This window comes from Ischnura elegans, chromosome 9, assembly GCF_921293095.1.
Source record: "Ischnura elegans chromosome 9, ioIscEleg1.1, whole genome shotgun sequence".
Taxonomy (NCBI): Eukaryota; Metazoa; Arthropoda; class Insecta; order Odonata; family Coenagrionidae; genus Ischnura; species Ischnura elegans.
Window position 1 is genome coordinate 69,639,985 of NC_060254.1, and position 487,587 is coordinate 70,127,571.

General features: G+C 38.2%; 9 protein-coding genes and 3 long non-coding RNA genes across 27 annotated transcripts; 3 read left to right on the plus strand and 9 right to left on the minus strand.

Annotated features, from left to right (window-relative positions):
• Positions 1-892: 892 nt before the first annotated feature.
• LOC124165902 lies at positions 893-1,464 on the plus strand. Its single transcript, XR_006866346.1, has 2 exons — positions 893-1,083; positions 1,371-1,464. It is a non-coding gene; the product is annotated as an uncharacterized LOC124165902 (long non-coding RNA).
• Positions 1,465-9,532: 8,068 nt separating this feature from the next.
• LOC124165716 (putative nuclease HARBI1) lies at positions 9,533-13,762 on the minus strand. 5 transcript variants are annotated; one of them, XR_006866293.1, is made up of 5 exons: positions 13,076-13,762; positions 12,358-12,505; positions 11,741-11,818; positions 11,123-11,258; positions 9,533-10,835 (listed from the first exon to the last, which is right to left on the minus strand). XR_006866293.1 is itself a non-coding variant. In XM_046543202.1 (3 exons), exons 1-3 carry the CDS (start codon positions 13,195-13,197, stop codon positions 11,777-11,779), a joined length of 312 nt encoding a protein of 103 aa, XP_046399158.1. In that variant the 5' UTR covers positions 13,198-13,762; the 3' UTR covers positions 11,266-11,776. The 5 variants fall into 5 exon arrangements, 1 of the variants encoding a protein (XP_046399158.1); XR_006866292.1 differs by lacking the exon at positions 11,741-11,818; XR_006866295.1 differs by lacking the exon at positions 11,741-11,818 and having other exon boundaries at positions 12,358-12,521.
• Positions 13,763-81,097: 67,335 nt separating this feature from the next.
• LOC124164949 lies at positions 81,098-81,619 on the minus strand. The gene has a single exon (XM_046542187.1). The coding sequence runs from the start codon at positions 81,617-81,619 to the stop codon at positions 81,098-81,100; it is 522 nt and encodes a 173-aa protein (XP_046398143.1).
• Positions 81,620-115,899: 34,280 nt separating this feature from the next.
• Positions 115,900-125,833, minus strand: LOC124165264 (protein TSSC4). The gene is made up of 3 exons (XM_046542594.1): positions 125,195-125,833; positions 124,873-125,034; positions 115,900-118,240 (listed from the first exon to the last, which is right to left on the minus strand). The coding sequence occupies exons 1-3, from the start codon at positions 125,500-125,502 to the stop codon at positions 117,994-117,996; spliced, it is 717 nt and encodes a 238-aa protein (XP_046398550.1). The 5' UTR covers positions 125,503-125,833; the 3' UTR covers positions 115,900-117,993.
• Positions 125,834-129,085: 3,252 nt separating this feature from the next.
• LOC124165325 lies at positions 129,086-131,811 on the minus strand. 8 transcript variants are annotated; one of them, XR_006866202.1, is made up of 3 exons: positions 130,051-130,310; positions 129,847-129,969; positions 129,086-129,126 (listed from the first exon to the last, which is right to left on the minus strand). It is a non-coding gene; the product is annotated as an uncharacterized LOC124165325 (long non-coding RNA). The 8 variants fall into 8 exon arrangements; XR_006866199.1 differs by lacking the exon at positions 129,086-129,126 and adding an exon at positions 129,141-129,185; XR_006866198.1 differs by lacking the exon at positions 129,086-129,126 and adding an exon at positions 129,144-129,188.
• Positions 131,812-137,854: 6,043 nt separating this feature from the next.
• Positions 137,855-140,239, minus strand: LOC124164950 (putative protein TPRXL). The gene has a single exon (XM_046542188.1). It carries the CDS (start codon positions 140,237-140,239, stop codon positions 138,980-138,982), a length of 1,260 nt encoding a protein of 419 aa, XP_046398144.1. The 3' UTR covers positions 137,855-138,979.
• An 87,677-nt stretch (positions 140,240-227,916) lies between these two features.
• Positions 227,917-231,392, plus strand: LOC124165418. Its single transcript, XR_006866225.1, has 2 exons — positions 227,917-228,259; positions 230,274-231,392. It is a non-coding gene; the product is annotated as an uncharacterized LOC124165418 (long non-coding RNA).
• Positions 231,322-255,299, minus strand: LOC124165417 (myotubularin-related protein 2). Of its 2 annotated transcripts, XM_046542822.1 has the most exons (12): positions 255,088-255,299; positions 254,828-254,920; positions 243,964-244,260; positions 243,142-243,402; positions 242,292-242,441; positions 241,280-241,446; positions 238,696-238,826; positions 235,702-235,877; positions 234,973-235,080; positions 234,249-234,433; positions 233,307-233,511; positions 231,322-231,794 (listed from the first exon to the last, which is right to left on the minus strand). In XM_046542822.1, the coding sequence occupies exons 1-12, from the start codon at positions 255,211-255,213 to the stop codon at positions 231,561-231,563; spliced, it is 2,133 nt and encodes a 710-aa protein (XP_046398778.1). In that variant the 5' UTR covers positions 255,214-255,299; the 3' UTR covers positions 231,322-231,560. The 2 variants fall into 2 exon arrangements, with proteins under 2 accessions (XP_046398778.1, XP_046398779.1); XM_046542823.1 differs by lacking the exon at positions 254,828-254,920 and having other exon boundaries at positions 255,088-255,297.
• Positions 255,300-264,868: 9,569 nt separating this feature from the next.
• On the minus strand, positions 264,869-310,972 carry LOC124165307 (DNA ligase 1). 2 transcript variants are annotated; one of them, XM_046542660.1, is made up of 19 exons: positions 310,840-310,972; positions 310,603-310,662; positions 303,400-303,525; positions 303,190-303,302; positions 302,736-302,983; positions 299,785-300,163; positions 293,601-293,724; positions 292,778-292,950; positions 291,038-291,276; positions 289,449-289,577; positions 284,988-285,142; positions 283,982-284,183; positions 283,207-283,629; positions 282,019-282,235; positions 281,757-281,876; positions 281,002-281,126; positions 269,153-269,356; positions 266,143-266,235; positions 264,869-265,361 (listed from the first exon to the last, which is right to left on the minus strand). In XM_046542660.1, the coding sequence occupies exons 1-19, from the start codon at positions 310,857-310,859 to the stop codon at positions 265,278-265,280; spliced, it is 3,234 nt and encodes a 1,077-aa protein (XP_046398616.1). In that variant the 5' UTR covers positions 310,860-310,972; the 3' UTR covers positions 264,869-265,277. The 2 variants fall into 2 exon arrangements, with proteins under 2 accessions (XP_046398616.1, XP_046398615.1); XM_046542659.1 differs by having other exon boundaries at positions 299,713-300,163.
• A 468-nt stretch (positions 310,973-311,440) lies between these two features.
• Positions 311,441-346,408, plus strand: LOC124165458 (RCC1 and BTB domain-containing protein 2-like). The gene is made up of 12 exons (XM_046542891.1): positions 311,441-311,833; positions 320,709-320,811; positions 327,768-327,914; positions 329,252-329,421; positions 331,826-331,963; positions 335,161-335,375; positions 335,934-336,022; positions 336,148-336,332; positions 336,562-336,689; positions 341,196-341,296; positions 341,399-341,529; positions 345,661-346,408. The coding sequence occupies exons 2-12, from the start codon at positions 320,733-320,735 to the stop codon at positions 345,784-345,786; spliced, it is 1,509 nt and encodes a 502-aa protein (XP_046398847.1). The 5' UTR covers positions 311,441-311,833; positions 320,709-320,732; the 3' UTR covers positions 345,787-346,408.
• On the minus strand, positions 324,253-351,781 carry LOC124165459 (aprataxin). 3 transcript variants are annotated; one of them, XR_006866233.1, is made up of 6 exons: positions 351,503-351,781; positions 351,240-351,379; positions 350,817-350,950; positions 348,225-348,447; positions 326,772-326,910; positions 324,253-324,714 (listed from the first exon to the last, which is right to left on the minus strand). XR_006866233.1 is itself a non-coding variant. In XM_046542892.1 (4 exons), exons 1-4 carry the CDS (start codon positions 351,659-351,661, stop codon positions 348,275-348,277), a joined length of 606 nt encoding a protein of 201 aa, XP_046398848.1. In that variant the 5' UTR covers positions 351,662-351,781; the 3' UTR covers positions 347,049-348,274. The 3 variants fall into 3 exon arrangements, 1 of the variants encoding a protein (XP_046398848.1); XR_006866232.1 differs by lacking the exon at positions 326,772-326,910; XM_046542892.1 differs by lacking the exons at positions 324,253-324,714; positions 326,772-326,910 and having other exon boundaries at positions 347,049-348,447.
• Positions 351,782-352,481: 700 nt separating this feature from the next.
• On the minus strand, positions 352,482-487,068 carry LOC124165762. The gene is made up of 2 exons (XM_046543251.1): positions 486,692-487,068; positions 352,482-354,129 (listed from the first exon to the last, which is right to left on the minus strand). The coding sequence occupies exon 2, from the start codon at positions 354,073-354,075 to the stop codon at positions 353,593-353,595; it is 483 nt and encodes a 160-aa protein (XP_046399207.1). The 5' UTR covers positions 354,076-354,129; positions 486,692-487,068; the 3' UTR covers positions 352,482-353,592.
• Between the last annotated feature and the right edge of the window lie 519 nt (positions 487,069-487,587).

Below are 487,587 nucleotides of genomic sequence, written 5' to 3' on the forward strand. Positions count from 1 at the left end.
TAAATTGCAATGAAAGTCATAAAGAGTTTTAATGTTATCAATTTTCACAATATACGCATCTACCTTTGAAAATGAAGATTACAATGTATACTTCATTACTGTTACTTTGTTAATTTCATTGCAGATTTCCGAGTTGGCCCTAATTGGAGGCAACACTTCTAAATAAATGATTTTAACGAACTATCCGGTATGTCATGAAAGACATCTTGGAAGCCAACTATAGCTGGGTAGGCTACAAAAATAAAAGAGTATTTTCTTAGCTTGGCCTGAAAACAATAATTTTTGGTAAATTTTATATTACATTTTTTCATCATTAGAGGAGAGATACTATCTGAGGCTATTCTAAATCAAAAGGATATTTCTTTGTGAAAACACCCCAAAAAACATCTATCCCTTTCTTCAGTAAGACTTATTTCTTATTAAGCTCTTCATCCCCACTACATAAGTTATTGTCTAACATATCTCTTCCTTATTTTCCATATAAATTGATCCTTCAAAAATTTTATAAATTACCTATGATGATTAATTGGACTACATGTTGTTGATATCATTGTCATAGAGTATACCCCTTCTTTTACAGATGCAGTTCGACTTTATCACCTAAGTGCTTCATCTAAGGAATTAAAAATTACACAAAGCATTGGCTTAGACATGACAAATTTAGGGATGCCTAGAAGAAAGGCCATCATATTGATCATCCTAATCAGTAGTGCAGTTCTCAATTCTTTGTAGCATTAGTGTGTAATTAATTTTCCCATATTATGTCAATTGGTGTTTTAACTTTTAAGTTATATTGAATAACAATATTAAATTTCCTAAATTTGATATCTTTGTGGAAGTATTCTGAAGCTGTTTATTAGTGTGGCTTCTTTTAAAATTCTGTTAGAAAATAAATAGAGTTGTGATAACATAAATGCATAAAATTACTAGAATTTAGTTTTCTGTTAATAACCAAATGAGTTTGATTAATGGTTGCACAAAAGTCCGCAGAGGTGATGACCATGTTGTCAAAGCTGGCCAGCGATTTAAATGGAAGACATAACACTGGCTTGGGGAAGAAGAAAATCTCAGGAGCCTGGCTTCGTAAGTTACTTCAAATTTTATTTTACCTATTGGCTTAATATAAGTTGACTGGAATCAACATGGTATGAGGTAAAATAAATAAGAGCAGTAACTTAAGGGGTTGTTATTTATGAAAATGTTGTGAAAAATAAGGTTCTCTCAACCACTGTTTCATTTCATTAAAAAAAAAGAAAGATTGTTTTGACAGAAAGTGTAATGATATGCATTAAACCAAATTTTTGTCCATTTTATCAAGTTATAAAATTTTGCTTGACAAATGTTCTTAATTTTACTTTTTCATTTAACAGGAACTATCAAGATCATCAAGAGGGAGTAGAGGAGGCAACGATTAATGATTTATAGTTCTTCTTCAAACAGCAATAAAGATTGATTTTTAAACATTCATGCATTTATGTTTTTAATTTTAATCCTAATTGCATGGTACCCTTGTTACCATTATTGTACACCTGTGTACTAAATGGTACTATAGTGTACATCATGTACACATCATGTACCACTGCAGACTCTGTACTCACTGTACACAATTCAGCGCCAATAGGGAACTTGCATATATTTCAGATATAATCAATAGCCCCAAAATTATATAAAAATATATGTTTGCATACCTCGGTGAAAGTTTTTTTATTATTTTATGACGTGGTTTGCGATATTTAATGCATCAAAGTTCACGAGAATTTTCAAATGCAAGTGAGAAGCGAAAACGCCCGATGATTGGCTGGTAGAAAAGTGACGTCATAGTTCAGTACGAGGCACGGCGGCACGGCCATAGTATAGGATGCATACTTGAATACATGCGACGGCGTGGTTATGATTCATTTATTGAAGTGCAGACGTATCGGAGTTGTTCATTGTGACTTCAGGGCTATTATTTGATCTATTTCTCCTCCATTGAAAGCGATAGATTGCGTAAAGATGAAGGCATATGGTTATTCTTAGGCTGATCCTAGCAAGCTTCCTGTTACTGATTCCATCATGATAACAGGGTATTAGTGAAACCGTAGACTTCGTCGGCTCGGAAAGTCGATGCCGAGAAATGGAAAGGTAGCTCATGTGCATCTGAAATGTTTTATAGTTCATAACATAGTGAGACTTGCGTATAATATTGGCGAAAGCGTATACTCATGTGAAATGTGTATTCTTTTGGCAGACCGGTAGAGTCTTATGGTGAACTTATTTCCACCTCGAAGCTGTCGATGATACTTTCAACTTAAAAATACCTTGCCTGGAGGGCGACAGGAAGCTCTGAGGAAGCCAGACGATTAATGTTTCAATTTAGTAGCGATAATATAGACGAACTTCCAACACAATCTACCATCTTGTGACTCAAAAACCCCGAAGCCACTTCCTATTCTGCAGAAAGAATCGGTCAATCGCACTTCGATCAATGTAATAAAGACAACGTCTTCAGGTGTTAATAAGTTACTTTTGTAATGAAATCCTTCCTAAAGTAGAATTAAAATGTGAATGTTTTCCAAACAGAGTCTTTAATACATTTTGGGAGCTTTTCTCACGATATATCTGAAACTTACTCTAAAAGCGAGCTCATCGTCATTGCGATCGGTTGTCACTTAAAAATTCCGTATCGGAAATCCTAGAGGGATGACTTTCGACTGGAACCCGTGGTGAAAATATCATCCCAATCCAATTTCTATTTGGTTTTAACTGGGGAAATAAGAGCAACATAGAACTGCACATTCTTTGGGCAACTTTGGGTTTGACTTTCCCTCAAACACCCCATTTCCCCTGTGGTGCACATCAGTCCTATCTTTATACGATGGCCTGACAACCTTTAAATGGATCCTTGGTTTATCCTGACAACCAACTAAATGGAAATTGCTGATCCACACATGTCTTCTTGTTATCTCCATAGTTTCCAAATCAAAGGCCGCGGAACATTCCTCTTGTGACTCAACTTATTTTTTGAAAAGCAAGCAACGGCGTAGAATAAAATCAAAGAATGCTGCGATTAATTTTTTGTGACCACCTCTAGATTCCATTCTTTTTCCATCTACAACTTCCTTTATCTTTCGGGGTAAACTATGGGACAAGATAATGTTTAAATATTTTCATTAATTTATAACAAAATATAAGTTCGAAAAATACCCAAAAGCCATTTTATTAATCCGCACTGATGAGTGTAAATTAATGTGGAAGATGAATGCTGTAGACGTAGTAGTTTTCCTTAGGTTGAGTTGCAAAGTTCATGAAGTTGACAAAACGGCTAATTTTTCGGTGCGCGGAGTCATTTATTGCACTGACCGTGTCTACATTTTTCAATTTTTTTGTAATAAAATAAATCAGAATTTAAGATAAAATTTCCTTTAAAATGACGTATAGTTCATTATTATAGCATGTAGTGAAGCCAGGATATAAATTTGCAAAGTACAGCGGCACATCATTTTGACGCCGACAGTAGAAGAAAACGCTGTCTTCTTGGCTGGCACTCGAATGCATGAGGATCAACGTTGCTCTATATTTTCATATTTCCTCCCTTGATTTTAAACATCATGGAATTTTCTATGTCCTTCCGTAACTGAAATTGAACAAGTGCCTTAATAATTTGAGTCCATCGTAACGATCGTAACCATCGAGAAACACCTATCTCGATTTTTGTTGAGAAGTTGAGTTTTTATTCTACGGCGGCCGAATTATCGAAAAATCTCAGTTTCAAGTTATTAAGTCAATGAAATATGGAAATATTATTTATATTAAAGTTATCTTCGCTCACATAGCACACGGGTTTATCATTCCGTTTATTATACTCTTATTTTTCCGTAACGCTCATCCCGACAGACGGCATGCATCGAGGCTTTTCTTCTAATTTCCTCCGTGGGAATGCAGACGAAAATTTTTTCTGGGGTGTTATTGCACAGAGGAACAATGCACCACTTGTAATTTTTCCTTATTTCACCCATGTTCTCCTTTAAACGCAACGTGGCTCTTCCAAACCTGCAGTTACTGGGCTTGGATCTTGGACTCGTACTGAACTATGACGTCACAGCCAAAGATTAGTGGGGGCGGTATTTTTTAGCCCGCGAAACTCGGGCGACTTTTGGGAGTCATTTTCTAGGGTATAAACTGAATTTTAAGCGGAAAAAAGTATATTGCTGTACTAAGTGTTTACTGTAGTATATCAGCATACTGTTTATAAAAAGTATGCAATTTCCCTATTGTTACACAAGTTACACACAAAACCTACTCAGATTGGGCCACTTTACCACAAAGTTACACAGATTGTACACTGGAGTTATAACTATGTACACTATGGTTACACACAGCCTTCTCAGAGTTTACCATTTTCCTACACTAATGGTACACTCAAAAGTTACCATTAGGTTACACAAATGTTACCATTCTTTTTCGCCAGGGACGCCTATATTGCCTGCTGTTGACGAAAACGAAGATGAAATGGAATCACCCTTTCCATACAGAGAAGCCATTGGAAGTCTGCTCTACCTGAGTTGCAAAACGAGACCGGATATGGCATATAGTGTTAATCTTGAGAGTAGATCAATGGAAAGGCCTACCGAACGAAATGTTCAAAATGTGAAACGGACGCTTAGATATTTAAAAGGGACAATGAAATTGGGAATTCGTTACTTCTCTAAAGGTAACATGTGTATAGAAGCATTTTGTGATTCAGATTTTGCGGGTGACAATAAAGACAGGAAAAGTACGACAGGTTATGTGATAATGTTTGCTGGTGCTCCCATTTCTTGGTGCTCCCGTAAGCAAAAAATTGTTGCTTTATCTTCTACAGAAGCAGAATACATAGCTGCGGCAGATTGCTGTAAAGAAATTGAATTTATGAAAACTATGATAGAGGAATTGATTGATGAAACTGTACCTGTTACTCTAAATATAGACAACCAAAGTGCTCTTAAGATGATAAAATCAGGTCAAATGACGAGAAATAGTAAACACATACAAGTACGCTATCATTCATTAAGTGATCAATACAAAAGCGGTTTATTCTCTCTGAAGTATTGCCCATCGAATGAACAGGTAGCGGACATTCTTACTAAACCCTTTTTGTCAATAAAATTCAGGAAATTTAGAGGTGTAATACTTCCTGAAATTTAATTTGAATGTATTTTGTTATTGTAAAAATGCACCAATTGCTGTGATATTGCTGATGAAAATATTTTTTTCGTTGTTTCTTGTATTGAGGGTACATAACATTTTTTTCATTAAGGGGAGATGTTATAGTGCGTAATGAAAAATTGATGTTAGCGACAAGCGCTTTTCATTTTTTTTTGTTGTAATGATCAGATGTAAGTGAGCTGTCATGGCGGTGTGATGTTAAGTTAATAAAAACTTGTAAAACTGATACCATGGACCTCTTCACCGCTGTTTGTCATAAGATGGCTCTAGTAGTGATTGCAGGTCGATTTCGACCGATCGGAAACGTCACGAACCAAGCTTAAACATTTGGTAAACAAACCGCTTCACCGACAATGGTGAATTTGTATTGGCGTCAAATCCTTATTGTTGCGTGAAAATGTCCAAGTAACAGTTTTTTGCGGGATGAGTTGATTTTCTTCTTTAATTCGAAAAAAACGGCGGACGAAGCGCATCGAGGGCCCCAAAAGTTTTCGGAGATGCTGCGCTACAAGTTAAACAACGTGCCGTGATTGGTTCCGCCCACAGTGGGCGGAAGTCGAAAAAAGTGTGACAAAACCCTACATTTTCACTATTTTTTTGGTAAACAAAAATGGTACAGTCCGATAGAATAATGTCCAAGGATTAAGGAACTATGGCTATTTTAATATTTGGTTCACCCATTACATCATTAGAATCCGTTAAAGACGAGAAAAAATTATAAAAAATATCAATTCTGAATTTCTGCAAAAATCGAGTATTTACTTTCGCTATTGAGCCGTTAATATGGTTTTCCATAAATTTCAACGCATATTTTGTAAAAGAGTAAACCTTTCCTAAGAATTACACGGGATAGTTTATTTATTTTTATCAAATTTTCATATAATAATTAAACATTTAAAAGTGCATTGCTTTGTTTTTTGACTATTTTTGACATAAAGTGGAAAAAAACTTTATGAGGGCGACGAGACTCGATCTTAAAATTCATATGGAAATAAAGACCTGAATCTCGACTATATGATCCAAAAGAAAAATCTTGCTCCAACTTGCTGCCTTGCTTTTAAAGATGGGATATGTATAAAAAGTCAACGCAGCCGCCCGGCCCGGCCGCGGGTTACCCTGATTTGGTTTTTGCTCCAGTTTAAAGCAAATAATGGTTCCACCACTATTATTTTTACCCCAATTGTAAGGAAAGATGTGAAATCTAAAAGTAAAGGCAATATTTTGTCCAAAAAAATTTCGCACTCTCTTGTAGCAACATAGAAAGTAGAAAATTCGCCGCTGCCGCCGGTCACCCATGAGCCCGATGAGGACGTGTGATCATACGTCGGCAGAGTGCTTTGTTCCCTTATTCGTACTTATTCTCACATACACATGCACAGGGAATTTCCCGCACTTTAGGTCCCTTCAAACTAGAAATCCCTCCGACCTTGAGGAGAGGGAAAGAATCGAAGCAGGCGCGGTCAGTGCACACGACCGACAGACCGCAATTGTTCCTTGGGGCGGTAATCCGCTTCCACTACTAGTAGTTCTCTAAGTAACACCTCTTGACTACTCCAGCTTATCGTTCCTTCAAAATGTGGGGCTCTTGAATTTGGTGTTTGGGGCTAGGTTGTTTCTTTGAAACTCGCCGCTATTCGTTTTACCACCGCAGCGCACGTGCATCGGTTAATGCCCTCCAAAAGATCGCTTCTCTGGACCACGCTAGTGAACGAGTTAGCTGGCGATTAACCGGGCGGTTTTCCCAAAAATTCACACGTTCTATTGGCTTAGATAATGTCTTGCTTCCTCAGTTTTACTCATACGGTCAGTCTAACTTAGCTGGGGGGGTGTGCTTGAATCGCTCGAGATTAATTCCGGCACGGAATAATCCCGATCTCTCATTCCGTGCCGGAATCTTTTTGCTCGGGATTTGGTGCGCTTGAAATTTTCAAACCGATTGCGATTGTCGGTTTCGAGGGTTGCTATCTAGATTCAACCCGAGCGATAGACGTGGCAACGTCGGGTTGAGGACGTAAATACAGACGTTGTTAAGGCCGTCAAAAAATATTTACAAAACAATTGACAGCAGAAAGCCAGATACCGCTCATATTAAAAATGAAAATCACGAAGCAGCAGAAGGAAATCCTTCTTCAATTTGTTGAAGGTAAGTAAATACAACTAATTTTTATTTTACTGCTCGTAATATATAGTTCTACATCACTATTTACTTTTTAGAAAATGAAACCATCAGAAAGGGGAGATTAAAAAGCACTTTTACGGCCAAAGACGCCGCAAAACTTTGGGAGGAGGTGACGCATACTTTAAATGGGTGTATGGGACCGAAGAGGTCATGGAAGGAGTGGAGAAAGGCAAGTTTGAAAATTGAATGAAAGCATATGTCGCGATTTTTTTCATTTTTAACCACGAATCATCGACGCGGCGTGTTTTTAAATTTTTCAACTCATAAATGATAAAGACGTTTTCGATTAATGAAGCGTTGCTCAAATTTGTTTAGCGATAATGTTAACAGCTATTAATTGAACATCATAGTGGTATCATGACAGACATATCTCTTTACAGTCTTGGCAAGATATCAAATCTGCTGCAAAGGGCAAGGCAGCAGCCCTTTTACATGACATTGCTCACACTGGGGGTGGGCCTCCAGTGGCTCTGGAACTGAGTGAGTTCCAGAGGCGGGTGGCAAACATCATCGGATCAAATTCCATTCATGGTCACCAGAATATTAAGGAGTCAGTGATTATTTTTGATGAGGTGAGGTTTTTTAAAGTTGTCCTTTCAATGCTTAAACTCCGGTCGCGCCATTGCTATCATTAGTTTAAAGTGCTATTATACCATGTAGTATATTAATTTCAATACTATTAATATATTCTCATTTTTAAGTCGAGCACCTTATAAAAGTAAATTGTAAATTGAAATGAATGTTTAACAGTGGACAAAAAGAAGTTTTGTAAGATATAGTGTGAACAACCTAATTGCATACATATTCATATTGTTTTCAGGGCGCATTTAATTCGCACTTTACTCCTTCCATTTCAGAACTCTAAAGAAATTTCTATAGATTCAGCATCCCCTCCAACCCCTCAATTAAGTTTCAGTGAAAATGACCCTGGCCCTTCCACTTCATCTGTTCCCTTGCTCCCTGAATATCCATCTGCCACCTCAATCCATCACCAAATAAATGCCGATCCTCCTCCATCCTCCTCAGCCACGAATAAGACACATAACAAACCCTGTGGCAAAGAGTGATTTTTTTACGGACAAGCTCATTTTATCAATTGGTTTAAACAGTACTCCACATTAACATTATAAACTTGAAGAACCTGCAGTGATCTTTTTCTAAATATTGTATTATTTACAAAATAATATATTTCAGGTACCAACAGCAGTGTAGAAAATTTTAAATCCATGCAGAAGCTCATTTCCCTAAAGGAGAAGTCTTCTCCTGAGGGAAAATGAAATAGAAGAGGCAAAAAAATTTCATCAGGAATTACTATCCATAGAAAGAGAGAAATTGGAGACGTTGAAGAGAATTGAGTCGAAGATTGATAACATTAATTTTTAGATATGTACTAAGTGTTGTATTCTATTGTGAATTTAATATAAAATTGAGTTCTATCATTGGGTTATTAATTATTTAATATGAAGTCCTCTCCTATAACCACTAACTATATTGTATATATCCATGCATATTGAATTCTCAATAACCATATGTATTCATTTAAGTAACTTTTTCTCTAATAATATTCCATAGAAAAAGTAAGTATACATAACGCCAGGAATAATAGGGTAAAAATAATTGAGAGTGTTTCTGGGAAAGGTGACATTAAATGAAATCTCTAAATTAAACAAGAGTTTTTGTTTGACTCACTGTAAATACAGTATGCAATTGCATTTTATTTATAATTAAGATCTTAATGTCTTAATAACTCGAGTCACTGAATACAGACATTTTTCATCACAAAGTGCAGTAAATGTTAGGCATCTATCTATTATAATAAAGTAATTTTGCTTAAGTCAACAATTATTCTTTATATAAATCAACCAAGCTTCTAGAACTTCTACTTAGTGATTAACATGTGGTAGCTATGAAAGTTAGTTAGTGTATGTAATGATTAGGTGTGGAATTACACAAAATAATTTCTGGCTATGTATAGTATGAACTTCTGCAAAATTAAGATAGAGGTGAATGCTTAACAGGCAATTAGTTCAAGACTTGATACTTCATAATGCTGAAGAAACCTTGCATTACATGCAATGATATGGCCACAAAAAAGTTCGTAGTTATGCAAGCAGACAATAAATTTTTAGTATAGACCATTGATAGCTAGTTATTTTAAACATGCAATGATCATAATAGGTATCACTCAAAGGGATCCAAGTGAAAAAATAAGAAGCACCATAAAGAATGCAAATAACAATGGCAACTTATGCATTTAACACAAGTATACACTAAAGGTAAAATTATCTTTCAATTAGCAAGTCTTACTTGCCTCTATAATTATAATACCTTGAGTATGCACGACAGGATAGAGAAATACGTCACAAGAAATGACAGCACTTTTTGGGAAGGCTACATTAAGTGAAAGGTTTTGTGATGAAGAGCTATTCACATCACAAGAACATTGGATTGCACTTGATCATACATGCAGAGAAACACCTTCATATTCTGAACAGCCCAGTTCCATTTTATTTTATTTTTATTGTTGAAGGTATTCCAGCAGTGAAGATGGGTTCAAATTGAGACTTTTTACATATCATCCTGATCAACCCTATTCCACATTAGACATCTCTATTAAATTTTAGTGACACCATTTTCCTATAAAAATCTGAGTGTAATCGATGGAACAGAATTGTGAAGTACACCAACTCAATAATTATTGACCCTATACCTTATGTGTAGAAATTCTAATATATAGCTAGAGCCTAAAGTATATCCTACTCATTTGTTTACTTTATGCATGGGATATAGATAATTTTTGATTGAACACTAAGCCTTGTAAAATATAAACATATACTGTAAACAACTTCAAATTATGATCCCACTGAATGGAATGATTCATGATATCAAATGCACTCTAACATGAGTGCAATAACAAAATAAATGAAAACCATGGATAGATAACAATAGTAGGATAATTAGTAAGGTAATCATCGCTAGAAATATTTAAATGAACAATATAAGCACTATTTGGACAAAAAAGTGCCAAAAACTATGTATACAGGCAGTAAAAAGTAAAATCAAAAGTGAACAATGAAAAAATTAACATTCAAGTAAAATGAGTGGCAATTAGCCTGTTTCTTATGTCCCGCCCTCGCTGATTCCCAAGTACATTTTGGTCAGGGACTACATCAACTCCTAATTCCTCCAACTCTACCATGTCTTCAGCATTTAGGGGCAAACCTTCTTCGACACACGTTGTGCAGTACAGCACAGCTATTGACAATTCTGCTCACTTTGTCCGGCAAATAGTGTAATACTCTATGTTTCAAGAGGCATCTCCACCTGCTCTTTAATACCCCTATGCACCTTTCAACCGTGCTGCGTGCTCTCGTCAAGGAACGGTTGAAGTTGTCCTCTGGGGTGTTAGGAGCAAAATAACCTGGGACAGGTGTCATCAGCCAGGGGGCAACAGGGTATCCACTGTCACCTATAGAAATAATTACAGACCAAGTTAATTCTTGTGTCACTAACCTAATAGTCGAAGAAATTAAAATCTTCTATTTTGAAAGTGTGATAAAATTCCAAAGGGCATATCGGATGGTTTGAATCCAATATTGCTGAGTAAATATGATAACTATGATGTAATGAATAGTGCATATTATGTAACCACCGAGTAGGAATGTTTACCACAAAATTACAAATAAAATAAAAAGATTAAGATACACCCATTCAAATTATGACTGAGAAACATGGAAAAATAGGCATGTCTATTACCCAAGAGCCACACATTGTACCGCTCATATGCTTGAGTGAGGGCTGGCTAAGCAGAATGAGATATGATGTAAGCATCATGAGTCGAGCCACAGTACCGAGAGTTGATATTTGTTATTTTAAGGTCCATGTCACACACCTAGAAAAATAATTTCATGCATCTAAATTAGCATTTCAGGTATTGAACTTGATTGAGCCATAAGAAGAGTGAGACTTACAATTAAAAATATTACCAATTCCATTCAAATAATGAATTTCAGTAAGTTTTAAACAAGACCAAGGATAGTTTTTTTCTCGGCAAACATGGCCAGTTAATAGTAACACTATGACTATCTTTGAAAAATATATATAAGTAACTTGAAATTGCAAGGAAAATTAAACTGCTCATTACATAGACATGTTGAAGCTGCCATAAAAACATAGTCATGCTGTTTAACCGGAATCATTCCAAAGATTTTGGAACATTGACACTGAACAACCATACACTGAGTCTAACTAAAACTTGTAAATTCTTAGGGTTGCAAATTGAAAATACTGGGAACTGGTCCTTCCATGTAAAAGACTTGTGTTCGAAATTGTCCCGAGTACTGTATAGTGTGTGGTTCCTAAAAGCATCCTTACCTCACAAGGCGATAATGTCAGTTTACCATTGCAACTTTATAAGTAGAGTGACTTATGGTATTGTATTCTGGGGATCAACTGTAACGCAATTAGATACAATTTTCAAGATGCAAAAAAAGATTATAAGATGTATAATGAGTAAGCCTTATACTTATTCTTGTAAACCCTTATTCAAAGAACTGAATTTGTTAACAGTGCCTTGTATATATATATATACCAACTATGTTTACTGATAAAAGATAATATTAATGATTTACCAATTAATAATGATGTACATGAGCACCTAACTAGGTCTCATCGCCACATCCATGTTACGCTCCATAAAAAACGTATAACAGCAAAAAGTCCCATTGCAATGGGATCAAAAATATTTAATTTCCTTCCCAAAAGTATTAATTTGATTAATTCTAATAGGGAATTTAAATCTTCTTTAAAGAAATTTTTAATTAATAAGTGCTACTACAGTGTAAATGAATTTTTAAATGACAAATGAACTCTGACCATTTTTACATTTTTAAGTGTTATGTTGATTACTTTGACGTGTCTTATATCTATGTTGTATTCATAAGATCCTTGGACAAATAAAAAATTTATTATTATTATTATTATTATCTTACCACTTGTACATTCAAAGAGTGATATCTCTTATGGTTAAAGTAATCTTTCTCTTTAAATACTGGGTGGTTATGAGGGGGTGCCACAATGGCAACGTGGGTACAATCAACCACACCAATAACCCCCGGAAATCCATATTTTTCATAAAATCTGAAATGAATTGATACTACTGCGAATGAGATTCATACAAAAATTATTTATCTCTTAATATGTAATAAGATTTTAAAGTACATATTCTGAATCACTTACTAACAGAAAAATATTGCAATAGCATAAGAGAAGACATGTAATAATACAAACAATATCACAGCATGTATAATATTAATAAATCTGGTAGGTTTTTATGTATATAATTCATGCTTGTTAGTTAAACGAAATCATTCACTTCACATTTCAATGCACTTTCCTTGATTGTGCTTGACATTTTCCCTTCCTTCTTAATACAGATTTTGATGGGTTTTAATGTTTTAACTTACATTCTGCTGAAGGGTTACGAGAAATGGTTTTCATGGGTGGTCAATGACTTGGTTAGCGATATAGATCAAGCTTCACCCAACGATTAAATAGGTGGTCATTTATGGCATTGGTGACCTCATTTGTGACTCTAATGACCCTTGACAGTGACAATTACTTAGAACTCATCTAAAGAAGGGCATTATTACAAACATTCAAGAAAGAAAATGCTCTACTTAAACATATAGTACAAGTGAAATGCATTACCTCTGCCTTGTCCTAGCCACTGCATCATGACTTAGGTCAAGCTTCACCCAACGATTGAAGAGGTGGTCATTTATGCCACTGGTGACTTCATTAATGACCCTGCTGACCCTTGATCTAGACATTGCCGTTGTACAGTCTTGCGCAATACAAGACTGATATGAGCCAGTGGCATAAAACCGTAGGGCTGCCAACACCTTGAAATAAGTAAGCTATAAGTAATGGTGACTGAGGTTGACTTAAACAAAACTATTGTCCTTCGTTACATGACCGCAGAAGCAAGTGACTCTTCCCAATTTGCATTAATTCTGAAAAATGTATGGTGATTGATGAAAAACCACCTCATCACTAGGGCAGTGAGTTTTAAAAACATACTTACCACAACACAACAAGAAGTGAAAATACGACTTACCGATCCCTTTAAAAATAAATACGCATAACATTTAAACAATTCATTTCATAACAATTAAAAATTCTACGAGAAAACAGATTTAAGAAGAAGCAGCTGGTCTATCAAAATCCTACTCATTGAACTATAATTGAAACATTGACAAAATGTAATATTAATATGTTTAGAGGCCAACTTTTTACAACTTAACTTTGACGATAAGCTTTAATAAGATGGACTATTCCAAGAATATTTCGGAGACCAAACATTACTAAATGTAATTCAATGCACGTCCTCGGAAATTGCTGGGTGATTCGGATGATTCGGATTCACATGATGCGTGATTCGGAACGCACCCATTTCGAGGTTTCGGAAGCATCAACTCGCATCGGCTCGCATCAGAAATTCTTGATGCAGTTGATGCGGAGGCGAAAATGGGCGCAACCTTTAAAATTTTGACTGGATTTTGTGTTTGCTTAGGGTGTTTACACGACTATATTGTGCTTCTATTATCGTAGGAAAGAGTTTAAGGAGTTATAGATATTAGTTTTTGAAATAATTAGTCCATATAAAGTTGAAAATGGGAAAATGTATATCCGTTGCGTTGAAGTGTGCGTGTATGTAACTTGTTTACAACCGTTATTAATTTAATTGGTGGTAAAAAATGCAAAATACGATCTATAATTTCACACATTGATATGCAGGCGTGGTAGTTTTATCCGTAATGTTGCTTCTGTACACTAACTTGTGGAAATTTACGACACTTTAACGTTATATTGTGAAAAGATAAGTTGAAAAGCTACATCAGGGAGTGTTTATAGCACAAAGACTGTGGTTTATAGTATAATAGTATCTTCAAAATATCAATATAAGACTTTGTTCGTCGGAATATTATAATTGCTTACGCTTTGCATAACCTAACTGGTCTATCATTTGAAGGCATATATGTTGCAAATTATTGCCATTTTGCCAAACGTTTATTAGCTATTTAATGTGCGAAACTATACATTCATTGCAAGTGAATTTTCTCGGTAGGTACTGAAATTATTTTCCCCTGCTAAAGAGATTAGTTCACGTTATGGTACCACAAGTAAAGGGACATTCAGTGTAGTGATGCCGTGATAAATAACATCATCAATTAATTTATTTATGCAAGGATCATGGATGTGTGCTTGATTTACATGTACACTGCAGTGATGTGTGCTTGAAGAACCCCATCGAGTTGATTGAGTATTCAGTGCAATTGTTTTGTTCATAGCATGTGATTTGGTAAGCCCGGATAAATACGTATTGCAGTACTGCAGTTAGTTTATAAATTGGCTCCAAATACTCTTTAATCGACGCATTGATGACGCGGCCAACTTATTTTCAGTGTCCTCCTAAATGCTATCCAACTAAAGGCACACTTCTATCAATGTTTCCTAAAGTAATGGGTTTCCAAAATGGTTCTCAGTTGAACTTGGGTATCTGTCTTAAGAAGCTGCATCATATGATATCAAACATTGAAAAGTAAACAAAAACATTGAAAATCGGAAATCGCCATAACTATAGTGATTACCGGTTTTCAATGTTTACATTCAATTTTCAGTCATAATTACAATGCATAAAATTTTGTAAAATCAGGAGGAAATGCTAAATTCTATTTGATGAATGCCACTTGATCCTAAGTAAATGGACAATGCCCAACTATCCAATCCCCAAAATGTACTTAGTTTTATTGTGATTTAGGCTTTTTTATGCACTCGGAACAGTAAAATATGTACCTATGTTGAAAGATGAGACATTGACCTACACTCCAAGAACTATTTTAACATGTTGTAGCTATTTATTTCTTAACTTTGCAACTAGGTTACAAGCACAAAAACCTCCCTTCAACTAGTTGCTTCCATCAGCTACAAAATTCTATCCATTAATGCAGTTCAAATGCTTACCATTGTTAAGCCCATTTGGAAGCACATTTGCTATCATATTTTGTAAACATGTAATCAGCAATTATTTTTTCCTATGGCAACTGAGTTTTTAACAAAATGATGTCTAACCTCTGTTCTTTGACCTTCCATGCACCACATCAGTGCCAAGTTTTTTTGCTCCAGCTGCCTAACTTACATACTCGCCTTCTATTGTATACATAGCCACTGCACAGCACTGCTTTTTGTTTTCCCAAGCTACTGCTCCATTAACTAACTTGTCATGTATCCAGTATAGGACACTCAATCTATTTTGTCAATGGCAAAGTCAGCATTTTTGTATCCCTCCAGAAACGTTCCTGACTAAGAATAAGATAATTTATAGTCCCCATCATATATCTTAATATACTCTTTGCATATGCCCAGTATTGCATTGTAAAATCATCAATAAACCTTAACTTTGACACTGCAAAGACGCGATCTGGCCTTGTACAAGTCATTGCATACATAAGACAACCAATCAAAACTAGAAATGGAGCATCAGGAAAAGTTTTTGGGTAACTGCAGGAGCTACATTCAAACCTGCTTCTATGAGACAAAGGTTGATTGCAGGTCAAGTCAGTAGATGACAAGGAGATTATGTGATCTGGTAATTTTCGAGCCATTCCATTTTTTAAAGAAAACGTCTTCTGCTTCTCCTCCCTCGCTTCCAAACACTGACTCATTTTCTTGATTACTCTCAAAACTACTGTCTACATTAGTTGGAACTTTGTCATTACCCTCACAACTTGATTCAGGGATGGAGTCTTCATTACTTGATATTCTGATATTCCCCTCACTACTTGGGTACCTTTGTGAGTTCAGCTCTGCCATTCTCTCCACTGCCAGGTTGAGGCTAGTACCTAATTATCCCTTATCCCCTAAGAGCCTAGGTAGAATGAAAGAGTTACCAAGAGATATTTGGACTGGTTTAAGCTCCCTAAACATATTTACAAAGAATACTACATCACGTGCTTTGATGAATTTTCCCGCAATATCAGGGTCAGTCAAAAAATACCATTTTTGACTCCTCACAATTGCCAATACTTTTTGCATTTGGCATCCAGCATCTTTCATTGCTCTGTAGCCACATAAGCATAGAAAATACATCCAAATACTTTTAGATGTCTTCGATTAAATTTTCGTTCAGACCATCTCTCCTCAGGTAATGCATTCCCTCCTGCTTTGGATGGTACTGTTTCGAGATATACAGCTTCTCAACAAGCTTCAACCCAATAATATTTTAGTAAATTGATGCCAGAGAGTTTGTACCTAGCTTTCTATTTGCTCAGCGAATCATTTCTGCTTGAAGATTATAAGATTTTGTAGTTTAATCTTTTATCACACATGCCCTTAACCTCCCCTGTTATGCCTGTCCCATATATTCACCCCCATAATCTGTATGCAGGCATTTCATATTGTTCCCTGTCTCATTCTCCATGCTTGTCTTAAAAATTGTATAGCATTGTAGGACTAAATGAGACTCCTTACTTTTAATAAAGAAAACAAAAACCTTTCTTGTGCAGTCATCAGTTAAGGTGAGCATACATTGTCCTCGTCCTTTTTCTATTCCATGTTCCTATCCCTTTCTTTCCTTACCACTGAATTTATATGTATATTTTGCATAAATAATATAAATATATTTTCATCTATAATACCATCAGACCACACAATTCTGAGAGGATCAGACTTAATTTATTACAAACAGCTTCCATTCTAGCACTTATCTCGAATCATTTCTTTGCTAACATGCCATCAACATATGCTATACAAGGCTGAAATATATTAGTAGGGGGACAATTCCACACCACTGACAACCACATTATAACCTGCATGTTACTCTGTCACAAGTCTGTTACTCTTGTGCCACAGACTTAGTAAACAGTCCTCTACTGCTTTGACAGTCAATCCTACGTAACTTAAGTTGCATTACTTTTACTTTCTGAATTATATTGTTTCAAATCTTGACAACATATGCCATTTTCTTCAAAACTAGTGGCTAGATCACTCCTTTTACTTCCAAAGATCTGGCATCAAATAAGCTGTACCCAGATTCATTAAACAAGACAGCTGTGTCTTTTTAACTAGCTTGCTTACAGACAGTACATTGGTTGATAAATTTGTAAATTTTGATCTGGAGTATAGCAATTTACAGAGTGGGAACATGGGCACTTAGGGAGGAGAATGGGAGAGGCTGGAGGTGTTCGAGATGTGGGTATAAGGAGAAAGTGAAGTGGACTGAGAGAAGAAAGAAGGTCAAAGTGCGAGACATGTTGAGTGAGGAGAGACAGCTTCTGGATAGCATTCAAAGGAGACAGGAGGTATGGATTAGGCAAGTACTGAGCTGGGAGTGGATGTTGAAAACACTATTAGGGGATAGAATGTTGGGTAAACAAAGGAGAGAATAGGATTTTTAGATAGCATGAAAAGGGTGAAGTTGTGAATTCAGGAGGGAAGTCAATGAGGGCAAGGGGGACTTTTGGAATGCTCCATGCAAACCTACCTTAATACCAAGCGGTAGAATACTTAAATAAAAATGTCTTGGAGTTATTTTTTAAGCATTATATATGCAGTATGAAAAAGTGTTTGTGAAAATTTTATCGAGGTATTAAGTATTCCTTCCCGATTTTTATGAAAAAAATTTGTTTTCAAGTCGTATATCTTGTCGGAAAGCCATAAATTGATGTCTAGCAGCTAAATCTACGTACTATTGATCGTAAAAATCGTCTCTTCAAAAAAATTTGACCCGTAAAACTCACTGATGGCTGAGATATACTATACACTACGCTTCCTTATTGACCGTTTTTCGAGTTAGCTGCAAAAATTCCCGTCAATTCGCTCAGTCTATCACTATTTTAAGTAAATATGAGTTGCAAGTTACAGCTTGGAACTTTCGAACGACCGTAATGAATATAATTAAGTTTTAACATACGCATCAATAAACGTTTTTTGTCATCATAAGTACTATGCATATTAAATTTCGGCATATCAATCATTGTGTTATCGCTTAACCCGAACTAAATTCCAGCACGGGTGCCTGCCGGTATTTTGAACGGGGGAATACTTCCCGCTCATATCGCATCAAGCCGTTCCGAATCACGCATCAGCATAAGCGCATCAATGCCTTGATGCAATTTCGGAACGGCTGCATCAAGGTCATGCGTTGATGCGCATGATGCGTGATTCGGAACGCACCCGAAACACTGTAAACTGAGGATCGTGCCGTGTTTGGGTGCGTTCCGAATCAACACGTGTCAACACGTTCGGCGGTACATTCAAACGTGAAATTATGTGGTCTTAGAAAAAAACATCATTTTGCAGCATATAAATCACACGAGCAGCCATGAATGTAATGAAATAATCATAAAGGGCATGATTAGATGAAGTTATGGCAATGTATATGCTTTTAGAATTTAGGAATGTCATAGAAAACTTTTGAACTGAAGATGAATGGAATACATTACGTATATACTTGTAAAGAAACATAAAACCCCGGAGCTTTTTCAGCAGCAGAATGTTACTTACCTTTGTTTCAACGGAAAGCGATGATGATCTTCCTCCCTCCGGGATAAAGTCTGCGAGAGATTCTATTAAATCTCTCGCCATTGGCTTTGAGAGACGAAAAAGGCTCTTGAATTCGCCGTTGCTCAAGCTGAAGGCATCTTCTCTTCCTCTGAAATATCTCCTTCTTCTCAAAACTCCCCCTTCTTCCTTCTCTATTTCTCTCATTAGCCAAAAATTTACCATACCATCCGCCATATTGTTTTAGATTCCGATACGTAATTATAAATCTCACCTAACTACGACCACTCGGCTTTCATTCCGACACGGAATCAGCAGATCCCGAGCAAAATCTCATCTCGAGCGTTTCAAGCACACCAAATCACATTCCGTATCGAAATTTTCCGGGCGAGTCCTTGGTTACGTATCGGAATTAATCTCGAGCGATTCAAGCACACCCCCCCTGGTGAGTGTTGAAACATCGACGTCTTTTAGCCACAGTGACTACTGACAGAGGAGTTCTCCTAGGTGAGCCCATCGATTGGTTACCGGTTGTCGAACTTACTCTAATACAGAGAGGTCGTACACGACGTTGAGATTACATTAATCGGTCACAGGTATGATTAACACCACTAGTTGTAGACATATTTTATGTCGATAAGGCAACATTAGAAAATGTAGCAATTTTTTGTGGCTTGTAGATTTAGAAGCTTTTATCTCCGACAGGGGAGAAAATGAAGAGGAGGAAAGTGACTCGAAAAGAACTGCTCGATGCTATGTTCCAAGGAATGGTGTAGACGGTAGAGTCGAAAAAACTATTGGCATTCATTTCTATTAAAAAATTCAGCATTGGGGGAGATGCAGAGATAAAGGATTTTTTGGGAAATTAGCGACTTCTAATTGATGAAGATCGTTTCCGCGAGTATTGCTCTTCCACTGCCGCCCTTTATGTGGAGCACTATGAATGGTATTATATACCCCCAACTGTGCATCAGATTCTAATACATGGAGCGTGTATTGTAAACGCAGCAGTGCTACCCATTGGACAATTGTCGAAGGAGGCCCTTGAATCGAGGCACAAGGATATTAGGAGGTTCAAAGAGCAGCACTCCAGAAAATTTTCCAGTGCAAAATTTTATTTTTCGAAGATTTCTTCTATCTTCGGACGCAATAGTATCCTCATCAATCGATTCGAAATACGGAAATGTGAAGGTACCTAAGGGAGCTAGGAATCTCCTTCTGATTGACGAGAATGCAGAGTCAGATGGAGACGAGATTGATTCAGGTGACGAAGACCTAAAACTGTATTTACTCAGGTATGCATAATTTCCATTTCATTAGTCATTCATTTCAGATACAGAAATATGGTTTTAACTTCTAATGAAAATAATCGAAAAATACTTCCATTAATTTCCGTGGAATACATTGGTAAAATCCATATCCTTAATATTACAGCAGACTCCCGATTATCCGGCTGCGTTTTATCCGGGTTGCGGATTATCCGTGCATGAATATCTCTCTCGCTCATCTTTATTTTTAAAAATATAATCGGACGCAAAATCATCGGAATTTCTGCATTAATGGTAGGATAGATCGGGCTTATTATTTCCGTTAGAATCCCTTTCGTAAAACGGAAGCGATTGCGCGCTAGCTGCATCACGGGAGTACCTTGTTTCTGTTTCCCAAGCTTCGCAGTGCGCGACCGCGCTCCGAGATCACGGAAACACGTCCCGCAACATTTGCAATCCGGTCAACCTGTGCGAGACGCGACTACGTGGCGTGGTGCCTGACAGTGTAGTTTCTGACGTCGATCAGCGGTTTTGAAGCATTCGTGCAAACCACTTTTCTGTATCCGTGATCACGCAGCCACGAATGTCTGGTTTTCGAAACAAGGCCTTACATGGAGCATTAATAATACAAGTACAACCATGTTATCGCCGCTAAAAAGATCGCGAACTGGTAAAGAAAGCTCGCAATGAGTCCGGAAATCACTCTAAAATAACAGAATAACTGCAACAATAATAATATATTGTTTGTTTTACGTACATTAGGAACTGCCAGACATTTACGTGAGAGTTTGGGTTATCCGTGTTTTCCGATTATTCGTGCCATCCCTTCCCATCATTAGACCGGATAATCGGGAGTGTACTGTATATAGATACCACGCATCTATACATTCTATGATGTATCGATACATCACGTAAAGTTGTTTAGGGTTATGTATCAAAGTTTCTAAGTCAGTTATAGTACTTGTATGAATATAATAAGCATCTAACATGCAGCGCTTTTAATATTAAAATTAAGGGATTTTTACTGTTTCCGCCATTTTATTTTAGAGAGGCCCCTGATTGTTCTAGAGCAAAAATAACATTAGAATCGGATTAAGGAGGTAAAAATAATTATTAACCGAAAAAATCGTGGATCTACGTTGAATAATAACGGAGATATTAGTTTTGTCAAGCTTTTTTCGATTTCCGCCCACTGTGCGTCGCTTCAAAGACGGTCATTGCAACGTTGACGACCGTCCGCGTGAAGGAAGACTAAAAACCTTCGGAGACACTGAAACCCTATGAAGATCCACGCCAAACTCAAGAATAGCTTGCTTCAGCATTAGGAGTTACTCACCTTGCCATTTCCAAGCGGCCCTTTCCACCCTCCCTATGATGTCACATTTTCAGCGGTAGCACGCCATTCCAAGACTATGCTAGGAAATATTCCTAAATACAACATTCGGTCGCTTCTTCAGAAATTTCAGGCGGTGAATGCTCCACTTCAAACAACTTCTATGGACATGGGACCATTACCGACGACATACAGTAGGAATTAATACATAGTAACTTTTCAATACTCTCTTACTAAGAATCCCGAAGCAATGACTTGGCCAAATCAAAAAACCGACACTATTGCGAAAGCTTATGTGCAAAACATTATTTTTTAACACGGGGTTCCCCAACAGTTGCTAGCCGATAAGGGATTTTACATTTAATATCATGAAAGAAGTGTGTCGTCAATTAGGAGTAAAAAAGTTACAGACCTCTCTATATCATCCTCAATACAACAGCATGATTGAAAGAAGCCATCAGATGCTTGTCTATTCTGATTCTCTTTGTGGACGAAACTCAGAGAGACTGGGACATTGGGAATGGCTACCATATGCCCTAGTAGCTTACCGAAGTACTCCCCATTCCAGATCTAGAGAAACTCCTTTTTACCTCATGCATGGGAGAGACATTGCATCGCGATTTGAAGACTTTTTGAGCCCGCTTAAAATTAATTGTGCCGCGGACTCTTAACTATGCTGCTGAAATGAATGCTAGGTAAAGTATTGCTTTTGCGGAAGTGACAGATAGACTTAAAGAGCAGACAATATTAAAAATTATTATAATATAAACGGACGAGAGCCTGTATTTTAAATCTGTTATTTAGTGCATATACATACGCCAGTGGTGGGGACACTGTGGCAACCACTGTGGACAGCCATGGCAAGGACCGTATCGAGTTCTAGCATATCGAGCACCTGTTAATGTATATATTCAAGATGTGAATAATGAAAAGAAAAGGTTATTTGTGCATGTAAATAGGTTAAAATTAGCAGCTTACCAAACCCTTCCCGAACCGCTGTCCTTATGCGCCTTTGCACACTAGGCCACCAAAGTGGCGCCACCATGGAAGCGCTGCTTTGGAAGCGCGTTTGGTGGCGAGTAACCTCGAGTGGCGAGCCACTTCATCAGCCGCCATGCTTACTCAGATCATGGTTTTCAATTTACTGTGATGGATGTGGAAGAAGCTTGTGGGTCCGCTTGTATGTTTTTTACTTGCGGAATAAAAGGAAAAAATACAGGAGAAAATACTGGATACACCCGTTTTTACGCGATAGAAGTTCAAGAGGAGTGTTTTTTACTCATTAGGTGGACCTCAGAAACAACTCGGATAAATTTTACACATATGCGAGAATGACTGTTGGTACCAATGACGAACTATTCAGAAGATTGAAAGAAAAGATTACATGAACCACAACCAGATTCCGAGATTGTATACCGCCAGAACAAAAGTTGCTTGTGCCACGTGTTTTATTAATTCATTTGGTAAATTTTTACAAGAGGTACAATCCGGATTTCGCCTTCAAACCTTCACTTTCCTGTAGTATTTTTGCCTCCTGATTAACGTGGTGACATTCATTCCTGGCGGAAATTAATAGTTTTCGAGATATTTTAACTTTTATGGATAGCGATTTTCGGGTTCTGCGCATGCGCGGCCATATTGGAATGGCGGTAAATGAGTTTCACGGAACATGTTTGAAATTGTAAACAAGAGAAAGATATCCCTAGTGATGGTCCAATACATAACAAAGTGGGAGGTAGAAGTGGATAAATCACTTTTTGGGCACATGTACGGGCTGGTCAACTAGAAAAAAATATCCTTCGAGCTGGTCCAGTTGGTAAAGTGGGTAAATCACTTTCTGGGCACATGTACGGGCTGGTCAACTAGAAAAAATATCCTTCGAGCTGGTCCAGTTGGTAAAGTGGGTAAATCACTTTCCGGGAACATGTACGAGTTGGTCAACTAGAAAAAAATATCCTTCGAGCTGGTCCAGTTGGTAAAGTGGGTAAATCACTTTCCCATGACTCTTCCTTTATTATGATGGTAATGTTTGCGCATGCGCAGAAGGTGAGTAAGTGAAGATCGTAAATGGCGGCGCATGCGCAGAACCCGAAAATCTCTATCCATAAAAGTTAAAATATCTCGAAAACTATTAATTTCCGCCAGGAATGAATGTCACCACGTTAATCAGGAGGCAAAAATACTACAGGAAAGTGAAGATTTGAATGCGAAATCCGGATTGTACCTCTTGTAAAATAATACCATTCATTTAATGTTTAGAATGCACTTACCATATTAATTTTTTTCTTCCTCCGTAGAATTCTCCTTCTCTATAAATAATTCTACCAACTCCAACCAACACTTTCGCTTTTAATCTCTGTCCGAGTACACTTCACAACTCATGTTCAACAACGCTGGCATGGTTTGCACTTCTACTACAAGAGATATTTTGCTATACGGATGATTAGGCATTTGTTGTTTCCACGAATATTCGAGATAATTCCGGTCGTTTTAATAAATTCTGGGTGGGATTAAGCAGTTAAATATCTCTAATAAACACCTTATTTACTTTTATCTTTTTTTGTCCGCGGCTGGTGATTCAACAACCTCTGCCACACGCTTATAGTGGCGGTTTGCTGTGTAGTTAGTAAATGCAGACTACTTAGCGAACCGGCATCAAGAGCTATGAGTTGATAACTGATGGTACCAATGAATGTGTAAGTATTCACGAATCTTATATCACGATGTGATGGTAATGCATGGTATCCCGTGAGATTGGATAGGGCTGGGGCTTCAAAGTGTTAAAAATACTCATTATTGCCACGCAAAAGATGATTCACTCACCTCTTGATGGAGGCCGGCTGCGGGCCTCAAACAGGGCCCGGCCGGCGGAAATCGCACCTCGTCGGCGAAGGGTGGGTGGCCCGGGTAGACCACCACGACGTCTAGGGGGACGACTTCCTCTTCGCCACGGATCACCCACTGCCCTAGGTCTTGCTCCGCAGTAATGCGTACGTAGAAATTGAGGTAGCCGATCCCCTCGACGCTTTGAAAGGCCCTTGGATATTGCCGTGGAGGGTCCTGGCCCACATCTGGGCCAGCATCAGCCGCCCCAATATAAAGTGCCTCGAACAGCCAACCTGGGATGATTTCGCTGAAACAAATTTGCAATCATTCCAAGGAAATGAGTTAAAACTACTCGATTCCTCGACAGGAACACAGACATTACCTTTTGTCAACAATTGCTTGGAGATTTGTTTACAAACACGGTAGTGAAGTGTCAACTCGAGCTGGGCCACGGCTGGGCTTACAATTAGCTCGAATTAAATTTTTTAAATGTAATTTCAATTTACTTAATATTTTGAATATATTTAGTAATTAAAATGTTATATTGTTACGAAATTCAGTTATTAAAGTGGTAAAAACAAAACAAATTAACGTATATCTCCGGATATAGTCCCCCCTTTTTTTCCAAAAATGGCCGCGGAAAAGTAAGGGGGGGGGGACTATAATCGAGTGTAATCCAATTTAGCATACTAAAGGTGACCATAAAGTTATAAATAACGGCATAATGGCTAATGTTCTCGTAGTCTTTCTATTTGAGTATATTTATGAGGATTATAATCAGAAATATTAGTAAATACTGCCACGTTTTACCGGAAATTAAGACAATTTTTACCACAAATGTTGTAAAGATACGATTCTTCTGATTCAAATAGCATAACGAATATGCGTTTTCACGGAATCCATCGCGTAGCCGTCAATTTTTCTTGGAAAAGTATTGTTAGAATAATTCAATCGACATTGATCACTTAATGACGCAAAACAGTAAATAATTAAAATGAAAACTAAACACACACTATCATTACATTAATCGAGCACTAGAATTGAATCAATAATATATGTACCCGTCGCTCATTTAATAGTTACACGATTTAAATAATTGCGAAAAATAAACAGATGAAGTGAACCTTTCGTGACGATTTAGCATTTCATTGCGTCCGTAGCTATGTGCCCGTGCGGTTCGTGTTTACAACCACTGCCTTTACCGCCTTCACAGAACAAGAATGCGCAATAGGTGATGTTCATTTGTTTCTGAAAAGGGGCAATCGGCGCAATAATCGACGACTTTAAACCAGAAGCGCCGGCATTACTGCATTTGATCGAAATCCAGCGACTCAGCATCTAAAGTGTTATCAATTTATTGAGGAATCTATTCAATTCGCCAGGGTAAGTAGGATCGATTAATTACGTCACATAACGTTTCGCAATTATTTCCGCGATATTTTCTTTATTAAAAATAATTTTACGTTCAACAGTGAGGTGATGGATCAAGTAGAAAGATGAGGATCAATCCTGCGGCAGATTAGAGGCCATCAAAGACGAAGTTTCGATGCCAATTTCAAAATAGCCGTTGCAGAATACGCCGTAAATCATAGTATTCACAGCGCTTGCAAAGCGCTAATACATCGCGGAAGTCATTTCGGGGGTCTCGATGCGGCAGATTCAAAGAATTAGAGGAAAATATCGTCGAATTTGTGCGCAAATGCAGAGCAGAAGCTCTTTGTGTAACTTATGCAATGATTCGCGACAAGGCATTGAAAATTTACATCATATTTTTTTCAGTTTTAATGTTTGTTGGAAAAAGTTTATTTCTTAATTTTATTACTTTGATATTTGTAAGTCCTGTAGTTTAATTATTTTGCTTAACAGGCATTTGATGGCAATATTTTTATAATATTTATAATTTATTTAACACAATTTTATTTAGATTTCCTAAATTCTTCAGGTCACTTGGATTTGTGATGACTTGATGGGTGTGTTACACTGGATCTAAGGAAGTTTCAGGGCCAAATGCAGTACTGTTTATGGGCTTTAAGTTAAAGCTTATATATTGACATTGTCTGTAGTCATTTGGAAATCAAAAATATTAATAATTTGTGAATGTTTAAAAAATACAATAGCCTTGGATGCTAAAAAAGTTTTCTCATTTCTTCATTACATCTGGTTAAGGAACTATAAATTACTGATACATGCAATGGATCACAACATGTTTTAGGTATAGTTATTTTGTTATGATGGAAAATATGTGAACAGATTTGTTCTTCATCTTCACAGAAAATAATAGTTTTTATCGACTCAAGAATCTTAACTTGCTAACCACAGAAAAATTGCCTTCCTTTGCATTTTAAAGTTTTTCCCAAAACTGAGGTCTCAAAATTGGGGGGGGGGGACTATATTCAGAGGGGGACTATATTCAGAGGGGGACTATATTCGGAGATATACGGTATTTAATTTGTAGTTTTGACCGACTTATCAATTGTTGTGTTACTATAACTCCTAAAAGCATGTCCATAGGAAAGAGATGAATTTATTTTGTGAAATTATCCTTTTTTAATGGCCTATATGTTATCCGGGCCTGAGACGAACCCAAAGAACCAAATCTCATTGAAATCGGTGCAGCCGTTCTCGAGTTATAAGTGTTCTAACTAACACGATTTTCGACTTTATCTGGAGACAGAGATTAAATAGTAGGATAAAACGTTCCACGTCAAGCCTCGCCTTGATCCCAAGTTACACTGGAGAAAACAAAACATACAAAACTACTGGTGTCGCCACAAAGTAGCTCTAGTGTGCAGTGCTCCATATGATTCAATGCTTTTCGGCTGGTGGAGCGTCCGTGGTGGCGAGCTAAGTCGGGGGCTCCGACCACCGCAATTTTTGCCGCGCTTCCAGGAGCGCGACTAAGCCACCAGAGTGGCCCAGTGTGCTGTTGTACATATAACGCAATGCCTTTCGTGGTGGCGCCACTTTGGTGGCCTAGTGTGCAAAGGCCTGTATCAAAAGTAACTACAAGAGAGAGAGATATATATATGCCTATGGAATAAATACATGTACATGTGAATCAGAAGGATTGATTGGTTTACCACTTCTATGTGGAATTAGAGAATGTAGTCTTATGAACGCCAAAGATTTTTTCAAAACCACAGGCTCCTCTATTGAAGTTTGTAGACTCCTCACCAGTGAATTCAGATTTATATTTCTGCTTAGAAACCTTCGATTTGATAACAAAAAACGAAAGTAGATAGGCTCAAATCTGACAAGATCTCTCCAATCAGACAAGTGTTTCATAATTTTGTTTCCAAATGCCAGAAAGGTTTTACAGTTTCACTTATTACTTCAGAAGTTACTTTTGGATGTATGTATAGAACAAAATTATTTCTTATTCAACGGTACATTTTATACGGTCTGGTCTTGCTATGGGGTCACCATTATCACCAATTCTAGCTGAGATATTTATGAATGAATTTAAACAAATTATTTGATTGCAAGCATCCCTTGTTAAATGTTACTGGAATCGTTATGTGGATGACATTATATGTCTGTGGTCAGGTATCTTGCGCCAACTGAATACCTTTACGTCTTTCATAAACTCTCTGCACCAATCAATCGAGTTCACCTTGGAATACGGTGGACATAAAATTATCGTTTTAGATCTAAACATTGATATTAACACGGGCAAACATGAGTTTTCAATCTACTGTAAACATACGATTACAGATGTCATTATTCCGATGAACTCAAACCATCACCGTTTTCACAAAACAGCTTCGCTAAAATCAATGGAAGTAGCAGTAATAGTAGTAGTAATTTTTTTAATAATAATAGTAATTTAATATCACGAATAGAATTGGATTGGGGTTTGGTCATGGCGCCCAGTAATAGTGCACGAGCCTGTAGTGGCTGCAATAATTCTCTGAATCTAGGTGAAAAGTTTATTTCTTGCGAATCCTGTCCACTTATTTTTCACTGTAAATGCTCTGGCTTAGACGAGATAGCATGTAAAGCGCTGGTAAGCTGCCGGGATATTTTCTGGAGGTGTTTTTCATGCCGTACTAACAAGTTTTCGATTGCCAAGATGGCGTCCGACCTTGAAGCTATTAAGCACGACATAAACAATCTTAAAAGTGCCCGTGTATTGACTCAGGACAAACCGAAGAATAACGTTTCGTCCGCAAATGTTGTGAAAGCAGCCGTGGAGCCTGTACAACCAAAAGTTCCCGCACCGAAGTACGAGAAACCAGTTACACGTCAATCTAAGAACGGCGATACATCCACTCCCGCCTCGCGGAACAAATCTGCCCAGAGTGCCAGCAATACTGAACTGTGCAACTCCCCTGACCCTGAATCTGTTGGGATTCTTAAACCTTGCCATCCCCCCAACGCACGAGATGATGAATTCTCCCGTGTGATTAATAAACGAAGACGGCGTTCTCCTCTGGCCATAGGAACATCGGAGAAGAAGTGATCCCTCGCTGGTATTCCACGACAATCGCACATTCATGTATGGAACTACAACTCCAGCACATCTGTGGAAGCTATTCAGGAATATGTTCGAGCGGAAATTCCTGATTTGGATACTTCATCGGGCATGGAAATTGTGAAGCTCGAAGTGACCCGCGGCAACCATGCCTCTTTCCGCATTTCAGTGAATAGTGAGTTACGGGAAACGCTTATAAAGCCTTCATTTTGGCCCAAATATGTGCACGTCGGAAATTATTCTTTTTGGAAGGCACGCCCGACAGCACCGATAGGGTAGCGAGGTTCCTCAAGATCCTGCACATCAATATACAATGTTTGAGTAACAAGTTTCTGGATCTTGAGGTCCTGATGTGTGAACATAAACCTCATGTGATTTGTATTAATGAACACTGGTTGAAATTAAGTGATTTGAAATTTTTAAATCTACCTGGTTATTCCATCGCTGATGTATTTTGCCGTTCGAAGCATAGAAACGGAGGCGTATTAGTCTTAGTTTCACAATGTGTATGCTTTTTCCCGACCTGCTTTTCACAGGATTTTCTCAAGGAAGAGTTGTCCTTTGAGTCCTGTATAGTGGGTCTCAGGGTAAACAATGTTGAATATCATTTATTATCTATTTATCGTTCACCTTCGAGTGATTTTAATGTTTTCCTTAACAAACTTACTAAACTATTAGAGTTAATTCATGATGCTATACCAAAACCTAATTTAATTATAACTGGGGACTTTAATTGTGATTTCTCAAGTAATTCCAAAGCTAAACAGGAATTCTTAGCTATCCTTACTTCTTATAATATTTGTGTTATTAATGCAGAACCGACTAGGGTATATTTTGCTATACGGATGATTAGGCATTTGTTGTTTCCACGAATATTCGAGATAATTCCGGTCGTTTTAATAAATTCTGGGTGGGATTAAGCAGTTAAATATCTCTAATAAGCACCTTATTTACTTTTATCTTTTTTGTCCGCGGCTGGTGATTCAACAACCTCTGCCACACGCTTATAGTGGCGGTTTGCTGTGTAGTTAGTAAATGCAGACTACTTAGCGAACCGGCATCAAGAGCTATGAGTTGATAACTGATGGTACCAATGAATGTGTAAGTATTCACGAATCTTATATCACGATGTGATGGTAATGCATGGTATCCCGTGAGATTGGATAGGGCTGGGGCTTCAAAGTGTTAAAAATACTCATTATTGCCACGCAAAAGATGATTCACTCACCTCTTGATGGAGGCCGGCTGCGGGCCTCAAACGGGGCCCGGCCGGCGGAAATCGCACCTCGTCGGCGAAGGGTGGGTGGCCCGGGTAGACCACCACGACGTCTAGGGGGACGACTTCCTCTACGCCACGTATCACCCACTGCCCTCGGTCTTGCTCCGCAGTAATGCGTACGTAGAAATTGAGGTAGCCGATCCCCTCGACGCTTTGAAAGGCCCTTGGATATTGCCGTGGAGGGTCCTGGCCCACATCTGGGCCAGCATCAGCCGCCCCAATATAAAGTGCCTCGAACAGCCAACCTGGGATGATTTCGCTGAAACAAATTTGCAATCACTCCAAGGAAATGAGTTAAAACTACTCGATTCCTCGACAGGAACACAGACATTACCTTTTGTCAACAATTGCTTGGAGATTTGTTTACAAACACGGTAGTGAAGTGTCAACTCGAGCTGGGCCACGGCTGGGCTTACAATTAGCTCGAATTAAATTTTTTAAATGTAATTTCAATTTACTTAATATTTTGAATATATTTAGTAATTAAAATGTTATATTGTTACGAAATTCAGTTATTAAAGTGGTAAAAACAAAACAAATTTGTGGTATAAACATACTATGTTGTTGATCTTAATTTTAATAATTGTATTTGTCGTGGCAACACTTAAGTTGTTTACTTAAACTGTGTTATTCTTGCTGAATAAAACCTTGATTAGGTTTTTACTGAAACTGATATTTTACTACAATTTATTCAGCAAGAATTCTTTAGTAAGATGGAACAGCTTTTAAAGCCAGAAAGATTTGATACTGACCCTTCACATGTGGGTGCTGAATCGAAGTGGAAACACTGGAAAAGAACATTTGCTAATTTCCTGGGCCAAGTGAACAAGGTTTCAGAAGATGGTAAACTGCAATTACTCTGCAATTATGTATCTGCTAACGTCTTTCGGTATATTAGTGACTCAGAAAACTACTCAGATGCCATCAAAATACTAGATTCATTATATATCACAAAACGAAATGAAATATTTGCAAGACACTGCCTAGCATCTAGAACTCAGCAGACGGGTGAATCAGTCGATGAATATCTCCAGGTATTAAAACAAATGAGCAAAGATTGTGAATTTCAAGCAGTAACAGCTGATAAATATAAAGATGAGTACATAAGGGATTCTTTCATACGAGGCCTCAAGAGCTCTCGTATTCGAGAAAGATTACTGGAAAACACCAACGTCACATTAGAGAAGGCCCATGACCAGGCTAGGTCACTTGAGCTGGCTGAGCTACATTCAGCGTCTTATCTGAATACAGCAGATTCAACTCCTGTTGCTGCTGCTGACCATAGAGAAGATAGCCCTGAAGATACTACAACAACATCAGCTGCCTTGGTACGATCTGAAAAATGTTTCTTTTGTGGTAACAAACGGCACCCAAGGGACTCTTGCCCAGCAAAGGATATTATCTGTAGAGGTTGCGGAAAAAAAGGACATTACCAAAAAGTATGTAAATCAAGATTTAAACATTCATCTACAAATTCAACAGCTTCTACGTCGTTTTTGGCTTCTGCAGTAACAGCACCTCTATGCCTTCAAAAATCCATGACTAAGGTATTGATCAATGGAGTGGAACTAAATGCACTTATCGATACTGGAAGTTCTCTTAGTTTCTTGAATGAACGTTTTGTGGAGAGATGCGGAATAGTCGTTAAGCCTTACTCCGGTAAGATAACCATGGCTAATTCTTCTTTGAGTTCTGATGTTACTGGATGTGGTACGCTGACCTTGAAGATTCAGACCTATACATATGCAAATATTAAGGTGTTAATCATGAAAAATCTGTGTGCTGACTTCCTGATTGGGCACGATCTTCTGAAGAGTCACTCATCTGTAGAAATAGAATTCCATGGAGAACAAACACCTCTTAAAATCTGTTCACTAGCTACTGCTCGAGTTCCAGCAGCATCGCTATTTGCCAATCTCACACCAGACTGCAAACCCGTCATAACTAAGTCAAGACGTCACACAGAATCCGACAAAATATTCATCGCTGCTGAAGTGGAAAAATTGCTCAAAGAAGGTGTAATAGAACCTAGTAACTCACCATGGCGTGCTCAAGTTTTTGTAGTTAAGGGAGAAAATCATAAACCTAGGATGGTAGTTGACTACTCACAAACTATTAATAAATTTACAATGCTTGATGCCTATCCTCTCCCAAGAATAGAGGAGTTGGTACGGAATGTATCACAATACAAGATATTCAGCACCATTGACCTCAAGAGTGCCTATCACCAAGTACCTATTCTAGAATCAGATAAGCCATATACTGCTTTTGAAGCTGCTGGAAAACTTTACCAGTTCCGCAGAATTCCTTTCGGGGTAACTAACGGTGTCCCAGCTTTCCAGAGAAACATTGACAGAATTATCAAGGAAGAAAAGCTCAAAGGTACTTTTCCTTATCTAGATGATGTAACAGTTTGCGGCCATGACCAACAGGAACATGACCAAAATTTGGAAAGATTTTTAGGTGCAGTAGAAAAGTATAATCTGACATTAAACCAAGATAAATGTAAATATTCAACTAAATCTGTGAAAATATTAGGATATCTGATCGAAGATAGAGTTATAAAGCCTGATCCGGATAGGCTTGCACCTTTGATGAACCTACCTGTCCCAAATGACATGCCAGCCCTTCAGAGAACCTTAGGTATGTTTGCTCACTATTGCCGATGGATTCCCAAATTTTCAGAGAAGATTCGCCCTTTTCTGGTAAAAGGACCATTCCCGCTGTCTGAAGAAGCTGTGACAACATTCAATTCACTCAAGAAAGATGTAGCAGAGGCATCACTCTCTGCAATAGAAGAAAATACACCTTTTCGAGTAGAAACTGACGCTTCAGAGTTTGCCATTGGGGCCACCCTGAGTCAAGCCGAACGTCCCATTGCCTTTTTCTCTAGGACACTTAATGCAGCTGAGCAAAGACATTCCTCTGTTGAGAAGGAAGCTTATGCTATTGTGGAATCACTGAGGAACTGGAGACACTACCTTATCGGAAGACATTTTGAGGTCATCACTGACCAGAGGTCTGTTGCCTTCATGTTTGATCAGTATCACTCAAGTAAAATAAAGAATGAGAAAATTATGAGATGGCGACTTGAATTAGCTAATTACAAATTCGATATCGTTTACCGACCAGGCAACCAAAACACAACTGCAGACACAATGTCGAGGATTACAGCAAGTACCTACTTAGAGGGAAGAATGAACCTCAAAGAACTACATGATGCTTTATGTCATCCGGGTGTAACAAGAATGCACCACTGGGTTAGAGCTAAAAACCTGCCCTACACACTAGAAGAAATTAAAGGAGTGATTAATTCTTGCACCTGCTGCAATGAATTAAAACCTCGATTCTGTAGAAATGAAGGGCAGCTTATAAAGGCAACTTCTCCATTTGAGAGATTAAGCTTAGACTTCAAAGGACCCTTACCTAGCTCATCCAAGAACCGTTTTCTACTGACTATTGTTGATGAATATTCAAGGTTCCCTTTTGCATTTCCTTGTACAGATATTTCGGCATCTACTGTTGTGAGAGTATTGACTATGGTGTTTTCGCTCTTTGGTACACCAGCTTATATACATTCCGACAGAGGAGCTTCGTTCATGTCACATGAACTGAAATCATTTCTCACCTCCTTAGGCGTTGCTACAAGTAGAACTACTGCCTACAGCCCCCAAGGAAATGGTCAGGTCGAAAGATACAATGGAATAATATGGAAGACTGTACTTTTGACCTTAAAGTCAAAAGGGTTAAAGACAGAACAATGGGAAGAAGTGCTTCAGTCAGCACTTCACTCTATTAGATCACTGTTGTGCACCTCAACAAATGCTACCCCACATGAACGTATGTTCACTCATCCCAGGAGATCTTTCAATGGTCGCTCCTTGCCTACATGGTTAACTAAACCAGGTCAAGTTTTAATGAAAAACCATTTGCGGCACAGCAAGTATGACCCGATTGTTCAGGAGGTCGAATTAATAGAGGCAAATCCAGACTATGCATATGTAAAGCTTCCCAATGGGCAAGAATCAAGTGTTTCCATTAGACATTTGGCTCCAAGAGGGGACTTCCCAGTCAAGCTTGACGGACCTCCCTTGAGCCCATCTATTGACTCCGGAGAACTGACATCACAAAACTCCTCATGCGATGAAGAGACAGGGCAAGATAAGGGCATACCTAATTCGAGTAAGAGTGTCTCTGAACAACCCAAGAGTCCATCTCCACAGAAAGGTTCTCCACGTGGACGGCAGCGAAGGCTACCAGCTTATCTAAATAAAGAAAAAAATACACCTAGATAGAGATTTTTCGCCATTCTAGCATAAGCTTCCTTCTCAACAGAGGAATGTCTTTGCTCAGCTGCATTAAGTGTCCTAGAGAAAAAGGCAATGGGACGTTCGGCTTGACTCAGGGTGGCCCCAATGGCAAACTCTGAAGCGTCAGTTTCTACTCGAAAAGGTGTATTTTATTCTATCTTGCCTCTATTAATTATAAATTATTTAATTTGTAGTTTTGACCGACTTATCAATTGTTGTGTTACTATAACTCCTAAAAGCATGTCCATAGGAAAGAGATGAATTTATTTTGTGAAATTATCCTTTTTTAATGGCCTATATGTTATCCGGGCCTGAGACGAACCCAAAGAACCAAATCTCATTGAAATCGGTGCAGCCGTTCTCGAGTTATAAGTGTTCTAACTAACACGATTTTCGACTTTCTTTTATATATATAGATTTTAACGAACATTGACTTGGGAAATGTAAATACTGAAGTAATTAAGTCCCACATTTCTGATCATTATCCTCTGTTATGCAAGATTTTGATCTTATCTCCTAGTTATTGTAAGAAAATTTATAAAAGGCAGTTTACAGAGCAAAACTTTAATATCTTTAATAATATGTTGAAGTCCCATGAATGGTCTAATTTATACCAACTCAGATCCTATAATGACTCATGTGAGTATTTTTATTCTTTATATCAGTATTATTTTGACATTTGTTTTCCCCTGGTCTCCCAAAAAACTAGAAACTTGTATTTAAGTAATAGAAACCATTGGGTTACTGATGAAATACGATACCTCTCTCGGAAAATGAAGGAACTAGCTATTTCTTATAAAAATAAATATAACTCAATTTATTGCTTGGAGTATAGAACATTAAAAAAAATGTACCGTCAAAAGTTACAATTGGCTAAGAAAATATTTAACAACTGTAGAATTCTTAATGCCGATAATAAATCTAAAGAAATTTGGAAGATCATAAAGGAAGCTAAGAGTTCTATTAATGATCATCATGATTTCAAATTACTGGACTCCACTGGTAATATTATTTCTGACTATTTTCAAATGGCATCTAACTTAAATGAGTTTTATTTGTCCCACCAGACTACTACAAATACTTCAATTCCTGTCAATCGTTCTTTAAACCCAAGCCTGCCTAATTCATTGTACCTGTTCCCTTGCTCTGAATTGGAACTGATGAACATCATTAAAAAAATTCCTAACAAAAGTAGTCCTGGTATAGATGGCATCCCAGGCATTGTGATAAAAAAATCAGCTAATTCTATCAAGGAACATATACTTTTTTAATTAACAAATCCTTACAACTTGGGAGTTTTTCCTGATGCCATTAAATCTGCCAAAGTTGTACCACTATATAAAGGCAAAGGTAGCGAACGGGATATGAATTCTTATCGTCCAATATCCTTACTAAATCAGATAGGGAAACTATTTGAAAAGGTCTTCCATAATCGACTTGTATCATTTCTTGAATTTTCTAACCTTTTGTCTGGCTCACAGAATGGTTTTAGGAAATGCAGATCTACATCTACAGCCACCTATCATTTGGTAAATTTAATACTTTCAAATCTTGATAATAGAATCGAAACCTTGGGGCTATTTTTTGATTTTTCCAAGGCTTTTGACCTAGTCAATCATCAGTTACTCTTGTCCAAATTAGGACACTATGGTATTCGAGGTATCCCTTATAACTGGATAAAATCTTACCTCAGTGCAAGGCATCAACAGGTTATTTTATCAAAGAATGGCACTAATTTTATTTCTCCCAGTAAAGAAGTTACATTAGGCGTACCCCAAGGCTCAGTCCTGGGCCCTATCCTATTTTTACTTTACATTAATGATCTGCCAAAAATTTTGCAGACGGTTCAAGGAGTTGAGCCAATTTTATATGCTGATGATACTAATGTAATTGTATCAGCACCATCGTTAAACAATTTGTCCTTGAGGGCATCTAGAGTTTCTGAACTTCTGTGTGAATGGTGTTCACAAAATCTTTTGAAACTCAATCCTGGCAAGTCTGGACTTATATACTTTTCCAGTAAAAAAAAAACCCCTGCTTTATTGACCATTGATCTAGGGGGATCACGCATACCCCAGATTTCTAGTTCCAAGTTTCTGGGAGTTGTTTTAAATAAAAATGTGTCATGGGATGAACATATATGCAATCTTCGTAGCAGGTTGAACTCCATTTGCTTCCTTATCAGAAGTATCAGGAATACTGTAAGCCTTGATATTTTACTCTCAATTTATTACGGAGAATTTTATTCTTTAATTATCTATAGTATTCTGTTCTGGGGTTCTTCCACCCATTCTGATTCAATTTTCAAAGCTCAAAAATGTATAATACGATTAATATGTAATGCTCCTTTTAATGCACCTTGTCTTTCCTTTTTCAAAAGGTTAAATATTTTGACAGTTCCATGCATTTACATTTATGTTGTAAGCATGTTTGCTAAAAGAAATTTATTTAATTATATGTCTAATGACAATGTTCATTCCCACCAAACTAGAGCCTGTAGAGATCTGCATCAAACATATTGCAGGACTTTAAATGCATCCTTGGGGCCTAAATCCATGGGCCTTCTTGTACTGAACAGGCTCCCTACTGATTTTAAGTACGAAATGGACCCAGTCCTGTTCAAAAGGAAATTAATAACGTTTTTAAGGAAAGAACAGTTTTATTCCGTAAAGGAATTTTTGGGGAAAAAATAATCATATTGAATATGGAATAAATTTTATGTACTTTATGAACTTCTTTTGGTCAAATTATGGTGCCATACACTTGTGTATTTTATTTTATTATTGTTTGCAACATTTATATGTATATGGCGTGTCCTATACACTCAACTCATGTATTTTTTTACTGTGTTCAGTGTCCGCTGGGCAAATAAAGGTTATTACTATTACTATTAATAACAATTATCACAGTAGTTACAGTAACAATCACGAAAATAACAAGTATTAGAGGGCGCGTTCCGAAATTCACTGTCAGTACCGACTGTGCTGCTGAATATCGGAACGGAATGCAGTACTGCCGCTGCGGAGAATACAGTAATTTCGGAACGGTGGCCAGCAGACGCTTTGGGTAATTCCGCGGGAATTTTGTTATAATTACGAAAATAATAATAACATCAACATTGGAAGTCTGATGAATGCATCAGATATATCGATGAGAAGGAACCACGAACCTGATGAAATGGAGAGTGAAAGTACATTTACAAGCAGTCAAAGTGAATGAAATGCTATAAACATGAAAAAAATATGTAGTACATACGTAATGAAAAGTTACTTTGGAGTTAGCGTTTATGGGAATATTATAAAAGGATGACCGTATTCACCATTGAAACCGAAATAATTGACGATAATTGAAAATTATTATATGTATCTGCATGTCGTTAGCATTGCCGTATCCATGTAGTTCATGAAACGGAAACCTGTGAATGGTGTAATAAATATTTCCTGGAAATTATTCGGAGAACAAGAAATGAAGTAAGCAGTTAGCAAATTTTATTTACCACAAGTCGATTATTTCTCTGTCTGAATACGGCTAAAAAGATCGGTGTAAAGGGTGCGCCCGAAATTAAAAAGCCATTGTTTTAACAACCCATTCCATTGTTTAATACTTCTTGTGTCTGCTATAAGAGCGGCTATTTCACTCTCGGCATGGCTTCTCACGAGGAAACGCAAAGGTGGATGGAGATTGCCGAAGTTATATTTAGCTCGAGCGAATCCTCCAGCGAAGAGGATTTGGCAATGGAGGAGGAAGTAGCGGCAGAATCTGCCACTTTATTCCAATACTTACAGGCAAATTTTCAAGAAAAGGACCCGATTCCGCGGCAGGAAATTTTTTTGGAGAGCGTGGTTCCTGCTTTCTCCCGGCAATTTTTTAAGGAAAATTTTCGGTACGTAGAATTCCATTTTTGACGATTTATTATTTCATATGAATTCTATTCATTTCATTGCTGAATGTCAACTTGTGTGAGCGTTTACATCGGCTATTCTCCAAACAATAACCTGGATTTAAATTCCCTAAATTAGGCTTTTATAACCATAATTGTGTACTAAATTCACTGTATTTTCATTTCAAAATGCAATTAGTATGTATCCAGAGACCATGGAGCACCTTCTTGGCTTGGTTGGGCCCATTATTATTAAGAAGGAAGGGCCTGGGCGAATGACCATCACACCAAAAAAACAGCTTGCCATTGCCATTTGGTACCTTGGCACTCCAGACTCATACAGGTAGGTGCAATGACAATATTATCATCTATCATATTTATGCTAAAAATGTAACCATAGGTTATTTACTGCAGGGGCACAGCTAGGAATTAAGGCTGGGGGGGGTTTAGGTGCAAGTAGTACCGGGGTGTGTGAGGGTATGGTATTCCCAGGGGTGGATCCAGGATTTCTTTCTGGGGGGGGGGGGGGGGCACAAGCAAGGCCGTATCCAGGTTTTGTTCTGGGAGGGCCCCAAGGGTATCTCGTAATACAAAATGAACTCAACAATAATGGGACCGTATTAACAATAATGCATATTTTTTAAGGGTCTAGGGGGGGCATGTGTCCTTGTGCCCACCAGGATAAGCAGTTCCTAGGTGTGAGATTAATAAAATGTGGAATTTTAAAGATAAATGGTGAGTTTTACGGCTTGCTGAGGGATCTATTCATCCTTAAACTATTCTATTAGTAATATAAATCCAGTTATTTAAAATGGATTAAGCATAAAAATTTCTCTGAGCTCTGGGGGGGGGGGGGGATTTATTCCTCAAAACCCACCCTCGCTGCGCCACTTATTTACTGTATATATTCCACACGAAACGGCAAAATAAAACACACATGCATAGATATGATACAAATGTATCTGAATTCGATCTGTGATAGATGTATTTTTGAATGAAAAAGGTTATTTCTCCATATGCTTTGTTTGAATTCCAAGACTAACCTTTTGAAAACATGACATGTTGCTTGTAAGGTAAACACTGTTTATTTCTCAATGTAATTTCTAAACCACCACCCTTTTTTAGCCATCTGATTTACCTTTATTGTCCATGTTAATCACATATTGCCCTCTCTTTGTTATGGGATAATGAGTAACTGCAAAAAAGTCATTCTTTCTTTTATGTTATGTATGGTTCTTGATTACAACCACTGTTAATAACCTTTCCCCATTCTCTTTAGGTCTGTTTCCAACACTTTTGGGATTGGGAGAGCCACTGCATTAAGAGCCGTAAGAAGAGTGTGCCATGCACTCCACATCTTGGCTCCTCAGTTGGTGTCATGGCCAAGGGGTGATGCTGCACAAGAGGTAATCACAGGATTCCAACAAAAAAGTGGATTTCCTGGAATCCTGGGTGCCATTGATGGATGCCATGTAGCCATCATAGCACCTAAAGGAGAGGGTGCTGCCTACATTAATAGGAAAGGCCACCACTCCATACAATTCCAGGTACTGCTGGAATACCTATCTTCTTTTGCATCTACATGTATTTTTTTCTAATATACTTTAACCTTTAGTATTTTGTACAGTTAAATTCTTGACGTGCCATGTACAAAGTATGTCTTTTGTCGAATGCAACATATTATTACTATTATTGTTTTAAAATATTTGAGATTATGCAAGAGAATTTTTTGAATGAGAAGAGTTTTTGGAAAACTCATGGCAGTAAAGAATCTAAATCACTATCATTTGCTTGTGACATTTTCCATTACTGCATTTCTAATCATAAATTAATGCATTTCAAAATTATGAACCTGAAATTCAACTAAGTCCATGAGAAAATGCTAAGTCAATATTTACCATTTCCTTTTTTAGGGTATATGCAACCATAAATGTGTTTTTACACATATTTATGCTGGCCATGCCGGGTCTGTGCATGACCAGCGTGTGTTTAACATTTCCGAAGTGAGTGACTTCCTCCGAGGAGGGGAGGAATTTTTCCCGGGTGATTCACACCTAATAGCCGATGCAGCATATGCCATTGACCCTCACATTATGGTCCCCTACAAGGACAACGGTCACATGACAGAGAGGCAAAGGTTCTTCAACCGCTCGTTGTCACAGGCCAGGATGGTGATAGAGAGGACATTTGGGCTCTTGAAAGGGAGGTGGAGGAGCCTACTAAACTGCCTCCCGATGACATGCATTACTAAAATTCCACAATATATAATTGCATGTGCTGTCCTTCACAATGTTTGTGAGGTGATGAAGGACAACTTTGAGGGAGAGATACCCTTAGGAGAGGGACAGCTAATAATGCATGACGACCCTGCAGTTTTGCCTGATGCTGCAAGAAGACGGCATGGCAATGCCAAATGGGAGAGAATTGCCTGGGCTCTCATGCCGTAATTGAATAAAAAAACATTTAAAGAAAACTATTTTTTATTTTCATTGTCACCACCCCTTAGTGACTCCGCCATCAGGGCTAAAAATTGTTTTCGAAGCTCCATCTTCTCCTCATGCCTCTTCTGCCTCGCTCTTTCCCTCTCCCTCATTTCCTCCATCATCTCCTCACGATCACTTTTAAATTTTTTGTAGAGATCATCCATCGCCTCCTCTGGTCTCTTCCTCTTCTTCATCAGTGCTGAAATGAAGGCATAAGTAATTCAAAATATTATATTACCCAGTAAGAGGTGTTGAAAGAAACATTTCCCCAATGATTAACCTGGGTATCAGAACATGAACTCAAAGTCCGGTTGACATTTGCAAGAATGCAGCAACACCATGGAAGTAGCTAGGAGAGTCCTGGGGCAAGTCAAGCCACCCAGATGAATTTGACAAATCGAGATGATGGTTATCGGTTTTACAGTGTTAGACAATTTCATGTAAGAAATATCCAAGGGAGAAACACCTATGACCCCCTTCCCCTAAGCCAAAATCCCTGGATATGCCAGTGACTACTCCCACAGCACACTTAAAAGTAGAAGGTACTATGTACTACCTTTGCCCATGATTATGGTTTCCTATGTCCTATTTTATTCCAATTATTAGTTCCCTCTAAGCTTTCACAATCAGTAAAGCTAGGCTTAGTGGTCCCTATCAGAACTTAATCCAGGGCCTATCTGCATAACATTGTAGATTGAAAAGGGCACAACGATTCAGGGAGTTCACATCTTTGACAGCCAGAACATTAAACAATTTTTCTCAACTGCTTCAAATGATAGTTGACTAGAAAAACTTTTAGGATATCATTTATGTTACTGGATTATTTAAGGGCTATTATACAAGTAACCAATATGAATAAAAAGGAGGTAAAAAAATACCTCTTTCTCCACTGCTGCCACTTTCAGTGGACTCATGGCTTGTGGATGGCCCATCGTTGCTGGAAGCGGTAAAGCGTGGAGCCACCCACGCTTGGCCTTAAAAAATATCGTCCATAGACTGAAAAATAGATGTAATTTGGGTCATAGATCATGGGTTATAGCACTCTGCTCTTTCTCTCATTCAAATGGCATTAGTTGGTTTGAACTTCTCAGATGCACTCAGATATTAATTCTCACACTCTGCTATTTAATAACTTCAGTAAATGTAATGAAGGAACATTATCCTAACTTGGCAATGCATCAATCAAAATAATTATTCATAGATGATTTGATTTCATGATTGGAATGAGTAACAGTGATGTTGAAATTTCTGCATACCTCAAAAACTCCCATTGTGGGGGAGCACCATTGCCACTCTTAGACTTGTGGTCTTTGATGGCTTTATACCTCCTCTTGAGGGCATCCACTTTACTTCGCACTTGCTGCACTGAGTAATGGTGCCCCAGTGCAGCAAGTGCAGATGCCACTTCTCCCAGGGTATCTTTCATTTTTTTTCCATCTCTCCTGGCCCTCAGCTCTTCCAGTAGAGCCAGAACAGCGGGTCGCTCCCAAACTGCATTGGCTGCAGTAAAAAATTAATGGCTTTAGCTCATATAGAGAACGATGAAATAATAGTTAACAGTTAGTTTTGGTTCTCATATATAGTTCATCAGCTGGGAGTACTAACCCTCTTCCACATTCACGGATGGCCCCTCAGCTTGCCCTCCTGGTCGGCGAATAAATGCCAGCTCTCTGGCATAATTAGGATCTAGAAAAAAATTGTCTTGATTAAAATAAATGGTAAGGCAACTTTATGATAGTTCTAATGTATATGTCCTTGTAATGAGTTTAATGCCTTTCCTGATTTATAAATTTTTTTAATCGAATTACATTTAAATCGTATTCATGCACCTGATAAACATCTTTTAAGATTCCCCATTTTTCTTATTCATCAAAAAGTCATCACCAACAAACATGGGCGTACCCAGAATCAAAACTAGGGGAAAGGGAGGGGGGCAAACTGGCTGTGGTCGTTCAGATGTAACTTTTTTCACAGAAAAGGTCAATGAAACCAAAATTTTAAGGAAATTATGACAACAATTTATTAGTTTCTATATTTATTTGTTTGAAACAATAATGATTTTTATTTTAGCTCTATGTCTTATACTAAAATCATTTTTCTTCAAAAGGAATATTTGTTCACAATTCTTTTTAACTGAATTTATTTTCGCTTCTAGGGGGTTGGCAGATGACCTCACTGCCCCCCGCTGGGTACGCCCATGCCTACAAACGTGATTATCGTAAAGATAAAATAGTTATTCATCATTTACAAAACGAGAGGCCATGATATTCAGCTGAAGCGACAGAATGGACGGTAACAGGGCTTTTTCCAAGGAATTTTTATGTGCATGACATTTTGATAAAGTTTGATTGGCGTACAAATAACTGAAATATAGTATAAATATCTTCCATAGCTTATTGCAATTGAATCATGTACTTGGTAATTAAAACTGGATAATCCATTCACGGGGTAGTAGAGGGAAAGTATCTGCAGGCGTTTCATCCGCATTGTAAAGGAATAGTAGGTATAATTTAATATCTCTCCACATTCGGACTCTCTTCCACAATTACACTCCCTTCGCAAAAAAATACCAATAATCCTTAATTAGACGTAATGATATTGAAGTATTTTTTTCAAATGAAAAAATATCTTCACTCTACGGAAAGATGACCTACGATTACCGCATCCTCGCTCCGTATTTGGGCCAACCACACTTTTGAAAATCATTTCCTAAGTTGTGCTTCAAAAATATGTGTCAGATCAGTAAAACATTACTAATATCATACCTGCCATTGTCCTATTTAATTCTTCCTGTGTCACATTTATGATGATATCCTCCCCCGCTACGTTTATTGATACGGGAATACCCTCCATTTTTAAGCGCAATAAACAATAGCTCGTCGATTCGCATTGTTTAATTTCCCGTCGATTCCCAAATTTCCCGCCATTTCGCGCCTTTACTGCCTTCACTGCTGCTCTTGGCTTGCAGTAGCCACAGTAGACCTCACAGTGAGAAACGTCATCAATTGACTGACGTCATCGGCTGCTGTGCCGTACTGCCAGTGGAATTCGGAACGGTTTGGCAGCACTGTCAGTACTGCCAGTGAATTTCGGAACGCGCCCAGAGTAAGGACTACTCAGAGTCCTCTATATTGCCATATAATAACTACGAAGTTGAGTCGTCGCAGTCGGCCATCTTCACTCTCATCATTAATGGCGGCCTGTGTTGTAGCATAGGCGTAACGTCGAGTTGGTGCAGTTTTTTACATTTTTGTAATTGATAAATAAGAGAGATGGGCGGTTCTTCTGCACCAAACTGTTCCATTAGTTGTAGGGATGTGTTCCGCGCTTTTGTTTTTCCTTGTAATCCTCAGGTAAGGGCTAAATGGCTACAAATGTGGGGGATGGATGAGTGGTAACCGTAGCCGTCTTCCACTATTTGTGAGGTGAGTTAGAAGTTGATGTAATTCAATGTATTGGGTAATTATTCATATGAAGATCAAGTTCTTACTTAGTTTCGGCATAATTTGATGAAAGGCTGTGATTTACTTCAAAGATTAATACCTTTGCCAATCAGTTTTACGTTGTATACGTAATGTAAACAGAAAAGAGTGCATAATAATTCCTGCTATTGTTGAGAGTTTTTCATGTATAGGTTTAAGGTTATTTGTGTCAATGGTTTTTAAACTTTGATAGTGTTGTAATACTGATACAATTAACCCGTGCTACATTCAATTAATTAATTTAAACAATAAAACTAGAATACGCAACTTATTCACACAATGGAATGTGGTAAGTTGTTATTATTTCGTCGCGTGAAAGTTATACTTGTAAGTGTCCTTGAAAGTTATACCTGTAACATATAAGTGCTTTCACGTTTGAAATATCGTGAGGAACTTTACGTGTGATACAATCAATGATACCAGTTTTCATTAAAGACTTACTGAAATCATGTAATATTCATGTCCCTTTTGGAACTATATGTTGTTGGTAACGAATGTTTGTAGGTAATTGCATTCGAATCCATTTTGGATTTTACACCTTGTAATTAATGCGATTTATATAAGCCGCGAAACCTTCCTTAATTAATATTATAATCAACATATATTACATGCATGTATTTATTTAGCCATTTAATCATTATGATAACATTTTCCTGCGAGTTTTCCTTGCCACAGGTGCACTTATACGAATCAAAATTTGAATCCGCTCGGAAGAGAGGCTGGAAAATATTAAAAGCCCAATGATGTTCCGACGATTTTCGGCGTCGCGAATCGTCCGAAGCCTATTACACCAAGAGGAGACCTCTAATATTCGATTGCCGGTCTTGAATTGAAAGTCTTTTCCTTTGCTGAAGTTGAAGAGCCATCGAGTGTGGTATGTACGTATTAAGGTTGTTCTGTTATTCACACTATTGGCATTTGCTGAGAGAGTGTGTTTATGATGTTATCAGTGTCAGTGCATTGTGATGAACGGTATTATTATTGGTGATAACGAAGTATTGTGGCACCGTTCAATTGGGTTATTGTCTATCAGTCATCTGGTTGTTGGGCTTTGTTTTCTTTTGTTCATCTTGAGTAGCATTTTCAATTCCATCGTCCTTTGCTGTCACCCACATACCTACGCTAAACAGGTAGCACAAGTTTCACTGCCCACTTATCTCTTCTTATGACGATTAAAATATGAAATTATTCAAAAGTACCGCTAACGGCTGTCCTGTTTAGATTATTAACCAGCCTGAGAGACAATTACCTATTAGCTCTAGGCTGTAAAAATATGATTGTACAAGTACTATCGATCCCTTTATAAATGGGTTCATTGGAAATGTTTCTTACAAATAACTGGTGGATTGATAGTGATGCCAGGGCATTTATTAGGGAATGGCATCAACAAAGCATTTATGTATCCTCATCGTCCATTCAATAGTTTAGGTTCTCAGTGTCAGGCGCTGCCTGAAGTATTATTATCAAAAGGAAGTGGTAATTAAACATACTCTTTAATTATTGGTTCACGTTTGTACAAAGTAAGACGTGGCAAGCATGCACAAGCAAGTGATATCTCTACTTTCCCTTCATAGCTTCATTGTATTCTTGGGGTCTGTGAACTAATTTACAAATCAAAAACATTGCTGATATTGACAATTCAAATGATTTTGAAACTACCTTCATTTTGTGATACAATATTTGAACTTACTGCGGCTAAAGGAAGAAAATAAAGAGGACTTTTTAGTAATTAATGAAGAAGTACCTCATTGCTATTTTCATTGTTAAAGTCCTATTTGTTTACTTCTTTGAGAGAGTACTTCAATGCTATATTAAAATGTGAAATGATGCAAATTTTTTGTTTGAAACCAAAATCATTGACCAGTGGTTTCTCGATAGTTTTCCTTGGAAAAAATCACCCGTGTGTAATTCATGTTTGGCATAGTCGAAGGCTGGATGAATCCAAGGTCTTGTTTTTAGGATAGGTTAAGTGTTTTTTGAAGACTAAATGCAGTCTTATGAGCTGGAGATATTGAGCATGTCTTTATTTGTGTGTTTATTCATGTCATAAGCACCTATATTACCCCGAGTCATGGACTTCTAAAATCTCTTGTACATAGTTTGTCTGTTTCTATTATGCCTCATTTTATTGTCTTTAGGTGGTGTAAGTCATTTCTTTCCTATCTTCCATACATGTCACCTGGACTTGGTATTTTGCTTAGATATGACTACATGTGTATATTTTTAAATGACTATTTGTTAACATTCTCATTCATCTATTATATTTTGAGAAATCAGCACATTTGTTGTAAAATAAGCATGCAGTCTTTGCTAATGCTTATCATCTATCGAATAAGGTAGCTTCTCAAATTGACAAGTTTTCTTGAATGTAAGATTAAACTATATCTATTGCAAGTTCTTTTTCACATTGCCTTTGCTTATATTCGGACAATTTTTCAGTTATACCATTTTTCATTACTTCCATAGCATCCAAATTGCTTCTTTACATTGAAAAAGTGTTTTCAAAATACTTAGTAGTAATATTAATTAAATGGAGTCACTGGTTGCTCTTATGTTAAGCTGTTTTGGTGACTGTCTGATTTGAGAACTACCATCGTGTTTGCTAAAGTCATTCTGACACTTTGAAATTCAGTATCGTTTCTTGATTAATATACTTTGGATGCTATTATAATTATGCTTCTATTGCATTAAACTTGAGTGTCTTATTCAATAATGTGCATAAATGTTTCTTCATATCTGGGCTCATCATCTTGTTGCATCATTTAGAGGAACAGGGTGGGCAATATCTTGAATTCAGATCCTCCTAAATGGAGTGCTTAAGAATATTTTGGTACTGAATTTGGCCCATAATATTGTATGGATTAGCTTTCTTTATTTTCTAAGTGGATAGTCCTCTTACCAAGGTGTTCTGCAGTGCATATATTGTGCATTAAATTGAAATGCATGTTATGTGAATACCAGTGGTGATTTGTTTTATTCTTATATGTTACTCAAGTTCACTCAGTTGATGTCACCAAGATTATTCCTTTGTTCCAGATTCAATGCTGCCTGTTGTATCATGTTTGTTATGAATTGATGGCTATATAATGGAACGACTTCTACAACGATAAGATACAATTACTGCATTTCATGTCCAAATAACCTAAGCAGAAGAAGCATGTGCAGCGTTATATTCACAGCAATCATCTTCTGCATTGGCATTGTGGTGTCACCATGTATTTTGCTTAATGAGAGAATATATCTGGAGTAGCAATATTTTTTCATAAATTTTCTAACTTGTTGTCTGTTTTTTCTATATTCAAGTTCAACGCTCAGTCTAAATCATATTGAACTTCTATTATGTTAAAACTGATTCCATAGGGTGTCATCTGTATTATTTATTTATGAGCAAGTGTTTGATGTTGCTCCACATAGCTAGTTATTAGAGCATCACCTCTGTCAGTGTTTACCTGGCCTTGATGTATTTTATACAAGAGTAATTTTTTATATGATTAACTACCTATTCCATTATTTTACTCTGGTAATTCACATAAGTGGTTACATTTTTGAGTTCTTTACATCAAATTTGAAGATGAGTTGCTGATATGGAATTCTCAATCTATTCAATAGCATGGAAGCACCTTTATTCTAATGCTTTGACATAGGTATATTTGGCCTGGTTAAGTGGTTTTTCCCTCTTTGTTTGTTGTGTGTTGATACGATGACTAATCAGTTCTTATTGCATATATCCCTCTTTGGCATATACACATTTTATCATTACCAATATGTATAATGTTTATACCATGAATACTTGGTTATCTACCAGTTGAGTCGTGGTTAATGTGGATTGTTGACGGCTTTACACATTCTAGTGAAACATGTTTGCATTAAGTTGTCTTATATAGAGATATAAAATCAACTGTTATATCAGATATTTCATTATTTTGGCATGAAAAGAGCAAAGTTTATTATAATTTACCACCTAGTATCAGAGCTTTCTGTTTAAATATCCTTAGAAGTCCTTAATTTGCAGGAATGATTTCCAAGAACACTCCTTACCTAAGATTTTAATGAATTTTCAAGTAAGAGAAAGATTCTTACATCACTTCTAAAAGGTGCATGGTTCGGTCTTTAAAAAATGTATTTACCTTTGCTTAACATATTGTCAAGATTAAGAGCCATTTTTCACATTTATTCCCATACAGTACTACTACTAGTCCACTTGTTTAGAGAGCACACATGAGATCACATCAAAGGACTCATGAATAAACTTAGGTGATTCATGCATGTTAAATTTTTGTAACTATTATGAAGACGTATGGAAATCATTCTATATTTATGTTAATTATCCTAAGCATATGATGAGGATGTAAAAAATGACTACTAAGATATGGATGTCATTCACATTAATCTCCAATTTAAGGATATTGATACCTAAGTGTATGGAAATTGTATTTTATTCCATGGCATATTTCAGTTAGGTTAACAGAGATGTCCTGTTGTAAATCTTTCACGGAATTGAATTGAGACAAGAGTGGACTAAATGAGGAGCCTGCTGTTGACAAAAGTCATAGCAATCTAGCTGACATGAAGCTAACTAAGAAGGAAGACTTATTTCCATATCTTATCATATACTTTTGAGTGTTTTGTTACAAAATGCATGGGCATGCCATTAGAGGAGTTGTGTCCTGGTCATAAAAGACTTCAGTAATCGTTTTTGGATTAATAGCAAAAATAGTTCATGTCATATATAGATTGAATTTTATTCCTACATTAGTGCCCCGGTATATATTAGGCATTTTGGCCTTAATATGAGCACTTTGGTTCTTCTTTATTTATCTTATGTTTCACTTCATTTCACCTTAAGCAGAGATGGGAATTGCTTATAATCACAAATATATTATCTGGGATTGGGATATTATGGGAGAAATGATCTCTTTTTCAGTCATAAATAAATTTTTTACCAAATGCGTCTGCTTGGAATTTGAAAGTTAGTACCCTTGTGTCAACTCAGATTGTAGAAGTTAATTTTATATGTCTAGTTAAGTATTACCTACTGCTGTTATTAATCACAATTAACTGTTCACGGAGCTATGTTGTGTTATTAGGCGTTCATTCATTGTATCCCACAAATTTTTTGTGTTGATTTAATTGCAAGAGTGCGTCTTAGTGTACGTACTAGGTTTTTTTGAGAATGGTCTGACATGATCCCCTGTTAGATTTTGTTCTACTTTTACTTTTCAAGGAATTGTATGGATGTTCATTTTAGAATTGTTTTCTTTTGCTATGTGTTCTCTATTCCAAGGACTTATTTCCCAGGAAAAGACCCCAGTGGTTCACCTAGGCTTGTAGTTATTAAATTTTTTTTCAATTAGTAATGCAGTAAACAGTGGAAGGGCTTGCATAGGGATGATAATAAGCAAGTTGTTAAACCGTGATTCAAGTTTGTTTTTTCTAGGTTGCTGCAAGCCTGATTCCGGCTTGCATTGCTATTTGGGTACAAGGACGGACTGGCCAGGTTTGCAATCTCTGAGTCACCCAAGCTTAGGGGGGCCCTGCTCCATCTTGAGGGGATATTAAAGGTGTAATTAAAAAAAGATATTCATTACTTAGGTTACTTGCACCAATATTTTTTTTAATTATAAAAAGTTTTGTGTTCATTGGTTGCTTTCTTTACTGCATACTCATTGAAAATTAAATGAAGTGAGTTAGGTGTCCAGAAGGTAAAAAAAACTGCAAGTGCTTATTTGGAATGGTTATTTGGAAAGATTGTATTTAGTTTCTTTTTTTTAGATTTCAGTGCTGTTTCTGGGACAAAGTCATTAAAGAGATATCAGCTCCATAATAAATTATTAATTTTCTCAATTTTCATAGTATTTTTTATTAACTTTATCTACTATTTAAGAGCGAGAATATTGTCAAAATCCATTTTCGGGCATGCAGTTCCCTAAAATTTTCCAAGGAAGACCTCCGAATTCCCCCCATCAGGACCCCATTCACCCCAGACTGCTGGATACTACTATCATTGGAACAGATATGCCCTCTGTCTGTTTCTATCATTGGCGTTTGGTATTGAGCACATCCATCCATGTGAGTACCCTGCGGGGGCCCAGGTAGTACTTAAGACTGGGGGGGTGGGTTTAGGTGCAACTAATACCTGGGTGTGTGGGGGAACGGAATACCCTCCAGGATAAGCGGTAGGTGCGAGATTAGTAAATTGGCGAATTTTAAGATAAATGGTGAGTTTTATGGCTTTCTGAGGGATATTTTATTAGTCCTTACACTATTCTATTAGTAATATTAATCCAATTAAGTAAAATGGATTAAAATTAAAAATTTCTCTGGGGGAGGAATTTATCCCCCATAACCCCCCTCGCTGCTCCATTGGTACCCAGGATCAAAGCAAGGAGGACATGTCGTGGTCTTTCAAGTAGTAACATTTTTGCAAAGAATGAAGAAGTCAAAATTGTAAGTGAATTATGACAGCATTTCATTGGTCTATACAATGAAGAGAATGACTTAAATTTGTTACATGTCTTATGCGAATATAATTTTTTAAATAATTTCTTTAAAATTTTCGTTACGAGCTTAATTTCTTTTCGCTTCTAAGGGGGGCGTAGCCAGGAATTTCGTTCGGGTTAATGATCGAAAAAACTATTTGTCAAAGAAATCTTTTGTAAACTCGTCATTTCTCAATATTTTGTTTTTTAAATTAATCAAAGTAACTGTGTTTTCATATTGTCCGGGGGACAGGGGGGTCCTATCTCACCGCACTACGCCGCTGAATGGCCGTCTCCAGCTGGTTACGCCCATCTACCCGCTGTCCTACTATCAGATTTCAGTCATTAAACTCGCGGCGGAATTGCTTGTGTCAGTACATATTTTGCAAAGAGCCTTTTTATTGAAGGTAAGAGTTTCCGCTAATAGTATTTTCAGTGATTATTTAGCGCAATTGGGTGTCAACCCATTAAAACAAGGGTTCGATCAGGTCGTAATACGTTTAGCCTTTGCCCTGGTTTTACCTTTATTTTCGCCGTTTGCATTGTTGTCATGCCTAGAAAATTTGTACTTATGTTACTGAGGGTTTCGAAAATCAATATCACCTATCCGAAAATTACCAACATTCTTCGCTTACCAAAAAAACGAAGAAATTTTACCACATCTCCTTATGGGAAAACGGAGTATTTACACCGAAAATGGCGGACGTCGTGGTTGCCATAGTGGAAGCCTATGCGACGACTCGACATGATGAGAGAGTAGTGTTGAGAGAGCAATCTAGAGGACTCTGGGACTACTAAAGGCCCATTATTTCATTTATTCCCGTAAACATAGAAACCATGAAGGTTATCCAATAGATCAACATTGTTACAACTTGTTTGTTATTTTGTCGACTAGAAAGGTTAAATGTTTTATATAATGTGAATAATGATTGTAATTAGGCCAACATCATTTCTTTTATTATTAGTGAATTAACCTTTGCGTCAACGACTTTAGTAGTAGTAGTAGTAGTATTTGGATTTAGGGTGCGTCGACGGCAAGGTCATTTTGCACCACTACTGTGCTATTTAATTACAAAAGTTATGTATAAAGTAATCTACTGCATCTGATGTCTTCGTTGAAAGTGTACATAATTAGACTTTATTGAAAATGTTTATTTCTCTGAGAAACCGAAATGTACAGATTAAGTTGGTAGGGTTGTCTCCTAAAAGGGTTTTTAGGTCTCCCCCTAGATTATTTCGTCTTCGCGCTTCGCGGTACTTAACACAATCTAGCATGATGTGTCTAATACTTAATGGACATTTACAATCCCCACATTGGGGAGGTTCCTTCTCTTCAGTAAAGAGATACGCATGGGTCAGGGGGCTGTGCCCTATCCTCAATCGTGTAAGTACTACTTCCTCTCTCCGATTACTACGAGCTGAGGAGGGCCACGCTGCTACCATGTCCTTGATGCCACGGAGCTTGTTATTATTTAGAATCCTCCATGACTCCCTCCATTTTCCAAATACCACGTTTCTTAGAGATGCTCGTAAGTCCTCGTGGGGAACCAGCGTTGAGACTAGAACTTCGTTATTCAGAGCTTCCTTGGCCATAGCGTCTGCTATCTCATTCCCGGCTATCCCCTCATGTCCCGGTACCCACAGAAAATGGATATTCAAACCCTTTCTCGAAAGGGTCAGCAGGAGAGAGTGTATTTCTTGCACGATCGGGTGCACGGGTGAGAAGCCAGAGATGGCTTGTAGCGAGCTCCTGGAGTCAGTGCATATCACAAAGGAGCCGCCGTGGTCACCTAGGGCTTCTAGAGCTGTCCTTATGGCATAAAGCTCCGCCGTGTACACACTGCACATCGGGTGAAGCTTTGCTCTGATGTTCCCGTGGATAGGGGAGAACACTGCACATGCACAAGCAGAGTTATCTTTCGAACCGTCAGTGTAAACGGGGGTAAGGTTGGGGTGATTCCATCGGAACATGGCAAACAAACGCTGGTACTCCGAGGGAGTTGTGGAAGACTTCGGTCGAGATCGTGAGAGAATATTCACCACCGGGGTGGGAGTGATCCAAGGGGGGTGTTCCGATAATGAAACAGGATACACTTCAGGTAGCGTGAATTCGCATCCGCGAATAAAATCGTTAAAACGAACGCTTACTGGTCTGGTTGCTTTAGTCCTTCGGTTAAAAACATTAATAAAACGGGGTTTAAAAAGTAAACTATAACATGGGTGACTCGTCATTGCTAAAATTTTGGAAACGTAGCTACAAAGAAGCCAGGTCCTTCGGTAGCATAGAGGAGGCTCGCCTGCGTCGGTATATATGCTGGGAATCGGGCTGGTCCTAAACGCCCCAGTGCATAGTCGCAGACCTGCGTTGTGCACTGAATTAAGTGCTTTCAAATACGTCTCGCGAGCGGACGCATACACGAATGAGCCGTAGTCTAATTTCGACCGCACCAGTGTGCGGTAAAGTAAAATTAAGGTGGTGCGGTCTGCTCCCCAAGATGCGTGGCTTAAAAACTTTAAAATGTTCAAAGACTTCAAACAGTTTACCTTGACAGAATTAATGTGCTCCTTCCAGTTGAGTTTGTGGTCGAGGGTCATCCCCAGAAAACGGACTGATTCCACAAATGGGAGGTTTCTACCACCTAGGTGTAACGTGGGATTTACATGGACGCCCCGAGTGCGAGAAAAGTGAACGCACTTTGTTTTCTCCAAAGAGAAAAGGAAGCCGTTATTTTGGGTCCATTTGTGAAGTTTATTGATGGTGAGTTGCGCCATACGCGATGCATTCACGACCCTAGATGATCTGCAGAAAATCGCGAGATCATCCACAAACAGTGACCCTAACACTGGCTCCTTGATGCAGTGAGCTATGTCGTTGATCGCAATAGCGAACAACGTCACGCTCAGAACGGAGCCTTGGGGAACTCCGTTGTCAAGAGGGTAAAAATTTGACAACAACTGTCCCGTCCTTACTTTAAAAACACGGTTGGTTAAAAATTTTGTATAAAAATGGGCAAACAGCCTCTAAAACCCCACTCGCGTAATACGCGTAGAATCTTACGTCGCCAGACCCGGTCGTAAGCCTTCTCTAAGTCGAAAAATACACCGACTACATGTTGGCGGAGAAGGAAGGCTTCTTGGATGAAATTTTCAATTCTAACCAAGTGGTCCATTGTGGAACGGTTCCGTCTGAATCCGCATTGTATCCTAGAGAGGAGTTTTCGACGCTCCAGCCACCAAATGAGACGTCGATTTACCATTCGCTCCATTAACTTGCACAGGCAGCTGGTGAGAGAAATCGGCCGGTAAGAATTCGGATCAGCTCGGTCTTTTCCATGTTTTGGGATGGGGACAATGACGGACTCCCGCCAGGACGGAGGAAAATCCCCATTGGCCCAGAGCTGATTAAAAGTTTCAAGGATTTCCAGCAACCAAGGCTAAAATCTCTGATTAAAATGTCTAGCTCCTCCTTATGCCGATAAAAACCGTTACAGTTCCACTGTATGATAAAAGCCATTAAAATAGGGAATAAGTTAAATAAATAAACTAAAACTCGATCACTAGGCTAGAGGGAGACTTAACGCTTAAAGCGTCTCTTCTCCTTAGCCTTCGCCCGGTTTATCTCTGACTCCGAGATATCATCTTCATCCATGGATTCTGGTAGGCTATGTATAGCCTTACCAGATGGACCGGGGGACTGGGACTTCCCACGCTTGTTTTGCGTGGTCCCGGTGGTGCCTGAGTTGGCGTTCTTCTTCGAAGAATCCAACACGGCGTCATTTTTTCCTGTCGGAATGTTCTTTGTTACCGGTTTAGTAGCCTTATCCGGTTTGGCTTGGTTGTTGCTGTTGTCCGTTGCTTTGCTCTCTTTCACGTTCTTTTTGTTTCCTTGGCTTACATTGTTTTTATTATTATTAACTGAGGTGTCGACTACTGCAGCGTACGATCTTGAAAAGGTAGGTGCCATTAACGTTCTGAATTTTTTTGCTGGCTTCAAAATAGGGTAACTTCTCCACAGTCTTGATTTCCATGATTTTCTTCTCTTCCATCATTTTTGGACAATCACGGGCGTACACTGGGTGTGTACCCTCGCAATTGACGCAGGATGGATCTGAGGTGCAGGAATCGCCGTCATGTTTATCTTTGCCACAGCGTGGGCAGGTGGCCTTGCCCTGGCATCTTGTAGCAATGTGGCCGAAACGCTGGCATTGGAAGCATCTCATAGGACTTGGGATGAATGGTCGGACTGACACAGATTCGTAGCCCACATATACCTTTTCGGGAAGTGTGTCGCGTGAGAATGTTAGGATTACGGATGTGCTATTTATCAGCTCGCCGTTCCTTTTAATTTTTAATCGGCGACAGTCTATTACGCCTTGTGGAGCCATCTACGTCTTAATTTCATCATCGGACACGTAGAGGAGGTCATAGTTGCTGATTACACCCCGGCAAGTGTTAAGGGTGCGGTGCACTTGGACCTTGACAGGGATATTATTAAATTTCTCTAATGCGAGTAATTTTTCACTTTGTGCTTCGTTTGTTATCTGTATTAGGAGCGTTCCGTCTCTTAATTTTTTGGCGGATTTTAGGTCACCCGTCACTGTTGCTGAAAGGACTCTGCGTATTAAGAAAGGTGACACCTTAGTAAGGGTCTCCCCTTCGTTTACACATTTTATCACAAGAAATCTGCGGCAAGCGGAATCTATATTTACTCCCCCGTCCGTTTCCGGACGGGATCTTTTGGTTGGAGGAAGATTGATTGTCTCCATGAATGCGTAAAGAAAAATTCATCCCCTGGGCTCCCCACCCACCACGGAGCCACACATTGGGGACGCCACACCGAGATCCGGTGTGGTCGCCAGGGCTACCCAAGGGATATAGGAACTTTCGATAGGGGGTCTCTTTTGGGTTAGAACCTCCAGCGCGGGGGCCCTCCGAACCCACACGCCTTCGGCCGCCCTACGGAGACCCCCATATCTCCAGCACTAACCCGTCCTGGCGTACGCTCGGAAGGAGCCGCCAAGCTCCCCAGCCGCCAGGAGCCGAGCTGAGCTCTTGAGAGCTTGACCGAGCTGGGCTCTTCTCGGCCGCCCGTTTTTCGGGGAATCCAGGGCCGAAGTGGGGTATTGAACTCCGGCCCATACCGGGTTTCCGACGCCCAGCTGGGAGCCGGAGAACTCACCCACCAGGATCCCCTTCTCCCCCTTGTACGGGTCTCCACGCACGGCAAACACGTGGGTGAATCTGGACGCCAGATGTTTCGGCTACTCAGCACAGCAGAGTCACATGCTGTCTGGACGCTATCCTAGCGTACGAAGGGTTTTTTGACGAGGTTGTCTCCCCGGTGGGCTCGGGTCCGTGGGGGCGCGACTCCCCAAAGGAAGAGATAACCCTCTTCCCCCCGTGCGGGGGTCAACGACTTTAAAACAATGGTTTTTAAATGACTATACTTATTTTTATTTTATTTTCAGAAAAAGGAAAAGATGTCTTCAAATACGTGGTCCGAGGAAAAAACTGCCTTTTACTTACACTACTCCAACATCCACTGAGGGGCCTATTTCACAAATAGAAGATATTAACCAAGAGGAGGCAGGGACCCAGTGTTCAGAAGCTATAATCCCTATTACAATCGCAACGCCAAGGTAACTAAATTATTATTACGTTAACATGTATACCGAATAATGTTGTAAAGAGGAGGCTATTGTAAAATGAAGCCTAGAGTATAAACGCATTCTAGTGGCACGGCACATGAAAGGTAGGTTGGTTTTAAAATCTTATGGTAAGGAAATATAATTCAAGTTCATTCCCAACTCAGAATGACATTTTAGTAGGTGAAGTTCCTCAGTTGAGATGGGGTTGAGATGAGTTGGTTGTGTAATTCAGGACAATTAAGTGTGTCTTTTTTGTGTATAGCATTATATAAGCCAAACCAAGATGTGTTTAGCCTAATTAATATACGACATCAAAGAAATATCCGGCCACATAAAATGATAATTTTGCTTGCATGTTTAATTTTTTATGTTTTATCTTCTTCTCAATTTTTATGTTTAAAATAGTTTGTAGTTTTCCCAGGGATGTGATACTACCTCCAAATAACTGTTTGACACCTGACACCCCAAATAAAAAACCACGGAAAGTTGTTGCAAATCCTACAAAATGCAAGTGCAACATCAGGAAACAGAAACACCAATCTGGGGAGTCTTACATCAGTCGAAGAGGTAAGGCTGTGAGTTCAAAGGCCGTAAAAACTTTAAAAGACTGCTTCAAATGAAAGCTCAAGTGCAGCACTAACATTTCAAATGCTGAACGAGCAGAACTCCACACGTCTTACTATGCTTTACTGTTACGGCAATGAAATGGTTGGAAATGGACGTGAGTGACTGAGTGTTGCCCCAGAAGGGGATGGACCGCGTTTGGGGTGCCCGGGCAGGGGGTTGTATCGTTGGGGGTGCCTCGGAAGGGGAAGGGAGAGGAGACAGTGGTATGAAAGGAACAACTACGCAGGCAGCAGTCACAAGATAGCGACGCGGACGGTCGGTGGAAGGTGCGTACTCCACACCATACGAACAATTCCAAAACAGCTGTAACGACGACATTGAAAAACTAAAACAGTCCATTTTTAAATCTACAACGTTTCATTTATGTTGACATGCCGAAGGTGCAACATAAAATTGGTCCTTCGGGCCGGATGGAAATCAACTAGAAGGTTTCTCGTTCGCATTTTTCAACGCGCGCTGCGACGACGCCGTACACTCAACCCGGGATAAGGATTGCATCATCTCGGCAGCTACGTTCGGCAGCGGCGAGACGGCCTGGCAACGGACATCACTTGGCAGTAGAGTGAGTCTGGCTCATTTATTCCTTATTCCTTTCTTGAACAAACATTTCCTCAACCATTCCTTTGCGCGCATCTTTCTTAAATAATGGATTGTTCTGAACGTAATAACCCCATTAAACAAAGAGGAATTGTCAAGGCAAGTTTAACAAGAATTCGCACATTCATCAATTCATTTGATCAGTCATCCAATCTGAATCCAGTGCGTGCGTGATAAGATTAGAACGTCTTCCAAAAATATGGGAAGAATACGATGAGATTCAACGTAAACTGGAATTGAACGACAACGAAGATCACAGTGGTGACAGAGAAGCTGTCGAGGAATCTTACTACGAAATACAAGCAAAGTATTTGTCATTAATTGAAAATTTAAATCCACCGTCACCACCATCGTTACACGCTGCATCAGATAGAAGCGAAGCGACGTCTGCGGCTCTTGCTAACTTATCACGGCTGCCAACCATTAAAATCCCCACCTTTTCGGGTCTAGTGATTGAGTTCATGCATTTCCACGACAAATTTCAAAGTTAAATAATGAAAAACGAATGCCTGGACAATATCCAACGATTTCACTATCTTCTAAGTTCGCTCACAGCAGAGGCAAAGGCGCTTATAGAAAATCTACCCGTGACAAGTAAAAACTTCAGCATAGCTTGGGAACTCATTTGCAAAAGGTACAATAACCCTAGGCTAATTGCTATAAATCATGTTAGGTCATTGCTTAACTTACCTCACATTGGGAAGGAATCTGTACGTGAATTAAGACACCTTCCTTTACAACTAATGAGCAACACGAACGTCATAGAAGCACTGATTTTAGAGACCCATTCATGAAATACTAATTTCGCAAATAGTGTTGGAAAGGTTGGACTACACTTCGAGAAACGCATGGGAGGCTCAAACGGACACCCATACATTTTCAAGATTAACTGACTTAATTTCTTTCATCGAAAAAAGGTGCCAAGAATTAGAAATTGTGGATTCAACTCACACAAAGCAAACGAGATCATCCCCCATTCAAGTAAAGCATTGGTCTCATAAGCAGGCGTACATTGCTACGAATAATAAATGTGAGGCATGCGGTCATGAATTCTTTGTACCAATATTCCATGTTTCGCACTGTTAATGTCCAACGGAGTACTGATACGGTAAAATAGAATAGATAGTGCTCCAACTGCCTACGTCCAGGTCACCATCTTAGTCAGTGTACTTCCAAACACAGCCAGAAATGCAATGTGAGGCATCATACGCTTCTCCACCGAGTTTCCATCAGGAATCAGGAAGAAGAAAGTACAAATAATACTCTAGATCATCAGTCTGGCATGCAACCAAAGGAGGGTAGAAACAAAAGATCATCAGATTTTTCGTCATCAGAGAACGTCATAACCTACTGCGCATTGAAGGTTGACGTGTATGTTTTAATATAATAGAAAACCCTTAATAACTCGTTAGTCGTAAATTAGTCGTCATGGAAAAGAACCAATAATGGGGAGTTGTTTATGTTTGTTTTATGAGGGAACACGGAAATTTATGTAATCTTTTGTACGAAGGAAAAGAGGAGGAATAAATAAGTTGAATAAAAGAAGTAAGTAGTGATAAGCTGGTTAATTCTATCGCTACAATTACGTTAAGGTTCAACCAGATACACAAGTCCTTCTTTCCACTGCCATGGTGAGGATAAGTGACAGATATGGAAGGTATCAAAAATGCAGAGCATTGCTAGATTCAGGATCACAATCAAAATTTGTGACTGAAGCATTGGTTCAGCGATTAGGATTGAAGAAGTTTCGCAATCACATATCAATTCCAGGAATTAGTTCATTAAATTCAGAGACTAAATATGCCACTAATGTGGAAGTTTTGTCTTGTACAAATGATTACAAGTTCGATCTAACTTTGCCAATTCTTCCACGAATCACTGGAAGTATTCCTTCAGTACACATCAAGAACTATGATTGGGGTATTCCGACCGATATTCAACTCGCTGACATCAATTTTCACACGCCAGGGCCAGTAGACTTATTGATAGGTGCTGAAGTTTTCTTCCATCTTAAGCGGCCAGGAAAAATAACGAGACAAGGAAATTATCCTGTTCTTCAGGAAATGGGGTTAGGTTGGATTCTATCAGGACCAACTCCAGTGGTCGACTCTACCAAAACAACACGGCAAACATTTGTGGTGAGAAAGGAAGAAGGTCTGGAGGAACAACTAAAAAGATTTTGGGAATTGGAGGAATTACCTTCCACACTAATGTCTCAGGAGGAAAGGCAATGCGAGAAACACTATCAAGTGAATGCGACTAGAAATCCATCTGAAAATTATATGGTGAAACTTCCTTTAAGGACCAACCCTCAGCAACTAGGCGAGTCCTATAAGAACACTCTTCCTCACTTTCCGCAACTCGAAAGGCGACTAGAAAAACAATTTGATAGTAGTAGTAGGGATGTTTTTTTAGGGGTGCGTCGACAGCAGGGTCATTTGCACCGCTCATAGTTCCTTTACATTAAGGAACCTTGAGTTCTATTAAGCGCTTTCAATAAAAAGGGGTCTCCCATTGCATAAAGTCACAAGAGTTTAATTATGCCTGTGTTGATGATATATTGCATTACATTATTAATATTATCCAGATTATTACCCAGAACGGTTCGTATATCTTGGTTTCCAACTAGTTCCCTGCGTTCATGAGAGTATTTTGTACATTCCTCCAGAACGTGTCTCACAGTAAGGTGGCAATCACAGCTATCACAGCGGGGAGGTTGTTTCTCTTCGGTGAAGAGGTATGCATGTGTGAGCGCGGTATGACCAAATCTAAGCCTAGTGAGGGCGACCTCTTCCCTACGACTATTCCCGGCTGAGGTGGACCAAGCGGTCGTCTCCACTTTGATGTTTCTCAGTTTATTTCCAGCGATATTATTCCACACCTCTTGACATTGCTCCATGCACATTCTCTTCAGTGCGGCTCTTAGATCGTCGGAGGAGATCCTATCAAAATCGATGTTGGTTTTACCAAGTGCCTTCTTTGCTGCTGCATCCACTATCTCATTGCCTCGAATTCCGACATGCCCCGGGATCCACATGAAAGAAATTGTAATACCCTTCCTGCTCAAGGAGTAAAGGGTATCATGTATGGACTGCACCAAGCGATGGGAGGGGTAGTAATCTGAAATGGCGCGGAGTGCACTTAAGGAATCTGAGCAGATTTGATAGGACTCGCGTAAAGATATATTTTCCAGAGCATATTTTATGGCAAGAAGTTCTGCGTTGTATATACTGCACAGCGGGTTGAGTTTAGCTTGGATCGTGCCGCCATCATAAGGAATGACGGCGCAGCCACAAGCTGATTCAGATTTTGAGCCATCAGTATAAATGGGTATAAGCCGCGGTTTGCGGTCGAGAACTTCTTTAAAAAGGAGCTTGTACTCCGAATCCAAAGTGGAGGACTTAGCTCCCCGCGCTAAAGAAAAATTAAAATCTGGTCGTGGAATGACCCACGGCGGGTTAGCTGAGCATCCTTGGAGTATGACCTCCGTTAGCCGAAATTCAGCTTCATTCATAAAATTACGAAAGCTCACGCCTAAAGGCTTCGTAGATCTTGTCCTACGGTTAAAAACATCCATAAATCTAGGTTTAAAAATTGCATTCAAGCAAGGGTGCTCTTTTAATGATAAAACTTTGGCAGCATAATTACACATTAAAATACTCCGGCGGATGGACAACGGTGGTTCTCCAGAGTCAGCGTAAATACCAGTAATCGGGCTGGTCCTGAACGCACCAGTGGCCAGCCGGAGGCCAGCATTGTGTACAGTCGTCAAAGGTCTTAAATAGGACTCTCGGTAGGAAGAGTAGGCAACCGAACCATACTCAAGTTTAGACCTCACCAAAGCTCTATACAACATGATCATCGTGGTTCGGTCAGCACCCCATGTCGTAGTTGCTAAAACTCTCATTACGTTCAAATTTTTAAAACATTTGTCCCGGACAATAGAAATGTGGTCGCGCCAATTCAACCGAAAGTCAAAGGTCAGCCCTAAAAAACGAGTCGTCTGCACAAAAGGTTGCTTTTTTCTGCCGAGGAACATGGATGGTATTGGGAATATTCCACGTATTCGATAAAAGTGCATGCATTTTGTCTTCTAAGTCGAGAATCGAAGGCCATTGCAGTTGGACCACTTCTCGATCCGATTGAGGGTCATCTGAATTTGCCTCGTAGCGGAATGGAGCGTGGATGACCGGCAAAAAACTGCCAAGTCATCGACGAATAAGGATCCGATTACCGGAGGTATTATGCATTCCTCAATGCTGTTAATTGCGATAGCAACAAGTGTGACGCTTACAATACAACCTTGAGGAGCCCCATTTTCTTGGGTGCGGGAGCTTGACAGGATTTTGTGGACCCTAATGTTTTTTTGGGCCGAAATGTTTTATCCGCTACGTTGATGATACCTTCATCGTTTGGCCACACGGACCGGATACGCTCAACCATGTTTTAGATCATATGAATAGCCAGCACCCCAACATAGAGTTCACCATGGAGACGGAAAAAGACAACAGGATACCCTTCCTTGAGATATGTACTCATCAATCGGAAGGGAAATGGAAGATTAAGACATAGCGTCTATCGGAAGTCGACCCACACCGACATCTATCTTAACGGTCGAAGTCATCATCATCCTTTCCAAAGGGCAGCAGTATTGTCCACCCTAATCCATCGGGCCAACTCAATTTGTGACTCAGAGAGTCTCCCCAAGGAGTTACTTCATCTGAAGAAGACCTTCCGGCAGAATGGCCACAACGGAAGAAACATTTCGAAGGCCCTGAAAAGGGTCTTCACCAACCACAACACCGCCACCAAAGAAGAAGGAGAAAAACCAATAGCATTTGCTGGCCTACCTTTCGTCTCGACCGTTTCATGCAAAATAGCTACAATACTCAAGAGGCATGATATTAAAACATATTTTCGCCCACTTGCAAAACTTAGAAACCAACTAATGACGGCCAAGAATCCCTGCGGCCTTATGACACCAGGGGTCTACCAGATTCCATGCGAATGCGGCCAGGTGTATGTCGGTGAGACGGGAAGGACTATCGCCACCAGGATGAAGGAACACCAGCGGCATTTCAGGCTCGGCCAACCCGAAAAATCCGCCGTGACTGAGCAAGGCATATCACGCGACCATGCCATTCGCTGGTAGAACACGAAGGTGCTGTGCCGTGTGGACAGATTCTGGGAAAGTAGTAGTAGTAGTAGTATTTGGATTTAGGGTGCGTCGACGGCAAGGTCATTTTGCACCACTACTGTGCGATTTAATTACAAAAGTTATGTATTAAGTAATCTACTGCATCTGATGTCTTCGTTGAAAGTGTGCATAATTAGACTTTATTAAAAATGTTTATTTCTCTGAGAAACCGAAATGTACAGATTAAGTTGGTAGGGTGGTCTCCTAAAAGGGTTTTTAGGTCTCCCCCTAGATTATTTCGTCTTCGCGCTTCGCGGTACTTAACACAATCTAGCATGATGTGTCTAATACTTAATGGACATTTACAAGCCCCACATTGGGGAGGTTCCTTCTCTTCAGTAAAGAGATACGCATGGGTCAGGGGGCTGTGCCCTATCCTCAATCGTGTAAGTACTACTTCCTCTCTCCGATTACTACGAGCTGAGGAGGGCCACGCTGCTACCATGTCCTTGATGCCACGGAGCTTGTTATTATTTAGAATCCTCCATGACTCCCTCCATTTTCCAAATACCACGTTTCTTAGAGATGCTCGTAAGTCCTCGTCGGGAACCAGCGTTGAGAGACAAGAACTTCGTTATTCAGAGCTTCCTTGGCCATAGCGTCTGCTATCTCATTCCCGGCTATCCCCTCATGTCCCGGTACCCACAGAAAATGGATATTCAAACCCTTTCTCGAAAGGGTCAGCAGGAGAGAGTGTATTTCTTGCACGATCGGGTGCACGGGTGAGAAGCCAGAGATGGCTTGTAGCGAGCTCCTGGAGTCAGTACATATCACAAAGGAGCCGCCGTGGTCATCTACGGCTTCTAGAGCTGTCCTTATGGCATAAAGCTCCACCGTGTACACACTGCACATCGGGTGAAGCTTTGCTCTGATGTTCCCGTGGATAGGGGAGAACACTGCACATGCACAAGCAGAGTTATCTTTCGAACCGTCAGTGTAAACGGGGGTAAGGTTGGGGTGATTCCATCGGAACATGGCAAACAAACGCTGGTACTCCGAGGGAGTTGTGGAAGACTTCGGTCGAGATCGTGAAAGAATATTCACCACCGGAGTGGGAGTGATCCAAGGGGGGTGTTCCGAGATTGAAACAGGATACACTTCAGGTAGCGTGAATTCGCATCCGCGAATAAAATCGTTAAAACGAACGCTTACTGGTCTGGTTGCTTTAGTCCTTCGGTTAAAAACATTAATAAAACGGGGTTTAAAAAGTAAACTATAACATGGGTGACTCGTCATTGCTAAAATTTTGGAAACGTAGCTACAAAGAAGCCAGGTCCTTCGGTAGCATAGAGGAGGCTCGCCTGCGTCGGTATATATGCTGGGAATCGGGCTGGTCCTAAACGCCCCAGTGCATAGTCGCAGACCTGCGTTGTGCTTGGAATTAAGTGCTTTCAAATACGTCTCGCGAGCGGACGCATACACGAATGAGCCGTAGTCTAATTTCGACCGCACCAGTGTGCGGTAAAGTAAAATTAAGGTGGTGCGGTCTGCTCCCCAAGATGCGTGGCTTAAAAACTTTAAAATGTTCAAAGACTTCAAACAGTTTACCTTGACAGAATTAATGTGCTCCTTCCAGTTGAGTTTGTGGTCGAGGGTCATCCCCAGAAAACGGACTGATTCCACAAATGGGAGGTTTCTACCACCTAGGTGTAACGTGGGATTTACATGGACGCCCCGAGTGCGAGAAAAGTGAACGCACTTTGTTTTCTCCAAAGAGAAAAGGAAGCCGTTATTTTGGGTCCATTTGTGAAGTTTATTGATGGTGAGTTGCGCCATACGCGATGCATTCACGACCCTAGCTGATCTGCAGAAAATCGCGAGATCATCCACAAACAGTGACCCTAACACTGGCTCCTTGATGCAGTGAGCTATGTCGTTGATCGCAATAGCGAACAACGTCACGCTCAGAACGGAGCCTTGGGGAACTCCGTTGTCAAGAGGGTAAAAATTTGACAAAAACTGTCCCGTCCTTACTTTAAAAACACGGTTGGTTAAAATATTTTGTATAAAAATGGGCAAACAGCCTCTAAAACCCCACTCGCGTAATACGCGTAGAATCTTACGTCGCCAGACCCGGTCGTAAGCCTTCTCTAAGTCGAAAAATACACCGACTACGTGTTGGCGGAGAAGGAAGGCTTCTTCGATGAAATTTTCAATCCTAACCAAGTGGTCCATTGTGGAACGGTTCCGTCTGAATCCGCATTGTATCCTAGAGAGGAGTTTTCGACGCTCCAGCCACCAAATGAGACGTCGATTTACCATTCGCTCCATTAACTTGCACAGGCAGCTGGTGAGAGAAATCGGCCGGTAAGAATTCGGATCAGCTCGGTCTTTTCCATGTTTTGGGATGGGAACAATGACGGACTCCCGCCAGGACGGAGGAAAATCCCCATTGGCCCAGAGCTGATTAAAAGTTTCAAGGATTTCCAGCAACGCCGATTCCGATAGATTTCGGAGGAAGGCATTGTGGATCTCGTCGGGTCCTGGGGACGTGTCGTGGGAGTCATGGATGGCAGATTTCAGCTCCCAAATGGTAAATGGCATATTGTAGTCTGCCGTTGTTTTAGGCTCCATAAAGGATATAGGGACGTTCTCGAGCCTTTTCTTGAGGATCGCAAAAGAAGGTTCATAGCATTCGTCGCTGCTCACTTTGGCGAGTAATTGGGCGAATACGTTCCCTATCGCAGCTGGAGAAGTGATAACCTTTCCTTCGACTTCTAGGAAGGATATACCTAGATGCTGGCTGCTACCCGATATGCTCCTCACCTTACGCCATACCTGTGCAAGTGGAGTCCTGTGGTTGACACCGGAGACAAAATTCATCCAAGAAATCCTCTTTGCGTCCTTTATTACCTGACGCGCTTTCGCTCTTAGTCGCCGAAAAGCGGAGATTATTTGCTGTAGGATACTTGTTGAAAATTCGGAGAGCTTTCTTACGTTTTTTAATGGCTTCTGCGCAGGTTTCATTCCACCATGGCACCGCATTTCTTGGAAGGATGCTTCGAGATCGTGGTATGCTAATTTCGGCGGCTTGAATGATGCTGGATGTCAAAAGATTTAAGTTTGTTACACAGTCGTTGTTTTTATCCCACACGTAGTTAAAATTTGAGTTAAAAAGATGCCAATCAGCATTCCGGACAATCCAACAGCCTGGTCTAATAAAATCGGGGTTTAAATTTTGCTCCCTTTTGATTAAAAGGGGAAAGTGATCGCTCCCACTAAGATCCTTATGCACAGTGAGTTTGAGTTTATTGACCAAACTAGTCGATAAAATACTCAAGTCAATGGAGGAAGAATCGCCGCTATAAGAGTTAAAACGGGTTTTCTCGCCGTTATTGAGTAAAAATAGGTTAAAATCACTGATAAAACTTGATAAAATACGTCCCCTGCGGTTGCACTGTTCCGGGGTGCTTCCCCATAGACGATCGTGAGCATTAAAATCTCCGAGTAAAATAAAAGGCTGAGGTAGCTGGTGAACAAGGGATTCTAGATTAAAACGGGTGACGGGTGCACCCTCCGGCAGGTAAACGTTGCACACCGTTATCGCCTCGGGAGCGTGCACCGTCACCGCTACCGCTTGGAACGGTGTGTTAAGATTTATTCGGGAGGTGTAAAGAGCCTCCCGGACAAAAACCGAAACTCCACCATGGGCTCGTTGGCCACTAGTATCGTCCAGTCTAAAAGCGTTAAAATGTTTTAAATACCCCTTGTCTGTTTCTTTAAAACGCGTTTCCTGCAAACATATACAGGAAGGGTTAAAATCTCTTATTAAAATTTCAAGTTCCTCCTTATGCTTATAAAAACCGTTGCAGTTCCACTGCACGATAAAAGCCATGATTAAAATATAAAAGAGGATTAAAACTAAAAGGAGCAGTTGAGTCACGAAGGGCGCTTGAGGCGCTTGACGTGACTCTTCTTCCCTTTGCTCTCAATTTTTAAAATATCCGTATCGGATAGGTATTCCAACTCCATTAAATTGGTTTGGCTCTTTGGAGCCTTATCAGAGGGGCCGGGGGACTGAGAGTTCCCGCGTTTGGTTTGTGTAGCCCCGGCGTTGTTTTTGTTGGGTTTCTTATTTGGAGATTTCGTTCCCACGACTTTATCCTTGTTTGCCGGATCTGTGGCCTTAGCCGGCGCGGCCGATTTTTGTTCTCCAGCCTTCTTGTTCAAATTTTCTTCCGTCTGAGTCGAGATGGTGATTTTGGCGATAGGAGCGGAAGCTATTTGGGCGAAAGATCTGGAAAAAGTAGGAGCTACTTGAGCTCTGTACTTTTTCCTCGCCTCAAAGTACGGGATCTTTTCTACCGTCTTGATCTCCATTATTTTCCGCTCTTCTATCAGCTTCGGGCATTTGCGGGAGTACACGGGATGAGCACCCTCGCAGTTGACGCAACGCTGGTCACCATTGCACTCACCCTCATGCTTGTCCAGGCCGCATCGTGGGCAGGTGGCTTTGCCTTGGCACCTCGTGGCCATATGACCGAACTGCTGGCACTGGAAACATCTCAGGGGTGCCGGTATGAATGGTCGCACTGGGACCGATTCGTATCCGATAAACACTCTGTCAGGGAGTTTGTCACGCGCGAACGTGAGTACGACTGATGTCGAGTCGATTTTCTCTCCGTTGCGCCTTGTAGTGAGTCGACGAGCATCAGAGACTCCTTGGGAGGCCATCTCACGTTTGATCTCGTCGATCTCAACGTACAGCAGATCAAAGTGGCTTATAACTCCCCGACAGGTGTTTAGGGTGGAGTGCACCTCGACCCTGACGGGAATATCACTCAGCTTATTAACATTAAGTAACTTTTCGCTCTGGGCTTCATTTTCAGTTTCAATGAGCAGTGTGCCATCGCGAAGCTTTTTAGCTGATTTCAGCTCCCCGGGAACCAAACCCGACAAAACTTTACGAATAAGGAAGGGGGACACCTTTTTCAGGTTCTCCCCTTCCTTCTGGCACCTCATTATTAGGTAGCGCTGACTAGCGCCGTTAACTTTAACTCTCCCGTCGTCTGGACGGGATCTTTTGGTTGGAGGTAGAGTTTCTTCAGCCATCCAAGTATATAGAATTCATCCCCTGGGCTCCCCACCCACCACGGAGCCACACATTTGGGACGCCACCCGCAAGCCGGAATGGACGTCAGGGCTACCCAAGGGATATAGGAACCTTTGACAGGGGATCCCTTTCGGGTTAGAACCTCCAGCGCAGGGGCCCTCCGAACCCACACGCCTTCGGCCGCCCTACGGAGACCCCCATATCTCCAGCACTAACCCGTCCTGGCGTACGCTCGGAAGGAGCCGCCAAGCTCCCCAGCCGCCAGGAGCCGATTGACCGAGCTGGGCTCTTCTCGGCCGCCCGTTTTCGGGGAATCCAGGGCCGAAGTGGGGTATTGAACTCCGGCCCATACCGGGTTTCCGACGCCCAGCTGGGTGCCGGAGAACTCACCCACCAGGATCCCCTTCTCCCCCTTGTACGGGTCTCCACGCACGGCAAACACGTGGGTGATTCTGGACGCCAGATGTTACGGCTACTCAGAACAGCAGAGTCACATGCTGTCTGGACACTCTCCGAGCGAGCGACGGGGTTTTTTGACGAGCTTGTCTCCTCGGTGGGCTCGGGTCCGTGGGGGCGCGGCTCCCCAAAGGAAGAGATTACTCTCTTCCCCCCGTGCGGGGTTCTGGGAAAGGCTGACCAAAGAAGCTATTTTAATTCGAACGACGACTAACACCATGAACCGTGATACTGGTTACGCCCTAAGCAACTTCTGGAAACCGGTGCTTAAATACGTCAGCAAGGCCCGGGAAAAAAGGCGGGAAAAGGCGGACCAATCACAAGTCACCTGACCTGGAGCCCATACTATATAAGTGGGATCACTCAACGCAAAGACTAGCCCTGATGACGATGGACGACACGACCATCGAAACGTCGGCAGTGACGGAGAACCTTATCCGGTGGGACTCCCAAAATAACTTCAACAACATACGCCGTAAAAAAAACCTCAGATCTTTCTTGTGGACCCTAACTCTAAATACCCGTTCTTCTTGGAAATTCCTGATAAAAATTAAAAGGTTGCCCCTAAAACCCCATTCATGCAGTTTTAAATACTTTGTGTCGCGATAATCGGTCATAAGCTTTTCTTATATCGAAAAATACTGCTATGACGTTCTGTCGGAGCAAAAAGGCTTCGAGTATAAAGTTGGTGCGTCTAACGAGATGATCCGTTGTCGATCGGTTGCGGCGGAATCCACATTGGATATTGAAGAGAAGGTCTCGGCTTTCCAGATACCAAACCAGGCGTCGGTTAACCATTCTCTCCATTATTTTACAGAGGCTACTAGTTAGTGATATGGGGCGGTAGCTCGCAGGATCGCTGCGATCCTTATCCTGTTTAAGGACAGGGATGACTATAGATTCCCGCCATGCATCCGGGAAAGATCCATCATACCAGATCTGGTTGAATGTTGGCAGTATATCAGCAAAAGTCTTAACGGGGAGATTCCGTATGAAGGCATAGTGGATGTTATCGCCGCCTGGAGCTGTATTCTCCGAGCATGCGATAGCAGCTTCGAGTTACCATAGATTAAAGGGCTCATTGTATGGAAATTCTGCTTTATTGCCAAAATTCAGAGGGGCTGCCTCAGCTATCCGTCTCATTGATATGAATGCCTGGTCATAATTTTTGGAAGAACTTACTTCAGCGAAGTGCTGCACAAATACTTCCGCGACTTCCTGTCTGGAAGTTATAATTTTGGGTCCCACTTTTAGGCCAGCGATAGCAGTGGACGTTCGGCTTCCAGTGATTTTATTCACCTTTTACCATACCTTCGATATAGGAGTCCGACAGTTTATTTGGGACGCATAAGAAATCCACGAAGCCATTTGGCTTCCTTGATTATCCGCCTAGCTTTGGCCCGGAGTCGACGGAAAGCTGCCATATTCACAGTCGTTGGGTATTTAGTAGTAGTAGTAGTAGTGTTTGGATTTAGGGTGCGTCGACGGCAAGGTCATTTTGCACCACTACTGTGCTATTTAATTACAATTGTTATGTATAAAGTAATCTAATGCATCTGATGACTTCGTTGAAAGTGTACATAATTAGACTTTATTAAAAATGTTTATTTCTCTGAGAAACCGAAATGTACAGATTAAGTTGGTAGGGTGGTCTCCTAAAAGGGTTTTTAGGTCTCCCCCTAGATTATTTCGCCTTCGCGCTTCGCGGTACTTAACACAATCTAGCATGATGTGTCTAATACTTAATGGACATTTACAATCCCCACATTGGGGAGGTTCCTTCTCTTCAGTAAAGAGATACGCATGGGTCAGGGGGCTGTGCCCTATCCTCAATCGTGTAAGTACTACTTCCTCTCTCCGATTACTACGAGCTGAGGAGGGCCACGCTGCTACCGTGTCCTTGATGCCACGGAGCTTGTTATTATTTAGAATCCTCCATGACTCCCTCCATTTTCCAAATACCACGTTTCTTAGAGATGCTCGTAAGTCCTCGTGGGGAACCAGCGTTGAGACTAGAACTTCGTTATTCAGAGCTTCCTTGGCCATAGCGTCTGCTATCTCATTCCCGGCTATCCCCTCATGTCCCGGTACCCACAGAAAATGGATATTCAAACCCTTTCTCGAAAGGGTCAGCAGGAGAGAGTGTATTTCTTGCACGATCGGGTGCACGGGTGAGAAGCCAGAGATGGCTTGTAGCGAGCTCCTGGAGTCAGTGCATATCACAAAGGAGCCGCCGTGGTCATCTAGGGCTTCTAGAGCTGTCCTTATGGCATAAAGCTCCGCCGTGTACACACTGCACATCGGGTGAAGCTTTGCTCTGATGTTCCCGTGGATAGGGGAGACCACTGCACATGCACAAGCAGAGTTATCTTTCGAACCGTCAGTGTAAACGGGGGTAAGGTTGGGGTGATTCCATCGGAACATGGCAAACAAACGCTGGTACTCCGAGGGAGTTGTGGAAGACTTCGGTCGAGATCGTGAAAGAATATTCACCACCGGAGTGGGAGTAATCCAAGGGGGGTGTTCCGAGAATGAAACAGGATACACTTCAGGTAGCGTGAATTCGCATCCGCGAATAAAATCGTTAAAACGAACGCTTACTGGTCTGGTTGCTTTAGTCCTTCGGTTAAAAACATTAATAAAACGGGGTTTAAAAAGTAAACTATAACATGGGTGACTCGTCATTGCTAAAATTTTGGAAACGTAGCTACAAAGAAGCCAGGTCCTTCGGTAGCATAGAGGAGGCTCGCCTGCGTCGGTATATATACTGGGAATCGGGCTGGTCCTAAACGCCCCAGTGCATAGTCGCAGACCTGCGTTGTGCACTGAATTAAGTGCTTTCAAATACGTCTCGCGTGCGGACGCATACGCGAATGAGCCGTAGTCTAATTTCGACCGCACCAGTGTGCGGTAAAGTAAAATTAAGGTGGTGCGGTCTGCTCCCCAAGATGCGTGGCTTAAAAACTTTAAAATGTTTAAAGACTTCAAACAGTTTACCTTGACAGAATTAATGTGCTCCTTCCAGTTGAGTTTGTGGTCGAGGGTCATCCCCAGAAAACGGACTGATTCCACAAATGGGAGGTTTCTACCACCTAGGTGTAACGTGGGATTTACATGGACGCCCCGAGTGCGAGAAAAGTGAACGCACTTTGTTTTCTCCAAAGAGAAAAGGAAGCCGTTATTTTGGGTCCATTTGTGAAGTTTATTGATGGTGAGTTGCGCCATACGCGATGCATTCACGACCCTAGATGATCTGCAGAAAATCGCGAGATCATCCACAAACAGTGACCCTAACACTGGCTCCTTGATGCAGTGAGCTATGTCGTTGATCGCAATAGCGAACAACGTCACGCTCAGAACCGAGCCTTGGGGAACTCCGTTGTCAAGAGGGTAAAAATTTGACAACAACTGTCCCGTCCTTACTTTAAAAACACGGTTGGTTAAAAAATTTTGTATAAAAATGGGCAAACAGCCTCTAAAACCCCACTCGCGTAATACGCGTAGAATCTTACGTCGCCAGACCCGGTCGTAAGACTTCTCTAAGTCGAAAAATACACCGACTACGTGTTGGCGGAGAAGGAAGGCTTCTTGGATGAAATTTTCAATTCTGACCAAGTGGTCCATTGTGAAACGGTTCCGTCTGAATCCGCATTGTATCCTAGAGAGGAGTTTTCGACGCTCCAGCCACCAAATGAGACGTCGATTTACCATTCGCTCCATTAACTTGCACAGGCAGCTGGTGAGAGAAATCGGCCGGTAAGAATTCGGGTCAGCTCGGTCTTTTCCATGTTTTGGGATGGGGACAATGACGGACTCCCGCCAGGACGGAGGAAAATCCCCATTGGCCCAGAGCTGATTAAAAGTTTCAAGGATTTCCAGCAACGCCGATTCCGATAGATTTCGGAGGAAGGCATTGTGGATCTCGTCGGGTCCTGGGGACGTGTCGTGGGAGTCATGGATGGCAGATTTCAGCTCCCAAATGGTAAATGGCATATTGTAGTCTGCCGTTGTTTTAGGCTCCATAAAGGATATAGGGACGTTCTCGAGCCTTTTCTTGAGGATCGCAAAAGAAGGGTCATAGCATTCGTCGCTGCTCACTTTGGCGAGTAATTGGGCGAATACGTTCCCTATCGCAGCTGGAGAAGTGATAACCTTTCCTTCGACTTCTAGGAAGGATATACCTAGATGCTGGCTGCTACCCGATATGCTCCTCACCTTACGCCATACCTGTGCAAGTGGAGTCCTGTGGTTGACACCGGAGACAAAATTCATCCAAGAAATCCTCTTTGCGTCCTTTATTACCTGACGCGCTTTCGCTCTTAGTCGCCGAAAAGCGGAGAGATTATTTGCTGTAGGATACTTGTTGAAAATTCGGAGAGCTTTCTTACGTTTTTTAATGGCTTCTGCGCAGGTTTCATTCCACCATGGCACCGCATTTCTTGGAAGGATGCTTCGAGATCGTGGTATGCTAATTTCGGCGGCTTGAATGATGCTGGATGTCAAAAGATTTACGTTTGTTACACAGTCGTTGTTTTTATCCCACACGTAGTTAAAATTTGAGTTAAAAAGATGCCAATCAGCTTTCCGGACAATCCAACAGCCTGGTCTAATAAAATCGGGGTTTATATTTTGCTCCCTTTTGATTAAAAGGGGAAAGTGATCGCTCCCACTAAGATCCTTATGCACAGAGAGTTTGAGTTTATTGACCAAACTAGTCGATAAAATACTCAAGTCAATGGAGGAAGAATCGCCGCTATAAGAGTTAAAACGGGTTTTCTCGCCGTTATTGAGTAAAAAAAGGTTAAAATCACTAATAAAACTTGATAAAATACGTCCCCTGCGGTTGCACTGTTCCGGGGTGCTTCCCCATAGACGATCGTGAGCATTAAAATCTCCGAGTAAAATAAAGGCTGAGGTAGCTGGTGAACAAGGGATTCTAGATTAAAACGGGTGACGGGTGCACCCTCCGGCAGGTAAACGTTGCACACCGTTATCGCCTCGGGAGCGTGCACCGTCACCGCTACCGCTTGGAACGGTGTGTTAAGATTTATTCGGGAGGTGTAAAGAGCCTCCCGGACAAAAACCGAAACTCCACCATGGGCTCGTTGGCCACTAGTATCGTCCAGTCTAAAAGTGTTAAAATGTTTTAAATATCCCTTGTCTGTATCTTTAAAACGCGTTTCCTGCAAACATATACAGAAAGGGTTAAAATCATTTATTAAAACAGCCAGCTCCTCCTTATGCCGATAAAATCCATTACAATTCCATTGTAATATAAAATTCATAAAAAGGGTTTAAAAAGGGTAAAAGATAAATAAAAACAGAAAAAAAAGGATGTCAATATTGAAACTTGGAGCAGCATTAGCCCGGAAGTCTGTGGAATCATCGCTTTAAGCGACTTTTCCTTCCCTTATTCCTGACTTTTTCGATCTCTGTGTCCGAAATACAGAGATCTTCGTCTATGTCCTCCTGCATCGGTTCCATACCTTTGCCGGAGGGACCAGGAGAGGGAGTTTTCTCTCGCTGGTCAGGTTTTCTGGTGGTTTTCTTTGTTGTATTTTTGGGAGACACTACGGAGGAGTTAGGGGTGTTTTTTTTGTATTGCTATTGTTACTCGCATTTGTTTTTTTTTAATAAATCTATCTGCTTTTCAGGTTCCGTCTGTGTAGAAATGGTGCACTTCTTAACTGGAGCAGAGGCGATTGCGGCAAAGGAACGCGAGAAAGAGGGGGCACTAAGGGCTTTGAACTTTTTCCTTGCCTCCAGGTAAGATATTTTTTCCATAGTTTTTATTTCCATAATCTTCCGTTCCTCTTTCATTTTCGGGCAATCGCGAGAGTAAGCCGCGTGGGTACCCTCGCAATTCACGCAGCAGGCCGCTTCCGCACATTTGTCCCCATCGTGCTTGTCCTTGCCGCAGCGCGGGCAGGTGGCCTTGCCCTCACATCGCGGTGCGATGTGGCCGAATTTTTGGCATTGGAAGCAGCGCATCGGTTGAGGGAAGAATGGTCGCACAGTTACAGATTCGTATCCTAAGAAGACTTTAACGGGCAGTTTGTCTAGAGCGAACGTGAGAATTACTGACGTGGTATTTATCACTTCACCGTTTCGCTTCGTAGTCAGTCTGCGGCAGTCGATGACGCCCTGGGGGGCCATCTCTCTCTTGATCTCTTCTGGTTCCACGTAAAGAAGGTCGTAGTGACTTATTACTCCCTTAGAGGTATTTAGAGTGCGGTGGATCTCGACTTTAACTGGGATGTCGTGTAATTTTTCAGTTTCAAGCAATTTTTCAGCTTGGATGTTGTTCGCAGTCTCTATTAGTAGGGTACCATCTCTTAGTTTTTTCACCGAATTTGGCTCTCCAGTAATTATCGATTGCATAGCTTTTTTTATGAAAAAGGGAGACACCTTTTTCAGAGTGTCACCTTCTTTGGCGCATTTCATAGACAAAAAACGCTTCGAGCTTTCAAAAGACTTTTCTCCTCCGCCCGTGTCCGGGCGGGATCTTTTTGGTGGAGGAAGAGTAATCGTCTCCATGAATGTAAGAACATAATTCATCCCCTGGGCTCCCCACCCACCACGGAGCCACACATTCGGGACGCCACACCGAGATCCGGTGTGGTCGCCAGGGCTACCCAAGGGATATAGGAACCTTTGATAGGGGGTCTCTTTTGGGTTAGAACCTCCAGCGCGGGGGCCCTCCGAACCCACGCACCTTCGGCCGCCCTACGGAGACCCCCATATCTCCAGCACTAACCCGTCCTGGCGTACGCTCGGAAGGAGCCGCCAAGCTCCCCAGCCGCCAGGAGCCGATTGACCGAGCTAGGCTCTTCTCGGCCGCCCGTTTTTCGGGGAATCCAGGGCCGAAGTGGGGTATTGAACTCCGGCCCATACCGGGTTTCCGACGCCCAGCTGGGAGCCGGAGAACTCACCCACCAGGATCCCCTTCTCCCCCTTGTACGGGTCTCCACGCACGGCAAACACGTGGGTGAATCTGGACGCCAGATGTATCGGCTACTCAGCACAGCAGAGTCACATGCTGTCTGGACGCTATCCTAGCGTGCGAAGGGTTTTTTGACGAGGTTGTCTCCCCGGTGGGCTCGGGTCCGTGGGGGCGCGGCTCCCCAAAGGAAGAGATTACTCTCTTCCCCCCGTGCGGGGCGTTGGGTATTTTTGAAAGATCTTAAGCGCTCTTTTCCTTGCGGCATTAGCTTCTGCGCACTCGTTGTTCCACAATGGGACGGGTGGACGCCTTGCAGCTATTGATGCCCTTGGGCGCTAGCATCGGCAGCATCCAACATAGCTTTGGTAAGGGTTAAAACATTTTCAGCTCCATTGCGGTTGTCAGTAAATGTAAAATTGAAAAGATTTCTAAAGAGCGGCCAGTCCCCTTTTTTAATCGTCCATGTACGGGGTCCGTTAAAATCGCAAATTCGTCAACTCGGTTTCGAAATAAAAATCGAGAAATGGTCGCTACCGCAGAGGTCGTTATGTACTAACAGCTGTAATCTAGCTCCTAGACTACAACTATAAAAACACAAGTCAATAACCGATAACTCTTCATTATAACTATTGAAACGAGCGTGTTCGCCGATTTGGAGTAAAATTAAATTAAAATCATTAGTAAAATTAGCTATCAGCTTTCCTCTACTATTAGATTGTGCTCTGTTACTTCCCCAAAGGGAGTCATGAGCATTAAAATCCCCCAACAGCACGAGTGGTTTTGGAAGCTGAGCGACTAGCGACTCAAGGACATTCTTGTTTACTGGTGCCCACTGGAGCAAGTAAATTTTACAAAAGGTAACTAACTCTGCACCTCGATTATGTAAATGCGACAGCGACGACGGCGATAAGTGAATATCACGTTCTCCTATCACGTTCTTCCGCACCGAGCGATCATGTAAGCCACCGTCTTCGCGCATATCACGTTCACAGTGTGACGTCACACGCCATGATGCGAATCGCCTTTCATGGCAACGTATTTGGATGTTGGTAGCATTGGGAAATTTGAAGAGCCAATGGAAACCTTCCACACATCTCTGCCCGAAGGTCCGTCGTCAGCGGCGTTTTTCAAATAACAAACATGGAAGCGCTTTAAATGTAAGTACTTAACATTGTAATATAAATTATGGCAATAAGTTAAGTATTACTTTTTATGTTTGACCTCGTACTTAACCCATTATGCTAATGCTGACCGGAAGAATCTAGTCATTATATTGCTATATTGTAGAAAATGGTCGAAAATAATGAAAAGTTGTAACGTTGGGTGGAAACTTCTGTTGAAACGTGAATGGGAAGTGGAAAATTTGGTTATGAGGCACTAGCGATGTGAATGCATGTAATTAATAGTTCACTTATAACAATTTAAAAAATCAAAAAGGAGGATAACGTTGGTGAGAGAATGTTCTAGGCAGACGTAAATCATAAAACTGTGATATAAAGTAATCGACGATTAAATCATAGATATACTTCTATTATTAATTGAAATCTCTGATTTGGATTGGATTATGGATCGAGATTCGGTTTGAATTAAACCTCTGTGACATTGTTCGCGTATTGAAAAGTACTATATAGATAAAGTTTTCATAATTGGATTATAGCAGTGATAACACATTGTCTTGAATTTACATAACTTAAAATTATCACGCTACATTTAAACTTTCATATGGATTTGCTTTTTAATTAGTTTAATTGGTAAGGTAAATAATTAAAATAAAGCTGGGGTGCTGCAGATGTTGCGGCTTCCATTTGCAATATAATATTTGGTATGTTGATTTGTTTAAGTTTACTTCATTTGTATTTTTTGTTTTTTTTTAAATATTTATAAACAGATTCATTTCTCGTTTCATACATCTGTTTGCTATGAGATTATTGTTTGAATTAGGATGTTATATTTTCAGGAAAAAAAGTCGAGTGGGCCGTGCAACGGACCGGCAGTTGAAGTTGCTGGTGGACTACATGTCCACTCACAGCAGCTTTGCTGCCGGGAAGTTCACTGGCCCACTTGGTTATGAGAAAAGCCAAGGCCAGTGGCAAACTCTTGCTGAAATTTCAAATGAACAGGGGGGATATAAGGAGGCCGAGCAGTGGAAGAAGGTTAGTAATTCAAAGACAAAAGATTACATTTTAAGGCTGTCAATGTTACATGTACTAATCAGCTAATGTCATAATTAGACCTGGAGGGACCTTAAGAGAAACATAAGGGCCAAGGCTGATCGTATAAATGCTGCCTGTAGGGAGACTGGCAATAGGCCTGTGAGGGAGACCCTGTCAGAGATGGAGGAGAAATGCCTTTCCATCTTTGGAAGTGAAGTGGCAGTAGGGCTCCCCGGTCGTAACTACTGTGATGGCATTCCGGTGATTACAGAATTTACACATTTGTTTACTGAGGTAACTGTTACTGGAAATTATATGTAAACATATGGAATGAGGTTGGACAGCAAAGGCAATTTCCTACTACTTTTAATTAATTTTATAACTACTTGGGTTTGAGTGTTGCACAATTCATCAATAAATTAACAATGAATTCTAATTTTCTCTCTTAATTTTTAATTTGTTATTCAATGGTGGAAGATAATTAGAAAATGGGAAGTTAAAGGATGCTGGTGTTCAGTACATGATTTACTCCTTCATGTGCCATGTGTCATTTCATCCACAGTAATTCCCCTCCATACTAAGTATTTGCCATTAATCCACCAATGCTCACTTTCATCCCCGTCCCTCTCCCATTATCATCAATACATTCATTACCCTTTCATCCTCATAAATGTTTGCAGGCAAGTGAGTATGTGTGTTATCTGTTGACCATTTTGTAAATCGTCCAAAACCAGATACAAATAAATTTATTTAATCATGTTTGAATTTACATTTGCTCCTCGTTGTTGAATTTCCGCATTTGCATTTCTGTATTTAAGGATTTTATATAAATGCAAGATTGCAATGGAAATAAGTCTCAGTAATTGCAAAAATCATCTCAATATGACAAATATTTTTATCCATATTTTAGGGTCCTTCACAGATTGCCATTACAACTGACGACACGCCACAGCAATCTGAAGCATCCAGGGTGAGTATGAAATAATTTCAAAAGATTGTATAATTTTGAAATAAACTTTATTACTTAATGCAAATCCTGTTATTTGAGATATTTATTTATCATTCCTTTTCAGGCTCCGGGTGAGGGGACTAGCATCAGCAGAGAGGAACATTTACCATCAGCAGTGACCATGTAATTTTATTTTTCTCTTTCAACCTTGCTATGTTTTAATGCTTTATATAAGTTGTACTCAAATACTTAATTTTATTTTTTATTATTCATTTCAATCATTCACACAGATGGAAATAATCGTAGAGGACTCATTTCATAAAGAGGAACCGGAGAATGCAGGCAGGCGTAAGTTTTTTTTGTCTCAAATTGCCACCTGACATTTAAAAAGTTAGTTTATGAGCTGCAGCTAGTCAACTAAAGTTAACTCAGCTAAGTTTAAAAGTTGACAAGCTGAAGCAATAACAAATTTTCACGTACATGCATTGAAATGACATAGATTCTATCATTCATATATCAATCAATACGCCACAACTCTGTGAACATCAAGTATAACAAACTGGAACGCGAAGATAATTAATAATACATTTACCTCCTCAGAAAAACATGAAGGTGACCTACAAAGAACGACGGCCACCATATTGGAGGCAATTAAATCCTCCGCGGTAATTGTACACTCGCTAATGAAATTAATCAGTCTTTACAATCAAATATAAACACTATATTCATGGCTGCATAAAACAATATTCTATTACAGAAAATGAAAGAAGATTTAGAAATAAGAAAGATTATTGCCCTAGAAAGGGTGGCAGACTACCAAGAGCGTCAGGCTGCAGCTGCTGAAAGGCAGGCTGTAGCTGCTGAAAGGCAGGCTGTAGCTGCCGAGAGAAAAGCTGCGGCAGCTGAGCGTATGGCTGCTGCTAAAGAAAAGACGGCCTAGTGCAAGTGGAAATTGTTTCAAAATCCTGAAGAGAGCTTTGTGTGTTTTAAGGGCATTTCATGATGATTTTAATTTTATATTTGAAGTGATTGTAATTTAATATTGTTTAATATATGCCTTACACCAATTATTTTTATTTTATTCGCATGATTAAAAATTAATTAAAGTTATAAATGGATTAATTTATTAAATGGGTTCCATTTTAAATTTTATTTTCAAGTAATAATTAAGTAAAAAATTGATGAATCAACATTCGTCTAGTGTCCTCCCCACTCATTATTACTTCAGGTTCTGCAACCTGTTCCACATACTTCAATGGAGGAATATTTATGTCTGGCATTTCAAGTCTTTTTTGAAGCATTAAAGTATGGAGGATCCCACAAGATAGTATTATTTTTGAGGCATTTTCAGGAGAATAATATAAAACTCTATCTGCAGATAAACAACGCCACACATTTTTCATAAAACCAAACAGGCGCTCTACGCAGTGGCTGGTCCTACAGTGAAAATTTGTATAGCGTTCTTCTGGCGAGTTTGGTGCAGCTTGCCTTACTGGTGTTAATAAATATGGCTGTAATGCATATCCAGAATCACCTGAAATGGATCCCCGAATTATTATTGTTTGTTCAGTCATTAGTTTACTTTTAATTGAGTGAGGAGAAACAGATTTTACCTAACAGCCACGTGTTTCTTATTCCTTCATTATGCCAAGCTTCCATCTGCTGCTTCACCCTACTTGCATTCCAAATGAATTGGTCGTCAGTATCACGTTGCCCCTAGCTACGACGTCGACATCACCCTTCTCAGATTTACATAATCGAGGTGCTCGGGTAACTACAGACTGCAATTGCCTGTATGGGGGTTCTTAACGTAATCTGGGAAGAGAAAATTCTCTCCCGGACAGCTATTGCAACCCCTCCCTGGGCTCTATTTCCAATAACATCGTCAACCCGGTAAACGCTATAACCCTGTAATGACATTCTGTCAGTTGGTTTCAGATGGGTTTCCTGCAGACATACGCAGGATGGGTTAGAATCCTTAATTAGAGCATACAGCTCCTCCTTGTGTAAGTAAATACCGTTAAAGTTCCACTGTAAGGTTTTAAACATAAAATTCATGAATAATAAAAAGAGATAAGTATATTTAAAACTCCTTATGCGGTCTACTACGAACGCCGTAGTCTCATCTTACCCTTTTCCAGAGGCTTAGTCGAGCTTTTGAATTGCTTAGCTACCTCGGAGGGATCGGCGTCCATCATATCGTTTGATATTGCGTCCTCCTCGAGGTCAAATTTTTTAAAAGGAGTTTAACGTAAGTGTTTTGGCCTTCTTGGATGAGGGCGAGTTTTCGCCCGAAGAGTCACTCTCCGCAGTAGCCTTAGCTTTATCCTTCGTGATGCTGATACTTGTTAAGTTCTTAGGCTTGGCGGGCGGGCAGGGCCTTTGCATGGCGCGCATACAAAAGGCGTGTGTGTCTGCACGGCAGCGTCCACATATTTCTTTGCCGTCACCTGGCTATAGGATTGTCCAGAAAATACAAGGTGCAGAGCTCTGCATCCTTTCTTAGCCTCTCCGTAAGTTATTTTCTTTGAGGTTGTTATTTTCTTTGAGGTTGTAATTTTCTTTGAGGATGTTATTTTCTTTGAGGTATATATTTTCTTTGAGGTTTTTATTTCTTGGGTTTTCTTTTCTTCTAGGAAAATTGGGCAGGATGCTGACCACGCTGGATGTTCTTTATAGCAGTACACACATTTTTCCTTCTCACTACAGTCTCCTTCGTGCTTCTTCAGAGATCATCTACCACAGAGTTCCTCTCCATTACAGTTGCCTGATATCTGTCCATACCTTTGACAACGGAAGCATCGAATAGGCTTAGGAATATACGGTCGAACTTGGATAGCGCTGTAGCATACATAGATGGACGAGGGAAGCTTCGGAAGGGCGAAGGTGAGGACAAAGCTGTTCGTGTCCTTTAGAGTACCGCTTTGCCTTGTTTTCAAGCGGCGGACCGATATTACCTTTTGGTCATTCAGGCCTTCTTTAATTTCCTCCTCCGTGCAGTCTGAAAGGTCCCAAGATGTTACGACGCCGTCATAAGTGTTTAGTGATCGATGGGGTTCCACTTTCACTGGAACTTGTAAGAACTCCTTCAGCTCCAGCAGCCTCTTTGCTTGTCTTGAATTGTTGACCTGTATGAGGAGAGAACCTGACCGCAGTCTCTTCGCCGTTTTTACATCGCCAACCAACCCCTGGATCACTTTCGCGATTACGAACGGAGACACTTTTTTCAAAGCTCCTTCTTCAATGCTGCTCATTACTACGTATGAAGGGTAATCATTCTGTAGTACATTTTCCGTACAGAGCTGTTTGCTGGGATTAGCCTCCCTAGAGGCAATGGGTGTTGGGTTTCGGGTATCCATAGACATTGATTATATTCATCTCCGGGGCCCCACCCACCATGGAGTGCGACAAGGGGACGATGCACCGCGGGCCGGTGCAGAGCGCAGGGTTCCCCCGAAGATATAGACGTGCCCTCCGAGAATGCTCTTGGCAGTGTCCCTTTGGATCACGCTCACCCTTCCTGGTGTACGCTCGATAGGAGCCGCCAAGCTCCCCAGCCGCCAGGACCCGATTGACCGAGAATAGGTTAGTTCCCGGCCGCCCGTCTAGGAGAGTCAGTGGCCAAAGTGGAGTGTTGGGGATTCTCCCCTCCCACAGGGTAGGTTCCCTCAGCCACCAGAATCCCAGTTCCCTGCGACACGGGTCGCCACGCACGGCAAACACGTGGGTGGGCTATGGCAAGATGGTATAGCCTTACACGAACAGTCGGGCCCACATGACTGTCCGGACGCTACCCTAGTCGTACCGTTTTTTAAACGAGGTTGTCTCTTCGGTGGGCTCGGGTCCGTGGGGGCGCGGCTCCCCAAAGGAAGAGATCACCCTCTTCCCCCCGTGTGGGGACGAAGGAAAAGTATCTTCTGCCCATAGCTGATTTTAACTATGCAGGACGTCCAACAAGGCGGATTCTGGGAGGTTACGTAGAAACGCATTGTGGATTCCGTCTGGTCCTGGAGAGGTATCATGGCAGTCGTGGATGGCTGATCGCAGCTCCCATATAGAAAAATCCACCATCATCCGAGTCTCCCACAAACAAATAGGGATACTTTCTAAGCGCCGCACAGTGATCCGAAATCGGAAAAAGCCGGACAAAAGTCCAAAATAGAGTTTTTTTTGGGGTAGACTTGAAACTTGACGTGTATTATCAAAAATAATTGATGGTCATGAAACAATAAGTCATTTTTCATATATCTCATCCGTTGCTAAGATACAGAGGACCAAACACGACCAAATTTCCAAAAACACACCCGATATCATTTTTCTTCGAAAAACTTAGAAGTTAAGCTGTTGGTAGAGTTTTGAAAGGATTTTAATGAGGTAAAAACATTGTATTCCAGAAATATATTAATTTATCAACATTTTCAAGAAGGTACCAGTTGAGTGATTGAGCAAGCGAAGATGAACCATTGAGCTCATAAATAAATACTCATCTGAAGTATTCGCCTCTTCCCACAACTGTTTATACTGAGCATGGCCTGAACTCCCATCAAATCCATATTTGCAAATTAATGTGCAATTTGCTTCATTGCTGGATGGTTTCCACTTTGAGATGGAAGGATTTTCCTTCGGGTCGTTCTGTTATTTTTCCTATGCAACATTAGTTTATTTACTTGCGGTCCTTGTAATCTTCTTGCCAGAGTTTTGCTGATCGTGTTTCACAGGAGGAATATCTTGAACCTTCTGAAAATCGGATTGCGTTGAGACGCAATGGACGGAAACTGAAGCCACCGAAGCAAAAGAAAGAGAGACTATCGGAGCCTTTTGGTCGTTGAATTTCTTTCTAGCTTCGAGGTGGGAGACCTTTTCTAGAGATTTTGTTTCCGTGATTTTCTTTTCTTCCTTAAGCTATGTGCAGTCGCGGGAGTAAACTGGATGATCGCTGTCGCAGTTGACGCAATGTGCTTTGGAGGAGCAGTTTTCATTGTCGTGCTTTCTCTCACCGCAGCGTACACAGGTGGCAGTACCTCGACATCTACTGGAGATGTGTCCGAAGTGGTGACAATGGAAACATCGCATTGGGTTGCGATGAAGGGACGCACAGGGTAGGAAGTGTAACCCACGAAGAAAATGTTTGAAAAATTAAAATTTTGATATATTTTCAATGTCTTCGTAAATTACTTCAGGCAAACTTCGAATCTCCTTATCGCACATCAACACATCAACATAGTAATTTAAAAAACGCCAAATGTTCCTTTTCGAATGGTTCGAAATTCGAATCCTTGTCATTTTGTCACTTGAGGAGAAGGGAACCTCGCCTATATCCGCCACGCGGCCGGCTTCGCCAGCCGCCCCCACCGGTCAGATTCGCCGTACCTCCTACGACCCCTCGGATCGGCTTCGCCGTTTCTCGTCAGGGGTCAGCTTCGCCGCCCGGCGGTAGAGGTAGACCCCAAGCGGATGCTCCACCACGTCATCGGAACGCCCTCGCCATCGCCGTGAGGGGCGTATTCGCCGACCAAGGGTTACCAAAGACCACCCAATGCGACAATTCCTCGGAACGGCTTCGCCGTTCCTCCTAAATCGTCGGCTTGGCCGCCCGGGGGTAGAGGTAGTCCCCATTCGGCTGCTCCGAGTCGTTCTCGAACGGCTTCGACGTTCCTCGTGTGGTGGCAGTAACCGCCATTTCTATTGAAGTTTTTGTCCGTTAGCCGGATCTCTACGGCCTCCTTTGTAATCATTTCCCAATAATTCTTTTCTCGAGAGATGATCTTCACATCTTCCCAATGAATGGCGTGGGTTTGTTTGATGCCGTGTTCGGCCACTGCAGATTTTTCCGGTTGACATAGCCTGAAACGCCTTTGATGTTCTTTTATTCTCGTGGCAATTGTCCTGCCATTTTCACCCACGTAAACTTATCCACATTCACAGGGAATCTGGTATATCCCGGGAGTTGCGAGGCCACAGGGATCCTTGGCTCTAACTAGTTGGTCCCTAAGCTTAGTGCAGAGCCGGAAGAAGGATTCAATTCCGTGTCTTTTCAAAATTTTGGAGATTTGCCGGAAACCGTGGACACACATGGCATTCCGGCTCTTGCCACCGGTTCCTGGCGTTCTTCATCCTCAGGGGCGCCTTCTCGATCGTTGAAGGCCCATTCAAGGGCCGAAGATATCTCTTACTTGTTGTAGCCATTCGGGCGGAAGGTCTTTTTAAGCTGATTAATCTCCTGTGCTAGGTTATCAGAGTCGGATATGGCCCTTGCTCGGTGGAATAGCGTGGACAAAACCGATCTTCTTTCGGATGGAGGATGATGACTTAGTCCATTCAGGTAAAGGTCGGTATGCGTGGGTTTCCGGTAGACGCTGTGTCCCAGATGACCATCTTTCCCGGCGGTATATCAGGATATCCAAGAACGGTAGCCGATCATTTTTCTCTACTTCCAACGTGAAGAGAATGTTGGGGTGCTGGCTGTTCATATGGTCTAGGAAATGTTTCAGTTGGTCCGGTTGGCCAAACGATAAAAGTGTCGTCCACATAGAGGAAAAAAACACTTCGGTCGAAGTGGAGCCGAAGTAAGTGCCTTTTCCTTTAAGTCTTCCATGTAAAAGTTCGCGATCACCGGAGACAGTGGAGATCCCATGGTGACCCCATCTTATTTATCATAAAACTGCCCATCGTACTTGAAGTACATATTGGAGTAGATTACGGGGGTCCTTTCGCCTAAACGTTAAGTAATAGGAGAAATGCAGCACATGATAAATGTTATGTGTCTCTACCTGCTTCACCACTAAGGCGGTTCTTTAGAGTTAGTGTCATCTCTGTCAACCGTAGCTTTTATAGCGGCATTTCAGAGATTCATATCCCGACGCGGTATCCCTAAAGTGATACATTCAGATTGTGGCACTAATTTTGTTGGGGCAGATAGATATTAAAAGGATCTGTATCAAATGATTCGTTCACAGGGCCACAAGAAGACCTTAACATCTTTTTGCCAGATTCGGGTATCGTTTGGAAGTTTAAGTCTCCGCTCAAGGGTTATCGGAGCCCTACCGCGCCAACGCTTCCAAGAGACGGCTTCGCCGTTCCTCGTCGGGGTTTGCTTCGCAGCCCGAGGGTACACGTAGCCCCCATAGGATTGCTCCGCGAAGTACTCGGAACGGCTTAGCCGTTCATCCTCAGGGGTCAGTTTCGCCGCCCGTGGGATGAGGTAGCCCCCATTGTTCTGCTGCAGGTAAACTTTTAAATTCCTTATCGTACAGCACTATATCAATATAGTAATTTAAAAAACGCCAAATGTTCCTTTTCGAGTCCTTGTCATTTTGTCACTCGAGTTAAATACGCCCCGCGGCCGGCTACGCCGGCAGCCCCTCCTACGGGTTAGAGGAAGCCCCCAAGCAGCTGCTCCACCACGTCCTCGGTACGGCCTCGCCGTTCCTCGCGAGGGGCGGCTTCGCCGCACAAGGGTTACCAAGGACCACCCGAGGCGACGATTCCTCTAAACAGCATCGCCGTTCCGACTCAGGGGTAGGCTTAGTCACCCGTGGGTGGATGTAGTCCCCATTCGGCTGCTCCGCGTAGTCCACGGAACTGCTTCGACGTTCATTGTGTGAGAGCGGATTCACCGCCGAAATGTTACCGGAGCCCCGTTGAACCCGTGACTCGTCAAAACCCCCATGCGGCTGCCGTTCGACTTCATCGGAGCGGCTTCGCCGTTCTTCGTCGGAATTCGCTTTGCCGCCCGGGGATAGACTGGATGATCGCCGTCGCAATTTACGCAATCTGCTTTGGAGGAGCAGTTTTCATTGTCGTGCTTTCCCTCACCGCAGTGTGCACAGGTGGCAGTACCTCGGAATCCACTGGAGATGTGTCCGAGGTGTCCATGCGGCTGCTCCCCGAAGCTCTCGGGGCGTCTTCGCCGTTCCTCGTGTGCGGGCGGCGAAGGTTTATCGGACCCACCACTCGTGTCCGCGTCTCCTCGGAACGGCTTCGCCGCCCGAAGGTAATCGGAGCCCTCCCGCGCCAACGACTCCTCGGAACGGCTTCCCGTTCTTCGTCGGGGTTCGATTCGCCGCCCGGGGATAGGCTAGATGGTCACCGTCGCAGTTAAAGAAATGCAGAGTGAGAGTTGGTTGCAGCCAAATCTAGAGTAGCTGTGTGTCGTGAGACGTCGCGGCATAAGAGGTTTGGGCAAGGCCATAGATAGAAAGGTTTAGATATCCTTTGTGGAGCGCCTTACCGACTTTCATGAGCCGTCATTGGACGACGCTATCTTGACGTCACGCACCCGCCATCTTGTGGCCTGAGATTCCCAGTCTTGTACTGAAACGCTTTGAGATTGTATGCCTTGTGTTATATCCTGCGGCCTAGCGAATACTGCTTTCACCATTTTCATCGTTTCATCTATTCATCAAAAAGTTCTTTTAAGGACTTTCATCGATCACTCATCACAACTCTTTTCAGAACTCTCATTTTTCATTTTAACTCTTCTTAGAGTCCGAGTCTTAGAGTTCTATTTGACTACTGCTTGGTTTTTTGGGTGCATCGACAAGTGGTTCTCGCTAATGTGCTCCAGGAATCCTGTTATGGCTCTGAGCAAAAATAGAATCGATGTCTATGAGAGTTCGATTCAAACTCTCAAACTTTTGATACTTTTTTTGAAAGAGTTGAAATAGGAGATGGGAAGTGGCCCGTTCAAACAGGTGTTAAATTGACGACAGCTTCAATTTTGAACCTCCAAAATGATCTTCTGAGCAAAAAGTGTTTCGGTTACATTCTCCCTTCCAGATTCTGCCAGGATTCTCTGGAAAATCTTTTCTCCACTGTGAGAGTGAAGAACCCCATCCCATCCCCTGTAGCATTCAAGGTGGCAATGAAAAACATAAGTATAGGGCAGTTTATGATCATTCCCCCAAGGAGTAATTGTGAAGCAGATGAGGGCAATATGCTCGCTGATTTTTTTGATGTGGTGGGTCATGGGGTGGAAGGTGAAGATGACCACACACAGGTTAAAATCCCTGAATTGGAGCTGAGTGACGTAGAGACTAATTCCTTTTATTACCTTTGTGGGTTTATTGTGAGGCAGATATTGAAAAAAATAAGCTGCGATATTTGCAAGGCAGTTTTGTGTGGGGATGGGAGTGATATTCCCGAGTCTGTAAAAGACTTACTTATTGCCAAAGAACAGCACGAGGGGTCTTTGGTGCTGAGTAGTAAGTGGTGTTGGGACTTGGCAAATGAGGCTGAAAAGATCTTCCAAGGGAAGAAGAGTATTCTTTTGCAACAGGGGGTAAATGTGGTGGAAGACGTGTAATTCTGTGGTAAGTGACGTGCACAGAGTTACACATTGTTATGACTTGAAGTTGCTATTTCTTAGGAAATTTTTTATGCTAAGAATTGTTTTTCATTCTAAGTCAGTAACGGAGAAATTGACCAAATCTGACCGGTCAATGCGCCATGGCAGTAGGAGTGATCATATGAGGAAAATCGTTTAAATAAAATTATTTCATTTGACATTTTTATTTCATTTTTTATGGGTATTGTTTGACATTTCTTTCAACATGGCTCTTCTTTATGACATTTTCATAATCAGTGCATCCACAAGGTTAGTGGGTATTTTTTTTTCAAATGGAAATTACCTTAAGAATGTTATCTGTAATATATTCTTTAGGACCAGGCTGCTGTCTCTCACCGTTTTGATGAAGTTGCTAGCTACTTATTGCTAGATTAACATTGCTATGAGTTCCCATAACAATCTGAAAATCATCATCTATATAAGCTTACCATATTCTAAATTGAACTTTGGTGGATTACGTCATTGGTCGGGTCATTATGTAATATTTATTGTAATATTTATTACAATATTTACAATTATATGAAATACGATCAATTTATAGAGCTTCCCATTTATTATTTAGAAAAAAAGTGTAATACGTTTCGTTATTGCTCTTGAGGGTATGAAATTTTCATCACATTGTGTAGTATTTATCAGTCAGTCTGAAGTCAATCACTTCAGTTCACCAGTGATACAACTTGTGAGAGCTTTATTTTTAAGTACATGGGATCAATTTTTCATGATTTAACTCCCGTGACATCGGTAATCACCTTTTTTATGATCATGTTATTCGCTGGATATCAGGACTTCGTTCCTCACAGTTTTATTTGCAGCCAGCTAGTTATGTCTTTACTCTTATATATTTATTTTCCTAAATGTTAAAACGTACGTTTTCTAAAGGTACCGTTGCATTTTTTAGGGAATCCTTTGTATAAGGACGTAACGTAGGTGTTTCTCATGTAGCAGGTGTAGCCTTATTACAGTAGAAGCTGTCTGCTCTAGGCCACAAAATGGCCGTCGCGAGTTTTCTGAACCTTTCTATCTATGGCCTTGTGTTTGGTAATTCTAAGTCACTGCCAGATGCTGCGATTATACCAAAAGGTAAAGATGAAAAATGTGATATATGTGTCATTGGAAAATGAAAAGAAGGCCATTTTGTTAAAGGGATGGTATGTCAGAGCATCCGCTCGATTTGGTTTTTTCTAATGTTTGTTACGTAATCCAGAAAGTATTGGTGGAGGCAGGTATTTTATAACCTTTACAGATGATTTTAGTAGGTATTCTGTGGTTAATATAATTAAGAATAAATTTGAAGTATCGGGATGTTTTCAGACATTCAAGGATTTTACTGAAAAACAGTTGAAATGTAAGTGGAAGGCTTTCCAATCCGATAATGGTGGTGAATATATTAGCAAAGAGTTTGAATTGTTTCTTGAAAGGGAAGGTATTACGAGAACGCTGACTCAACCATAAACACCTCAACAAAATGGTTCCCCAAAAATTGTATACTATGCCATTTTTTGCTATTTTCCTCTGGAAGGAGGGATGGGGAGATGTTTTTCATTATTAATTTACGGCGTTTCTTTTTATAGAGGTTTTCAACTAGATTAGTGGAGTAGAGATGTCCAGCACCCGTTCCCATGTATCCCAGGGTATTTAAGACCGTGCTTTCCTGTATATGCACCTGATGATGTCGCGCAGCGATGACACTGGTCGTGTTATTAAAATTAATTCAAACTTTATACTTCACGACCCCTTATTATATATATTTTTTTTTAAATCACGAGATGTGAGATGTCAACAAATGGACACAGTGCTCGATCCTCCAGTTGAGAGCCGGAAAAGGCAATTGGTGGATCCAGATGATGAAAACACGGATTTGCCTGACCCCAAAAGACCTAGATTTGAACTAAACAAAGATCAAAGGAACAGAGTCATCAAAGCTATTCTTGAAGCTTACCATGCCGTGTTAACAAAGCTAGGATTGGCTTATCCCATGAGAAATCTAACAATCAGTTGCCAAATTATGAATATTGTATGGACAGCCCATACCTCATTAAGACAGGACATCAACAATCCTGGCAACACTTTTGCCGAGAAAATTAAGGAAAAGTCCCCTACCATCATTTATCAAAACAAGGAATACAATGCATCAATGGCAGACATCAAAGAGGCTGTTAAAGCAGCATTTAGGAAACACAACTTCGATTACACAATTAAGGGTGGAAATGATGGATGGATAGGCACAGCAAACCCTATCATGGTGATGATGTTAGGCTTCAACATGAGAAGGAATGAAATAAGGCTAGGGACAGATTCTTTGACATTAACCACCAAGGATGTAACAAAGGCAACACCACTTGCTTCCTTTGGTATTCTGCCAAGACACAGGGTTCTGTGTGAGGGTATTACTTACCCACCAGAGAAGAGGTCAGCAATTGCTCAGAGTCTAGGAGCAATGACATCACTAATAATGTACAAGAAATCCTCTAACAAATATAACAGGAAATGGGAATCTGCTGTACTAAGAGACTTTAAACTGGTTCCTAATATTAGTGATATTATGAGCGTTATAAAACATCAGTCTGTTGCAGACACAAGGATGATTTACACCTTATTAGCAGATTTGTTGCTCTTGACATCAGAAAGACATGCTAGAAGAGGTTTTATTCCTGCAGCAATGTTTTGTGATTACGTTCTCAATGCCAATGGCTTTGTTGATGCTAAAATAGACTCTGTTGATTTTTCAAACATTGGTTTGTTTAAAATGATGTTGACCCACATCTCGTGATTTAAAAAAAAATATATATTAAACTTAATGTGAAATTTACAAAGTTTTTTCTTTCTAATAAAAAACAATTGCTTTGTTTAGCACGCTGTATGTTAATAGGGTCAGGTTTACCTATGAAATTTTGGGCTGAAGCAATCAGTACAATGTTTTATTAAAAACCGGTGTACTTCCAAAGCTATTGGTGGGAAAGTGCCATATGAATTGTGGACTGCAAGGAAGTTGCCCATTGATGAGTTGCAAAGAATGAGAATTTTTGGCAGCAAATCATTTGTACATTGCAGAAGTAAAAATAAACTATCCCAGAGCTATGTTAGGTGTGTTTTTAGGTTACTCAAGTAAAACAAAAAATTATAGTGTGGGTAATGGACGATCAATGTGTTATTGAATCGCGAGATGTGTAGTTTGAAGAAAATGTTTTTCCAATGCTGTCAAAGACGTGAATGGTTGAGGGGCAAAGTAAGGGAACAGTCTGGTAATGACCAATTAGTCGGGAGGCATATGAATTCAGTGGAGGAGGCAGAAATTGTTGAAACAGGTATCAACGGAAACGGTTTAAAATGGTGTGGTTTATTTTATCCCCCGCAACCGATAGGTATTTTGTGATTTTTGGAGTTAATGTCCAACATATCGTGGTGGGATGAATTCTTCGTCTTCTCCACTAGATACTTGGCAGCATTTTTTTACCAATGAAATGCTTGAAAAAATCGTATTTCATACTAATGTGAAAATTATGTGCTATCGATGCCTCGGAGCGTCACCGACGAGCTGCCAAGAGGTCCGCTATTCGCTACGGAGCGCTACAGGTCAAGCTGTGACGTCACGGTAAACGTCATACACCCGTTTCCCGCCTCGCTCCGGACGCTCCAGTGAAAACTAGGGTCAGGGAAGGAGCGAGTTGCGGAAATTCGAAGGGAGTGAACCAGAGTGAACGGAGAGCATGGTAACCTGTAACATGCGCTAAACAGATGGAAACACATCCGGCACCGTTGTTCGTCTCATTATTCATTCGTTCGTTTGTCACCGAAAATTATGATGGCGGGAAGATATTTTGCTGACGGAAAATGAAATCCACCATCTCAAAGATAAATATGATGATCATTTGAGAATTATAATATTTTCTTCGTCAAACATAATTAAATAATGAAGTATAACATTGCAAACAATAGAACAAAGGGCGTCAGCAAGAGGATATTTTCATGAGTAATTGGCCTCATCAAAAGAGTTTGAAATGGAAAATATAAGCTAAACAAAATGTTATATTGCTTAGATTCTAAGCTGATTTATTTCATTAACTTACATGGATATCCTTAAAGCTGAGCGTATAATATACAAAGTTTCCTTCAATGTTCAAGTGACGTTATATTTGCATTCCCGTAATTGTAATTCAGTACAGCAAAATTACTTTAAAAGCAGCAGATTTATTATACGGTGCTAACATTTTTTACGGCTTTACCTGCGTGATGTGAATAAGTTGTATATGTATCTCAATCCAGAAATGCGAAGTAAAGTATACCTGCCGGCACTGCAGCGTCACAGGAGAAATGGGGGAATTATTGTCCCACGGATGCTTCCTTGGAAGGAAACAAATTTTCCTCGAAGAAAACACTAATATTTTATTCTTTCCTGATGAAGAAGTGAGTGCACTCACTCCACTTCCACATGTGGAAGGGGAAAAGGCAGACACGGCACAGGAATGTCAAGTTACAGATAGTATGTGTTAATGGTGCTACACTCTTTGCTCTAATTTTGATTCTAATTATTTGCATCATAGCCCAAAACATTTGTGTATTATACCTTACTTTACAGAATTTGATTGGCCAGAGCCTGCCGTATTGGAGCCGCATACGAAGCTTAATCAGATGAGCTTAATTCTGTTAAAAAAAGGCCAAAATTTTGGGAAAATCTGTCAGCGGAGATGAGTGACCTTGGCCACAAGGTTATCTAATTTTCCATTTTGTACTCATTAATAATGATAATTCTAGTTGAATTCTGTCAATCATTTCTTTTTGTTTTTATTTTTGAAAGGCAACTACATCACAAGCGAGAAACAAGTTCAATAATTTACTCGCCAGATACAAAAAATGTGTAGACAATATGGGACCTCGTGCCTCTGGAAGAGCACCAATGAGGTTTAAGTATTTTGACCAATTCCAGGAGATATTTGGTCTTAGAAATAATGTATGTTCCTCCTATATGGGAGGATCATCTCTGAAGGCCAATCCCATCCGCTCTGCTAAGGCCGCAAATGTTCCTCTCACATCATTGGAGCCTAGGCTCCCCTCCTTATCTCACATTGCTGTTGAGCCTGGAACTTCCTCATTAACTAAGGAAATGCTTTCCAGTAATGCAGAGGGAGGTGAAAGAGCCACGACGAATGTTATGGAGGTGATGAAAAAGAAACCTCCCCATGGCAGTGGGACTAAAGCAGCAAGAACAAGGTCTCAGCTGGAACAGCAGTGGCTGCACCATTTGAAGAGATGTGAGGAAAAGGATAACAGGCAGAAGGTCATCAATGAACAAATGATGATAATACAAAGAGAGAGAATGCAACTGAAAAAGAAAAAAATTGAAATTTGGGAGGCCATGGTCGAGGAAAAAAGGTTGAGTGAACAAAGAAAGGAAGATGAGAGGAGGGATAGGCACAGGGAAAGGATGCAGTTAGAGAGGGAAAAAATTAGGCTCCTGCAGAACCTTCTCACAAAAAAGGGGAGCCTTAACAGCAATGATTAAGTCATCACATTTGGAAAAGTCAAGTTTTTTTTTTAGTTTTACAGTTGTATTATTTTATTTCCCCAATGGAGACAAAGAAGGTGAGAGAGATTCATCTCCCCAAGTGAAGGCACACTTATTTATATCACATTACCATTTTTTGTGATATCTTGCCATTAAATATTACTCTTTTGGTGGTTTTTCTGTTTAATCCGGGTTATATATTTTTTTATTTTATGTATAATGTATTTTATTTTTCAAATCATAAAATTTATGGATGACCTAATCAAATGGATACTATGGAAAACTCTCAAACAAACAAAAATGCTAACCTCTGGAAAGACGTCTGCCAAGAAGGTTTGGGAGAGGTTTGCAGATGCACTGAGGGCCAATAGCGTTGCAGTCACTGGTCCTCAGTGCAATAACAAAATCAAAGGTCTCAAGAAAACCTACCGATCAATAAAGGACCATAATAACAGGAGTGGGAACTAAAGGAGAACTTGGGTTTATTTGGAGGTATTATACTGCGGAATTCACTTTCCATGCCACCCTAATAAATGTTCGAAAAATCCACAGAGAAAAAATCATTCGCCTTGACCGGGATTCGAACCCGGATCCCTCGATTTCCGGCCGAGTGCTTTAGCCAGTTAAGCTACCGAGGCGTCATTCTTCCCTGTGGATATTTGTGGACTATACCGGACAAGGTGGTATGGACTGCTGAGCATATTATGCGACGAGCAGTCCAAATCGTGCGCACGGCGCCACAGCCGGAGAGTAAAGTCCGAACTTGAACACATATAGGTGTTCTCTCTTTGACGAATTTAAGTATACCGGGACTATTGTCCGGTATAGTCCACAAATTTCCACAGGGAAGAATGACGCCTCGGTAGCTTAACTGAGCGGACGTGTTTCTCGATCGCTGCGAGTGAGCCCCAAGGCTGAATTTTTGCCGGCCGGAGAAGCCTCTCCTTGCCGGGAGTTGGGACGACGAAGTCCCGTGTTTATTGTTCGTGTGTGTGAAGTGAAATCTTGCATAGGTGGAGAGGCAGTTTTCTAGTTGTCTGACTTAGTTAGCGGTGGAGCATCCAAGAGGAAAGACTCAAGTTAAGTCCTATCCCACTACTTCAATTATGATCCTGTTTTCTTTAAATATTGCCGGGTCTTCTAGCCCACTTAAGATTAACCTCTTTTTGGCACTTTTTAGAAATTACGGGGCAGATGTCGTATGCCTTCAAGAAACAACAGAGGGAATCATTTGGCCTAATTCTATTTATCGAGCCTTTGCAAATTGCGGAGGGTCGCGTGCGGGCACCACTATACTCGTAAAGAAAGGTATCCCAGTCCCTAATGTACGATTTCACGCCTTAGGTAGGATAACTAGCCTAACTATTTATGGCGAAATTAATATTATCAACATATATGCGCCGCCGGGTGAGAGAAATAGAGTAGACAGGGAAACATTTTATTCGGAAACTGTTTTACCTTACGTGACTTCTTTCAACAATGCAATTTTAACTGGAGATTTCAATGCAATTTATAGAAGGGAGGACTCGGAATCCAACAATCAAAGAATTTCATACCGACCGAGCCGAGCCTTATCTTTTCTAATTGATGCGCTTTGTGCAACTGACGCTGTTTTACGCAGCACTTTGGGCCCCGCCCCTTTCACGCGTGTTGGTCCAAGTTCTAGAACACGCATTGATTTTATATTTCTCTCCCGATTACTTAAACAAATCCCTTACACCACTCATACTATACCGGTTTCTCTTTCTGATCATTGTGCCCTCCTTCTTGACCTCTCGCTCTCTTCCACCCCTCACTCCCACCGCCCTGAAACAACCATGTGGAGGATGGACACTAGACCCTTTCAAGACGAGGATTTTCGTTGCGCTGTCCGGCGACGGGTGGCGGATCTTATCCCCATGCGTCGTCCGGGCACCGATGCTCTAACCTGGTGGGAATTTACTTTTAAACCAAAGATTAAATCCTTTTTACGACGCTCAACATATGAGTGGCGGAGGGACATGGATGCCACAATCATGTTCTATCGAACCGCCTTAAGAGAATTACTAAATCTCAATCCCCGTCCAAAAAATTTTTATGAGGAGACAGCCCTTTTGAAAAACAACATTTTAATGCATGAAATGAAGCGTTACGCTCAAAGTCGGTGGCAGAGAGAACTGAATCCTGACACGTGGGGCCCTTTCACACTCTCTGAGCTCCGGAGGGTGATCAGACTCCGCAAAGACATGTCAACCACTTTACCGCCGGCAGAATGCGCTGATGGTGATCTCCTTGATTCTGCTTCACGGCATTTTCAGAGAATATTTGCTCGATACGGGGTCTGGAACGAAGACGATCTCCCTCCGTTTCCTAATTTACCCACCCTCTCGCCACAAGACGCTGAATTGCTTGCTGGTGAGATAAGACGAGAGGAGGTAGAGGAAATTCTTCGCCTCCTCCCAAAAGGCAAAGCCCCAGGGTCAGATGGTATATCTTATGAATTTTACTCCATTTGTGGTGATCTTCTGACCCCGACTTTATTAGCTATTTTCAACCAGATTTTCTGCCAAGGCGAGGCACTGACTTCAAGTCAATATACCGCAATTATCTCTCTTTTACCAAAGGTAAATCGGCCTCAGTCCTTAAATGATTTCAGGCCTATTGCTTTATTGAATTCAGACTATAAAATCTTTACGCGTATATTAAAATCTCGTTTTACGGATTCTCTGGAATCCACATTATCTGTCACACAGTACGCGGTTTCGAAAAAACGAAATATTCTAGACGCTTCAGTATTATTACGAGATATTTTTTTGACTCCGTCTCCTCCTTCCGAAGATTTTTTTGCCATTTTACCCGTAGATTTTACAAAAGCGTGTTATTATATTCGTATTGAATATACTTTATATATTCTTTAAAAAATGGCTTTCCCCCTCATCTTTCTTCGGGCAATTTAAAATCTATACAATGAAGCAAAAGCATGCATAAGGATAGGTTGGAAAACTTCACATGAATTTCTTATCAAGAATTCTGTAAGGCAAGGATGTCCCCTATCTATGGCTCTATTCGCCGTCGCAATGGACCCTCTTACAAGGGCACTTGAAGCTGCCGGAGTTGGCATAGCTAGACAAGGAATCACTTATTCAAATATTGTATACGCTGACGATTTGACTTTATTCATTGGGCATCCAGGCCAACTACTCTTGGCCAATGACTTAATTCAATCCTATGCTCCCGGTGGTTTAGAAGTGAATAAAACTAAATCAAAATTGAGAGTTCTTAAGGGTGATATAGCCTCTAACGTGTGGGAATTAGGCAACCCACCTGTAAAAATTCTAGGATTATGGTGGGGCTCCGATGTGAAACAGTCTCTTGAGAAGAACTGGGGGGAGGTCAGGGGCGCAGTATCGGGGGGTTCGGGTCGCTACAAGCTCCCCTCCCTCCCTCTCACCGCTCGGGTCCGCCTCCTCGATCAGGTAATATTCCCAAAAATTTGGTACCTCGCTCATGTATGGCCTTTGCCAAAAGAAGTGCATGCAAAGATGGTTAGAGACACTAATTCTTTCCTCTGGTATGGTTATTTGATAAAGGCTCCAAGGCAACAGCTTTACAACCCTCCGACAAGAGGTGGTTTGAACTTAACTAATATTGCTATAAAAGCCAATATTATTTTCTCGAAAGTATCGACCAAAATTTTGGGGGGGGGTTGATGAGGCCAGGCGGGGTCTCCTCCACTCCGCGTGGACGGAAGCCAGCTTTAAAAGTACGCCGTTTAGGAGATGCATTCAGGAATGCCGAAAAATAACGGAATGCCTGCGAACAGGAGAAACATTTGTAGTAAAGACTGTTTACCGGAGGCTCATCGAGAGGGAGAAGTATCCTCCCACTTCTATCATTAACCCATGGAGAAACTGGGCTGCGTGCCGGGGGGACGCGGGGGCGGCGAGCGCCATGTTTGACACTATTGCTCGCCTCCTTCCTACGCGCGAGGTGATGTCGAGAATGAGGCTTGCCGATTCTTCTGCTTGCGTCGCATGCGGTCGGGTTGACTCCGCTCCTCATTACATTCTCGGCTGCGGTGATGGTGGGAGAGTGTGGGGAGCCATTAGAAACATTTATCGTACCTGGGATGCCTTTGGTGGTGGTGCCATCACGAATGAAAACTTGATTATGTTAAATTTTAAGCTCTTTCCCAATTTTAAGAATGTAATACTTTCCACATTAATATCAAAATATATTTTTTTGAAATTAAAACATAAGGCAGTAGGGAAAGGACTCATCTGCTTCATTGATAGCATTTCGGTGCATGGTGCGCCAGCCGAGGTGCGCTCTTTCCTCGCTTCTGTCTTCCGCAAAGCACTGGCGGAGGATGGTGCGGATGCTGCGTCATCGTCGTCACTGGTGGGAGAGGAGCCTGCTTCTGGAAACTGATTGGTGTTAAAAGAACCACTGGACACTGATTTGTGTTAAAAGAACCACTGGACACTGATTTGTGTTAAAAGAACCACTGGACACTGATTTGTGTTAAAAGAACCACTGGACACTGATTTGTGTTAAAAGAACCACTGGACACTGATTAGTGTTAGAAGAAAGATATTAATGTGTGTTGTGGAGAATTGTACTTTGCTGCTTGAAAGTTGAAATAAATGTATATTTACCTAACTGGCTAAAGCACTCGGCCGGAAATCGAGGGATCCGGGTTCGAATTCCGGTCAAGGCGAATGATTTTTTCTCTGTGGATTTTTCGCACAATTGTGCATTGCGGGTGACTCCCGTAAAAGTTATCACCGTGGCTAGTCCCGGTATACTTAAATTCGCCTAATAAATGTTATTTACGTTTGACAGTTTTTTGCTCTTTTTACTTGGTGTGACTTATCCTTTCAGCTAATGGACTCCTTATTTGAGAAGAAGCCATGGATGGCACCAGTGCGAGCTGTGTATATTGCTAACATCGGCGAGCAGGATTCTTTATCATCGTCACCTTCGAACAGCAGTGGAAGCGGAAGAAGACGTAAGTCTCTGCCAACTGATTGAATGAGTTCCATTGATTTCGTCTGCAACGTGTGATGCTCGGCGGGTTGCTTTTGAGCCATAGCGCTTCTACTCAGCATGTCACGTCAATTCCCTATAAACACACAAAATCCAATCAGTAAACTGCGCCGGATAAATGGTACAGCATGGATTAAATTCTACGTTAAATTCGAAAACCTTAATTCGATTTTTTAAAGCCACTTCATAGCTCGGTCTAAGATATCCCTTGCCTAATTATGTGTGATTTCTGTTGACTGTTACCGACTATTACCGACTGAATCACGTACGAACGACAGCAACTACTCAAAACCACCCCATTCCAATAAACCTTATTCAAGACGGAGTAACTGCTCAAAATAACCCCAGTTCATTGTTATCTTTTCAAGGGCGAACCTCGCTGCATTCTGCGCCCGATATAACCTTAAACCCAGTTCATGGTTATCATTCAATGGCGCGTTTCAATGACATTAATGCAACTCTAATGATATGGGAGCTCAAGGTTCTTCCGCCTTCAGGAAATTCTCCAAATCACATTGGAAAATCAATTTATAAGCTTTTGTATAGTTCACCAAGCGAAATTTATTCAGCATTGTTATGAGCTGCGAATCTAGATCACTTTTGTTTATTTGTGATTGTATTACATCAATGTAAATTACAGCTAATCTAGCAACATTTTAAGCAGCTCTTTTCAATAATGTTAAAATAGAAGTCAAAAACATTGGCCGTGAACGTAACTAAGTGGTTCAATATATCAAGTAGAAAGAGCTTAACCACATGATATGGTAAAAATTTCAAACAAGGAATAGGGGGCACAATTCTGGTGGTGTGTAAGAAAGATAACGAGGGCAAACTCTTGTCCTCCTTAGATTAAGAAGGAAGCTGTCGTACAATAGGTAACGACTATTGTGGTAAGAATTAGGTACGTCCCACAAACATAACACATGCTTTATAGCAATCACAGGGAAGAGGGTTTGGAGCTCATTGAAGTAATAATGGAAACGTCGGGTAGGAACACTGCAGTCTAGGAATGGTAAAGATTGGGGGTAAATAGCATTATGTTTGAAGGAACCGTTATCCACTGCAAACGTTTTGCTTCAATCTATTAATTCAATGAATGTCGCCATGCAAGGTGCAGCACCGGTTCCACCCACGGAAACCGACGGTTTCGAGGACGATGACGACCTCTTCTTGGAACTACTAGCGGTGGAAGGGTCCGGGGAACCGGAGGACCCCATCCAGCTCCCGGAGGTGGCGTCTGACGATGACACGGTGGTGCTCTCAGAGACTGATTCAGAGGGATCTTCTGTCGAATCCATTGACTCCCCCCCTCCCTCTGTGTCACGCTCATCGTCAGACGTCCCCTCCGATTTTTCTAAGGACCTGGACGACCCAGACTCCGACTTTGTTAGTAACTTTTTCAGCGCCTTCGGAGGCCTGCCCAGCGTCAAGAGTCTCCCGGCCCCCGAGACGGCACCGGACCCCACAGCAGGGGATATTCTCCAACCACAAACTGTAAGTCACTCTTCTATTTCTCCCCCTCTTCCAGAAGTGATAGATCCCGAAAGATTCTTCCCTTGTGGCAAGGCTTACCCACATAAAAATCTTTCGGTAGTCGAACTATTTCGGGACGGTGCGAATCTCCCCAAGCCAGAAGGGGCCCCCTTTGTGTTCAAGCCCACCCGGGCATCAGATGACATCCGACGATGGGTACATCGACTTGTTGAACGCGGTGTACTCGCGATGACCCGTCCGCAATGTGCCTTCCCCTCATTGCTATTCCTGAAGCGTTCGGCGGGACCAGGATCATCCACGATCTCTCTGAGTGGACAACCTACATTCGAGAGCCCAAGTTCTCTCTCCGCGATGCGGCTAAAGCACTCCGGTGCATCCCTCAGGGTTCTATTCTAGCAAAAATTTATTTAATAGACGCGTTCTGGCAAATACCTATCCATCCTCTGCATCGTCGATTCTATGGGGTATATCTTGGGGTATTTCTCGCGCTGGCCCCCGCCGTTATGCAACGGTGGGCTCGGGCTGTTTCATTGGAAGTGTTTCTTAAATTAAAAATTAATATGATCTGCTACTCGGATGATTGGTTGTTCGTAATGGAGCCAGTGCTACACTCAGAAGAGACAGTGCAACGTAGTGTCATTTTTAGAAAGTGAACTAGGAATCTCCATTAATCGCAAAAAGTCCACATTAACCCCCACTCCAAAGATCAAGTATCTAGGAGTAATTATAGATACCATAACGATGCCGTTGCCCCTTACTTCTAATAGTTTGCAGAGAGTGCACTATATTATTTCTGTGGTTCCTCGAATCAGACAAGTGGACATCCCCAAGGCAGCGGGATTTGTGTCATGGTGTGTTTACATTCTAAATCTACCGTATTTCTTAATTTAAGACATCGCCACCAGGAAAACCACATGGGCGAAAGTGTTGTGTGATGAGGGAGTATGGCAATCTCCACGCGAATTTTCTAGTTATACTTCAACGATTGACGTATACGCGGACGCTACCCCGTTCCAGGTGGCCTGGACAATAACAGCGCTGGATATCACGGAGATTTGGAGCCTCCCGGAACAATTGAGCATCTATGAAGCGGAATGTTGGGCCGCATTAATGGCGGCAATACACGCTGTTACAGCATTATCCAAATTTTCTGAAATTATTGTACATTCGGGCAATCAGTATGTGGTTTACGCCCTAGATAAGGGCAAAGGTAGGTATTGTTTCTATGTATCTGAAGTTGTATTTCTGTACCTAAAGTTATTAAAGGATAAGTCACGCAATGTGACCTGGCGGTACATCCCCACTGCCGACAATCCGGCCGACCGTCCTTCCCGGACCGTCCTGCCACCATATGCCTGCTCGGCCTCCTATTCGGCAGAGGCCGGGTGGGTATATAGGCAGGACGACGCCTGGTTAGGACAAATCATAGAAGTATCAGCCAAGCAGCCAAGGAAGGAAGGAAGGAGGGAAGGAAGGACGACGAAAACGATGAGTTCGCGGCAAGGCCGGAGTAAGGCGTCTAAGGACCCTTACGATGGCGTGTCCTGGATGAAGACACAGAGAAAGAAGAAGGCCGTCGTAACCGGAGTGGTCAGCAAGCCGCCCGCCAACCCCGCTCCTGCCCAGCCGCCGCAGCCAAGCCCCGGTCCAGCCAATACCTCAGCACCAGAATCAGACGCCTCGTATCAATCTGACACGGCGTCTGACACCGAGCTATTTCCCTTTCCCTCCCCCTCTCAAACCCCAACCCAACGACAACCGACTCCTACGACCTCTGAGAACATGATACTAGACGGAGAACACACATGGCGAAAAAACCGAAACAAAATCAGGGCCCACGTCACAAAAAAAGGTGGGAAAAGAAATTACAGAGAAAGGAGTTTTACTAAGAAATTCTTCCCTAGTGCAAGCAATAGACTAAAAATTAAATTCGAACCAAACTGGGAATTGACGGAGATCTTTCGGGACATGGTGATTTTAGGTCGTACATTAAGAAAATAGGGAAATCAATCGAAGAAGAGTGCGAATGCAAACTTGAGGTGGATTCCGCAGTACACCGGGTCCTGTACTGCCCGATATTCCAGGATGAGCGTAATGAACTCGAAAACATCTTAGGTTCAATAACAGAACTTGATCGCTGACTGCCCAGTAGTGAGGAAGTCGGTGGAATGCTATGCCGGTGGCCAGACAGATGCGGCAAGACGACCGGGCAGAACCAGTAGCCAACTTCACGGTTCCTCCAGAGACCTCAGTCGGGGTCACCTCACCTGTAATCGACTTCCCGGTGCCTCCAAACTTCAGCCAATGCCACCTGACCTGTAATCGACTTCCCGGTGCCTCCCAAACTCCAGCCAATACCATCGGACCTTCCATCCTACGCTGGTACTCTATCGCACTACGTCATTAAAATTGATTACAGAATTGGGGTGGGCTGGGGTGAAGCATGGGTTTTCCGTCCTTTTAATTTTTGTCGGGTCGCAACGGCACTTTTGCTTATGTTTCCGTGCTTTAGCTCTCGTAATCTACCCGCAACCGAGCTCAGCCCACGATTTGGTTAGTTTTGTTCAATGAAGGGATTCTTTATGGCATTGTTTCTTTTTTTGTTGCTACGTGTGGTATCTATTAGATCAATAAATGATTATGCTAAAAACTTAGTCTTTGTGCCTCCGCTCCTATACCTGCCACGTGTTTCAGAGAGAACCTATTTCACGGCCCACCGCCGACGACGCTAGCCCGGCATATTAGTTTGTAGTTCATTGTACCGGAGGGTAGGCGCTCGTACGGTTACATTTAATGGCGCCCAACGTGGGGCTCGAGTGAGCACGTGGTTTGGTTTTTAGGTTAGGATGTTGATTAACTTATCTTTTGAAGGGTTTAATTTAATGTTGGTAAAGGGATGGGAACCACAACGCATTTCTTATAGTTTTCTGTTGTCCGTGATGATTATCGGTGGTATTATTCATTCAGGGTTTAATGTAGTGATGTGTGATGGCTTCTAATGACGCATTTTTGAGGTATTGGGAGGAGGGTGCGAGCTCCGAGAGTTTAGAGGAACTTGGGAATGATTCCCTTATAGAAAAAATGGATAGGCTAAGAGTAGAATGTAGCGTGGAGGATAAGTCTGAGAGTGTGGGAACAGGAAGGAAGCCCGTCAGTGATGAATCTAGTGCAACTAAATCCATTGAGTTAAAAGCTATTACCGACATGTGGAATGAAATGAGAGCGGGGATGAGAGAAATTCGAGATGGTAATAATCGGGTATTGGACAGACTTGCTGAATCCCAGGGTGACTTAGAGCGTAAAATGCTGAAGGTGGAAGAGACGAACAAGCGAAGTTACGAGGCAGTTACGGCTAGGTAAACGTCAGATGAACGGGAGTTACGTGAGAAATAAAATTGAGATTTTGGAATGTAATTCTGAAGCGCAAGGCAATACTGGGAGGCGTCTCGAGGCTATTAACGAGCGTTTAAAAGGGGTGGAGCAGAATTTAGAGGAAAATAAGGAGGTTATTGATATTCAATTGGGAATCGTGAAGGAAGAGTTCAAAAGGCGTATCACGGATGCGGAAGCTGAGGCAGGGAAGCGTCTTTGCCACTGTGGGTAATCATAATCTAAATGGACGACTCCCACAGTTAGACTTACCAAGCTTTGCTGATGACCCGGGGGAACATCCGATTAGGTTTTGTAGAGAAATGAGAGCATATATCTCGTTTGTGTCAGTGTCACCGGAATATCACGTTGATATTGCTCTCCAAATGTTGAAAGGGAATGCTAAGTTGTGGGGTATGACGTTAGATCCATTGCCTCTGACGATAGATGAATTTGAACGTAAGTTTCTTCAGTGCTTTTGGGATTTGGATGCCCAGGTACATTATAGATCAAAAATTACGTCTGGGCAATTTCGGAAAACCGATACAAATAATTTTAGATTGTATGCATTACAGAAGATAGCAGAGGCGCGGTTATGTGAACCACCCTATTCAGAAAGGGTAATCATTTATTTTATGATTAGACATTATCCCCCGTACATTCAAAACTTATTAAAAAGTAGAGATTCGCTGACTCTAGAAAGCATGGTGACATTATTGGGGCATTATGATAAGACTTGCGAGGTAACCTGGGAGACGGAGGTGACGAGGGGAGAAAACTGTGTGAATGACTCGCAGGGTCGCGATTTTCACCGGGGTAGGTTGAGAGGGGCCCGGCAAGATTCTTTCGGGGGGGCAGAATGAATCACGACGTAGGATGTCCACTCAGGGAATCCCGACTAATTCGAACTCTTTAAACGGGCCGCGTTTGACGTAATCTTCCGGACGCCGAACGCCGATGAGGATATGGTCGTAGTACCTATCGTCACGATGAGAGAAAGGGGGGAAGGTATGTTTGATACGTTAATTGAAGAACAGGAGGGTGAGGTAAGAGTTAAGGTTAGGAAATGTCCAGAAGTCGAGGTCAGCATAAACGGAACTACAACCAAAGCATATTTAGATACGGGGAGCGAAATAAACGCCATATCCGAAGACTTGTTTTTATTACTGAGCGAGGGTGATACCCCTCCTTTAATTTTTCCCATGCAAGGGACAAACATTATTAGCGCGGACGGTAGAAACATGAAGGTAGTCAATAGGCAAGTATTGCTAAATGTAGTGATGCGAGGGGTTGACATAGAGGTGGTGGCAGTTGTTATAAAAAATTTAATCAAGCCATTGATATTAGGGGTAGATTTTTTCCAGGAGTATGGAGTCTGTGTTGATTTTCAAAAGAGTTGCCTAACGTTGAAGTCTGGGAGTGTCCCAGTAGTGGATGAATTGGAGATGCCTTTTAGTGATTGTTTTAGGGAACCACATAAAGAAGTTAAGTTAATTAATTTAAGTGATAGGGACTCAGAGATAAGGCAAGTAGTAAGTGGAACCTCCAGGCTGTCACCGGTAGAGCAATCTCAGTTAAGTGAAATTATAAATGATTATAAACATTTATGCTGCGAGACTCCAAAAATTGTTAAAAATTATGTGCATCGTATTCGATTGAGTAATGACACGCCGTTTTTTCAGAGACCCTATCCGATACCGTACGCTTTCAAAGATGAAGTAAGTCAGCAAATTAAGCAAATGTTGCAAGATGGGATTATCAAGAAGTCCCCGAGTCCTTTCAATAATCCGTTGGTTATCGTAAGGAAGAAGAATGGTAAGGTCAGATTGTGATTGGATGCGAGAAAGTTAAATCAAGTGACGGTACCAGAAAGAGATAGGCCTCCATGTATGGAGGAGGAATTAAGTAAATTCGCTGGTACCAAATATTTTTCTTCGTTAGACTTTACTGCATCCTATTGGCAGATACCCTTACATGAGCCTCCGCTTCTATACCTGCCACGTGTTTCAGAGAGAACCTATTTCACGGCCCACCGCCGACGACGCTAGCCCGGCATATTAGTTTGTAGTTCATTGTACCGGAGGGAAGGTGCCCGTACGGTTACAATATGCATGTAAAAGTTAAATACGAAATTTCTTTTGTCGCTTCTATTTAGTAAACTACAGTAAGAGGAACCAATTGTATATAAATTTAGTTTTTTTACGTAATTTAAATTAATCAATGATGATGTATAATAATGTATTAAAGAGCATTTTGGGGATGAAAATTATAAGGAACCCCAAAAATGTTATATGTATAACAATAAAGATAGAATCGACCCATCCGTTACAGGAGGGTCGATAGGAAAGAGAGCTAGAAGGCACTAGCGTGAAATGCGGGAACAACAACTACCTGAAGGGGAGGTTCGGTCTCCGCCAGCCTTCTAGTTCTCTCTCCTTAGTCGAGGAAAGATACGCAAAAATAAAGAAATTTTTGCGTCCTGGACGGATCGGAATGCGGTTTTTTGCATTCGCTTGCAAAAATTATTTGTAAAAAAGTTACCATATTTTCATTTGGGAGAAACCCTTAGTTGCATTGTTGCAGGCCAAAATGCACTCGGAAAATGCAATTTCTGAGACGCCCTTTGGAAAACGTAATAACTTTGTAGAAAAGAGTCAGAACTGGCCCGGAACGGGTACTCGGGGGTTTTAGAGGTCGCTGATCACGATTATGATGTTCAAATTGACACCCGGACCACCTGGGACTCAGGAACACCGTCGAACGTCATCTCCGTGGAACTGTCCCAGAGTTCATGCGGGAAAGGAAAAACAAGCGGCATCCGGGGTTTTTTTGGGTCGCTGAATTCAAATATGGCATCGGCGAACCTCCCCCGGACACCTGGTGCACCAGAACCTGGACCTGGACGTCATCCCCAAGAACTTTCTTGACAATATCGACAAAAACAACCCGAAAATTATCGGAGGCGTGTTTTTTTGAGGCGCTAAATCCACCTGGTGCGATGACGGAGTTGATAGCGATGACTGTGGTGTAAGCGATGACGGCAGTGAAAGTGATGACGGTGGTGATGGCAATGACGGCGGTGAAAGCTATGACGAAGGTGATAGCAATAACGTCTGTGATAGATATGACGAATGTGATAGCGATGACGTTGGTGATAGTGATGACGGTGGTGATAGATATGACTTTGGTGATAGCTATGACGAAGATGATAGCGATGTCTGTGTAGATAGCGATGAAGGCAGTTAATAGTGATGACGGCGGTGACAGTGATGACGTAGGTGATAGCGATGACGAAGGTGATAGCTATGACTAAGGTGATAGCGATGACGTTGATGATAGCGATGACGTTGGTGATAGCGATGACGTAGGTGATAGCGATGACGTAGGTGATGGCGATGGCGAAGGTGATAGCTATGACTAAGGTGATAGGGATGACGTCGGTGATAGAGATGACGTAGGTGATAGCGATGACGAAGGTGATAGCTATGACTAAGGTGATAGCTGTGACTTAGGTGATAGCGATAACGGAGTTGATAGCGATGACTGTGGTGTAAGCGATGATGGCTGTGAAAGCTATGACGAAGGTGATAGCGATAACGTCTATGATAGCTATAACGAATGTGATATTGATGACGGTGGTGATAGTGATGACAGTGGCCGATGCCATATTTGAATGCAGCCACCCGAAAAACCCCCGGGCGCCGAGTTTCTTTCCTTGCCCGCTAGAATTTTGGGAGAGCCCCACGGAGAAGACGTTCGAGGCCAGGGTACGGCGCACTAGGTGGATTTAGCGCCTCAAAAAAACACGCCTCCGATAATTTTCGGGTTGTTTTTGTCGATATTGTCAAGAAAGTTCTTGGGGATGACGTCCAGGTCCAGGTTCTGGTGCACCAGGTGTCCGGGGGAGGTTCGCCGATGCCATATTTGAATTCAGCGACCCAAAAAAACCCCGGATGCCGCTTGTTTTTCCTTTCCCGCATGAACTCTGGGACAGTTCCACGGAGATGACGTTCGACGGTGTTCCTGAGTCCCAGGTGGTCCGGGTGTCAATTTGAACATCATAATCGTGATCAGCGACCTCTAAAACCCCCGAGTACCCGTTCCGGGCCAGTTCTGACTCTTTTCTACAAAGTTATTACGTTTTCCAAAGGGCGTCTCAGAAATTGCATTTTCCGAGTGCATTTTGGCCTGCAACAATGCAACTAAGGGTTTCTCCCAAATGAAAATATGGTAACTTTTTTACAAATAATTTTTGCAAGCGAATGCAAAAAACCGCATTCCGATCCGTCCAGGACGCAAAAATTTCTTTATTATAGCCTTTTTTCGCGTATCTTTCCTCGACTACCTCCTTTTTTTAAATCTGTACAACAATGCTGCTACAAGCTCACAAACATCTGTAAACTTAAAATACCAATGACAAGCCCTGAAGAGGAAAAATGTCCTATAACGGTGTTCATGCTGTAAATATGTCTATATATATATATATATAACCAATACTATGTAAATATCCATGTACACTGGCAGCATTGAAATAAACGCTTTTTTGACTTGACTTGGTCAGGACAGTTGGTCGGATAACGGGCACGGGGGAAGTGCCGCCAGATCTCTCCCGGGCTCTCGTTTTAAAGTTCGCAATTCTCTTCTTTCGTCCGGCAGCAACCCTGTTGGCCACAAACTTAGTTCTTCCCGTTTAGGGGATGCCTAACTTGTTGGGGCAGATAGATATTGAAAGGATCTGTATCAAATGATTCGTTCACAGGGCCACAAGAAGACCTTAACGTCATTTTTGCCAGATTCAGGTATCGTTTGGAAGTTTAATCCCCCTTCCGCTCCCCATTTGGGGGACTATGGGAAGCTGGCATTAAATCAGTAAAATACCATTTGCGCAGATTTCTTCATGTCCACGCTCTAAACTTCGAGGAATACGCGACGTTATTTTGTAAAATTGAAGCCATTTTAGATTCACGACCGTTGACTCCAATATCATCCGATCCTTCAGAGATAGACTGCCTAACGACTGGTCATTTATTGATAGGCCGTCCCCTAATAGGACTGCCTGCTCACATTACAGAAGAATGTACTCCTCTTCCATTAGGTGGCGACTGGTTGAGCAAATTTATCGCCACTTCTGGCGTCGGTCGTCGTGGGAATATCTGCATACGTTACAGCAGAGATCAAAATGGACTCAAATGTCACCAAATATCAAAATCGGTCAATTGGTTTTAATACGTGAACCGAACCTTCCCCCTTCTCAGTGGATAATGGGGCGTATCATTAAAACATTTGCTGATTCCATAGGCGTAATAAGGGTCGCAGAAATACAGTGTGCATCAGGTATATCAAAAAGGCCAGTGGTTAAGTTGGTGGCTTTACCAGCAACCGAATAGATTGTTTATATTTTTGATAGATAGATCGATAGATTTTCTTTTTTTCGCTAGTTGCGCGTTAGTTTAGGTTTTAACATTCTAATTCCTTCCATTTCCCTATCCATGGCCAAACCTGTATCCTGTAGTAAGTCTTTCAGATGGGCCTCTGGAAGTGAAGCTATAGCATCCCAAACCCAATTCTTAGGATAGGACTTAGAATACATCTTATTTCAGTTTTCTTTATGAAGAGATGAATTTCTTTTAAATTCAGGTGGGCGATATGTTCGGGCCGGAACAGCCTTAAGTTTTTCTATTCTTTTAAGTCGAATTTCCCTCCTTTCTTATTTTTTCCCGCCTGCCTTGGTTTTTTGTTTTTTTCCTCTTCGCCTATAGAGGACTCTAGAAACCAACGAAGAATAGTGCATGCCTTGCACCAGAGCATTCGTTCGCCGGTGGCAAGGCAAAGAGGAAGTTTTCGTTATCTCGCCGAAGCTCGGACGAGGAACAGGACGCACGACGGACGCACGGGGGGCAGAGTTCGGCGGAAGCCAAGGTAAGGCGTAGTAGACGAGTTGCAAACAGCGACTACAGGAGAGAGAACTTGAAGTGCTTGATGGCGACGGTCTCGTTGGTAGGTTCGGAGTTAATAGGTACGGGTTGATGTATGGAGCTAGAGTTGCTTCGGATGATGAAGACGGTGGTAGACGACGGTCTCGGCGGTAGATGCTGAATGATGAAAACTCTTCCAAAGCACAATGTTTATATACAGAACCTCTTCCAAGGAGCTTCATCCTTTGAAGAAAAGAAAAACTAGGAAGTATATACATTTCGAAACGACTGCACTTCTGCCCGGGAGAATTGAGCTAGGTTTTTCCACGTTGCTGGCATTGCATCAGTTACAAGATTCGCGCATTCCTTACCTTATTTGAGGTGAAAGGAAATACGGAACGACTTTGCAATCTGTCCGGGGGAATCGAGCTTGGTTTTTTCCACGCTTCTAATGTCCTTCAGATACTTGCTCCGTACACTCCTTTGAGGTGAAAGGAAATACGGAATGACTTTGCAATCTGTCCGGGGGAATCGAGCTTGGTTTTTTCCACGCTGCTAATGTCCTTCAGATACTTGCTCCGTACACTCCTTTAAGGTGAAAGGAAATACGGATTGACTTTACAATCTGTTCGGGGGAATCGAGCTTGGTTTCTTCCACGCTGCTAATGTCCTTCAGATACTTGCTCCGTACACTCCTTTGAGGTGAAAGGAAATACGGAACGACTTTGCAACCTCAGCTAACGTCATGCGCAGTCTTCTCAACCCACTTGGCTACCATCCGTTGAGGAGGAGATTTTTCCATAAACACCGAACGAAGACAGAAACATTCATTGAAATCTCGTCATTTGATCCGAGAACTTCCTCATGGAAATCACTCTACAAAGACGACATCATCACCATCTAGATCTTGGTAAGTCTAATTTTTTAGCCATGTTTAAAGTACCTACCTTAAAATCTTTAACGTTGACAGCACTACTGTCTATGCATCAGCCACACTATGCTCCTCTGAATACTTGGATAAATCCAAAAAAGAATTTAATCCACCTATATGTGATGTCTCAAAGTTTCTCTCGCGACTAGGCATGAGTAAACGAGAATTTTTTACTGTTGGCTTCATTCCCCCCATTGATAAGCATACAGAATACAAAGCCATTGAAGCTCTTGGGTTATTTTTTTCCGTGACGTAAGGAAAAATGTAAATGAACATGACTTCATTCTATTAATGACAAGTGGTCTGCAGGATTTCACCAATAGGGAACTATGGGATAATCTAAATTTTAGGACTCCTTTTACGGTTAGGAAAAGGAGTTATGTATTTTCAATTACTAGTGGTAGTCAATATTTCCTTTGCTTTAAATGCATTTATGATTTCGATAAAGATGTGGAGGTTTATAACAAGAGATTTTCTAATTAGACTGCACAAAATTTCAATTGCTGGTGCTCCTGATGCATCACTACACCCCTTATAATTATTGCTGACCGTTCCAGGTCGAATATTCCCGCTATATTTAATATGTTAGGATCTGTAAATATAAGAGTAAAGTTTCCTAGAAAGCCCCTTGATCTTTAAGATTTAATATTTAGAAAAGCCAAATCATAATTTTTCTTTTCATAGTTGGAATTATAATTCTTTTTTATTACAGTCATACAAAGACACTAAGATGAATACCCTTTATCAGATTTGTCTGGTTACTGTTAGGGATAAAATTTACAATATGGCGGGTAAACTTCTGAAAGATGACAAGGATTCGAATAACCATTCGAAAAGGAACATTTGGCGTTTTTGAAATTACTATGTTGATATAGTGCTGTGCGATAAAGAATTTCAAAGTTTACCAGAAGTAATTTACGAAGACATTGATATTATATCAAAATTTCAATTTTTCAAACATTTTCAGGTACGTGAAACCATAAAACGTAAGCCGAATTAGCGTGTTATGGTTACGATTCTGGTAGAGACTTTGAATCAGTCGTGCAATTTAATCAAGTTGGAAAATAAGTGAAATAATTTCACAATGCGAGTGGGCAAACATCTTGAACTGTAAAGAGGACGTGGATTTGTTCTTTTACAAAGGAGAAAAGCATTTTTTTAACTTCCTGCTTCGTGTATGCTAATTACTTTGGGAAGACACATTTGGTTATTAAGCTTTTAAGTTAAAGGAAGACGAGTGGTTTGCATTGGTGAAACTCTTCGCCGGCCTCGGTGGCGCCGGGGTAAAGTCCCTGACTGCCAACCTAGAGGTCGCGGGTTCGAATCCCGCCTGGGTGGCTTGACTACCATCCAGAGCATGGATGTTTGTGAATGTCTAACAAGTTAATTGTAAGAGAGGACAACTCTGTCCTAAATTCGCTTGTATAATAAAGACAAATTATTATTATTATTATATTCAAGCTGATTGATTTATTTCTCCAGAGACTTTCGGCTAGTCGTGACAAAGTGAGACATTTTCTCGCCACAAAATTAGCAAAGAATATCACAAATTGTGATTTTGAAAGACTTGAATTGCACCCGAAATGCTCGAGTATTTCATAACTAGCCGTTAATTGTTGTAATTCAATCTGTTGTGATAAAAATGTCAATTAAAAACTGGAAAATACGTTATCTTCTGTAAAAATATTCACTTTGACTCATTTCTTTCAAGCCGTAATGCATCTCTAATTTATATTTGATTTAGGTAAAATAATGCAGCATCTCATTGGAAATATAATATCTAAGAATTTTAATTATCAAATATAACGATATCTGGCAAATACGAGGCATAAAAAGGCGTAGGATTATATCTGACAGTAGAAACGGCATAATCCTACGAGACGGAAATATGTGGTAATGCGGGTTGCATAATTGCCTATAGATACCGGATTCGGCCAACGTTGCGAAAACGCAACATTTTTTTTTTACCATAAGCAAATTTTTTTTGAAGGCCCATATTTTCAATTTACCTTGTTATTAGGTAAAATGAAGAGGAAAAATTATATATTTTCAAGTATTTCTTTACTCGGCCGGTAATGGGTTAATGGGAGATTTATCGTTGATGGACAGCATTTCTTGAGAGAAATTCGATCACTTGAATTCCATCGAACGACGTGCCTACAAAGCAGTAATGGATATTTCAGGCTAATGTCTACATCCACAAAATCTCTGGTTTGGCGCTTGGATTTTCAGTGTCCTTTTTGTAAATTGAAAAGGACAGTATTTAGCGAACCCAGCCACCAAGATGTGGAAAATGAGGAGACAATTGGGGAAATGCGAAGAAAAATTAGGATTGGTAAGTCTGATAAATCGTAGGCTTCCTACATATGTAAAGGAATTAATCGATATTTAAAAAATTAATTAAAAATTAACAAAAATGTTTAAGACATATCTCTTAATTTAATTTCAAGGCTTGGAAAGGTGTTCTTCTCGAGTTAATGCTGCAATCAGGCAAATAGGAGAAGTCCTTAGCCATTGAAAATGGTGATGTAACACCATTAGAAGTCCCATTCATCACGGTGATAGTTGATGGCGGATGGTCCCGAAGAAGTCATGGCCATAGATAACCGGCAACATTAGAAGTAGCATGTGTGATTGGGCATCGCACTAAAAAGTTGCTTCACTTGGATGTTAGAAATAAATATTGTTCGATGTGCGCCTTTTAGAAAAAAATAGGGGAATCGACTACACATGAGAACTGCTATAAAAATTGGAATTCCTCCTCGGGGGCTATGGAAGCCGATATGGTCGTTAATGCATTTAGATCTAGCATGCAGCTGCATGGTTTGGAATATCATCACCTTATTGGAGATGGCGACACCAGTGTAATGAAAAAAGTGAGGGAATTAGTTCCATACGGTAGGCATGTCAAAAAAAATGAATGCGCTAATCATGCTGTGAAGTGCTACACCAAAGCTTTATTTAAAATTGTTGACGAAAGGCCCGATTTAAAAGCCATTTTAAGACAAAAAATTCTGCGATTAAAAAAAGCAGCTCAAGGAGCCATTGCGCATAATTCTACAACAGGAAATAGCGTTGAATCCTTAATTAATGACTTGAAAAATGGACCGAAGCATGTGACCAACTGGGATTTCTCAAAGGAAAAAGGATTTATAGTATAGTAGTTCCATTGTGCGCCAACGTTAACTATGTGGTACGTTACCAAATGTTAAATATGAGTCAGTACAATGGCCACGATGGGTGCCAATTGTGCTATTAAAAATCTATGCACACCTCTCATGGCATGAGATACTCGGTGACTGCCGAATAAGTACGGGATTGTACTCATGAAAGAATTCTCAAGGATGATGACATCGCATATGGCAAAAGACAATATGGCAAGGAAAAGTTCATTGAAAAGGGTGTGCAAGGCACAACTCCACAACACAACATGTTTCATTTCCATTGAACACATGGAATGGTACCGGACTACATGCAGTTTCCTTTTACAAAATGTTATGCATCACACAGACTTATTAATAAAGTCATTTGGGAAAGACTACTGCACTGCTGTGCAACACAAAATTGCAGTGATAGAGAGCCGTCTTAATCTATTCAACCGCCTTCGTCCAGTTACCAGAACCCCAAGAGGACTAACAGAAATGAGTCAGTGGAAAGCATTTGAATGGAGGTCATGGCTCATTTTCTGTAGCTCGGTTTGCCTATTGATTGTTTTATACCCAAAAAATACATCCATCATTTGTCTATGCTGTTTTTTGCCATTATAAAATATTTTTAAAAAGTATTTCATCGAGTAAATTGAGCCATGCCAATGAATTACTTTTACTCTACGTATTTTTGTTCCAACAGTACTTTGGTAAAACTCGTATGGTATAAAATATCCAGCTTCTGACCTAGTTATGCAATGGCGTAGCATTTTGGGGCCCATTGAGGACCCACAATGCATTGTTTTGAGGGGCAAAATAGGAAACAATTACAACTCCATAAGGGCCCTCCTAATGTATCCCACCAAGAGGTAACTAAATTCAACACCTTTTAGGCCTTGACTTCACCCTGCAAAAATATAACGTTTCGGATGATGCTATGACTTTTGCGAGAGATTAAGCACAGGTCATTGAAAAATTCTTACAGTAGTGACGGCACTGGATTAATGGGGCGAGGCTCTCATTATTACCTCGATGATGACGAGAAGGGATGTTTAATTCAGTTTGATATAATTGACAGTCAGATAAGACTTGTCATTATCCAAAACTATTCCTTGGGTATTCACTACAGCAATAGCAGCTACAAAGGACAAAGCAGACAAATGACTCGATTGTTTGGTTATCACAGAGACTTTATGGAAAGATACTGACGATTTGTCATATTAGATCAGGTACGGAAAAGTCCGTGTTATTTCTTGTAAGAGTTTTAGAAGTTGTAGGTAATCATGCTTTAGATTATAAATTTGCACAGAATAAGCATGAACCCTCATTTAAAGGATAGTTTGTTTAATGGCTGTAAAGCCGAATGTAATTGCTGGGCAGTGCATATCTATCCACGTCAATTACAGTAGTTTCATTTGTAAGATGCCGTATAGTTGTTTATGTGATTATTTGATGTAACGGTTATTTTTTTAATTCTTCCATTTGTTATTTTACTGTGATGAGGATTGATTGGGTGATAATGATTCATTGGAAGACATATATGATGATGCAGTGTATAATGACTATTTCAAGCCAGGTGAATTGCTATGGGAGCAGTAAAATGTCTTATACCTTTTACTTGCCTCAGTAGGGGGCCACGCCCTCTAGAAAAACACAGGAGGCCGTCTTTGCTATGATCTTCATTGATACTGTGTTCTGCTACAGCCAACTTCTCTGGTTGCACTAATCTAAAATGCCTTCGATGTTCTTTCAGCCTCGTCTCAATCGTTCAGCCTGTCTCCACATTTATTTTGCAGCATTCGATTAAACTATGGCTTCAAGATGCTTGCCAATAGATTGTTTTAAAATATTCTGAAAGATTAGATGCTATTATCTGTTCACTTTATCTTTGCGGGTGAGCTGGTGTGGCTTAACCGAGTTGGGGTGAGAGGAGGGAAAGTTTATCTACACGTGACTTTCCCTCTGCCAATCAGCAGACAGTAGGCGTGGTCTAGCACTTCGGAACGTCAGTCGCTCTCAGACCTCCGTCGTGTCAACTTCGTGAATCTGCTAGCTGTGTTGCCAAATCCTTTTCCCTTGCACTCCCCGTTTTTAAAAATGTTACGCCTATGTATGCCTTTCACCAGCGGTCTCGCATTTAGCGGACAATATCCTGGCTTCTGAGATGGGATTATTCTCAATACATTGTATGCATTGTTTCGCCGCCGGGCCCAAAATATCTGTGGCCACGTGTGAGTCACACCTTTTCAGTGAGACACAAGGGCGGCTATGTACATTTGGCAACGTTAAGGTCGCTCCTGCTCTTTCTCTCTCTCGGTACTACCCCTTCCCCTTCAGCGAGGCCTCTCCCCGTCAGCGAGGCCCTCCGAGAGTGTCCGGGATCTCACGAAAGTTGACCCGCAGAGATAAAATGAACAGATAATAGCTTGTTTGGCCGCTTACTGGAATTAAAACCACAACATTAAACAGGAACATTTCTCACAGTCATAAGTTTAAATTCAGCTGTTACCCTTTTAGTCGCCTCTTACGACAAGCAGGGACACTGCGGGAGTATTCTCCATCCCCCAACCCGCAGGGGAAACTCTGGTTCCAACATCAGAATGACAGTATCAGATCAAGATGACTATTGCAGTGATTGATATTCCGTACTAATAACAAAATGATAAGTGCTCCTTCCTCTCCACTTCAGCATTTCTTTCAATGTATACCATTATAGTACTAGTTCACATTACATTATAAAGTGCTCTGCAAGCAGAAAGATGTTTAGAGGAAAATAGAACTAGGGCTCACAATAAGAAGCAATACATTCATAATTTTTATTGAGAAAAAAGATTACACACGGAATGCTTCACAATCACCAGATTTTTATAGTGACCAGAGGCCCTACAACAGGGCACATACTGTGAAGCCATTATGACCTTTACAATTGGCATGAAAATAGCCTTCCTCCATGAACTACTTCATTGCCACAGAAAACGACACTAAGCATCACCAAGAAAAAGGAATTTACCACGAGGCCAAGGTTTATATCCTAGAAGATTCACATATTTCATCATATCACTAATTCTTGTTTAGGTGTTTAGTTGAGAATATGTACTTCAAGTGCAGTCTATCCGGTATGCTCAAGTATAGCCTCCTTGGTTCCAGTCATTCAAGTCAGACTTGAGCCATTCCAGAGTTACATCCACTTTCCTTTCCAATTCTCAATCACCCCTCCTGAAATGCTAAACCTAGCAAACTCAATGAAGTTTATATGGACGTAATGTTACGTCCTCCTATTTCATTCCCACAATATTTGTAAGGTTGTATTATTACACCAGTGGACTTTATCCAGATTACAGCTCAGAGGTTCTGTTATTTTTAAAAGCATCCATATGGAAAAAGCATCCCCTGAAAGTCTGGTTGGCAATATGTTATGAGTACCCACCAGTAACACTAGGTTGCATTCATATCCCTGCAGCAGCAAGTGGTTCCTTTCGCAATATTCTCACGAAATTCAGGCATCTTATCAGTATTGTAGTACCTTTTTCCTTTGCCCGACAAAAACAAGCAATCCTCCCTTAAGGTGTGAAAATTATGGGTGGAGTTACATTCGCTACAATGCCTTCTGTGGTTGAGTGAGGAGTGAGAAGAAGAAAAGGAGTGACACAAGGACATCATGTGCATCAGGATAATTGAAGTGATGTAGACCAAATGCCAACATTCCTATTTCCACAGGCCAGACAAGTATAACTGAGGAAATGGGACTACAGAGAACCAGTCTTTCTGTTGACTTTTTGCATGCCATGGACACAGGACATGTGTCAAATTGTCAAATGGTGGTGTAAGGTGGCATTCCATATTTTCTTCATGCGTGCATCAAATGTTAGCTCATGTTCAACTAAGGAAAAGGGAGAAAAGTCTCCAAATTACCAAATTCATTAAGATCTCTACAGTGACCTGACAGTATTCAGAAGATCAAGATGAGCTGCCCAATACTAGTGGAGCTCAAGTGACGAGATTATCAGGGAAACGATCTCTTGATAGAACACACATTCCACCAAGACAAAAAGAGTGGAAGGGCAAAAGATGGGCAAAAATGTGAAAAGTATATGGAGAGCCATAGAGAAAGACACTTCATACCAGTGTAGTGTTTGCAAAGTGGGTTTTTTTTACAGTAATTTGTGAAACAACAAATCTTTACTGTTGTCGAGGATCAAATTGTTCTATTTGATGGTAATAAAAATTGAAATGTACTTGAATTTTGATGCATAATTATTTGAATTCTTTTAAAGATAAAGGTTTCCCTTATTGAATAGCAATATCATATGCCAATGCCATTTTAATTCAATTAAACCATAATAAATCCCACAGTTTACTCTTCTTACAACACTCTTTGGAAAATCTTGCATTACCTTTATGAATGTTAAACAAATTTGAATTTAGCAAAAATTGTCAGATTTTTCTTTAAAGTCGGAGCCAGCATGCTAAGTGTTAACCATACATATTGATAGTAATAACTACTAAAACATGAGTTTAGGTGGTACAACATTCAAATTAACATTAGTCAGAAGAAACAATACATCCATAATTAACCAAAATAATTGTATGGAAATAACTTTACTCTCACATGATTCCTTAAGTTTCAAATTGACATTTGTACCATCTACAGGTACCTTTTAACAAGATACACAGTCTGTGTAACAAACGTAACATTGTCACTTCATTACCTGGCACTCAAAAGGAAGGTAAGCATAACAATATGCACTCATTTTCTAAAATTTAGGCATATCTATGTATAACCTCTCACTCCAATTGAGTACTCTCTATGGACTAGAGAAAATATTGTGCATTTCTGAAATGAGAAAAGCACGTCGACATTAGTCAATTCAGCATGCCCACATGAATTTCGACCTTTCATTCTACTTCGTCCTCATCAACCAAGTGACCCAATTTCACGGCAGCAGCAGCCGTTTCACTTTTTCCGTCAGACGATCCAACCTTGACCACTCGTTTCGCTTTCTTTTTAGCCCTCTTCTCTCCCACTATATATTCGGGCATTACCAATTTACTACTTCGGAAATGAGGCTTCTCTTCCTCCTCTTCTGCTTTCCCCGTTAATTTTTCCTTCTCCAAAAGTTGACAGGACGATTTCTTGGGATTTCTAAACATAAAAACATGAACTTAAGGTTAGTTCAGAAAGAGATGGGAGCAATGACATTTACCACTAAAAATTACTCAGAGATATTAACACATTCAGTGCGGAGCACATCAATAGGGTGGTTTCCTTTTATTTTTTTATTGCCTGAATCGAAAGATTATTACTCCTGGAGTACGGATTTCATGCTTTTAGATTTTTAAATGATGATATCTATTTTTCGCGACTAAACGAAAAGTGAAAATTTTCAAGCACGCGAAAACGCGACGGCTAAGTAGGAATGATGGGAAAAAATCCGTGTGACGTACTTCTGGTTCCCGCTGCCACCCTGTGAGGTGACCTTGAGGCGAGGCTTGAGCGCTGATACGACGCAGGATGCTAGCAGGTAGCAGAGTACCCTGCTACCAGGTAGTGCTTGGCTTAAATTAGGATTATTAATACCCTATCAAACGAAGGAAACTTTCCGAACTTAGGCAATTTCAATGGGTGATTATTAAGACATGTTTCCCTGAGTTCTGTGCCTCATGCATGCATTGGTAATCTCAGACGATGTAAAACTCCTATCTACTTGTATAGAAACTAGGTCCCTGTGACGTCACATGGAGTGGAATCGCATGGGCACCAATCTGGCCTTTTTCAAATGAGGTTAAAATTGACCTTTAACATTCGTCTAAACTGGGATTTCTAAAACAAAATAATTTGCATATTATGAAAACCCTAATGGTGGGCAACAAATAGCAATCAATGCATCTCGTTTTTTTTTATGAAGGAAACTACCCTATTGACGTGGTCCAGTCCAAGCCGAGATACGGAGCATGTTAACTGATGTGCTCTGCCAGTCGGGCTGGGAGCCCTTTCTCCGCCTCTGCATGTTACTAATATCCACTTCAAAGTCTTGCGATCGTGTGTATGGCCTTCAGCAAGCTTCCCTCTTTCGAACCATGCGTGCCGTTGGTAAAAAGCAGTATTTGAACCAAAGTTATGGCACGGAAACCTGCCTCTTATTTTTCTTTCTTATTTTAACAGCCAATTTTAATGACTTAAATGGAAATCGGGCCTGCATTGAATGTGTTAAGGCAAATATATTTGTTAAAACAAAAATAAAATTGCAATGACAAGGGTCCATGGGCTAAAAATTAACACATTCCTCATTAAAATCTCTACGAAACTATCACAAGAAACAACTGAGACATAACCTAGTAAGGTAATGTCTTACATGATAAGTAAACCACGTGAGATTTCCCATAAAAATAAAGTGGGCAAATCAACTGTTGCATATCATGATGACTTTTCCACTCAAAGAATTTTGTAGTACAATTGGCATAAGTCTGAATGATCAATATTCTGACCATTCCAATTTTCTAAAAAAATTACATAAACAAATACGTTCTTTTCAGAATTTGAAGGTAAACAGCTACGAAGATGGTATGCATGTATCTTTTAATTCTATTGGCAATTATTAGCAAATATCGGCAAATATTCTGATACAAATTCATTTTCCAAGAATGTAACTAGGTTAATATTTTATCATCCATGGAATCAGCCTAATCAACACACTATAGTTTGCAAAAAGCTACATAAATTGTGCAAATGCTTTGCCACTAATTGAAGGAAAAATGCATTATATTTTCATTTTTTATTCAAATATACAAAGAGTTTTTCCAATTTGACTTGTTGATCAACTATTATTCTGTACTTCCATTTTTACGGAAAAAATTGTTTCAGTACAAAATATTACAAATCTGAAACGATTAGATGGAGAAATTGGACTAGGGCAGTCCCACCATGCACGGCATGACAAAAATGTTTATCCACCAACTGTTATCTGTCTAAATGGTTACATGACCATTTAAGATCATACTCTTTTCTTCAATAATTACTTCCAAATCAAATTTAGAAATTGAAATGATTTAACCATTCTCAATTCTTACTCCTTTTCTTCTTGTGTTACAAATGCATCCAAATGGAGGAAGAGATAACCTTAGAGGCATACCTATACCACACAATACGGCAGAATGATAAGGGAAAATGGCAGAATTTAAATATCAGTGAATTCTGATTTGAGTGTAAAGAATCTAACAAGGAGACTTTGCGTAAGTGATGCCAAGAAAGAAGATGAAACCCTTTTTATTTGAAAGTAGACACTTAGATTGGAATACGGTTGAAGGGTTTTGTCCATATACGCCTGGGTTTGAGAGAAAAAAGCATTTAAAAATACGGTCACATTGAATTTAACTTAAAAATTTCACTATTGTTTCAAGGCTGGTTTGGTGCAGTGGTAGCGTATTGCGTTTTCGTTTTGAAAGAACAGGGTTTGAGACTCGGAGATAGTAAATTTTTCCAGTCTGCCACCTGCATTTTTTGTAATCTGTTCCATCTTCTTCAGTTTGTTGATTTCAGACGTTTTACTTTGTTTGACTTGACTGCTTTTTGAGAATAAGTCCTAAATTGACATTTATATTGCTAGCTAACCCTTGCTTCGACTTATTCTTTCCGTTGCCAAGATTCATCCAAGCAGGAGTGATAAAACTGTGGTGCTGACATCGAAGTGAAAGGAACTCATTTCCAAAGCAAAAGATTTTAACCCTACTGACTTCAAAGAGTTTCCCAGGTTCCTCCTGTGAGTAGATTTTTACCCATTTACTTATATGATCAATTTTGAGTATTCCAAGTGCTAAACATCGCTATTGCCCTTCTTACATTTGTTGCTGTCTAGTAGCCTATTTTTTTGGCAATTGTCAGGAAATGCCCTTTTAACTTAATTTATATTGCTTAATAACTCTTGCCGCATGTATTTTGTTGCCAAGAACCTATTCAACATATTCAATATACTGAAGATATTGAAGTTAAAAGGCTAAAATTTTGTGTGTAATAGGATTTTGGAAAGGAAGAAAGTGCAGCAAAAGTCACCTTCAAAGACATTGGCCATTGTCAATGTAAAATCCATATACATAACGAAGGTGTGTTGCATATGAGATACAGATTACGTAATGAAAAAAGTCAATACTTTAAATACCTAGTTAGGCGGTGAGGCTTCAGAGTGAATATACCTTCGTGAGCACTTTCCAAATTTCACCTTTGTACTTATATTGGTGAAGGAGATAGGGCGATGCATGTATTTCTTACAGGGACTTATTACAAAAAGATATAAATTCATATCGATATATCTTCATTAGGAAACATTACTCATTTAAATAATGTATGTATGCATAATTCACTCCTTTCCTAACATACTATTAAAATTTTTATCCCCATAACTATGTAAACAGGTCTGAAAAAGGGCTCCATCGAATGCACACTTGGATCAATAATGACTTCGACTCTAATCAATCGGTCCATTTGATTTAACTTTTGTCTGATTGAGCACATTAGGAGTAGTATTATTTATGACTTTTATATTCATAACTCGATTGACAAAAAAGTTATAACCAAATAAAGCATATCCAAGGAGTTTGGTATCGATATAACTTGCACATGAATCGATCGAGTGGAATGGCCGTATTTGCAAAAGTTGATCTTTTTGATAAGTTTTTCCCTGAAAATTTCATTCATCTAGCATGAACCGTTGCTAAGATATGTAAGATCGCATGCTCCACAAAAAAATGGCGAGAATAATTTTTCACATGCAGGATGTTTTTCGGAATTTTATTATGAATTAACCAAGAGGGCTACGGGGAAAGCATGGTAGATTGTTAGGGTCAAAGCACCCTAAACGATTTTTAACGGAGATTCCAAATTTTCACCTGCCAAAGTCTCAATGCCGAAATCTGAGATTGAAAATTCGACCACCTCTACGATGGAAAATCTAAACTGTTTATTCCTCGGAATTGTTTCGACACATGAAAATTCCAAGATAGCCAAAAAATCAAACAAAAAACCTTGTATCTTGCATTTCAAGGAATTGGTCCTACCATTATTGCAAGTTGGTCAAAAAAATTCCAAAAATAGTCCGATAAAAAAAGCATTGAGCACTTTCAAAAAATCATAAAAAATACAAAATATCAATTCATCGCACTGACAACCACACCAAAAAATCTAGTTTGTGTCCAGAGAATATCAAGTTCTTCAGATATTTGAAAATACAAAATAAAAGCCAAAAAGTTTTAGTCCCATTAGGCTCCCATATTAATTCAAGTCGATATCTCTCGAAAACTAATAGACTTTTTAAAGTTTTCAGATTTTTCCTCACGATGAATTTTTTTTAAATTTCACGTCCAATAACCCAATTATCCACACCTATCACAGTCTGGGCTGCTAATTTGTATCAATCACACAATCAGTGAATCAATTTGCAGCTATTAAAGGGACAGTGTTATGAACTAATATAAGTATCAAGAGTTTTCAATAAATTTTCCATTCTAAGGTTAGGTATGCGAAATAGGTTTTCATGTCGACATGAAGGACTAAAGTAGGCCTGAAGTTTATCCTTGCATCTAACATCAAATGCGTTCAATGAATATTTCATTCTAAGTTTAGGCATGTGTAGTAGGTTTCCATAAGTACATAAAGGCCTGAGGTATTCCTGAATGGTAATCCATTCCTCTAAAATCAAGATATTTCAATAGAGTTTTCATTCTAAGATTAGGTAAGTTAAAAAAGGTTTTCAGATAGACATGGGGGACTGACGTATGCCGGAAATTCATCTCTGCCTCCAATATCATGAGTTTTCAATAAATTTTTCATTCCAACCTTAGGTATATGAAATATGTTATCATGTTTAGATGAAGGACTGAGGTATGCCCATAAGGATAACCCTGTCTCTAATACAAGTAGTTTTCAATATATTGTTTATTCCAAGGTTAGGCATGTGAAATAGGTTTTCATGTTGACATGTGGTACTAATGTATACCTGAAGGTTATACCTGCATCCAATATCAAGTCTTTTCAATAAATTTTAAATTCACTGGTTAGGCATGTTTCATAGACATGAGGGACTGAGGTATACCTGAACATTATCCTAGATTAAAATTTCTTAAAAGGGTCTAAATTTAGCACCTCGAGGTTAGGTTTGCTAAATATTTTTTCTAGTTTTTTGTTCATCTTTGTTGCTCATATTTTTCTCAATATAAATTGATGGCTTATATGTTTTTAACGATTTATTGCAATGCAAATGTTCATCTGTTCTTTCTATTCATCAGATTTATTATGTAAATACACAAAATTGTTAGAACCTTTAGTTAAATATAAATAGACAAAAATGTATACTGAGCAGTTTTACTACTTTTCTATCACCTGTACACCAATATCCATGAAAGCCTGCCAGCCAGTAAGTAAAAACAGTTGAAGGTGGAGTTATTATAGTAGTTTGAAGTTGGCTGTATTCATCCCAGTGTTATTGTTGTCAAGTACGCCAAAAAGGTTATCCCTTCCTCCGATCTCTAAAATTCATCCAGTGTGACTGATTACAACTTTGTGTTGCTACCACCAGTTTCATACATGTTAAAATATTTCTTTGAGTGTAGGTAAACGACCTCGTTGACCTACACTCAAAGAAATATTTTAGCATGCTACCACCAGTGTGATTTCTACCTGCCATCCCATGTTTCCCGCACCTCAGGTGTAACATGTGCACTCTGTGTGAGCATGTTGCTTCTTTATTCAATAATATGTAAGTTTTTCATCACTCGTTATTTTTGTCCAAATCACTCCATTAAGAGACATAAATACAACACACCGTTCTCACAAAATTAATATCAGAAATTCAGATATTGATGCTTAAACAAAAAATTTGTGAGTAGTTCATCTATGGAATACATGTGTACTTCATTAAAATTAGATAAATCTTATTCGATAAATTACCTTTTTTCGAAAATCACAGCAGTGTGATTAGAAAAAGTATATTCAACAATTTAACCTAATATAACCTCAAAATATGACTTGCAAAAGAAACTATTTAGTGACTGTGCAAAATTTTTGAACGTACGCAAGTTATAAATTCAAGTAAATACGATAAAACTATCTTTTACCATATGCGAGGAAAAATTCAAGACCATAAAAAATGTATACTATGCCATTCAGATATTCAAACAAAATTGTATTGAAATGTGTGTTATGCTAATAAGGAAAAGAATATCATGTTTTGAATATGATGCACAAATGCACACTGACGCTCCACCCAAAACTACGATCATACGCTGAGAGAATGTGTTGCCAGCACAAAAATTGCACAGAAAAAACAAACCAAATGAAACATGAATTAATTAGAGGCATCCATAATATGCCTTGTGAGATGTGCTGCATGTGCGCAACCCCCAACAACTAGCTGAAAACCATGCCATGAATGGGCTCTTAAGGTAAAATCATGAAGATGGCTCCTGGCAAATGGGTTGCCTCAATTATGAAATGGCTATAGGGGTTCACATGTTTACCTACGAGATTGTATACAACATTACAGCTCTATGACATAATATTATTTAATTTGTTAACCACATTACAGTGATTTTTAGTATCAATACAAATATTTCTCTGAAGCTTAAACGGCTATTCTTTGATATATACCGTGAATTGTGCAGCAGACTGAATATAATGATGTATATTTACGGATGATAAAACCACCCAGTCAGGTAATTGGATGAAATAGGCATATAAAATTTCACCCGATGCAAAAATGACACCTTATCCACGACCAATATACTGACCGGAATGTAATAGGTTTTGCACCATCTCCAAGGGTTCCATCATCATCCCTTTCCCTTTTTCTCCGCTCATCCAATTCATGCAAGAATGACATTGCTGCAGATCGGTTCGCTTGTTCTGACATGTCGTCTTGAGAGACATCACCGAGATCATATCTAACCCATCTGGAAAAAGTAAAATATACTTATATCAAAAGAGCATTACAATAATAACACCCACTACACAAGAATCTAATCACACTACTTATAACTTAAGTTTGTAAGTAGGTATTTCTGGGCTCCAAGTATTCTAAAAATGCTTCATGTAAAAGGAAATTATTCATACTTGTGTGGATTTCGCTTGAAATCAGGAATCGCTGACGGTTTTAATCGAGGAGGCACGTCAGGTACTTTGAAAATGCTTTCTTTCCCACGAAATTTTTTACACTGGCGTCTTGGAGGCTTCGAAACGTTGTCAACGTCCATCAAAAGGTCCTCTTCGTCATTTTTGAAGTAAAAAACTTGATTATCTTTTTGGCGCTCCGTGGTTTCCTTCTCAGTAGTAACAAGCTGACCGAAAATATCTTTCTGACGATCAGAAAATCCCGATCCACCCCCCTTTACGAAGAAAGTGGGTGCTTCATATTCTTGCATGATGTGAGAGGTTAATTAAACACTATAATGCTAACAACAAATGAAAAATTTTACGACACACACACAATTTTTTTCAACGCTGATTCATATCGTGAGTCCATCGAAAACAACGTTACGATGGCATGATAAATCACTTCGTCACTACTTTAGCACTGGAATTCCTAAAACACTATAATGCCATTCACATACTAATCACATACATATTCAGGATGCACAGCGACAAATACGAGAACAAACCAAAACGAGATGTGCATTAAGGCGCCGCGCACAAATTCATCCAGCAATTCACCAGCGATGCAAAACAATGGCCGCCGCAGTTTTGTTACCTTCGCCCAAACTTTTTCCAACATAAGCCACGCGTACCAACCGACAATGGCGCGGACATACATGGAAACGTACGCGTGGTCATAGGACAAATACGCGTGGATCAAAATTATTAGAACTCACTTAAGCCTCCATTCATATCGCTGGTTCTTTAATATATTGCAAACAATAAATCAATACTTAGTACTATATACATGACTTTTAAGCTAAATGTTGGCAGCACTGCCAATGTTGGGAAAAAACTGTGGGCCAAGGTAACACAAGTGGCCTCCGCCGCGCCGCATGCGCTTCCATACCAAGGTCGGTAAAAGCCAGGTCGTGTCACGCACTTGACCAATGTAATCCGCCATCTTGATTCTCAAGCGCGGCGGGAATTCAAATTTTACGTGCATTTAAATGGGAGACATAGGTAAAAGGGAACACGGTTATCTCACAACGTAATCGATGCAGGGACATGAAATTTTTTTTATAAATAGTTAATAAAATGGAAATTTATGATACGTCTGTATTTTGAGTCTATGGTCCACGGTTCGACTCTAGAAAAATTGTCAAATCACGGGAAAAATAAATTTCGCACTGCAGCGCTCTGGATGCATGAGTTGTAAGGCACCATGTCTTGCTTCCTTATTTAGGAAGTCTGGTACATGAAATTTTCCATGGTCATAGATGATTATAATATACTTGCGAACACGGGCAGTTTTTGACACTGAAGACCACGGTTCGACTCTAGAAAAATTGTCAAATCACGGGAAAAATAAATTTCGCACTGCAGCGCTCTGGATGCATGGGTTGTAAGGCACCATGTCTTTCTTCCTTATTTAGGAAGTCTGGTACATGAAATTTTCCATGGTCATAGATAATTATAATATACTTGCGAACACGGGCAGTTTTTGACACTGAAGACCTCGGTTCGACTCTAGAAAAATTGTCAACTCACGGGAAAAATAAATTTCGCACTGCAGCGCTCTGGATGCATGGGTTGTAAGGCACCATGTCTTTCTTCCTTATTTAGGAAGTCTGGTACATGAAATTTTCCATGGTCATAGATAATTATAATATACTTGCGAACACGGGCAGTTTTTGACACTGAAGACCTCGGTTCGACTCTAGAAAAATTGTCAACTCACGGGAAAAATAAATTTCGCACTGCAGCGCTCTGGATGCATGGGTTGTAAGGCACCATGTCTTGCTTCCTTATTTAGGAAGTCTGGTACATGAAATTTTCCATGGTCATAGATGATTATAATATACTTGCGAACACGGGCAGTTTTTGACACTGAAGACCACGGTTCGACTCTAGAAAAATTGTCAAATCACGGGAAAAATAAATTTCGCACTGCAGCGCTCTGGATGCATGGGTTGTAAGGCACCATGTCTTTCTTCCTTATTTAGGAAGTCTGGTACATGAAATTTTCCATGGTCATAGATAATTATAATATACTTGCGAACACGGGCAGTTTTTGACACTGAAGACCTCGGTTCGACTCTAGAAAAATTGTCAACTCACGGGAAAAATAAATTTCGCACTGCAGCGCTCTGGATGCATGGGTTGTAAGGCACCATGTCTTTCTTCCTTATTTAGGAAGTCTGGTACATGAAATTTTCCATGGTCATAGATAATTATAATATACTTGCGAACACGGGCAGTTTTTGACACTGAAGACCTCGGTTCGACTCTAGAAAATTTGTCAACTCACGGGAAAAATAAATTTCGCACTGCAGCGCTCTGGATGCATGGGTTGTAAGGCACCATGTCTTTCTTCCTTATTTAGGAAGTCTGGTACATGAAATTTTCCATGGTCATAGATGATTATAATATACTTGCGAACACGGGCAGTTTTTGACACTGAAGACCTCGGTTCGACTCCAGAAAAATTGTCAACTCACGGGAAAAATAAATTTCGCACTGCAGCGCTCTGGATGCATGGGTTGTAAGGCACCATGTCTTGCTTCCTTATTTAGGAAGTCTGGTACATGAAATTTTCCATGGTCATAGATAATTATAATATACTTGCGAACACGGGTAGTTTTTGACACTGAAGACCTCGGTTCGACTCTAGAAAAATTGTCAACCCACGCGACAAAAATTTTCTTACTTCAGCGCTCCGGGTGCATAGGTACAAGGAACCATGTTTTATTCCTTTATTTATGAAATTAGATTCATGAAATCTCCCAAGGTCATAGGAAATTATAGTATACTTGATAACATGGGCGGTTTTTAGTCTGACGACCTCGGTTCGACTCTGGAAAAATTTACAAGCCAAGCGAAAAAAACATTCGTTCTACAGCGCTCCGTGTGTATAGGTACAAGGAACCATGTCTCACTTCCTTAATTAGGAAGTCCGGTGCATGGAATTTTCCACGATCATAGTTAATTACATTATACTAGATAATAAGGGCGGTTTTCGACCCTGAAGATCTCGGTTCAACTCTGAAAAAATCCCCAACCCACACAACAAAAATTGTCTTCAGCGATCCGGGTGAATAGGTACAAGGAACCATGTTTCATTCCTTCATTTATGAAGTTAGTTTCATGAAATCTCCCAAGGTTATAGGAAATTTATAGCATACCTGATAATACTTTTATTATTTTATTAAATAAAAATTAAATTATTAAAATTATATTATATGGCGGTATTTTAGTCTGAGGACCTTGGTTCGACTCTCGAAAAATGCCCAAACCAAGCGATAGGATGACTGATCTAAGAGGGTTGTTAATTTATTAACATTGCTACTCCAAATCATGTATGTAATACTAGAACCATCTGCTTACCAATTTTCTAAGAATCATGACAAATAATCTGACTGCAACTGCATTTAATTCAGCACAGCGCAAATGCATTCCAAATTACACCCAGACCATTAACAATTAAAATACTTATTGAGATGAATTGCTGGATAGAAATAAAAAAAGCTGGCACATCGTAATCACATCCTTATATTATAATAAAATTCACTACAATCTCCACAATTCAGTAAATCACATAACTATTTACAATTACAGTCATATAAAGTAATGTTTGATCATTAAAACAGAAAGTCATGGGCAATAGAATATTTTTCCAGAATAAATAAAATATAATTTTGTTGAAATAGTAGTACAATTTGATCAAACTAATTTCAAAACAGATGCACATAATTTAAGGCTTTTAAAACATCCATTTAAAGGTGCACTGCCATAATGTCTAGACTTTAAGGAATGATGATTTTGCTAATGCTGGCAAATGTAGCAGTAAGGTCCACACAACAGGTATCACCCTCAGGATTACAAATCCAGCCTGCCACTTAATGCATAGTATCCTGTCCCGGATTAAGAAGAACAGTTTTTCAAATAGTTCATGATTATCCACTGCACCAGGCTGCTAGAAAACATAACATATAAATACCATGAGACAAAGTAAACCGAAGAGTTAACAATGTAATTAATTGAACAAACCATTCAATTTGAGATGCACAAGTATGTTCATGGGAAATCAACATTCAAAAGGAAAAAGTTATGTTCATACAAGTTATCATTATAGGTCAGTGTATAGAATACCCAACAACACTTAAACCATGATCCCGAAAAAATCAGAACTATGTAATTGTGTTTGTAGTTCATAGAATAATATCTTAAAATAAATGGATTGTACTAAACATCAATTCCATACTTAAAATCATCAACTTCTAAATATACTGATATTCCTCCTGATGTAAGATCCTAATAAAATCCTTGCAAACCTGAAATACAATTAAAAAGACCATCGGAAACAGTACATATTACATAATTTCCAAGGATTGCAGATTGAAGTAGTCTCACACATTATCCAAATATGTAAAATAAAGTTGAAATGCCATTCACCATTACCATATGCCTGCAAAATGACAAGTTCACAGCAATGCATAAGGCCTCATATACTCCAATAGCATATACCAGCATTGCATTATAATTTGCATTGCATTATATACTTGCATTATAACAGCTTTGCCCTGATTTTATCTAACTTAAGAGACAGATTAGAGACAGCTTATCAAACTTACTTCACCAACGTTACCAAAGATAATCAGACTTCACCATCCCCACAGGTCAAAAATACTAAGATTTTCCTAAAGCAATGTCCCTGATGGGTATCTCATTTGCTCCACCATTGAAGACAGATCAACCTAGAAGAAAGAAAATAATTATAAGGACATCCTTGGATACATTTCGAAAAGGCAAGACAAATGAAAAATGCTCCTACTTACTCATGCTTGCCAATCATTCATCTTCATAGACTGTTTCCACAATGTTCCGAATGAGACTCACTTGCTCCCATAGTTAACACAGATGTTATTCCATTCTTCAAATCATTTAACAACTCTCATGGCTAACATGTTCACAATTCACCAAACCATAGATGACAAAGGAACCTAGGAAAGTGATAACATGTCCATATGATAATAATAAACTCTCATTGAATGCTTATTAATTGTCTAAAGTTGAGGCCTATGTTAATTAGTTAGAAATTGTAAATATTGCCAATCCCAATAATGAATGTAATACTAGAATAATCCGCATGCAAATATTCCAAGAATCACGGCAAATAATCTGACACAGTGATGTCAGTGTGCACTCAGGTGAGCCTTTAGGTACATTAAAGATTTTACAAATAACTGCAATAAATGAATATACATCAGAACATTAATTAGAATAGGATGGATTCCAAACTCAATCACTGATTTTAAGTCAGCAAATGCTGCACGGAGCAAATGCATTCCAAATTGAGCAATTAGACTCAGACAATTAACAATGACAAGACAATCATGGATGTAAATAACTGAAGCATAAAGCCTGTTAAATTGTAGGAAGTAGTTTTACAAATCCAGTAGAATACCTCGCTCATGTGTTAATTTTAATGGATATATTATGGGTTGAAATGCAATATAGATACAGGGTGGGGTACAGACATAATGGGTATTAAATGAAACGAAATGATTAATACCGAGCTAAATGCAGGAGATAACCCCGAAAGGAAAGATATGGTGCATCTCAATATGCAGTCAAACTATACTAATAATGTTGCATTGATGGAGAGAGAAATAAATCATCCAGGCTCATCATAATCACATTCTTATATTATAATTCACTACAATCTCCACGGTTAAGTTAATCACAAAACTGTATCTATATTCACATAAGTCATATGAGTGTGCACTGATCATTAAGAGGGATAGTTATAATATGCATATTATCATCCTGGAATAAGAATAACTGTTCTTCAAGTAGTTCATCAATAACCATTGCACCAGGCTGCTAGAAAACACAACATATAAAAACCATTATAAAAAGTATACCAAATGCCAGCAATTCCATACTTAAAGTCATCAACTTCTTAAAATAAACTGATATTCTCCCTGATGTAAGATCCAAATAAAATCCTTGTACACCTGAAATAGAATTACAAACACTATTTGAAACAATACATGCTACATAACTTTCACAGGTTGTAAAATCTCACATATTAACCAAACATGAGAATAAAGTTAACATGTCATTCAGCATTTGCCAGCTATATGAAAGGCTGTTCATAGCAATATATAAGGTATCATATTCTCAAATAACACAAGCTAGCTCATGCCATTACTAAATACTACCCAGTTCCCAAACTAATCCTACAAAAATATTTTGTAGCCTATAAAAGGGTGGGAAAAATGTGCACATTAACATTATTGAAACAAGTTCTAATTCTCTTGCATGACTTACCATTTTTTTAATAAATAATCCTCATGAGGCAACCAACTTCTTCCTTAAATTCTCCAGCCATCATTCCATAATTCAACTGATTTCACCATCACTCATGAATACCGTGTTAATGCCTCAACTGACCATAGATCATAATTCAACCTAGAAGAATGATAATAATGATATGAACACCATTGGGAATATGTTGCAACGGAACACAAGATGAAAAAATGCACCTACTTACACATGTGTGGTTATGAGACAGCTTCATAAACTTTTCCGACAATGTTCCCCATAAGACTCTCACTTGCTTCCTTAATTTCTCTATCTACATTCTACAATTCAAATGATTTTACCAGCTCTCATAAGTAACATGTTCACACTTCACCTGACCATGGATCATATATCAACCTAGAAGAATTATTAGAATTAAAAGAACAACCATGGAAATATGTAGCAAGGGAAGGACTGGATGAAAAAATACATCTACTTACACCTTTATGGTTGTGGAACAGCATCTATGACTTCTTTCAATAATGTTCCCCCAGGAAACTGTCACATTGTCCTTAAATTATCCAGCAAAATTCTACAATTCCAATGATTTTACCAGCTCTCATGAGTAATATGTACACGCTTCAACTGACCATAGACCATTCAACCTAGAAGGATGACAATAATGATAAAAACAACCTTGGTAATATGTTATAAATTTATAACAATATTTTGCGATTGCAAGGGAGGACAATGGAAAAAAACATCTACTTACACCTGTGTACTTATGAAACAGCTTCCAAGACTTAGGCAGTATTCCTCATAAGACGGTCACTTGCTTCCTTAATTTATCCAGCAGTCATTCCACAGTTCAAATGCTTTCATGAGTACATTTTTATTTTGTTGCTGCTTCACCTGACTAGCTCATCATAGTTCAACCTGAAAAAATGGCAGAAATAATAGGAACAACCTTGGAAATAGTTTGCATAGGAAGGACAGGTAATGCCTGCGAAAAGCAATGCTCATCACAATAATATCAGATTATAAATTGTATGTGGTCATTTTCATTAGGCTTCACCGTATTAATACTATTAACACCGTAATAATATCAATTGATTCACATCCTACAGTGGGTAATCTATTAACACATATAATGATTAGTATCTATTACAATGTTGAATATTTATTACTTTTTGCATGAATTTGGCCATATAATGTTCAACTTTTGCACTAATCCACAATAAAATGGGCTGATGTTGTTGCACCATTTACACAGTAAATGAATGATAGCATAGATTTAAGGTCTATTTTTCCCACACTACTGTTACACTCTCAATAACTTAACCTCACATAATACCACATGTCCTTATTCCCATGAATTCAACACACAATGACTGCACTCAAATAACTGTCAAATAATTGAACTGCCATATATTGATATCCCTATAGCCCACACTTTAATTAAATTCCTGTCAATAGACCCTTCCTTTAAATGAAGATATACTTTGCGACATTCTCAAAAACTACCAGACAACTTTATAAACGGTACATAGGCTTTATATAAATTTATACGCGAAGGAGTCCATGTATGAAGTTATAGGTTACTGCAATTCGGTGTGCATAATATCCAGTATCATGAAAATATCACTTCAACAGCACTGATACAAAAAAGTTAACTGAAAGCCAAACAAATAACGTAACAAGTGATAATTCAATATTCTACTACATAACTCATAAATTTACTACACACTAGCAGAATTAAAACTCGAGTAAAGCATATAACTTTCTCGTACATGGTTGCATTGAACTTCACAATCATAATTTGTAAATACTTTTCCATAATATCATAATACACTTACTTTTGCTTTCAGCATCCGGATTTCCTAATTAATCACCAACATCTCGTCCTGTTGACAGTCGGGAACGTCTGGTTCTTCCACCAACTCTCCTCCAGCACACGGGTTGATATCCGAGTTGTTTGGATGCAAGAATTTCTATGCATAACGTATAACGAATGCACGAGTTTAACAGGACATCTTATTACGACTTCCAAAAGTGCATAAAAAACTGAAATTATTAGAAAAGACTAGATTCGACTGTCGCCAATTTGTAATATTAAAACTATGTAAACTTATTCAAACTTTGTATAACTTATCTTCAGAATACATACCTTTTTCCAGAAATCGCTGTTGGAACGGCAGTTTGTTTATGTAGTTTGCGACCATCCTGTTGACGACACTCTTAACTTCTCCGCAGTGAAACAAACCTAAATAATAATATTCGTAAAAATTGAGGAATTTCTGAACAGAGAAGGCATTATCCATTGCACGTATAAAACTGAATTGAAGAAATGTATACTGGCGCAAGCGAGCCTACATACGATCCGATTATTCTACTAATTTACAATGAAAATGCACCATTTCCGTATTATTCCGTATGAAACATGACCCGAAGTAATAAATAACATTGAAAAGTTTGGCACTTTTGCATTACTTAACATAATTTCAAGGCAAAGCGTGATGAATCCGTATCAAAATATGCTGGTGACAACAGCGTTGTCAACAACTTTTGAGAAGCCTATATTTCTACTATGTGACGTTCCCTCATTGACATAGACTATTGCTAGAATTATTAAGACTTACGTTGAATATATAAATATTTACAAAGTACAAATACAGGCAAAAAATACTTATAATATTGTCACTTCCTTACCTCACAATGTGCGATGTTATTGTAGATTTCCATTTGTTTCTTCTGCAATCTATCGACCAAGGAGCCTTTCTTTTACGATCAGAAGGAAAACGAAATATTCATACTCCGTTTTTCGTGGAATTGGAGCAAATCGGAGCACTGCAGCACACAATTTTTTGAAATTAATTCATATGCCCTATGCAAACACCATGTAAACAACAGACAGGTGGGAACCAAGATGATCAAACCGAAATGCACTATGGGAGCGTGACACGACCTGCCTTTTACCGACCTTGTTCCATACTGCTCGCCACTAGAGCCACCTAACAGTGATTATAAGAAACAAGTTATCACGATTATTACTGCAACTCACAAGTCGTCACTAGAGGTCTCTGCCTATCTTCCATGAACACATGCCTCCCCCCTGGGCCCGGGCTTTTCAATATCCTTAGTGCCAAACTCAATTTTTGAAACTCTGCATCGCTAAATATGTGAGCTCTCATGGTTTGATTATTTTCTACTCTTCGTGAGACTTTGTATTTATTTTGTTAAATTTCTCTTGCTTCTGATCTCACCATATCATATCCCCTATGCAGGGGTTGATCCAGGATTTCTTTCTGGGGGGGGGGGGCACAAGGAAGGCCGTATCCAGGATTTTGTTCTAGGAGGAGGCACAAGGATACCTCGTAATACAAAACGAACGCAATGATAATGGGACAGTATTAAAAATGTTGCATATTTTTTAAGGGTCTGGGAGGGGCACGTGCCCCCCCCCTCCCCCTAGATCCACCTATGCCCCCATGAAAAAATTGTATAAACCTGTATAAAATTTGTATACATTCTTATACCATTGTCATTACAATGTATGTATAAGAATGTATCCAAATTGTATACAGGTTTATATAATTTTTTCATTGGGGATCCCACATCAATTTTTCTCTTCTGTGGCTAACACTACATAAGGATTCCATATTCTGCAACATAATTTCCTATTTTACAGAGTACTGAAATTTATCTTATATGGTGATAATAATAACAAATTAGTGTGAACACGGAATCATTTGAGTGCAACTTAAGATCATGAAGAAAAAACTATTGGAATTCAATATTGCGTATAATACTTGCTACTAATTACATTGCAACAATCTACTATATTTAGATTGTTGCAATGGAATTGTGGAAATACTGTTCAGCAAACATATCCTGATTTCACGGTACATATCAAAGTATGTGGCCACAATCAGCAGGTTTTTGCCAAAAGAGTACAATCTAAGCCATATCCTTGGCAATTCACTTTCAACAATTGCCAGCAAGGCTTGGAGCCACATGATATACTTTTGATATGGTGATCAGTGGCACAACATACCATACGGAAATGAGCATCTTGCAGTCCCCTTGGTATAGTTTGATGCTTTTGAAGGCAATCATAAGATTCCATTATTTTCTTCTAGTCACGGTGCTGTGCCATCCATAGCGGACGGGGAGAAGTCTGATTGCCTAAAAGCAACCTCAAGAAACCTTCAGAATTTGAATAAATCATGAGCGCTGGTCATTAGGAAATGAAAAAATGTATCAACACTCTTGTAGAAATCACTACTCACCCAGCAGATGATGCGAGGGACAAATATAATGATTTAGCACAGTGAAAGCACAAATTATTTTTACCTCTCCATGGACAAAATACACAGAGACCTTGGGTCTTTGAGGGAGAACATACATCTTCAGTTTGAAAAACCGATGAAGACAAACTCATTAGGCCCAGTATTAGCCTTCTAACCACCAATATAATTTCTGTCTTCACCTTTTTTTGCTAGTATGAAATTTAACTAGGTATTATAATACCATATCATGTAGCAAGGATAAATCTATTAGTATTCAAGTATGAAATGGATACCAGTGTGTCATGTGCTAATTCACGATTTTTTTAGGAGGTTAAAGGGCTTATTATCCCATTTTATCAATGCATTTGTCAATCCCTGAGTACCATTTTAATAAATTTTTTCATCCTTGGAGGAAATTAAGAAACAAAACCTTTTCACTAAATTCCTAAGTGCGATTTTAGATATCTTGTTGTTCAACCCTTGTGTCCAGATTCATAAAATCCTGTGTAATCTGGGTAAGACAAAATGTACTACAATCAGTTTTATTCAATACCGGAAGAGTAATCGCTTAGTCCAGCTTTAATGAATGGAACTCTTTAGTCTGGAGTTACATGTTTATCAAAAGCAGATGCTGATGCATGCATTAGTAACGTTGACTCCCCTGGTGATTTGAAAGGATTGATTCCTGGTTCCCTCAACATATTGGGCTCATTCATTATTTTTTTGCAGATTTTGATTGAGTTTGAAAAATTAAGAGACTCTTACTTTTTCCTTTTTCGACCCATCGCCAACTTCTCAAGGTATGGTATTTGGAGGAGGCGAGTGACAACTAAGGTCATTTGCGCCATGAGGGAAGGTTCGGGAAGGAAGGGTGGAGCAGAGCCGGCCTTAGGGCGGGGCGACCGGGGCGACTGCCCCGGGCCCCGCGCTTTGGGGAGCCCAGCGTTCGTGAAAAAAAATTAAAATATACGATAGTTTGAAAACGCAATTTCAACTATTACTGTATTGTTAAGTCCGTACTAGACAAAAAATAATATTATGAAAAAGGAATAATAATGCAAAATGAATAGTAATTTAAAGTAAAAAGTGCACTATTTATGTTTATTTCACGTTATAATTTTATGAATAAATATAATTATAAATTTTATTTGTATTATACTATTTTGAACTCAACTGCGTGATGGTATCATAACGGCGTACTCACGAAGTCTGAATTTGGGAGGGGAACACATACTTAGCCAGAGAGTGGTAGGGATTCAAAATGCTCGAGTTTGTAGATGGGGTATAGAGTTTAATATTTTAAGTGAAGGGCCCTGCACTGAAGGTTCGCCCCTAGCCCCGCACCTGCTAGTGCCGTCCCTGGGGTGGAGAGAAACCCGGCATCGGCGTTAGCCTGCTCTTAACGAAAGCCACCTAGGGGACCACAGCTTAACGTCCCATCCGACGGACGGAGTGTTGTCCTTGAAATGTTCTCCACACTACATTCAAGCAGGGACCAGGTAGTCTCTGAAATTTCTCTGCCACTGCTGGGATTTAAACCCGAGCCCACGGGGTGGGAAACCAAAACTCTAACCACAACACCAACCCGATCCCCACCAACTTCTCAAGCTATTTGCAAGATGATGATACAATTGAATATTCAAGCCTAAAGATGCTCCATGACTGTCAAATTTTTGATTGGCATATGTTATCCCGAATCAAGGAGCCCATCATCACGTAATTGAGGTATGTACTTTCACATAACATTTTTGAAGTTTACCTTCCTGCTTTCATTCCGCCAGTACAGCTTATTCTTAGCAACCAATCTTAAATCTTTACTCTCTGAAAAAACCATCAATTAAAGCAATACCTAGCTCATTTCCCCTAACAAGAAGACTCATCATACTGTCACTTTTATTTATGGTCTTCACTGACTCACCATTTCACAGAACAGTCTCCACTCACCTTTATTTCAGTTTCCTCAAGCAGAGGATCAGGTCTTCTAAAATTTAAAAACCATATGTTTTTGGATCAAGGTTGAATCATAAATTAAATAAAGTTGTTTTCAAATATTTATTACTGACATCTAGTTAGTAAGTTTACATTCAATCATTTTCCTTCACAAAAAGATTTTTTGCTGAAAATAGCAACAGAAAATCAATCCATTATTTTTCCGTAGATAAAAGTACTAAAATCAGGCACCATGGCCTTTTATATCACTGGGTCCTAGGTGTTAGCCCTTAATTTAATCTGTATCAATAAATACAAACAATTAAGAATTTCACAAAAATACATGACAGAGTTTTGCCTTAGTTGATATTACTAATGCTTTACAATTGAATATCACAGGCAGAGGTAATACTTGGTGTTGTGCCCAAACTTTTGATGAAATTGTAATTTCATGAGTGAATTTCAGATACTAGCTAAGTACACATTTACTATTTTAAGGACACAAAACAATCAATTAAGTGGGTATTCTAAATGCCTTAGTTAAGTTTATTTAAGACTCAAAATACTTAAACTAATTTGACTATGATATGAGAAAATGTTCTTAGGAAGGGATGTTCCTTCCGTTTCGATGCCTTTTAATTAATAGTTCAAGGTTAAGTTCTGATTTTCCTAGCCAAAAGAACTAAAGGAAGTGCACAGGAAACCTTTACAATATCACTAAAACTTCAAGCTAAGATTGGATGTTATGAGTTCTCTCATAGTCATCACCATGCTTTTTTTTCTGCAAGGAACAAGCAAATTCATACATTTTCATAGGTGCAATAATATTTTTAATAATGCCATAGTTTATGGCTTAGTGCCTTAAAATAATGCCACATTAAACATGGAGCAATGATTTCACATTTCTGCAATTCTCAAATATTGAAAACTTCCTGTTACTTGTCTTGTGATTACTAAGTGGATTCCCTTCAAATAGTTACGTCACAAGTGTAGATTTGAATCATTAAAGTAATGATTAAACCTTTTTGGGTTAATACCCAGTCCGCATCTATGATGATATAGCAACGTTATGTTTCAAAACAGACTTCAATGAATAAATACATCACAATGAAGGTGCTCACAGGAACTTGAACATTTATGTGTGTGAATTGATTTCTTCCACAAATCTCATATTCATCTACTCCCACTGAAAATTGCGCCACCCAGGGGCCCCTGGGTGTTGATATCAATGGCACCGTCTTCAGCGGTCAAAGTCTGCAATGGATTTGATGAGGCTTGGCCTGTAGGATGTCGGCAGGGGTGTCGGAGGAGGCGGGAAATGCTGAGGATGACGGGAACAGCAAGGAGGGCGTATCCCCCTGGGACAGCGCCTCGTGGCTATCCTCTGGGTTGGCAGGCCTGAGAAACCCCTCACGTAGGTGTACGTGGGAGGGGTTCTCAAGATCCTCTTCCTTGATGATGACGAGGAAGAGTTGGACTGATTATTGGCAATCAGCGGCGCCGACTTCTGCTTCTTGTGGTGCACAGGACGAAGGGTCCGCACGTCCTCCTGGAGCACGTTGCCGCTGGAGCTGGAGTTGGAGCTGGAAGAGCTGGAGGAGCTCGATGAGCTGGAAGAGCTGCTGCTGCTCGTCCCGTCCCCATCCGTGCAGGATGTGCAACGGCTGTCGTCCTCTACGCCTCCTCCGCCCCCGTTGCCATTGCCCCCTGAGTAAAGGGAGAGGGATTGCAGGACCTTGCGGAGGGAAGCCGAGGCAGACTCCCTGCGTCGGTGGTGGTGGTGGTGGTGATGGTGCCTGTGGCCGCCCCCGCCCCCCGACGAGGAGGAACCGGAGGAGGAGCTCTCGCCCCCGCTGCCCCCGTTGGGGGACGTCGGGGGCTGCTGCTCCCCTCCCGCCTCCTTGCCGCCGCCGCCACCACGCCTCCCGTAACCTCCGCCACCGCCTCCGGACGTGGGCGAGCAGGACTCGGAGGAGAGCGGACTGCTTCGGCGGAAGTCGAGCAGCTTTGCGAGGTGCGCGGAGACGGAGGACTGCCTGGGGGAGTTGCCTCCGCGACTCCGGCGCCATCCCCGCCTCTCCTCCTCCGCCTCCCGCTCCTCCGCCTCCTTCTCGTCCTCCTCCTCCTCGCTGTCGCCTTCCGCCTCCTCGTCGTCACCGTCACGACACTCGTCTGCTTCCTCCTCGCGTTCCGCCTCCTCCTCCGCCTCCTGCTGCTGTTGCTGTTGTTGCTTCTGCTCCTGCTGCTCCTGGACCTTGCGTCGCAGGGTCCGCGTCACCTCGGCGAGGTCGCCGCCGGAGGCGAGGGCTGCCGCCGCCGCTGCTGCCGCGGCCAAGGTGGCCGCAGCGGCGTGTCGGCTGTTGGCGCCGCCCCCGTTGGATAGGAGGAGGACGTCGACGGAGCCGGAGCGGTCCCGGAGTCGGCGGCCGAGGGCCCGGAGGATGTGGGTGCTGCTGCCGCCGGCCGGCCGGTGGGCCCGCCACTCCCCGCTGTCACCCATGTCAGTGGTTGAGCGGCGCGAGTGGGAAAAGTCCGCGCCAAAGAAACTACCGAGATTAATCACAAAAGTGTTCTCGTCTAATCTCTTCGATCTATTTATTTTGTCTATGCACCTCTGGCGCGCGCACGAAAATGCAGTGAGGCTTTTCTTTTTCTTTAAATCTACCTCTCGTACAACTACTTTTTTGTGCGTGCAAAGATATTCAGTCTCACAACAAGATCAATATTCAATCTCTTATAAATTTTTTTTTGTTTTAGTGTCTGTTTCTATTGGAGCGACACAGTTATTTTTCTGAACAGTCTCAGATGATCTCTTAAGCTTTACTGAGCTCAATGATTAGCGTATATATGTTTTCTCTCTATTTTGAAGCGACACAAATTTTTTTCTGAATAGCGTAATCAAATTTTGCTTTTCTCCTTTATAGTTCTCTTTACTTTGTGAAGTATCAAGAAAAAGCTTTATTTGATCAAGCAGAAAAAAAACTGAGTGACGCTACTTACGGAGACTTCCTCTGACGCGGGGGGTTTCGTGGATTTAGACGACACGGGTCTGAAAACTCCGCATCAGCGCCAATGGATACTTCTCGCTGGGAAGACCTTGGGTCACACGCTCGCAGAAGATGAACAAGCAGAGGATTCGCCGCTTCAGTGTGGCCGTGGATTCGGCGTGGATCTTCTCCGCGACGCTGGAATTGACCGACAACTTTTTGATCACGAAGATGTTCTTGTTCATGGGTCCGTCGCCTGGGTTTCAGCGGGAAACTCCGTTGAAGTTGCGCGGGCAGACGGGCGCAGCGGTGCTGTAGCTTGGAAAGCCGGAGATGATGATCCAAAAAGGACTAATCATTCGCTGGACGAAATGTAGAATATCAATCAGCTCCAAAGCTTAGGGAAGATACTTCTTGGATGCACTTTGTTCTGCAGTCGATGAGAAGTTTGAATGTTTGTGATAGAAAAAATTCTCCGAAACTCGAGTAAACAACGGTTTAAAATATTTCGAGGGCACAGTTTAAAATATTTCGATGGCGAATCTTCAGCAGCCGGCAGGAATAACGATAATCATTTTCTCCGGAAAAACCAGAAGAATTTGACAGTTTCCTAGAAAACGAGGATCTCCTGCTTCATGAAGTTCACTTGCACCCAACTTGTAACTTGCCTACCGCTCGTCACGACTGACTGTAACGGACTGAACACCGGTGATCGCGGGGATGCGAATTTATGGGTTAGCCGTCCGCGGTGCGGGGAGAGGTATTTTCCCCGCGGCGCCGTCGGAGTCTGCGCCCGGTTAGCGGATGCCCCGCTGCCCGCTCTTTCGGGAAACGCGGGAGAAACAGGTGGTCGCCGGCATAGGGGGTGGGGGATCGGGATCTGGTGGTGGGGGTAATAAACACAGGGGAACACAATGGGATATCCCAAACGGTCCGCGCCGGCGGCGGACCGCCGGACAAAGCGACGTCTGCTCCGACTTCATTCCGGTCCCTTGGGCAACAATGACGACTTGGTTATTTGCGGCCACGAGCCAGGGATATCTCTCTATAATCCTCGTTTTCACCCTCACAAGCGGAACTATTAATGCGTCGCTAGGAAACACACCAGAACGTAAACATATATCTGCTCGCGAGTTATATGGGGTGATCGAGGAAGCGCCCTAGCATCGAGGTTACTGTCGGAAACAACTGTTTCCCAAAGCTGAAATGACCGCCGCAGATATATCAATCGTAGATATTAATACACTCAGCCGGGAATGGTGTAAATTGAGAACAAAACATGGAGGAAGTTAGAGCGACGGACTGCGATGGCCTTTTTTTGTACTAAAATCGACTGCTTCTGATCATCGAGTTGCTATTATTGACCATGTCGAACGCAGGCTTCGGTTTATCTGCCGGCGCAAATATCGGTCTTCGACAGAGATGGTATTGAAATAACACGCCATTATTTAAAAGCGCAGCAAAAAATGAGCGACAAAATATAACCAGTCTGTTTTGATCCTCCGAAGCCAATAATATCTTGTTTATCAATCGTTCGATAATGATATGTGAATGTGGAGAAAAATTAAGGCGTCTCAAGTTTCGACACGACAGTAAAATTACACATTACAAAATTAACCACTGTGTTTGTGCAATAATAGTTGTTATCATAAAAAACTGAGCAGGAAGAGCAATATCGTTTCTGAAATACATTTTCATGCACCAAAAATTTTTGTATTCTCATAACCTCTGCATTATTGATATCCTAGTCAGCATTTGCTTCCTATTATCGATATGTTTCCCATGTGGAATTTTTGCATGGCACTATCTCCAGAAGAGTAAAAGACCGTGCAGATGACACAACCTTCTTTAAATACTTATAGACAGTTCTATACATTATAATCACATAGAAATAGTGATGAGTTTTTAGAAGCATAAATGATTCAATATATACATAGTTCAATTAATTTTTAAACGAGAATAATATGGTATAACAGAAACATAGATCACTTAACTTTCTCTTTAAATTTTGATGTTTTGAGTCAATGAATATAATCAATTATACTCGTTCATCCATAGATATCAAACAAAATACGCATCGAATGATAAAATAAAATGTTCAAGGTATACTGTATATACATGTTGTTTATTTCCAATTCCCCATAGCCTAATTTACGTGTAGCCAAATTTAACTGTCATTCGTTATATCGCTTACTATTACCTGCACTAGGAAGAAGACTTGGAAATCCGGAGTTAGATATCTTAATAAAATAATAATTATGCGATTTTCCAAATATTTTAAAATATAGTGAAATTCGACCAGGGACTAGTCCTTTGTTGACAGCATAAAAATGAGCAATAACTATCCATGCGGGATACTTGGATTTGAAACGTTTTCATGACGAATAAAATGTGGCAGAAAATAAAATATGAAAGATTTTAATAAAATCTCCAGGAATCTAAGCTATTCCGCTGTTTCACAGAATAAACGTAGGAATAAAATTGTGAATTCAATAGGGGCGACCATTATATAATTTTTTATTCCGATATCCAAGGTCTTTTGCTCAGATATTATTTTCATTGGTGTACGGTAAAATGAAAGATTCTTGTTCTCTACATGGAATTCGGGCTAGCTGCGTCGAAGTTGCTTTCAAGAAGACGTTTCATGGGTTATGCTGGCTACATCTTCAGATCATGTGTGAGTGACTCAAAAGGAATGTCCCTCAAGTGTCACGAAGAGATCTTGTTCAAATTTTGCTAAGTGACAGGAAATGGATACCCATGAGTAAGGGACAAGCAAAAGGTGGGGTAATTTTATAGCCAAAAGTGGAGTTATTTTTTTTTACAAAAGCGATGTTATTTTGCCCTGAAATCGGTGTTATTTTAACGTCATAATAATTGATGTTGAGAGGCATGCTTTCAGTGGCCCACCCATTGCCCTAGATTTAAGATATTATTAACCGAGGATAATTTAAGCAATTATATACATGGATTATTGCCTGAATTCACCTATTTTACATATTTTATCCTTCGCGTATCCATATATCCAACTTACATAGAAGAGAAATTACTTTTGAATGTCTCTAATTTCCAATGAAATATTGCTATTGTGATCAAGTTGTCTTCTTTTAGATTTATTCTCTTATTTGTAAACACAGTGCTATATCAGGAAAAAATCTTTCCGTGTCCACATTTGCAGAGGCAGGGAGGCAGCCAGGAAGTACGGCTGGGGGGGGGGGGGGTTTAGATGCAACTAATACCGGGGTGTTTGGGGGTGTGGAATACCCACCAGGATAAGCGTTAGGTGCGAGATTAATAAATTGCGGAATTTTAAGATAAATGGTTCAAAATGGTGGGTTTTACGGCTTTCTGACGGATATTTTATTAATCCTTACGCTATTCTATCAGTAATATCAATCCAATTAAGTAAAATGGATTAAACTTAAGCAGTTCTCTGAGCTCTGGGGGGGGGGTTAACCCCCAAAAGCCCCCCACCTCGCTGCGCCACTGTGCAGAGGGGATCCAAATAGCTTAAAGGCACTTAGATGCAAACTATATCCCAGACAATTTGAGCTCCTGGATTGCTTTAATTATATCCACTGACCCTCGAGAATTTAGCTTTTGTAGTAATTTCTGTAATTCTCCCAACCCCAACATCTACTTCTCTGTCTCCATTGATTCGAGGGCATGAATTTTTTGTCTTTAAGTCAGGGTTCACGTCTGTACTCAAAACTTCATGGGGATCAAAAACTGAGATCTTTCCTAGTACCTATTTTTCTGCTTATGTTCTACCGCAAGAGAACTAAGTTTGGTCGATGCCTTTTTAGCCATCTGCATAGGTATTGACTTTACAGCAGCTGCTTTAGAGGTCGTCATGTTTTGCAAATGTAATAAGTGGTTTTATCGAAAAAAGAACTCTTATAAATTTTTTGGAGATTCATTTATAACTTCCTTAACTCTTTCGAGAGGGTGGAGTTCTTTCCTTAGCTTGAATTGAGGACTGAGCTCCATGAGACTCTTTGGTTCCCTCTGTATGGAGCATTTATGTTAGACATTTGTTAAGAAAGGTCTTGCGGATAATCACGCACGAAAATTAATGAGCGTTGGTGGCTGAAACAAGAACTACATCGCAAGGATATGCATTTTGTATCATCTAGAAAATTTTGAACGAGATCTAAAAATTTGAACGAGATTTAAAATTGTAATTAAATAATAACATTTGAAAATTTTCAAGAAAAACCAAAAATATTGAAAACTTGATATCGGATTTCATTAAAGCGGTCTCGAAAACATATATATATATGAATATTTAAGGGTTGATGGTAGAAGTTTTGGGCTTTTGTCCGTCTATAGTTGGGTTGGAAACAACTATTCGACGCAGCTAACTCGAAAATCATGGAGCGAATTGCAATCCAGCGCTGCGAAAGCCTCAAGCAGAAAGATTCTTCTTCAGAATAATAGGCAATCCTCCTCACCTTCCGACAAGCAATAAAATTAAGAAATCAAGAAATTTTGGGCCATTTCGATACAAGGCAAGTGCAAAAGGGCGTTGGACCTTAATTTTGGAACGTACGAGAATTATAAGGAAGTAAGCTAAATGTACGTACTTGAAAATAAGTGAGGGTTGATTAAGGTTAGAACCTAAAAAACCATGACAAAAAAGTGTAACATACACAGGGTATGCGATATAGTTAAACTTTAAAAACTTTTACTTTAAACTAGCTCTTTTAGACGCAGGAATTTATAAGGTAATGCTGGAGCGGTAACCGTATTTCCAATTAACACCCATGAATTACAGAATCTAATACTATATTAGTTATTATGACTGCTTCTTGAATTTTAAGTGAGTAATATGACGCTATTTTCAATCGTTAGAACATCCATCACGCTAGAAAATATAAGGTCAAGCTAACCTCTCGAATTACTGACTATATCCTCATAAAGGAGAAAGGAAAGCTGAGCCTCCTCAGCAAGAACATTTTAAAATCACGAACAGAGTTCTGGAGTGCATTTGCTTCACAGACTGTCTGTGTTCCATCTGGTAAATTTCCCAAAATTAGAATTGATTCATGATACAGATGAAAAAATATTTTGCTTTATAAAATAAAGATTTTATGGGCTATCGAAAATAATTTTCATATTTCATCTGTGGAAGGTGTGATATAGTGTGTGACTTGCTTACAGTAATTTTAGAAGAATTTCTTATTTACCATTTTAATGTTGCTATCACTTACTTGTAATAAACTTTATTATTTTTGGACGACTAGGTACGACGCATAGGTACATATTTTCGAGTTACTTCCATGCGAAAGATGTCGCAAATGACGCCGTAACTGGCGGTACGCGAAAATAATTGACTAGGCATTGTCTTTTTTCTTCTCTTGAACTCTAATGTCTGATTCAGGTTCTTGTAGAATAGATAAAGAGACATGGAGAGGTCTTGAAGAATTTTAAATGCAAATTTTTTCCAACGTTTTGGTATATTTATGCACCATCATCAGGGCTTTTTTTTGGAAATTTGTATTCATTTGCGTTTATTTTATTAACGAATATAAATTATTGCATCAAAGTCCAGATGATGGTGTGTAAATATACCAAAACGCTGGCAAAATTTTGCGTTTAAAATTATTCAATACATATAGGTACTCCAAGACATTGAATCGACAGAAGGCATTAGCGAGAAAATATGGTATTATCTCCGTAAATTTTACTATTAGGCATTATTGGAAACTTTTCCTTGAATATCCAGATAGTATCTTATCCGTCTCACGTCTTAATTAGAAAACAAAATTAACCTTGAGTCAAATTAATTATTTGTTAGATACTCGATGAAAGAGTGCTTTGAAAAAGGGACCGTATTCATTCATAAATGAGCAAAGAAGCTGGTTTTCCCAAATAAACATGGAAAATGTGCAATTATAATATCTTGATATATTAAAATAAAAGGTACCTACACCTTTGCACTGTTAAATAATGCGTAAGACCCGTTTCGTCTCACAGAGCCACCATCTGGTACAAGATGGCTCAATAAGCCGAAACGCGTCATACGCATTAAATAATTGTGCAAAAGCGCAGCTGCCTTTTATTTCAATATGTCGAATTTCCACTATACCACGCCTGAATTGACACAATAATTTTAATTTTGTTATAACTTAATTATTATAAGCTTTGTTTTTTTGTGTAACTTGCTATGACGCACAGGTAAATATTTTTGGGCATACATAGGTATATGTTATAGGCATAGATATGGGTAAATATTGTAGACATGTTTCGGATCTGAACTTGTATTCTATTTTGCGTAAAAATGATCAATGTTGGTCATAAGAGATGCCCATGAAGCTTCTACTCCGTCTAAATCCTTTTGAAAAGACTTAATACTACTCCTGAACAGGAGTTGTACGCAGTAAAAATCAACCTCAAAATGGCTTTCTTCCCTCGTGAGTGTTTTATAAGCGTTAAAAACAATGGCGACATATGTAAAACCTTCTACGCGAGAGAGGACGAAAACGTGATTTTTTCCATCCGTCGGAAACAGACACATTTTCAGCGAGCGTCGCTTATTTACGTCGCAGTATGCCGTCCATTTATTTTTACTCATCCCCAGTCTTCTTGACGTTTGTGTATATCTTTCGCCTTGATATTCCTAACACATGCGTCATGCACGGTCTGTGTCGGAGAGAAAAGCACGAGATGGACAGAATCATGCTGGAACATACTGGGAATTGAACAAAATCAATTGTAGACGGGTTTATCATGCAAAAGTTCATGTCTTATGCCGAGAAAAGCAATTCAGTTGCACAGCTGCAACTGTTGGCAACTTAACTGCTTTGGCTCTGAACTATTATTCTTATATTTATTCTCGAAAGTGATCAATTTTGGTTACAAGAGAAGCTCATGAAGCTTGTAATATATCTTGATAGTGAAGAGAGAACCTAAGCAAATTAATTTAATGTGGTATATGTGTGCTAGGAAGGAATCACTAAAGATTTGAGTACAATCGAAGTAATTACCTTCATTGTATGATATCATTTGTACGAATTTCTTTTATAATCATTACCTGCCATCATAAAACGCGTATCAATACTCAAGGGATGATAGGTGATATTTTTAAATTACCTCCTCACATCAGAAAGAGTGAGGTAAGGGGTTTTTGATTTTGGCTTTGAGTAAAAATGGTCGTAACTCAATGAGCAATAGATATTTAATTTAAAAATACCGGGACTAGCCACGGTGATATCTGTACGGAGTCACCCGCAATTCACAAGTTGTGCGAAAAATCCACAGAGAAAAAGATCATTCGCCTTGACCAGGATTCGGACCCTGATACTCCGATATCCAGTCGAGTGCTTTAGCAAGTTAAGCTGCCGAGTCATCATTCTTCCCTCAGGAAATTTCGAGGACTTTGCCTGACAAGGAATAGTTCTCAAATTTCCACACGGAAAAATGACGCCTCGGTATCTTCACTGAGAAAATCCGGGAATCCGGGATCGAATCTTGGTCAAAACGAATGATTTTTTCTCTGTGGATTTTTTGCACAAAATATATTTATCTCATTTCTTACGCGTATAAGTAACCCAGCCCTAAAAAAAATAATTAAATTTCTATCTACGTTCTAGATCACTTTCTATTGAAACAGAAAAAAACTGCTTTCAACGATTTCGTACAGATTTATCATTATTTCGTAAACTTAATGGCACATTTAATTCATTTTGTATCCTTAAAAAGAGAGCGATCCCGACAATTTACATTATTCTCACCAGGTATTGTTCACTTTTGTCTACTCTTTCTTCATACTTTCACCCCACGGGTCCCTTCGGGGTCTTATATAACTGAAATTGAACCACCTGTTGTATTTCCGCGCACCATTTTAGTTGAAAAACCGTACGGCGTTGTACACAGTTCAAAAAGATTAAGAAAATCGAAGATTTAAGTCAGGAAAGCACTGATGAACTACATTGTGTCATGCGGCGATTATCACAATCGGCAACGTACTACTCATAACAAAGCATCCGAAATGTTTAGAGCACTTTCGAAACTTTTGACTCCCAGCCTTAAAAAATAATGAGTAAATTTGTTCTGGGTAGATTTGTAATAGGAAACTGTATTAAGATTTTTAAAAACGCCACACGCTGTGCCGAATCCAGAGAGGGGCTAACGGATAGGTTATGAGTACGAAGGTACTTTCCCCTTACAGGTGAGAGTCAGGTTTCAAATATTAACTTGAATTTTCGACACGCCTTATCATAGCATCAACCAAAAATTTAAAATTACTTTCTTTCATTCCTTATGGCATTTCCATCTCACTATCAATTTAGCTTCTTAAATTCGGGTGAACCTAGAGTATTACGGACCAAACAAAATGTGAGGCTAGGATAGGATACCCCCTTAGGTATCCAATTTACGCTAGATAAAATGGAAATTTTGTTCGGACGCCCGCTACTGCTGAGAGGCAATCTCCCAGACCCCTTGTCCCTATCCTGAGTCCGCTACTGGCCACACGCACGCGGGCGTACCCAGCGGGGGGCAGGAGGGGGCAGCCGCCCCCCCTTGAAGCAAAATTAAATTTAGTTCAAAGAAAGTTTTGAAATTTCTTCTTTAAATCCAAGAAAAGTGATATTAGTATAAAACATGTGATTAAAATAAAAATATATATTTCCTGGGCAACTAATTATAAAATCTAAAATAAGGGCTATTATATATATATATTTTTTTAATTTTGGTTTCCATAACCTTTTCTGGGCTACAATCTGAACGACCTCGGCTTGCCCCCCTCTAGTTTTGACCCTGGGTACGCCCTTACACACGCAATACATAAATCCCAAAAGGAAGGAAAACGGTTGGAAATAAAGAAGAAGTTACTCAACAGAGGAAATATTGCAGCCCTTGTATTGATAGAAGGCAAGTGAGATAACGATCAAAACGTGTCATGACCTATGGAACAGCGAACGATCATATGTACAGGTAACATTTAGAGAAGGGGGACAGAGCTACCGAGTTCGTGATAGGACCTTTTCAGCACCTGAGATTATGCATCTCTATGGTTTCGATATCTAACACACTCTCTTGCCCATCCCTCAGCGAAACAAACGCTCAGGGATGGAGGGGGTAAACGTTTTGTTAACTGCCAACGGTGGAACGACAGACCTCTCCTCAACGCTTGGTTGAGTTCAGTTATGAGTCAATATCCAATTCTCCCCTCCACACCTCACTCTCCGCTTCATAGCTCCCACGATACCAATCAGCCCGCTTCTAAATCAGTTCGCCTCTGCAATATTTCCAATGCATGTACCGACCAGACACATGAAGTTCGCAAGTGCTCGTGACGGCTCGTGCGTGAAGTTAATGGGAATTGAGACATCGCAGCTCGCGATCTCCATGCTTGATCGCCTGCATCATGTAGTATGAATAAAGGCAATTTCTTGAATTTAAATGTTAAATTAAAGCGGGGGCTATAGAAAGTGAACGCATTCAATTTTTCAAAGGAATATTCGCAAAAGTTCTCGTGAATGTTAATGGAAGCCAGAGATTGTTCCTATTAAAAGGTCTTTCTCCACAGAAATCTACATATCATGCAGCTGAAAATACTACTTATAATGCTTTACATGTCTAATAAAATGTAATTGTTAACCAAAAATTCTATTTGTGCTATCATTACAATCTTAATTTAAACTACTCTGTTATAACCTAAAATTAAATTAGTACACAAAAAAATTATCACTGGTCAACAACCCTAAGATTGGTTTTAAGGAGCTCTCCACTCAATTCTCCTATCAGCTAATCTTTTCACACCTCCGTATTTCTTTTCTTTCGCATCCCTCTTCACCTGCTCCTTGTATTTCGTTCGAGGACTTCCGTTTCCGTTCTTGCCATAAACTTGACCCTCGACGATTGTCTTCATCAGGCCATCATGTCTGAAAATGTAGCCTAAAAGGTTGTTTCGTCTTCTTCTTAAGGTTTTCATGAGGTTTCTCTTCTCTCCTACTTCATAGGACTTCCTCGTCACTAACTCGGTTGATCCATTTGAGAGCTGAAGTACTATTAAACAAAGTAATAATAAATAGAATTCACAAAGGCACGCACATAGTTTTGGAATCACCGCTAGGAACTATTTGGCTTCACGAAAGTTTTTAAGAAAAATCATATAATATCTTTTGAAAGGTAAACTCGTAATATGCGATAAGCCGGCTAGATACTGGAAAGTTTATCTATGTTCCTTTTTGAAAACATTTCGATCCTGGTTTCTAGAAAGATAATTAGAATGAATGAGTCATCGTTATCGTTTTAGTGTCACGTTTAGTTAGTACCCGCAAAGTTTAGATGGCGCATAATTTGTACTTCAGTGATGACGCAATAAATTAGTTTTTTTATTGGTAGGTGGTACACTGAATACTTTCCACCTTAGGACAACTTCTCTTGAAATAGGTTTCCATGCCCAAATGAGGGCGCAGCAAAAGTATTTATCGAAATTCTTCATCTGCACTCAGATTTACATGGCTTCTATGAACACTCGATACCCCTACCCAATGCAGCGAGCAATTAGCTTGGTTTCATTACAATTGGTTCATTGTGCTAACAATTCCTGATTGGTTGATTTTACAATTCACTCCGAATCACTGGAAACCAATGCCCTATTCAATCACCTCTTGTTGTGGAATGAGGTTAGCACGTCAGGAATATCGCAATACATGGAAAGAGATTCGCATCAGACCGGCGATCCGTTTACCATAAAACTCATTTAAAGTAAATTACCGAGAAAATTAATGGATAACGAAAAAAAGAGCATTTAATGAAACCAGACCTGAGACACATAGCCAGTTACACTCGATGATTTTACTGTTTTAAAACCCAAATCAGCATATAGCAGCTTTTTTTATCCCGCCTCCGATTTTTTTTTCAAATTTAAATGTATTTCGAAGGGTTGCAAATATTTTTTCATCAATTTCAAAACTGTACTCAAAATAGGGTAGTTTCCTTCGTCAAAGAAAACGAAAGGCATTGATTGCGATTTGTTACCCACCATTAGTGTATTCATAATATACAAATTATTTGGTTTTAGAAATCCCAGTTCAGACGAATAGCAATGGTCAATTTTAACCTCATTTGAAAAAGGCCAGATTGGCGCCCATGCGATGCCACTCCACGTGACGTCACAGGGACCTAGTTTCTATACGGGTAGATAGGAGTTTTACATCGTCTGAGATTACCAATGCATGCATGAGGCACAGAGCTCAGGGAAACATTCCTTCATAATAACCTATTAAAACTGCTATGGTCGGAAAGTTTCCTGCGTTTGATAAGGTATTAATAATCCTTATTTAAGCCAAGCGGTACCTGCTAGCAGAGTACTCTGCTACCTGTTAGCAGCCAGCATCGCAGCGGCGCACAATATCCTCGCCCAAAGGTCATCTCACTCGGTGGCAGTGGGAACCAGAATGACGTCACACGGGTTTTTCCCATCATTCATACTTAGCTGTCGCGTTTTTACGCGCTTGAAATTTTTCACTTATCATTTAATCGTGAAAAATGAATATCGTCATTTAAAAATCTAAAAGCGTTAAATGCGTACTTCAGGAGTAATAATCTTTCGATTTAGGCAATAAAAATATAATAGGAAACCACCCTACATACCCTGTATTATGCCATTTTTTAATATTACACTTCAAAATTTTGTCTCCCTAATTAAAATAATGAACAAGGATGCCGCAAGTAAAATCTCATTTTGCTTTAAGACCATTTAACATTCTTTCTTAGACCCGTTTCACATGGACGAGGACGGTCCGCGCAATGCCCGCAGGGCGCGGAGAGCGGTCGCCGCTGTTCACTTTAGGCGCGGACGAAAACCTTTCGCGTCCGGCACAATGCCATACGCTTATAGCTTGCCAAGGTAAAAGAACGTCATGCTGCTGAGTGAAATTCAAGCAATTTCTGTATACCAGGTTAGAAAAAAACGGAAGAAAAATGCCCGTCAAAGGAGGGTTTCAGTGCACCCTATAGTGGCACAATGAAAGTTAAAAGCCGCTTTCGTGACCAAATTTACCGAGGTTCGTGCAGATGAATATGAGTTTTTCCATCACGAGCGTGCTGCGCCCGCTCCCAGCGGGCTTCCCCCGCTCTTCTCAATGCAGGTCCACAGAGGGATAGGCGCGTTTCTAATTTTAAAATGTAGAAAAAAAGGCAGGGTCTTATGAACAAATTTAATTGGAATGTTCATATACAAATTGAGGTCAGAGGACCTCTTTAAACACAACATTGGAAGTAATTACACTATCCTCTGTTAAACGCACATGATGACTCATACTTACGTATCAACAGGAGACTTGAATGTGGAATCAGCCTCATTTTGATAAATGTTATTTAAAGAATGCGAGATATTGTTGCAAATGAACAAATGTATCAGTTTGTGTGCCGTTAACGTCAGAAATATTTACCGGTTTTTGTTTTTTGTTTTTTTTTTGTGTTTTTTTTTAATTATTTAAAAACCAATTTTAGGAAACAATTGCAATATTATGAAGTAAGATATGTCGTCGCATGTTCTCTGATAAATTCAGTGTATTTTGGTACTTCATTTGTAGAGTTTGGTTGCGTATAAGTTGAGAAAAAGGTATCTATACAGTAGAAATAATATAGAAGATTTTCACATGTCCACTCCCATTCAAAGTACATGGCGAAAAGTCGCACACGCACTGTTATCTCCAATCTCGCTCTAATTCTACAGGCCAATCTGATTGGTCCGCATCAGCCGTCCGCGTTCATGTGCAAGTCCAAACCTGTCTCTGAGGCCCGTACGCGCGCGGATGATACGCGGGGCAGAGGGGCCACGCGGATGGCTTCCATTGACGTTAGTGGAACCTTATCCGTGCGCGTAGCGCGGACAGTCCGTGTCCATGAGAAACGGGCCTCAGGATATCCGTCGAAAGAATTCGGGAAAAATAAAAAGATTCACATCCACTTTCTTGCTCAACAGCAATGGCAAAGCCTGGCTACTCCGCTATTTTTCCTCTGTAAACATTTAATGGTCTACAAAATACTTAAATGAAGCGCTGTGTTTTACTGTGAACAGAAGAAAATTGAAACGAAAAGAGAAAAGAATACTCTCTGACATGGCTAGTTCCCTCAGATTCCGGAACATTTTCTAAGGCTGCATAACGTTTTAAAATAAGCTTTTCATCACACGGAGAATTAAGCGTGGGTGCTTATTCTATTGGAAATGAGTGTAGAAGAGCCTGATAAGATAGAAAGAATTGTCATTCAATATGAATCTGCAGCGCCCGTGCTTTTCGTGCTTCAGTGATGGAAAGCTTATGTTGTACTTTATATTGCATTTTATACTTTTTTCTAATGGTAAATTATTTACTCGATTAAATCGGAGCTGCTAAAGAAATTTCTGCCAAAATAAATTATACCTAACGCAAACTATTGAGAAAATTTAAAACTATTTTTCCACATGGATATTTAGTTAATTAACTAGAGGTCAATGCAACCAAATTTCCATTGCCTGACAACTGAATATTGTATTGCCATGAGGGGCAAGCTAGTGTGCAAAATTTCAAGCCGATTCCGACAGTGGGAAGTGGATTAAAAATCAATCACAATATTCTATCGAGAAAACAGACAAGCAAACGAAGCAAGTTGCGAAAAAGCGTCAAATAAAGAAGTTTTTTAACTTTCGGTGCATGATGCAACTACTACTTACTTACTTTCCAACTAACGGCAAAGCTGATGCTCATGCGATTTGCTTAATGCCGAAACTTAAATATTACAGCAGTTGTAATAAAAATTATAGCAGTGGGAGTTTCAGATAACACGATTAAAGCCGTGGTCCCTTTCAAGACAATTTTATTCGGCCATTAAATAGTAAAGAAGATACAGTTCATTATAGCCAAAAAAATTGTTCTGGAAGAAACCACGAGGCTATGCTGAGGGTCAAATATAGATTCCGAACATCATTTGTGATCGGGTATAATGGTCGGTGCGACTCGTGCGGGAAAAATCAATAGCCTCTCAATTTGCCGAGTTCTAGTAGCATCGGCTGCACATGGACCACATCCAAAACCTCATCTACACCGACCTTGCGACACGAGCGCACGTGGAGTACCGTAGATGACAAAAAACTGCAGCCTTTGCGAGTCTTCATCGTCGCAAGCGTACCTTTCGGAGAATACTTCAAATGGAGGTATATATCTACTCTTAGAAACTAACGGCAAAGCTGATGCTCATGCGATTCGTTTAATGCCGAAGTATTGGTTACAGCAGTTGTAATCTACATCTACAGGCTACCCTGCGAGCCGCCTCAACAGGCGTGTGGTGGGGTGTGTTAGGACACCAGTCGTTTACACATAAAAAGTAAATTCTCTAAAGAAATTATGGCTTACCATTCATTAATGACCTTTATTATACTAGGTAAAGCGAATTCCCTTGCCAAAAAAATCGGCAAAATATCTAAATCTAGTAATCTGATAAAGTATCATTTTAGTTGACCAAGTCGTTCCCAATTTGCATGGATATAAAAGGAAAAGATAAATTACAAGCAAGATTATTACCCTTTTCCAATGATTCTTCCCGTGAAAAAATTCGTAAATTAATTAGCACACAGAGAGAAAAATGGTGATGAAGGTGGTCAATATCTCAGTTTTCATTTAAAGCGATTCATGACTGCGAAAAATGTCAAGGTGGAAAACAAATGCTACTTTGAGACCGATTCGAACTACAGTTAATTTTGAATAGTAAAAGCTGTTTTCTTGACATACCAAAAGTATATTGCAGTCATTATTCAGTAGTTACATTGTTTTTCACAATTTTTATAACCTAATGAAATGACATTTACACCACGAAAAAAAGTACTAAAGAAAATTCCAAAGTAAGCATACAACTTCTTCTGATTCGTGAGTCAAATTCCATAAAAGTCGCATAATGAATGAAAATTGAACTTTGTTTTTCCACATAAATATTTGTATCAATAAATAGTGATAAAATAAATATTAATGTGGAAAAACACAGTTCAATTTTCATTCATTATGAGTAAATTCCACAAAGTGACGCCTCAAACAATCAACTACATAAAGTCGCATAACTTAAAAGGCCTATTTCATGTAAGTATTTCGTGAAACTTCTAATTGGCTTTGGAAGATCCACATTTAACCTTTGTGGTTCAACAAGTAAATACTCTCTTCCGTAGCGAAAATATCAATCCATTTACCTTGGGATCGATAATCAAGAGAAGCAGATTTTTTTAACAGATTTTACTAGTCACTCGCTCAATAAATCCATCAATTTAAAAATACATGATCATGATTGCATGCATAACAATTACTTTGTGACAATGTGTAGATGTTGCAAAATGACCCAGGTTGAAACATACAAGTACTTAGGATTAATTATTGATTGCAATTTTAAATTTGGTGAACATATATATAAAGTAAATAATAAGTTAAAAAAATATCTTACCAAATGTACCATATCAAACCATATGTTAATTCTAATATTCTATTAAATATTTATTATGCTCTGGTAGAATCACTAATAAGATATGGTCTGACAGTCTGGGGTAATACTGCAAATGTTCATAAAATCCCTCTTATTAATTCCCAAAATAGAATAGTCAAAACAATCTACAGATGTAAACATAATTTAGAAAACTATACAGAGGTACCTGATATTAAACTGGTGTATAAGGACATAGGTGTTCTACCCTTAAATCAACTTTATGAGTACATACTAACTACAGCAAATTACTTTAGTAATAAATATAAAATTAAGAAAGTAAACAAATTTGAAATGATTCTGAGAGGTAAAGAGCTGTATGAAATTCCTAAATCCTACACCAACTATGGAATGAAAATGTTAAAAGTAAAAGTACCAACACTGATCAATTATGTAAACCACAAAATACAAAATATAACAACCTATTCCCAATTAAAACGAAATTGTAAGAAAATGTTACTTGAAAAATAATACAAAAAACTAATGTAAAATCATTATTTTCTACTTACAAATTTTGTAAATATGTATAATTAGTGTAAAATAATTTCTTAGTTATTTTTCTAGTTATAAGTTTAATGATCAATTGTCATGATGAGTTTAATTTTCCCTCTATATGTTTGTTTACATAAGCACCTCCTGACAAGCCAGTGGCTCAGGAGGACTTAAAATGTAATTATTCACTTGCATGAATATGTGTAAAAGATTGTATTATTGTTCTGATTATTTTTCCACTTGTGTATTTATGATTTAATTGTAAAAAACAAAAGTTAGGATCATGTAATGATTTTCATGCAAGACATTGTATCATATTTTCTTTTGCTGTATATTGCAAATAAAGTTGTTGATTCCTACCGAAGACTGATTTGAAAAGGTTAGGATAGACCTCCCCTCGAACTAAGCCACAGACGTTTGAATTTGACATATTCACTTCCTCTCCCTGGGCCACCTCGCACTTAGAGGACTTCGTTTTGGGGGTGCCCGATAATTTCGACGGAGATTTGAACCCAGAACCCTCGATCAGGAGCCAAGCTCTCTACCCACTAGGGTACCACTCTCCCCGGTCCAAAATTAGAAATTAAAAATTACAAAAAAATAATGGAATGGTATTCATATTTTGTTTAAATGTGCCTTTATCTTCTTTCAACTTTAATAAGCATTTTGGACATCAGAACCCGTGAGATCGATTGGGTTCGTACGCTAAGCTTACATTGCTTGAGTAATTGAGAGTGGATGCCTTTAAAAGCGATACGGAGAACATTATATTAGAGCCCCATTGTATTTCCAGGTCCAACATAGGCGATAAATTAAGAGAGATATTTAGCCGAACGGCTAGATATGAGAATTCGTTTTCCCCCGAACCATATAGGCGTAGCCAGGAATTTCGTTCGGGGGGGGGGGGGGCAAAACCACGGGTGGGTGGGGAAATATTTGAAAAACAGGGTACTAAGTAGAGGGTATTTAACTAATTTTAACCCTTTTCATTATCGAAAAAACTTCATCTGTTAAATAAATATTTTGTAAATTCATGATTTTTCAATATTTTTTAAGGAAAATAATTGTATTTTATATTTCGGGGTGGTGGGGGGAGGTCCGGACCCCCCGGACCTCCCCCTTGGCTACGCCACTGCATAAAGGCCTTTAATAAATGCTAACTGTTATTTCGTTTGAGCACTTACTTTTTCTATGCAAACGGCTGGTGTCCTAAAACACCGTCACAGGCCTTTTTAGGCGGCTTGTGGGGTAGGTTGTAGAATTAGAAGTTGTCTAGAGGAGGTAAAAGGGAGGTAAGACGTATCCTGGAAACTGGCTTGTAATCTGGCGCGGTGTGTGAGTCGGTTGGGAGAAGAGGGGGGAAAGAGTGAGTTGGTGGGATGGGGCCAGGCGCCACAGGTGGCTCCACGAGCTAAATAGTGGGCGGAATATTTGCGGCAGAGAACACGTCGGTGGACCATGCGAGGTCATGCGAAAAATTGGCAAAGGCAGATTTGGCCACACCTACCGAATTAGATGCGCCTAAATAATGCAGGACCTCGGAAGTATGGCATGATATTTAGGGGACGCGACCGGTAACTCAGTTCATTTGGGACATGCGGGAAGGTAGTTAGGGTCGAGTGTAATGATGGGGGATCGGGTTGGTGTGGTGGTTAGAGTGTTGGCTACCCACCCCATCGGCTCGGGTTCAAATCCCGGCGGTGGCAAAGAATTTTCAGAGACTGCTCGATCCCTGCTTGAGAGTTGTGTGGAGGACATTTCAAGCGCAACACTCCGTCCGTCGGATGGGACGTTAAGCCGTGGTCCCCTTGGCGCCTTTCGCTAAGAGCAGGCTAATGCCGACGCCAGGTTTATCTCCACCCTTCCTTCCATACCCTTCCCTCATGTCGCAAATGACCTCAGCTGTCGGTCTCCCAACCTCCCTTCTAAACTTATCCCTATCCCACGTTACCAAAAGGATCGCAGGGACCGAATAAAGTTATTTTCCGTGGGTGCGAGAAAAACCCGGGACCTTTTTCAGACTAATATTAAATTTTATCTTCATTATTTACATGAGATGGAAGAAATGAAAAAATACCGGCTAGAATAAACAGTCATAGCATGAGAATTTTAAGCCTGGGATATCATATGAGGCAGTTTACAAGGAGAAAATTATTTATTGCCATTCATTAAGCAGTAAAATCATCAAAATGGAGTAAAATGCATTCTTTAAATGACAGGGAAGAAATGAAATTTTAAAATCATAATATTATATCGGTGCTTCAAGGTTTCAAGTAAAGAGAGGGTTTTTTATTTAAATAAGGGCATGAAACAGTGCGGATAACTTTCATATTTCAGGAGATTAAAAGCGCAGTACTTTTTAATATGATTTTATCTAGATATGTTTACAGTTTTCAACATTTTAAGAGGATTACCACAAACAATTTCTGTATTTAATGGATATTCATGTATTTTACCCGGACAAAAATTAAAAATTGTAATCATGTTTAAACATATTTTACACAGTTTTGCGGTCATAAATATAATGACACAAATCCAATGTTCTGTGAAGGTACAAGAACTTTCACTTTTTTTCTGAACCAACTACATTAGCTACCACACCTCTCAATCAACTCCTTTTCCATTTGAAGTCTAACACTTCCATCCCAACCCGTAGCACAATAGTTAAATACCTGTCCTAATACAGGATTGAACTTCATCTTATTATACCAAGGCGTAAAAATGCCTGGGATATCCTTTATGGCAATTTATAAGGAGTAAATTCTTTATTGCCATTCATTAAGCAGTAGAATCAACAAAATGGAATTCACTTTTTTCTTTAGATGAAAAGGAATCTCATCTCTGAGCATGTCATAAACCTGTCCTACTATAGGAATGAACTTCATCCAATTATAGATACTGAATCGTAAAAATGCCTGGGCTATCATTTATGGCAATTAACAAGTAGTAAATTCTTATTTTCATTCATTATACAGTAGAATTTAAAAAATGGAAAAAACTTCATTCTTTACATGAGAAGGGAGAAATGAAAATGATTCATCAACTACAGTAAATAGTCAATCATGGGGTATATGGACTTCTCAGTTAGGTACGGCCTGGTTATAAGAGGAGCCCTCTTTCCAAATTCCAATCCAAGGGCAGATAGAATAATCAGCTATCGGCCACGTGTGGTGTTTCGGAGTGACTAAGCACACTGTGAGCCACCGATAATGCACCCTGTGCATTCAAATCACCTTGACACTGTACACCCACTTTAATTACAAGTGGGTTTTAATGTGGTCTATGTTCGTATTGCCGAACTCTCCATGCAATAACGAATATTTTCGTAAATATTAGTGTAGAGCTTATAAGTAGGGCATTCATAGACTTTCAAATTAAATTAAATTGAATGAGAATAAAGTGGTTTGCTGTCGTTTAGGTGATCTATTTTAACTTCTAAGGAAAACAATCTTAATTATTGGAGAACTATTACTATGAATTCTTATTCAAGTAAGAAAACCAGAGTGGTACAATTCTACAACTAACACATATAATTTACGAGGATGACGAGGGATTGCTGCTTAACTTATAAAAAAAATACTCTTGAACACAATGAAAAAATAAAATTTACAATAATTAAATGGATTGATTAAGTATTATTTTGTCATACGCGAATGAATGGAGCCTATTTTTTTTATTTTATCGTAATGTAAAGAATATACAAAAGACAAACTATGAGCTGAAACAAAGGCGCTTGCATTGATGGTACCATAATTCTGATGGGATACATACACATTCGCTTTTCATGCTTACTGCTCATTGGGACATTCAAGAATTGGTGATATCTCTGTCTATCTCCAAAGAACCACCATCTACTGGATAATGAAATATTTCCATAACAAGATCTCCATTTCCGCAGAACAAGAACAAGTGCTTTCATTGATTTGATTCGCAAATAATATTTCAGTTCCATGAAAGTCTACCATCCTATCTCACTCATCATGAAAATACTGAGCTCGCAGCACTGAGTTTTTGTATGAGCTTCGCTAGAAATGCGTAATTGGTTTCAAACTTGTGGGAACTTCCGTTCTGCAGAATTTTCCCACGCTCTGGTGTAATTAAAATTGCTGTTTTTTCACCAAACATAGATCTAAAAGCACGAAAGATTATTCGCATGATTTTAAATCCAAAATTAACCTACATTTGCAGTCACGCCTCCACACAAAAAAAGTTTACCTAGTTAGGAGGCACTTAAAATTCTTAAAATGTTAAGAAAAATCTTCAGGAAATGCTGTTACCAGTATAAATGGTCGATCGATTGCTGATGGACAAGTGACCATGGGCTTTTCATTAAACATTTCAGGAAAGTAATTTTTAGGAAAAAGAGGACACTATAGATATTCTAGAAGATCCTCGTTCAAATGGAGCTCCTCCAACCGCCAAACTAATCATTTCGTTGAATCACAAATGCGGTCATCGATGATTTTTATAGGAAAAAGATATGACAGTACAGTTCGATCTTAGTAATCGAACACATATGCGGCATTGACGTGACCGGATTATCGAAATTCCAGATTACTGTAAGTGCTATTTTTTTGAGCGCGAAGAAAGGTGCTCCGCAAGCGGCAATAACTATATCTATCTAACTGGGTAATTAGTTGCATGTCTCCGGACGTTTCGAAGAACGACTTGGTCTTCATCCTCAGGGGATCTCATAAGCGTAGGAATGAATCTTGGGTTTTCCTCCGGGTAATTGGTTGCATGTCTCCCGACGTTTCGAAGAACTACTTGCTTATCATTCTCAGGGGATCTTCTGAATGATTACCGGGTGGAAAATCCGAGAATCCTTTCTGCACAATCCAAATGAAGATCCCCTGAGGATGAATAGCAAGTTGTTCTTCGAAACGTCGGGAGGCATTCAGCCAACTACCCGGGGTAAATCCCGAGAATCCTTTCTGCGCAATCCCAATGAAGATCCCTGAGGATGAAAAGCAAGTTGCTCTTCGAAACGTCGGGAGAGATGCAGCCAATTACCCGGTGGGAAACCCGGGAATCCTTTCTGCACAATCCGAATGAAGATCCCTGAGGATGAATAGCAAGTTGTTCTTTGAAACGTCAGGAGAGATGCAGCCAAGTACCCGGTGGAAAACCCGAGAATACTTTTTGCACAATCTTAGGATTGTTGACTTAAGAATGATAGTGAATTGTGATAATACACGCATATGGATATATCCCTATTCTTAAGTCCCGACTTAAGAGAAAAAAATATGCCTGGAGTATTTTTACTCCTGGACCGATGAATGGTAGTTGTCGTGGGACATGGACGGGCTGGGACGCACGCGACAATAAATCGATGGAGATGTCTTTTCCTTTAAGGAATGCACGCTGTGCCTTAAGAGCGGCATGAAGGATTGTCTGCTCCGGCGGATGTCGACGGCGGGATGCTGTAGGAACACGTGACAAGGAAGGAAAGACTTCTCCGTATCGGAGCAGAGCAACTTTATCCTCTTCCACCCCCCGCCCCACTTGGTCTCCTAAGGTCACTACGTTCGCTAGAATGTTCGAAAGGTTACGCCTTCTCCCATAGAAAAACTTACCTTTTCTCATTTCTCCCACCTCCCATTAACACAAGAAGAAACATTGTGGAGAAAAGTGACTTCGTGGTGGGAATGGTGCACATCGCACCTGATTAAAACTTTCCAACCTTTTTCGTTTTTAAAAGTACTATAACCTAGCCCACCACATGATAATTCAATGATACTTTGGATATGACGACAACAATTTTGCCGGCTTCGGTGGCCGGCAGTGTGGGAAATTCCTCGCCTACTGAACCTAAGGCTGCGGGTTCGAACTCCGCCAGGGTGGATTTTTCTACCATCCCGAGCTTGGTGTGTGACAATGTTTATCTAGCGATTCGATCGATGGATTTTTCTTCCTCATAGGAAAATCCACTAGAATCGCTGGAGCATTAATTGTGTATGCTTGGTTTCGCTTATAGTAGGGCCCCCTTCGCTTCTATGGCGTTGAGGTGTTTTTCCCTCGTCCCGTCCCTTCCGCTCCTATCCTTTCCCAGAGGCGTCGACGGGCTCCTATCGCGGCGGCGCCTCTTACCTTTTTCCTACCTCTCCAGCCCCTCCCGGGGTGATCGGGCGTATAAGCCACGGGCTTGGTCCCCGGCCCCGGTGCGTTGTATCCTTCGAAGGGTTCGCCCAGAACCCTCATACTCTCTGTGTGACAATGTCCATGCCGAATAGTAAAATGCTAGAGAGGGATTCTTAGTTCTAATTTCGCTAGATAAATAAATAAATCATTTTTACTACCATCATAATCATCATTATTTTTATTTGCAAAGCACCTGAAACTCGGTTGACATGACCCGGGCCCGGGTTGTAGAATTTTCGGAGAAGGATAAAAGTAGGTATGCTCCATTTAAATCCTCAAGGTGTTCTCTCGGCAATTATAACGGGTGAGCATAAAGTCTTGCCCTGATTATAAAAATTTATTACAGAATAACTGTTTGAAATAATTTTTTCTGGGGCTATATCAAGGACAGAGTCTTCACCACACCAGTAAATGACGTCGACGAACTGATGGCTAGGATACAAGCTGCTGAAGATACTGTGATAAGATACATGTTATAAAACTGAATTAGATACCGCTTCGACATTCTTCGAGCTACCATGGGGGCACGCGCTGAATTTGACTAACGTAAGTGGTCTTCAAAAAACTAGTAACATTGACCCATGTAACAGCATCAATTTTAAATTATTATGTCAAAGGATTATTCTGCAAAAACATTTATAATATAAAATGGTATGGTATAGCATAATACTTTGTGGCATAGGCCTTACCACATAAATCATATTTATACACGACAGTCTATATTTTCAAATGCAGTTGATATGACCACAATAAAGTAGAATTGCCTGATATTTTCGATCTCACACTCCTCGAAATTAATATTATGGCCTCTAAACTAAACTAACTTCTCAAGGATTTTAAGACTCTTCTACCCACTGATCGAATATGAAGGATCCCCAATCCCCAATCACGAGCAGGAAAACAGGAAGCGCAAAAAAGCATAAAGGCTGTGAAAACTTTATGAATCCATTTCGAATGAAAATCGTAGTAATTGAATGATTAAATGGATTTTAAAAACTTCTGGATGGAGGGGAAATTGTGAGAAGTTGGAGACTAGAACGGGAAGAAAAATAGGAATGGGCTTCCGACTTCGCAGCTTTTTTCTTGGGTCTAGCAGTAAAAAGAAACAATTTGCCGAACGAATATCAGCCATTTTAGACTAGAATCGACGCACTTTATCTCATCCAAATTTAATCTAACAACCTTTGTATGAACACACTTTTTTAACACTGAAAATATTTATTTATGATACCATAACAATGAAGTTTGCTAGGAAAGTGTGCTATTTTATTGAATGATGCACATCTCTTTCAATTTTTGAGCAATGGGATATCCACGGATATACCCTAATTACCAATATGATCGTATTAGACATGCCATTACCAACTGCATAGCGCGTTTCCCGCATATAATACTTATTAAATACTCTAATTGGCAATTTTTATTTCTTACTAGTTTAATAACGGAAGTTCTAAACATTTGGTGAATGAGAATTCCACAAAAAAATGTAAACAGGTGGCAATGGATTACTGAATTGAATGTCTTTAACTAACAAGTTATCAATAACTTTCAGACGTTATTATAAATGCTTTCATATCCAAAAATCAAATATTTGAGCCTGCAAGCTAATTGAGACCTATTTTATGCCTCTTCCATAGTGCTGCCAGCGCAATAGCAGTCCAATCTCAAGAATAGGAGGTAAAGCACGATTGTTAGAGGAAATACGAAAAGATTGCTTCAATTTTAATTCCAAATAATAATTAGCCTTACGTGAGGAGCTTGATTACATTTTTGCAAATAAATTCTTCGCAATTTCCACAAATATACAATGGCTGATATCATAGAGTAAGTATATAGGTACTTACTCTATGATGATATCCATCACCATATAATATTGCTGATGGCTAAAAATGTAGGAAAATTGATAATTTTGTTTTTTTTCCAGTCTTTCGAGTATTTTGATGATGTCGTAAAAGCAATGAAAAAAGGTACTCCTGAATGATGAAGGGAGAGCCTAAATGTGTAAGCGGCAGATACGAGCGGAAAATAAAAATGTATACGACTAAAATTATTAAAAGCATAAAAAACCTGTAATCACGGGAGAGCAGAGGAATAAATAAAACTAAGCAATGTAATTGATTAAAATATATATAGAACCAACCAAAGAGAAAGACTAATAGAAAGCCCAAATTAAACGAAAACATTTATCCCAACCATTGGCGTACATACATTATGTCATTTTCGCAGAGGCTCATGGAAAATGATGAGATTCACTTTTAAGCCAAGAGTTTGGTTAAATAATTTTTAATAATTATACCCAAGATACTTAATAATTAAATTGGATGCGAAAAAAAGAATAGGCATTAAATAGTAATAGAACATGATAGGAATTGCTTTTTTAAACGACGTTCGGTAGACAGTTTAAACGCTAAAATTTTTCCTTACTACGGTGAGGGGGGCAGGCTCCCGGGCAACCCCTCTTATATTCGTCCCAGTACCCAACCTTAAGCATGCAAATATCACGAAAAAGACAGAATATACATGCAAAACATGGAATGATCAATACTGTATTACATGGTATAGTATTTGAAGGAGACGATCGATAGCTGAGGTCCTTTGCGCCATGAGGGAAGGGTAGGTAAGGAAGGGTGGAGAGAAATCCGGCGTCGGCATTAGCCTGCTCTTAACGAAAGCTGCCAACTGGACCACGGCTTAACGTCCCATCCGACGGACGGAGTGTTTCGCTAGAAATGTCCTACACATAGCATTCAAGCAGGGATCGGGCAACTTCTGAAAATTTTCATCCACCGCCGGGATTTGAACCCGAGCCGACGGGGTGGGAAGCCAACACTCTAGCAACTACACCAACCGTATCCGACCCCCTACTGTATTAAAATCGTGGGAAGATTATTACCTCCTTCGCGACGGTAATAATAGCTGCATTAATCCCATCTGTTTTCATCCCTCCCAGAATGATCTAGTGGTCTGAAATTATAAGTTTTCTGTGAATACACGAAAGGTGGATCTAGATGCTAGCCTTCTTGAGTACAAATTCTATCTGCATACTTGGGTAATTCAGTATCAGAAACAGTCTCCTTAACTAGTCATCCCACCTTATCGAGATGCACAAAGTTCATGGCTTACCGTCCCCAGTTTGAGTCAGTCAACTAGCAGCCTAATATGAACCAAGATACAATTGGCATTTCTGGCTGCGTAGGAGCTCGAGTAATTGGATGAATTTCTATGCTATGCTTGCTACGCTATGCTTGCCGGTTGCTAGGTGAAAATTCAAACACGTGCGCGCATTGGCATTTAAAGGCAGCTGAACTACGAAGCGTTCTCTCAACCTAATGTATGCATGTATGCGTTGAGTCATGGGCATGAAATTAATAATTTTATCTTTACAATAAAAAATTTCTATCCCAGACGAAATTAAAAAATGACTCTGAATTTTTTGGTGGGAAAAAGGACTTATTCAATTTTAGATAGTATATTTTTCTTTTTTGTGAGAAACTTAAAAAAATCAAATCGATTATTCGCGATTTCACTTCGTAGAATGGTGACCTGATGGATTAAAAAATAAGCGTTGTTATATTCTAGTATTCACTGATCAGTATTTATTTTTCTATTTATTTAATAACAGTATTAGTCGGAAATAGTTTCGAATTTCTCAGGTAATTTTCAAGAGGTAACATTTTTGTTACCTCTTGATAATATCTTTTCTACGAGAACAGAAATCACATGCACCTAGGTATGAACGGTGAACGATTTATCAGGAGAAAATTAAAAGTTATTTCATAAAAAGACCTCTCTGTTCCACGCTAATCATCGAGGTATTATTAATTTCTTCATTAATACTCTATTTCCACCATCAATTGTAATCCGAAATCGCAAAGCCAAGTTCAATTAATATTATCATCAAACGCCAAATATTTATTTAGAATTCAAGGCGATAATTCATGAATATCAATCAAATATGGAAGGCGAATAAATTGCCAAATTTTTAATATACCGCTTGGTGAATTTCGCTAAATGAATTGCGAGGCGCAGTAGCCAAGTTGGTGGAGTGACTTGGCTGTCTCCGGTTCATATCCCGAGTGCAGACTTCGGACACCCCCAAACATAATCCTCAGAATATGAGGTGGCCAACGAAAAATAAAATGGGCTCCCTACTCTGGAGGTGTGAACTTCACGTGCCTTTGCCTTAGTTCGAGGTGAGCTCTAACCTCACCGATCCAAACCAACCGTCCGGTTGAATCACTGAATAGGGTGGTTTCCTATTATTTTTTTATTGCCTTAATCGAAAGATTATTACTCCTGGAGTACGTATTTCACGCTTTTAGATTTTTAAATGACAATATCTATTTTTCGCGATTAAATGAAAAGTGAAAACTTTCAAGCGCGCGAAAATGCGACGCTCAAGTATGAATGCCGGGAAATATCTCCGTACGTCGTATTTCTGGTTCCCCCTCCCGCCCGGTGAGGTGACCTTGAGGCGAGGCTTAGCGCTGATACGTCGCAGGCTGCCAGCGGGTAGCTGAGTACCTTGCTGAAAGGTAGCGCTTGGCTTAAAAAAGGTTTATTAATACCTCATCAAATGAAGAAAACTTTCCGACCTTAGCCAGGTTTAGAAGGTGATTATTAAGACATGTTTCCCTGAGCTCTGTGCCTCATGCATGCATTGGTAACCTCAGACGATGTATAACTCCTATCCTCTCGTGTAGAAACTAGGTCCCTGTGACGTCACGTGGAGTGGAATCGCATGGGCGCCAATCTGGCCTTTTTCAAATGAGGATAAAATTTGACCCTTGCCATTCGTCTAAACCGGTATTTCAAAAACCAAATAATTTGTGTATTATGAATACTCTAATGGTGGGTAACGAATCGCAATCAATGCCTTTCGTTTTCTTTGATGAAGGAAACTACCCTATTGGTGAGAATTTCTATCATCAGAATTCTCCCCGTCATTAGGAGAACACGCCAATAACGAATGCTGGTTTCGTTATATAATTCTCTTCGTTTTATCACCGAACCCTATGTCCTTCCCCTCCCCGCCAGTGACCGATCGCCCTAATACCAAGGCTAATGATCACCGCCACCTGCGTGAAATGAGAGCCACAGGGGGTTTACTGCGGAGAACCTCGATTCTCCCCACTGTGGCCATCAGAGTGTTCATATTCATTATTCAAACGATCAGCTGGCCTCCACTGCGCCAACATTCCACTTTCTTTCCTTACTGCTGCTGGAATTGAAAAGCACAACCGTTCTTCAAACGCTGTGATTAAAATTCTTTACCAATAATTAAAAAAACTGGTAATTTACGTAAACCAAAGTACATTTAGTTACACGCAGAATAAGTTTCATTACACTCACATCTGGAAATTAAAATAAAACTAAAAAAAAAAGGTATATCGAGATTTATAATTTGCCAAGTGAGAAGATGGCCAATTATATTAAATATTAATTTAGTTTCATTTAAGTACTAATAAAAAACACGGTAAAATTTACTCACTAAAACTTACTAAATTATGGCAAGTTGGAAATTAAAAAGTCTCCAGCGTTGCTGAAATTTACTTATCGATTCCTGTCGCACAGATTTCTATGAACTGATCAACTGGAATTGTGCTAAATATGTCTACGAGAAAGCGCCTTGTAGTACTTAAGCCACGGACTCAGGCTCTATATTATGAAAGAAAATTTTGTCATAAATGATAAGTAATATGCACAGAACAGAAGATATAATTGATATGAGATGAGAAAATATATTTTTTTAAATGCATTATAGCGTTATTTTAATTCTATTATTATTAATTTTGTTATTACTGAAGAAATGGACGAAAGATCAAGGCATCGCAACATGTCATAAATAAATAAAAAACACACATTTGTCTAAAAAATAATCTCTTCAACCTATTAGGAAACTTAAAAAACAGTTTATCTGTAAGCCTGCCTTCCAAAAATTATTACACAAAAATTACTTATCTTATATCTCTTGTAAATTCTGTCATTCAAGAGGCTCATATGAAAATGCTTGTTCGGTGGTGAAAAGCCCTTTAACTTTAAAGTCTTCAGCTAATACGGAAGTTTGCACCAGCTAATTAAGTTCGTTCGAACGATTAATTCCCAGCTGACGCAAATGCCGAGAGAATTGGACGCAAGCGAAGAGAAAGAATGGAAACACACGAATAGAGGTAGACTAGGATAAATCGGAATGCGGTAAATATACGATTTCAAAGGTATTGCGGTTGATTGAAAGAAGCCATAAGTCATACAATGGCTAGCAGAATGTAGGAGATAGAAATTACAGTTACTTCCGGCGATAAGATAATCTCGTAAGAGTCTTTCAGATTGAGACCTTTTACCTTAAAAACTCCCACTGAATCAGTGGTGCACTATGAGCTTAAATTTACTGTCCATAAATTCCTGAGTTCGTATCATTTCAACCATTTAATACTTGACACCACTGACAATTTGGCAACATAACTAAATGTAGTAGTCAAGGACATTTAAGCAAATAATGATGGAAAAAGAGATAGCCGAACGGTTTAGTGAGTCTCACTAAATATGCCAGCTTTTTAAATACGCTTGATGCGTTCTCCTGATCACACGGTAATTAGTCACCAATGAGCTGCATAACATTGCATCAACAGATGTTGACGTATCACTTCGCATACCGCCTTTAGAGTACCCAGTAAGCAGCAGGGGCGCAGCCAGGAATTAAGGGTAGGGGGGTTTAGGTGCTACTAATACCGGGTTGTGTGTGGTATTGAATACCAGGATAAGCGGCAGGTGCGAGATTAATAAATTGCGGAATTTTAAGATAAATGTTTCAAAATGGTGATTTTTACGGCTTTCTGAGGGATATCTCATTATTCCTTTCACTATTCTATTAGTAATATCAATCCAATTTAGTAAATGGATTTAACTTAAAAATTTCTCTGAGCTCTGGGGGGGTTTAGGGAGGTTTATCCCCCAAAACCTCCTCTTCGCTGCGCCACTGGTAAGCAGTACCCAGACAGAATACTGCTTAACCTTTACAAATAAAATTTTTGGTTGATGTTCGTGTAACAAGCAGCTTACCTTTTAGCTTAGAATCCAATTTTTTTCATACAAAAATAATTACAATAATAATGTCGTCTTTCTTAACAAGGGAAATTAGGACTCGATAGCCTTTTCTTACTATTTACTTTTATGAAACTCACATACATCCATGCCGTGGATGGCAGTAAATCCACCCAGGTGGGATTCGAACCCCCGTGCCCTATACAATGGCAATTGGAGACATTACCCCAGCGCCATAGAGGCCGGCAAAATACGGTAACTCCAAAATAAAACTCACTTGCAATTCAGATGCATACCAAATTATAGGCAGACCCTGAAATGCCTTGATTTTTTTACCCTAATTTGTTTTGAATTTTAGCTGGTAGCCTTATTCTCCCAGAAAAAGATAGACCTAAGAATCAACTGGAACTGTCTTAAAATCATTGTCACTAACATGAAATTCATTTATCGCCATTGAATCAGATTCACTTCCATTCTATACGCTAAAATTTAGCATGAAATGTCAGCCAGAACTGGGAGTAAATATTATGGACTATTGAAAATATCAGCGAAAAGTTTATGAACATAAAATGGAGAAGAGGAATAAAGTTGAGAAGTGCGCGGAAAACAATGAACGTAAAAAATAAATCAAGATAAAAAAACAGTGAAAGTTGTTTAATTATGAAGTTAGAATTATTTTTGGTAGGCATCAAGTAATGAGTTAAGTAGCTTGCTTTTTGAAAAATGAATTACGGTACATGAAATATATTGGAAAATTCAAAAATATTACGGGACTACACTTTTTACGCAGTCATATGTTCTAGCTTTTATACATGGCATTATTAGATATTTTTTACCCTATTGGCACTTCAGGAAATTAATCCCGTTACTATTCATGGGAAAAGGAGGAGGGATGTTGTTCATAATGCGATGTGCTACCAGAAGATAGTGTTGATCCTCATGCTGACGAAAGTTCAAGCGATGGAGATACGGAATAGGAGTCACCTGCTGACTCCGAGAGGTCAAGAGTTTTTCTGAAGATGATAAAACATCAGAACTTCTCCCTGTCGAGTCTCAGGATAGGAAGGGAAAAAAAACGATTGTCAGTCTGAAGGGCCACTCGCGGTGTTGACAGCCCAAAAACTATTTCTTTTTTACCTAAAAATTTTGAGGCGAGTTGCCTTCCTCCCAGTGAAGCTAAACTGTGATGGGGATGCAGAATGTACCGAATTTGGCACATACCTAAATTTCCATCAATTTTGAGGAGAAATGTTGAATGAAAACTTTTGGGCTATGTCACCGCGTCAATTTTGGGTGGCCCCTTTTGGGGCCCAAAAAACTGACACGGCGTCATAGCCCAAAAGATTTTATTCGACATGACGAGTACCCGCGAAAGTTTTGACGAAAAATTTTGAGAAGAATGTTTTTAAAAATGGGTGGATTTGCTCCCTTGATTGAGATTTGGAAGGAAGAAATTATTTCCTTGGGTAAAAAAATTGTTGTCCATAAGGGGTGAAGCTGTCTTCATTTCGTCGAAGCTCTTGGGAGGAAATTTCCAAAGGGGTCGAATCCTGTGAACCACTGGGTGACGGGGGGGAGGTGGACGGGGGGGTCAGAGTCCGCCCCCGCGGTTCCTTCGTCATCCCATCCGCGAAAATCTCTCAGCCGGTCCACGGGCATCCCCAATGCGGGGGCGAAGATGGTAAGGGTGGTAAAAGTGCGACCGTAGGCTCGAGTGGGTGCCCCGAAGTCACGTGCCGCACAACGTTCTTCATCCCCGTGGGAAGGAGCAACGGGTCTGTCCTTACAACTTTTCGCGAGGGAGCAGTCGCAGGTGACGACAGATTTCACATAGATAAGGTTGGTTGAGCATAATCCTGCAGAAGTATTATCAGAGCTACTGAAAAAGTATTTTACAATTTTTTATTATTTTAGAAAGGAAAAATACCAAAAATCGGTATTAGAAATACAAAATTCAGGTCGTGTATTTGAAATACCAAATAAAAATCACAAATGCATTTTAAATACGTATTTCCTACCTAACTCTGAGGAAGGTGGATGTATACCACCGAAATTTAAAAAAATCTTTTTGTGTCCTGTGTTCTTGCCCAACCTGGGATATTTTTATGTTATTTTAAAATATTTGAATTTGAAATACTTCCTCTTGAAAATGGCTACATACTGCCACAGGAAATTTATGTGCCATCCTGTGGGCTCTGTGTCCAGTCTACTATCTCTGTGGCTATATAAATGAGCAATCTTTGACCACAGGAGGAACTTGTGGCTATGTGGAGGAGCCTGTGGCTAAAGTTTCACTTCACAGTTGCTACTGATGATTGTCCATCCGCAAACAATGCATCGAAAAACATCGTTCGCCCGCCAACAATGGGAGAACGTGTTTATGAACACGACTGTCGCTATGATGATAGTATTGTTATCACCCGTCAATGGCAACCACGTAGTTTTGACTCGGGCAGGGCCGAGAGAAAAGGACCGGAAGGCGGGGTGTGAACTGCCGGCGAGCTGCGGGCGCAAAACTTTTTTCCACTTAAGGTTAACGCCAATAGACAACACTATCTTTAACTGTTAAATTCACCTCATTGGTATATTGAATTCTTAGTTATTTATGAATTTACTGGCTTTACTATTCTTATTATTTGAGAGTTCAATGTGTCAAAAACAGAACGACAATACTCTATTTACTTACTGTAACCAAAACACGTATCCATGTAAATTTTTACATGCCAACCTTAATATTGTATAATGAAAACTGTCTAAGCTAAATAACTTCTTCCAACATATAACTATTATTCACTCACATGGTATATACTTCAGGATTTTCCTAATTTTGGGAAGATATTTTTCCCATATTAAAATGACAACTTAATTCAAAAATCAAATTAAAATGATAGTTAACTGAACTCAAAACTCATTATTTTTTAGTGAAATGGTCCAAATAGTATTGAAAAATGAAGACTATGGTAATTGCAGCCTTGAGGCCAGGATTTCAACCCAGTCTCACGAGGTGTTAAGCCAAAACTGTTGTCATCACATCAACCGTATCATCGCTCTAGTCGGCGCCCGATCTAGGGAGATTTTCTCTTCTCCAGTTATTTCAGTAAACAGGGATCCTTCCCCAATAGTGTGAGAACTCACTGGTTACTGACCTTGCTCACCAAGGGAACCTTTTAACTCCACAGAAACATCACGAATACCTCCACGTCTCACATTGCAATATGGAAATATTTCCATCACAAAATTGAATTTGTTTCCTAAGTTGTAGTTGATTTTTTCAAAGCGCACCTTTTCAATACAAAGTAGTACTTTAGTATTTTTATGGCGACATTACTTATTCGCTACTTTCTTCAACTGATACTTAGCCTTTTGAGTCGGTTAACTCGTGTAGAAACACATCGGAACGTCTACTCCTACCATGATGAATGAGGTCTTTCCCACAAAAACTGCCATAAAATAACCTCCCATTCTCTTACAATAACAGATATGGCTAGCTCACTGTCTTTCTCACACTCAACTATCATAAAGATATTTCAGAAAAAAACTATGCGTATCTAGTTTTGTTAATAGCGCATCACTTTTATAAAAAAAACGAGCGTAATACGTTAACAATCCAATTGTTAGCTAACCGTGACTAGGCAACCTATCTCTGTCGGTTGATGGAAAACAGTTTTCCATTGAAAATGAAACTATGTCAAGGGGTGAGCTAACTAAGTCATGATGAGCCAGTCGGAAGAATATATAATTTATTGTGGCATATGATATTGAGTCAACGAGTTCCAAAGAGATATCGTGGAAAAACATATTAACGACCAGTTTTATGATGTCTAGTTAAAATTCTGCAATGTGCGTTAAGCGCTGTTCATGATTGCCACCATGTCATGTCATTACTTTAACTAGACGTTTTCCAAAACTAATTTGCTTTATTGTAGTTTTCAAATATTCCCAATATTGCGGCTTAATCATGTTCCGGTAAAAGCTAACCAGACATTATTAAACAGGCACTACCTAATACACAAAGATATCGCGCAGTCAACTTCATTTCTATTACACAAACTCCACCACAAGTTTTCGATAAGCTTTCAATCGCCATGATGATGATTGCCAGCCAATCGAAATATGTGTGGTAGATGTATATAAATTGTCATGAGATAAAATATCCCAGGACCGGGAATCGAACCACGGGCCTTTGGTTATCCGGTGCACTGCACAGACCTATCCAGATTCCTAGCAATAGGAGGGAACACTCAAAATTAGAAATTGGATTTAGTTATTTTAAACCAAAAAGATATGAATGAAAAGCACACACGCCAAATTTTAGAGCTCAAATTCGATTTTTAAGCGAGATACGTAGCTTTAAAAGTCCGCTAGGAGCTTTGGCCACGCCCACAACGCGAAACGTATTTCTATTGGCTGACGCCGTGTGACGTGTGAACCTCATGAATGCCGCGGGAGAAACTCTTGAAGAAGCCGTAAACACATTGGGTTCGTGGAAATAGTGGCCAAAAGTTTATCATCATGGTGAAACAAAACGTTAATTTTGTTCTGGCTGATTCTCGAAATGTACTGACATTATCAACCGAGGCTCTGAACAATTCTTTTTTCCCAAAACGAATCAATTCATTGAAATGAAACTTCGTAAGATGAAATTTTTACAGTTTTCAGAGAGACAGTAATCACGGCAATTATAGTGGATGCTTTAATTTGTTGACATACCATCGTAAAATCCTTCACTTATTAATGGTTTTTAGTTTCCGGATTTAAATAATGAAGTAAATTAAAAAATGTGCTAAGGTTATAGCTGTTTTCTTGCTCTCTGAAGTGAGGAGTGCTCTCGGGGTTCTCTTCGTTTCTTTTAGGATTAATGTTAAAATTTCGTTGGAACAGCATTTTTAAAAGAGAAACCTCGCTTTGGTCAACTGTGCTCCTGATAATTCTTCAAGTCAGTTTCATACTATAAAACATGGTAAACAGTTGTCATCAAAATGATAGAGGAACTCGGAGATCGGGATTTTTACGTGAAAATATCCGTTAGTTCCCTTATATTTACATCTGAGTTACACGTACAGCCTCTTTCAAAAGTTTTAGGACAAAGTTTGTGGCAACACCTATGCTTCTAAAGGAAATTTAGTATCCTATACTCCTTTCGTAGTTTTCTGCTGTGCTCCACTAGCATTCCGCTTGTGAGTGAAATTACATGTATGCACTCAAAGGGATAAATTATTTTATACTGCAAATGTATCATTCCGCTTCTATTTATGCAGGATGTAATGATTATTTCGTATGTATTTACTGCATACTTGAACCGGTTTTCACCTTTACTTTATATAATACTTATTTTTTGAGTAATTTTATGTGACCGAGGCGGCCAAGTGACCATCGATTTGAGCTGTGCTTGTGAAGGTTGAAGGATCGGGACTGTTTTTAATAATTTTTCAGCTTTTTCTCTCGTTTTATTTCTTATTTACAGGTTTTTTGTATTCGTAATTTCGCTGTCAATGTCAATATGATTTAATTGAAGCTAATGCAAATTTTTTAAATTAAAAAAAAATATGGTGGATAAAATCCTGAGGTCGGCGTTAACGTACCTACAGTTTGAAGTCTGGCAAGAGTAGTCGCACATTACATTGTATAATTTGACACTTATTCTTTTTCGATTGATGATAGTTCAAACTATTTGCTAGTATTCATTCAGTACGCATTTTCCTTTGGTTTCTCTGTTTTGTTGTAAGATTAGAAAAATTAAAAAAGAAATAAAAGTTATTATTTACTATTTGTGCTTCCATTAATAAATCTGGCGGCACGGTGACTCAAATGTGCTTAGTTCTGCTTGCTTTGAGTAATAAGATATCGTAGTATTTCCTAGAGTACAAATTTGTGATTATGATGTATTACTTTGTACTATTTGGCACATCACCAGGTTAGCGTCGAAGACACTTTCCGTTACACTAGTTCGTTTTTAATGCGCAAGATAGATACAAAGAGTGAAAACCGGGGAAAATATGTAGTAAATGCACACGAAATAATCATTAAATCCAACATTAATTGAAACATAATGATGTATTTGCAATTAAAAAGTCAAATTTCCCGTTGAGCGCGTACGTATTATAGCAAATACGAAATTTTGCGATGTGTAGCCAAAGACAACAAAAGGAGTAATGGAAACTAAATCCCATTGAGAAGCAGAAGAGACTTACATTAAAATGGCCCTCACTAATTCTATAACAGCCCATCTCTGAAGGAATATGCTGTCTCCATGCAACGTATTACCACCGCCTTCCTCGGTCTCGGTCGTTTGGCACTGCAAAAAAAGTACTTTCCTTGTGTTTAACGAGAGGTAGATTCACATTAAGCACACAACAGTGCACGTAAGGTTTCCTCCCACTCATTTAAAATTCTCCGTTTCATCTACCATTTATTTATACTCGAAAAAACGCCTGCGATAATGCACTCCTTATGCAAGCAATGCAGACATAATGAGGTTCATACGTCATCAAAATGGCGTCGCCCTAGAAATACGTTTTTGGCGCGGAATTCAAGTTGAAACTTCAAACTCCTCTAGGGGCGAAATTATTCAGCGGGTACCCTTCCCAACAAAATTTTTACGGCTTTCTGAGGGATATTTTATTAGTCCTTACGCTATTCTATTAGTAATATTTATCCAATTAAGTAAAATGGATTAAATTTTAAAATTTCTCTGAATTCTTGGAGGAGGCATATATCCCCTAAAGCCCCCCTCGCTACGCAACTGGCTTATAGTAATAGATGTAAACATGAACCTGGATGGCGTAGTGGTCTGCGCAGTGGCCTGGAAATCTTTAAGGTCCGCAGTTTGATTCCCGGTTCCAGGGAATTTTTTCTCACGGCAATTTATGTATATTTCACCTCCGTTGACACGACAGACTTAGAAATATTACGTGTAGTAGAGTTTGTAATACTAAAATTAAGTGGATGAGCTTCCTTAGTTTCATTTTCATTGGGACGCTGTTGTCCATTAACCGACAGAGATTGGTTATCTAACCACGGTTAGATGACCGTTGAATTTTTCGCGTCTTACGCTCGTTTTTTTTGCAAAATCATGAGGATGATTTCGAGCAAATCGAAACAACACGTGGAGTAGATTTTAGGAAATTAAAATTAACCGAGAGTGCAATATCTTTGTGCATCGATTATATGGCATTCGCATAAGAGCTTCAATGCAATTAAATCGCACGCAAACAACCGTATCTATGGCGATCGAGGTTCAAAACCCCCGTGTGCCCCTCCTATCGTCGCTATGACGTCCTTACGGTCTGTTTTACTTCGCACCTCCTTTCCACTCTCGAGCGAAAGCCCGTTCCGTAGTCTTTTGTGAGCGGGAGACGGCTACTTTGATAATAAAAATCCGGAACCGGTCCATGACGGTCATAACCAGCAGGGGGGACCGCTTCGAGTGAAGCACGAGAAGAATCAACGCGGCTCGGTGGTTGTCTGCATAAAAAAAGATAATAATATGCGGGTGAAAGGACGGGCTTAGTGAGGTGAGGTGACGGAGGCAAGTCCTTAATTATGACGTCAGGGAGACATTGATATCGAGTTTCCCGAATAAAAGCCGTGACGTACTAGAGCCGCTCAATTCTTTTTTCAAAGAGCTCTCTTCTTTGAAGAGGTTGATTATACCTTGATAGGTTTTTTAAAGCCATGGATCCGTTAATAAAGGAACTTCGGAATTTGATTAAAATTTATTTAAGGATGCTTTTACTGACGTCTTACCGAAACAATCTTGTTTAGTCACGTTTCCCAGGTTATATAGGAGTGCGTTCAACTACCGGTTTAGAAAAAATAGGACATCATCATGCTTTTAATGAATTTAATTTAATTTAATTTTCATTTCCATACCACCGAAAACAGCTCTATTCGGCGTTTTACATCGAAATTATTAACATGTTAACAATTTATCGTACACAAACAACCATGCCCTGGATAGGGGTAGCCTACCCAGATTGGACTCGAACCCGCGACCTCCAGTTTGGCATGCGAGGAATTTACCCCGCCGCCACCGAGGACGACATATAATCGACACCGAGGCCGATATTTAATCCTGAAATTTTCTCCCATCGCGGAAATTCGAGTAAAGAAAATGCGACCGCAAGACATCTGACACAGGAGGACCATAATACATTTTAGGCTGCAGTAATATTTTTCGGTTTTCCCACCAAGTGGTAACTTCGTTGGCTACCGACCTTTTGAGCACTAAGTCCACCATCGTCATCACGGTGGAATATAGCGCCAAGTTTTTGTCCAGTTATATGCTATCAACATAACTTGCTGTCTCGGATGATGACGCGCCATGTCGAAACTTAGCTCATCCATGAATAAATTCATGTGGAGTTAAAAAGTTTTACTTTTCATTAAATATCATCGAGCTTCGTTCAGGTGAGCTCTATTTGGCATGGTCGTGCATTGTAGTAAACAAAAATTCCGCTTCTAAGATACAAAAGAAAACTACTCGAGAACATCTGTTCCTTATTGATATTACAACTTACAATGAATCTAAATTGAATTTTAGCACTCACCAAATGGAATATTCAATGGCAATTTATCATTCTCCACGACTTTAAATCACAGCATATTCATTTATTCCTTTATTTGATAGTAATACTGAAATGGTAATGCTAAACTGAAATTTTCAAGACAAATTAATGAAGAAATTTATAATAATTTTTAGCCAGATAACGGCTAAAAGATTCGAGACAGAATATTCGCTCACATTAAAAAACATATCAAGATTCAACCCGATCTATATACTGAAGTACATTTCCTTAGGGTCTCAATCAAAAATGCATGGCCCCATTTCACATCATTTGATTAAAGTGTACATCTATTTTCCTTTTAAATGATGGAGTTAATCACGGAATAAAGTACAGATAATATGATTTTCATTCTAATTATTTATCTATTACATACTGCTAACGATATATTATACATTAATAATATTTTGAAAACTTTCCTGATTTTTGAAAATAATAAATTGACGTTAGCCCATACAACCAGATTCCTTACAAGAATGTTATCATCTAAAAGAACGTGATGAAAGTACACTCACTCCATTATTCAAATAGTAAAATTCTTTTTGTTAAATAACATCAAGCAGATAATTCAGAACATGGTCAGCAATGCGTGGGAGTTCTTCGTATATAAAAAAGACTATACTTGCTGATAGTTTTATTCATCAGGATTCTTAAAAAATTAATAAATAAAAAGGTAAAATTCTAGCCATAAATCTAAGGCCATGCATCCGTGAGATATTACACGTGCCTACCGGAATTCATAGATACAGAACCAAGCTTAAAAATCAATTCGTACCCCACTGAATCGTCATCACCATTAATTAAATCGATAATTAGTACCCTCTTTCCTCTTTGCCATTAAATACTGCGCATCTTTGAGAAAGCGCTGGAATAAGAATACATCAGAGAGGTAAGACGAAATAGAGGTGGAAATTCATTAACTGAACAAGGAAGCGGGAAGAATTATACTGGGATTTACCTTCACTGGCTAATTAAAACCAATCGAATATTACAAGATAGAGATTGGGAAGAAATATGGGCGAGGGTAATTATTAATAAGAAAAAGGAACACTCTCATCTCAGGTGTTTTTAAAATTAACGCCAAACTTCGACGATCACACACGGATTTTCTTACGTGTCAACTGATTGCCGGATTTGCTCTACTTAAAAAAAATTAATACATAAAAAGATAAAATTCCAGCCACAAATCTACGGCTATGGGTCCGTGAGATATTACACTAGCCTTCCGGCATTGATAAATACAAAAACAAAAAGATCGTCATATTAAAGACATGTTTTCGTAGTGGCTACTTTCACACATTCGCACACAGCATCAAGGATTATTTACGTAATACTAGGGTAAGTAAAAAAATGCAATTAAAATTATCTTAAAAACTTAGAAATAATAGCATTTTAAAGTGAATAGTGCATATTTTTGAGTGCAAGAGAGCAATTTCTTGGACTTAAATACATGCCGGAACAGAGGGGTTGGAGGGAAGATTTAAACGCTGTTCAACGCAACGTGTCAAAGTATTGAATGGAATATTTTTAAAAAGTATGTGCAGCATGCACATAAAAAAAGCAGAATACGCAGTAAAAAAAATCCATAGATTGATATTATCTGAGTTAATCCACCTAGTGACGCATGGCGTCAAAAAAGCTATTGGGCCCTAAAGGCACAAATATTAATGTCGAATGCTGCGATTTGAGAGATGGTTTTCCATCAAATTCTCGAAATATTTTGTACTCCATATCTTATTTATGTGACTGACACATTTTTCTCAATTGAAGCGAGGCTTGGAAGTTGACAGTGGCAGAGAGATCGCGAATGGAAGCTTTCGTAATGAAGTGCTACCGATGCATGGTGTAGAAAAAATGGATCGATGGAATGTAAGTGATGAGGAAGTGGTAAGAAGAGTGAAAAATAGAGGAGTCCTCTTAAATCCCCAAGGAGAAGATGAGACGACTTAGTAGGCCACATAACGTTTGGCGTTAATTTTAAAAACACCTAAGATGAGAGTGTTCCTTTTTCTTATTAATAATTACCCTCACCTATATTTCTTCCCAATCTCTATCTAGTAATATTCGATTGGTTTTAATTAGCCAGTGAAGATAAATCCCAGTATAATGCTTCCCACTTCCTTGTTCAGTTAATGAATTTCCACCTCTGTTTCGTCTTACCTCTATGATGAATTCTTATTCCAGCGCTTTATCAAAGATGCGCAGTATTTAATGGCAAAGAGGGAAGAGGGTACTAAGAGGCATGATGACCTCATGGAAACAATCGTAGAAGGACAGGTCGGAGTGAAGAAGGGTAACCTTTCCGAATAAGTTACATAGAACGGACCTGAATGAGTTACATTGGACAGGTTACCAAGGATGTAAAAGAGAAGAAATCCGTCGCTACGGAAAGGCTAGGGGACAAGAGATCTGCGACAAGGGGTCAAGCGTCATCTTAGGATTGTTGAGTAGTGATAACAATGACGTAAAAAACTAGTCAATAAAGCTGTTATTAGGGCAAGAGCGATATCTCGAGTAAAGGGGACAAACATTTTCCGCGTAGAACGGCATCTCATTAAAAGAATTCCTGGGGAAATTTTTTACGGCTATGCGGCGCTGAAACAATGCGTCATCAAATAAGATGACGTCATCTGCACCAGCAGTCCGACCAGTTTTCACAACTCGTCCTAATTTTCAAAATAATTACCTACATTTCTCATGAGAATGTGGTGCAAAAATATTTTAGCACCTCCTGCTATGATGCGTGAATGATATAAAATCGATACCGTCGAACATATCGATATTATCAATACTATAGATATATCGACTGTTCCTTTTTCACTGTTGCGCAGTTAAACATTATTCTGGATTTTGTAGAAACTCACTCGCTATGATGAGCAGAATGTCGATCGGAGGCGCAATTTAAAATTCCCTCGTGCATTCCGTATTTCCCTGTCGATTATCAGCTCAATTATCGAATATTTTAAAACTTGAGTAGGAAGATACTCTCCAGTACTGGGAGACCTGTAACTATTTCCGAATTTTTCCATATTGAAATAAATAATTGCAAACTTTCATAGTTATTAAATTTATCACGGTCTAGGTTTCAATGTTACAATTTTTTTAAATAGAAATTGCAAGTATTTATTTCAATATGGATAAATTCCACTCAATCACGGTTAAATCTTCGGATTTTAGACCTGTAAATAATTTTTTGTGATATTATGAGTTATTTTACTTTTATCCCATTGTCGCAGGGGTGGTTGATGAATGTTTGCAACGTTGTGGGTATGAGTTTTAGCACGTCGAGAAGGCTAGTAGCGTTAATTCTAACTTATATAATGCATTCATTTACAGTCAGGTTATAAATAATGGTGGGATAATTTCACTTAAAACCGTCTCGCACTAGCCGGAAGGAACCAGGAATCCAGGGTACTCTGGAACACCGAGCCATGTAGATAGATATAGTAGGGTAGGTACGCCAGGAGACTCGCGCGGTCGCGGGTTCGGAACCGGGCCGAGGGTACTACGCTGGTCATCGATTACCTCTCGATGACCCAGCCGTGGGGGAATAGGGTGGTTTCCTATAATTTTTTTATTGCCTAAATGAAAGCGTGAAATACGTACTCCAGAACTCCTGGAGTACGTATTTCACGCCTTTAGATTTTTTTAATGACGATATCTATTTTTCGCGATTAAATAAAAAGTGAAAATTTTCAAGCGCGCGAAAACGCGACGGCTAAATATGAATGCTGGGAAAACGCCGAGTGTTGTCATTCTGGTTCCCGCTGTCGGCGTGTGAGGTGACTTTGGGTCTAGGCTTTGTGCGCTGATACGATGCAGGCTGCTAGCAGGTAGCGCTTGGCTTAAATAAGGATTATTAATTCCTTATCAAACAAAGGAAACTTTCCGACCATAGGCAGTTTAAATTTGTGATTATTAAGACATGTTTCCCTGAGCTCTGTGCCTCATGCATGCATTGGTAATCTCAGACGATGTAAAACTCCTATCTACTCGTATAGAAACTAGGTCCCTGTGACGTCGCGTGGAGTGGCATCGCATGGGCGCCAATCTGGCCTTTTTCAAATGCGGTTAAAATTGACCATTGCCATTCGTCTGAACTGGGATTTCTAAAACCAAATAATTTTTATATTATGAATGCACTAATGGTGGGTAACGAATCGCAATCAATGCCTTTCGTTTTCTTTGTGTAAGGAAACTACCCTATTGGTAAGGATAAAGAAGAGAGTGCGGCAGACAATTTTCGTGTTCACAGAGCTCGTAACCGGCCCGAGGGTACTACTCTGATCGCCGCTCACCTCTCGATGACACAGCCGGGAAGCTGACAACACGGAGGGAGGGCATAACATTACGCACTGGTCACGAGGACAAAACATTACGCGCTTTGTTGGTCACTATAAGATGACCCTTGGTGGAAAACGTAGCTACATAAAAATAGAAACCCATGAACAGATTATAGAACGGTTTTTCTGGTATTGGAAATGCCATTTGTATTTTTTAAGCATTTGTTAATAAATAAATTTCTCCAATTTTACATTTCACTAGTTAGTAAAATAATTACGTTTTAATCTCTCCTTTCAGCGTTCTCCAACTTATTCCAAAGTACCTGTCATTGAAATCGGTAGTTGCAATTTAAAGTTTTAAGGGAGTTCCCCAGTAAGTAAAGTGAGATAGCTTAGCTTTAAAAGCTTTGGAATAGTATTTTTCACTACAATTATCTATACTTCAGACAAATGGAGACGTAGTAACTCTCTTACTACACCATAAGTTAGCTGGGAATTAATTGCGTAAATATATTAACTAGCGTAATGACTCCCGTAGGAGTATTCTTCTCTCACCTAGTTTCCCTGCAAAGATAAGGCCACATTAATTTTTATAATTATTCTTATTATGATTGAACGTACCTGTTTTTGGATAGAAACTGATAGTAGTCAGTGGAGATGTCCAAGCTAAGTTTCAATAACGTTAATTAGATATCTACACAGTATTATTTCTGCGCTGTCAGTGCTCAATAGATCAAGTTACATTAAAACCCCTTTCTGCGCTCAGTAACGTTCATCGTCGAATAGCTAGCCAGTAAATACGCATCCAGTAATATCTTATCTGGAATAGATGAAACGGAGAATTTAAATAATCTCCTTGTTTCAGTTAAATAGCTATATTTAGTATCATTTAGTGCCTAGGAGAGGAAGGCTTCATTTAATTCATAACTTAAAAAGAAATTCTACGTTATATTCACAAAAAATTAGTAACACATTTTTTTGTTCGTCTCTGGGAACTCCAAAACGTACATTACTGTATTAGCAACAAATCTCTGCTTAAAAAAGGACAATGGCATGAACTTTGTATTTTCCAAAGAAATACCACAGGCAGATAAGCGTAGATACATATACTTTGATTATATCTGAGTGAATTAAAAATTATTAACGTTCCTTTTGTTAATCTAAAATATTGTATTATTTTTTGAGTTTATTTTTATAAAATTATTAATGTCCCTTTTGTTAATCGAAAATATTGTATTATTTTCTGAGTATATTTGAGTGAGGTTTGAATTAGTATGTTACTGAGTCGATAAGTACAGTATTTTAATTTTCTTCAAAGTGGCAATCATATGTGGGGCTAATGATTTACATCCTGGAGATGGCGAAACTACTACACGCTTTTCATTTGTGTCATGCTTGTTGCATATATCTAGGATATTTACTTGCCCGATAAACATTCTCGCATATCATAGGATAACCGCCTCCAGGCATGCAGTGAATGTCTCAATCGTTGAGGTGAAAGGCTACCAAAAATAATCACCTCTAACAGAAAAATATATCTATTTAATAACCTCGGGTGAGGATATCCAAAACTAAAAAACAAATATAAATCTTTGCAAATATCTTGGGAAGTAGGAGGCGAGCCTAATATATGGTGAACCCGAATAAAATGCCTCAGTAGATGTATTACACTGTTCAACTCCGAGAACTCTACCTTGAGCTTATCCTAACGATCTCCTAAACGAATGAGTATTTCATTCATCTCTTTAAAGAAGCTGTTGAAATCATATTGAAGAAAATAGAGAATGAATCGTGACTCTGGGAATCATTCCTCAGCAGGAAATTGAAAATGTTAATCCAAAAAAATAAACGGAAAAAAGAAACCACAAATCCCATTTATCAGACGGCTATTAAAGCGCAGGAAGAAATATCAAAGCTTATTGCTATATTATGGTAGTGTTATATTGAAACATCGGCCGCCAAATTTTTTACTCGGCTTGTATCCCGAAGATTAATTATTTATTAAGAAGGCTCTTTAAAATATCTGGGGTGTTTGGATTTCCAAAAAAATAATACAATGTCATAAATCTACAAGGAACTCACTTTTGTAATATCGTCAACATTGTTAACCCCTTTCATTTTAAATATACAGAATAAACATTTGCATAGACTTCTAAAAATTGGCAGCATAGAAACTGAGAATAGAATAAAATATAAAAACAATAATATTCATAAAATAAAAGTACAAGTTGATGTAATAAAGGAAGTAGTCAGCTTACAGGAATTAATCATACAGCCTTCTGTCCACAATCGGATACTAACTGGCCTATTCAGATTTTTAAAAACCTTGTATTTCCGTGCATTGATTTTGATGTACACTCCTGTCATGCACAATATTCTGCGCCGATATACTTCGATTGTCCCCAAAATACGGCGAAAGCAAGGACTAAAATAGCTCATACAGATCAAGGAACGTACGATCACTAATTATCGTGAGCGTAAAGGTCAGTGACGAGGGAAGTCGCTGACCTATTAACCATAAAACCTGACTTCCTCGAAAATTCAATTTAACCATGACGCAGGGCGTGCATTCCGTGAAAAATATATTGCCTCCAGGTATTAAAGCGGAACACTACCCTTTTAATTATGGCCGGCAGAAAATATAAAGGAGGAATCTCAAAGAGAGCAGGTTAAAAAAATTCTCAAAATTTGTCTTTTCAAACTATTCTTTACAATTTCAATTCCCCGTACCATAATATTCCTTGAGGATACTTAGAGCAATTTGGAATATTCTTGAAACTCCTTCCAAGATAATACTTCATTAGATTTTGACGGTTCTTCTGAGGACGAGTTTTGTAAATGTATGCTATGGAATCCTATCTTCTAATCACACCATTCTCCGAGTCATCAATTTGACTCAAGCCATGAACAGTGTATTACTAAATATATAAAAGGAACAATTGACTTGGATCAGACATTGATCCGCGAAATAAATTATTGGCAATGTTCGTTTGTCAAGAGCAATAAAATATGTATCATAATCGCACATTATGTAATTCCAGGGGGTAACCAAATCATCCGAAGAACGGATACCATTATATTTCCCTGGGCATCACAGTTCTGTTTATAGTAAATCTTTCCTCGTTACCTCTTGTCGGATTTGGAATGAGATGCCAACTGATGTAAAAAATTGCATATCTGTCAAAACCTTTAAACTAAAATATTATGATTATTTACTACCTCGAGAATAGCATAAGTTGCTCTTATTTTTTTTCATTTTATGTTCTGGTTATTATGGTTCATTTTTTTCTGTAGCGTTTTTTATTTAGTTAAGAATATGTGACTTTTTGTTTGTGTTTGTTTTAAATCCGGCTTGTAAAATAGCTCAATTTTCCGTTTAAAAAACATTTCATGCATTTGCTTAAATCTGTTGTCATGAAATGGAATATCAATGTAATCCTTTATCATTGTAATCATTTATATTATACTTAATGTAATGTGCTAGCAAAATGTAATTTAATATTAATGTTGTTCTTTAGGAATTTCTATCCATCATACGTTCTTCAGTCAAACATATTTGGACACTTGAACAAGATGGGCAAACACGATACAATCGGTGATTTTAACCTGCTGACTGCGACTTCGATTTCTTCAGAAGAAAAAGGCAACACTCCTCTACGGGAGAATGGGTCGCTAGCACTGAGCACGCAGCGTGACACGTGGAGGACACTATCGATGACGGAGGTGGAATAGAACGGGAGCACATATGCGATCCTCCAAGCGTGAGCGAGAGGTGGAAAAAGTTGAAGGGGCCGGAGAATCGAATGGAGGATTCTGGCGATAGATTTGAGCGTGGGCGGCCGGGCAGAGTGGAAGTCCGCGAGTTCTTTCACGACGAAACTCTTCTAAAACAGACGTAAAGAGTTCTGACATATTTCTCCAAAAGATAAGGTGAGTTTGACTTTATGTGTAGACGCAAGGGATTTGGACGGTTTTATGGCTTTAAAATCGTAGTTTACAGTGGTGTCATGGTGCCGGAATGCCCCGGAGCGCCGTTCCAGCACTGGTTTACAAAAGACAATATAGTCAAATAACACTATAATCAATTTTGTTGCCTCAAATTTCCAATATATACATTCCTAACCAAAAAAAAATAAATTGTACTAAAATGTAAATAATAAATTGTAATAAACGAAACATACAGAGTAATATTTCACTTCTAAAAAAGTTACGGAAATTGCGTTCCGGAACAGCTAATTTTTCCATGACGTCACTGGTAGTTTATAAAGCACAATCTCCAATTCATTAAATTCACTTCAATGGGGGAGAATGAAATTTTAAAGAGAATACTACTTTATATATCTTAATTTTTATTCTTTTTACTTTGGCCGTACAAATGAATTTACTGCCAATGGTGAAATAAATTTATTGTTATTATAATAATTATTTCGGAACAATGGTGTACAGCGATTAAGCGGTGATGCAAAAATGTAAGGCTGAAATCGAGCGTATTATAAAAAAAGAGTATTTAGCGACCAACGAACTACTAGGAATATCAAGCTAAAATACGTAACACATTGGCCTGAACAGTGGTTTACCTATGGTTCAGGGACAGGGAGTACTAAGTGGTCACGTGCCATAAGAGTATTAGAGCGGAAAATAATGAAGAAAATACGGATCTCTACACGAAAAATATAAGTGGACAGTAAGATTCTATGCAGAGCTGGATCAATAAATTCCGGATCAATGCATGATCAGATATACCAAAGCACCAATAGGGTGGCAAGGCCGTACAGAGAGAATGGATGAAGAAAGATGGCCCAAAATAAAAATGAAGGAAAAGTTCTGCCATCGAAGAAGAAAAGGCAGACCAAGACTCAGATTGACTGATGACGTTAGAGCAAATCTGCGGCCAAAGATTATCGAGGGATGGAGGAGAAAAGACGACGAAGGCTAGAGGCTTATTGTGGAGAAGGCGAAGACCCACAAAGGGCTATGGTGCCACGAAGAGAGAGATGGAGAAATAATAAATTTTACACTTGCTGTTAATACATAAGATAAAAGCGATTATCCAGCCTGATAAAGTTGTTTTTTCTATAGATTTAGCATGCGCAACCAAAGCTTTTCATTCATATAATCATTAACCTAGATAAAAAATTATTCAACTCATGCATATTCACGATCAAGGGGTGTTGAAGCTTTTTGACATCTCCTAATGGAATCTCTATCCCTTCCTTTCCAATTTTCACTCTACAAATTTTGAAAACGGAGGATATTTCTTTCAGTTTCAACCTTTTTACTGACAATGTGACCAAAATGAACGTTGATGCTCTAACTAATACCTCAACATGCATGAACCTTCTGAGTGACTTGTATCTTCCATTTGTTAGAAAATTCTGCAAACGATAAGAGCAATGAAATTAGAAAACCCAATGCCCGTCACTGCGTATAAAATTGCTTGTTATATTCAGCGCTTTGAAAAACGTCCGTCATACAATAATGATAATCATAATGGTGGTAAACAAAATGCACTGAATAATCTACACGAACCATGTATTCACGAAAGAGCTGAAGTTGTCAAAATAAAAATTTTGCGACTGGTCTATAGATATACCTAATGAAGAAATAGATCTCTGATGGAGAAAAACTTAGGGATGCGTTAGGATTATTAATTTTTGTTCCTTGATAGCACCAAGTTAATGGAAACATGAAGTCAGCATCTCAAAAATTGATCTCTCAACAATTCTATTAAGTTATTTCTAGCGAAACCTCTCCAAAATTGGTCTAGTAGTCAATGCAATACTCAGCATGTTTATCTTGTCTAATTTTACTTCACAAGCAAAGTCTCCTCCGCAGATGGTATTTCCTTTACCGCGACATTGTATGGTTTCTATTACACTCACCGTGTTCAGCTCATGAAGATCTTATAAGTAAAGTAACTTCTGAATAAATGCGATTGATAACGTAGTACTAACAGCATTAGGCCAAAGACAAAAGAGGAGTTCGATATTTTTCAATACTTTTTCCTCCCAAAATTTCAATGCGTCCATGGTCTATTCCTAAAGAATGTAAAAACCAAGGAAAAACAGGATTAATTAAAATAATCATGGGAAAACTCATCCCTTCCAAACGCCATCTAGGTGACGAGGAGGTTATGTACGAGGAATAATTAAAATATTTCCCGGAAAAAAATGAATGCTTTTCGTGCTCAAAATGTAACCAAAATTTAACTAATGCTTAAAGCCTCTATTCATCCCTCTCAACACCAGCGTATAGTAATATAAAACAGGGTAAATTATATTTTATTTTGTTTCTTGCGATGTGGGCATTTTAAGTGCATCTGAGTAGAACTTTTTAACTTCACTCAAAGGTATCAAACTGTAGGGAAGCACTTGCTAGTCATGGGAACCTCAAGAATTTTTCCTTGCCAGCATACGGAATTATGGCGAATCTGTATTGCGGTTCAGAGGGGCAATATGAGTCTCACGTGGAGGACCACGCGGTCGGACGGGAGGAAGATGAGTGGGCCGTCGCATCGCGGACGGGGAAGATTGTTTACGGGAGCACCACCGTCACGACGCGTCACCAAAACCCCGCGGCCGACGGCAAGGTGGGAAGGGGGCGAAGACCTCTAGGGAAGGGGGGGAAGAATCTGAAAGGAGGAGTAAGAAGGAGGAGAGGATAGCAGCAGATGGGATGAGCAGAGGGTACAAGGTAAGAGGGGAGGTGACGGTGAATGAAATACGAGAATACAACGGCGGAGGTAGTATTTTGGAGTCGGGGGAAAGGCCAGGTGGACTGGGGAGGGAGACTTAAAGAGGTCCTGCAACGCGCATCTATTTATATATAAAAGAGAATATGTTTGTTTGTCAAAAATACATTTCAATACGGTGGTATATATTGCAGCCAAAGTTTGTACATTGGTGCATCTGGTTCTCCCAAAGCTTTTAGTTTTACTTTTGGTTGCGTCTGACGCGTCGTTTTCCCTTCACCGTTTTTTATGTCACGTCATACAACTTTGGCGGTTGGGCATCCTACCTCGAAGGCACACCTCTTGACAAACTCAGAGAGTAAACATAAGTATCCCGCTATGTGACCAAGATCCAAGTTTCCCACTGCTACCCTTACCGAACAAAACAGGGTGGCCTGCTATTATATACATAAAATATGTCTGTTTGTTTGTCCGCTATGCATTTCCCTACGGCGAGATGGATTGCAGCCAAACTGAGTATGTAGGTGCATCTCATGCCATTAAAAAACGTTGTGTTACTTTCAGTTGCGTTCGACGCATCCTTTACTTCGTTTTCTCATAACCCATTGTTACGTCACATCAATCAACTTCTGTGATTGGACATCCTACCGGGTAGGCACACCTCTTGACACACTCAAAGGATTCTACACTTGACTATTTATCCTCTTGGTGCAAACCTTTTTGCTGAGGCATGCGTTTACAATACGTTTTTTGCCTACAAGCGTATAAACACATAATAATAAATTTTGTGGAGCAATCAATAAACTGATCCCGTGCACGGTATTATAGGAATAATATAAGAGGGGAGATGACGGTGAATGAAATACTAGAATACGACGCGACGGCGGAGGTAGTATTTGGAGTCGGGGAAAAGAACAGAGGGTGGACTGGGGGAGGGAGACTTAAAGAGGTCCTGCGATGGCTATAATTGAGAAAAATGTATTTCCGTTCCCGTCACATTTCCTGAGGTCATCCCTCGAGGTGTTGGTTTATCATGGAAACTTGCCCGTGGTATCAATGCCGGATAGCGGAAACTCGACCTAATTTAAAAATACACATTTCACATCGCTATTTTTTTACGTTTGCTGAGAACTCTGCTTTGTCGAAAATATTGTTTTGGCTGATATTTGGCGGAATATGATGACTGCAAAAATGAATGAATTAAAAATTTAGCTATTACTAATAAAATGTAAATTATTTTAATTATTCATCAATCCTTAATTTAACCTACTCGACTCCACTACATACTTGTAACTCATCCGACCGGCATCCAGCGCTTAATATTGCAGCCATGCTGGAAACAACAAATGAAAAAAATCTCCTACTGGAGGGTGGTCTACTATCGGCTCAAAAAAGCTAGAACACTGAACTTTAAGCATTTGTATAAAATCTTGCCGAAGCTCCAAAGGGTCGTGTCGTATATCGTTATACTCCTTTTTTACTCGACTACAACAATGAATCATTAAACATTGTTTATACGTAAACGTTTAGCTTCTACAGTCGAATACGTAAAGAAGAACACGCGAAAAACTATGAAAACGGCGAAACGGCCATCCTCTTCATCTCATCACGGGCAAAATATTTAATTTGTACTCATTATCGTATTTTTATCGAAAGAATAACATCTTCGCAATATAAATGGCTTTTTAAAATTAAATTTTACCCATTGTTTGATTTTTTAAATGGCCGAATGGTAGATTTCAATTTTTGAGGTGTAGAAAAGTATATGAATATCTAAGTCACGTATGCTATATGATAAAAATATATAAAAACTTTTCATGTAAAGAAATGTTTATATTGATTCTCTTACCTAAAATAAACCACTAAAACGAAAATCGTCGTTTTGGTAGTGCGTATTGCCGCGGTACAGCACCTAACAAAATCTCACTGGATAGTGGTGATGAGCATTATACCGACGACAGAGTTCGACATTTTTCCACAATTTTTTAAAAAATCACGAGGGGCCAAATCGGGAGAGAAGGCCGGCCACTACAAATTGCCCCTAGTTGAGATGAAGTGCTCAGGGAAGTGTTCCTTCAAAACAGCAATCTATGCTCTTGAAGTGTGAGCCGACTTAACTACGTATAGTGGCGATTGAATTTTGCAGAAACAAAACTTTATAGTCACGACTCTCTAACGAGACCACTGACGCCCCGCAACGACATCAACCGACTGAATGGCCCCCATCTTAAAAAAGGAAGTTATGTTGCTACGCCTTGTATCTAAGGCTAAAATTTATTCAAACTTTTGATGTTTTTCTTTCCATCGTACTTGAATTTGCAGGTTTCGTACCTCTAAGGACCAATACCATCTCCCGCTTGCCCCCCTAAAACTCCGCCCATGCTCCCACAGCCCTTGAATATGGCCAAAATAAGGATTCCGAGTAGGAAATGAAAGGGATGGGAGAGGTTAATCCCTTAGACTAAGGAGCTAGCTGGGCTTCCCACCTTCCTAATGAGTTACATGGTGGCTGGTGGATAGAGGGTTTTAACGCTATCTTTCGTTTCTATGCACTGAAGAAATCTTTTCGGGAAACATGGCAACGCCCGCCTCTCACACCCTCCCCATCCCTAATCCCTATTGTTGTAAGCTCCACCTCGAAATACTCAGAGATTGCACGACTGACCAGTCGCAAAGATATTTAAAAAGGATCATAGTTGATGGTCTTTATTCTCCTTTTTTATATCCATCTCTTCCAATTAATTGTCAATCATATCCATCCAATATTTTCATCAAATTCTAGCCCTAATAATAATATTTTTCCATATAAATATTTCCATCTAATTTCGGCCTCAATTTATACGCAATATCATACAATGGATACGAAACCCTTGGGCGGGCTCGCGGGGTTACTCTCCTGGGCCGAGGTCTGAAGCGTTAGCTTATCACCTCTGCACCGCAGAAGGGGGAGGACTAGAAGGAACAAGGAAGGAGGCGCCGCCGCGATAGGAGCCCGACGACGCCTCCAAGGAAAGGACGGGGAAGGAAGGACGGGACGAGGAATCCTGCACCGTCACAAAGGCGGGCAGGTCCTACCACTAACGAAACCAAGCTATACGCAATTAATATACTACCAATTTTAGTAGATTTTCCTTTAAGGAAGAAAAATCTATCGATCAAATCGGTAGATCGCAATATCATACAGTAATGCATGAGGGCTCAGGGAAGACCTTCGAGGATACAACGCACCGGGGCCGGGAACCAAGCCCGTGGCTTATACGCCCGATCATCCGGGGGGGGGGGCTGGAGAGGAAGGAAAAAGGAAAGAGGCGCCGCCGCGATAGGAGCCCGACGACGCCTCTGGGAGAGGAAAGGTGCGGAAGGAACGGGAGAGGGAAAAACACCTCAACGCTACAGATACGAAGAGGGCCCTATTATTAGCGAAACCAGGCAAAGCCATTAATATGCCAAGGATTTTGGTGAATTTTCCTATAAATGAGAAAAATCCTTCGATCAAATCGCTGGATCTCACACAGTAATTTTCACAAGAGTGCATTCGAAACTCGCTTATTTTATCGTTTCAGGAGTGACGTTGTATAAATTCAAAATTTTAATTATTTCGTCTGCCAATGAGCGACATGTAAATGCCGAGAACTATATTATCGCACCAACTACTCTCCATATTCGACGCGAAAAAAATTTAAATTCAAAATATGTCCTGTTATTTTATTTAAAAAACCGCTCAGAAATGTAATGTAATTATCTTTCCTAAGTAAAATTAGGCTAAGCTTATTTCAATAAAAAATCTAAAAATGACAACCAAATCCTTTACCATATTAACAGGCCAGTTTCAGTTGAAAAAAACTAACTACATCATTGCTTGAGTTTTTTTTTCTATTGTCGCATAAAGTTGGAGAACATTTTGGGGTGGGAATTAGGGGTACTTGACACTATTTCTGAGAGAAGAAATATCGAGGAATTTCCAAACGAGGTGTATTTGAAGAAACTAGAACAAATTGCAAAATCGAAAGCCTCTTTCTCAAATTTAAAGGAATGATAAGGTTACACTTTTAAATGGTAGACAGATTCCTACATTTGCTGACAGGAGAGTTTATTCACTAGAATTACCGTCTCCTTACAGCCAGCTGATTTTTCTCTTTAGGAGGAATAAACAGGTTCAATTCTACGATCATCGTCGGTCGATGGGCGAAAGAAGAATGCTGAAACTGAATATTCGCACGCAAGGAGAATAGTGGCGTTAGATTGAAGGAGCAATAAAATAAAACCATAAAAATTCCATAATCACGTTTTACCTACTATTATAGCTTTTTATTTCCTACAAGAAGTGCATTTTAAGAGACATAAAAAAGGAGAAAATTTGTACTTTAGCATAGTCCACTTGATTGCTTCGTCATCATCATCATAAGTCACAATCGTGAGATTGATTAAACGCAGCTCAGCATTCCTTCCTCCTATCTGCTAGCCTTTTAATAACGGCGCATTTCTTCTCTTTTAGATCTTCAAAATCTAAGTTTTCCTGGATATCTGACAATTACTTATACCACTTATTTTTTATCATAGCGCGACCCGGGTCTCAATGAATTATCATCATCTTCAGGCGCAAATTATGATTTGTTTGAAATCATAATTTAAATTTAAATAATCAAAACAAATCATAAGTTGCGCCTGAAGATGATGATAATTCATTGAAACCCGGGTCAAGCTCAGATAAAAAATAAGTGGTATAAGTAATTGTCAGATATCCAGGAAAACTTATAATGGAAAGCCCAAAGTAAATCAAGATTTAGTGAATTTTCTTCAAAATCTGTCCTATGTAATTAATACGGGGAAGTCCCGCACACTAGTTCCTCGTTGATTGTCTTCATCAGGCCATCATGTCTTACGAAGAGGTCAAATAAGTTGTTCTATCTTCTCCTCAAGGTTTTAGTAGTTGCCAACAATTTATTCAAAATTGCTTCATAATTTTCACAATTAAGGAATAAAAATTTCTGAAAACTTATTACCCTCTTCACGATACTCAACTACTTATCGATATGTCTCCCTATGTATCCCTCGCGAAATTTTCTGACATATCGCCCGATATCGTCTTCACGATACTTAACGATATATCGCCCACACCTAATCCATCCAATCCACACGGCGTAATTGATCCTAAAGGAGTGGGAGGAGATAGGTGCGAAAAGGAATGGGAGTTGGTGACTATTTCCAGCCTTCCAATGCAATTCAGAGGGGATAACAACTTTCTCATCTCGCAGGCGGAGCTCCCATATGGGCTCTCGCACAGAATCTCGGCCTCCACCCCATACGCAGAGAAGAATCGGCGCCGCGTAAAATCCGACGAGGGATTCGGCGAAATGAATGAAAAGGATACGAGTCGTCTCGGATGTGAATGGAGCCATGGCGGAGGTGACGTAGGGAGTTCCTAGGGTGGATGATCCGAGCGGAGGGAACCGGAGACGTGGGCGGACTGAGGGGTGTCAAGAAGGCGCGGTGCGATGCAGCACCCACGTCACAAAATCTCACCGTGTCTCCAACGTGACGACTCTATTGGTACCGAAAAATGTTTAAATGTGGAAATAGCCATCTACGCACTTCTCTAAAGGCCTGGTTACAAGATACAGAGATCACTGACCTCAGCACAGTGAGATATAACAGTGGGGGGATGAAGGAGGGCCCCCGAAATTATGAAAATGGGGTGCAGAAGACCCCCCCCCCCCCGAAATTATGAATCTTTTTAGACTTTGAGCTATCAGTAGCCCACCGCTTACTACATACAGATACGATTGTACATCCTACCTGTATTATAGTATTATCGTGACAGTACCTTAAATATATACGCAACTTCCACTAGTAAAAAAAGTTTGATGCGACCGGATTCACGTTTTACAACATCGTCATGTTCAATGACATTACTGCCTCAATATATACAATTTCCTATCTACTTAAAAATGTGAAATATGATTCGTTATCCTCATTGAAAGCTACTCCTTACATTCACCTTCCCCTAAGCCAAAAAAATCGACATACACAACTAACATCGCATAAATTTGCCGCGCCCATGTTACAATGCTTCGCCAAGACTCCAGGACAAGCTAAGACCAGCCGGTATAATGCCAGACCAGGGCCCTCCAAAGTAACAGTAGCGCATGCCATGAAATCAATCGCGGCACTTTCTCGGACGACTAACTTTCTGCATTTGCATTGAATTTTATATCATCCTCTTATTTATTAGAATTTTTTGAAACTATTTCTTTCCCCTCTTTTTGATTGGATGGATAGACCTATTTTAATTACAAGTTAACAAATTTCATCTTTTTATGTAAGAGTACTTACGATGTAGCCTCACATTGCGCGAATCGATGCCCGCTTGATCGGAGCTCACACCCATGAAAATATGAGTACGCAGTATATTTATTATTATATTGTTTTTATAACCATGAAGTGCGCCTGCAGCGTTCCTATTGCAAGTTTCAATCTGATGATTAGTTATTCCCAACCAAATATCCTATAGGTTTCTCGAAGGGTATTATGTAAATGTAGATCGTAGAGTAATATATCGCAGTAACGCATAGAGATTCAAACTTACTGGGGGCAATATCTAAGAAAGCTTTCGTTAAGTTATTTCAATTAGGACACCCCATGATATTTTAAGTTTGAAATAAGGCTAAAGTGACGGCGCACAGTGGGCTGAAATCGAAAAAAGCTGGACAAAAGTCCAAAATGACGTTTTTTGAGATAGAGACTTCAAACTTGGCGTAAATACTTATAAATGATTACCAACTATAGATGTATGTGCCATTTTACATCAATACGATCCGTTACTGAGATACAGTGGCCCAAACATGACCAACTTTTTAAAAACACGCGCGGTCTCGTTTTTCTTCAGAAACCTTTGAATTTAAGCAGGTAGTGTTGCGTTGGCATGATTTTTATGGAATAAAAAAAGCAATATTTCTTTTACTTGATGCTTTGCCTATACTTTCCATGAATTTTGAAGATTTTAGTTCTCATAAGACTGGTTTTACAACGCAAAATGGCGGACCCGTTTTTCACGTGAAATTTGACATAAAGTAGACATTATCTTTCGCTTACGAAATATATAACTCGGGAAACTCACATCACGGTGTAAAGTAGAGGCTTTTCAAGAATACTAAGCAGAAATCTTAGAAAAAAGTCTGCGACGAAGGAAATGAGAGCGATTTTTCGATCGCGAGTCAAGGCTGAGCTACACGCCGCGGGACCCTGAGACTCGGTAACCGAGGTCGATGTTTTTAGGTTTTTTGAAACTATATTCTAGAAAATCGTCATTTTTAGCACAGGACCTAGTCATTAATGACCTAAAACACTATACTGATGACATTAGCAAGGATTATGGATCGACCGAATTGACCATTTAACGCGTTACTCGAGTGGAAATACTTGGGATTGGATATTTGTCGGAACCATTCCACGTCTAAGAAAAATGCTTCGTGTATTGAAGTAGGGTTAAAAGATTGAGTTGGCATGCTAAAGAGAGAGAAAAAACAAACTGTTTTTACGAAAAGTAACTACCGTTACCCTTTTCTATTTCCACCCTCGCCGAGGTGGGTCGCGTGGGGCGTTTTATGACGACGCACAGCATTTGAAGGTATTTAACAGATTCTTCCCCCAGTGTTTTTCATTTTTTTATCTGATCAAGATATATAGAATAGGGGAATGTTTTAGTGAAAATTAAAAAAACGTTAAATTTAAATTCATCATTTTTATACTATTATAAAATGTAAAATGAAGTGTTTAACCTGACCAGGTAAAGTTCGCTTTCGGTCGTCCATCGTAAGGACAATATACGTGGTAACATGTCCAATAAATGAAAATTCAAATCAAATCATACATATGCTTTGTAAAAATGTTTGATACTGTTTTCCTCTATCCTTAAAGGGATATTTAAATGAAAACACAGTATAGCATCAATGGAAATCCACGTGTTATCTAAACTTACAAACAAAATCAATGCGGAATCATAAATTGCGATATAAATAGAGTAGATGTATTGTATGTCACACGTGAATGTTCTTCCTTAAAGTCACTGAATTGTAATTTTTTTCATTTATATAGTTTCTACCTTCAATCCTCCGATGAACTTATTTCGTCACTAGCGTCTGATCCCTCTTCAAGGCTGTCATAAAAAAACAGCAGATCTCTTAAATGTTTTGGCATTTCCTTCGGTCTCCTCGGACTTGATACCAGGATGGTGGAAAGAAATGTATCAGACGTTAATAACAGTCGTTTGAAAAGGTCTTCATTCGTGGCCTCTCTGGAGTGCTTTCTGTTGAATCTCAGGCGGAATTTACGCGTGCCCTTATTCTGGGCTCCTGATGCCTCTTCAGATAATTCTCCCATAGGAAGTCAACTCTTTTGCAAAATCGCTTCTATGCAGAAGCACCTTATGTACCGTGGTTGTTATGTAATACCAGGGATACATCTTAGTGAATAACTCCGCAGTTCTCTGTCAGTAGTCCGAGAAAGCTGTATAATTTAGAGTTATGCAACTTGATATTGCCCTCAGAATGATGGAAAAATGTTTGATTAGGTCAACATTGATACCTGTAGTTATGAAAAACTAATTTTCTTCTGATGGTGCATTACACTTTCCTATGAAAACATATAATTTAGATGAAGTATTTAACCATTTCATATGCAAACATGCGTGAATGTTACATTTGATTTACAGTGCATGTTTTACATATCCAATTGCAGTCTACATTTACTCATTTGCCCGTCAAATCGGCGGCCAAGTCTGGGGAATCGAAGAAACGCCTGATACAGGCCTTGGAACATCAACAATAAACCCCATCCTTCCTCTAAAAGCATTCTGAATTCTGAATGTTCTCTGTATAAGGAGTGTTCTCAGATATCCTCGGGCCTGTAAAGAATGTTGGCCGTAATAAGAAGACATTTTCACCATTGAACTGGATTTCAGCTTTGTTTTATTCTGTCTTACCTACAATTTTTAGAATTATCCTGCACGATATGTGTAGCACACATTAAAAAAATCGGATGTAGCAATGTGAGGTTGATAATCCAAAAGAATATTTGGTCACATCTACAAGTCGATTCTATATTGCCTTCAAATCATTCATCTCCATAGCTGTTGATCCGAATATGTTCTATATGATCTGGATAAGCACTAAAATTTTTTATTGTTCCAGCAATATTTTCTCCACATTTTTTCGTAATAAGACCAGAATCTCAACTGAAGTAATTCACGGAGACCATCTAGAGCAGCCTCGTAGCTCTCAACATTTAATCTCAGCTACAAAAAATCCAACAAGTTTTTTTTTATCCTGATGTCATTCCCTTCGTTTCTAATAATTCATTATGAGACTCAAAACGAGTAACTTGGTTTGAATACATTTGTACGTCAAAAAGCACTCGAAACCCTGCGAGGTGAATTGAAAATTAGAAATATATGTTGGCGAAGACGCATCATAATTTCCATGGTTACTGAGAGGAAAAAATAGTCAAAATTCATAAGTAATTAAAAGATTTCATTGAAATTGTACTGAAACAAACGCATCTTTGAAATGAAAAGAATAAAAAAACTCACCTTACAAAATTCAAGCTGGAAAATCACTGCGCCGTCAAAACGAACTTGACAATCACACTACTGAACGACACAACACTCGGAGAACTAGCACGGCACTTCTTCACCGATTTCAAAATAATACTGAAAGTTGAAACGTATTTTTGTAGAGAAAAGGAAAAAACCCTTGAGGAAGAATCTGTTACGTACCTTCAAAGGCTGTACGTCGTCATAAAACGCCCTTTTCCACGCGACCCACCTCGGCGAGGGTGGAAATGGAAAATGCTAACGGTAGTTGCATTTCGCGAAAACAGTTTGTTTTTCTCTCTCTTTAGCATGCCAAGTCAATCTTTTACCCCTACTTCGATACCCGAAGCATATTTCTTATTCGTGGAATGGTTCCGACAAATATCCAATCCCAAGCATTTCCACTCGAGTAACGCGTTAAATGGTCAATTCGGTCGATCCATAATCCTTGCTAATGTCATCAGTATAGTGTTTTAGGTCATTAATGACTAGGTCCTGTGCTAAAAATGACGATTTTCTAGAATATAGTTTCAAAAAACCTAAAAACATCGACCTCGGTTACCGAGTCTCAGGGTCCCGCGGCGTGTAGCTCAGCCTTGACTCGCGATCGAAAAATCGCTCTCATTTCCTTCGTCGCAGACTTTTTTCTAAGATTTCTGCTTAGTATTCTTGAAAAGCCTCTACTTTACACCGTGATGTGAGTTTCCCGAGTTATATATTTCGTAAGCGAAAGATAATGTCTACTTTATGTCAAATTTCACGTGAAAAACGGGTCCGCCATTTTGCGTAGTAAAACCAGTCTTATGAGAACCAAAATCTTCAAAATTCATGGAAAGTATAGGCAAAGCATCAAGTAAAAGAAATATTGCGTTTTTTATTCCATAAAAATCATGCCAACGCAACACTACCTGCTTAAATCAAAGGTTTCTGAAGAAAAACGAGACCGCGCGTGTTTTTAAAAAGTTGGTCATGTTTGGGCCACTGTATCTCAGTAACGGATCGTATTGATGTAAAATGGCACATACATCTATAGTTGGTAATCATTTATAAGTATTTACGCCAAGTTTGAAGTCTCTATCTCAAAAAACGTCATTTTGGACTTTTGTCCAGCTTTTTTCGATTTCAGCCCACTGTGCGGCGTGGTTACAATTACCAGTGATCACAGAACTCATAACATTGGTAAATATAATTAGGGGGTACAAAGAACCCCCCTCCGAAATTATGAACATTTTTTGCGTTTTTGTTATCTATAGCCAGCCCCTTATAGATACGGTAGTACATTCTATCCATATACTGGTATTATCGTAACTGCACCAGTAATTATATAGGCAACTTCCACTCGTAAAAATATTTTATGCGACCGGATTCGGTTTTTACAACATCGTCAGATACCACAGAACCATTACTACCTTAATATATTCAATTTCCTATTTACTTAAAGAATAAACTATCATTTCATCTGCTTGTTACATTAACCTTAAGTTAAGAACAGACATTACAATGCCAGACTCAAAAGTAACAGTAGCGTGGTCATAAAATTAGTCGTAGCACTCGCTCGGACGACTGACTGCACGTGTTTCTTATCCAGGTTTATTTTTTGGTTCTTTCTGCATTTGCATTGAATTTTATTTCATCTTTTAATTTTTAGTATTTTTTACCTCCGTTTCTTTCGCCCTTTCTTTGGATGTATAGATATACTTATTTTAATTATTAACTGTTTACAAATGTCATATTTCTATGAAAGAGTATTTGCTTTATAGCTCTGCATTGCATGGAGCGATGCATGCTTTATCGCAACTCACACCACCTGAAAAAATGTGTACGTAATATTTTTATTATCATATTTTTTTAAAGCCATGAAGTGCGCCAGCAGTTTATATTGCAAGCTGCATGATCATGATTGGTTATCCCCTTCCAAACATTCATGAGGTTCATATCGATTGTTCATTGTAATAAGATCTACTAGAAACAGCTATAGTAATTTTCCACACTATTTTATTCAACCAACCGGTTTCAACCTGCACACGTCATTAGACAGCTTTTGATAATGACGCGTATACGTTGAAACCGGATGGCTGAATAAAATAGTGTGTAAAATTATTACAGCTGTTTCTATCTTTTTCTTGAGGTTGCCCATAGGATATTACGTGCATGTAGATCATAGTTATAGAACTCAGAAACGCACATAAATTCAATATTGAGGGGGTCAATAACTATGAAAGGTTAGGTTAAATAATGTAAAGGAGAATACTGAAAAAATTTTTACATTTAAAATAAACAGGAAATTGCAAATAAATTGAGGATTTACGATTTTACTATAAAACTGATAGGACGTACGACGATAACTGTGAGCGCAGGGCGGTGGACAGATTAAACGCTTTTGATTTTCCCCGCATCCCCCGCATTTTCCCCGCGGAGGGGTGGACCGAGGGGCGGAGGGGTCGAGGGGTCATCGGAGGGGTGGAGGGGTCCTCTGGGTCTTCCTCTCATACACGCCTTTGACTGAAATCAATGGGTGCGTTCAGCTGCACTGAGCGATCACTTCTGATCAGTGAGCAAGTGACTGGCGTGACGTCATGGAAATAAGCGATGTGACGTCACGGTACTAATCGCTAATCGGTTTAGTGAGCGAAGAAACCTAGCTCACTTCCGATCACTACGGAGCCGGAGGGATGGAAACAAGTGAAAGTCAGGTTGCGTACCGCTCTATTCAGTGCGCTCTCGCCGGGTGATTATGACGTCATGATCAAGCGGGCAATGGGCGAGGTGTGACTGAATTTGCCCAATGAAATGGAATGATGATCGCTGCACGCCGAAGAGGGAAGTAGAAGAAGCCAGCTTGGAGCGGATCCCGTACTCCCTGCACGGCAGACTACAATAGGCTTTGTACGGGAAAATGCACATACTTCTAGGGGCGAGAGCCCTCAAAGGTATTCTTTAAGTAACCAGCACTGATGAATTACATATTTCGGTGTATAGTAAATCGTTTAAAAATAAATTGTAATAACATAACAATCATTTTCATAAAAAAGTAATTAGGTATGAAGGAGAAAATTAACATAATTTTTTAAAAAGTGTAAATGTATAAACAGAAAATAAAGCCTGTTCTAATTTGGTTAACGCAGTTTTGCAACCTATGTTCCGCTAAAAAAATTACACAAACGTATATAAACCACTTCAAGGTCGTAAAAACGACGTTTGACGCGGGATGGTCGTATAAATACACAAAACTTTGACAGAGGTCGTGTTTTTTCCTCCGCCGGTTTGCCTCACACATTGGAATAATTCTTTCCAATTTAGCATCTGGAGGGAAAAAATTCCTGCTAAAATTAAAGCCACTAATAATTTTAATTTTCAAAGACCTATAAAATGTACAAAAAAACGCACGTAAGATATGGCACTGATGATGAGGTAATACTAGAACAGGGGCGTTATTATAAGAACCTATATTTTTAAACTTGCAATACAATAACGTATATTAACCCTTAGAGTGCCGGGGAGCGCTATCGCGCTCCTCCCATATCTCGCGAAAAGTGCCAGGAGCGCTATCGCGCTCCTTATGCAATGTCACTCTTATATTCTGATAATTAACTAATAATACAATTGTCAATATTCATTTCATTTTAACATTAACTATTTTCTTCAAATTATAAAAATCAACTCATATTACCAAAAATTAGTCAGATAATATAATAAAAGGGTGAAACCACATTTAATAAATATTTCCTAAAATTTTTGAACATAAACCTTTACTTGTTTTTGAGACCTAATTTCTTTCCCTAACCTACTGAAAAATCAGCAAAAATACCTCGGCACTTTTGGCATAGTACCTAGAAAATCGATTGGCACTCAAAAGGTTAAATACAAATGTGAAGGAATAATTTCAAACTTTGTTCATTCATATCAAGAATACACTATTCTTCCGATACATTTGTGGCTGGAACACTTTCACTTTGCAATCACAGACAAGCAGAAAATTTAACAAATCACCCTCTCCGGACAAATGGACATATTATGTAATCAATAGATATTCGATGAAGTAATAAATTACAGAACCAGACGGAAGGCCATCTTAGAAAGATGCCTGGCATTTTCAATAAGTCTACATACACATTTTACTTTGCTATCTGATTTTATTTGTTGGATATTTCTGGTAGAAGGCCGAAGGCTGGGACTATTCACACCTTTGAGGACAGTTGACAATTTTGGAAAACCGGTATTGAGGAATCGTAAGAAATCCGAAGAAGGTATTATTCTGTTCGTTAAAAAGTAACCAATGGCATTGTGTGGAGTTGGTAACCGGGAACGAGGTTATTGTTAAACGCAGAAGGTCTTTCAAGGGGATAAATAAAAATAGACTGAGTGGGCGACTAAGTCAAAAGAACTCCAGGAATATGATTCAGAAAAAAAGAAGCCAAAAGCTGAGGAACAATGACAATGACAACTTTACGCCACGAAGCCCTATAAAACTTACATCGCCAAAAAGTTGAAGCAGCTTCAGAAGCTTTAAGTGGCCGCATCAGAGAACTTTCTTTAACGAGCAATTCTGCCGAGAATGGAAATCCTATTACAATCAAATCTAAATTTAGAACGAAAAATGAATCAAAGAAACTTCGGTGCAACGAAATATACAAAGAGTGAATGAAGACCAAAAAAGGTAATGAGGAAAAATGAAATCAGTCCTTCGCTGTCACTTTTTGCAGCGACTAAAGGACAGGATTGAAGTGAGAATACATTAAACAATTCACAAGAATGAAATGCAAAATACAGACGGAAATTTTCCACATATCTATGGGAACGTTGTATGTAACCTACTGATTTGTATCCTACGGTCACGATCCGTTCAGCCTGTGCATACATCCATAGCTAAAATGTTCCATAAAATACCCCACATTCTATCTCGTAATAAATATTTTATCAATTCGTCGAATCTCTATTGATTACTTTATAATATATCCATTTATCTTAAGAGGGTGATGTGTTAAATTTTCAGATTGTCTGTGGTCACGAAGTGAACGTGTTTCGGAAGAATTTTGTAAACTTAGTGTGAATAAACAAAGTTCATAAGTATTTATTTACATTCGTAAATAGCATCCATAACTTAAATATTTCATTTTGCCCCGCGATTTTTAAATATACTTTTCAGAAATAAACTATGGACCATTAAACTATATAATTAATAATTACCCTATTTAGAAACAGTGAGTACAAGAGTACACAAGAAGTTGTAAATATTCTCGCTGTATTCTGCTTGAATATTTGAATATGTTTCTAACTGGTCCTTTTGATAGACAGCAAATTATATTATTTTTATGGAAAAAATATAAGATTGCAGACTCAAATAAAAAAGATTCAACAAATACAGATGATGTTTCGGCATTTTTGATGCTTTTAAGCAGCATCGTCGGTTTGATAATTCTCATGCAAATTAGTTTAGCAAAAAAGAAAATGTTGTCTTCGTACTTTTTCCTTGCACATTAAAAAGTCAACAGCGCCCAAGCTTGAAAAGAAATTTTCCTACAAATATTGTGCTATCAAACTATTATCCAGGAAACTGAATCACAAAGAGGCACTGATGTTTCGCCGCTATAAAAATTAACATTGAATAACAAATAATAATAAAATTATGAGCCAGGCATGCATTAACAGATTTTATCCGATTATTTTCTTGTCAAATTCCTAAAATTATTTTTATTTTAAAGAAGATATATCTAAGTTGTCTCCAAGATGAATTTTAAGACTAGTTTCTCAGAAGAATATACGGGGACTGAAAATAACTAGGCAAATGATTACAAATCAGCACATCAGATCATACTCTACCACCAAAGAGACTCCGTTAAGTGAACGGTTGAATGGGGACATGAGGATGTAATCATTTCTTGTGCAGCGATTTGCCGTTGCACAAGGTACAATGGTGTCGCAACCATTAGCAACGGTCAGTGAACTTGCGTCCAAACAACGTGGCCTTTTAAATAGGTTATTATCAACAGAGGGTATTCTGGTATCTCGGCATGGGGAGATACGTGTCACTTTCAGATCTGACAATCGCCAGATCTAAACGCCCCGAGATCCCTGCACGATACGATTTTCCCGATGGAGCGTCGAGTAGGGCACAGATACAAATAGCAAGCCACAGCTAGATTGAAGGCTGATTGTTGCGAAAAGAAGGGATTCACGTTTCCAAGTAAAGCCTGAATCACACGATCTTTTTTTTTCATCGCGAAAGTGATCACTATCGCGATCGGTAGAGTGATCACTCGCTAAATGATCGTCGCCGGCAATTGTTTTTCGCGATCGCGATGAGGATTCCCATCGCTATTTTTCATCACTCATCCGGTCGCTTTTTTCGTCGCTAAAACCGTCCCTAAAACCCCATATCAGCCAATCAGAACGCATGACCGTATGGTGTGATTGCAACGCAACGTTTGACAATTGTAGGATCGACATAGATAAACAAACACGCTATATATTTTCGTGATGCGGGTCCTATGACAACGAGCTGTGATATCGGAAATGATGTGAAAATCAACGGCGGGAGTGACCGTGTGATTCAGAAAAATGATCACTAGCGCTTTTCGCGACGGGAAAAGTGATCGCGATAGTGATCACTTTCGCGACGAAAAAAAATGATCGTGTGATTCAGGATGAATCTACAACCAAGTCAAGTTCAAAAATAAACTTTGTTATATTCCACACAGTATTCATTGAAAACTCTCCCAGTTTCGGCCTTTTCGGGTTATTATCAAGAGGTAACACACCCTTTGGTAGGTTATATTACCTGTGGATAGAAACCGGTTGCTATAAATAAATACTGTGTGGAATATACTAACGTTTAGGTATTTTAGAACCTATCCCGTCACCATTTCGCTTAGAAACCTCTGGTAGGTTCGGTTACCCCTTCATAATGACCTGAATTGGTCGAAACCGGTATAGTTTTCATAGTTTCCAATTAATCTCTGTGTAATATAGCGTTTGTTTTCGAACCTTTGATAGGTTCTTTTACCTCTTAGATAATAATTTGAATAGGTCGAAACGGGTAGAGTTTTCAATAAAAACTGTGTGGAATATAGTAGCTACCGATTTTTTAAAACCTATTACGTCACTATTCCACGAAATGAACTTGCGAACCATTGATTTGATACATAAAAATGCTCCAAATTTAGCAATGCGCATGGTGGCTGGAAAAAAGAAACAACGAAAGGCATCTCATTGAAATGAAAGTACTACCATTCCATGGCATTAAATGCTACTTTGAGTTATGGCGAGAGAATTAACGGAGAAATTTTTCCAGGCGTATTTTCATCATGAAAAATGTAGAAAGCTTCAACTAGAAACGGTAAATTACGAATGGACGTGAAAACATTTGTGGAAATGGAAAAAGATTTCATGAACTAGCGAATACATAAGAAATTATCTCCGACCTTTCTCACTCACAACAATCACTACATTTGGCGATTAAGTGTTGAATGGTCAGTAATTTTCAATGAGAGTGAGTTCGTTAATTGATAACTCGTTTTCATAAGGAGTTTTCATCGTATCCAGTCCGTTTTTTCTCTTCCGGTAAGGGTCAGTGTAGAGAATACCTGTAGTTAATTACTAGCTATAATCAACATTTTCGCATACTCCTAGTTGCTCACATGATTATATCTTCCTCTTACATTTATGAATAATTGAAAAAATACAACGGTAGAAAATAAATCGCTACTGCATGCATTCGCATAATCCTGCAAAAATCCTGGAGATAGCAAGAGGAATGAAATGAACATTGTTTACTTTAAATTTATAATTGTATAATTTTAACCTAATTATTGTCGGAAAATTTCATCAAATGATTTTCTTAGCGTCATCCATATCTCCTTAAATAGGCTAACTCCGGATAAGTGCATAGTAAATTAATAATTCAGACAGGTAAACCAAATATAATGGTTAAATTGAGTAAAAGTAAACGAAAACCAAATAAATATTAGTAGTTATAATACCATGGCAATTATTTCTTAAATAGAACAATCAGAGATAGATAGTAGACGATCGGGCTATAGTAAAATGCCCACAGACTCAATAACTTCTCAATGTATGTTTACAAGTTTTTGTAGTAAACGTATGCAACTACTTTTATGTATCGCTCTCCTAACTAACTCTCAAGGAATCATTCAAATGGCAATTATCCCTATTATCATCTGGACGCTGATGACCAATAAGAAAAGTCTTATATGAAAACTAATACCATGCGTACTGGCAGAGGTAAACCGCTTCGTGTAATGTTGCTGTCTTGATATGATTAATTTCCTTGATACTGGCTGGACTGGCTCCCCACCAAGATTTTTCCCGTAAAACTTAAGCGGTAACTGCAACCTTGATCTAATAAGTATCCAGTGCATATTATGGATTATGGGCGCCTGTGTTTAACTAAGTTTATCATGTTTAACTAAGACTTCCTGATACCTTACTGTAATAGAAGACTAGTTCACAAAAAAGAGCAATCAGAATATAATATTTTCCATTAAAACCAACTAATCTGTGGACGCATCGAGTAAAGTAAGTATAAATAAGTATGTAAGGAATTTTAATTACTACTTACTTACTTATCTATACTTACTCAAAATGACTTAGAGCCAAGCGTAGTATGAAGAGTACCACGAAGAATATAAATAGTGAATTATTACCTAAGAATCGATCAAAAGCCTACTTATCCTTGAGAAAATCAAGCGATATAATTCAATGGCCACTTTTGTAGGTATACGCAATTTGAGGATGAAAATAATAAAGAAGGTTTACAATAAATAGCTTTAATTCATTGAACAGAAAGAAGTTTCGGCACGAAAATACCTTCGCATTCGCCCCTGTTATTATATGTAACATAAATGGTCCGAGACTACCACTTCACGTCTGAATCTGTCTAAAAGGCAAACGACCTGAATATTCGGAAGAAAAATCACCTCTAATGGTTACGATTTTGCGGAAACAATTCACCCCGACGCGACGTCCAAAGCCTTTCCATTCCCTCTTCTCGTCGCAACCCGAGCGATTTCCACCCCTACACTCGGTCCATCCTCCGGCCAAGGTCAAGCGGAGTGTTTGGAAACAACAGGTGCCACAATTAGCCCGGTCGCCCCACTTCGCAGAGCGAATTCCAACAACAAACAGCTGATTCGGGTCGCGCCACTTACAGCATGAGGCCTGAGCCTTCGAAAGCCGTAATCCAAGAGGCTTTTGCCACGCGGATATTGGAGAGTGCATGTGACAGGCGAAAGTTTTCACCTAGTTATTTATAAACCACATCGCGAGGAAAATATGATAATCTAAAATAAATCAGCGACATAAATATGACGGCAATTTACCCATCGAACACCCAATATAGATTCTCGAAATGATTGGCTACTCATCATGAAATAGCCTAAAAGGAAATTGCAGGACATGATAGAATAATCATCATATCCTGGTGACAGTAATCAATTACATGATAGCAAATAGAATAACTGTGGAAAAAACTAATAAAACAATACAGATCTAACGTAGCCACCAATAGTGAAACTCTCTTTTTAAATATTCATTCACATCGGAACGATCACCTCTTAGGAGTAGGTTGCCTGCCATTTTGACCGATACTTGCATTACAGCGAAGAGTATTATTATAGAATTGATTGGCCAGATCATTAAGCGTGATGGCCTGATGAAGATAATCTTGGAACAACAATTGGACGGAGAGAAAATCAAAAGAAGGCCTTGAAAAAGTTATGTGGGGCATGTAATTAGAGACGTAAAAGAGAAGTAATACGCAAATATGAAAAATATAGCTAATAGCATAGCACGTTGGAAAGATGCGTTAAATAAATCTTCGAATTGTTTAATAATGATGATAATTTTTAAGTAGACGCATTTTTCGTTCGTTTCGGCGATGATGATAATATATATGGTTGGAAGAAAATTACTTTGCTTTTCTACAAAACACACACTTTATTGCCGCCTAGTTTCGGTACAGTGTACCGATACTAGGCGGTAATAAAGTGTGTACACTGTACCGAAACTAGGCGGCAATAAAGTGTGTACACTGTATCGAAACTAGGCGGCAATAAAGTGTGTGTTTTGTAGAAAAGCAAAGTAATTTTCTTCCAACCATATAGTGGAATTCTACAAAGTAAATGCATCAACAATTCAATGCATAATAATAATTATTGTTTCGAATGATAACATTATTTTAGAAAAAATCTCACATTTACAGAACAAAACATGCACGGCATAGGTATATTAAAGAGCATGGAAAATTGTTTTCAGGGGCTTCTGAACCTAAAGCAGGAGGAAATGAAAGGACAAAATTGAAAGAAGCATTGCAAAGCGAGCAAAATATTTTAGAAAAATTATGGCAAATACAAACAAAACAACACAGAGCTTATGAGGCCAGTAATAGTGAAAATCATTTCTTAGGTATTCACATCGAAACAATCGCCTCCAAAGACCTTTATAGCCTGCCAGGTTTATAAATACTTACAATACAGCGAAAATGGATTTAAAATTGAATTCCTCAAGTTCATGTCCAGAAATTACTGAATGTAATAAATATTGAAATTACTGTGACTTCTACCCTCGTTACTGGTATGCGGATAAAATCTCATCCGTTTCCCATAAATCTTGCCACATTCATGTGATATGATTGTTCAACATGCCTAGAAATAAACATTAAATAATTAAGGGTGATTTTCGTTATTTTCTATCAGCCTGAGCTGGGGAAATATGCTAATCAAAGTCATAAATTTATGCGCACGTTTAACGACATAATTTCCGCAAAAATTCCTCGGCGATTGAATATCCACGTACAAAATAATGAGGCAATTAATATTAACAAAACATTCGTCGAAATGAGAATAAATGACACAGTCCTTGAATGAGCAGTTGCTATCAATTAAAGCGAATAAAGTATTACAATAATTATTGTATTCGTCAGAACACACGAAATGCATACGAAAAGTTCAAACTTAAAATTAAATTAAAAATGAAATAGTAGATATTATGATGCATAATCAAAATGTAAACTGTTAAGAACTAAATAAAGTATTTAGTTACCATAAATAACGTTGAATAATCCGCGACGTTTCATATTTGCATAAGGGTTCATAATTCCTACTATTTCATTTTTGTTTGATTTTCCGTTTACTTTACTCGATAGTTGTAAATTTACAAATCGCACATTAAATGATGCATAAAAATTTCACTAATCGAAATCCAAATGATGCGTATCATCTCTGACTCGCCTTCACACAACCAATTTAGAAAAGTTATTTCTCCACGAAACTTATACTCCATATCAGACTTTTCAAAAACTACAATTCATGTAGGGCATCGCATACTTAAACAGTAAAAAAAGCAGTTTTGTGCTTGGCCGCCAAGAAGTGAGATTAACACACCACTTCTTAAAACGAAAGGGACTTCAATGATAATCCCGTTTTACATAGTAAAAATGCTGTACCTGACATTATTAAACTAGCTCAGGCATTTTCTCGTAGCTGAAACATGAAAAGAGTTCTTAAATCTTTCAAGAACAGATTCTAAAGAGTTTTCAAACTTAATTGTTACAATTTTGCATGCAATTCCTCTCCAACAAACAAGTTTATTCGTCTAAGATACTTTTCATAAATTCTGGGAGTAGTAATTCATGGGTATTTCTCCGATGAGTTCTATGGACAACCCGCATTTCGATAATTATGTCATCTTAGTGTAAAATAAAAATAATTCTTCGTACCTGAGCTTTAATCTGATACTTTGGCCTTTCATCTGTTAAAAACATATTTTTTAAACATTATATTGGATAAAAATCACGAAGCCGATTCCATGCCATTTATTTTTTAAAAACTTCAAAAATCATCAGAAACTTTCACTTAGCCATGTGTAACGTCGTAATGTATTCTACACTTCAGCTTATGTTTAAAAATTTAGCTTCCAAGGATAATTTGTTGAACACAAAACTGAATAGAGATTATTTCCCAGTAGAGAGCGAGTTGGAATACCATTTCTAGGCTACTTTTTTTTCTTTACAAAAGTCTCCTTACCAGAACGTTGAGGAATAACTAACTAACAACCCATATAATTTAACTCACGCCGAGGCAATCTCCAAATTAATTATCCTTTAAATGTCAGCCGAGAGAAAAACTTTCAGAGTCCAAGGAGCACGTGACCAGCGGCACCTTGCTCTCCTCCGTCAGAGATCGTTTACTAAACATTATTTGGGTTTCAGCTGGGAGTGGGTGTAGGGAGTCGAGTCTGCGGACGAACACGTGACCAAGAGTTCACACGCCAGCCGCTGAGTTTTGCTCATTAAAACCACAGAAGCAGAAATCCCCGCCGTAAACACCAGGAGACCCCACTCCCTAAAGACATCGCCGTGAAACAAGGAGACCTTTGGAAGCGGAACAGCCCCACTCCATCTATCTGCTCCCTCCATCTATCTTCGCCCTCCCCACCCTATTTATACGCGCCCCCACGTCACCACCTGACGATCTAAAAAGCTCGTGGAGCGATTTTTTCAACACACAGATTTGCGCGAGACTTATCGAGAAATTTTTCATATCCACGGATGGAGACTACGTTGAAAAATAGGATAAAGTGTAAGCTTTCCAACGATGTGAAAATTAACATCAATTAAAAAAGTTTTGTATTTGTAAAAAAATATGGGAATCTTACTTTTTATACAACCCTCGTGCAATCACCATAATTTGCCAATATAACAAAATATAGGCACATTAATGCTCTACTACATTAATACTATTAAATCAATGCAATTGTCTACATGATTTTGACACATTAAAGTGACAGAGATACGATGTACAGAGATAATGTTATCTCAATGATAATACTTTTTTTTACTCTTGAAACGGATTCAGAAATAAAATTTTTATTTATTTTTCTATAGCCTTAATAATAATATTAATGAACAAATGGTCATTTGAATCCGATTTTTACTACGCACAGATTTGCACGGAACTTATCAGGCAATTTTTCATATCCACGGATACAAAAAAAATAATGTCATCCCACTGGTTACAATTATTTTTTTACTGTTATAACAAATCTAGAAATAAAATTATATTTTAACTACTACAACTTTAACTGTATGTGAAAAATGATCCCTTGAACGCGATTTTAACTACGCACGGATTTGCACGAGACTCATCGCGCATTTTTTCATATTCACGCATACATTCAAATAATCTCATCTCACTGATAGCACTTATCATTAATTTTTAAAACGAGTCTAGAAATAAAATTTGATTAATTTTCTAGAAATATAATTGTACATGAAAAAACGATCCTTTGAATGCGATTTTTACTACGCACAGTTTTCAAGAAACTTATCGTGCATTTTTTCACACTCTGGGATACAGAAAAATAATGTCATCTCACAGATTACAATTATTTTAAAACTTTTTCAACGAATTCATAAATAAAATTTAAATGGCTTTTGCTATAAATTCTATTACATACAGGGTGTCCCATTTATCTTGACCACCCGAAATAACTTTTTGTCCAGATGCAAATTCAAAAATATGTGTCAAGCAAATGTTCATTAGCCGTCAGGGGGACATTAATCAGCAGGACTGCCTTCCTTATAGCTTTGTTATTTACAAAGATATGAACAGCATTATGTCTTTTTTAAATGGAGGAAATGAATTGCCGAATAAAAAATATAGGGTGCCCTTTAAAAAAGAAATACCGCTGTTCATATCATTGTAAATAACAAAGCTACAAGGAACGAAATCATGCTTATTTATCCCCCTGACGGCTAATGGACATTTGCTTGAAACATTTTTGAATTTACATCTGGACAAAAAGTTATTTCGGGTGGTCAAGATAAATGGGACACCCTGTTTATTAACAAATAATCATTTTAATGCGAATCACTCTATTTTAAAAGCCTGAAATGATTTATCATCAACACTTCTGTAGCCTGAAGAGTCAAAGATTCTTCACAACATCAAAAACAAAGGGACTATATAAAGGATGCACCGGAGCTAGAATTTTGGCGCCACTTTGACAGCATTCAAATCGGTTTTCAAAAATTTCCGCAACGTTTTGAAGAGGTGAGTTCGATCCATTTATTCACAATATTCACTTTTAAATATTTACAATCACGAGGAATAACAATAAAAAAATCATGAATGTGTAGTATCGCATCATCAATAATAAATTTTTAGTAGCTCAAATTATAGCTTATTTCTCCGTGGAAATCGGATATTTCTGCCCGCCAGCATCGCGAGTGGCGATTTTTGTAACTTCTCCAAGCAAAATTTCTATCATGGAATAAAATTTTGCAGGAAATTTCACTCAGCTTGGCTATTTCAAAGTGTTTATTTTTTCTCTTTCCTGACCACATTTTTTTAATGTTGATAAACGTTTCGGAGTATAGGTCTAAGGACTTGAGATGCAAAATTATTTTTCAACTTTTCAATATATTTTTTGTATCTTCTTCAAGGCTTTTTGCAAAGATTTATTTATTTGCAAACTAATCCAGTAAACATATTTGCAAAAAAACCCTGAAGAAAAGATAAAAAAATATATCGAAACGTAGACAAATATATTAGCAGAGACATTAATCAACATTTCAAGGTAAAACCATTAAAAAAATGCATTTTTTTAAGTATATCATGCATTTGATGTAAACAGAAATGCAAAATATGATTATTGCATTGTTTCCATTACATTGCAGAGTGGTGATTTCCACTTCGTAAATAACTGAGCAAAAAAGTAAGGGCCACATTTTTTTCTACCTTCCTGCTTAACATTATAGATGGACAAATGTATAGCAGTATCAGACACCATGAACACCATCTCACCAAAAAAACACTCTTGGAGAATATCCCTTCCTACCGCCTAAAGTGACTCTGCCACCTATTCCAGTTTCCTTGCGCTCTTATGATCCGATACCCCCACCCAAAAACTCCCCTTCCCCTAGGCCACCCCCTCCCTCTATCCGCCTACCGTCCATCTCATCCCCAAACCCTTCTTCCCGTTACATCGTTAACGCCGCTTAATTAGCCCCACGCAGGCGAGACTCTGACGTACCCCAACTTGCGGGTCTTCGTCTTTAAAACGGGAGGGAGGTGGGGATAAGGGTTTGGGCGTGATACTTATCCCGTACGACACGAGAGTAAAAGGACCAATCGGAATATCGGTTCTGATTCGTCACGTCGATAGTGACGCATGATATCCTGTTGAGGAATAGTAGGGTAGGATTGAAGGTATTTATTGAGTGCTAGCACAAAATAAACTTGTCACAATTCTCCTATTCGGTACTAGACGAAAAGCGATAATGAGTGGAATGATTTTTGACTCCTGCACGTGCTACAAATCGTTGAAATTCTCCAGTACCGGTAAAAATAATTTTAATAATCGTAACTTAATTAATAACCAATTATCTTATTAATGGCGTACATGGAATATATTTTCGGGGGAGAGGTAGAACATGTTCGGGTTAAATATTTTAAATGCTAGCAGTAGTAGTAAGGGTGCGTCGACGGCTAGGTCATTTCGCAGCGCTACTATATCATTTAATTCTAATAATTCAATGTATATAGAATAAAAAGATAGCCACTGTACATGTTGAATTCGTAAAATGGGTGAGAATACTTCAATTTTATTTAAAATACTTATATCCTTGAGGAACCTAAGGGTAACATTTAAATTGGTAGGGTGGTCTCCTAGGAGGCATTCTAAGTTTAAATGCTCAACTAATGATATTTTATATTTTGAGACCTATAAATAAAGAGATGGCACCTTTCCACAAATTTATTGAGAGACGTACGACGTGTCCTCACCGTTAGGTCATTCTCAAGCACTCTGTGGCCGAACGGTCGAAACGCGTCGCACGTTACTCAATTAATTTGTGGAAAAATGCCATCTTTTCATTATTTAGTCAAGATGCCTTTCAAATAAATCACGCCTGTTTCAGTTGCTTTTATTTATCTTATAAATCTTAAATTTTAAAAATATAAGAAATTAGGAAGCACTAGTAGATGGATATTGGATGGCATTACTACAGCTGTAAGAAGCGGGCGGTACACAGCTCAATACTCGAAAATTTTCTGATTTCGGGGATTGGATTTTAATCCCCAGGCCCCTCCTTATTATTATTATCCTCCTTATCATCGTTATTTACGCTATAGTTCTTATGTAAGTCAAGGAGGTGATAAAATAAAGAAATTTCACTTGCCTGTAAAGAATACAATTCCACTTCATTTAAAAAAAACATTAAATTGCGTTGCGTAGGAATAAATTAAATACAAATTTGGCTGTTTCCACATGGTATTTTATTGTGACCGACCATGGTTTCGTTACAGCGTAACATTATCAAGGTGAGGAGCTACAGGTAAATATAGCAAAGAAAGGGGGGGTTGGGAATTTTCGGGAGCCGTTGGTTAGGGAGGGGTGGGGGTTGGGTTCGTTGCTAGGTTAGGCGTCACTGTGGGTAAGGTGGGTGGCGGATTGCACTAGTAAGTGTGTCTGTCACAATAAAATACCATGTGGAAATAGCCTTTTATTTCTTCTCTAATAACTTTATTTCTTCTATTCCTACGATAATAGTTAATAAGTAAGTAAGTACGATAATTAGTTAAAGAAAATATTTAATGTTCAAATAAAATGAATATTGACTAATGAATGATTAGTGAACTATCAGTATCTATGAGTAACATTGCAAGAGAAGCGCTATCCCGCTCCTGGCACTTTTCGCGAGAGATAGGAGAAGCGCAATGGCGCTCCCCGGCACTCGAAGGGTTAAGGATAATCGAATGGAGAAATGTATCAAATCAATCTCATTATTTTTTTAACAAAAATGATGATAATGAAACGTTTTATGGGAATATAAGGTTAGCTTCAACAGCATAAAACATAATAGCATAGCGTAATTTCTTCTGATTCAAGGGGCCGTATCGGCCATGTGGTCCAATTTGTCGTATATTTCAAAATTATGTGCTACTAGCCTTATCTTTCCTCGAGTTCCAACAATACGGAGCCAGCTCCTACAAGTGTTCACAGCTGATGCATTCAGGAGTGCTTCTATACACTGGTAACGCCTTGTTCCCGAAAGTGACTTTTAAAGAAAGACCAAACTTTACGCACTACTACGCACCCCTTTTGATCAAAAAATAACTAAGCATCGTTTTATGCATTTTTTTATCAGTCTCCGTCATGGAATTATGATCCAAATGAATCATAAAAAAACGGCCATATCCGCGCCGGAAAAGTTTAAACCCCAATACTCCAGGGGCCAATCGCAGCATTTATATTGAGGATAGAGTATACAAATAGGTGTAAAATCTGCCTCTTCGATTGTAAACACAACAGCATCGCGGAATTTCGAAGAACTATTACATTTTAAGCGAAGCAAATTTAAGGTTTAGATTAACAAAGCTTGCTTCCCTTTTAAATAAAATATTCCTGCAAAATTCCGGAGGAAATATAAATTAAGCTCCTAAGATAAATACTGAAATACTTCTGAAGTGGAAATGACTGACTCCGAATAACAAAGGTTGGACCGACCATCGAAGTAACTCAACCGATATCATCGAAGTTCATTTAACAAAAATTCTCGCATCCACACAGTAAGTCGTAAATACTCCCAAAACGTATAAAACTTCAAAATATAATACTAATTTAATCATTTTTCGGGTTCATACCATGAGCATAATTCTGATTGATGCATTGACCATATATGCCATAAAAAAATGAGAACAAATTTTTATTGGTATGGAGCTTCGGTAAAACTTAATTTATTCGTCAAACCTTTTACCTATCATTGAAATTTTCATAGACGAATAAAATAATTTTCTACCCTATATAAAAATGGAAAATCTATAACAGTTATCAGCATGTTAAATCCGATGGCCGATGAATTTTACAAGCTAATAACGTTTAGTTAAATTCAAGGCGTGATTAATCATTACCCGAGGATTTTAACTATACACTGATTATCCACAGAACAAAAGAAATTTTAAATGGTAAGTCGCAATGACTTGAAAAGTGTTTCATATTTCAAGACCTTCAAATAAATATTGAACACACTATCCAAGAGGAGTAGAAAACACCATGATAATTAGGAGAGAACGTCATGCGCGATGCGAGAGTATAATGAAGTCCGTGCGAATAAAATGATATCAAATTATTGAGTTTCTATCGACGAACAGAACTCTTCTAGGGCACCTTGGACCCGTGACTATCCGAGCACGTTGACGATCAAGGCCTATTTCATCCATCTTAGCGTCTTCACTACTAATTCTCTCCACACGGAGTTAATTATCGACCTCAATAAAACGGTGTCGGCTGGGGACTCCATTAAACCTCGAGACAACATTGTGAGATTTTTCGAACCCTTTGATGAAGTTAACCTTTGCTCAGTTCCACGTGAGAGGAACGTGCTTGGAAAAGTTTAAGCAGGAAATACTTCCCTTAAAAGGATAAAGGATGAGAAGTTTTTTGCGACAGAAGTCTCATGTTAAAAGAAAGTCTCATTCGTTCTCTATTACATACTAATTTTTCCAGAAACGTACAATCCATAAAAGGGAAGAAATGGATTCCTGGAGTCCAAGATAAGTGCTCATAATGAACAATTTAGGAAACAAAAAGGTTGAATTCAGGAAAAGGGAAAAACTTTCAGCGTAATTTTGAGTGTGCACACCAGTTCAACTCGCTCCTGAACATTCTGTAGTACCCCAATAAAAGTGATACTCAAAATTACCCCGCGAAAAAGCATCACCATTAAATATTGTAACCTTGTGGATTGAAATAAGAAGACCCAAAATTTCCTCATACTTTTTCTACTAAGCCTAAACTCGAAATTTATAAGATTAAAAAAAACATATATTATCTGCCGCTTTTAATAAAAATAACACGCATTTAAATATCTCAATGACCTACTTTTAACAATAAATTTCATGTATTTACTCCGAGAAACGAATCAAGTCAAGATAAGAATGAACGACTCTCGGTGATAATTCTACAATGAATGAGGATTGAACCTGATATCGAAACGAAAGTAAGAGCAAACAAAAATCAAAATTTAACACAAAGATAAAATGTATCCATGCACATATTCGACAATCCTCTAAAATAAAATAGGCTGCGTGAAAAAGGGTGCTCGACGAATCAGATATTAGTTTTTTTTAATTATATTGATTCACTCGTTCTGCGATAGGAAACTTAACTTAGTTAACAACAAACACATTAGATTTAAAATTTAAAAATGATGCAAGAAAGAAAATTTTGCATGCAGAGGAGAACCACTCTTGCACGGCAGGCAATAGAACAGAGACTATTGGGGAGAGAAAAGACAAGCCAGGAGAAGAGCCAAACCTGTATTGCACATAGCGTGGAGGACATGATTAAAAAATAATAAAAAGTTGCGGTCAAACTGTGCATATTCGAGGGAGGAGGAAAATTAAGTGAACGTGAGGGACACAAGATAAAAAAGTTCTCTATTTTTATCAGAGAACTTATTTTTTTGGGGAAAAGTTTTATTTCTAGGTATGTCAAATTTAGGGTTCTGCTGGAAGGAGCTACTTGATGACTTGATTTATCAGTTTCATATTTTTATTTTGTCACCATATTTGTCATTATGCCTCAATTCAACAAACGCTTGTCCCTTATGGTCACAGATTTCTATGAATATTTCTGTATAGGTCTCCATATACCTCTTCCTAGATACCCCGAGACTGTTTTGCTTAAAAAAAGCCTTCAGGCGTTTCATCCATGTTTTGATTTCCTGCGCTTTTGCTTAAATAAATCATAACTTGAATAATATTTCCTTCTGTATAACCTTCTATTTCATCACCAAAGTCACACCTTCCAATTCATCTAGTAGAGCCATGATGTATGGCATATTTTTAAATCTAGCACTTTGCGTGAGACACGTACTGAATGTGAAAAATATCATTAATTACCTTTTAATTTAATTTTTATACTTTCATGTTAAAAATTGTTATTAAGCCCATTATTTTATTTTTTAATCTAGAAATATCCATCTTACAGTTCCAAAAATAAAATTTAATAGAAACTCATAAATGGGAAACTTTTGAAAAAATAAATAGGAAACAGAAAAAAATTATATTGGAAAACTTTCCGGTGGTATAGTAGACGTCGTATCTATAAAGGAGTCTTAAAATGCAAATCCATGGCATCATAAAAGGATTAAAATGAATATAACGTTACAATGTAGCTGTAAGATTTTTTTTCCTATCTCTGTATTTTTTCCTGACTTCCCAAACAATGTAATTTATAGTCTCCAGTAGAGGGCCATCCTAGTGTAAAATTTTAGGTTTTCCCGGCGTACAGATTGATGAAAAATTTCTCGGGATTCCCACCGGGTGTGGTATTGGGTTCCTTCTCCCAAAGAAAGGCCATCCTAGTGTTTCGTTTGCCCTAAGTACCCTTAAAGTTTCCCAAAAAAATTCCAAGTAATTTGTATTAACTTCTGGCAGTGTCGAAGTTTTCTTCTGCTTCATGTGGTAGTTCACTTAATCTAAACACTTTTGCCACTCGTAAAATTTAATGAGGGCGGCCATGATGTAAATAGGTGTTTTATTAATATCCCATCTCCAAGGAAGTGCTGAAAAGGCTAGGAAAACTAATCGCTCCAACACCATTCGAGATCCAATATAAATTAGAACCGTCCAAGACAAGACGAATTTGATGGAAATGAAGGGATTCAAGAGCATTCAAAACGAAATGTCCGCAGTCTTGACGATTGAAATGACGTCATATCCATTCGAGAAAGCTTGTTCAACGAGTCTTGAACGGAATTTTACTTGATTCAACAGTGTGAAACCGCCCTTAGGAGTTTTTCCCAGGAGCCTCTGGAGTTTGTTTTCAGCCCGTAACCTAATTTCCCAGACATTTCCATGACTTCCTGTCCCGATTTTTATTTCCGTGATGTTTACATGATTTCTCTGATCGGTACGAATCCTGTATAGTAGGCGAGTAAAGTCTTTCACGTTCGGAGAATCACATAAATCTCTTGTCATGGGGTAAGTTACAATAGGTACATCATAAAATTAGAGGGCCAACACTCAGAGTATAACTACAAGAAATAATATGATTAACGTAATTATAATTGTTTATATCGACGTCCATTATTCTTCCTACCCAAATCTTGTACGATCTTTTCTATCCCATTCTTTTACAAATCAATCCCATTCGCGTAAGTCCACGTTTCCGATCTGTAAAGTAGTACCTGCTGCCATTATCAATCGTGTTTTTATGGTAAGAGCTCCTTCACCAACTCTGCTCTCATTCTGAGTTTATTTCTAGATCCGTCTTCCTATAACGCACGTATTACAAAAGTAATTGTTTCACCAGATTTATATTAATGTGTTTCAAAAGAGGCAAATAAAAAAATGGAGAGGTTTTCCTGTGAAATTCATCCGCCAGGGAAGTGGTCACAAATGGTATCCTGAAATACGCAACCCAATAGTCGTATATGCGTATCGGCATCTAGGCTTTCAAGGCGCAGATTGGAGCTCTCTATATCGCTTCAAGGGTTCCCGGGTCCATAGGAGAGGAGGGGCATGATGTCGCACGCAATTTTTTAATTTTGAAATTTTTGGGAGATATCGTAAAAATCCATTTTAAGGAAGCCAAAAAATACAGTTAATTATCAAAAAATATAGAAAATATTCGTAAAAATGGATAAGTAGTAGCAATGGTTAGTAGCAGCCCATAAAAATACGCATACGAAGAGATTAGAAAGGCAAAAGTAACTAATTTTGAGGAGGGAAATATTCGTCAGGTTTTGGGGTGGTTGAACCATTGCACCAGAGGGTTGGACAATGCCGTAAATATACGGGGGAAGGTGGAATACATCAAAAAGTTAGAGGGTTTAGCCTAATAAAAGTTGTGTGGATAAAGATAAAAAATAATATGATACACAGAATTATAATTGTTTGTATCTAAGTCTGCTATCCTTCCCACCCACATCTTGAACGATCGGACACCTTATCATCCCATCCTCCAAATCATTCCCATCCACCAAAATCCACTTTCCGATATGGATAGTGGTGCTGTCATTATCAATCGTCAACGGCATTCTTATGGTAAGAACCCCCTTCACTCATCCTGTTCTCATTCTGAGACTTTGTCTCTAGAACAGTAGTCCTACGTACGTATTGTAAAAGTAATTTTTTCACCAGATTGCCCCACAAAACGTAAATAAAAAATAAACACTGAGAGTAATTAATAATGAAAGACACTTCGTTTCTTCCACAAGTTGATAAAAATTTCTATGTTATTACCGGTTTCGGCTATTACACTATCATCAAATTCACCATTATCTGTATTTGATAACGGTGTGATAGCCGAAACCGGTAACGAAATAGATTTTTTTATAAATTTGTGGAAGAAACAAAGTGTCTTTCATTATTAATACATGGAGCCTTTCCACCACGTACGTGCTTCAAGTTTCCATTTAAACACTGAGAGGTTTACAAGTGAAAATTATCCGATAGGAAAATGGCAACCAATGGTATCCCGAAACTACGCGACTCGATATTCATCTATACGGTACCGGCATCTAGGCTTTCAAGTGGAGTGGAGCTCTGTGTATCGCATCAAGGGTTTCTAGGTCTATTGGAGAGGAAGGGCATGATATTGCATGCAATACAATTTAAGTTTTTGGGAGGTTTTAAAACTCCATTATAAGGGAGTCAAAAAATATAGTTTATTAGCACAAATTCAAACAAATATAATTGGCAAGGAGTAGCACTAGCCAGTAGTAGCACACAGAACTACGCATACAAAAATATTTTGAAGGGAAGAATGACTAATTATGGATGTTGTTTATTAGTGAGGATTTTACGGGTTTATTCAAAAAAAGGTAAGTTCCTTACAATCTCAAAACTTTCTCGATTTACAATCAAAATCAAACAAAAACAAAAAATGATATCGATGCACACTTTACAGCAGATTTTATATTGAGCAGGTCATCTATACTGCTCCCTGTAATTTGAAATAAACTGCCAATGACTGTCCGTTCGCTGGTCAGCGCCATAGAATTCATAGGTGCAAATACAGCAGTGACTTTAAATACGACGGATACGAGATTTTTTAAGATTTAAGACAGTGACTGTTCAACCTTTCAGTTAGTGTTATTGTATTGAAGTTCGATTAGCCATAAAAGTTCTCTGAAGATAATAGTTAATAATGATATTTTTCAAATCTTTTAATTTTGTTGCATTTCTACCTTAGACAAATTTTGTGAAAGGTTTATGCCCGCGTATTTTTAAATAAATAAATAAATTCCTAATAAACGAGAATATGAATATCAGTATTTCTCTCGATTTTCACAAGCAACAACACGAAAATTCCATCAGACGGAAGTGAACACATGCGGGTATCCCGAACACTTCGCTTTCAGCGGTAACCAATCAACGCTCTCGACGGGCGGTGATTCCCGAGGGAAATAAACGATAACTCGCGACGGCCACTTCTTCCAAACTCATTGCATCGAAATTCGAGTCGTATGATTTCCCTTCCGAATGCGCTTCAACTAACAGTTAAATGGAATGATTAAAACTTCCTGTGTTACCATTAAATTGATCAAAACTCTTGACTTTCGTGCTGTCCTCCTTTTATTTAAATTATAGACAGCACATACGTTACCAGAAAATTCGCCAAAACCACCTCTGTTGTAACGCGGAAACAAAAGTACGCTCAATATTGACAAAAATTGGACAGTGTAACAGTTAAAAATATTTAACTAATACGTAAAAAACCGTTGAATTTGTAACTCCACTTCCGATAACGATTACTGCTTGGTATTTTTGTTGAACAACCAAACTTGCTGTAATTCAAGAATTATAAACAACCTTATTAATGTTTTCTGAAAGAATCCGCAACACTCTCCATTCGTGACTCACGCGGCAATTGTTAAACATTTAAAAGTCGGAATTTGCAATTCAATGCCATTTGAAAGTGATTTGAAGCCACATTAACTTCATAAAGTGTCACAAGATATACGGAAAACAAAGGAAATAATTACAGATCGCAGGACAGCTTTAATCAACTGCATTTCTTACTCACGAGTAGATTAAATAGGTACATCCACTTCGCGCATTAGACTTAGTTTTATTTTTATTACACTCAATCCAATTCCAACCTGTTGGTTGGTATGGATGTGCTAATATAGAGTTCATCCCATACTAAGGTAAGCGTGGGCATTTTAACATCTTCTGAGTCAGGAGGCCTTCCAACCAGCACCTGGGCAAACTAGCACTTCGAGTGTTTTTGTTATGGGGTATCCGGCGGCTTGTCCTGTGATTTGAACCCAGACTTTTCAATCAATGGCCAACCGCTCTAACCACCAACCTATCACTTTTCCCTAGTAGCTATCTAGCATTTAAAAATGCTTTTACGCTGTTTACATCTCCAACTGCGTGATCTACATCAAACAGGCGAGCTTTGAGTCAGTTCCATTCACCGGATAGACTAAATGAATGATAAAGACTTACGTCAAGGAGCATCAGCAGCATCTATATATTTGAAAACCAGGAAAACTGCCATCGCCGAAACCTTCCATTGATTTCACTACGTTAAAAGATTTGAAGACACCAGGATACTCGCTCGCGCCTTTTGATTCTGGGAACGACAGGTCACGGAGCACGTTACAATCTAAATGAAGAGGAATAATGGAGATAAAGGAATCGGGTCCCACGTACAGCATCTCTTAGAAAATAGCCATAGAAACCGTGCCGGAAAACCTAGATAAAGATTTTAAAAAGGCGTAAATTGACAATAAATACCATTTCCCAATTGACCAATCATTAAATCAGGGTTTTAATAATAATTTATAATTGAATTAAAATCCATATTTAATTATAGTCAACGATAAGAAGCTATTGTGAGGACTCAAAACTCGACTGGTCGAATTTTATCATTTAACCCGAAGATTCACTCGTTGAAAACTTGCGACTATTTATTGAAATAATTCTTTGACTTCTCAAATATTAAAATATGGGATTTGGAAAAAATTCCGAAGTAAAAATTTTAAACCGAGACGCAGGCAAATGCTGACAAATTTTCAAGATGATAGCGTAAGCACAGTCTTAACAAACTTACACCTAAGTCTTGTTTAAACTGTGGAGTAAGTTTTAAATGAGCAACTCGTCGCGAGATACGACTGGTTTTGCGGGAGTCGTTAGTTCTCTTACTCAGAAATGAATCCCAGAACAATATCAGATATGTGAAGGTGAACCTTAGGCACCGAAGATAGAGAGTCATCCCGTTGAAACGTCTGTCAGTTATTGTATGTCTTTTGTATGTATTTCTGTGTTTTTCAGGGGAGGGGAAAGAGGAGAGGGCTATAAAGATTAATGGGCCCTGTTAAGACCAGGCGGGTTGAAAGCTTGGTGTAGCCATATGCACGATTGTTACTTTTCCCCTTCCAGATGAAGACAGAAACGGTCGAAAATTCGACACCTTACATATGAGTGTCCTTTATTTGTGTTTAAGTTTTTTGTGGCCTCTCTTGGCATTTTTTATATTTATCCCTAAATGACTGTTCACAGAGTATGACGGAAAGGGATAATACCGCTCCACCAAGTAATACCTTACCATTCATCCGAGAAAAACTAATAATCCCTTAGTGACAGTATGTTGAAACGTAGTTTCCAAGAACGTATCCATGAATATGGAAAATCCACAAAAAAGAAATTTTGCAAAGCAGATTACCTACTCAACAAAAAATCAATGAATACTTAAATCAGCGAAGAGAAGACTTAATGCACAAATGTCCGTCGCATTCCCTTCTAAAGCCTAGTAATAATCGTGGAGAGGTAACAATCATGTCCAATGGGAAATCACCAGCACTCACCGGCAGCCTATCAATCAATTCCCCCTCTAGTGCAGCCTAGTGTCTGTATGGAAATGTCTGCAGCGAGCAGAATCAATTGATAACCCAATCAGTGGAAATATCTAGTCACCACGGGACGCCATAGCAATTGTTTTTCACAGTTTCAAAGTAGAATTAAAAGATAGATTACAAACACGGAAAGGACAGTTGTGAAAAATCAGTGAAAAATTTTTTCACCGCCGCACAGTGGGGCCAAATGCTTAAAAGGTGGTCATAATTATTAAATATCATGTAATGTTTGATTCGTCCAATGAATTATCTAAGCACAACTGCAATATATGAATAAACCCACTTATTTTTTTTTAATCTTACATGAAAACTAAAAATTTAACCTAAAAATCTTTATATGAAAATATAAAAAGTTAGCAAACACATCATTATATAGCAAGTTTTATACGTTAAATATGAACAGAGTTGCGCACACAGAAACGTAAACACTAATTTCAATGAGACTCCGTTCCATCCAAAGAACCATCTTCCGATTCCGATGAAGATACTGATTCTGTCAGGTAGGATTCATACAAAATATTCTTGGCCTCCGAAGATAAAAATTTTGATGGCTTGGACAGCATCACAATCTGACTTAAAATAATTGAGTCAGACTGTAACATCATTCTCACGAAGTCCACCATAGTTTTTTCATCGAGCACATTTGGGTAAAATCTTCCCTGAATTTCCGCAACAATTTGTTGTACGCTTGCTATGCTTCCTCTGACATTTGCCCGATTGGTTACAATGAATTATGTATGACATTACGTGCAACAGTATTTTGAGTAAACATTGTCGGCATACAGAACCAGGGATATAATTCAGCAATAGCCGTGCTGTCCAGAAGTCATAATCCTCGCAGATATCTATATTTATTCCATAGCCAGAATACAGAACTTGTAATAGAGTAGTAGATGCTCCAAATTGAGGCCTGTTATATTGGCGGAAATTTCAGAGTGCTCGAAAAAGCAGCAAGCTGTGTTGCCGTCATTACTACTACATGCACCTGCTTTTGCCGGATTAAACTAAACTCCCTTTCAAGTCCTTCCCCTTCTTAAGCTCCTCCGCCAATTCTTTAGATTTTGTGTAGCACAAATGCCAGGTTTTAACTTACATTCTGTAAGCCACTTGCAAGCAGCATTCGAAAAGTCGAATCCATGAATGCAATTTGCTTAAACCTCAGTAGAGATATCATCCTCAACTGGACGAGATATTATAGCATCAACTTTGCATATGCTTTATCTTGAGCCTTTGTTGCACCAATTTTTGCGAAAGAACTCATTTTGTTACACTGATTATAAAGTAAGTGCTCCCTGCTGCATGCAACGTGTCAACGAGCTGCGCGCTACTGCGTCCATACGGTTGGAGGTTACTTACGTATTTCTTCAATAACTCACGAAGGTGCGGGTTGGGACGGTCGACTTTTTTTTGCTTTCATAGCCTAGAGTTGTGACTACAATTATATGTATACAAAAGCGCTGATGGGCACTGCTATATAACTTAATAGTGATGTTCGTATTTTTGTTTTTGAATAAAAATGTGTAATTTACTGGTTAATATTTGTGTTAAAAATAATTTTAATGTTGTTTCTATGTTATAGTAAAAAAACACTTCAAATCTATTGACATTGCGGCATCGATTCTATTTTGAAAATTTAAAATTGAGCCAATTGGGTAGCTATCGAGCAGTCTTAAAGATGGGAATATTTCGAAGCGAGAGGGAGGCTATGCATCCCAGCAGCGCACCTGTCAATTTGCCTGTGATTTATACGAAGAGGTGCACACTAACTTGCTTTTCAAATTAATTTATTAGCGGCTCAAATAAGTGTCTTCCCAACCATGTAATGAAAAATCATAACCCCGAACTTTTATTTTTTCAAAATATACCGTTAGTAGTTGACAACAAAGTGTGATGAAACACAATCATATGAAAAAATGGGGAATAGTTTAAATAATTATAGGGTATAACAATAATAAATTAAGGAATAAGATGGATAGGAAATAATTAAAAATGATATTGGTAGCCTGAATATCATCTACACTAGTTGAACATCAACACAGAACAAGTTTCAACACTTTCTTCTTTCGACCTATTGCGTCCGTCGGTCATTACTAGATTGTACTGGCTGAAAAACCTCTCTGCGTCCACGATGCTACAGTCCGGCCGCCGAGAGTTGTCCGTTGACAGCTAGAAGGGGTAGTGGGCAAGGTTGCCAGGTGAGAAAGGGAAACGCCCACATCACATGTAAACAAAAGGGTTCCGTGAAGAAAGCAGCCAGAAGGGACGACAAGCGTGAAGGATCCAAAGGAAAAATCCTTTGTTTTAGTAATTCGTAGAGAGGACTTGTTTTGGGGGTTCAGGCTTGTTTCAATGCTTCATATGGATGTGACAACGTTGCATGACTAGGCGAGGGTGTGAGGTGCTTTTGGGGGACAGCGATTGGCTGCAAACTATGTTGGCGCAGGGTTCTCCGCCCCTCCTTTTAAAGTGCCATCGGACAACTCTCGCCGGCTGGACTGTAACTAGTCTCCAGATTGTGTGGAGTGCTGCATTTCCAAACTCAGTTTTTTCTTGGCAGATGGCGAGAAATATTTGCGTAGATCACAGAAGCCACCAGGGTTCTCCCTCAACCTCTCTACAGTAGCTGACGATGAAAATACATGTAACCATATATGAAACAGTAAGGCCCAACGTCCAGTGGCGTAGCGAGGGTGGGGACTGGACCCCCTACCCTCCCTCCCCGAAATATAAAAACACAATAACTTCGCTTCGTCATAAAAGGAAACAAAATATTGATATACCATGAATTTACACAAGATTCTTTAAAAAATGAAGTTTTTTCGATTGTGAAAATTGTTTAAAAAAATTGTTCAAAACCCTCTGCTTTCCCCTCCCTACCCTCTGCAAAACCCTCTAGTACCCAGCTTTTCAAAAAAATTCCCCCTGACCCCCATGGTTTTGGACGTCTCCCTAACCCCGGACGAAATTTCTGGTTACGCCACTGCCAATGTCTCATGGTGGTACTCGAGAAAGTTTCCCCCGACACCTCCACACTAGAGGTGTGACCCGAGTGATCACTCTGTGACCCGGCTCACGCGGTGCCGACTAGCCTCCTGCCCCGCGCTGCCGCCCAAAACCGTTGATGCGTTCACCGGTCGGCGAGTTTCAGTCAGACGTGGGTGGCGACGACATTTTTGTCAGTGGCGGATACTGATCCTCTTCCGATCCAGCGGCAGTGGCACATGCGGCGGGGATCGGGTAAAATGTGACTACGTTCTTTTCAGGAGTGGATTTTTCTATGAAGACAAAATATCTGCGAGTTGACGCCATGAAAGAACTCGATTTAATGTCAAATGCAAATGGCAAAAAGGAAAAGAGCCAATAGAGTCCCAGCCATTAAACAGTAAGTGTCGGTGGAGCATTTCAACAGCGCTCGGCACTAAATTTACGAATTTCGCCATCGAAAAAGCAAATTTGCGGTTTAAATATCATAAAAGACCAGTAATCGTGCCTATGTCGCATTTGTTCACGTGCAACGCAACAATATCGTATTTATCGCATATGAGATTTTCACGTCTCACTAATAACAAGGTAATCTGCTAAGCATTTGTAAGCAAATCATTCACTGATCGCATCAACAAACAAGCGAGTCTCATTCGACTGAAAGACAAATTACAACCGCGGCACCGATACAAAATACGAGGGTGGTTTTTTTTTCAACTTCCGATAGCTCAGCAAAAACACCATACAAGCAACAGGCGTAGGCAGGGCAACTGCACGTCCTCCGCACCACACGCTCAAGCCATTTCTTCTCATAAGTAGTTAATTTAAGGTAAGTAGCAATCTCGTTATCTACACTGCCTCAATTGATTCTCCCGCCAAGTGTGCACAGCGGAGAGACAGCCAGAAAACTCGCCGTAAGGCTTCATCATTGGCATGTCTTGACCTTTATGCCGAAAAAGAGAATTTTTCTTTAATGCAATGTGGCTAGAGAGTCAAACATTACACCCATTCCTTTTCTGCTGTTTGATACTTCACTTTCTTTCCAATTTATTTGAAAACCAATTTTGTAAAATCAAAACAATGTGTGACATTTTTCTCTCAAATTACTTGTGGCAATTTTTAAGGATCAAATAAAATATCTACATTAATGTGGACAAAAAATAATGGAGGAGAAAAGGACGAAAAATATATTCCAATGAATTCACACTTCACTTGGGACAATATCTCTCCTTTTATAAAATTTGAAATCTCAGCAGCACTTCGATGTATTATATGTCAGCATCAACATCTCCGGTTGTACACCTCGGTCCTAATCGGTCACTTCTCAGATGGAGATCAGGTGGAGGTCTTCTCCGATTTTTCAATTATGCATCATTACCCTCCCTGGTGCGTTTCTCCGAGTAGTACACGCTACTTCAATTTTTATTCATCCTTTACTATGTTTCCGCTACTGTTAAGCCTACCTCTAACAAGCTGACTAATTTCCCCCTTTCGCCTGCTGACAAAGGCATATTAAATCAAGATAGGAACACATCCTTCTCGATCAAAAGAAAAACGCGTTCTGGCAATCAGCGGCGGATCCAGGATTTCTTTCTGGGAGGGGCACAAGCAAGGCCGTATCCAGGATTTTGTTCAGGGGGGGGCACAAGGATACTTCGTCATACAAAACAAACGAAATGATAATGGGACCGATTTAAAATCTAGCATATTTTTAAGGGTCTGGGGGGGGGCACGTGCCCCCGTAGAGAGAAAGCTTGCTATGGTCCGTAGTGAATTTGCCATTTCATTGAGATAGGCGAAGGAAAATTCAGAGGAGCGTTCCCAATGGGCGCACATGATGCCGTCGAATGCGCCTCAATTCAACGGAGTTCATCGCGAGTCATGCTCTGGGTTGGGGGAGACTCACAATCAGTTGTCGGTCGCGTATTTGGACGACGAAGATAGGAAATAGTTTGCCTTGTTTGAATTTTCCTCACTGACCAAAGAATAAAAATCCAGATGCAATCAACTTGGGATTCAAATGTATACATTTAATTTCACTGGAGGTTTCTAGACATGTTCACTTAAAGTAAAGGTGCTTCGAAGTCTTTCAATTTCCCATGTATTTATATTTCCTGAGCAATCATGTACATATATGAAATAGTAGCACTCATCCTTTGGTCCGACAAAGAACAATAATGAGCCCAGGTATGACACCAGAAGTAACAGTGACGCCAACATTGCGGTTCATAATCTCTCTTCGTACGCTAAATGGCCATCATACCCGGGATGCAAGCTTTGTAATCATATATCTGCTAATATTAACAGTGCTAGTTTCCCTGAGTTGAAGACAAAATTAAATAAGTAGCTATAGTTAAATGCCTTTTAATGTACAAATGAATTATTATCTTAATGTTATCTATTGTGTATTTCAGATCTTGTACACGTTTTCTGACATATCCTATCCATGTAACCTCGTCCTGGGACTCTAATTTGGAATTATACCTCAAGATGTCTATATCCAAATACAAGATACGCAAAAAATAATGAATTTGGGAAAAAGAAAAGAAAACTAACATTTCCTTAAACCAAATCTGTATGTTGTAGCAATTTTCTACCCCCAAAGATGATGGAGATCATAAGTGTTATTTCATACACTTTGTATGTTCAACCAATTTATTTATTCTTCAATTTGGTCAACAAAAGTATGCAAACTTCAGCCATTGTCTCAAAATCTTATTCATAAACTGATAAAAAATTAAATATTCATGATGTCATGAAAAATTTATGCAACATTTATTTATACATAAATATGAAAAGAGTATTCAAATCAAATTAATAATTGCACTGTTTAAGGTAATAATTTTATGTTATAGAGGGATAAAATATAGTTCCTCTGTTTACTTTAAAACATAATTTGCTGCAAAGAATTTACGGCAAAAACAAAAATTACAAAAAATGAATAACAATGCAAAGGTAATACTAAAACTGCCTCAATTAAGTTTCAAACATAAATAACAGATGCCAAATTCATGAGACACATTATAAGAACAGATTATAAATGATGAATTGATGCCCAATTATGAAATGCATTCACTATTAGACTAATAGATCCACACATTCAGTGGATAATAATGCAATACCCTAAAAATAATGAAGTGGCAAAGTAATTGTATAAAATAAAACATAACATGATAGCCTTAACATACTCACTCCCTGATTTATTCCTGTTTTGGATTATTTGAGTAATATGCATCAATAAATTACCAGTTCCAGCACTGCCTTTTGGAAGTACGTAAAGCATCTTTATTTTTTGAAAATTCTCAACGAGACAACTGGAAGAATTGGGTCCACAAGCCATTTAACACAATTTAACTTTAAATAGAACAATTTTAAAATATTTTTTGGGTAATTGTCCAAATACTTACCGAGACAATAACAGCAATGATTCACTGCACAAAAAAAATACTTTAAAAAAAAATCTAAAAATATCTGGCACCACAAGAGTAAAATGAAAACCAATGCAAATATCATTGCTTCCAAAATGTGTTCGGGAGCTTAGCTAAAAAAAAAAAAAAAAGAGTGAGGCAGTTGAGAATTTTTGCTTCTTAAAACTGGCTTTGGTTATAAATTATCACAAGTCAGCACTATTGGAAAATCAGTCACACTTGCTTAGTTTATTTCACTTGTTAACAGGAGTGGAGATGAGGAGATGCGATTGATCACCCCTGAAGGGGCGACGCGAGACGGGGAGGAGGGGTGGCTAGGATGGTGCCTCCGGAGCCAGAGTGACCACCCCCGACACCACCCCCGCCTCCCCCCATGCTCCCACCCCCTCTCGATGCATTTGATGCAGCCAGCTGCCTTGCCTCCAAATCTCTTTGACACTCCTCAACTTGAGCCTGGAGCTGGGCCTTCAAAGACAACAGCTCACGGCATCGCTGAGCGACAGGGTCCTAAACATGCAACGATTGTCATTTTTCTGTTAATAAGTGCAACTGGAGTATAACCTTCTCTTAGTCGACCCTTCAATATTCTGGTCAACTATGATTTTGACAATAATTGCTATTTTCAAGATGAATAATTTCATATTTCACACATCATTTATTATCTTTATGAAATGTATTGTGTTTTAAATCTTGCATATGCTTTTCTGACTTGTCATATACTACATGTAATCATGTTATTTCTTAGTTTTTCCATTGTTAACCCCAATATGAGGATATGTAAACAATTTTTATGGAGAAAAAACTTTTCTGCTTTTTTTATGTTATGTATTACGGTTAGAATTGTGAAACCATGAAATTGAGAAATAATCTTTGCTTCATACAGTTAATGCTTTTTAATTATGGCCCTCCTCACCTTTGAAAATGGTTTTGTGTGAATAATTCAATCAATTCTTGAGATCAGATACAGGAGAGCCTTGACCAGGGGCAGATTAAGGGCAGTGTTTGGTGGGTAGGGTTAATTACTTTATGCATTCCCTTGGCAGTGTACAATACCTCTCAGTGATAATGAGTTCGAGGTATGATATATATTGATAAGTGGCTTTTAGAAATTCATAAGTTATATTTAAAGCTGAGAATGGTGAAAGAAAAACTTTCATTGGAGAGCCACTTTAAAGAATACCAATTTTTCCAGAAATCACAGGGCTGGTTTCCCCTCCCTTTATCTGCCACAGGCCCTGACTAACAGTCATTTGATTAAGCATACTTGGATGACCCATCTATCACTTCCCTAGCCAGTTCCCCAAGCAATATGGTCAGTCAGAGCAAGGAGTGTGGAATTTACAAGTAAAGTTTATTTTCTGATCTCCTGGTTCCAAAAAGTAAAAACTAATTCCTCAGACAGAACATATGTAACATATCCACATCTGAAAAATTCGTTTTAATTTGTGCTCACATACTGTTGGAACATAAATTATTAGCATTTGAGTTTAGGTTTGAACAAATAAATATTAGATAGTTATAAATAATAAAAATACAGTATAAGACTGATTATCCAGAAATCTAAGTAACGGAATGTTTTCCTGAGTTTTCAAAATTTCTATTTTTTAAAACTGCATTGGACATCATTGTTACACAGGCAGAAAAATTAAGCACTTTAACTTAAAAATTGAATTTTTACTCCATTTTAACTACTTTATTGCAAATTCGACGGCAGAAATTGGTAATAAAGGCAGAGGAGAATTAATTCGTACAACACAAAGAAACTGTTCTAACGCTAGTACATAGAGGGGATAAATATCCTTTTAAATTCGGCCAAGCACTAAAACACATGTAAGAATATGTACCTACATATCTTTTAGCTTCAAAGAAATTGATACCCACACCATAATATTCCGAAGATTGGAATCAATCACTACTTAAAATTGGCACTAAATTAAAACTAAATATGAAAAACCCATATCTTGATGTAAATAAGCAATGCCTACAACATATCAGCACACTAACAAATGGACATATTACCTGTGGCCTCATGCTTGGATTCCATCGGCAGTAATGACCTTTCCATAGCCGTACATGCCTCAGAGATGCAATTGGAACAAGCACATGACTGTGGTGAAGGTACGGGGAATAAAGTGGATTACAGAAAGCTTCATGTCGACTATTCGTCATTGACCACAAAGATACTGTTCTTTGCTTAACACCTTCAGCAGCACGCTCCCTCTCACTGACATGAAAACAAAATGCATACCATTATAAAACACAAAAGAGATATTGAGGTACACAATGAATTAACTTTAAGCCCTTCTATTGCATGAATTATTGCACATTTGAAATTTAATTATGTAAGACATAGTAATCCTACTGTTTAAGATAATTTTTCATTAAAAACCTAAGCCATATTATTTTCAGAGTAATGGAACGGTAGAAAGAGAGGTACGAACTATGAAAAAAAAATTGTTGATATGAGCAAAAGAGAATTTGCAGTATAGAAGAGGTTTGAATATCAATGGTGAGAAAGCCCAGAAAATTGAAAGAGACAATAAACTCATTCATGATCATTTAAATAAAATTTTTACTTTGGTTTCCATTATAATGCTTCCTCTACATCAGCAGTTCCCAAACTTTTTCTTTCCGCGACCCATTTTAGCTCATTCTTTTTAGCCGCGACCCCCTAAAAATGGTCGTCCAAGTTTAAGTACGTTGTTCACCATATTATTAGTATCTCGCGACCCCCTTGGGGGTCGCACCTCCACTTTGGGAACCGCTGCTCTACATCTATTGTGTCGATTCCATTGAAAAAATTGTTGTTTTTATGACTAGTAATTTGTAGGTACTATTAGGTAATGCCTAAAAATTTTAATGAAACAATAGATGACCAAGGCCCTAATGTATCTAAAACCAGGTATTGATCCATAAAAAGTAAAATTGGGTAAAAAAGTATCCTTGAGTGCTCAAACATACCTGTTAAAAAGAAATGTTCCAAATCGGCAGGAGTACAGATGGTCGAGTATCGTAATCAAAAAGTGCTCATTAAATTCAAAAGCATTTGGGAACTGTTGAGTTATCTGCCAAACGCAGTCAATGAACTGTAGAAATACAGGTGATCTATCAGCATCTGAATGCCGATCATCACCATGGCCAATCCTCTGCAAAGCATATGAAATAAAATTCATTTAAGACTTTCAACATTCATTTTTGTGTGAATTGATTCATTCATTTTCTTGCAAAAAGAATGAGTTTACAAGTAAAGCCAGATCCAGGATGGGGACAAGGGGGGCTTGAGAGATAAACTTCCCGCAGTTGTGGGGGTATGCACAACATTACCATTCTATCTAGAGCGAATTGGATAAGCCCTTCCAAGCCCCTCTCTCGATCCACCGCTGTTTACAAGAGATTTTTCACAAATAAGTAATAATGAACAATATTCCAGACCTCATTCAGAGTAAATATAAAAAAACATATATTTAATTCACATACCCCATTTTAAGAAACAGAATTAATGTTCTGACAACACATGTATATAAAAGATCTAATGAGCAAAATAATATTTGTCTAAAATATTAGCTGAGGCTGGTTATTTAAGTGTTCACATACCATCACAATTGATTGTGAGAGAAGAAGAATGGATTCCAACATAAGTGGAGATTTATAAGGTAAATTTTAAATATTACAGATAAAGACACACCTGTTGGTACTTATGGCCAAAGCTCAACCATTCCTTTTCAATCAGAACTTCAAATCCTTTTAAGGTCCGATAATATGGGTCCAGCATCAACATGGCAAGAGCTGTTAGCTATCATGCAAAATAAGATTTAATTAATCCAAGGAAATGATACATGAGAAACAAAATTATACACACACTAATGCTTATATTAAATAGAATACTAACACAAATTGAATGATTGCAGGGTTTCCCAGCATAATGCATCGTAGAAGGTTATTTGGGATTTCCACCAGGTCAGGTTCTCCATCACAGCTAATGTTACCATGAACAAGTTCCCCATCGAAACATCAGCTGTGTTGGAGAACCTGACCCGGTGGACATCCCAAATTACCTTCTACGACTAACACAAATAATAAAAAATTACGGACAGATGACAGAAATTATATGCACCATTAAATAGGATGATCTTTTCTCTTTTGTACTACAAATATTGTATAATTAAAGAGGACTACAATAACGATATTGCATTAGCCAAAATAATATAATGCCATGACTAGAATGCCATAATATTTTGTTTTTACTTGCACAGAAAATTAACAAAAAAAATTATCAACTTCCATATACCATTAAGCATTAGCCAGAAGACTTTTTGACCAAATAGGTAAGGTATTAACTCCCATGTTACATTTGTTCATAAAATATTCTAAATCAGTAAATGAATAATGGCAAAAAACATTTTCAAGAACTTACCTGAGCGGTTCGATCCCATCCATCTGAACAGTGAACTAAGACAGAGGTTTTGTGATTTTCTACTTTATCCACAATCCGCACAGCACCAGCCAAAATACATTTTATGTGCTTCAGCCAGTAAGTAGATTCAACGGCAGATAACCATCTATTCTCCTCAATTGTAGGAAAACATAGTTCTGAAACAATAAATAAGGAAAAATATGTAGCCATCAAAGGAATCTCAACATATTTTAATCAAACAAATATAAAAATTAGTGGAATCTGCACCTATTATTATGTATAATTACATTTTAATTACAGATATTACATGAAATTTACAGTAATGTTATCCATCATTATCTAATATATTAACCCCTTCCCTGATTCGGACGAGATATCTCGTCCTAAGAAGACGCGCAAAAACTGACGCGGCCGAGTTAACTCGTCCTATGTCAAGTTCGCTTCTTCTTTCGTGATCTGGACGAGATATCTCGTCCCCTTATTAGAAGTATGTAGTTTTGCCGCGAGAGTGCATAGGTGTCTTCACAATGCATGATATCCTCCAAACTTCTACGTTTTTTCGAGGTCCAAAAGAGGGGAAAAATCTATTATTTCTCGTAATGTTTATGTTTCTAAACCTATTGTATGTCAAGATGTGATACATGAACAAAGAAACATATTTAATGCGTTTTATAAATAACTGCGATGTCTTTTCACAGAGTTTTTATCAATCGTTGGAACAGCCGAAGTGAGTCGGCAGACAAGTGCCGTCTTGCTATTCTGAAGGTCGCGCGTTCGAATCTTGCTATCGGAAAGGATGTTGTAATATCTTTATTCAGTGAATAAATTGATTTGAAACATTTTATAAACACTACCAAGCAAAACTATGATTACTTACTCTTCAGTGTAGTCGACGGGACCTCGTAAATAAATTACGTCCAAGCTGCTATTCCAAATGTCGCGTATTCAAAAGCAATTTCTGTAAATTACGTAACAGCAGTCGGGAACTTTCTGATTATGTTCTTTTACAGCAATATGGTGTCAAAATCTTCGCACCGAAAATCAACTTACTCAGTGATGTTTTATTGTCTTTTTTCTTTATAATGACCAACTATATCTTTGTTTTTTAGTTTTCAGTTTATTATTTAGCTACGAATACAACTGATTATTATTTCATTTCTGTAAGTTCGTCAATATTTGTGACCGTGCATAGATTTGAGATGGAACCTTCGGCTATTCAGCAATTTCTCCCTTCTAGGAAAGGCATATTTTCTATCTTCCAACCCCCTTTTTTATCCATCCCTTCTCTTCGTCCATTGTTTTCTCCCCTCCGCCTTTCCTTTTACGCTCTGTCGCGGCCACCCTTTCCTTTTCATCATCCTCCCCTCCGATCTCCCTTTCATGCAACCACTGCACCCTCAACGGTTTTTCCCTACTGCCCCCCACTTTCCCTTCTTACAGCAGCACATGACCCAAAGCACTCTTTCTCACCATTTTTCCCTTCCCAATGCCTCTGACCCTCATGTTTTGGTTTCTTTGCCTCGGTCCTTTTACCACTATCTGTTTTGGGTTACTTACACTCCCATTCCATAAAATTCCAGTGTCAGTTCTACGGAGTCTTTCGGAGTGTTCACAGATAACATTTTTTTCCTCTGCGAATTACTGAACAAAGAGCTAGATTCGGCATAAAAAATGTTGTCCTCTGCGAGTCCAGCACTGGATACGTCTGGTCAACAACAATTTATACCGGGAAAGGCAATACTCTTGACAAAGACTTAGAAAGTAAGCCAATGTCCTCCCAAGTGGTATTGTCACTGATGAAACCACTATTTGAAAAAGGGTATTGTGTCACGACAGATAATTTTTATACCTCTCCACAACTAGCCGAGGAACTAGTTTCTCATTCTTGTGATACTTATGGAACTGTGCGCGGAACACGAAAGGGGATGCCAGAGGAGCTGAAGAAGAAAAAAAAATGAAGAAAGGAGATGTGGCAGCTTTCCGTAAAGGAAAATTTTGGTTCTTCCCTGGAAGGGCAAGAAGGAAGTAACGTTACTCTCTACAGTTCACAACAGGGAAATGAGAGAGGTGCAGAAAAGGGGGGCAGTGGTTATGAAACCAAAGGTAGTCATCGATTACAATGAGACAATGGGGGATGCTGACAGGGTAGATCAGCATTTGGCTGACAATCCAATCCCAAGAAAAAGAGGGAAAAAATATTATAAAAAATTATTTTTTCATTTGATGGAAATTTGCTTATGGAAGTCATATGTTTTATATCGAAAAGCAGGTGGTGATTAACACATTTGCAATACAAGGCTGGACCTAATAGATAAAATGATTGAACTGTACTTCCCAAGTGTTCCCTCCCCTAAGGCAGATAGGCCACCTGCAAAAGCCCATCCCCTCCGAATTACCGAGAGGCATTTCCCACACATAATCCCACCCACGGAAAATAAGTCAAACCCAACTCGGAAGTGTGCAGTGTGCTCCCGAGAGCGAGATGCGCGTGGAAAAATGGTGAGGAGGGAGAGTCGCTATTTTTGCCCTGACTGTAATGTGGGTCTTTGCGTTGCCCCTTGTTTCAAAGTGTACCACAAAAAATTGACTTTTAATACATATAATATTCTACTGTGTTTCAAAATATGGAGTTTATATTAATATTTTTCTAACTCCAGCGTCTGTTTTTACAGTGAGTAATTTTTGTGACTATATTTATTGTGAATAGTTTAACTTGATTTGTATGCAGAAATACATGAAATTTTTTTAAAAGTGATATAATAAGAGTAAATTTTAAAATAAATGGCTTCGTAAAACACTTAAATGAATGTTTTTTATTTAATATCTACCTGTAAATAATTAAAAAACGTAATAAAATAATATGACATTTTTTGTGATATTTGTTGAGAAATATCCGTCAGTGAAGGGGTTAACCTTAAATCCAAATTTATACAAATTTACAAAGTTTGAACTAGAGATATAAAAAAAAATAAAAATAGAGTAATCTTCACATACCTTTTAATTTCCTCAGCGATTCTCTCATCACATGGATATTGTGGATATCCAGAAAAACCAATTCAGCATTCTGGTAAGCATCCTCGGATTCATATCCTCCACCTTTTGCTTTGTTAGCAATAGCATTTGCACTAACCAAAAAATAGAGTGAAAATTCAGTACTACACACAGCAGGGTTGATTGATTTAAATCACTTTGATTTAAATCATGATTTAAATCACGATTTAAATCACTTGATTTTTATTTTTTTAAATCAGGTGATTTACATCATAATGTGATCTATATGTTTGATTTTTAAAGAGTCAAGAAAAGGAAGCTGTAAGTGTATACTTTTGATTTTTATTTCTTAATTAATACAATGAATCGACAGTTATCAGCACAATGGTGGCTCTTAAATAGAAATGGTACTGTAGGAATGCATGTAACATGATAATTTTAAAAAATGGCTTTGGTTAGAATACTAGTGTATCCGTTGAAAAAAAATTGTTTTCTGATATTTAAATTCTAAGCGTAGGCACCATACAAAGTTGCAATAACAGAATTGTTCTAAACTTCATATGCTTTAGAACCCCATAATATAGCACATTTGATACATCCAATGGCAATTTTATATTATGCTGGTGTAATTTTTAATTTGATACCATTGGCATTTCCATAGTTCCCTCCCCTGATTGACTAAATGTTGTATTAAGTTTAGAGTATGTTGCCTCTTATTGTTTCTGCAAACGATCATTCTCCAATATGCTGCCCAAATACATAGTTAGTTTTGCAAATAACTGAATTTTTGATGAATGGAGAATCATAAAAATCTCATTTAAAGCAATGAAATCTGATTTAAATCAATAAAATCCGATTTAAATAAAAAAATCAACAAAAATGATTTTTTTTAAAATCATGATTGTTATCAACCCTGACACACAGTAATGGAATACACAAAATGTTGTATTTTAGTACTTACGGTTTGATTTCAATACTTCCATCAAATCACGAAGTATGGTCCTTAAAACTAACAATACCTTTCAACTAGCAGCCAATCATAATAGGTTTTGGTTTCAATTCAAATTCACAAATTGATTCACAGGACCTCAACCTGATTTTCTTCAATGAAGTTGAAAAATCTCAGTGCCATCATTGAAATAGATGTGGAATGACATTCGCAGAAAGGTCACTGACCCTCGAGGTCTATAAATTGAAATACATTTAGAGATTCAAGAAACATAAAACATCACATTGCAGAACTTGCAAGAGTCATTCCTTGCTATAAAAGTTATATTCAACTGAAAATACAAATTTACACAGGCGAAATGGGCATGTTCACCAATTTTCTTTCACGGTAGATTCTGATTTCGCTTGAAAAATATTAGAGACCCAAATTTTTTTCAATTTCAATCTGACGCCTACATCTCAACCCTCTTGCAGCAAATATTGAAGCCCAGAACCCTTTTGCAGTTACGGTGATGATGTCACAAACTCATGTCTTGAGTGTAACCGTGACTCTGCTTCTCCTCAGTCTTGTGCATGGGTCTTGTGTGGTTCGTAGCTGTTAGCACTCTTGCCAGCAATTCCTTTCCTCATTGAATGCTTGATCGAGTAAATGACCCAAAAGTTAATGACACCACCAATTCACGAAAAGTGGGAGACAACCTTCCTGTTTTCTTAATTTTAACCTACTAAGAGAATAGCTGAATGAGGATGATTCTTTTCCTTTGCGACTCCCTTCCATAAACAGAATTCCTTTACTGAATTGCCATTATGGATTTGGGCGAATGACTACATTACTAAACTTGCCTTTGTTTATCATAAAAAGGTTTTAAAAATGACTTGATAAGTAACAATAAAATGCTGCATACCAATTACAATTGGTATGCAGCATATTAATTAATATTCATGATTATCATACAAGAAGTAGAAATGAGCTCGCAGTGAGGCAACAAAATCTTTCTCTCTTCAGTAGAGGGCCTATCAATATGAGTATTAAAATTTATAATAAATTACCTAAATCAATCAAAGACGAAATCAGACCTGGCCTTTTCAAAGCAAAATTAAAAAAATATCTTTTAGATCATTGCTACTATTCAATTGATGAATTCTTTGAGGATGCCTCGCAACTAATGTAATATATGTATATATATATAATATATTGTGAGTTTCTTTGTATTTTTGATTTGCTTTTTATGTTTTCCTGACGGGTCCTATATATGTATATTCATATCTTTTGTGTGACCAATAAAATATTATTATTATTATTATTATTATTATTACTCCACGAAAACTGCCAAGAGATTACAACATATCTCTCTGATTAATTGAAGAAACTAGTTTTTCTTTAACTTTTCATGTAATGTTTCGTCATGTTGTTGAGCCAACAAGAATCCAACTTTCTTCTCTAATATGTAATGTCAATTTGAACAAGTATTTGAATACCATATCTATTCCTAAAGTGTTAAAATAAGAAGTTATCTCTTATCATATATGATTTGAGGCACAATGTTTGCAATACCCTTTTAATTAGATCTGGCAATATTTTTCACTAAATTTATTTCTGCACCGCACATTTTGCTGTCAAATGATTCCAGTAACTTACCTGGGTCTGGCATCCATTATGAACAATTTATGGGACTGAGCATTGGCATCCATTATGAGCTGTATATATCGCTCGTCTTCTCTACTTCGCTTCCCACTAACTCCAACAAGAGGTTGTGAACACCTGGTGATAGTAGCTTGGCTCTCTGGATGAATCCAAGAGAGAACCTACATGAAAGATGACAAAAAGCGACTTCTCTATACATTTTTTTTTCAAATGGTAACATTCGCTGCACAAAAAAATTCGTACCTAAAAAGCGTAGTAATTTAATCAATCAACTAACCAATATGTGCCACAATTAATTTTTGTGTCAATCCTTACTGAATTGTTTACAGAAAGAAGAAGAAAGCACTGGAGTAAATCTACAACGAAATTGAGGCATGAACTTAAGTTTTTTTAAACTTTGCAATATTATAAATCTTGACACATAGATACACTTATAAGATGTAAATTAAATACACCTTAAAGAAAACCTAGGGACATTTAAAAATTAATACTTAAAATTAAATGACCACAGGAAGATAAAAGATTTTTGCACAATGAAACCTGATTAATTTAAGTTTATACCAGAAAAATTAATGAACAACTTAAACAGTACTCAACCTGACACTAAAATAAGAGTTAAGACCTAATTCTTTGTGTTTTTAGCATGTGGCTCCAACATTTTAGTTTATTGATGATGCATACCACACATATTTAAAGTAAAAAACAAAATGCTTTCACGGCAATGTAGGCCATGTTTCCACCAGCAAGTGGTTCTCATGATATTACATAATTATTCAGATGCTGCTTCAGAAATGTAGAAAAGTAAGTAATACTACCTCAAATTGATTTATTTAATATTATTAGAATATACTTAGTCCAAGGGAATATGCATTGAAAATGATATGCCTGTACATACAGAATAAAAACAATAAAAAATATTTCAAAAAAATTATAGCTAGGACAAAATTTTGATCCATAATTATAGATGAAAAATAGATGACCCAATAATTACTATGAAAACACTCACCGGAATGCGACCTCGGCTTCGGAATGCAGCAACAGAGCGAAGGTCCTCGTCTGTAGCTTGTCCAGGCACAGCTAATATAGGTGGATAGCTGTCACACAACTCAAAACTTTCATTAATTTTAGTGACTTTCCACGTATCATTAGGCACACCCTACGGAATGAAAGAGATTGCAAAAAGATCTTAGATTTAGCTTAATCTGATTTCATAAATTAAAAGAAAGGTTTATAACTCATTCAGGTTATCAACATGTCATACGTCATTATCGTACAAGATTTGGAGAAATAAAAACTTAAAACTTAATTGGATTTATTCCGTTACCCTGAATTGAATTAGCAGCTGAAGCCAAAAAGAATGCCTAACATTTATTTTCATATATTATGCATTGAACCATTGACAATGTAATATTGATAATATGTGCCATATTTAACATAAGGCAACATAAAGGCACACATCACAGGAGCTACACTTTGTGAGAACCACCTCTTCTCCTTATGTACTTGCATAAGTCTTTAAGCCAACCATTTCTTTCCTCAAATTGAAGATGTGTTTTTACATCACTCACACAGCATGAATCGATAACGAAGGTATCAATTTTCATAAAAAATACATGAAATGGGATTAAAGAGAAAAGGAAAAAAACTAACACAAATATTTTAAATTCATCGTTGCATTTACAATAGACTCATTATTTTAATAGTAACTATAATTAAATTACTTCCACACTTTGACCTTGTACTACCACTTTTGAATGCATAATCCCAAGCCATTCCAATAACAATGAAGACAGCAGACAAGAATCTTAACTACACGTTACACAAAAAGTCACCTCAATCTTTTCAGATGTACTCACCATTCTTTTCAATTCTGCAATTGGTTCATACACAGTCCAACCATTTTCTGGAAACCTTTCTGTGTACTCAAATGCAAAGAGCGGAAGACGATGTGATAGAGGAAAAGCTCTCTGTTGCAATTTCTCAAAGACATTGCGACGAGAGTGGTTTTCTTGCTTGTGAGCAAAACGCAGATTACGCATATCTTTACAAAATACCTCGATGCCATATGAGTTTTCACCACGACTTGAAGCTCCACCAACTTTCTCTATTCTGCTCACCTGCAGAATTTTAGATAAAAAATATATAAGCACATTAAAACATTTTCATAGACCTTAAGAGGTATTTCAGACAAAAATTTTTGGTCACATATAGAAAGAACTTTTATTCTTTAAGAAAGAAGATTCCAAGAGCTGAGGCTGATAACCCAGTGGAGTCGCAATTCGAGAAACCATTTAAATTGACTGCCCAAAGTTAACAGAAGATAAATATTCCATATCAAAGTAATACATACAAAAACCTTTTTTAACTGCATGATGTTTTAAAAGGCAAAAATGAGTTTATTTAGATGAAGAAAAGAGAAATTGTAAACATATATTTCAACATGTATATTAAATATCTAAATTCATTTAAACACTCTGAACAAGAGTTTACTAGATAATGAAGTTACTGCTTGAAAAAATGCATTTATTAATTGTCACCCTTCTGCATGAACAGAGACCTATACGAAGCAGACAATTTTTTCACCCCAAGCTTCTCACCTATCAGGAGATTTTACTGCTGAATCAACAATAAATGTTATTAAAAGGGTAGAAGTCATTATGTATAATTATCATACATACCACACCCAATGGCACATCAACCACATAAGGAGTATCTCGATCCATACTACGGAAATGCAGTTTGTAGGTGGTGACGGAAAGGACTCCACGTGCAGGCCCTGAGTAAGGGCAAAGATATGTGACATCCCTGGCCACTCCCTGCACGACTTCCCCAGGCAGTAGGGGTGGATCATCAGGTCTTGGAGCCATCCCACCCGTGAAGCCACTTGTGGGGCCCATTGGAGGGGAGGGTGTCCCACAGTGCCTTCCATCAGCATTGACCCCACCAGCAACATCCCGACTGCTAGCTAACGATGCCTGGAAGAAATTTCCATCATTGAAACAAAGGAAGATATTGAAAGCAGTAAAAATATACAACAATAATGGTGAAAGTTGTCATAGGTAATCTGAACACTACATTTCACAAGCAAATTGAGACAAATATATATTTACAATTGGTATACTTGTGTTGAGGAGATTTCACAGCGAAACTAAAGGAATATCTTTTTCATGGGTTTCATCAATTGTGCTTCCCAAACTATATTTTCAGGTCAATGCTCTTGAAAATCAGAATTTTTGGATGAGTGAAATACAAGGTACAAAAATTACAGTGAAAGTTTACATATGCAATCTGAACTCTACATTTCACAAGCAAATTGAGGTAATTTTATAATTATCTTTATGCAATAGGTATACTTGTTTTATGACGGTTCCACTGTGAAACAAAAGGAATGTCATTTTTAAGGGCTTCATCACCTGCCAAAAAGAAAATTTGTGCTTTCCAAAATATTTTCTGGTGAATGCATTTGAAAATCAGAACTTGTGCATGAGCTAAATATCAATACTGATAAGAATACAGGAAAAATTTCTATTACAACTAGAATATGATGTCATTGTGACAAAAACAATTGGAACCAAATTCATCAAACCATGAGAATCATGATAAAAAATAGCCACCTCCCAATACTACTTTTCAAATGCATCAAGTAAGCACAGAAAAATGATGCCACAGGTGGCTCATGAAGCTGGTAAAAGCATTAGTTTAAAACTAATGATTCTGAATGGTCTGAAATCTGTAGGTACCATTATTTTCCTTGATGACATCCATAGATTTCATCTAGAACTAAAAACTCTTATTTTTTTAATCTTTTAAAATCTTATTATTCTTATAATAAGAAGTATATTTTGTGTTCAGTAGTCACAAAAATTCCTTAAATATGTACATGCTAATTTTATATAAGTCTAGTATGTACAAAAGAATACAGTATGTCTCTGCATCAAAAATATTCCTTTTCAAAATGTTTGTAATAAGAATAATGTCTTTAACATTACGATGACAACAACCATGATTTTCAAAGGTAGCCACTGCTCTCAGGGTCAGAATTCTTAATGATTTTGCTGTATCACTTCAATTTTTCCTGGGTAATCATTTTTGGTGATGTACATAATACCTAAATTCAACCATTTTCAGCAAATAAAAATGCAACTTTTAACACCCAAATACCTTAGAGGACCAAGATCCATCCAAATAACAGATTGAAAGTTTGGCAGTGTATGTATTTCTTCATTACATTTATCCTTATCCATAACATCTACAATCTATAAGGTTATTCTTGCTGTATAAATTAGAATTTAATGCAGCTCTAAGAGCATTTTTTGAAGGAAAAGAAATTATTGTCACATGCCGAATACACTGGTGCATTGAATTTTCTAAGCTCAGAGTTATAACCTCAATTCACATTATAATAATGAAGTAACTTGACAAATTTTCTGCCCTTACTACATGTTTACACCTTTTCTATCCTCTCAAGGACAGTGGGTGGAGTAATGTATTATCTCCCTTCAGGAAAAATGGTATTAGGTATTCCAGCACACATCACGATTTTGGTGACAGCAACACAGCGGACTCATAAACACGAACAACATTATTCCGAAGTTCCGTTTTTACGAACACATCTTGTTCCTATGTCAATACTAACTGCATTTGTGCATAATTGAATTGCGTTTATTATACACAAGACTCTGAAGCTATTCCACAGCATGACCATAAGTACTGGCGATTGAAGAAACGAGGAACTTTTGATTTGAGTTATGTTTCTTTGCGATAATTCCTAAAAGAAACACTCTTACATCATTATTAAAAACCTCCAGTTTTTCGGTTGCAAGAACTTTGTAATAACAAGAGTTTACTATATTATTGAGTCACTATAATAAGGTAATCAAAACTAAGGGCTTTTTCTTCATAATAGCTTCAACTTGAAATATGAGGCCTCAAAGCGATTCAATGATTTAGGTGCAAGCGCTGCAAAATTGCAGACAATTTCTACAATAAAGGTGGGCACAAACACATCAACCATTTTCCAGTGAGAAGTGGCTAGCAAAAAACTTATTGAGATTTCTTGAACTCTTAGGGAATATGAAACACCGGTGGTGACTTCAACCTGGCTGAATCATCCGCTAAGTGGAAATTTTTCGTAGCTATATGCTTGAGAACCAATCACAAATGATCTAATTACCATTTTTTAAGCTAAAAAAATGAAATTTGTGCACAATGTATGCTTCTACATTAATTAAATAAATATAGGACATCAGAACATGTAATTTTACATGAACATTGCCAAAAATAGATGTTATTGCAGTCTTGATAAAAGGCACAGTTCAATTAAATATTTTTAATGCATGAAGTAAACATTTATGATTTAACACATGTTTTTGAAGTAAAACATTCTTGTTGATGTTGATGACCAAAAAAGCATCAATTGCTGCATTTTTTGTCATGCTTATGGTCCTCAAATCTTCACAGTTCTCCACTCTTTTCCTCTAGGTAATTGGAATTTTAATGTTCCTTTCACAGTCCTCCGGTACCTCACCTGTTGAATAAATTTCACTTATGGTTTTGAGCAGCTGGTTCAATGCAATTTCTCCAGTGTTTGTAATTAGCTCCGCTGGAATATCATCAATTCCAGGTGCTTTGTTTATTGGCAGGTTTCTTACTGCCGTATCAAATTCTGATCTTGAATTGAGGCTCCTATGTCTTCTTTACCCACTTTTCTTTCATTTTCTCAATCTTATATAAATACATAAACCTGTCAAAATGACAGACCTTGGTCCTTCTAGTTAGCTGACCAACTACGGTCCTTTTGGTGTTAAGTGAAGTAGCATAATGGCAAACAAGGAATGAGTATTATCATCAATGCATTCATCTACATTTTTGTTATAAACACCATTAAACTTGCAAATTCAGGCATACAATCAACTACATATAAAAATTAACAAGGTGGACAATCATAAAAATCCAAGCCCGGAGTGGTGAGATAACAACACAGGCCAGATTTGAACCTGTAACCTCCAGATTATGGACTCCTCCACTACCAAGGCCAGCCACTATGTTGAGCGGTTCACAGTAGGATAGAGATACAAATTATGCATACGATGATTTAACGTATTATATGAAGAGTATCCCAAGTTTACATCACATACATACATGAAACTTTTGTGCACAATAATGAAAACATTAAATTCTTAGTATATAGATGAAATGCAAGAACTAAATCCATTAAAATGATGGTTGGCTTATAATGGTGGACCAATATAAGAATATCAGGCTTCACTTTGTGGAAATATTTAACGTCCATATTGAAATAAAGCTTTTGTAATTTTCTACAACATTTATTTATAACACACGATTGACCAAGGTTTAAATACATAATACCATTACGAAGGTACACCTGGTACACACAAGCTACCTACAATCTTCAAAAACTCCGTCATATCTGTTTCAGGAAGTGGTGAAGGTCAGGAGGTATGGTTATGGGGTTGTCAGATAGGAGGGAGTACAACCTTTAAAACAGGCCTGTGGTGTGTATAAATAAAAGTGTAATAACTGTCATATTAGCTGTATTGGCCAAACTGGCACAAGGACAAAAGAACAAGACAAAGTGAAGGAAAATAGGTCTGGTTTTATTATTTGTAATGATAAATCCAGTTTTGCAACAGACTAGTGTGATCATTTTAGTAATTGTGACACCTACGTTGAACACCAATTCCACAAAGGGGCTAATTTGGATTCTTAGAGCAATATGAAATCACTCAGAGCCTGGGTAAGTTAAAAAATGATGCTGTTTTTAGTGATTGATTGCCTCTTTCTAACCTTTCTTGTCCTCCATCCTGTCTAATGACCCCATGACCATACCTCCCGACCTTCACCACCAATGGCTTTTCTATGTTTTACTTCCCTCCCTTTCTTCCTTCATTTCACCCATACCTATCTGACTTGGAACCCCCTCCCCATCTCCTACCTGAGCAGTGGTGGAAAAAATAGGCCGAAGAGTATTTGAAATAAAAAATACCGCTCAAAATGTATTTGAAATGCAAAATACCTTTGACTTGGGTATTTGAGAAAGAAAATAAAAGATACTATTTTAAATACCTTCTACAATTCAAAATACATTAGCATGGAAACTAAGAAATCTTAAAAATATACCATCTGCCGTGGAACATAATGGATAGTTTGCAAACATGAAGAAAACGAAGTAATCTCTGAAGCATAATGTTACACAAGTACTCTTAGAGCTACTTCAAAAGTATTTTTTAAATGTATTTTTTCTTTCAGAATGGAAAAATACCAAAAATTGGAAGTTAAAATACCAATTACAAGATATATTCAGGTTGTTTTTTTGAAAAAACAAATACAAATTACAAATGCATTTTAAATACATATGTATTTTACTGCCCATCCTTGTACCTGAGGTATATAAAGAGTTTTTGAAGACTGTGTGTAGAAGGTGTACCATGATATTTGGCATTATGTACCCAAACCTTGGTCGGTCGAGTGTTAAAATATATTGTGTGGAAAATTACAACTCTTTTATTGCATTATGGTTAATTGGTGGAATTGACCAAATAAAATTCAAATGTAATAGTAATATTTTAATTAAGTGGATCTATTATGGTATAAAGTAATTATTAAGCAGGATCTTCCACACTTTTTTCATTATTACTCTCTACTATGGCAGAAAAACACAGGAACTTATGTACGTACTTCATAATTCTACCCTTAGTCATCTGGCAAATGTTTATGAGTAAACATTTTTCGATGCTCTAAAAAGATGAACATATGTTAATGCTATTAACCACTACTGTAATAATAACTATGCATATATGTAAAAAAATCATGATATTGTATGCATCAGAATAATGGACGAAGATTTAAAATCATCATTAAAAGCAAGCTATCTTCAAGAATGATTCTATCATGTATGTACAATAAGTATGCATTGGAGAGCCATAAATAGGGCACTAGTTTTCTAAAAATCATGCCATTCACTTCCACTAATCCTGATTTTTACCCTTATACATGCAAGAAATACAGTCAACTAATATGTAGATAGAATATCATGAATTAAATTTGCCCATAAGTTTTTTATAACCTCCCAGATGAAACACACTTTACATTAGAATCTTGAACTTTGCAGCAGCCATCTAAATTACAATTTCTTTCAATAATTCTCAATTAAATTTCTTTAGAGGTTTATTGTATTACAGAGTCGATATCATATTAAATACCATGACACGACACTACAAATCTCTTAACAGTTCCAGAAAGTAATATGTTTATGTAGAAATATACAAGGAAATTTTCTGATTGTTCACAAGAAATTGTTTAATTAATATTAAATCCAGAAGAACAGGCTGGACATATGGGCAGTCAAATATAGAATGTGATTGATGGCATATTATTTTCATTCTATCATGATAGATGTCACTTCGCAGTACTGAATTATTCCAAATAATTGGATATATTGATGACAGAAAGTTCATGAAGCTAGAAATCTTTTTGGGTCAAAATAACCCTTGTCCTTCCTCTAAGAAATTGCAAAAGTCCCATCCTCTTTGTTTTCAGTGGCTGCATAGACTGTTGCAGGCAATATCTTCCTGCCCCTATGAAAAGTTCAGCGGCCCTTACAGCCCAGGGGCAACCAACTTGCATAAAAACTATGTTGCTTGTATCACATTGGGTGCCAAATGCATTGTGAGACACCCAGTGGCAAAGCTGAAGGATAATCTGGGAGCCTGGGCATATGTACTGTGTTGAATTTTAGTAAAATATCATGCGCAAAAGCTGAAACATCCATTTCAAGTTTCTAATACAACAGAGGAAAATTCTAAGTGGCTTAAATTTCCATCAAATGCATTATATTGAACTTTTCTTGAGGCTTTGGAGTCTGGCATTCGGTATTTCAAACGAATCGATGGTAAAATGCCAATCCACTGTCATATGAATTACATCCACTCATTGTTTACATCCAACTTAGCGTGCTTTGTAAGCTTCAGAAGTCTAATGATTTGATTGCACGTAGTGGCTTACTCCCCTAACCAGTAACAGTGTGGAAGTTACCTTGATAAGAAATTCAAAGAAAAAAACCCCATAACACACGTTTTAACTGATTGGAATAGCTATCTACGGAAAATCATAGAAATTTCCTTCCTCATACGAAATTTTTCCCTTCCTGTAGAAACATTAAATCATGGTTTCACTAGTAGTAGGACCCGCCCGCTTTTGTGACAGTGCGGAAGTCCTCATCCCCACCCTTCCACTCCTATCCCACCCCAGGAGGCGTCTCGGGCTCCTATCGTGGCGGTGCCTCCTTCCTTTCTCCTTCCTGTCCTTCCCCTTCCATGGTACAGGAGTAAAAAGCAAAAGCTTAAAACCCAGCACAGGAGTGTAACCCTACGAGTCCACCCTGGAGTCTCAATTCTCTTGATTGGAACAACTTAAGACTACTTAAAATGAGCATTAGATGTTTCAATCATGACTTAATTACACTGCAATGTAATTGTCATAAGAAAATAAAAAAGTATGATAATATGATAAATAATATGTTAAGTCTCAAGATCCACCAATCATCCAATGCTCCACAAATTTATGGAGCTAGGTTTCATACACATAAATGATGGGCAAGATGGTAAAAATAGAGGGTGCAATTCTTCCAAGAAATAAAATTGAAATAAAAAACGAATGCAATTTAAGAGAATATATTGGAACAGGGACTAAAGATGCTGAGGGACTAAGAGCACAATTTTGCCTAATGGTTACGCCTCACTGGTAAATTCATTTATAAATGTTGAAAATGGCAAAAGAAACTTGAGTTAGATTCAACATATGAGGAGGAAGAACATACAAGACAACTGATAAGAGAATGGACTGGATGAAATTAACTGACTTTCCAATGCGACTGATTCCCTGTATCCACTACAGCAATGGATGAATTAAAAATGCTCCTATTAATGAAGCTTTTGGCTTAGATCATAAACTCATGTCGATATGACTGGAAAGACCTGGAGTCAGCATAATAAGCTACCATCACACTTCAGCAAATCAAAACTGACCAATATTTTGGCACTTCTATTTAAAGAGGATCACATTTACTTTAAGGTTTAAGTTTCTCAACTCTTTAAGGTTACTTATGATGGCATTGTTGAATGGAGATTTGAATAATTTTGGCAAAACAAAAGAGTCGTGATGTATACCTAGCAATGCAACCATACAATACTCAACCAAAAAAGGAGTCACAACCAAAAAAGGAGTATCTTAAGATATTTTGAGAAGTACAGGGTGGGGCAGAATGGACTTCCTGATTTGACGGGTGAATCGTGAAAAAACTAACAAAGATAGTTTTAAAACGTTTACATTTCCCAAAACTACATTCAATGCCATTTTATTTTTATTTGAATTTGAAAATTTGTTCATCCAGGTGACGACCTTGGCGAGCGATGCACAAATTGAGTCGTTCAAAAAAGTTTTCGAAAACTCTTCTCAGCATATCTTCTGATATTCCAACGATGAAATCTGTAATTGCCTCCTTAAGAGCTTACAAGGTCCTTGGTCGAACTTTGTAAACCTCAGCTTTGAGATATCTCCAAAGAAAAAAATCGCATGGACTCAAATCCGGGGAGCGAGGTGGCCACGGAACATTGCCTCGTAATGAGATCAGGCGGCCGGGAAACTGTCATTGCAGGACTTGGCGTGAACGAAGGGCGGTATGAGCCGTGGCCCTGTCCTGTTGAAACCAAAAGGCTTATGTGTAATATTGCTGACCATACTCTTCCATTTTAGGTTGAAAAAGTTCTCCAGCATTTCACAATAACGCTCAGAGATAACAGTAACAGTTAAACCTCGAGATTCAAAAAAGTGAGGCCCAATAATGCCTATGGAGGACACGGCGCACCAAACTGTCACTTTGGGGCTATGAAGAGGTCTTTGGTGAAGTTCATGAGGATTTTCAGTCGCCCAGTACCGAAAATTTTGCTTATTAACTGTGCCGGAGAGGTGAAAATGCGCTTCATCGCTAGACCACAGAATAGCGTCGGGTTGCACAGAGGTTAAAATTGCATTGCAAGCATCCGTACCTTTCAGTCTTGTGGACTCAATTCTTGAAAGACCATCATCTTGTAGTGGTGTAAGTGAAGGTCAGTGTCTAAAATTCACCTTACTTTTCTATGACAAAGCCTTGATGCTCACCAGACCACTTCATGGCAATTACTAAAAAATAGCATCGCTTCCCCCACTAAACGACAATACTCCCACCCCGCTAACACACCTGCGCACTCTACAGTGATTGTCTGAAACTAGGGAGTCCATTCTGCCCCACCCTGTATTATATGTTTTTCAAATTTTTACACATGAGCTTCCAGTCGAATAGTAGATTGAAGATCCTCCTCTGTCCTTCAACCAAACTTTTCTTAATGCAGAAAAAAGTTATTAGATGCATGATGGGTGTTTCTCAAAATACTTCATGCAAATCACTATAGAGACAACTAAACCTGTAAACTATTGCATTAATGTGAGTATACATAGTGCAGCCATTTTGGTAAATGAAAATATTTATAAATTTAATAATAAAGAAGAAATTCACTCCAATTCTACCGGATATTCAAACAATATTCATACCACTTATCACAAAAAATAGGATATCTTTCAATAACCTAATAATTACGAGTAAAAAATCTATAATTCCCTACCAGGCATAATGGAATGTACAAAATCAACAAAAATATTTTCAAAACTCTAACAACAGTGTCTGATAATACTATGAAATTGGACTCTAAATGAATTTTTAGTGACGATAACAAACATTGTTCAATGGAATCATTTTTGTGACTGATGACACCCTTCTGAGCATTTATATATTTTTCACTTTTTACTCGACAAATTATTTCATATTTTCTGAAATGGCAAATTTTTTACCTACACCTGCAAGGTCTGCAGGAAATCAATTATTATAATTATTAGAAATTATAATTGCGCAAGTTTTGAAATTGCCACAAAAAAGATATTGTTTTACATTGATAAGAAAAAGATATTTTGAAGTATTAAGGAGCTGATTTGCCATAGGGTCAGGCTACCCATTCCATTTATGAAAGATAACTCATAAAAGAGAATCTGGGTAGAGAAATTTTTCTCATTATAATAAATTGTGCATTAACTCTGCCATCATTTTTACATCAAGGTATTCATGAAATAAAGAGGTCTAATCAGTCAAGGTTTCAAAACATTGAAATACTGTGTGTAGTATAAATAAATACTGTGTGTACTTCATAAAAAAGGAAATTTTGCAAGAGAAAAACTCCAAATGAAGCAGTTCCTTTGGTTGGGTCCAACAGTTGTGAAAACACCAGAAACATTAGAGCAAAGTGTGTAAAGAATACATGACAGTTTAAAGAGCTATTCATCAATAGCATGAATCACAAGATCAAGGGCTCGGCATGATTAAAGATGAGTTTCACAGAATGGAATGGCTGCTCATTACTAGCTCGCAGACAAATTTGTAAGTTACTAAAAATAGATGTCAGTAAAGATTCTACTGCAACTGAACATAAAACAACTGTATGGGTTGGCTAGGATCCATCAGTGGATAGATGTAAAGAGCTTTTCCCATATAAAATGAGAAATTGAATGGTATTGGTATTATTGATATTTATAATTGAAAACAAGTGAATGGCATATTAAAAAAATAGTGTTTAAAAAAGTTGCAAGTGTTCCAATTTTTCAGAACAGGCACGTGACTGTGTTAGTACTAAATGTAGATGAAAAGGGAGTGTCCTTAAATTATATTCAAGATTTTCAATGGAGACGAAGAGGGTAGACATGATTGGATGACTGATTGAATGATTAAAGACAGAATTCAGGGCTTCTTGATTCCAAATAATTTGAATATCCTATGCCACTATGATTATTTGATTCCTAATGACATAAAAATTAAACAGGGGTTACAAAAAAAAGGGATTGGTCCGCCCTATGGACTAATATTTAACAGATTCGATTGAAAAGAAAATAAGAAAACATGGACAAATGTGATGAAATTAATTACAATTTGTATTTTATATAGGTTAAAAATAACTATTTGAACGTCAAACACAACTTGAGAATATTATCCAAATTCCACAACATAAAGTACTAAGTCCTTTCACGAAAAACAATTTACCATCTGTAACTGGTACATAATTCATCATTATTTTCCAAAGTTTGTTTAGGGAGAGGAATGAATAGATTAAAAAATAGCTTGAACACTATTTAACAGGAAATCACCACTACCATCGCTATCTCCACTTATATATGAAAACTAATTTGCAGTATGAGGAACTAAGTACAGGTTCTAAAGCCCAAGTGAAACAGAGTGTCATTGTAAATGCGACCGGCGACGAGAAAAGAAGCGGTACAAATGCAAATGTATTGTGAAAATGTGTTCAAATCAAAATAAAGAAAATCAAACAAAATGTTGATGCATGAAGAAGGAAACTTTTGACCTGCACTCATGCGCAAGCATTTCACTTTCTGCTTGACTACATATTTCTCAATTTCTCTAGCAATTGAAAGTCTACTTACTTTTCCCTTTATTTCAACAGTTGACACATTTTCACTGGACGAAGAGCTTGGTGTATCATAATACTTTGACTGTGAATCTTTGCTTGAACTTGCCTAGAAAAAAACATTTTTCCAACGCCAAGCAACGACCCCAAGAGAAAGTTAACACCATACGTTTTGTCTCCAGCCAATTTATGAGAATGACAGATAACACAATGATAACTATGAATCGCATACTCGCCCTTTCACATAAAAACAAAACTTAGAATCGAAACACTTACCGAATCTTGACCCAATTTTGAATTCAAAGAACTGGATTTTGAGTCCGAAGCCAAGGAATCCAAGCTGGCATGTTTTGAATGATTTCCTTCTGAACTCAGAATATCAGAACTACCCTTTCTTTCCATATTTCACACTATATTTTACACAGGATTTCTTCATTCGTAAAATTCTTGAAGTGAGTTCATGATGAATTTAATAAACAAACGAAGATAGATAAATACCGTACCGTACGCGCCGGGAAATTCAATTGAGCCATGACAATAGAGTGTTTGCATGGGTGAGGAATAAGCATGAAACCCTTTCCATTTAGTGCATACATGTTTGAAGTTCTCATATGTTTAATGAAAATTCCATGTGTTTTGTTATTAATTTATTATTTAAGTTTTAATAACCTTTGTTTTAGCATCGAAATTCTGGAGGGTAAAACGACCTGTAATTGGCTATTCGTTACGTGACGTCATCTCCCATATTATAGTTGCAAGCAGACGGGAGCATTGACGAATAACTTATATTTCACGTATTTTACGCGATATTTCTTCATTTTTCTGCAAGTAAATTTGCAAAATGGAACCTGGTTTCGTTAAGGCTTCTTCAAATAACCTCACAGACGTTGACTCCTTCGTGATCGGTGTATACCTAGGGCCTATCTTCGTTTTTGTAAGGTCTGTAACTTCATTTTCTCCCGAGTTGGGAGAAAATAGACTCGTGAAGCGTTTCATCCAACAATTAAGTCTCTAACTCGATTGCATATAGACGATGAAGTAAAGAGTGAAGTGAGTTGTGAATGTAACATCTTCGAGGAATTTATTTCTTCCATGCTGGTTCAACCAACCGTATGCATTTCGATCAAAGGTATCTGACTATTGCGAAGGGGATATGTTTCATATTTGGACTAGTTGTGCTTTAGGGATACATCGAACGCGTATTAATTTGCATTCGTTTGTTCGCTTCTAAGTTCTGTTTGATTTTATTACGTATTAAACCTATTGCCAATTCATTTTGAGATGTCAGTGTTTACATTTCACGCATATTCGTTGCGCTTTTGTTCGTTATTGTTTTGGTCATATTTTGGTTACGGTAGGAGTGATAGTGAAATTCTAAGTTTTTTGATGTTACAATAACTGGTTTAGTAGGTAATTTGTTTCAGACTATTCATTTAATTGTCTTCGCAATGTTAACGTGAAATAACGTAAACTGATTCTAAGTTGTTAGTGATGTGTGGGAAGTGAGATGTGAAGAATCCTTACGAATTTCAAGGAGTGCAAATTCTTTTAGTGTGGTGTGCAGAGTGATTGGAAAACCGATAATTATGCTTTATTAGTGTTACTTAATAGTGATTTATATTTATTGTGAGCCAAGTTCTTCATTGAAACAGTTGATTCGGCATATACTGATCATAAGTATTAGAAAGACAGCTCGTGAAATGTGTGCGTGGTAGTGCTATTTGTGATATGATGAGCAATAAATAAGTACAAGTAAGGATAATTTTGCATAGTTTTTTATTCATTAACACCTCTAGTAAACTATTTTTCCCTATGTTTTCGCACTTTTATGCTGTCAATATTTGAAAATTTAAATGTAGGGAGGCAGGTTGTTGTGTTTCCTCAACTATAACATTTTAGGAGTAAACATATGTTACTAATTGCTCGCATGTAGGTATTTGCAATGCATCAAATTTGTACCATTTATACATTTACCGTAACGTTATTTTCTTTACGATTCTTTACTGCATTGTAAATTCTTTAAATTTTCCTTTTCCACTCCAACATTGTTTATATCTGCTTTTCGAGTATAAATGCTTAAAATACTGACGTTACCAATTATGTTTTTCCATAGTCATCAAGCATACATAATGAAAGTAAGCATCCGAAGTGAAAAAATATGCTATGTATATCATCAATGAATACACGGCCGTTTGTATACAAGAATAACTGCATCTCAAACATACATATGCTTCAGTATTACGCATTAGTCTCTCCTTTCTGAATGGAATAATAAACTCTTTTGTGTGTAATAATGGCATCGACTTAAGATCCCTCCGGGCTGCCAATAACCATTTCCGTCGTAGTTCAGGCTTATCGGGAACATCCACAAAAATCTTGTTCGGTGTAGAAACACGGGTGCTCCCACGTATCGGAACAAAACAATATTCATTCCGGAATTTTGTCCCACAAGCCATTAATCTATCTTCGCTCATGGCTACGAACTTAAAGAATTATTGTACGAAATATACCACTAATTTATAGTAGGACAGATGGTTTATTCCGTCAGATTCACCTCAGTGTTCGTAAACAACAATAAACAAGGTTTCCATCAATCGCAGATGATCGGAGGAACTGCAGTCAGTTGAGTATGGGGATTGACGTCACAAGCCGTCTGGCATGGCGGCGTAGTGTTTTAAGCGCAACATTGATTTTGGAATGTTTATTTGTTAATAACAAATTCGCCCATGGTCGTACGACTGTAGGAGTTGGAATTTTGCTTAATTAAACCAAACTGATATTTTTAACAGGCCTCACCAAAAACGTGCAAATACTCTATATAAATAAAAACAAAACTATAAAAAAACAGAGAATAAATTCCTCGACAAGTCGTATTTAAAGGCTGTATATGAAATGATGGTTAAATGTCAATTCATTTAAGATTAAATCATCTTTGATTCAACAGAATTTTATTCAAATTCCAGCGAAGTTGTAATTATAAATTCAATTAATCGAAATGCCTGTGAGTATAAGATAAAAGCGAATCGCTTAATTTAATGCTTATTTGCTATTGAAATCGGAGAACACGGTAAATCAGGTTGGTAATTGTGTTGAATTGCTTGGGTTTGGCTTTCATTGGAGTTTTTTGGTTTCTGCTGGATAAGAGGTTTGATATGTCAGAATTAGGGGTTGGATATAGCTATAGAGGTTGGTTGATATATGTTGAAACGGTTTTTGTAATATTGGGGTGTTTTGAGCGACATCGGACTGGATTCCATTCTTTTGGAACTGGTTGAATAATGTCGTAGTGGATTTCATTCATTAAGGTTGGGTTATACTGACTACAGTGGCGGCTCGTGAGTCAAATGCTAGGGGGGGCGCACTCCACCGGGGGGTCATAATTTTTTAATATTTCGTGTATTTTATTAAGTTTTTACGGCAATCTAGGAATTAAATTTTGTGATGCCATATGTTCCGTTTTTTTCAACAAAAATACCTAGTTCTCCTAATAAAGGTTGATTAATAAATACTAAATGCAGTAGACTCTCGGTCATACGGATCGGCTTAGTCCGGACTCTCGATCATACTGATCAATGATCTTGAAGAATAAAAATATATTTGCTGCGATATTATGCCAATACAAACGAAAATACGTAACTTTAGGTTTTAGCGCCTACATTCTTCGTGCGGATATGCCCGCAATACACTTCTGTTGTTCGCTTTGCAATCATAATGCGTTATTTGTCAAATCTTTACAGCATTTGCAATGATTTAGGTAGCAATGACACTTGTAACACCTGAGGAGGGAGGGGAGTGTCACAGACTTCCACTAGGCAACAAACACTACTAGAATGCGCGGGCTTTGCTATTGCAGATGTACACTTTGATGGCGGTGTTCGCGTTGTTTCTTGAATACAGTATGATTTAAAATCAATAATTAAACATTTCTCACACATTTTTAACAAAATCTGAAATACTCACATGCCTTTAGTTATATTGCAGAAGTCCATCCTTCTTTCCTTTTGTCCAGCAAAGTGATCAATTACAAGTTCGTTGAAATCAGCGCCGGACAACGATTTCTTTCCCATTGAACGCATGGCAAGGGCTATAAATAGTCTAGTCTAGTAGTCTACTAGTCTATAAATAAACAAGGGACGACACAAAATAGGCCGACGAAAAATACGACCAAAAAGAACAAGGTGCCTGGACACAGAATTGGGACAATTTTTCCCTATATTTCCCTTAAAAAAAACGAGCACTGTTGATTAATTCAAAATTGTCTTCTTGAATGTACACACAGCGCTAAGAAACTTCTTAATCGGCAATTACGCACAGTTAACTCCTCGAAAATGATGTCTGAACTCATTTCACTCCGTTCCTTCCGAGAGTCTTGCCGTTACTATAAGGACGACTCAAGGGAGATAGAAGTCGTGGTCCACTAATGCTGATTCAGCTGAGGGACGAATTTAAGGTCAGCAAAGGCATTCAAACAAACAAAGGACGTCACGGACCATCTCCTTGAGTCTAAGATTCATATGCGGCAAACACACGAGACGCCAACGGTTCGCATTTGGAATAACCATGTCTTCGAAATCATTGCCATGATATAATAGAATATAAATTCTAGATCGTAAAAGACGACGACTCTGAGCCACAGATAGGAGTTGTAAGGATCTCCGCACTGATATGAACTCTTCGAAGCCACTTAAATCAGACCGAAGTGGACATTTTCCGTCAGACAGCTACCGCTCTGCCGCTGAGGAATTAGGTGAACATGACCTAAAAAAACAAGGACGGCTAGAAAAATGATGAACCTACACACAAAAGGTGCGTTGTACGCGGCACTTCTTGACATTCATTGAATGACTCTATTTAAAGTCACGTTTTACGGGTTAAATCATGTTTAATCCTTCACCCTATCACGCACGCGCCTATTTCTTAAATTATAAATCAGTGGGGAATGTTAACTGATTTTTCCTAATACTGAAGGTCTTTTGATAAATTTATCTGAAAAATAGGTACCGCATTTCTAAACATCGGGAAGATATGAATACATTGTTCAGGCCTAAACATTATAATATTAGTTTCCCCAAGGTTCTTGAAATCCGTAATCATAATAGAACTGTGGCAAATACTCGAGAATAGTTTTCCTACATCAGTACGGCCTTTAACTGGTTGGATTTTATGTGTTCCGGAATTCAAACACCAAAAAACGCAAGCATAATGGGATAATTTATTTTCTGTAGCAATACCTACCAGTAATTAAAAATTAAAATCGTATAACTACACCCAGTACAGTGACCATTCTGATTCCGTACGTCCCTTTTCTGTGGCAGCACCAAGTAGACGCCAGATTATACGCCCGCCGGCCTGCGCAGCGATGTCAACTCACACGTCGCTCTGCGCATTTTCGGACGACGTCCCAAGACTTCCATAAGACACAACGTTAGACGTGTCATAGCACCAGCGGCCCCCACCACTACCACTCTCCATGTAACTGCATGGGGATGGATTGGGACGTTCTGGCCAGCGCCCCACGGCTACAAATACGAACTTCTCGCGCTATTTCTTTTCGTATTTTTCCAACACTTTCGATGCATGGGACTGAAAAAACACTTTGATTAATCAGATGTATAATTATAAATTAATAGATATTTATTATTTTTACTTTTTCAAATATTTGGGAGGGGCGACGTCCGAGAGTCCTTATGGGCAAGCCGCCACTGACTGACTATCTAACTGAACACGTCTCATCCAAAAAAAAACTTCTTCAAAAGTCGTTTTACAGCCGCACCATTTGATGCTATTGAAAATTTACAATGCAGTCATCAAATAAAAAAAGTGATTTTTTTGCCTTTTAGTCTACATGAAAATCTTTTTCTACCACAATATAACCCATTTTTATGGGTCAATTTGTCCTACCCCAGGGATGCCGCTTCAACCAATACTGCCTGCAATCATAAAAGACAGAGAGGTAAGTGAATACAGCAAGTGAATTGCAACTGAAATCAGTTACAATCATAAACTAGCAAATGGGAGAAGTGTTTTAAATATCCTCAAAAATGCTTTGATTCTTGTTCAACGTTTAATCCTTTATTTTCCAGAAATATTTTCATTGTATGAAAAGGCCCACAAATTCTTTCTTCTGGTCATGAAAACAATTGCTTTCAGACAAAAATTTCTTCTCTGTGATGCAGTGCCCAGCCAGCACATTATGTATTTGTTATTTAGGTACATAAAAGGAAGAAATCAAGAAGGTGATAATTGGTAAGCAACTTAGCCTTTTCCCATATAGCATATAAACTTACCTCAAGCATGACTTACCCTTGTCATACCAAGCATGATCCAAGCCACACCGGCATGATTGATTCAAATTTGAATCAAGCTTGCTAATCCAGCAGGCGTAGCCAGGCCTCTGCAGCTTCCCTCAAGCCTAGTGAAATATAAAAGTCAGTTCTGCACTCTGATGGCCAGTTTGCCTTCAGTATCAATTTGGGTACCAAATTTAAACATCAATCTAAGTTTGCCACTTCCCAGACAGCAAAAATAAACATTTCACCTTCAATTTATTTTACCTAAACCCTATTTCCAGGCAGGAAAATATCAACATAAATATTATATAAGCTGGAATTGTTAGGCTTGATTCCAGCTTAGTCTATAGCTTTAGGCAAGCTTGCACTTGTCTATATGATTCAAGCCTGACTGATCTGTCAGGTCAAGTTGGATTCAAGCTTGATTCCAGCCTGCCATGCTATTTGGGCAGGCATGCCGACTTACAAAAAATATTGTGGGGACCCAACCCAGGGATCTTGCCCTGAACCTGGCATTAGAACCCTGATAACTCGAATATCGATATCTGGACACTAGGGAAAATCGACAAGCCTGACACATTTTTCCCTCATACCCATAACAAATTTTTAAGGGGGCTCGGGCCCCCTCAGGCACCATGGAGTCTGCACCACTGTATTTGGGTTCTTATCGATTTCTCACGGCCATGCTGACAAACATCCAGAATATGTAATTACAAAATAGAGGCCTTACTTTCAGCACCTCCCTAGATATTTTTACTATTGCAATATTTCAGAGAATCCATGAAGGTATTTATGTATAAGAATTATATTTCCATTCTTGACAACCAATAAGCATTTTCATATGCAAAAGATATAATGCCATGCATAGCCGGTATGAACTTTTCAACACAAACAACTGAATGCTGACTTTAGCCAATGCAAGGGAAGGGAAGAGACCAGTGAGGTAGCAATGGTCAGAGGTATTTCAGCCCTGCCTGAGACCCAGCTCAGCGAGACCTAAATGCCAAGCCCTGGCAATATACAGCCAAACAAAATTTTTAGCATGAATAAATATCAACACAATGTATTTTATCGCATTCCATTAATAGGAGTCTTCTTCTGTTAAGGAGGTCTTGGACTGAGTACCATTTTTTAACGTGCTCCTGTAGGGTTCCCACTCTAACTAAATACATAATAAAATTCATGGTTTTTTCCCACGGCTAAATGTGGTCAAATCCATGGTTTGTAGATAAGGATTTTAGAGAGAAATATTGATGACGTAACAATCATCAGCTGCACGTTAACTAAAAATGTAACAAACGTAACAGACGCCGTGAATGCAAACGCAGTAATGGAAGTGCTATCTCTCATGATGTCACCTATCTATAGCAAAATTCAGGGCTGGCTAAAGGTTGTGAGGAGGAAAATGGAGGGGCAGCTGGGAAATGAAGAAGTGTCTGATTTTTTTTGCCAGGGTTAATGAAAACTTTACCGGTTACCGGTCTTCCAATCACAGGCTTAAGGTCAAAGTGTCATCATGGCACACTGACAAATAATTGCGCTTCGAATAAACGTGTGCAGATAAATGCGTGGACAGTGTCCGCACGTGAATCAGCCTTGAAACATGATCGAAATATCGATTTTTCTTTTGATCTGAAAATCGTAGGTCTACAATCAAGTTAGAGGGATTTTTTTTAAGGTTTTACGATGAAATTCCCCAGTGAGAAATGGTTGGTGGAATCCACGTGGAGATGTAACGTGGATACCACGTGTTTTTGGTCGTGGAATCAACGTGGAACCCACGTGGAAATTTGGTGGAAAAATTAAAACAGCAGTAGGTGCTGTCCTAAAACCATTGAAACCTCAACCACTCTATATCTAAACCTTCTATATATGTGTCTACGATTTTTCATGTGCTCTCATGGCTGCCTTTCCACGAATTATATAAAAATAGAATGTGCGATACATTTTCACATAACTAGCGTGGTTTCAGGATGATAAATGAGGCAATGTCACCAGAGAGTTAAGTTCCACAAATTAGAAATTCTGTTTAACATTTTATGCTAATCACCACAAATCCACTTGAAATCAACGTGGATTCCACGTGGGTCCAACCACTCAATATCCACCACCACCATATATCCACGAGTCAACGTGGATTCCACCACCCATTTCTCACTGGGTCAGGGCTATTTCCAAGTTTTTTCACGGCAGACGAAGTTCATCGCTTATTCACGGTCAAGTGGGAGCCTTGTCTGACCCATTGTACATTTTGGCAACATAGAATAAAACACAAATTATTAACTAAGCCATGAAGCCCTAAGATATAAATTTAAACACAAATCCTAGCGACCCTCATTTACGATTCTCCTCACAGCAGGTATCTGTGAACTGGTTGCATAGTCCATGATATTTACAAAGAAAAATTTGTTGCATACATACTCCATTTTCTTGTATTTTGGAAGGAATTCTTTGTCTTGTTCTGTGCAGAAGAAATTTTTAAACAAAATTTCAGTTTTATTAATAATGGACTTGTGGAGTATAAGTCTTAATACCTTAGGTTTACTAACTTCATTATTTTCAATGCTAGATATTCATTAAAAACATTACAATGCTTAAAAATTTATTTATTCTTTTGCAAGTGTAAGTCATTGAAAGTCATGAACAATTTTTATTTTTTTACAAAGCACTGCTAGAGCAATGAGTTGATTGTGGACTCATGTAAGAAAGGGTTGGAGGGCCAAGTTCAGTAGCCAGGTGCTCTGTTGAGTTGGGTCTCAAATCGAAGGGATGAGAATACTTGTTCAACTCTTCCCCAAAGAAGAGTTGCACAGGTATATCCATATATATTCATATACCCATAAAATATTTTCATGCTACTGTAAGTATGGAAAGCTTTTTCCTATTGTAGGCACTGGCAGGAAAGGGTTAAAAACAGCTGCTTTTAGACTATTTCTGGTGACTGAGAGACAATGTTAGGGCCCTTCTTATGAGGGATATGGGGAATGTTGGGATACTGAACAGTCAGTTCTAAATTAATGTTCAATTAATGATTGTTCAATTGTTGGGATTCGCCTAGGCCTCCTTTAACATTACGAAGCACTGTTACAGCAATGAGTTGTTGTGGACTCATGCAAAGAAAGGGTTGGGGGGCCTAGTTCAGTAGCTGGGCACTCAGATGATTTCATGTATTAAAAAAAAGGTCATGGATACATTGGTAGGCTCAATTTCAGCTAATGCATTTGCAAACAAGTAAATTCCCAAAAACTTCACCATAAATTGAGCTTGGTGTGAAGTCCAAGTAAAATTCATTAATATAATATGCGGGGAAAGAACAAATCTTTGAATGCTTTGTTCATATTTTTACCAAATGAATACCCTAATTTTTGTATGAATTCAGATTTACTAAACTTAATACAAACAATAAAAGGGTAATTTCACCTTATTGCCATCTAAAATCCATAGAGAGAAAGTCCACCATAACTCAATTCAAATAATGGGGGCCAAATAATGGACAACTTCAAATCCAAATTTTCGACAGTTTCATTCACAGCATTGTTTATAAGAATAAGCAATGGCCAGAGCAAAATTCAAACCTATCTCATTTAATGGGTGCAGCACATTTCAAAGCAGAGGGTCCAATAACTATTGATAATATTGTAGGTTGTAAATTAACAATTGTACTGAAGATTTACCAGGATTCTTACCACAATAAAACCACAAATTCATGATGAGGAATGTATATCATAAAATTTTGTAGCCACTTGAAAATTCAGGATACAAATGCATTCAGTCATGAAAAAATTTATTTATTTTTTGGAGTTACAAAGTTTAAAACTAGTGTTCTCATAATATATTTTAAAAAGTAGCTAGTATTATAGAAGAAGTTGGTACGGAAAGAAATACATTCATCTCATGATTTCTTTTATCATAGGATTGGAGTATAAACCAACCACAATAGCACAAGCTGGACAGGGAATTCGGTCATATGTCATCATTATATAAAGCTCTTAAACTTACATACTAATGTGATGATGATTTATAAAAGAGAAACTTATTTTTGACTATAAAACAATTAAGACATACATACTTTACAAGACAACACCATAAAAATATATTGCCAAATAAAATTTCTAGCATGAAATAAATATCAACAAGTTGTATTTGATTGCATTGTTTGAAAATTTTGATTTTCCATTAATAGAAGTCTTCTTCTGTCAAGGTGGTCTTGGACTGAGTACTATTTTTGACTTGCTCCTGCCCATTGTACATTTCAGCAATCTAGAATAAAACACAAATTACTAAGTTATGAAGCCCTAAGATATAAAGTCACACCCTAATTAACAAAAAGCTCACACAACTATAACATCGTTAATAACAGATTATTTTCATGTTCTTAATAAAATTATGTAAAGTATATGACAAGACACATCAAAATAATTTTTATCTATAGTTTCCAACAGTCTCTGGAGGTGCCATAAAACATCAACATTCCCATTAGTCTCATTAGATCAAAACATGAGATGGAAAACCTAGTTTAAGAATACCATTGGTCAATTTTAACAGAAATTCAATGTGCCTGTAACCTCTCCACTTGATCCCCCACTTGTTCATTAGGACATATCCTACTAAAGACTTGCTCATTTCCAGCAAGAAAATACCTATCACAGAATCTTTATTTTTTATTTACCAAGCATTTCCTTCATTTCTATAATGCCATGTTGTTTTTTGAGGTAATTGAGTCAAGATAATAGAAATTTCACTCCTTTCAAACCCCTACCCTTACCTGTTAGATTCCTACAGCATATGCACACATTCTTTTCTAGACTTAGGTAATTTACATGTTGGAATGTATGCAATTCTATCTGTTTGTTTGGATGTTTCCAATATAAATAAATAGGTTCGATAGGTGTGTATCGGGCAGTCTGGTATTGTTGTCTGACTGGAATGCACGGCTTTCTTATTTCACTGAACCTTTGTACCTCTTAAATAACATTACATATGGTACAATTTATACATTAATGTTGGACATTTTCTCATGCAATTAACTTTCCAAATTTACCTGCTCAGAAGAGGTTGCTTCCTCAGGCTTCTTGTCATCTCGAACACGCTTAAAACGTGGAAATCGAAGAGAAATTCCTTTCTCTGGGTCAACCTGAAAGCGGACAGATATATTAAGTTGTTATATACATAATCATGTAAATTTTTAATATTTTAGACAATGGTAATTCCGTTTAAATTGACTTATCATACTACTGAAGAAGATCAAGATCAGAAGAAGCAGCTTCCGAATATGCCGCTCAATGCATGCGCACAATGGTAACACACAGAAAGTAAATCTTTCATAGAGATGGGTCGAATAGCAGATTTCTCGAACTCTAATATCGAATTCGAATATTAAATCACTGCTCGAATATTTGAATACCTTGAATTTCGAATACCTCGAACACTAAATGATGAATGCGGGAATGTTTGACTTGGTTGCCTATGCAGCAGGAAACACAAGATTTTGGCAAGTAATTGTGATTTCCTTTAAAGGATTCAAACAGGAATTTAGCTGATAAATGGAATGTTTTAATTTTATGGAAACAATTGGGCATATAGTTGATTCAACTAACACCTCTTTCAAATATTCTAAGGGGACACACCACCTCGCAAAAAAATGATTGCATGCCATCTCGGCATTTACACTGCTATGATGGATTTCTGTCTGATGGATTTCTGTCTTATCTAACAAACGCCATTTCAGCGGCATGCCCATCTCATACTCGGCTTCCTCAACTTCTTATTTTCAACAGGTAGCTCGCTTTACCCCCACTCCTGCGGTCAAGTGCTAGCGGACAATCCGAGGCGTTTTTCAAAATACACGCGCTTCTCCACCGAATTTTCTTCAATTATTTTCAGGCCATCTTTGGAAGTTCTCACGAGATAGAAGATGAATTCGAATTACTAGCAGGGAGAAACCAAATATCCTGAGAAAATATCCCTTCGCCTGTGACAATAGAGATTTACAGCATAACTCATAAATTGTAACTTATATATGTTTTAGGAAAAAAATACAGCATCAACTTCAGAGAAGCTCAGCCACGAGGATATAGAGTTTTGCCAGAATGCTAAGTCTCCGTTGTATTTTGACATTCATTTCCTTGTGTAAAATGCTTAAATAAAGTCAGAAATACGTCGTGTTTGGTCTCATTCTTTTTTAAATTATGCGCACATCACTAATATTTCAATCCAATAAAGGTGTAATATCGATTGCCAAAAGTCATTGTTAGACACCTTTTGGACTAATAGATGACTCGTGCAGCATTTGGCCTCCAGAAATGGGGAACTTCGAACCAGGTAGGCAGAAAAAGGTCAGTGGGGGAGAAAGAGGGAAGGGTGAAACACGATTCTATTATTCTCCTGTAACTTGATATTTTCTTTTGAAGATTTTGGTTTATGGTCTTCGTAATACGAGCCCTGTGCAAGCTGGTGCCTTTTGCTTGATTTCGGAGAAGAGGACAACTTCAGAGGAGGGGCCGAGGGTTGACGGATGGAGGGGGTAACGGATTCTGGGAATTGTGCTACGCAGTTACTATCCCACGGCACTGAGGTTCTCCTGGTGGGGGAAACCAGGGATTTTCGGATTTTTTCACCCGATCATTTACGGTTCTCCACGTCGAACTCTTTTCACCGCTCTAATCCACAAATTTGATGTAGTTCGTCAACTTGCCAATAACAGTGCTGCATGCACTAAATGACTTGAGTTCTTTACAATTTTCTGAGTCAACTACCAACGACGTGCGTGCGACAGTGTATGGCGCGAAATTCAAAGTATTCGAGAGCGTACCTTTAGCATAATTATTTGAGACCTTGAATATCGAATACTTTCTAATATTTGAGAATTCGCGGATACTATTCGCACATCTCTAATTTTTGGATTGAGAAATGAAAATCCAAATAAAAATTTTGAATTTTTTTCATAACTAGGAATAATTACCCTACACATTGATTTCCTGAAATACATCAAATAAATTGAAATATTAAAAATGACCCATTAGATCATACCTATCAAACTAAATAACTCCCGCATTACAGTATTCCTCACAGGCAATAAAGGATGTGACAGGGTTGGTGATCACAAATACTGATGGGAGTTAGTTATAGAAGGATAAAGGGCAAGCAGGGATGAGAAATAAAATGAAAAAGCTGTTTGGATAAGATGAAAATAGGTAGGACATGCACGGAACTTAAGTTCAGAATTGAACATGAAGATAATAGTTAACAGAAATTGAAACCTATGAACTAAAACTATGGAAGTAAAAATACATTTCATGGAAATCCACCCTTACCCATTCGACAAGACATTTTAACCCTGTGAGTGCCAATGTGTCGTCTATGAGGTTTGTTAAAACAATGTTTTTCTCGATCTTTAAACATTTTAAATTATAAACAATACAAGAATGCTCTTTTATTAAGTAATTTTCACTATGAATTATATTTTTAATTTAAATAACATACATATTTCATAATTATGACAACTACATATCCCACTGAATTTTTCGACCGCCACCACAAGATGCATTTTTAGGGGTGAGTCAACAACAGGGTCATTTGCACCCACCACCACAATTGTTGATGCAAAACTGCTTATGATGTAACACTTGAGAAACAACATTTTTTTATTAGCCTGAATCCGATTTACGCGCTTATATTCTTAACTTTGTATTAATCCAGAGGTATTATTTTTAGCCTGCTATTATCGCAACTATTTGAGCCAAATGTGGAGAAGGTCTAAATTGTCTAAGTGTAGGTATGTAATAAGTTTTATAGTGTAATCATGTTTCTGAATTATTTGATTACTAATTATTTATACTGCAATAAAATTTGCAATGTTTCCAATAAATAGTGAAAGGGCTAATTCCAGGGAATGATTTTTCATCAATACACATTTAGTTCATAAAAAAGGCGCAACCATTTAATGTAAATGGATGTACTTTGGGTCACTTTGTACATGGGATGGATGTACTGTACCTTGGGATCACTGTAATTCACGTCTTTAAAAGAGAATATGAACAAAATGTAATTACCAGTCCAATTCCTGCACGGTGCACAGGTGACAGAGAGAGATCGGCACATTTCACCTCCCAAACAACTGTGGCATCAAACCAATCTCTTGGAGGTGGATGAAGACCAGGCGATATGGAGTAGTAGGGCCTAGGTTCTGGAATGACGTTTGGCCGAAGAGTTTCAGAGAGGGAAGCAAGATCTTCTTCACTGAAACCAGTCCCGATCTACAGTGGGGAAAAAAATAAATTAGGTCAGCCTACAATATTTCACAAGGAACTTAGAAATTTCTACAAAAAGTGTGCCAGAAAGACGTAAACATAATCATTAGCAAAATTCATGTTAAAGAACTTCTGATTGTTATTACCCATCATCAGTGAAGTCTGTTAAAAATTACGATATGCACAAGAATTTTGATTAACCAACATGTTTGCATTAAAAATGTGAGTCCATCAAATTTTTACTGAAAAAGAGATTTGGTGATACATATAAATATTCACAAGCTAATTTCCACAAAAATATTTACACTTTTATATACAGAACTTAGATGGTATCTTTTAACCTCCACGTGTTATGGCATTTGGAATATACTGGTCATGAAGATACGAATACAGTGGAACTTGGTTGGTACGTTTCTGAAGGGACCACGAAAAATGAACGTACTAACCAGGAAAACGTACTAACGAGGAAAGTAAATAATAGCAGTCGGGGTTATTGCAATCAGTGAAAAAGTCGTCATAATTACAATTACTATCGGTAGTTCTCATAGGATCGCCTTCCTGAACTGTTTTCACATTTAAAATCAAGAAAATGAGCGCTACCATGAAAAACAATACCATGTGAATAAAAATCGCAATTTTTCATGGACATCCCGGAGACGATTTCATGATTACGGCGTCTATCTCCCGTGATTTATCCTATATATATTTACAGAACGAGGACGAGTGAAGCTCAGACAAGCGAAGACAAGTCATTTTTCTTTCTCACAGCGTACTCGGAGAATATAACAACAACCCGGAGTAAGTCAACTGATTTTTTAAACATCATAAAAATTGGGCAAAATTATATTGACTTTCAAATTACGGCAACAGCTGTAGACATTCGCTTCTGGAATGATACCATTTCGATTGTAAAATCGATCGATATATCGACTGATGACACGCAAGATAATTAGATTACTACGTAATTACAAGAAAATTTTATATTTAACAGTTGAAATTTACTTTCAAAATTTGTCTAATGTCGTCTGCTTTCGTTCCGAGATCAAGTATTTTTAAGCTAAGCTTCGCGTGGAGATCCAGAGGATCGTCTGCTCCCACAACAGTAGTCAAGTAAATATGCACGACGTCGAGTTTATGGAGCAGTACTGCTTTAGATAATGTGGGAATTGTCTAATACCGTTAAGACTCATTTCTTCATCATGATAACTCGTGCAATAGCAACAATTGCCCACTTACGAACTTTGTGCGCAGCAGTGGGCACTCCCAAGCGCTCCAAAGGCAACAGAAGGTGAGGAGCTCGGGGTGGGGAAAATTGAGGCTTTTATTGGCTGTAGTTTTTCATAGTCAGACATTCCCGAAAAATGGCCGCATTTTATTTTTCATCACGTCACAAGAATTCAGAAATGCATTTGGATAAATTACGGTAGAAGAAAGAGATGTGGAATGAATGGAAGAATGTTAATGGCTAATAATAATAAATTAAATCATGAATTCAGACGTTTGCGACCCTTAAGAAGACACTAGAGAACGAATTGCGGGTTGCGTCATGGCAAGCAATTGAGCGTACTAACCAGGAAAGCGCAATTTTTTCAAACGTACTAACCAAATTCTTTTACCTGTATTTTGTTCGGATGGTACCGGGACCGAGGGAAATCACCGTACTAAGGAGGAAAACGTACTAAGGAGGAACGTACTAACCAAGTTCCACTGTATACCGATATACCTTTGAGATTACAAAATTGCATTTTATTTAGCATTCGGTCCTAAGGCTGCGTGTGCTATTTCAAGGAAAATATCTGCTCAGAACTGGCGATGTGGCAAAATCAATCACGACAAACTTAAATTATTGCTCTTCCAACAATAAAATGAATAATATAGCGAAATATTGAAATAATCTAAAAATAGAACATCCACAGGCATTAATTATGATAGGCTGAAAGATGATGTATTACACAGCATAATAGGCAGAGCTGGTGCTACTGCTTCTTCAGAGCTGCACAGCTTACGGCAACATCTCATGAGATGTTTAACACTTGGGCTACGGGAGTTCACAATTTTAGCTGCCAGCCAGTGTAGAACACATAGTATCTAAAATTTAAATTTATTCAATGCAAGCCAAGAAACTCCTTCAACCTCTTAGGTAGATATTGATCACATGGAATTCTATTCTTCATGTTTCTGAATATTAGTTGAGTCAAGAGTGTTAGACATTTCCATTCTGTTTTCTAGTTTGACATTCCAAGTTTCAATGAGTCAGTAAAAATTCTACGCAGCTACTGCACTTAAAATTACAACAAACACATTTTAGGCCAGAAAATGGGTGTGTAGAACTGGCATACCGTATACATATATCTGAATATAGCCCCCCCTTTTTTTCCAAAAATGCCTGTGGTAAAAGTAAAGGGGGGGACTATATTCAAACGATTTTTTTAACTTTTCCCGAGACTGAAGCCTCAAAATTAGGGGTGGGACTATATTCGGAGAAATATGGTAATTTTATTTGAAATGAATTTTAAATGAAAAGGTTTTGAAATTTCAGGTTGGAGCAAAAAAATCATGAACATTAAATACATAAATAAATAACTCGCTGCGCTCCGCGCGCTCGTTAAGGGGCTCCGCCCCTTAAGAACCCCGGTTCCGGCTTCGCCGTCTACATTTGTGGTCGTTCGAAGAATTTTAGTTCGAATAATGTCACTTTGGCTAGGGGCCGGCTTCGCCGGCCAGGGGGTAGGGAAGCTCCCTACTCATACCTCGAACGGCTTCGCCGTTCCTCGTTAAGAGGCGGCTTCGCCGCCCAGGGGTTCACTGTGCCCCCCCGGGGCTACCCCGCTTAATACTCGGAACGGCTTCGCCGTTCCTCGTCTGGGGCCGGCATAGCCGCCCAGGGGGCGAGGGCATTTCGGAACTTTTTCACCGTTATTCGTTTAAGGGGCGGCTTCGCCGCCCAGGGGTGGATGGAGCCCACAGCGGCTGCGCCGCTTGTACATTAGGGCGGCTTCGCCGCCCGAGGGTTACTGAAGCTCCCCGGTGGCGGAATTCTGACGATTCTTTTACCCGAAGAGGCGATTTATTAGAAATTTTTTGGGAGGTTTCACGGGGTGATCGGGGTTTTTAATAAGTAGTAGTGGCACCGGCTAAATTGTGACGAAAACTACTCGGAAAGGAGACTTTAAAAATTTTATTTTTTTCGGCAAGGTTCCAGGAGGTGATCGGGGATTTTCTGGTATTTTTCCCGAATGGTTTACGGTGGCTCGCCCTCACCATATATTCCGGATCAAGAGCTCAGAGGGGACGGGTAGTGCGGCGTAATGCCCGTGAGAAGTTCCCAAATAGTAGACTTAATGGCACATTTTACATTTGGGGGGGATTTCAGGGGGATACCGGGGGTTTATATGTGTATACTCTTGGCGCTCACCATTGGTACACATAAATTCCGTGGGGATGAGTCGTTGGGGTAAGAACCAGCAGTGGAATAGTCACGAAAAGTACCCAAAAAGTACTTCGCCGTTCATCGTCTGGGGTCTGCATAGCCGCCCAGAGGGCAAGGGCATTTCGGAACTGTTTCACCGTTATTCGATGAAGGGGTGGAGGGAGGCCACAGCTGCTGCGCCGCTTTAAACATTGGGGCGGCTTCGCCGCCCGGGGGTTACTGAAGCTCCCCCTCGCCTACGCCAGTTACTCCTTGGAACGGTTTCGCCGCCTTGGGGATGAAGAGCCCCCCGCGGCTGCTCCGCTAAGTCCTCATAAATGGTCTTCTCCACCGAGAGAGGTGCCCCGGGAGATTCGGGGTTTTAATGTGTTATGCATGCGGTCACCAATCCTCCACAGTGATTATGTAGCGATGATAGTAAAGGGTAGTGCAATGCGGCGTAATAGTGGTGACAAGTACCCATAAAAGAAGACTTAATGGCAACTTTTTCTTTTTTTTGCGGGGGGTTCCAACGGAATACCGGGGGTTTTATAGTGGTGTTAAAACAGTGGTCACAAATCGTTCTCATAAATTCTGTGCCGATAAGTCCTAGGGGTCGAAAATAGAGGCGGAATTCTGACGATTCTTTTACCTGGAGAGTGGATTTAAAAAAAAAATATTTTTGGGAGGTTTCACGGGGTTATCGGGGGTTTTAATAAGTAGTAGTGGCACCGGCTAAAATGGGACGAAAACTATTCGGAAAGGCGACTTTAAAAATTTTATTTTTTTCGGCGAGGTTCCAGGAGGTGATCGGGGGTTTTCTGGTATTTTTTCCCGTATGGTTTACGGTGGCCCGCCTTCACCAAACATTCTGGATCTAGAGCTCAGAGGGGACGGGTAGTGCGGCGTAATATTTGCGATAAGTTCCCAAATAGGAGATTTAAAGGCACATTTTACATTTGGGGGGATTTTAGGGGGATACCGGGGGTTTATATGTGTGTACTCCTGGCGGTCACCATCCGTTCACATAAATTCCGTAGGGATTAGTCGTTGGGGTAAGAACCAGCGGTGAAATAGTCACGGAAAGTACCCAAAAAGTAGACTTATATGAAAAATTTTATTTTTTGGGGGGTGTATGTGGGTTTACCGGGGGTTTATAGGTTTGTACAGCCATGGGTCATCAATCCCCTACATCAATTCCGTAGCGATGAGTGGTAAGGCTTGGAAATGCGGCGGAATTCTGACGAAAAGTACCCGAAAGGGCTACTTATATGCAAATTTTAATTTTTTAGGGGTTTTCAGGGGGTTTAAAGATGACAACATTATATGGTCACATTCATTTACTATCGTATCTAAGAGAAGTTGCCCCTATGACATCCATATTTCGAGAGTAATACAATAAAAAGTAAATCTCTCCCCTGAAAAAATTAGTAGTGGCCGCCATTTTTATCTTTTCGCGATTATATTATTAAATCATTTATTAAATGTTTATGCTTTCTAAAAGATAATGCACAGGTGTATGTAACTATTACGTTTCAAAGAAATCGGAGAGGTAAAAGTTGACAAATCCTGTGATCATCTTTTGGAAATCGTAATTTTTGGTGATTTTCGGAATATTTTAATTTGTTTCTGAGTAACCAAGAACGACGAAAGAAAATTGTTTCCTATATTTCGTAGAGGATGTAATGAACATATATAATAATCATTTTCGTTGCCCAACTCACAAAATAAGGCCGACGGCAGTGGAAAGTATGAAATATTTTCCGAGAAATCAATTTTTGGACGCCATTTTGAAAGCGTTTAACTTGGAAATTAACTTAAAAAATTACATAAGTAGGAGGCGACATTTATTGGCTTTCTTAATATGCACCAAAGGTTCGTGTGACGGAAATGTATCGCATGTATAACGATAAATAGTAAACGGACTCCCGGGAAAAAATGGGAACTGTCCACCATTTTTAATTTTTTGCTGGTTTATCGATGGCAAAATTGTAAAAATGTTTAAATTTTCTAAAACAAAATGAATATTTTTATGCATATACTAAGTCTAAACGAAATAGGTCGTGTAAAACTGGACGAAATGTTGTGTTAATCTTTTGGAAATTGTACTTTTTGGCGATATTCGGCATATTTTAATTTTTTCCTCGGCAGCAAATGGTGACAAAAAATATTGTTGCCTAAGTTACATGTAGAATCAAGTGAGCATATATAATAATCATTTTTGATATCATACACTAGAAATTAAGTCGAGGGGAGCAGAAGGGATGAAATTATTTTCGAAAAACCAATTTTTGGGCGCCATTTTAGCTGCAATTTTCTTGAATTGAAACTAACAACATTACATATTTACATGCCCACGTTTATTAGCTTTCAAAAAATGCATTAAACATCCATGTGGCACGCACGGTTCGCGCGCAGTAAAATTAAAACCGAAAGACGGTACCCGGAAAAAGCCCGATTTCGGCCATTTTGTCGTCCTAGCGACGACACGTGGCGGAAACTTCCGGTTTTCGGATTTTTTCTCCGGATCATTTCGGGTTCCTCGCACGCGTGCCAAATTTCAGCTCTCCAGCACCGCTGGAAGTGGTCGGGAATTTGTATCCATCAGTGAGTCAGTCACCACGAGGGCTGTATATAGGTAGGACTCGCCGCGCTGCGCGCGCTCGTTAGGGGGCTACGCCCCCTAAAACCCCCCCGCATCCGGCTTCGCCGGCTGCCCCCACTGGACGGCTTCGCCGTCCCGCCCGCGACTCCTCGGAACGGCTTCGCCGCCCAGATATCGAGGTAGCCCTCTGACGGAGACCCGCTAGTTCCTCGGAACGGCTTCGCCGTTCATCGTGGGAGGGCGGCTTCGCCGCCCAAGGGTCACTTGAGTCCCCCCGGGGGGTCGACTCCTGGGAACGGCATCGCCCTTCCTCGTGTTGGGGCGGCTTCGCCGCCCAAGGTTTACCTGGGTACCCCGAGCCGTCGACTCCTCGGAACGGCTTCGCCGTTCCTCGTCTGTGGGCGGCTTCGCCGCCCAAGGGTTATCGGCGCCCTCCCCCCGTAAGCTCTCTGGTGATGGGGCGGCTTCGCCGCCCAAATTAACATATGTCCCCCCGGGACGTCGACTGCTCGGAACGGCTTCGCCGTTCCTTGCCTCTGGGCGGCTTCGCCGCCCAAGGGTTATCGGCGCCCTCCCCCCTCGTAAGACACCCATTCGGCTGCACCACGTGTTGGAGCGGATTTGCCGCCCGAGGGTTCTCGGAGGTTTTCCACGCCTCTGACTCCTCGGAATGGCTCCGTCGTTCCTGGGGCGGGGGCAGCTTCGCCGCCAGGGTTTTCACTCCTCACAGAGCAATGCGTACTACCAGCTATCCCCCATCGTTTACAAATGCTACCGGGGGATAATGAGGCAGAATCTTGACGCATGCTAGCCGTGATTGTGGCATTTTAGCTTATGACGATGTTTTGAAGGCGGTCCGGGGGTTAACAGGTTTTTTTTGAGTGTACTGGAAACGGTCACAATCATCGAAATAAATTCCTTAGCGATGAGTCATAGGAGAAGGGAATTACTGCTAAAATAGGCGAAAACACCGAAGAACATGCTATTTACAGAAAAAAAAAGAATTTTTTCCCCGGTGTTATAGGAAGCCACTTGAAATTTCGAGGGGTTTTCTTGCATAAAAGGTCTTTGTTTACCTACAGTAGAAATTCCAGCGATCTAGCTTTAGGGGAACAATTAATTTTCCCGTAGTGCTCACATTTATATTACCAATTCTGTGTTCTCCACATAGCGGTGCATAGGCGCTGTAATAAGGCATTACTCGTGTGAATTTCGTAGCCGTACTTTATGGGGAAGTGGTTTAAAAAAATCGCTTTTAGGTGTCCTTGTCCTGGAAGCCCTTTTTTACCTCTACTATTTTGTTAAGAAATGTACATTTAAAAATTTGAAGTTTTATTGCGGGTGTGTAAATGGGGCAGGATAATTTAACATGACGCGTAAATATAGCCGACACAATTCCCAGTCCGAATAAATAAAAACGATACAACTCGGATGAATGGTACACGAAATATACCACTTATTAAATAATTTTAATTTTTTTGGGGGGGTACCAGGGGGTTATCGGGGGACTTTTAGTGCTTGTCCCGTATAACGCGGCATCGTTTACCTTCGATAAAAATTTCGGCTATTTAGCTGTAGTGCAAGCATGGTTTTTCGAAGATGTTACCCGTTTAAATTAAATATTCTGCACTTTCCGGGTATCGGCACGTAGGGGCACAAAAAAGACGTCACTCACGTTAATTTGGTGTCCGTACGTCGTCGGGAAGTGGCGAAAAAAAATTCCGAAAAACTTAAAATCGTGTGTTGAGGGAATGCAAACTTCACGGCGGATGTGTTGTAAGTTACCAAACGTTGTAGGAGTCGCAAATTCAATGAAAATACATAATCGTTAATTACTCGAAGTTTGATTAACATGTGGATATCAAAGGATAGCCAAAAAATTAAGAAAAAAATCTAGTATCTTGCATAAAATTGAATTGGTCCTACGATTATTGCAAATTGGTCAAAAAAATTCCCAAAGTGAGCCCATAAGAAAAGCATTGGAAATTTTAAATTGTTAAAAAAAATACTTTTAAACAAAAAATTGCAAAGGCAACCACACCAAAAAATCAACCAAAAAATCTAGTATCTCATAAGTTAAGGACTTATTCCTACAACGATTATAAGTTGGTTTTAAAAAAATCCAAAGATAGGCCCATAAGAAAAGCATTGGAAATTTAAAAAAATTATAAAAAATACTTATAAACAAAATATGGCAAAATGTTTCACATCAAAAAATCGGCCAAAAAATCTAGTTTCCGTCAGTGACATTATATGTTCCCGTGACATTTTTAAGTAGGCAAAAAATGGAATATGTTTTAGTCCCATAAGGCTCCAATGTTAATTCGGATCGATATATCTCGAAAACCGATCGACTTTTTCGAGTTTTCGGACTTTTCCCCCCGATGAATATTTTTTCTCCACGACCTGTAAAAATTTCGTCTTCCCAGCACGTCCGGAAGTGGTCGGGAATTTGTATACGTGAATGAGTGGTCAATGGTCAGTGAGCTATCTGTCACACATCGGGTTGTATATAATATAGATTCATATATAAAACTGGGACTAAAAATTCATGCACAATTCCCAATTTTCCTGGTTGATGGATACCCTGCCCACCTACCCATTGATCACTGAATGCATGATGTGGGTGATGCAACGTCCACGACACAATTTCAAGAAAAACAGGGGTGCCAAAATAAGCAAATATTTACACTCTTATTAAGGTAAGATCATTGGGGAAAGGAAAGATAGAATAACACTGATAAAGTCCAATAAAATATCAGCTTTGAACTGTATTGCAGTATAATCAGTCACTATGGGGATATAATTTTGCATTAAAGAATCAATATTTCTTTTCATTTCATAGACACAATGAGTACCGTATATCTCCAAATATAGTCCCCCTCTGAATATAGTCCCCCCCCCCAATTTTGAGACCTCACTTTTGGGAAAAATTTTAAAATGCAAAGGAAGGCAATTTTTCTGTGGTTAGCAAGTTAAGATTCTAGAGTCGATATTAACTATTTTTTTCTGTGAAGATTAAGAACAAATCTGTTCACATATTTTCCATCACAACAAAATAACTATACCTAAAACATGTTTTGATCCATTGCATGTATCAGTAATTTATAGTTCCTTAACCAGATGTAATGAAGAAATGAGAAAATTTTTTAAGTATCCAAGGCTATTGTATTTTTTAAACATTCACAAATTATTAATATTTTTGATTTCCAAATGACTACAAACAATGTCAATATATAAGCTTTAACTTAAATCCCATAAACTGTATTGCATTTGGCCCTGAAATTTCCTTAGATCCAGTGTAACACACCCATCAAGTCATCACAAATCCAAGTGACCTGAAGAATTTAGGAAATCTAAATAAAATTGTGTTAAATAAATTATAAACATTATAAAAATATTGCCATCAAATGCATGCTAAGCAAAATAATTAAACTACTGGACTTACAAATATCAAAGTAATAAAATTAAGAAATAAACTTTTTCCAACAAACATTAAAACTGAAAAAAATATTATATCAATTTTCAATGCCTCGTCGCGAATCATTGCATAAGTTACACAAAGAGCTTCTGCTCTGCATTTGCGCACAAATTCGACAATATTTTCCTCTAATTCTTTGAATCTGCCGCATCGAGACCCCCGAAATGACTTCCGCGATGTATTAGCGCTTTGCAAGCACTGTGATTACTATGATTTACGGCGTATTCTGCAACGGCTATTTTTAAATTGGCATCGAAACTCCGTCTTTGATGGCCTCTAATCTGCCGCAGAATTGATCCTCATCTTTCTACTTGATCCATCACCTCACTGTTGAACGTAAAATTATTTTTAATAAAGAAAATATCGCGGAAATAATTGCGAAACGCTATGTGACGTAATTTATCGATCCTACTTACCCTGGCGAATTGAATATATTCCTCAATAAATTGATCACACTTTCGATGCTGAGTCGCTGGATTTCGATCAAATGCAGTAATGCCGGCGCTTCTGGTTTAAAGTCGTCGATTATTGCGCCTTTTCAGAAACAAATGCATCACCTTTTGCGCATTCTTGTTCCATGAAGGCGGTAAAGGCAGTGGTTGTAAACACGAACCGCACGGACGTATAGTAGCTACGGACGCAATTAAATGCTAAATCGTCACGAAAAGTTCACTTTATCTGTTTATTTTTCGCAATAGGGTAGTTTCCTTCATCAAAGAAAACAAAAGGCATTGATTGCGATTCGTTACCCACCATTAGTGTATTCATAATATACAAATTATTTCGTTTTATAAATGCCAGTGTAGACGAATGGCAATGGTCCATTTTTATCCTCATTGGAAAAGGGCCAGATTGGCGCCCATGCGATGCCACTCCACGTGACGTCACAGGGACCCAGTTTCTATAGGAGAAGATAGGAGTTATACGTCGTCTGAGGTTACCAATGCATGCATGAGGCGCAGAGCTCAGGGAAATATGTCTTAATAATCACTTATTAAAACTGGCTAAGGTCGGAAAGTTTTCCTCGTTTGATAAGGTATTAATAATCCTTATTTAAGCCAAGCGCTACCAGGCGGCAGGGCACTAGGCTACCCGCTGGCAGCCTGCGACGTATCAGCGCTAAGCCTCGCCTCAAGGTCACCTCACCGGGCGGAGGGGTAACCAGAAATACGACGTACGGAGAGATTTCCCATCATTCCTACTAACGCGTCGCGTTTTCGCGCGCTTGAAAATTTTCACTTTTCATTTAATCGCGAAAAATAGATATTATCATTTAAAAATCTAAAAGCGTGAAATACGTACTCCAGGAGTAATAATCTTTCGATTAAGGCAATAAAAAAATAATAGGAAACCACCCTATTATTTAAATCGTGTAACTATTAAATGAGCGACGGGTACATATACTATTGATTCAATTCCAGTGTTCGATTGATGTAATGATAGTGTGTGTATAGTTTTCATTTTAATTATTTACTGTTTTCCGTCATTAAGTGATCAGTGTCGATTGAATTATTCTAACAATACTTTTCCAAGAAAAATTAACGGCTACCCGATGGATTCCGTGAAAACGCATATTCGATATGCTATTTGATTCGGAAGAATCGTATCTTTACAACATTTGTGGTAAAAATTGTCTAAATTTCCGGTAAAACGTGGCAGTATTTACTAATATCTTCGATTATAATCCTCATAAATATACTCAAATAGAATGACTACGAGAAAATTAGCCATTATGCCGTTATTTATAACTTTATGGTCACCTTTAGTATGCTAAACTGGATTACACTCGATTATAGTCCCCCCCCCTTACTTTTCCGCGGCCATTTTTGGAAAAAAAGGGGGGACTATATTCGGAGATATACGGTATATATGTAGTCATGAATAGTTATAGCCCGTGGCGGCAGGATTAAGTCCTGGCCTGCCCAACCGAAGGTTGCAGGTTTGAGTCCTGCCTGGGTAGGTGGCCCCTACCCAGGGAATGGTTGTGCTTCAGAGCCGTTGTTTCATGTTATTTCCCCTGATGTAAAAGGCCTTAAATGAGCTGTTTTTGGGGCGATGAAAATAAATAAATAAAAATAGAAAAATATGGCAATGATAATTAATCTGATGACATGCTCATTATATTGCCTTTCTATAAGGGTATCAAAATAAGTTACCTTGCAAATGGTTTGGTAGGATTCACTTTCTGGATCATAGCAGGCCAAAAGGAATCCACCATAGTTTCCTGTTCTCTTTCCTTTGCCGGGATAACCACCAATCACCACCAAATCTAGAGAATCACCTGTCAATTAAAAAGAAAACGAAGAAATCAGAAGACATAGGAATGAACCGATTCAATGAGATTCTGAGTTAATTGGTTCAGAATAAATCAAAACTGAATAAAAAAGAATTGGAATAGGTATCTTTCAAGCTGAATTTTGTCTATCAATGACAATTTGAACTAATTTTTAGGTTGTGGAATGTTCGACAACTATAACCACAAAAGCAACTAGTAAATTTCCACCCAATACCTTTATTTGACGGACACTGATTTTAGCAAATTTTTGCCATTACAAAGGTATCATCAAATTATTACCTATGTCAAGGAAATTAACATGCCCAATTCAAGGGATTTTGACTCAATATTTGGGAAGGAATGACTTGGTTTAGTAAAAGCAGAAACCGAGGGTATATGGATCATCCCACACACTCTTCCTCATCGTAAACTTTGCAGCATTGTTGATGCAATGCCACCATAGAAGACACAAAGTGGCATATTGAAACAGTTATATTACACAGAGATTACCGACTCCCTCTTGTTACCCACCCTAGGTTTTTACTTGAGCCTTTCCATTCCATTCATTTGGTACATAATACAGTTTATGCACAACATATAAGGAAGCAAAGAATCAGCAGGATGGCTAATACTTACCAATACCACTGCCCCCTTCCAAATAATCTTTCTTGAGTTTCAACCAGTTCCTTGACCTGCGGGCAATTTGGTATGTTGCTTCTTCATGCAATGTCTTGACCATTAACCCTTCACAATTACCTGAGAAAAGAAAGAAAGTTTGAATGTAATGAAGCATATTCTTTACAACACCACATTCATATATCCACTTCTGATTTATACACTAAGTATTTGGTGACTTAATAATATTTAATTGCAATTCATTTTAACTCTAAAACCTTACCCTTCACAGCGTCATCAAGAAAAGCTTCCACTTCCTCGGTAGAAGATGTGTCCACTGAATTGGCAAAATGAAAGTGGCCACTTACTGCCTTAAAATGGGTGCGGAGAAGGTGCCGTCGAGTTGCTAACGTTTCAGTGACCAAGGATTTTCCATTAAGGTACAGCAAGTCAAACATAAATAGGCACACTTGAACTTTGATTTCAGATTCATCTGCATCCTAAAAAAAATGAATTTGCCATACAATGACAATATTAAAACCCATAACAAACGAAACACGTTAAAACATTGTTGGCTGAAAATTCAAAGGAAAAAATACAATAGTATTTAGGTTTCTCGGAAAATCAAAAGTGCGAAATCCAGAGTTCTTTGAGGCTAGCTTAATCAATAAATATGTATCAGCCACTCAAAAACTCACAAACAGGTTGGATATCAAGCCACTTTGATAACTTTCAAATCAAGAAATTATTTATCAACATGCTGGTTTTGTGCTACATATTTCTTATAGCTTCTTTTACATCTACAATACAAGTACATAGTACCAAGTGAATGTAGGAGGTCAAAATAACTCCTTTTTTCCTTGGACATACCCATGCACTGAACGTCCTAAATTTTACAAATTTGTTCTCTTATTACTATTTATAAATGCCAAAATGCAGGAAAAAAGTGCCTGATCACTCAAAAGCAACAAATAGTGCAATGGTTTCGCTTAAAAATTACATATTCATATTACTCTATCTTGGAAATAGATGAAGAAGTGGCAATATGAAAAATTGTCAGAAAAAATTAATTTGGGGGATTGGGTTGGTATGGTAGCTAGAGTGTTTATGGTGAGGTATGCTAGCTTCCCACCCCGTGGGCTCGGGTTCAAATCCCGGCGGTGGCAGAGACTTATCAGATACTGCCCGATCCCTGCTTGAATGTTGTGTGGAGAACATTTCAAGTTCAACACTCAGTCCGTCAGATGGGACGCAAAGCCGTGGTCCCCTTGGCGCCTTTTGTTAGGAGCAGGCTAATGCCAACGCCGGGTTTCTCTCCACCATTTCTTACCTACCCTTCCCTCATGGTGCAAATGACCTAAGCCGTCGGTCGCCTCCTCCAAATACCTTATCATACCAAATCCAATTGGTGAAGGAGATACCTTCACTGCAGTTGTATGCACATGTTTTTAGTACATTCATTAAGACTCACCTTTCTTTTGCGTGTTGCCAATTTTTGGAAAGGTAAGATGCACTCGGTTTCCACATCCCATGCTACAGCTTCACAGTCCAAGATGCAAGTTTTAACAACAGTCTCTTCCTCTTCACCTTCATTACTTTCAACTTTAACTTTTTCACTGCCCTCAACACTACTGTCTTTTTCCTTCGCTGAACTTTTTACATCATCAGCCCCTGATTCAGCACTAGAAGATTCTTCATCCTTCTCATCTAACTTTTCACCATCAACAGCACTTTTCTTGGTTTCCTCACTTGCTAACCTGTCTTCTTCTTCAACCTTCTCCTTTAGTGTCCTAAAACATGTTCTCAACCGACCTATAACATCTGGATATTTGGTTGTATTGTCCTCCTGATTTCGGCTAAATATTTTAACACTACCATCTTCCAGGAGGTGAATCTAAAAGAAATAAACAACATGAACCATAATATTAACCATTAATTAGAAATAATGTTTTCTACAATAGGGTATAACACCAAATTCTTGATAAAACTATTACAGGCAAAACAATTCAGAGTTAAAGCCATTGCTTCACACGGGAAGAATATCACTATGTTTCTAATGCCACAATTCATAAATAACCTAGGGAGATATATACAGAAAAGAAAAATGAACTCAAGTGGGTTAGGTAGGACTGTTAAATCCTTTCATCACTGATATATCGGCCACTTGGGTTACAGCCATGATGATTGTGGAAACCAACTTTGAAAAAGACAGAGAATATATACTTTAAAAAAACATGAACACTTACCTGAGATCTTTCTCCATCATATTTGTACTCGCAAGTGAATGTGCGATTGTCAAAACGAGTCAGGACTTCAGCCACACCTTTTGTAGGATGTGCCAACATAGGCTTTGGAGGTAGACCTGGAGATAATTGGCAACGCTCTGGTAGACATTCAACGCCACCATCAAGGAGGGCATCAACTAACCTCTCAAATGAGGGGCATTCACTGAAACACAAACATGTAAGGTAATGAGGGTGATTAAATTCAATGACTTAGGGGTAAAATGGTGAGGCACCAAAAACATGACAACATAGGACTTAGGATTAAAATCAGATGTTTCAAATTGCAGTGAAGTGTTAAATCAAGTACACTACCAAAACATTCTTCTGAAAAGTGGAATTTCAAACTTGAGTGTGTCTCTCAATCAACATGAAGTTCATAAAAATTATTTTTACTTCATACAAATAAATTCAGAGGTAAGGAAAGAAAGGGATAAGAACGTATAATAGAAAAAGGATGAGTACAACGGTGCTGTGGTAGATGGAAAAAGCCAGAAATCAAGAGGGTAAAAATGCTACCTGACTGAGACTCGAACCAGAATCATACTTCATAAATGTTTTTAATTTTAGCTAGAGTATTAGACTTTACCATTTTCCTGAATTATTAGGAGTAAAAAGTTGACTATGTAATTAGTTTCTCTAAAAGGAAAGGATGATTTAGTTTGGTTCTTGGCCCCAATGGTTCTTCAACTTAGAATCATCAATGGAACCAAAGCTACAACGGAATGGCACCAAAATAATTTGCTAGAAACTAAATTCAAAATCATTTTATGATGAAGGCTCCAGAAAAATGCCTGCTGAAATAAGTATGTAATTTACACATTTTACCTCAAAGGAGAGTCATTTGTAGTAACAAGAAGTATGACTGCTAATTCAAGTAAATTTAACTCAATTACATAAATTATGAGGAGTCATGTCAGGTGAATAAAACACCATATTCATTACCTCACTAACGCCATTAAGAACTTACCAATAGGCTGTTTTCACTAAGAGGGCATTTGCGTCAACCTTTGATTTAAATGCATCAGATGCCATTCCTCGACCGTTAGAGGCATCTAATACAGGGGGTGGAAATGAGTCACTTTTCTGAGCAGGTGGAGTTAAAGAGCATGCCAATGCCAGGGCCTATGGAGTTAAATGAAAATTATGTTACAAAAATGCACACAATCACCATAATTACAAGGCAACGAAACAAAAAATACAATTCATGCAGCAGCAAATGCTATGGATCAATTTTCTACTAAACTACTTTTACAGGCTCAAATTCTTGACCACATGACATAGAAAGAAGCGAAGATTTATGGCGAATAAAATCAGAAAATGTTGTCAAATAAATCTTTGAAGCTTACTTTAAAATTTCATCACATAAATTCCACTTTGTCATTTAAAAAAAATGCAATTCTCTCATGAAAAATGAATTTAAAAATAGGTGGCATATTCCACAGGACTGCATGAGGGAAGTAACTTTATACACAATTACATGCACAGACGGAAATGAGCTAATCGGTTGGAAATAAATGAGTTTGAATTTTGGCAAAGCCAAATGACTTTTTCACAGCAAACGTCATCCTTGTTGGATATACATTAGGGCGGATCGCAAAAATCGATTTTTTTCAAATCCATCTGGCCCAATGAAAAAAAGTTGTGGGACCGATCAAAAATAAGGCCTGAAAAATTTGAGACCTCTACGTGAACCCCTGACCCTCGCTCAAATGCGATTTAGGGGGGGAAGGTCAAAATTCGAAAAATATAAAATTTTATGGTCATTTCCTATAGATTTTGCCGAGTTACTGCCCTTCTAGAGCAAAAATTTCGTGCATTTTGACGTATCTGCCACCATTTAGCCACAAAATGCCTAATTTGAGTCCGTGCCCGCGAAGAAAATATTACAACGCCCGCGCAGCGTCGCGGATACAAGAGCTGCTAGCCGATCCCGTCCCCTCTCCGCTCGCTTCTCCCCCTCCCATGCCTCGAATGCAGCAAAATTCATCTCGCGTGTGCTGCTAGGAGGGCGTTTATCTTTGATAATATAAATCGGAAGATGGTAGAAGGTAAAAAACGGTGCGTAGTGAGACGACTTGTCCCTTATTTGGAGCCTCGTCGGCGTTAAACAAATCGATGTTACCAACTTATAGAGAAGTGATGAAACATTTTTAGATCTGCGAACGCAGGAAAGGAGCCTGCGGTCTATGAAGACGCCTCTCGAGCGGCTATAAGGTGTGGGAACTTAGGATATACACTTCTATTCCGGTATTGTCCGACAGCTGTGTCTAAATGGATTTTGGGTGAAGGCCGCTCGCGTCCCCTCCCCGCTCGCCTCTTCCACGCCCAAAATGCACCAAAATTCACACCAAGTGCGTCTTTCTTCGTCTTTCTTACTAATATTTGATGTTTCAGCATCGTCCGGTGAGGAACAATCACGAAAGAATTACTCAATTATCTTCTTTCCAGTCTATATTTCTTATATCAGTGTCATTCCTCGTCTTTCGCTGCTGTCAACAAAGTTTTGGTGAATTCTTTCACGAATATCTCGTCCGCATGTATAATAAAAAGAATATTTAACTTCAATTTTGAACGTTCACTAATAGATTTTTCATTTCCACAGCGCTAATGTCAGATATAGCCGAAGGAACCGGAGTCTCTCTCCAATATATCATCAGCGTGTAGTCCTTTACGTCGATATTAAAACCCAGCAATTAAAAAAATCTCGGATTTGTTGCCGAACGCATCTTTGCAGCAACGCAAATTGGGTCCCTAGATTACCCTCCCAATGTTTATGTCGCAAATCCAAGTCAGCATAGTGCAATTAGCAAATAGACCACAGTAAGGGATGAAACACGGATTTAATGCTTTCCCGACGAATGATGTGGGTTAACTCTTTTCGGGATTCAACAAAATTTATCTCTTATGATGAGCCCCGAGTCGGAGATTGAAATGTTGGCCATTATGGAAAAATTAACCCGGTGGGAATCCCGAGTTGAGTTTACTCTTTAAGGGATGTTGGAATTATGCTTATAGCAAAGGGATGATGCCTCCTTTTTTAATTTTGTGTATCTACTTTTCACTCCGAAAGGAATCGATAATCGCATAATAATAATTTTATAACTTTTGCTAATCCTCTGACGGGCGAAGCAAACCTCCAAAAGTGGGACCCTGTTTCTTCAATTAACACCACACATTCCCCTCTAAACTTGTATTGATAAGTCCTCTTGCCTTTTTTCATCAGACAAGAGTATAGTCTTTCGTTCCAATAAAATGGAGCCCTTTGATGAAATCTCTCTTTTCTTATCCACAGTAGGCAGGGCTGGGCAAAATACAGGCCGAGGAGTATTTGAAATACAAAATACGCTTGTAAGGAAACTAAGACATCTTTTAAAAAGTTCTAACACATAAATAAACATAAAAATTCTAACATACACATATACATTTGAGATTTTTCAAAATAAAAATTATCAAATGTTGCTCTCTATGAATGTATTATTCCCCTTGAGGAATACAAGTTTTTCAAAAAGTTTGTCTGACAGAGCTCCCCTCACAGGGAAATGGATAAACCCAGCAAGTGAAAATAAGTCTTTCCACTGGTGAAGATGAGCATAGGCTTGTATTAAATCTGATGAACATTTTCTTAATATTCGGATAATTTTGTAAACTCGACAGCGATTTGTCAGTATGTAGCATCTTTTTCTGTGTACGGAAGTGATTCTGGTACACTAGCTTTGATGTATCTTACGAAGTTATGACTTTTGCGTCGGCTAAAGTTGCGGGAACGATAATTGCTGTTGTTTGGTTCTTGCATATACCTCTATCACAGTTGGCAGACGCATTTTCCCCGAAGAAGTTCCAATTTGAGTTTATAGTCCTTAATGTTTATTTTATGAGGAAAGTAGAGATACAAATCGGCTAATTTCATTTTCCTTGAATGAATTGATGAAGAAAATTTTTGATACTATTTTCCCGTACAAGAATTGACGATGTTGACTCATCGATCACCGATTATTCCCTTTTTTCCTCAGTTGTCGAGTTTCTTTAGGATTCAATCCAGCAGCTATCATCTTTCTTTTCGTCAGCTTGTCTTTCAAACTACTTCTTCATTGGGGGAAACTTATGCTCCTCCTTGCACTTACACGCAAAAATATCGCATAATTGTACATGTCCCTTTAAAATTGTTTGAGCTTTATACTTCAATAAAACCCTACTTTTTGTCTATTCTAACTTTCCGTAAGTTATAGTACTTCCTGTGGTACCGCTAAATCCATTTAGTCACATTCACAATGGAAGAGAAGCGCGTCACCATAGTTCGCACACCTTTATAGCCACTCGAGAGGCGTCTTCATAGACCGCAGGCTCCTTTCCTGCGTTCGCAGATCTAAAAATGTTTCATCACTTCTCTATAAGTTGGTAACATCGATTTGTTTAACGCCGACGAGGCTCCAAATAAGGGACAAGTCGTCTCACTACGCACCGTTTTTTACCTTCTACCATCTTCCGATTTATATTATCAAAGATAAACGCCCTCCTAGCAGCACACGCGAGATGAATTTTGCTGCATTCGAGGCATGGGAGGGGGAGAAGCGAGCGGGGAGGGGACGGGATCGGCTAGCAGCTCTTGTATCCGCGACGCTGCGCGGGCGTTGTAATATTTTCTTCGCGGGCGCGGACTCAAATTAGGCATTTTGTGGCTAAATGGTGGCAGATACGTCAAAATGCACGAAATTTTTGCCCTAGAAGAGCAGTAACTCGGCAAAATCTATTGGAAATGACCATAAAATTTTATATTTTTCGAATTTTGACCTTCCCCCCCTAAATCGCATTTGAGCGAGGGTCAGGGGTTCACGTAGAGGTCTCAAATTTTTCAGGCCTTATTTTTGATCGGTCCCACAACTTTTTTTCATTGGGCCAGATGGATTTGAAAAAAATCGATTTTTGCGATCCGCCCTAATATACATATCTACGTGGAATATTATTTTATGACAAAATACATTCGTTATGTTATTGCATCATAATAAAATTGGATGCCTCTACATCTCATTAATAGTTGGTCTTTATCTAATGTACTTGATGTCAAGACAAGAATTGTACAATAACCTCTTCACATTCATAACTATTAAATTATATTTTATAATGTCGATACCTTCACTGCATAAACGCTTAACAATTGCCTGCCGAATCAAATCTGCTTATCTAGATTGCCCTAATAGAACTAGATGAGTGGATTTGATTGGGTGGGCGATTGTTGAGTGTTTATGCAGGGGAGGTATCGATGTGTTAGAGGCAAATGTTTTTGAATAGGGTAAGACCACGTAGGGGATTACCAAAAGCACGAAATTTAATAAATTCCAAATACATACATACCTTATTAATGCAAGACTTAATTTTCATTTCATTTCCAAATATTTCAATGCTAAGGAGCCAAATACATAAAATAGCTTACCTGTAAAACAGACTGCTCTGCCAATCCAACCCTCAACTTCCCCGATAGTGAGCGCACAAGATACCGCATTTCTGGGCCACGACATGCCACAAACAAAGAAACTATACGGTACAATTTTTTAGACATTGCCTGCAAAGAGAAATCAGATACATGAACTAAACAATTCAGCTTTTAAACTAGAAGCAAATAAGGTATTACAACCTAGATCTCTTGTTTTTAAATAGGAGTGGATGAAAAATAGACATTAAGAAAATTTTCAGAAATTATAACTAGAGATGCTCGAATAGTATCTGTGAATACTCAAAAGTATTCGATATTTGAGATCTCGAATAATTTGCTCAAAGTATGATCTCAAATACCTTGAATACTTTGAATTTCGCACCATACACTGTCGCACACATGTCGTTGGTAGTTGACTTGGAAAAACGTGGAGGACTCTAGTCGTGTAGTGCATGCAGCACCATTTTAGGCAAGTTGACGAACTACAACAAATTCACGGATTAGAGTGGTGAAAAGATATCGTTCAATGTCGGGTACCGAAAATGATAGGGGGAAAAAATCCGAAAATCCCTGGTTTCCCCATGAAACCCCTAAAAAAAATTCAAAATGGTGGGAAAAAATATCGACTTTTGGGGTACATTCCGTTATGCATTGAGCTAATGCTCCCAAACCGTTCCCCTCATCGGAAAGATCATCACAAATTCGAAGACTGCAAGGATGCGGGCTTCCCTTGACGTCAGTTTTATTTCTTTATGCCAAATGACGGCTCCGCAATGTCGCGTCAACGTTGATAAAGGATCGAAATTTTCATTAAAATAATAGTAAAATATGGCAAATACCCAGGCCCCTGGCTGAATGCATCAATACATCAACATTCAAAAAATTATTACCACAACAACCAAAGCACCAATCCTCCTTTATCAAAATAGTTAATGAAGGTTTACATCCTGCCACAACAGGTGTCAGATGATGCCAACCATAGGCATGCATGGAAATACTATAATTTGTACCATTTGGAATTACTTTCATGGGGAAGGGTGCAAAAAGCTTAGGTTTTCAGAATTTTCTTCCCATTCATAATTGGTCCCCCACCCGCAAGCAAAATTATAGCTCTCCAGCCCTTCTGAAAATGGCATGGAATTTTTATCAATCTGTCAGTCCTACAAGAGACCTTTTGTATCAGAAATTTTTTTGGCTCCAACAGCGTCGCATGTTGCAGCAGATCCATTCAACACCATTGTGAGTTAGTGCATAATTGTAACGATGCGCTAAATCCTCACGATACCTACACTTTCCGTTGCCTTACTTAGGTTTTTCAGCTTACGAACAAGGTCTCCGAATGCATCTTGTTCGTACGTCAAAGACACTGTATATCATGAGATTTTACTGCATAAATGATCAATGCAGAACAACAATATTTTGGAGAATGATAGATTCAAGAATAAATAACATCTATCTTTCCTTATAAGGTTTCATTTGTGACTGGAAATATCTAAGAGTACTGGTAGGAAAACAATCTTTGAAGGTACAATACATCAAGGTCCAGCAATATAATGATTTTTGAATAATAACAATGATTATATACTTACAGCTTGCCCACTAAGACCAGCAATCGTCTTCAACTCGGACATAACTTTCTTCAGTGTTAGCCTAGAGCTACTCGCCATGCTAGTGAAAGCCAGTTTACTCTGACTCCCTCTTGCGCCTTCTGCCACCAGCCCCAAATCTCCTTTCTTTACAGCTTCTTCTTTGACACCAGATAATGTGCGGCCAGTGCTCTGTGCCACAGCACGCATTAATGTTGTTTCAGCCACTCCCAATTCTTGACCTATCAAAATCAAATTATAAGGAAAGAAATTTAAATGATAGTAACCCATAATATGTGGTCAGAAGAAAATTACTTAGCTTTTCTACAAAACACACACTTTATTGCAGACTAGTTTCGGTACACTGTACCATTTTCAAGACTAGTGTTAATGGTACAGTGTACCGAAACTAGTCGGCAATAAAGTGTGTGTTTTGTAGAAAAGCCAAGTAATTTTCTTCTAACCATATAATGGAATTCTACAAAGCAAAGGCCTCAACAATTCAGTGCAACCCATAATATATTTTGATACAAGTATCTAATGCTCATTCATTATATAATTTTCCATCTAGCATCCTTCACGAGCTGCAACACTCCTAGCATACATTTGAGAAACAAAAATTTGATTTACTTTATGATGGAAACCAAACAATTAATTGCAATGAAATAAACTGCAGATGAAAGAAAATTGACTTCATTGCTTCACATATAAAATAGAGTCCATATGATAAAAGATATATGTATGTAATTATCATCAATATGGAAGAGGTAGCAACAATAAGAAAAACGGCTCATTGCTTGCACCAGAAGGTTGGTTTTGATAGATGAGGGTAGAGCTCATCCCACACCAAAACACAATTGTGGGGATTACATACATTGGGGTTAAGGGAGCGAGTTCCTTTCTCCACTGAGAATAGAAAATCACCCAAAGGGTTACCGTGACTATAAAATGAATTTCACATATTCTAAGACATCAATTTTTCATTACGACACTAACACCACGAATTTACGAATAATTAACCCTTTCGCTGCGGTGCGCTTACGGAAACCTTCCTGTCACATGCAGTGAAAGTTCTAAGCGCATGGCAGAAAGGATGAAAAGGTACGTTCACAGTAGCCTGCCATGCAAACATACCATGTACGTTCATATCAGCGAAAGGGTTAAAAAAGCCAAGGTTTTTTGAAGTTGAGGCATCACTAAATATTGAGGTTTGACAACATTAAGTCCTTCCTGAATAAGGGTGGGAACCCAACCTTTTCTTTTAACATTGTTTGATGAAGAGAACGTGGTTAGCTGGCATAAAGTTTCATCCCTTGAGTGAAAACGTTACTGCAGCCTTTTCAATTTTCTGATTTTTCAGCTCCTTTCACTGAAAGGATAATTGTTCAATTACAGTGCTTTAAAAAAAACTCAGGTGATATCACTTCTAGGGACAGGTGATATGCTTCATTAATCAATAATGGAGGCTTTAATAAGAAGAGGTTCTTTAAAAGTTTCCCTACATAAAAGCTAACCATACCTTGGTGTCATTTCGTAAAGTAAAAGTTCATTAATCTGAGGTTCTACCTTATTTGAACACAGGTTATAGCACAGGAAAACAAAGTAGAACAAGGCATTTTTTCATTCAGAACTTTAGTATTTATGTATGAATGCTTTAGAAGATATTTTGGCTCCCTTGAATGAAATTTATTATCCCTCCAGAAAGAGAAATAATTAAAGAAAATAAAGATCAATAACTCATACCTTCCCAAGCTGGAGCAAGTCGATTGAGACATAGGTAGAGGCTGGGAAGTAGGTCCTCAGGACTTAAGACAATTACAGACCGCAAAAAATTAGCCATTATATCAATTATCTTCAGCCTCGCACTGGTTCCTTCAATCAGCTCCAAAGTTCTAGCTAGAGCCAGGTAAGGAACACTGAAAAAAATCAATTATTAGGGTTCCATGAATTTATAATTTGAAAGCCAATATGGTCATAAAATTATATAAGATATGAAGTGATACACTTTGCACTTTCCACATAAAAATTTATTAAACTACAGTCAACTTGTTTTGCTGCACGGCAGCATTATCAAGACTCTCGACACATGTCGACTGTAGTTTAATAAATTTTTATGTGGAAAGTGCAAAGTGTTTCACTTCATGTCTCATAATGGATCTCCACAAAGTATCTGTCTCATCCATCCAACTCATAAAATTTTATACATAAAATCAAGGCTGCAACCAAAAATAGGAGAGGATGAGGGGGGAGCATTATGGAGATGTACATATGGTAATGAAAAATTTAATATAAGACTGTCTATCCCAAAAATGTTCAGGTGTTGACGACTCTCCCTCCATAGAAAAGTTTGCATAACTTACAGGCAAATGATAACTAGGAATACTCCTCTTTCGTAGCCATTGAACCCATAATAAATTATGGTAGTCAAAAATGCAATATTCAGTTAAAATTCAATCATCAAAAGATTTACCCGTCAAATAAAGTTAATAAATTTATTTAGTATGCTATGAAATTTTCTCAACGAAACATGGGTAAATTACATGACATTAAACTCAATTTATCTTACCTTTCACCTTTGGACCAAATGGCATCATCAACAGGATGGTAACTCGATTTTGATGGATCATATTGCTTTTCTTTTCCCACAGTGACTTTTTCATTAGCCTTCTTAGGTACTGCTTTGCATGCTCCTAAAGTGACACCAATAACAGAAAAATTATTCAAGATACTTTAGAGCTGACATAACTAATTCACTATAAATTAATGTACTTCAGTCCAATGCCCGAAAATTCGTGCTTCTGGCAAGAATCTATTCATAGATTTTACCTCCTAAATGCACTATTATTAAAAAATAATCTAACCATGCCTATTATGAATCATAAATACTACAAAGAAAATGTTGGAATTCATGATTAAAATTTTTCTTCTCATTTATTAATCGTATGTTCCAGATTTAAGCCTATGATATGGCTGTACATATACACCAAATACGTATCAAGGACAAAGGAAATTTAATTTAAAGTATACCGGGACTAGCCGCGGTGATAACTATTACGGGAGTCACCCGCAATGCACAATCGTGCGAAAGATCCACAGAGAAAAAAATCATTCGCCTTGACCGGGATTCGAACCCGGATCCCCCGATTTCCGGTCAAGTGCTTTAGCCAGTTAAGCTACCGAGGCGTCATTCTTATCCACAGGGAAGAATGACGCCTCGGTAGCTTAACTGGCTAAAGCACTCGACCGGAAATCGGGGGATCCGGGTTCGAATCCCGGTCAAGGCGAGTGATTTTTTTCTCTGTGGATCTTTCGCCTGACAAAGGAAATATAATCCCTTTGATGAATTATCACCACACAATATTTTTGGGATTTCAATTAAATTTTTGGAAAATACCTGGACGCACTTGAATGAAAATTAAGGGAAGAGCACTGTTCACTGTTTTCCAATAGGGTGGTTTCCTATTATTTTTTTATTGCCTAAATCAAAAGATTATTACTCCTGGAGTGCACATTTCACGATCTTAGATTTTCTAATGATGGTATCTATTTTTCACGATTAAACGAAAAGTGAAAAATTTCAAGCACGCGAAAACGCAACGGCTAAGTAGGAATGATCGGAGAAGTCCGTGTGACGTATTTCTGGTTCCAGCAGGCGGCGTGTGAGGTGACCTTGGGGCGAGACTTGAGCGCTGATACGACACAGGCTGCCAGCAGGTAGCTCAGTACCCTGTTAGCAGGTAGCGCTTTGCTTAAATTAAGATAATTAATACCCTATCAAACGAAGGAAACTTTCCGACCTTTGCCAATTTTAATAGGTGTTTATTAAGAGATGTTTCCCTGAGCACTGTGCCTCATGCATGCATTAGTAATCTCAGACAATGTAAAACTCCAATCTACTCGTATAGAAACTAGGTCCCTGTGATGTCACGTTGAGTGGAATCGCATGGGCGCCAATCTGGCCTTTTTCAAATGAGGTTAAAATTGATTGTTGCCATTCATCTAAGCTGAAATTTCTAAAACCAAATAATTTGTATATTATGAATACACTAATGGTGGGTAACGAATCGCAATCAATGCATTTCATTTTCTTTGACGAAGGAAACTACCCTATTATAGGTGAAAATGTCCAACTTCACTCTCCAGTGCATTAATTCTAGTAAACCTGAGAACCTCTGAATGCATCAATGCTTTCCCTGTAATGATCACATAATACATTACGTATGCCAGCTTGCTGTTCTCCACTTGTTCCCCTACTGTGCCTTCTCCAGACCCCACCTTTTTATTTGAGCTTAGCGCTTAAAATAATTTTTATCGAGTTGAAGTTAATCAGATATCAGAATAAAATATCTATTAACCACCCCAAATTGGATCTAATAATTTTTAATTCGGATACTTTACTTGCAACTGATATATCTTTTCAATTTCCATTATTGAAAACTAAGGAAATATTAATGTAATAAACCCTTAATAGGTTTGATTCCTGCGAAAAATCCACAGAGGAAAAATCATTCGCCTTGACCGGGATTCGAACCCGGATCCCTCAATTTCTGCAGGGGAGATTGACGCCTCTGTAGCTAAACTGGTTAAAGCACTCGGCCGGAAATAGAGGGATCTGGGTTCGAATCCCGGTCAAGGTGAATGATTTTTCCTCTGTGGATTTTTTGCACAATTTGTGCATTGTGGGTGACTCCATAATAGTTATCACCGTGGCTAGTCCCGGTATACTTCAAATAAGGTTTGATTCCCTTGAAGCTGGGAAAAACACTAATTGATAGTCATCCAATGGAGGTAAATTCCTGTGAATGATGTGGTCTCCGGTTTCACTGATCTTTCAACATATCTAATGCATAAATTGATTCAACTATAAATTGGGGAATGTTGTTTCTGATGAAGACTGGCCATTTTAAAGATATGCAGGGTTAGAGAGGTATTTTAATAGAGGGTTTTCTGTGCCAACTTATCATTTAACATGTTTTAAAAAAAGATCTTTTAAAATAAAAATAATCTATAAAATGCCTGATGTACATATTACTCACTTAAAAAAAACGTACTTATTATGACTATCTATACAAATTATGACTAGTACAGGACTTAATGTACTTACACTCAGGAACTCACATTGCTAGTGATGTACCGATTACACAATCATTAACTAACGGGCGAGAGTGACTCATAAACTGTCCCAACTTAAGACAGGGAGGAAGAGACAGAGAGATAAACAAAGGTTTATAGATAATTCTCATTCTATGAAAAATATGAAGGCCATTAAATATGCTATTTCCAGGAAGCTACGTTCCATTCAAGAGGCAAATACCGACACTTAAAATGAATTTAGTCTCCCCTAGTTTTTGTGTATTTCACATCGTCACTTGATGATAACGTGAAATAAATTTAAGTATTGCCAGCAACCTAGGCAGGCAGAGTATCAGATTTCTAAACTTGAGTTTAATATGTTCTTAGGTAATGCTAATACTAGATGGATATGAGCAAATATAAACATGAATGAGCATGCCTGGTTGAAGACATTGATGACTTCCAGGAACACCATTAAGGATAGATGCTTTTGTAACCTCTTTTTGAGGATAATTTGCCCTGTGATTTCCATAACCATTTACGTATTTGTTCTTTAATATTGGTACTAGAGATGTGCGAATAGTATCCGCGAATACTCGAAAGTATTCGATATTCGAGGTTTCGAATAGTTATGCGAAAAGTACCGCCTCGAATACTTTGAATTTCGCGTCATACACTGTCGCACGCACGTCGTTGGTAGTTGACTCGGAAAAATGTAGAGAACTGTAGTAATTTAGTGCTCGCAGCGCCGTTTCACGCAAGTTGACGAATTACATCAAATTCGTGGATTTTAGCGGTGAAAAGAGTTCGACGAGGGGAACCGAAAATGGTCGGGTGAAAAAATCCGAAAATCCCCGATTCCCCCACCACGAGAACCTCAGTGCCGTGGGATAGCAACCTTAGGGCATTTCCCACGATCTGCTATCCCCCTCCATTCAGCACTCGCCTCACCCACTCTGCCGCTTTCCTCTTCTACGAAATCAAATAAAAGGTCCCAGCTCCCACAGGGATCGCATTACGAAGACCCCTGCTTCGAAAAAAATATAGAGTTACGAGAACAATAAAAACGTGTTCTCACAAACTGACCTTTTTCTGGCTACCTGCTTCGAAGTTCCCCATTTCTGGAGGTCAACTGCTGTGTGAGTACCGTGGGATACTTACATTAGCGCATTTCCCAAGATCCGGTATCCCTCTCCACTCAGCACTAGCCCCCCCTCTGAAGCTTTCCTCTTCTTCGAAATAAAAAAAAGGTCACAGCTCGCGCAGGGATCATATTACGAAGACCTTGGCTTCGAAAAAATACCAAGTTACACGAGAACAATAGAAACGTGTTTCGGGCCCTCCCTTTTCTCCCCCACTGACCTTTTTTTTCCTACCAATTTCGAAGTTCCCCATTTCTGTGGAGGTCAACCGCTGCATGAGTCATCTATTAGCACAAAAGGTGTCTAAGAATGACTTTCGTCAATTGATGTTACACCTTTATTAAATTGAAATATTAGTAATGTGCGCGTCATTTCAAAAAGAATAAAACCAAACACGACGTATTTCTGAGTTCATTTAAGCATTTTACGAAAAGAAATAAATGTCAAAATACGACGGAGACTTAGCATTCTGGCGAAACTCGATATGAGCAGCAGAGCTTCTCGGAAGTTGATGCGGTATTTTTTTCCGAAAACATATATCAAGTTACAATTTATGATTGGTGCTATAAATCTTTATTGTTACAGTCCCAGACAAAGGGATATTTTCTCAGAATATTTGGTTTCTCCCTGATAGCAATTCCAATTCATCTTATTATCTCGTGAGAACTCCCAAAGATGGACCGAAAATAATTGAAGAAAATCCGGTGGAGAAGAGCTTGTATTTTACAAACTGCCTCAGATTGTCAGCTAACACTAGGCAGCAGCAGTGGGGGTAAAGCGATGTTAGTTGAATTAATTATATGCCCAATTGTTTCCATAAAATTAAAATATTCCATTAATCAGATTAATTCCTGTTCGAATCCTTTAAAGGAAATCAAAATTACTCCCTAAAATCTTGTTGCCTGCTGCATAGGCAACCGAGTCAAACATTCCAGCATTCATCATTTAGTATTCGAGGTATTCGAAATTCGAGTTATTCGAATATTCGAGCAATGATTTAATATTCGAATTCGATATTCGAATTCGAGAAATCTGCTATTCGACCCATCTCTAATTGGTACAATGTCAGGGAATAGCCCACTGTTTACCATTCATACTTTTTTCTGAGCATCGGCATCCAACTTAGTTGCATCTATCTTTCTTAAGCCACCATATACATACATAGATAGAAAATGGCATCTTCACACAATTTCTCACCAAAATTCATGGTAACTCCCTCAGCCTTGCTTGACAATACCACCAGGAATACAAATAAAAATGTTCAGTGAATGTAAACTACTGCAATTATAAAGACTGGAGATTACTCCATTGCAAAGCATGACTACAGATGAGCTTGTTTATCATAAGGATGATTGATGAGGGCTGACTACATATTTAATACATCACAACCAAGCATTGTTGCAAATGGCATTCCTTTTTGAGCTTTACTTAGAAGCAAAAACTGGTTATACCACGCCACTTATTTGATAAATAATTATCAAAGAAAAAAACAGCTCACTAGCCAGCAGTGTTGCAGCCACCAATATGGCAAGTACACCCAAGAGCGAAAATTCCAGAGGAAAAATAATTTTCCTGGACTATGATTCAAATTAGAGTCTCCCAAAGAGACACCACATGTTCTCCCATACAAACTAACAAGGTGTCTTATTCTTCTATGGAATTTTAGAACAGAAAACCAGTGTTTAGGTTGGAATTTTAGGGGGGAAAAATTGACATCCTTGACCTTTTCATTGAAAAGTTGATGACATTGAAAACTCTCGCTAAACAAATCACCACCTCTCCTCCATGCATCAGCCACACAGGGTAGTTTACTATCTTGTGAGCTTTAACGGGAAATAACCACTAGCCAGAATCCATTAATTACGACAGCAGGGTCAGCCTTAAATAACATTAAATGTGAAAACCCCTTCTTAGCTACTCATCCCAGTCTGCCTCAACCAAAAGGACTTGTCTTACATCAAAGATTTTAATGCCTTCATGACCTAGTTCATTGGCAGGACCATAGTTTCCTCGAATGAAAAATACTTTGTTAAAAGCTGATATCTAATACAAACTATTTTAAAAGCAGGATTTTTAGAAGAAAATAATGACCATTCTTGCTGGAGATGGCAGGGAGTTTACTAAAGGTGGGAGTTTTTTTTATGCAGGCACTCTATAAATGCACTCCAAGATATTTAATCACGCATAATGGTACTTAGAGATGCTAACTTCTCAAATATAACTTACACAAGGTGAAAACCTGATAGCAATCACCAAGTTTGAGATATGCTCAAGACCACATCAGCTGCCAAACCAATATACAGCCCAACTATTTAGATCATTTAAAAATTTTGACCCAAAGAAACATGTATATTCAGGCTAAGCAGCATATGTCATCAATCTTTTAGCCAACGAAAGATAATAAAATATAAGTTGATCTTCTGGTAATGGGTACATCACTAGGCGTAAGGGAATTACCATTACCTTCAGGAGAACATTTTGTCAGCTCACATTGCTTGCACAGCGTAACAAATTGGGATCTTCTAGTCCGCTCACCAAAGAATGGATGACTGGGCTTCCCACTGCTTTCTTCTTTCTTACTGGGAGATTCCGAAGATGAGGGTTTAGGCTCCTCTTTCTCCTCATCATCTTCGGAAGACGATGACACCCTCCTTGACCTCCTCTTCTTGGAAACTTTAGGGATGTCCTCGTCATCACTTGCCTCGCAAGTCTTTTCTACTGGTTCAGGGGAAGGCTCTTTCTTCACCTCCTCATCTTCCGACTTCTCAACCTCCTCGGTGCTTGCTTCCTTCTTCAACACATCCACTTTCAGCGTCTCACCTTGACTGCTTTTCTTTCCTTTTGGTCTCCCCCTCCCCTTTCCTGTCCCTTTGGGAGATTTCTTATCCTTTGGAGGAGGTGAGACATCCACATCCTAAGGATAGCAATAAAATTAGGAATTAAGTGTGGCTGATTCCTCACATGAACTACCATTTAAGAGTACCCAGAAATGATTATGACATGGAAACATATCAAAATGAAAAAACTGCAAGGTAATGCAACAATATATACCATGGTTCCCATTCAAACTAAAATATAAAATATAACTAATAACTTCAGGCTTTATTTTGTGAAACCTCTCCATATTGGAAGTAAGGAAATAAAACTTTGTAAGGTTCACTGTTATATAATTATGGGAACGACCCGGGTTTCGTAACTTGGTTACATCGTCAGGTGACTGATCTTGCATGCATCATACATTTATACACAAAGTACACAAGTGACTGTGAGGACATCTATTGGAAAGGAAAAGGACTGGTTGAAAGATCGGGGGTGAGGGTTAAACACGGGCTGAAATAGGGAGAGGGGGTGGGTTAAAGTGGGTGAGGAGACGAGAGCTAAAAGAGGTGGTGGTGTTGGGGAAGAAAGAGAGGATTAGCGGGGTACATTGAGTTTTCTAAATCACAATAGTCTATGGGAGGTCGTTGAGTCCGGCTGTGGAAGGTGCTGGTATGGGTTAATGATTTCCCCGAAGGACATGGGTCACTGGGGGAATTTTGGTAAAGGCACTGCTCCTCAATGAACTCCTACAGTGACAACCTTTAAATTTTCAAGTGCCTATCCACCTGTGTGCCGTTGAACTTTCCAAGAACGAATACTAAGCAGTGCCTTTACCATAATTAAATAACAGTGGACCTTACAAAGTTTTATTTCCTTACTTCCTAAAATATTAAAACTTCTTATCGTTATATTATTCTTATCCAGTTTTTCATGGTCTACATGTCATCAAATTCACGGTTTGTAGATAAGGAATTTTAGGTATAAATATTGATCACGAAACAATCATCGGCTGCACGTTAACTAAAAATTAACGAAATGCGACCGACGCCATGAATGCATACGCAGCTATGAAAGTGTCTTTCTCTCATGACATCACCTATCGATAGTGGAAACGAGACTCCAGGGCGGGCTCGCAAGGTTACACTCTTGGGGCAGGGACTATAAGCGCAAGCTTTTCTCCTCTGCACCCAGAATGGGAAGGACGGGAAGGAACAAGGAAGGAGGCACAACCGCGATAGGAACCCGACAATGCCTCCTGGGAGTGGATAGGGAAGGGACGAGGAATCCCGTACCGTCACAAGGCGGGCGGGTCCTACCCTAGCGAAACCAGGAAAGGCCATTAATATTCTAACGATCTTGGAGGACCATTCTATGAGGAAGAAGGATCCAACGATCAAATCGTTAGATATCACCTATCGATAGCAAAATTCAGCTCCAACTAAAGGTTGTGAGCGGGAAAATGGAGGGAGTAGGGCGGCAGGGAAGTGAAGAAGTGTCTGAATTTTCGCCAGGGTTAATGAATACTTTGGTTAGCAGTCTTCCGACTTTGGTACAGGCTTAAGGTCAATGCGTAATCATGGCACACGGACCAATAATTGCGCTTCGAATATACGTGTGCAGATAAATTTGTGGACAGTGTCTGCGCGTGACTGACGTTGAAATGTGATAGACATTTTGATTTTTCTTTTGATCTGCCAATTGTAGTTCTAAAATCAAGTTTGAGAGATTTTTTAAGGCCTAATGATGAAATTCACGGCTTTTTTCATGGTAGACAAAATTCACGGCTTATTCACGGTTGAGTGGGAACCCTGTATATGTAATTCTAGCACCAGGGCCAGTTCAAGACATTTTTCTAGTGTAAGCCCACATCATTCCATGCCCCCTCTCCCCAAAAAATAACCTTGAGAGTTAGTATGGATTCGTTCTGGATACATTTAAAAATAAATACAAATACTTTAAGAATAAGGGTTGAAACTTAGATATTAAGCGCCAACTTTAAACGTGCTTGTTCTCATATATTGAATGTGATATTTTTAGAGCTTAAACACTAACTGCATATATATTGGACTGAGCACTTCGGCACCCACTTTTGCTTGGCACCTAACATGGCTGCATACATTTCTTACCGCTTAAACTGGCCCTGTCTAACACCAAGAAGACGAGTTCAGCACCAACTAGCAAGACAAGCATGGGTCATTTTGAACCAGTCAGTTTTTCAGCTTCCAAGAGCTGATTTTTCACCCTCTGCTATAAATTTTTTTCAATCAGTGCTGAGCCGTGAATGGTAACTAACGTAAAGCCAAGCAAATCCAAGTAAGACCTCTAGACAACCCCAAATTAAATTTCTAGCAGTGTGATATGGTTCAAGGAGAAAAACTGGCCCCTCAAACCTGAATGTATTAATCCAAATATGTACCTTAAATTAGTTAGGGACTCTATAATCTTCTATACTAACAAACTTTCAGGTTGTAGTACTGAGCAAGCAAGTGAAATAAACATTACTTTTTCTCAAATTTAATTTGAAAAGAATAACACTATGTTCTCAGGCACATATGCTATGCAGATATGTAATGTTTTAATTCCACAAAACTTATTCCTCTTCTTATATGCACATAAGCCAAAAGGTCACTTATAAACATAGACACAACAGCACCATGCACACCTACCATAGCTTCTTCCTCCTCTTCCACAGAAACAGATTTCTTCCCCTTCGATCTAGCAGGAGACATCTTCTTTCCTTTAGAAGGTCTTTCCTTCTTCTCATTTGTCATTTTTTCTGTACTTTCCTTTTCTTCAATTTCCTTATCTTTTTCCTCGGTGGCCTCTTTCTTCTCCTGCACTGGTTTTTTCTTTGCATTCTGCATCATGATATCCATTATGGACTTAGCACCCACAGATGGTTTAGCTTTGGAGGCTGTAAAAATAAGTACATTACTTAATACAGTTGGACCCTTAAGATAAGGATTAAGATGAAAGAAGTGCTACATATATAAACTGCTTTCTAGGGGGACACTTTCCATAATGGTTGGAATCCAAAGCAATCAACTCTATATGTTCTCCCACACATGTGTAATGCAGATATGTATGTATAGCATTTTTTAATCAAATCCTAATAAATACCTGAACTCAAAGCAGAAACTGGGCTTTTAGTTGGGGAAGGTTTAACAGAAGATGGGCCCTGTTGGTTCTTATCATTTGTCGGTTCAGGCAAATCTTGCATGGGTGTTCTAGAGCTGTAAAAGAATCACAAATTTCTTATTTGCAGTGTCTTTACAATAATCTGTTTACTTTGGAAAATAATGAAAATAAATTGATAGGAAAAAATCAGACCTTTTGGATTTGGTATCCCCATCATCATCTTTGCTCCTCTTCCTTTTCCTTGCAGTTTCTTTGCTAGTTGGACTCTCTTTCTTTTCATGTTTTATTTGCTTTGAAGTTCCTGGTTTCGCCAAGTTACTGCAGAGAAAGTGGATATTTTGGGGGATGGCAAGAGGAATGTGAAGGGAACCATTTGTTCCAAGCTTGCTTGGCTTCAAGAGCACCAACAGTCGTGAGCAGTGCTTCCATGCCATCATTTAAGGAGAGTCTTAGGAAAGCTCAACTCAATTCATTTAGGAGAGGAGTCTATGCATGGAGGGTTTGCATAACAGGGCATTGGGAGAGGCAGGAAGAACCAGGATCAGACTGGTAGTACTAAATGATGACGTCACCTTAAATTTACAACACTAGCTTTGTAAACATTCCTCCAAAACCCCGGGATTCCAGAGGAATTATTCAAGATACCGATTCCTTCTACAATCACACAGAGGAAAATCCAATCTGAGTGGTGACTCAGGTATGCCTCTCTATAAATTTTATATATGTAATGCAGTCAAGAACTGCATTTATTGTTGGTCACAAAATTGATTCAGGAATCTACAATTAATAAAAAACACAAAAAGCATCAATCATCAAGGAAAACTAAGGCTAATTCATAAAACTTTAACTTAACTAACTTTTACAAATTTTATCATTTGCCTTGGCTGCTAGGAACATGATCAGTTTCTTGATATTGCTCGAGCCACACAATGATTCCACCACACAGTTAACCATTGTTACAATGAGAATGTCTCTAACATAAGACAGCAATACGCATAATCTATAATCTAAGATACTTTGTGATGGCTAACTCTTCCCTCGTTTTGTTGCCTGGCTATCTAAATTCACGCGTTTAGAGCCATATCTGTTATAAAGGCAGGTGCCAATGACAAGCCAGTGAGACATGGCATCCAATTCATTTCACATCTTGCAGCAGTGGCATAATCAGAGCTGGCCAAATAAAGCATTAACTTCGGTGAATTAAAGCAACATCATCAGATGCATATACAGGAAATGACGGTCTTAAATACCCTGGGATACATGGGGGCGGGTGCTGGACAAGAGGGGGTGGTTGAGTGAGAGCGAGGGAAGGTGGGGGGGAAAAACCCAGGAAGAGGAAGGCTGGGAAGGTGGTGCGGTGTGTCACACTAAGTCGTTAGGTCGGGGGGCGGGGTAAGGGTTAGGATTGTGGTCAGTAATGATGGGTGTGAGAGGTAGGTTGAGTAATGGGGAGTGGGAAAGGAAAATTACATCGTAAAGAAATTTTAAAATTAATGTGAAATTTACAAAGTTTTTTCATTCTAATATGAGGCAATTTCACGAAGTTACGCCGCAAACCATTCACTTCTGAGTTAGGTACAATGCATATAAGTTAGAGCAGAGGCACCAACTACACCTAATATATTGTTGTAGCCTAGGGCTTACCAAGCCCATGAAAAAAATGAATATTTTAGCTAAATTTCAGCAGCCAGTAACCCATGAAAGTCACTTGCACTTGGCAGACACATAGTCACCAGTTTGATATTTAAATGGGACATTCAATGAAACTGTCTCTATCTGATATCCTTTGGCTAGATATTATTTATTTGTCCATGCAAACTTACTGTCACCAGATAAAGTCTTATTAAAAAAAGAGAATAACCTACTTAAAAAGGAGAAACATTTAGGAAACAAACAGTTCTTTCTTAGGGATCAATGACAATTTTACTGGCAACTGAAAACCAGTAGCCCGCAAAATAATGTCATTCACCTTGCGATATTAATAAACAGTGGTATAGCCAGGGGGAGGTACGGGCCTCCCCAAAATATAAAAACAAAATTATTTTCCTTCATATAAGAAAACAAAATATTTTAAAAATCATGAATTTCACAATATTTTTTAAACAAATACAGTTTTTTTGATTATGAAAAGTGTGAAAAATAGTTTAAAACCTATTACTAAGTGCCCTATTTTTCAAATAATTTCCCCCTGGCTTTGGACCCCCACCCGAACAAAATTCCTGGCTACACGATTGCTAATAAACATAGTTTCTTTAAAAGACAGGACATTTTAATCTTAAAAACCTAAAGCGTTTTAAAATATTAGAGATCTGAAAACTCAAATCCTCCAAATACCAAGCAAAAACAGGAAAGCCCCACGTACATTTTTACTTAGCATGTAAAACAATAATTTCATTAATTTTCAACAAAAGCGGACGTTTAAGACGAATATGATTAGTGAAATAGCATCTGAATTTGGATAACTTGCTACATATTGGGTAAGACACGATAAATAAGGAAGAGAACAGGCTTCATGTATGGAATTAAGAGTAATAGGCTAAACTGAAGTGGGAAATTGGGTACCAACTTGTGAGATTATGTTTCACATACACCAACACTAATTGGTAGTATAACAATGATAATAAAAGCAATATTAATGAACCTAAAATACTTTACCATTCAATACAATCTGCCCTAATTTTTATTGTTTAAATAATTTTCATATTTTTACAGCAGCAGTTATTAAATTTATTTTCACCTTTCAACGTAAACTCTTTGAGACCGAGCATCATCTATAGATGACGACTGACTGCACTCGGCAGCCTCAACCTTGAAAGCTCCGTTCTTTGCTTTCCCTTTACTTAGCGATCTTGGATCTTCACAAATGTCGGTAGTAGGTTCTCAGGCATCTACAATTTGCGTCAGCTCTGGTTGCAAGCTTTCCTCTGTCACCAGTGCCCTCAAAACATTCGTGCACTTTTTTACAAGGTAATTTTCACTTAATTATGTTGTTAGTGTTGTAAATAATTTCTCTATTCTCTATTTTCAATATTTCTCCACTAATTCATTGCCAATCATTCTCTAATTATGCAGGCATAAATTTACTGTTTTTTAAATTTTTTTTATTTCTTAAAGCTCCAGAAACTTGGAAAGGAATTCTTTGATACAAGTACATAAGTTCTATTATGCTGAGTCTCAAATTCATTGCTCTAATACTTTTTTATTGTTCGCGAAGAATTTTTATTTTTATTATTAAAAAATAAAACTAACTCTAAATCGTGCCATCAAAATTCAGGATAGTTTAATAGGGTAGTTTCCTTCATCAAAGAAAACGATAGGCATTGATTGCGATTCGTTACCCACCATTAGTGTATTCATAATACACAAATTATTTGGTTTTTGAAATACCGGTTTAGACGAATGGCAAGGGTCAAATTTTATCCTCATTTGAAAAAGGCCAGATTGGCGCCCATGCTATTCCACTCCGCGTGACGTCACAAGGACCTAGTTTCTACACGAGAGGATAGGAGTTACACATCGTCTGAGGTTACCAATGCATGCATGAGGCACAGAGCTCAGTGAAACATGTCTTAATAATCACCTATTAAAACTGGCTAAGGTCGGAAAGTTTTCTTCGTTTGATAAGGTATTAATAAACCTTTTTTAAGCCAAGCGCTACCATTCAGCAAGGTACTCAGCTATCCGCTAGCATCCTGCGTCCTATCAGCGCTCAGAGCCTCGATCAAGGTCACTTCACAAGGAGAGAGGGGGAACCAGAAATGCGTCGCACGGACTTTCCTACTTACGCGTTGCGTTTTTGCGCGCTTGAAATTTTTCACTTTTCATTTAATCGCGAAAAATATATATCGTCATTTAAAAATCTAAAAGCGCAAAATACGTACTCCAGGAGTCATAATCTTTCGATTTAGGCAATAAAAAAATAATAGGAAACCACCCTATTATAAAATGAAGTGCACCACCCATCACGGCAATATTTCAGCTGCAGATGAAGGGAAGGCATCATCAGCATGTTTAGGTAATAATTTTTGATTGAACAGATAATAGACAATATTTAAGTATGTAGAGCATATTAAATCGGAACATGATCACCAGTATTGACATTTTCTACCAAATGCTTATTTCTCAAGATGACAAGAAACCTATCTCGTCATGTAATAGATTCACGGGAGGCAGTGACCGTATCCACCACGGCATATTCTCCTTGTGATAACAAAACTTAAAAATGGTTCAGGTGATTAGGGATTATTCATGTAATGCATATAATGCTTTTGAATTCTGATCTCCTGTTACAGAAGCCTGGCACGCAAAAACTGAACTTCAACTCATTGAGGTTGTCTATAATAGACACCTTTGCCAAAGGCCAGACAAGAAGAAATTAGCCTTTATCATGGGGTTGTTCTTTATAATCAATTCTGAAGAATTTCGAAAAGAGGAATAAGACCCTTGTCACTATACCTTCTCCAATGTCATCATAAAATTGTACAATATCGTAAAAAAGTTGTATTCATATTTTAATAATTTGTAATTTAAATTGTTAACATTTAAATTATTTTAAATATGGAAAATAATTAAGAATCCACTATTGACAAATATGGAACATCGTTTCATATTTTAATTTCATGTCGCTAATAATTTATTACAACCATAACGTAAATTATTATTGTAATTGAATTTGTATGTCATGATGTTGTAAAATTATGTAATATACTTATTGAAAATATCCATTATATATGGTTGTGTTAAAATATTAGTAAATAGGGATTGAATACTCTGTAAAATGCTTGGCTGAATTTTTTCCCTTGCTCACTCACACCAAGTAATTTACCGTATTTCCCGGCCGATAAGACGCACTTTTTTTTCTCCTAAATGTGCTGTAAAATTTGCCTGCGTCTTATGCGCCGATGGTATACGGATATCACGGGTATAACTTCGTCCTATAATAAGCAACCGTTTTGACAGGATAAATAATTACCATTAAGTATTTTTTAGTGTATCAGGCATTGAAAATAGTTCAATTCATTAAAAATTTTGATAATAGCACTCTTTTGAGCAGGTTGTTAGAAATAAAGTTTTAATACGTCGATGTCTAACTCCTTTAAAAAAATTCCCGGATAAGTCAGAAATGCATACAATGTAGCATGTTTAGTTTAATCTTGCAATGGGTGCTGCTGCAAAACTTACATACATTGAGCTAAAGGAGATGTCATCTACATGCTAATACATTGTATCTCTCACGATAAACTCACGAGTCTACCGGCACCACCGGCACTCAACCTTAGGTAACAAAGTATGAGCTCGGTGTTCCGTCAGTTCAGCCGTAATACGTATCTTTCTATTTAGTCTGCACATGTGCTTCTAAGCACAGAAACTTGGTAATTTCTGTATAAAAAGTCAAAATTGGAATAACCTAATGGGATCTAAAGAGAGAAGATTGTCGTACAGTATTGCGTTTAAACTTGAAGTCGTGAAATATGCTTCGGAACACGGCAACCGGGCAGCTGCAAGGCGTTTCGGCCCACCTCCAACCGAGAAGATGATACGAGAATGGCGGAAGCAGAAGGTAGATTTAATGAATGCAAATAAGAGTAAGAAAACTTTACGTTCATGTTCTCCGAAATGGCCGAAGCTTGAGGAGCACGTTAAGACCTGGATAATAAATCACAGGAAGAACGGGATCACTGTTTCAACAAAAATGATTTTAATGGAAGCGAGAAAGTTGGCGATAGATATGTCTATTGCCGATTTTTCTGGGACAACGTCGTGGTGTGAAAGATTTATGAAGAGAAATGGTCTGTGCATGCGTACTAAAACCACAATAGCACAAAAACTGCCACCCGAATACGAAAGAAAAATCATCGAATTCCAAAAATACGTACTTAACCTGAGAAAAATGAAGTGTTTTGAAATAGGACAGATAGGAAATATGGATGAGGTTCCTTTGACATTTGATGTGCCATCAAATAGAACTGTGGACGTTAAAGGTGCAAAGACAGTTACGATAAAGACTTCCGGCAACGAAAAAACACGCTATACTGTTGTCCTTGCGTGTTGTGCTGATGGTTCAAAACTCCCTCCTTTGTTGATCTTTAAACGAAAAACGCTGCCTAAGTGTACAATTCCACATGGAATTTATATTCATGTTCATCCTAAGGGATGGATGGATGGAGAGGGTATGAAACTGTGGTTGCAGAGGGTGTGGTCCCGGCGTCCAGGTGGACTTCTGAAGAAATCGTCTTCGTTAGTGTGCGATCAGTTTAAGGCCCATATAACAGAGTCCGCAAAAATCCTTGCTACAGAACTGAAGACGCATCTTGCTGTGATTCCTGGTGGATTGACTTCTCAACTGCAGCCTTTGGATGTTTCAATCAATAAACCATTCAAGGGATTTACGCGTGAAGAATGGATAAAGTGGATTGAGGCACCAACTCACGATTTCACACCGACCGGAAGAATGAAACGGCCGTCAATTTCTACCGTTTGTGAGTGGGTGAAAAAGTCCTGGCAGAAAGTAAAAACTGAGACTATCATAAAGTCTTTCAAAAAGTGTGGAATCAGCAATGCGCTGGATGGAAGTGAAGATGACATTTTGTATGAGGAAAGTGACGACTCCCGAGAAAATATGTACGTGAATGATTTTAGCAGCAGTGATGAGGAATTTCTGGGGTTCTATGATGAATAAACTCTGATATATTTGCACATTAATAATTTTAAAATTTTTTAATATTAAAGTTCCGTTTTTATGTAAAATTTTATCATTAAAATTCTTTTTTGTATTATCCAAGTATTTTAGTTTTTTTCGTAAATTCTAACCTGAAAAATCCAGGTGCGTCTTATGCGCCGGTGCGTCTTATAGGCCGGGAAATACGGTACTTTTCCAATATACGCAACAACATTGAGAAACTACGCCGTGAAGCAGTGAAAGCATTTCTGTTCTATTTTAGAAACTATTGTACATATTATTCAAATGTATTTCAATATTCTTGTTTACCAGGGTAAACTTCGTCAATCACGAAATCCTGAATGGAAGAGGAAATGCCTCTTGTTGGAAAGAAGGGTTTGATGGCCGTGCATTTCTTTTGTAAGCAATACGCTCGGTCCCTCCAAGCCTTGAAGGAGTCCGTGATATTGTCCTTAGAACAAAAACGCTTTAAGATGTGATCAATGAAACCCAGACAGCACATCTTTGAATACTAACTGCATATATGAGAATGAGAAAGAGCCAGATGAGGCTATTATACTATAAACAACTTGACGAATGGTCAAAGCATGATTATGTTTGCAACACGCAGAGAACTTTCACAGTCGTGCTCGAGATAATTAAACGAGGAATTTCTCAGTTTAACTTCAACTGTAACCAAACGAACGTGCACACAAATAACAAAAACTGATGCTTACCAGTCCGATACATCTTCGGGCTTCTTGGTTTCAGCATTGGAAACTCGGGTGAAAAAAGTCCTGAAATACGAAAGCAATAATTTAACAAATAAAAACTGGAAAAACAAGAAATATGGAATCTTAAACATGTTGTTGAGTACGCCAAAAACCAAATCCAAATGTACAATTTCGCCCACAAAGTGTTTCTGTAAACTAAGTGAAGAGAAAAATGACTTGCAAAACAAATAAATTACACACGTTATGCTTTTCTGGGACATTCTTGCAGCGTCTTTCTGAGTTGGAACGCAGACTTCAAAAACAGTATTTCTAAAAGAAATACGCGCGCAAACCCACAAATGCTCCCAACCTGCGACCCGCGCCAACTCCAATAAACAAGCGAGGATTGATAAATAAAAAAAAGACATACTTAATGCGCTTAATGCACTGACTCAAATTGATTCAAATCGACATATTTTGTGAGGCAGAAGACGGGAGTTTTTGAACATGAGGAATATCTGAATTTTTTCTTACCCTTTCTCACGTAGCCTGCTGTAGTTTGCCCCGGATTTCCATAAAGTAATGGCAATATTGTAGAAATGTATTTTTTATTCAAGCTACGCGTTTATCGCTTAAGTTTTTTTCTTACCTGCCATATTTTATTACAAATTATTTTAAAGGGAATGTATGCCATCGTCCTCTCCGCTGAGGGAATTGATCGGTATATTAGATTTTTCTTTCGTCTTGTATTTGTAGGAAGAAGCCTGTTAATGATGCGCTGTAGTGAAGATATTTGGAATGGGAACTTGATGTATAATTTCATTCAATTGCGCTCCAGCGTCATAACCCTACCACCATTACCCTTCCGCCTCTCAGAGGATAGTTTCAATGACTCATTGGTAGGGTATTCAGCATATATCGTCAAAATTGCTGCATCATCGCGTTAAAATTTTCAAAAGCGTCTCTTAATGTGTGCGAGGGATAACTGCACGCCATTAAAGGTAGAATGGTAGACTAGGCAAGCCTGCCGAAGAAACAGCTGATTTTATTCGCCTTGTGGCCTGTTAGCGCCATAGCCACTGGCACTGTTACCAAGCCAAATGTCGGTGACTTCAGGCAAGTCTAAAGGCAGTGTGGAGTAGCAAGGTTTCATGTGTTGACTGGAGGACGACGACCGACATTATAAGGCATAATTATCTTCGCAGATACTTTTTTATATTCAGCATTCGACTCTATATCATTTAGTGAGTCATTGGTAAGCTAGTGTGTTCTACGTAAATTTCAGATTTTAGTTGTTCATATTACTGATTGTACTGCTAAATACCCATGGTGTTTTCCTGATGATTGATAAGATTCATTTCAAATGTCCTTAATGAAGTATTACATATTTCCCGCTGGGATTCCTGGAAATTTTGTGATTAATATGAACCAATTTCAAATAACGACGTGTCAAGCACGCGTTACCTTCTTAGGCTTGGATTCCCAGCTTAAGATTGCTGTTTAATTTATCACAGTCAATATTGAATACATGCATTGGATTTTCTCACACCGGCATCGGCATGGAACGCTTGAGATAAGGAAATACGGGTATAGAAGCATATTGAAACCACTTATTTCGCATTCGCGTCTGTTGATGGCAATTTTTATAATGCCGAAAAATAATTTCAGAATATGACCAGGTAACTTTCATGGATAGTTATTTCCAAACTTTTTGCTCCACTGCTGTTTCCCTAAATTTTATCCTTTAGAATATGTTTGTCCTAATAATATCATTGTCCTTTTTCGACTCCCAAGTTCAGTATTGTCTGTCAAGTTTGTGTCTTCTGCATTAAATTACTTCCAACATATTTTTTTCCAAATATATTCTTACCCAGCCAGCACATTATAATTATACTTAAGTCATTGAGATCAAGTGAAATGAAAAAATAAGGAAGGCACTGTTAAGTAAGCAAATTAGCCTTTTTTATGGGTTTTCTACGTCCAGATGTCATTATACGTCCATAATTTGAAAATCATTCATATTTTATAAAATGATGTTGAACTACGGTAGTAAAGACTGGTATACATGGTGAATGATCACGTGATCATTCACACAATAAGCAAAATAGAACATGTTCTAATTTTCATTGAATGATCATGCACATGACAGCTCATCTGCAAATTTTTCCGTTATACATGGCAAATGATATAATTCGCATGATAATTCACCGTGTATAGCGGCCTAAAGAAACAAACATGTTTCCACGTGAATAGCAACATAGGATATAAAAATGCTGGAAAGAAAACTCTGATATTATTAATTTGTACATCAGGTTATTTGAACAAAAATTTAAATTCATAGATATCCGATTGTACGGACCTTGAATGGATTCAGTTTGTTTCATGCGCGCAGCATCTAAGTTTATCGTGTATAATTAAATTTTAAATTGGTACCTATGATTCTCTCCCTCATCAGACAATGGTTGATGATCCGTGGTCAACAAGTTCGATTCTTCCCATTCTTATATTTCTTTCTTTCTGCCATGAGGAAAAAGTATATTATACTTTGCATATTTACCAGCAAGTTGTGTGTAGTTGTTAATTTTTTTTTCTATTCCCATGAAAATCTTTTATCAGTTTATCAGCTCTTATTAAGACTCACTGAATTCCACCGGTAGGCTTTAAGTTCATGTCTGGCAGAGCTCTTAGCAGCGTAGGATGTGTAGTACGCTGTTCTGCCTCCTTTGGCACTCAACTATCAGAAGTGACTTTAGTTAATCTGAAGATGTATGATGGCATTCCTCTCCTATTCTTCCCTAGAATCTTATTCTTGCCTTACATAAGTCCCTCAGCTTACAATGAGGTGCTTATCAAGTTTTTCAGTGAAAGACACCATAAGAAACAGATAACTTTCTTACTTTGTTAAATCTGGATAATAATTCCTTTTGATAATTTTTCTTCTAATACTTCTATCCTCCACTTTTTATGTCACTTGATGGTTTAATATAATATATTCTCTTAGTACAAAAGAATATGTGAGCATTTTATTGCTCTTTACCATATTTATCAAACCTCCTTTATTGAGAGAATATAGCTCGTGTATCAGTATGTTGTCGGAAATAATTTGATATTTTTAGCTTAAACACCAGGGTTTTCATGCTATGTATTTTTAAACCCGAAGTCTGCATTATCATTCGTAATCAACTTCTAATGTTTGACTTCAAGCCTCTCGAATACCTTTTAGCTGTCATTTGAAATACAATGAGATATTGCAAGATTAGCATAAAATATTCTAATTGTATTCTGAAACTAAAGGAGCATTTCAGAAAATGCATCGTGCTTTCTCATGTTGGTTTAGGGTCATTGTCAAAAATGAAAAAAATGTTACATAGAATGTCTTTTAGTGTAAAACCTTTGCTCAAATTAAGGTTGTTAATAAGTGGTGTTGCTTAACTAAGAGCTAAGTTTCGATATAAAGGCCTGGTTAAATGGTACATTAACACGTTCAAGTCAGTGTCTGTTTGCATGAATGACTTATTTTGTGGAATGGAATGAAACATGTACAAATGCAAGAACCAAATTACAACAGGTTTTATTTTCCGTTCATGTGTTCTTACAAGTTGGTTGGTTACACAGTGCATTTTCGTGTTCATTCCCGCATTCATGCATTTAGACATTAACTCGTACATGTTAATGTATAGTGTAACCAGACCTTAACAGAGTTTAAGACTCGTGGTTGGTATAATTTTCTCGTGGGTCTCAAGGGTTGGTATAATTTTCCTGCTGAATTTTATGGAAACTATCTGCTGTATCCAATTCTGTCAATTAATGACAATAGGAATCGCATTTTCAATTTTCGGCCTTATTCATGTATTGGACTTCTTACTATGACCCGTTAACTTATAGTAATCAAGAAAAAAACTTAGCTATGAGTGAGTCTTGAACTCATATGACTGATCAGTATGTTGATTAGCCCCATTACTTCATCTACTCAATCTTTGCACTACTTAAGGGGCCTGAGCACTGCAAAGAAGTTTGGAGCAACATTTTCAGTAGATAGCTGATGTCAAGGAAATATGAAGGCACTTTTCCACGAATTTATTAATCCTTACTAAGTGTTTCAGATGTTTGGTCATCATCAAGTATTCTGCAGGTTGAAATGCATTTTTGGAATTAATAAATTTGTGGAAAAGTGTCATCTTGTTTCCTTAACATCAAGATTTCTTAGCACTGTATCATGCCTGCCACAGTTAATTTTATGAGCACTTTTCTCATGAATCAAGGCCTGTGGAAGACTAAGCTTTGACTCTCAGTCTTCATTACCGAACACATATCAGGAATTAATTGTGCCATCGGAACCCTCAACATCAATCTTGTTGTATGCCTTTGTTACCACCCTTAATGGGCAAGTGGTCTCTGCATTGGCATAAATAATCAAAGGTTTTCTTTCTTGTCTTGGTGAATTTTGTTATCATTGCTAGTTATAGGAATTTGATTTTGTGTTTCTCTACTGACCCCCAGAAGTTGCATGAGATTTGAAACTCAATAGCTCCATTGGCAAAAAGATACTGCTTTTTGCTATTGTTATACAGGCAATGGTTTCGTAACTGTGTATATTGATAGAATTGAAACTATGAAGATAAGTGTGTCCCTGTGAGTCCTCATTTTTATCAATATTTTCAGAGTTTATTTAAATAGAGTTTCAGCTCTACTATATGATTCATTTGTGTTCCAATTTGGTTGGATTATTTGTGTGTGATAGCATGGATGAATAATAGGGTGGTTTCCTATAATTTTTTTATTGCCTAAATCGAAAGATTATTACTCATGAAGTACATATTTCACGCTTTTAAATTTTTAAATGACGATGCATATCTATTTTTTGCGATTAAATGAAAAGTGAAAATTTTCAAGCCCGCGAAAACGTGACGGCTAAGTATGAATGCTGGGAAAAGCCTGTGTGACGTCTGGCTGCAGCTATTTGAGGCCACCTGGGTGTGAGGCTATGAAAGCCGCTGAGATGCAGGCTGCTTGCTGCCTAACATGGCGGTAGCGTAGGGTACCCTGCTAGCAGGTAGCACTTGGCTTAAATAAAGATAATTAATACCCTATCAAACGAAGGAAACTTTCCGACCATAGGCAGTTTTAATAAGTGATTATTAACACACTCAATGCGGGTGCCTTGAATTCAAGGCATCCCGCGCTAGCCTAGGACGCGGATGCCTTGAATACAAGGCATCGGTCCCGTTAGGTTTCTCGGCCCGCCATCTGCCTCCGCGTCTTCTACTAGACCCTGCAATTGTGCCCAGCGTCTCAGTGTGTCTTCTCCTGTGACCGGATACAAGTCGTTTGCTTGCAGCAGATTTTTTGCCTTCTTTTTCTTATAATATATTTATTATAATTTTATTATAATATTTAATATTTTCTTAATTAATAGTGCAAATGTTAATAGTTTTGAACCATGTATGATTGTATACGATTGAGGAAGACATAATATCTGACATTATTGCAAAATATTTTTTCCGCGTGGCGGTGTGTTATGATAAATTTTCTCAGCATTGAGTGTGTTAAGAGATGTTTCCCTGAGCTCTGTGCCTCATGCATGCATTGGTAATCTCAAACAATGTAAAACTCCTATCTAATCATATAGAATCTAGGTCCTTGTGACGTCACATGGAGTGGCATTGCATGGGTGCCAATCTGGCCTTTTTCAAGTGAGGTTAAAATTGACCATTAACATTCGTCTAAACTGGGATTTCTAAAACCAAATAATTTGTATATTTTGAATACACTATATAATGGTGGGTAACGAATTACAATCAATGCCTTTCATTTTCTTTGATGAAGGAAACTACCCTATTGAGACATCTTTTAGGTCATCATCTATATTGGTTCTTTGAAGAAGATATGCTGGCATTCCAGTCTGCATCTTGAGGTCACATAGTGTTTCAGGGTTTGGATTTTCTCGATCATCCTCTAACATCTATTTCATACTCAATTTCTTGGCACCCACTAAATTGGAAAAAATGTGGTTTGGTGGTTCTTGGATTGCTCAACCTATTGACCAGGGCTTGGCTTTTCATGTTCACCTACTAATGTGTATTACATTCTTAATTACTAGATCTGATGAGTAAATCCCTCTTCTAATGCTCGAATGGTTTTACCACTTTTGGTGAGGATTATGATTGATGTTATGAATCAATGGCATGCCCTTAGAGTGGTTTATATTTAATGGTTCAGTTACATAGTTTTTATCCTAAGGATTCTTTGCATTTGGATGAGTTCAGTTGGATTTCAATGGTGTTTTTCAAAAATCCTTTGTGGAAAATATTTTTAGCTCTCCATAGCTGTCTTTAAGTATGTATGACATGATCACTCTGGTTTTAGGTCTGGGTGGATGTCAAAATTCCAGCGGGCAAACATAATAGCAGTTTTGTACCAGGAATATTTGCATTTTTGATTATTGAAAAATGTTTTGAAGCTCAGTAAATAAACTTTATAGTAAATTTATTATTGATTTTGGCCACTCTAATTTTAATTTTTAACTCATGAACTTGATTTTTCCGATTCAGTTTTAAAAGAGGCCAGCTTGGAAACTACACCATGGTTGATCCTACTTTTCTTATGTTAAAAGAAATATATTCCCTCTAATATGAGGAAAGCACATTTTAATCTCTTTCATTTTTATGAGTTCATATAGTAATAGAAAATACCAAGGTCAAATTAAAGTATGATTCAGGAAAATATCATTCAGTTGGTTTTTTGAAGGTGATGGAATCTCAAGGCAATAAAGATTTATAGTTTCTGAATTAAAGTGTACAGCTCTTTTTCCTGGTCTAACTATGATTGCCGTGAATGATCGGAGTGCTTTAACATGGTGCCGTGAAAGATTGGATTGCCCATAGATTAACATCAGTATTCATTAGAAAAATATCAGTTCCTGGGACAAAATGTTAACCATTGCTATATGGGAATCACCGCTGGCTCAAATGTTATGTTTTATTGTGTACATAATTTATTGCTCCTGGTATTGATAATTATGTTCTGTCTATGGGTTATAGCATCTTGATAAATTTAAGTGTTATTCCTAGCCTGTATTTTCAATACATGATTACTAAGCTGAGGTTTTTTAATGTATTTATTTTTCTTTTGATTAAAATTACTCGGTTGTGTATTGTTTGTGACAGATTATTTGTTGTCATTGAAACACTTCTTCAATTTCATATTTGCTTTAAAATACATGTTGCCACTCATTAAAGTACATCTGAAAAGAAAAATGAGCCAAATCCTCAGCTTAATATTTATGTATATGTTAACTAAACTTGGTGTTTTGTGTTTGAAAAATATTTAATAATTTTGCTGATTTTGTGCATTTTTATTTTGTGGGGAAATGAGACTTGAATTTTTCAAGCATGTAGTTAAAATTCTATGTAGCTATATGGGCTAGTTGGATCATCGTAGGAGACTTATTTTATAGCATGGCCAGCATAAATGGCCATTAGTAGAGATTGTTATTTTCTGATTTGGGCTGGTCTTTCGATCAAATATTTACAATATATTACCTACTGTGGCGTAACTTTCTCAAACTGGAGGTTTCTTAACATTACGCCCTGTTAATAACGAAGCTTCCCTATCACAGCTGACAGCAAATGAGAAATCTCCGCATGCAAAAAAGTATTAATTTGTATGTTGAGCTACCAAGTATGCATAGTCCATTGTACCTAGCCAACTAGCCAATTTACTTGAGTTAATCAAGATAGCTGGAAACTACAAGGAGCAGAAGAGGCCTGTAAACAGTTCTACTCTGTTAAAAAAAAAACATGTATTTATAATCATACTTAATTACGCAGTCTCCCAAGTAAGTGGATGCAGAAAAAAAGGGCGAGACAGATATAGTAGCTGCAGGGGAGGGAAAATTGGTTGACACAATTCTTAATCCTTTAGCCGTGGGAGTACATGATTTTTAGCTACCAGCCGGTATGGGATAGAACCAAGAAATATTTTTCCCTCTCGCTTGGCCAAGTGTCTCGCTAGGAGTGAACCCTTATAATCCAGGGCAACCCTTCTCTCTTTCTTACCTACGAATGGGCCTACATTTCGGCACTTGTAGTAAGCATATTAGCAGCTAGGAGCGGGAAGGAAACAAAATGAAATGGTGAGTACGATAGGAAATGCCGGGAGGAACCCCCTGCCATGAGGGATGACCGGGAAGAGCATTATACCCTCTTTCTAAACTGACGGCGGCTGGGTGGTAGAGAGCAAATAGCCAATCAGAAGCACTGCCCCTTTCACTTCACCGTTCCCCTGCATTCCCTTCCCTTTTCCCCTCCATCCAGGCGACGGGTGTTGCCAGTCCTTGTAAATAACTGTACTTTTGGGGGCGGTGGAATAATGCTGTGCGACCTCCACAGATTCTGTTTGGCAACACTAAACTGGAGAGCGATCTGCACTGCATGGAAGTCAGAGAGAGACTGCAGCCTCCTACACACTTTCTCTTGTCACTCTTCCGTGATTGGCTAGAAGAGTGGGTGGGTCTCAAATGTGCTCAAGGTCAGCCGCCGTCAGTTCGGAAAATGGGTATAGTGAGTCCTACAGTGAGGGAAAGTGCACATGGTCTCCACTCTGGCGGCAATAAAAATTTTGGGAAACTGCCTAAGGTAGTCAATCAATGGTCAAACTTGTGAAACCATTTTTCCCGCAGTCAGCATAAAAAACGTTTTCAAACGTTCCCACAGTCTAAGGGTTAAGTGGGGTTGAAGATTCGTTTGGGAAATTAACTGTTTGGATTAATATAAAGTATTCAAGTCCCCAAATACCTTGTCATATGTTCGTGGTATAATGTCAGTCCATGCATTTTTACATTCATAATTGTTTGTTACAGCATGCATATTGGATTCTTTAGTGGTTCAGTTGGATACATAGGAAACTGAATAAGCTTAGATGTGACTGCAGAAAGATATGTGTATAGTCCATGGCTACATTGAATTTTTTCTACATGTAAATGTTTGTTTGTGTGCATTGGTGAAGGAATAACTTTAAAATTTTGTGGGTTTAGCATGCTCATGTATATTTTCCTGGAGCTGTATATGTACAAATTCAGCTTTTTTAGTCACAATAAATTTAAAAATATTTTTGAAGGGTCTTCTTGCATGCAGTTAGATTTTCTTATTGTGTGATGATCTTTGAACATGACCCTTGTTTGATTGAGTGTGCACCCATTAGATCGCACCTGGTGAAATGTTATGTTTAGGATGTAACCTTGATGTGATTACGCAAGTATGTGTTGCTATGAATTTCAGAAGTTAAATTATCTATGACCTTAGTAGAAAATCTCTACGATTGGCTAGATGAACAGGGGTTTCAAATCTGAAGATCTTAAATCTTAGTCTGAATTCATGTCATTTTCATAATAAAGAATTCATGATATTAATTCTAGGCTACAACATAATTGAGACTAGAAATTACTTGTCTTTGGCAAGATTTTTGAGGCATCGAAAAATTTTCCATAATCTTTGCGAATCAACTCTTCTCTTACCTTGTGCATATACTCCAAAAGTACTTGGGTTTATTAATATTTTTTTCCTTTTCAATCCAAAATTTATCTCAAGCCCTATTATTGAAGTTTGTTGTGTTTATGTATTTTTCTCCATATAAAAACAGGATTCATTACTATCATTAATGTTTTTGTCTCCTCAATTAAATATGTATGTAAAAATAGAAATGAGACCATAAAAACTAATGCCTAATAGAACAACTTGTGCCACTCTTTGCATATTTCAGAAGACTATTAGATCTGCTCACAGCCTGAAAGGAGTCAATGAATTCTGTCTAAGTGCTAATTCTGAATCCATAACTTTATTTAATATGTAATTGATTTCATTTTTCATAGCATTCAGACTTCCCAAGTCTTCCAGATTTACAATAGCCTTATCAGAGGAGTTTTTTTCAATCTTGTGCTATTGTAAGTGGAGGACAATGCGAATCACATCAAGGTGATTTTTAATGAAATAGCCGAGTTAGTCTTTGTTTCATTATGTGGTCTTGGATTTAATTGAAGTACCTTCCATTTTTCTCCTGTTTTTTTCTTTCATTTCTTGTTACTTTCATCCATGCATTCTCTAATGTTTTGCATCTCATATTTTATCTTTTAGCTTGAGGTTTCATTTTTCACTTCAATGGAGCTTCAAATGTATAGTATTTGCGCTTACGTAGGCTCCGACCTACTGGAAGTTGTGGAGAAAGCGTTCTTCTTAGGTGAGTTTGCATGCATTAACAAGTATGGTAACTCTTGGAAATAAAAATTGCTGATAGAGGCCGGATTTTACATATACAGTAAAACCTCTTTACATCGTAATTGAAGGGACCAAAATTTGGGCATTATGATGTATGGAGGTTCACTATAGAGAGGTTTTAGTGATAGGCACCATTTTTTCATATCATTCAGAAATGAAAGGCACTACTGTCTATAAAACATTACATTATATGTATGTTTTTAAACAAACATGCATGGATTAGTGAACATATATTTATTACCTATATATGTACATAATAATTACAGAAAGCGTGTGCTATCACCTGATTTTTACTACGATTTGAGAGAAAATTATGAGATCTCTCTTAATTCAACAGTCATTTAAAATTATTAGGATAGTTAGATACCATTGTTCTTATTTACTGTTTGGTAAGCTCTCTTATGGAACAAAATGGCCAAAACTAATGATTAACGTGAAAATTACAGCATATTAAAGGTATATAAGAAATAAATAATAAGGGTGAAACATTTATCACTGAAAATGCCATTCCATGTACATAATCGCGGCTGCATTAATGGTGTCTAGTTGTCTCGGTTTGATTTGAAGAGGTAGTTAGGCCGTCTCGGGGGTATCTCCTTGGTATGATAAGTGAAGGTTTTACGATATAAAGAGGTTCACTACAAAGAGGTTTTCCTATAAATTTACATGTTAATCTGACGGGACCATAGGGATGGTATGATGTATGGAGGTTTATGATGTAAAGAGGTTCACTACATAGAGGTTTTACTGTATTTATATACTAAATATGCTTATGCATGTGGAAGAGCTTGAAGAATGTTTTGGTGGTATAAATTTCTAAAATACCTTGGGCGTGATCTGGAAAGGCCAGCAGCACTCACAGTAAGGAATTTATTTTATTTTTCATAGGCCAGAAAAAATCATTAAAAGAAGTTGTGGTAAGTATTTTTACCATCTTCCGGTAAGTATTTTAACACTTTGAGCGCTGGTCGCTAATTTAAAAGTCCTACAGAAAAATCCAGCCATTTTTTCTAACTTTGTACATTTTTTTGAAACATTAGCATCAACTATACTTCTATATTTATAACAATGTGTACTTCAATAAAAATGAACTTTGCTCTTATTTATGAATGAGTTGAATAAAATTAATTGCTAACTTTGAAATATATAATTTCACGATGAAAACCTATTTTTTTTTAATGAAAAAGTTGTAACAAATGATGCACAGCCATATAATGCGTAAAAAGTTTTAATTATGGTCAATTTTAACTACCTATTTAAGCCAATGAAATCAGAAAAAAAGTATTGTTTTACGAAATATCATTTAAATTAGATGATTTAATTTTTCGTTGTATGGTACACCTGAAAGCATGGGGGTACAAAAAAAAACCCACTTTACACAGGCTGCTCTGAAATGACGTGTCTTTCCTCATGGCTGTCCCTATCTTTTTTTCCCTTTTTCGTCCGAAAATTTGCACTTTTTTTGCAATTTTTTCCTTCTGGAATACTTTCACGTTTACTCTGGAACTCACCACCGAACTCTGGAATTCTTTCAAGAAAATGTTTCCCTGATAATTGTGTTAGCTGGAGATCTGGATTGTAGTTGCTATCATCATCACTACTTTCCACCCAGTCACAGTAAAGTTCTTCCAAAATATCTCGATCACGAATTGTACCATCTGCCTTGCTGAACAAAATGATAAATACTCAATAGATTCTCACAAGTTGACACACCAGCACTCCAAGTGAGGAAGAATAAGCCCAGGATTTTGCAGAAAAATGTACGCAATGCCAGCCAGGGTGGACCGGAATATATGTCCGAGCGGGGGGCCTCATCACACAAAGTGCTGATGAAAATCTCAAGTATGATTTCACGCATACACGGGATTATTTGCACACAGAGTGATAAAGCAAATCACACCACTACCACATACTCCAGGCTCACAAAGCACACTGCTGTAAAAACCTAAGCGTCCTCTCGCCGAAGGCCAAGGAAACCCGGATGACAAAAAGGGTCACTGTACCCTCAATGAACAGTCCATTCCACAAAAGAATTTTCACACCCTAAGTAGGAATGGTTATTCTTGGTGGGCAAAGATAAAAGGGACGAGCAGACCAATATCCCGATATGCTGCACTTATCTCTTGGGGCAATAGCAAAACGTAACACTTGCCGCCGGAAGGGTAGGGGTGCGACCCAATGTTGCCAGTAGTTACAGAGGACTTTTCGTCCTCAAGGCAATAAGTGAACACTTTTTCCAGCGAGCAGTTGGTTTTTGAAATTAAAGAACTGATAAGTAGGAAACTGGAAAAGTAGCACAGGTAAAATATTACTGCTTAATACAAAGCCAATAAATTAGAAAGACGTAATATTAGGTCCATGGCAATCTTCAGTAAGATTAACAGGACATAAAATTACGTCCGTGGCACGCTAAGTGATAAGTAAGTCTTTTGAAAAATAGAATATTTTCTTGTATGCCTTAGCTTTTGTCATCTTTTTAATTCTGGTACAAAGTAGCCTCCCCAATCATGGGTACCTACTAACATTTAAAGATTATAGAATGAACTATTGCAACATTTAGTGTTGATGAAGTTACTTAAGGGTTTCAATACTTTTATGTACTGTAAATTGCCTTCAAGTAACTGTGTACATGTTTATGTGCTTTTTTCATTGAAGTTGCAAATATGTATTTTATTACAAAAGTAGGTTCATAAAATCTAGACAAATAGATCAGATATTACTAACGGTTATTTATTGCCTATAAATATATATGCAAAAATGCATACTTATAAAGTCTGTAGGGGTCGCTCATAAATTGGGCCCACTTCTCAATAAAAGGCAAAGGCACTCTTTCTGAGCTTTAGCCCATGGACCAATCAGCTTGCTATTGGTGCAAAAATGCAACTTTTAGCATTAGTATGAAAAATGATCTTCTTCTTCATCTCATTCAGGCAAAATATTTCATTGGTGCACTTCATTGTTTTTTTATAGAAAGAACGGCATCTTTGCATAACAAATATCTTTTTAAAATTAAATTTCACCCATTCTTTGATTTTTTAAATGGCTGAAAGGTAGATTTCCATTTCTGATATGTAGAAAATTACATAAATATCAAAGTTATGTACGCTAAATGGGAAAATATTTCCAGAATGTTAGTTGTACTGAACTCGGGGATGCCAAGCATTCAAAGTTCTTAACCCATTCCCAGTGGAATCTGTCAAGTGGTGGGATGTTGAAGTGAATAAAATAATATAGAAAAATATCATTACTTGGATAAATTCACACCTTAAAAGTCACTGTGAATGTATATATAAAGTGGCTGGATTGAGTTGTGCATTTTTCCGATGCTACTTTTCCCTATCTTTGGCTCATTAACTGGAATGCCCTCTATATTAGATTGTCATACTAAAATTTTTTCACTAAATTATGATGCAAATATAAATATGATTTATTGAAAGACATTCACGCATACAAACTAAAGAACAAGCAAGTTTTGTGCCATCTTGTTTTTACACTTCAAAAAGTATTTAATATTAAGTTTGACAATACCCAAATACATAATTTCAATGCATTTAAAATTGTAAGCAATTTCACAAATGCTTTAGAACACAACAAATCAGTACATATATGCTTCAATTAAGAGTCATTTAAGATGACGAAATCAGCATTTTCTGGCTATGCAGAATATTTTTAGTTTTTTTTTTTGCCTCATCTTCCTGATATGTATTATGTAACACTATCCCGGCGAATACAATGAATAAACTTCTCTTGAGTTTGCATGTGGATCAGAAAAATTAAGGCAGCCAAAAAAATGTTTTCCCTCTGGCTTCTAATTTCTGGGTTTTCATAGATTTAATGGCCACCCTGTAGTATAGCAGCAGTTAATCTGAAAGAGATTATATATTTTAAAATACGTATTAGGAATGAGAACAGCCTAATTTTGACAATGGTCTTATTAGCAGTGGTAAAAATGATCTATTATGCCATTACACTTGAAAATGTGCATCCTATTTTGTGGCCTCTGGATATGTATTGCACTTCGAAATCTATCCTCTTTATCCAGTTTTATGTGTCATTATTCTACATATAATATATATCTTTAGTTTAAGTTTATTTGGACCTCAGTCTACATTAAAGTCACTAATAGTGAGTCGAGGCTTCCTTCCCATCTCCTGCTGCAGAAAAGAGGCTAATAAAATGAGTGATAGTAAGGGTAATTTTCCAGGGATGATAAAGGTCAGGTCAGCTTTGGGGGGATTAATTACTGCCTTGGTTGCAAGCGATACCTCTCAGTGATGCTGAGTCTGAGATCTGATTTGAGTATACAAATGGCTTTTAGTTATTCATCAATTAGATTAGATTTATTTGCCCAAAAGATACAGTACAAAAGGTAGACCAATGTAAGTACATAAGGCACGTCATGGAAAATATATATACATAACTACAATCTAATGTGTAGATGCAAGATAGTCATGTACAGAGTAAAAACATTTATCAATAAGATAAGAGCAAACTTGTTTTTTGAACACCAAAAATCTTTTTTCCTTTTTAATATTTAGTGGCAAATTATTATACAACTTTATACACATTGCATGGGGCCCTTTCAAAGTTGTACTTAGGTTTGACACTAAAACATGCCATCACAACTTCTTGTCTTATGCGAATGATAAAATTTATTTGTTTTAAAATCAGTAAGGTGTTTCTTAATATAATTCCCAATTATTTTTGAAGTTGGTTATATAAAAACTCTCATCAGAGAGTCACCTTAAAGATTAAAATTTTTTATGGTGGGAAAGGGAGGCCTTAATTTGCCCAGATGTTTTCAAGACCTCAAAATCATGGAAATAAGAAGAGCCAGAAAGGTATTTAGGTTGCGTGGAATTGGAGTACTCAATATCAACTTAAGCTAAGTGCAGCTTCCACTTCACAAACTAGTTGCTCCACAATTTCACTGACTGAAGTGAGGAAGCTAAGGATATCAATGGTAATACCAAGCTGCTCCACATACTAAAGGTGGATTTCCTTGTCAGCAAGTTTCTTTGTCGGTTTTTGCTGTCAATCATTAAGAGAGATAGGGTGAAAGTTAATTTGCACGATGAAGAACTTAAATTGGTAAGGGATTGCATAATACTACCAAATGTTTAATGCAAATTGGAAATGGATTCCTAAATTAGATGTTTGCGCCTCTTGAATCTGTTTCAAAAACACTCCTGCATTTCCCGTTCGTATGACTCATGCAAAATGCCTCCCAATTCACTTGGGAACATACCAATAGAAGATTTAACTATTGCTTCATCAACCCACAGTTATCAGGCCATAGACCAATACTTTTCACAGGTTCAAATCTTCTGTAGACCAGCATTTACTATCTCTTTCTGCATGGCAATGATAAATACTGAAAGTGGTGAACTTCACTTCTTGCGGCACCCCTTAAAGTGTGTATCAGCTTTCTGTATTACTCGACAGCTGGACCACAATTTGCACATCTGGCCATGGTGAGTTCGCCAGTGCAGAACTAACATGAATTAAGGAAATTGATAATATGTGCATAGTATGAATATATCTTCCCAGAAACCAACAATCTCAGTAAAGTGACCAGGTTCATGTATTTACATCTTATTTCCATGTAGATAGTATAGGAAGTATACCATTTGCTGTGAGTTTTAATACTAGATGACAAAGATGCATAATCTTCACCTATTATTTCTAGGTGAATTATGAACATATTGATTATTTTATAGAAAAGTAATTTTCTACCTTTCATGTAAAGTAACCTTACTTTAGTTCAGTAACTCTTTTCGATAATAATGCCATGTATACTTGATCCAGTAGGATTCATAATACATAACTTAATTTTTGTCATATTCATGCACTATGATAATATATAAAAATATAAGGTATATTTTAGCATGGAGTATTATTTATGTTCATGGATACGATTACCTTTAATATCATTTGTGAAGGCTTCTCTAGTGCATTGGCAATATAAGCTACATTTTTGGGTTTCATTGCATTATAGCAGAGTAAAAGACAAAATCTCCAATAACATTCCAGCAGGCGTCTCAGGTCAAAGTCTTCGATGCTGGAGAACACAAGAGAAACAGCTATAGTGAATAGGATAATAATAAAAATATTTTCAGCAAACCTTCAATACGGTAAAACCCATGCCAATAGCTGCATCCTATAGTGGCATAGCAAGGGGGGGGGGGTCTGGACTCTGCCCCGAAATATAAAAACACAATTACTTTGCTTCATAAAAAAAGAAAATATGTATTGAAAAATCAGGAATTTGATGAACATTTCTTTGATAAATAAAGTTTATTCTATTACGAAAAATGTTTAAATTACCTATTTTAAAACCCTCTACTTGTAACCCTATTTTTAAAAAAAATTCCACCCTCCCTGGTTTTGGAGCCCCCCTGAATGAAAATCCTGGCTACCCCACTGGCATCCTACATTACTTTTGACCTCATTTAATAATTATTTTATTGTATGTTTTAAAAATAAAAAAAATGCATTGAGTCTTAAGTCTTAACACGTTGCGTATGGATGGCAAGAATTCTCGTCATTTTTTTCCCGAACTTTCCGGACGGATGACGAAGATTCTCGTCATTTAGGCACGTCAACCTAAACAATTTTAAAGCGTACAATATGTATTCATTAGTACATTTTCAGTTATTGTTCGTTATTCATAATGAATTGATGCATCATAAAGTTTGATTGGGTAAAGTTATATTCTAAACATTAGCTTTTTAACCATGTTTAAGCCAAAGGCATTACGCCCTAATAGGCACATATTTCCAATCTCAACACCTCCACCCAGAATCCCTAGGAATTTAAATACCCCAGTACGCAACGTGTTAAGGATTTGAAAATGAAAGGAATATGACTTGTATCTCAGTATATATAGTGTAATGTTGTAAAATGCCTTTGTTTCAGATGATGGCCATGGTGCTTTGTTGCTTACAAGATATGAGCGCCTCTACGCCGTTGGAAGAGTCTTCAGCTCTACTCTTGGTTTGGGGAGGCACTTCATTCCCAAGCAACTCATAAAACTTCCTTTTCCTAATGATGAGAAAATTCAGGGTTTGTTTTTTTTCATGAAATCTTTATCAAAAAATCCCTAACCCTCATTCATAATTTGATCTGTGCTTGTTTACATTTGTTCTTCTTTTACCTGTGTACAGGATTTCTGGCATTGGCCTTTTTTATTTCACTTCAATACATTGGCGTAGCCAGGAATTTTGTTGAGGGGAGGGGGTGGGGTCCAAAACCATGGGGGAAAATTTTTGAAAAACAGGGTAGAGGGTTTAAACTAATTTTAACACTTTTCATGATCGAAAAAACTTCATTTGTTAAAAAAAATATTTTGCAAATTAATGATTCTTCAACATTTTGTTTTCTGTTATGAAGAAAAATAATTGTGTTATTATATTTTGGGGGGTGAGGGGGGGTCCGGACCCCCAGGACCCCCCCCTGGCTATGCCAATGCTTCATGAATTTCATCTATACTTATTCAACCAATAAGAACCTGTATTTGATTAAGTGATACTCACTAACTGAATTTAACATTGGCTGATACACATTATATAGGGAGAAACCTAAGTCAATGAGATTCGAACGTTGGGTTCAAAGATAGGCAGATGGAGACTGCTTTCACCTGCTTACGTGAAAACCACCTAATTCCACCAAATCCAATGTCAGTAAATATATTTTTTTCGCAGTTAATATTTTTGCAAGAAATGGATGTATGACCTTAGGTAGCATCCATTAAATACGTGATGCGTTGAGGGGGTGAAAACCGATTCTCATCCAATCTCACGTGGGGGAGATGAGGGGGTCCTGGCAAGTCTCACGTAAGTTTTTTTTCGAAAGAAACAGTGTAAAATTAAGATCTTAGTAATCTTAAATATGTACTACCCTTGACTAATCGTAAATAAAAATAATTAAACAAACTTTTTTTTTTATAAAAATTCAACGCGAAGCATAGATTAACGTATGAATGTATACTGAAAATACATATTTTGAGCAATCTCATGTGAGATTAGAGGTAGGGGGTCGAGCCATTAAATCTCACTAATATGGGAATTATAAGTAAGACCAAGGACTGAAGCCAATAGGAGCAAACCGAAATTGGAACTTATAAAGAAATAGAATCTAACCATCCTTAGTTTCAATTTGTTAAGTTTTATGGACACACAAGGCTAATTTTCCTCTCATTCATCCCTTCTCACCACAATATTTCTAACTTCATAAATTTTCTGCATTATTTATGTCGGATATTCAATGCTCAAACTCTTGCTAGCTTTCAAACTCAAGAACTCAATGCTAATGTAATTTTGAAAATGCAATGCAACGTGTGTTTCACTATCCTGGAAAATAATTGCTAGTAATTTATGCGAGTTATTTTTAAATTCTTATAGATTTTGCTACAAGAGGGACATATTGTGCTGCTCTGACAAGAGAGGGCACTGTCTTCCACTGGGGAGGTTCCATCAACACTCCATTACGCGTTTTCTGCCTGAGAGATCATTGCGCAATCCAGATTGCCAGTGGTGAAAACTTCTTGATGGCACTCTGCACTAATGGCCAGGTTAAGTACAATTTCATTTTTAAGAACAATATCTTGTGAAGTTGAGAGATTTCTTCTATTCCTGTTGTTTAAAGACCCACTCTAATTTAATTCAATTCAGCCTTGGTTAATGGAAACAAATGAAAAAATGTAGGGATGAGAGCAAGGATTTTCATGAAAAAATATTTTTGTCCAAATAAGAGGCTCTGTAGAGTAATACATGTATAGAGATTAATATGATGTTTAGCATTTAGCAATTTTAATTGGGCACTTTTGTGTTGGAAGCTAAGAATCTAAGTAGCAGATTTTAAACATTTCATTTTCTAGACAGAATGTGATATTTACTACTTCAAAAGTTTGATGTGTATATCGTTACAGTGGACTATCGTTAATACGAACGACGTTATTGCGAAGTTTTTGTTATTATGAAGCATACCTTTGGTCCCGAAGAAAAGGCTAATTCAATCTATATTAAAAGAAAATTACGAATCTCAGTCCCGGTGGTTACAGAAGGACATTATTGAATGAATAAGCAATTGCATTTAGATGGATATGCGCTATGGTACACTGTAGTCATTGTGCTACGTTTGAGTACTCCTCAAGCACCGTGCCTAAGAGTGCCAACATGGACGTACCCAGTAAGTGGCAAGGGGGGGGGGGCAGCAGACCCCCCACCTTGAAGCAAAAATCGCAAAAGTCTTAAAGCAAAATCAGTACTGAATTGAAATGAAAGTATTTAACAAAATTTCTTTAAACCCACGAAAAATGATATGTATCAGTATAAGATATGTAACTAAAATAAAACTTTTTTCAAATGTCACAACTTGGCTTGCCCCCCCTAGACCATGGTTTGCCCCTATTCGCCCTAGAAGAACAGTGATCCACATTTTTAACGAAAAATTTAGGAAGGGAAATTGTTTCAACGTGGAACACCTTTAAGGCCTGTTTACACGATACATTAACACGTACGAGTTAATGTACGTTTGCGTGAATGATTTTTGTGGACCGGAACGGAACATGTACGAATATGTACGTGAACCAAATTAGAACAGGCTCTATTTTCTGTGCATGCATTCGCACAAGTTGGGTGGTTACATGGCTTTTGGCGTTCATTCTCGCATTCATACATTTAGACATTAACCCGTATGTGTTAATGTACCGTGTAAACAGGCCTTTAGAAGAGGAATCGTAAAGGGCACCCAACAATCTTATCAAAGCACAGAAAAGCAGTTGTGGCTTCAGTCTTGGCTCTCCATCAAGATCCATCTGCCGCCGCACACTTTCATTGGACATTTCCAGATCTGTGTAACAATGGGCTTTAAAAATTCTAAACTTGAAGCCTTATGAAGTGAGAATGGTAACTAACAAGATGGATACTTTTATCGCTCCATAGTCTTGGGCATCCTTGAAAACTTTCGGTTAGCGGGTTGATTTCCTAGATATTTTTGCACACACCTCCGTGAATGTTGACCACCTTATGACCTCAGGAGGTTAACAAGTTAACAAAATGGATACTATGTGTACTACTCACCTCACTTTGTCACCCTTTGGTTGGAGACATTAGTTTCCCTGTTACATGTATCAAATCATGCCATTATGACCTTCGAAGGTCAAAAAATAAACAATACTGATAAATGAACTGCAAAACCGACTTGAGCACCCTTTAAAACCTATGGTTCGACACGCTGGTTGTCACGATGGCACAACGTTTACCTCTATGAACGTTGACCTCAGTATTAGCCTTGGAGGTCAAATAGTGGACAAGATGAGTATTTGGACAATACCAATGACTTGTGCACCCTTTAAAACCCATGGATCGACACCTTTGTTGGTATGCTTTCCTTTTTTCCACCCTTGTAACCTTGACTGTGACCTTACTGGGTCAATGGTTGAATTTTCGTAAATAAAAGTGTTATTTTCGGTTTCCTCTTGGCCGAAAACCTAAGAATTGACATCTTGGCCAATGAAATTCAGACTTTTTTCCATCTCGAATTTTTTAACATTGAAACCCCATAAGGCAGATTCAAAATTTTTGTTTGGGCCCACATTGTGAGGTCAAAAGGTCAAAATTGTAAAATTTTGCTTACACTCAACAAAACTTAGGACCTTTCCCCATACGTAGGCCAATTTTCAAGAATATTTCTCAAGGGGAAGTTACTAAAATTAGAGGTCAAAAATGACACACGACCCTTGGGACAGTCTGTATATATGTAAAAGTATAGAAAGAAATAAGACAATAGCTAGAAAAAGGTGAAAAATATTTTAATCGAGCATTTTGAGTTGATGTGAGACATTAAATTATTTGATATTCAAAATCAATGCATAATCTAATTTGGAAAGGAAGGTATTTGACCCATTTCTAATTTTTATGACAGGTCTCATCAGGAAGTTGTGAGTAATTACTGAATTCCCCCTTACTTTTCAGGTTTGGGCTTGGCAGCGATCAAAGTTTTGCGTGTACAAAATTATTCCTAGAGATGAAGACCTAATTGAGGCTGATTCACCCAGTGTCATCAAAATGGTGGGAATATTCCGTCCTATCTTGTTGACAAAAGGTGGTAAAGTGAGTATACATTAGTTATTCCTGGTTAAAATTTTAATTAATGATTCCATAAACCAAATTTGGTCTCTGTTGGAATAGAATGTGCCACAGTAACAAACATAATTTTTAACATCTGTGAATCTAAATATTCAGCTTTTCCATAGTATTATTTTATTGCACTGCTATTGTGCACAAAGATGTAAAATCTACCAAAACCTGTAGGCCTAGCCAAAAGGGGATTTTTTTTCATACTTGTTGTATTTCTCTGACTGTAGCTGTTTAATGGTTACAATTTATTATGCTCATTGGCAAGAATCGGAATATATGCCGTTAAAAAAAAGTTTAAGCATGCTATCAACAATGCAAAAATTGTGTTTCCACAAATCACTGGCTATCTTTAACAGGCCCATCCTGTGAATATTCCCGGTTTTTTTTTGTTGGAGCGAGAATCCTTAGTGGAGGTCCCTACAGCCCCCACAAAGGATCTTGTTGTGAGTGTGTGTGTTTTGGGCTTCCCAGTTGAGAGGCTGTGTTTGGTCCCTGCGGGGAATTTCTCCCCTTTCCCGCACACCAACGCAGTGACATTTCTGACTTGCAAGGTGGAGGAGCAGGGAGAATTATATGGCCATTTGAGAATTTCTTTTCTGTAATGCTATCAACAAATTAACGTTCTGTGAAATTGACAGAATTTTGATTTCATAAACTCATAAAATTTCCTTTAAAAACGTATGATTCATTGAAGCTCACATGTCCTGTTCATGAATTTTTTAAGGCTGTTAACACCTCAAGTTCTTACTGAATAGGAATCCAAGTTTCATTTCATGGTGGACAGTATGCACAGGAATAAATTTCATCTTGTACTAATGCTACAATTCTAAGATTTAGCTGAACTCAGCTGATGTTTGGTGGCTCACTCTTTACGAGTTGTTTTCCTTTACCCTCAGCCTGCTCTTGAAGTAAACAAGTCAGGGTCAGACTAGCTATTCTAAGCATGTACTTTCATTTTTTTCTCATGGACACTTATCAAACATGAAGAGAGAGTGGAGGTAGAAGAGACTTGCTCTTGTTGGAGTGGTGAGTATGAGTCAGGAGACCCACTATAATACAATTTTGTTATATCATTACCATCAGCAACTCGAAGATTGGTTTGACACAGCTCTTCACTCAATTCTCCTGTCAGCTAATCTTTCAACACTGGCATTATTATTCTGCTTTACATCTTTCATCACCTGCCACATATGTTTTATCCAAGGCCTCCCTATATGTACTGTTCCTCGCTTCTACTAATCCTTCTATGAATGTCTTCATCTCACCATAATGTCTCTTGACTGTAGCGGCACGTGTATATATGTATGCATGTTAGCAAGTGCACACCCAAAGATGAATGAAGTATAAAAGAAAACTATTAATTCCTTTACAACGAGAATGATAAAAATCCTGTCAACATATAGGTGGGATACGAAGCTCCAAATGCTACAGCTATCTCCTTGGCGAATTCACCGCTCTTAAAAGTGTGTGATCCCGTGACATCATGCCGACCGCAAATTCTGTCTACGCGATTGCTTATGGGTGCTTGGGTGGGACGAGGTAAGCAGGGGGGGCATACCATGTTCAAATGGTGCTGGGAGCAGACTCAACACAATGCAGCATGCGCATGCATTTGGTGAGTAACTCGCAGGTAGTGTAGCGGTGTAGCTGCCACCTACACTACCTGCGCTCAGGATCCTAGTCCGTCAATGCATTCAGTGCCATTTTGCAGCATTCATTTCAACTTCATGCCCTTTTTTCATCATCTTCTCTAATACACACCCTGGATATATTACGACCAGCCGCCACTGTCTCTTGATATGGCCAATTAAATTGTCATGTCTTCCATGTAAGGTTTTCAAAATACTTCTCCTTTCTCCTACACTTTTTATGACTTACACATTACTCGCACTATCTATTCATTTGATCTTCATTATTCTTGCGGAACAATATTTAAAATGCTTTCTACCTTAACTTCTCTATTGTTGCCATCTTCCAAGCCTCACAGCCGTTAACCTTTTCCCTACTGTACACGTATATATACGTGTGGAAGTTTCCTGACCCGGGAGACGACGGGCGTATATATACGTGTGAGATTTACCCGGCCAGGAGATCGAAAGCCGTATAGATACGTTTTCTTCCTCCCCCCCATTTTAGGACGTTCGTGGGTTTACGACGTGTTTGTCTTGGGACCCAACGCTTCGGAGTTTAGGATTAACCCTCGGAATCCGGGAGCAGGTACCCGGACCCTTCGTCTTTTAGAACCCCTCTTAGCGGTACGGGACAGCGGTCATTCAGTTGTTTATACAGTCAATTTTCGAAATAAATATTTGTTCATTTCTCAAGAAATATACACTAAGAATTGAATTATTTGTCTTTTGAGCAGCGTTTACAATTTTTAAACGAAATTCTAGGACAAATATTAACTTATATCTCGAGTTATGTATAAACATCAACATGGAAATTGTTGCTGCGTTAAATGCGTTAATAATGGCCTTAGAACTTCGTTTAAAATTTGGCAATGCTCAGATAAAAATGAGGAATTCAATTCAAAGTCCGTAATTTACGTGCAAGCAACAATTATCCATTTGCTAAATACATACATATAAGCAATACATAAGTTGACCGCGAACCAATGCTGCAGGTATGGTCGTAAACCCGGAGAGGAGAGAGCACAACTACTCTCGGAGTCCGAGATAATGCGAAGTCCCTGCATGGAGGGATCGAAAAAGGTTCAGCGAGACCCTTCTTAACGAATGCCCTTCCAAAAATGCTCCGTATCACGAGAAAAAAGAGTATCTTGGGTCTCAGTACAGCAGTCATGCTAAGACGAAAACTCCGCCGTCTCGAAAGGGTTAAGAAGCATGCTCTGAAAGTGCTAAATGCTAAGAAAGTGCTTTAGTGCTCCCGAATTGCTTCCTTTCTTCAACGCTTATATATTCTTAGCTGTGAGAGTGAGCTCTTAAGGATGAATTACATATTTTCTGGGGTTATTCAGCGCTGACAATTTCCTTTGTATTTTCTTCCATCATCACTATGGTATGGTATTTCAATAAAATGATCTTTTTACTTTGTACCTTCATGCATCAATGGCTATGCTTGTAATGCAATTCTCTGCTGCCGTTCAGCCTACTTTTACTTTAGAGTCATCTAGAATGGTGTTTTATGAAAAATGCAATGATAATTTTCAGATTTATACCACCAATGAGTCATTCATGTCAACAGTTGCTCCAATAAAAAGTCTGACCAAACCAATGAAGCTGTCACAGCATGAAAAAGTTTTAAAACTCGTTTGTGGAAAGTTTCGAGTCTATGGACTCAATGAAAGAGGAGTTCTATACACTTGGAATGAGTATTGCTGTAGCAAGAACATATTTCCAGAGATTATTTCATCCGATCCTCTGAGGTAAGTCTTTATTTCCATTTCTTAAGATGGCCAATCAATAGTCTTCATTATACCCCCTTCTAGTATCCTTATGTAAATTTTATGGCACGAGTGCCAGTTCAATTGATTAAATTTATCCTTGAATCTTCCATTGCAATTTACCCACCTTAAACAAGATGAAATATATACATATGAGGGTGGAACCAAAAGTAACGGGAATAGCACATTAGGGGGCAGAAGTACAGAAATTTAAAAAAAAAACTCTTTTGAGCAATAGAAGAAACGATTACATAAATGTGTTAAGGTCAATGGGTAGTACATACTTTGAAGGTGATCAAAATTTGGTATGAAAATATAGATCACTTAAAAAGTTTTTACTAAATTCCCATTTCTTTTGGGTCGAATCTCCCCTCGTTTGTATCCCAAAATAATTTTATTTGACCCAATGTGTAAATGCTGGATGATAGGTGCTTTGAAGTGCATAGTAACTTTGTTGTCACAGTAGTAATTGAAATGTGAACTTTGCTGTTTTTATGACAAGAGTTCAGTGCTGCAATTTTCTCCTTTTTCTATGTGTAGGTTTTTGGACATAAGAGCATCTTTGGATAATGATGATGTAATTGGTGCTGATAGTACTGGAAAATTATTTAAAGTTTACAAAGACTATGGTGAGTCACGTGGTGCCTTGGAATTATCATATCATTTCATATTAAATTCAAAAGTTTTGTTATTTTTATGGAATTTTTTTAACTTTTATTGCAAGATAACTGTCTGCTTCTTTTTTCAATTTCAGGTGGAAACAAATTGTGGACATTTGTTGGTCTGAAAAACAGCTCTTTCAATGACTATGAAGCAGCTAATAATTTGTCGTCCTATGGTTACAAGGAAACATTAGAGGTACCAGTGGAGACAACCGAAGAGTCCAAATTGGCTCAAGTGAAATGGCTTCGAAAATTGATGGATGCTTTTAATAATCCTGTGTGTACCATTTCTCATTTAATTCATTTTACCATGATTTTTCCTTCTCTAAAAATAGTCTTGAGTAAGATTTTATCAAAATCGATAAAATGTTTTTCGAAATTAGATAATAAATTATTTAATTAGAGAGAGATCATTTTAAATGCAAAGAAATATTGAGGAGACATTATTGAAGGATTTTTGGCATTACCAACAACTTTTTCCTCTAATTCCTTTTGTTTTTGTGTAGGGAAACAGTGATATAACTTTTGTTGTGGAAGGTAAGATGATTTATGCACATCAATCGCTGCTTGAGATACAGTGTGAGCCATTGAAGAGAGCCTTTCAAAGTGGTTACAAGAATGAATTCAATAGGATGTAAGTATATTTCACTATTCATGGTATCTTTGATTGTGCACTTACCTTATGGCTTAAAGAGAAGTACCTACATTCCAACTAAGGACTTCCCCATAAGAAAATTTCATTTAGGCATTTAAAAATTTTTGTTGCCTGCTCAATTAATGTTTAACTCTACCAATTAAATTTTTAAGGTTTTCTACTTACTGTCCTCATATGTAATTATACTTGAGATGGGTCGAATAGCAGATTTCTCGAATGCGAATATCGAATTCGAATATTAAATCATTGCTCGAATATTCGAATTTGGAATACCTCGAATACTAAATGATGAATGCTGCCATGTTTGACTCGGTTGCATATGCAGCAGGCAACACAAGATTTTGGGGAGTAATTTTGATTTCCATTAAAGGATTCGAACAGGAATTTAGCTGATTAATGGAGTATTTTAATTTTATGGAAACAATTGGGCCTATAATTAATTCAACTAACATCGCTTTACCCCCACTACTGCTGCCAAGTGCTAGCTGACAATCTGAGGCATTTTGCAAAATACAAGCTCTTCTCCACCGGATTTTCTTCAATTATTTTCAGTCCATCTTTGGGAGTTCTCACAAGATAAGAAGATGAATTGGAATTGCTATCAGGGAGAAACCAAATATCCTGAGAAAATATCCCTTCCTCTGGGACTGTAACAATAAAGATTTATAGCACCACTCATAAATTGTAACTTGATATATGTTTTCAGAAAAAAATACCGCATCAACTTCCGAGCAGCTCTGCTGCTCACATCGAGTCTCGCCAGAATGCCAAGTCTCCGTCCTATTTTGACATTTATTTCCTCGGGTAAAATGCTTAAATAAAGTCAGAAATGCATCGCGTTTGGTCTTGTTCTTTTTTAAATTACGTGCACATTACTAATATTTCAATCCAACAAAGGTGTAATATCAATTGCCGAAAGTCATTGTTAGACATCTTTTGGGCTAATAAGTGATTCATGCAGCAGTTGACCTCCAGAAACTGGAAACTTAGAAGCAGGTAGGCTGAATAAGGTCAGTGGGTGAGAAAAGGGGGGGGGGCACGAAACACATTTCTTTTGTTCTCGTGTAACTTGATATTTTTTTCGAAGCTAAGGTCTTCTTAATATGATCCCTGCGCGAGCTGGGACCTTTTTTTTATTTCGAAGAAGAGGAAAGCCTCAGAGGGGGGGGGGGCTAGTGCTGAATGGAGGGGGATAGCAGATTGTGGGAAATGCGCCAATGTTACTATCCTACGGCACTGAGTTTCTCCCTATGGTAGTTTCATCTCCTGGAAAAGATTCAAACTAAGTGCCTGTGCTTATTAGCCATAAATGACACATGATAAACACTTTGTCTCATTTATACGAAACCTGCGCGAGCTGGGGGCTTTTGTTTGATTTCGAAGAGGAGGAAAGCGTCGAAGGAGGGGCCGAGGGCTGATTGATGGAGGGGGAATCGGATTTTGGGAATTGTGCTACGTAGTTACTATCCCACGGCACTGAGGTTATCCTGGTGGGGGAAACCGGGGATTTTCGGATTTTTTCACCCGGATCAATTTAGGTTCCCCACGTCGAACTCTTTTCACCGCTCTAACCCGCGCATTTGATGTAGTTCGTCAACTTGCCTAAAACGGCGCTGCATGCACTAAAAGACTAGAGTAGGGTAGTTTCCTTCATCAAAGAAAACGAAAGGCATTTATTGCGATTCGTTACCCACCATTACTGTATTCATAATATACAAATTATTTCGTTTTAGAAATACCGGTTTAGACGAATGGCAATTGTCCATTTTTATCCTCATTTGAAAAGGGCCAGATTGGCGCTCATGCGATGCCACTCCACGTGACGTCACAGGGACCTAGTTTCTATACGAGAGGATAGGAGTTATACATCGTCTGAGGTTACCAATGCATGCATGAGGCACAGAGCTCAGGGAAACATGTCTTAGTAATCACTTATTAAAACTGGCTAAGGTCGGAAAGTTTTCTTCATTTGATAAGGTATTAATAATCCTTATTTAAGCCAAGCACTACCAGCCAGCATGGTACTCTGCTACCCGCTAGCAGCCTGCGTCGTATCAGCGCTCAACTCGCCTCAAGGTCACCTCACAGGGCGGCAGCGGGAACCAGAATTACGCCACATGGAAAGATTTCCCGGCATTCATACTTATGCGTCGCGTTTACGTGTGCTTGAAAATTTTCACTTTTCATTTAATCGCGAAAAATAGATATCGTCATTTAAAAATCTGAAAGCGTGAAATACGTACTCCAGGAGTAATAATCTTTCGATTTAGGCAATAAAAAAGTAATAGGAAACCACCCTGTTCTCAACATTTTTCCGAGTCAACTACCAACGACGTGCGTGCGACAGTGTACGACGCGAAATTCAAAGTATTCGAGGCGGTACTTTTCGCATAACTATTCGAGACCTTGAATATCAAATGCTTTCTAGTATTCGAGTATTCGCGGATACTATTCGCCCATCTCTAAATTATACCCTAATTTTTAAATGTTCTGTATGAAGATTTGTATGGATTTCTGTTGAAACATGTATGCAAAGGTTTCTCAAGATTCCAATCTAGGTGACAGGCTCTATGGTTGCTGAAATTATGGTTGTTTCAGAGGCCGAGTGACCCTCCGAAACAACCGTAACCATGGAGCCTGTCACCCATTTGGAATCTTGCGAAGCCTTTCTGCACGGAATTGTAAGTACATATGGAATTTTATTGTATTGTTAGATATATTTCATGTAATTATTTATTCCTTGATGTTTTTATGATTTACATTCAATTATCTGACAAAAATTAGTTACATCTGGTGATAGATCAAGTGCAGAGTTAGCACCAGAAACCAAATGTTATCCATTAGTTATACCCTATAGTAAGTATACACTTACTCTATGGTTATACATGTATATTTCCGAATGACAGCTTTCTTAGCATATAGACATGAGGGTTGAAATCTCATGAGGAACATCACGAAGTATCCCCCTCCAATTTTGCTTGATTGAGGTAGGATGGTAATGTACTATGACAAATGAACAGATGCAAAATTTTCCATGCCCTCATGGGCCAGAATATGAGTAATTAGATGGCTTTCAAAGTTCCTCGTACATAACCAATTTTTCATTGAGGGGCTAAAGGCATCGCTAGGGAAAGGCCTGGGGGAATGCCACAAGGCAAGGGCATGGCCCCGGTTATGGACCATGTTTCTGGAGAGGAAAGGAACAGCAGTGCATTCTATACTTTAAGGCTTATGCTACAGTCGTATTCGAATATTTTATGGTGTATATTATGTTAGCCTCTATGAAATCTCCACTGTAGTAATAAAAACAGTATTTCTACACACATTTTCTAGTCGGTTCAGGTGATCAGCATATGCTGACTAGAGGCTAGCGATGATATAAAAGGTCTGTAACCAAGGAACATCAATATCATTATCTGCAATGCCTTAAGATATCTATTCCATGTTGCACTCGAATTTTTACTTATCAAAATTTTTAAAGAAAATGCTAGCGATCGAATACCCCACCTCCTCTGCTTCATTACTCTACAAACCGATATCAACAGCCCACAGGAAAATACACCTAATTGATACGATATTAAATACGACATTACTCTCTCATTGTTGGTGCACTTTGATAAAACTTGTAGGGTAATCGAACGAAACCCTGTGTACCTTGATGTGCCTGAAAATAATTATTTTCCGATGTTGTGAAAACAATAATAAAACTTCAGGCAAATTTTCTCCTTGCAAGTGTATTTTTTAAATTTTCCCTAATGAAGTTGCGAGTTTTTGAGTAATAATATCCTTTTTTCTATCGGGATGGTATTTTGAGAAAGAAACGGGCAGTTTTTGTCATTTACGCTTGAATGAAGGGTTCAGGGAAATCCTGTGTCGAGATAAATGTCTAAAAAATCTCCACCATGGCTGGGATCAGAATTTGGGCCCACGCAGTGTGATGCCAACGTAAGCCACCATGCACACTACATTCTGCATTTTGCTATCCTTCATTACCAGCCCTAGTAAATTACTTTAATGAATTATTCTCATCTCACACTTCAGTATACAACTTCTTAAGGCCGTTTTACATGGTACACGGAATCTAACGTACGTGCAAAGGCGCAGTCAAAATTGCGTTGTGTAAAGCGGTGAATTGATATAACACATGCGAGAATGCGTGGATGCGAGACGGCAAAATAGCCCGTTATAATTTCGTTCATGCATTCGCGCAATTCCTAGCCATTTTAGAAATTAATGCAGCTCTAAACTGCGCAATTCCGTGCCCCGTGTAAAACGGCCTTTAGACTCGGTCTGTTTTCTAATTTTTTTCATCTGATAGCCATAGTATTAAACCTTTTCCTTGTACTTAATGGACATACAATTTTCTAGCAGACGAATTAATATAATGTGTATAAAAAAATATTATGTAATTACTATATAAATTGAGTTAATTATGAAGATATTGATATATCTAATTTTTATTGATATATGGCATTATATCCACAGAATCATGCCTATTGAGAATGTTTCCCACACTACATTTTATCGCTTCATTAAATTCATGTATGTGGGACAGTTGGACATAGGCTCTTCCAAGGGAAATATAGGTAAATACAGTCTATCCTCTTGAATGCAGTAACGTGAATTGAAAATGAGTTTGTGATTGTGTCTGCTGAAAGGCTTCTAATATAATTTTTGTGTTATTTTAGAGCTCCTTAAATTGGTGCATTCTTATGAATATGAGCCTCTGATGGGTCTCTGTGAGAAAATAATCATAAGAGGATTACGTATGGACAATGCATGCTCTCTGCATTTCTTAGCCTCTAGTCTTGGACTGAAGGTAAGTGAAGTTGGGCTTATTTCATGTCTATTTGGCCATAAAATCCATGTTTTATAATTTTATGGCAATCTCCTTACATATTCAATTTTAAATATCTATATGTAACTATTTGCCTTTTAAATTTAAAACTTTTTCATTAGGCTAGTCCTTTTACATATGAATTTAAGTATAAAATCAAGAAGAGAAGGAAGAAAGAGATAGGTAAGATAAAATTGTCATGCACAACGAGAAGTTAGGAGTTTCAAAAATCTCACTCACAATGGCCCTTACTAATTTTTTGCTTCCTGTCCCTTTTTATCTTCCATTTTGCCTGATTTGATGGTTGTGTGTGATTGGTCTCGTGAACCAAAAAAAGATTTTATTTCACAAGAAATATATATTATCGCCATACTTCATTGGTTCTGGATATCAGTTTCTTTAGAATGTAACAGAATTTTGGCAGTGATGAAATAAATTCATCATTCAATTTTTACTGATAAAATTTAAAACCATTTATTCAGGTGGCACAGTTCTCAGTTACTCACTGTGCTCTTTTTCTTCTGCCATACAAGTAGGCCTGCTTTTCGGTGAAGGATGTATGTCTGTATGTACATTTTGCTTGTTAAAATAAATGATGCATGTAAGAAAAGTTGTTTTGGGAAAATTTTGAGTATTTTATCTTTTGCCAACATCGCTTCTCTAGGGTTGTTATTTATGATGAATTATATAATTAAGGACTAGCTTTCAAATTTAACTGCCTTAAATGGTGACCTTTAGTTTGTCAAATATATACATATTTCAATAACTTATAGATCCAACTCCATGACTTTTGTCAATAAAAAGCACACATTTAACTTGTAGCAGTATGCAATACTAACCTTCTGAAGATCTGAAATTCCAATACAACCCAGTTGCGCATCCATTCATCATTACATTATCAGCATTAGTCCAAAGCCACCTTATAATGCTGCTATTCCTTCAGCTAACTAATTTATCTCCACGTAATGCCTTGTCTACCGTGGATATTAGCCAAAATTTGGTTGCCGTAAGCATAAGCTGTCAGAAATTTCTAACTGCAACCCATTACCATTGAATTTCATGAGAAAAATTCAAAATTAATGAGCATAAGGAAGCAGTTGTTTTTAATATCACACCATATCACTTAACTTCTTATCATCATCTTAACTTTTTTTCCAAATTTTATATTTCCTTATCTGTCTTTGACTTGTTGTAACTCTGCCTCTGCACCTAATTTTACTATGTTTAAAGCACGATAAAGCAACTTAAGACCTTATTATTATTAATGTCATTCATTTGAAAACTTGAAATATTTCCTTATTTCTTTGTTTCTTGATAAAATTCAATAATATTAAAAGTAGTACATATTTTGCTTGGTGAAGCCTTTACTTGCCTTACATTGTTTATTTCTTGGATATGCCACTGTTGTCAGATACGTTATCTAATAAAATCTTAGTATTGCAAAACAGAGAACTGACACCAAACATGGTCAAGATTAATTTTCATTGGCTTGAAGGGAACCATGAGGATGGGACTTGATCATATTTCTTGCGGTATAGGATCATCACAAAAATTTATTGTAGATAGGCATAATTCTTCCCGTCTGAATGCTAACTACCTTATGCATACATAAATTAATCCATACAACATTTCATAACGATATGTACGTTATCAAATCAAAATAGAAGGACGCATACAATGCAAGGGATGCTTGGCTCAGCAGTATTGCCAAATCAGCGTCAATATGGAGCTTAGAAAATTTTTGCCTTCTGGTTGCTAAGATTTTCCTGCCTACGGTGTGACTACACAGCTGATCTGAAATAACGAGACTCTGCTTTTAAACCCATTCAACTTAAATTTAGAAGTAATTTTTTCCATTGACCTGTTGTCTTTTTGTATCTGTGCATATGACAGTCATTTTTTTAGCATTGCTTTGAAAAATGTCTGTTGTTCAAGAGTTGCATAGCTCTGCTTATTCCTCTGATACTGGCTTATGAAGCATGACCACATATCCTGTGCTACAAAGTGTGCAGGAGAGGCAAAGCATTTTCAGTTCAATCGCTCCAGAATTTTAAAAATATAGTTGTCTCGGTGGTTAACTGGTAGAATGCCCAAAATCTGGGCTCACATCTTTGTAAGATCTAATTATCTACAGTGAAACCTCGATATAACGACACCCCACGGTGCACTAATAAACACTCGCTATAGCGAATTATCGCTTTAACGGAGGTGGAGCAAATAATAGCCAATATACCTGTTGCGAACAGATATATAGGAACAGGAGTGGTGCGGCGATAGATAAACATCTATCCGATAAACGTAAGCATAAATCCAGACGAAAGGCGATGTTTTTTGCATCACTAAATTTCCTTACTCAAATGACGACTAACTATTCAAACAATTTATAAGCGCCGCACTGAATAAAAATCATGCAAAGCATTGTTTCGTCATCATTATATTTATCGAACGACAGTTTACCACATAAATTTGATACTGAGCACTCCATTAACTTCATTTCTAACAGATCGCTAGCAATTACAGAGGTTAAGGAGTCTTGATGAAAGTCTTCCGGCGGTGAAACCCTCGCTATGGCGAGAGCCAACACCGAAAGGGTCTCGTAAAAACGAATTTTTTAACACGTTTATTATAGGATCAATTGACGGTGCATCGGCTATCTCTCGTTATAGCGGGGGTGTCGCTATAGCCCGTACTCGCTTTAACGAGGTTCCACTGTACTTGTTCTACATTTCTTCTTTTAGTGTTAAAATTTGCCTAAGCACAAAGTTTGCATTGGTAAGTTGTAAAACCTAAATGACTCATTCCTCTTCAGATCTGCATGAAATAATACGCAATTTTCTATGTGTAACTAACTGATATGTGTAACTAACTACATGTGTTTGTATCTTTAATTTCCCCTTGTGCCCATGTCGTACCCCTCTGTTGGTGAGTGGAAAGCTGCCTAAAAGACGTCTGTTGGACCCTCCGTACTAGCTCCAGCTAATCAGATATTCTGTCAGGTAAACACCTGCCAAAATTCATGGCAGGTATGTGGCTTGGTAGCTTTACTGGTGGCACATCCAAGGTGATTTTGGAAGGTTTCAGGCTCATATCCTGTTCAATATTCATCCTTTTTCTCTGCTGTTTTCCTTATCCAACTTCACTATTTCCCTCATCCATTTATGTTTCCGTTCCCTACTTTCTTCTTCTGCCTAATTGAAATTAACCCCTCTCACTTCAGTCTGTTTTTGTGCTCCTATCCTCTATTTATTTTTTCAGTGGTTCTCTTTAAATGGAATGGTAGGTAATGAAATTGTATTTTGTAGTTTGTAATCAACGTTGAACAGCGAAATAAAAAATTATTATTATATCATATTGTTAAGTATCTAATAAAATACATCAAAATTTACAGCTATTGCTACTCATATAAAATCATTTTACTAATTCCAATGAACCATATTTCATCAATTATGAATTCTTTATGTAAAATATGGATGTTTTAACTTTTTAACCTTTCAACATATATATGTATATTATACACATATATATGGCTCCCTTAAATAGTGCTAAAATTATGAAAATATGATGACAAACTACATTGCATGATTTGGCTACGTAAGTTCATGACGAGCCAGACTCGTCATTTCAGCACAAGGGGTTAATGTCATCTTTTCCTCCACGCTTATGAAATTGAATATACACATCCAGTGGTGGATTAAGGGTAAGCTTGTAATTCAGTAATTTCTGAAAAAATTGAAAAGATGCTAATATTTAATGTGTTTCTCCAATATTCAATAAATTCAGTAATTTCTGAAAAAATTGAAAAGATGCTAATATTTAATGTGTTTCTCCAATATAAGTTTAAATTTCACCAGCTTGACAAACAATTTAAAAAATAATTGACGAATACCTAAAAGCCACTTGTCTAAGCACATCAGACCTCAGAAGCATTATCGCTGCGATGTATTGCATACCACCAAGGTGTACGTTATGCACTGAAATCCCCACCTCCCAAAAAGAAACCTTACTCTGCCCCTGCATGAAATATATCGCATGAATATGCCTTGTGCGCATTAATGCACATTATGTCAGACTTTATAGAAAAGTGAATGAGAAATAAAAATATCTTCCACACAGGATTTGAAGGAAGAAAGCATAGATTACATAAGACAACATCAAGCTGAGATTGAAACACTTGGGCATGCCAGTGAAGTAGCTGGCATTCTTGAATCAGCATGCAGGAAGCGGCCTCTGACTGAATAAAACTCTGGAACTGGTTTCTTTAACCTCTCTGATACTCATTTTATATTTTTTTACCCTTCTTGATCTCACTTTAAGTGTTGTGTAGTTTTAGGTTTAAGTTTTTATTGATTCAGCATTTAAATGCCATAATTGTGTACCTGAAATTTCAGCGATTTTTTTATTCCTTTTTTTATACATATCTTTTTACAGTATTATCGATGAGATTAATTTTTAAGTTAAACCTCATGAAAGTATTGTGATTTTATTCTTGAAGATCATTAACTTTTAACAAGATTTTTTCTCTGAAATGCATTGATCTTGGACCTGAAGCTCTGAAAATTTTTATTCAAGTTTTTAAAGATAAGGTCTTTAATTGTCTACTTTCTCCTACATCTCAGGATACATATCGGGTACAAAGTTTCATGGTATTCTTCTGAAATACCTGTGAATGTGATATCGAATGATATTGTAATGTTTACTTTTCTGGAGACGAGTGATTTTGTGTGCTGTGATTACACTTTTTATAAGACTGTAGTGCTACAGTCAGAAAATTTTATCTGTATTTTAATATTGAATCTGCTGTTTGTTTAGAATTTGTATTATCACATGCTTCGTATGTGAGACAATAAAATTTTTAGCTTTACTCACTTTTGACTTATGGTTCAGCCCCTTTGTCTCTTAACCCTTCCTTCTGTAAGTGCTTAACAAGAATATTTAACTTAAATAATTTCAGTTAGAGTACAAATGTGTAGGTACCATTTCATTATTTGAAATAGTGCTTGATGCTACAGCTATCACATGCCACTTTAGTAGAGACCTTAGTATTGGTCATTAGGATTGACAATATATTTCAAATTCCTTTGTGGCTGGGAAGTTAGACACGATAGGAAGGAGAAACTTGACCTTAGTCAAGAGAACTTAAGGTTATTAACTGGAGTCCAGGCTCCTCTTGGGGATAAATGGTCTTGCTCTGGCCTTCATAATTCCCATACTCCTTCCAATCATGTGATTTAGTGACCAATTACGGAGTTCTGTTCAAAATATTTACAGGATAATATGTACAGACATAGATGGTAGCGGTTGTAGAATGTGACTGACATGGGTCGTGATTGATGTAGGTAGTGAGCGGCAATCGACCATTTGCAATTGACTCACTCAAGTGAAAGATGAACAGTGATCAACAATACTTAAGCAACCAACTAGGCCCACCACTACTTACAATCGAACGAACCCATCTCACATTCAATGCAGTAAAAAAAAATATCAAACAATTACGTAAACTGTTTGCAATTTAAAAAATATTATTTAATGATTGAAATACTGCAGGAGAATTAAATTTTGCCCTGAATTTACCTCACTCTGAATACTATAATTTTGAACATCATTTTTGAACAGCGGCAAGAGTCACAACTTCATTTGCCAGTGAATGTAGATTTTAAATACTTCAATGCATCTAGAAGCTCAAAACATCATACGTAAAATAGACAAAGAAATGGCCATTCGTAGAGATTGTTTACATATGCTTAATTTATCATTTTCTGAGACTCTGAGATCATTTGAATACCAAACTATCCCAGACCAACATATAAATATGTAGGAGGAAGCTAATCACCAAAGAAACTCCTTCACTTTGATTTCACTTTCTTTGCTTCTCTACATCTAGCCCACAACAGATTTATAGTCCGGATGCCAAGAGTTGTTCGATAACAGGCAGACGGGTCTAGTTGGGGGCAGGAGGCAAGGTTGCCAGGTAAGAAAGAAAAATGCCTATGTCACAGGTAAATAAAAAGCATTCTGTGAGGAAAGGAGCCAGAAGAGATGACAAGAGTGAAGGACCCAAGGGAAGAATCCTTTGTTTTGGCGACTCAAAGAAAAGTTCAACAGATTCAGGCTTCAATCGGTGGAAGTTAGACATATTTAAATAAATAAAAGATTGTAGCACTTTTCCACAAGAATTTTTTAATGCGTACAACGCGTTTCGGCTCACTGAGCCATCATCTGGTACAAGAAAAGGCTAGTTTTGGTGGTCAGGCAGGTTTTGGTGCTTCATATGCGTGTGACGATGTTGTATGACTAGGTGAGCATGTTAGGTGTGCTTGGGGGACAGCGATTGGCTACAAACTGTGGTGGAGAGGGTTCTCCACCCCTCCTTTTGCACTGCCATCAGACAACTCTGGCTGGTTGGACTATCTTTTTTTGACACTTTGGTCCCAATCCTCTCTCTAGGCCATAGTGAGTAGTTTGGAGTTAGGGGGTTCACATCCTCTCTCGTCCTCCCAAACAGCTTGGTTGATACTGTCTCCAGCATACCGCTTCCGATTGAATCTTCCCAAAATGTACTCTCTTTCCCTTTGAACCCCAGCAAACTTTTTCTGGCTACAACTTCATCCTGTACATATTCTCTTACTTAAATTACTACGTATTGATCTTCAGGGTAATGCAAATGTATAATAACTTACAATCTTTTTCGTTCTGAGGGAATATAACCAGTACCTCCCCATAATATCAGTTAAGTGCAGCCACTTTTCTTGAAGTGAGTCATTAAATGGGTCTTCAGTTGAGGCATAGTCTTAGGTTCCAAAGAGCATTTGTGGCACTTTAATGGGGTAGCTAAAAGACTTTCTGCTGTTTTTGAAGCCATTCTCTTAATACATCCATTCTTTTCAAGTTCAGCGATGATAGCTGTGAAAATAAAATTCAACGAATTGCATTAAAAACAATTGGTTTTGATAGGGAGGCTAAGGCAACAGATATTAAAAGAGCATTAAATTACTTTCCACAAAGTTGTAAGTGAGAGAGAAAAAAATAATTAAATTTATCATCATGTATCTAGTTACTTAGGAGGGTGACCTGAGGCACAAATTTTTTCTACGTAACAAAAGACATAAGCTGGATTAGGGAAGAATGCAATGACTGTATTCGCCAAATAAATATTGCCTACTATGTATTACTAACATGATCATTTCTTGCTTTCTACCACATAATGGGAACCCAAAACAAACCATAGAAGGTATTTGGAGATAGCGACTCAGAGCTTAGGTCTTACCTCAGGTGAGGAAGAAGAGGAATGAAATGGCAACGATATCAACAAGCTGAATGAAAGGCACCAAAGGAGACCATGACTTAACATCTCATCTGACAGATGGAGTGCTTTACTTGACTTGTACCCTCCACAAAGCACTTATGCAAGGACTAGCCAGTCTTTGAAAAATAATAACTACCTCTGGGATTTGAAAAAAGTGAAAAACCACACTCGTGCCACCACATCAGTTCGATCCTCAAATAAAAGAATGGTGTCACGTTGGCATTTTAAGCCTGCATTACACAGTCATTTCATCCACCCCTTTTGAGCTCCAGCGATTGTGCCAATGATGGCAGAAAAATTAATGTGATCATTTTATAACTCCAGGGATGGGAAGTCCTAACCCTTCTTCCATCACACAGCAGGTCATTCAATTTTTTGTCACTAAAGCCATTGCCAACTCAGTCTTTCAGCCTATCAGAATGCACAGCTGCTAACGATGATTGAAACACCATGTTTGGCTTTTAATGGAAATACAGTTGTGGATATAGAAAGTGATGTAAGAAGAGATGGCAGAATGACTGTGTGATTAAGAAAATGATGGGTCAAGCGATCACTTTTTTGGTCTCTGAAAATCTGGAGCTATAACTCTGAGGGATGGAAAAAATGATCGTGTGATTCAGTCTTTTATTAGACTGTTGGCTTCAAATCCTGGGGGCCTGGGTCAAAATCCTGGATGTGGAGGACATTTTTCAGAGGTAGCACCATTCCTAGTCAGGTGCTTTGAGACAGGAATGAAGTACAGATATCCTTTCATCACTTAAGCCATGCCAAGGCATGATGCCTGAGGTACTTAACTAAGGAAAAGACAAATGATGTCCCAGGGTTTCTCTCCACCTTTCCTCTATGGCACAAATAACCCCAGATTCTGAGTGCCTCCCCACTGCGATACCAATGTAAACAATAGAAAACTGTTTGTGCCCACAAACTTCTTCATAAGCAAGCCACCCCTGAAACAAAACATCACACAGACAAAAAAGGATCCTAAGGAGTTATTGAATGGGCACGGTCAAGTACCTAAGCCACTGAGGGTATTATTTAACACAAGCTCAGCTGAAAAAGTCCCAATGGGACATTTTATATGCCTATTTGCTGGTTTCTAGTATGACCGTTCCTCCCTTCACCTGATATTGCATAGCATTTGGAAGAGGTGACGGAGAACTGAGGTCATTTGTGGCATCAGGAGGGGAAGGATGGGTGTAGAGAGACCTGATGACAGCATTGGCCTCCTCACAATGAAAGGTATCACGAGGATCAGGGCTACACGTCTCATCAGATGAGTGGAGAGCTGTCTTAGAAATGCCTTTCATAAAGCACTCAAGCAGGGATTGGGCAGGTTGAAAAATTTCTGTACCGAACCCAAACCCACAAGGTGGGAAGCCAACACTCCAGCCACCATACTAACCCAATCCCCTTCCCTACACTTGAATGAAAATCTGATCAATTGTACACTTTAAAAAACTTTCCCTCTCCAAAGAGAAATAGTCTATACATCAATATGGAAAATTTCCAAACGACCTGCAACCTAATATTTTCTAAAAGAAATGAAGTTGTTTATTTTACTTCAGGATGCAACCAATTACTGTAATTATTTAAAGCCTATATTATTTTATGCATCTTTCTATCCCTCCAAGGGATTGCTCCAGCATAATGTGCAGGGTCCCTGAAAATTATTACTTCGAGCAATCAATTTCTGGATGACAGTCATTTTTGCCATCATGTTACTGATTGTGCATTGTCTCTGTCCCGTCAGTGTTTACATCCCCCATTCCATTTAAGGTGACAAGGCATAACCAACTTTACAATTACTCTTCACCATTAAAACTACGATTGGCTAAAAGATGTTTTCAGGGTAAGGAAAAGGGACATCTTTAGTGAAGAATATGACAATGGGAAGCTCTATCTCTGGAGTTATCCCTAAACATGATTTCATCAAAGGATCATTTGTGCAATCTCCTTGTGTACTTACATGAAGCTGGAACAAAATATGACGATGTGAAGCTATTCCAATGTCGTTTTGTCTTCAGGCACTTGGAGTTGAAATCTTGGCTAATGACATGCATGTGGAGACGGCTCATGCTTGCAACGGCATGGAATCCTAGCCTGCATTAAATTTAAGAAATTTCACCAATGCTCATAAGGAATTGTATATTTCTCACATAAATGCAGTAATGTAGCTCACAACAGTACTATATGCCTAACATAATTTTGATCAGCACATCTCTACCATGCTCTTTCTCTGATTAAGAAAATACAAGCTATTCACTAGGACAAAGTAACTAATGGAGAGGTACTATCACATATATACTGGATTAACTTTTACTTTCAGCAGTAACCCTATGCATTGCTGCCTCATACTTTCAGTCAAAGCGAAATGAATACTAGAACGTACCGAATTTCACGATTGGGATTCTCTTCCATTATTCTCTCCCCAATAGCAAACATATTCTTCAGTAACGGCAGGTGTCTTTTCTGTAGTTTACTCATATCAGAAATATCTTCCTTAGGCAGAATTAAATAATGAACTTCAGCCTTGAATTCAACAAAAACCATTGAGCTTACATCCACTCTGCCACAACAAAATGTAGGAATTTAAAAAGCCAGGAAGCTATTGTTTAGACGATTAACAGCAGAAACGATACAAAATACAATTACCTTCGGATATTTATCTTTGATAACCACCGTTGTGTCATCTTCCTCCACTTTCAACTCTGGATCCTCCATTGAAGATAAAAGGCCTTTGGACCAATGTCCCGCAGTTTTTTTCGCCGATGACTCGAGTTCATGGTCATTTAGTGACCTTTTGGTACCCATTTATCAAAACTGAGTAAATGTAATTACAGACCAATGATTATAGAAAATCTACAGACCGCACAGTCCGTTAAACTTCCAGACATTTCATTTTGAACACGTCGGAAATGAGCACCAGTTGCGCGCGACGTAGCGCATCAAAAACAAAGGTAATCTTCAAGGCTGCACAAAAAGGGGGGATATTTAAAAATTGTAAAAGTCGGTCGTTATGATTTTTCGTAAATGACGCGATATATTACATTTTGAAAGCCAATAGCTACGTCATATACGTAATATTTTATATTTATATGACTCGAGATGCCAGTGATTGATTTAGATTGCTACTGAAGGCCTGTTTACACAGTACATAAACACGTACGGGTCAATGTCTAGATGTATGAACGCGAGAATGAACGCCAAAATGCACCGTGTAACCACCCAACTTGTGCGAATGCAGGAACCAAATTAGAACAGGTTCTATTTTCCGTTCATGTATTCGCACAAGTTGGGTGGTTACACGGTGCATTTTCGTGTTCATTCACGCGTTCATACATTTACTCTGTTAAAACTTTTACCCGGGTTCAAACGAAACGTATTCCAACAAGAGCCGCTCGATATAACTCAAGCAAAGCTATTCTCACCAAGGCACAAAGGTTATTGTGGCACAGCCTTATGTAAGTGGAAACCAAAAACTGAATAATACCGTCGCCAAGGGACCCTATTCACTGAGAAGAGACAACCTCTTAATTATCTCTTTACAATGCACATATTTTCATACCACTTACCAGTATGGACACCTTCCAGGTACAACGTGGTGATCATGGCTAAAAATGAAATGCAAATATTTTTCTGAAATTGCTTTATTAATGACTTAATTTACATTTGCTATTGGATGATCTGGGGTTTGAAGTGAAAATGGAAATCAAACATACAATTTATAATTGAAAGCTCATAAACATATTTTGGTTTGAAAAGTTTGACAAGACCTATTTGGAACAACTTCTACATCCCATGGAAAACGACTCTCACATCTATTAGTCAGTCTCAGAACCACACTTTGGAAAACTAAAACTAAGAGACAAACGAGATCCCAGACGAGTAACGTGATGAGTATCTTTCATAGTATCCTCATTTTAATTCATCTAACCTTGAGGGGGTTGAGGTATAGTAACTTGACTTGTTGTTTCGAGCAGATACACAAATAATTATCGCCAGATCTTTATTCCGCATCAACGGCCAGCACATTGAGAAAAAAATAAGAACTACCGCTCCTTATGCTGATAGTGACATGGTATTCCATTGCCTTGCAGAAATAATCAAGCCCGTGAAAAATAAATACTGGAAATTTTTTAAAATATGATGTACCCTAACCCATCAAAGAGTCATGAAAATACTATAGGAATCATTGAATGTTCCAGGAGTTCAATACTGTCCGCGTCACGTAACGATATATCGTAGTTTAAAACCATATTTAGAGATACAAACGACGATACATCGTTTTACACCTCCTGGGCAAGCGAAGGAATTTTGTGAATAAAAACGCGCAAAAATATAAATTAAAATTTCGTACTTAATTAGCCAAAATATAGTAAATTGCGGCTCATAAACATTAAGCACTAATAAATTCAGTCAGAAGAATAGAATAAAAAAACAACTCAAAAATGCGCAAATAAAACTGGTAGCACTAGAGGTCTTTGGCATCGAAAGGGTAGAAAAGAATCTTGAATCTCTAAACCCAACATACTTTTGTAGGTCCGTTAAAAAGAACAAAAAAAATGAAAACAACAAGGGCAGACGCGACAAATTTGATAATTCATTATAATCTCCTCGAGATCCCAACGGTCAGAAACGCATTGAGTGGAGGTGCGAGTGAGGAATGAGGTATACGTAGAGACAAATATAGTGGGGAGACAGACAAATGAACGCAAAGAAGCGAACGCGGCCGTCACGCTACCCTACCGACCCCAGCGGAGGGGCTGGTTGATGGGCCTCATGGCACTCGTCTGACTCCTCGTTTGGGCCACGGGCAAGAACTCCTTGTCGATTCGCCGCGAGGGCAGGTGGGCCTCTTTCAGGGCCCCCCACCTCGACAGGATCGACAGGGCCCTCTTGTCCATGCCGGTCGCGTACTGCGACAGGTCCGCGGAAGACGCCTTGGAACCCTGGAGGGCGGACCTCCAGAGGGGAAGCTCCCAGGCGCCCAGCTTGCGGTCGAAGATCTCCGCGTCCAACGGCTGAGGTGCCTGCTGTTGCTCGGGCTGGAACTCGGCGTCTTCGGCGGCGCCGGCCACGTCTGCGGAGGCCGCTGGGAAGGAGGCCGTCAGCGGCCAGGCGAGAACGAAGGCCTTGGGCTGTCCCAGGGTGGCGGCGGACGCAGGAGGGTGCAGGAAGAGGATCAGGAGGAGGGGTAGGGGGAGCATGCCGGAGGGAGAGGTCATCCTGAGGAACCGCCGAGCCCTGACAAAGGGGGTGCGAGGAAAAGGGGGAAGGGTCTGAGGGGGTAAGGAGTAGGTCAGGAAGGAGAAAAAAAGGGAAGAATTGTTAGTATAAAATCGTTTCAGGCTTGACTTGGTGGAAATTAGATACATATATCCATGATAAAAACTACAAATGGTAATTTTCACACTTTAATCCGAGATCACTAAACCTTCATGATTTTTACCACATGCCAAATTAAAATTCCAAAGTTTTGGAAAATCCATTTCGCAATAAAAAATTACGTCTTTTATGGTAGTTTATATATTTCCCCCCAGTGACTTACATTTATTTATTTCATAAATCATAGTAGAAAGAATTAGTAAAAAATATTTTCAATGAAAGACATATGACTTAAACTTCAAAATATGCATTTACTAAAACTTTACATTAATTGGTTAACAGCATAAAAATAACTTGACTGGAAGGTAAAAAAACAGCGTCGTCAAAATAACGAAGGTTTAGAGACCATGTGACTCTGAGCCTGGTTTAGTAATCTAGCGTTAATATGAAACTCCGCAATCGACCATGGTTTCGACATTCTATGTCATTTTCAAGGTGATACAACAAGAACTCTATCATGTAATTATGCCCAGAGCAAAAGTAATGCAATTTCCAGGGTAAACAATTACGACCGGACTTATACTTTGCGTATTACTTTTTTCACACTAACACTATCACTGAAATTTTCAAGCATAAGAATCTTACAAACATTAGATCATTTTCACCATTCCTTTTTATCGCAAATACATTTTTGTTAATGAATGCATGGTATGTGGTTTGACTTACAATTAGTGAAATTGTTTCATGGTGATCGAAGTAAAATTTTTTAATACCACATTATATATATCTTGAATGCACTTATTTTTCATAAAGAGTAAAAGGTTAATGCACGACCAGTTTCGTCGCTGGGCGAAGTATTCAGATCGGAAGATTTTTTTCCTCAAGCACACGAAAGTGTTCATTTTTTTTCAAAATTACAGAGTTGGACACAAAGTTTTACCATAGTATTCATCAAAACTTTTTTGAAGTATTTCCTCCAAGGAAATGTTTTTATATTTGAAATACGATCAAAGGTTGAAGAGGTTTTATTCTATACACCCAATGCATTCAAGATGATAGCGTTAGTTTCAACAAATAAATGAAGAAAAATACAGTTCGATCGGTCTAGCGGGATCATGGGCGTACCCAGCGAGGGGCAGGAGGGGGTAGCTGCCCCCCCCTAGAAGCAAAAATCGCAAATTTCTTTAAGGAAAATAATATTTTTTTCAAGCAAATAATAAAAAAAACTAATAAAGAGCTATTACAGCTTCCTTAAAATGTTTATTTCATTCACCTTTTCCATGCTTAAATCTTACCTATAACTTGAACAACCATGGCTTGCCCCCCCAGTTTTGATCCCGTGTACATCCTTGAGCGGGATTGATACGTCCTATTATGTTTCAGTGCAAAAATTCCCCATTAAGCTCAGCTCAACTGCGTTTTATTGCCAGCAATTCAAATCAAAATATACTTTAACCATAACATGATAATTTAAGTATACCGGGACTAGCCATGGAGAAAACTTTACGGAGTCAGCAGTAATACACATTTTTTTTTAAATATTATTTTTAATGGTTACCTGTAGACACCGCAGCCCAGACTGTTATTGTGTGCTATTTATTACCTATTTTATCATGTTATGGGAAAATTCCACAGAGAAAAAAAATCATTCGCCTTTAAAGCACTTGACTGGAAATCGAGAGATCCGGGTTCGCATTCCGGTCAGGACGAATGATTTTTTTCTCTGTGAAATTTTCGCATAATATGATAAAATGAAAAACAAATTGCATACATTCACAGTCTAGGCTGTGGTCATTGTGGTCTCTACAGGAAATCTTTGGCTTTACCTAGGCGATAAACGTTACTGACCATCAGAATTTCCCTTGTAGTAACTTAAAGTTGTCACTAGGGCATTTTAAGTTTTAAAATAATTCTTAGAAACGAACAGGTCTGTGGAGTCATCACGAGACGCAATCATTAAACGGCTTCATCAAAGACCTAATTTGCAGTTGAAAAATAGGACTGTGTAACAACTGTAGCATCTATGGTGATTAGATGACAGCAGTGAGCAGCGTTCCTCACACTGACCTTGATAGAAGACCGTGTTTGTTTCGCTCGTATTATATTTTTTACTAGTTGGAAATGAATTATGCATGTGATCAATTTATTTCTTTAACCTTTAAATTGAAGTGAATACTGAGTTTTTTTGACAAACAAATTTATTTAATAAACTTAATTCTTCTGAAAACTTTTATATTGTTACTTGTTTACGTGTTTATTAATTTACTTATTCGCATCTATATTACCACCCAACCGAATGGTCAACTTGTAACTTTACTTAAATAATAATAATAAAAGAAGACAGAAATAAAAAAAGACTTTGAAAAACATCCATTATTCGTCAGAGTGCATTTATCCACTAATTCACACAAAAATTATCAATAGTCTTCATACCACCGTGACTTCTGAACAATTGTTGAGCACGTAATACCATCGCAGTAAACATAAAATATTCATCCCAACTAGCAGTCACATTCGATTTCTCGACGTCAGTCCTCATTGAAATCCATTCACGTGCCCCCAATTTCATCGAAGTGAGACATGGAATAAACCATTTGGTATTAAAAGAGTGTAAAGCTCTTAATTTATTACCATTGGCACAAAGACATCAGACGTTCGCATCTTCCATTACCCGCACTTCTAATAAAGCTGGAAGGTGGCCTATAGCTAAGGCGCAGTCAAAGGCTAGGAGAGAGCAACGAGAGGAAAAAAATAATGCGGCAAGATTTTCATTCATGAAAAAAGTACCTACCGAAGATTGTGCGATCAGGATTAAGTAGGTTGTAGGTTATGAAAGAGGGAATTTCAAAAAGAGATTTATAACGAGATTATCTTCAACTTCGTTATCCAGGCAGGACAGAACTTTAAGGTGGATGTGACACCGGAAAAAATTTACCCCCCTTCGAGCACGTTCTCTATAAAATCCTTGAGAAGAAAGTGTCTTAAAGCCGTTAGGTGAGGCACATCGTGGCTCGAAGCAACATCATTGCAGGAAATCCAAGCGTGAAGTGCGTTATTGCGACAAGGAACTAAAAAAATGACCCATTCACACGTGGACTGCGTGGCAACAATCCCTTAAGGGTATTATCCCGCAATGGGGCCCATGAAGAGAAGGTGATGTTTTTTAAAGAACATTAAATAGACAATTTGCATGCGAACATGGATTTTCTTTACCTCTGTATCGAAGGAAATATGGTGTGAAAGATAAAGTGGTCGTTAGCAACGCCAGAAGAAGTTATAGTGATCGCAATGACAGATGGTTAGCCACATAACGCTGAAAGCTAAGCAGAAAAAAAACTGTCAGGATTGAGAGGCAGCATGTTCGGAATTTAAAGAAATGGGCATAATTTTAATCGTTAAACAGTCATTCAATTCCGTGACTCAGTAAATTAACAAGAATTAAACAATAAAATTCGAACTATTAATGGAAAAAAATTAACTATGCTAAATTGTCATAATATCATTATAGAGGAATCCTAGAAATCGTTTTCATTTCGTAGCTGTCATACCATCAAAACTTCGACAAAAAGTTGACTAGCAATGACCGAGAGAATATTCTGTTCACCGACATACGAATACTGTGACTGGAAATTCTTTTACGGCTTGAGATTCTCATATCCCTTTCATTGTGTACCCATTAGTACTTCAGAGTAAATATGCTGAATAGCACTTAAGGGCCTCAAGGTGACTGCGCATTGACCAAAAGCTAAGGTAACGTGGAAAACCAATCTTCAAATGTATTTATAGAAAATATAAATGAGTAAGAAAATAAAATACTTAAAAAATTATAGATTTTATAAAAATTCTGATACTTTTCATCCATGACAATTAATATTAATGAACATTAATTTTACAAACGAAATGACATGAAAAAAAGCTATTATCGCAGTCAGTCAATCGGATCCATTACTTGTTATGAAAAATTGCCATTTTATCTGGGTCACATGAGGAAAATAATGAAAAAATGACGTATTGCAATTTAAATTAGTGCGATGAATCATGCGGGAGGGAATGGTCGCGGAATTAAATGATTCCACGTCATTTATGCAGTTATTATTATAATTCATACATGCTTAAATACAGAATATAATGGCGCTACCTTTCTTAAAAAGAATTCACCTAACCTAACATTGATAATGGCCCCTCCCACTATTATCGATCGATCGCTTAAATTAATTGCAAAGAACTCTAGCCCGAGTACACGCAAGAGACTGAGTGGAAAACTAGTAGGGCCGAAACGCCTAACTGAATTCAGCGAATTTTTTCCTGTACTGTCCTGACAGGTGCGGTCGCTTTTCATCATATAGGTTAGGTTCCGTATTAGGGTGACACCCAGGGGCGCAGCTAGGAATTAAGGCTGGGGGGGTGGGGGTTTAGGTGCAACAAATACCGGGGTGAGTGGGGGTATGGAATACTCACCAGGATAAGCGGTAGGAGCGAGATTAATAAATTGCGGAATTTTAAGACACACGGTTCAAAATGGTGAGTTTTACGGCTTTCTGATGGATATTTTTATCAATCCTTACACTATTCTAATAAAAATATCAGTCAAATTAAGTAAAATGGATCAAACTTAAAAATTTCCCTGAGCTCTGGGAGGGGGGGTTTAACCCCCAAAACCCCCCCATCGCTGCGCCACTGGTGACACCAACACGTAAAGAGTTACTAATAGTGGTTTCCTCATAGGTAAATTATAAGGGAGGGGGCCAAAAGGTCCCCCCGAAATGAGGATCTCATACGCCAATGGATTTACTGTTTCAATCCGACGTAAAACGTTTGTGAAGAATGGCATAAAGACTAGGGAAAAATACCTGTTTACTGTTTACTAAGATATTTCAATAATTCTTCAAAAGACAGCGGTATGAGGGCGATTAATCATGGTTTTAAAGTTCATTGATTGATGTACTCTGATGAATAATGGATGCATTACTTAGCTTTTATTATCTCTGTCTACATATTAGTTCATAAATAAATTTGTTTAAAAAACTCAGTTTACAATTCAATTTAAAGGTTAAAGAAAAGAGAGAACAAAAATTTTAATTTCCCATTAGTAAAAAATATAATACGAGCGAAACAAATACGGTCTTCAGTCAAGGTGAGATTGAGGCATGCTTTATTACGAAAGAATTTAACTATTTCACTGAGTTTTGGAGTGAAATGAAGAACAGATTATTAAACATGTTACTCTTAATTATTCTTCAAAAAATTTTAATACACGGCTTTCCAAACAGGCACTAAACAGAAGAAAGCTATATGGGATGCGAAAGATTGCTATCAAACAATTTATACATCAATGCAGCTATATCATCTCATTAAACACTAGCTGCGAAGTAAAAAATAACCTTCCTTCGCGGTTTAGGCATACACTTTCTATTCGTATGATATATCAAATAACGGCGAGGCAATTAGCCATAAATTACCCATGGTAGGCGTTCCCATTAAAATTCATCGTAAAAGCATAAATATGACACCATCTCATTCGTGAGATAGTGAATCTCGAAATTTTGTTTTCGTTTTTTATTCATTCAATTTATATTTCCCGACAGGCAGCTGGAAAGAGCTCACTTTGGCCCATGAATAACATACACGACAAGTATTTCAAAATGCATTCCATCAAAGATTGTATCGATTCGTAGTCACTGAGATGATGAATGTGTGCAATAAAACACTATAAAAATTCTTACAGGAGAGGGGATTCGTACGATGTAGCTAAACCTCGGAAAAATAAAAATGACATTTTGCATATATGGCGTCGATTGATTTGATTTATTTGTTTCAGAATGGCCATTCAGGAAAATTCGCAGTCCGAAGTTATTAAAAGGAAATGTTTGCAGATGTTTCACAAATTTGAATCCAGATGTTTTACAAATTTGAAGCTACGGAACCTATTTTTATCTAGGGATTCATCTCTTAAAGATCCTTAGAAGACAATGGTGATTATTGGCAAATATAATTAAAACGAAATTTACTAAAAATAACTATGAAAAAAAAGAATGGACCAAAAAATGGCTATGAGAAATAGATACAGAAAATGAGAAAATAGGTAGTCCATCTATAACCTATATTTACAGTTATTAGAGACATAGAAATTACACGCTAGTACAAATTAATTATTGAATAACTCGGACAGCTTAGGTTACAGGGCAGGTTTTTTTTTACCTCTCACTCTTACATAGAACCAAAGAAATCGAAAAACTCTATCACAAACGTAAAAACTCGAAAAATCGAACTGATCGATACTGAAATTAACTTCTTCAATAGGCCACCAATAAAAAAATGCAACAAACTAGGCACACGTGAAGATATGCTAACATGATACGAAACTTAATAAAATTCCATAATTTCGTCTCTTCCGAATTCTGTATATATTTTACCTCTTTTTCAAACGAATGTTCCTCCAAAAGTATTCTTATCTTGAAGGGTATACTGACGCTGTTTTTAGCATTAAATAAATATCCGGATCCCGCTCCAGCTACCACCGGGTCTGGGTGTTGACGATGGCTCTCCATCTGTTTACGTTTTCCACCCGTCCTCCTGTTACAATAAATGCTATTGAAATCTCTCATTCTCACGCTCTTCTGCACATAATCTCTCTATCTTTTTCAGGCTTTCCACTCTTTATGAATTATTAATTAATACGAAGGTGAGACTCAACCTGTCTTTCAGTGGCGTAGCTAAGAATTCCGTCTGGAGGGGGGGAGGGGGGGGGGGGGGAGTACACCAGGGTGGCCGGGGGAAAATTTTCAAAAACAGGGTTTTAAGTAGAGGGTTTTAAACTAATCTTAACACTTTTCGCAATAAAAAAAACTTCCAAAAGAAATATTTCGTAAATTGATGATTTTTCAACATTTTGTTTCCTGCTATGATGAAGCAAAGTTATTGTGTTTCTATTTCCGGGGGGGGGGGTTGGTTAAGATGGTGGTCAGGACCCCCCTGTACTCTCTCTCGCTACGCCACTGCTGTCCTTCTGGAATAACCAATAATATGGGTGGTAATTAATAAAATGCTGAATGACAGAAGAAAAACAGAGACTATTAATAAAATGTAAAGGTTAATTAGAACAACGTGTCAAATTCCTCGAAGTTTCTCAAATTAGGAGGACTTCTGTGACAATCCCTTGAACAGTTTACGGGGAAATAGACTATCCTTTCGCTGCTAAACAAATCATTAGCACATTGATGTAAATAAGCCTGGATTTACATAAATCTCAGAGGTAAATATGAACCTTAACACCTGTTACTCACGACGCAACCCCCCGGGTCTGCAACAGAATAACAACGTGACTGGGAATTCAACAAGTGGACTTAAGGGGCAGCGACCACTTCAAGCACAGATTGGGAAGGGGAGATATTGAGGAGTTTGCTGTTTGCTTATGAGTATTAGGAGGAAATAAATAATATTCACCTTGAAAGAGCAAAAAATTGTACTTGCTACCATCATCATCGCTCGTAAAAGTTAGGGTTAGGTCGAAAGAGCTTAAGGCCCCACTTTAGTGTAGACTTAACCGGAAATTCTATGCAAATTCAACAAACCGCTCAAAAGTGCCATAAACAATTCCTTTCAAATTTGGTACAATCAGTGAAACTTGAAAGTAATGAGAAAAATTTCAATATTAAGAGCTTTACAAAAATTAATCAAAAGTTACATGACAACAAATTAGGCAAATTAGAGCGTTTCCATGTAAAGATAAACGTGTATCACCCTTAAAACAACTGATTTCGGTTAACTTGGAAGAAAGAAGTGATATTCATGGTAGTAAAAAGCAAAAAAAAAACTGTTCCACCAAAAATTTAATGCTGTCTATCAGTTTCAATAGTTCAGCGTCATTGTAAAAAAACAGCCTTGATAATGCTTGTATTCATAATGACGCCGTTGAAACTAGTAGACACATACCATGTGTAACACTCTGTTTAAAATAAATATTTCTAATACAATTAAAACATTTAAACATACATTTTTGAAAAGGAAATAAATAGAGCTTTATACTAAAAATCAACAAGGCCTAATTTGCATGAACTTTCATACTAAATAGCATTGAACTTAAACTCCGACCTGGAATATCTCAAAACCTCTCCCAATTTTGGTATCCTCTGACTTCCTTGCTAAACGTTGTATAACTCAAAAAGATATTAATTTTTATTTATTTGCAGGGTTCACTAAACATGCCAAATATGAAAGAAATGGGAGAGGACTGGTAGAGTTGCGGGTTGAAACTACATGAGATGACCCATACACCTCACAGGCACAGGTTTAAACGGAGGATAAGATTCTTCATATCGTCACCTTAAATTTAAAATCTCGTAAATCAAAAGTATTAAAATTTTCAGCATGAAAAAAAACTTTATTTTTATTGATATACAATATTTAAATAGCTGTTTTGGTTTGTAAGTTAATTAAATTATATTTTAAATTAATTTTTTTCGGATTTATTCTAAGAAATACGAGGTCTTACAAATAATGGCATGAAAATCTAATTCTTATGAAAAGATTATATGCTCTGCCAATGGAGCCTGTATTTTTGCAACACGCACATAGTTACGTACATTCCGCAATTTTCTATACCTAAATTGGCTATTTCCCAGAGTGGAAAACCTAGCTAGTTGGAGTGAATGACTAGACCACCTCCCCTTTCCCACGCTTCCTTCTGAAGAGTTTTCCACGGGAATTTTTAGAATATGTCACGTACCCACGCGTCTTCCGGAGCAAGGAAGGATGCTTTTCCAATACCGAGCCATAAATGAACAATGGAAAATAAAATCAATCGAATCGAGTTTGAGGCGTGCAAGCGCACCTTTCACGTTCCGAAGGTGCTGCTCCGAGGGGAAGCAGAGATAAAGGAGCCCCCAGACAGCTGAAACACTCCTGCTCCGCTTTTCCATAATCATCCTCGCCTACCTCTCCTTTGCCTACGTGGGGCTCTCCTTTTCGCATGATATGGTATTTTTAGGAGGCGACGTACAGCTAAGATCATTTGCGCCATGAGGAAAGGGTAGGGAAGTAAGGGTGGAGAGATACCCGGCGTCGCAATTATCCTAAGGCGCCAAGGGGACCACGGCTTTTAACGTCCCATGCGACGGACGGAGTGCTGTCCTTGAAAAGTCTCCCACACACAATAGGGTGGTTTCCTATCATTTTTTTAATTGCCTAAATTCCTGGAGTATGTATTTCACATTTTTTTATTTTTAAATTACGATATCTATTTTTCGCGATTAAATGAAAATAGGGTGGTTTCCTATTATTTTTTTATTGCTTTAATCGAAAGATTATTACTCCTGGAGTACGTATTTCACGCTTTTAGATTTTTAAATGACAACATCTATTTTTCGCGATTTAATGAAAAGTGAAAATTTTCAAGCGCGCGAAAACGCGACGCGTAAGTAGGAATGATGGGAAAAAGTCTGTGCGACGCATTTCTGGTTCCCCCTCCCACCTTGTGAGGTGACCTTGATCGAGGCTCTGAGCGCTGATAGGACGCAGGATGCTAGCGGGTGGCTGAGTACCTTGCTGGCTGGTAGCGCTTGGCTTAAAAAAGGTTTATTAATACCTTATCAAACGAAGAAAACTTTCCGACCTAAGCCAGTTTTAACAGGTGATTATTAAGACATGTTTCCCTGAGCTCTGTGCCTCATGCATGCATTGGTAACCTCAGACGATGTATAACTCCTATCCTCTCGTGTAGAAACTAGGTCCCTGTGACGTCACGTGGAGTGGAATCGTATGGGCGCCAATCAGGCCTTTTTCAAATGAGGATAAAATTTGACCCTTGCCATTCGTCTAAACCGGTATTTCAAAAACCAAATAATTTGTGTATTATGAATACACTAATGGTGGGTAACGAATCGCAATCAATGCCTTTCGTTTTCTTTGATGAAGGAAACTACCCTATTGAAAAATTTCAAGCGCGCCAGTACGCGGCGGATAAGTCTGAATGCTGAGAAAAGCCCGTGTGACGTCATTCTGGTTCCGGCTGCCGCCGTGTGAAGCTACCTTGGTGCGAGGCTATGAGAGCCAATACAATGCAGGCTGCGACCAGGTAGCACAGTACCCGGCTAGCAGGTAGCGCTTGGCTTAAATAAGGATTATTAATACCCTATCAAACGAAGGAAACTTTCCGACCTTAGGCAATTTTAATATTAAGTGATGTTTCCCTGAGCTCTGTGCCTCATGCATGCATTTGTAATCTCAGATAATGTAAAACTCCTGACTACTCGTATAGCATCTAGGTCCCTGTGACGTTACGTGGAGTGGCATCGCATGGGCGCCAATCTGGCCTTTTTCAAGGGAGGTTAAAATTGACTATGAACATTCTTCTAAACTAGGATTTCAAAAACAAAATAATTTGCATAATGCACTAATGGTGGGTAACGCATCGCAATCAATACCTTTCGTTTCCTTTTCGTCCTTGATGAAGGAAACCACCCTATTCAAGCAGGGATCGGGCTGTCTCTTAAGGCCTGGTCACACGCTACATTAGCACATTCCAGTTTATGCCTAAATGTATGAACGCTTGAATGAACGCCAAAATTAGCCATGTAGCAACCTAAATTGTGCGAACGCATCAACAGAAAATATAACCTCTTCTAATTTGATTCATGCATTGGTACATATTCCGTTCCGTTCCATCAAATCGTTCATGAACGAATTCATATTTTAGTTTGTTCGTGTTAATCTACCGCGTAGCTAGGCCTTAAAAAATCTCTGCCTCTGTCGAGATTTTAACCCGGACCCACATTGTGGGAAGCCAGAACTAGAGCCACTCCATGATTCCAATATCCCGGCATTCCTTATGTTCCGATTTTAGATCTGGTGGCATGGTAGGTACAAACACATCCTTAATTATAAGGAAGGGATTCGTCATTTTAACCCACTAGGCACGTTCAGAATTACATTTTATTATGTACTTATTTCTATCTTATTCAACTGGATATTCGTGAAATTATGTACTCATATTCATGTGATTCAGATATTGACGGAAAATTTCGTAAATGTTGATAGGAAATATTTCAATGAATCTTATACATGAAAAAAGTGCTATGGGTCATTTTAACCGCTATATTCTCTGCATTAGATTAAAATTTATTTCTTTTTCTTCTTCTTAAGGCCCAATAAATTTATTTACAGAATAATTGGCAGATCAAAATACATTTAGCTCGATATTTTAAACATTTCAATCACATCCAAACGCTACGTTACGATGGAGGAGATTTCCATACTTTGTGGGTTGCCTAAATCACGAATATTTTCGCATTTACTTGTGCTTAATCAAATATTGCATTAGTTCGAGATAGTTCACTCATGATGCATGTCTAATCACTTTTTCGGCGAATGCAATGAATGAACTTCTTTAGAATTTTTGCGTAGGATAGAGGAATTGAGGCAGCCGGCTAAGGCTACCATGGCTACTATTTCATTCTCTCTCGGTAGCCTTGAGAATGGATAACGAGAGGGAACTTGAAACATAGGCTACCTTAATTTCTATGACCCGCACGCCAACCCACTTTTCATTCATTTCTCTTGTGTTTAAATTATTTTGATTCTCTGGTGGCAAAAACCAATCTGCATAACAAAAATTTGGCAAAAATAGGACATCTCCTATTAAAGAAATGAGCATGAAGACAAAGAAAAGAAAACTACTAAGAAAACGTGTTGGGCCAAAATGAGTTACGCCCCTTCTAGGGGCATAGTGCGAAAGTCCTGATGTCAAAGGACGACTCCATATCTTTTCTCATGCATGGATACATGACATTAATCCTCTAGGACAGGGTTCATGAATCTAGGATAAGAGCATGATTGAAAGTCCTTAATAGCCTGAATTTCCGTGAAGTCAAAAATCTAGTAAAAATAAATTCAAGGGCTGCGAAAAACGATTAAGGGCATTTTCCAAATCTCCCAAGTCCGTGAAAAGTCCGTTTCTCATCTTTTCTCCTATTTTCGAGGAATATCTTTAATGATTATTACTTAGTTACTCATTTCCATTCTACTCTACCAAATATTTGTGGATATATGTATGTATATTTCATGTGATACTGATGTTGACAGAAAATTTAATAATTGTTGATAGGAAATACTAAAATAAATTTTATGCCTGTAAAAAGTGCAATGGGCCATTTTAACAGTAATCTCTCTGCATTAAGGTCACGTATTGTCTTTTTTTCTTTTCTTGAAGAGGATATTTGAAGATTCTTGAAGAGGATATTTATTTACAGAACTAGCGACACATCAGAATACATTTGAATCAACATTTTTAATATTTTCATTCCATTTTAAGGTTATTTTTCGATAGAGGAGCCGTTCGAGGAATATTTATGATGATATTCATCGAAATAGCTCATTCCTCATTCTTGTTACGAATACCTCATTGAATGACGGCCCAAATAATATGCAACTCTTGGAGTGTTTTGGAAAATTACATTAAAAAAACCCACATTTTTACTCCGATACTTATTGTGATACTGGTGCAAAATATATTTTTAGTGTTATAAATATGCGTCATTTTGACATCACACTGAAATAACTGTCGTTGCACCAGAATGATCATTATAAAAATAATACTTAGTCACGCCACTCGACTACTTTTTGATGCATGGAAGCTGTGATGTATATCAAATCACGTTTGACAAAAGAAAATGGCGACGTGCTAAAAAATCTGGAAAAAGTGTAAAAAGGGTGTTTCAGGACTTCATGAGGTGATAAAGGATACAATTTTAAGAATTCCGTTAACATGGGGTCGTAATTCCTTAGTTACCGGGCTACGATGCAACAATGTTTTTGGATGCACTTTGCAATCACCATGAAAACGGTTTTTCTTGAGTATCCAGCATTTTCGATATTTTATTGAATACTCTGTATTTTTAACGACATTCAATAATTTAAGTTGGACGAAGATGTGCATTTATAATCATCAGACACAATTAATCTTTGAGCTTAATTAAACGAGAGCCTTGAACTAGAATAAAAAAAAATACGATGGCGAAATCTCACCGTTTTGAGATTGCAAAATTATTCAACATTGTAACCAAATCAAATGTAAAGTTGCTTTATAACCCCTATGGATGTCGAATACATTGAAAAAAAAATTGTATGGCATACCTCCTTAATTCTTCTTTATAAAAGAATAAAACTGTTCCCAGAGTATCTACCATGAAAATATTGCAGCAAAATCGTCCCCAAGGTTGAAGAGCCCAACTTTGCTCAAACGCACTCATCGCGATTATTCAATCTCACTTTTGAATCTAACTACACCTTATGCACCTACAATTTGAGATATTTCGGAAAAAATAGTTTCTTATGAAAACATTTTTAACACTTCTGTTTTGACCTTTAAATCAGCTTAAACGATTACAGCTGTATGTCCTACCATTTCATGAAATTCCGACCAACAAGCTGTTGGCTCTATAGGAAAAAATTGAGAAATACGCGGGAAGATGCTTCTAAATCTTTTTATCCGCATCGGAAGAGAGAGTGGTGTAGAATCCCTGAATAAGTCCGCAAGAGTTTACTCCTGAGCGCGGTTGAGGAGGAAGAAATACGTTTTTTTTAAGGGTCGATATGAAGATGGAAAAGCAACTATTTTTCTTTTCGTTTAATTCTTTTTTTTTGGGGTTAAGGGAGAAGAAATAGGGTTGTGATTCTCATATTATGCTCAGCTCAGACTCTCATTCCCTTCCTCCGGCCTCGCCCCCGCACCATAATTCAAGGGTATGCCTGGGATCGCATCGGAGTCAAGTCACTTAATCCGAATTTTTCCCCCGTTTTATCCCGACTCGCTGCGATTTCTTTCAAACCCCCATATTGGAAGGGTTTCTTCTCCATCCCCAAAAAAATTCCCCAATGAAATCCTCCCCCTAAATAACCCCTCCACCATTTCCTTTAATTCCTTGGTCCCTCCACCTCCGGCGCAGACAGCTTCTGGAAACCTTAACCCTTGTTCCTCCACGAAACTATGACATCATCACTTCCCTTATCTCGTTATTATCTTTTCCTTCCAAATGTCCGATATTTTCTTATTCTACCCTTCGTCGGAAGAATCAAGAGATGGAATTCTGGGGGGGGGGGGGGGGGGGGGAGGAGAAGCAAAGCTATTCCTTTCGATGATCCATCTGGCCTTATTATTTCGCTTTGTTTTACTTTTTCTCTCGAGACATGGATACATGATTTATTTCGATTATCTTTCGTTTATTTTTTATTTTTTTCAAAGTCCTGCCCACGCATTTGATACCAAATCGTACGGTCGATGGCTATTCAAATTTCACTCCCAGAAAATTTCACCTTACCCTATTAGCACGTGCAATTTTAGTGATTTTTTTACGAAAATACGAGCTGAGTGAATAATAACAGAATGAAATGTATCCTCACCTATTCTCTTTGTGTGATAACAAGAACTGATTCCTAAGTAGTTATAAGTGGAATTCATATATAAACACGGAATCGGAATGGTATTTTTCCACAGTAAAAATATAGGAAAAATATCAATGTGCTCGCAAAAGGGTGATTGATATAAACTGCGAGGCTCCAATGGCTCCAATGCGAGGCGAGGTTAAGGTTCCAATTATTTAGCATGAAAGTAAATTATCACAACGAAGTTAAGAAATACAGAGAAAAATAATATTGAGGATTCATATCCAAAATTTTCCAAAAAAATTCACCAAGCATTCAGATGTGAGTCTTTCATGCGAGAACTCATGCCATGGTAACTTTTGGTGATGTCACTGCACAAAATGGAAAATTACATGGAGCTGACAAAGATAACTTTTTTGAGTGTCCTTTACAGCCTACCTAAAAGCCACCGACCGACAAAAAAATTATATTAAATAGATATTAAGCAAGGACAGCACTCCCGTGAATGAAAATATACATTCGATAAATTTATACGTAACTTGTATAAAAGCAATTAAATATATTTATAAGAAAAATATATTTAAGGTGCAGTGCTTCAAAAGAATATTAAAATGGGGATTTTCTTTATTCTGTTTGAGACCGTTCAGTTTTACCTAGTTACTCGTACTTAATTCAAGCTTATTGATGAAGATGAGGAGAACATGTATGTTAAAAAGTAAAATCATAACGAGGGAGTGACCGAGATACTTTCGGATTCTGTTCTTTGATTCAATGCGTGTGTTTTGTTCGACGATTAAATTAGATTACATGTGTAATAATGTATATTACATATGAAAAGGGGAAAGTCAATTAAAAATTTTACAATCCATTTTACAATCGTAAAGATTCATGCATATGTAACAAGAATAAAAGCAATTCAATACAGAAGAAAAGGCAATAAACGATGCAACATGAACAAAACACGGAATCGTATTCCGCTAAGTACCGTTAGATAAAAGCGAACGTTCTCGAAAGAAATGAAGGAAATTCCAATATTTTCTCTTCCTTCGATGCACTGCATCGTTCCTTTTCTGCTATATTAAACTCATTTTATCTGTGTTACGTATAAACCAGTCGAATATTAACTTTTTTATTAATGTAAGCACTGTAAATATGTTTTTTTTATGCAGTACGTAGTGTTTTTACTTCTGCTCGAAAAAAAGTAAGCACAGGTCGATTGGCTGCGTAAGATCGTGAAGCGGTAAATATGATCGGAGGACCATCATGGGGGTCATAGAAGACAAACGACGATCGGGTCCCGAATTTCCGCCCCCCTTCCGTCGCCTCGCCCGCTTTCTATACCCCTTCCTTCCCTTTAGGGTAATCTATCCCTCAAACGCCTCGTCTGCCCCATTAACTCCCTCCACACCTCTCGTAAATGTGGCTTCCGAACAAAGCTCAACCCATAATTCTCGCTCCTTTGTTGCGTTCGAATACCGCGTCCGTTCGATTTCCGATCTTCTCACACGACCCGAAGATGATCATCTTCCCACCGTTTCCCTATCCATACCGTCTCTCTCATAAAGATCGTGCGACGAGGGGCGGGGTATTCCTACATCTCACAGCACCCCGTCCCAAGCGTTCACAGCCCAACCCCGCAAAAGCTTATGGCGTTGCGTCGTAGAGAGGTACTTTCTGGACTGGAAAATACAAGAAAAAGAAAATTTACAGGGCTTTTACTTTCGGCAATGGTTTCGATACTGACTATGCAATTAGTCAGAGAAATGAGTAAATGAGCTTAATTATTATATAAAATTGAAGACACGGAATTAATCGAAGACCGCATGACATCTTAATTACTGGGATAGTAGCTAAGAACCTCAATAATTCGGAGAAAACGCATTATTTAATTAGAACATTATGATACATCTCTATCATCGGTGCGGCCCAAAATATGTCACCGAGTAAGTTGAACAAACTCCTCTCTGGTCTACCTGACCTTTAGACACCGAAGTCTCGAGTTCCGTCACGGCCTTTGTCCTCGGGGAAATAAATACTGAGGAGCAAGCTGCACCTCTGAGGACGGGGATCGTGAGTGAAATAGAAAGGTCGGAGAAGAATGGATAATATTCCACGCATGAGCACCCAAGAAGAAACTGCACAGCTCATTTTGCGGGAGAGCACAACATATTTCATCGTCGAGTATGCTTCATCGCGGTAAAGATGCTACACGAGAAAAATGGAACAGTACATGAAATTTGGCCTTTCACACTGGCGCGTTCTCAAATAGTGTTTTAACCAAATTCCGTCCACAGCGGTCTGTCAGGTTGGGTGGTAACGGTGCACCGTATCCTACTATCCTACATCCTATCATTCTGAGTACATGAGGCTCTTGAAGAAAACCCGCATTCCTTTTTGCTGTCGAATTGTCACAAATATGTTGCTGAAGCATAACTGAATCCATTCACAAGTTTGTTTTTGAAGGCGGTCGAAATAAGCCCACGGATGGAAAGAGGCGGGTGCGAAAAGGAAGTTTAATTAATATGGACGCCTAATGTCGGTAAATTACCTGAATGTATCATAAAGGAAAACAGGATCACAAAAGTATTTTTAAATCTTTCTATGAAGGTCAAAGGTAGAAATGGTATTTTACGGATAATTATAACTTTCCCTTATCCAAAAATATCCAATATCCAATGCTTGCTCTGAAGATGAATTGTACGAAAAATCCACAAAGAACGCGGTAATCCACAAATCCGGTAGAGTGCTTTAATCGGTTAAGCTACCGAGGAAATTTGAGGGCTATACCGGACAGGGTGGTAAGGAATGCTGAGCATATGATGCCACATGCAGTCCAAATCGTGCGCACAGCTCCACAGCCGGCGACCAAAGCCCGAACTTTGACCGCATAGAGGCGGATGCTCTTGACTAATTTAAGAATACCGGGACTAGCCACGGTGATATCTTTACGGAGTCACCTGCAATGCACAAATTGTGCGAAAAATCCACAGAGAAAAAATCATTCGCCTTGACCAGGATTCGAACCCTGATTCTGGCCAAGGCAAATGATTTTTCACTGTGATTTTTTGATCGATTTGTGCATTGCGGGTGACCCCGTAAAGATTTCACCGTGGCTAGTCCCGGTATTCTTAAATCTTTCTACGAAGGTCAAAGGTAGAAATTGAACAAAAAATTAGATTTGGACCTCGTTACCACCCAGTGTAACTATATGACCACGGGTAATTTTGAAGAAACAAGATGATGTATCGCCAAAATATTTCAATCGACTACTAAATATTATAATTGTGAACAATGGGAGGGCAAAGGAGCTTGCAACTGGCCGACCACACACCGGTACCAATTAAAAGTCGGTTAGCAGCCGGGAATTGCCACTGTGGATCACGACAACTAAGCAAATCATCGTTTCACCCGTTAAAATCCGGTTTATGTGCTCCACCGATAAAGTATCGCTCGGTTTTTTACCGGGCGTCCAAAATCGGTGTTTAAGCAAGGAGCCTTACGCTCAAACCATTTTATCGCTCTACCCAAAAATATGTTTTAGAATTAGTCTATGCGGCGAAATGCATCAGAACTTCGTCTCAATAAGGGCCGCATCAAGAAAATAATTACGGGGGATTGTGGAGAGGGCATAGATTTTGTGGGAGAGGAATGAAGGTAACACTTTAGAGCAGTGGGTAACTAGGAATATCCTTTGGGGAGGGGTGAGGGAGCTTTGGGGGGGTTGTGGGGGCTTTGGAGGGGGATGAGGGGGGTCAGGGGGGCTATCCCCAAGGAAACGGGGATTTCAGGAAAAATTTTGAAAAATAAATTGCCTGAAAGTGCATTTTAAATCATTTTGGCACTTAAAATTTAACTTCAAGCAGATTCAGTTATTATATATCAAATCCAGACGAGATTTTCATATAATTTTTTGATTTCTCAGAGGCTTTGGGGGGGATACATACCCTTATTCCCCCCATAGTTACACCACTGCTTTAGAGTGCATCCTCCAAAATTTCTGGGGGAGAACCCCCTTACTCCCTAGTTGGTACTTGTATGTGGCAAAGGAAACTCAAGCAAGCTCTATGGTTAATCTCGCAGGGTACAGCGGGATGCAGGAAGATCGTTCTTGGCAGTTACCTAATGCCCTCCCCATTACTTTGACCACACCTATCACATCTCTCACTCACTGTCACTCAAACCCTTTTTTCTCTAGCCTCACCCCTTGGACCTTACCTTCATCAATCAATTGTTTCGATGTCTTCCGGTCATATGATGGAGAGAGACAGGGAGTGGAAAGTCCGTCCTAAACCCTCTCACAAACGTCCATCACTCCGGATGGAATGGCAATGCTCAAAATCTAAAAGGTCAGCGGACGACCATAAAATCACCGAGACTTGCTGGTTCAACATAATGACCATGTCATTTTTTACTCATTCCACCTTCATTAAGACATCGGAAATGGCGATTGTTCGCGGTTCGGAAAGTATTGGAAGGTTGAAAGAGAACAAAATAAAAGAAGATATTCATTATTAGTATTTCATTCCCATCATTGTTGGCCAGCAGTTGTCTCAACCTCCCAATACCAGGCCAGTTCCTTTATTCATCATCATTAGTCAACAATCCTAAGATTATTATTTTTTTCTCCTTATCTTGACCTCGTTTAATACATGTTAAAATATTTCTTGGAGTGTAGGTCAACGTATGTTATGCAAAAATAGTTATAGCCAACGTTTCTGTTTATTTAAACCATCATCAGGGCTATGAAAGAAAAAACATAAGAACAATATAAAATACAATGATAACAAAGATATACAATATTTGTACATAAATAAATGTTACGATAGCGTTTTTTTTTTACAATAATATAATTTTAAAAAAGATTGGTTCTAAGATTGATTCGCCGCGGCTCTCCATTCCTCCCTCCCATCCGCTAGCCTTTTCATAGCGACGTATTTCTTCTATATAGCATACTTGATAACCTAACCAATTTAACTCATTCCGGGTCGTCCCTTGCCCTTCTTCCATTCCACCTGTCCTTCGACGAATCTAACGATTTGATCGTTGGATTATTCTTCCTCATAGAATAATCCTCCAAGGTCGTTAGTTTATTAATTGCGTATGCTTGGTTTCGCTGATGGTAGGACCTGCCCGCCTTGTGACGGTGCAGGATTCCTCGTCCTCTCCCTTCCTTCCCCGTCCTTCCCCTGGAGGCGTCGTCGGGCTCTCATCGCGCCGCGGCGCCTCCTTTCCTTGATCCTTCCCGTCCTTCCCCTTCTGGTGGTAGAGGAGAAAAGCTAACGCTTACAGTCCCTGCCCCAGGAGTGTACCCCGCGAGCCCGTCCTAAGGGTTTCGTTCCACCTGTCCTCCGACGATTGTTTTCAGGATCAGGAATTAATGTGGCCAACTAAGTTGTACCGTCTTCTCCCTAAGGATTTTATGAGACTTCTCTTTTCACCTACTCTTCTCAGCACTCCCTCCTTACATACTCGGTCGATCCATTTTATCGTCATCATTCTTCGGTAACACCACAAATCGAATTCCACTCTTGACTTCTGGCTAATATCAAAGGCCGAGCCTCGCTCCCATTGAGACACATGCTCCTATTTGTTTTTATGTTTTATGTTACGATCCTTCACAATATGCTCAAAGGACCACATGGTAAAGAAAAGCGTATTTTGACTAATAAGTTAAGGCATATTCTTTTGTTTTTGGCCGCACCAGCCAGCTGTCAGTTTGTTAATTTAAGAGGTGGCAACCCCAACACTGGTCCTTACCACAGGGATGGCTTTTATTCAACCTTGTAAAAACTAAGCTGTTAAAATTTCATGTACCATAATGTGGAATAAAAATATATCATTATTATTATATGTGGCATGAATTTTTTACATACGCAACAGACTTAGACCTAAAAACATTTTTTTACGGTTAATAGCACAAATAGCCAACAACTGGATGCGTATAATTTTTATTTCATTAACTGCTTTATAAAACCACAATGCCCAAAATTTCTTAAGATAAAACGTCAGAAAATTCATTGAAAAAAAAAATCCGCGTAAACGTGCTCAGATCCACCCTATGTAGATTCGTTAAAGAAAATGTCTTTCTGACAAGCAATTTTGATACTCCTTTACGTAATTTTATTGACTTTGTGTCCGTATTTTATTATAATAAATCAAACACGATTAAAAACGATACAGCCGCACTTGATTTATAAATAGTGTAACTAAACTGGAAGTTTATTGATTGTTATGCGGTACGAAGTTCGCCGGGTCAGCTAGTTACATTATAACTAAAAGTTCCACCTACCCGTTGTGAAATTATGTAATAAAATGTCTTTATATTTTGGGGGGTGGTACAATATTAGTTTCATACATATAGAGGGATACGGGTGTAAAAAGGTTGAGGAACCGCTGATATGAAGGGATGTTTTGCCATAGTCCATCCAGAGAAATATGAAATCAACATCCCTCGGCTTTCGTCAATGTCGAAAGATCAGTTTTTAAAGGTTGAGTAGCGATACCCCCTGCTCTCATCGCGTAATTATATTTTCAGTAGTAATCATTTATCATCATAATGAGAAATATTGTTTTAACATCAAGTCCACCGACATGGTTGCTGAGCTAATTAACCTCCTTTTTCAGAGTATCCCCAGTGGAATGTAATATTCATTTCTTTTATTTCCTCATACGCGTTTGCGCGGTGCAAGATATATTCGCTGCATTAAGGCATTTAAAGCTCTGGATAATTAATTTAATTGACCATTAAAACATATCTTACGACAGGTTGGTCGTAATAAATTTGCCTTTTTTGTTTCTATTTAAGAGGTGGATGATGTTACAATGAATGCTATGAAGTTTATTTTGCAGAGTGAGAATAAACTTTTGAATGTTCAAAATTTTAATTCTCCAACGTACTCTGCAGATGACAAAACTCATTCTAAAAAATTAAAAAGAATGTCATTTGCGAAGTTTAAGTGCTATGGAAAGCGCAATGGCCCCCGGTCCTAAGAGGCTAGAGAAGAAGAGATTTTTAACGGTGCAGGTGTAGCCGATTCTAACATGAAAGAAGAATTAATTTCTCAATTTCAACATTGGAACTAGGGCCATTGCATAAGTATCCAGAACTTGAACCGCTAGCTCTTACTCAGGTGAGGGCAGAGCTCAACCCAGACTCAGCTGCAGGTATGTGAATCACACATTCATGTGTGGAAAGCCATTTTCTTTCCCTCAGCCTCCTCGCGCCCCAAAGTTTTTTGTATGAGCCTCCACCGACTATATCCGGGTATCGAACACAGGATCTTTCTGTCAACAGCCCATCATCTTTCAACCCATTAAAGCACAACGATTGAGCTACCATGTCAACCAATATACTGAAAACTTGCTTCCAATTCTCTTTAAGTTTCTTAACTTTAAGCTGCATCACTGAGGCAAATGACCTTTGAAGTTGTTCGTTTCTCCATTATCTAACTACAACGGGAATGACCGTGATGCACTTTTAACAGCAATGCTCATCAATATACACCAAAATATGAGGTTCGCCATGAAAAAATATTTGACTTAGCAGGGATTCGAACCCGGATCTCCCGATTGCCGGTCAGGTGTATTAGCCAGTAACACCACCGAGCATTTTCTCAGAGCGAACTTCGGGATGGGTTTTCTTGTTTCTGCAGTGCTTTGAAATGCTCATAAAACCATTTTTAACGTAATTTCTGAACATATTCATCGAAAGAAAGCCAAATCTGTACTTACTCAAAGTTAGTATTGGTTTGTTTTCGGGTAGCTATTGCATGAGTAAACTTTCACTATGAAAAAAATGCATAAGATGATTCAAGTGAGGAACTTTGGTACGGAAAAATTAAGTACAGAGAAGAAAATTTTAGGCAAGTTGGATTTGATACTGTCAAAACAGTAGGCAACGTTTAAGCATTGCGTATTTCCTGTTAGCAGATTGAAGCTATATTTCGCGAGAAAATATTTTCCTGGGGATAGCTTCGATGTAACAATGGCCTGTCATAGGAGTTTTTACCTACAGTAGAGGGTATTCATGCAGAAATACTCATGATATTTTCCAGCAAACACTTTCCTCTCCGAGTAGAAATATATTCTGGCCTAAATATTTACTTCAAACCTTCCAGTGCTCTTCAAAATCACTCACAGAAGTAAATTCCTTCATGAAGATCTAATTGCCTTGGAAATGGTAAATGTCAAAATCAATTTCTCGAAATAAAAAAAATACTGAGGAATATAATGAAGATTTAGAAATCACACGCCAAGCATAAATTAATTCATGCAGTTGAAATTCTTTTACTCTTGCTAGATCCATGAAAAAAATGTTACAGGGCCACTTACGAACTTCACAGACAATGAAGGCAAGCTTCAATCTTATCTTTCTTGCAAAAATGAAAGCGCTTGCCTACCTAAGGTCACTGAGCTTAAAGGCTAAAGTTGAAGGAGCAATTCCTAGAACAATAAATAATGCTATGCGCACCGGATATTGATCATGGATAAATATTTTACACCAAAACCGTTCCCACTCTTGGGGAAAAAGACCGGTCCGGTACAAAGCTTTTTCACCATTTTCATACAGAAGCATCTACATATTACAGCTCTATCTTTATCGTCCGTCACCTCCGTCCGGCTATACCAGTCATAGATATCCCTGGGACAGCCATTCCGTGGCCCGAACCAATCATTCGAACCCTCGCTTTATAGAAGCCAATCGGTTGTGGTGAGACATCGGCTGTGACCACCCCCAACCACCCCCATAGTTATTGCGTCCAAGACCTTGAAGAGGGTTTTTTTTCTCTCCCTTCTCCGAGATGAAACACTCACTTTTTTATATTCCTTACCACCCCCAGCTTCCAAGGTCTAACCTCGCGGCGTCTCCTCGTACGATCTCTTCAAAACCTACGATATGGGCTCCGTCCCAAGGCATATTTGCTCCCGAGGCAAAAGAGACGATTTGGGTACTGAATACGTTTGGGAAATTTTTGTGTTATTCAAGTCATTAGGTATGGGATGTTATTAATGGATTGTAGGAGTGAATTTCGCTAGACCTTGTGCATGGGCGGAGGTTAGGTGGAAACAGAAGGAGCCTCAACTTAAATGGTAATTTGTCCGGAAAAAATGACGAAAACTGTACCTTCAAGTACAATGAAAACAAAAAATAAAATTAAAAAAATAAATTTCTATCTTAGATAGCACTTACAATGTTGTTTTCAGAGACTAATTTAAACAAATTTTCCAGGAACACTTACAAAACAGGAGCAATGGAATACCCCATTTCACTGGGGGGGGGGGGGGGGGGTGCACAAGGTCTGGTGAAATTCACTCCTTGAACCCCCGGGAGGATTGCAGCCCCCAATACGCAAAACTTCGCCCACTAACCTATGCTCTGAAAATGGAGAGAGCATCTTCCACACGGATGAAATGGAACCGCCTGGATAGTTAGGGTTGCTGCGCAGTTTCTAAAATCTTTGCCGACATAACACCACGTATTTTTACGGCCTCCGGGAAATACCAGCGAATATTTTGTTCCATCAGCGAAGGTCTCATCTACATGTGCATACCAAACAAGAGGAATCACATGATTAGAACGGTATCTTAGGCCATTAACCACTTAAATGAGAGTAGAAAGTAAGAATATTTAAAGAGCTGGCGCCACAAGATGGAAAGAAAGCATATAAAATTGAAATTCGCAAATTTTATTCCTTCTATCATTGGGTGGAAGGATGATGAGAGAAGGGAATTCAATGCTACGTTCAGTATAACGACCTGTTTACACGGTACATTAACCTATACGGGTTCATGTCTAAATGTATGAACGCGTGAATGAACACGAAAAATATGCATCGTGTAACCACCCAACTTGTGCGAATGCATGTACAGAAAATAGAACCTGTTCCAATTTAGCTAATTCATTCGTACATGTTCCGGTCCATAAAAATCATTCACACAAACAGACATAAACTCGTGGGTGTCAATGTATCGTGTAAAGGGGCCTGTAATTGGCCTAAAATTGAAGTCTGAATGCGAAAGCGCCCTCACGTAGGAGGTAACGTTGCATCAGTCAATATATACATTTATCAATTTTGAGAAGATGGTATTTATATTTACCCTCCAATCCCACCGCCATGTGGTAACCTGAGAATCCCAAGGGAAAACGTTAAGATATTCGCTGGAGAACTTGAGGTAACCAATTAGCAATATTATTCTTAAGAATAATTGGAGGTAGATACTTAATGCTTTTTCCTCTTTTATGTTGATGATTATTGCGTTGTGTACACAGATTAGAGTGATGGAAATTTATCGTGTAAATGTAATTTGTGATAATTTATTTTGATTGCGCTTTATAATTTCTAAATGGAAAAAATAAATTTAGAGAGCAACATGGTTTGATTTTCATCATTTTCAATATTTTATTTTCCTGAAAATTTATCGCCGTTCACGTGATTAGTAATTTTTATTTATACAAAATTTTCGAGAGACCGTAAAAACATTCAGCGTGATGCTGGCATAGATTTCTGAAACTGCGCAGCAAGCCCACACAGTCCAATAATCATCCCTAAGGAGGAAGTACTCTTCATTCCCACCTTAAAGGGATAAAACATTTTGTCGAGGGATGAATTACCTAGAAATCGATGCGAAAAAAAGAGAAACCTACTTTCGGGATTGATCTAATTCGACTGAAAAGGTCCTACTAGATTACACACGAACACCATATTCATTTAATTGATGGAAACTTTAATAGTTCTAAGAAATTGATGTGATATTCTCATGGCTCATTAGAGATGGCAAGAGAAATGAAATCTTCCAACAGTTTTCATTCTCAGTTGATTCTCATAAAAGCGCTAAAACTATTAATGTGACTCTGATACCATCTTTCACAACTCAATGATTAGGGGAGAGGACTTAAGGATGGGAAGCTATGATCCCATGAATAGAGACAACTGCAACCCATTCACCAATTACTAATAATTAAGTGCAAATAGGTGATCGCATTTCAATTGAACAGGGGAATACAGGGCTTGAGTAAGATGGACTGGATGCTTTACATTCTATGCAGATAATGTGTGTGCATGCAAGATTGGAAGTGGACCACTGCGTCACACGGAAGTGAATATCTCAATGGAGAAGCACATCCCTAGGGGAGGACACAATGAAATCAAAGACTTAGGGAGAGAGGGAGAGTTCATCGAAGAATCAAAATCAATAAGGGAGAAATCTGTGTTCTGGATACCACCGTATCTATCAAAATATATGAGAGAGGATGTCTGTTTGTTTGTCCGCTATGCGTTTCCGTACGGCTGCATGGATTGTGGAAAAAGTAAGTACATATATGCATCTCATGCTTCAAAACCCTACAGTGCTACTTGCGGTTGTGTACGACGCGCCCTTTGAATTTTTTTCTCATTACTGTTTGTTAAGTCAAACATCTTCGACGTTATGACATCCTGCACGGTAGGCATACCCCTTGACACACTCAGAGAGGGAATAAACAAAAATTCTGCTATGTGACCATGATTCCAAGTTTCCCACTTTTCTGGGTACTATGCTTCTCGAGCAACGACGGATGGCCTGCTATTATGCTATAAAACCCACTTCCGACCACCTAGTCACTGATGCACCCTTACAAATGTTTGGGGTGAACGAGACGAGATACGACCAAAAGTCATGGAATCGACCCCCTCTAAAGTCGTCTGAAATTCAAGAAAATTTTTCGAAATACTAAATTTTCTATTTCCTATCCGTGAAAGTTTTGCCAGCAGCCTCTATGCTTCCACTTTTAAGGACATTTGGGGACAAAAAAAAATCGATTTTTTTCAAAAAATCATTATTCGAATCTAGACCACGTTACACGTCGAGAAACCAATTTTCAGACAAATCGGAGCACTTTTAATTTTGCTCAAAACTCTCAAATTTCAATATTTAGTGAATTATTATCTCAACAGAGATACGGTGTTCGTCATAGGGTTCAACAACACTTGTAGGAACTGGAAGAGTGACTAGAAAAGGTCGCAGAGGGATCATAGGGGTCAGAGCCCCCCTCCAGCGAGCGAAGGCGAGTATGGAAGAGAAGAACCATCATTGCCCAAGAGGATGTTCATGGAAAAAGATACTAACAAGCATTCAATTTAAGAAATTAATTACTTCTTTTAGTGGAGTAATGTGACATTGCATCATATTCCTTTTGAGGACCCAATTTAATTTCATAAGTAAGATAGACTTGAGTACGAACGTAGCGCACTGACATGAAATCACGATCCCTTACAGCCCTTACCAACATCACACACGCTCCATCAATGAACTACGGGCGAAAATTACTTTTCATCATCCTTCATGCTTAAACTTGAACACTTCACTCCACCAAATTGCAGAAATGTACGTTTTCACCTGAGCGCCTGAAGTGACGGTCACATTTGCCCTTACCCTGAAAACCTTTACACCCATTTTTTTAGAAATTTACCCACTCAGATATTCCAAGATTAACTTTTATAGAGAAATTTATTTCATTTTATTACAGTATTCTACCGATTAAGGTAGGTTTCCATGGAGTACTAAAGGAGTGATCTGGGAGCCTCCCTTTCCTTCCAGCGCTACCTTCTTCAATTCACTGTAAGGCCTACTCCCTTTCAATCTATCCAAAATCTCATTCTTTTCCTTCCCCTCCCTCGTTTCCCCAACATTCTACCCTCTAACACCATTTTCAACATTCCCTTCCCGCTAAGGATTCGCTCCATCCATACATTCAGTCTCCTCCGTACCTCATCTAAAAGCTGCCTCTCCTCGCCAACCATATCCAGCACTTCGTCGTTCCTTTTCCTCTCCGTCCATTTCACCTTATCCATTCTTCTTCATACCCACATCTCGAATATAGAGAAATAGTGGTACATAAACTCTAATACAGGAAGTACAAATTCCGGCACTATATTCACTTTGTGATCATATACAAGTAGAGAAATTGAGATGACGCCCTTAGATTTGGCTCTTACGAATAATTGAAAATAGACGCTCAAGCCTCTATCCTCCATTGGACGTTTGCTCAGATCGGATGCTTATCATCTTTAGCCTCACAGATTGCGGTGACACACCTACTACACGAGAATAACTGCAGAATGGAGTGGATATGGAGGCAAAATCAAATCCAAGCAGTGACAGAGATTTTCAAACGATGATGAAATCTATACTTGGGAGGTGTATAAAAGGCACTTTAAATATTTCCCGTGGGATGGTACGTTGGAGGGAATTTTTTTCCGAGGAATCCCGACACCGATTGCTAGTTATAATGACGCGTCACCGGTAAACAATAAAAAGTTATGGTAGCTTTGAACGTAGGTTTTCGCAGCGAGGGGCATCGTTGCTAATGGCTTCCGGTTGCAGCTGCGTGTTATGCCTCATTCACATTACGATCGTCCGAGCCGTCGCGTCGTCCTAACGATAGTTGACCGAACTAGCCGTGTGAATGCAAGAATGCAAGTCCTGACTATAGTTGACGTAGTTCCGAACGTTGCCACTTTATGATGGTTAGGCGCTGGGAGACCGGATACGGAAGCGACAAGAGAAAGACGAAAAGCTCATGAAGCTCTATTTTTTTCATGGATTTGTCCTAGGAAGGAAGAATATGGGCGGAAGAAAAATTATTCGGTAAATACACGTTGAACACAGTAATATCTTGTCCATGCATACCTCAACAGCTTTGCTAACCGTCAATTTCCTGTTCACTTTAGATGTCAGCACTAGAGCGCAGCACAGGTTTTAACCATCGTAATGTGAATGCACGATAGTTCCGACGACGGCTCGAACGATCGTAATGTGAACGAGGCATAGCAATGTTAGCAACCATATAAACAACAACAAAATAACTATAAAATAACGATTTCTGTACCTGATGATGTCGCCTCTGCGACGAAACCGGTCGTCTTGAATAAATTATGTGGAAAAGTACCATAACTTTTTATTGTTTACAATGGATTTTCACAAAGTTAAGCCTGAAACAATCGAGTTTAGCGTCACCGGTATTTTTCCTGACGCAACACGTGCTTAAAACTTAAGATATCATCTTGAATCCTCACAAACGGGCATACTTCGTATTTTCTTTTGGCGACGAAGATCTCGCTCAAACCTTGCGCCATAATTGATGATTATTTTTCGGGTTCATTCCGCGTCGACTCATTTTTTGCGGCTCTTGAGTAACCTTACGCCATGATCTTGAAATTTCAGTCTAATTAGAGTAAAATTTTGTCTCGGTACGTTTCTCTGTATCTCAAATATAAAAAAAAATTACCTTTGACAGATTACCGAGATAAAGTTAGCAAATCTGCAGGAAAATGTTCAAAAGGGTCTACTCTAACACATTCAGAATTTCAAGAAAATAGGGTAAGTTTTAAGTAACAATCAATTTGTCCAAAACAAGACCGTTTACGCAAGACTGATATGTCGAATTAATTCATCTTGCAAACTTCAGCCTTAACATGAGTTTGTTCTCCCTTTTCTGACCTCTACACATAATTTCAAGTTTGAATATTGAACTGTAAGTCTTAATATTGAAATGAAAGTTTTGTCGGCGCTTAAGAAATCATTAGGGCTTGAAATGAAAATGATAATATAATTTTGATACATACAAAATATAATTGGCTAAAACATATTTTTTTAACAATATTAAATTCAGTTTTAAATTAACAAAACGTAACATTAAGGTAACCTTGAACTTTCTTCTTGGCGCCTTTCCCTAAATGCAGGATAACGGTTAAGCCTAGTTTCTATGCACGTTTCCTTTCCTATCCTTCCCTCATGGTACAAACACCTCAGCTGTTGGCCACTCAACCTCAAATATCATCACCTCAGCTTCCGGGTCCCTCCTCTACGGAGTTAACTTTGTCTAAAATGCCTATTAATGCCCATGCCTATTAAAACATATATTTGCCACAGTAACTTGTGAATATATTTTTTCGATGGACCGCAATCAGTGGCGGAAGTAAATTACAAGACCAATGAATTTTCAAATAAGGACACCGCATGTTTTATATTTCAAATAATGCGACTTTACATAATAAGGAAGAACTAAAATTCTAGTAGATTGATTTGAAGTGTATGGATAGTTCTGGGTGGCGGGCAATAGACAGCTAAACTTCGCGACGCGGCGTTTAGGAAGTTTTCCTTAATTTTCCTCGTTTCGTGGAAAGAGGCGGCCCCCAAGGCACCTCACATTCACAACTGACCACAATAGCGATGTGGTCCCACTTTTTCACGCCCTTCCACGCAATACTTGTCCTCCCATACCCCTTAAAATGGCAGACTTCCTTTGCCTGAGGGTCCAGGGGCATTGACCGCCACTATAAATGCTGTGGTATCCCTTGAGGTGCAGTTTCGGAATCCTTTGGATTTCGATCCTGTCGCCTCAAGGGAAAAAAAGCGGAAACGGACGAAGCTCTCCCTTAGATCTCTGGAGATTCCACATTTATGACGACGAGACCTGACTCCACATATGACATTGAAAGAACGTATGTCAGTAAAGTGAAGCGTCTATTGCACTGACAAAGTATCATTCATTTAAGGAAATGTGTTATAGCTTAATTAAATGGACGCCTTTTTCAAACCTACAACTATTTTACATACCTTCAATGACAAAGTATAATAAAAAAGCCCAAGACATGTTACTTCATAAAAATCAAGTAAAAATTGATCATGTATTTTGCCTGATATATTTTGAGTTCTAAATAAAGCGTATATTTGGCCAAGTTCTCTGGTGAATATTCACTACTAATGCTACCATTATAAGAAGAATTATTAAGTTATTACTAGCAAAACCTGAAATTCAGAGGAAATCTTCCACCTAAAAACATCGCTCTTACATTCAAGAAAAGATTATATATAAGCGTAAAAGCTGTTAAATGCTTTAATATTAAACAATAAAACATTTAAAAGAAAGATAAGTTATGAATAGTAATGAATATAATGGAATTAAACAATGATTCTGAATGTAATTGTGCGGATGAAACACGAGCCTTAAGACCAATAATTATTTCATGGAAAACGCTCATCTAACATACAGTCAGACGAGGATATTTTCTTGAACGATAAAGATGCATTTTCAATTTAACCCTACTTAGAGATAAGTCTTTCATATGGCACGGATTACGTTATCATAGGTCGGCTGTGACGCTGCTGAAATGAAACGAAATGGTCAAGATCGAAGTTTCCAAAAAAGAAACCGAAATAGATTTTTTCATCACTAAAATTCAATAACTCATGGTTAACTGTTTATAAACGTATATCTTTACATATTCTTTTCCTCTATTCTACGTCAGATTCAAAATTCATCTCTTCTTCTGTTTGGTAACTAAGGTTACAATAATGAAATGAATACACAATAATTCACGCCTGATAATGATGATTACTCATCGAAACCGGATCGCTTTATTTAAAAAATAAAGTGGTTTAAGTAGAAGTCAACTATCCTAGATAGCTTTTCCATCAGTAGTTGATTTGAACATAAATTAAACGGAAACCAACTGCCGGAACGTAAACAAAATCTCCACTGACCTCTTCAGTAAAGCCGAAATCTCGTGAGGGACTGGACGTGGACAAAAAATCTAGGAGCCCCATTCTGTCAGAAGCGGGCATAGGAGACACGAAAGTAAACGGTTCCATTCGCTTTGTGCGCAGCGAACGGAATATAAAAAAAACGAGGAGGTGGGACCTTGTGAAGCAAGCGAGACGTGGAATCTGCTTTTGAAGCTCCTTATTCCGATAGGGGCAAAAGGTAAAGGTAGGTAGGGAAAGCAGCTTCCTTTACAAAAACCATCCCCACTCCTAAAGGGAAGGGAAGAATATCCCCAGCAGGGTGCGATTTAAATAGCACCCTGCCCTATATCCTCAACTCCTCACGCGGCCCACCTCCTAACATGACTCCTCCCCCTTTATCTCGAAGAAAGCGTCTTATCTCCTCCTCCCTAGCGACGCGATCCTGTCGTCTTCATCCGCGTCTCTAAAGGTGCGCGATATCCTCGGGGTTCACCTCCCACATTGATATTCAAGGGACATTTCCTTTCTCTGCGAGAAACGAGAACAAAAAACGGGAGCACCCCGTCCGGTCCTCACTTCCGCCAAAGCCGAAGGTCATTAATTTAATTAACCGTCGCATTGGATGTTGCATCGGGTGGAATGAGCCGAAATAGAGGGTTCCTTGATGGAAGTGAGGCACATTGAAGAGTCAGCATGCCTTACCACCTGCACATGAATGCTATCGAGTGAGCCGCTGACGGTTGGAGAACTGGTCGATCGAAAAATAAATCATTGAAAATAATTAATATTTCTGGATATTTTAAATTAAATATACATTTTTGTTGATAATTAGGACACAAATAAAACAAACCAATCCTCTTTCTGTCGTTTCTAGCATTTATTTACGCATATTCCAGGCTTAAGAATTTAACTAAACATACCTAACTTCAAAATTTCAAGATAACGCATAAGTGATTACATAGAAACTAACTATAATTTTTGATTGATTTAAGAGATTGAGGATGATTTTTTTAAAGAAAAATACTCCTTTGAGTTTACCAAAATAGGCAAAAAACGCCAGATTTTTGGCGTTTTTTCTCAAGAAATTGGAATATTTTTTTAATTAAATTTAAAAGCGCCATTAAAATGTAATGTCATTCAAATTTAAACCTTGAAATTGGAGCAATTGCGGCTGGAATCCACTGCGGGCATCACTTTGAGATGATTGAAGAATTGGCTCCTATCCTTCGTGCAACGAGAGGGTCGTTTTCATTTCGAACAGCAATTAACTAACTACCGAAGCATCATAGTGAAGAATAATGACCCGTGGTTTTCACGAGATGTTCGATTACTTGCGTGATGGCGTCCGGCACGAAGAGTTCAGAGCAAAGGGGCATGAAGCGTCAATCTGATCGATGTAGGAAGAAAGCTTGAGACTTGAGAATGGTATACATGGAAGTCTAACTTCAAAGAATTAATAAAATTTAGTTTTATTTCACCAAGCGGAGAGAGGTAATTTTAGTATAATCTCATGAGTCCCAATTATGACGTTTTCATTTAAATATCCTCATATTTACTTTGAATATTCAATTACTTTACATATATCACTAAATAGAGTCTTCGAAAATACTTAAGCACATTTTAATAATTATATGGAACATAAATTAGATTATAATAAAAATTTAAGTACATATCTGAATTCCACGCTATTTAAATAACCTGATTCGGTTGTGTTTACAAGCAGGATGAGATATTTATCCTTTGTAATCAGGGGTGTGATTGTAGGTAATGCTCTAATTTTTAACACTGTAAATGCTACGAAATACAATGATACAAATTTTCTATGCCAAGACAATAATCACCAAAAAGATCTGGTAACACGAAACATTGACGCATGGGAATTCATGTGTAAATGCTTGCACGCGGGAATGAATGTGAAAATGTACCGTGAAACCTTCCATTTTGCAAGAGTATGAACAGAAAATATGACATTCTCTAATTTTATGTATTTTTTGTATCCTTTAAGTCTATTTTCTGTCCCTTTACTTCCCTTTGAGGTAGATAGACTTCACATTCATTTATTTTGAATCTCTGCTATCACCAGGCAATAGGTTACTTGTAGCAATGTGTTATAATAAATACATAAATAAATAATTTGGTTTATGCAATCGTAAATACTACGTCACTGCCCAAAAACTGTTTATACTTGAATCATCCATTAACACATTACCCCTTACGCGTCAGTGTGTAGCGTAAGCAGGGCGTTATGTGTTCAGAAAATATGCATATTTATAAATATAAAACTCTAAATAAAAAAAAATAATCTAAAACAATAGAATGCAAAACCAATTTTTTAAAACCAACAGTTGATAATTAACACAGTATGCTCTCCAATTTTGTAGAGTACTTCCAATATATCACGCCTGCATCGGTTGACTTTATGGAATGGGTGATATTTAAAACTTTTGCGTTAGTGATATCTACTTGATTATTTTGAGGAAATCTCACCTTCGAGTTCAGTTGAAATCTATTTATGAGGGGAACGGGTTGGTGTGGTGGCTAAAGCTTCCTACCCCGCAGGCTCGGGTCTAAATCCCGGTGATAGCAGAGAATATTCATAGACTGCCCGATCTCTGTTTGAATGTTGTGTGAAGGGCATTCCAAGCGCAATACTCCGACCGTCAGTAGTACCAATACTCCGACCGTGGTCCCCTTGGCGCCTTCCGTCAAGAGTAGGCTAGTGCCGATGCCGGGTTTCTCTCCACCCTTTCCTAAGGCGCAAATGACCTCAGCTGTCGGTCGCCTCACCTACATAACAACCAACCAACGATTAAGCTTTTCTAACCCAGAGCTGTTTCTGGGAGAAATTAAATTTCAAGATTTCTCATTTTAAAATGTGAAAATTTTCTATTCAATTATAATTATTGTGCCAGGTACAAATTCGCCATTAAACTTTACAGCACAAAAGTACACGCAGTTTAAATATTTTCTGAATAGAGCAGTTAATGTATACATTTCTGATGTCACTTATAAGCAAAATTGGTTTATAATGGTTAAATGGGAGAGAATTAACCGGATAAATTAGATAAACCGGAGATAGAATTACCCAATTTACTTAAAACTTCATAGCTTCCACATTTTCAATCACACTTACAAAGGGTGGCGTCCCAGAGAAAGGTGTACCTGTGCATGGCCAGACCGAAAAGAGAAAAGTCGCGACTTAGAGGGCTCTTTGCGTCGCAGCTTTCGGTTAGTTCCTCAGGTGAGCCATCACGCACGCCATCTAGTAGGGCGGTAAAAAAGCTACAAAGTGGGCGCAATCGCCTTCATTTGGCGGAAAGCGTGCGTGAGGATCGAAATCGGAATGGATGAGATCGAAAAGGGATCCACTGGGATAACTCCCATACGCAGAGAACGAGAAAAATGCTCTTGGAACACTTGATAACCATTTCGCACCGTAAAAGAAGAAAGAAAAGGGATGTCTGGATGAGAAGAGAGGCCGAATATTAATCTATGGATCTTCGGAGGGAAATTACGAGTACGCCATGTCCCAACTAGACGAACGCGAATTCTCCAATGAAGGGTATGGAGGTCAAATCTCATATCAAATACATATCAAGTATCGAGCCAATATATCAAATCAAATATCAATTATGAAATAAATGGAGCAAATCGAATATCAAGTATTTAATAAATACATTTAATCAAATATAAAATCAATTGATCAAATCATATATCAAGAGAAGAATTTCGAATGCAGACAATTAGTTACAACGGAATGATGAAATAATGGTATCTATAATAAGATGCTTAGCTTTAAAAATACAAAAAGAATCCCAAATGCGTCCAAATAAGTAGCGATTGTTGTGATAATTTATTTTTACTTTAATGTTTAAGATAATTCAGTAACATTTCATGCCATTGAAAATATCCCACGCCTCTGTGGGGAAGTTAAGCAAGGGTCATAATCGATTGAAAATAATGGTAGCTTGTTATAATGCTGGATTCATGTACCTAAGATCTATTAATGCGTTTTTATTAAACTACTATCAGGCCACCCGGCGTCGCTCGTAGAAGGATAGACTTGCCCATGGAAGTGGGTAACTTGGAATCCATGGTGATGTATTAGGATTTTTGTTTTATCTTTGAGCGTGTCAAGAAGTGTGCCTACCCATGAGGATGACCAACCGCAGAAACTGTATGACGTGACGTAACAAACAGCAATGAGAAAAAGACGCAAAGGGCGCGTCGGACGCAACCGAAAGTAGCACTACGTGGTTTGGAAGCATGAGATGCATCTATTTACTAAATTTGGTCGCAAACCGTACAGCCGAATGAAAACGCATAGCCGATAGACAAACAGACATCATCTTTTATATATATGGATAGATAAGATAGATAAATAAGTAGTATGTAATTAAATCCTAAGTGATAAAACCCACTCCTCACCATAAAAGAGTAAGAATTTATGGGTAGTTTAGTAATAGGGTAAAATTTTATTCATGTTTACACTTGTACATTTCCTCTTCCTTATTGGTCATTCATGTAGGATAACGTACAATGGGTGACTACGTTTTATAAGAAGTGTACATAAAGTTTTGTTGACTGAATTAGAGCGATGAAAGTTTCGGAAAGTATCACAGGAGTAATAATATATCCCACCTCCATTCATGTGCCAATGTAAGCTGAGGAGGCGGAAAATAGAGGCTGCCGGATAACATTTTGAATGGGAAAATGAGGGAAGCGAGAATATGGACAAGGAGGACGACCCGCCAGGTATAAGGAAATTATGGTCTAGCGACGGGATCCCGAGACTTCTGGAACGTGCAATATCAATCTAGGCCAAAGTGGTGAGATGTGCTAAGCTTTTGAAATTCCAAAGCTAATGACCTGAATGTGATAAGATCAAGGAGATGAGATTCTCCAAGGTTGTAGAGTTAGAAACAAGATGGAAAGGAAAATATTGGAAAAGAAATGCCATCAAGATAGAAAGGAGAAGGGCAAAACTTTGAAAAAATAGTTAATAGTTTATTTATCGTAAAATATGGCAACTACGGCTTAAATTAAAGAATGTTTATAATATATACAAATTATTTATTACATATCAAGTGGAGGCAATTCGGTACAAAACGTGTTATAATTCAAGACGAGTGTCAGCAATAGACGAGAAATGTCGTCAAGAAAATATCTATACCGAATGTATCTTAAGTGTTTACCGCACTGAAGTCCTTAAGTATGCAATCCAAAAGAATACAATCAGGACAAATATATAATGCTCCGAATGAGTTAGAGTCAAATAAACTTTTCCAACGAGTAAACGTTATATAATAATGGTAATGCTTAATAAAGACTAAGACTCCTTAGTGCGCCCTGACGCAGGCTTTTATACACTCCCATCGATATACGCATGATTAAAATACACGTGTATACCAAATGACATCGTTTGATATACCACCTCGGCTTTGACGAAATTAATCTAGGTTTATTGGTTAGATACTTTTGAATAATTTATACACCCTTTTCCCTAAACCGATTATTTTCACGAAATAGCGATTCCTTTTCACGTCACCGTAGGTATCTTCCCTATTCAAGGGTAGGTTAAAAGCTGTGGGGGCTGGAAAGACTCATGTCAAGTTAATACCGTAGGTTACCAAACTACCGAAAGTCGGAAGAGTATTGATACCTCGAAAAGACAAGGATATTGCAGTTTAGCCAATGAATTTTGGCACGGATGTTTGCAATACTCTCAAAAGTGAAGAGTGAGAAAATTTCTTATAAATTAAAATTTTAGGCTTACTTAATCGAAAAATACACTGGCACGCTTCTCATCCATGCAAGAAGAAGAAATAATAGATGACACAAGTCAATTAAGTAACTTGTAACAACATTTGCAATATGTTCCATTTTAGATAAATCTGCAACATGCAAACACACACTAAAGAATAGAGACTATAATTAGATTATGACTCTAAACAGTACGATCTAAGTGTTATTAATTCAGACAAATATTTTAACATTAAATATTAATGTTAGGCATATGTTTCCTATCAAAACTCTTTGTCTGATGGTTTTCGCAAAACACATCCTGATTCAAAAATATAATAAAACTCACAAGGGATTACTCCTGACTCCTGAGTTTGATATGAGTCCTCACTTGTAACTCCTGAATTAACATGAAAAATAAAAATCAAGGAATGTCTACTGCACTTACTGAGATTATGAGTATTAATAACAAGAAGATTATGAGTATGAAGAACAAAAACCTCTACACAATTTAAATCGAGATGGCTCGCTCGTTAGATCCTCTTTTTGAGCTAAAGTCGAAAAAAATAGTGAAAAATAAAAGATAATCCATATGATTCTTATTGATAAACAATTTTGTGATAAAAAAATTCAATTCGACAACTATCATACTCATTTTAAAATATTAATTAACTGCACCAAAATATGTACCTTAACGTTTTATTTTGGCGATAATGTAAATTATATAAAAAACAACTTATGGGAAAAAATACAAAAAGAAAGAAAAAATAACTTATCCAAGAGAATTAGCATCTAGAAAGAACGTTAAACTCGTTTTCAGTTAATTAAAGCAGCCATTAAATAAATTAGAGATTGATCCTACCCACATGGAGATAGTGAAGATAATTCGATAACACCGTTGTGCATTGAAATTAAATTAAAACCGAAAAAAGTCACGCAAGCTCTTCTACAAAAAAAGAGAACTGAAGCTAAAAAAAACCATTAAAATATCAATAATTCCCATTTCGTTTGGTCAAGGATTATGCCCTCCTATTGGTGTTAGGATTGAGGGTCACTTCACACCAGAGAGTTGTTATATTAGCTCACGATGAAATTGTACGTCTAAACGTTAAAGGAGAAAAATACATTTTCCATGATTTGATCTGCGTTGCGGCTTGATTGCATTTGAGGACATCTCGCCTCAACATCGCCAGCATTTTCCCTAGAGGAGCGTGTAATCGATATTTTTTGTAATGGCAGAGGCTAGGGTCTTTTGAGACCTACCCGAGACTCAAAAGCCTCCGTCACGAACTCATTGTCAAAAGAGGAGTGCTATGTTTTTAGCTTGCGATTGCGTAAACTTATCACAAGTAGAAGTAACTGAGAAAGGTCTATAGGCTACAATAATTTCACCGCAAAAACTTTCCTCTTAATGTCTAATTTGCTGCGAGAGCCAATAGCCAAAGCCATCTACAGCTGAAGTTACTTGTTGCATCTACAGTTGAAGTTGCATAAGCTGTTATAGAAAGATTTTTTCCCGGACAGGATCAATCGTGGTAAAATATAAACAGCAAATGGCGATTTCCAAACTGTAATAAATAACTCCATTACAGGCCATGGCTTCGACACTCTGTGTTATATTCAAGGTTTGTTTTTAATATTTTATCATGGACATATCGCATTTCCACCACGTTAAGCCTAATACGATTTCTTACAGTATTGGTAGCACATACGTTGTCATGCTGGGTACTGCGCAAAAATTCTAAGGCTGAATAAAGTCTCATTCAAAGATTCATATAAAGTTTTTGAATGACTGAAAGAGCCCTAAGCAATGCAATGTTCGGGGTTCATTCCAAATCAGGATCTGCAGTTGTGCTTTTGAGTGGTTATTAGGAAATAGTATACAATAGAGTTATACAATACTCTGGAGAATCGTCAAGTTCCATAAATATTGACGCAAGACAAGTTTTTGAGTTTTCCACGAGGATAACATATTACCAATGTAAAACCTCAAGTTTTCGCACAGTGAGTGAATGGGGGTTATGCTCAGCATTATTTAACAATAAATATCAGTGGGTTGAATCGCAGAAAATATTATTTCATTGAGTTAAAAGAAGTGCACACTTAGAGTGGCATCTGATTCGCTGTTGAAGGTAGTATTTAACCTCTAAAACTCGAATTCAAACTTTGCTTGTTTAATGGAATCACCCGTTAGTGCGAGAATATACCCACGAAATTAACTCCAAGATAAGCAAGATCAGGAGAATGTATTTGGGTCAGATGCCTTCTCGGAAAGGTGTACCCTCATATATCACGTCTTTTGGGTTATCGAGGAAGCCCGCATTACATTAGGAGGTGTTGGGAAAGCCTTGAAGACTTCCATTTCCTCCTTGTGCTCGAATTCTAGGTTTCTTTGTATATATGAGAAATACCATGTATTTCACCACGTCATACTAGGAAAATAAGAAATTATGCAAACGGAACGTAACACAATAGGGTAGTTTCCTTCATCAAAGAAAACGAAAGGCATTGATTGCGATTCGTTACCCACCATTAGTGTATTCATATTATACAAATTATTTCGTTTTAGAAATACCGGTTTAGACGAATGGCAATGGTCCGTTTTTATCCTCGTTTGAAAAGGGCCAGATTGGCGCCCATGCGATGCCACTCCACGTGACGTCACAGGGACCTAGTTTCTATACGAGAAGATAGGAGTTATACATCGTCTGAGGTTACCAATGCATGCATGAGGCGTAGAGCTCAGGGAAACATGTCTTAATAATCACTTATTAAAACTGGCTAAGGTCGGAAAGTTTTCTTCGTTTGATAAGGTATTAATAATCCTTATTTAAGCCTAGCGCTACCAGTCAACAGGGTACTCAGCTACCCGCTAGCAGCCTGCATCGTATCAGCGCTCAGCTTCGCCTCAAGGTCACTTCATAGGGCGGCAGCGGGAACCAGAAATACGTCGCACGGAGAGATTTCCCGGCATTCATACTTGCGCGTCGCGTTTTCGCGCGCTTGAAAATTTTCACTTTTCATTAAATCGCGAAAAATAGATATCGTCATTTAAAAATCTAAAAGCGTGAAATACGTACTCCAGGAGTAGTAATCTTTCGATTTAGGCAATAAAAAAATAATAGGAAACCACCCTATTTGAATCACGTGATTGCATCAATAGGGGAATCTAGATTCAACCATGAATCTGAAATGAGAAAAAAGAAACGAGTATGGTGGGAAAAAATGTCCTATTACACTGAAGCACGAGTAAACATCAGCCCTCATTCATCCTAATTACAAAATTCCAAGTAGTCATTGAATTTGGCTCTATTTTTTGCAATGTTATGTCGTAATGCTGATACAAATTGTTGACCTCGCACCTCATTTACCGTTCGTGTTTCGTAGAAGAAAAGCTTTACGATGCAAATACGAGTTTCAGAGCCCTAATTCAACAGATGCGCACGTTGACGAAACTGGAACTAGGAGAAGCAGACAAACTTAGTAATTACCCTTTGAACACGAAAGAGAGAATTTGCCTTTGGTAGGCATTTGATTTTCTCGGATTTGAGAGAGAAATTAAGCAGAAGTGAGAAGGAGTAATTATCAAAGATGAATTTCATAGGACATTTGAACGACGGCAGCAAGAAAAAAATTATTTTCATAATGTACAGAAGGATATTGGAGGTTTTGTCAAATTACAAAAATATGGAGCTATGAATAAAAATATAACGTAGAAGTCTAATGGGAAAACGGAAGTAAAGATTTGAAATCGAATTGCGGACATTTTCAGGACAAGGGTACCGATAACATCAATCGTAAGCAAAATTATGTAAGTACACGAAAAAAATATGAAGGATGGCTTCAGACGGCTCACACTCACACCATTTCCGCCCAGGAAAAAGCCTGCTTACGATTTTGAAGATATTTAGGTATTTCCCTTCTATGGTCGTACCAGACCGGACCGGTGGCTAGATGGCTACGCAGGGCATTAACGTGTCAGAATCTCATTGGATCCATTTCATACAAGCACAAATAAGGCTTAAATCTCAGGGGAAAATCATTGTGTTGGATGAAGGAAAGCTAAAATCATATTTACGATGTCCTTCTACTTTTACTTCTATTAAACTTGCTTCTTATTTACTTATTAAATTTCTGCTTATTTATTGACAGTAGACGTCCATTTTGAAAACCCGATTTGTACAACAAATGAGATCATTTTTACCAGCTTCAAAAACTAATTCATGGACGCTTTAGGTTAACGACAAATTAAACAGCGTAATGGTAACAGTTTAAAATAAAAGAGCACGCACTTTTCATCAAGAGCCCAATGGATGTCCAAGATGGTAGAGTATAGTCACGTGGCTACGGTACGCAGAAATGGGTAAATAACGTGGGTACGTGTTTATTGCCTATTTGTAAGGATACATCGAGTGTAGATTCCGGTTCTTTGGAAAATATCGGGAGAGGCGCACTTTGCTCCAATTATATGGGCATGTGGGCATAAAAAAACGTTGACGTGTTATAAAGAAGAATCTTCTTAATGTTAACAACGTTTATTGAACTATTAATTCGATCAAGAAATCAAGGAGAATAGTTTATTTATTAAAATTTGTTAATAATTATGTTAATCCTAGTTGAATATATTTTTCACAGTTTGAAGCAACGCTGGATGAAAGTCTTGTTTATTATCCTGAAAAAAAAACATCAAGGAATGTTGAAAAAGTCAACAAGCTAAGCATGTAAGGTACGAACACTGAGTAAAGTGTGTCAAATGCATAGTCACTTCTAAAAAAGCTATCTTATTCTTGACGGCTTCTGCTCTACATTAGCAGGAAATTTGGAGCGCCTTACAGAAAGCTAAGAAAATTTTTAAATCTCCTCCAAAGATGACAAAAGGCCGCTTCTTTCCTTCGTGAACATTCTAATGAATATTGGCTTGCTAAATGGTGCGAAATATTTCATCATCGAGGGGAAGACTGGGAATCTAATTCTTCAGCACGCAGCTTACTGATGACGGAGCCCCACAGCGGTTGGCAGGTGAGATGAAAACTGATTAAAGCCACGGTCCTCAGACGCTCAATGAATTTTTCCAACGTTCTTCAAAGGGCAGATTTTTCTTAAGTAATTACCTTCAACGTCCGTGGTTGTTAAATCTTTAATACCAATAACTGGAGCGGGGCAGAAGATGAGGCATTGTAATGGGTAATTTTTAGGAGCTCGGGGGCTGCAAGGACGCAGGAAATAAGCATTTCGGCTTACACAATCGAGAAAGAATTCTATGTTCACAGCAATTTTCTTTTGAAATAATACGCGGAAGTCCAATACATACTTCAAAATATGCCGTTTACATAAATTTATTATGCTGGTTAAAAAAATAGTCACCTACATATGTATTGCGAATTGCTTTTTTAAAATGAACGGAGACGACATCAATGATGGAGAGTACCCACACAAAAAAACCGCCACAGCTAGGGCCTCCAGTTTCTGCAGCATTTATTGCATTTTTGCTTTGAACTCTACATTTGTCATTTCCGTTCAAATATTTTGCCAATGTGATTTGCTGATACATATAGGAGTACTGAGTATCGTGTTGACGTGTCATCCTCTTTATTGAGGAAGCAACTCTCTGAAAATGTATTGAATCTCAGAAATGGCTAAATGCGTTGGTGCCGAAATGCCTTTCAAATTTTCCATCTAAATTTAAGAGTTCTAGGCTAAAAATACGCAATGGAAAAGCTCTCCACAACCCCAAAGTTCCACAACTCTAACATCCTCTTTTAAATAAAGGGCTAATTCATTCAATGCATATTTAATATGCATTGAATCGTTAACCAGGTATCTAAAAATGCATCTGATCATTACCACGAAAATTTTCCCATCAATTAAATTTTTGATGGATTTGTTTTTCCATTGGACTGCTGTTCATTAAATATTCTAGTAAAAATAGCGCTGTATGTCATTATATAAATTTAAAGGTGTGACAAAACACCAGAAAATAAGGCAAATTAAATAAGGGACATGCATTTTCTATCATTCCAATAATTAATACATGCGTACCATTAAACCAAAAGAAGAGGTAAATGTTCATGGTTAAATAAAAACACAGTACTATTCCACAACCTTATATTTTTGCAGTCAACTAGTTTCAACGTTACAACGTCATTATCAAGACTAACTGAGAAAAGCATTCAGTTAGTCTTGATAATGACGTTGTAACGTTGAAACTAGTAGACTGCAAAAATATAAGGTTGTGGAATAGTACTGTGTTTTTATTTAACCATGAATATCTCATCGTTCCACCAAGTAACGCCTAAATCTGTTGATTTTAAGAGGTAAATGTTTATAGGAAATACTACGTAAATATTACGATCAAAGCAAGTATTTCACATATGCTGGGGAGTATATGGTGGAATAAATCAGCGGAATTCATGTATATATTAGGTAAGCCTTCTTAGCATTCACCAGAGACTGTATAAAAAGTTAAAAAAATAACTTCCTTGCATTATTTGCGTTGATACAGTCTGCTTAGAATTTAGTATTTTTATTCAAATATTAAAACTTAAAAATACATAAAACTCATTAGAATTAACGTTGAATGCGCCATTACTTCATTGCAGTCGTAGTTGATAATCTTCAATAAAGTAGGAAAATATTCATCAATATAACGTGAATATAGACTGATTTTGTAATAGCGCTTTAAACGCCTAAAGATCGAATAAAATGTGTATTAAAATAGTAAGAATAAAAACAAATAAGTGTTGAATAAACGATCTTTGATGTACTTCTGCAGTTTGTAATTGAATCAGGTAACCACAGAAAAACGAATGCCACAGCTGTCCTTTATCCTTTACGATCCTTCCGATCGATTGACTTTACACAGGTGTAGAGATAGCTTTTAGCATTCTCCCCACCTGATCAGAAAAAATCACCCTCTTTCCCATGACGGCCCGTTACGGCGGCTTCTTCCTACTTATTGTCACCTGCCTCATCCCTACGTTTCGAGAAAGAGGACGGGCGAATAAAAAGGCCGCCGAGTTGAAACAAGGTGAGACCGGGGAGTGGAAAGAACTAGCGAACGCCACTTTTAGGCAGCAAGCAGCTCCGTCAAGGGTCGATCGAGTGCTCGCTATCTCTCCCGTCAACGGACCCTCTCCTCTTTTGTGTGTCGCTTGACTCGTCGTCTTTTGTCGCTTCCCTGCTACAAGCACGCCCTCTCAAGAATTTTATGTACCGGGAACGAATACTTTTCGAGTGCAATATCGACTCCCTCTACTGTTCTCCATTACCTCAACGACAGACGGGTGAACGACTCATATTGACTACTACGTGTGAGGGACTCCATGGCCTCTTTCACTAATTTGTCAAAGACTTTTTTTTAGTAATCAATGATACGCGAAATCTTTCATTAGCTATTGATTTTTTTGGGGTTAAAATAAGTAAGAGACCCGGCTTTTTATTTAATCCTCCGCCGACTTTTCTAGCTTTTTGGAAAGAAAAATCGATGGCCTTAACCCTTCCACATAAAAGTTGATGACGTCACGAGCTCACGCCAAGTGGTCCACCGCTATTCACATTTTGTTTCTCCTCGTGCACATGGGCCAGGGGTAGTTCTCAATTGACTTCTTGATATGAGTGACTAATTGGGAAATTTCGCTAATTTTTGAAAGACATTTTAGTAATATTTAGTAGTATACGCGAAAGCTTACACCAGCTATAGATTTTTTTAATGCTAGAAAAATAAATAGACTCGGATTTTTTCCTTTCTTTTTATTCCCCATCTAAATATCGAGTTATTCGCTAAAAAAAACGACGGCCTTAACCCTTTCTCAGAAAAGTTGATGACGTCTTGAGCTCACGTCGAGAGGTACAACGCTTCTCAGATACTCCTCGTGTGCATGGATCTGGGGCGTTTTACTGTTATACTCTCTCACTCACTATTATTAATATATTACTCACATATATTCAGATATGCAATTTTTAACCTGGTCTCAATATAGTTTTTATAATTTTAAATTGAAAAAACGAAACTTAGTGCAAGAGATTACTGAAATGTCGAGTGAAAATTTTCTTGGAAAATACTTCGCTAACTTCATTCGCTTTTGCTCTTAATACCGGCCGACGACTTTTCGGCGAGAGACTTTGTCACAACAATATCAGCAAGAATGAGGAGATCAACCGGTGTGAGGCCCGCAAAAAATACTTCCTTTATATGCTGGGAAAGAATCAAAGCCCTTATTTGGGGAAAAGGATAATGAAAGAGCAGAATAATTTGTCCTGAGAAGTGTAAAGTAAAAGCTATTGCTGGTATAGAAAAAAACTATAGGACGATTTGGCTCAGTAGATGACCCACTCACGGAGATACAAAAGGTGGACCAAAATAAAATCGAAAAAAAACAAAAGAAATGCAAAAAATAACGATAGAATCCATATATTTTCAAGATGGAGAAATGAGACGATGACCTGCGATGTACAATTATGGATATGACACTTTGTGCTAATACTTGACTGAACAACACTGGACTGATTCTACGCTCATTATCTTTTTGGCACATATCGTAGTGACATAAAGTGATCATCAGATGATTCTAGTAAGCAAAGACACCTATCGTTCGTTAATTATTATTATTTTTCTATTATTATTATTGATCGATTCTATGGTAATGACCTTTTGACACACAGTGACATAAAGTGATCATCGGGTGGTTCCATTAAGCAAAGAATATGCCCAAGGTTGAAGTATATGTCTGTGTAATTTAAAATGCATTGCTTTTCGGTAGGAGTACACGATTTGGGGAATGGATATCGCAGCGACTTCATTTTATAAGCACTGACAATCTGAGTAGTATTTTGGATTAGATTCGATGATTGGAAATTTAAATAAACTGTGGTATTTAAAGTATTTGAAAGGTTTTTAATGATAAAAGCAAGATTGTTTAAATTTCTGTCCTTAAACTGAAATATGGGCTACTTATTTTCTATCTATTGGATAAGTATTGTTAAAATATTTTTACACATTGCACAACAATAATGTACATATACGAATTTTACAGGTAAAGTATCCATTAGAACTAGTTATATGTACACTATAAAACAGATATTTGCTCACCGCACTTGCATTTTACTTGAATTAGGGGAAATCTATCTCCGAATACGATCGTAAACCTGTGAACTATTATCATGCATTTCTTTCCTCCAAATTATTCCGAATTCCAAAAAGAATTTTTGTTCTCAACACAAGCCAATCCCTCTAAATATATTTACTATAGTCATTTGACTCTTCTACCCTAAAGTGTAATTGAAGTCCAAGTTATATTGAAAAATTAGCCTCTGCCCGTTTCATAATTACGGCAAAACTCCGTAAATATCCATTCAAAACAATCTTTAGGTTATAATATTGAGTAAATTATTGCTTTTAAGCGATTTTTCGCACATATAACCATTTATTTCATCTGAAACATCTAAGATGGTGGTAAATCTTATGGAAAACTAACGAAAAGCCAATAAAAAGCAGAAATATCGGACATCCGTGCCATCGAAGAGCAATAAAAAACAAGAAGGCGGAGAAGGATCGCTATTGAGAATGTGAAAGGGACGTGAACAGCGAGACATTACGTCAACGAAACAGGTACAGTTGGCCGAAGTGAGATGGATGGATATGGATAAGTAATAACAAAGTAAGCCATGACATATGAGCAATTTTCACGGAACGTAACTCATAGACGAAATTGAAATGAACGATATTTCATAGAAAGACCAGATTCCTCAGTAAAGAATTATTTGGGTGTACCAGACCCGCATGACGATACTCAATTGCAACTAGCCAATCACACGCCGAAGGATTAGTAAAGTAAATAGCTAAAAAATACTTAAATAAAGAAAACAAAGAGTTTGAGAGAAAATTGAATTCTTATATATTAGGAAATACCATTAGGAATAAGAAACAAGGCAGTGAGGATATTCTGGGCAATTTTACTACCTCCCAATTCCTCTGCACTATGACACCGCCTTCATGTTAAACTATTCAACCCTGTATTGGTATAATTCATCCGCTGGAATAATGCGAAATATTTAAATATAAGAACATCATACTTTAAAAATACTAAACTATACTTACTTGAGTTCTATATTAATGTTGGCCAAATACGGCAAACAAAGTTATGCGTTCCCTTCATTTATGTTCGGGAATAGGAAGAACGATGAACCAGGGATTATTTGAGTAGAAGCATAAAATAATTTAATTGCAATGATGAGAGTAAAACTATAGCTAAAATTGGATTCTGCGGGCTGCGTTTGAAGACTCGACAGCCACCAATCATGACTATCATTTTTCACTTCAAATGTATTCCTTGATGCATGCACTTTGAATGACAGACATCACTTTTATGTATGTATTTACACACGTTTCTCTTCTTTTTATGTGTTCTATTTTGTGAAGTTGATTTGCTTTATTTGCTTGTTGACATTTTAGTGTTTTGTATTGAGTTACAGAGAGGAAAACAAGGAATTGTTATGGGAGAAGTCATATTGATATGTACGGGATAAAGAGAGATAAAATAGTTTAAAGTGATGTAGAAATTCTTCTTTTATATAATCACTTTGATACATTATCCTTTTTAATAATAATAACTTGGTTTACTGTTTTTGTAATCGTGCATTAAGAACATATTAAGGGTATACCATACAGAAGAGCTCATAATAAACAAATTACAAAATTTATATATACCAATATATAAATTCATATTACACACGCCGCATTTTTTTCCCGAGGAAATTATAGGTATGTATTCATTGAAAATATATAAAAAACGCAGGATTATCAACAAATGAATAACCTATTGTGAAGCTGACGGTCATAAAATTTTGATTTAGTTCGATGGCCGGATAATTCAAAGACTGCCTTGGCCAGAGGAGAAGAGATGGGTCTCCGTCTTCGCCTCCATCTCTAGTGTCTTGTAGCCACACCATTACAGATACCTGAAAAAAATAACCCATCATTCGAATGCTTATCCCGCCGGCCACCCATTCCGCTTCCTTCATCGTCGATTACCTTCGTTTTTACGTCTCCCTTTTATTGCGTCCATTGCGGGGACGGCGTAGCGTTAACGGACAATTTTCACGGCTATTCATTCGGTGCCAAAAATGAGCTCCATTTCTCACCCGGCTTAAAACACTGCTGGCCTCGAATGTCCTATATAGAGCGGATGCGATCAACTTTTGATGAGGCTATTTCTGTGGTTGATTCGCTGTCTATAATCGGGACACAATTTTCAATATCGCAAATTTACGGCAATCCTACGATGTATTTATTATAGAATTCGGTATAACATATTTCATGAAGGCCGATTGGGATTGCAGGAAAAATTATCAATTAAATCACTTATATTTCAATCACCGTCAACGCCCACTATAATTAACTGGCCAACACTGCTACATTAAGAAAGAAATCTAAACTTTATAACATTTAGTTTAACGCAAGGACACTCAAGCACGTATATTTATTTGCACAGACAGGGAAAAGAAAAGGCCACTCGTGTTTTGATACTTTAATTTTTATTCCTCAGTAAATGTTTGTTTAGATTGACCTGACCCGTATGACGAGACTGAATTGCAACTATGTAACCAGGCAACGAAGGATTAATTAAGTGTAAATAGCTAAAAACAAATACTTAAACGCAGAAAATAAAGATTTGGAGAGAAAAATCAATTCATATACTTTAAGAATCATAAGGAATAATAACCATAAGGAATAATAATTAGACAATGTGGTTATTTGAGGCAATTTTACCACTCCCTAATGCTTCTGTTCAATACATCACCGACAAAGCATCCTCATAGCATCACCGTCAACGCCAATTATTAGCTGGGGTATATTGTTACGTCAAGAAAGAAATCTACACTTTCTAAAATTTGGTCAACGGCAAAGACTCTTAAGCACGTACACTTCTTTGCATGTACAAAGAAAAGACATGTAAGAGTATTTCGGATCGATAGAATCATAATTACTGAGCTGTGAGCGGAATTTAAAATGAATAGGTAAGTTACGTAAAATGGCAGGCGGTTGGCTAATAAATAAATCGTCACTAGAAAAATAAACATCAATAAATCTGATTGTTTTGGATATTAAATCGGTCATTCAATAATAATTTAAGCCTTTTATCAATAACAACTCCATTTTTATGAAATCTTCTCGGGTTTTCCACCGAATGAGTTGCTTGTACGCCGACGGTTCGATGGCTTAAAAGCAACGCACCTGAGAAGATTTCACCAGTTCATACGCCGGGAAAGAACAAAATCATACTTCAGACATCAGGGATGACTTCGCAAAATTCCGTAATGTATGCTCAAATTGGTAGACTAACAATATGTCGCAAAAAAACTTCTTTCTATCTAAATATTAGCTGAGGTAAATAAGTACGCGAAGTCACTGAACAGGGTAACAATGTTTATAATTGTAAATACCTAGCGTATAAGCCTAAATTGCGGGAATATTCCTTCATGCCACCCTTAAGTACAAAGAACCTGGAGCGACACAATATTTTCGCTTCGCTACAGAGTTTTTATTCTCGAGGGCTCAAGAGGTCAGCCGCAATTTTTTTTACGCCCGGAATGCAAATGGAATTATTTTTTCATCCTCCAACGCTCCCTCAATTTCCGAGTAATTAGGCTCCCACAGGAACTGGAGGTAGGTGGACGGGGCCAGAAAATTGCTGTGTCGCAATGCCAAAGCCTAATACCTATTACGAATGACACCTTGGCCGGCAAATTTAATCAAACCAGCGTAGATTCCTCGACTTGCGGCATGATTAAAGAAAATTCTTATCTCCACAGGAGGCACACAAGAACATACAAATATTGCTTTTCAGAGACAACGTAGGAGCAAAGCCCTCCCAACTGCGTGAACAAGTAAAGTCTAATTTACGACATTCATGAACGGAGGAAATGACAGCAAAAATAATAATGTATGATTTCATGCAACCACCGCATATTACGTGAAATTATTTTCTAACGCATCGAATGCTTCAGCGATTGAATATTTTGTGCTTGCTGTTTCACGTTTACTTTAAGAAAAAGACTAATAACAGCGATATTTTTCCACCAACAGATTAGGGATGGAAGACGGAAGAAGAAATTCATATCTTAATAGTAAAGTTATTTAAAAAATATGACCGACACTAGAGTGTCAGGAAAGAAGAGAGCTTAAGTTACCGATGAGATGAATATCATGCGATTCAGTGGCGTAACTATTGGGGAGGGATGACAGGATGTTCCCCCCCCCTCCAAAGCCTGTTTTTTGTTTGTGTTTACAGTGACAGCCAAATTTTATGCATCGCTACTTCTGACCTGAAGACGCCAGCAGGATGGCTGGAGAAACTGTCGTCACTTATGGACATCTAAACGCGGAGGAACGCACGGAAGCCAAAACTCATATGAAGTAACGCCGCGGAAACCTCAGATCAAACTTCAGAGAAATTATTTTAAAATCTTGTCTGGATTTGATTTATAACTGAATCTGCTTGAAGTTAAACTTTTAGTGCCAAAATGATGTGAAATGCATTCTCAGACATGCTATTTTTCAAAAATTTTTCCTGAAATCCCCGTTTCCTCGGTGGGAGGTAACCCCTACTAACCCCCGTTGCCCCCCCTTCCCGAAGCCCCCTCATCCCCCCAAAAGCATATTCCTAGTTGGGCCATTGATGCGATTAGTATTCATTGAATGAAATTACTAAGTAACATCCCGAGCGCCAATGCCCTATATTTTAAAAGGAGGAATTCTCATGGGAACGAAATGTTCAGCTACTCCGTTCATCCGATTTAAAATCTAGAAATATGCCATTTTAAAATCCAATGATTTTTACCTTTTTTATAAAGGTAATGATGGAGTTGAAGTCAAGGAACTTTTACGGGTGGAAAAAATACGATACAAAAGATAAACATCGATTGCCATTTGGGTAAGAGGATGAAGTGTCTTTGCTTAGTAAGGTTCCTAGTTCACCAATAGGTAGCTCCAATATGAGAAAAATACATAAAAATCCTGTCAGCAAATCCATTCTTAAAAAGTATTATCAGTAAAAATCAGTAACTTTGCGAAAGTACAGTAGAATTTATATAAAATAATGTATTCATGTAGCTAGAGATTCCATTATTTCGAACCTTAAGGTTCAGTTTAAGTGAACCGCGACCTGCCACGGTGATAACTTTATGGGAGTCACCCGCAATGCACCAATTGTGCGAAAAATCATTCGCCTTGATCGGGATTAAGGTTGAGGTAAAACGATACGAGGCCTTTTTTGCCTTAATGTAATTTCCTCATTCTTTTGTGGAACTTGGAATATTCCGAACGCATTATCATTTCGTCTTATATCAGATACCATTACGACTCAACAAATGATTCAGTAGTTACACCACTGAATCCTGTGCAAAGGTCTTCCACTCCATTCATTTTGTCCAAAAGAAATCCAGGCAAATATATTTGACAAAGAGCAAGAAGAAATTGGAAGAAAAGGGCAAAAAAGATCTCAGAAGGAAGGAAAATACCCAAGGTAAACCTCATTTGCGCTGAGCTGATGGAAAGATAACATTGATATGCAAAGTTAGGAATAGTTTCGTGAATTACATATGATAGCTACTACTACAGGGAATGCTAACCTTTTTAAATATACTAATGACAGAATAAATAGGCACGTGTCCTTGCCTATCGTGAAATAGAAAAAAATAGTAATAGGTTTTACAGAATGAAATTCATGAAATTTCCGGCTGAGAAAATCACGAAAAAATATAAAATCGCATTCGGAGATACCTACTAGTAAAGCCCCAGTTACTGCTCAATTGTCGATGAGTTTACTTTGTCCAAATTCATTGTAATAAGATGAAAACGCCATTAGTACTTTTTCCAGGCTTATTTATTAGCTCAACTGGTTTCAACGTTTTATTTATTTGTATTATTTTACGAAGTCACTTACTTTGTCTGTTTCCACTTCATCCTAGCCAATGGTTTTGATACGAGTTTAAATTTAACAAGTCTCCCTTAATATATGGAAAAGATTCCTCAGTGCACGAATTTGTCCTTTTTAGGTATTGGTTATAAGAGAATATATCGGAAAACAATTATACCTTAAAGTGTAAAATAATGGAATATAATTAAAAATCGAAATGATAGACACTAACGACAAAATGTTTACTAACGAAACCACGTCGTCAGCATATCTTAATCTTAATATAAGTTTTCATACAAAAGTTTATAAGATCCTGCAAGCTTTTTTCGGTTGTTTGCGGTGGGATAAAGCCCTTGCCTGCCACATAAGAGGTCGCGGGTTCGAGTCCCGCCTGGGAGGAGTGCTCCTATCCTGGGCATGGATGCTCGTGTACGTTTGATTTTTCAGTTAATGACCCACATGAAAAACGACAATGGTGCTGCTCCTCGTGGTACAGGAATAAATTAAAATAAATATGTAAAATAATTAACTCGTGAATAAAATACCTAATTTCAGAGTAAGATATAAACGTGAATAGTTAACTTTATTATTCGAATCATTTAACTCGATAGGGTAAAACTGAGTCAATCATTTCATCAGGATATGGTAAACTTTCTGGTAACTTTGATTGTAAATAAACAAGTTCAATATCTATCAACTTGGGATTAGTGCCGTATTTCACCACGGTGCGTCTTCATTAAACCCCATAAGTTTAATCCCACCTCGTTCCCATCAACACCTTCGGTTAGACTTATGACTCGATAACACCCAGTCAAGAGAAACTTTGATGCAAAATTGAGGGGCGAGTCAGGTGGCTACGGTGGTTGTTGGATGGCGGTTTCCATCTTAAGAGCCTCACAATCCCATTTACATCAATTGACAGAGGTAACCACAGGTTGCGGAACTCAACAACGGAAGGTTTTTCACCAGCGAAATGCAGAAGATATAAAAAAGGTGAATGCACATATTGGATGACTAGCGACATTACAACACTGGAGCCTATCAAAGTTATTGAAGAGTAAACTCCTGTCAATAAATACACAAATTAGTATGTACACAATGCAGCCAGTTCTTTTGTATGGGGCGGAGATATGGACCCTGACAAAAATATCCAGAAGAAGTTAATGACATTTAAAAATAAAATGATAAGAAGGATATATTGGCCAACATTTTGAAGAGGGGGTATGGATAAGACTGAAAAACAGAGAACTCAGGAACCTGTTCAGAAGACGAAATATTGTGACTGTGATAAGTAATAAAATTGGGTGGCTTGGTCATGTGATTAGAAGGGTGGAGGATGCAGTAATAAGAAGAGTGTGGATAGGTCAACCAGATGGATGGCACCCGCGGGGAAGCCCAAGACTAAGATGGAACGACCAAGTAGTTGACGGCATGAGAATACTTGGGGGAGAGATTGGCATAGCGGAGGACAGAGGGCTGTGAAGAAAACTTGTTGGCGACGCCAAAAATCACCATAGACTTGAGTTGCCATAGGAGTAAAAAAGCAAGCAGAAGTTCAAAAATGTGAGGGGGAATCTAATTTAACAGCTAATGCTGCATAACTGAATGCAAGGTTACTTCAATTTTATGAACTATACTAATAACGGTGTGACACCAGGAAAAAATGAAACAAACTGAATTTAATGTCGAGGAAGGATACTTTTTCAGAATAATTAAGAACCCGTCGAAAAAAGTTCACAGCTTGTATATATGTAACTAGTACACTTCCCTTGAGCCATTCGCTCACAGAAAGTTTATTATTTTATTTTAATACCAACCATAGTTAAGGTAGCTAACTAATTATATATGTACTAATTCTGAAGTGATGCTTTGCAGCATAAAACATTTACTGAGATAGAAGTGGAATGAAGTGCAGGAGCGAAGGATACTTTTGCGCCATGTCGTTAGGATGAGAGAGAGGAATAATTGATTCGGATACCAACAATTTGAAAGATACGAAGATTGACTGGAGTCATATCGGAGGTATCAATCTCACTCAACCAGCTCGGTAAAACGATCTCCACCAATCAAAATTTCAGACGATCGGAGAACTTGACATTCGGATCTACAAACATCCACAGCTTCTGGTGGAGCTGCGAGACACATGACCAGAAGGAGATGAGACTGTCGCCTGTCGCGGAATGGGAAGGAAATGATGAAAGTCGTCGATGAAGTGTCACGATACGGGGACGAGGAGGAAAAATATGGCCCATTCATAACCCGACGGAATACGCACCCAAGGGGCACTTCCATTCGTTGTGTCGCAGAGAAAATATCGCCTCCTCCTCCCTCTTTAGCGTTTAGCACGTCTCGGAATTCAATTCCCCTTGCCCAATTGTGGCGCAAACACCCCTCAAACCAACCCAAACAACCCCTATTTCCTCTCTTTTCATTCTCCTTTTAATATTTCCTCCTCCTTTCGCGCTCGACTGGGTTTTTTCTTCCCGCAACCCCCGCTTCCCTTCCCTCTCACTCAACGGGCTTCCTCCCTTCAAAGCAGGAATATCGCCCCTGCCTCGGATCCGGTCTCAGACGTCCGGACTTCCCACTACTGGGTGGGAATTTCAGAATACGCATCACACCTTCTACAAGGGTTGTATTTTGTCTTTTATTCGCGACGAATTGCTCATTTATCTGGAATATTTCAGCGAGTACAGGGAAGAGTTGTATTTTGAATTTTATTCGCGACGAATAATAACTCATTTATCTCGAAAATTTCAGCGTGCATAGCGAATACCTTTGTAAACCTGTTTCTCAATATTGTATAAATTTTAAACATGAGAAAATAGCGAGGTGGAATTCTCAAAATTGAGACCGAGGAAAATGCTAAAATGAGTCCAGTTCATCCAGTGATACCTTCAAGATAATAACATCATCATCATTAGTCAATAACCCTAAGATTCATTTGACGGAGCTCTCTATTCTGGTCTCCTATGTCAGTTGGACGGCTCCTATATAGCTGCGAGTGTTCTACGGTGACTTGATATTTTTAAGTCACTTTAAAACGTCATTTCCGGTAAATACACTATTTTTTATTATACGCTCCATCATAAGGTTGAGTATAATGTTTTCGATCGTCATCAGTTAAAATGTTTGAATACTTTGAATTAAAGGGTAAAAACTTGTAGTAAAAGGTCCATCTAATGCCTAAGGGCAATTTGCTAGTATGTACAAAGTTTTACTCAGATTGAATCCAGCTTAAGCTGAATGGGACATCTATCCTGCAGTCTCACCCGGATAGTTGGGAGAGATGGCCAAATGCGCATTTGTGGAAAATTATAAATAATTTGGTGTGAACAGTTTTTAATCAAAATTCGTTCCTTTATTGTTGAAAATCGATAAATGGTGTACGCTATCACAAAGTTCTGCAATCTCGTTATTACCTCAGTCATAGATACGAAGACATTTCCTTCGGGGGCATCTCTACCGGACTTACGTAATGTATCCAGTCATCCAGGGTTAAAATTTCGAGACATAATTTTACTTATCAGAGATATAATTTTTTCCCTTCGCCATAGTAATACCAATTATTTACGCCTCCAGCCATTATCTGCACTTATATCCAAAATTATAAAAATTGCACTCGTACCCCCAGTAGCGTAGCCAAGATTTTGAAATGGGGGGGTTTACCGAGGATTTCGGATCCCTTCCACGGTGTATGGAAAACACTCCTGGGCAAAGGGTCTGGGACCCATCCCGGAAAAGTTTGGGATTTTTGATGTTGAAAACGTGATTTTTAGGACTCAAAAACAGTAATTTTGTACGAGTATTAATGAAAATGAAGTAAATGAAACATATAAATAAAATAATAAAGGATCAAGGGTAGGGGGTTGTTGTAATCTGGAAAATTATAAATAATTTGGTGTGAACAGTTTTTAATTAAAATTCGTTCCTTTATTGTTGAAAATCGATAAATGCTGTATGCTATCACAAAGTTCTGCATTCTCGTTATTACCTCAGTCATAGATACGAAGACATTTCCTTAGGGGTGGCCCCCCGTGGCTACGCCACTGCGTACCCCTTAACTTCTACGCTCTTCATACGCAACTGCTATGCGAGTTTCAACCCACCCACGCCCACTGACACGTTTCCAGATATCCCCCAACCACCCTCCCACGCTTCCCTCCACGTCGTTCCACCGAATTGAACGGAAGACCCCGAGTGATGCTTACATTTACGACCGTCGCTTATTCTCACCTCCTTTGAACGAAAAGCGTGGGCGAGGTCGAGAATCGCGGGGGAAGGGGAAACAAAAGAAAATAGCGAGATACCTCTTTTTATTGGCCTTTTCCCGCGGATGAAAAAAAATGACGTTATCTAGTATTTCGACTGGGACTGATGAAATTGGTCGACCTCCAAGCCCACAGGTGTGTGATGAAATACCATCCAATCACTCTTGTCACGAGCCGTGTCGCCTCCGACTATGATGTCCGATTCTCAGGGCTTCGTTGAATATTCGATTCTTATTGCGGGGGGCCTGACAGGAGAAAATGTGGAAGGGTGCGCTACGACAGCGCTAACTTCCATTTGGCCCATGACTGATAGCTGCATTAATATGCGATTGAGCGGTAACGAAAACTGCTGTTTGTTCCTCTGTTTGAGATTCCCCGAGTGAGAAGAATGATGACAAGCATGCAACAGGCTTCGTGGAAGAGGATTACAGAACAGAAATTCCAGAATTCCCAAAGATAACCCTTTCACATTCTTGGGCAAGTTTAAGCTTTCAAAGTTTATAGCTGATTGCTTTTTTTAACGTTAAGTGTAAAATTCAGGCCACAAAAGTTGTGGAGTATCACAATGCGTAATAATAATGCTAATGCGCCACAAGAATCCCTTAAGGGTGATAAATCCGTCAGTCGTATGAATTTGTGATTTTCGCCAAAAGATGTACAATAATTTGAGACCGTAATTGGGGAAAATTCATTACCAAATAATAAAAATACGAAAATTATGCTGCAAAAGTGTCATATGTATGTTAATAATACAGAAGAATGCTTCAGCATCTTATTTACATACATATTACCCATAAAATCACCTCGGATTACAAGGAGCTAAAGTTTACAAAGGGATTTATAATATCAGGTTACTAAAACTAAAAGAATTATACGCTAGTTCTAATATTAGAAATACCGTTAAAACACAGCTTAAAATACGTAATTTAATGCAGCGTATGGAAATATATATGCAAATCTCTACATTTTTTCGTATTTAAGCTTTATATTTTGACGTCTGTCTTGGGAAAAAACTTGAATAAATAGATCAATTCAACTATTTGGGCAGAACATCAGAGGAAAATAGATACTCACAGCAGTAAGGAAGAGAAGAGCGTTAGAAAAAGAGGCGTTCAATAGCAGGAAGGAGCTTATGAGGGGATTGTTACGTAAGATTTCAGAGAAAAGATAGTGAAGAGTCTGATCTGGAGTGATGCACTTTATAGTGCGGATATATGGACACTTAGGAGAACGAGTGAAGACCGGAGGAGTTCGAGATGTGGGCGTTGAAAAGAATGGAGAAGGTTAAGTCGACGGAGAGGAGGAGGAACGATGAAGTGCTGGGCATAGTGGAGGAGTAGAGGAAGGAAGAGAATAGGATTGCTAGATAGAATGAAATGGAGTAGGCCCTATTTTGAATTGAAAAGGGAAGTCCATGTCAAGAGGGGAGACGGCCAGAATACTTCTTAAATATTAAATGCAACCCTACCTCAATCAGTAAAAAGGCTAAAATGTCCTTCCCGTATTACCTATATATTCACTTTCCCGCCAATGCCGTTTAGGTAGGTATGTGTTCTATACATGACCAACCAGGCGAAAAATACCAAGATCCTCCAGCTAACACCTTCGATGAGCTGTGAAAACGAAAGTAATGTCGTAATCAACGGTAAAGATGAGTAGACCTATGGAGAGATGGACCATTTTCAGCATTAGAGAGAATCAGAAAGGAAAGAGATGAGAAGGTATGGAGAAGTGGCCGTAGAAGACACTGAACAAAAGGGGGCCATATCCTTAGAGGTCAAGGAAGGCAAAGTCTCACCTATTTTTTTTTCTCGGCTCCCTCACTTTTACTTTCTCTCATATCGTCACTCAGGTAATAGCACTGCCACAGACAAAAAGGGTTATTTGTTATATTTTTATGTGCGTGTCTTATGTCGCCTTATGTGCAAGCTCTCTTCGGTCTTGTCTGCCTCATTGCCAACATTCTCCTCACCACTATCACCACCCATAGTTTAGGCTCATACACTGACATCATTTAGGGAAGGACTTACTCAGAAATTATTAGTCTCTTCTAGAGCGTCGAGAGAGCTTTCTGGAAGTGCTAGAGTAATTTACATTACCAGCAACAGGAAACCACCTGGACGACCACACAAAAAGTGGCCATTCGAAAACGTGACAGTTCCAGATTTATTTCCTAAGGGCAAATTTGAAGCTCTCAACTTATAGCTCCTCTTGTGGAGAACATCTTACCGTGAATCATTTTACTTTGACATATAGAGTTGTATAAATATCTAAGTTTTGGCGTTGGAATACCTATTTCCTCGAAAGTTAATGATAATAATTATTTATAAATTCGTCGCTATAGGTAGTACTTTCCCGATGCTTTCTACATGTTAACTAAGAGCACCTTGTGGAATTGCCATATGGTTATTGCCATATTGGTATGTTTAATTGCCAGTCCAAAAATGGAAAAAAATACATTGTCTTTGTTAATACTGAGGTTTTAACTTTAATTTAAAGTACGTGACATTACAAAAACACATTCTTATATTTATTAAAACTCAAATGACTAATAGGTATTTCTAACGAATTTCATGAAACTACAAAAATGCGTTTTAAAATGAATAATAGGCCTGCCCGGGATTTAGAAAGGTGATCTGTAATTCCCGACGGGTAAAAGACTCCGGTAGATTAACAAATCAGCCTATTTCAAATGCAAAATTGGGTGCGCATAAAAAGAAGACGGCCTTCAAGAGGATTGAATAATTAACAAGTCACTTTTCCAACAACTCCATTCAACGGGAACTCCTTAAAGAAAGGTCTCTAATTAGAATGAACTTTGGAAAGCAAAGAGGACAAGAAATATTCTCATTATTCTGGTTTCATCCCAGATGTAAGCAGTCAAAGCAACAAAGAGTTGTCAGTGAGAGACTCCAAGACATTATTTTGAACTCTTGAATCCAAAATAACACACAACTACAAATTAACACCACGCAATATATGAAAACGCAGTCCTTTAATTTTGAATTTTAATATTTCCCATACCAATGGATTAGTCAAAGGTCTAATCTCGGGTTGGAGTCAGAGAAAATTAAAGGCAATTTTCTACAGTTAAATATTTTCTTCAAGTAAGTAAGAAGAGGAGGAGAGAAGAGAAGCCTCAAGAAAACCTTGAAAGGAAGACGGAATAACTATATAAGCCATGATGGCCTAATGAAGACAATCGTTGAGGGACAAGTATATGGTGAGAACTGAAAAGGAAGACCTCGAACAAAATATATGGAACAGGTAAAGAAGGATGTGAAAGAGAAGAAATACATAGGTGTGAAAGTATTATCTGATTGATGAATTGAGTGGAGAGCTGCGTCACACCAATCTTAGGATTGGTAACCAAAGATGAGTATGAAGTATTTTTAAATACAATTTTATTCAATAAGGTTTTTTTAAACAAAATATGATAATTTTATGCAAATAAAACTTCTTAAAATTCTTTAATCTATAAAATTAAATTTCGCTAAATAATCTACTGAAAAGTGAATTCGCAATAATAACGCGATTATTTGTAACACCTGCCTACAAAAATAACGACAAATTGGGAAAATAGGGGGTACTAGAATTTTCATTGCTAAAAGTGATACCCCATGCTGGCACGGCAAGTATGCGAGACGTCATGAATCAGTTTTGATCGTTTATTTGATCTCGAGGGCGATGAAATGAGAAGGAAAACCAAACAGTCAAAAAGGTAAATAGCCACCTGAGAATGAAAAGACCCAAAATACACAACAGGGCCAGAATTTTACGAGTGCGCCGCCCACTCGTAATTACAAACCAACAAACAAGCTAATGCAAAGCAATTGGTGTTACTTATGCAAGGAACGTGATTAATTTCCATTGTTGCGTGGGATATCGTCAGTTCATCAACGGATTCCCCAAGCCAAAATTTCCGGACAGGTTCAATTTTGAAAGAATACTATTTCCAAGTTATTATTTTCCACAAGAAGGGAAGAAGAGTAGACGAGAAGATGACAGAACAACCTTATACACCACATTTTGAGACATTATGGCCTGATGAAGGCCTCGAACAAAATATATGGAATAGGTAAAGAAGGATTTGAAAGAGATGAAATTCGTAGATGTGAAAAGATTAGCTGATAGGAGAATTGTAAGTGTCACTCGGGGTGTCTCTAAAGTAATCTGCAATACATCGGGGGTATTATAAAAATAAATATTTTATAGAATAATAATATATAAAATGTATATTATATGAAATTATACAATACAATTTAATATATATGTATATAATTTAATATATAAATAACATAAAAAAACCCAGGTTGGGCAGAATCACAGTACACAAAAAAAAAGATAACAAACACTCACAGTACTAAATTTTCGCTGGCGTATTACCACCTTCCTCAGAGTTAGGTAGAAGACTGTCACGCGACTGTTAATATATAAAAAATTATACATATATAATTGATACATATAATATATACATAATTTTAAGGATGTTATGCCCTAGGGTCCCAACTCCTTAGTTATCGACCTATGGCAACGCAAACATTTTGTTGGATGTACTTTGCATCACTGCACATTATGGATGCTTTCCATTGATCGACACACGTCGACACTAGTCGACTTACGTAGCGGTTTTTGTGTTCCATGTGTCGCCGAATGTTGTGGCACAAGTCAGCAAACGATTACGCGCAGGAATTGGAGAGTTATAAAGTTTCCGTGAGTCGACACTAGTCTACTTGTGAGTCGCACGAATGGAAAGCACCCAATTTCACACAGCGTCGTCATGGTAACTGGAAAGTGCATCTAACAAAATGTTTGAACTGGCATAGTTCAGTAGCTAAGGAGATCCGACCCCATTTTTATGGACAAAAATACTTAAAATTGCTTCACCTACCACCTCCTGAAGTATAGCAGATTCCTCTTGAAACACCCTGTATTTCAATCCTGCCGCATGAACGGCGGTGAAATATATGTTAATTGCAATAAAAAGGTTCCCCTGGAACGGGAATCGGACCACGGAACTTTCCGGGCCACTTTGCAGACTGCTACAATATCGGGGTTCCTAATTATCTATGGCCATTGTGCCGAGCCTCACGGTACTAGATCAAGGGTCTTCAACCTCTAACCCACGAGGCTAAAGAAAATATTGTACTTATCGCAACTGCAAAAAGAAACAAATATCGACACAATAGTTAAAAATAAATACACGTTGATAGCACTGCAGGAACAAGTGAATTTGTACACAGTCACGCGCACGGGCGCAAAGTTAAGTACACCAACGGATGAAGTTCACCATGAAAAAAGTTTTCACTTTGTCGAGATTCGAACCCGGATATCCAGATTACCGGTCAGTTGTGTTCGCCAGTTACACCACCAAGCTATTTTCTCAGAGCGAACTTCGAGATGGGTTTTACCGATCAAGATGGGAGATCCGGGTTCGAATCCCGGCTAAGTCAAATATTTATTCATGGCGAACTTCATCCGTTGGTGTACTTAATTCTGCACCCGTGCGCGTGACTGCGTACAAATTCACTTGTTTCTGCAGTGCTTTGGGATTCGTCGTCGCTGACCAGTGACAAAATAAGGGTTTTTCACCCCGACAGAGGCTTAGTAAGCACGACCCTCGCCACATGTGCCAAAGTGTGGACTTTTGACGACCACATCTTGTTCGTTAAAACCCATCCCGAAGTTCATTGTGAGAAAATAGTTTGGTGGTGTAACAGGCTAACAAACCTGACCAGCAATCAGGAGATCCGTGTTCGAATCCCGGCTAAGTCAAGTATTTTTTCATGGCGAACTTCATCCGTTGGTGTATTTACACATTGATGGGTTGAACTTAAGAAAGCATAGAGGTCTTTGAACTTTGAAATTGTTTTATTTTATTTTATTGATGTGGTAGTAAAGTGACGTGGAGCATAGGGTAGTTTCCTTCATCAAAGAAAACGAAAGGCATTGATTGCGATTCGTTACCCACCATTAGTATATTCATAATACACAAATTATTTAGTTTTTGAAATACCGGTTTAGACGAATGGCAAGGGTCAAATTTTATTCTCATTTGAAAAAGGCCAGATTGGCGCCCATGCGATTCCACTCCACGTGACGTCACAGGGACCTAGTTTCTACACGAGAGGATAGGAGTTATACATCGTCTGAGGTTACCAATGCATGCATGAGGCACAGAGCTCAGGGAAACATGTCTTAATAATCACCTATTAAAACTGGCTAAGGTCGGAAAGTTTTCTTCGTTTGATAAGGTATTAATAAACCTTTTTTAAGCCAAGCGCTACCAGCCAGCAAGGTACTCAGCTACCCGCTATCATCCTGCGTCCTATCAGCGCTCAGAGCCTCGATCAAGGTCACCTCACAAGGCGGGAGGGGGAACCAGAAATGCGTCGCACGGATTTTTTCCCATCATTCCTACTTACGCGTCGCGTTTTCGCGCGCTTGAAATTTTTCACTTTTCATTTAATCGCGAAAAATAGATATCGTAATTTAAAAATCTAAAAGCGTGGAATACGTACTCCAGGAGTAATAATGTTTCGATTTAGGCAATAAAAAAATAATAGGAAACCACCCTATTGCGGCCTTCCGGACGATGGGAAATCGATTTTTGGCCCTTGCATTAAAAAAAGGTGGAAAACCCCTGTACTAGATATTAGGCCCTTGCGGTCCATCCAAGATGGCAACGCGAGGGAGAAAGGACTTCCATGAGGCCTCAACCAGTTGAGAGGACTAATAGTGCTTGCGTACAGAATTTAAATTATATCATGGTGAAATTCATAACTCTAAAGCTCTCAACTTGTATCACGCATGACAAGAGCCAGTATTAAACGATTATTTATCACTGCCGCTTATCTAACACATTTAATTAATTACAGGAATTTGCAGAGATTAATGCCTCTGAAATCAAATTTCAATTACCACATTCCTCTGTTTTTTTTCAACGTTTTGTGATGATGGCTATTGCAGAATAATTCGTTTAAATATTGAATAAAACATTATTATTATAAGGAAAGAAAGAAGAGAAGCACCGAAAATGATAAAAGAAAAGAAAAACAATGAAAGAGGAAAATGCAAAGGCAATTAATGACTTAATTTAAATTATGCAAAATCTGACCTCATAAGCCACGGTATTTGGACTCAAAATTATGGATGGAATAAAGCTGTAACCGGAAGATTTTCAAGGGTAGACGTAATTGCTTCGCAGTTGTCCACAAGATTCATCGTTAATGAGATGATAATTCAGTTACGGCACATAAAACATTGTGGGCGTGCTAATATAATTAAATTAAACGAATATAGGCTAATTTAATTTTATAAATTGACAACATTGTTAATTAAGCAAATGTTTATTCGCTTTATACCATCTCACTCACCTATATGGATATGATTGAGGATAGTGATGGAAAAACGTCGAAGGCCTATTTTTATTCGAAATGAAAATGTCGACTTTACAACAAAAATCGAAAATTGAACTAAAAGATCGATTAATCGAATAAATAGACGTTTTTTTTTTAAATAATTGTACAAAAAATGTTTATTATACATCCGAAAAACGCTCAAAATACACATATGAGTAGTAGGAAAAAAAATTCTGAGAATATATAGCTGAATTAATACGATGATAGTAAATTAAATTTTTGGGATCACCGCTTGGAACAATTTACCTTCTCTATTCTTTCAAAGAAAGATCAACTGAATAAGATGCTTTCTTGATGATTGAGTGTGTGCCTTTCAAATTTTACCGGCAAACCTTGGAGAACAGTATCTCACATGGGACGGATGACGTAATCATAGGCTGGTAGTGACGTTGCTGAGATCAAACGAAATTTTCAAGATCGAAGTCGAAAAATCAAGTTTGGATCGAAACTCTAAGATCATGAGTTGATTTCGATTTCTCGACCTTCGACTATTAAACCTTTATTTCAGATTTTAATAGAAATCGACTTTTCCATCACTACTTGAGGGAAGGCTACTTAACGGTGAGAGGTACAAAGAGTTTGAGGGTTTTAGGTGAACCCTTCGAAGGATACAACGCACCGGGGCCGGGAACCAAGCCAGTGGCTTATACGCCCGATCACCCGGGGAGGGGCTGGAGAGGAAGGGAAAAGGAAAGAGGCGCCGCCGCGAAAGGAGCCCGTCGACGTCTCTGGGAAGGGAAAGGAATGGAAGGGACGGGACGAGGGAAAAACACCCCAACGCTATAGAAGCGAAGAGGGACCTACTATTAGCGAAACCAAGCATACGCAATTAATGTTCCAGCGATTCTAGTGGATTTTCCTACGAGGAAGAAAAATCCATCGATCGAATCGCTAGATGGTGAGAGGTACAGACGATTCTGAACGATATATCATTAAATATGGGATCTAGGTACTTTAAAGGGCCTCCTGAAAGCCCTTTTCCACACGAACCTACGCCATGAAACAAGGCTTTCAGCGTCACGGAAGACCTATCGAAGCGATAGCAGTTGAGTCTAATTGCTGGGTCTTTATTTAAGGGATGAGCTCTGTGATTGCCAACGGAAAGGGAAGAGTGGGGTATGTTGTTTCAAGAAAACAAACCGGAGCCATATCCCTTAAGACTACGATAGGAAAATAAAGCTGCTGGTCTTGTGATAAAGCACCAGGATTGTCCGAAAATCAAAAAAGTAAAAGTTAATTGGGAGCGATAAACAAGCTTAGTATTCCAGACGACGGCTTTAAGACTTTAGAAGGTTATATTGATAATAAAGTGGGATGAGAACGGAGTGTATAGAACGGAATAGGGAGCTTCGAGAAGCAAAGATAAATTCAAAATGGAAGGATATTGGAAGAATCGCTTGATATCGCGAAAAATTATATTATCGACGAATATCGACGATAATTATTAAAATTAAATTATCGACGAATAACACAACGCCAGTTAGGTAGAAGGAAATACTGAAAAAGTTAAATTTCTCCATAAAAAGTAATTTATCGAATACGAATATTTCAATAGAGGATCCTCAAGTCAGCATCTAATTGTGTTGTTACCCACCCATGGGTTTTATTAAATTTTATTATATTTTAATAGGTTTCCCAAAGTCGCCATCCATGTCGCTGACGGACAAATTGATCCGAGTTTCAGGAGAAAGAATAAGGTAAAATTACGGGTATTGACCGATATTTATACACATAATGATGCGATATATCAAATGCATTCAACTTTTTAATGCTATTCCTCACAATTGAAATCATTATACAGAATAAAACTTGAACAAAGGGGATCGCATTGCACTCATCACCGCGTCGCGGAAATTTTTGAAAACCGATTAAAATGCGACCGAAGTGGCAACAGAATCAGCCTTCTATGGAATGGAATTGGGCGTTTTCTATGTAGTTCCCTTGAAATACGAGATTCAGAAATGAAAAACACAGCAAAAAGTAGCATGGATTGGGATACTTTACCACGAACCGCAGTGGTTAAGAATTTAATGATAGCATGTAGGGAAACTTGAGCTTGCTAGCATGATTTTTGGTTTCACATTTGTCTTTTCTCCAACCGTAAGTGAAGACTTTCCCCTCTTTTCTAATTCCTTTTCGCCAAGCGAGCCAAATACCGAAAAAGTTAAATGAGCCCATAAATAGAAATCAATACGAGATTCAGAAACAAAAAATTCAGAAAAAATATATTATGGTTTGGAATACTTTATCACGAACCTTATTGATCAAGAATTCAAGAATTTTTTTAACCACCTTAGCAGTTTAAAAATATAAAATAAAAATTAACAGAAACGTAGCGATCGGGGAGGTCAGGGGATTGAACCCTTCCGAAATATTTGGTAGACATACAATGCCATATTTGTTGGAGTGAATGATTTATCATTATTCATGTTCTACTTATTTAGTTATTTAATTATTTTTTCATGTTCTACCCTAAATGATGTGATGGGTATATGTACATACTTAGGTTTTCTTGCTATGATTGATTGAGTTAACTTCAAGATTTCATTTCTATGACCTGATGAGTTAGTTGTGCTGAATTCCATTCGGAAATATTTGATATATTTTGTACAAGTTTATTTTGTGATCTCTTTCGTATGTAATATTCATCTTATGTTCTTAATGGACAATTTGTCCTAGAACAATAATAATAATAATAATAATTATTATTATTATATAAAAGACATACATATATATCCCTCCAAAAAATCCTCATAGAAATGTATTCTCCCTCACCGTCAGGCCTCAGAAAACGTTTTATCTGATAACAGCCATGCTTTTCGCCACCCCATAGTATACAGACATCTACAGGGTGGTAGAATTAACTTTGGCCACTATTGAGCTAGGCGAAGATAGTTCTTTTGGAGGTCACATAAGGTGCAATTTAACAAATTAAAAAGACAAAAATTTTCCACTGCAAATTAAAATTTATGGCCATCCCTACCATAAAACATAAATCATGCAGTCACTCCGACAATATATTATTATTGCATTTTAAATTGAATTACGCACCCAATCTTATCTGGATCTACTTGGCTGATACTTAACGTTGACTTGATTTTTAATATTTTTGACTGGTTACCCTAAAAACGATATATATACTTTTGGGAATGTATCGGTTAAACGGAATTGCACAAATTCCAGAAAAATGTGTAAGTTAAAGACAATCACATAATTCTTTAAAATAAGAAATAAGTCCCAAAAAAGAGGAATAAATCTGACTGACAAATGAAGGTAAGAGATAACTCCACGAAAAAAGATTACGATACCTAACCAAAAGTACTAAAACCGATACTACTTCTTAACTTCTAAAGATAATTCAATTTAATATTCTGGAGGTTGAGTTCAGGAGAGAAATGAATAAATTTGGTACCCAAATGTAAATATTTTATAAATGCCATAAAAATTTGTGAAATTTTTGAAATGCAGAGTAAACGGAAGGTAATTAATTCAGAGCCACCAAATATTAACTTTGCTCAGGGTTAGTAAACAGACGAATGCGATACAATAAATAAGGGTAAAAAATTAAAATGAAAACAAATAAAGTCGAGTTTACTAAAATATAACGAAAAGTGTGATGACGCCACATATCGCAACAACTTAAACTTAATTTTCTCTCTAAATCGCAAATTTCGAGGGAAAATTTGAGGGTGAAAGAGGGTACGAGAGAGAGGAACGCTGAGAATGAGAGAGAGATTTCATTGATTTTGGGTCAGACGACGGTAATGAAGGCATGAGATATGGACCAAAAGCAAGCTACCCGATCCAATCCTCAGAAAAAAAGGAGCAGTTCTCGGAGGGAAATTCTGGAAGTTAATGACATTTCACGATGAATCCATTCCATGTGATGAAAAATATTCGAGAGATATTTATTCAATTCATTTAACGTTCACTGGAGTTCGCTGAGGGGTACAATGATTTAAATTTGTGTTTCTGAGAGCGGGACCTTAAAGGTCTGACAATGAGTGAAGGATAATCGAGGAAAGGCTCGTATTAAGTGAGTTCATCGGTCTTTGTTCTTACACGCTCTTTGTAAAATATGGTCGGCTACGAACGCTCACCGACGGAGAGAAAGCTGAAAATTGCGGTCGAGCCTTGCTAACGATCTGACCACAATGGAGTTGCAAGGAGTGAAATAAATAAAAATTCTTTCGGAAACGTCCACAAAATATTGATAAAGTAAAATCTAGATAAAAAATAATTCTGTCGAATTTTCCATCCATCTCTGCTTTTTTGATCTCCTTAAATTTCGTGTCAAAAGTTACCTTCAAGACTGATATGTATAAAAATGTCTTTAAAGTGTTTGAAATGACCTTCTAAATTCACAATCTGTTGCCAAACGTAAACCGCGTTTCCTATAAAATCTTGTAGCAGTTACTAAACTTATGTATAAATTAAAAGAGCGCCAAGAGACTAGAAGGAATTTAAACGGAGTTCATACACGATAATTGGCTATGATTCCCCTAGAGTAAAATTTAATGGTTTCTACCATTTTTTGCCACCATCTGGATTCAGATGCCAGTTGGGTCGTATTAACCAATTATTAAATATTTACCGCTGGGGAACGTTTAAAATAAAGATAATGATACGTACACTACTCATATTCTGAGATTATATCAATTCCATAAGCAAAAATTATATAGAGCATAGAGCATAGGCAGATTTTTAGCGAAGAACGTAAGCAGAAAGATATGGAAGATATTGCCGGTTTTTTCAGTATGCGGTATCTTTAATTTCCATTGTAAACAACTAAATGTACCACGTGACAATATGTGTTTTTCGATTTAAATTTCAGATTTAGTCGTGAACTAAAAATGAATACAAAAAAAATCAATGAATATTTTCGATTAAACAACAGTAGTATGAAGTTATTAATAACTAAGCCGACTAGCAACTAATATTCGAGCTCTCTGACAATCTGCAAAGATCGATACGGATAAAACTCCTTTATTTCCCAAACTCTCACACCGAGAACCCGAGCTCTGGACCGTAAATTTCATTACGAAGGTAACCCGAAAGGATAAAAGCCCCCGCAACATGGATAGGCCTTTTCTGGCGATGTCATCACAGCAATAACGCCAAGATACCTCCACGATGTGACTCCTTTGCTTTACACCTGAACTTACGCTTCGAGAGACTTAGGAAGGAAACTGATGTCTCACTAGGGCAACCTCGAGTTATAGGAGCGAGGATTGGTCGCAGCCTCATTTGACGGAATTTCTGCAGGAGACGAATTAGTGAGAGGTTGTTACACCGAGTGATGGAACGGAAGGATTTCGGGGACTAGTGTCAGCGATAGCGATAGCTGGATAGGATCGGTTAGAGTGGCACTCTGCTCGAAGAAAAGTGATAATAAGGAATAAAGTAATGTGCCCTTACCGCTTAGAGTGAGAGAAATAATAGGATTTTTCACGAGCGACCAAGATTGAACGGCAAAATACAAGATCACATAATGGGACTAATGGACTGACAACGAAGATATCGTAGGTACTCCTATCTTTTATTTCGACTGAAAAATTTCTTTCGGGCACAGAACGAAATAGTCGTAATGTGGGAAATGAAGAGCTGTGTAAATTATATGCCTTTAGATTGCCTTGACCCTTATTGTTAGTGGAAAATACATGGAAACGTATGAAATAGAAAAGGAAGAGAACAAGTAGCCACATCCTAAGAGTAGGTGCATCAAAAATATTCTCAGTCACATATAGAAATTAACGAAACCAATGCCAATGCCAATAACGAAACCAATCTGTCAAAAAAAGGAGAAAAAAGCCCTAAAATTAAAAATGAAAAGTTAGGCCTAACGTAATGGGAAGATGGCATAATGACCAAATTAAAAAAAATATTTTGCCTTGACCGATTATGAAAAAGTCTCCGACTTCTTTTCGGCTTTAAGAGTTTGATAACATGCACGGTTATATAACGTCTCTCGAGGAAAAACGTGACTGTCGTGGCAGAAAAAAATCAGTTCCTGAAAAATAATTTTTATTCCTTTGATACACAATACACACTCTTTTTAAACCAGTTTTTACAACAAAGGGATGGGAGCATTTTTCATCAACCTGGCTTCATGTTACTTTGAAATCTTTGAAGTAAAAACTACAGAAAATTACGAAGATATTTCAAAACGTTTAATAGATCCAGGCTACCGGCGTACTAACAAGAAATTAAATATTTAGTCCTTTATTGCGATAGTAGCGATGAAGAAAACCAGCGAAAAACTGTAAACTCCGCGGTGACTATGACTGAGAATAAATAAGTTATACTTCAAATTATTTTTCTATTGAGAATGATGTTTATCCCAAAACTATGTAAAATTTCTATGTACACTCAGTGAAAACAGTTGGAGAGCCATGAAGTGATATTCCAATGAAAATTGAACAGATAGAGCGGATGTGTTCTTCAAGCTGAGTAGTTAAATGTGAAACTCTGATAGTACCAACTGCTCGTTTTATTTGAGATAACGCCTCACTTATGTTTTTTCGTCGAGCTTTTACTTATATCTGTCGTCGATTCCACGATGGAAGAGTAGCCTAGAAAATTTACCCCCAAAAGAGAAACCCAGCCATAAAGATAAGAAGAGGAACAAGAAGCGATTCAATCTTTGGTTATAAACGTTCCAATTATTGTGGACTTTAGTCAGCCATATAAATTCTCGTGTTTTACACAGTGGATTGCTTCTTTCAACATCTTAGTGGTGCTGATCCCCATTCGGACAAGGATATAGTACATCTCTGATGAGATCAGTCATTAGGCTGGGTACACGGTGTAAAACTACAGCCTTTTTATTTTCCAAATCCTTTCCAGTTGACTTTTCCTTATTGTGGAAAACGGAAGACCCTCGGGATGTGACCTTCTTAATCTTCTTCGCCTTTCTTGGAGAAATGGTAGAATTAAAAGAAATGCGGAGGTTTGCCGGAGTTGTATAGTGCTTGCGCTTCTCAAAGATAAATACTGAAGGTGGAAGATGATCGTGCAAAGCACAGCTGACATCTGGATACAAGATCACATCAAAATGAACTGAGGGGGCTGTTTATGCAAAGATATGGATTTTTTTATAAACACGAAAAACATGACAGCAAAACATTTAGAGCTGAACGCCGATCAGACAGGCCGATCGCTCAAATCTGCCCTTAAAATATTATTGAGGAATGTAATGCTTTTATCATGAGTATTTTCCAATGCATTCATTTTCCCTTGCTTATTCACATGAAATAACGTTTGTAAAAAAATTTTATTATCGTAAATCTATATAATGGTAAATGCTTTTATTTGTAGGAACCAGCATTATTTGAGGCGTAATCAATCTTCTTTATAGGCAATAAGAATGATGAGCAGATGTCAGCTAAAATTTGATAGCATACTACACGTCGTACATTGGGAATTATATCAAGACACTTAAAGCAAAATTAGGTGACGTAAATAGAATACATCGGACCTATATGTTTCCAAAGTATGCCTTTATGCATGTAGTTTTTCTGATGCATTCTTTGAGATCATTTGTGAAGGTCTTTGCCAGGTTGTTGGTTGCTATGTTAAGGAATCCCCGAGAATTGACGGTTGCTGAATCATATTTGGATTGATGCGAACTTAGCTATAGAAATACCATTAGTATAGGGTAATCTACTCAAAGGGTTTGAAACATATTCATATACTGAAAATTGGCAAGGTTAACTGGAAGATAAATGCTTGAATTTTCATATGATATTTGTGCAAGTAAAGAATTGACGTCTAAAACGTAAATAACACCTCCACTTTGAATATTTGAACCTTTAGCTTTTTCAAGATGGCGTGAACTACTTTCTCTGAGGCGGAGTTGAAAATATTGTTGGACCGCAAAGAGCCAAAAGAATGAAGCATTTGATTAATCTATCCTATTTATTTCAGTTATTTTATGTGCTATAACGCGATTTTAAGGGAATAATTTTAAAGACTTATTCGTAATGCACATGGCTTACTTCAGATAATAATAAATGACTTAACTCGCATCGAAAAATAACTAATATATATAACGAGTGAAATGCGAGTTATGGGTGTACTTTTAATTAAAATTTCAGTGGAGATGTCAACGTGAATCCAAGTGAGAAGTTTAACGTGACGCCAACGAGCCACGGCTCACCATAGGTGTCAAGGAAGAAGATTAGCCTACTCAACACGGAAGAGACGTTTTGACAAGAAACATAACACGGCAAAAATGCGTGGCAACGCTGAAACCAAAATTAATATTGCAACAGCCTCTAAATATGCGCATCAAGTTTCGGAGAATATATGCATATGTTACAACTTTTATAGCATTGTGCCTGACGGCCCTTAACTTTACACCTAAAGCAGTAAAATTAAAAGATCCCTTCCCACTATTTCCATTCCGCAACGTGGGTGTTAGTAAGGGATGGTCAGCGACCTTATGGACCTAATGCTGAAAAACGAAGACAGTAAAAGTCAACGAAATGACGATGCTTTAAGTATATCCTTATTGTACATTTTCGAAGAGGACGCAAGGTGAAAAGTCGTAAACAAAAATACTGCATGGACAAAAAACCGTAATTTATACACTACTAAGTCTCAGATAGTATATTTTTGGGTAACAGATTTTTCCATTATCCCTCAAAGAAATTCTTAGGAAAGTTGAGACTAACGTTGATAAAGTTTGCCTTTACGGTAATGGAAATGTGAAACGTAAGTTCTCTCATAAAAAAAACTCCAAACTGGTGAGCTGGAGCCAGATCAGATACGATTTTCATTCGCTGGCTGCGATGACCCGCAGAAAAACAAAATTTATCGCACTGGTGTATTTCAATAAGTTCGCACAGTCGGTAAATACCAGTAATTAACGGTAAAAGAAGTCTTAATTGATTAAAGCCACAGATGCGGACCTGGAATTAAATCACGTCCAAGGATTGAAAAAAAACATTAAAATAATTTTATTTTACATAATTTTAATTAATTAATTAATTTTTATGCACGGAATCTGGAAATTTTTACAATCCATCTTCAGTTAAAATGTACAAGGCTATCGGAGGGGTGGTCGAAATTAAGAAAAGCTATTAACTTCAGTACTGCTTTTTATCAGATGTAGTAAAGAAATTGGCACATTTGCTCACATTTCATCTTATCCGGACAAAGATTAGTCATTAAATAGGTACGGATCGGCTTCTCAGCCCAAAAAAGACCACGTCAGCAAAAGAGCCATCTACGATTCCCGTAATTTTGTAAAGGTAGAGTCGCAATAAAAAAGATTTAGCGTCAAATTATTACGATTAAAAAAATACTTAATATATTTCCAAACTTCGTGCTTGCGAAATTAGAAAATTTTTGCAGCCAAAAAACACCTAAATTTTCTAATACTATTTGAATTTTAAAAAATTTTCTATGTGAAACTTTCCTACTCAAGATCTTACACCTGAAAATTCGCCTCCTTCTCCACGGGATTTAATTTACTTCAATCTCTCCGGCTAGAGTGTGAATGACCCCACTGCGGGGAAGCAATAGCATTTTCTCGCCAATCCGACCAGACGTCTTTCGCCAGGGGTTGATATAAAGAGTTATCTCCCAGCATCTTAACCCACCAGACTCGTACCCCTCTTTCGAGTTAGCCATCCAATTCCCCCCACCACCCTCTCACAAGATGGACATCATGCCCCTTCCTCCCAAACTTTTCCGTCATGGAGGACTCCCAGAGCTTAGGAGAACGGTCAAATGTCGTCCCGTCCCCTTAGAAAGGCAATCCTTCCCTACTATCATGCGATCCCTTTTCCACGATGCGCCGTACACACAAGCCCCCGCTCCAATACTCCACCCACGAGCTGTAGCGTCGCGCTTTTTCCAATTTCAGTTGTTTCAATTATTTATTATGATTATAACGTCTTTGTAAACTCGCTATATTGTCATCTTGTCCAGGTCATACGTTGCAACTATATTTTAATCCTATTTTCGATTAGCTATCAGGCTGAAATTTTCAGGATAAGTCAGAACCAGATGACAATACAATATTCTAACACTTTTATTCTAATTTTAACTGTCTCTCGACTGTTATTCAGAATTTAAAATTAAATACGGAGATTAGTTCGAAATAATGGCCACCAAAATCCGGAAAAAAGAATGTTTTGCTGGGTTGATGATTTAGATTGTTAATTGCTTATTTAAAAGAATGTTGCTACGTGTTGATGATAATAAGTAAGTTTTGCTGGGTCGATTTCTTAAATTTCTTGTTCTGTGTTGCTGATAAAAAGAAGGGGATAAAGGAGTAAAACTTTATCAGGTTCACTATTATATTAATATGGGTATGACCCGGGTTTCAGGTGATGATGTAACTAAGTTACGAAACCAGGGTGGTGCCCATATTAATATAATAGTGACCCTGTCAGTTTTACTCCTTTAGTTCTAATAAGGAGAGGTTTCACAAAGTCAAGCCTGAAGTTAAGAGTTATAAAAAATGGGAATTGTTAGCAAGACAGTTTAACAGAGAAGACGTGTAATAAAGAGGGGCAATGCCAAGTTGAGATTTCAAGGAAGAGTATATTATTTGAGGGATTCCAGCGTCACGGAGCTTCCCACTCTCGCCGACATTTCGGCGAGGATAAGAGTGGGCTGCCACTCCGGGCAATTAACCTGCTGAGATGGACTCCCCGATCTCGTTATCCTTGAGCCCCTGTCGAAGCGGTGGAAGGGTTCGCAGGGAAAGGGTAAGCGAGCCAGGGTACTGGAGAGAGGGATGGGTGCTCCTAGGGAGCGAAATGAGTTTATATGGGAGAAGGAAAGTGAAGGGTTGGAGGTGGACGAGAAGAAGTCTACGACGGAAGGGTTCAGGATGGAGTTTTTTTTTGTTCCACGGATAGGAGTAAGGTTTAAGGGGCTTGGAAGACCACCGGCTGCAACCCGGAAGGAACCAAGGAAACAAGTGACCTCTGAGTCCTCTGAGAGGCGTATAGTGACACGTATGCCAAGTGCAGGAGTTCGCGATCTCAGACCTGGAAACAAGCGACTATAGAGAAGCGTATAGTGATATGTATGGTAAGTGCGGGTGACAGCTATCTCAACAAAGGCAAGGTCAGAGTAGGAAATTGAATTGAAATGCACCACAAAGACTGCACGAAGGACACGTCAAGATGTTATTTTCTAGAGTGAGGAGGAAAAATAACAGGGACGAAATGTATTTGACATAATGCGTGCAAGTATAGGTGCAACTGAAGGTCAATTTTCATCCATTTTCCGATCAAATAGTCGGTATTCTCAAGAAGGTCTTCGTAAAAACTCGGCTGGTAATAGTTTCGGTTCCAGGTGAGAGATCTGCTTTTTTACTCAAATCGAGAGAACGAAATACACTTGTCTCATGCAAGAGATGTATGACATAACGGACAACTGAATTTTTAAATCACTTGACACCCGAATATACCAGAAAATTTTTCACGGTTTGCCCATATTTCCAACGGAGAACTTATTAAGGCCAAAATGATTCGATAACTCACAATATTTAAAATTTTGGCCAAAATGTTTTGCTGAATAATTTAGCGCGTGACCTTATTCGGCTACCGGTCTTGTTGCAAATAATATAAATATTCTAATACTAAGTGATTTCACGAATATGACTTCACTGTAAATTCAATATAATGATAACACCACAAAGGATCATAGAATCAAAGTCGGCAGAATCTCGAGCTTGTTCTCTCCTTACACTTAATCACGGAAGTCAAGCGTTTAAATAAAATTAATATGATTCTTCCTCATCCAAAGTGCATTTTTTAATCATTGTTTATTAATAACTGAAATGCAATAATTTAGCATGATAAAATATGTGTCCCAGAATAACAAAAAATTGAAATTGTATCCTGATGGACTAAAATTAACCATTTGATTGAAAAAAACAGGTTGAATATGAATAAACATAAAGAAATGCCTCGTCGGAATTTCAACAAAATGGCTCACCAAATACATTATTGATGCAGCAGTTTAGTCATGTATTAACACCTTAACATCTTAATTAACATACTCCCATGCTTTTTCTGAAAATAATATATGCAATGAGACATTGTGCATGAGCAAGTATTTTCTTGAAATTACTTAGAATCAGGAATGAATAGAGTAGTATTGGAAACAAGGCTGAAAATTATTATTTTCGCATACAAAATCTGATTTTTTTTACTGACATCACATTTCAATAATCAATTCTATTTATTTGAGTTTGCTAAAAGAATTTATTAAAAAAATGTACAAAGGTGTTTTAATTTTAGTTATTAGAGGTAATTTATTGGTTGCAGAGAGTAAGAATAAAGTCACCGCCATTTTATGAAAGTATTCCTATCTTAAGCTCGACAGACGGTCTTTTGATTTCTTTATCCCATCCATAAAGCCTTCTCTTCTCTACTTTGCTAACGTGAAATACATCCTTCTTTAATGGATTTCAGCACCACCACTCCACTCGGAACGCATTCGTCCGAAGCATGCTTGTCTCATCCAAAAGTTTTTTCTTCCCGTTCTCCATGACCAGAATCCTCATCTATCCTCTGCATTCATCTCGCATTCTCCATTCTCCTCAATGTTCAAATAATTTATTTATTTTATTTTATTCTCAAACCACCGGATACAGCTCTTATTGGCCATTTTACACCGGGTTGTTCAACCAATGTAACAAGTAAACGTACACAAACGACCATGCCCTGGACCTACCCAGGTGGGACTCGAACCCGCGACCTCTTGTTTGGCAGGCGAGAACGTTACCCCGCCGCCACCGAGGCCGGCAACCCTAAAACTATCGAACCCTATCAACCTCATAGTATCTTCCTTCCTTAGGACCAGACTCTTTTCTAATATTTTCTATGCACCCTCAAGGCCTTTTTACACGGTGCATCAGCTGATACAAGTTAATATCCAGGGGTGCCGACTTACAAAAAATATTGGGGGGGGGGGGGCCGAACCGGGGATCTTGCCCCGGGAAATATTATAAGTAGTGAGTTTTAAGTTTTTTTAAGAATTTTATAAGAGTCATATGATCAACATTAAAGCCCAGATAACTCGAATCTCGATATCTGGCACTCCGGGGAAAAATCGGCAAGCCTGACACATTTTTTCCTCACACCCATAACGAATTTTTGAGGGGGCTCGGGCGCCCTCAGGCCCCATGGAGTCGGCGCCGCTGTTAATGTCAAAATATATGAGCGCGAGAACTAACGCCGAAATGCACAGTGTAATCAACCAACGCATCTACAGAATATAAAAACTATTCTAATTTAGTTAATGCATTCGTACATGTTCCTTTCCGGTCTACCAAAATCATTTATGCAATGAGACATTAACTTGTACGTGTAAATTGATCCTGTAAACCGGCCTTTACACGCTGCAGAATGTTTAAGTTAATTCAGTCGATAAATTCCTGCTTTACCAACCCTGATGCAGATGAAATAAAATTCTTCAATCCTCGTCATTTTACAGAGCTAGATAATTAATACTGGACAATAAGCCATTAATTAATTAAAGGCCAATGAATTAATTTTTTATCATAATATCTGCGTACACGTTACAAAAAATCAAGTATAGATGCACTGCAACCCTTAATTTCTCCCAGCCTCATGTCAGCTCCTTTACTTTCTGTGGTCATTACTCTTTATATCCTTCTTGATTTGAAGTCCTTGGTTCCTGGTAGTCCACAGCGGATATCTCCACCAAACTTTCCCTCCATTATCATTCCTACGTAACTCGTATTTCTCGCTACTCAACCCACCGTGATCTTTTTGGAGCATTGTGCTCCACATATCCCACTCCCATGCTTTTTCTGTATACCTCCTCGTTCCTCACTTTGCGCGCACATATTACACGCTGGATCGATAAAGCTCTCGCTTTCGAACAGGGGAAAGTAATATCTTCCGAGGTGAAATTGCAAGAGTTGCGCGAATGCAGGTGCGTGAAATGACCTTCCATCACTTGAAATGTAGATGAGTTTCAAGGGTAAAATATTGGTCCCAGCATCAAAATGTTTCATGAGGAATATTTAGGAGTTCCCTCGGAACTAATTTCATCACATTAACGTATCACAGCGATTAAATTAAATATTAATATCACTTGAAACTATTTTAATCTTAATCTTATTGTACATCCACTTCAAGATGGCTCTCCTCTTAACAATCTCTTATTTATCTCTCATCACCATAGCATCAAATCAGCAAAATAAAATCAAAATAAAAACAAACATTCTCACTGACAAATAAAGCAAACAACAAATGAACTCAAAAACAGAAAACAAACTAAACGTATACAAAAGTGATTCCGGTCGTAAAGACACATACATCAACATGCCTCATTATTAGAGATACGTGAAAATCGCACTTTCATTTTTATTTCATCGCACTTTCAATAACAGTTAATCGCATTGGGTGCTTTCCATTCATTGACACACGTCGACACAAGTCGACTTGCGTCGCGGTTTTCGTGTTCCATTCGGTGTGTGTCGCCGAATGTTGTGACACAAGTCAACAAACGGTAACGCTCAGGAATAGGAGAGTTATAAACAAATGACGCGAGTAGACACAAGTCGACGCGTGAGTCGCATGAATGGAAAGCACCCATTTTGTAACGTTATTTTTTATTTTCATAATGAGGTAGATGACGATAAAATTTAGTGAAACGCAGTTATATGACAAAATACAGAATATTTTAAATAATTATGTTGTAGAACAATAATAAATTAAGGAATAAGACATATCGTGGCGGAGATGTAGTTTGCCCGCGCACACTTGTAGTTCGCGGCCACGTAGAGTCCAAGACAACTAGCAGCTGGCCAGTCGCTCACATGCTTTAAGCGGTGAGTGTCGGTGGAGCATTTAAACTGCGCTCGGCACAAAATGTACGAATTGTGCCGTCGAAAAGGCAAATTTGCGTAAAAATATCTTAAAATTCTAGCCATCGCATCTATGTCGCATTTATTTGCGCACATCGCATCTATTGTATTTATCGCATTTGCGATTTTCACGCATCTCTACCCATTATTCGCGGAGCACATGCATAACCCCAGCAACGGCCCAAAGACATGTTATGAAAGGACTCCTCAGGTGAAAACGTAAACAACGTTATTTCAGGGGTATATGCTGGCTGGAGCCAATAGCCTCGAAGGGAAAGTGTATATCTGGTTGCGTATATGACGAAAGAAAATAACTCAAAATAAAAGAAGACGTAAAGTATCCGAAAAAGCCGTGGGGAAAAGAGGAAAACAGAAGGAATTACGGAAAAAAGTGAATTATTAACATATGTAGGAAAATGTCCTAAGGCTACTGAAATAGTGAACAAAATTGTGTAGGCTTCCACTCCAGTCTCGACTTATATCCATTCCCACTATAGGAGTGACCAGCACCTTAGGACCAACAACATCTGCATGCCTAAGGGCTTGCTTGGAGTTAAAACAACGCGATTAGGAGATGAAACATATGCATCATAACGGACTTCCCGTGAATAACTCCATTAGGAAAGAGGAATCTATTTACCCCTTTCCAGCTACTGCCCCGCGTTCGTTAGCGCCGGCTATTTTCTCACGGAGACGACCCATCAAGCCGAAACAATGGCCGGCCGAAATGAAAACGGGCAAAATGCAAATCGCTTATGCTTGCTCCGAAAGGAGGGTAGATGCGCGTACGTAATGGGAGAGAGTAGAATGGGATGCTTGGAAGGTCACAGCAGTTGTACGGCTTAGGTAATTTGGGTCTGGAAGCTGACTGCTTGGGGCAAAGCGTAACAAGGTTGGGCACGCTTGGACCTATTCGTCTCTCGCTTCTTAGCCAGAAGAAGACTATTAAATTCTCCCAGTTGGTTTTCAATCCCTCTCATGTTCATGAAGGACCCCAAATCCCAAGCGGTCCATTGGCTTAAGAGGTCGAATTTGGCTAGAAATGGGGATCCAGACTTTTCGGAAAGCCTTAGTCATGGGGTCGAGTCGGCATTCAAAGATAGATGTATAACTCACGCTGAAATAGATTCCAAAATATACCCACGAGTATGTTCGTAGGTGCAATTGGATTAGCTGAGGTCAGGATAATTCAGAATGGCTAAAAATCGTGAATTTCAAACAGAAGTATGGCATATTCATAGTTTACCTTAGAGGACAGCCATTAATATCCCAAATTCAGTGAGAAGAATTTCTCAGCATGTTTGTTGAGGCCAATAATTTATTCTACCTTAGATTTAAGAAACTAATGCTAGAAAAAGGAATATTCCGCGTTATAACATTATACGTACCACTAAAAAAAATGAATCCTATGCAAGGAGAAAGTATCCTGGATGTAGGAAGATACATTAGGAGATAGGAGAGCGATTTTCTCTCCGTCATATTCAAAAATTGACAGACTATCATCTACTCTGCCATTTCAAGTTACATAAAATGGAGCGGGCAAGTAGTGTCACTACGTATAAAATATAAATTACATCTCAAAGAGTTGTACCCGCAAAAACATTGCATGCCTCGTAATGACAGATGATCGTAAGGGACCTTCAACAAACAAATATCTGAGGAGGAGGAGTAAGAAAAATCTAGCCGAAAAATACTGCACTTCATTTTTTTCACAGCTTCTTGACGCTAATGATGCGATACATCAGAAAAGGTGTGCCTACAATATTTCAAAAGAGTTATGTGAAGTTAAATTTACTGTGACGCGGAAGGTACTAGATTTCAACGCACGAAGATCGTGTGACATCACGAGCATCATTCTTGCAATTGTGAACAATGAAACAGTTTGAAAACCTTGTAATCGCTCTCCATCTTTTCTTCTATGGACCCTTAACTCTATGTGAATAAAATGATTGCCAAATGTTTCCCGAGAGCCTAAAATGAAGAGAAAAGATAATAAGCCCAGGCGATAAACTACGTGAGGGCCATTCACTTTTTCCAAAAAGAAACACTAAAATTAGCTACACGACCCGAAAATTCAACATTACATCCAAGGCTTCGCCGGTAAACACAGTCTTAATAGATTGTTTAAAAGATTAAAGTAAACCGGACATTATGTTTTACAAATAATTTTCATGATTATTCCACTTTGGAAGTATAAACAGAAATATTGACATTGGAATTCCTAGAAATTGTAAGTATAGTAAAATTCCTTTGAAACAAATTCATCAACAACTTCCCACGCGATTTTGGAGTCAACAACTTATATCGTCGAAAGGGGTATCACAAAAAAACTTATCATTGGAGAAGCTAAATTCATGATGTACAATGAGTAAAAACAAAGGATTACAGCAGAGATAATTAACTTATTCAAATTCCCTTTGGGAAGTATTTGTAAGCATTAACATGTGGCGACCATTGCATAATATCAACCCTTATTAGTAAATAATGATTTTAATTTTATGCATGTTTTCATATGATCACCACGGTATAGCAAAATGTTTTAAGCCAAAAGAGTTAAAAAGATCGAATTTTCGATATTCAGAATATTTAAGTTCATATCATTGATACAGAAACGATGGCTGCCTGCCGTAGACTTAGCTTCCTCGTATCCTTATATGATAAAGGTACTTTTAAAAAGGCGTGCGTATATTTCACTGCATCTAGCAGGAAATTTACGCTGCGAAAGTTTTGACAGAAAAAAAATGCATCCAAGGTCGTGGACATGGGTGAATGGGTTTAGAACAGGCTTTATTTTCCGTCCAATGATTCAGACGCTTGGAGCATAAGCGTTCATGCTAACTACCGCGTCATACGGTTCAATATCCCTCGTGCAAGAATTCAAGCATGAGATGGTTCACATAGCTACCGATACAAACTAATATAAAAGGACTTAAGCTGAGCACAATCTGCCGTGTTCCAATTTTGCTGAAGTACCTAAGAGGCTTCGTTCAATCATATCGTTTGCACTTCCGTTTTCCGTTCGATCACTTCACGATTCGCACGCCTCACGAGCACCAGGGTCTATAAGGGATTTTTTCGTGGCAGATTCATTTTCTAATTTACTTCATTTCTGAAAAATGAATTCCTATAAAGTTTCACACCGTATGGATTTCTCCATGAATGCAACAGCTCAGCAAGAAAACTCAACCTCAGGTATGTAAATGGCTGAAGAGTGCAAGCAATTCTGCAAAAAAATCTACCAAATTGCCTACTCACTTTTTCAATAATACTGGATGTCGAAGTTGCTCAAATCTCCAAAAAAGTTTACCTTCTCAATGTCTTCGATATACTAATCAAGCTGTCTTTGAAGTCTTCTGGTCCACTACATGCCCATGAAAATAATATAATTACATACTTTTAATTTTTATGGCTTAACATTTTACACATTTTCATATTATTTTACATACTCATTGAGTTATTTAAAAGTAGGAATCAAATGGTTTCCATAAATATCTCTCCGGAGGATATTCAACGTGATACGTACTCATCTGATCACATCAGGATTTTTTGGGACATTCAAATCTTACGGCGGAGATAAAATATTTTTTTAGATTTTTTCGGAGGTAATAAGGTAAACACGAAAATAATAGGGGGATCGGGTTGGTGTGGTGGCTAGAATGTTGGCTTCCCACCCGGCGGGCTCGGGTTCAAATCTCGGCAGTGGCAGAGAATTTTCAGAGGCTGCCCGATCCCTGCTTGAATGTTGTGTGGAGGACATTTCAAGCGCGACACTCCGTCCGTCGGATGGGACGTTAAGCCATGGTCCCCTTGGCGCCTTTCGTTAAGAGCAGGCTAATGCCGGCACCGGGTTTCTCTCCACCCTTCCTTCCATACCCTTTCCTCATGGCGCAAATGACCTCAGCAGTCGGTCGCCTCCTCCAAATACCATACCATACGAAAATAATACCTACAAAAAAAAATCGGTTGTTAAGAACCACCGATTTCATATTTAATGCTGTTCCAGAGTATCAACGCCTGATTTTCAAAATCGAATGTTGAAGATACAAGACGAATTCAAACCCGAGGTTCAGCTCAATAATGCCATAAAAGTACACATTATAAAATCCTGTCTTCTTATTTCCCATATGTACGATATATATGGAGGGCGAAGAAAATTTGTGTCAAAAAATTTTAACACAGGTTTGATCGCGATCTCTGGCAGGCAAAGCATTCGAAATCATGAGTTATCCAAAACATCCGGCAACAGGGTAATCTCGCTATTAATCGGAGCGGATTGTTTAAAAAGGGTATCTCCCGATTCGATCGATGGATTTTTCTTCCTCATATGAAAATCCACTAGGATCGGTGGAACATTAATTGCGTATGCTTGGTTTCGCTAATAGTAGGGCCCCCTTCGCTTCTATAGCGTTGGGGTGTTTTTCCCTCGTCCCCTCCCTTCCGCTCCTATCCTTTCCCAGAGGCGTCGGCGGGCTCCCATCGCGACGGCGCCTCTTTCCTTTTTCCTTCCTCTCCTCCCCCTCCCTGGGTGATCGGGCGTATAAGCCACGGGCTTTGTTCCCGGCCCCGGTGCGTTGTATCCTTAAGAGGGTTCACCTAGAACCCTCATAGTCTCTGTTTAAAAAGGGTGCGTTTTTGACCCAAACATCATTAGTAAATTTGGAACCTACTCAATCAGCCATCCAGGATTAAAATTCCGTGACACAATTTTCCCCATCTTGTGTAACTAAGGAAAATATTCTAGGTGTCTTCAAAAACATTATGAATATATAAAAAATGGCTCTGGAGAATACCAGTCGGGAAGTGGTAATTAGTTTCTGGACTTAATCCATCACTGCTGCATTCTCCTGCCACAGTCCTCATGCGGCATTTTCCTCCTTCTGATTGTTATAAAATTCCCTGCCTTACTGATGACAGCTTGGTAAAAAGACGAGTAATACCGCGAGGCAAAAAAAGGGACAAGGAGACGTTTCTGGAGGAAGAAAAATATCTTTTTTCAAACGGGAGCGCAGAAACCTTAAAATACGTCGAGAAGAAAGGCTATTGCTTTTGAGTGGGCGGGAAAACGCAAGGTGGGTGCTTCATGTCTCATGTTTTCAAAAGGAAGGTGTACAAATATAATAACCTGAAAAAGAACGCCGAGGAGCAAGCCTTCCCTCGTCATCAACACAAAAGATTCCCTTAAAGGATGACTGATATTTTGTAAACAACCAAAGGCCAAATCTTGAAGGGAAAGAAGACGTTAACGGGAGATTCTGTCACCTAAAATCTGGAGCAATGGATTAACTTTTGATTGTGAACAGACCGCAGAAATATTAGCAATTTTTATGGTGGTAATTACACGTTCAGAGGGCTTTGATCATTCCGCTTTCAGGGAAACAAGGAAGAAAATGGGATGATTACAATGGTTCAGGTTCGAAAAAAATGATACATCCTAAATACGCATCCCTCTCACAGATTACTCATGAGCTTTGCTCCATTTGCATTACGGAAAGCCTTTTAAGATTAAATTAGAAAAGGAAGGCAGAGAAATTGCAATTCTAATTACCCACCCTTTTATTTCATATCCGTATACTCTCTTCAATAGCAGGAGTTTTTCTTCTAGGTCTCAAGCTAATGTCTAGAGACAGACCTCAACACAGTAAAAATTATATTTTTTTATTGAGCACGACGCTTAGTTTAGGAACGTATGCTGTCAATTCTTCCTTCTGATTTCGAATTTTTTTCTTCCTAAAATAATATATTACGCACCAAAAGAGACATTTTCACAGAGCTCCTTCGAGCTCGGGAATGTAAAAACGATAGTTGCTTACCATTCTTTTACCTTTAATCGAAATTCATTACAAATAAATAATATGCAAGCTAATTGCCAATCATTCATTCCTGATTCTTTGCACATAAGAGTTTTCAAGTTTAATTTTTTTATTGAATATTTATGCTATGATAATAAACGCAGAATTAAACGTGTCATGTCATACTATAATGATGGTATAACATTCCCATTTTATAGTTTTACTTTGATACAACTATTAAACATATCAAAATTACAACTTGCATAGTTATTATAATGTTTAAAATGAAACGTTAAATATTAAAATATATATTAATTATTATCACTGTTGCCTATTGATTTCACAGCTTACCGTAACAGCTAGATTGGAACAAGTCGTGATATAAACGTATCATTGTGGAATCTAATATACTTCGCGACTCTTTCTAATGGTTGAATTTATCTTTCGATTTCCAAGTGTAACACAGTTAAAGAAACAGAAAACATATGAATGACGTTCTTTTTTTATTTGCAGATCCATCCTTGCCTTGCGAGGAATTCAGGCCGGGTGAAGAGCAATAAAGGATGCGAAAATAAATGGAAATTATGGATGAACATACTTCCACGTGCGACTCATTTGATTCCGCAGTCACAGCGGTGAAATGTCATGTTTTCCATTTCCAAAGGCTTCTTCGATGATACCCGGACTTTGAGGAGCCACGAGACTTTTTTTTTTGGATGGAAGTCGTATGCTTTTATTGCATGCTCGGATTCCATAAATGTTTGACTATCTCCACAGCAGAATTCAACTTTAGGGATAAGTTTGCTTCGTCTACGCGGCAATACAGCCACTTTCGTAAGCAAAAGAAAGTGTGGGTTAAAATAATGGCTTTTACCCTTACGGTTTTGGGTTCGAAGAGTTACGTTTCTTTCTGCAAAATTATGATCCGTATCTGGGCGTCATGTTAAAGGAATCATCGCTTTCTTTTAAAATTCGGCGGGTATGTCGAACGCGATAACTATCGAATTAAGGCGATCATAATAGTGAATTAGAACATAAAATTTTAGTGAACTTTAGGGTCCGATCCTCACTCAACTCCTCACTTAAATCCTCAAACTCACACTATGATGGGCACGTGGGGACCACGATCCATCAAAACCGAATTATTCCGACAAACTTATTAAGTCAACTTATTATAGTATTTCTGGAGTATAGTATTTTTATAGTGAAATTTATTTAAAAATATCTATGTAGTCTATATTAACTTTTAATTATAACATGTTTAACACTGGAAACCTGACCATCATGACTTTGAATGATAGATTTCGATTGTAATTGACGGAAAGCTATTGAATTCAAAGATTAATTTTTCTCCGTGCAGTTTATAAAGCTTAATAAATATTCTCTCTATTATTGTAAGCTCTTAATAAATATTAACGAGCATCGAACTAATACAGATGAGCCATCGCTAATTCAGTACGTAAAGTAGCATTTATATTTTTCTCAGCTTCACGGAAAAAAATTACGAAGAACGTACATTGATGAGATTACCTCGAGGAAAATATCCTAACTACCTTCACTTCTCTGAGAAATGAGCGATTCCACTCCATAAGAGCGCCCACTTGAGACATGTGGGGGTTATGAAAGGTAAACGCAGGAGGAAGCGAGAGAATTCGATTTCAGGGAGACAAAAGGGCACTGGAGCTGAGGAGGAAGAGTAATGCGAGCGGAACTTCGAGGACGAATAGGATATCATACAGCGAGAGGGCGGCGTAAAAATCAAAACCGAGAGGACGGGAATGCATCAGGAGCCGTGAGTAATCGGGCTGGGACGAGACAGAATTGTGGTTCGGTTGGAAGACGGAATGAATCACAGAAAAAGCCACGTGGGCTTAATACGCTAGTGGGGGAGGCACGGGTCGACACATTCCCGGGGTGTGTAATAAGACCGTGTATCGGGGATTCATGCGGGCTGACGATTTATGTGTGCGGTGGAAACTTAGTGGGGGAGGGTATCCGAGCGACATAGTGGGACGCAGAGCAATAGGAGGAAATGTTTTGGGAGAGAAGAGACGCAGAAAGGAAAGACGAGATGCGGGAAGGATGAGGAAAAGAATGCAAGGCGAGAAAATGAAGGCAAAAGGAAAAAAGACAAAGACGCGAGAAAGGATACAAAGGTCATTAGAATATGAGTACATCGAGATTACTTATTAAAAAAGATACCAGAACCTGAACGCAAGGCTTAATGATAGTAAATTCTAAATTGTATTAACCCTTTCTGAACCAGAACTGCTTCTCGCAAATATTAAATTTCATGACTTCTCGTTTAAAAATTGTGAAAACTTTCTATTCAAAAGGTTATTAACCATATTATCTTTCGTTGGCATCCAAGATGAATTTCTATAATCTATTTCAAGAATTTTCATGTTCCATTTTGCTGAACAATCTTGCCATTTGTAATTTATGCCTTTACTGTCTTTTTCGCCACGAAACGCACATTTCTATCTCCTACAAAGTATTCAACTCACGTGGAAGTATTCAGCTTTGATTTAAAATCCCCTTTTCCGTTATTTTCCATTTAATCACCCAACTACCCAAGTAATTGAATTCACCTATATTTGAACGATTAGCCCTTTCTCACCCAGAGCTCCATCTGGGAGAAATTAAATTTAATGACTTCTCATTTAAAAGTTGTGAAAATTTTCTACTCTATCATGCTATAGCGTGGCAGCTATATATTTCACCATTAAACTTTACGTCACAAAAAACTCCTAGTTAAAATATTTCCTGAATAGAGCTGAAAATTTATACATTTTTGATATTACTTTGAAGCAACATTGGGTTATAAAGGGCTAAGCAGTCGATTAATCGCGAATTCATATCGGAAGCAATGCATGGAAGGCTTGGCATTCCACAAACAATATAATTTGGTGTGAGTAAACTTCTCTCGGGTTTCCCACCGGGTTAAAGGCTTCATAATGGCCGACGTTTCGAGCTCCGACTCGGCGCTCATCATCAGGGCTACTGGATCAATCATCCATCCAGTAGCCCTGATGATGAGCGCCGAGTCGGAGCTCGAAACGTCGGCCATTATGAAGCCTTTAACCCGTTGGGAAACCCGAGAGAAGTTTACTCACATCATTCGCCGGGAAAGCATCAAATCTTTCTTCAATATAATTTGGTTATTGACTAATTTCAACGCACTCAAAACTTCAGGACTAATGTAAATGATTATTTAAATAAATAATACTTTTCATTAATTAATACATTTTATGTTAACAAAATTCTATTAACATGTCTGTTAAAAGGTCTTAGTATAAAATTATACTAGGCGTTACGCTCAAAAGTATAGGCACTAAGGGAAGCCTGGAATACATTCTAGGCGATGATCCTGATCACAAGAGGAATATCATTTTTCTTCGAAAAACTCGTCTTTAAAATTCAATAAATGTGTAAATTTTTTATTCTCATTCATAATCTTGAACTGCTGCTGAATAAAATTGGGAATATTATGATGCAATTAAATTTGTCGTGGTGCGAATGACCTGAATCGTCGATGCACCCGTAGCCCAAAACACACTACTTAATATTGCAATATATCGAGGTGATTGTGAATTTCTTTTACCCTAAAGGAGTATCTAGTCGAAGAATATTTCTGAAAACTAGCGCAACAGTTGTGAAGAACACCCCAGTTGACCAAGAGATACACTCCGTTCCAATTTTAGGATGAGGCTACTGTTTTTAACAAACATTAGAATGTGTTTCTTTTCATCCCCGTCAAGAATTAATGTATCCTTTTTTTCCAATAAACATGGTGCTAAATTCATTAATGTAATGGTCCCATCAGGAAGAGTATCAAGATAATTAAAATGAATTGGCGAAGTCTTGAGATTATTAACAGCCAACATAACTTGATTTCAAATGATTTAAACCAGCTTAAAATAGCTCAGTATTTGTAAATGAATAGATTTTTTTGGACTCGTTTGATCAAATGTAAAATTAATTCGAATGAAAGTATCTTCAAAAATTAAAAAAGCAGTAATAGGATTTAGGGAAAGCAAAATCAATCATATTCATTATGTCACGAGTTAATTAGGCAGAAATAAAGTCCTTTTTATTTATATTAGCGATAATTCAAGATCTGTTAAAAACGCTGTGAGGATCTTAAGTAATACGTAACGTGCTAAGCACAATATAGTGACTTAACTAAATGTTTCAACAACACAAACAATCTCTGTAAAATTTTGACATCACACTGGCACTGGCCAGGTGATGATACGCTGTATCGAAACCGGTCGCAAATATATATTTTATTACGTGGAACAGTAAAGCCTTTCTTTCTTACCCTTTGTGCATCATGAAGGAGTTCCACCATGCTACGCCACCCACCATCGCATTTTTCACATTGTGATTCATTGAATGCATTTCGAAATCCCATAATCACTTTTAAGCACATAAAAATTAAATCTACATAGCATGTCTCATTTCTCCAGCAGTGGTATCCCTCACCTTTGAGAGATAAAATATCATTTTCCTTCTCTGGTATCACAGATTATGTTCCCAATTTAGGAATTCCGGTGATACCGCAGTGAAAGCATAAAGGTTAGATTTCCACAGTCTTTATCATTTGAGACCAACTCAGCCCCTATATATGGGGAGATAGGGGATGCCCAGAAATGTAATAAAGTAGGCAAAGACAAGGAGCCCTATCTTATACTTTTTGCGCGGAAATCATTATTCCGCATAAATCTCCGCAACACTGCCCAAAAATAATGAGCCAGCAAATTGAGCGAAAAAACGAGAATATACGAGGCTTGGCAAAGAAAAAGCAGAAGATAATCGCAAATTGATCATAGTCGTATAACTCAGCTTTCCCATTGTTTATTCATAAAAATGAACGTAAAATGGCTGAATAGCACAAAAACAATAATTTCAAGAAGATAGATAATATAGACGAAGTGGTGCGTTGATATTTGAAATGATTTAGTTCATGTTGGGATTATATGTTTTGAATATTGGTACTCATGTATTTCCTATGTAATCTTGTTTTAGCATATTTTTTTACGCCAGATGGTATTATAATGTTCCATTTTATCTTTGGCTTCACTTTGTTTAGCGTGGTCTGTAGCTAACTTGTCCTTTGTGTGGGTATAATTCCTATTTTCACTACATACCCGTATTTTTATCGACATAATGATAACCCAAATCAAATAACTTGCATTAAATGTGGCGCTATGCGGTGGAAATTATTAATATTGGTTAACTAAGTAAATGGCATATTTTACCGCTAAATCAAAGTGCATTTGAGAATTTTGTAGTGACAACAAAACGCGTGGTGAGGAAATAAAGTCAGTGGAAAACATTTCAATACCTTATTTAACTGAATCTAAAATACGAATTCCCATACCTAATTGTTCGGTCAAAAATCTCTCTTAATTGATCGTTTCTGTTGGACCGGTAAATATAGTAGGATTCTAATATGATGTTCTCCGTGCCATTCTGAAAGATAATTATTCTCAATTGCTCAAGCAATACAAGCCTAGCTTATACCCCCTTGAGTCTCTAGTGGCTCCAAGCCTAATTCACTTAACATCCTCGTAATGCTATCTGAACGTCCGCAGCAGTCTTAAGCGTAATAAGTGATGGCTTCTAATATTATTTCTATACCTGGATTCATGAATAAGGCAGCGAAAATACTGATATTGCCATCTGTAAACGCAAGTAGTTTCAACTACGCAATATAAATATTTATGCATGACAGAGTTTCATTTCACCGAGATATCAATTTCAATTATGCCTTATTAAGGCATTCGTACTTATTTCAAAGTAAGCGCAGTAGTACTTCAGTAGGCTCCACTAGGTAGTATTAGCAGTCTTTATGTGAACACGTTCACCGCGCGTTAAATCCTACTCCACTTTTTGCCACTAGTGGCGCGAGCATCGCTAGGTGTCAATACATTTGGCTTTGAATTCCCTTCAAAGAAGCGTCTTGTTGGTAAACTTTGCGTTTACTTCATCCATCGAGAGAATCTTAAGTGTAAAGCATATAGCTTTACGGTTATATTTTTTTTCCTACTCCACGGAATTTTAAAAATTTTCCCACTCCTTGGGTTTTAACGTAATCCGATGCGAAAACTAGGCTTGAAGGTAAAAATTGAGTCTACAATATCATATTGCAACATAAAAGGAAACGAAATACATGCGTATCTTAAAAATGCGTCGCATTGCGACACGGAAATAAACTAATTCAAAAAAAGGTTCCTAGTGAAATAGCCGCCGCGTAGATATCTCCTGCGGGCAAACACGTATATTGACACGTATTCTGGCGACTGGAGCGCCACTATTTACGGCGACCAGTGGGAATCAATGGAATTGCAGGAGAGGAGAATCCTGTATACAATATTCATGGCTATAACAACGGATATAGTAAATATAACGGATATATAAAAGTAACTGATATATATAAAGAAAGTAAAACGGAACGAAAAAATGTAGGACAGGGAATTATTAAGCATGAATTAAGGCATAATGTCACGGTGTAAGGTCATGGCCCTCATATCAAGGCTTTTCCCTCCAAATGAAACGTGGACAACAAACTTGGGTCAGGGATACTCCCACGCGAGCCTCCAGCTACGAAGCCTACAAGTCTCTTGGGAGCTGTTGACGCAAAGCAATTCGAGGAAAGCCTGGACACGGAAACTAATTTATAGATACGTATTTGGTGGAAAAACATGCATTGTCGTTCAGGGTTTGAAAAATACTTGGAACGTTGAACTATGGTGACGTATTCGCGAGAAAACGTTAATTTGAACATCGATTGTATGAACGCGGGATAATGGCCACATCATAACCAGTGGGCGTCAGTGGGATGATAAAAAAACGATCTAATTAAACCCTCATTCTAATCTCATCATTTGAAGAAAATTTAATTGCAACAATACATGATTGGCCATAATTTACTCGCAAAATTTCTATTATGGGAACATCCGTGCATCTACTGCTGTATTCGTAAAATTAATGCTTCAGTTTTCGACTCCCAATGCCAATGTGAAAAATGGTAGCATTCTCATTTGGACGTAGTAACTAAAGTTGTAAATTACTTCTTATATCTTCCTTATAAAATTTCTAATGATTTTATGCATTGCACCATATTTTTACGCTGCAAATATATGCTTTAACAGTAGGGAAGAAATATGGTGTCATTTTGGCAAAAAAAGTTAAAGATTAAACATTAAAATGATTCTGTACGCCTGGCGTTTGAAGGAATTCAAAGAAAGTATCAACACACAAATAAGCGGCATAGGAAAAGAACTATCGCCACCTACGCCATTTCCAAATTGCTTCCGCAGTAAATGACATCATTCAACGGTATTCTATTTATAATGCTTAATTACTCTTAGGAGTGCAATAAATTTTTAATTTAACAGAGTAGAGTTTTTAGTAAATCAACATCATTATAACATGTATTCCACAGAAATGCCTCACTTCGAGCTAAGCTAGGAAGTTCTTATAAGCCTGTTAGGTTAACGTGACATAACATCTTGCTAAAAAAGGTGTGGGTGACACATTAGTTTATGATGCATGACTAAATGCTGCACTAAGTCTCATCAACAGCGATTTTCTTTTCTCGATGTAAACCAAACACATCAAAATGTCAGCAAGTTCCAAAGAGATAAAACCTCTGATAGCTGAGGTGAATACAATGACTACTACGGCCAAATGGCAACGAAATTTCAATTTATTTCAAGTAATATATTTTTTCAAGTATTTTGTCTTTTTAGAGGCTCTTTGAAGAAGCAATGGCTTCACACGTTAAGAAAAATTTTGGAATTAAGTTATTAGTGAGGACATGGAAAGTTTCCCAAACAAATATAGGCTAGAAAGGCCAACAATTTCCATAATAGGTGAATAAAATAAAATGCTTAATAGTTTTAAATTGTCTCAAAAATTTCGTATCACGATTTAAAAAATTAAAAAATCAAATTATTCTTCTAATTTTTTCAGCCAACCTTCGTTAGAATTTAACGCTGCGGTTGGCACGAAGAAGAATCAATTTGATGCGGGCGGAAGAAATTTTATTACGAGGAAACTGATTAGGGAAGAGATGTAATGATGGGTATGAAGAGATATGAATCCAGGAAGATGTGATAAAATGCGACCACCGTAGGTGCAGGAGTTGTGAGTCATCAAGGTAAACGAGTTGTGATCAGTCAAAAAAAATCCGTTTCGCAGTCCACGACACCTATGCGATTAATGCGTCCTCCGCGACTGGCCGTCACGCGTCCTAGTGAAATTATAACTCGATAACCATCACCTTCGTCCAATAATCCGAAAAAGCAACGAAATGTTCAGCATTAATCAAGCGGATGGAATGAATCATCGCGAAAATCTCTATTACCCATTTCCACGGGAAAAGCCACGATTTATGTTCAACTGAACTCACCTTACGCCAATAATCGAGACACGCGGGCTGCTCATTCTTTCCGGCAACAGACGGGATAAGATTCATTTGGCGTCTGCCGGATGCATTGAAAGTAAGGAATTAATAAAATTCGGATAACTTTATAAGCACTAAATTTTATCGTCTTGACGGTGCATGGTAAGAAGCCTTCGTTACAATTTAAAACAATTTTTTGGCCAACTTGGAAATTTAATTTTGGCACCCTTAAGAACAAAACTGTACATTTTCTCCATAAAACCTAATGGCTTCTCTCCTAACGACCAAGTTTCATCAATAATAATTACGTTTAAAATTTTCAGATTACAGTTCAGTCCATAGAAACATAATGTAGTGCGCCGCACTTTCCTTGAATGAGATTTGATCCCAGTAAGAATCTTTATAAGTTGATGAATTGTGAAAACATTTCTCTCTGCATAAGTAATATACAATTAAAAAAAGAAAGACTACTCATAAATTTCAATTTTTTTAGGTTTAAGAAACCACGCTAACTTTATTTAAAGCTTATAAGAATTAATTGATGTGACTACGATTACCCTCGACTAAAAATGATTTTATTTGAGTATTTTGACATGCATGTGGCCAAATATTTAGCGATGTAACCGCTTACAATCGGTTCTCACCTAAAAAATATAAAATGTTGGGCGATACCCGCGTTAGAACGAGCAGCCTCTTTTTCTGGATTGCAGTCAATTGCATGATTCTAACCGGCTGAGTAAGTCAAATCTAAGCACTTAATAAACTCAAACAGCTATTTTACCTAAAAGCTCAGCATCGGAGGAGTAAGACATGAAGGGCAAAACTTCCATGGCACATATTTCACATTAAGCTGCTTAATTCACCTCGATTTGTGGTGATTTTGGGCAGCACCCTTAATGCATCGATCTGCCAAAAGCAGTTTCAGTCGATTATGATTTGTGGGCCATGTATGAGAGCGACCGATGATACTGCTGTGTAAAGGAATCTGCATGTGCTACTACATGACAAATACCTAAGAAGTAAATAAAAGTAATATCTAGTTCGTAAGCTAATACAGAGTGAAGTCAATAAAGAATTAGGTGCATTTTCCTCTAAATAAGATCATATTGACACAGGCTTATGTCAGTCAATAATTTGTTTCAACTGAACAACGTCCACAATTTTTCATTCAGATTAAATTATTCGTGATAAATTTTTATGAAGTGGATATGACTAAAGTTATTTTAACGTTACTATTCTATCCACATCATAACTTTTACTTGAAATTCTAAATTTATAATAAATATACCAAACACTTTTAGCAACCAATCACGTTATATCAAGAATATTAATGTTTTACGAAAATTTCATGCACGAAATTAGCGCCTACTGCTCAAGGATTCTTTTCTCTTTCATTTCTAGCATCAATTAAGTAAAAATACAGGATATCATTTTTGTAAGGTAATAATGCGAGTGCTATAAATTATACCTCATGAATAATCTATCAAATAAATTTTTTTAAATTAAAAATGGCACCAATTGTTATTTCAGAGAATATGAAAATACCCACTAAAATATCTCGTTACCTTACCGCACTCTTCATATCACTTTTCCGGACAGAATTTAGTGATTTATAAAGTTTTATCGAATATAAGGTTCACTTTATTAAGTCCTCTTGTAAATGCAGCGTAAATTGAATATTTATTCAAAAGTGCTTAGCGATGCGCGTAATGTTTTACATGAGCGTGGCTATTGCTTGAAGACTTCGATAATTTTACTTGCAATTTTTAAAACTTCAGTACAAAATATATCGTGCTACACTAAACATTTCTAAATTTAGAGTACCATAATTTCGTAGAAAAAGGAATATATATGTAATCCTAATGCTAATAAAATAATAAAAATCTATTCCTCGAATGGTAAGTATACCATAGTGTCGAAAAATGAAAGTATTTTTTTTTTAAACGAGAACACAAATCTTCATTTAGTTTCATGACCACGTGGCGAACCGTATTCGCTGGAATAGCGTGGCGAGAGTGGTAATGAGAAGGGAGGGTAACGAGAGGCGTTAAAGTAATGAACGTACACACGGCCGTAAGGGGACGGGAATAGGCTTACTACTTACGCGTCCGAAATTAAATGGAAATGGCACAGCGAGCTGAGAATCGCGGCTCACGGATCCCTGTCCACACATTAAATGTTCATTCACAGCGTTCTGCATTCGACCTTCGGGCGACCGTTGGCGAAATGTACCCCTCAGTTGGATACTGAGGTTAGCGAGCACCGTTTCCCGTTTTTTTGAGACCTCAGTGACGCAGAGAATGAGATGGAAGGTGAACGCATTATGGTCCCGAGTGAAAACTTTTTCTAGGAAGGCATTGAGAAGACAACAAGATATTTTTAGATACAGTTTAAAGTTTGCGAAACTAGTCTTTTCAATTTTCATCCTAAAAATGAGGTTCACGGCACCATTTTCATGAACAAATTGTTGTCTATGATAAAAGCGTCCTCTATTTGACTACGACGGCAGCCTTAACTTTTCACATTATTTTTTCATATGCTTCAATGTGGATGTAAATGGTAATCAAGGTTGAAATATAATGCTGATATTTTGCATTCAAGGCGTAGGTCTATGTGAAACTTATTTCTGGTTTGAAAATATAAATCAATTTCACTGTAATTCAGGTAAGAATAGCCAATGATAGGTAACAGAAAAACTAATTTCCTGTCGGTAAAATGTTTAGGTAAATCCCAAACAGTAGTGAAGCCTCAAACAACCTCTGTATTTTCCAAAACAGCTGTAAAGAATACCAGCCTCTCAGTCGAAAGTTGTATTATACACGGGTTAATTAGCTTCGAGATCATTTATTCTAGTATGCACTACTTAAACTGAGAACGTCCAATATCAGTTTGGAGAAATCCGTGTGATAAAAAAAAAACACAGTATTTCCATTCGCCAACACTTGGGGCGTTTAAACCTCGTTCACTCTCTACGTGATGTACTCAAAGATGAATTTTGGGTAGGTGACGGTAGAGCTCACCCCAGACTAAGCCACAGCAGGCATGTGACTGGTGAATGCGACTAAAACCCTGCAAGGTCTACCAAATGTTTGCGTTAAATAGGTCTGTTTATGAATTTGGTAAAGCGAAAAGTACCAGATATATTGACATGAGGCGAATTCGTTTTTGATCTATCGCTTGATTGGTAAAAAAATTAAAAAAAAAAAATTTTACTCCATAAAAATAAAATTTTTGCATCCGCAAAACACAAAACAACATAAAGGAGTAAATTTATACTCCCAAAAATTATCTATGATTTCCTTGATCACTTTTTCTTTCATAGTCACGGTAGTAACAAGTCGCTTGGATGCCCAATTGGCAATGCCTGTTTCTAGAAAGGCATACTTAGTAGTATGAGCATACTCGTACTACGGAACATCACAGATTTGATTCAAAATGGAGAAATAACTGGAGAAGCCCTGAATACGGCAAAAAGTACCGTATTCTTGACCCTTAGCGGGAAAAGGTTCAGACACTATTTTGAATATATATTTTCTGCGAATTTATATTGAAATATTTTACGATTTTTACGGGTGATCAAATGGGAAACGCATTAATTTCATGAACTGTAGAAAGCACACGCCAAATAATTTGAAGTAAGCATGATACATGTGAGACTACGTAATAAAGAATTAGGTGCGACTCCCTTCACAACCGGGTCGCTCATTGGAATAAAGAGACCTAGAGAGGCCAAGCTAATCGGCTATGTTCTTTCCTTCCCAAACGTTTTGGAATCTCAAATATTTTAGCTGTATTTTTTCTCCTGCAGCGGCACCAGAAAACAGGCAATGCAAGAGGCGACTCGAAAAATGTTTTTCATCTTAAAAGGTCGGCCTTTCTCGCTTCATCTTCTACTGCAATATCCACGGAAGGACTTTTGGCAAAACCATATGATTGATAATGCCAAATAAAGGAGGTAATAGCCCAAATTTACATAAGATGGCCCACGAATGCTTCGTTGAGGATACAAGCGCGGTTAAGTGGGAGTGTCATATTATCACTGTCTAATTTGACATTCGCGAATTCATTTCTGATAAAGTAAATACATTTCTCTGACCTTTGATTCAGAGAGACTATTTTATTGCTTGTAATATTACACATAGTGTGCGGGGCTACGGATCGGAGAGACCGGGTTCTAATCCAACCATTATCAGTTTCAGTAAAACAAAAGGTTTGGAGTCTCAACACGTTTTGCAATAGTTTATTCTCAGACTCCGATACTCTGAAAGTATTCACATCATATTTGAGATAGATAGGAATAACGGACAAAACTGCATGAATTTTCCTCTGGGATTGATGATGATAGGTGAAAAATGATTACAGTATTTTTTCGGAAGCTACTTACTTGAAACATTAAGCATAGTTCTGCAGTTTCTAAGGTCTATTAGGTATCATCGGTAGAGGAAAAATGATAATATAATAAAAATTATTAGAGAAGGGTTAAACACGATTCAGTTGAATATGAGGACTAAATATATTGTGAAATCAAGGTTTCACTTGAATAAATGTATATAAATGTATTTTCTCCAAGTGCACTATCTATGATAAAAGACAAATGTTTTTTATGCACATTTGAGGCACAGGCAAGGAGAGCCTTATGAGACTCTATGCTGTCCCAGATCTCTACGTACTTACATGCAAAATTATGGCAGCGGATGAAGTCTTAAAAATGGTGTACTTGTATTTTTTAGTTATTGTCCTACTCCATCAGATGAGAATGAAATAATTTAATTGGAATTTAATACCAGAAAATTATTAGAAAAGATTACTTTTCTTCTTTAAATATACATGTTTTTGGTAATTATATGAGAAATTCACTAGATTGATAACAAAAATAGCCGGTTTTCACCATTAAAAACCACCAAAATCAGCCGAGTGAAAAAGATAAACCTTAGAAAATACCTTGAATGCGGCCTTGCTAGGATTACTGCTTCCAGAACGCCTGGAATTTTTTAACCAGTTCGAATTGCAAACTCGATTGACAATACAATGATAATATTCAGCGTTGTTTTTTCGCACAGATTCAATAATATTTTTAAAAAGCACAGAACTTCAATAAAATCTAAAATTCTCAGTTGTCAATCACTCTCTCAATATTTAATCGAAAGGTCCTTACAATTAACAGGTGTATTGGATAACAGGTATAATTTAAAAAAGTGCTGTTTACATAATCATTACAGCAGTGGATAACCAAGCAGACCAAGTTCCTTGACAAAGCTCATTCAATTTCTTCCTATGTTTGAGGAATGGTCTCATGCATAAATAATATTTGACTTGGTTATGCACGAAAACAATTCCGAGACTAGTGTTTTTTTTTCGAAATCAATATCATCCCACAACCGCCTGATAATGGTCAGATCCTCGACGACCCGCGGGTTGGGCAATAAAATTTATGAGGAAAAGCAGTGCCAGCCTTTATTTCTATGACCTAGTTTCTTCTTTGACTAGGCTAATTGTCCTCAATTCACGTTCACTAGCTACTGTGCGGAGCCTACGGTGGTTTTTGCTAGCTAGAAAAATCAACTCTGAACCCATTGCAGGGATCAGGGACTCGTCAAAGACAATAGGGCATAAAGTCTTCCTTTTCTCTGTCATCAATCCACCAGTTGCCTTAATGTCAACTACCTATTAAGCAAAAGTCGCAAAAATAAAAATTAAAATGATATTTCGCCCGGATAAAAAGTTTTACCCAAAGCCAGATTTGGGAAAGCTGTGAGACACTCACAATGCTAGGGAGTTGAGCTTAAAAATGTCAGCTGGCAACTTTCAGAAATGAACGAAAAAAAAATGAGATAGTTGAACACCATACTAATCCGCAATTTGACTTCATTTTTGGAAGAGAATTAAACACCAGATAAGTTAAGAAATTACCAAACAGGGGGGCTTTAAAAAAACGGGCTAAATTAGAGTTTTCAGCTACTTTTCTGACGACAAAGTCCCAAGCTAAAAGATCTTCACAGGTCTGAGAGAGGAGAAGCTTAAACATGAGGATTTTAGGTCAGCATTTTGCGCTAAAGGCGGGCATGCATTACAATGCGTATTTACCACTAGTGCGAGGTAGTTTCGAGTCGAATGCGAGGTGAGAGCATTAAAATAAAATAGAAGAGAGACTAAAAAAAGTAGGTATGAGAAACAATGAAATGGCCTATGCTAGGCAGGAGGGTGAGGCTGTGAAAATGACTGCTATAGCGAGGCACAGCCCAGGAGAAAAAAGGCATGTTTGATCCCGGAAAGCCGTCGCGAGTAAAACGCTTAAATACCACGCAAGCTTTTATTTTCCAAATCTGTCAACCAGAACGAGTGCGGCTGCACAACAGAGAACCGTACAAGGCGGCTTACGATAAACGTCGAAGAGATTTAGAGCTACAAGCAATAGACTGCACTTTGAGGCATACAATCACTAATTTATTATAATAAAAGAGAGTTATTTTTGCAATGACTTTGAAAATATAAGCTTCTTAAATGATTGGAATGCTTCGATAGAAAATAAGTTATGCAGTAAAATGGCATTACAGGAAGTCTATAAAACTGGAGCTCGTGGTGCATGATTTAAAAATATCAGAGAGGTTGATTTAAAAATATAAAATGGTCAACAGAAGAACAAAATTGATGAATCAAGATTTAAAAAATAATTTGTAAACTTCTAAATGAAACAGTTTAAGAAATGCCAGATACCTGCTGACACGTCCGAATAACTTAGTAGGATTACGATGAGATAATAGCTCTAATTTACTTAATTGCATCTTCATATTCGCAATGAAAAAGTGTATATTTGTAGAAAATAAATATAAAAAAACATTTCGAAGTTGACCTCGGCAAAGGGTATGTCAGTATCAAGGATGTGGACATAGGCGGCTCAGCGGGTGGGGAGCTGGGTTGATACCATCGGGTTCCAGGGTCCTGAGGTCAAATCCCCAGTGAAGCGTTCCGGCACCCAAAACAAATATCCTAGGGAAATGAACTGGCTCTCCTAACCTGAACTGCGAATGCTACAGACTTCCGACTAAGCTTTACCCTAACTAACCATCGGATTGTATCTCTGAGTGAATATCCAAGGGAAAATTTAGGTGAACCTACTACAACCCAATGTTGCTCCTAAGTAGCATAAAAATATATACATTTTCAACTATAATCAGGAAAGATTTAAACTATGTGTTCTATTACACTGTAAAGTTTTATGGTGAAATATGTAGCTGCCGCGATAATCATGATTGAGCAGAAAATTTTTACTTTTTTAAAACAAGAAGTCATGGAATTTAATTTCTCCCAGATGGGGTTCTGGGTTAGAAAAGGTAAATAATCAAAATATAAATTCAACTATTGGGGAGTTGGGAGATCGAATGGAAAATGGCAGAAAAAGATATTTTAATGCAAAAGAGGAGTTGAATACTACCACGTGAGTTGAATAATTTTTGGGGGATACAAATGTGATTTTCGGAGCGAAAAAAACAGTAGATGCATATATTACAAAAGGCATGATCGTTCAATAAAATGGGACACGAAAATTATAGAAATAGATTATTGACATACATCGTGCATGCCAACGAAAGAAAATATGGTTAATAACCTTTGAAATTTTAATTTTCATTCTTAAAGGATATGAGATGGAGCCTAACCAGTAAATTTAAGCATATTTGTGAAACTTTCTCATAAGAAGAAATTCCAGCCTATTAAATCTAATTTTTTCAAGACCAAATTTAAAACATTTTCGTACTTTCATTTTATGATAGGCGCGCAATATTACGATATTGCATTCTGTCGCTCACATAATGTTTATCACCGAAAACAACAACCTTTTACTCGAAGAGAATTTTCGTTCTAAGAACCCCATAAGAATACAGAGCGTCAGGGGTTTCTTTTAAAGGCTAGCCCAAAAATGTTTACTCTCTCTTCAAGGCGAAAATAACTCAATTCCTGCGTAACAGAGGATCCTACAGTAGGATGCCAGGAAAACTCTCGCTTTCCCTTCATAATTATGATGAGGACCAGACCGTTTGTGAGCGCTACATGATGCTGTTAGGAAAAACCGGATTAATAGCGTTCCTGCATACATATAAATTCATGAATCGAACTAAACAATAAAACTCTCATAGAAATTCCAATCTCATTATCCCGATGTAACCAAAGGCTGCTTCTAAGCAACATCAAGTTTGAAGATACGTCATTTAAAAAACATGCATATCTATCTCTATTAAAGATAGAACGGAACTAATGGCCATTTTATGAGCCAGAAATTAATGATCCACACGATTACTCTGATGATTACTACGACTGACTTGTGAGTTGAAAATGCACGCATTTTGTGAATCATAACTATCCACGTTTAATTATTCCCGAAATAACATTGGAATAGAAAAGATTAGTATGAACTATCATTAATTTCAAGCAAGGAAATACAGTGCGTCATACCCGATTAGTTTATCGGAAAGCCAGGATAAAATTTGTTGCGATCAAGCGATTACATATCAAATCAGGAAAGTAGGATGAGAACTGAGGGGAGTCTAATTTGGAAAAGTCGTTATAATAACTCAGAAACCTATCCTGCGTAAAAAAAAGAAATTACTTACTCACTTAGAAAAACCGTAAGAAAATTAGTTTCTTTTGCATGCCGAAATAATAACGTGAACAGCTAAACGGAGAGAATTCATTATTTTTGTTTCCCTCTAGCTGCCTCCTACAAAAGGTCAACTCTCCAAATATTGGAAATGTGGTCATACGAGAAGATATAAAGTGACTGTCGTCGTTGATTCGATATACTATTAAAAACAACAGTAATAACATTGAATAAGTGTCTTCCGGAAATGGATTACGAAGAAAGGATTTTAAGCTGATAATAGAAACCGCAAAAGCCCTTCGGATTTTTAATATTTCACTATATTTTTCTACTATGAATGGAATTTATTTATTTTTCAACTTCACGCATTTGAGCACTTGTTCAACCAGAGAAAGAAAGAGACAGATATTTCATTCACTTCAAGAAAGTTTGTCATATCTTGACGAATAATTTTATTTAATTTCGAAACCGTAAATAAGCTAGTAAATAAAATAGTTCATAATTTTCATTTGCGTGATTAGCAATAATTTAGGCCACAAAACTTAATAATTATGCGAAGCTTTAAAAATTTGTTGGTAAAAAACGTAAAAAAACCCTAATAAGGATATAAAAATTGTTGTTACGTTAACCTCTTAGATTAAATTAAAAAATAACTATTTCATGGAAAAATTAATACAGCAATATGATATTAAAATATTAATATTTAAAGAAAATAGTATGTACTTATTTAAAAATAATCATTTCATGAACAAATTGATATCATAAACACGATTTAAAAATATTATTCTTTATGGAAAACTGTGGAGTGATAGGAAATGACGATGTGCATATAAATATTATGGAGATAAATAAAATTTCATTTCTAAAAATATACGCACACGTAATAAAAAATAGTTTCATGAGTTAGAGCAAAACTAGACCACTGAAGAACACTTGTGAATTGCACACGTGTGAACGCCTGCAAGGTGGATTTCCAGAAAAAATCGATCTCGGACTCAGAAGCGTACATTCGACTCCTCGGAATCCACTGGTGTCATGCAATATTTTTCGCACGGTGAAGAGAAATCGGAACCAAGGCGAGTGAATAAAGAGAGCTGGCAGAGGAAAAACGGAAGGCGTTAGGGAGGGCGCGACATAAATACCAACGTATGTGGAGCAAGTGCAGACTGATTTAATCATGCAAATCGACGGCCCTTTACGACGAATCACCCCAAGGAACAATATCAACATTTCCTATCATGAAAAGTTTGGAAATATTAATTTTCATTAGGCATACGTAACTTCGATGTGTATGTACTTTTCTACACCGTGGCTATTGAAATCTACCTTTCGGCCATTTAAAAAAATCAAAGAATGGGTAAACATTAATTTTAAAATGCTATTTGCCATGCGAAGATGTCGTTTTCTTTAAAAAATAAAAAAATAAAGAGCAAAAATCAATAATTTGCCCAAGATAAGCCGAAGAAGACGACTGTTTTACCGTTCTCATAGTTTTACGCGTGTTCTCCTTCACGCTTTCGACCTTAAGCCTGAATCAAACGATCATTTTTTTTTCGTTGCGAAAGTGTCGCGATATCGCGATCAATTTTCCCGTCGCAAAAAGCGATCGTTTTTCTGAATCACACGGTTACTCCCGCCGTCGCTTTTTGCATCATTTCCGATATCACAGCTCGTTGTCATAGGACCCGCATCACGAAAATATATAGCGTGTTTTTTTATCTATGTCGTTCCCACAATTGTCAAACGCTGCGCTGCAATCACACCATACGGTCATGCGTTCTGATTGGCTGATATGGGGTTTTAGGGACGATTTTAGTGACGGAAAAAGCGACTAGACGAGTGATGAAAAATAGCGATGAATATCTTCATCGCGATCGCGAAAAAAAAAATTACCGGCCACGATCATTTTGCGAGTGATCACTCTAGTGATCGCGATAGTGATCACTTTCGCGACGAAAAAAAAAGATCGTGTGATTCAGGCATTAGATGCTAAAATTCTATGTTCAAACACTATTTAATGATTCATTGTGGTAGTCAAATAAAGAATAAGTAAGACGATATATTACACGACCCTTTGGAGCTTAGGCAGAATTTTATTTAAATGCTTTAAGTTCAGACTTCTACCATTTTTGCGCCAATAGTAGGTACGTGCAGAAACTAAAGTCATTCATAGTATTAAGTACAGATAGATACGGAGGCTTCCGCGGTGATTGTATGGATAAATATTTTCCGGGTTAAGGCCGCATTGACTCATTTTTTAGTACATCAGTTTCCGGCGTATTCCAGTTCCCGTCTTTGGGTCCAAATGATCTGAAGAGCTTCGAATATTAAGCTAGTCAACCGCGCACTGATTTCCTCGTTTTGAGTACTATTGTTGTAAGAGCCGTTTGAAATATGAAGCGAGATAATAGCCGTTCTCTCTGTTGAAGTTCTTCCCATGATTTGCTATTTCTATCCTCCCTTATCAGCCGTGAGAAATATTTATTTTCTTTAACGATGATTTTTCACTCATAGAATTTTATTACCTGTCCAGGTTCTAACCATTAATTTTTATTATGAGCATATTATTTGAGTAGATTATTTAGGGCAGGAAAAATATTATATGCATTAAAATTATTATTAATGGGTCAATGTGACTGTTTGAAGCCTATCCCCGACCATTTTAATATACGCGCAGAAAATATGCTGTGTGAAACACTAATGTACGGTGTGTCTCCTCTGCCTTCTTCATAAGTAGGAATAATTATATTTCATATATTTGATTAATACACGATTTATTCATATTCTAAATTCTTGGTGCGTTTCCAACTCCGAAAATTCTTGCTATAAATTTTTCGGTTTTCGTATCATTGGTTATGTTACTACAAAATATTCAACCGAGAGACAAATATAAGAAATTGATGAAACGGCTTGCGCAGCGAATAGCGGTTTTTACCAATACCGCAGTTATATTTACTAGAACGTAGAGTATTTAACTACACAGCAATTCGTTCTTTAATAGCAGAACTATGTGAAAGAACCTCACCCTTCTAATACACATTGTCTTCAATTTATGTCATTTCAAGGTTAAATAATTTAAACGACATAATTTTTCGAAACCTAGGGCGGTTAAGAAGAAAATTCTGCGGACTACACAACAATTTTTCCGTCATTATGCTACCTTACAATTATCGAAGAAAACAGGATGAAATTTCTCTGCAAGCTCCGCGGTACGTTACCTCCTAAAATCAAACAAAGAACGAATAGTGTGACATGCGGGTATAACGGAAAAATCGATACGTGTGAGAGATGACAAAGTTATACACCATTAACCGCCTAAAGGAGTACACACCTATATTCATGTCCAGAACGGCACTATGGTTTTTTGATAACAGAAATGACAAGGGATAATATCCCCTCTTTTCATAAGAAATTATACTTTCGAAGGAAAATGAACCAGACAAGACCGCAAGCTCGCATGAAAAATACGATTAAAACATGTCTATTGAGCAAAAAAATGATGGATCACCACTTTTGTGTTTTCGTCTAACTTCACTGGACAGATATGCCATCATCTGATTGCAGCTATTTGGCTATTGCGTTACTGTACGTAAAAACGGCCTAAAAGCCGAAATTAATGACATCATAATTTAGGTTCATTCAGTGAAAAACGTAACATTTTCATACACCATTACATAGAACAGGTTTCAGCATTCATTGTGGTAACCTTCGCTTAAAAGTATTTAAACTTTATGGAGGTTATTATTATTATTAAAATTTATTGCTGGATAAGGTGATAAATCTGAGCGGAAGACTTTCGTAATCACCGATTTAGGATTACTAATGATTCAGCCCTAAACATTATAAAATAGGATAAGAAGCTATAATAGTCGATGGTCATAATGGAAGAATTTATTTAGAAGACAAGCAACTCTGCATTAATGAGTAACGGAACTAAAATACAACCTTGAAAGTACATTTATTCGAAGCTATTAAACAAAATTCGTGAATGCAGTAAAAATATAAATAGACGTGTGAAAAATCAATGAATATGTGCTCTCTTTGTGAAATGATGATAAAATTTATGTATTATAAATATGAAAAATATGGTTACTATCAATACAGCTTTCACACTCTTTTATTTACAATAAATAACGGCAAAATATTATATTCATGCACTTCACCACACAGTAAGAAATGGTGATGAATCACATGGAGCATAAAGCGACATTATTCAGGGCAGGTGACCGTAAATTCTCAATGAACATTCCTATAAAACGTAAATTCATATGGCACGAGCTATTAAAATTGTACAAAAAGGTTAAAGGTTGCATATTCCATAATTATACAGAAACATTAAATCAGAAATGAACAAGTTTGCTTTTTTAAATGAAAATTTATTATATACTCAAGCTCGTCTTTAATAGCCCACCAAAATAATGAATATCGATTGCTAATTATAATTATTCCTATAAACCTGGCTTCGAGTGACAATTTTTCAATATGAATTTGATGAATTGTACGAATTAAATTCATGATAACACATCTAAAAAATTACATCTTAAATATTTTTATGAAAGCAGATGTAATGTTCATGGCCGAAATACGCAGTCTCTTATATTAAAATGATATCTATATAGAGGTGATTGCTCTCTAATTTCCATAAACTAAATGAAATAAAATAAGAATTAAAAAGTCGTTCAAAATTTTAACTGAGAATAGCGCATTATGGAAAGTCGAAAATAACAGAATGCAATCTAAAAAGAATTGAAAGAATTTGAATAAGAATTGAATAAGAGATTGTAAAAAAAAACATAGAATTCAACATTTGAAAGAATGGCGAAGATACAATTAGCATTATCTTTTTCATTTAGGACATAAGGTGACATATTACGGGAATTACGAATCAAAAAGGAAGAAATATCATCGATGAATTTGCAAGAGTGTAATAAATGAGATACTGTATAATGCATAGAATCTGCGGCAAAAATTTCGGGGTTGAGTGTTCAATGCTCGCCACTTCCATAGTTGCAAGGGCAAAAATGATATTTAGCACATTGATAAAATGTAAATATAAATTTACATAGAGAGACTGCAATTTAGTAAGATCAACTTTTCATGTCCCGTGATATAACTTGAGTGAATACTAGAAAAGGATGTACAAAGAAAATATTTTTGATATCTTTAAGAGTAGGTTCGCTAAAAAAATTCTTTTAGCATTGCAGATGAAAGTTTATTTAGAGAAAAATGGAACATTTACACTATCAAGCCGCCACAATAACAGTTTTGGTACGTTGGGTATTCAGAATTGAGAAACATTTCTCACTTCCATAAGCATCATAAATTGTGGCAGACAGATGAGCTAATAATATCATTCATTATACTCCCTCAAACCATAGGTGATTGGCCCTGTAACTAATTACGTGATGTATTCTACAGGTTTTTATTTCATGTTACGAAATGCATGGTGGGAAACAAGAATAGGCTAACGTATCCCACTCTGTTTCTCCGTAAAAGTCCAAGACGAGAAGCAGTATATTCCGGTAAGAACTTTGCGCACTTTCGAAGTCGTTAGGTAATGGTCGGGTTGGGCGGGTAAAGGGAAAGATATAAACTTTTCCGTACAAAAAGCGAGGATTCTGACTTAAGGGATGATCTCTGAAAGCGAGTCTTACAAAGCAGTCGGAAACACTGAAAAGACTTGAGCAACCATACTTTTAACGAGTTGCGGTCGAGATTACGTGGAAGTCAAATCAGAAACAATTTCCTAAGTTACCGGATGAAATAAAGGTTAGGACCTACCTAAGTAAATCTAACTTGCTTAATTTGCGTGAATATAAATGGTTTATCACACCAAAAATCGGGGTTCATATGATAACAGGTTATAAGATAGAGCACTATCGACGACAATAGTTCAAATAGAAAACACGGAATAAAATATTGGTCCTAACAAGGCTCACTTCCCCAGAAATGAAGCATAAAAACCTACAGCGACCGTATTTGAACGATAACATCCAAGGAAAAAATCCCTTAGGTTCACATAACAGAACGATGCGCATGTCATTTTCACGATAATAAAAAATGTCCTTTAACTGACGTTGAAAGTTTAAACAATTTCTAAAACAATTAATCTTACAGTGACGAGCATAATAATAACATATTTAAAGAATTCCCGACGCAAAAACAGTGACATTTGCAAATCAAATCGGCCAAATTCTTTTCAAACTTGGAATAATTGACGACATTTTTCGTTATAAAAATAACTGTAGGCTTTCAAAAAAAGTAGTGAGAAAGTTAAAGGTCGCCAAGATTCGGAAATTTTGCTGTTTTCGAACGGAAATGTATCAATATATAAGTGTATAGAACTCAATTTGTAAGAGGGATGAAGCAGTTAAACACAAATTTGTCAAAAAGGATATATATATGCAGTTATAAATTGTAATGAAAAATGGCCTGTTGGTATGAATCAGACCAAATTTCATGGACTTTAAAAATTGATCTGGAATATCCCCAAAAATATGCATCTCATTTCTTCGGTATAGTGCTATATTTTCTGACGGTTCAATTTCAAACTTCACTTGATTCTAACAGCGGTGCTTTTTCAGGAATGTATATAATGTAAGACTATGAAAAATTTACATTGAATACTGCATACGTTATTAGCGATAAACTGGTATCATGGGCGTTATAGTATGCAAGCCATGTAAAACTAAAATTGACGCACCACACCTCAGCTTACGTATTAACGAAGTTATGGTGAGTGCAGCTAGGCGCTGGAGACAGCACAAAGTGGAAACCGGAGACTATAAATTAAAATAAATCCCTTGAATGATGTCCTTGCCCTGTAGTCTAACTTACTCGGCAAAACCAAAGGACGCCACGCATGAAAGCGGTTCTTAAAAAGAATAATTACAAAAAGCTGTAATGAAGCCCTATGAATAGCTCGGTAACTTCGAAACCCCCTTTGTGAACACGCGCTGATATGTAATGAATATTCTTTTGAGAAAACGTGAGTAACTTTGACTGGAGTTTTCATATTCCTCTGTCCTTTATGGACAAATATAAATTACTCATAATTTTGCTTTTGGAAAAATTTAAAAGCTTACGTTAACTTTTGAAATTAAAATGTTTTACAATTAACACTTCATATAATTAGTTGTCCAACCATTCTTATCCTTGTAAGAAATCTCATCTTTGGAAACTCACTCCGTTAGACACACAATCTTGATACATTAACGACAATTCAACAAATGGAACTAAGTAATGACAAATTTCTATTGGCAGAAACGAGCGAGTAATTATACATCGAATATTAAAATATGATTGAAGTACATAAATGAATGATATGATATCTTTAAATTATGTTTGCATTGACTCACTCACTTGCTTAGCGTTACCATATGCTTATCAAGACTGCAAGCAGTAGTTACATGAATATTTTTCGATTTACTTAGGAAAAGTTTATTAAAGTAAAGTTATTAATCGATATTGCGTCTTTTCAATGGGCCACCTACGATCATTCAGACATTCTTGTAAGGAGGAAACTGCATCGCGAGTGCAGTGGTAGGTTAGGAACTTAAATATCTCGGTACCATAGTACAAGGTGTAATCAAAAAAAGACCAGACTGATTTTATTCTGTCCAAACCGTTCAACGGATCAAAACAGAACAAAAAGCGACATCTTGTGACACATCTGACGACTATAATGAGAGGTGTTGCGTTTGTTAACGTCAAGTCGTTGCTTAGCAGCAGCAGTACGTTCTGTTCGTCGCCACGTGCAACGGCAGCAATGAAGGAACAGCGTGTGTGCGTGAAATTTTCTTTCAGACTTGGCACAAGTGCTACGGGGACGTTCGGAATGATTCATTGAGGCTTTGTTGATGAAGCTATGAGTTAATGAAGCAAGTGTTTTAAGAGGTATAGTCGTTTTAAATCGGACAGAGCCTAGACAGATGAAGATTCGCGAACGGGGCGGCCTTCCACATTCACAGACCCCATTCATATCAAATTGGTGAACGATTTGGTGCGGTAAAATCGCTGTTTAAATGTTACAGAGGTAGCCGAAGAAGTGAACATTAGTTTTGGATACTGTCAGAAAACTTTAATAGACATTTTGGGCATGACGCGCATCGCATTAAAATTCGTCCCTCATGATGGCGTTTCCAACACGATAACTCGCTGGCTCACACGCTGATAGTGACAGAGTTTTAAACCAAACCAGAACATCCGTGATTTTCAGCCACCCTACTCTCCAGACGTGTCTTCATTAGACTTCTTTCTGTTACCATAGTAAAAATCAACCTTGACAGGGCACCGATTCAACTCTATTGCGGACATTAAAACTAACTGTACGGTGTACGTGAGGAGGATCCCTAAAGCGGCTTACCAGGCAGGGTTCGTGAGCTGGAGGGAACGTTGGAAATGGTGTGTCGTGAGCCAAGGAGTATACCTTGAAGGTGGCAAGTTAAATTAAGCTGTCTCCGTCGAAATAAACAAGTTATAAAATCAGTCCGGTCTTTTTTTTGATCACAACTTGTATTATGAGGTATGGTATTCACAATGGAGCGCCGTTACTACAGTATTTATATTACGCGATCACTTAGCCCGCGATACTGCCTCTAGCGGCTCACTGCATTTCTCAATTTATTGAAAGCAAAAAATAAAAAGACAATTTTTATCATGCAGCAGTTGCGCTAAGTTGTCAGTCAAAAAAGAACATAAACTTGGCTATCAATGGCACTTGAAATAATTAAAAGATTTCCACCCACTGTTTCGTGAATTAAATAATCGAATTGCTCATAGAAATCACTGCTCATTTTAAACAGGAACAAGAGAACTCGTTAAAGCTGAAAACATTCTTGAGAAATTGATGGAAATTAACGCTACCAGTTCCTTTGCGCCATTCAACCAAGAAATCTTGTGAAGCGCGCAAAATAGGGGTTAAATCGATGGAGGACCGTACAGCGGGATGACATTACCGAATTTGGCGAGATTTTAGGGTGGGCTGAGGATCGAACGATGAAGATGGGACCGGGGATTGGAACGAGAAGATTGCCGATCTGAGAAGATGGAGAAAGGGTGAAATGGTGCGAGATTATAGAGTCGTCGCCTGGGCTGTTGCTTGTCTTGATGGGAGCACATTTAGGGACCAGCAAATACAGTTTTGTCTCCAAATCTCCCACAGGAAAGTTAAATTATGAATGCCAATATTGGAAACTTATGACAAAAATGTGTTTCATAGACTTATTTTTAGAATTTCCGGGAGCGAAGCCATAGGAAAAGTATTTGCATTTATGTTTTAAAAGTTTAACTCATCACTGGTCCAAACCAGGGCTGGGAAAAATATAGGCCGAGGAGTATTTGAAATACAAAATACCGCTCCAAATTTATTTGACATGCAAAATATCTTTGACTTGAGTATTTGAAAAAAGCTACACAATATCATTTTAGATGCTTTTTTAAAATAAAAGTACATTATAATGAAACTTAGAGATCTTTAAAAATATAACCTGCCTTGGCACGATGTGGATAGTTGCAAACATGAAGAAAACGCTTCTAACGAAAACGAAATATTCCCTGCACAAAGGAAAAGGCGCCGACTCTATGGGGCCTGAGTCATCATCCATCCGCCAGATTTTACTTTTAAAAAAATTGTGCATGTTCCCCATTAGGAATAAAACAAATTTGGATTTAACGGAATTTAAACTTGGATACCCCAATTCCAATTAGGATTGTGATCCGCGCTCGAGTCCCTATTAATATTTACGTACTTTCAACTGAAATGTCATTCTTACTGGGCCGAGAGGGCAGAAGAAATTTACAGTGAGATGATTAAGTTCCAAAAGAACACGCTTAATAAACATGAGCGGAGTAACAAGTCCTTATGTTACAAAGTATCAGGTCTACAGCGTAATCTCTTAGTCTCTAAGGATAGGTAGCAACTGGAAATATTATTTTTAATATCATGAAAATAAGACGATAGTACCGGTGGCTATCAGTGACATAAGCGGCTGAGGGTTAACTCACCAGGGATTGACGTTAGCCCAGGTCGCTCCGGGAGGGATTTGAAGGGAAGGAGGTTGATAAGCCTAAGTGATGCATTCAAGGCTAATTTCTGTATCCCAGAAATTTGGCAAAACCAAATTGGACAAAGGTGATGAGTGCGGTGAGGATAAGACGACGAATAAGAGGATTATTTCGAAGTAAGAAGCATAGAAGAACCTTCGATTGGTTTTCACCAGAAAGCACATTCAGGACGATGTGTATCCACGATACAAGTTGAGATAGTAGAGGATGAAAATAGCGATTTGTATCAGGAGTTAATGGGATCCCTATATGAGAAGGGCGAGGAAATATGTTTTCCAAAGATTATCTTCCCCTTGCTGAACGGGATGTTCACCAAGGGACCATTCGTGAAATAAGGTTATCATCTACCGAATGCGATGCTAAGCTAGAGAGCTATTCTTGCCACGTGTCAGAGAATATCCCTAACGGATATGACGCGGTCAACTCACAATAAAAACTATTTCATTTGAACAGATTACCGGACATCTTGAGTTCTAAAGCTACGTTACCGCTTATCATTTTTCCAACTATATTTATCCACACTTGGCTTTCATGGCGCATGCTTTGCTCTGAATACCAACATCCCCTTCCAAAATCTGGGGAAAAACCCACTGCAAGAAGACTAAAACTAAATTAGATGGATATGTCCTCCGAGGTGGTGGTATCCAATAATGCTTCTATGCAATCTACGTTCTTGTGACAAACGCAATGTATTGAATTATTACACCTTCAATTTCCGACTAAGCCCATTAAAATTTGACGGAAATATAATTGGACTAAATTATCCATGATTAATCGCATAAATACATAACCAATATCTTACGGATTTCATTATGCATCGTCTTGATTAACGCCGAGATAGATAATTATTCGGAATTCAAACGGCAAAGATATGTCGGCATTTCTCTTACTTGTTCTGCAAGAATATTAACTAAAGTTTCAGCTAAAAATATAACAACAATACTAAAATTGTAGACGCACAAATTTTACCGCAAAAATGCATTATTTCAAAATTTTGAGGTATTTAGGAATTTTTATATATTTAATTTCACCGGAGCTAAGAGAATGGTCATTACTGAGGCCTGTATGTACTCTACAAGTTTCGAGAGAGGAAAGAAGAAATTATACATCCAATAAATAAAATAAAATCTATTACAAAAAATAAAATCCTGATTCTTTTAGTTTTTATTACCAGCGAAATATACGTTACTCGACCCCTCAGACTCAAAATGGAACGATTTCGCCCCCGCGAAATATGAATGTATCTCTTCCGAAAGGCCAAAGACCAGTCCAAGGGATACACCGCTTAGGTCATCAAAAAATTCCTTATAATTCTAGCCCATTAATGAGATTGGATATGGGCACCACAGATAGATGGGATAAATTTTAGCTTTCATACATCGCTAATTGATCGCGAGGGTTTAGGCACGCGCTTTAACATGAACATATTTTTATCGTGTACATAGGTGTTATTATTTAATAAATATAAATTATATATATATTATTGCGAGTATGTATTATTGACAATAAATCAAGATTGCTGCGCTTTGAGAGAATATAATAAGATGGCCGATACATAAACAAATCCTATGCCCTAAATAAAAGTAACATTAATAAGTAAATGTGTATTATCAGATCTTCTTATGAACTGGTCATATCAGAACAAGTTACGGATTTTACTATGAGAAAACCTTTTGGTTATAGGATCGGAGATTGAGAAGTACGTAAATAGTTTTGGTTATAGGATCACAGATAGAGAAGTACGTAAATAGTTGAAGAGACAATATTTTAACAAATCTGATCAATATACTTCAAAATTATAAGATTATTTCATCAGCCCTTCAAATATCAATTGAAATGAAGCTTGTTGGAGTAATAAACACAAGGACTTCATTTCCATTACGTTTTATAAAATATGAAAATTTTTCGAAGAATATACTAATAGACGCTCATTATAATGTTTCGAAATCAGATGTAAAATACATGAAAATGCTTGTCGTTATCATCACCACAGTGAGTTATTGACTCTAGAGGAGTTTTTACGTAGGTTTCAATAATTAATTTTTTTCCGAATAATCTTCACCTTGAATTTTAAAAATGAAAAGTAGACCGATTCAATCGCATAGGAAAGTATATAGTAGTTTTCAAATACATAAGTTGCGAACAAAGTCAATACTATTTACAAAAAAGATTATTATTCAGTTCTTTTGATAATTAATACGTAATTATCAAAATAACTGAATGCAAAAACACCGAATATATTCCTCCAGTAATTCATAGGATGAGTAATTTATAAATACCATACGGTTGTGTATAACTAGTGCAAGTAATTTTAATCGATAATAAAAATTAAGCGAATATACTTTATGAAAACGCAGAGACTAATCACATTAAATTCATAGGAGGATATTATGAAGTTCATGTAAATCCAATATTAAGAGTGAATAAGAAATTCTGGGACCGTACACAATATTTGGTACATAGGTGTGAGTTTCAAGTGTGAAAAAATCATAGACCCGTATAAGCAGAGAAAAAATATTTATAATACCAAAATGTTACTTATTTATGCCTTTATTTGAGTTAATAACTTAACAGATGTTATGCAACGTTTATTTTAAAAGAGAACATCCCTACAAGTCTAAGTAACAACTAAAAACATAGAGGTTTAACGTATTATAACAGGGGACATATTGGAACCTCTACTAACAATTGTCGCCATATTCCGAGATATCCTCACTGAATACTATGAACATTCCATATTTAAGGCCTCATAATAGACGGTATACTACGCATGTGGTGGGATTCTCGGAAATATCATTTCACTGCTACGACAACCCATTCGACAGAAGACCCTTATCAAACTTGAACACATCTCTGCAAGGAGACGTCTGGAAGTATAAACAGTATGGCGTGAGGAAGGAGGCAAGCCAGAGATTGTGTATCGAAGAAGCGACTAGTCGTATGCGGAATAACGAATCACAATTCCTATCAGCAGAAAGCACTTTGCAATCCGAGTTCTATGAATCCGTAATCCAAAATCGGGCGGTAATGCATTCCCTCGAGGACGAATGAAGACTTGGTACCATGCATAAATTTCCTCCACTCCACTCCCACAAGCATGGTTCGACGAGTCGAGAGAGACAGGGGCTTCATGGGCTATTCCTTACAAGCAAAATTTGGAGAACTACCGCTGAACTGCGGCCGGCCTAAAGAAAAGAATGATAATACCCCTTCCAGAACGACGTGGGAGCTCTTTGGTGGTCAGCATAAGGTTTTTCAAAACATCCATTGATTGTAGGTATTCTAAACGGACAAATTTATTTCCACATAAACCCTAGATTTTATAATGAATGGAGTGGTATAGCGCTTACAGATATTGCGAGTATTTCTCGATGCGTGTGGGATAAGATTATCATAAACGAAATTCAAAATCCTACGTAGATAATAAAAAAACTGATATTTTAAAAGACTTCCCAAATAAGTTGATAAACTTGTATTGCCTTAGCACTTCATTTGTGTTAAAATCGTCTTGTTTATCATTCAATGTTTTGCGATCAGGGCAAATTGATATTCATACTACAATCACAACCCTTAACCACCAGTAAAATATTTCTAGTAGCTTATCTACCTCCATTCATAATGCAAAATATTCCCAAATTTCTCAATTTTTGCTTAATCAATTCAGGAAGATAAACAGAATAACACATATTATACTTACATCTAAATCAGGGTTGGCGATCAGATACTTAGCTAGTGAGCTAACTACCGCTCTTTTTGAAAAAATAATTAGCCCGAATGTTGAGAGCATGAGCAATTGCCCTGAGGAAGTATTAACTTAACAGCGAAAGAGAGGGAGTTTTAGGTAGTCTCCAAGGTCATAAGACCCCAATTGAGCCACTATGAAAAAAAATGTATGTCAAAAAGTAATGCAGTAATGTTACATAAGTGTTTTTATGGAAGTAGCACAAAAAAAAAGGTTCACTCATTTCTTGTGAGCAAGTCTTTGGGTAATCTTAACATTTGATAATTTAATTTGTTTAATTTGAGCAGCCAGAAAATTTAATACATTTAGCCCCGTGTAGAGATACCAACGTTTATGTTAATTTAACTGTAATCTGTTTGTTACGATGAATTACTCACTCCTAATTATATTTAGATTTATCATATACACTCGGAATATTGCCACTTATGACAAAAAACAATTTTAAGACTTTAAATAAATATAAATGCCTTAGTGGCAACAATTGGATGAAGGAAGCACAAAAAATCGCATAAACCGAGCTAAGAAACCTTTTGTGACAAAATGGTCGCTACTCTGCTCCAAAATCGTTGGAATGGAAACGGTATGTAAAAAAACTTCGAGTGGGCAGTGAAACTATTGGCCAGAAACTTAGACCAAAAAAACATTTTCGGAAAAGAATAGGACCCATAGAGAACTAGTGCTGGCGGAGGATACTGAGGCTTGAATGGCCGGATAAGCTGAGAAACGACTTTAACCAAAGAATAGGAGAAGCAAGGGAACTTTGGAGCAATATACGCCAGCGAAGGACTCAGAGAACTGGCCATATCATACGATAATGTGATTACGTGAGAAATACATTGGAGGGACAAAGAGAAGGAAAACTCTACCCGGGGAAAGTCAAAGTTAAGTACTAGAAGTAAACAAGGAAGAAGAACATCTGGGAACTACAGGAACTAACTTGAGATTGGGAGAAACTTACGGATGCCGTATACCAATTTTAGGATTGTATACCTATGAATGAACGCAATAGCATCCTAGGCTGGATACAGTGCAAATTGAGAGTAAGACGACGAGGCTGGAGGTCACATAAGACATTGACTGGTTACTTGACTGCCTCGAGCCACTTTACTTCAGAAAGAAATTTACTGTTACTCTATTTACCATTACTGGTCATTAACATCACCTTTCCACTGATTTGATGCAATCAAGTTGTCTTCTCCCTTAGTTATTTTTATCAACAATTATTTTGCCATGTATTCCAAATACTTCCTTTAAAAAAGGCCAAAAATGACTATTTACGGCAAATAAAGAGAAAAAGCTAACGTACACTACGAGTTGCCTGCTGTCGACTTCGATGACGACTTCGTAGGGTACCGTATTGAGCAATCTAATCGAGAAAATTTGGGAAAATAATGGATGCATCGAGGTTATGATAGCGATTTTAATTATGAACGCTACATTTTCACCTACATACATGGTCACCATTGTCTAAAAAAAAGTAATGACAACTACGCAGTGTTTTTTTAAATTTCAAAATTGGAGACAGAAAATCAAACGGAAGATACGCATTTATAAATTGATCTTCTTCTTCTTCCTTCCAGGATTAGCCTACTACCATATTACCATTTTTCTTGGTCTTCCAATACTTCTCTTGCTTATTGATTGATATTCCATTGCTTGTTTTGGAATGCTTTCATTTGAGATTCACCTTGTGTTTGTAGTCTTGTTATTTATCAAGGACTGCCTAGACACACAGTTCATCTCTTATTCAGTGACAGTGTTACACAATTTATGCAATCTGGTCCAATCCGTAAAGTAGGGACTGCCATCGCCTTATAAACTTATATTTGTATTTATTTTCTCTTTTATAAATTGGTAAAATATTAAATCTTCAATATTGACAAAAATAAGGTGGATTCGCTACAAGAAAAAAAGAGGTCGGGAATCGAGTTTTCTATTCCCTAACGACACAGAGGGATGGAAGGTTCGGGGCATAAAGGGAAGACCGACTTCACCACTCTCCATCATTAGATCCTTTTCAGGCTCCCGTTGCACCACTGCCAGTCAACTAAATGGAGCCGTGCGCAGGCGGTAGAACGGGCCTTTAAGCGTAGCAGAGTGACCTGTTGCTGCACGCCTACCGGTTGCTTCCCTTTAAAAAGAGCCAGCTCCCTTCAAGACTAAGCACATTAGAATGACGCGAAATTCATTTTTTTTATTCACTTCCGTCTTCATTAAGTTAGGACAGAGTGCAGACTATCTCGTAGATCCAAAATCCATGCATGAGAGATGATTTTCTGGGAAACATGAGTCGTTTGCTATAATATAAGAGGAAAACGCCCACGAATGACCGATCAAATGTCCAGCCCATTAGTTTGAGAGAGGAAAATGAATTCGAAGAAATTATTTCCAGAGGTGAACAAAGAGGAGTTGCTCAAGGACATCACCACTAGACGGGTTCAAATTCGCAAAGGAGCGGGCATTAATAAGGCTCTTTCAGGAAAAAGATCATTTTTCAAAGAATTTATTACCAAGCTATTAGTGCCCAGCAACAAAGAAGGTTAAGCCAATGAAGAAAAATAGTAATTATATGACGGTAAACTATTCAGAACGTATGAATGGTCGCATAATAAACTCTTGCCTATCCTCCCTCAACACCAAACGGCAGCATTGCATCTTGCCGAAATATTCCGGAGCATACAAATAGATCCTGTCATAATGTATAGGCTCAAATAACACTGGACGGCATGAAAATCGGCCCTGACACCATTCCTGCTGATTCTTGTGTAAAATGACCTCCTTAATCCGAACATGAAGTCCGTTTTTTCCCATCACCCACCATTTCCGGGGGAGCTCCCCCCCTCCAATTTTCATCACTTTTCGGCACACATCACATTTTTTTAGCATTTATTTTCAAAGTAGTTTAAATTGTGCAAAACAGTAAAAGTTGTTGTACTCCGGCTTTTTCCGAGTGAATGTCAGTATGTGGGCTTGAGTTGTGATTCCTATCGTGATTTAATGTGAAATCATGTTACGCGTGTGTAAAAATCATCCTCATCGCTTCAGCTATGTTTATGGTGAATTGACTTAAACATTGCAACAATAACCTCTTTGTTTAATTCTTAAAGCTGCATATAAATTTTACTCTGACTGCCAAATTGGCGGTCAGGGCTAGGATTAATCTCCAAGTGCTTGCTGTACCACTTGTTACAGTAATTTGACGAAATACTTGGTCAAACTACTCGTATTATTGCTGCTTCTGAACTGCTTCCTTTGTGAATAGAACAGCCGCGCCTGAGAAAAACATTACATCTTACGGAACTGGCCTCTGCGAGAAAGCTTCACACATGGTTATAAAAATGTCGCTCATGTTTCCCTGTATCCGACAGAAAATGTTCACATTGCACATCAAACTAGGACAGATGAAATATTTTGTGAAAGCAATTGATAAGACAGGAGCTGAATTTCAATTTTTAACTTAAAGTCCTCGTTTTAGTGAGGCTAAAACCAAGGAAGAAATTCGTGGGCCCCCAGAATAGGAAACATTTCCTAGATTCAACGTTTATGAAACACCTGAATCATAAAGCAAATTGAGCTTGTCATAGATTCTGAAACGTGTGTTAGAACTTTTTGGGTGACAATGAAGTGATGATTATGTCACCCATGTCGAGGAATTGCTGTCAGCGTATTAGGCAAACATATCACTAAAAAGGCATTTCCTTCATTGACACCTTGACCTTTTCATTGAATATTTTGGAGCAGTTTCAAATTAACATAGGGAACGGTTCCATGAAGATATCACTAAAGGAGAGGAGATTTTCAGAGAAGTTGAATGCGGGCATCTTGGTATGTATATTAGGCCTATTGCTGGTTTTTGTATAAGAAACTTCTACCTCAGAATATAAAGGGAAATCAAATACCAAATTACTTTTGTTATTCATCGTTCTTTACATTTGTTATTTTTCTCTTTGTTGATGCGCGTGTGGTATTGAGGGCGCCAGCGTGGTAGCGTACTTTCTGAACTGTTGGCAAAATTTTCATTATTTTTTCTATGCCATGTTCTTAAATGTTTTATAATTGCTAATATGAGCTGTTGATATATTTTTCCATCATTCTGGGATATTTTGGGTGGGGGAAGATGAAATGGGAGCTTAAAAATGAAGAAAATAAGTGAAAAAATTGCGAAAAAAGGAAAGGTTGATAATTTTTTAATGAGTTTTTTAAATCATTAACGGAAACTTATCACCCCAAATCTACATCCTTAGCATTAATTATCATGTTTTAGAACTTTTCACCTCTCAAAAACCTAGTAACAAAATATAAATGCTAATATAATCCTTTTCATTCTTACAAATTATTGCAAAGGTGATGAAAATCAGAGGGGGGGCTGCCCCCCGAAAATGGTAGGTGATGGAGGAAAACGGATGTCATATTCGGATTCAGGAGGTCATTTTACATAAGAATCAGCAGGAATAGTACAAGGGCTCGAGAAAAAAATATGTTTTGCCGTCCAGTGTTATCTATCCACAATTGAAAACATTATTTTACTCCCATCAGGAGGAATTAAATTATTTGTAAATGAAAAAGACCGGTTTTGCGGTAATTTTCACAGTGTTAGGAGACATTACGAAAATGTTACGTTCAAACAACACCAAAGTTAGCGGTTGTATATAAAATTTCGGGAACGGAGAAGGGTGGGTTTTAGGTACGCAACCCGCAATTCAGAAACGTATCGCTGGTGTTAGATTCTCCAGGCGCTATATAAAAAATTAGCAGAATGGAAAATGAATTGCTGTTTAAATGGTGATATTTTAATCACTATTGCAGCTTACTATACGAAAATAACGAGAGAAAAGAAAAATTCATGACTCTCTGAATGATAATTCATATAAATAAGGCTCAATTAATGCCTAAAACAAGATCAATGTGTATTTCCGGCAATATATAGCATTAAGAAACACAGACATTCACGTATGTCAATTTTATTGTTTCAAAATCCTTCATTATGAATAGAAAAACAGATATTCATGCTAAAATAAAAGCATCTTTATATATTATAAAGTTAAGAAACTTATTTGATGGCCTTCGCTGCAAGGAGAGCCACGAAAATTTAGTTATTGGGGAGGCTGGCAGTTGTGTTAACGCAAAAGAAAAAAACACGCTAGTACATCAAAAGAACGCAGTTTTGAATGGGTAAAAATGATTTGAGAATTGAGGCTTGGAAAATAAATATTTAAACTTGAGTAAAAAGGAAATAATAAATTACATATCAGACGGGAAAACAAATATGAGGAGGTGATAAAAAGTGGAGCTTTTCAGTAGATACTCTTAAAAGTAGCTAATTTTAATTAGCGACGGATCGAAATGAACACAGCTCGATTAAACAGGTGCCTGATTGGGAGAAAAAAATACGACATCAAATAAGAGGAGATCCTCTCAACGCAACCGCAATACGAGCTTAAAATCCCACCATCCCAATATAAGGACGTTGCCTGAAATTCCAATGCTCTTATCTTGTTTGCCGCCGCCACGAAAGACGAAACAAAGCGTTTGTTGAGGACTGACGTTGGAAAGTTTTAGCTCCGACCTCATATTCCTCCGAGAGACACACAGAGGGGGTGAAACAGCCCTACAGCCTTCCAACTATTAGACTAACAGGTTGCCTCGCTGGGAGGGCGAGGTAAAAACAAATGCGCGAAAAAGAAATTTTTTAGAAGCAACCAGAAACTAAGGAGAATGGGAATGATGGAAGTCTGGGTAGGAGACAAAGGTATTACCATGGAAAAACAGGTGGGGAAAAAGGTACAGGACGAGGAGAAGAGAGAGAAATTTGAGAATGGGAGTTCGGACAATGAATGAAAAGGAAGGACGAGAGGTAGAAGAAAGTTTGCGAATGAGGGCAAAGGAAAAAGGTCAAGAGGAATATGAAGATTAATTTCTTAGTAATGGACTTGCGCCCACACTAACATACCTTTCTACCCTCTCCTCGTGGCCACTGGTTTTTAAATTTTTCAATCCCCAAGAGCTTTCTCTTGAATCATATTGCACAACTACTATTTCTAACCAAGGTCTAGTTTCTATTAAGATTTCTAAGGATATTTATAAGCCATGGACAGAAAGTTTCATTCAGCATGTTTATAATGTACTCGTAAACCAATTTTCATTTATTGCCGACAGCGATTGAGTTCGTAAAATCAAGAGTTTCGGTCGGTTTCATTTGTTTTTCGATCCGTAGCCTAATTTTCGAGTTCTCTCCGAAGAAAAGTCGACGGGATTGAACATTTCGCAGATAATTTGATTGCATAGAAAAACTCATTCCGAGCGGTTCACCGCTTATTGGCCACTCTTCGGCGTTGCGCATAGGCCTAGTCACGTGGTTCGTCATTGTTCACACTATCATGAGCGATTCCTTCCCTAATTTAAAATTTGATTTTAACCGAGTAAATGTACCAGGACTCTCATGACGTTCCCAATTCATGAGAAATAGGCGGCAACTTCAACGTTTTTATTTTTATTTTAAACCTATGAGAAAATAGTAGCGGATGTGAATTGGCTTGACTTGGTCCTGCACTACTCATCTTCAAATGTGACGCTGTAACGAAACCATGGTCGGAAAAAAATAAATCATCACGTGGGAAAAGAAAGGTTTTCATTCCTTCGACTCCAACGAGAAAATGGCTAAATGGGGAAGATATTTTTCGTCGTAAATTATCTTTCCTATCGATTTACTGAATCCTGTTAATGAAATGCGATCTCGAATTAATGTCCCCAATTTTTTAGTGAATTTTAGTATATTTTAGTGAAATTCTGCATGTTAGCAATGTAAATACACAAAGAGCTTAATAGATATTTTCTAATGCACAAAAATACCCAAATACTCAATCAGGCAAACTATTTTAGCAATTTTACCTTTCATGAGTTTTGTTTAAATGCTGAGGGACCACGGACAGGAATTTATTTCCATATCATTTGCTTACACCCTCTTCCAAATATAGCTTCTAACCTTTGATTGGCCCCACAAAAAATGGCCGACATCAATGCGGTTTAAGAACGCTCATCACCATTAGGTTAAATAAATCATGCCATATTATCTTAAGAATATTTAAAGCCCTTAAAAGAGACGACGATATAGGGAAGGTATGGCTTATAAAACCTTCAACCTCTTTCGTTGAATTTCGATCGGGTGACAAAAGACGACCAATTGATGGATTGGAAACCACAATGTCGGCCAGTATACTGACTTATTAGACATTAAACAGTAAACTGATGTGTTTAAAGCTAGATTAATCACATGATAAACACCAAAGCCACATACATATGCCACAAAATCTGAGAGAACATGAAAAATTTGAATGAAAATGCCCACTACGAACGCGTAAAAGAATTTTATGGTTGAATAGCTCTTTAAATGTGAGAAAAGTTTCCTCAACACCGCGTTTTCCCACCGAGTCATATAATTCTTGATCATTAAAATAAAGATAAATTTTCACTTGCGTGCACACGTTGCGTATCATTTGTTAAAATAACTGAAGAGACATCGATCTGTGAAACCATAATTATTTTTAGTTTTCAAAATTTACAGTTAGCCAAAGTTTTTTCAATTTCCCTAAAAATTAGCCACATTTTGGCTATGTGCAAACTGAAGCTGAATTATTTTACACGCATTTTCGGTTTCTCAAAGAGAATTTATGATACTTTCAAAAATTATTTGGCTAGAAATAAGTAGTTAGAAAGACATAACATGTAAACAGACCTACAGCGTTATCATATTGACCCAAAAAATCAATCCACCATAAGTTAATCTCACCCTGTTGAAAACATTTACTTTTCCCTTTCTGATTCACTAGGATGCATTATAAATGTATCTATCTGGCAGGCAGCAAATAAAACTTACCAAAGCCAGACACACTAAGATGGAAAAATATAAAAATTTGTCACACAGCTTGGCCAAACATCTTGTACAGAAAAATGGAAAATCAGTACAGAAATGTAGCATTTTAGAAAAACCATAGGGAAAAAACCTTAACAAGTTAAGTCAACTAAGTCAGTTCATTTGAAATGATAGACATAAAACAATAGCGACGGAAATCTTTCACGTATGACAAATAAAAAGTTTAATTACCGCATTGACAGTGGATAAATTCGTTGGCACACGGTGGTGCCAATAAAAACTATAAGAGAAACTATAACACTAGGTTCAAATGAATCTCACTTTGTGCGAGTTTCATTTCGCGGTGTAATATTTTGTCCCTTCACTTTCCCCGACTCGTATTCCATAAGTTCATATTTTCAGCCGTTTATCAAGAATAAACGTGACTTGTGTTCATAAACCCGCAAACTTTGCAAAAAAAATGAAAAATATATTATACAATGACAAAGAACATGGCGGAGAAACGTAGAGTCTGAGGAATGAAAATAAGAATGTACTCCAAGCTTTCTAAATTTCCAAACGTAGTTAAATTGAGATACACAAATAATCATAGATATGAAAGAAAGAGAAGTCGGGTATGGTATGGGATTTGGAGGAGGCGTCCGACAGCTGAGGTGTCATTTACGTCATGAGGGATCGGTAGTGAAGGAAGGGTGGAGAGAAACCCGGCGTCGGCATTAGCCTGCTCTTAAGGAAAGGCGCCAAGGGGACCACGGCTTAACGTCCCATCCGACGGACGGAGTGTTCTCCTTGAAATGTTCCCCACGTAACATTCAAGCTGGGATCGGGCAGTCTCTGAAAATTCTTTGGCACCGCCGGGATTTGAACCCGAGCCCTCAGGGTGGGAAGCCAGCATTCTAGCCACCACACCAACCCGACGCGGAAAGAGAAGTCACAAGACATGGATGCATTAAATGAGAGCAACAAATCGTCAGAGACCATAAATAGACCACTCTCTCAAATCCATTAGAGACAGTGAATCAAGAAATGTACACAAGAATAAGAAAGAGAACTGTGTTCATGAATAGGAGAAGATGGAAGAGCATTCCGTGGAAGGAGTCAGAAACGCAGAAAAATTCGCCGGCAATCTTTGAAGAAAAAAGGCGCAATATATATTTTAAAACCATTTGGAGGTAACTACGAAATAGATTACGACCACTGAAGGGGTGGATCGTACCGAATTAAAGAGGATTTACTCCTTTCCGAAATGATACAGCACGGTGGCAGAAATAAGGCTTGCCTTACCTAAACATAATTTTAGTCATGGCAATTTATTTCAAATGTGCCTGTTTATTATATCTAACGAAAAGCTTCACTGATTACACACACAAGCTATGATACCGAGGAAATTTATTTAATTTCCTTTTAAAGAGAAACGCTAAAACTCACTAGGCGTAGTTTCAAGCGCCTGACGATGACCAAGAGTTAGTAATTTCAACACTAATGAGAACGTCTGAATGGTCGTCGTAGATTTTATAAACTGAGACAAGAATGATGTTTTCATCTTAAGTCCCGCATCACTGATTGCTTGCTATCTTTGAATGGATTACTTTTTGAGTAAATAATCCACGTAAAAATTATACAACAAATTCCCTTAGGCCATACCCTATAAAGTATTTTTTAACGGACTTATTTCAGAATAAATATGTTATTAAAGATAACGATTGACGTAAAATGAAGAGATAAAATTGATAATAGGAATTCGAGTCAACATTTCTATGGACAGTAACAATGCCTGGTATTAATTTTCCTTTCGTTACCATCTATTTCCTCATAGCAATGTATCATATTTAATTAAATGCTTTATAAGAGATTTATGTTAGCTTAAGTTCAACGACACAACAATATGTCTGCGAAATAAAGTCAAGCCGTATGAATGCATTTGAAAAATATATAGAAACTTATACTTAAAGGGGTGGGTGCAATATTGTGGTATTACTGAAAAAAGATAATTTAAGAAATGTGTTGGTCACACATAAACAATGCATTAAACAAAGTCATTGTCGTTTCTCCAAAATTTCTACGTTTTTTGGCGGGAAATTTTCCCGATTGTGACCCGATTGAAATTGACAAACATATGAATAATATTCTCTTTGTAACCAAGCATCCAACACGAAAAAATAGCACAAAAAATGACTCCAAAGTTTAAAGAATCGATGGCGATAGTTTAAGCTAAAAATGCCTTTTATATAAGTCAAATAAACTATTCCATCGGTTCAAAAATTCAACATGATGAATTACTTTCACTAATTACATCCAATGTCTCCACTACCCCCGGGAACACAGGGGAAGGTTAAGTACCGTAAGGTTAACTGTCCAATAGGCTTCGAATAAGTTACTGCCGTGAATCACTACACAACTATGCTCTATGCATAGATAATTTGCGTTAATTTCCTTCATTATCCGTAAAATATGCAGCTGAAACTTTGCTCCCTCTAATTTCGCAGATATTTTCATGGAATAATTTCCTATTATATGGTTGCTAAAAAGTATATTTATAGTATAAACCACGACTTCGCTTCAAATATCAAGAGATGCTTATTGAAAATGCCATTTAAGTATTTTCTGTAAAAATGAACAAGAAATAGTATTAATAAATATTTCCGAAATCAAAATTTACTCCTGTGAAAGAAGGAAATATTACTGGGCAGTCGATCGGAAAAAAGCGATCGTGACAAGGTAATACCATTTTTAAGAAATTGATAATTGAAAGAAAATTTATTCATCCTTTTCCAGGTAGAGAGATATTATTGTTTCGCACCGTTTTCAGAGATAATACTAAAAAAGTCATTGTCTAAAGGAAATATACCAATGGAATTGAAATTTTGCAAACGTTACACCGATGTTCAAAAAGGGAAACAGTAATGCCCTAGGGAAGTATCGGCCAATATCATCAGAATGATTATAGGCAATATTCCCGGACATACCGTTATTAGCGATATCATGAATTTCCTATACAGTCATGACTTCCTATGGCTATCACTGCTGTAAGCATGGCTTCTGGAAAGGTGAATCGAATAGACAAGTTGACGCATCATTTCTTGAAAATGCACGACGATACATTTCTTGCATAGTTGGCCAACGATCCAAACGTATACGTTGTGCGTTGTGTCAACATAAAGGCAACATATAAAGTGAAATATCTGGAAGGTACGATGATGGCGAACCTATCGCGGGGGTTAACATAACAAATATTTGTGGCAGAGCCCTGAAGTAGCTAGGATTTGTCAAGCGCGTTGTGGGAAGATTCTCGAATGAAAAAGTAAAATAGAGGTGCTATTTCGCACTCGCCAGGCTACACCTCCAATATGTAGCGAGCATATGAGATCCGGAACACATGAGATTAATCCTTGAACTAAATAAAATACTAATGAAAGCTGAGCGCTACTTCAAAAACTGCATCGGGCATACAGAAAGCGTTACGCAGATATTAAGCGAATTAGACTGGGAGCCGCTAGAGACTCGGAGACTACGCGGTAAACTTAAATTGCTTGAGCTTGAATCTTTCAAAGCAACACGCAGAACATCATATTAAAACCCGGCACAAACTATGAATTAAGAGAGATGTTTTGCTGAACGAATACGTATGAGAATTCTCTTTTTCCCCGTTTAATATAGGACTTTCATAAGTGCTAGGTGAAAAGTCATAGGCACATATACTTTTTACTTGTTTACAGCTGATGACTTAACACCCTCGCCACACGTCTATTGAGGCAGCTTGATGAGTAGTAAGTAGATGCATATACAGATGCTTTCCCCAACGTGAGGGTATAGGTTCAAACCCCTATTATAGTGGTAGAATTCCGGGGTATCTTCTATCACGTATAACTCTGAATCTTCTGCTGAGTTACTAGTTTTGGTGGAAAATCAATTCATTTATTAATCTACCATTACAAATTAATTTACTCTTTCAACGCTCTATACAAGTCCGTAACAGTTCTCGCAGCTTTCCATTGTCTTTTATCGAGTTCACGGATGAAGTCTTACAGCACCGGATCTCATATGTTCGCTGCATACTGAAGATGTGGCCGGAAGAGTGCGAAACAAAACCTCTCTCTTACTTTTTCATTCGAAAATCTTCCCACAACGCTTGATGAATCCTAGTTTCTTCTGCACTTTGCCACAAATGTTTCTTATACTAGTGCCTCACGATAGGAGCTTAACTATGGCACCTTCCAGATGTTTTTCGCTTCATCTATCGTCTTTATGTTGACATATAAATGGGGATATGTGCACAACCTACTAAGACATTTATCACCTTGCATATTCAAGAAATAATTCTTTTTTATTTAGATTCATCGGATTCAATATTATCAGTCGGGTTGAAGTTGGGTACGATGATATTTACATGTTAAAAAATCTGATTATACCAATTTCTACGAATACACATTTTCAGTGCCAAATTTTGAATTCTCGCCGTCCCGCCAAATAATATACAAAACTATCAAGCGTCCAGCGCTCTTCGTTGACCTTATTTCACATTCGACGCCAAGTTTCTTGCATCAATCTTCTCCCCCGAAAAATCCGCCGCCAGCATTTCCACCCACGTTCTCGAAATGCGTCGATGGTATCACCACTTGATCGCTTATTCCAAGTATAAAAATTTCTGAGTCCAGATTTGAATTCAATATGCCATTCCATTGGGCATGATTACAATAAATACAATACCATATATAAACGCTAAATGCTACATTACATTCTGTGACCTTAGATTAACATGTCATTAAATTCAGATGCATGAACTACACTAATCAGAGTTTGGAAAATTTGTAAAATACTATCTAACCCTGATGGGAGGTAGAGGTTTGTTTTCGAAATATTTTATGATAAAACGCAAGCAATATTTCTCTTTTCACGGCATTAACGTAACTTCGACTTCATAATTTGTACACAATGTTAAAACTGGAAAAATATCAGAAGACCACATGCACACATTATTGATCTTACACTATCATTACAACAAATGATAGTGGGCATGTGATCTTACATAGCCTCGGCTTTTGAGCTATAGAAAATATACTGACAAGCGGATTTCTCTTTCTGAGGAGGGATAACTGCGGATCGTGTTAATAATTGATTTGCCTATTGTACCCTAAAGTTTGTATGCTTGCAGAAAATCGGAAGCTGATGAATTGGAAGATTTGAGAAAGTCGAGACAAGGCGAAAAATTGGACAATGCAGAGGAGAGAAGGTCACAGGAAGGAGGAGGCCAGAGCGGAAAAACGAAGAGAGGATAAAGAAGATTATGAGGAGAGGAGGACGGGATAAGAACACCCGTTGAGATAGGGAGGAATCCTGAGGAAAATTGGAATGCGGGATAATACGGAGTGGTGTGGATTGATGCTGGCGACACAGCGCGATACAAAAGCGAATTTAAAATGAGGAAGGCTAGGGAGCGAATGGCTAGGTGATATCCGCACACAATACGCTGAGTTTGAAATATGACGATCGTAATCCTTTCATGATCTGCGGGAATCACTCATTAAATGTGTAGGCACCTTGCTAGGAGGAAAAATTGAGCGAGACATTTACATATATCCATGCAAAATCACTCACTCGGAGTATGTAATTTTTCATTCAAAAACGCTTTCAAAATATAAAATTATACTCGCTGAATGAACTTCTTTACTATGTTAATTATCTCAACTAAGAAGGTAGGACTACATTTTGCAAAGTTCATTTGCAAAGGGTACTTCACCAAGGAAAAAAACTTGAGCTGTAAAATTAATAGTAATATACCAGAGGTAAAGTACCTCGTGCATCAAATACACGTCATTGAGTTGTACTCGAGCTAAAGAAACATTTCGCAGCTACACAAGCTCTCAGTCAAAACTGTAATTTCCAATTACAGAGTCAAACAACGAAAGTTTATACGGCAGATATCTCTACCGTTCATAGCTTTACGATTCAGGGCCTGTTTTAAAATCCATAGTAAGAGTTCACCGGAACATAATACTCTCGTAACCTCAACTTAATAACATTTGAAAGTTATTTTAATGAAAATGTGTCCAGGATGATCGTTATTTGAATGGGTAACTTCAAGTGGGAGAAATAGTTAATTTTGATTTTTATTCTCAGAAAAAAAGTTAACTAGACGTTACTAAACCGGCCCTTAGTGATAAATATTTACTCACTCAATATTCACTAGATGATTCGACACTAACTTTTGGCTTGGATGCCAAAGCAAAAATATCACCCGAGACTTGGCGACACCCTTGTAATTTCACAAAATTTAAGTGAGCGGGGGCCAGCTCTTTCCCAGCAATACCTTGTCCATCGCGGATTTAAGCTTGGGGGTTTTAGAAGTCTTCACCGAGGCTTTAACCCGGGTACCTTCGAATGGTAGCCCTACAAACCATTAGGCTACCACGCTGTCTGCTTAATTATAAAAGACAAAAAATAACGAGCGAATTCATTTGATATGAAAGGTATATTTTAGTTCCCATTAACTCTTCCTTACCCTTTATTGTATTTAATAGCCAAAGCCGAAGGAGACAGAAACTAGTAACAGTCTATATATTGGAATTTTAATAATAAATAAATTTCTAAGCTAAATTCAAAACCATTTTCCATGAATTAAAAAAAATATTTTTGAATAAGAGCACTATTAAATACTACAGACACTTGACAACCTTTGGTGCACTTATGACAACATTGCATGAGAAATAAAACTGAAAGAAAATAATTAATATCCAGAAATACTTTTTTTAAATTGAATTTTTATCAAAAGTTATTTTGGAAATATTTAAATATTTTTCGAAACAGCCAGCCGGGTTCATACAATTAATAACCTACATATGAGTCACCCGGATTAAGCTAAGCTTCTTCCTATGCGATTCTCGTCCAAATATATTAGTACAAACACCGAAGACAGCCGCGTTATCGAAGTTAATCAGAATAAAATAAGTCACTAAGGGAAGAAAATAACGAAACATGCCCAAATTATCGTGGAGCAATGATTTGCAATAGTAATAAATAATAATGGTTGTTAATAAAATTGTAAGTGGCATCGGCAACTCTCTTTTTCACAATTCCTACAGTCTGAAAGCAAAATTAATCACTCAGTAAATATAATTTTCCATTCACAATAGCTATTAAAAATAAAATCTATCACCCTATATCAACTTATTTGCTATTCTCATTAACACGGCTGGAAAGATAGGATTAAGTTTTGCTGTGACACGGAGCTCGTGGGCTACTCACCAAGGAAAGGAATAATCATAAAAAGGCATAAAAAAACTTCTTCTCCTAAACTAAAACAACGGCTTAGGCAAAATAACAATTAGTGGCGTAGAATTTCATTTTACGCATGGAACCACCTCGTAGATTTTCTCATCCGAGGAAGTTTTCAGCTAGTTCGCAAGCTAACTTTTCTGTAGTATTGTCGTAACTTTGAGGGAAATCATTGAAGTTCATCCCGCTAAAAAAGATGTAATGGAGATTGAAGTAACTCAGGCTATAAAAACAGCTTCATGTAAAAAGACCTATTCGATGTCACTCATTTAGGTCACTCATTCAGCTAATTTAATGAAATTAGGCCACAGGAATTAATGAAGCAGGCAAAACTCCATTTGCTATCGCACAGAACCACTTTACAGAAAGAATTAAAGTGGAGAAAGAGTTCATCCTCCTATCCAATCAATACAGCATTTTTCTTATGAGATTTAACAGAATTACGAAAGAATGAGAGTATATGAGATTTACGAGAATATCTCTTGTGAAAGATTTTGAAAGCGCTCGTAAAAATGTTAAGTCAAACGATGATAATTGAGAAAACTAGCATAATACATTAGACCAAACAAGGTGCGAGAGAAAACGATGGAAACTTTTGGGAAAAAAATTAAAAAACTAAATAAAAATTGAAATTGCTCGAAGAATGTTTGATAAACGTAAAGCAACCTTGAAAATGAAGTGATAAAATCTAAAGTAGACAATTCAAAGTTTCTTGAAAAATAAGTATTTCCTAATAGATCAATTAGGTATCTTCTGTAGCACTTCATTTGGTCTCAAATTTGTTAATGATTTCATGCATAAAGAACTCGTCTAGCGTGATAATGATACAGATAAGAGACTTCAAAGGAATATTTAAGTATGAATAACACCTACAAAACGCCGAGTAACACTGTAAGTGTTGACAGGAAAATATTTAGGAAGTACGGAGTACATGAAAAGAATGAGAGAAAAAAATGTTGTAATAAGATTGAGACCTTTTTAATTGTATTTAAAAGAGATAGTGGTCAAGCATCTGCCTTCAAACTAAAACTAAATATTGTTATTGTAAAACAAGGTCTCACAAAAGTGTGAGCAATCGGTGAAACAGCCGGAGATTATTACGCTGAAAAAACGCAATTAAAATTGAATGAATCCATATTTATCAGCAGTATCACGTAAAGGGAATTCATGCATTAAATGAAAATGTTATAGTATCGAAATATAGATAGATCAAGAAATAATTCTTCCAATATACCAATAAAAAATAGCATTCTAGAATGAATAATTTCCCTGTAATGTTTATAAATGAATAAATGGGTGAACAATATGATAAATTTTCTTTTTGCTGGAAAAAATAAAAGAAAAAACCACGCCCCAGCTAATTGCACGCAAAGACTATTATTGTAAGGGTGGTAAAAAAATGTTAAAGATGAAGTGTATGAATTAAGGGAAAAGGCAGCGGATAAGAGGAAAAATAGTAAATCATTTGAGTAAAATTTAAATTCCAATACAAGGGCATAAAACTGTTGGCGTTCAATATCACTATTGCCTTTAAAGGAGAATTATGAGCTAAGCACTACAGAAGATTAAAAAAAAAAAAAATTCGTCTTTCTGCGGTTGCAGAGCATGCATGGTCGGAACCTGGGCACGTCATACTTTTCAAGGAATCGAAAATCATCGCCAGGGAAAATAAATATTTCCCTAGGCTGATAAGGGAGGCGATTGAAATAGCGAGTCACCCAAAGAACTTCAATAGGGAAGACGGCTATCCTTTATCCTCATCTTTCAAACGGCTTTTCCAACAATGGAATTAAAAATCAAATCCGTCTGACTAGCTGTAAATAAATAAGGATCACAGATCTGCAAATCATTTGGACCCGAAGACGGGAGCTGGAACGCGCCCGAAACTGTCGTCCGAAAAACATGTATCAACGCGGTTTAAACCCGGAAAACCATCACCACTACAGAAGATAATTGAATAATTTTTTTTGCCAACACTTTCTTGGAACAAGGTAAAATTAATGGAATTAAAGTTGTAGCTCACACACACACTTTTATTGCCTCACCCCGACCAATTACAACATTCAAATATCAGGAAAAGGAAAATTCTCGAGGAAAATACTTTTTACTGTACTAATCACTCCAAGCTTGAATGCATACTATTTCTCTTGAGAATATGGGAGGATGGTCAGACTGTTGTGTGGAGTTGAAAATTTTCAAACTATTTATTTCACCATGTGCTCGATTTTTCTCGAATTAAATTATATAATTATTGAAGATAATCTCCTGGGAATCCTAAAATATCAAATAAATGAACGAATTACGTATAAAGACATGGCATACGTGACTTTCAGGGAGAAGTGCATGGATTTGAGTATATCGAGAATGAATGAATACGCAAAATAATGCTACACAAATAGACTACTCCAACTCCTATTTTACGAAAAACACGTGCGAAAAATCAAATTCTCCACGCGAGATCCGCACGGGAAAACTAAAGGGGAAAATATAGAAATAAATACTTCCAATTTACCACGATTATTATTATACAAGTAATAAAATAATCGTGGAAAATTACAAGTATTTATTTTCAATATGGAAAACTGCCACTCATTCACGCTTGAATCTTCGGATTTTATTCTTAACGATACGTGAAAAATCTTGCCGTAAAATATTTCCACGGCGACACTCACCTGTAGTCCTTTACTCCTTCGCTCCCTGAACTTCCTAGTCCAACGGAGAAGCTCCAAATCCTCTCAACACAACCCAGAAAACACCAGGGAAAGACTGCAGTCTGCAGCGCTGCTCTTCAGGAAGATGCCGCGCGCGGAACGTAGACTTCCAACCTGTGGCTGATCCCCGGAGATCCAACCGCCGTCCCCGGAACCGAAGTCGGAAGAAGAAGAAGAGACCTTGAGGTGTGGTCAGCAGACTTTTGGTCCAGTCCCCCTGGAGGCGAACAGCGGAGAGAGAAAACAATGACGATCACTCCAAACTTGGTGCTATGTCCCGGCGACGCGGGAGTTTTCAGGCCGTTTTTGGACTGCTGTGGCAGGTACCGCGGCACAGGGGCGACTTAATATATAAGCAAAGACCACGCCTCCGGTGTGGAGTGCGGCCAATAGGCGAATAGGGAGGGAGGATGAGGGGAAGGTGGGTGGGAGGGGGAGGGAGGGGAGGATTGGGGGAGGGGGTTAAAAGGTGGGAAACGCGTGGGAAAACGGAGGATGAGGAGTATGGGGACACGAGGGATCAAAAAGGAGTAGGACGAAAGAAAAAAAATGAGAAAACAAGGGTTCATCGCGAGGGAGAGAAAAAAAAGTTCCGTTTAAGATAGAGATTAACCGCCAGGGTATTAAGAAATCCATTGGCGGCAAAATGGACCGGCAGATATCGTAGTTATGGAGCTCTTAACTCTGCCCAGGATTTTAATATCGCCCCCGTTAAGTAAGGAGACCGGAAGGAGCAAAAGGCGGTGAAAGTCAAGATGTTTAGATACCTCCGCCGATTAAGAGATGAGAATAATTAATCGGCTTTGCTCAAGGATGCGAATTACACATTTATTGATCCGGTTTTCGAGCACTCTCTG

Coding starts and splice junctions, on each gene's coding strand:
- LOC124165716 (XM_046543202.1), bottom strand. CDS start 13,197: ATGTCTAGATCAAGGGTCAGCAGGGTCATTAATGAAGTCACCAGTGGC. Junction 12,506..13,075: donor GTGGCTAGGACAAGGCAGAG/GTAATGCATTTC, acceptor AATTCATTTCAG/ATTTTATGAAAAATATGGAT. Junction 11,819..12,357: donor ACTCTTTGAATGTACAAGTG/GTAAGATAATAA, acceptor ATTGCGTTACAG/TTGATCCCCAGAATACAATA.
- LOC124164949 (XM_046542187.1), bottom strand. CDS start 81,619: ATGAGCAGCATTGAAGAAGGAGCTTTGAAAAAAGTGTCTCCGTTCGTA.
- LOC124165264 (XM_046542594.1), bottom strand. CDS start 125,502: ATGCAAGAATATGAAGCACCCACTTTCTTCGTAAAGGGGGGTGGATCG. Junction 125,035..125,194: donor TTCAAGCGAAATCCACACAA/GTATGAATAATT, acceptor TACTTTTTCCAG/ATGGGTTAGATATGATCTCG. Junction 118,241..124,872: donor GCAAAACCTATTACATTCCG/GTCAGTATATTG, acceptor TTTTATGTTTAG/AAATCCCAAGAAATCGTCCT.
- LOC124164950 (XM_046542188.1), bottom strand. CDS start 140,239: ATGGGTGACAGCGGGGAGTGGCGGGCCCACCGGCCGGCCGGCGGCAGC.
- LOC124165417 (XM_046542822.1), bottom strand. CDS start 255,213: ATGGAAAGAAAGGGTAGTTCTGATATTCTGAGTTCAGAAGGAAATCAT. Junction 254,921..255,087: donor CAAAATTGGGTCAAGATTCG/GTAAGTGTTTCG, acceptor GTTTTTTTCTAG/GCAAGTTCAAGCAAAGATTC. Junction 231,795..233,306: donor ATCCAAGCATGAGGCCACAG/GTAATATGTCCA, acceptor TTGCATGTTTAG/GACCCTGTCGCTCAGCGATG.
- LOC124165307 (XM_046542659.1), bottom strand. CDS start 310,859: ATGTCCCAGAAAAGCATAAC. Junction 303,526..310,602: donor CCCGAAGATGTATCGGACTG/GTAAGCATCAGT, acceptor CTTTCTCTGCAG/TAACTTGGCGAAACCAGGAA. Junction 293,725..299,712: donor GACAAAATGTTCTCCTGAAG/GTAATGGTAATT, acceptor GTGTCACTTTAG/GAGCATGCAAAGCAGTACCT.
- LOC124165458 (XM_046542891.1), top strand. CDS start 320,733: ATGGAGCTTCAAATGTATAGTATTTGCGCTTACGTAGGCTCCGACCTA. Junction 327,915..329,251: donor TAATGATGAGAAAATTCAGG/GTTTGTTTTTTT, acceptor AAATTCTTATAG/ATTTTGCTACAAGAGGGACA. Junction 335,376..335,933: donor ATTTCATCCGATCCTCTGAG/GTAAGTCTTTAT, acceptor TTCTATGTGTAG/GTTTTTGGACATAAGAGCAT.
- LOC124165459 (XM_046542892.1), bottom strand. CDS start 351,661: ATGGGTACCAAAAGGTCACTAAATGACCATGAACTCGAGTCATCGGCG. Junction 351,380..351,502: donor TCAAAGATAAATATCCGAAG/GTAATTGTATTT, acceptor GTTGAATTCAAG/GCTGAAGTTCATTATTTAAT. Junction 350,951..351,239: donor AATCCCAATCGTGAAATTCG/GTACGTTCTAGT, acceptor AATTTAATGCAG/GCTAGGATTCCATGCCGTTG.
- LOC124165762 (XM_046543251.1), bottom strand. CDS start 354,075: ATGACCTCTCCCTCCGGCATGCTCCCCCTACCCCTCCTCCTGATCCTC.